The 574,951-nt window shown below is 39.3% G+C and overlaps 1 protein-coding gene across 4 annotated transcripts; it reads right to left on the bottom strand.

Annotated features, from left to right (window-relative positions):
• Window positions 1-128,471: 128,471 nt before the first annotated feature.
• On the bottom strand, window positions 128,472-569,995 carry PDE4B (phosphodiesterase 4B). Of its 4 annotated transcripts, XM_032870016.1 has the most exons (16): window positions 569,896-569,995; window positions 562,807-563,045; window positions 249,720-249,914; window positions 241,268-241,304; window positions 241,071-241,141; window positions 231,542-231,594; window positions 169,716-169,828; window positions 147,413-147,506; window positions 141,189-141,367; window positions 139,830-139,928; window positions 139,520-139,684; window positions 137,159-137,258; window positions 135,099-135,253; window positions 134,870-134,992; window positions 133,977-134,159; window positions 128,472-130,797 (listed from the first exon to the last, which is right to left on the bottom strand). In XM_032870016.1, the coding sequence occupies exons 1-16, from the start codon at window positions 569,935-569,937 to the stop codon at window positions 130,432-130,434; spliced, it is 2,214 nt and encodes a 737-aa protein (XP_032725907.1). In that variant the 5' UTR covers window positions 569,938-569,995; the 3' UTR covers window positions 128,472-130,431. The 4 variants fall into 4 exon arrangements, with proteins under 4 accessions (XP_032725907.1, XP_032725908.1, XP_032725910.1 ...); XM_032870017.1 differs by lacking the exons at window positions 562,807-563,045; window positions 569,896-569,995 and adding an exon at window positions 492,282-492,686; XM_032870019.1 differs by lacking the exons at window positions 231,542-231,594; window positions 241,071-241,141; window positions 241,268-241,304; ... (1 more) ...; window positions 562,807-563,045; window positions 569,896-569,995 and adding an exon at window positions 170,100-170,262.
• Window positions 569,996-574,951: the final 4,956 nt, after the last annotated feature.

Below are 574,951 nucleotides of genomic sequence, written 5' to 3'. Positions count from 1 at the left end.
GACGGAGCTGAGGAGGGGACTCTCAGCTTGGAGTTACCTTAAACCGTGATCCAAGTCACAGGCAGACCACTCCTCTTCAAGCAGGGACCCCACAAATGGCAGATCAGGGGGGATGCTCCCCTTCCTTTACTGGGAGGAGTGTTGTGGGAGTGTGCTGCAGGAATCTGCTGGGTTTGGAGACTCCAAATGGGACCATGTGCCAGAGATAGAAATGCTTGGTCACAGGCCAGGTGAGAACGGAGTGTGGCCAGAGACCAGGGAGACAGGAGGGATTGACTTTTTCTCTGAGGGCACACTGAGGAGTGGGGCCCTGAGCTCTCAGCTCCTCCGAGAGAGTGGAGGCCGCCATTTTCATTCCAGTCCTCCAAAGCTGTATGGAAAGCAATCAGGGAACAAAAGCAACTGAGAGCAAAACCGAGCAGATTACTTAGCCTGGCCTCTGGCAAGGGCAGTGCAATTCTGCCTCGGGCAAAGACTTTTGAGAATCACTGCAAGAGGTCCCATCCCCAAGACTAGCAAGAACATCCAGCCAAGACCATGTTCAGCGATCAATGAGAAGAACTGCAGAACACCAGAGCTAGGGAAAAGCAACACATGGAATTCATGGATTTTTTTCCATGATTTTTTAATCTTTCAAAGTTAAATTTTTTTAATTTTATTTTTTATTCTATCTTTTTTTAGTTTTCCTCTTTCCTATTTTAATCTATTTTAATTATTTTATTTTTATCAATAACTTTTTAAAAAATGTTTTCAATTTCCATTGTTATATTCTATCCCTTCATTGTATTTAAACTTATTTTTTGTATACATGTAAGTTTTTCCTTTTTTAAAATTTTGGGATACAGTTTCTTCTAACAGACCAAAATATACCCTAAATCTAGCATATGGCTTTATTCTAGTGTCCAGCATGATCACATTTTCTCCTTTTTTTTTCTTTTTTCAACTTCTTATAGATTCCTTTTTTAAAAATCTTTAATTTTCATCTTACAGCTATATTCCATCCCTTCATCATGTTTACCCTTATTTTTGTATGTACATAAATTTTTCTTTCTTTAAAATTTGGGAGGCAGTTTCTTCTAACAGAACAAAATACACTCAAAATCAAGTGTGTGGCTCTGTTCTCGTCACCAGTCTAATCATATATATATATGATTAGATTAGATTAGATATATGATATAATATATTAGATTAGATATATGATTATATATATAATCATATATATATGATTAGACTGGTGAATATATACATATATACGTGTATATATATACACACATATGTATATATACATGTATATATATATTTTTTTTTTCCTCCCCCTTTCTTCTCCTGGTTTCAGGTCTTCTCTGATTCGGTTAGTGTATCTTTTTCTGGGGTCATTGTTACTCTTTTAGCATTTTGCTCTCTCATTCATCTATTCTTCTCTGGATAAAATGACAAGGTGGAAAAACTCACTTCAAAAAAAAAAAAAAAAAAAAAAAAGAACAAGAGGCAGTACTGACTGCTGGGGACCTAATCAGTACAGACATTAGTAAGATGTCAGAACTAAATTTCAGAGTGACGATTATAAAGCTAGCTGGGCTTGAACAAAAGCATAGAAGATACTAGAGAATCCCTTTCTGGAGAAATAAAAGAACTAAAATCTAACCAAGTTGAAATAAAAAAAAAAGACATTAATGAGGTGCAATCAAAAATGTAGGCTCTTACTGCTATGCTAGGATAATTGAGGCAGAAGAGAGAATTAGTGATATAGAAGACCAAATGATGGAGAATAAAGAAGCTGAGAAAAAGAGAGATAAACAACTACTGGATCACGAAGGGAAAATTTGAGAGATAAGTGATACCATAAGATGAAACAATAGTAGAATAATTGGGATGCCAGAAGAAGAAGAAAGAGAGAGGCAGAAGGTATATTGGAGCAAATTATAGCAGATAACTTTCCTAATTTGGGGAAGGATACAAGCATCAAAATCCAGGAGGCACAGAACCCCCTCAAAATCAATAAAAATAGGTCAACACCCCATCATCTAATAGTAAAACTTTCAAGTCTCAGAGATAAAGAGAAAATCCTGAAAGCAGCTCAGGACAAAGGTCTGTAATATACAATGGTAGAAATATTAGATTGGCAGCAGACCTATCCACAGAGACCTGGCAGGCCAGAAAAGATAGGCATGATATATTTAGAGCACTAAACGAGAAATATATGTAGCCAACAATACTGTATCCAGCTAGGCTGTCACTGAAAATAGAAGGGGAAATAAAAAGCTTCCAGGACAAACAAAAAAATAAAAGAATTTGCAAACACCAAACCACCTCTACAGAAAATATTGAAAGGGGTCCTCAAAGCAAAAAGACAGCCTAAAAGTAACAGACCAGAAAGGAACAGAGACAATATACAGTAACAGCCACCTTTCAGGCAATACAATAGCACTAAATGCATATCTTTCAATAGTTACCCTGAATGTAAATGGGCTAAATGCCCCAATCAAAAGACACAGTGTATCAGAATGCGGGTGGGGGGGAAGACCCATTGATATGCTGTTTGCAAGAAACTGATTTTAGACTCAGACACCTCCAGATTTAAACTGAGGGGGTGATAAACTATTTACCATGTTAATTGACATCAAAAGAAAGCTGGGGTGGAAATCCTTATATCAGATCAATTAGATTTTAAGCCAAAGACTATAATAAGAGATGAGGAAGGACACTATATCATACTCAAAGGGTCTGTCCAACAAGAAGATCTAACAATTTTAAATATCTATGCCTCTAACACGGGAGCAGCCAATTATATAAACCAATTAATAACAAAATCAAAGAAACACATTGACAATAATAGTAGGGGAGTTTAACACCCCCCTCACTGAAATGGACAGATTATCTAAGCAAAAGATCAACAAGGAAATAAAGGCCTTAAATGACACACTGGACCAGATGGACATCACAGCTATATTCAAAACATTCTATCCCCAAGCAACAGAATACACATTCTTCTCTAGTGTGCATGGAACATTCTCCAGAATAGATCACATCCAGAACAAACACACACATGAAAAAGTGCTCAACATCACTTACCATCAGGGAAATATAAATCAAAACCACAATGAGATACCACCTCACACCAGTCAGAATGGCTGAAATTAACCAGTCCAGAAACCACACGTGTTGGCAAGGATGCAGAGAAAGGGGAATGCTCCTATACTGTTGGTGGGAGTGAAAGCTGGTGCATCTATTCTGGAAAAGGGTATGGAGGTTCCTCAAAAAGTTGAAAATAGAACTACCCTATGACCCAGAAATTGCACTACTGGGCATTTACCCTAAAGAAACAAATGTAGTGATCCAAAGGGGCACGTGCACCCAAATGTTTATAGCAGCAGTGTCCACAATAGCTAAACTATGGAAAGAGCCTATATGACCTTCAACAGATGAATGGATAAAGAAGATGTGGTATACATATATACAAGGGAATACTATGCAGCCATCAAAAGAAATGAAATCTTGCCATTTGCAATGATGTGCATGGAACTAGAAGGTATTATGCTGAGAGAAATAAGTCAATCAGAGAAAGACAATTATCATATGATCTCACTGGTATGAGGAATTTGAGAAACAAGACAGAGGATCATAGGGAAAATGATGGAAAAATGAAACAAGATGAAACCAGAGAGGGAGACAAACCATAAGGGACTCTTAATCTCAGGAAACAAACTGAGGGTTGTTGGAGGGGAGGAGGTGAGAGGAATGGGATGACTAGGGGATGGACACTGAGGAAGTATGTGCTATGGTGAGTGCTATGAATTGTGTGAGACTGATGAATCACAGACCTGAACCCAGGGCAAATAATACATTATTTTAAAAAAAGACCTGCTTCAGCCTTATCTTGTATATACAGCTTCTACCTGATGATGAAGCAATGTTGAACTTACCTAAATTTATAACTTGGTGAGCTAGACAACACACATTTTGTGAGAAAAATCTCCTTTTATGAGAAGGTGCATGTATCTTGTTGGGTGAAACATCTCTGCCCCCATCTCTGCTAACTGGATGAAATGTACAAATATCTGAATAAAGCAACAGGATGTATCTTATTAAGAAAGGACCTGCCATTGTCTATTACATAGATGCTATTGATCGTTGCTTTGCATGAGTTCCCCTCACAGAAAAGCCTGCCCTTTCTGGCCTGGCCCAGGTCTATCTGGAGGAGGCAGGTGTGAGTGCCAAATACACTTTCCTCACTCACCAACATCCACAGAGCTGCATCCTACCTCAGACTTCTCAGACAGCTGCTTCTGAAAGGTGAGGTTCTATAGGGCTGAGAATCTATAGACTCTGAACCCAGAGCCAGTGGGTCCAGTCTAGTTTTCTAGGGGGAAAATGTCTGTTCCAGGACCTAGCAAGCCAAGAACTATTTCTCAAAAGAATAGTGATCTTCAGAAGACAGCATAAATTTACTCCAAAATTCAGAATTTCTGCATTGTTATTTATCTACAAGGACCTACTGAAGACTCTGTATTGCCTTCATATCTGTTACAGACACTCCACCACCATTAACTATGCAGGGTTATATGGCTTATGCGGCATAGCAGCTTGGACAGGAAGAACCCTAGAACTGTCCCATAGCTTTCCATTGCTCTGTTTCCTACTGAAGACTGTCAGTATTAAGAGATTAATACTCAGTAAATGGATGAATCAAAGCATAATTCCTAAACAATGTATAGATTGCCTCAAAATCCAAAAAGGCATCCTAGATGTTATACCTTTTTCTTAGTGGTTGGACCCCCTTGTTCTTCACTTTGTAGGTATGATCTCAATATAACCCAGACAACAGAATTCTGAGAAATTTCACTGTGTTTGCAGTCTCTGAATTGTATGGACCTACCTCCTGGCACGTATAGGTCTTATTAAGGTATTCAAAGATATTAGCTACTTAGCTGCTTAGCAGTTCCAGTGAGCCTGACATCATCAAGGCAGTAGACCAGAATTATGTTCTCTGGAGTAGCTAGACAATCAAGGTCCTTGACGACTGAAGTATTATAGAGGTGTGAGGTGAGGTAACCTAGTGCAAGTGTATTGCTGCTCCCTTTACGTAAAAGAAGACTTTATTCTGGTTGTGTTTACTAACAAGTGTAGAAAAAAAATACTTCCATTAGATCCATAGCTGTATACCAGATTATCAAGAGCTATGTCAATTTTCTCCAGTAAAAATGTACATGAGGTCAATAACTTCAACTCAAGTCACCATCTGATTAGGTTTATGGTAATCCACTGTCATTTCCAAGATTTATCTTTTCTCTACACTGGTCAAGTAGGTAGGTCGAATGGGTAAAGTGGTAGGAACCAATGTCCCTTTGTATTTCAAGTTTTGGATACAGCATTATTTTTGACTTACTATTTTAGGAGAGAGAGGCCTTTCTTACCATAATCTGTTACTCCACAGATTAAGGTACTAATATAAGAAGTCTGAATATGTCTATTTGAGCTACGTATTCAGAACTAGGTAAACAGTGAGAGGCATGGAGACCTAATGGCTTTATAGATAGGCATGAGCTGAAACTTCATTAACCAATCAGCTGACCTCCTTAAGTCCTTACTTTGACTACTGGACCACCATGGCACCTGGGTCTACAGGAATGAACATCAGTTCAGAGTTAGTTTCTTTTAATCCCTGGAAATTGTGTGTGGCTATTTCCATTTCTTCAGTATGCAGCCATCCTGGTAAATGGACCCAAGTCCCTTTGGGAAAGGTTGGGAGACAGATTTACAGACAAATTTTATAAGTATACAGACCCTTTACTTAAAGTGACCTAGTGTGTTATTAATCTCTTATGGCTGCTGTAATAAATTACCATAAATGTAATGAGTTAAAACAATACAATATAAATTTATTTACTTGCAGTTTGGGAGGTTGGAAGTTCAAAAGTGGGTCTCATTGGCCTAAAATTAAGGGTTTTTGGAAGGTTATATTCCTTTCTAGAAGCTCTAGGGGACAATCTACTTTCTTGCTTTTTCCTGATTTTACTTGTCTTTTGCAGAGGCTACTTGCATTGGCTCATGACCCCCTTGTATCTTCAAAATCAGCAGTGATCAGTAGACTTTCTCCCAATGTCACCTCTTTAGTTCTGACTCTTCTTCTTCCATCTGCCATCTTTTAAGGACCTTGTGATTACACTGGTTTCACTCAGCTAATCTAGGATAATCTCTTTATTTTAAGGTCAGGTGATTAGAAACCTTAATTCTATCTGCAACCTTGTTTTCTCTTTTGCTACATAATATGACATATCCAAATGTTCTAGATATTATGATGTGGCCGTCTTTGGTGAGACCTTACTCTCCTTAGCTAATCTGTGATTTGGAATTTGGTGGAGAAACATGTCCAACTATTGTATTGATTCATGTCAGGTCGCTGTCATCCAATCAACTTTGGGTTTTGTTTCTTTTGCTTATATGAATGAAGTAGGTAGTTCATTGTTGTTCTAGGGTCCCCATGATAAATTAGCCACTACTAAAGATTTCTACAGGCCAAATCATTCTGATTACTTCTTGGATCCTATGACTCAGGGAATTCATCACCCGTTGAATTCAGAGCCTATGTCCATGGTAGAATCTCTTACTTTATTTGCAGACAACTGCCACCACAGAATCTTTCAAGGATACTGATAATACCTTAACCAATTTACTTCTTAAAGCCTTGTTGAAGGGCCTCACCTTCCCAGGTGACATAACTAGCAGGTTGTTAAGCAGGCCATTCATAATAAATACACTCCAGCATTCATAGTTCCATAAGCCTTTGGATACCTTCCTCCATAGCAATGGTTCTCAACTGGAGCCAATTTCAATCCCTCAGGGTACATTTGACAATATCTAGAGACATTTTTCATTGACTTCAACTGGGGGAGATACTACTGGCATCAAACTGGTAATAGTTAGAGATACTGCTAAGCATTCTACAATCTGCCCCCAAATCCCAAGAAAGAATTATTTAACTCCAAATGTGAATAGTGCTAAAATTGAAAAAACCTGCTCTATAGTATACCAAGGAAGTTTTAATATCTTAATTTCATTACTTATGGACCACTACTGGGCCTAGATTTGGACCAATCCATCTAGAAACTCTTAGAGGCATTCTCAGCTGGTTGAGCTAGTACACTGAATTCAGAATCTTTAGTTGATGCATCTATTTTAATAAATTCAGTCTGATTCAATATTATATTTCTCCCATCCTGGTCTAATGCCCTTCAAATCCCTTCTTAAAAAACAATTATTTGTATCCTTTTACCAACTTCTCCCTATTTCCCCCACATCCTAGTCCCTGGAAACCGCTTTTCTATTCTGTGTTTCTAGGGGTTTGACTTAAAAAAAAAAAAAAAAGATTCCACATATAAGTGATACAATTTGGTTATTTGTCTTTGTCTTTTTTTCACTTAGCATAATGCTCTCAAGATCCATCCATGTTGTAGCAAATGGTAGAATTTTTTATTTTCTCATGGCTTAATAATATTCCATTGTACATATATACCACACCTTCTTTATCCATTCACCTGTTGGTGGACACTTAAGATGTACTCATGTCTTGGCTATTGTGAATAATGTTGCAGTGACATGTGTGCAAAGATACCCTATTGATCTCCTATTTTCATTTCCTTTGGATATATACCCAGAAGTGAGAATCCTGGATCAAATGGTAGTTCTATTTTTAATTTTGGAGGGGAAACTACATACTGTTTTCCATAGTTGCTGCACCAATTTATATTCTCACCAACAGTGCACAAGGGTTTTCTTTTTTCCACATCCTCAACAACACTTTCTATTTCTTGTCTTTTTAATAATAGCTATTCTAACAGGTGTGAGGTGATATCTCATTGTGACTTTGCATTACTTTTATGACTTACTACATGTGACTTTGCATGTAGTTCTGATGATTAGGGATACTTAACACCTTTTCACATACCTGTAGGCCATTATTTGTATGCCTTTTTTGAAAAGGTGTCTATTGATATCTTTTGCTCATTTTTAAGTTGTATTTGTTTTTGTTTTTATTTTTTGTCCTTGAGTTATATGAGTCTTTATATTTCTGGATATTAACCATTTATCAGATGTACGATTTGAGAATATTTTCTCCCACTTCATAGGTTACATTTTCATTTTGTTGATAATTTCCTTTGCTATGTAGAAATTTTTTAGTTTGTTGTGTTCCCATTTATTATTTTTTTGCTTTTGTTGCCTTTCTTAAGGTCTCTTCTCATCTATATTTCTCAAGTCTCTGCTGGTAGAATCTGTAAAACCTTACACGCAATGCCTGTTAATCTGGATTATATCAGTACTGAGTTGTATTACAGGTCTAGCATCAATAGAGGTGATGGAGGTTGGTCTTAAGGATCAGTATTTATCTAAAAGGAAACTCTCTCTGGAGTGGCCATTACAGGTTCTGTGGGCAAGAACAGCCTAACCTTTTTACTCACGAATGAAAGCCTGTTTCTACTGACAAGACAGACTCAGGAGAATTTGGAACTTCCAGGTCCTCCACTTAATTAAAATCTGCCAGATATTCTCAGCCCAGTTTTTACGATCCTGCTCTTTCCCAATCAGTGTCCTAAATTTAACATGAGGGAAAAAAAACTTTGGATTTGGTTGTCAGAAACTTTAACTTTGAGACTTTAGAAGATAGGGTTCCTTTCAGGGCAGTCCTTAAAGTTTTCTGATTATTTACATAGCCTTAAGCAGGAATTTTAGAGCCTTAAGTCTCTTAAATTCCCCATTACTTTAGAGGCATCCAACCCATCCAACAGTTACTATGTACTTGTTTCCATTACAATGTTCTATTGCAGAAGCTTCCAGCCTTGATTTCTATAGGTACTCGAAGCCAGGTAACTACAGTGATAATTTAAGTGACTTCTTTTCTTACCACCAGCTGTAAACTACCATTGATTCACTACCACTAAAAATGAAAGTTATTAATCCTTTTAAATCTAATCAGGTCAGAGAAACAATGCAACCCTCCCATCCACAAGTTTCTGTGTCCCTGAGATTACTTTTAACCCAAAATTTGCATTAGTTTTGGTTTAGTCAGAAAAACAGAGCTATGACAAGTATAATGAAAATTATTACTTTAATATAGAAATTAGAGCTTACAAATTAGAAGGATCTGGGGAATCTAGGATATCTGCTATTCTGAGGCTGGCTGATGGAAGAAAGTTTCACTCTGACATCAGCAAAAGCTATAGAACAGAGAAGAGAAACTGCCACTTTGGGAGAAAAAGTAGGAACTTTGGAAGAAGTTTGGAAACCTGCCATGTGTGACTGCCATGATATTATAAGCATAATAGTTTCCGCTTCACTTCTGCTTTTCAAATCTCATGCAAGTTCTTCCATCTGCAAATTCAAACCCAGAAACTTACAGATGAGAAATTCTGGGTAATGTAGTTCTTCGCCTCAAAAGGGACTGATGGTAATACTATCAAGTTTACCACAAATGCAGCATTCTAGCCAATTTTATAACTACTCATGAATTTCCACTGTCCAGCTTTGCCACCTATAATAACCCTGGTGTTTCAATTCTTGTTTGTTTGACCTCAGTCTGCTTTTGAATACCCTCCCTAGCATTAGTGAACCAAATTCCAAAAGTAACTGCTCAGCATTTGATTCAAAGATCCATTTTTACTTTGCTTTTCAGGACATTACACTGGTTTGGGGGAACCCTGTTCCTGGACTGAAACAGAGGGTTTACTTGTTTGAACTTGATTTTGGCTTCATTAATCCTTTGGGCTTTTGGAAACCCAGTCTCCCTAGCAGCTGTAGGTAGAAGCCCTTGTGAATTTCCTGAGGCCTGTCAGCCCAGCACTCTAATTTTACTTCAAACATCACATCCTTAGAGAAACTTAGCCTGACTTCCCCTATCTTACCTACCCTGTCAGATCAGACTGACTACATTCTCAGAGCAGCACTTTTGTACTTTTTTTATAGCACTTATCACAGTGTACTTACACATTTGTGCAATTATTTAATAAATAATTCCAACTCCCTCTACACTGCACATTCCAGGAGGACAGAGACTATGACCTGTCTTGTTTACCACTATACCCTTTTCTTTACCATTATATCGCAGTGTCTGATACATAATAGGTGCTTAGTAAATATTTGATGAATGTATCATTTGATAGCACCATGCCGTCCCTTGCAAAGGGAACAATAGACCATCAAAAGAACTCTGTTCTAGTTCTTCCTCACTTGCTACCTTGTCAGGTGACCTTGGGCAGGTGACTTAAGCTTCCTGAGTTTTGGTTTATCCATCTGAGGAGTGAAGCAGTTGAACTGGAGGGGAGGTCCACTTCACTTCTGAGTCTGTAACTTATTTGGAAGACTGAACCTCTTACATAGACTTTTCTTAAAATAAGAAGTACTATTAAACACCTACATTGAATATGGGGGATGTGGAAGATGAGGGATACTGCCATGACTCCCAAATTTTTAGCTTGGATGACTGGTATTATTTACATAAATAGTATGAATCAATGTCCATAGCATGAGGCAAGAATCTTTCTTTGCATTCAGGATTAACAATATCTTCCTTATTTTTACTCATTTTCATTAATTTTGGTCATTCTCATTGGACTGCACTCACACTACAACTTTTACTGGAAGGTAGAAGTATGGTTTAAGTGGCAAATGCATGGGCCTGGGAATCACATAAATCTAGTTTTTAATCCTCATTCATTTGCTGGTCATCTGATTTTGATGAAATAACTTCATCTCCATGAGCCCCCGTTTTCTCTTCTAGAAAATGAACATAAGAAGACCTACCCATATAATTCTTACGAGGATGAAATCAGACAATCTCTGTGAATATCCAAGCTCAGTTACTAGAATATAGGAGGCACTCGAAAATTGAACTGAAGTTACAAATGAAGAAGTTGAGACAGCAGGGAAATTTTCTATGTGTGTTATGTTGCCTAAGCTCAGGCAACTGGATCACTTATTTCTCAAATCTGCCTCACCCTCGGATATGTCACGATCCTGTGGAAAAGTAAGATAATAAAGGATGAAAGAGATTAATTCAGAAATGAAGCCATGTGAGTAAAAAGAGTAGGCACATACTTGGCATGAACAGTTCTCAATATCTAAAAGGACATTGAGCACTTTGGTTTCTATTCCTTTAATCTTTAATGTTAATTTTGGAACTGCACTGAGCATGATGAACAGCATATTTCCACTATTAGACTCTCAAAAGTTAATTCAAAGTACAACACAATTTTTTAATTAACCAAAATGCTAAGAGAAGAGCAAAATTATAGTTAACTGCAAAAGAAGGCCAAAACACGATTCTTCCATCCTTGTACTTGAACGCCTTTCAAGGACAAGTTTTAAAAATTTCCAGCCATAATCTATAAAATATGTACATTCTTGGGAAATTTTTGTTGTGTTAGAATCTAATGATACCTGTGCAATCAATTACCAATGATTCCTTTTTCTAAGTGCTCACTTTAACAGATACTAGGAATACAAAGACAAAGGATATCATTTCTTTCCTCAAGATTCTTAGTCTAATGTTATGAAAAGTCCTGCAAGAAATGACAAAACATAACTTAAAAGTGAATGTTTTTGTCATCACTGAAGTTACTTAATTTTAAAATCTTTCCTTTTAAAAATATAAAGCAGGTTAGGCTCCAAAGGCTATTTCTGAATCCATTTGTTTATAACTTTAAAGTGTTGGAAGGGCGTTTCATGTGCATTTCCTTGATGCAGTTCTAATGAAATTGAAGTGTGATTTGTTCCTTCACAGGTTTAAAGCCAAGGTCGAATTTTCCCAGGTTTGAATTGGTGAATGTTGTCTCAAAGAACTTTTTCCAAAAAAGATCAGTTTCATTAACATTAAAAATTAGCACAGGCAGTTAAGCACCAGCCAGCCCCCCAGCACACACACACAGGAACACACACACACACACACACACACACACACACACACACTGATGCTCTTCAGGGCTGCCACAGAACATCTTAGTGCTTCTGTGCCTCCTCATCACTGCTTTGATATTCACAGAGTCCAATAAACATTGAACCATGCATTGAACAAAGCATGTTCAAGAGCTGCACTAGAACTTTCTACAACATTTTCACCTTGCTTAGTCTTTAGACCTTCAACAAATCCTGAACCTCTTCCTGAATGAATGTTAGACTAGTGCACTTTCAGCATGGATGCTAATTCCCTAGCCATGCACTTAGAAGGTTATCCATTTTGCTTATAACCTTTCTTCATATCTTTCTACATGGCCCACAACAAGTAGAGAAAGATAGGACAATGGCCTGGCAGCATTAAGGACCTACTGGAGGCTCTTGGTGTGCAACTTAAGGTGACTTCTAGCAGCAGAACTGAATATTTTCCCCATTGCTTCTTGGCCTTTTGGCTAAGATCAAGTGAATAGTTTTTCCCTAGGCACCTCCAGCTGAGATGCAGCTGTGAAATACTGGAGAAATGTTGGATTGCCAGGATTGTGGTTTTGCCAGCAGGTAAGATAAAGTGAGCAATGGGCAAGGGATTTGGTATGTGCAAGCAAGTGACTATAAATACTGACTTTGGAATTTTAAGCCAGATAGAAAGGAAGAGAGGATATTGATATATGAGGAATTGTGAAAAGGTAGAATGATCAACTGATTAGTGGTGCCTTGAAGAGTCAAAATATCATTGGAACGAGCAGTCAGGTAGAGAGAATAATGTGGAAAGATGAAAGGTGCTGATCAGAGTGGAATATGGCGTGGTTGCAGATAACAATCTTGACAAGTTTGGCTTGGGGAGTAAGGAGGCTAAGGTAGAGTGAGTACAAGATCGGTGGGAGAAAGACATTAAGCAGACAAGCAGCCAGGCCAGGAAAGCATTGTATATACATATATGGAAATCACAGAGAGTTAAATTTAAGTGTGTGGAGAGTACATGAGCCAGGAGCTGACATCACCAAAAAAATGTAAAGGTGGGGTGATAACCAGAAGGCAGTAGATTATCGCCACAATTCTCCTGGCATAAAAGTAATATTACTAAAAACCTTAAAACTGAGCATAAAGACCAATAAACACAATTTAGCCCAGAAGTCTTAGGCCAGCAAAGCACTAGAAACATAAATTAAATCGAGCCCTTTGATATTTTTACCTGACAAACAATACACTTAAAAAAAGAAGATTTGGATTAGTTGACAAAAAATAAAAACCAGAATTAATCTCATAAAAGTCCAGGTTTCCATCTTCTCCTAATAAATAAAAAGCTTTGTCAATATTGGGCTCACTGGCACACAAGATTAATAAACTAGAGGGGCCTGGTGACTGTCCAATTAGACAAAACACACTTTCTCCAATTTGTCACAGTCCCCACCACTCCCTTGTGTCCTACTGACATTTTTATCCAGTTATCTATGTCTTACCCAAAGGCATTTGAATTTTCAAATCTGTGTTAACAGGCGAATATTTTGACCAAGTGACTGTGTAAATTCCAAAAACTATTTTTAAAAGTGAAGATCAGAGAAGAAAAATATCTAGCTATCTTAGAGATCTTTTCAGTTGGATGTTAAGATTTTTTATCACATTGCCCCATCAATTAAACTAATTGAATTGAAATGAAACTAATTGAATTATTAGGATGATAAAGGATGAAAGAGATTAATTCAGAAATGAAGCCATGTGAGTAAAAAGAGTAGGCACATACTTGGCATGAACAGTTCCCAATCAATTAAACTAATTGAATCCACATTCCTAAATTATAACTCATTACAAATTATATTCTATGTGTATTTTTGTTTCATAGAAGCAAAAATTAATGGCCCCCAAATTACCTTAAATATTATACATTCAACCTTCTTAATTCATAAGAAGAGAATGGAAACACAGGGAGTTAAAGTAACATGTTCAAGGTTATCCAACCATACCACATGGCATAACTGAAATTTAAATTATTGTCTTAACTCCCCAAAATTAAATTTAAAGATTATAATCTCTTTGGCTTGGGTTCTTTGGAAATACTTTTATTGTAAAATGTAGCAAACCCAGAAGTTTAGAGAGTTTCATATATTAATATATGTGTACTTACTACCCAGCTTTACTGAAATTTAAGTGTCTTTATATTTGGCAATGAAATATAGAATTGAAGCACTTCCCCCACATTCTCTAAAATCTCATCACTTCTTTCCTTCCTCAGAGATAACCATTATGACAAACTTGGTATTTTTCATTAGGACAGCCTCCAAATATAATTACATTTATGGAGAATTTTTATTCCTATTAAGATGTGTGAACATACAATGCTAAGAGGAGAATACGAATAGAGTTGATTTATACATCAAAATCACCGTATGAAGGGAAACACCTGTCCCAAGTAGGCTTCCAAGAGAAGTCCCAAGTTGAAACTCAAGGTCATACATAAGAAATTCATTGGTTTCAATAATAAAAAACAAATCCTGTTTCTCCAAGAGTAAAAGCAGAGAGATGCTTCTAGGCAGGGCCAGCTTCCTGGACAGGCAACCTGTGCAATCACACAGAGTCCCCATAGATAGCTCAATGGGTCCCGGCTTGATTTAATGCTCTACTATCACTTCCTTGAAGTTCTGGTTAATTTTAAACAAGAGGCCCCACTTTTCCATTCTGCCCTAAGCCATGACAATTAAGTAGCTGGTTCTAGTCCCAAAGCAAGAGGCAGCCGAACTGAACCTTCCATCTCCAGCTTCCTGCCTGAGAATGTAGTTGTCTTCAAGAGCCTGGAGCTGATCAGGACTGCCAAATTCACTTGGACCTCAGGGGGGCGCTGTTCCACATTTAATACTCAGTCCTAGTCTTAGATGTTGACTTCTTGCCTTCATTCCCCAATGCACAGCTAAATATAAAACCAGGAATGTTCAAGTAGGATTTTAAATGCTGAGTTTCTTCAAAAGTGATATGGACATGGAAATACAAAAATGAGAATTACAGCCATTTGTTGAGCTCACCTTGTGCCAAATGCTATGCTAAGCACAGGAGATGCAGTATTTCTTTTATCTGTCCGTTATGATATAAATGTTATTATCTCCACTTCATAGGTAACAAAATTGAAGACCAGAGAGTTTAAATACATTCCCAAGGGCAAATGACTAGTAAGAAAAAGAATTAGAACCTAAACCCCATTCTGCCTGCCTCCAGAGACCATGAATGGAGGCTCTTGTTTATTTTAATCCAGGAGTAAAAAATTCCGGGGTGGGGCAGGGCGGGGGAACCCTAGAAACACAGCTGTTTTTAAAGGATTTTTAAATGGGCCGACTATGCTTTTAGATCATGCCATTATAATAACACAAGAAGGATTTGCCATAGAGCATCATGTACTCTCTGAGCTCATCCTACTAACCAGATGCAAAGCTCTGCATTATTGTCCAGTTCCAATAATTACACATCTCAAATTTTACAGAATGCTGTCATCAGAACGTTTGTACCTCCCCCCATTCATATGTCAAAATATAATCCCCAAATTGATGGTATTAGGAGGTGGGATCTATGGGAGGCTCCACCCTCCTGAATGAGGTTAGTGAGTGCCTTTATAAAGCTGTTCTGGAAAGCTCTCTTGCATTTTCTGTTATGGGAGGACACTGAGAAGTTGGCTTCAAGGAGGAGGTAGGCTCAGCCGATATGGAATCAACCAGTGCTTTGATCTTGGCCATCCCAGCCTCCAGAACTGTGAGAAATAAGTTTGCTGATAAGAAGTCATCTAGTTTCAGGTATTTCTTAGAGCAACCTAAACAGCCTAAGATGCGGAAGAGTGTGGATTTCACATATGCTGTTCCATTTTCTTCTGAAGTTTTCTCTTTTTTTCTTTAATTTAATTTAATTTAACTTAATTTTTTTCAGTGATCCATAATTCATTGTTTATGATTTTTCCCAGGCAATGAGTTTTGATTTGGGGCTCTGAAAACATAATCATGAAAATGAGACATATCTGGTACCTTTTACTAAACAAAATCATTAACAACTCACTTTATAAAGAGAACTTTGGGGTACTTCAAGCCATATATTCTTCTGAGCTACTTATAAATAACCTGACTGTAGGGTAGGAAAATTAACTATTCATGGTAATTAAAAAATGCAGCTCACCACAGGAGAGGAGTCAAGATGACAAAAGAATAACAGGCTGAGATGACATCAGGTTGCAGGAGTTTAGCTAGATCATTATCAAACCATTTTGAACACCTACAAACCCAACAGATCGAAGAGAAGAAGAGCAGACAATTCTAGAAACAGAAAATTGACCACTTTCTGAAAGGTAGGACGTGAGGAGAAGTGAATCTGAGGTGATGGGAAGATAGACCACAACGGGGTGGGGGGCAGCTCCTGGCAAGCAGTGGAACAATGGAGCACAAAATTCAAACTTTTATTTTTTTTAAAGATTTTATTTATTTATTTGACAGACAGAGATCACAAGAAGGCAGAGAGGCAGGTCCAGAGAGAGGAGGGGAAGCAGGCTCCCTGCTGAGCAGAAAGCCTGATTCTGGACTCGATCCCAGGACCTTGGGATCATGACCTGAGCCGAAAGCAGAGGCTTTAACCCACTGAGCCACCCAGGAGCCCCCAAAATTTGAACTTTTAAAAGTTTGTTCCACTGAGGGACATCGCACAAAAGCTAAGCGTGGGTGGGGCCCTTGCAGAGACAGTGTGGTCTCAGGTCCTGCAGGATCACAGAAGGATTGGCAGATCTGGGGAGACCTGCCAGAAGAGCAGAGCGGTAGGAATCTGCTGGGTTTGGAGAGTCCAAATGGGGCTATGTGGTAGAGACAGAAACACTCGGTCACAGGCCAGGTGAGCTGGGAGCGCAGACAGAGACTGGGGAGACAGGAGCAATTGACTGCTTTTCTCCAAGGGCGGAGGAGTGGAGGAGTGGGGTCCCGCACTCTCGGCCTCTCCAGGCTGGAGATTGGGAGGCCACCATTTCATTCCCATCTTCCAGAGCTCTATAGAAAGTGTTCAGGAACAAAAGCTCCCAAGAACGTACCTGAGCAGATTACTTAGCCCAGCCCCTGGCAAGGGTGGTGCAACTCTGCCTCAGGCAAAGACATTTGAGAATCACTACAACAGGCCCCGCCCCCAGAAGATCAGCAAGAACATCCAGCCAAGACCAAGCTCATTGATCAAGGAGAACAGCAGAATTCCATAGGAGGGGAAAGCAAAGCATGGAATTCATGACTTTCTCCCCATGATTCTTTAGTCTTGCAAAGTTAATTTTTTTAAATTTTTTAATTTTTTAATTTTTTTAATTTTATTTTTTTCTTATTCTAGTTTTTTAACTTTTCTTCTTCCCTCTTTTAACACTTTTTTAAACTAGTTTATCTTAACAATACCTTTCTTTAAAAAAATCTTTTTTTTTTTTTAAATTTTATTTTCTGTAAACATATATATATATATTTTTCCCCCAGGGGTACAAGTCTGTGAATCTCCAGGTTTACACACTTCACAGCACTCACCATAGCACATACCCTACCCAATGTCCATAACCCCAACCCCCCTCTCCCAACCCCCCTCCCCCCAGCAGCCCTCAGTTTGTTTTGTGAGATTAAGAGTCACTTATGGTTTGTCTCCCTCCCAATCCCAACTTGTTTCATTTACTCTTCTCCTACCCCATTAACCCCCCATGTTGCATCTCCTCTCCCTCATATCAGGGAGATCATATGATAGTTGTCTTTCTCCGCTTGACTTATTTCGCTAAGCATGATACCCTCTAGTTCCATCCACGTTGTCGCAAATGGCAAGATTTCATTTCTTTTGATGGCTGCATAGTATTCCATTGTATATATATACCACATCTTCTTTATCCATTCGTCTGTTGATGGACATCTAGGTTCTTTCCATAGTTTGGCTATTGTAGACATTGCTGCTATAAACATTCGGGTGCACGTGCCCCTTCGGATCACTACGTTTGTATCTTTAGGGTAAATACCCAGCAGTGCAATTGCTGGGTCATAGGGTAGTTCTATTTTCAACATTTTAAGGAACCTCCATGCTGTTTTCCAGAGTGGTTGCACCAGCTTGCATTCCCACCAACAGTGTAGGAGGGTTCCCCTTTCTCCGCATCCTCGCCAGCATCTGTCATTTCCGGACTTGTTAATTTTAGCCATTCTGACTGGTGTGAGGTGGTATCTCATTGTGGTTTTGATTTGTATTTCCCTGATACCGAGTGATATGGAGCACTTTTTCATGTGTCTGTTGGCCATCTGGATGTCTTCTTTACAGAAATGTCTGTTCATGTCTTCTGCCCATTTCTTGATTGGATTATTTGTTCTTTGGTTGTTGAGTTTGCTAAGTTCTTTATAGATTCTGGACACTAGCCCTTTATCTGATATGTCGTTTGCAAATATCTTCTCCCATTCTGTCAGTTGTCTTTTGGTTTTGTGAACCGTTTCCTTTGCTGTGCAAAAGCTTTTGATCTTGATAAAATCCCAATAGTTCATTTTTGCCCTTGCTTCCCTCGCCTTTGGCGATGTTCCTAGGAAGATGTTGCTGCGGCTGAGGTCAAAGAGGTTGCTGCCTGTGTTCTCCTCAAGGATGTTGATGGATTCCTTTCTCACATTGAGGTCCTTCATCCATTTTGAGTCTATTTTCGTGTGTGGTAAGGAAATGATCCAATTTCATTTTTCTGCATGTGGCTGTCCAATTTTCCCAACACCATTTATTGAAGAGGCTGTCTTTTTTCCATTGGACATTCTTTCCTGCTTTGTCGAAGATTAGTTGACCATAGAGTTGAGGGTCTATTTCTGGGCTCTCTATTCTGTTCCATTGATCTATGTGTCTGTTTTTGTGCCAGTACCATGCTGTCTTGATGATGACAGCTTTGTAATAGAGCTTGAAGTCCGGAATTGTGATGCCACCAACTTTGGCTTTCTTTTTCAATATTCCTTTGGCTATTCGTGGTCTTTTCTGGTTCCATATAAATTTTAGGATTATTTGTTCCATTTCTTTGAAAAAAATGGATGGTACTTTGATAGGAATTGCATTAAATGTGTAGATTGCTTTAGGTAGCATAGACATTTTCACAATATTTATTCTTCCAATCCAGGAGCATGGAACATTTTTCCATTTCTTTGTGTCTTCCTCAATTTCTTTCATGAGTACTTTATAGTTTTCTGTGTATAGATTCTTAGTCTCTTTGGTTAGGTTTATTCCTAGGTATCTTATAGTTTTGGGTGCAATTGTAAATGGGATGGACTCCTTAATTTCTCTTTCTTCTGTCTTGTTGTTGGTGTAGAGAAATGCGACTGATTTCTGTGCATTGATTTTATATCCTGACACATTACTGAATTCCTGTACAAGTTCTAGCAGTTTTGGAGTGGAGTCTTTTGGGTTTTCCACATAGAGTATCATATCATCTGCGAAGAGTGATAGTTTGACTTCTTCTTTGCCGATTTGGATGCCTTTAATTTCTTTTTGTTGTCTGATTGCTGAGGCTAGGACTTCTAGTACTATGTTGAATAGCAGTGGTGATAACAGACATCCCTGCCGTGTTCCTGACCTTAGCGGAAAAGCTTTCAGTTTTTCTCCATTGAGAATGATATTTGCGATGGGTTTTTCATAGATGGCTTTGATAATATTGAGGTATGTGCCCTCTATCCCTACACTTTGAAGAGTTTTGATCAGGAAGGGATGCTGTACTTTGTCAAATGCTTTTTCAGCATCTATGGAGAGTATCATATGGTTCCTGTTTTTTCTTTTATTAATGTGTTGTATCACATTGATTGATTTGCGGATGTTGAACCAACCTTGCAGCCCTGGAATAAATCCCACTTGGTCGTGGTGAATAATCCTTTTAATGTACTGTTGAATCCTATTGGCTAGTATTTTGGTGAGAATTTTTGCATCTGTGTTCATCAAGGATATTGGTCTGTAGTTCTCTAGGAATGCATCCATTTCTTCCAGATTGTCAAATTTGTTGGCATAGAGTTGCTCATAATATGTTCTTATAATTGTCTGTATTTCTTGGGTGTTAGTTGTGATCTCTCCTCTTTCATTCATGATTTTATTGATTTGGGTCCTTTCTCTTTTCTTTTGATAAGTCTGGCCAGGGGCTTATCAATCTTATTAATTCTTTCAAAGAACCAGCTCCTAGTTTCGTTGATTTGTTCTATTGTTTTTTTGGTTTCTATTTCATTGATTTCTCCTCTGATCTTTATGATTTCTCTTCTCCTGCTGGGTTTAGGGTTTCTTTCTTGTTCTTTCTCCAGCTCCTTTAGGTGTAGGGTTAGGTTGTGTACCTGAGACCTTTCTTGTTTCTTGAGAAAGGCTTGTACCGCTATATATTTTCCTCTCAGGACTGCCTTTGCATTTCTAGAGACATATAAACTACCACAACTGAACCGGGAAGAAACAGAAAACCTGAACAGACCCATAACCAGTAAGGAAATTGAAGCAGTCATCAAAAATCTCCCAAAAAACAAGAGCCCAGGGCCAGATGGCTTCCCAGGGGAAATTCTACCAAGCATTTAAAGAAGGATTAATACCTATTCTCCTGAAACTGTTCCAAAAACTAGAAATGGAAGGAAAACTTCCAAACTCATTTTATTAGGCCAGCATTATGTTGATCCCAAAACCAGACAAAGACCCCATCAAAAAGGAGAATTACAGACCAATATCCTTGATGAACACAGATGCGAAAATTCTCACCAAAATACTAGTCAATAGGACTCAACAGTACATTAAAAGGATTATTCACCACGACCAAATGGAATTAATTCCAGGGTTGCAAGTTTGGTTCAACATCAGCAAATCAGTCAATGTGATATAATACATTAATAAAAGAAAGAACAAAAAAACATGATACTCTCAATAGATGCTGAAAAGCATTTGACAAAGTACAGCATCCATTCTTGATCAAAACTCTTCAAAGTGTAGGGATAGAGGGTACATACCTCAATATCATCAAAGCCATCTATGAAAAACCCACAGCGAATATTATTCTCAACCGAGAAAAACTGAGAACTTTTCCACTAAGGTCAGGAACATGGCAGGGATGTCCATTATCACCACTGCTATTCAACATAGTACTAGAAGTCCTAGCCTCAGCAATCAGACAACAAAAAGAAATCAAAGACATCTGAATTGGCAAAGAAGAGTCAAACCTCTCACTCTTTGCAGATGGTATGATACTTTATGTGGAAAATGCAAAAGACTCCATTCCAAAACTGCTAGAACTCATACAGGAATTCAGGAAAGTGTCAGGATATAAAATCAGTGCACAGAAATCAGTTGCATTTCTATACACCAACAACAAGACAGAAGAAAGAGAAATTAAGGAGTCAGTCCCATTTACAATTGCACCCAAAACCATAAGATACCTAGGAATAAACCTAACCAAAGAGGCAAAGAATCTGTACTCAGAAAACTATAAAGTACTTATGAAAGAAATTGAGGAAGACCCAAAGAAATGGAAAAATGTTCCATTCTTGTGGATTGGAAGAACAATTATTGGGAAAATGTCTATGCTACCTAAAGGAATCTACACGTTTAATGCAATCCCTATCAAAATACCATCCTTTTTTTTTTTTTTCAAAAAAAATGGAACAAATAATCCTAAAATTTATATGGAATCAGAAAAGACCTAGAATAGCCAGAGGAATATTGAAAAAGAAAGCCAAAGTTGGTGGCATCACAATTCCAGACTTCAAGCTCTATTACAAAGCTGTCATCATCAAGACAGTATAGTACTAGCATAAAAACAGATACATGGATCAGTGGAACAGAATAGAGAGCCCAGAAATAGATGCGCAACTCCATGGTCAACTAATCTTTGACAAAGCAGGAAAAAATGCCCATTGAAAAAAAGACAGTCTCTTCAACAAATGATGTTAGGAAAATTGGACAGCCACACGCAGAGGAATGAAACTGGACCATTTCCTTACACCACACACAAAAATAGACTCAAAATGGATGAAAGACCTCAATGTGAGAAAGGAATCCATCAAAATCCTTGAGGAGAATACAGGCAACAACCTCTTTGACCTCAGCTGCAGCAACTTCTTCCTAGAAACATCACCAAAGGCCAGGGAAGCAAGGGCAAAAATGAACTATTGGGACTTCATCAATATCAAAAGCTTTTGCACAGCAAAGGAAACAGTCAGCAAAACCAAAAGACAACTGACAGAATGGGAGAAGATATTTACAACTGACATATCAGATAAAGGGCTAGTATCCAAAATCTATAAAGAGTTTATCAAACTCAACACCCAAAGAACAAATAATCCAATCAAAAAATGGCAGAGGACATGAACAGACATTTCTGCAAAGAAGACATCCAGATGGACAACAGACATATGAAAAGTGCTCCACAAATCAAAACCACAGTGAGATACCACCTCACACCAGTCAGAATGGCTCAAATTAACAAGTCAGGAAATGACAGAGGCTGGCAAGGATGTGGAGAAAGGGGAACCCTCCCACACTGTTGGTGGGAATGCAAGCTAGTGCAACCACTCTGGAAAACAGCATGGAGGTTCCTCAAAAAATTGAAAATAGAGCTATCCTATGACACAGCAATCACACTACTGGGTATTTACCCTAAAGATACAAATGTAGCGATCTGAAGGGGCATGTGCACCCTATGCAGCAATGTCCACAATAGCCAAACCATGGAAAGAACCTAAATGTCCATCAACAGATGAATGGATAAAGAAGATGTGATATATATATATATATCATGCAGCCATCAAAAGAAATGAATTCTTGCCATTTGCAATGACATGGATGGAACTAGAGAGTATTATGCTGAGCAAAATAAGTCAATCAGAGAAAGACAATTATCATATGATCTCCCTGATATGAAGAATTTGAGAGGCAAAGTGGGGGGGGGGGTTGAGGAGTAGGGAAGGAAAAAAATGAAACAAGATGGGATTGGGAGGGAGATAAACCATAAGAGACTCTTGATCTCACAAAATAAACTGAGAGTTGCTGGGGGGAGGCAAGTAGGGATAGGGTGCTTGAGTTATGGACATTGGGGAGGGTGTGTGCTATGGTGAGTGCTGTGAAGTATGTAAGCCTGATGATTCACAGACCTGTACCCTTGGGACTAATAATACATTATATGTTAATTAAAATTTTAAAAATGCATCTCAATAAACCTAACACCTGTGCAGAAGACACATAAACATTTCCTAGTAGGGATTTATGTTTTTATAGTATAAGCTGGCCCTTACTATAAAATGTAGCAATTACAGGTGCCACATTAAAATGATATTTTCTCATAAAGTTTAAAGAGATAATGTATTTGAGATGAAGGAAATTTCCTTTTGCTAGTTTACAAAGAATCATTATTATGAATGGGTGTTGAATTTTATTGAATATACTTCCCATGTCTATGGAGACTTACATACCTTTTTTCCTTCTTTTATAAAGAGCATAATGTGTCCAATTATATTAATTGGTTTTCTAACATTTCAAACTCTGAATAGCTGAGATAAATTCAACATAGATATTACATATTCATTCAGTTATTTATTACTGGATGTGGTTTGTTGAATCTATTGTGTTCCTGTTATTTATTTATCCATTTCTGTTCTTACTTTATAAACTCTTTCATTCTATTTTCCTTGGGCTTATTCTCTTCAATTAAATTCTAATTTCTTAGGTACAATGCTTACTTGGCATATTTTAAGACTTCCTTCTTTTTCTTTCCCTTCTTTTTTTTTTAGAGAGAGCACATGCAAGAGCATGTGAGCAGGTGTGGGGTGGGCAGAGGAAAGGGGAGAGAGAGACAGAGAGAATCCTAACTAGTCTCCACACTCAGTGCCTGAGCCCAATGCAGGGCTTCATCTCATGACCCTGAGATCATGACCTGAGTCAAAATCAAGAATCCAACACTTAACTGACTAAGTCACCCAGGAGCCCCATTTATGGTATAAAATTCCTTTAAATATTTAAATTCCTTTAAATACCTTTAAATTTATATTTTAAATATAAAATTCCTTTAAATATGGTATAAAATTCCTTTAAAAACAGTAGAATGTTGCAAGTTTTGATATGTTTAGTTTTTTACATTCAGTTTTAAATAGTTCCCATTTTCCATGATAAGTTTTCCTTTGATCCATAAATTATTTACAAGTGAATGTTCAAAATCAATAGCAAAAAGATGACTAAAAATGAAATAATCTTCTATTATGCAATCTATGAAATTTCATTAGTTTCTATCTTTAGTTCTGTCTTAATCTTCTGTTCAGTGTATCCATTGAGTTCTCACTTCAATTACTCTATTTTTCACTTCTAAAAGTCCTTCCTGGTCCTACTTTGATACTCTTATTGGTTCTTTAAGCGTATTAAACATGCTTTTAAAATATCTGTTTGTTGGGGCAACTGGGTGGCTCAGTCGGTTGAGCATCTGCCTTTGTCTCACGTCATGATTGAGTCCCTCATTGAGCCCAGCATCAAACCCAGCATCAGACTCCCTGCTCAGAGGGGAGCCTGCTTCTTCCTCTCCAATTCTCCCTATTGTGTGTGCTCTCTCTCTGTCTAATAAATAAATAAAATCATAAAAAATATATCTATTTGTTAATTTTTATATATGAAAATACTTACTGGGTCTAATTCTACTGCTTGTTTCTGTTGCATTTTGCTTCATACATTTTTGGTTTCTGACTGGGAGCTCATGTGACTGAAAACTTAATCTGTAACTTTTTTGTCTTAAGACTGAATTTAATGTGATTTCCCCTAAAAAAGGATCTACTTGTGCTCTGTCAGGCACCTGTCAGACACTATAGGATTACTCTCAATATAGGATTACTCTCAACTAAATTTTTTATTTCAGGTTCTCAGACCACAAAGAAGCACGAATTTTTGCCCAAGTTTATGTGTCTGTGAGCTTCAGCTGAGATTTCTCGGAGGAGAGTTTTGTTTTTTATGTTTTTGTTTTGTTTTGGTAACCTTTTCACTCACAGTTAATGCTGAGAAGGCAAGTATGTTCACAGTTTCCCTCTGCAGGTTAATCCACCCTCCTCACCTAAAGAGCCCTGGAGGACATCTCCCAGGTGCCCACGTGAAAAAGTGGTTCTTGACCCCTTCCCACTTACTCAGGTGCCAGGAATGGTCTTTGGTATCCCAGTTGAAGCATTAATGCCCAAACTCTTGGCCACCAAAATCAGACACTTTCAAGTCACTACTCCTCCAGAGCTACCTGACCTTGCTGGTTTCCCTCTTCCTTATCTTTTCTGGCTTGCATTTTTAGACTTTATTTTGCTCTAGCTCAATAGTACCTTTTAAATATTTTTATCAAGCACTTTTTCATATTATATACCAGAAACTTCTCTCCAGACTACTTAACAATTTGTCAGAAATGGAAATCTAGGCATCGGCTTTAATAAAGAGGAAACTATGACATGGGCACAACTACTTCATTTATTCAGGTACTTTTGTGTATTGATAAAGAGACTTCAGTTTAAGGGCACCTGGGTGGCTCAGTAGGTTAAGCATCTGCTTTTAGCTCAGGTTACAATCCCAGGGTCCTGGGATCAAGCCCTGCTTCAGGCTCCCTGCTCAGCTGGGAGTCTGCTTCTCCCTCCCCCTGCTCTTCCACTCTATCTCCCTTTCTCTCTGCCTCTCAAATAAATTTTTTTAAAAATCTTAAAAAGAAACCTCAGGTTTAATAACTGGTGAAGGAAACAAAGAGCATTGGTCAGTGAAGTGCTCAATTGGGAATAGATTGTCCAGGACAGTCCCTCTTCATACTTCATCTTTTAGGTTTATTATTTCTCCACTTATTTTAATTTAATATTTCTTTATGTCACTGTCAAAAGTGTTCCCGTTTGGTTGATGAATTCTGGTCATCCTTACTAAGGAAAATTTCTTTGGTTTCTCATGTGAGAGATTTATCTGTAGCATTTTCGTGTCATTCAGTGTAGAGATAAGAATAGACTTTCGGTCAAATTTTTCTACAGCATAGTCAACCTTTACCCATTTAAAATGTAAGCATCTGTATTTTTATGGAAGTCATCCTTCTGAGACAGAATAAAAAATTATAGGAATTGATAAATTATAGCTAGAGGAGGTAATTATTGCTAATAAAGTTATTAATAATTTGTAACAGAACTTACAATGAAATCACTGTTTTTATTTATAAAGTATCTAAGATATATAGAAAGTATAAATTCAAGATATATAGAAGGTATAAATCTAGTACAAAAAGTTTAATTTTATTTCTTTTTTGTTAATTATTACCCAAAGTGTTGGTACTTCTGTTATCTCTCCCCCAGGCCATACCATTACTCACTCAGAAATACTATTCCAAATTTATCTTGATAATTGTGGTTTCTTTTTAAAAAAATTTTTTTTGCTTCACATGTATATTCCCATTAACAATAGCTTCATTTTAATTTGATATTAGTGGCATCTCTTTATATATATATATATATATATATATATATATATATATATATATTATAACCTAATTTTTTAATCCAGTTATTACCATTGTGGGAAGTATCATTTTTATTTGTGATGATCTTAAACATTTATTTTCATTGGTAAATAGAATCCACTGTGGTTATGTCATCATTTTTCTGGAGGTGGATATTTTGGCTTTATTCAATTATCTATCATTACAAAAAGTGCTTCTCTGAGCATTCTTGTGCATGTATTTGTGTGCCCATTAAAATGTGTTCAAGGATCCCACAGCTGCCAGAATGGTTTGGGGCACCTGGGTGGCTTAGTCAGCTAAGTGTCTGCCTGTCTGCAGCTCAGTTCATGATCCCAGGGTTCTGGAATCAAGCCCCCCAAATGGAGTCCCCCACATGGAGCCCCTCTGCATTGAGCAACCTCTCGCAACCCCTCCCATTGCATCAAGCTTTGCATCCAGCCCCCAAATGTGCTCCCTGCTCCTCCCTGGGGAGGGGAACCTGTTCTTCCTCTGCCTCTCCCCTTGCTCCAGCTTTCTTTCTTTCAAATAAATAAATATTTTTCTAAAAAAATGTGTTCAAATGAACACATTCGAATGTCAAAGAGTTGGAATACTGGATTATAGGGTATGCTTATTTTCAATTTTCCCTAATAATCTCAATTTTAACTTAATTACTTCTTTAAAAGCCCTGTCTCCTAACACCATTACAATCTGAGGTACTCAGATTTAGGACTTCAATATATGAAGTTTGGAGAGACATGAGCCCATATCATCAAATTACATGGAAAACCTTTTAAGATTTTATATTTTATCTCTTTAAATTTACAGAAAATTTTGGGGAGAATTGGACTGTTACAAGTTTTCCAATTCATGAGCATTTATTTCAGTCTTTAGAGTTTTTCAATAAAATTTTATCATTCTCTCCATGAAAATCTTACACATATTTGTTAGACTCACTTCTTGTGTTCTCATATTTTTAGTGGCTATTACTAAATATACCTTTCAGAAACCTATATTTCCTGTATTTTCTGATCTAAACATTTTGTGTGTCTGTGTTTTTAAATTCTTTCCCCACCTAGATCCAAACTCCCTTCTCCTGTGAAATTATACAAATCTCACAGTGATTTCTGGCATTTGGAAGAGCAGCTCCACTGGTTATCTTCCATCTCCGTGGTTTAAATGTCTCGGCCAGTTTGTGAACCAAAAGCATGGCTTTCTGGACTACTGTGCCAGGCAGCCTTTTTTTTGCACACAAGCTATCTAACCACAGATCCATGAATAAAACATTTCCTGTTTGTACTTCAAAAATACCTGAAGTAAAAACAACAGGAGATTATGAGGCATGTGATGTGTGGTGAAATAGCCTCTGAGAGAGAGGCTACCTCACCGCAAGCTTAGCAAATCATTCCTTAGGCCGTCATTCAAAGGAATGCTCCAGGATGATTTCCTCAGTTCGCCATTAAGAGGCCTTGAGGCAGCTCACAAATGATCTAAATCATGAATAATTTGTGAGTGCTCAGACATTATGTTAATAGTAAGTGCTGACATTTGACGAGTGTTTGATATATTCTAGATATTGTTTTATGTATTTGAACACGTTATTTTTTAAAGATTTATTTATTTATTTTAGAGAGAGAGTGAGAGCAAGAGCAGGAGGGGCAGAGGGGGAGGGAGATAATCCCAAGAGGAGTCTGCGCTGAATGCAAAGCTGAAACAGGGCTTGATCTCATTACTCTGAGATCACGATCTGAGCCGAAACCAACAGTTGGAGGCTGAACCAACTTCACCACAAAGCCACCCCTGCATACATTATTTCTAATCCCCACAAACAGTCCTATACAGAGATACAATTACTATTATCCCCATTTTGCGATGAAGAAACTGAGGCCTACAAAGATTTTCCATAATTGTCTCAGGAAAAAGAGTGAAGGTTGCGTTAATAAGTTAATTTACTCTGACATGCCTACTATCTCCTCTACTCTCACTTTACCCTATGTATAATGGGTGTGGTTTTATAAGAAGGAACTAAAATTTGAAAATTGGGTCATGGTGTGCTGTGAGTAGGATGTTTATTAAGACCTGATTAAAGGAATATTCTTAAATATGCTTGAGCTGCTGCATTGCCCGTCTCTTGTTGGTCCTTTGGTGATCAACCAGATTAGTCTTCCCCTTATTTTAAGCCAATCTAGGATCTCAACGTGTTATGAACTCTGAAAGAGGAAGGGGCTTATGAATGCTAATAATGACATACCACACAGAGAGCAACATGTGCTTGCTCCTGGTAGAGCTCATAGGTAGAAACCTGAATTCAGACTCTCTTTTCAGGGTTCATCCTTGCTCAGTTCCAGGCCTGCTTCCTTTTGGCAAGAGGCACTCTCCTCTGAAAATTTCATTGCTGGTGGGAATACTCTAATTATCCTCAACATTTACATGGCTCAGTGTACACACAGTTACCAGCCAAACAGGGATAACATCTCCATCAATAAAAGAAAGATGTTTTTCAAACAATTCAAAAGGCCACCATTTGAATCCTCCTAGAACTGACATCTTTCTAAGAAGGCTAACCCCAGGGAATAATTATTCCATTTGTGTGAAACTCTATTCCTATACAGAATAAACTTAAACTCTATTTATTCTTATGTAGTCTTGTTCAGAATTTTTTTTTCCTTTTATTTGAGAGAGAGAGAGGTAGTGACAGAGAGCAAGAGCAGTGAGGAGAGGGAGAAGCAGGGTCTCCGCCGAGCAGGGAGCCCAACACAGGGCTCAATCCCAGCACCCTGGGATCATGACCTGAGCCAAAGGCAGATGCCCAACCGACTGAGCCACCCAGGTGCCCCTCTGTTCAGAATTTTATCTGAATGACTTTTACTCAAGAAAACATTTCACTGATCACTTCATAGTTCCCTAAAAGAAAACTATTTTAACACTTAAAAATTTTTCTGGAATTATAAATCTTTATTACATTTTTCTTGATTGAACTATCATTATAATTATTAGCTTAAGAGCAATATCTTAATCCCTTACACCAAATCCTGAAAGTCAAAAGTTAATTTGAAGCTTTACAAAATGAAAACATTTTTCTAAATTAGCAAAAAATATATTTGGCTAGTAAAACTGTCCAAACTTGATTTAGTACATGTATAGTCTGTCAAACATCAAAAATATATTATACATTTTGATAAATGTTAAGAAAACATTAGGACTCCATTGGCATTGAATTTAATGGAAGGGATAATGCTGTTTTAAAAAATTAGTTTAAATATCCATGAATAAATATTAATGTTTGCTCTAATGAGTCAAGGGAAGCATCAACTCTATTGTTTTGTTGTTGTTTTTAAACATTTAGGTTCTGAGAAGTCTTTCATATAAACTAGTAGATGAATGTGGAAGAAGTTGTGTTACAGAAATGTTACCAAGTTCTTGGAACTTTTATATGCCTAAAAATTATATAATGATTTATTATCAAACTATGTTTAATTGCCAGCTTATAATTTAAATTCTCTTTCAATTTCTTCTTCTATCTTTGCAAAAATAGAATATGGAACTCACCAAACTTACAACAGAGTCTTTCTACCCACTCATGAGAGATAGTCACATTCTCTATAGCTACACTAATATTTCAAATTGTTCCCTTTTGTGGTACCTTGAAGTTGTTTACAACCTAAGGAATTTCCTATCGCAATTTAGAATAAGTGTGAACTTTGGCTGTTTTTTGGAAAGTAGAGAAAGGGATTCTCTAGCCACAGGTACCTTTTCATGCACATCAACTTTAGGAAAGAATATGAATGGAGGTTAGGTATCTGGAAATCAGCTCTTTAAAAACTATACTTGGCTTATGATTATCCACAGGAGTACATAAACCCTGCAGAACATTACTACAAGCAATGAGGAACCACTGACTACACTAATCAAGGTAGTGTTATGTGCAGATTTGAGTTTTAGAAAGATCACTCTGGCTTCGGAGAAGAGAGATTAATAGGCAGAGAGTAGCATGCAGAGATCGGCACCAGTGGCCAAAGGAGTAAAACTTAGGTCACTCAGACCATGAAGACCACAGAAGGAAATGGGAGTTTGGGATGGGGCTCTAAAATTCTGCAAGTAGTGGCTCAGAATTACTAACTGGTACTATTGACTCATGATTTCCTTGATGTGTTATATTTACTCACACCCTGGAAACGATGTAGGAAGAACCCCAGGGACAATGGAATAAACTTCATGTATATATGAAGTTACCTTGAGAGTTTCGTCTTTCTAGAGTAGAGTTTTCAGTAATCTCAATTCAAAAACAAAATACCAAGAAATGATGAATCATTTCCTGGAGTTGTGTATGTTTTAGAAACTAATAAACTCAATCAACTTCTACTCCCATAAAGAAATTATTTTAGGCAAACTGGCCTGGCACTATGCTGTGAACTCACTCTGCTTAAATGCTATGCATCTTTTAAAGATAATCTCATATCTGATCAGATTTCTGAAAACTTCTCAAACGGAGCCAAAATTGGCAAAAGTCAAAGATGGATTTAGCAACCCCCATTTTGTACTAAATTAGTTAAAATTAATTTCCATTACCCTGCATTTGTCTGGGATTTTTTTTCCCCGATATTACCTTGAGATTTCTTTTAGGGGGTTGTAATAGATTGCTATTAATTATAGACATTTGGTATTCAGTTTTACTAAGTATGTATCTTGTACAACCTGTGAGACTATAAGTTAGAAGTATCGTGAGCTTCTGGAGATGGGACTTGAGTGTAAAGCTTCTCTGAGGCTTGCAGAGTGTCCAGCGTAGTGTCACACAGAGCAGATTCAATAAAGATTTGTCAACAGATGAAATTACACCTCTTAGATAGCATCCTTGTCCTTGTGACTATTTCGAGAGGCTATCCTCTTTCTTCAAGTTGTAAAAAAAAAATCATTAGTTTTCATGTTTCATTAAAATAGTTGAGTGATCAAGTAAACAAGAAGAGAAATGAAGGTGAGAGCCAGCTCTTCTTTACTATAAGGCTCATTTTTTAGGCACTTCCCTTCCATGCCATTAAAAACAGAGTTTCTGCACCACCCCAAACTTTGCTCCTTGGTTTTAAGACTTGTCTGGAACCTAAATATCCAGGGATGAAAAAAAAAATACAGGAAAAGAACATTTATTGAACTTCTACAATGCAAGAGATGACGTACGTGTGCTGTCCTATCACATCAGAAATCTCTTGGGGAAAATCAGAGTCACAAAACACTAAGAATTAAGTATCTGTTCTCAGCAATCCTTGAGGATTCTTCCTAATCGTCGGGACCTTTAAAATTCCAGATATTGTCAAGAAACCCAGGCCATAGACACTCATCTAAGCTTTCAAATGGAAACGTTTTATAAAAACCTCCAGAATCAGATCCAGGTAGTTGACTACTTGCCCTACTTCCCCATAGATCGCTCAAAGTACTAAATTCTTTCCAGGAGCAGAAAGAAAGAAACAAGAACAGGAGCTCTGAAAACATCCAGCGGATGTCTTCTGTGTAGTTGAGATCTCAGGCCTGCTTCATAGAACAAAACCATACTAGCTTCCCAGTCTCTGGGGCCAGGAAAATGGCTTTCCATATAGGTAGAATCTAGTAATTAATTGCAAAGTAAGTGTGGGACTGTATCTAGAGAAAAGTTGTACAAGATTGAGACAACCTAGTTTTGGGCACTGATCATCTCTCTATGTCAACTTGAGTTTTGGCTTTTTGAAATCTAGCTGAGGGTACTCTTAGACCAAGATCTATACCGGTAGAGAAGCATGGGAAACATGGGGAGAGGGTAAGAATACTACTAAACATTTTTAGAAAGGTCAAATTTGAATCTTGATTTTGTGACATCGACTGTGAGTCAGGCACTTAAGCCCTCTGAATCTAACCATCCTTTTCTGCAAAAAAAAAGGAATAATAATCCCCATCCTGCTTGTACCAGAGAATGGTCATGAGGATCAAATTTACAGCAGCAGTTTTAAGCAAATATTTACTACATATTCCCTATGAGTCAGGCACTCTGCTACATGCTGAGGATAAACTGGTGAGCACAGATGTGTTTCTTGGCCTTATGTAGCTTTAATCTAACACAAGTTTTCTCAACCTCAACACTATTGATCTTTTGTATTGACTAATGCCTGGTTGTGGGGGTCTATCCTGTACATACCTGCAGAAGCATCTTTACCCACTAGATGCTAGTAATGCCTCTGCTCCCTGCCATGACAACCAAAAATGTCTCCAGACATTGCCAAATTTCCCTGGGGAGGTATAATTATCCTCAGTTGAGAACCACTGGTCAGATGGAAAACAGGTGGCTTCCGAGAAAGGGACAGCAATTCTTTTTTTTTTTTTTCCTTTCTCCTACTGGATCTTAATTGGGAAGCATCTCCTGGTGACAGCTATCTTACAACCAAAAAGATGCTATAGGTGGCAGAATGGAAAGATGGAAATACCTTGGCACCCTGGTAATATAGTAGAGACTCAATTCCTGGAGGTGGCCCTCCCTCTGGCCCTCTGTGCTGTTAAGTGAGACGGTGCATTTCCATATCATTTTAGCAATTGTTTCTGTTGCTTGCAGCTGAAAGAATCCTAGCTCTAATGACCTGACTTCATCTCTTCTTGTTTATCATCTATAAAATAAGTATCATAATCCATTCTTTGTTTTGTAATAAGGATAAAGTGTTTGTAGAACATCTTGCCTATTCCTGGGCATATTGTGTGTATTGAGTGTAGTGAAGTAACCAGTATTACAATAATGCCTGTCACTGACCTGTCACAAATCTCACCACCATTTATGTTATGTTTCTGGTTCATGATGATCCTTAATATGTGCTTCAGACACTAGTTTTTATTTATTTTTATTTATTTTTAAAGATTTTATTTATTTATTTGACACAGAGAGAGAGAGATCACAAGTAGGCAGAGAGGCAGGCAGAGAGAGAAAGGGGGAAGCAGGCTCCCCACTAAGCAGAGAGCCCGATGTGGGGCTCAACCCCAGGACCCTGAGACCATGACCCAAGTTGAAGGCAGAGACTTAACCTGCTGAGTCACCCAGGTGCCCCTGACATTAATTTTTATCAGAGATTTCCTTGGAGAATATTCTTTTAGACATACTTTGCAACTTCCCGGTCACTATTATTTGTTAACCTAATAAGCATAAGTCCATCTATTTGAACCTATAGCATTCTTGGTGACCTCACTGTTCTCACCTCTCTCCATGTCTCACCTCTCTTCAAATTGCTTATCTTCACTAAAAGTGAAAGGGTGTCTTATTTCACTCTTCTCCTTTGGATGCAAAGAGTTACTTCCTCAGGGAAGTATGAGATTAATGCTGGATCTCCAGTTAGGCAGGAACAGAAGTGTTCTGACCCTCCCAGGAATGCAACTTAAATGTCCTTATTTACACTGCAGTAGCGAGTCAGTGGGGTTGTGGTCTCTACACAAGCTAACTCATGCCCACTTCACCCAGCTTTCCTTTCCTTCCTGAGCACAAAGGAACATGCCCTGGGCCCTTAGAGTCAGAGGGAGCCATGTGACCAATTCTGGACAGTAGTCTGAGCAGAAGTGATGTGAGTCCTTCCTGCACAGCAACATTTGGGAGTGGGCATAAGCTTTGCAGGTTCTCTCTTTTGTAACTTTGGATGCGATTTTTTTCCAGATGGTGTAGCCATAAAATGGAGTACCTTAGAGCTGATACTAAGATAAGGCAAACAAGTCCCATCGTAACATCTTGATACATGAAACTTAACTTTTTAAAATGGGAAGGTTCCTTTTTATTTTAATAATTTTTCAATGACGTATATTTTAACTGTGTTACATATTTTGCCTGTAAGTTTAAATTATTTCTGGGTAATTGAAGAGTTTTGTTATGCATAATTAGTTATTATTTTCATGCCTAAAAAAATAATGCCTTTGGGGAATACAGATATGTAAAAAATGTACTTATTTCTATAACAAATGGCTCCAAAATGACTATGCTTTAATAGTAATGTCACATGAAGAAACTAAAGAAATTGGGGGAATTTGATTGAAGAAAATAAGATATATGAGAAACCTAAAATCATTCTTTAGGCATTTAAAGGGTTATCTTGTGGAAGAGGGATTAAAATTATTTTATATTGTCTTGGGGGCAGAATTAGAACCAATCTACATGGAATTTCAGCTCAACATGAGAATGAACTTTCTAATGAATAAAACTATGGCATTGAGTGGCTAGTCATTTACAAGAACCTGTTTCTCCTTGTCCTGGGCACAAAATTAGACCCATTTCCCAGCCTTGTTTGCAGTTAGATATGGCCATGTGATCGAGTTCTGACCAATGGAATGTGACATTTGTTGCTTTCAGGCCTGCTCCAGAAATAATTCCTTTGCACAATCCTTCATGCACTTTTTCCTTCCACTGACCTTAAACTGATGATACTAGAAGCTTTGAAAGATACATGCCAGAGATGAAAGGAGATCAGGCCCTGAATGAGTGCCTGGAGGGGAGCCTGCTACCCATTAGGTAACCCATTTTGGAATTGACTTGACTAGATTTATTTGACTAGATTATCTGTTACAGATAGGAGCCCTGCCCTAACTAGCATAAAAACCATTCTGGAAAGGGAAAGGGCTCCATTGGGAAGTATTAAATTCTTTGTCCCTAAGGTATTCATTCCACAAAGATGCCTTAGAAGGAGTTGAACATTTGCACAAGGGTTGAATTGCATGTTCTCTGGGTTCCTCTCTAATCCTGAGCTTTTTATGATTTTATTCACTCAAAGATTTTTCTAACTTACTACACTCTCAGACATTCATTTGTGAGTTGAGAGTAAATTTTCCTTTAACGGTCCCTAAATCTATCTTCTAATTTGCTGTTTCTAAAATGCTATAAATATTTTAGACAACCAAACTTGTTAGTGCTGGGCCTAAAATAACGATCAGTATGAAAAAGGCAGGGTATGAATTACATGTAGGGAATGATTTTCATTTCTCAACCTATTTATATTCATATGCAAAGAAAAACAAGATTAGAATGAAATACACAAAATAGCAAAAGTGATTATTTTTGTGTACTGGCATTACTGTGGGTGTTTAATTTTTGTCTTCAAACTTTTCTGTGTTCTTTTTTTAAGCCCCCCAAAAAAAATAGAAAAAAAAAAAGAAAAGGAAGGATAAAAAAATCACACAATTTTCCCTTGAATAATCTTTTTAAAACCCCAAATAACTATTAAGTTTACTTTAAAAATTAAAAATAAATACATTGTAAGCTAGGACCTGGGAGGTTGATGTATGACATAGGGATGTGACTTTGATTTGTAGATTTTGTCAAATCCATTATTTTCAGACAATCAGACTCTATCATCAACAGCTCAGGTAACCAACCACATGCTCTCCAGCTAAGTGATACTGCTTTACTGGGCACACATTTCAATTTCATATATACCCATCACCCAGCCCCCATTCCTCATTGTTGTATGCAAAGGAAAATAAGAGAGAAGTTAATATTAAAGGTGTTTATCTCATTCTTTATGGCTCATTTCATTAACTGATTGTTTATGTATTTATATACCACCATTGTGACTCCATGGAAAACTTTAATTGGAATAATTATTCAAAACTGCAGGCCTTAAATGAATGCCTTTTGTGATAGAGAACTTGATGAGTATTATTTCATATTCCTCAAAGAATTATAATTGGATAACTTTCATTATCACTGTCCTTTATTTTATTACTCCTTGAGTCCCAATTTACCTTTCAATTACTTTTGAATTTGTTTTCCCCCTAAAATCTGAGCTATCATCTCACATAGTTGGTAAGAGAAGCAGTTTCCCTGATGTACTTTATTTCTGTCCTTAGAATAACTCCCAAACTACCTTGTTTTCTTATACCTGGAATTGACCACCATGAGATTATAGAAAATATATTTATTAGTCTCTGCCCCCAGTTCCTGCACAGGGCTCCTAAAACCCTTATAGATTCATAAATGATAAGAGCACTGAGAGCATCTTTCATTCTAATGAGGCAGCTCTGGGTGGGCTACTGGATGGCCCCTGGGTGGGCACTGATCCCCAGAAAGACCAAGCCAGGATTAGAAGCTTAGAATTTTCAGCCTCACCTCTCAGAGAAGGGAGAGGGGCTACGGATGGAATTGATAATTGATCATGCCTTGGTAATGAAGCCTCCATAAAATCCCCATAGTATGGGGTTTGGAGAGCTTCTAGGCTGGTGAACACATCCACACCGGGAGGGTGATGCCCCCCAATTCCATGTGGACAGAGGCTCCTGTATTCAGGACACTCCCAGGCCTCACGATACGTATGTCTTCATGTGGCTGTTCATGTGTGTCCTTTGTCATGTCCTTTCATCAATTGTTTAAAGGTAAGTAAGTGTTTGACGGAGTTCTGTGAGCCACTCTAGCAAATTAATCAAAATTGAGGAGGGGGTTGAGGGCACCTCTGATTCATAGCCAGTGGGTGATAATGTGGGTTTGGAACTGGCATCCAAAGTATATGTGGGAATGGGGCAGTCTTAGCCTTATGAGACTGAACCCTTAACCTGTGTGATCTGACATTTTCTACAGAAGATAAATTGTAGGCCACCCAGGTGGTGTCACAGAGAATTGCTTGTTGTGGGGAAAAGCCTCTACACATTTTATGTCAGAAGGGAAGTGTCCTGGGTGAGAAGTGAAAGAGACACAGGGATAGAGACCCATAGAAGGAAAGAACTGGGGTTTTTCCCTATACAGGAGGAGGAAAACTGAGGATTTTCCCTTTTCAACCTCTATTTGATCTAAGTGGAGATTTTATGTGACTTGATTGTATGAATCAGATCTCCCAAGCTGCTTTGAGAAGTAGTTTTGAAAAATGGACCTTATGTGTAGCAAAGACAGAATGGTACAGTTGGAACCAAGAGGGGTAGGCTAGAAGGGGGCGGAGTCAAACTGAGAAGCTGGTTTTGAAGGGTTGATGTATGAATAAAGCGACAGAGAAGCATGGCAGAAAGAAAAGGTGTTTAAAAATATATTCTGCTCTCATGGGGCGCCTGGGTGTCTCAGTGGGTTAAAGCCTCTGCCTTCAGCTCAGGTCGTGATCTCAGGGTCCTGGGATCGAGCCCCACATCGGGCTCTCTGCTCAGCGGGGAACCTGCTTCCTCCTCTCTTTCTCTCTCTCTCTCTGCCTACTTGTGATCTGTCAGTCAAATAAATAAAAATCTTTAAAAAAAAGAAAAAAAAAATATATATATATTCTGCTCTTGAAATATAAACTTGCATTTAATTGCCTTTTACTAGAAATTATTTTATTACTATTTGGGTTTGAATGTCAATATTTAAACAGTAACACCAATTTTAGATTCTGTCATAGGAAATGATTGATTAAGGCTCGGAAAAATCTTCAAACTTTCATTTCAGACATTAATATTAGCCCCTTCTATTTACCTCTTATCAGAAGCCACTGATGAAATGCTCTCATTATCTTTGTCTCCTTCAATTTTTTTATTGTTTTCTGTCTGTCTTCCTACTCTATACTCTCTTGAGTAAATAACTTTAAAATAACAGGTATTTCCTCTTTAAAATATTTAATTGTTATGTAATTTTTAATTTCTCTTATTTATATTTTTTTAAAAAATATAAATATTTTTTATTTGGTCTTCCTATTTTCTACCAAATGTAATAGTTACTACCATTCTCATCACAAAAATGAAAAGACTGAGGCTCAGAGAAGTTGAGTAACTTGATCATGGTCACATAGCTAACAGGTGGCAGACTAGGGCTAAGACAATGTCTGTGGGACTCCGGAACCTGTTTTCCATTCTACCACTGTTCTCATTGAAAGAGGGATCCCAGAAAAGACAGGGTTCAGGGAAAGATATTCATGCAAGAAAGATATTTTTTTCTCATTCTTTTTAAAAATTTTATAAATGCCAAACTTGGAGTGGAGAGAGAAAAGGCAGTGGAATGTAATCATGAATCAGCCCTAGCTTCTGCCCTCAAGGGACTACCCATAGTCTAGTTGAAAGACCATCTATTTAATAGCTGTATTTTATGAGGAGGGAGAAAGTAAGAATGCCCATCTTCTCAGAGGAAGTGATATCTGATCTCTGTCATGAAAAATGAGTAGAAGTGGTAATAGAGCAGTTGTGGAGAGGAAGTCACCATCTCCAGAAGCCCAGAGTCCTGAGAAGGCTGGAGCCAATAGAGGAGAAACCATCCAGGGAGAGAAACTGGGCTTGTGAAGGCCATGAATCAGTCAGTGTATGAAGAATCCTGGATAGAAGGGGCAGGGACTTTGGGTCTTACCCTGGGGACAATTAGAAGTCCTTGGATATTCTAAAGTTGCTGCCTTTGAGTGACTAGCTGAGCTACTGTGTATCTAGGAAAGACACAGCAGGACTGGAATTGACAAATTTTGTTAAGAAACAGATATAATCGTTGTATCTCTACTCACGCTTTTTCTGTTTGTTTGTTTATTCTCTTCTGATTAGTCAACTTGTTCATACAGTTATCAATCCTCACAGGGCTTTCAAGTTGAGGCATCCATCTTACAGCTGCAGTTTCCCTCAGAGTAGCTAACTTTTCTGAATTCTGGGTCCTTCTCAGGACTTAGAAATTTGGGCATCCTGATCTTTGACCTTGAGACCTTCTGAGTCTGCTGGCTTCTAAACATGGCAGGGGAATTGGAAAGAGAAGCCGAGCAACAAGTTCACAAATATCACCTGAACAAAAATAGGCCAGTGAGTGAATCCTGGCCTCAGCTCTATTCATGTGGTCATCTGGGTGTCCCTGTTTGAAAACCAGAAAGGACATGAGAAGTGAGTTTTTTTTTTTATTGCAAATGTTACTTCATTTAGTCTTCATATTGATGTAGTTTTTTGTAATATTGTCTAGGTCCAGAGCCAACAGCCAAGAAAGACTTCTTGAGACATCTTTGGTGCAAAAAGGTGATTTTATTAAAGCACAGGGACAGGACCCCATGGGCAGAACGTACTGCCACACTAGGGTTGTGAGGAATGGCAGATTGGGAGTTGGGGGAGGTAAGGGAAAAGGGAGGTGTCCAAAAGGACTCTGAGATGCTAAAGAAGACTCTCAGGATACTGAAGGCTGTTGCTATTGTCAAGCTAAGGTTATTTTTCCCTCTAGTAAAGCCTTAACATTAAGACAGTTGGGAGTTTGCTGGAGGAATGTTATACTCTTCCCAGTACAAATCCTTGTCAATGGGCTGCAGTTCTCAAAGAAATTTAATTTTGTTTACACTTCCTTCTGCCTCTGTTTCCCACTTCACTCATGGAGGGGAGGGTGATATTAGGGCTCCAGGAAATAGAGTTATGGGCCTCTGGAGGTTAGGCTATTGATAAGAATGCTTTTTCCTTGTAAATCACTAAGACATTTGAAAACTGATGGAGACTCCTGTCCTGTAGGACTGTGATCTCTATTAGTTAACCCTTTGTTTTTCCCTTCCCTTAGCTTAGGGCAGCTAGGAGTGCCTGAGGAATGTCACACAGATCACACATGGCACGTGGGGGCTTGGGGGAAGGGGCTGCAGGGGATGTCAGCTTGTGCTTTGTCCTCACCCTGCCTTCTGCTCCCTCATCAATATTATCTATGAAATATAATTCTTATCATTCTCACAATAAAAATGAAAAAACTGACATTCAGAGAAAGCCCCTGGTCACCAGCTCATAAACAGCAAACTAGGCTCTGTTAGCTTTTTTTTGCCTGCTCCAAATTCCTGAGAATCCCAAAGAACAAACATAATCTGAACTACATTTCACAGATTTGGTCTTTCTCTTCCTCTTCTCATTATGGTACAGTAGTTAATGGGATTCAGGCCAAAAGGAAGTGAGAGAAAAGGAAGGAGTCACAATGGAATCCATGCTTAAGCATTAACTCCAGTATTTTGAGAGGAGAAAAGCGGGTATGTCAGAAATCTTAGACTAAGAGTCTGATTCTTTTGGGAACCTTGATGTCTCCAAAAATATTACTGATCCATTACTGAAATGTTACACAAGAGAACAGAAATACCCTTTGTGACTACCAAGTTTGAAATGCACTCATCTCTACTTGCCCAAGGTCAAGTATTTCATAAGCATATTCTCAGTCAAACAGCACAATTTTATTCCTTCCACTTTGAAGAGGAAATAAAAATCAGAAACTTGAAAAGGCTGCAAATTTGGGTCAAGTTCATATTAGAGGAAGGCAGACATAATTTAGTTAAGTTTCAGTTCACCTGGGCAAATACCCAAGGGCATAGCTTTCCCCTGTTCTACTTCCTCCTCCCACCCATCCTTCCTAACTCCCTGTAGCATAAAACTCTGTAAATCTCTCGGTCTAAGAATAAATAATGTGCAATTCAGCCCAGCATTCCATGTTTTGCCCCTAATTTAGCTTTTCAACTATTACTAAATACTCACTTTTATTCCACTCTGATGCAGTCAAATTGATTATTTTCTGAGCCTTGTACATCATGTGCATTTTTAGGTCTCCACATCTTTCCAAACCATGTTCCTTCTCCCCTGAAGCCCTTTCCAGGCCCTTCTCCAGTTTCTCCAGGCCCTTTGCTTCACAACTCACCTCAATGACCAGCCATTTGAGAAGCTTTTCCCACCCTGTAGCAGTTGTTTTGTCATTGTTGTTGTTGTTGTTGTTTTCTTGTTTTAGGTCCCTTGTTACCATGGTGAGCGCTGTCTCTTGTTTTGTCTGTCCAGGATCCCTATCCTGAGACTTGGCTGCATCCACTTCTTTGTTCCTTCTCTAACACCAATTCTGTTTTTTTCAGTGGCAATTCCTATGTCCTTCATTATAGTTGGCTGGTCTAGATGGAGCTCCTGTTTCCAGCTGGAAGTTTAGCTAGAGTCTTTCTTAAGACTTTATTTTTTTTTAATTTTTAATTTTTTAAATTTCTTTTCAGTGTACCAGAATTCATTGTTTATGCACCACACCCACTGCTCCATGCAATACGTGCCCTCCATAATACCCACCACCAGGATGACCCAACTTCCCATCCCCTGCCCCTTCAAAACCCTCAGATTGTTTTTCAGAGTCTATAGTCTTTTAAAACTAGACTTGGGGAAAAGGAGAACTAAGCTCCCTCCCTAAGTGGCCAAAGTTATAAGGCATCAGTGTTGGTGGACTACAGCCCATGTTCCTGAAGAACAGGACTGCCTAAGTCGATGAGCAGTGACAAGCACAAGTTAGAGAACAGAGAAGGAGTCTAGGCATTATCCAGGTCCTCTTCCCTCTGGTTTCTGATTTGAACTTTCCTTGCATCCCATAGGTCAATTTGACACTTATTTACCTGTTGTCTCTCAGCTCCCTCTTGCATTTCTGTTTTCCACAAACTGCATTTCCCAGAACCCTCTGCCAGCTGGCTTTTTGTGTGTGTGTGTGGGGTGGGGGTTGCTTACAGGAGGGAGAGAAGTAGACCCAAAGAGAAGAGCAGGGATTTTCTTTCTGTTTTTTGACTGTTATCATCAGTGTCTTAATGGTGGCAGCTGGCTTTCAGTTGCTCACTTATCACAGGCCCTCAGGGGAACAAACAGTAGCTGCGGTGGAAGCTTTCCCTTTCTCAAAAGTCTAAGCAGTAGGTCTACAGAGCCACTTCTCTGAAATCCATGGTTCTTGAAGCTTCCCCTTCTGTTCTGTGCCCCAGCTAGGGGAGGGAACTTCTTTCTGCAGCTACCATCTCTGTGTTAGCGCAGGGTTCCGTTTTGTCCTCTCAGCCTCCAACACCCATGAAACCACTTTGTATGTATGTTCCTCTCTGATTTTTTTGATTTCTGTTTTTTCCAATCTGTAAAGAAAACTCCCCTTTGGTTTAAGGTAGTTTAAAGTAGAGTTCTGTTTCTTGCTCTCAGATGACTCCTGACCAATGCTGGCATGCCTCATGGTTACCGATTAGAAGAGCAGCCACCATGTACTGAATGCTTACTATATGCAAGGCTCTGTGTTGCTACTTTATGATCATACTTTTATTTAATATAATCATCATCATAAAATAAAAAGAAGCCCCTTTCAGCATTCATCTCTTACCCTCAGCTACTCCCTGCACACAGGCACACATGCTCAAACACTGTGTTCCCACAGACCTCCACAGACCTGAAAGTCTTTTCCCTTCCTCTATCAGCACCAGGGAGACAGACTTCATGCTGGTTATCAAGGAACTGGTATATTCTTGCTATCAAAGGGAAAGGGGCCTCTACATGCCACCAGAATGAAATGCATCTGATACCTGAGTGATGTTGCTGAAAATGCAGGACCAACCATGCAAGTACTCTCTTGTGGTCACTCCACCAGCCTGGGACTGTGCAAGGCAGACTTAGCGCAAGGGGCATTGGGCTTTGAATTGATTGAGATCTTTGCTTTCCAGCAATTTATTTTTAAAACAAAGCTTTGCAAAAGAACTCAAGTCAGGAACAGAGGCCTTGATCTCTTCTAACACGTGAAAGGCCCAACTCTTCCATCTGGATAACTTCTTAAGACAGGAGGTAACTAGAGCCCAAGAGTGACAACAGAATAGGTCCAGTATGGGGTCATTCTTCTGGGCACCAGATTCCTCATTCTCATAAAGTGAACTCAATTTTATTTCTTTATTGTTCAATCCAGTGAAGCTTACTTGGAGGAGGAGTGTGATTTATCCATAGTGTTTGGAGAAAATCTCCTGGGAGAGAGCACCAATAATGTGATGAAGGACCAAATCAATAGGTTTCATTGCACATCTGAAGAAACGGAAGCATAGTAAGGTTGGTTAACGTAAGACCACACCACTAAGAACTGAGCTTTGAGATTATTTGACTAAAACCTCATACATTTAACCATTATATCTCACTATCTTATCTCCTTAGGAGTATGATCAACACATGATTTCTTTTTATCTCTTTTCTACTCTTCACTCTTGTCCTCAATTTATTGGGCAGTGCACTGTATTGACCAGAAACTCAAAGAAAGAATGTTGAATGTCTTAAACACACACACACACACACAAACACACACACACACACAATCCCCCTGCCACCATCCGTGAACTTCATCTTCTTTCTATTTCTTCCAAGGAGACTTGCTCCTAGCGCTATGAGGAAGGTCTAAGAATTTGTGAGCAGTCTCATCTTTGAGACCTCCAGCCCTCCTCATCCAAAACAGTTATTTTTTTTCTGTTTTATATGATGTAATTTATTTTACAATCTAGTGTCTGAGAAAAGGGTTTCTGCTATCAAAACAACTTTGAAAAATTCCTGATATAAAGGACTTTTCAAGCTACCTAAATTAGTTCTTGCATATGTTTTTATTTACTTTTACCCAGACTCATAAACAGTACTTAAAAACCTGAGCTAGTAAATCCATAGGGACAGGCCATTAGTATTAAAATAATGTTGGCTGTAGAAAGTATTGAAAATTGGTCATGATAAAGGTGGTAGACTACATGTTGTGTTCTTGCTGCATCTTTGGAGGAAACAGGAGTCATATCCCCAGGTCTCAAAATGGCATTACTATTGAGAAAGGAGCCTCTGTGACTAGGGGGACAAGGGTTGATGGTATGTCGCAGAGGACCCTGCCAGGCCTGCCTTCTGCTAGATTCACTGCCTCTTGTCATTCTGGTCTCTGTTGATCTGTCCCTTCCATAGAGAGTCCACCCCTGACATGATGTCTCTAAAAGCATCTTCTCCCATTTATCTCCCAGCCCTTATTCTGCTACATTTTTCCTAATTCCTTTTATCTCTACTTGAATTACAGTATATTTGCATATTTGTTGTCTGTCTCCTTGCACTAGAATGTAAGCTCCATGAGGGCAGCCCCTTTATCTTTTGTACTCACTTCAGTCTCCCAGTGCTGTAGACACTCAATTCAATTTTTTTTGTTGAATATATAGATAAATAAATTTCATATCTTGGATTTCTCTTGGGCAAAGGTAAAGGTCTACAACTCTATACGTTTCAGAAAGGATTTGGAACAGATCCCTGGTCTCAGGTTTTTTTTCTTTCTTTATTAAATTAAGCTAAGAATGACTTTTCTTATCAGGATTATTACATTTACACTGTACTTCCATGTTCACAATTGATGGGGAGATAGGAATCCTTAGTAACTGTGAAGTTAACTTTGACTTATATTTGTAAATCTCTTGGGAAACCCCCTGAAATTCTCAGACACAGTAAAGTCTCATTTATTCAGATCCCACAGATTTGTGATGGTATGGGTAGAAATGGCACTGAACTATATTTTCTCCATTATCTGGAGTAGGGTTTTGCCATGTCAAGTGATAGTCTGAATAGGACTACAGAGGAACTGCTTAACTACTTAACAAAATGAATTCTTATCCAAGTGTTTTTTAGAGCAGTCTGCAGTATGAGTATACTCATATGTTCCAATGGTTTAAATGGCTTGTCTATAATATTCAGTAAAGCTTTCAATTGAAATGTTAACTTTGGGCTTTGTTTGATTCTTAAAACAATAAAACTTTGCAGAGACTGGGACATGAAAATTTCTGTACTCTATTTTTGGCAACAAAATTTAAGAAGGAATTAACTAAATAGATTCCTATCAAAGGTGGCCTCTTTGATGGCTGAGACCCAGCTTACCCCCCTAAATTCCTCAGTTTCCTTGGCTTGCTCATCTAGAGCTCATGCCACCACTGTCATGCAAGCTCACCTAGTTCCTGTCCATCCTGGCTAGGGCCACAGGCATATTAGCAACTTTTGCTCTCATCAGTAAAAAATAATTAAAATAATATATCAATCATTTGCTGAACACTGACATGAACATACTGAACTATGAAATTAAATAGTATTTCCTTTAATCTTATTGATAAGGCCCAAGAGTTAGGCATTATCTTAAACAAATGGGAAAGTGAGGTTCAAATAGCTTAATTAATCTATGCCCCAAGGCCTCATAGCTGGTAAACTGCAAAGCCAGGATTCAGAATCAATATTTTTAATCTCCAAGTCACTGTTCTTACCTAATGCACCAAATGTAGATGGTCCTTGGTGCCATAGACTCAGCCTTGGTACACTGAATAAACCCTGAATACCCTGGTATATCCCAAGTATTTCCCTTCAACACTCCTGTGGCTGTCCCAGTCCGTAGAACTCCAAGATATTTTGCCTTGGTTCTCTGCCTAGTCCTCTATTTATGTCTAGTAACAGCCTACTGGCTAGGTCCAATATATAACTCAGATTTTGGGTCTTCCCCTTTCCTGTGATAACTCCCAGGGACATACTCCACCCCACTCATAAGAAATCTTTGATTCTCATGCTTGTCAAAATCACATCCAAACTTGCTCAGTCCTTTAATGATGCACACTCTAGCCTTCTCCAGGCTCTATAGATGACTTAGTTTTTTCCCTCATCCCATCCTAATGACCATGCCTGGTTTCATCATATGGTGTGGTCTAATCCCCTTAAGAAATGATAACATCTGGGGGGTGACAAGATGGCGGGGAACTAGGAGGAGGCACCCTTTCAACCTGTACCCTAAAGTGAGCTCATTACCTTCCAAAGAACTCCAATCACCCATGAAATCAGCCTGAGATCAGAATTATACATGTCTGGATCTCTACAGGAGCAAAAGATGCCAGTGGGCGGTCTTTTTGTTTGTCTGTTTTTGTTTGTATACTTCATAAACCTTACCTTGGGGCCCATTTGGGCTGAACTTTTCTTTTATCTTCCCTTTCTTTCCTGTCTCTCTCTCTCTTTTTTTCTTTTTCTTTTCTTTTTTCTCTCATTTGGGTGGGGAATCCTGATTGCTCAGAAGCGTTCCAGGGTGCTCCTTGACTGCACCATGGTCGATACATCCAGCTACATCCATTCAGCCATCTCTCACCAAAATGACTAGAAGGAGGAATGCCCAACAGAAGAAAAATACAGAGGATGGGCCTTCTGCAACAGAGCTAAAGGCTATCAACATAGACAATATGTCAGAAAGAGAATTCAGGGTAACAATTATCCAGGCAATAGCTAGGTTGGAGAAAGCCATGGATGACCAAATGGAATTGATTAGGGCTGAACTAAAAGCGACCAGAGTTGATGTTCACAATGTTAGGGCTGAGCTGAAAGCTACCAGGGATGAAGTTCACAATGCTCTCAATGAGTTCCAATCTAATCTAAATTCTCTCAAAGCTAGGGTAACTGAGATAGAAGATAGAATTAGTGATCTGGAGGACAAACAGATAGAGAGAAAGGATCAGGAGGAAGCCTGGAACAAACAGCTTAGAAGCCACGAAAACAGAATCAGGGAAATAAATGATGCCATGAAACATTCCAATGTCAGAATTATTGGAATCCCTGAAGGGGAAGAAAAAGAAAGAAGTCTAGAAGATATAGTGGAATAAGTTCTTCATGAAAATTTTCCCAATCTCGCGAATGGAACCAGCGTTCATGTACTAGAGGCCAAACGGTCTCCACCCAAGATTATAGATTCCAGAAAAACATCAAGGCACCTGATAGTCAAATTGAGGAATCATAATTGTAGATATAATCTCTTGAAAGCCGCTAGGACAAAGAGCCTCCTTACAGAGGAAAGCCCATCAGAATAACGTCAGACCTGTCCACAGGGACCTGGCAAGCCAGAAAGGGCTGGCAAGATATATTCAGGGAACTAAATGAGAAGAACATGCAGCCAAGAATACTTTATCCAGCAAGACTGACATTCAAAATGGATGGAGAGATAAAGAGTTTCCAAGACCAGCAAGGCTTAAAAGACTATGCAACCACCAAGCCGACACTGCAGGAAATATTAAGGGGGGTTCTATAAAAGAGGAAAAATCCTAAGAATAGCATTGAACAGAAATATAGAGACAATCTACAGAAAGAAAGACTTCAAAGGTAACACAATGTCAATAAAAACGTATCTATCAATAATCACTCTCAATGTGAATGGCCTAAATGCACCCATAAAATGGCACAGGCTTGCAGATTGGAGAAAATGACAGGACCCATCCATATGTTGTCTACAAGAGACCCATTTTGAACCTAAAGATACACCCAGACTGAAAGTGAAGGGATGGAGAAGCATCTTTCATGACAATGGGCCTCAAAAGAAGGCCGGGGTAGTGATTCTCATATCAGACAAATTAGATTTTAAACTAAAGACTGTAGTCAGAAATACAGAAGGACACTACATCAATCTTAAAGGGACTATCCACCAAGATGATCTAACAGTTTTAAATATCTATGCCCCCAATATGGGAGCAGCCAATTACATAAGAAAACTGTTAATCAAGATAAAGAGTCATTTTGATATGAATACATTAAGAGTAGGAGATCTTAATACACCTCTCTCAGAAATAGACAGATCATCGAAGCAGAAAATCAATAAAGAAACAAGAGCATTGAATGACACATTGGACCAGTTGGACCTCATAGATATATACAGAACATTCCACCCTAAAACAATAGAATACTCATTCTTCTTAAGTGCACATGGAACCTTCTCAAGAATAGACCACATATTGGGTTACAAATCAGGACTCAACCAATACCAAAAGACTGAGATTATTCCCTGCACATTCTCAGATCACAGTGCTTTGAAACTGGAGCTCAATCACAAGGAAGAGTTCGGAAGGAACTCAAACACCTGGAAGCTAAAGACCACCTTGCTTAAGAATGCTTGGATCAACCAGGAGATCCAAGAAGAACTGAAACAATTCATGGAAACCAATGAGAATGAAGACACTTTGGTCCAAAACCTATGGAATACAGCAAAAGCGGTCCTAAGGGGGAAATACATAGCCATCCAAGCTTCCCTCAAAAAATTGAAAAATCCAGAACACAGCAGCTGTCTCTACACCTTAAAGAACTGGAGAATCAACAACAAATCAAACCAACTCCACACATAAGAAGGGAAATAATCAAGATTAGAGCTGAGATCAATGAGGTAGAAACCAGAGATACAGTAGAACGTATCAATGAAAACTAGAAGCTGGTTTTTTGAAAGAATCAATAAGATCGATAAACCATTGGCCACACTAATCCAAAAGAAAAGAGAGAAAGCCCAAATTAATAAAATTATGAATGAAAATGGAGAGATCACAACTAACACCAAGGAAGTAGAAACAATCATCAGGAGTTATTATCAACGGTTATATGCCAATAAGCTAAGCAACCTAGATGAAATGGATGCATTCCTGGAAAACTATAAACTCCCAAAATTGAACCAGGAAGAAATTGACAACCTGAATAGACTGATATCTAGTAACGAGATTGAAGCACTTATCAAAAACCCAAAAAACAAGAGCCCAGGACCTGATGGATTCCCTGGGGAATTCTACCAAACTTTCAAAGAAGAAATAACACCTATTCTCCTGAAGCTGTTTCAAAAAATTGAAGCAGAAGGAAAATTTCCAGACTCTTTCTATGAAGCCAGCATTACCTTGATCCCCAAACCAGGCAAAGACCCTACCAAAAAGGAGAATTTCAGACCAATATCACTGATGAATATGGATGCTAAGATTCTCAACAAGATCCTAGCAAACAGGATCCAACAGCACATTAAAAAGATTATCCACCATGACCAGGTGGGATTCATTCCTGGGCTACAAGGATGGTTCAACATTCACAAATCAATCAATGTGATAGAACAAATTAATAAAAGAAAAGAGAAGAACCACATGGTCCTCTCAATTGATGCAGAAAAAGCATTTGACAAAATCCAGCATCCGTTCCTGATTAAAATGTTTTAAAGTGTAAGGATAGAGGGAACATTCCTGAACTTCATAAAATCTATCTATGAAAGACCCACAGCAAATATCATCCTCAATGGGAAAAAGCTTGCAGTTGAGATCAGGAACACAACAAGGATGCCCACTCTCACCACTCTTGTTCAACACAGTATAAGAAGTCCTAGCAACAACAATCAGACAACAAAGAGAAATAAAAGGTATCCAAACTGGCAATGAAGAAGTCAAACTCTCTCTCTTCGCAGATGACATGATTCTTTGTATGGAAAACCCAAAAGACTCCACCCCCAAACTACTAGAACTCATACAACAATTCAGCAACGTGGCAGGATACAAAGTCAATATACAGAAATCAGTGGCTTTCTTATACACTAACAATGAAAATACAGAAAGGGAAATGAGAGAATCGATTCCATTTACTCTAGCACCAAGAACCATAAGATACCTGGGAATAAACCTAACCAAAGAGGTAAAGGATCTGTACTCGAGGAACTACAGAACACTCATGAAAGAAATTGAAGAAGACACAAAAGATGGAAGACCATTCCATGCTCTTGGATCGGAAGAATAAACATTGTTAAGATGTCTATACTGCCTAGAACAATCTATACTTTTAAAGCCATTCCGATCAAAATTCCACCGGTATTTTTCAAAGAGCTGGAGCAAATAATCCTAAAATTTGTATGGAATCAGAAGAGACCCTGAATCGCTAAGGAAATATTGAAAAACAAAAATAAAACTGGCGGCATCACGTTACCTGATTTCAAGCTTTACTACAAAGCTGTGATCACCAAGACAGCATGGTACTGGCATAAAAACAGACACACAGACCAGTGGAACAGAGTAGAGAGCCCAGATATGGACCCTCAACTCTATAGTCAAATAATCTTCAACAAAACAGGAAAAAATATACAATGGAAAAAAGACAGTCTCTTCAATAAATGGTGCTGGGAAAACTGGACAGCTATATGTAGAAGAATGAAACTCGACCATTCTCTTACACCATACACAAAAATAAACTCAAAATGGATAAAAGACCTCAACGTGAGACAGAAATCCATCAGAATCCTAGAGGAGAATATAGGCAGTAACCTCTTCGATATCAGCCACAGCAACTTCTTTCAAGATATGTCTCCAAAGGCAAAGGAAACAAAAGCGAAAATGAACTTTTGGGACTTCATCAAAATCAAAAGCTTCTGCACAGCAAAGGAAACAGTCAACAAAACAAAGAGGCAACCCACGGAATGGGAGACGATATTTGCAAATGACAGTACAGACAAAAGGTTGATATCCAGGATCTATAAAGAACTCCTCAAACTCAACACTCAAAAAACAGACAATCATATAAAAAAAATGGGCAGAAGATATGAACAGGCACTTCTCCAATGAAGACACACATATGGCTATCAGACACATGAAAAAATGTTCATCATCACTAGCCATCAGGGAGATTCAAATTAAAACCACATTGAGATACCACCTTACACCACTTAGAATGGCCAAAATTAGCAAGACAGGAAACAACATGTGTTAGAGGGGATGTGGAGAAAGGGGAACTCTCTTACACTGTTGGTGGGAATGCAAGTTGGTGCAGCCACTTTGGAGAACAGTGTGGAGATTCCTCAAGAAATTAAAAATAGAGCTTCCCTATGACCCTGCAATTGCACTACTGGGTATTTACCCCAAAGATACAGATGTAGTGAAAAGAAGGGCCATCTGTACCCCAATGTTTATAGCAGCAATGGCCACGGTCGCCAAACTGTGGAAAGAACCAAGATGCCCTTCAATGGACGAATGGATAAGGAAGATGTGGTCCATATACACTATGGAGTATTATGCCTCCATCAGAAAGGATGAATACCCAACTTTTGTAGCAACATGGACGGGACTGGAAGAGATTATGCTGAGTGAAATAAGTCAAGCTGAGAGAGAGTCAATTATCATATGGTTTCACTGATTTGTGGAGCATAACAAATAGCATGGAGGACAAGGGGAGTTAGAGAGGAGAAGGGAGTTGAGGGAAATTGGAAGGGGAGGTGAACCATGAGAGACTATGGACTCTGAAAAACAATCTGAGGGTTTTGAACGGGCAGGGGGTGGGATGTTGGGGGAACCAGGTGGTGGGTATTGGAGAGGGCACGGATTGCATGGAGCACTGGGTGTGGTGCAAAAACAATGAATACTGTTATGCTGAAAATAAATTTTAAAAATTAAAAAAAATAATAAATACATAAATAAATAAGAAAGAAATGATAACATCTTTCCATTGTTTAGCCCAAACGCTGCTTTGACAGAAGTTTTCTTGCACACATCATTATTTTCATTTCTCTCTTCTAGTGTTATGATTGAACTTGCTTATTAGTAATTGTTCATCCAGGAATTTAACAAAACAGTCATTGCTGATTGCAGTGTACCTACAGATACAGACTGATGGTGCAATTCCAGTTCCAGGTGGACAATCTAATAAAGGTGAACTGGCAACCTGAAAGGATTGACAAGCTTCTATGCAGACATTCTAGGTAAATTAACTACTTCACTTTCTTTGTCTCCATCTTTTCTGCCCATTCTCCTTGCTCCTCCCTGGCAAATTTACTCAACATTTCCTTTGTGTTATCATCTTAATCCATCCTTGAACACCTCTTCCATCACACTGTTGGCAGAACTGGATATAGAGAGGACTGAATTTCAATTTTATCTCTTTCACTAGTCCTGTTTTATGGTGGGCAATTCTTTTCAGATTTTTGGGTTCCCTGAAAATACAGAAAATTGGACCACATGGTATTCTAGGTTCTGGAATATTTCATGGTTATATCATTTACAAGCTCAATTTAATATTTTAGTAAGAAACATGTTAACTTATTTAGGTTTCTTTTATCTCATTGTAATCTACCAGATGATTTATTTCTATACCACTCAAAATTTCAAAAAAAATCTCTTTAAACTGGACTTTTGAAGCTCCTACAACTCTGTGTTTATTTCCCCCTTTATTATCCATGAGTCTGTAATTAAATTTTATTTGGATATTCAAGTTCTGCCTCATCTGGAATAAGAGATATTAAGAGAGAGGTCCAGTGTCCCTGCTTGGACAAGAGTATGAAGAGGGTGTAGGCCACATGGAGATATCAGAGACAATGAGTGATATACCCTGAAGGGAAAGGTCAGTCACTGGGACAGACATAGGCTGATTCACCAGCTTTCCCTCACCCTTGAAAATTCTCCTCCTGGTTCCAACCTGGAAGACTGTGGGTTTTATTTTTACTGAGAAAGGAAGCTTTTCATTTATGTATTTAACCTTCATTTGTTTAAATAGAGAAGTTACTACATGCTGGTCATCAGGCTAGAAAGCGGAGACGCAAGAGGGAGCAGGGCAAAGGACCTCAGTGTGTAGAAAAAGCATTAGCTCAATAATCAAATAACAAATACAATTACATAATGTAAATGCTATCATAGCTCTGGTGTAACAGGTTCCCTCACACACACACACACACACACACACACACACACACACACCACTTCCTCCCCTGTAATGCTCCTTACTCTGCTATGTGGTAGAGGGTGTGTGTGTGTGTGAAGATCTACACTTGAAAACAAGGCCCCAGTTCTTTATCTCAGCCAATTTCTTTGCCTGGACCTGAAAGGACTTTCTTAGCCCAGGTTTTGATATCTTACAAATGGAAAGTATGATGTCTCATTCTGTGAGTGAGAAAGACCGTGCATTCTCTGCTTTCAAATTATTCTCTATATCAAAAAGATCTGATTACATCATAAATTACCTAAGAGGAAGCACTCTTCACTGAAATAAATATTATTTTCTTCTAAGATAATTTATATCTCTTACAAGTTACAAGGGTAACACATTTGTCCTATTACTGTAACTTTTTATCTTATTCCTTACAAAATAATAATCCTGTCAGGATACTGTTAAAAACACCTGACCTCTTCCTAAACCTATTCATAACATAAGGCCTATTTTATTAACTTGGAAAGTCTGTGTCTGGACCAGATGGAAAATACCCTTTTTGATCATATCATCTCTCCCAAGATAGAAGAATAAAACCTTATGTGTAGAGGACCTAAGGTCATTCACTCATCCAACTAAATTATGAAAGAACATAAAACTGAGGAATCAAACTTTGTCTCGGGGCCCTGGCTATTGGCATTACTAATCAGCAGTGACATCAAAATTCTAATGGCCAGCTCAGTGAAGGAGGCCCTAAAGACCTCACCAGGGAAACACTCAAACCTAATGATTCAAGCCAACGTCAACCATTTGTGTTGGTTCATTCAGTTATTCATGCAAATGTGTACGGCATTATCTGCCACGTATGCAACATGATGCTAAAGACAGAAATGCTCTTACGCTGCTTACAATCTAGCTAAGCCTTTTATCTATTTTGCAAGCATACTATTAACAGTATTGGTTAGCTGTGACATCCAAAAGATGTATTTTTCTTCTTATAACACATTGCTTCTGCACTAACTGTATAAAAGATGTGTGACACTAGTGTTGATTGAAAATTTCTTGGACTATCCTGTTTCTTTCTTGATTATCGAGGACAGAGAAAAATGATTTTTCTAAGTTGCTGCTGACTCTCTCTTGTGTTGGAGAGAAGGGTCCAACAGGTGACCTAGGAACCCATAAAGGTAAAAAGCAGTCTTAAAATGTGCAGTTAGAAAAAGAAACTACATTTCTTAACATATGGTGACCCAGTCTGGAATTTGTGGTTCTATTATTCATATGGCCTGGTTTCAGTAACTGGGGTGTTCATAGAAATGACATCACATGAAGGTCAATGCACATCTCAACACAGATGCTGGCAAAAGTTCTACCAAGTATAACTCAGCTCCATGATTAATTGAACAAAAGTAATGCAGGGCTGAGTAGCTTGTAATTTCCTGTAAAAGTCCTTAATGTTGGGACTTGAGATCCAATTCAGTTGCATTTGACTGCATGTTAAGAGTGTTTCCTTTTAATGGGATGAATCTTAAGTGTTTTTGGCTTAGTTTTGGAGAGTTCCTTGAGTGTCCTCAAGCCTTGTAAAGGGTGCTCAGAAAATCTGTCCTTAGTGTGCTGGGATCCTGACGAAAAGCTAATAAACTTTGACTGCATTCATTGAAACTTAATACCCCTGTAACAAGTTGAAAACAGACTACAAGTGGGGTATTGTGTCCTGTTCTGGGTGTTGTGCTTCAACAGTGACACTGGCAGTTATAAAATACAAGGTGCAAGAAGCACCACCTGGGAAGTAGCTCACGAGGAAGGTTTTACAGAGAATGGTTAAGACAGTACTGGATGTTTTCTCTAAAGAAATGAAGGCTCAGGGTTGGGGAAAATAACAGGAGTTGGGGAAAGGTAGAGTTACAAAGAATTAGCTTGTTTAGGTTTCCTCCAAAAAGCTGCAGAAGACTCAATGGAAGTTTCTGGTAGGCAAATCTGGGGGTCAAAAATTACAAAGAAAACTCAGAGCTAGTCAAATAGAGAAGAGCTTCCTCTCAGAACAGAATCCACTCCAGACTATGTTGTTCTGGACGAAGATGGGGACCTAACTCCCTGTAATCTGTACAAGAGAATCCTATAATTGGAGGAAGTAAATCTGATTTAGATACAAAAGTTTAAGGTCTTGGAGCTGGGCACACCTGTGTTTGTAGATCAGCCCTCTAGCTTTTTGACTTTAAATTTGAGTAACGAATTTACCTGATCTCAACCCAAGTTCTGCCATCTTAAAAACAGAGGTTAACACTTTTTTCAACATTATTTGTTTTGTAATGAATAAATAAGACTTTGTATGTCAATGGCCTGTGGAAATGCTTGACACATAGAAGGCACTTCTCTGAGTAACTTGCAGGGTCCCTTCCAGTTGTAAGAATCCCAAATTCTAAGGATGGTGCAGGGAACATTTTTTTTTTTTTTTTGCTAGTTTTTTTGCTAGTTACCTTGTCCTGTGTTAACCTTATCTTTTCTGACATGTGTGATCCTGCCTAAACATGTCGTGTATTGGCTTGGAGTATCCTGAGCTCAAAGCTGTGACCAGAGGTTCTGAAGTCAATGTGAGATTACTCAGCTGTCGCTTAGTAATTTTGTCATAGAATCATGAGTGAGTTCAATTTAAGATGGTGTGTTTGGTTTTGCCGATAGTACTGGGTGGGGGAGAGGGAATACCTATCACACCTTACTGTCTATTGGGATACCAGGTTTGTGTTTTGGCTTTACTATAAAGCAGCTCTGTAAATTTGAGGAAGTAATTTCACCTCTGGTGACCTCAGATTCCTAATCATTGAAACAAGCATGTTGATTAGATAATCTTTAAACAACCCTCCTATCTATAAAAGTAAAAAAGATTTCATTATATAGGCAGCTCTGTCAACATTTTTCTAGAGTAGAAGGTGTGGATAACACCTTGGAGAATGCAGTTTGAATTCCAAATAACTTTATTACAACAGAGCAGTAGGAAGGAAGCAGTGGGAACATGTTCACTGCAAACAAATATGGAGGAAAGTAAATGGTACTAATTCAAGCTAAGAAAAATACCAAATTTAGATTACACAAGAGGTCCCAAGTATACATGATTCAGGAAGTAAATAAAGATTAATGGAAAGAGACGCACAGGGTATCCTGGAAGACCCAAATCTTATAAGAGACCGTCAAGAAAGCCTTGAAAAATCTCTTCTTAATAGCAGAGAAGGAGTTTTCCAGACGGACCAGGAGAGCAGGCCTTAGGGCTCAGGCCCAGGTGAGTGTGAGAGGGCACAGAGTACGTCAGGAGCAGCAAGTGGGTCCAGGACACCAAGAGTTCTATGTGTATATGAAAGAGTATCAGGACTTGAAGTGAAAAACATAGGAAAGGGGTCAGAGCCTGAAAATGAGTGTTTCTAAGCTATAGTGTCGTAAAGAAGAGTAATAGGAGCTTGGGCATATCATCTTGATCATCCTCCATTTCCTCAAAAAATGTGTGTGTGTGTGTGTGTGTGTGTGTGTGTGTGTGTGTATAATTATGCAGGAGGCATGGTATTGCTCCAAGAGAACTCACCAACTCACGTCTTCCTTTCCTGCCCTCCTTCTGAAAACGTTTACTATTTCGGCTGCATTTGGGCAGCCCTTGTGTGACATGCAGAAGTTCATGTCCTCACTCCGGACAGCAGGACATCTCTTGTCTACACAACTCCATGATTGGGGAAACCCGGCCTTTGTTCCACTTACCCATTCCCCTAGGCCTCTCAAAAGGTACCCCGTCCTGCTTGGGCTCCCTGATTCACCAGGTTAAGCCCACAAACCTTTCTTGGTGCCATGCACAGGGATCTCAGGTATCCACAGGGCAGACTACTTCACTCTGGCCCCTTCTCAGCCCCGCGGTGTTGTAGTTCTCTTCTCCTCTGTTCATGCTGATAAAGGGACAGATTAATAAACCACCAGCCGTGCAGATTTATGATTAGGGAATAAATTCAGGTCTCCCCTCATGGCAGGCACCCCCAATCTTTATGAACTAGTCTACCAGAGACCCCTGAGCTCTGAAGCAACTGGCTACCCCTCCACCAATGGTGAAAGTGAGGAAAGAAACAGCCACTCTTTTCAAACTATGTACCTTCCAAAAGGTTCACTCACTACCTTCTCCTCTTCTTGGCTCTTCTTATAACAACTAGAGTTTGGGCAGTTTGTGTGTCTCCCCCTGGGTCCTTCAGGTAAACTTCCAAAGTCTCATTGTTCTTAAAATGTATCATACATTGTCATGTCTTTTGTCCTAAACTTTGGGCCTTAACTGCCCAATTGACTTCTTATATTGTTTTAAAAATGACATGATGCCTGGACCTATGGCTTATCTTTTAGACATTGAAGTTTAGAAAATTAGGACAATTTAGAGGACATGTCTCCAAACCCTTAATTGTTCAATGGAAGAGCTAAGTCCCAAAGACAGGGAAGGGTGGATCCAAGATCATATAATTGTTACTAAATACTAAAACTGTATGAATTAAGATGCTCCTATTTAGGGGTGCCTGGGTGGCATAGTTGGTTAAACGCCTGTCCAACTCTTGATTTAGGCTCAGGTCATGATTTTAGGGTTGTGAGAATGAGCCCTGCGTTAGGCTTACATGATGGGTCTGGAGCCAGCTTAAGATTCTCTCTCCCTCTGCCCTCTCACTTCCTCTCCTCTCCTCTCCTCTCAAAAAAAAAAAAAAAAAAAAATCCTCCTGGCTATAAAAAACCTTGACTCTAAATTCTAAGATGTGTTAAACAACCATAAGATGCAAAAAAAAAAAAAAAATCATAGGGTGCATTATATTAAATAATCAAAAGCCCAGCAGTGGGACAGTCTGCAAGCAAGACATAGTCAAGGGCTGTGACTCTATTACTATGTTCTTCTCTCTGCTCTGCTCTTCTCCCAGGTGTCAGTTTTGGGTTGGGCTTGCATCCAACCTGTTTGTTCACCATAATTGTGGCAAAAAGAATTCTTGTTCTTGTCCAATTCTAAAAAATTATTTAAAAATCTAAAAAATTCTAAAAGAATTCTAAAAAAGAATTCTCGTTCTTGTCTGGTTCTCGTCTAACCAGTGAAAGAGTTTCTTCCCTCCAAACCTGGAATGGAGATTCTTCTTTGCAATCTGACTGAGCCAAGTTGATCATACGCTTAATCCTGTACCAGTACAGTCACAGGGAAATGCCTGTGCACTCATTCACTTAAACCTGGGTCCCTGAATAAATCAATCGCTATGGGGTAGAATTATCATACTTGGTTTGGTTATTGGGAACCATTTCCGGAGTACAGATAAGTTAAGCTATTCTAAAGTCACAAATCTGACTTTCAGGGAGTGGAGAGGAGTGATTACCTAAACAAAATTAGGAAGGAGGAAGGAAGGAATGGATGCTTTGTAATTAACAAACAGAATCAACTGCAGAAACCCTATATTCCAGGGACACCCTATATTCCAGTCCTGCTTTGATTGACTGACATGAAGGAAGAAAGATGATGAACCCTAGAACAATCTACTACTTAAAAGAATACCACATTCGAAATAGACATTGTGTGATCCCTCCTATGAATAATGATGTTGACACAGTCCAGAAAAAATAGCTAAAATTGTTAAGGAGAGAGCAACCATCTCATTCTGCTGCCGAGACAAGGCCATCTGGTATGACATCACAGGTAGATACAACAGCACCTTTTGTCTTGTGAAGTTGCCAAGGCAACATAGTCTGACCATGACAGTAGGTTAAGGTGGCAGCACAGAAAATGGCATTTTTAACACACATTTATTTTTTATTGTGAAAAACAATTCAGATGAAAACACAACTTATTGTTAGTGAACATTTGAGATTCTCAGAGGTGGGTTAGCCAGAGAAAAGGTAATTAATTACTGCAGATCAATATTTTTTGGAAATTCTTTGATGACTTAAAATGGTCAATAAATCCCTGTGGTTGGAATCTTAGAAGATTCACAGATGTTGGGTCTCAGTTGCTTTGTTTAACTTCTTCTTTGTCTAATTCTTTTCTAATTTTTAAAAATTTTTATCAATAAGGCACATGTGTGTGCAGATCTGTTTTTTTTCTCTTGATTTACTTCTCTATCAACTTCCATCCAAGTCTGCTGTAACTATTTGATTGAAACTCTTTCAAATACTTTTTTGCACCTGCACTCCACAGTGCCTAGTATAAAGTTAAACAAATAGAAGGTTTCTAATTATACTTCCTGTTGAATTACCCTTTCCTCATGCTTCCTTTAAAATTTTTATTCCACCACTTATTTTCTAAGTTAATTTCCCTTATTTGCTTTTTTTTTGTTGTAATTTGCCCAAAACAAATAATGGTTTGAAAATGAAGTTTATAAGGTGGGCCTGGGTGGTTCAATGAGTTAAAGCCTCTGCCTTTGGCTCAGGTCATGATCTCAGGGTGCTGGGATCGAGCTCCAAATCGGGTTCGCTGCTCAGCCAGGGAGCCTGCTTCCCCCTCTCTCTCTCTGCCTACCTCTTTGCCTACTTGTGATCTCTTTCTGTCAAATAAATAAATAAAATCTTTTTATAAATAAATAAACAAAATCTTTAAAAAAAAGAAAATGAAGCTTACAAAGCAGCATGAATCTCAGTTAAAGAAAAACAACTACACTGTTTGCCAGCCTGAGATATAATTTGTAATTTTAATTTTATCTCTTTAATTAATGACTAAAACTCTCATATAATCTTACAAACAGCAGAAAGTCCAGTGTCTCCCTGAAGCTTCAAAAGTAATTGTACAAGAAACACAGGACTTTCTCAGTCATTAATTTATTCATAGAAAAAATTATGGAGTGACCATTATGTTCCAGGCACTGTTCCAGGTGCTAGAAATACAACAGAGGAAGAGTTTTACTTTCAGATACATTTAGTTAGAACTAGGAAATGTATGTCCTCGAGCACTGGTACTTTGATCATTTCCATATGGTTCACTACTGAACACTCATTCCATACCATTAGATTGAAACATGTCCATCATGAGGTGGTACGTTTTTATGTCCAGAATTCTTACCCAGTATTGCATTAGTACCTTACCCTGAGGTCCAGGGTTATTATACTTTAATTCCAATTTATAGCCATTTTCTCCAAAGCTTATAATTGAGCCAAGAAAAGTGAATCTTGAGGGAGTTGTATTTGTGTGAAATTATTTCTAATGAACTTACTTTTTTTTTAATGGCTGAAACTGGGGTGCCTGGGTGGCTCAGTTGGTTAGGCAACTGCCTTCAGCTCAGGTCGTGATCCCAGGGTCCTAGGATCAAAACCCCGTGTTGGGCTCCTTGCTTGTCGGGGAGCCTGTTTCTCCCTCTCCCTCTGCCTGCTGCTCCACCTGCTTGTGCTCTCTCTCACTCTCTGTCAAATAAATAAATAAAATTCAAAATAAAATAAAATAAAATGGCTGAAACTTTTAGTATTGATCATGTGTCAAATTTGTAAGCAAAGAAACAAAAGAACAATAAAAAATGATATATCTGGAGACATACTGGTTTCCATCTGGGATGTAGATAAGCTGAAAATAATGTTGTTCTTATCTTACAACAGAAGATTCCAAAAAATCCAACAAAGCCCTAAGTTTTCTTGAGAGCCTAGATAGAAGAGAAGACACTGCTATGGAAAAAGCAAAAAATCCTGTCCAGACCCTGTCTTCCAAGTAACGAATATTTAAGCTGTCAATGGAAGGGCAGCAAACCCTCTTGCCCCTAGCATGTAGGTGAAGATCCATTTCAGCTGGGGGAAGGGAAAAAGAAAAAACTCTGTGACTAGAGGATGGTTAGAAAACTGTATTAGGCCCAGACAATCTGAGGTTACCTACTTTGGGGGGAAGGCAAGACCGCCAAGAAAGCTCCAACTCTGAGACCCTTTAATGTAGGACTTGCCTAATAATGAGGCAGAAACAGGGCAACATGGGGTGCCTGGGTGGCTCAGTAGGTTAAGCCTCTGCCTTCAGTTCAGGTCATTGTCTCAGGGTCCTGGGATCGAGCCCTGCATCTGGCTCTCTGCTCAGCAGGGATCCTGCTTCCCCCTCTGTCTCTGCCTGCCTCTCTGCCTACTTGTGACCTCTCTCTCTCTCTCTGTCAAATAAATAAATAAAATCTCTAAAAAAAAAAAAAAGAAATAAAAAGGGCAACAAAGAGTATCCCCTACACCCCACCACCACTACCATCCCAGAAACCATCAAATAACAAGCAGTCGCTATTTACTGCTGAGTGAAAGGCAAGAGTTTTGGAGAGACAACTTCCCTGGTAAGTAGGTACACAAGGAAGGCTGAAAGCTGAGGGTAGAGCAGTAACATTGGTAAAAATCATCTGGCAAACCAGCCTCCACCTTAAGCACAAGGTCATACCAGAATTAAACTGGTGAGGTCCAGAAGTAAGAACAAAATTGAAACCAGCTGAATATCTGAACATATTGACTCAAACACCAACAGAAGATGAGGTATTGCTATTTGCAGGTCTAAGTAATACTGGCCTCCCTCTCTAGTGTTCTACATACTACATCCTGCATGCAAAAAGATACAACCACTGCCAAGGGAGAAGGCAATTAAAAGAACCAGACCCAGAGATGCCCAAGGTATTGAAATCATCTGGCATCAGTTTAAATTAGCAATGATTAATACATTAAAGACTCTGGGAGAAAAGATGGACAACATACGTGAGCAGATGGGGATTGTCATCAACCCCGAGAATGGAAACTGAAAGAAGATGCCAAATAGAAATGCTTGAAAAAAAAGATGTGTGATAAAGATGAAAAACAAATTTAATGGAAGCATTGAGAGAATCAATACAGCTGAAGAAAGAATTAGTAAACAAAAACCAAGATAATTCTTTTTAGCAGACTTGTACTATAAGAAATGCTAAAGACAACTCTTCAGGTAAAAGGCAGTTGCCATCAGAGAGAAACTTTGATGTACACAAGAATGAAGATCTTTGGGAATGGTGAAAATAAAAATAAATATAAAAGTTTTCTTCTATATCTAATCACTCTAAAAAAAATAATTGGCTGTCCAAAGTGAAATTAATAGTGATGCATCATGGCACACATAAAAGGAAAATGAATGACAGCAACAGGATCAAATATGGGAGAGGAATTGGGAGCATGCGCTATGAGGTTCTTAAATAATAAAGTAGTAGAATATTATTTTAGGGAAACATGCTTTCTTAATGATAAATATTGTAAACCTTGGGACTAGCATTAAAAATAAAATTGTTTATGGGACGCCTGGGTGGCTCAGTTGGTTAAGTGGCTGCCTTCGGCTCAGGTCATGATCCCAGAGTCCTAGGATCGAGTCCCACATTGGGCTCCTTGCTCAGCAGGGAGCCTGCTTCTCCCTCTGCCTCTGCCTGCCACTCTGTCTGCCTGTGCTCACTCTCGCTCTCTCTCTCTCTCTCTGACAAATAAATAAAATCTTTAAAAAAACAAAATTGTTTAAAAAGATTTGTGAATGGGGACGCCTGGGTGGCTCAGTTGGTTGGGCGGCTGCCTTTGGCTCAGGTCATGATCTGGAGTCCTGGGATCAAGTCCCACATCAGGGTCCTTGCTCAGCAGGGAGCCTGCTTCTCCCTCTGCCTCTGCCTGCCATTCTGTCTGCCTGTGCTTGTTCTCTCTCTTTCTCTGACAAATAAATAAATAAAATCTTTAAAAAAAAAAAAAGATTTGTGAATAATAGACCCAAAGTGAAGATAATGTTGAAAGTGAATATATACTCAATCCAAAACAAGTGGGATAAAAGAGGAGCAAAGAATGCATAGAACAAGTAGAAAACAACAAACAAAATGGTAGGTTTTACTTAAACATCACAATCATTATGTTAGACGTAAGTAGTCTAAACATACCCACTAAAAGAGTTTATCACATTGGATAAGTGAGCAATCAACTTTATGTTATCTATAAAAAACTAATTTTAAACACAGGTTAAAAATAAAAAAGTGAAAAATAGATTTATTATAAAAATACTAATCCAGAGAAAGCTGGAGAATATCAGACAAAGTAGAAGCAGGCAAAGTAGACTTGAGAACAAGAAATATTACCAGGGATAGTGACAGACGTTATTACAATGATAAAGAGGTCAATTTATCAAGAAGATATAACAATCCTAAATGTATATGAACCTAACAATGGGAATTTGAGGTACCTGAAGCAAAAATTGATCAAAAAAGAAGACATTGATGAGTCCACAATTACAGTTTGTAACTTCATTACTTCTGTTTCAGTAATTGATAAAAACAAACAGATTTTAAATACCAGCAAGAATAGAGAAGATACAAATAGCATGACACTATCAATAAACCTGACCTGACTGACATTAACAGGACACTCCTTCTAACAAGAGTAGGATACACATTATTTTCAAGTGCAGGAGGAAGAGGATCATAATAGACCATTTTCTATAAAATTGTGTATCCATAAAACAAACTTGAATTTTATTTTACTTTTTTAAAGATTGTTGAAATTTATTGAGAGAGAGGGGCAGAAGGAGAGGGAGAGGCAGACACCCCACTGAGCAGGAAGCCTGGCAGGGGGCTAGGGGCTCCATCCATCATGACCTGAGCTGAAGGTAGACTCTTAACCTGAGCCACCCAGGTGCTCAGAAACTTGAATTTTAATGAATTTAAAAATATTTGAAATCATACAAAACATTGAAAGTGTTTTTTTCTAAAATTATTAAAGATAATTGAAATCACACAAAACAACTAGAAATTGAACTAGTAATGAACAGAAAAATACCTAGAAGAGCCTGAAAATTTTGGAAGTTAAACAACACAGTTCTAAGTAACCCATGCCTCAAAGGGCAAGACTCAGTGGGAAATAGAAAACATTTTTAGATGAATTAAAATAAAACACAACGCATAAAATGTGTGTAACATAGCTAGAACAGCACTTGATATTGCTAGAAATAAATGTTTAGTAGACAAGAAGAATCTCTAATCAAGAAACTAAGCTTCCATCTTAAGAAATTAGAAAAAGAATGTATTAAACCAACAAGGAAAGAAGGAATGAATCAAGATCTGTACAAAAATTAATGAAATATAAAATAGAATAACGGGAGAGAAAATCAGTAAAATCACAAGCTGATTGTTTTAGATCAGTAAAATTGATGCATCTCCAGTACATGTGATCAGAAAGGGAGGTCACAAATTACCAGTATTGGGAATGGGAACAGTGACATCCCTACACATTCTACAGATATTAAGAGATATAAAGGGAATATATGAATAATTCCATGTCCATAAAGTAGTTGCCATGAGCTGAATGTTTAGGGGAGAGTGTGGCTGGTGTTCTAAGGACCTGACTCTGAAGTGACAGAATAAAGAAATTCTTGGGGCTGCTGGAGCTGTTCTATACCTTGGTTGCTATGGTTGCACAATTCGATGTGTTTCCCCCAGGACTGCCTGATAAGAGTTGAATTTTATTCAGCATAAAGGCATTAGTGTCTTCAATTTGAGATACTTCTTCATTTTTTTCTCATTCTCGACATATATAATAACCATATCTAACTTCTGGGCCTTTGATCCTTTTGTTTTTAATTTATATAGATTAGAAAACTTACATCAAAAATTTCAGGGGCACATGGGTGGCTCAGTTAGTTTAGCATCTGTCTTCAGCTCAGGTCGTGATCCTGCTGTCCTGGGATTGAGCTCCACGTCAGGCTTCCTGCTCAGTGGACAGCCTGCTTCTCCCTCTCTCTTTGCCTTTCCCCCCTGCTTGTGCTCTCTCTCTCTTTCTCTCTTGTTCTTTCTCTCTCAAATAAGTAAATAAAATCTGTAGAATATTTTTCAGTTATTTAAAATTCTTGTCACGGAGATTGGAGAGGACTACGTGGACATGACTACATGTAATGTATGATCTTGTATTGGATCTGGGAAAGAAAAGGGCATTATTGGGAAAACTGGTGAAAACTACAAAATAGAAAAAGAGTCTCAAACATAGGATTTTCTATTTAAATATATTTCTTAAACTAATAAATGTATGTAATCCAAATGAGAACAAGATTAAAAATTAAAAAAAAAAAAGACTTCTTTGTGTTGGTGCAGCTGAAGAAAGTCCCAGCAACACTCACCATTGGCCGTCTCCCAAATGGAGTTGTTTACTGAGGCAAAGGACCTAAGACAGGAATGATGTGCTGCTCATGAATGCTTTCAGCTGCCCTTGTCTCTCCCAGCTCCTGATTCTGGGATATGTGAAATTTGTCTTTCATTAAGAAGGGAACTACTCCAGGCAATGAAGAAGATGAGAAGTCCATGCTTCAGCTAAGCCTTGTCACAGACATCTTAATGAAGCATGTGTGCCAATCACAAAAAATCCAAAATTAAGAAATCCATAATTTATAAAATTTTTCTTTTAAGTTTTGCTTACAACAACTCTATTGTAAATGAAACATTTTTCATGACATAACCATCCGTGACTTCCTGGGCAGCTCCAGACTTGCTCATGAATTTCAAGGATTAACTCCCACACTCCATTTGCAATCCTCTTGTGTTCCTCACACAATTTGGCATCATCTCCTTTCTTTACATACAATATTTGAGCCTTTTCTTTCTGAAGATTATCCCACAAAATTTTCTCTAATCTATTTATCTCTATGTCCTTGGACCCCCTCAATCTTCTGCTGGAATTTCTATATAGTTGGATTTAGTTCATACTTTTTTTTTTTTTAAGGAAAACAAGTTTCCCTGAGTATTTCTTTAGTATGTCAATGAATCCATGGTAGAACAGAGTGGCTGGCATCCCCCAGACTCCCAATGAACACAATAAAAAGTATGTGCCTCACTGAATTGCAAAAATTTATCCTAGAATCTTTCCTTTGGAAGTAAGGTAAGCATTCAAAAGAACCTAATACTGTTTTTTAACCATTTTGATAAACCCTTTGTCTATATTTCTCTAAGAAAGTTACTACAAAATAAAGAAAATTCCTTGGTAGTTGAACAAATTTTTCTTCACATTATGGATTTAGAGGACACTATTTCCCCCTCATAATTCCTCCAAATTAATGGCTTTCCTAAAGACATATGCATATACAGGCAAGTATTCCCAAGCCATATCCTTAGAACTATCCTTCTTCCTCTTAGAACTGAACATGGATTCTTCCTTAAGCCATCAAGAAAAAGACACCTTGTTGCCAGTTCAGGGTAAACTTCGACATTTTAGGTTGATTTAGGGAAAATGTTATCCCTTTACACTTTATCCTCAATATTTTTACCTCTGACATGGCATCTAGGTTTCTGGGGTTCCTCAGAGCCTGCTGACCATGCATATGGAGGAGTTGTCCTCATTCCCACACATCCCCAGCTCCTCTACTTTTCAATGTCACATCCACAATCCTCTTGGCTATCCCAGAAATATTCTGCTGATTTCAGTGCTCCATTGATGAGTAAAGGAGATGAGCTCACCTCTGGTCCATCAGCCTGTGTACCTCACACAGCATCTCCATTCTACTCCCATGGGAGTGATGGCATAAGAACGTCACAAACAATCCCCACCTCCCAGGGCAGATGAGAAGCAGAGCATAGGTCTACACTAGTCCAAAACCTTCCAGTTTCTATGAGTGCACTATCATCCCCTATATCTGCTACCTCGATGTTGAAGGTATCAGTGTCACTTTTCAAATCTCTTCACCAGTTTCTCTCTTGAATTTCTTAGAATGCTCTCTTCCAAACTTGAAGGCATTTTCCTATCTCCTCAGGGCCTGTGCTTGCTTATTTATTTTATGTGTGTGATGGGAGATGGATAACACAATAGGGCAGAGAAAAATGACAAGACAACTATTCTTAGAAATCTGTAGCTTATTCCAGATTTTTAAAATAAATTTTGTTTTTTTTTAAGAACAGTTTTAGGTTCACAGCAAAAATTTGCAAAAGGTACACAGATTACTCATATACCACATGAATATGTCTCCCTCATTAAGAACATCCCCAACCAGAGGGTACATTTATTATGATTGATGAACCTACATTGACTATAACTATTCAAATAAATTGAATCAAAGCCCATGATGTTTCTACTGTCCCCATTATCTCACCTCTTCCAGAATGCCATGCAGTTGGAATCATACAGTATATAGTCTTTTATGACTGGCTCCTTTTACTTAGTAATAGACACTATTTTACAAGTTTCACCTACATTTCACTAATGCCAACAGGCTTTGTTTATAAAATATGTTATTATTTTATGAGCCAATATGAAAAAAACATGCTAAGTAAACATGAAGAATGTTTTTTTGCACTTTGAATTTTTATTTTCAGCTTATCAAAGATGGCACTTATTTTAATGCATTTTTTAAAAAACAGAAATCACAAATGCTCTCACATAAAAAGGAAAATATAGGGATGCCTGGTTGGCTCAGTTGATTAAGCATCTGCCTTCAGCTCAGGTCATGATCCCAGGGTCTTGGGATCAAGTCTCAACAGGGATCCTGCTTCTCCTTCTGCCTGCTTCTCTCTCTCTCCCCTGCCCTCTCTGACAAATAAATAAATAAAATCTTGAAGAAGAAGAAGAAGAAGAAGAAGAAGAAGAAGAAGAAGAAGAAGAAGAAGATGATATAAAGGTGCCTGGGTGGCTCAGTTGGTTAAGTGTCTGCTTTTGGCTCAGGTTGTGATCCCGGGGTCCTGGGATCCAGGCCTGCCTCAGGCTCCCTGCTCCAGGGAGCCTGTTTCCCCCTATGTCTCTGCCTCTCTCTGTCTCTTATGAATAAGTAAATAAAATTTTTATAAAAGAAAGAAATTATAAGTGAAATAACTTATTTAATGCATTTCTAAAATGTATTTACATTTGGAGACTGTCTATTCTCAGTAATTTTTGAGAGTGTTTCACTTGAGTTTCCAGTTCCAAGCCACTGACGCCCATTCTTCAGTTTTGATACCAGAGTTTCTTGGAATCTTACTGTAAGGTGAGATTATAATCTATAATCTACTGTCATAGAATGTTTTCCAACAATCAGGGTTCAAGTTGCTTCCCAAAGTGGTCCTTAATAGCTTGTGGCCTGAAACATGGAGCAATTGCAAGTATCTTGTCACAGCACCTGGAAGAGCAACAGTCTTAACCGATGACCAAGCAATGACTTTATCAGGAGTGCTGCATGGACTTCAGCAGGGGTAAACCCCATTTGTTGTAAGAACATCTTGATTCTGAGATCTTAAAACAGGAAAGACAACAAGGTCTTAGACTGGGTGATATGCAGGTAAACTATTTAGTCCTCACAACACTCTGAAGCAACTATTGTTCATATCTCTGTTTCACAGAGAAAGGAACTTGTCTCGGTCATTTCAGAATGCTATGACAAATTACCAAAGACTCGGTAGTTTCTAAAGAAGAAATTGATTTCTCACAGTTCTGGAAGCTGGAAATCTGATATTGGAGGCCAGCATGGTCAGGTGCTGGTGAGAGCCTTCCTCCACATTGCAGGCTGCCAACATGTCCTCGTGTTGTCACATGGTAGAAAGAGCTAGAAAACCGTTTGTGATCTCATTTATATGAACACTAATCCCATGTACAAGGCCTTCACACTTATAACCTAATTACCGCTCGAAAGTCTCACCTCCTAATACCAGCACTTTGAGAGTAAGGATTCCAACATGTGAATTTGGAATGGACACAAACATTGAAAACTCAAGATACAGAAAATTCCAGAAACTTTCCCAAGGTCACACAGAATCAAGCAGTCTGGCTCTGGAACTCCTCACCAAAGGATTCACTACCTTACTTCCTCATGTCTGTGCTCAAGGGTGTCCTCCCCAGATAATTCTTTCCTAACCACCTGAACTAAAGTAGCCTTCCACATCACTTTGTGTCCTCTCACTCCATGTTGTCCATAGCCCAAACCATGACCAGATATTATAGTAGGTGGTCACCAGTTTGTTTACTATCAAGATTGTAAATTCTTCCTTTCTAGCTTATAAATTCCATCCAAGCAGGAAACCTCACTGTTGTACCCCAACTATCTATAGCAGTGCCTGGCACATAGTAGACATTCAGTAATTATGTGTTGAGTAAACGGAAAAAAAATATTTTTAAATTTAAAAGAGATCTCAACCATACATCTTTCTTTCCTACAAGATACGGTGGGTTTTTAAAATGTTGGACTATGTGTCATGGTAAACAGGAATAAGTTCGGTTTTCGGTGGTATTCTCTCTGATTAGGGATCATGTAGATGTAGTACAATGTAGTGGTGAAGACCACGGATTAAAACAGTCTACCCAGACTTGAATCCTGGCTCTAGTGCTTACTAGCTATGTGATCCTGGGCAAGTTACTGAATGTCTCTATACTATAATTTCATAACCTTTAAATTGTCAATAATAAGAGTATTTACCTCATGGGGTTGTATAAGGATTAAGTGAGTTAACAGATTTAAAATGCTTTTAACAAAAAATTTTTTTTTTAATTAAAAAATAAAATGCTTTTGGTATCTAGCACATTTAAATGTGATACAGATGTCATTTATTATTACTATCACCACTTTCTTGGGCCCACTGTGCTCTTGTTAGAGAAAACTGGACTAAGTTTTTGATGTTCTTTTAAAATATTTTAATGTTGGTAATTATTTATTAACATATTTATTTTATGAGTGATATGACCCCTAAGAACCAGAGTACTACTTTGTCTATTTCTACAGATCTTGTAGGAAGGACAAGACTGGTAACAGCACCCAGGGCATATATGGACTCAAGTGACCTGAACAGGGATTTACCTTTATTTGTTGTGATCATTATGTTAATTATTCAGTTTGCAAAACAAAAAGAAAAACAATAACAAAGCCATTCTAGGGAATCAGGCCATTCAAAATGCACTAATCACATAATGAATTTGGGAAGGATTTCTTGGATGTGACCCCGAAAGCTCAGGTAAAAAAAGAAAAAAAAATAGATAAATTGCACTTCATCAAAATGAAAAATTATTGTGTGTCAAAAGATGCTATTAATAGTAAAAGCAACATAGAGAATGTGGGAAAACACTTGTAAGTCAAATATTTGATAAATGGTTAACGCCCTGAGTACGTAAGGAACTCCTACAGCTCAACAACAAAAAAACAGCCTAATTCAAAAGTGGGCGAAAGACTTGAATAGACATTTCTCCAAAGAAGATACGCAAAAAGTCAATAGACACATAAAAAAATCCTCAACATCATTAATCACTGGGGAAAGACAAATCATAACTGCACTTCATACCCATTATGAATAACCAAGGTTTGAAAAAAAACGTGGAGAAATTGAATTGGAACCCTCATGCTTTGCTGGTGGGAATGTAAAATGGTATACCTGCTAAAGAAGACAGTATAATGTTTCCTCAAAAAGCTAAACCTAGTATCATGGTATGACCACTTCTAGGTGTATCTTCAAAAGGACAGAAATCAGGGACTCGAGAAAATACTTGCCCACCAATATTCAGAGCACCATTATTCACAGTAGCCAAAAGGTAGAAGCAACCTTTAGAAGAAAAGTCTATTTTTCTTTATTTTCCAAAACTTCTGACACCAGATGGTGGTGGTGGTGTTGGGTGGGGGGGTGATGCAGATTTTCCTACATCAAGGACTTCTCCAGTACTCAGAAGACACTGACTAGGTGTCTTACAAATGTAACTTAGTTCTGACACCATCTACCTGAAGACAGCACTGGATCCCACAGTTCAAGGGCTCAGTCTCATAAGACTCCCCTTACTTCAGACATTAATCAAAAGCTGAGGTTGTCACCTGTATGTCTGACCTACCAGCTCTAAACTGAGGTTCCCACAACCTCCCCCTTGGGTTCAATAATTTGGTAGAACGACTCACAGAACTTACGGAAACATTTATTTATGTTTACAGACTTTCTATAAGGGCATACAACTCAGGAACAGCCAGATGGAAGAGATGCACAGGACCAGAACAGAAGGAGGGGTGCAGAGCTTCTGTGCTCTCAGTGAACTCACGCCCCCGCCACCCAGCACCTTGATGTGTTCACTAACCTAGCAGTGCTTCAAATCTCATTGTCCAAGAGTTTTTGTAGAGTTATAATGTCCATGCCGCTTTACCAGTGATGAATGGGTGGGGATGAAAGTTTCAAACTTCTGATGGTCTGTTTTTCTGGTCACCAGGCCCATCCTGATGCTGTCTAGAGTCCCCAGCTGAAATCATCTTATTAGCATAAACCTAGGTGTGCTCGAAAGGGGCTCTCTCTCTTTTTATTTTTTTTTCTTTTCGGCATAACAGTATTCATTGTTCTTGCACCACACCCAGTGCTCCATGCAATACGTGCACTCCCCAATACCCACCACCTGGTTCCCCCAACCTCCCACCCCCCGCCTTTCAAAACCCTCAGGTTGTTTTTCAGTGTCCATAGTCTCTCATGGTTCACCTCCCCTTCCAATTTCCCTCAACTCCCTTCTCCTCTCCATCTCCCCATGTCCTCCATGTTATTTGTTATGCTCCACAAATAAGTGAAAGGGGCTCTTTATGAATAACAAAGACAACCCACTCACTCAGGAAATCCTAAGGGACTTAGGAGCCCTGTGCCCAGGAATACCACAAACCCAAATGTCCATTGATAGGTGAATGGATAAGTAAAATTCGATACACACATGCAATCGAATTTACTCAGCCTTACAAAGGAATGAAATTCTGATGTATACTACAAACTGAATGAACCTTAAACATTTATGTTAGGTAAGCCAGGCACAAAAGGGCCTATGATATGATTCCACTTACTTGAGGTATCCAGAATTTGACTAACTTTATAGAGACCAAGAGTAGAACAGTGGTTATCAGGGACTGGGAGTAGGGAGGGAAGAATGGAGAAGTATTGTTTAATGAATACAAAGTTCCAGTTTGGAATGATGAAAAATTTCTGAAGACGGATGGTGGTAATGGTGTACAACAGTGCTAACGTACTTAATGTCACTGAATTGTACATTTAAAAGTAACCAAAATGGTAAATTTTATGTTATACGTATTTTATCCCAATTTAAAAAAAAAAAAAAGGCCATACATGTATATACTCCCCCCCCCCCGACACACATACAAATGCACTGATACCTATATCTCCCTAATGGCTGATCCTCTCCTTAAATCTAAGCACCTGTCATTCTTTTTTGAGGGACCCTTATGTCCGCTCTCCCAAGGAGAATAAAGTAGATGTTTGCATAAGCTCCATCTTGTGATCAGACCCAATCAGTTCTGTCCAGCTCAGTTTATTCATTTTAGATGCACAGCACAGTCTACGGCAGGCTGAATTCTGTCCTTTGGTTCAATAGATGAACCAAAATTCATGTATAGAAGTCCTAACTGCCCTGTTAGGCTCTTAGGCTATTCTGTTCTTTATCTGAATGTGACTAAATTTGGAGATAAGGTGTTTACAGAGCTAATTAAGTTAAATGAGATCATCAGGATAGGTCCTAATCCAGAATGTCTGCTGTCCCTTTGAGGAGGCTGAGACACTTGGTAAACAGAGGGATGGCCCAGTACAGACAGAGAAGATAGCCGTCTACAGGTGTCTGAGGCCTTGGAGAGAGGTCTCAGAAAAAACCAATCCCACTGATATCCTGATCCTGTTCTTTTAGCTTCCCGAATCATGAGAAAATAAATTTCTGGTGTTTAAGCCACTCTGGCGTTTGTTACAACAGCCCTAAAAACTTACTACACAATCTTTGAGGGAAACCTTTATTTGCTAACAGACTGAAGCAAAACAACTTCTTGGATAGAAACTGTTATTTGACTAAACATTTCTCCCCGAAGAAAAAGCTAGCTTTTACCCATATAATTTGTTTTCCAAATAAAAACATAACACGTTGTATGCTCTATGTTTTTCTTTTTATTTTGATAGAAGTAAAAGACACTGTGAGTTCCTACTCATGGAAATGTATCTTGTCTCCTAGGCTATTCCGTTCTTTATACCAGATGCTGCCAATTTTTTACGCATGGCTATAATGCTATAACTTCCATTGCTAGACATCAGTTTGTTATTTTTAAATTTTTATAAAGTCTTTCACTTGTTATAGATTCAGCAGGAAATGATTAGCATGATCTTGGTCATGAATTCAAAGGAAGCCTTCCTGTAGTGGTAACCCATTCTTCCAAAGGAAAACTTAAAATAAGGATCTGAAGAACAAATAGAGTTACCACATCTTCATGTCTTTAGCTGAAAAAAATTGAATCATTGGGCAGGATTTTTTTAAAACATTTCGTGTTGTACATGTAATAATTCAAGACTTACAACACAATAGGGACTTTTCTTATCCCTACTTAACAGTCATGATGAGCTTATCTTACTCACCCCACATCATGAAGCTGAGAAAGGGGAGAGTTGGATTTTGGGTTCAGGAAGTGAGGGCCAGGGCCTACCCTCTTAATCGGGACCCTTCAATGCCGCCTCCCATTCAGGCACCAATTTTTACTTCCATACTCCAGGGAGTTGTGTTAGACTTTGCTTTCCCTGATCTATATGTCTCTGGATCTTCTATTCATGTTATCATCTCTTTCTCTCTCTGGACCTCATTATAAGTAATTCCTTCAAATCACATTTCCCAAATCATTGTCTTGTCAGATCTCTTCCACTCACACCCTGGGATATGTGTGCGTAATTGAAATTTATAAGTTGTATTTAGCTCTTTCTAAAACCTGACCTATCATTTTTTTTTAAATCCTAATTTTCCTTTACTGTTTTTTTTTTCTCCTTTAATTTCCTTTAACGTTTTACAGGGATTATCACACATTTTCATCAGCTCACACCAATACCGGAGGTCTTTGGGGAGGAGGTCTAAATCTTTCGTTTATTGTTGCTGCTGTCTCTAACTTATTCCTTGCGCCTTTGGTGGGCTTTTTAAAATTGTGGACTATATTTCATTGAGTGAAATCTGGGAGAATCCCAAGAGTCTAAAATGAACATGCTGACTGCAACGATGTGAACATTGACTTCCAGGCAACCCATCCTATAGCTTCTCCTCTGCTCACTTACTTCCTACTCCCTGCTCAGGCTTAGGTTCGCTGTTACTGTTACTGTTTGTTTAATTCTTAGACCCTCAGGAAATTCCCTTCATTCTGGTAAGCCCAACAATGCATTGAATTGTGTTTACTGTGTTTGCCTGATCCGCAGGCAAATCTTATGAAAGGCCCTTTAGAGTAACAAGTTGGCCAAACTGGTAGAAATTAAAATCCAAGTCTTTCTTTGTTAAGTTAAATTTTCAGGTCAGGCTCAGAGTTTGGATTTTGTTTGAAGCTCTAAAGTAATTTTCATACATTCTCCAGGAAGATAACACACCTTCCAATTATCCATGTCCAATCATTCCAGACTTTATTTTTCTAACAAAAGAAATGAAGGTAAGAGGGATCAAATGACTTGTTTAAGTTAGTTCTGCAACTGAAAAACAAACCAAAAAAAAAAAGAATCGATACGGATCCCTGGAAACCAAAAAACATTTCAGGCTTATCCAATGGTCTGTGGATTAGACTCAGAAAAAAATGAAAAGAAAATGACGAAGTAAGAGCTCAGTTAGCAACAGACTGTTTGACCTATACAAGTCGTCCTGGATGCCCAGCAAAGACCTCCCCTCATGGGGCGCACAAACCCTAGCTCTTTCCAACTCAAGTATGATCTGCACTCACAAGGTGGAGTCATGAGAAGCTAGAAGGAAGAAAAATTTGCCAATTGATCAGATGCTTTTTGAGTCCCGGACACATAGATTGCCTCTTTTCAAGATTCCATGGGAATGACCCGAATCTAAATGTTTTATACTTTGGGGCACGTGGGTGGTTCAGTTGGTTAAGCGGCTGCCTTCAGCTCAGGTCTTGATCCTGGAGACTCAGGATAGAGTCCATCATCAGGCTCCCTGCTTGGCAGGGAGTCTGCTTCTCCTTCTGACTTCTCCCCTCTCATGCTCGCATTCTCTCTCTATTGAGAAAAAAAAAAAAAACAAAAACTTAAAAAAAAAGTCTCACACTCTAAAACTCAAGGAAGTATATACATCTGTATTCCCAGACTAACAACTGGGTGGTAGTATTCTAGGGGAGATTTAGTTTATTTATTTGACGGAGAGAGACACAGTGAGAGAGCAAACAGAAGCAGGGGGAGTGGGAGAGAGAGAGGCAGGCTTCCTGCCAAGCAGGGAGCCTGATATAAGGCTCGATTCCAGGACCCCGGGATCACGACCCGAGCCGAAGGCAGACGCTTAATGACTGAGCCACACAGGGGAGATTTTGCAAAAATCTTGCTTCCTCAGAAATGGCTACATCAGGAGCTTGGGGTTTAAAAGGTCTGTATTTTCTAGGCTCTGAGCAGACTGATGGCACTTTGGACCATAGATGAAAGAGTGAGGAAGATCTGTCGAAGACACCTGTCTTAGAGGCATGACTCACCTTTTTAGTAGTGAAGATAGCAAATTAGCGATGCCTGTAAGAGCAATATGTACAGATCTTTCTGAAATCATTGTATAGATTTTTATAAACAACACTTGCTATGTTCCCAGCTTGACATATCACAGGCTTTCAAATTAAAACTTGGGAATTGAATTTTTTTTTAAAAAAGTGACTGTGAACCTTGTTTTTGAGCTTTAGTGGCAGTACTGCTTTGTACCACTGGATGGTGCTATTAAACCACTCTCACATGCACACACTCAGAACAAATTTTGATGCTTTCTAGCGTTCCAAGCAGAAGGTACCTCTCACTTCTCAGCTTTCCAAGCCATCTCAATCTGGACATCATGCAGCCTTTTCTTTTTTTCCCTGGGCGGGGGAGGGGGGACTGGAAACATTTCTGATTCATTCTTTTTTTTTTTTTTTTCTTGAGAGACTGTATTTTTTAGAGCAGTTTTAGTTTTAGAGCAAAATTAGAAGGAAGATACAGATTTCCCCTATACTCTCTGCTCCTACACAAGCATTCCCCCATCCCCATTATCAATGCCACCCACCAGAGTGGTCCACTTATTATAATGGGTGGATCTGCATTTCCTTATGGCCCAAAGTCCATAGTTTACGGTAGGATTCATTCTTGGTGTTGTACATTCTACAGATTTGGTTCAATGTACAGTGATATGTATTCATTTTTAGAGTATTGTGCAGAGTATTTTCACTGCCCGAAAAACACTCTGTGTTCTGTCTATGCATCTCTGTCTCTGATTCATTCTTGAAAACAGTGATTATTCCAGTAACGCTTCTACTAAAAGTGGATCCTATGGCTCAGACATGCAGAAGGCAGACATATCTGTGGAATATTTTGTTGGTTTTGTCAGGAATGGCAGTGTCGGTTAGTTAGTAGAGAGAAAGGAAACCCAGGACGCTCTTGCTCCTCGGTGTCTTCAAGATCCTTCAGAGATGCCTCGAGCTGCAAAGGGTCTGTGTGTGTGTGTGTTCGTGTACGCATCTGGTTGCTGCCGTGTGTGCGAAAGAGGAATGAGAGCTGGACTATCTCTTCCAAACTCATCAACCACAACAGCTCCATGTTGGGGGATAAGACATACACGTTTTTGTTTTATTTTTTGTTGTTTTGTATTTTTACAAAATACAGAATTTGAACAAGTTACAAGGCTCAATTATCTCAGTGGCCCTTCTAGTCCTAACATGCTAATTCGTAAGTTCTTCGGTTTTCTTGGTTGACTATTTCATCTTGGTCTACCCGCATGAAGACCAAGAGGATGTGGGGCTCCGGACTGGCCTGAAACAGAAGGTCTGAAGTCACCCCCAGAGGTCTCCTGTCACTGCTCTCTCCTTACGGTCACCCCGAGCTCTGGCTGCCTGGTTCAAACAAGTCACCACTCGGGAGAAGGTATTTGGAAAAGGCTGGGAGAGACACAGTGCTCTTAACAACTTCTTATAGTGAGCCCGAAGGAGTACATAGGTAGAAACTGAATGCCAGGCTCTCAAACAAGAATGCATCAACCCAAGGCAGACTGTGCAAGAGGTGGGAACAGCGCAGGGCCGGGCTGGTGATAAGACAATGTAAACCAGTTCAGCAAGTGTGTTTTGAGCTTCTACACTGGGCCAGGTTCTAAGGATACAGAAATGAATGGAAGGAGGTATTGGGAGGTTGGAAGCTGATACATAAATGTAGAACTATGGGGCCATATTTAAGTGTTTCGAGAGTGAATGGAACCGGGTGCTAGGCCAGTTCAGAGAAAGGCACTAAACCAGAGGAAGTGATGCCCAAACTGACTCTCCATTGCCCAGGGCACCATCTTTAAAATTATTCTTGATTAAAGGGTTTTTATTCAGTTTGTTGTTGTTGTTGTTGTTGTTTTTAAATCACTTCCATGTATCTTTGATGGTTGCCATCATACAATTATATAGTATTAATAGCTACTCTTCGTTAAGTTCAAAGCACAGTGCTAAGCATTTTACATATAATTCCACATCTAATCCTCACAAGAATCCTGTGAGATAGGCAGGCATTAGGACCCTTATGTTGAAAACATTTTGTGGAAAATTTCAAGCCCACAGAAAACTTTTGTTTTGGTTTTAGGTACAATTAGCTGCACTGTACCCATCATCCAGCATGAACAGTTATCAACTTGTGGCCAACGGTGTTTCATCTATACCCCCACACATTTCCTGACGTCAAGAGTGCACTGAAGCAAATTTCAGATATCATGTCATTTCTGAACGTAGCTCAGTATGTTAATCTAAAAGATAAGGATACTTCAAAAAACTGTAACTGCAAGCTTGCTTCTAGCTAAGATGAAGTAACAGAGACTAGATTTACCTTCTTGCCTGACTTAACAGAAATGAAAAAAAGAGAGAAAGAGAAAGGAAGAAAGGAAGAAAAAGGGAGAGAGGGAGGGAGAGAGGAAAGAAGGAAGAAATGGAAAGAGAAGAGAAGGGAAAGGAAAGGAAAGGAAGGAGGGAGGGAGGAGGGACGGAGGGAGGAGGGAAGGATTAGGGAAGAGATGAAGGAAAGAAGGAAGGAAGGGAGGGAGGGAGGGAAAGAGAAGGGAAGGAAAAGGAAGGGAAGGAAAGGAGGGAGGAAGGAGGGAAGTAGGAAAGAAGAGAAGAAGGAAGAAAGGGAGAAAGGAAGGAAAGAAGGGAAGGAGGGAAAGAGGGAAGGAGGGAGGGAGAGAGGAAGAAAAAAATGTGTGAAATGATATTTTTCAAGACACTGGACATTAGGCGTGAAGGGCAGTGAAAATCAGTTGAGTTGCCCCCTCTCCTAACTTATTCCCTTGGGAGGGTTCAGCGTAGCACAGGGAGAAGGAACACATAGAAGCCAGATGGACAGCCTGAGCAGGCTTTACGTAGAAGTGACAATTTAGTTGTGAAGTTCAAGTGGAAATGCAAATGATTTAGAACAGCCAAAACAACTTCGAAAAAGAACGAAGATGAAGGAGTAGTACCATGTGATTTTAATACCTATGACAAAGTTACAGTAATGCAAACAGTATCACTGGCATCAAGATAGGCAAATAGGATTAGAATAGAGGGTCCAGAAAGAGATTATACACACACACACACACACACACACACACGTGTGTGTGTGTATACATGATGACTGATTTTTGACAAAGGTACAATTGGAATCAGTAGAGGACAATCTTTTCAACAAATAGCACAGGAACAATTAAATATCTATATAAGAAACGAAGTTTGATATTTACCTGGCACAATATATAAAAAAAACTCAAAAATGGATCATTGATCTAAATTTAAAATCTAAAACTTCACTAAGTCTAAACCCCTAAAATATAGGGGACTTTTAATGACCTTGAATTAGGCAAAAGTTTCTAGACATGACATAAAAAGCAAAATCCACAAAATTAAAAATTGACAATTTGGACTTGAACAAATTTTGAAACATGAACTCTTTTTTACAAATTCTGTCAAGAGAGTGAAAAGACAAGCTACAGCCTAACAGAAGATGTTTGCAGATCATGTCTGATAAAGGACGTGATTTTTTTATATACAATTGATTAATTTTATATGAATATACATATATATTCAAGCTCTTGATTTTATGTGTGTGTGTATATATATGGAAAATAGGGAAATGTAAATTAAAACCAAGTGTGATACCATTTCCAATCTATTATACTGGTTAAAAACAGAAAGGTTGGACAAACCAAATTTTGGCGAGGATATAGAGCTTTAACCAATATGGAACCTGGAGGCAGTTCTCTAAACACTTTTCCAATCGTCTTGCTTTGACAACACTATCTGAGCATTTTGGCTACACATCTATATACCTAATTAGGGAAACAAAGTCTGGGGTAAATGCAATAAAATGAGGCTTGGGAATGTCTTCCAAGTTGGGAACACTGAACACTTGGGGACCCTAGAAGATATGAGAGCCTTGGGGGTTGTCATGCACCCTGAGGTCCAATGGTCTCCAAACATGGACCAGGAATTAGGGGTTTACTAATTCAACCACCCTGAGGCCTCCTCATGAAAGAAGGTAGAAAGGGAGGCCGCTAATCTGGAAGGTGCATCAGCAGGACACATTTTCTTTGCTGGACTGTCAGTCTCCTCAGTTCTAATACCCACCATGACCTGAAGTTTGATGTTGCAACTCAGCTATCCACTAGGAATCAGAAGGAAATTAAAGCAGGGGTGGTGGTTATCGCACTGTGGCGAAATAGGTCATCCATCTGGTGAGCGTGACCTAGCAGAGTGAGGGGACAACTCTAGAAGTGTTTCTAAACAAGCAGGGCAGTAAATGAAATCTCACCAACAAATAACATTAATTTATGCTCTTGCTTCTGGTCAATAATGTGACACCACGTGTGAAGGAGGTAAACAATGACTATTCAACTTCCGTGGTCGCATTGTAGGTCATAGAAGCAAACCTTCAGGATTTAAATTATGGAACTGAGAATGGGGACTTTTTAAGCATTTTGGCTGTAGCCCCTCGTGTCCTGCTGCCCTTCCCCTTTCTCCTTGCTCAAAACTGAAGGGGCTGTCTCGAATGTTCCCTTTAGCCATCAGGTCCTTAATTTTCTCATCTGCAAAATAGAGATAAATATTATGGTACTCAGAGAAAGAGCATAACGGAGACCTACTATGGATCCCTTAAGAGAATGAAAGGATTGGTTTCTCCAACACTTAAGTGCTATGACGGGTAACATCAGCAATCATAGCCTTCCAGGGACTGGAACCCTAACAGAGGATGTAAGCAATTTCCTGACTCCAACTGTAAAAACCAACTTCCTCATTTCAGTAGAAATGACACCATGAGCAGTGAGTCAATACCATAAAGCGTGCATGTCCTAATACTGATATATTTGTCAAAATTTCAGTGCTTTTTCTTTTGTTTGACTTTGGAAGGAATCTGAGCATCCTTCCAGCTGCTACTGCCCTTTTGCAGAGATGACAAGTAGAGCTCCCCATCACTGACCAGCTTGCTTGCATTTACCTGGCACAGACCCTGGGCCTACTGATCTTTCCTCCATCCAAGAGCAAGTACTGGTAAAATTATCCACTTTCAGTTAAATTCCCAGATAAATGAAAGAATCTAATGCTCCATTGAACCTCTTCTTGGTACTAGGTGGCAGATGTGAATGGGTTGCAAAAACTGACTGACGGCGTGGTGGGAGCCCTACTGATCGAGGAGTGTGGCTGTCCCGATAGGTGCAATCCTTCCTCACTTGAATCATTGCTAAAGCAGTGAAGACTACACAGGGAGGGGGCAACAAAGAGGAAAGATGTGAAGGTTTGTGTAGTCCTGGAGGTAGGGCATTCATGCCAAAACACAGGATGCCTTCGACTCCCAAAGAAATCGCAGGTAGGAGCAGAAGGGATTGGGGTGGCCTGAAAAACTGTTCAGTGCAAATCTCTGTCTTTCAGAGATGCATCTCAGCCATGCTAGTCCTGGTGAGGCCTGGAGTACGGAGGGGAGAGCTGCTGACAAGTAAGATAGGCCATAGTCCAATGGAATAAAAAAAGCTAATTCCAGAATACGGATCTTGAAAACGAGTGATGGGGGAGGAAGGGAAGATGCTCATCTAGGGGTGCTGAGGTTGTGTCCGTAGAAGTCACACACCTGCTGCTTGGAAATGCCTACTATCTCAAGCAAATACCTACAGCTTCATTTCCAGCAAGCGTACAGGAAGCCCAGCCCCGTGTTTTACCTGCCAGCTGGGTCTACTGTTATAAATGCACTTAGGAGGTTAGAACTGGCCCTTCCTAGCCACACCCATTATTACCAGTCAGACTATCAGCTGAATAAGAACAATCATAATTCAGAATCATAGAACTTTAGAGTGAAAGGGACCCTAGAACAGGGTTTCTGTCTTTGGCACTATTGTCATTTTGAGTCCAATAACTCTGTCTATGGGGGACCATGCTGGGTACTGTAGGATGTTAGGCATCATCGCTGACATTTCACTGGATGCCAGTAAGTAGCTCCACTGCGGTGACAAGCAAAAATGTCTCCAGACATCGTCCGATGTCCCCCGGGTGGAAAAATTACCCTCAGTTGAAAATTACTACCCTAGACAACTGTACCCAATCTTTCTCACCTCTTACACCCATAGAGAGGAAAAATATTTGAATAGAACAAGGAGTAAATGAGATGGGATCTGGAAATAGCTATCCAAAGCTTGGTTAAAAAATGTATGATGCCTTATATATTTATAGGAAATATAAAATACAAAATCTTTAGGAAAATAATACCTATTAAATATATATAAAAATTCTAAATAAAATTAATTTAAAAACTTAAATGAGACATCTGAACTTCCTTTCACTGACATATCTTTTTACCAATAGATTATGTTCAAAAGGCTACATGCAACTCTGATCAAAACCTTTTAATGATGATCACTCCAAGCCCTTAGCGATCTCTATCAATAAGACTTCATTTGTATGAGAAGATGATAAAAATTTTAAAACCATTGTCTACAGTCACTTGAGGCTTTGCAACTTCTGAAATTTAAAAAGCCTACTAGTTTATTCTTTTCTTATACTGACATACCAGTGTATAAATGTCTTATGATAAAACAAAAGTATTTCAAATTCAAACTTCTACATATCTTGTATTTCAGAATAATAATGAAAGGCTAATTAAATGCATTGCAAAGGCATTATACAAACAGTTGTCCTGCAGCTAGCATGGAAATCCTCATGTGGGTTTCTTGTCCATCAGCTGCACGAGAACAGAAGAGAAATTCTGGGCCACTGTTTACTGCTGGGTAGACCAGAAAGCCCCACCATATCTCCCCAGTGATCCATCCCCAAGTGTCTGCATCTCGGGCTGAGCTCCAATCCCTGGGCACCTGGAAACATACTCTGTACTGGTCCTCAGACTTTATCTAGGATGGATCGTGGTGTGCCCTGAAGCTGGCAACTGAGATACCCAGGCTATGAAGCAACTTATGGCTGCACTCAGGGCATCAGATAGATCTATGTATGGTAAATACGACTCATTGTGTCTTCCCTGGGAACTATGAAGGTGGCCCTTGGACTCCTGCCCTGCTCGGATCACTCCCCCAAGAAACTATGATGACACTTCTTTGGTTAGATGTACCCAGCCCCAGGCCTCGGCCACTCCACATCCCACAGGGCGTTCTGAGTGTTAAGAGACTCACTAATTCAAAGCATGCTTAGACTCCATTTGTGGCACATGATTGTGATACAGCACATGGGTTGGGAAGCTCTGCCTTGGAGAATCCTGCCTGGTCCTGGTTGAGTACTCTAGCCCAGAGAAGAGGTGTGACTCATCCCAGGTCCCCCACTAAGTTAATGACAGAGCAGGGACCGGACGGAACTTTACTCTACAGGCTCTTGGCACCACAACTAGGCAGATCCTTCATTTCTTGTCCTTATTTTTCTCCCCTTCTCTTCCTTCCTCCCACTGACTCATTCACCACAAATTCCTCATGTGCCTAGCCTGCTAGTCATAAACATGGGCTTGTACCACAGGGAGGGCAGTGTTTCTTAGGCTTTGGTGTGCATAAGAATAAAACTTTAAGAATGGGTATATTTTGCTGCTATATCTTTGTGAAGAAAGTCGAAGCAAGGAGAGAGAAGGGTGAAGATTTGCAGTAGGAAGCATGAGGCAGTATTTCCATTATATTCCATCTAAGTTCTTTGGTTGAGTCTTGTGCTGAACACTAGATCGTGGTGACCTAAGTAGTGATCCAAAGGCTACTACCAATAGGTAAGAGTTAGAAATAACAGATTGGTTTACTTGCAGAAAGTCCAAATATCTGCTAAGGCTTCCCTTGTTTTGGACAACCTGATTCAACCCACTTGTGCTAGACCTCTATTCTCTGTCCTCAGAAGAGGTCAGGTGGTTGGACATAGCGTGCTCATGGCTGCCTTCTGAACGTAGGGTGTAGAGGGGTTGGAGCATCTCTCACCAGTTACAGTAGAAGTGTTGGCTTAGGAAACCACATGATAGCATCCATAAGGTCGCCCCATAAAATCGTTACGACGTCATAAACACATTTTCACCCTGAGATAACCCTTTATCCTTTTCTTCTCAAAGCTCTTTTATATGAGTCTTATGTGTGTCTGTGTGTATGTCATATTATATTGTTACACATGTGTTATAGTGAGTGTGTGTGTGTGTGTGCGTGTGTGAATGATTGCTACCAATTTACAATGTGCAGTCAAATGCTCTACCTCTGAGCTATACCCCCCCAATTTACAATGCAGAAAGAAAAAATTAAGAGTTCCTGGCATTCACGTCAAATACTGTGAGATATTTTTATATTTGATCCTCATAAGAGCTTAATGAGGAATGTAGTGTTGATATTTTTTTTAAATATTTGTCTATATATTTTTATTTGAGTATAGTTGAGACACAACATTACATTAGTTTTAGGTGTACAACTTTGTGGTTTAACAAGTTCATACATTATGCTATTTTCATCACAAGTGTAGCTACCTGCTATCTTGATACATCACTATTAAAATCACTGACTACTTTCTCTATGCTGTACCTTTTATTCCCATGACTTATTCATTCTATAACTGGAAGCCTGTATCTCCCACTGCCTGTCAGCCATTTTGCTCATCCCCCCCAACCTCCCTTCTGGAAACCGTTAGTTTGTTCTCTGTATTTATAGATCTAATTCTGCTTTTTTTTTTAATTTATTCATTTTTAAAGATTCCACTTAGGAATGTGTTTGTGTTTCTCAATCTAACTTATTTCACTTAGCATAATATCCTTTAGGTCCATCCATGTTGTTTCAAATAGCAGGAGTTCACCTTTTTATTACTGCATAATATTCCTGTGTGTGTGTGTGTGTGTGTGTGTACACGTGTATACTACATCTTCCATATTCATACATCTATTGATAGACATTTTAAGAAAATGCAGATTTAAAGAATGAATTTATTGTGTAACTTTGAACAAATTATTTTTCTCTTCTGAGCTTCTGAGTTTTGTTTTGTTTTGTTTTTAAACCTATAAAATAGGGGGATTGGCCTGGTCAGTCTCATGGTAACAATATATCATAATTGGCCCAAATTACACAGCTGGGAAAAGACTTTAATCCAGATCTTCTTTCTCCAAATTCAATACAAGTGTTCCAAATAACATGGCTTATCAAAGAGGAGGACATTCAGCAGGTAACTGAAGTCCTATAAATCTTGCTACATCTGGGGAAATAAGTCAAGAAATATTCCTACACTACTCTCCCTCTGGAGCCAGGATTGGCTGTGTGGACCCATCTCCCCCAGATAATCATGTGTTAGGGCCACTCTGAGGAGGCCCTCAGGCCCTAGATAGTCCTTTGAGCCCACATGCTCAGAGTTTGAGAGTCAAGCCACGGTGAGAGCGTGGCCAACAGCAACAGCCTCCATGAGGGGTGGTCCTGTGGGCCATAGCAGGTCAACCTGATCTTGCTGGAATTTCAAACCAACCACATCTGCATCCACTAGATTTTAGTTCCAGTTTTTCTGCCTCACTACTTTGAAAGTGAGCAAACAGTGCCTTCCTTGCAACACCCAACCATCAGATATCAATCTCACAGGGCATGGCAGAACAAGTCAAGCCTGTGAGTTAGAGGCTCTCATCCTAGTTCCAGATAGCTGTGTGACCTTGGGAAAGTTATGTGACCTCTTTGAACCCTTGTTTCCCATCTTGAAAACAAATACAGTTGGTCGAATAATCTCTAAGGCAAGTAGTCTCAAACTTGTAACAGGCATTAAGAATCGCTTGGGGGAGCTTATTAAAATGCATGCTTGTAGGGTTCCTGGTCTCCATGATTCTTATTTAGTAGGTTGAAATAAGACACAGGAATCTGAATTTTTAACAAGCACCCTAAGTGATTCTGCTAGAGGTTGTCTATCAACATTCAGAAATACTGCAGGGCTGAGGGTCCCTCTAGCTCGTGCTGTGTGGATCATTCAACCCCCATTGTAGCTCGCTAATCACTAAGTGCTGGTGATTATTCAGGCCAAATGCCTGCTTCATTCACCTTTTCCTTTCAATCCCACAGCAACGCCAATTTTAGGTCAGGATGCTGGCAGTGACTTCTGATTTGAATTTCTGCCTCTGTTATTCTACCCTTCACGCTCTCCTGTGACAGTCTGCTTACATTCCTAAACTCTTCTCATCAAAACCATGCAATGGCTGTTAGTTGTCTGGAGGGTGAACTCCAAACTCCTTGATCTAGCAATTGTCCCCAAATCCTTCTCTTCTCTAAATCTCTCCTAAGAACTTTCTGCAACAGAGAAAGCAAGAAAACAGCAGAGTCTGGCCGTTTGAGGCCTCCTGCATGAGCATGTGTCTTTACCACCACGCCCTTTGTTGCTAGCTTGTCTGCTTTCTGATCCTCTTCCCTTGACCCTTCCATACCCACTGTCTAAATTCTATACATTTTTGAAGCCCAGCTTTAAAGTTTACCTCCTTTATAATGTCTTCTTGGACCAGTCCTCTGGACTGTAAGCTCTTCTTTATTCCTGTAACTCTAGCCCAATACCACTCTAACTTTTCTGCCTACACCGTGTGTTTCTTTATTTCAGTAGATTCACCTCGAGCACCGCGGTGTCTGTGAGTAGTTGCGTGTTTCTGGGTTTTCTGAAAGCCTTCGCCCAGAGTGGGTACCCAATCAGATTTACTGCACAGTCTTCCCTCTCAGAAAGCCTTTGCTAGTTAAGCAACGAAACGAATACACACCTGAAGGAGTTAATTAACTTCTGACATTTTTCTGTTTGCAAAATAGGAGAACCAAAACAGGATACTCCTCATCCCAGGATGTTATAAGAAACCATTTTTAAAAATGAAGAATTGTTGACTAAGAAACAGCCTGTATAGGTGCACCTGCCTGCTCTGATTAAGAATGCTTCCTTTAAGTAATAAGCCTGCTTCCCTCTGTGAAGGATTTCCTGACATCCTCAGACATGCTTGTTATTGTTTGTAATAATGGCATGTATTAAGACTTTCAAAGAATCAGACAATCTTTGGGACTTCATATATGGGTTTTATGTGATTTTCACATCCACCCTATTAGTAATGATGAACTTTATTTTATGGGTGAGGACATTGAAGCATCAGAGATGAAATACTTTAGCAAAAATCACCAGTGAGTGTCAGAACTGGAATTTGCACCTAGGTCAGTCTGATCCCAAAGCTGAGGCACGCAGCCATTGCATTCTCCTGTTAACCTAACATCCTGCCGACCTAACATCCCGCTGACCTAACATCCCAGAGCCTCTCAGTTGTTGCTTGCGGGCTCATCATCTGGGGAGACTGTAAATTCTTTGGAAGTGAGCTGTGTCCTTTATGTCGGACGTATAATAGGCGCTCAGTGAAAGCTGAATGAATGCAGACTGGAAGGGAAGATAAGAATGAGACACAGCCTGTAATATGTCCCAGGCCAGGTGATCATGACAAGGTTTAATAAGCAGCATCAACCATGTGGGAGGCAGGGGAGGGAGGGAGCCCCTCCAGCTGCCATCAGGAAAGGCTGTGCGGAGACGTGGCCTTTGAGGTAGTAATGATCCTTTACCCTTGATACTTTTGACCTGAACAAGCCCTTGATCAACAATCAATATGATAGGCACAGCACTTAATTCAGATGATCTATAGGTCACTTGGGTTCTTAGTGGCAAACACAGAGCTCACCCTCACTAATTTAAGCAGAAAAGGAATTTATTAAGGATCTTAAGGAACTCGCAGAATCTGCAAGGAGAGCCAGGGAATCTGGGTTAGAGGCTATTCAACTAGAAAAAACATCCCAGACCCTTTGTGGATGAGGTATTCCCACCGCTGCCACTACTGGAAACAAATACCTTGGCTCACATCGATGATGCCATCCTGAGAATGTCTGACTCTCAGCCAACACTGTCCCTCAAAGCGGGACACTCCGGCCACCCTTTCCATTAAAAGATGATGTTAATGGAGTGCCTGCACCAACACCTTGCTCTGTCTCTAATGGGAGAGCTTGAAATTGCTGGGGGGAAGCACAACTTTAAGTACTGACCTCCGGGCTTCACAAAAGGCTAGGAAAGAGACTTTGGCCTTCTAACTCGGCACAGCAGAATTCAAAGTGTAAACCATCCTCCCAAATGTAGGAAGGTAGTTCAAAAGATGTTGAGGGGATTCATGAAGTAGAACAGATGTTACTATAACAGCAATAGTAGCTGAAACTTACTGAGCATTTACTATGTGCCAGGCATTTTACATGCATCTCCTTTCTTCCTTGCAAAAACCACACAGCCGATAATACTAAATCTGAAAATACCTTTGCACACGGACAGACTCTAGGCCCTGGAGAGGTTAGTTTTTAAGGCCTTACATTGAAGGTGTTAAATTCTATAGCAGATTGTATTAGAGGTCTCTGTTACTTCCCTGAACTTTCTCTATTGTAACACTCTTCTTATTTTATTGTTCTTAAATATTTAACGACTGCCTTCTTGGCTAAGAGCCATGAGCATACAGACCTGCCTGTCTTATGCCCTGTTGTGTCGCCAGCACCTGTTATGTTAATTCATTCAGTTAATAGACACTCCAGGTCCACTATGTGTCTGGCACATTTGAGCTTTCAGTCAACAACAATGCTTTGAATTTGTCTAAGGTACCAAGCACCATCACTAGGTGCCCAGTACCGTGGGAACAAGGCAGGCAAGACTGCCTCTGGCAATTCACAGTCTGCCTAAGAGAGACAGACATTCAACAAATAAACAAGCATATAAAGTAACTCAACACAGTAAGAGCTGTGCAGAAAAAGAAAGCAAAGGAGGGGATAGAGAGTAATGGGGTAGAGTGATGAGGAAGACCTCTTTGAAGGGATGGCATTTGACACACCAGAATGAAGGAGAGGTTGACCCTTAAGAGGATCTGGGGGACCACACACAGGTGGTGGGAATAGCCAGTGCAAAGTCCCTCCGTGGGAATCAGCTTGGCCTGTTCTGGGAGCAATAAGGCCAGTAAGGCTAGAGCACAATGTCTAAGGGGAAAGTGCTTAATGAGTTTGGAGATAGTCGGGGCCAGTTTGACCATGAAGCCACTCTCTGATAGGAAATTTAGGTTTTATTCAAGACAAGGGCAGCTTTGGAGGGTTTTGAGCAAGAAAGTGCCAGGATCTGATTTAGTTGTAACTAAATTACTGCAGAGGCTGTGTGGAGATCAGCCTGTGAACAGGGCTAGATTCAAAACAGGGAAATTGTGTAGGTCTTTTTTAGCAGTAGAACAGAGGAGAGAGAATTGCACTGGGCTGATGGTATGGGGATGGAAAAAGTGGCTGGGTTTGGGAGTCTGCTTCCAAGCTAGAGCAGAAAAATTTCATAATGTCTTTAGTTGGAGCAGGAAAAGAAAACTGACTTGAGTAGCTGGGTAAATGGAGATCCATTTCCTGTGATGCAGTAGATTGGGGCAGAAGAAGCTTTGGAAGAAAAACCTAGACTTCATGGAACTTTGGACATGGACACTTTGAGAGGCTTATCAGACATTTGAGTGGGGATGGATGTTCAGAGGCATTGGATATACAAGTTGGGATGCCAGGAGAGAGGTCAGGACCAGATGTGTGAGCTTGGGAGATGTGGGTATACAGGTGATGTTTCAAGTCTTTTTTTTTTTTTTTTTAGATTTTATTTATTTATTTAATTGACAGAGAGATAGTGAGATAGGGAACACAAGGAGGGGGAGTGAGACAGAGAGAAGCAGGCTTCCCACTGAGCAGGGAGCCCAGTGCGGGGCTCGATCCCAGGACTCTGGGATCATGACCTGAGCAGAAGGCAGACGCTTAACGACTGAGCCACCCAGGTGCCCCTAAAGTCTTGAGACAAGATTGGAACACCTAAGTTAGAGTTCAAGAAACACTTGCTAAATATCGAATAGATGTTTGGGGATAGAGATTAGGCTGAAACATAGGTCTGGTTCAAAGCCCTTGGACAATGTTTTTTCTGAGCTTTAGGACAGGAAGAGGAAACAACTTTACTGAAGGAGAGAGAGAGAGGCTGACAGAGAGATAGAGCCACTGAGAAAAAAGGAGTAAAAAGAGGAGTGCCAGATAGAGCAAAACACAGGAAAGGGAAAGGCCAGCAGGGGAGTGAGGAAAAGAGGGCAAAAGCTTCCAGTTCTGGCGGGGACTCCTTTCATCCTCCATTTCTGTACTTAGAATCACCCTCTGCCTGTTGGATGCTTTCTTGGGTTTTGAGGACTGCATTTTCTAAAATTATTCATGGAACTCACTTTATCCATCCACTTGGGAGCAATTTATTTTTATTTGGTATCAAAAATAGCTATCTTTTCTTGAGAAATTTAAAATGAATCCTGAGAAATCTAGGAATCCCATAACTGATCAGGCTTCTTTTTATGTGTTTTTACTGGGAAGAGTAGAGCCTCATAAGTGGTATTTTTGTATGACCCTCATTCTAAGTCTATTTTATGCCTCAGTCATGTTTGTCTTTTTTATTTATATGTGCTTCTTGTTTAAGTTTCTTTGCTGTCTTTAAATATCCCTGACAGCTATATTAACTGCTATATGGAGTAAGGCAGGAAATAACAAACAAATTCAGCATCTTAATAAAAGTTCATTTCAAATCATCTGTTCTATTACCCTCATAAATTCACTTGTCAGACATGTGTCTCAACTTCTGGTAGAGAAATTATGTCACTCAGATCCATCAAGGGACTGTGCCCCATGTTTCTACTTTTTCTTCCTTTTCCCAGAGGAGGGAGAAAATGAGCTCAATTCTCCTCCTTCCAGGCATCTGATGAATGAGGAGTAGGATTAGCTTAACTATTTACACCGGAAATAAAAGCAAACCAAATGTTGCCAGCATACTTATCATCACCAGATCATCAAATCTAGGCAAATTCCACTTTATCTGGAAAAAAGGCCAATGCAGTTGCTTGCTTTAGCTTTGTAGCAGAGATGCCATCTTGATAGTTTAAGTTGTACTTGTCCTAGGATACAGTTCCAAACACATATGGAAAGCAGGTGGTTTGGCCTCAAAATGGCATATCCACATGAATGAATATCACCTGAGCCAAAGTCAGCTTGCATCTGGAATGGAGAGGTCACCAGGCTCCAGCAGGAAAGTCATGTCACGGAGTCTTGTTGGCATTGGCCATGACAGAAGACATCACTGCTACAAGGCTTAATGAGAAAAGAGGACAATGGTAGCCAAGAGTGCTGCTGAAGGTGGCCAGTTCCTAGGGACTCCCAGAATGAGCAAAGAGGCGTTGGAGGTGGCCAGAATTATTGCCTTTGCAGGTGGGAGAAGAGCCCAAGAAATGCTAGGGTTGTTTTGTTTTGGTTTTGTTTTGTTTGAAGATTTTATTTATTTATTTATTTATTTGACACAGAGAGAGAGAGAGAGAGAGAGACCGTGAGAGAGTGAGAAAGGGAGAAGCAGGCTTCCCTCAGAGCAGGAAGCCCAATGCGGGGCTCAATCCCAGGATCCTAGGATCATGATCTGAGCCAAAGGCAGACATTTAACGACTGAGCCACCCAGGCACCCCGAAATGCTTTTCTGATACAGAGTTGTTGAGACCCACGCTGATTTAGCCTGGAGAAATTCGAGTTAAAGGTTATTTTTGGAAAGGGTGGAACTATTAATGGCTTAGAGAATGTTTATCTAAATCTACTTATGTCAGCTTCCGTGAATACTAGAGTAAATTTCCTTCTAATGCAAAAGAAGCCCTTATGAACTCACTGTTGGGAATGATTAAGTGTATACAGGAGAAGGGAGATGTTATTTCCAGTCATTGATCAGTCATTTGTGAACATTTATTAAGAACTGATTATAACTTCCACTGTGCTTGGGGCAGATCTGCTTACTGAGAAAAAGGCGGTTGTCATGAAAACTGCAGATAGTCCTCTTTGGACCCGAATGAAGAGTTAAAGTCCTCTGACCAAATTATTGTCCCTATCCAAAAAGCCTAGAGACTTCACGACTATTCTAATACTAGACTTCTGGTTTTGTGCATAACTCTCCCACTCTAGTTCTGAAATGTGCTGTGAAGTCAGGCCCTTCTGATAAAGAGAAAGGTCATGACTCAAACAGGTGACACCGCCTTCAAGGTCTGTGAGGCCTTTTTGGAGCATGCAAATCCACTCTTGTCTTTGCATTTGCCTTAGCCCAGCATCTACAACAGAGAGAGCAAGGGTATAAGGGTAGAGACATAGATGGACTAGGGTGAGTTGATCATGTAATACCTCTTTTTTGGTTTGCACTAGTCATTTAACCAGGTCCAGAATCTCAAAGACAGATGGCACAGACTAAGGAAAATAAGCTTGTGTTTCCTAAAGTTCCTGCCCTCTCAAATTTCAGCGCCACCAATAGGTGATTCTTTGACATTAAGCAAATCCCTCAAGCCTGCAGAGCCTCTGATGGCCTCCTATGTTAAATGGGAATATCAGTTATTTGGTCAGAGTTATTTGAAGAACAAACGAGAAACTGCATGTGAAAAGTTTTTTTTTGTTTTTTTTGTTTTTTTCCCTTTGGAATATCAGGAATTAATGGTACCTTTATTTAGTTTCATGGAAAGAGATTAGTATCCAGTTTGGGGCTATGTTGCATGTTCAGAGTTTCATGTGTTCTGATTCTGACATAGTGCCTGGTTTACTAGAGATTTAGCAAATGTTTGTTGTTGAAGAAATGAGAAAAGGTTGCAATTGCTTTGCCTGCAATCTCTTTGATATTTAATTCCAAGAATTGGAAGGGAAGGCTTGAGGTCATCTTGTCCATGCCTCTGCCTCAGGCCATACAGGAGAGGCGGTTTGGTATAGAATGAAAGCTGTTCTGAGGATACAGGTGTCTGCTCTACAGGGCTGGGGGTAGATGCTCTAACGGGACATAAAACAGAGCAGACTTGGCCCACTTGTAGACAAAGCAGGCTGTTTTAAACTGCACAGACACTATCATGTCCGTTCCCTCTGAAGTTAATTCCACTATTCTTATCTTATTTTTGGTTTGTGGGACAATGTCTCTAGAAGACTTCTACTGAAAATATAAATATATTTTCAAAGAAAGGTAGCTTACAAAGTCATTGATAAATTCTTAAATGGACAGGGAGTAGGGACTATGGAACAGTAGGCTCTCAGGGGTGGGAGGTAGAGGAATTGAGGGTGGAGATTTGGTGTTACTTCTCTAGGATCATGAATAAGTTGGTGAGTCCCAGACAAACTGGGGACAACACAAAAGCACTGGGAAGAGGAGGACTCAGAAAGTTTGGGATGGGGCATAAGAAAAATAGATAAAAGAGACTAAGAGATCCACATTTCTAGTTATAAAATGAGTAAGTCATGGACATGAAAAGCAGAGCATGGGAAATATAGTCAATAATAGTGTAATAACGTTGTGGTGACATATGTTGACCACACTTACCATGGTGAGCTGCATAACACACAGAATTGTTGAACCAATATGTTGTAAACCTGAAATAAATATCATATTGTATATCAATACAAATGTCATATGTATGTCAATTAACAAAAAGAGAACCAATGAATGTGATGGGCATCTAAGGCACATATGGCAAATATTGCCATGTTAACTGATCTTTAAGGTAATTAAAAATTTCAAAGCATGGTTACCTTAATCTTCTCATGTAACTCTCATGACATCTGTGGTCGTCAAAGAGGATCGTGGTCATCATGTCACAGTTTTAGGTGAAGAAAACAAGGCCCAGAGCAGTCAACTGGTATCTTGAACATCGCTTAGATCTTATGTACCAAGCGTGGTGCTGGAGTTTACTTCCTTTGACTCCTAATTGGGTACTCTATTTATTAGATTCTGCTGCCTCTTAGACTTGGACAACCTGCCAAACAACACAATGACAATAAAATAAAGATCATGCCTGCAGTCTTCTTGTATGGTGCCCTCACCATGCAGTAAGAGCATTGTTACTGAATGACACTGTGGCATTGTGCTAAATAACAGAAACATTTTGTCCCTTATTATCACTTGTAGTCTACAGATGAGGGCAAGCAGTGGTGGAGGGGGTAAATTATCCTTCCGTACTCCTGCACACATGGAGCATGGACGCCAGTCCCGATTTGTCTGCTATCAGTCTGGACGTGCTCAGAACTCTTGCACTAAAGATTCTCTGGGTTGGAAGGATCTTAAAAGTAGTTTGGCATACCCATCCATTTAATCCTTCTCCCATGTGCCCCTAAATGGCTCTCTATCTGTTTGGTTTACAAAAAGAAATCAATCACCCTATTTCCGAGGGCAGCCTGCTCCATTTTAGAGCAGTTCTCCTGGTTATATCACCAAAGGGAGAGATTTTTATTCCTTCAGCAATAGATACAAGAACATTTGCACAGGAAAGCACATTGATAGCCTCACTTGAGGCCAATCTAAGCCTCTCAAGTTCTGGGAGTTGGCTGGGGCCACTTTGGTGAAGAGGACCAGGAGATTGCATAAGAGGAGATGAGAATTTCAAAACGGGGGAAGGGAGGGAGGGAGGGAGGTAAGTCAAATGGTGGCATGCTGTGTGCTTCATCATACATTCTCTCCTTATCCACACCTTCCCACCTTCCCCCTCCCCAACATTCTGCGAAGTCTATAAAACCCTAAAACATGTGTGTGGATTTTTATGGAAACCTTTGAAATGTTGGCCGGGGGTACTGACTCCCAAAGGAATAGAGACAGTTTTTACACTCAGGGGAGCTGCCCATGTGAGTGTAATGCCCACAGAACTGGCAAATGACTGGGAGTAAGGCTCTCCTAGATGGTCAAGTGAGAGGCTGTGCGATCTCTACCTAGATCTCAAAATCCAGGGAGGCCTCGGCTAATGCTTATGTCACAGTTAGAAGACTTCTCCAGATCATTGCACTCATGACTTTTCTTTCAGCTGGATTGTTCCAAGTAGAGATGAGGCAAGTTGGTCTCCTGACATGCAAAGGAGATACTTTTTGAGACTTTCTCAAGTCCTCATCTTCATGACTATTACCAAAGCTCATGATCTCTTATATAATGATCTGTAAGGTGAGCATAATGCTATCTCCTCAACAGGGCTCTTTGTTGAGGATTATGTGAAATTATGTATTAAAACTCCACAGAGAACCTGATAACTTGCTTTTCATAGTGTTATCCAAATTTGTGTCTCAATGAAATTTTAAAATGGTGGCATAACATGGTCTTTGGAGGGTAGTTTGAAAATAACTGAAATGTCACATATGAACATTTCTAGGGCCAAGATTCACCTGTGTCAAGCAACTTATTCCAAGTATCTTCCATAGTCCCTGGGTTTTAAACCCTCAGGTCTTGGCACGTCAGCCATCAGTTTCACATTTAAAAAGATGAATGATCCAGGATAATGGTGCCATTTTTTTCCTGCCAGCTTTTTCTTCCAGCTAATAATGATCTCATCTCTGGAGCCAAATTCCCCCTCCTACTAATTACTATTCAGGAGCAGGTGGTAACCATGAGTACGTCCCACTCCTTGAGTTTGTTGTCATTTGCAGAGAAAAGGGATATCTAACGGCGCCTGGGTGGGTCAGTTGTTAAGCATCTGCCTTTGGCTCAGGTGATAATCCCAGGGTCCTGGGTTCAAGCTCTTCATCTGGCTCCCTGCTCAGTGGGAAGCCTGCTTTTCCCTCTCCCACTCCCTCTGTTTGTGTGTCCTCTCTCGCTGTGCCTCTCTCTGTCAAATAAATAAATAAAATCTTTTTAAAAAATAAAATAAAAAGGGATGGCTAACTGTCGCTGTAATCGTGTTGAGGACCATAGGAACAGCTTGGGATAAGAGATCATATCTTGGCTTGATGCCAGGTTTGTGAACAACGATCATCTTGTTTTTGCCTCTGGGGGGATTTGTCAGAGGTGAGAACTTCTCTTATTTGATCAGAGAACAAGAATCTTAGCAGTAGAGAGAATGAGTGAGATTGGGATCACAAATAATTTGGGGGAATGACAAGGAGGTCACAATCACATTGTAAGCATCCAAGGGTGAGCCAGAACTTTGAGTCTGCCCATTGATACCATCTACGTGAGCCCCTGACCTCCCAGACTCTCCTTGGAAAGTGACCAGCTCAAGTCCCCTAGCTCTCTGAAGATAAGACAGGGGAAGTGATGACAAGAGGGGAGAGGCTGAGAAATTGCATTCCCAGGATGATCAGAGAGGATTAGACGAATGGCTTGGGAATGTTATTTCTTGCAGGAAAGATGTGGCATTATCTCAGAACCATCTGGTGGCAGCAGGAATGAGAAGGGGGAACTAGGCTCTGACCAGTCGTCACGTAGCCATGTCTTACTACTTACAGACGCCCACAATCAGGCTATTTCCTGACAGAAGTTGGTCAGCTAATAGCCTTGGCTCAGGAAAGAATGGAGCTTCAAGGAATAAGAGAGCGGCTCTGCAGAGGCTGTAGGATTCCTCTAGCTAGAAAACTTAGAGACACTCCTCGAAGCTTCCTGGAGCATGGACCGGGGCTCCAGACCTGGGGAGAGTGTAATGTGCTCTTGACCTTGCAGTGTGAGACTGATCTGGACTCAGGTGGGCGGACTGTCTGGGAACCTCAGTGTAAGATGGCATTCGTGGTAAGCCAGGTTTCAATCTGGCCTGCATAGGCCTTTTGTTTGCCCCACAGTAATGATTATAGAATGCTTGGATAAGTTCCCAAGTCTCAAATAGCAAGGTATTTCATATAAGATGCAGATTGCTGGCTGCTCTTGGAAAATGGGAAATCTGGCAGCCCTGGGCCCACGTTTTCACATAGCAATATTTGGCTGGAGTTGTGTAGCCACTGGCGACAGAAACCTGGGAGTCCCCCTCCACTCCCACATAGTCTCCAAGAATTCACTTACTCCAAGCCCCTGCTAGACATTTGTATTTTTGACTCCTGCTCTAGAATGTAACACCAGTGAAGACAAGGAATGGGAGCATTTCGTCCCTTTTAGAGCTCTGCACAATGCTGGGCAATGCACAGGAATTTGATACATATTTATTTACTAACAGTGAAGAGTAAAGTCCTGTGGAAACCAATCAGATCTGCATTTAAATCCAGGCTGTGTTGTCTTGAGGGAGTGATTGAACTTCTGAGCCTGTGTTTTTCTCATTTATAAATTACGGATAAAAACACTGACCTCATTGGGCAGTCTGAAAGAAAATGTGAAAGGCTTAGCGTGATGCCAGCACATGGTGAGCACCCACCAAATATTTGCTAAATGGCTGAAACGATGTTTAGTCACAGGGTTTGACCCACGGGCCTCCTTTGTTGGGTAACATAGAAATTCATTTCATTAAGCATGCATGGGAATTGCGATGGGCAAGAATCTCAAATGATGACTAAAATAGCAGTTCCCGTGGGGTGAGGGATTGCTGTGCAGGAAAGATAACTTGTTCCTCAATTTCTTTGTTGATGGTCACAGAGGCAACGTGATTTGCAGCCCTATGGAGGAAGCTACTGGCTGAATTATAGGGATGGAGGTGGGGGTTGAGAGTATAGGCTTTGAAGACCGACAGCCGTGTCACACATGCCAGGCGCTTGGCTAGGCTACTACGTATGTTTAAGACCTCGGTTTCCTCCATTAGAAAATGAAGGTAGTAATACCCCCAGTACGGGGTTTGATCTCAGTTGTTAGTGTAAGACTCCATATAACATGCGTAACATATTGGCTGGCACAAGGAAGATGGTCAGCAAATGATATATTTATTGGTATGAAAGAAAAAACACGTTGAGGCTGGTAGTGCCGAATACTGTATTTATTCCGTCACCTTCCTGTGTGACCCAGAGCCACCTACCTTCCTTCCCTAGGACTCTGTTTCCTGCAGTGTGAGAAGCTAGTCTGTGTAGCAGATGCCATGCAGTACCACCCAAAGGCCCCCTCAGAAGAAAGGCTCTCAGTACACCCCTCCAGTGGCTTAGAGTGATAGCCACACGCGGACAGCTCATGACTGACTCTGTCTTGGAGAACTGCTCTCAATCAGAGGTAACCGCCTCATCCGAACTCATACCTCACTCATCCGGGGGCAGGGCCGTGCAGAGAGGCTAATTTAGGACCTCTCTGGAAGGCCAGCCCAGTTTCAGCACTCTCATGTGGGCTCTGCCGGACCCTCTGTTTCTCTGTAATTCAACCTCTCCCCGTGCTTCGTTCCATTTCCCTCATTCCCTCATGGACATTGTTCCAAGAGCACTCTCCAAGAAACATCTGGGTACAAATCTACCTCACGGAGGCTGTTTTCAGGTGACCTGAACAATGGCAGTTTGGCTGATCTCAGTCCATTTCTCTGAGCTCAATACTTTCTTGGCTCACTGTATTTGGGTTCGATGATAAGAAACAGGGATATATTATAGAAGGAGATCAAGGTTATCATGAAATCTTCAATATAGACTATATAGAATTCTCTATGAGGATCTTAAAGATAATGTGGAGTAAGGCAAATACTTTCTAGAAGGACATGAGGATTCAAGCAAGTGGCCGACCTCCTCTCTTGCAGCTGATGTGGGATTTGGGAACTTTGGGCACCCATGGTAGGTATGTCTCTATCAGAGATGCCTCTCAAAGGCCTACATAGAGACAAGGAAGAAAATTCCTGCCTCAAGCCTAGAGGATTGATTAAGCGTTCTTCCCCCCAAATGCTATGTGTTGGTTCTGCTAAGACTGTACCATCTTGCCAGCAGGAGGTACAGGCTTTGGCGGGTGCTGCCTCCATTCCAGAGAGAGGAGATGGTGAGAATCATCTGGGATGGGAGAGCCAGCCCGGTCTAGCTTCACTACTACTTCCTGTCAGCTTTCTCCCTAACATCAGGCACTTTATACCGGCAGTGGTGGGGGGAGCCCGTTTCTTTCTTCAGAGGAATAGGCATCTTGACCCATGCAGGATGACCCCCAGATGTCATTTAGTATCCAAAAGGGGAGCGTGTGCTCAGCCCCTCCGAGAACAGTGTGTGCAAAAGGAGCCACAGCTCTGTCTGGTATTTACGCATACTGTCCTTAGGGCCCCTGTGCTCAGAGTCATGAGTCCTCTCTGCGCTGCCGAAACCCAGGTATGGAACCAGGAAGCTGAATTTGTCCTTCACAAAGACTCCCAGGAGAGGAAAAATACCCTGACTCAAGTTCTGGGAGGCCAGGGGATGGGGATGGTTTTCGAGTCAGAGCAAATGAGCGGAGGAGGAGGAGGCCTTTCCTGAAGGACTGGGTACAGGGTGTCTGCCAGAGATTCCCGAGGTGACCGAAGGAGTTAAGGACGGGTCTTGGAATCAGAAAACTGGCTCTTCCTTGGGCATGCTCTTTAACTCCTTGGAAGGTTTCTTTCCCTTTCTGTGAGATTGGGACAATAGTAAGAGTTTTGGCCTCACAGGTTGCTGGGCGGCCTAAGCATGGTCACGTCTCTAGAGGATTTAGCTGAGGCCCTGACCCTAAGCCTGCACCCTCTAAGCAACTGCGATCTTTAGTGCCATTCTCCCAGCTGGCTGGAGCTGAGAGGGGCAGGTGGAGGAGTCTGGGCTCTCGGGGCTTTCAGGTCAAGCGTCCTCCAGGAGTCAGCTGAGGACCCTTGTGACATGCAGCAACTTGCCCCCGGGATGGCTCTGGCATCCCGACTGGGTCATCCTCCTGCATTTAAAGTCTGAATTAGCATCATTGATGGAAAAGAACTATCTTTCCCTTTCAATATTCCAAACTAGACTCTATGGTCCCTCTTGATTCCTGTGGGCATCTGGGTTACGTTGGCAGAAGAAATCAGCAGAGTTGCTTTTCTCCAATGTTGATGCTAATATTACAACACTTTTATTCGTTGGGAGCTTGCTGTGTATCATCTCATTGTTTTGTGTCTTTTTTAAGTCATTTCTGTGCTCAAGGTAGGGCTTGAATCAGGACCCTGAGATCTAGAGTTGCACACTCTATCAACATAGCCAACCAGGTGTCCCCGTCTCATTTTTTTAACATAAAATACAAATACAAAATACAAACCATGATATATATTAGAGAGTCCTTCTGAACGATATCTTTTTCAAAGATCTGTGTTTTATTATAAAACACCTTCTATTCCTTCTCCATTTCTCTGGTCCAGGATTTTCCCTGCCAATGAAAACAAACTTCAACTCCTGCCACTTACACTCTCCTTGATGTGGGAGCTCACCTCTTTTTTTAGGCAATATCTGTTTTTTTGTTTTTGCTTTTTTTTAAAATTTTATTTATTTATTTGACAGACAGAGATCACAAGTAGACAGAGAGGCAGGCAGAGAGAGAGGAGGAAGCAGGCTCCCTGCTGAGCCGAGAGGCCGATGTGGGGCTCGATCCCAGGACCCTGAGATCATGACCTGAGCCGAAGGCAGAGGCTTTAACCCACTGAGCCACCCAGGCGCCCCGGGAGCTCACCTCTTTAACTGAACCTTCTAGTCTCAGTACAGGGCTGTGAAGAAACAGAATCTGCCCCCTAGGGCAGTCTCAGGATGACAGCGAAAAACCCAGCATTGCCTATGAATCCAGAAGGACTTCTTTGTGAGCATTTCTCAGACAATTCCTTGGGGCTTTCCGGAGCCAGAACTTCCTACTAATGCATTTCATCTCTGTGGGTAAGTCAGGACCTTCTCGGATTTCTCTTGCTCTGGAGAGGGCCCTAAATATAGGAATTATCTGTCTGTCTGCCTGCCTTTCTTCATTTCCTTTTTCCCTTCAGCTCCCTTTCCCCCTCCCCTCTTGTCCTCCTCCTCCTTCTCCTCCTCCTCCTTCCTCTTCTTCCTCTGCCTCTTCTTCTCCTATCCCTATCCTTTCCCCTTCCCTTTTCCCTTCCCCTTCCTCTTCTTCCCCTTCTCCTTCTTCTTCCACTTATCTCCTCCTCCTCCCCGCCTCCTCCTCCTTTTTCTTCTTCTTCTTCTTCTTCTTCTTCTTCTTCTTCTTCTTCTTCTTCTTCTTCTTCTCCTTCTCCTTCTCCTTCTCCTTCTCCTTCTCCTTCTTCTTCTTCTTCTTCTCCTAACACGCTTACCTCTAAGTCCTGGCTTTATCACTCTCTATGTACCCTTGGGCAGATTAACTTCTCTGAACCTCAGTTTCCCTTTCTAAAATATGTGAAATGATTTCTAGCACCCCTTTAAAGGCCTAAAATCAACTTTAACACTAATAAGTGCCTGAGCATTGGAGTTAGTAGCACTGGGTTTGAATCTCATTTGCCTCTGACTTTGGGCTGAAAAAGTGCGCTTTCTTTGGGCCTCGGTCTTTCCAGCATGGAGATGGTATTGACCTTATAGGGTAGGAGGATTGGATGTGATAGCTGTCCTGAGCATACCAACCATGTGTCCGATTCTGCTGTAAGCACTTTACATGTGTTAACTCTGCGAATTCACACAGTATCTCTATAACAAGACATTTTATTTTCTTGGTGTCTTTGCTCATTTTTCTAGCTTACTAAAGTTTTTCATTTGCCTATTTTAAACTAAATTCTGTTATTTCCTATTTCTGACTTACCGACACAGGTGGCTTCTCTGTCTTCATTCAATATATTCCTTAAAAGTATATTGTAAAGGTTATGGCCAAAAATAGAACACTAATAGTGCTGAATCTTCATACATTAGAACACGAGGGAGACTTTGAAATATACAAATGACTGATGTCCACTCCAGAGAAATGAAATCGGAATCTCTGAGGGTAGGGCCAGATCCTGATGTGTTTTAAACGTTCCCCTGTTTATTCCTGGGCAACTGAGAACCACAGCCCTACGTCATGAGTCTAGTGATACTTGTCTAGACTAATAAGCCCTGAATGACAGTGAGTAAGGTGGTTATCAGCTATGACCCTGTCTTATCATTGTACCCACCCTCCTGCAATTAACTCAGATGTCAAATCTCCCTCTAAGTTCAGTAAACATTATTTTTAGCATGTTTCTGATCAAGCTACTTCAATAACCCTATCAGACAAGTTCTGGTTGCCAGTGAGGACTGTTTTCATGCCAGAATGTTTAGAAATAGGCTCCAGGGCTTTTCCCATATTAATGGCACTGGTTTATCATTTTTGAAATTCAGCTTTTTGAAAATGAAAAATGTTGCCTCTTTTTCAGTTTTCTAGACCCCTACTCCTTACTTTTTAGAGATTATTTTTAAAAATAAAATACTCAGGGCACCTGGGTGGCTCAGTGGGTTAAAGCCTCTGCCTTCGGCTCCGGTCATGATCTCAGGGTCCTGGGATCGAGTCCCACATCGGGCTCTCTGCTCACTAGGGAGCCTGCTTCCCCCTCACCTCTGCCTGCCTCTCTGCCTACTTGTGATCTCTGTCTGTCAAATAAATAAATAAAATATTTTTTAAAAAATACTCCCTCAGCATACCTGTGATCTTTCCCAACCCTGTGGGTTATAATTAATATGTATTTGGGGGCTCAAGATTCATTAAAGAATCTTTATGCTCCTTTCCTATTCCATGTCTATTCCAGGTTATATTCGTGTGTCCTAAGTTATCAGTTCTATACATTCTTTTTCTTTTTTTAAAGATTTTATTTACTTGACAGAGAGAGAGATAGTGAGAGAGGGAATGCAAATGGGGGAGTCAGAGAGGGAGAAGCAGGCTTCCTGCTGAGCAGAGAGCCTGATGCAGGACTCGATCCCAGGACCCTGGAATCATGACGTAAGCCAAAGGCAGACGCTTAACCACTGAGCCACCCAGGTGCCCCGTTCTATAAATTCTTATTGAATATAAGTTCTGGGCCTGGCACAGCCAGTAGTGTCACAGCCTACACTAACCTTAGGGGTTGCTGGCGCAGAAAGGCCACTCAGCTCTCTCTGAAGAAATCCTCCCTTCCTCTTCAACATGGCAACCCTCTTACCCTCTCGGTGCGTTTGAGTCGTCCCATCAGTTCCTGATTCCTGCCCTTTTGCAGGCCTCCTGGGTGGACACTTCGGGGTCTAATGTCTGTCAGTTCAGTCTTGCCTCAGTTTACATCTTGCCCTACTGAGGTGAACGGGAGGCTAGCCCGTATATCAAACATGGTAAATGAATGCAGAACACACACCAGCCCACTCGGTCACTTCCATAAAAGGCTACTGCACAACATTCATTCCCGAAGCCAACTTGTCTTCTCCAAAACACTGTTCTGTGCCCTGGAAGTGTGATTCAACAGAGCCTACGTGTGATCTGTCAGCTCCCCACGCTGCATTTGAACAGGACACAGAAAACAGGTCACAAATCTGTCGTGAAAAGGTGAAATTGGCCTTTCTATTGTTTCCTTTTTATTTACTTTAAGGTAAATTTCAATTTTTGTCATTCCACAAGTATGCTTCCAAATTTCCTTCCAAATAGGCTAAGGAAGTTTATTATTATGGAGTCCGTAATATGCTGGGTTGTTTACCATTGTAATTCCTAGAATCCTCACAAACCCCTTTAGGAAGATACTGTAATGTCTATTTAACAGCTTCAGAAGCTGAGATTCTGAGTTATTAAACTGCCGAAGTTCTGACAGAAAGAAAGTTGGGATCCAAACCCGGGTGAGTCTGGTCCCTGAGCCGCTGTGCTCTCTGTGGCCTCTGCTGGAACAGCTCACTCTGGCCCATCCTAGGCCTACGTCACTAATGGATAATGATACTTATTCCCCCTGGATCTAGATACACCCACAAAGTCCTCAGCACCTTATTCCCATGGCCACTAATTACCCTTCAGAGTTGGCAGGCGAGCTGACTATGTGTCATCCCTTCGTGATATGATGGATCCTGTTGTAGTAACCACATCCTAAACAGAATTCTTACAGCATCTATCAAAACTCTTAATTCTGAACACTAAATCCCTTTCCATTCTCTTAGAACAAAGACAGATGCAATGCGCTCACGGTGTTTAATATACACTGGTTTCTTCCTTTCTTTACAACTTCAGTGTGAGTCATTTTCTCCCTCTTTTTCTGTCCTCTAGACACACTGGGAACCTTTTTGTTCCTTAAATTGTCAATTCTCCCTTCTCCCTCAGGGCCTTTGCACAGGCTGTTCCTTCTCTCTGCAATATTTATCCCCTCCTTCCTTACCTGGTTAACTTCCCTTCTTCCTATAGACCTCTGCAAGCTGTCTCTTAAGCCCCAGTTAGGTCAGGTCAGACCCTCGTCTATCCCTTTTGGCATTATAGAACTTTCTTTCATGGAGCTTATCATGGTTTGGGAATATGCATTCAATGTGTCAATATTTAATCAATTCTATCACATCTCCACTTACTTCCATACAAACAACCAAATAAGTACAGACTGATGTCTTGAAGTTTCACATCAGTACAGGAATGGCCTGAAAGCTTCCCTTCATGCTTTGTGTGTTTAAAATATAAAATTCAAAATAGTAACCATAAGAAATATGCAGAGGCCCTGTCAGGAAATAATGCCTTTGTGAAATGAGGCAACACTAGTCAGACGGCATCTCCCCCTCCCTGACTTGCCCCATATCACATGCGTGCACACACATGCTCTCTTGCTGGGCTGCTCCATTTCCACTCAAAGGTGGCGGGTAGAGTGGTAAAGGAAAAAGATGAAGTGCTGGAGCCAGTCTGGGGCTTGAATCCCAGCCCCAGTAGTCTGTTGCTGTGCAACGTTTGTCATGTGGCTTAACTTCTCTGTTCCTCAGTGTCCTCTTCTGTAAAATCCCTCACTCAAAGCATTGCTGTGGGGATACAGGAGGATAAATGAATCTGAGGTGCCTGCCTAGCACAGATACTGACTCGTTGTATAGGAATTCTTCCTTCCCCCAGAGTACAGTACATACTTGGTAAAACAACAGTGTATTTCTTCAATCAAGTGATATGATTAAAATAGCTGACATTATGTCATGACACATGGCTCTAAACATTCCTCCCATATGAACCCATTTAAACTCGCAAGAGCCCTATAAAGCAAGTTCTAGGACTGTCAGCCTCATTTTACTTATGAGGAAACAGAGTTTCAGAGAGATCAAGTAACTTCCCATAAGGAACACAGCTCATCCTTCCTGGGCCAGGGCTTAAACCCAAACAGTTGCTTTAAGCATTTAGACCATACATGATACCCATCTCTTGGGCAGAGAATTAGCAAGAAATCATAGGCAGTGAAAAGATCTTGGGCTTTGAAGAGGAAAAGAGTCTCCCAGTTTCACTATTTGCTGGGTGACGTTGGCCAACTCACTTCTTCCTTGTCTGAAATGGGGATAACCCCCCTCCCCCGCCTCCGGGGTGAGAGCCAAGACAGATAAGGAATGTAAAAAAAAACCTGCACACACTGAGCGTGAAGATCAATGTTGGCTCTTTCCTCTCATGACAATCAGTCTGGGCAATTTCTCTTTCTTTTATAAAAGTGAAACCTTTGAGTTTTCTCGTCAGCAACCTGGGCACCGTAAAGAGGACTCTGGCGCTTGAGCTCTCGAGTTTCTCGGACAAAACTTGTTGACATTGAACCCACACAAAGCTGGAAACTCCCAGAGGGATAACTGCATAGGCTCTGACCTGGCACAGATTTCCCCTGAATTCTACAGAGTTTCAACACAGCTGAGGCTCTTAGAGAGCAAAGCTCAATGTCCCGGAAAGGCAGAGCCCTGCACAGGGGAGGGGAGCTCTGTTCCTTTGAATGGGAGGGAGTCTTAGTGATTGAGTTGAACGACTAGAGCTCCAGCCACGCTGCCCCTGCCCTTCAGAACCATCATTAATGTCTCTTTGGGAACCTCCTCATACAGCACCTTCCAAGTGATGGCTTCCACAAGAAAAATAAATTCTGACATTGGCCCTTTGATTGTCAGAGTCTCCTCACTCCGGAAGGAGAAGGATCGGCCCAGGGTAGCCTCAGGACAGAGGCTAAGTCCTCCGAGCCCTAACAGAAGGGGTTGGGGTCTGCAGAGTGTGTCCGTCTCATCCATGAGAGAAAAGGAAGACCGTCTGCCATCTCCTGGGATGGTTCTGAGGGTGTGGTGGGATGGTGACTGTTTAGCGCTTAGGACAGGGCCCTGTCCTTTGTCAGCACTCAGTCAGTGTGAGCTGTAGCTGGGTTAGTCCACCAGCTACCGCCTTTTGCCACCACCAGATCTACACCACCAGATCTAAGCCATTTGCCTTAGATCACTAAGCAACTGGAATGGAAACTAAGATCTCAGAGCATCGCAAGCCCAGCTCTTTCTCTTGTATCTGGCATGTGTGAGCCTCGCTTTCCTACTCTGTAGAGTAAAAAGGTGGCGCCATATCAGAGTGTGGTAGGAGGTGTTGGGCGAAGTGGCCTCCCCCGGATTCCACCCCAGCACTCACTCCACCCCACGTGATCTGACCTCATTAAAATCGTTCCCAGCCCCTCATCCTTCTGGGTCCTTTGTACCCTGACAGTCTTCCTCAAGCCCCAGAAAATCCTGACGTGACAGACTCACACATGGACTTTTTGGATCAGCGTTTTCCCCTGAGTGGTCATATCTTGCTGGGCAGTGGACTCCAGGCGTTGGCATCTGCCTAAAGGGTGCCCATGACCCACAGCAGTCCTGAGCTCAGGGACAGTACATCTGGCTGTGGCCTGGCCTGGGTCACTATGGCCAGTAAAACAAGGGCCATGTTCTGGGTCTGCACTGACAGGGGGTGGGTGGGGAGCCCTGTTTCCATGGCGGCATGTGTGTAGGGGCGGGAAACACTGAGCTTCTAGAGACTGGGGCCAGGGAAGGGAGCACAGGCTGGAGGGACAGACAGGAATTTTGGAGGCGAACAGAATTCTTTTTCGGTCTCAAGTTAGTTTAGCATCTCACACAACTGACTTAACGTCTCTGAGTTACAAATTCTCTGCCAGGGAGAGATCTTATTGCCCTCCTGGGAGACCTGGGGAAGAGTAGGAGGGTAATTAGTGCAAAGCGTGAAGCAGAGACCCACTAAGCAGCCGTTTACTTACCCTTTTCCTCCTTCTTTTCATATAAATGCAAATAATGGATGTGGGTCCCAGGTAGATGAAAAGAGAAGGAAGAATTCATAATAATTCATAGATATTTATGCTCTATGCACTATATCCTTTTATCTTCTCCATAACCCTGTGAGGTAGGCATGGCTCATCTCCATTTTACATGTGAGAAAACAGAGTCTTGGCGACGATAAGGAACTTTCCTGTGACCACCTGGAGGTGGTGGAGTGGGATGTGGACACAAGCCTGGTCTCCTAAGCTCTCCAACACCAAGGCGGGTCTGTCATCCATGAACTGAGCTGGGAGCCCTCAGCCCAGCAGCTGTGGACCAGGCCTCCTTCAGCATTTCTGGAAAACTTCTCACAGCCGAAGTCTCATCTCAATAAGGTTCTGCTACTTCCTCTCTAGAGTTAGCTTCAGCTCAGCCTCAGCCTCACACTTTTCATTTGAAACTACAAACCTCCCGTTAGCTGTCCACTCTCAGTCACATGACAGGAAATGTACAGCCAGGGCCGGAATATGGTCCCAGCAATCCAGACGCTCCCACTGAGGATGCCCAGGCCAGCCTGGGCCTGGGCCTAGGGGCAGTGGAGGAATCTGGCTGTGGTCCCCTCCAAGGCGTGCTTTGAATTCTCTGAGGGGCCAGTTTGCCCCACTCTTGGTTATTACTCATCCTCTGTCAGGGGCTAGGCCCTGCTCCACTCGGTTCCTTTCTCCTTCCTTCCCACTGCCCACTCCACTCGCAACACCCCACAGCCCTCCTCTGCACAGTCAAGCCCCGCTGGATGCCATCTCCCCCACCCCCAGGCGTCCCATGCTGCCGGACTTCTCACCGTGCCCATCAGAACTCCAGGCCTTCCCACGCACTTCCCTGTTTGTCAGGCCTTCCCATTTCTGCCCTCTTTAAATGGCACACTCCACGTGGACCAAGACCACAGCCACCACACGGTGCAACTCCGCCGTCCCCATGGTAGTCTATGGAAATGACACCATCACCTCCACCCACAACACATACTTTTGGATAAAAGGGACCTGGGTACCAGGGCAGGAGTGGAGAGCCGTGGTATATTTGGATGTGAGATGGGTAGAATTTCTAGGTTCCCTCAGTTCCTTCAATTCTCAAATATATAGGGAGCCTTCCAGGTCCTGGGCAGAGGAATTCAGAATCTGCTTAAAGGTCTGGGTCGGGGAAGGTTGTTGTCTGAGCCAAATAGCCTCAGCCCTCTAGTCTTAAGAGAAATGGCCAGAACTTAAAATGAGTCGGAGAACTGCCACTGGCCTTCCAAGTCCCCAACAGTACCACAGGGGTGGCTCCTCCTTTTTCATGATTGCAAAGGGATCCTCTGAGATAGTCTGGGGTTTGGAGACACATCTACAGGCCTTGCAAATAACATGTGACCTTTCCAACAGGGGAGGCTTCTGGGGTTTTGGGTTTTTTTAATATGAAAAACAAAGGAATTGGGTCAGGTTCCCACTTGTGCTCTTTCAAGCGCTGACATCCTATTAGCTGGGGATGAAGTCTCTTAAGCATATTTTTTATTCGTTGTTCTTTTCTGATTATAAAATAATGTATTCTAATAGGTGGAGTATGTAGGAAAGTGCGAAACACAAGCCAGTCAAACTTAAGCCTCAGAAAAGCCTAGTAATAATGTGTTGGTGGTAATTATTCTTTTTCTTGTGGTATGCATTTGTGTGTTTATGTGCTTGCTTGTTTTACATATTTATTAGAGTTTCCAATAAATATAAGCCAAAATATACCAGCATATATAACTAAATATTATTCAAAAAATTATTTTAATGGCGTCATAAAATCCTACCATTTGTCTTTATGTTGTTGGGCATTGAGATTGTTTTAAGCTTTTTTGCCAATATAAGTAATACTATAGTGAGTATCTTCTCTATAAACCTACTACATGTATACTTAAATCATTTCCTTCTTTAATTTCAATTAAAATAGAATTACTAAATTAAAGAATTAGAATTACTTTTAGGCTTTTGCTTTCAGAAGAGTTGTATTAGTTGATACTTCTCCCAGAAATGAGTATGTGAGAATGTGAATGGGAATTTCACTGGAGTATTACGTTTGATCTTTTAAAATAATTTTGTCCACTTGAGAAATGGTTTCTCACTGTTACTTTAATTTGCATTTCTTTTGTTAGGCTAATATTTTTCACATAATAATCGGTCACTTAATTTCTTTTTAAATGAACTCTCTATGAGCTTCACTCATTTTTTTGACTACCCGTCTTTTCTCTTTCTTATTGATTTTTGAGAACTTTTGTTGATTTTGAGAAGCCTATCAAAGAAGGTCTTTTATTCCTGACTTTTCATATATGTGGCTCATATTTTCTACATTTATTGTTTCTTTTACCTCGGTTCATGGTGAGCTTTAACACACATATTTTAATATTTATGGAGAAAAACTGATCTATCTTTTCTTTGAAGTTTCTTTCTTTGTTTTTATGCTTAGAAAACCTATCTTTACCTGGAGATACGGTAGTCTCCCATAATTTCATATAACCAATTTAAATTTAATTTGTATATAATATAAAATGACAATCTATTTTTCTCTAATAAAAAATACCTCTAAGTTTGAACAATATTAATCAAGGCTTCTTTTTTAAAAATGATTTGGGGGTACCTGGGTGGCTCAGGGTGTTAAAGCCTCTGCCTTCAGCTCAGGTCATGGTCCCGGAGTCCTGGGATCAAGCCCCACATCGGGCTCTCTGCTCGGCAGGAAGTCTGCTTCCTCCTCTCTCTCTCTCTGCCTGCCTCTCTGCCTACTTGTGATCTCTGTCTGACCAATAAATAAATAAATAAATATTTTAAATAAATAAATAAATAAATAAAAATGATTTGATATGGTATATATGACACCACATATTAAAGACCCATATATAGGAAGTTCAGTTTCTAGGCTTTCTGTCTGTTAAATCTGTCCATCTTGTTATCCTATAACACTGTCCTGTGCCTTACTTATTATATTTTACAACTAATTTTAATTACCTAGAAGTTCACGTTACCCATAATTTGTTCTTCCAAAAGGTCTTCAGCTGTTCTCACTTCTTTCTTTCTTTCTTTCTTTTTTCCTTCTTTCCTTCCTTCCTTCCTTCCTTCCTTTCTTTATCTTTTTTTAAAAAGATTTTATTTATTCTTTTAAAGATGCTATTTATTCATTTGAGAAGGAGAGAGAGAGAGAGCCAGAGTGAGGAGCAGAGGGAGAGGGACAAGCAGATTCTGCACCGAGCATCAAGTCTGAAGTGGGCTTCAAACCCAGGACCCTGAGATCATGACCTGAACTGAAACCAAGAGTCGGTCACTCAACTGACTGAGCCACCCAGGTGCCCCTTCTTTGATCTTTTAGATGAATTTAAAAATCAGTTTGTTAAGCTCCCCACCAAAACAACCATCGATTCTTTTTTGAAATTACATTAAGTTCCTATGCAAATTTGAGGTTCATTTATATCATTAGGCTATTGAGTCTTCCCACCCAGAGTGTACTGCCACTTGGGAAATTCTATCTTTATGTTGTTAAGCCTCTGTTTTTCTTGTAGTTCCTGCCTGTTTTCTCTTGTCTGCTTCCATGCTTTAAAAAAATTTTTTTTTGCTATGTATTTTAAAATATTTTGCAATGTGGGGCGCCTGGGTGGCTCAGTGGGTTAAAGCCGCTGCCTTCGGCTCAGGTCGTGGTCCCGGGGTCCTGGGATGGAGCCCCGTATTGGGCTATCTGCTGGGGGGGGCGGCGGAGCCTGCTTCCTCCTCTCTCTCTGCCTGCTTCTCTGCCTACTTGTGGTCTCTCTCTCTGTCAGATAAATAAATGAAATCTTAAAAAAAAATTTTTGCAATGTGATTGTATTTTTTATTACACTTTCTCACTGGTTATTATTTCATACTAATTACTTAGCATTAAACAATTAGTCAATAGTATTGATTCAGCGCTTGAGGATAGCAGACAAATCAAGTGTATATAGCATTTCTTTTTTAGTGGTGCTAGGAAGCAAGAAATACACTTTTATTTTTGTTTTTAGACCACATCCACTCATTCCTACACTTACCGAGTACCTCCTGTTTGCTCCACGCTGTGCTTGGCCGTAGGGCTCAGGAACTTTCACCTCACACTCGCCTTTCAGAGTTTGTCCTTCAGAGTCCTCTGACCCCCTTCCGCCACAGTGAGAGGTTGGGTGTGTGTATTAATAACACTTTCTGGCAGCCTCATGATGCTTACTTGGAGGCTTCCCAGAACTGGCAGCATGGGCTTCCATTTTAATTAGCTTCTCAGGAGGTGTTTGCATAATTCCTAAGACAAATAAGCGTGCTTTGGAAGCACGAAGCCTCCCTCTCCTGAGTGAGGCTCCCTAGAGCAATGTTTCTGGGAAGGGTGATTGAAATGGTGACTGGGGAAATGGTGGATTTGGCTCAGCTCATCCCTACTATGGCTCTGAGGCGTGGGCTATGGCTGGAAAGGAGTGACATGCTAAGCCATATTAGAAACCTAAAAGGAAAAAAATCGATACCACTGATCCTGTTTTATTTGAAATTTCCTATTTTTAAAGCGTTTACTTTCTGCATTAATTTTCACTTTTTGAAATATTTGATTAAAATATTTATTTTTATTATTTATTTGGTATTAAGAATTCACTATTTATTTATAGTACTTGGGATTTTTCAACACTCCCTTCAACTTTGCCTCTGAGTCAAATGCCTCACTCTCCTCACCTTGTTCCTGATCCTGCTGGAGATGTCTCTGTCACGAATTGAATTGTGGCCCCCCAAAAGATAGGCCCACCTTCTTGTACTCAGAATCAGTGGGTGTGCCTTTACTTGGAAAAAGGAAGGAATCTTTACAGATATCATTAAGGATCTCAAGATGAGGGTCTATTGGGGAGGGCCCTAGATCTACTGGCAGATATCCTTAGACAGAGAGGAGATGGCACAGATGCACAGAAGAGACAGCCTCGTGAAGACCGAAGGAGAGATGAAGTTAGGCAGCGACAAGCCAAGTAATGACTGGAAGCTGGAAGAAGCAAGAAGGATTCTTCCTTAGAGCCTTTGGAAGGAACGCAGTCCTGCCAACTGCTTGACTTTAGGAGCCTGGCATCCATGCTGTGAAAGAATATGTTTCTGTTGTTATAGGGACCTTAACCTCGCGATCCCTTGTTCTGGTAGCCCTTGGAAACTGTTAGAGCCCCCGAGGCGCATGTGTTGGTGGAAAGGTTGTAAGCCAGACTGAGGAGAAACCTCCACCCTCAGGTCCCACCTGGAGAAGCTGCAGGTGTTCCAAAGTGTGGAGAGAGAAATACAGGCACAAAATAAAAAGTTAAAGGCAGTCTCTGGTGGGTTAGATATGTGTGTGTGTGTGTGTGTGTGTGTGTGTATGTGTAAATTTTTGTTGATTTATCAAGTATTTGAGTACTCTCTATTGGCCAACCCCTTGTGTTAGACAGTTGGGGCTAGCATGGGCAAGCATGGGCCAAGCACAGACGTGATGATTTAAATCAAATATTAGAAGACAGAACTAAATTGTGACGCAACCGCAGAATTCTAATCAACTTTTCCCAGAATTCTCACCATATTTCTCCCATCAAAGAAACTTAGCAGAAGCTCTCTGTGATTTCATAATACCTCCCATTTTCTGCCAGCATGGTACTTTCCCCACTGGGTGGTAACGACACATTCTTTTTTTTTTTTTTTTTTAAAGATTTATTTATTTATTTTAGAGAGGGAGAGCATGGGGGTGGGGTAATGGCAGAGGGAAAGGGACAGAAAGTCTGAAGCAGACTCTGGACTGAGTGCAGAGCCTGACACAGGGCTCAATCTCACGGTCCTGAAATCAAGACCTGAGCCGAAGCCAAGAAACGAATGCCCAACCGACTGAGTCACCCACTGCCCTGCTCATTACATTCTTACCTGCCTCTTTCCCCCATTAACTGTGGACTCTATAAAGTCAAAGATTGTATTTACAAATCTCTGTTTCCCCAGGACTTTCTCTTTCAATCTCTCTCTTAGTCTCTCTCTCTCCCACCCTCTCCCTCTCTATGTCTCTATATATCTATATATAGCTGTTTGTTAGAACAGACCCCAAATGATTTTTTGAGGAAAACAACCAAGGCACCCATTCTTGGATATGCCCAGTGAGACCACAAAAATTTTAACTTAGAAGATTTTAAGAAGCAGAAATTCTTAGAAAACAGCAATAAAACCAAGTAAACAAAAAGAAAGGTCAGTGTGTACAGTGGCTAAGCTTGCAGACTCTCAATGTTCTTTTGTTAAAAGGACTGAACTCCTGGGTTTGTGTCCTGTCTCTATTTTGTATTAGCTTGTCCCCTAGCTCTTTATTCTATAAAATCAGGCTCATAAAAGACCTGCTTCAATAGACTATGGTAGGTCTTGGATGGGTTATTAGGTGGGTTATTATATGTAAAGCTTCAATACATTTTAGTTATTATTATTATTTATTGACTATAAAGCTTTGAGCAATGTAGTATCCTCATGCCTTCTCCAAAATGTATTGGTAACAAAATGTACTTCTGGGAAAAGGTGTTGAAATGATATAAATGACGAAAGTTGTTAGCTTTAAGCTGGATAAATATTAAAGGTTTGCCACCCGAAATGATGACATTCGTTTTATATGAATTGATCTGGAGATTTTTTATACACACATATAACAAAAAGTCATATAAAAACACATTTCCATTTCCTCACCTTCAACATTTGTACTATAGTTATCATTCATTTTGCTTTTATATATTTTATAAGCTCCATGCTACATTATTTTCAGTTTTGCTTAAAAAGAGTCCATTATCTTTTAAAAAGATTTTTTTAATAAGAAAAAAAGCATATGTTTAATGGTATAATTACCATTTCTTGTGTTCCTCATTTCTTGCTATAGATCCAAGTTTCCATCTGGTTTCCTTTCTCTTTTGCTGGAGGGCTTCCTTTAATATTTCTTATAGTGAGAGTCCATTGACCATACATTCTGTCACCTTTTGTATGTCTGAAAAGCTTTGGTTTCCCCTCCATTTTTGGAATGTATTTTTACTTGGTACAGAAATCTTGGTTAACAGTTTTTTTCCTTTCAGTACTTTAACAATGTTGTTCCACTACCTTCTTCCATTATTTCTGACAATCAATCTGTTGCCATGTTTAATCTTTGTTCTGTACATAACAAGATTCCCTGCCCTTGGCTGCTCTTAAGATTTGTTTTTTTTAATCGCTGGCTTTAAGCAATTTGATTGTGATGTCATTTGATGCAGTTTTCTTCAAGTTTCTTTTTCTTGAGCTTCATTGAGTTGCTTAAATTTAAGAAGGGTTTTTTTGTGGGTTTATAGTTTTCATCAAACTTGGAAATTTTCCAGCATTTATTTTTAAAAAGGTTTTAATAAATACCCCTCCCCCTCCCTCAGGGACTCTCACTACACGTAATTTACTCCCTTGAGTTTGTCTCAAAGGACAATGATGACTGGTTCGTTTCTTCTTCTTCTTCTTTTTTATTCTTCTTTGTGTTTCATTTTGAATACTTTCCATCAATATATCTTTAAGTTAACTAATCTTTTATTTTATAACGTGTAATCTGTTATCAATCCTACTTCCTATATTTTTATATCTTTCTTATTTTTCTTTCCAGTTCTAACATTTGGAATATAGCTCCAACAGTATTCCTGTCTCCTAATTCTAACATTCTCTCAGGTCGGAGTCAATTTTACTTGACTGATTTTTCTTCTAATTATGGGTCATATTCTCTTAATTATTTCCATGTCTGGTAAATTAGATGCCATACTTTTTGAATTTTACCTTGTTTGGTGCTGGATAATTTGTATTCCTAGAAATATATCCAAGCTTTTTTCTGTGATACAGTTAAGTTAGTTGGAAACAGTTTGACCCTTTTGGTCTTGCTTTCAAGATTTATTAGATAAGACTGTAACAGTGCTCAGTCTGGGCTAATTATTCCTTACCTGAGACACTGCTTCCTGAATATTCTAATACGCCATGAATCATAAGGTTTTCTAGTCCAGATGGCAGGTCTAGGCACACTTTCTAGCTCTATGTGCGCACAAGACACTGTCATCTCATCCATTCTAGTACTTATTACCCTTGCCTTGGATCGTTTTCTCATAGGTATATGCTGATCAATACTCTGCCACATACTTGGTGGGGGCTTTTTGTGGACCTCTGGAGTTTTCTCTTTGTGCTACTTCCTCCTTTCTGGTGTTCTATCCTGAGAATTCTAGTTACCTTGTTCTCCTCTGACTCTAACCTCTTTCTCTTCAACACAGGGAGTCAGCTGGGCTCTGCTTGAGTTACTGTTCTCTATGCCATAGCTTAGAAATTCTCTCAGGGAAGTTTGTTGGGTTTGCCTCACTTGTTTCCTGTTTCTCAGAGATCACTTTCCTTTGTTGAATAATGTCTAGTGTCTTGGAAACCATTGTATCCTAATTTGTCAGATTTTACTTTTTTTTTTCCTTTTGGTTCTTTTAGGCAGGATGGTAAACCCAGTTCCTATTTTTTCATATTAACTGGAAGTCTGAGACCACATTTTCAATTTTCATATATCCCAGCCCCTGCTAAAATCTGATTCAGAATCTGTATTTTGGAAAAGCATGAAGTTCTGATGTATACTCCTACTTGTAAACCAGAAGACTACATCTTTGCTATTCACAGTGTAGCCCGTGTATTAGCAGCATGAACACCATCTGGGAGCTTGCTAAAATCGTAGAATTCCAGATCTCATTCAAGACCTAGTAATTCAGAAGCTACATCTTATTAAAATGTTTAATAAGATCCCCAGTTGATTTGTATGTATGTTAAAGTTTGCGAAGTGTCAGACTGGCTAATTTCAAAGTTCCCTTCTCACTCTAAAGTCCTATGTGCCTTTGAAATGTGTTAGGTGGTTTCTAAGAGAGCAAGGTACATCGTGGAAAAGTTGTAGTATGTTAAAGATGTAAGTTTATAGGGTAGGTTTGTCATATTAACTACAAGAAATCTAATAAAGGAAGAAACGAAAGTCTTAACAAAGGGCAAAAAAGGACAAATACTGAACTTACATTTATTTTTACAATTATTTGATTAATTATTTCTTTAAATGGTTTATATATTTCTTTTTTACTAACCTATACTAAGAGCCTAGACAGTGCTTGGCATATGTCAAGCATTCCATAGTTTTTGACTGACTGACTAACCAGCAGACAGAGGTTAGATGCACTGTCAACGTGGGTATTTATATGCCTCTGAGGACAATTTAGACACAGAGAGCTCAAAAGGGGAAGAATAATTTGACTCAGATGAGATGGCTCAGACTACCTAAGAAACATTAGAATTCATGAGAATTTAGAAAATGAGGGTCTCAGAAAGTTCAGTTGGTAATTCATTAACTTTCTTTATAATTGGGGAAGCAGCTAAAGGAACTGCAATTCCACATAATTACAACCAAAGAGGAAGAGCATGTTGAGGAAATAACAGGTGATTTTGGAGAAAGTGATTATGCCAACTCCAAATTTACAATAGCTGAGGATAGGAGTCCTGGGGAAGCAGCTTTACACATAAAAAGAGCCTGAATATTAGGATTGTGCAGATCTCAATTGAAGCCTCCGCTTTTAGACTGCACAGTGGAATGACTTGAGGCATTTTCCCAGTCTTCTCTGGACCTCTATGTTTAAAACAGGGTTGGAGATGATTACGGTAGTGATTATGGGTGGTGATGTTGCTGTTGGAGCTGGTGACACAGAACTAGCATCTCAGTGAGTATTCGTGAAAATCAAATGCCGTGATGACTACAAATAGATGCTATAGCATCCAAACAGTGTTACACAAGTGACCATTACTCCTGGATCTTAGGAAGGAAATGAGAAAAACTCATGGGACTGCACAGGGATGTTCTCTGAAAAGCTCAGGTAGTAAAATAATAGGTATAAAAATGGTAGGCAGAGGAATGACTTCCCAGAGTGAATACAAAATTTTGAGATCATTAAAAAAAGAGGCAGGAAGGCCATTTGATGAATGTGAGTATATGCTTAGTAAGAAAACAATAAAAATAAGGTAGGTGAAAAACTGCTAAGGACAGTTTTAATAGAGGGGTTATTCAAAGTTCTGATGGAAATCAAGTCAAAACACACACACACACACACACACACACACACACACACACACAAGCAAAAAAAAGAAAACATCAAGGAGGGACAGGAAAGTCTTACAGCCAATAGTTTAGAGCCAATAGTGTAACAATAGAAGTAACAATTCACAGGAAAACTCTACCCATAATTCTCACTTCCTATCATCTCTTTCTTTCCTATTTTTCCATCTTCCTATATTTTCAGGGAGAATAAAGTTCAAGATGAAGAGAGGGAAAACAAAGGAGAGAAAAATAGTCAACTAGAATTCCCAACATCCAGCCTCCCATCTTATGCTTGAATTTCCCCCTTTATATCTGCCCAACAAGCAAAAGTTTTAAACAAATTCTAGTATCTGAGGATTCACCACATCTTTAATCAGATCGTTTCATCTTTGCATGGCAAGAACAATTAGAAAATCTAGTCTGTGTAAATGCTGAGTCCAAACAAGTCTTCCCACACCTTCCATCAGCCTGGGTCCCACCTTAGTGTAATTAGGAACAAACCAACTTCCTTTTTATGTAAAAATTACTTCCATATTCAAAGATTGCTACCATTTCCTTCTCCAAGTAGAGCTCTCAATTCTTCAGGCTTAGCACTCTTCCTGTAACAGCTGGATCGTTGAATTTCTTTAGCATCCTCTGAAAATGTTTTCACTTGATTTTAACCAAATGTTCTTCCTAGTTAAAAGAAATGGTGAGTGAGAAAGGGCAAGTTTTCTTTTGTTAAAAGAAAATCAAAAGTGTCAGAAGGAATTCTTTGAACTTCCCTCTACTGAATCCACTTGAACCTGTTCCCCACCTTTTCTAGTATCTTGAGAAAGTGATCTCCTAAGAAGAATTCTTCTACCAAGGCTTTGCACCACACCACTTCTGCCCCCCTAGGCAGACAATGTCAGAGATCCCTCAGTCTTTCTTCCCTCAATCTTTCTCAACTTTCCTGTTCATAGCTGAGCTTCTCCTCTGTTCTTACTGACTCCATTTTTTCACCTCCCCTTACTCTTTATTCTCTGAAAACTGGCTATTAGGCCATCATTTTACTGGAAATGATCTAAGTTCACCAGTAATATCCATATTTCTAACCAAAGTAAGTATTTTTTTCTTTCTAATTTTACTTTATCTCTCAGCAGGATTCAGTATTATAGAACACTTCTTTCTTAAAATATTTTCCTTCTTTAGCCTTCTTAGACACCAGATTCTTTTAGTACACTCCTAGTTCCTTCACTTTGTCTTTCTTTCTTTTTTTTTAAGATTATTTATTTATTTATTTATTTGACAGAGAGAGAGAGAGAGAGATCACAAGTAGGCAGAGAGGCAGGCAGAGTGGGGAGGGGGAAGCAGGCTCCCTGCTGAGCAGAGAGCCTGATGTAGGGCTTGATCCCAGGACCCTGATATCATGGCCTGAGCCGAAGGCAGAAGTTTAATCCACTGAGCCACCCAGATGACCCCACTTCGTCTTTCTTAATCTCCTTTATAAGCCCAACCTTTTTATATTTCCTCATTAAATAACAGAGATCCTCAAGGGTTAGTCCTACACGTAACCCTCTTTTCTCACTATATAGTTAGACGCGCCCTGCATTAAGTACCATGTGTATGATCTACGGATACCTCCCAGACCAGGCTTCCTTGCTTTCCAGACTATCATACTCAGTTGTCTCTTTCACATCTGCTTGAATGTCACAAAACACCTAAAAATCAACATACCCCAAACTAGAATCATTCTCCCTCCCCCTTCACCAACTAGTAGCTCCCTGGTATTCCTTTTTTTTTTTTTTCCAGGAACTTACTTCACCACTTCCCACTTGTGTGAGCCAAAAACTTGGAATTTATTCTTTAGTCTTTTCTTCCTTTTTTCTTCTCTAAATCATCCATCCTCAGAATCTATAAATGTAACACCTAAATAATTCCACATCCACGCATTTCTCTCCATCTTCACGGTCCCACCTTAGTTCGTATCATTTTGGCTGAACTATTTCGATCATGTGCTAACTTGTCTTCCACAGTTTTTATCATTCTCTCAGGATCTGTCTTCCACACCATAATTAGAAAGATCTCTCTAAAATTCAAGTCTGATCTTATCACTTCCCTGTTAAAATGTTTGGGGGATTCTCATTGTGTAAGTAAGAGCAGAATTCTTTAAATTTCCTGCGAGAGATAGCCTTTGCCTGCCTCACCAGGCTCGTTTCTTATTCCATAATCTCCGGTCAAACTGGCCGTCTCTCTGTCCCTCCTAGGTGCTTTGCTCCTTCCCGCTATAGGACTTTGGCAAATGTTGTTTTTATAGTCACAAAGTGCTTCCTTCTCTCTTTCCTCATAAATTGTCTGAGGTGATTTCTTCTAATTATTCTCATGTAACTGTATTTCCATCCTTTAGAGAAGGCCTATCAGTACTGAATAACACATTCACTTTTTAAAAGTTTAATTAACATCTGTCTCTAACTGCAACTTTATTCAGTGACAGCAGAGCTTTTCTGTTTGCACACCTCCGTATCCCCAAGTCTAGTAGGATCCCTGGCCCGCTGTATGTACCCAATAAATACTTGTGGAATACATGAGTATATGGATGCGCCTCAACATTACCCTTTCACATCTGTTGTGTTCTTTTCACGTGTTCTTCTTTCCTCCTGGAATACAGCCCTTCCTCTCCTCATCTACTTGGTCTGTGGACCGCTCTTATATCCTTGAAGACTCACCCTTGAATACTCAACCTTGTCTTTCTAAGAGAAGTGAGTCCCTCAAAAAAAAATGAGCGAGGTGCTCCAGGTGCTCCAGGCTTTGTGTTCTTTATGTGCATCTCTACTTTAGCCCTTCTTACAGTGCTTGAGTATTTTATCTGCTTATCTGTTTTCCTATATCCTCCAGTACATAAGGAGCAAGAACTATGTCTTAGGACGGTGTCTGTGGGTGCCTGGGTGGCTCAGGGGATTAAGCCTCTGCCTTTAGCTCGGGTCATGATCTCAAGGTCCTGGGATCAAGCCCGGCATCAAGCTTTCTGCTCAGCAAGGAGCCTGTTTTCCCCACTCCTTCTTGCCTGCTTCTTTGCCTACTTGTGATCTATCTCTCTCTGTCAAATAAATAACTAAAATCTTAAAAAAAAAAAAAAGAACGGTGTCTGCAAAATATTAGGGACTCATTACATGTTTATTGAATTAAACAATGATGGTGCTAAAGAACCATTATTTGAAATAGTAGATTGGCCCCCTGTCCTCCTTCACTACTCTATTGACATCCTTTCTGAAATTGTGTATTTGTGTGAAAAAGGGCAGTTTTCTTTAGCTAGAAGGAGATAAGCCCTTAACCAAGAGTACACAAGTACCATGCTGTTCTTCTAGACTTGCCAAATAAAGCAAAGAGGGGTTAGGAGAGCATCTGTGTTCTTTAAGTGGTTTCATGTTTCTAGGCGCATTATTTGCCAGTGTATTGGAAGGACTTACCCGTGTGTTTTTGACTCATAATTGCTGATCTTTAAGAAATCAGAGAGAACACAAAATATGTCGTAAATCTGGGTGTGTGTGACAGGCAAATATGACCCCAATCATTAGAAAGAAAGATAGAATCTAGTACAGATTGTCAAGCATGACATCAATTGTCTGAGAAATTCTAAAACAGATTATTAAGATATGGTTTGTAGGTCATTTGGCAGAGGAGTTCTCTAAGATCAAGTCATGCTATAATGGTTTCTTTTCTCATTCAGAGTTAATAGATTGTACCAAGGAGGCAAGTGCTTTAGACATGATATGTCTCAATTTCACGAAAGCTTTTGATCACATTTTTCCTGATATATTGGTGCACACTAGTGAATTTATAGTGGACTCACCGTCATTGCCCATGGAACACTGACTAATGGACTGATGCTGATCTAGAAGGCTGCTGGTGACTTAATACATTTCCATTCCTTGTCTTGTCCCAGTTAACATTTTACTACCAATGTAAATGAAAATATAGAATTCATATAATCAAAGGTTTAGGTAACAGATCCTGGGGGTGGTGGGGGTCAAAGCTAATGAATTATTGGAATCATAACTTAAAATTATTTTTAGGCTAAACATAATGTATGTTTTAGAATTAAAATGAAAAATATAAAGATTTTTCCCATACGTGTATTGTCTCACTTTATCATTATATATAGGAGGACAGCCTTTACTAGCCTTTTTTTGCATGCCTGAATGTGCTAGACCCTTTGCATAAATTGTGTCACTTAGTCTTTCTAAATAATCATTTGATATAGGTATCATTCCTCCATTTTACAGAAAAGAAAACTGAAAATCAAACCAGCTAAGTGCTTTCTCCAAAGGTCTCAAAAGTGGGGTTACAGCTGGTATGTACACACAGGTCAGTCTGACACCCAAGCTGGAAATGCTCTTCCCTATACTCCATTGGGTTTCAGATGAAATGTATCAGTAAAGTGTAAATGCTACACTTAGTTGAAGAAACCCAATGCTGCGAATGCAGAACGGAGGAGATGTGGTTTCACAGTGGTTCGTGCGAAAAGGTGTGAAGGGTTTGTTTGCCTGTAAGCACCTTATGAATCATCAGAGTGAGTCACTGACTTCTCCCCAAATGAATAAAATCTTGGGCTATGGACCAGTGCTCAGAACAAAGAAGGGCAAGAATCATACTGTGCTCTACCATGACTGAAATACGGTGCTTGCTTCTGGGACACTCATCCTAAGAAAGCACTGTTAGTGCGAGCAAGTCCAGGACGATTTGACCAGAATGATACATTTAAGCCACATGAAATATGGCTGAAGGAACTACAGTGCAGCAAGCATGCTACCTCTAGCTCTGTAGAGTTAACATTTGCTAATGGGTGCTGTGGGCAAACAGCAATCTAGAAGTTTTCAGCCATAATTCGTTTAATCCTCACAATAATTTTTGGCATAGCTTTTGTTGTTATCACTTCTGTTTTACAGATAAAGAAACTGAGGCACAGAGTGGTTGCCTCGTGCTTCCTGGGGTCACAGAGTCGCAAACTCTGAAAGTGTGTCTCCTGTCTTTAACTGGAACAAGAAATTAGAAGAATTCTGTACAGTATTTGGCTACAGAAGAAAAAAGGTAAACCAGAAAGAATGCTCTAGAGGACCACAATTAGAATCTGTCTCAAAAGGAATATTGCTTTATAATATCTCAAGAGAATGTTGCTGAGTTCTCTGTTAGTACAAGCTTTCAGTCAGGCATATTTTTGAGGGATTTGCTGCATTGGAGCAGTATAGGCTGATATGACCTACGTGTTTCCTTCTGTTTCCTTGAGCTCATCAGTGTCAGCATGACCCCATATTGGTGGAGTGGAATGGGAGCATTTATCCCCCCGGAATCTTACGGTATGTGTAGAAAAATCTAGATTAACTGAAGCTAAATTTACAGAACCCTAAATTAATCAAAATATACTCTCCATTATGCTTTTCAAAGACAGAGGTGATTTAAAAAAAAAATTTTTATTTATTTATTTGACAGAGAGAGACAACACAAGCAAGGGGAGTGGCAGGCAGAGTCAGGGGGAGAAACAGACTCCTTGCTGAGCGGGGAGCCTGATGTGGGAGTAGATCCCAGGCCCCTGAGATCATGACCATAGTCGAAGGCAGATGCTTAACCAACTGAGCCACCCAGGTGCCCTGACAGAGGTGATTTTTTAAAAAAGTATTTTCATATTCATTTATCCTTTCATCTGTAAGAACATACATCCAGACTGTAGAGTCCCTCCCATATGTGACACTATATCTGATCCCATCTTTAGTTGTCTACTGTTCATTCCATTTAATTATGAGAAAATTTAGGCTCAGAAAATTTAAGCGATGCCCAAATTCCCACAACTAGGAAGGGACAAAACAAGGCCTGTAACAGGGATTTATCAAACCTTGCTTCCCCCAGCATACTCTATTCCTTCCCCAAGAAAATTGAGTAGGTGGATATAGCTCACAAATAACTTCAATAACAAGGTTTTTTTCTTCCTTGTTTCTTTAGTCATTCCCTCAACAAACATCACTGGCCACTCCTTTCACTTAGGGCCAACATAGTGTCATTGGTAGCGAGGAACACAAAGATTAAAAAAGAAACAAAATGAAAAACATCATCCTAGCTTGGAGGGGCTCAGTGTTGAGTACAGAGACAGATCTGGAAACAGATCTCAGCAATCCAGTGAGAGAAACTAAGAGTTAGCTTGCCTGGAATGTACATTCATCTCATCTTCCTATTAATGGGGGCCTTCCTGTAATCAACATCCAGGTTTATTCAACAAATGTGTAAGCTTAACTCTGTTCCAGCCATGGTGCTAGGCATCTTGGAAACAGAGAAAAAAGCACTGGACCTCTCAGAGGTTACAGCTGCTTGGTTTTGGGTAGTCTGGCCAGGCTCTTGAGATTCCCATGTAAGAAGTTAGAGAACGTGAAGACCCATGTTACTTGAAAGTTAGGTTAGAAATCAATAAAAAAGACAAAAATGGAATACAAACAAAATTACCATTGAAAATAGCTATACTGGACATAGCATACCATATCTCCAAACATCCCCAGTGGCCCCTTTTGTTCTTTCCACCTGTGTTGTAACAAACCAATTTTTATTTATTTTTATTTGTGTGTCTCCACTCACGCTCACTCCAGAGCCTGCACTCAGGACACTGAGCTATAGAGAGATGTGAGAGCTGCGTAGAGTAAAGCTGGAGATACAAAGGGCATTCTCAAGCAACAAAAGGGCCAGGTAGAATTGTTCTACCAAAGACATGGAGAGCAGTTCCTGCCCTTGAAGTGATAAAGTGAAGTTTGAGGGGAAGGTCAAAAGAATGGGAGATAAGATCATTACCTGAGAGCCCAAGTCCTAACCAATGAGCAGAGCCAGGGGGCAATACTCAAACACCAGGGCAAATCTGGCAAAGAGCATGGGCAGTGCTGGACCATGAGGTAGAGAAGGCTTGCGAGCCATGAGGAAACCCTTGAGCTTTCCCTGTCCTCACTTACCTCTCAGAAAGTTTGTGAGTTCGACCTCCCATTTTTTTTGGGGGCAAGAGAGAATAAGATGGAGAAAGATTCTTATATCTTTCTTGGATTCTTATATCCCTCTCTTGGGAGAGCAATGTTTATAATTGCACAAAGAACATATTAAGGAGTTTTGTGGTTTTGAAGGGAGATTTCTCCAAATCATACCCCATCAACAAAAGATGAAGGTTAAATGTGGTGTAAAAGCTAGGAAAAATAACTGGTTTTGCTCCTGAGAGGGTGGTTCAGTGGGTCCGAGGACAGAGTGAAGGCAAAAGAAGGAAGGAGGCAGCCATGCCATCCAGAGAGCTGCATCGCGTTGAAAGCGACCTCCCCAGACCCAATGGCTGCTTCCATAAAATTCTATAAAATCACAAAATGCTTGGTGTGGGCAGATCTCTTGAGGAACTTCCTGAAGAGGACACATTTTGGGTCAGGGATGATTTGGGGTAAAAGAGAGTCCACATGGACAAGTAGATAGGGAGCCTACTTGCTGATAAGTTTTGTGACCTCTACCTGACCTTCCGACTCATATACTTAACTGCCTCCACAATATCTCCACTTGGATGACCAAAAAACTCCCCCAACCCCACCAAAATCTGTTCCCCTCCAAATGCTCCCCATCAGAGGAAACATTCCTACCATCCAGTGGGCTGCCCAGGCCACACTCTTGGGATCTTTCTCACTCCTTTTCCTGTGCTTCCATTTTCAAACCCATCAGCAAGTCCTCTCGGCCCCATCTTGAAAATAGACCTCAAATCTTCCAACTCTCAACCTCCTCTCCCACTGCTAATCTTACCAAGTTCTTATCACTTCAGAGGATGACAGCAGCAGTCTCCTAACTGGTTTCACTGAGTCTGTGTTTGCCTCAGTGCAGCTGATTCTCTTCACAGAGTAATCTTCTAGAAATGCAGGTCTGATCACGTCAATCCTGGGCTTGAACCCATCTAATGACTTTGCGAAGTCCTTACAAAAGCCTAAGAGCTCTCTGTGATCTGGCCGCCAGCTTCATTTCCTCCTCCTCTCCCTTACCTGGCCTTCCTGCAGCTCTTTGGAGTTGACGGGCACACCTTGGGTTGCGGCAGCCGGTCTGCACCATTAGGGGCGTGAGTCTGGGATTCCAACCTGGGCTGGGGGACTCCAGAGCCATTGTTCTTAAACCACTGTCGCTTGCCAATCCCGTAGCATCTATCACACTACCAGATAATGTAGTATTTATCTTCTTGTTTCCTTGGGGTCTGTCTTCCCCACTATGAAATATAAATTTCGTAAGTGCAAGGACTTTGTGTGTTTTGCTTATCACACAGTGCCTGGCACAGGGTTGACATTTTATAAATATCTGTTGAAGAAGTGAAACCTTAGCTGATTTCCATATATAATGGCTGACACTGAGGCACGTTTTATGCATTGTTCACTAGTCCTTACAGCAACCTCATCAAAGGGTTACTATTATGTTCCTCATTTTAATGAGGAGGGAACTGTGGCTTGAGGAGTTTAACTCTATGCCCCCCTTACACAGCTAGGAAGTGGAAGAGCAGGGATTTGAACTGGGATCTGCTCACCTTTGGAACCTAAGCTCTTAACCCCTGGGCTGTGTTTTTCCTACTACCCTAAGGTTCTTTTTTCTCTTCTCCATGTGGCACCTACCTACACCAAGGAAATAATAATTAAATAATTAATATATCTGAAGTGCTCAGAAAGAAATTAATAAAACAAAAATGTCTTAGTGGAAAGCATTAAACTTTTTATAACTGGGTAGTACTTGTTCAGACATAGAGTCTCTTCCTCTATTTTAGAGAGAACTTTGAGGTACAGAGAGGTTGAATGAGTGTCTAAGGCCCCGAAACTCCATGATGTTGAGAAAGGACACCAGAGTAGGGAACTGGAAACTCTTCTGGTAACTGTGCATTATGGGTTGAATTATATCCTGCCAGATTTATATATTGAAGTCCTAACCTCCAGTACCTCGGAATGTGACTTTATTTGGAAATAGACGTAATTAGCTAATTGGATGTAATTAGTTAAAATGAGGTCATACTGGAGTAGGGTGGGCCCTTAACCCGATATGACTGGTGTCTTTATAAAATGGGGAAGTTTGGAGGTAGGCATACAAACACAGAGAACGCCACACAAATATGAAGAGATTAGGGTGTTGCATCTACATGCCAAGAATGTCAAAGATTGACTCAAATTATCAGAAGTTAGGGGAGAGTCATGAACAGATTCTCATAGACCTCAGAAGGAACTGTCCCTGACACCACCATGATCTTTGGACTTCTAGCCCCCAGAACTATGAGATAGTAAATTTCCACTGTGTAACCCAACAAACCCCCCCCCCCCACCCCTCTGGTTTGCAGTACTTTTTTATGGCAGTTCTACAATGCTAATACACTGTATGATCTCAAATGGGTCACTGACCATCTCTGAGCCTTAGTTCCTTTATAAAAATAAAGGGGTAGACCAGATGATCTCTGAGGCATGTTTGGTTCTAAAATTACATGGCTTCCTCATTCCAGGACTCAGAGATCAATACCTTTTTTAAAAAACTTATTTATTTATTAATTTATTTATTTGAGAGAGAGGAAATTTCAGACAGATTGGGCACATAGCCTGATTCAGGGCTCAATCTCATGATCCTGAGATCGTGACCTGAGCCAAAATCAAGAGTCAGACTCTCAACTAACTGAGCCACCCAGGGTACCCCTGCCAATATTTTTTTTTGGTTTGAAAAACTTTAGGCATGGGTTTGCATTTTACCCTGGTATAAAACCACTGGATTCAGTTCAGTTTGACAAATGTATATTTGTTCCAGATATTGGATTGGGCATTGGAAATTCAGCAGGCAACTTCTGGCTTCAGTGAATTATAGTCTTTTGGAAAAGACAGAAACGCAACTTCAACATATAGCACCTGTTAGTAATTATAATATTTTGCAGAACCTTATGTATATCAACTCATGTAATTCTTGCATAACCTGCTATAATCTAGGTATTATTATAATTATCTTTATTCTGTAGGTGATAGAGCTGAGGCACAGGAGAGTTAGTTCACTTGCCCAAGATTACACAGCTAATTACATAGGTAAAGCTCAGCATATTCTAGGAGCTTAAGGAAGAGTCCTTATCCCAACCTTGGGAATCAGGGAAACTTCATATAGAAGGACACCTAATCTGAACCTTAAGGAATGTGGGAGAGAACCAGCTTGGAGAATTCTTCACAAGGGGTACTGGACCTATAAAGTGTGGGTTTATAAAGGGAATTTGCCAGCTTTCCTGCCTCACCTGGGTTTCACAGGTTTTAAATCTCATGATCACTGATTTAATCAAGCTCGAAGACACAGGCTCCAAGAAGTGTCAACAGAATGGTGGAAAAGGCCTGGGATTATACCTCCACCTGACAAATTAATAATCCCCATGTGGCTACAGCCCAGAGAGTAGGTGACTTGTCTAAAGTCGTATGGTTAGTAAATAGAGGAGACAGGATCGAAACCCAGGCCACTTGACTCTAGAATCCATGCAATAAACCCCTCTCCTTCACTTGAACTCCATTAGGCTTTGTTCAGTGGATAAGAACTTCCATGATTTCCAACTCGTGTCAAAATAAGCCTGTGGGAAAAGGTCAAGGGAAGGCCATCCTGTGGAACTCTGACAGTTCCTGACTCTGTAAGTCAGCCTTACTCTCCCACACATTGTGTTAAGTACTAAGCTATCACCCTTGGCCTTGGCAAAGACGCCATAGTCATTTCTGCTTCCGCAGTAGCTCCCTGCCATTAGGAACGCTGAAATGCCATCAGAGATAAGAGAATGGGTACACTTATGGCCTCTGCTCTAGAACCAGATGATTAACTTTCTTTTAGATTGATCTTCCTTGTGGTTTTCCTGAGAACACAATTATGATTTTGTGGTCTGCAGGGCAGATGGTGAGCAACTCGGCAGACTGCAAGCTCCCGGCCTCTAGAGCTACGTCTCACTCTTGTTTGATGCCCGGTCTCATCTCTGTACCCGAACCAGCACCTGTCCATGGTGGGCGCACAATATCTGAAGACGGTCGTCGCGCAAGAAAGCTGCTATGTCCTGAATGTTTGTGCAACCCCCGCCCCCGAAATTCATCTGTTGAAATTCCAACTCGCAAAGATGATGGTATTAGGAAGTGAGGCCTTTGGGAGCTGCTTAAGTTATGAGGTGGGGGCTTCATGAATGGGATTAGTGTCTTCCCATAAAGGGGTCCAGAGAGATCTCTAGCCCTTTCCACCGAGCAAGGAGCCTATTTCCGGCAGCTATGATCTGGAAGTGGGCCCTCACCAGAACTCGAGTAGGCTGGTAACTTAATTTTGGACTTCGTAGCCTCTGGAACTCTGAAAAATAAACTGTTGTTTTTAAGCTGCCCGGTCTGTGGTACTTTATTATAATAGCCTGAATGGACTGACAAAAGCCTTCGCTCCAAGCACGACTCTCTCTACAGGAGCAGGAGCTCTCCACTCAGATCGCACGTAGAATTATCTGGGGAAGATTTTAAAAATCTGGTCACCAGGGCTCTTGGGAATTCAGAAAGCATCTAGGAGTGTGAGTGGAACCCAAACCTTAATATTAAAAAAATATATATATTTAGGGGTGCCTGAGTGGTTCAGTGGTTAAGCGTCTGCCTTCGACTCGGGTCATGATCCCAGGGTCCTTGGATCCAACCCCGTATCAGGCTCCCTGCTCTCTGGGAAGCCTGCTTCCCCCTCTCCCACTTCTCCTGCTTGTGTTCCCTCTCTCGCTATGTCTCTCTCTGTCAGATAAATAAATAAAATCTTTAAAAAAAAATTATTCTTCAGATGACTCTAATTTGCAGCAAGGATTAAAAACCATTTCTCTGTTGAAAACATACCTGCACATATTTATAAATATTTATAGCTCGAGAAATTATAAACTTCACACCTGTGACAATGCTGAACAACTCACTTTTGTCACTTAGTCTGTAAGAGCTCAGGGATGGTGGGTGTGGAATCAGAAGTCAAAGATGGTAGCTAAGTGCTGTAAACATTAGCTCTGGAACCCGCAGGCTGACTGGGTGTGCGGTATTGGCTCATCTCACCTTTGTCAAGAAATTCAGTTAATTTTAGTTTATTGAGTGGAATTCTTCTAGAGCAGACCCACTAACTGGTTCACAAAGAGTTCCCTGTGGCTAAAGTAGTTATCCATAAAATGTTATCCATTGACTCATTTGCAGCCTTCCTCACCACACACACACGCGTGCACGCGTGCATACACACGCACACACACATACTTCTTAGCCTAACATTTTTTAAAGCTGATTTTAAAATTTCAACAAAGCATTGAAATATTCCGCCTATGAAATTTATAAAGCTCTTTCCAGAAAGTAAAGCATAACCATATGATCAATAGGAGACTCCATGAATCACGGAAAAGACCACGAGAGTCAACCAGTGGTCTGTGAATGGTGCTTGAAGAGGTCTCTTCGGACCTCAGCGTCTTCGTGCGTCAAATGGATCAGTGGGACCATCTGACTACATGAAGCTAATGTTCTGCGATTCTGTGATTCCTTTTTCTGGAGGACCCAGCCAAGTGGGAGATTCCCTGGGTTTATCTAGTAAATTAAGCTTTTCAGATTCCTTAAAGCGGTTCTGTTTGCTTCTCTGTAACCACCTCTCCCATCACTGAGCTGTGCAGCTCTTTGCTAAGAACATGTGAAACGTTCTAAGCTCGGGGAGTCTTTGGACACGGATTCTGAAACTTTAGTTGACAGGCTGGCCAGGCAAAGTGGTTGGTTTTCTTTGTGGGGCATGGTAGGAGAGAAGAGAAAGATCTGCTTTTGATAGGTCAGAACTAACCACCAAATAATGGGGCCTACAGTCTAATCTAATCATGCTTTTGTTTATTCACTTCATATAAAAGTCTCTTACGAATGCATCTGAGCACAATATATAATAATAATACTATAACATACATTGTGAGAAACTTTTGAAAACAATAAGATGTCCACCTGAAATAATGCAGTGTTCATAGACATACAACCCATTGGTCATGCACATTTGTGCCATTTCTTTAACTGTGAGTTACAACGCTGAACTGAAAGCGTGGGATATATTTTACAGATGGAGACTGAAGCCAATAAGAGGCCTAACAAGTGTTATCAGAAGCTTCACATTTGCATAATTTACTACATTAGTTCACATTTTATTATAAAATTCACATTGTTTTATTGTTGTTGGGTTTTTTGTTTTTTGTAATTAATTGGAACATGACATTCCTGCTTTAAGGGCAGGCAGGAGGCTTTAGCTTTAAAGTCAGTAGTTTGGGAACACTCAGAAGAACCATCTGTGAGCGAATGTAGTGTTGTTGTTTAAACCAAAGCCACGACGATAGCAAAACCCAGTTAGGACCCAACTCATGCGAACACGGATTCGGATAGAACATGGGTGAAAACTACATCCCCTTGCCCCCTACCCCTATCAAACTATACAAAAGTAAAAGCTTAGTATAAACCATTTTAGTATCGAATGTGAGAATCCTGTTTCCAAAACCGGTTCGCAAAGGGGTTGTGCAGTATGAGCAACTCAGGGAAGAGGGCCGACCATCTGAATAAAAGCCCACAGATGTCCTCACCAGGGAGGGGGTCGTATGTCTCTCTTAAGTGATGTTCAGGTTATATAATACACAATACAAAACGTTACAAGAAAGGTCGCAACTCTTAGGCAGAGTTTTCTACACAAATGTAACACCACCATTGGCAGGCAATGTTAGATATATAAATTAATAACTTACAAAACATTACATTATATACATGAAGTAATAAATATACTGTTATAAACAGAAATGGAGGTGTTAGCGCAGAAGGCAGTGCAAGAGAAAGACGGCAGCGTCAAATTGGAAACGGTGTGTCACTGGGTAGAGAGCAATGGAGGGGAGGGGACAGGATGGGGGGGTGCCGTACACAGCCCAGGTGGCTCAGGGCTTCAGGACACAACATGGCGCATGGCCTCACTGAGGGGAATTTTACACAGACTGTTATTGGGAATGACACGACAAACCCTTCCTACCTCTTAGTTTGTTCACTTTTATTCTGTTTGCAGCACAAAAAGTGAAGTTCTAAGAGGAGAAAAATATACTGCTCTAAGCGGGCAGACAGAGATAAGTTATACAAACACCTGTGAAGCTGGATGGGACCAGAGGGGAAGAATGTAGAATGTGGTTAGAAGCGTATCTTTTCTATTTGCAAAAGTAACTGTAGTAAAATGAAAGATATTGCCCAAGATAGAAGGAAGACCATTTTCTTTCCTTTCCTCCCCCAGAAAGAGTCAAAAAAGTTTATGTCAACTTTGAACACTTATCTGTGTAGAAGTTGATACTAAACTCTAGGTATTCAACAGGCATTTTAAAGACGTGAAAATGTTTTACAAAAAAGGCACACAGGTTGGCAGACAAGGGGATAGGTGAGCAGATTTATAAATGAAGTTATTAATCAGTCAGTTCAGTCACTAGAAGGGATAGACTCCCAAAACTTAGTGCAGAAAAATCTCTCAGTTTTGTGTCTTCCATTTTCAAGCCATTTACTCAGGATCTGATCTTGGCCTTCAGTACCAGATAAAGCTTCAGTTCTCCACTAAGCTTGCATACAAGGCAAGTCAACCGTGGCATTTTCTGAACTGCTGTTTGCTTCATGGTCTCGAATTCTGGCTCCAAACTCAAGTAACTGGAAAGGCCACGTGGCCCTTGTCCCGTGCAGGCCTACGCCCCCATGATGGGCTGGACCTACCATCCAGCTGGCATGCTTGTCAAAGGTGGAATGTTCATCTCCACATGGAGAAGGTGATTATGTGTCGATCGGGGACTTGTCTTCGGCCCCAGTGTCTCCATCAGTCTCTCCTAGCGAATCCCTATGGTCAGGGTCGATCACACAAAGTGTCTTTGTGCTGCTGAAATAATTATGACCCTCTCCCTCTTTGTCAGGGCCTTCGGAATCCTCCTCTTCAAGGGTCAGTTCAAACTGAAACTTCTCCATCAGACCCTGGCAGTCTCTGTTCTGCTCGTCCAGTGGTGGGGAGGGACTCTGGGGTATCATGCTCTGATACCAGTTCCTGTTATCTTCTAAAGTATCCAGAATGTCCTGGGCATCAGGCTGTACCAGATCTGCCCAGGTCTCCCACAGTGGGTGTACGATGTAGTCGATGAAACCGACCTAGAAAAAAGGAAGGTTACACATCGATTATTACGACGGACTCCTGAAAACCAAACAAGCTCTCCTGGTTTCTAAGCAAAGAAAGAGGCACAAAAAGTCAAGAGAGATCAAGAATGATAGATTCTTCTATTTGAGCATATACTATACAGTACAACCTATATATTGGGTGTACTATATACATTATTGCTTTTACGTCCGCAAAGTATTGTTACCCACACTTTACAAAGGAGGAAACGAGGAAACTGGGACCCACTGAGATGAAGTATCTTGTCAGAGATCACAGAGCCAGTAAGTGATAGAGCTGGGACTTCAACCCAGCTCTGTCTGGTTCCAAAGCCTGTGCTTGTCTCACTCTAACTGACTACTTTTCCTCTTCTGTGTACCAGAGAAGAAGTCTGGATGTAACCCTGCCCGGGAATGACTTTGTCACCACTTGGATTCTGTGAGTCATTCTCCAAAGAAGGAAGCTCCAGGTCTAATGAGTTCTGACTCAAGATTCTTTCCCTGATAAATTTAAAATATGCCACCGCTCCAAAATGAAGAGAAGACAGCCCCTGACGACTCTGAAATTTCTCAAGTTCCGTGGAATGTTTTTGTTTGCAGACGACTTCGGTAAAACATCTGAAGATACTTCCAGCGCCTACACAAACAAACATCCCCTCTGTGGACACGTCTGCAATTGTCTTAGATCCACAGGGTATGGTCACTTCCATCAGGAGAAAGGAGGGAAAATAAAAACAATCAACCAGTTCCTTTGCTAGTGTTCCTGGGAATAAATACAAGGCTTATGGCTCTGTGACGGTTTACACAGGGGCCGTGCATCCTGCGTGAGCTCCTCTGTGGCCTTATGCTGACCTCCCCATTGTCGGACAAACAGGAAACATGGGGGGTGGGGGCAGGTTGTGAAAAAGAACAGGCACTAGTTGAATGAGGGACTGGAATTCCCCTGTCCTGGTCTGGGGGCTGGAGAGATGCTGGGTCCGGATTCGGAGGTAAATGAGCAAAAGCAATGTGTATGCTTCCATGGGACGCGATCCTGCTCTCTTTCCACACTATGGGGAACCTTTCCTCTTTTTTTTTTTTTTTTTTGAAGATTTTATTTATTTATCTGACTGAGAGAGAGAGATCACAAGTAGGCAGAGAGCAGGCAGAGAGAGAGGGGGAAGCAGGCTCCCCACTGAGCAGAGAGCCTGATGGCAGGGCTCGATCCCAGAACTCTGATATCATGATCTGAGCTGAAGGCAGAGGCTTTAACCCACTGAGCCACCCAGGTGCCCTGGGAAACCTTTCCTTTAACAACAGTCTGGTTTTTGCCAAGTCATTTAATATATCAAAATTCATATGTGACTCTTTTATATTTATATCTACCCACATCTGTATATTTGTATCTATTATCTATTTATCATCTATTTATCTATCTCTCATTACCTTTCACCTATCGACCTTTCTATCATCTCTCTTCTCCCTCCTGATGCTTCCCTAGTCTTAACGTAACTCACACCAAAGTCAGGGACATCTCTGATCTGCAGATCAGAGATCTGCAGTGAATTTGACTGCAGATATTCTAATATTTCTCTTGCTTCCACCCACTCCCTTTTCCTTCTTCATGTGTATTTAATGGATTTTTGAGACTACTTTCAAGGTGTTTTCCAGGGACCTGAAAAAACAAGCTCAAGGCATTGGAGAAAATGGAATTGGCTGAACGCTGTGCAGTCATTTCCTTTCTTCATTTATTTTGCTTCTACTAAATGCTCAGCACTTTTTTGAATGGTAGCCTTTAGTTGCTTATTTGCTGGGCCCCGGGAGGAGAGAGCTCTACACATCCTAAGAGCACCTAGTCAAGGGCTTTATTGACAGACAACTCAAACAATGCTTGCCGGAGCCCATTTGCGGAAAACACCAGAGTGTACCATGATGTCATGGCAACAGGGAGACCTGCCTACAGTGATTGGAGAGTGAAGAGCTCTGGGCAGAGGGCAGCTGGGTCGATCAGGAGCTGGTAAAACGATCTAGCCTCTCCACCTGATGCACTGGGAAAGTAGCTGCTGTGTCCATCTCACAAAGCTGTGTGGGGGTTCAAATAGGACGAGGTCTGCGAAAGTGCGTGGAAAACCACACAGAATTCCATATAAATATAAACCATCACAGTCGATAATAAATGGGAATTATTCTAGTTAATGAATTAACTAACTAATTGTTTGAATTAAGGTCTTGGGGGATTTGAATGGGCCCTGACAACTGAACGTTAGGATGCATTTTTATAGCATATTAGAATTTTAGAGGACTTTCACAGATTATAAACTCATTTGACTGGGACTCTTTTAAACAAAGCAACAAAATAATAACTGCAAGGGAACTTTGCATCGATATCACAAGTATATGTAAGTTTGGGGGTAGCAGGTAGTGGGAAGAGAGGATAAAACTAACAAAAAGCACTCCTAATGCTTTTGTGCTAAAGACTTGGCATAGTATGTAGACCCATTCTTAATCAGGACTATCCAGCTCAGGCCATTTGTTGCCCTGAAAAAAAATAACATTTCAGCATGCCCTGAAGCCTTTGTAAGGATACTGATACTTTCTAGTATCAGCTAGAGGTATCTGAGGCCTTTCTGCATCCCTCTGCCTCCAGCATATTGTCCCCAGTCCTTGGCGCACAGGGAATTTGTAGCTTTGGACACAATCCAAAGATGTCAGCATGTTCTCAGAGGTAGAGAAGCAACCTTGGAAGGGGACACAGGACGGGGCATCAACTGTGAGGTAGAAGAGGTACTGGAATGGGATTCACTCTTGGGAGTGCACTTGATTATGGAGAGACAACAGACACAGGGCAGAGGAAGCAAGGATGAAGAGTTAAGCACCTGGATAAGGACAGGGATAAGAGAAATCTGGAGGGATGGGGAGGAGGAAACAGCTCTGAGTTCAGGCAGCTGGATTTGCTAAGGTCACAGATAGCTCTCTAAACTGCTAGAGAGTACACAGACCGAACTTTGATGAGTTTCCGAGGACGGCTTTCCCTCTACCCTATGAAACTGAGTGTAATGGAGAAGGCAAATGAGTCACAAATAGAATGGAACTACAAATGGGTTGTTGCTTCCGTCTAACCTTAGGAGTTAGATTGAACCCCCCAGTTCTACAATCAGCAGAGCTCACAGAAACTTTGAAAATTTCGTATTAGATACCTGGGATTTTTCCACAGAAGCCGTATGCTTGTCACACATGGGGCTAATCTCCATTCCCCTCTCCCGCTCTTTGTCTCCCTGCTGGAAAAATTCCTCCATGATGCGGTCTGTCCACTGCCGATACAATTCCAGGGACTTGGTGGGATTGCTCAGGTCTGCACAGTGTACCATGTTGCGAAGGACCTGGAATCATCAAGTTTTGAAAAATCCCATAAAATACAGTGTAAATACTACCAGAACATCTCATGCCTCTTGTACTAGTACATTTGGTACCAAACCCAAGAACGTTTTAGTTGCATTATAATTGTGGTGTGTGCACCAAAAAATCCTATTACAGTGATGCTGGCCAGACTTGGTTATTTACCATTATAGGAGTCCTGAAAGGGAAAATGTGTGTCTTCTCAGATTGACAGTCATTGAATATAAAAATTGGAAGGGACATTAGAGGTCAAATGCTGCCATCACTTCCCTTCCCCAGTTTGGAAAAAATGCAAAGAATTACTCAAAGTAGATGTCTTCATATTTTCCACTTGTGGAAAGAGACCAGCTGATGGCAGTTTATATAATCAAAACAGACCTAACAATCTTCAAGTCGATGGGATTTATATCTAAAAGCGAGCTTTTGGGACCCACAGTCACGTAACCACTATTACAAGTGAAGTTTGCCATTTATTTTTAGAACTCAGCCCCATTCAATAAATAGGGTTATGTTTTTCTTCATAAATTTGAGGATAAACTTGAATGTCCATTTTCCTTAGCTTGTTCTGAAAATAAGCCCAAGTTTTAATAATAACCAGATACGCGGCTAACTGAACCAATGTTTGTTTTTATTTTCCAACTGTTGGTTTAGTTTGGTTTGGTTTTGCGGTAAATCAAAGGCTTTCATCAAATACCTGTATACGATCCGTGTAGTTGTCCAGGAGAAGAACACCAGAACTTGTAACTTTCTTTGTTTCTACCATTGTCTTCAGGTCTGCCAGCAGGCTCATATGTTTGGACATATCAGTTGCTAACACCTAGGGTAAAAGGAAAATGAAACTCTCAGGAGACTTATCAGAGAGAACGGTGTTTCTCCTCCTGGGAAGAGAAAGGTAAGTGAAGGATGTAGAAAGGAAGTCTTACCATGTCGATAACCATTTTCCTAAGCGTCTGGCGCTGCTTCTTGGTGAGGTTCTGGAAAATGTCACAGTGCTCTTCCTGCAGCAGTTTGAAACCCACAGCAAGGTGATGGTTTTCCAACACAGATTCATCATTATACATCAAAGCGAGTTCTGAATCTAATAAACAAGGGAAAATGATGACTTAATAAGAAAGGGATACAGTTCTAATGTTGGCATAACTTCAGTGTGAAATCAGATCCAGTTCTCTCCAAATGATGTCAGGAACCAAGACCCACATGTCAATTCTCATCAGAGAAAGCTTCCCTTTTCAAGGGGAAATAGTCCTTTCCCAAGCCAAACATGCTTGTCGTAGATATTGTTGCATAAGCTTTCTCTTTGACTAAAATTCATGGTATTTTAAAATCCTTTTTCTCCTTCTTCATTTCATATGAAGAATTTAACATTAGGTAAGTGCACTTCTGAGCAACCCTATTTTTATCTCAGTTTGTAATTTCCTTTATGTCTTCACACATTTTGTGCTTTAGAAAGGAATAAACTAAAAATGCCACTAAACTTTATTATATGTATTAGGACTTTCAAACCATTTCACTTTTTTATAGATTCCCCAGTCCTGTCCCTTTTGACTTTTTGATTTTTCAAAGATGATAATAGTGTCAGTGTGAAATTTTTGTTTTGTACAAATAATTTAGCTCTTTGGAGTTTTCTACAAATATGGTGACAAAACACTAATAATTTTTTAGAATAATCTTGACATCAGAGTTTCTGTCCTCTGGCCCTATATGTCAGAAATAGCAACATCTGGAAACCTAAATGACAGCTTCCAGCCTGCCATTCACACAGAAGAAGCACAGACATCTTTTGTTAGGCAGAGCCATGGTCTGCACTGGACAATATGGTCAACAAATTCCAGAGGGAACATTTTTCTCTTAAGAAAGAATAATAGCCAAGTGATGGTGACAGGTTACTCATTGCAGATATTGTCACTCATATACCATTGCTTTAACTGTGTTCTTCGTGTTACATCCTCAGAATACATGGCAGGATATATGAAGACACTTCAGCACTCCTGCCCCGTTCACCCTGTGATCAATCCCAGATCTGCAAACTAGATTTCTGTGTTCCAGTGCTGTCAGTAGCTGCAGCAAAAAGACCATTTTTTTCTGTGTGAAGCTACTGGCCAGTATATGGATCGATTTGTGACATACACTATGCCCGCTGATACAATCCAATAGCCAAGTAGTTGCCCAAAGTTTATACTCTTTCGGTAGAAGAACAAGGTTAAAAATGAATCTACCCCACATCTAGATCATGCAGATATTTTGACGATTATGTAGGATAGGGACTCTTTTATAGTAAGGAGCTCAAATATTTCTATAAAACCATCAGCACTTGAAATTAATGATGACCAAAACTGGATAGCCAATATTCCCAGAAGAAAAAAGTACTGAGATTTTTAGCCTTTAGAAATAGTGCACTAACTGAGAAAATTCACGGACTTTCATTAGCATGGATACTAAACATTTTCAGCAAGACAAAATCGCTGAGTATAGCTTGGGATCCTAAGGCTGGACCAGCACCCAATGTCACTGGGGTCATCTTCCCTAGTATAGACCAAGCATTCCAGCGCTTTCTTTGGAATCTTACTTCTCTCTGGAGATTCCATGCTCATTTGGGCTCTTTCCTTAGTAGAGAGGGACACCAGTGGGTCACCATGTTCTGTGTGAGAGTCCTGCATAACACTGAAAATCATTATCATGTTACCCCCAAGCCTTTCCTTGTCCTTACTGGATAATTCCACATCTGTTACTCTTTCCTCATGTATTGTATTTTCCAACTGTTGAGTACTTTTTATGGCTCCCCTCTGACCCTTTCCAAGTTCTCCATGCCGCTAGCTCAAAAATAATGTTGCCAGACTGGACACATTATCCAGGAAAGGTCTGACCAGCCTGAGTTGGAATGGAAGGATTACCTCATTATTACCCTTATTATCATCCATAATGAAAACATCAGGGGGGAAAAAGTGAAGCAATGAATCATACAGTTATCTAGTAGTGAACTCACTCGTGTTGATGAGAAACTGGTTGGAGACTCCAGGGTGATCAACGTCATGGATAGCAGCTGCAAAAATGGCGGCCAGAATTTCCAAATCAGTGAAGACAGCCTGTCGAGCAAAACGAGCACATTTAACTCCATGTCCCATTGGCCTATCAGGTGTATTCAGTTTCACATTAAAGAATCCCATTTCAGGGGTGTCTGGGTGGCTCAGTGGGTTAAAGCCTCTGCCTTCGGCTCAGGTCATGATCCGAGGGTCCTGGGATCAAGCCCCACATCGGGCTCTCTGCTCGGCAGAGAGCCTGCTTCCTCCTCTCTCTCTCTGCCTGCCTCTCTGCCTACTTGTGATCTCTGTCTGTCAAATAAATAAATAAAAACTTAAAAAAAAAAAGTATCCCATTTCATTCTTGTTGGGAGAAGGACTGCTTGCTGATGTACATAATGTTTAAATGCACTAACTGAATGGAGATTCTATCCATCATCATAAGGTCCAACGTGAAAGGAATGATGGCGGAAGCCCATGCCCACATCAAGCTTATGGGAAGGCATTAGCACCGTGCTCATGATGAGTGACCAGGTAGAGCCTGATGTTTGTTTCTTGGGTAAGTGGTGTGGCAGAACGGTGCTTATGTAACACAAGCACATACAAGTCAAAAAAGCAAGTCAGACTGGCTCTTCCCTGAGATATAACAACATTCATGTTTCCAGGCTGAGTAACTTAGAGAAGAAAGGCTAAATTCCAAACTCGTAAGACTGGCAATAAATTATTTTCCAAGGCTTTTAGCTTCAGAAATAATTTATTATGTAGGGTGGAGAGAAGCTTTCAGGTATTCATTCATTCATTCATTCATCCACTCCTCTAATTCCTACCCATTGAATGTTTACTATGGGCAAGATCTGAGAACATCCCTAAGAAGTGGAACTTGTGCCCCACTGCTCCAATTCCCTCATGCCATGCCGTGAAGCTCTTCTGCCCCCACTTGTCCACCAACACTTGAACCTAATATTTGTGTAGGTGTATATTCCTTCTGACTTAAAGGACTTTCTCTGACTTTAATGTCTTTCTTCATCCTCCGTGATTACTTAAATCTTCTGATCCTTCAAATGCCAGGTTAGTGTCCACCTCTCCCATGAAGGGTAACTGCTCAAGGACACGTTAAGCTCTCCCTTCTCTAAACACGTGTGGCCTCCGGTGGTCAATTTCTGGCTCCACGATAGGTATCCTATCAGTAACAGCAGGTAGTTGATGAACAGTGTTGGCCCACTCTATAATCCTTAGACAGAACATACAAATAACACTGTTTCTCTCCTTCAGGGGATAAAACAGCCTCAGCTCCATCTCACTTTCCCATCTTCTTGGATTTCTTTTCTCAGGAAATATGGAGCCCAGACAACAGTGCTGTGGCCAGTTTAATCTTTCTTCACCTTCCCAATCTGGTGGAGCTGGATAGGGGTTGGCAAGCCCCCTTCTGAAGTGAGCGTACACATTTTGGAAGGACCTGACTCCTGCTGCTGTATGCCAAAGATATGGCTACTAATATCGGTGAATGGAAATGCATTAATCTACTAAGGAAGGAGTCACAGCCACCTTCTAGCAAGATGTCTAGCAAAACGGAACATGGTTTCCTTCTGCTTCAGCATTATTAATTCTAGATATTCAGTTACTTTTTCAACCCACAGAATCAGTTTTATGAATTCTTAGGAGAATAAGCCTATGGATGTTTATTCTCAATAGGAACCATACAGGATATCTTATATTTCTGTGCTATGCAACACAGTGTTTGGGGTGGTGTAGGCAATTCAGATCAGTATATGCATACTGAAAATAAACTACATACTAGATGCTGAACTGGACACTTATTAGATACTGGAGACACAATGAAAAATAAAGCACCCTGGGGGGCACCTGGGTGGCTTATTTGGTTAAAGTGTCTGACTCTTGATTTCGGCTCAGGTCATGATCTCAGGATCCCGAGACTGAGCCCTGGGTCAGGCTCCGCACTCAGCGGGCAGTCTGCTTGAGATTCTTTCTCTCCTTCCCCCTCTGTCCCTTCCCTACTTGTGCACACACACACACACTCTCTCTCTCTCAAATAAATAAATCTTAAAAAAATAAAGCACCCTGTTAATTGCTTGATAATGAAACAATTTCGAATGTAAGAGACATATAGAGAGAGTTGCTCTGATATTCAAAAGCAGCCTAAGTAGAAATGTCGTTCATTTTTATTAGCAACCCAATGGATGGATGCCATGCATCATAAAGAACTGGTTCAAACACGTGCCATTATTTCTGTAAATACAATACATGTGATACATAGCACTTTTTAGAAGAGGATGGGCAGGTATGCAAAACAGATCATAACTACTCACATCTAATGCTGGCGTAGAAAGGAGAACATGGGTTGACTGGGCTACATCAGCAGCATGTAGGCTGTTATGATATGCCACATCAGAATGGTAATGGTCTTCTAAAGTCATCATGTAGGTTACAAATGTATCAGATGAGATTTTGAATGTCTTGAGGAGATCTCTTTCCTATGCAGTAAAATGGATTAGAAAATAAATAAGTGGATGTTCAAAAATGAGGAAAAAGTCAAATCAGGAAAATAAACTGGGATGGGAAAAAAAAATCATAAAGAGCCATCAAATTCAATAGGCAGTCTCTCTCCTTTTTACTCACCTGGAATATGGCATACATGATGCAGGTGAGGGGCCTGTTGTGGGAATAGCCAGCCACATTGAAGATGTTAAGGCCCCATTTGTTCAGGTCTTCCAGCTCCTGTCACCAAAATCAGAGGAATTTAGGAACAAGGCCAGTTTTGTTAGCATGCCTCATTATTTTTATTGAGTTTTTGGAGAATGGTTAGCTAAGTCATTGGAGTGTCTATATAGAGTGTTCTAGTTGCATGAAAATTTGAAAATGGAATGGCCTAGGAGGTTGGGGGTCCTCTTCATTTTCGTTGTAAGTTTCTGTATATTTTGTCAGAAAAGGGAGAGTGTGTGTCTAATACATAGATCTAGTTGCTGACCTTTTTATGCTACACATCAGTCTTCATCCAAGTTGCTTTCCAAGATAGCTCAAGTGGCTGGGGGTCCCTCCATCTTCATTTCCCTGACTCTCCTCTTCCCTGATCACTGGTCCATTAGTAACAGCTAGAAAACCATCCTGGGGGAACTCCTTTGCCCTTTGGTTATGATCACAAAGGGCCAGGTCGGGGAAACTCAGTTGCTAGAATGTGTGGAAGTCAACCCTAATTTAATGTAAAAGGTCATGAAGAATACCAGCAGTGGATTATTCTATCTTAGAGCTCTTGGGCCACAGATAGACCTGGGAGAAACATTATCCAGTCCTGTGCTCTAGGATTATTCCAGGATTATCTGATTAAAGGAATAATTTATTCCATTCTGAATTCTTGCCGGGAACAAGGGATCTAGGCTCTCTCCAGAGGCCTGCCCCTTGCTCTAATGGCATCTCTCAGAAAGCCTCACTGAATGTCCAAAGTTTGCTCACAGCGAGCTCATTTCCTATTGACACAAGGCTGTGAGGACCTCAGTGATCACCTTAGGCGGCCCCCTAGGGGACGTGTGAATTTTTTCTGTGCCTCCTTCCACTGGTGGGGTTTGGGCTGTGAGTCAGTGCTGTCAACCTCTCTCCTTTCTTCTCTAGCTCTGCCAGTCAGCGCAGATTTTCCAACTAGTCCTTGGCATCTAGTCCCGGATCTGTTCTCTATGACAATTCACTCCTGTCTCCTGGCCGCCCGGTGACTTCTCCCAGTGGGCCTTGGGTAGGAATCTCATTCTCAAGGAACTCCCATTTACAAATCCAACTCCGAATAAAAAAAATACAGGTCTTTTGTTGTAGGAAAAGGGTCTCGAATTTGGTGCCCAGCAATGGACAAAGGGGCCACACCAGCCCTTCTCACCATATACTCTAGTCATAAAGCTACAGTGATTGCTTCTATTTTCTAGCAGATCGTGTCGGGCAGCTGCCTGCCATAGAGCAGAGAGCTGCGTGCACACGCCCCCGGCTCAGACATACCTTGGCCAGATGATCTTCATTTTCCGTGTTGACGCCAAAGCGTGAGATGCTTGTATTGTTCAAGCTCGAACTATGCATCAGTTTTTTCACGCCGCTTATCTGGGTCATGAGCTGTTGCTTTTTCTTCTTCTCTCGGTCCTTCTGGGTGGGAGATGGAATCTCCACATCGTTCTGCTTGTCTGCAACAAGCGGAGACATTTTTCAGCCCCCGAGTGCCAATGAGAACCCACTGCAGTGTCTAAAACTACATCTAATGTCCTGTAATGGATGTTACATCTGATAAAGGACTGTCCTACATTGTCTCACTTGACCTCCAGGACGATCTGTGAGGTTGATGGGAGAAATGGGACAATTTTTTTCACTTCACTTTACTGCTAAACAACCTGAGGCCCAAAGGAGTGAAATAAGTTGTCTAAGCAGGACAGGTAGGACTCAAACCTCCACCTTCTATCTGTTGTGTAATTTAGAATCATGCTTCTATATTTTCCAGGTAGGGCAACGATATGTATATGTAGATTTTTTTACTTGAATAACTTATATGTCTGTGTAATAGAAAAGGTTCGTGCAGCCAGGGCCAAGTTAATAAAAAAAGGCTTTATGTTCTGCTTTTTAAAAAAATCATATACTTTTATATTTGTATTTTTTTAATTAAAAAAAACCCAACAACTTTAACTGGTTTATAACTTGTCATTCAGTTTAGATGAGCAGTCTGTACATTAGAGAAATAAATGGTTTACAATCTTCAAATAACAATGTTAAGCCTTGGCTTATTACCACCATTTGAGGTTCAGAGGAAAAGTATATCAGTTTTACTTCATGCTTTATTTTTATTCATTCTACTAATTAATAATAAACAGTGCCTCTCGTTTGTCACAGGCATTAAATTTATTAAAATATTTATGCTTATTAAATATGTATGCTTATGTCATTTCATCATTTAAAAATTCTGCTACAAGGGTGCCTGTGTGCCTCAGTCGGTTAAGCGGCTGCCTTTGGCTCAGGTCATGATCCCAGGGTTCTGGGATCGAGTCCCACATCGGGCTCCCTGCTCAGCGGCGGACAGCCTGCTTCTCCATCTCGTCTTCCTGCCACTCTGCCTACTTGTGCTCTCTCTCTGACAAATAAATAAAATCTTTAAAGAAAAAAAAAAAAAACCTCTGCTACAACAAGGTAACAGCAGAGTTACGATTAGCAACGAAAACATCTATCTTCTCGTAGAAGCTCTTCCTTCTGTATCAGGCTATTAAAAGTATCAGTAGCCAAATATCCCATTTCATTTCACAGGGGCCTTTATCCTGAGTCCCTCTGAAAAGTGCATTAACTTTTTCCAGCCACAGGGATGCCTGCGAGTTCCCGGAGGCAATCACTTACTAAACTGCTTTAACAGCTACTTCACTAAACTAAATCACACCCTGTGGCTGAAAGAGTTAATGAAGTTCCTACGTATATCTCTGCTTGTTAGAGTAAAATTTAGGACAAAGACGTCTTCTCCATTAGAAAATGACATGTTTCCAGATGGCATGCTGGGACCTAGACTATTTGCTTTCCACTCTTGCAAGATGATGGCACAGGTCTCATGTTTTCCCCAGAGACCTCTGTCACAGAGACCTCCGTCTGCTCCTAGGACCCTGTGGACAACGCATCAAAGCCAAACAAACACAGGGAGACTGGAGCAGGGGACTGGACACCTCAGCACCTGGAGCAAGGCTAGTCTCTATCCCTAGCATCCCTGTGTTCTCTGTAGGCACCCACAAGCTCCGAGCCTCATCAGTCTATGACTTTTGCCTAGGGAGGAATCTTAGTGGTCATTTCAATTGGTTTAGGGGTTTCCAACCTGCTTCAGTGTCAGAAGCACCCAGGGAACTTTAGAAAAAGACAGATTGATGAGCCCTACCCAGTCCTACTGAATCAGTACGTTTCGGAAAGCTTCCTAAATGTCTCTGATGATCAGAGCCAGGTTTGGGAACCAATAATAATCCCACATTCACTTTTCGGATGAAGTCAGCAATTTGTCCAAGCTCAAAGGGCAATTTATTCAACAGATATTTATTTTGCAATTACTCAGCTCCAGACACAGTGACTTAATAGAAGAGAAACCAAGCCTTGAGGTTCCTGTTAAAAATTTCTTTCTGGTCTCACAATCTCTGGCAAAAAACACTATATATTATATTGTTTCTGACATTACTTTTCCCTCTGTCGCTTCACTTGGAATAATTGTAATTTTCTGCTAAAACGAAAGGTCACAGTAGCCCTTGTCTTTCCTGACTCTGTTCTTTACCATTCCTCACGTCTGGTTATCTAAGAGGCTGTCAGATTCCCCTAGGCCACTGTAGATAGAGAAACCTCTAGTGGGCCTACCAGCTTTCCTCCGTGTTAACTAACGATTCTTTGCAACAGCCAGTAATTGAGCTGAACCACTACCATGTCTGGAACATTACAGTAAAGAAGAAAGCCATTATTCACAGTCAGCACCAAGTTGACATTAATGGGTGTTTCCCTATACAGGCAGGAGCTGGAACCACTGATGGGTTTCCCTATTCTGAATTTCCTCTGTTAAAAGAGTACCTGTGCATTGCGGAAATAACCTGAAATACAGACACAGAGAATCACCATGAACACTTAGCGAATTGACATCCCCAGGATGGCTAGAATACAGTGGGGAAACAGTGAGCTGGCATAAGGCAAAGAAACAAACAAACAAACAAAAAACAAATGCAAAATATGGTCACGTCAAAACTCTGTTAATGGCCTAATTTGAAGTGTTTTTCTTACTAGAGCTCAGCGCTTAATCCTGCAAAATTTCTAAATTCTTTTCCTTGAATCTTTGAAATTCTGTGTTTTAGCTTTTGAGATGTAGTCAGGGATTTACTCTGTTTGTGAAAATACTTACTAAATTATAATATCGTATCTAAAAATCTTGCTATCTAAAAATCTTTCTTCGGCTGTGCTCCCTGCCTGCAGATCCTGCTTTACTTCCTCCTGGGCCAGCAACCTGGAGCTCATTATCATGTAAGAGCATCAGTAAGTACCTTCTTTGGTAAATGGGGACTCCTGCCTGCCTTTCAACTTGTCCATCTAGACACCATCCTCTTAGATGGAAACAGCACAAGTTTCCCAGATCTTTGGAGTAAGGGATTCCCTCCTTCCCAGATGACACATTTTAACATTCAATGAGTCTTAGTGCAAAAATGCTCTTTAATTTTAACTTAAGGCACTGAGGTTTTTCCCATTTTTTGCTCACTGAGATGGCTGCCATGCTCTGACAAAATTCTTTTATATTACTGGGAAAGGCTAAAAACATATTTTATGTTTAGGTTCAACAATCATGGTTCCTAAAGATATCGCTCCAGAAGAAGATAGCTATTACTTAAATGCCCTTTAATGTGATTCTTTTATATGGTCTGAGTTCCTAACAACCTTCTTTCCTAATTAAGGAAGTAACAGGGTGTTTAGGTCTGGGAATCCAGAGAGCAAAGCCTTACTTCTGGCTCAGGGGCATGGTAGTTAAGTAATCTTGATTAGGTTACTTTGCCCTTCTGGGCCTGTTTTCTCTCCCATAAAATGAGGAAATTGGACTACAAGGCCATTAAGGTCCCTTGCGGATTGCATAGTTTATAAAGAAGGCTTCATTCATGCTTCTCGAGGACTATTCCTCCAGGAATATTCACCCCACAAGATAGGATTAAGAGTTCCATGTCCCACATTTGTAGTTTGGAAGCAAGGTTCGTTGGTTGGTTGGTTGGTTTGCTTTTCAGGATTATCCAACTGCAACCCTACAGTCCATTACAGGGAATTCGTACCACCAGGTGTGTTTTAGCAAAACTGATCAAACTCAGTCATATCAGAGTCAGAGAATATTGGAGCTGGAAGGGATCCGAGACGCCACAGATTCCGATTGCCTCATTGTACAGATGAGGCAACTGATGTATCTTTTGTTGATATGAGGGATTATTTTTCCTCCCTACATTTCCCAAGAATACTTAAAATTTTATTCTGTCTAGTCTGTTTGGTCAGAACTACCTTGCGCACGCATGCCCACACAAACACACACACACTCCTAAGGCTGAGTCTCTAAGAATTGAGATTCTAACACCTTCCCCAACAACCTGTTTTTGATCATGTAATTTTGGGAATAACAAGAAGCCAAAAGATTGGTTTTCCTCAAGAGATGTGCCAAGTGGCAAATGAAACATTCAAGAGAGCGTTGATGTTTGCCTGTTCTTGAGACACACAGTGTGGATCCTGAGAGCTCATCCTTACTCTCTTATCAGCTTTCTCACTTAATAGCTTATGATGATAAGAGAGAGATCAGTCTGCTAAACTATTCTTGCCGTCCTTGGTGAGCGGCTGGTGAAAGCTGCTCCAAGTGCACAGAGCTGTGTCCGTGAAGTCTTAGACGACAGAGGGCTCCTGCAGCCTTCCTCCAGTCCTGAGAGTCTCTCCCGAGACAACAGACAAGCCCTGGCATTTTAAAATGCAATGTTTGTGAGAACAAAAATGAGTTCTTGCACTACTTGACTTCTTCTTCTCCCCCCCAGTCATTAACCTGGAAAATGTTAGACTTCCAGTTCATGAAAAATCCCTGGGTGTTGCACAGAGCAGAGTACATCTAAAAGGGACAGTGGAAAGGGCACCCGGGTGGCTCAGTCATTACGCGTCTGCCTTCAGCTCAGGTCATGATCTCAGGATCGTGGGATCTAGCCCTGCAACAGGCTCCCTGCTCAGCGGGAGGCCTGCTTCTCTCTCTCCCACTCCCCCTGCTTGTGTTCCCTCTCTCTCTGTTTCTCTCTTTGTCAAATAAATAAATAAAATCTTTAAAAAATAAAAAAAAAGGGGGACAGTGGAAGATGCTTGTGTTCAAAGGAACGAAGTTGGGGTTGGGGGGGAGGTGGACTGATGGGAGAAGAAAAGGATTGGTCTGTGACACCTGCTGTTCAATTAGATTCTAGCTGCCTCTCAGAGCTAAGCTATATGAAAATTCTTCTCCTTTGTTCCCTGACAAAGGTGTTGTAACTGCCACTGGAGCAAACCAGGTGCAGAAGGCACCACAGAGAAAACAGTTGGAAAGGCACTTGTTAATCGCGCCCCGCCCACCTGCTGCCAGTTAATGTCAGGGGCTCTGCACTAGGCTGATCAAAGATTGATCGGCTGACAGCAGAAACAGCTTTGGAATTAGAGAAACGGGATTGATTTTTAAAAAATAAAACCAGAAGAGGTGTGTGTTGCCCCAAGGCCCCAAGGCACATGGTCATGGATTTAAAGATGTGTCTCAATGCCAAAAACAAAGGGAGGTGTGATGTTCAGCTGTAAGAACGGGTTGGTTCCCTGCGTAGTGGAGTTCTGTGAATGGGCATAATTCAGCGATATTTGAAAGTCAACAGAATCAGCATCTAAATGTTACCTATTTATTTTAAAGTACAGGTTTGCATATTCTGCAGGCCTTATTAAGGAAAAATACCATCCAAATAGCTTCACGATACAGTAGAATGGCTTTAAACACATGAGCTCAGACATCCCAAGTAATCAGACAAGATGCCTGACGGGGGTTGAGGATCTCCGATGCAAACCTGTTCTGACAGCGTCAGGTGTTAAATACCAGCAATGTGACAACACAGCACAACAGATAAAAAGCATCCGATTGGGAAGATAATGATGCAGCTTGCAGAAAGCCTAATCTTTCAGAGACAGAAGATTCTTCTCTTCCCATTGATCTTTAAGAAATAACTTAGCAAGGCAATAGTCAAATTACCTCCAAAGCTTGTTCCCATGGGCCAAATCATCACACTGTTATTCTCCAACCATATCTCTTACAAACCATCTAAGAGGAAATATTCTGCTCCAGGTCCAGTTATTGGAAGAATGTAAAGAATACCATGTCAGAAGAGCCAATAGTCTGGTCCCTCAGGTTTGGATGACTGGACCCCCAACCCCAGCCCCTTCAGAGGTCTTGGCCAAGATGGAAGTGGGTAGGTGGATAAGGGGTGACCTGAGGTACATAGAAATACAATCAGCCTATAATAATCTTTGTCTCTGATGGCATTCTTTTTTCTTGAAAACATCTTTCTGCCTTTTTTTTTTTTAACCTTAAATGTTGTCCTTAGTTCTTATTCGAAATGGCTTTTTCTGTGACTTAACCCCATTCCAAACTCACAAAGGGTTGTTGCTGAAGAGAGTCATATGGAAAAATCTCAATTATGGAACAGGTTTCCCAGTTAATATCTTACCTAAGAAGGTATTGGAAATATATTCAGAAACCTGGTTCCCTGATCGGCTCATCTCTGAGAGGTGTGTCAGCTCCCGGTTCAGCATTCTTTTGAACTGTGTATGAAGAAGAAAAATATATTATTCACCTAAAAATTAGCAAATGATCACTTAAGATGTTTTCAACTTTACTGAGAACCAAGAGATTGGAGGAGCAGATACCATTAAATAAATGATACTGCGTCTACAAAACACCCCCTTAATGCGAAATCATTCCAATATCACTCTAGGGAGAAAAAGAGGTTTTCTTAAGATTTCTTAGAATTAACATTTGATTTCTTCTGAAGATGCGAACATAGGAAAAGGAATTTCAATAGAGGTCAAGACCATTTCACTTGAAAAAGGTAACAACTTTTAAAACCCATTTATTAGAAATCAACTCGAAAATATTACTTGAGAGATTATATGTGAAAAGTTGAAGAGAACACTAAAGGGAAAAAGAAGCATCCTTTAAAAATCAAGTTGCAGAAAAAGAATCGGGTTAAAATGCAACACAGTCTACTCAAATACGATGCAATATAACATCCCCTTATTATACAATAAGCAGCCTCCGCGGGCTTAGGGACAACACAAATTAAATCGTTACAGATGTTTTTCTACTTCACAGAAAGCATACAGATGTAAATGTTTCACATTCTATCAAAGACACATAACAGAATCAAATGAACCCACCTTGATGTAACCCCAAGATACAGATAACAAATAGTTTGCCTCAGGCATTTTGGAATGCTCTCCTTGCCACAATCCACAAATCCCTTTGAAAGAATTCACTGTTCTGAGAGAACAACCCCGAAAGGACCGGGGAAAGCCGGGAAAGCCGAGCAGATTCAGTGGTAAAATCATCAAAACTTATAAAAGACAAAGTCTCCAAAATTTAGGGCATTTCCTAATCCAAACGAAGCCCATCTTCGCACTCCATTCTTAAAAGAAGCCTATGCTCCCTGCTTCTTTCCTGGCAGAGAGAGTCATGCAATCAGGAACTGCACGAAGGAATGAGAGTCTGTCTAAATGTATTCAGCTGGCTGGTTTGCAGCACTTATGAATTATGAATAGTCCTGGTGGCCGAAGGGGTTTCCACTCTAGATTAGTCCTGCTCAGCTGAACTCTGCAAGGAAGGAGCCGATTCTTCTTTCCTGAGGGGTTGCCAGACTGGGAAACACAGCCATCTTTTAAAAAGGAGAAGATTAAAATGGAGGAAGCCCCATGAATATTTAAGTAAATCTGAAGTCAGTACCCTCCCCCATTTAGACTAGGTGTTCTTAACCCTCTCTCCACTGCACAGACCGTCTTCCACACAGTCACGCTAATGGTTTCAGAGTGATGGTGCTTTTGAGTCATTTACTTTCTCAACATTTAAAAAAAAACTGAGACCAGGTAAAAACTGTGCCTGTCTTCATACTAGGCTTTCAGAATACAAAGATTTTTTTTTTTTTAAGCTAGCTTTTGGGAGGGGTTTTTGCACACTGATGGTGTGTGACAGTGCCTTCAGCTACCCTTTACAATGAAACAAGTGGGAACAGAATGAACTTATTTCATTTAAAAACTACTTCATTTGTGGGGTGCCTGGGTGGCTCAGTCGTTAAGCATCTGCCTTAGGCTTGGGTCATGATCCCCAGGTCCTGGGACCAAGCCCTGTATAGGGCTCCCTGCTCTGGGGGAAGCCTGCTTCTCCCTCTCCCACTCCCCCTGCTCTCGCTGTCTCTCTGTCAAATAAATAAATAAAATCTTTTTTTTTTTTTTTTAAAAGCACTTCATTTGCAGAATGCAGTCTTCTCCATTCCATCAGCTCATTAATATGCATACTAGATTGCATTCGACCAACGAATCAAATACCTTAGACCTTTACATCTAGGATCCAGAACGTGTTAGGATATGTAAGCTACCATTTGCTGCATGAAGGATGAATTACTTGGGTTATGAAGGACTACACTTTTGGTATTTGAGTATTAAACATCTTTTAATTCATGTTAGAAATATTTAGGAGTTACACTAAATTTTATTTCATTTTAGCAATCTAGGGCATGTTGAGAAAGTCATTCCCTTCCTGTAGACTCGAGCTCTCTCTCCCTCCCTCCTGTCCTCCTCCCTCCCCCCACCCCCTTTCCTTGTGGGCCTTAGAGAGCACTGGCTGGAGGAAAGGCAAAGAGGAGAGTCCTACTGCAGTGAGCTTCCCAAGCCCATCCCACTCCCCTCCTTCTCCCTCCTCTCCGTTACCCCACCCTTGGACTCTCAGAAGTTCAAGTACAGCACGTTAAAGCAAGAGCAAAGCACCATGGCAACAGCCCCCACACGCAATTGGCTCTCTTTCCTGTGAGGCTTTCTCCTTTCAAATGAGCATCCTGCATCAACAATGACTTCATTTCAAGCATCCAAGCCCCTGTCATGCCACTGCCTGTGCCTGGGAGACCAGGGCCTTTCTAGTTGAAGGCAACGCAACTTAGCATTGTTGCCTGCTGGCTCACTGCACTATGCATTGTTCTCCGAGAGGTTCTGGGGGAACCCTGCTTGCGTATGTGTGTTTTCCCGTGATACAATATGTAGTTAGCAGTCGCCAGGGATGTCCGGATCAATTGTCTCGGCTGGTGTGTTTTACTGATGGAACCTCTATGCAGCTTTGAACTCCAGGTGAATCGTGTAAGTTCCAAATTATTTATTTTTCAAGACAAACCTGCTTGGTCATAGTGGCCTCTCATTTTTACTTCTCAAAAGTCAGGCCCCTATGCTAAAGACTTAGAAGCCGAAAAAGACAGGTTTGTATGCTTTGACTGATCAGCTAAATTTTGGAAAAGAGGGAAACTATACTTGGAGCGCTGCTAAAATGTCTTGGAAAAAAGCAGAGACAGATAATTTCTTAAATTATGTCTCTGCATAAGACTTAACCGCAGGTAACATTCAAACACTCCATCCTCATTTTGGTTCCTTTGGTTGCTAAAATATTTAGGAAGATTTTGGAGTCAATCAAATTAGTACTAGTTCTAATAAAACCATTTTATCATGTATTTGATAAATACTTTTTGAACATCTAAAATATGCCAGAAAAAGCATTAAAGATAGAGAAGTGAAAAACAAACAAAAAACCCCAAGAAAACAAATAAAAACAAAAAACAAAACTAAACTAAAAAACACCCTTTTAGTTAGCTTTCACCCTTGTAGGAATAGTCAGATACATTAGGGCATGTTCCTTGACCCCAACAGTTAACCATCTGGAGAGAGTGGGGCCAGTTCTTTACTAGCTCTGAGTATAGAAGCAGGGAGAAATTCAATAATAAAAGGCAAGGAAGGGAAAGACTTTTCTCCTTCCTTTCTTTCTATGACCTCCCATGGCCACAAAAACCCTTGGGATACACTGTTATTCAGTCCCAACATGGGAGCCAGGGAAATGGCTCTCAGCTACAGGACTGAGAAGGAGCCAAACTCCTCACTTTTCCTGCACTGATTATAGAAGGAGTAAACTATGTAACTAATGACAGATGAATACTACCTCCTCCTTCCTTCTCACAGCTAAATTGCTCTCCCATGAGTCTTTCACTACGGGCACGGCAATGCCACCAAAAAGTCAAGTCATCCTAAGGTAACCCTAAAGTACATAACGTGATGAAATACACCTATGGAGGTCACTCAGGGTCAGAAACTGACCCAATCCTAAAATGCTGCTTAGCAACAACCGTTGGTTTCCCTCTTCCGTGAGGGAGGGCCAGACCACACTGGCTAAGGCCATCAAGGCTCTCATCAAAAAGGATTCATGAAGGGCCCACTTGTGTCAGGCTCTGTATAAACCAGGGAAGGTAGCAGACAGGAGCATGTTTTCCATTCTAGCAAACGTAGAGGACAATCAGGATGGTTAGCGCTGACCATGCCATGTAACAGTCCAAGGGGTGGAACAGACGGGAACTGTGTTTGAGGTTAAGGCTGAGGAGACAGTTGGATAATCTGGCTTGGCTTAGTTGGCTTTTCAGGGTCAGACCCCCATATGAGAGTGTTTCTGTTGAGCCAGAGATAGCCACAACGCAGTAGACAAATTCTGACTGTCACTGTCAGCTCTGACCAACAGTCCTGTGAAGTCACTTCACCTCTCATATTGAAATGAAAATGATGCATGGTTTTTGGTTCTAGGCCTTCCATCCTGAACCTGTCATGATTCTAGGACAAGTTCCATTGCGTCTCCTACAGACCGGACACAACACTAACAAGCGATGATATTTCCCAGAAAGCAAAGCTCTCTCAAAACTACTGAGAAAAATAACCCAAATTGGAAACGCTTCAGTAGGCAAGAATAAGTCCCCAGCGATGGGGCGGGGGCGGGGGGAGCATTTCTCATGCCTTCAGAGTTTGATATTCTAAGACTCTTGCAGTCTCCCTGTCTACTTATCAGGTTGGGTGTCCAGTCTGGATAGGAAGGTAGAAAAGTTTCTGAGCGAAACTGTGTCCCAAGCACTTACAGGGTTGAAAGGGAATGGACATTATTTATTTTATCAAATGCGGCAGAGAAATCCACAAACAGGAGCACACTATTTCAAAGATAAATGTGTCTTTACTACCTAACGTACACAGATCTGATTTTTCTGTTAAGAATCTGCCTTCACAAGAAAACCCTGTTAGAGCCTACCTAGAAATAATGTCCCCAGAGGAAATGGCCAAAGCCCCTTTTGAGCACAGACGAGCAAAGTTTGTGAATGGACCCTTAGTAACACAAATTCCTCCAATGCTTCCTTAAGCTTACGCCCGCCACTGGATTCGCGAACACTGTTAGAAATTGTCGTTCTTTTTTGAAAATGGAAAAAGATATCATTCTCTATAAATGCTTTAATCTTGCTTGCCTCGAATATATCTGCTCTATCAAATCACACAGGAACGTTTTTGGATAGGCTACCTTTAATAGTGGGAAGTCATTTAAAATATATAGTAGCAAATCTGAAATTCAATTATACTTGATATGAACGTTTTGTTTTATGGCTTCAATTTTTCTTTACCTTCAATGCTACATAGAGAGATTATTTTCTTCCTAGCCAGTTTTTGTGTGTGTGTGTGAAATGATGAAACACTCTATCATTTTTCTAGATTTCTCATGAGAGGACCGGCTTGAGCTTTGTGCAAAGATCCACAAGCAATGTAGGAGCTCTCTTGGTAAGGAAGTCTTAGCTACACTAACTGCACAGGAGGTGAGGAGCAGAAGGATCTCAGAGATTCGTCCCAGTTCTAAAACTTGGGGGTTTTACGTTTCTAAGAATAAAACAATTCAGAAGAGTAATCATATGAGGGGCTAGTATCAAGCACAAAGAAGAGCTACTTTTAAGACTCATTTCGGCTTGTGAGGGGGTGACCTGGATGTCACCAAGGAAAGAATCTTTAGTGACCCACTCTATCTTCAGCAGATCAAAGACTAGACAAACAGGCACCTTCCTCTCATTGGTAACCTCACACTGAATTCAGTAGGTAAAAACTGTGTGGAGAAAAAAAAAGAAAGGAAAAAAAAAAAAAAAAGAGCCAACGAGAGGAAGACCGCTCCAGCAGTTACCCCTGTGGGTGGCCGTCTACGCAGGAGCCCATCTGTGAGACAGGCGCCTTATTGTGTGGGACCTTCCTGTTTTCGCAGTATGAAACCACTGCCCAAATCATTAAAGTCACAATGACTTTATTAGGGACTGCATTTTGACTCATATTTTACACTTTGTTAGTCACAACTTAATCAGAATTCCTGGGCATCGGGAAAGCAAAGGGCTGAAAATTCCTCCCCAGAATGCTAGTGGTGGTAGCGGGAGTCACAACAGCTCAGGGCAACCCACACGTCAAGAAGGCTCATCTCTGTCTCAGTTCTGGCACAAACTCCCTGTGTGATCTTGGGTTAAAACAAACTGACTTCTGGGGGCTCGGGTTGTTTTTAGCGATGGGCATGGCTTCTTTCGTTATAAAATGGCTAATTTCAAAGGTTCTTTCTGATTCCGAAGCACTGCTTCTTCATACCCTTATTTTCCCATGGAAAGAAGACGCAAAGAAGTGAAGAACTCTAATTGCTAAGTACCTACCCTTTCTTCGCAAAATCTGATGTAAACAAAAAAACAGGGGTTTACTGTACTTTCTCTAGAACCCTTTATCAAACTCACAATTTCCACAATTCTTAACATTTCAGATCATCTGGCAGTGAGCGTCCCGTCTCTTGTCTCCTTTTGCTCTTTCCCTATCTATCATCTGTTTGAAACTCCACGTCAATGTTTAGCATATTTGAGAGGGAAATTAAGTTGAATTGAGTGAGCTGGTAATAGGATTCGGGACAGAAGAACATGCCACTCGTTGTCCACTAACATCTCTCCACTAGAAACCACAGTCCCATGATGGGCCATCCCAGAAAACAAGCCCTGGTGTGTGAGGATCTGGAGCACACCGCTGGAACACGAGGGAATAAGGTTAGGTCATTCTAACTGTCCACGTGCCACATCAGAACGAAATTCATCTAAGCACACCAGAACTGAGTGATTCTCTTCTTAACTGTCCAGTGATGTAGTAATCCACAACAAATAAAGATTGAAAAAGAAGCACAAACATCTCTGGCATATTCTGCGACAAAACATTGGCATTTATGATGAAGCTAAAATTGAATAAACTCCATTTGCTGCTTAAAGGACAAGATCTGCTCGGGTGACATTTTATTTTATTTTATTTTAAGATTTTATTTATTTATTTGACAGACAGAGATCACAAGTAGGCAGAGAGGCAGACAGAGAGAGAGGAGGAAGCAAGCTTCCTGCTGAGCAGAGAGTCCCATGTGGGGCTTGATCCCAGAACCCTGGGATCATGACCTGAGCCGAAGGCAGAGGCTTTAACCCACTGAGCCACCCAGGTGCCCCTCCGGTGACATTTTAAAAGTCAAAAGAAGGACAGACCCATTAGTGTTTTCATACACAGAACTGAAAAACAAAAAGCAAGGCAAAACAAAACAAAACACCCTCAAAAGAATTTAAATAAAACACTCTACAACTTGACAGTAGGTCTTAAACAGCCCTCAAAATTAGTAGGTGTTTCTTCCTACCTATTTATCTATCCTCTTTGCTGCTGTACATTTTTCTTGGAATTTGTGAAACTTTTCAAGAGGAGATATGGCACAGAGTATTGGGACACTCAGAAACGGACCTCTCCTACACCCAAACTAATTCCCTTAAGAATGTTTAGAGAAACTTCTCATAACTTAACATTCCCTTAATTCCAAAAGTTGTTGCAGTGACATAATTTGACAAAAGACACTATATTTATACCCAAAGACGTGTTGAAATTTTAGGTAAACAATAATTTTTTGTTAGTATTAAGTGTGTTCTAGATAGTTCATGTCCCAAATATCCCATAAAGAGACTGGATTTAAAAATCATATACTCATATCGTGTTAGGTTTAGAGGTATTGTGTATTTTAAAATAATTGAAAATGTTCAAACTTGTTCTTTTTGACAGAGGTCTTTCCTTCTGGTGAGAAACACAACACCACTGTCTCTGTTACTAGAGCTTCACAATTTCATTTTATGTAGTTGAGCCATTTCTTTTATCTGGCTGTTAATAGAAATAGCATCCCCCCCCCAAAAAAAAAGAGAGATGAGTTGGCAAATCTGGGATGCTGGCCTGACAAAGACAGCAAAGGCCTTTCTACAGCAGATATCATAAATCATTGCAGCCAGTGAGAAAAAGCAAGGAATCAAGGTACACTATTTAGTTACCCTTTTGTTTCTGCGTTTAAGCCATCTATCTTTTTTCTGTGCATAATGGCTAATATTTAACCTCAAGCTTCTAAAGCCAGTTCTAAGGCCATGGGGGTTAATGTGATTCCAAAGCAGATGACTAAGGTTTCTGTCGAACCATTTCATGACCAGAAGTCCTACAACTTACTATATTTTTTTTAGAATTTTTTATTTTTTTATTAAAATATATTATTAGCCCCAGGGGTAACAGGTCTGTGAATCGCCAACTTACTATATTTTTAAAATTAGAAATCTTACCATGGACTAGACCCATACCCATCCAGTCTAGCGTCCTCTACTGACCAGCAGAAAACAAGATCTATGCCTCAAGACCTTCACATCTGACTTGAAAGTCATTGATGCAGAACAGAAAAATCATCCCCCAAACATGTGCTTTCTTTTCATAACCCCATAACTATTGGTCATGACTCTCTTTACGAACTGATTTCCAATTTTATTCCATAATGTCTCCTGGGTTGTTTAAAATTCTGCACTAAGTATTACCTTATTAGAATTCTCAATATTTTTGCAGCCACCAATACCTACCATAGCTTGTTTTTGAGAACACTATTCTACCCCTTTAAATACATCATGTGACATGTATTGTGTTTAATATTAATTATATTGATTTCTACTAACTATGTTATGTTTACATCCCCTTTGAGATAAGAGACAATGTGATGCTTCAAAGCCTGCTATGGGAATCATTACTTCTGTTTTCACAGTTTCCCAGCACTGGAAATTTATAAGATCAACTCTAGGGACCATCTAATGAATAAAGGAAACCTATGGGCTACGTAGACTTAGCATTTTATTCCCTGAAAACATGTAAGTGATCTGCTCTGGCATTTTGGTAATCCCTACACTAGACTATGCACTTGCAAATTGAGAAGAATCTGCCTCGTGGTGGAGGCTAGAACGTATTTTTAAACTATAAAGGATGAAAACAATGGTCTCATCTAATTTTATTCTATAAAAAATTGTATTGTGCATTTCATTTTCTTTTTTTAAAGATTTTATTTATTTTTTGAGAGAGAGATAGAGCATGAGCATGAGCAGAGGGAGGAAGAAAGAGGGAGAAGCAGACTACCCACTGAGCAGAGAACCCGATTCAGACTCGATCCCAGCACCCTGGGATCATGACCTGAGCCGAAGGCAAACGCTTAACTGACTGAGCCACCCGGGTGCTCTGCATTTCACTTTCTTATTAGCTACCATAATTTAAAAATAGATGGATGAATGCTCTGAACCCCAAGATGTATAGTTTGTTGGTTCATGGGAGGCTTATAAAGGTAGTTTCAGAGCTGGAAGTATAGGTCACACATGAAGTAGAGGGGGTTCTGGTCATAGCTGGCCTTCCCAGACAGATCTAACAGCATAAAGGGGACTCTAACAGCAAACTCAACATCATACTAACATGCCATCGGGTCAGGTGAGCATCCAGCTGAGTCTGCCAATAAAATTTGAGTCTGAAAAACTTGGCAAGTCATTGAGTCTCTCAGAGACTAAGTTTTTCCAACTTTAAAACTTTAAAATGGGTTAGAAATCATATATGTCTGACTGGCAAAGTGTAGCACTTGTCCTTTATCTCACAGGATTTATACTTGAAGCTGATGCTTTATTTCTCAGTTTTGTCTCTGAATTTAATTTGATTTAATTTAAGAGGTGGGGAGGAGAAGAGGGAGAGAGAATCAATCTCAGGCAGGTTCCACGCTCAGTGTGGAGTCGTTGCAGGGCTCGATCTCATGACCCTGAGATTATGACCTTGAGATTATGACCCTGAGATTATGACCTGAGCCGAAATCAAGGGTCAGATGCTCAACCAACTGAGCCACCCAGGAGCCCCAGTTTTGTCTCTGAATTTTGAAAGAATTTGAGCTTATTGTAGGGTCTTTGCGTGGGTTTGCTTTGGGGTGGAGCTTTCAGCTGGCTCTTTGACATCCAAACTCATCTTGTTGACACTAGCAGGTACAATTCTAACTACAGAATTCCCACAATATGCTACCGTAGGTGTGACGCAACACTATGTCATTTTGATTACATGACACACGAGTTACTCATAGAAGTTCTGGCTCTCTGGTTGACATTAAGATTATTCACCAGTCTAAGGAGTGTAAACCAGAATGGCCAGAAACGTAAATGAAGGCCGTCCAATGAAACCATAACTCAAAACGGCCTGGGGTTAGAACTGTATCATAAAAAAAAAAAAAAAAAAAAAAAAAGCCTATTCTGAGACGTCTCGCTGTTGCTAACTCTATCCATTCATGATTCCATGACTTAGCCAAATTCCTCAAATTAAGAGACTTTAGAACTCTTTGTGTATGAACAAAAGCCACGAATGGCCACCAGTTGCCTGAAATAAGGATAAGTGCACCGAATACTCATCTTGCTTAGACCGCCACGGTTGAGGCCAGTCCAGTAACACATCCGAATTAATTGAATATGTGCCTGAGAGAGCAGTGAGAGGAGTATCAGCAGCATGTCAGGAACAAAAAATACAGCCAGACAATGACAGAATGACTAAACGGCTACACTCCAGACACAACAGGTATGTAGAGTGGCTGGGTTTCAGACACAACACGCGTTCATAAACATGTTCCCAGCTGAGTGTGCATCGCCAGGCTCCAAAGGGCCCAGATCCTTGGTCATAGGATGCAGACTTTCCAAGAGAAAGGTTAACCAAATGCTCCAGTGCTGAACCAAACAACAGCCCCACTGTGCTTCACATTTCTATTCACAAGAAAAGAGCATTTGATCCTGATGATGTTGTTCTCTATTACCGGACCCCGAATTTGGGAGAAGGTTCAGGAGCAAGCTTTTGCACTTTCTGAGGGTAGTTTGAAGAGTCATTGTACACCAGATGGGAGTTTCTTATTCAACTGAACAATGAGAAAAATGAATAGGGTGTGGCAAGCACCTGCAAAGGGCACGGTGTAGTACAACAGGAAACAGGATTCCTGGGTTCTAATGGATTTGCTGTTAACAACATCGTTGGTTCTGGACAAATTAGATTCCATTTCTGAGCCTCATGCAAGGGATATTTATCTGAATGTCTACCATGTGTCTAGAGTTGTTTTTTAAATTCTGGGACTACTCTAGCAAACGAGTTCATGTTCCCAATAACCTCATAATAACGAAGGAGATGAGTAAAAACCAAGTTCCACAACAGCAAAATCAAGATCATAAATTTGTGACTGCCAGCTGTAAAACCCACAAGGTACTGGGTTAGGATAATTAGAGAAGTTCTCTCCAAAGAGATAACATCGGAACCGAGGCCTGAAAAATAAGAAGGGACCTGGACTGAGCTCTAGTTTTCAAAGTCTATGATTACGTGTTTTGTTACAACTTGTATAAGAATATAACAAATTAACTTGTGGATTTCCCTTTAATTTTTATTTTTAAATCATTTGACTTTGGAGCAAAAAAGAACAAGATTTCATTCTAGGGCATCAGCAGTGAGTAGCTGAAAGGCTTGGACAAATCAGTGATGTCTCTTGCATCCTGTTTCACACGGAAAAGGGGGATATAGTAATACTTTCCTCCTCGTGAGCATCCGAATGAGATCACACAGGGAGAGCTCTGTGTAAGCAGGAAAGCCCTCTTCAGGTATGTTTCCTTACCTTGCTACCCTGGATCTGGCAACACAAAAATAACAAACAGCAACACATTTAGAGAAAGTGGCCCTTTATTTAATGCTCTATCCCAGGACCATAGGGAACTTCGAGAGGAAATAAGCTTTAAAGTGAAGAAAGGGGCCTTAAAAATCCCCACATCTCTCCACAACTAATATTCCCTTGGGCAGAATCAGAGTTCTCTGGGAAATACAGTCCTGGATCACAGGGCTAGATTTGAAAAGCAGAGCTCAAGACAGAAAAATCTTTCCTGAGTTCTTCCTCACTAATATTTGCTCCTCTTTTCTTACTTTATGAAAAAGGGCTCATATTTTACTTGTTTTAACCCAACATATTCTCTTGCTTTAAAGAAAGACCATTCCTGTCCAGAGATTCATGTTTTTATTTATTTTTGGCAAAACTCTCTTATTTTAGGATTTACTAAGGGCTCTTAAGGTTGTTTCTTGAAAAGCAACGTATGGCCTTTCTTAGTTTGAAAACTGTTCTATACCCCATCTACAATGTGACATTAGACAATGACCTTATCCTGTGAACATAAAGAAGGAGAGTATTAACAAAAGAGTATTTTTAATTAGTGTAATCAACATTAGATAAATTTTTTGAGATTAAATTATACTGATTTAAAAATATTTTAAAAATCATACTGGTAAATCCTGATGAGATATTATCAGGGAACCTTCTGTGCAATGGGTAAGAAAGATGCAAATAAATTTTGTGCAACTAGATCCTGAGTGTGTTAAAATACAGCAGGGAAAAATTCAGTGACCGCTCACCCTGTAACCAACATAAATGAGTTACTGGACTTGGTCAAGTAAATGCACATATATTTAAATCATTCTGAGTCGGTTACAGAATGGAACTGGCAATAGCAATCAAACAGATAAGGGGCTGAGGCAGGGAGAACACTGTGCCTTCTCAGCTGGGTAGATGGGTAGCATCCAGCTGGTTACAGATTTGTCTGAGCTATGAGCAAGACATCTAGAGCAGGTGTTGGGAGACCTTTCATTAGTGATCTGTCAGAGTCCCTAGCTTCTCACAGTCAAATGGGTGTGCAAGAGCATACCAAAAATTCATATGACCACTGGATAGTATAAGCATGTTCCATGAAATTTTGAAAATACTAAAAAATATTTCCATCTTTAATATCATGCTGTGCCCAGCAACAAGGTCATTACCTGACCTAGAATCCATCCAAAGCCCTCAGGTCAACACATTTCTTAAATCACCCAATCAAGATGAATTTCAGAGAAATTTTTTGAATAAGATAAAGCCCAAATCAACCACCACCAACCGACAAAAGCCTTCATCTGTTTTTCGCTTTTCTCCTGACCATTACACAGAAATAGAGCTATGACTCTTTGAGACTTTTTAGTCTTACCACTGAGCTTACACGGAGTCTCAAAAAAGTCAAGACACCATTGCAGGCCTCAAGAGCTTACAATCTGGAATAGACTTACATAAAACCTCAGAGAACTAAAATACTAGTTACGATACTAACCAGTAACCTAGGTAAGAGGATGGTTTATGGAAATCTGATCAAAGTCAGAGTGTACCGAAGTCAAGGTTTCAAAAAAAGAAAGCCAAGAAACCTGGCACTAGAAGTAGGTTCATAGTATGGGCTCGATGGTGCATTTGAGTCAAAGGGAAGTCTTTAAGGCAATGGAATGCTAAGAGAGAAGTAAAGGTCTATATTTCTTCATTCTCAAGTTATCATAAAACTCTTACTTATATTCTTAAGCCAGGTTTTCTTTCTTTCTTTCTTTCTTTCTTTCTTTCTTTCTTTCTTTCTTTCTTTCTTTTAAGCCAGGTTTTCAATAGATTTTCTGACATCAAGGTAAGAGAAGAAGTTGGAAGTCCATGGTTTGGCCAGTAGGAGCTACTAAAACTTAGTATCATTTCGATTATGTGAAGATAAAAATGTTAATCCTGGCTGCCTTTGCAAAATGAGATTTTCTTTTCTGATAGCATGCATACATAGTATATTTTGATGATATATACATATATTTTAATTCAGAAATTAAAACAGCAAAATGTGAAAAAACAAAATAAAAAAACAAAAACAGCAATGCCAAAGGCATTTAAAGTAACTCATTCCAACTATTTCCTTCCAGATTTTGAGCACACGGTTTTCAGGAATACTAAATTAGTTCTCTTTACTTGAAGTCATTAGGACGTGGATAGCTTTTACTCAAGAAAGGTAATGAGGACAATGAGAAGGTTAAAATCAATGCAACTGATAGTGGGACCATCCCATGTCTTTAAGTGTAGTCAGCCTTTTGCTGAAGATGAACAGCAAAGTGGATTTGTAATCAGACCAGCATTTCACTACCTTAATCTTCCCCTAATTAACCTTGTGACTCTGCAGAAGTCATTTCATAATGAAATTATATTTCATTTAGATTGTGTTTTATATTTTACAACAATCTTCAGAGTACATTAAATATTTAATCCTCAGTTTCTATCATCCTCATCTATAAAACACAAGGGCTTCAAATCAAGGATATCTAAAGTTCCCTGTTGGGTTTAAAGTTCTAGGATTTTGTTTAAGGCAGCCATGTGAGACTATAACTGGAAAAAATATATTTTGATTTTTTTCTGGCTTGATTTATCACCTTTCACCATCCGTACTGACCAAAGACATTACATAGTCACCAAATGACCATTTCACTTTGCCCTGTCTGATCAGCTTTAGCTCATAGCCTATATGGTTGAGTTGGAAAGGTATTTTTATTTAATAACAACTTCTCTTTTTACTGTTTTCTTTTCCAAAGTACGTAATTAAAATTTACCTTTTCAAAGTACGTAATTAAAATTTACATAATTAAAATAGACCTTTTCAGATAGCAAATGACAAAAACTCTTGTCGTATATCTACACCTTCTTAAATTGGTTTAATCATTTTTATGACCGATATCTGTACTCAAATTTCAGTTGTATAATTGCTGAAGGTTATAACATCGTACACTATGCTGCTAACAGTAAAAGGAACTTGGCCATTTAAAGTTTTTAAGAACATTTTTAAGACTGCCATACTTTGAACAGCTAAAAAATATAAGTGAAACTGAGCTGCAAAGATGAAACTTATTTTCAATAAATTCACTGAACTTCAATTTCTGAAGGCTTTAGGTTTGAAAGGTGGTACATTTCTAAACTGCAAGTAATTATCAGAAAGAAACACGGGACTGATGAGCAGAAATCCATGATTTATAGCCTTTAAAACACTGCTCCATAAAAAGAAAAAGACCATCAGGAACTTCTTAAAGAGAAGAAGATTATCAGGCACTTCCCAAAACAGAAACAAAAGAAACAGAAGTTTTACTGTCTTCTTCATTTCTAAATAACTTAACAGCCCTTTCTTTGTGGAAACACTTGGCTACTTTAAAGCAAATCAAACAAAGAAAGTTACAGTAAAATATCCAGGAGACTAAACAGTTTGGCACCAGTGGAGGGAAACATCACGTACAATTGGGCAAGACAGAGAGGGCTGGCAGGTCGCTGAAAAATGCTAAAGTGGAGGATGTGCTGCGACGCACATCCACCGTTGGCACAGAGCCTTCCAGAGTGTGAAATCTATTGACTGTGGCACAAGTCTGCCCTCACGGCTTCGGTTTGGTGAGTCCTGGCTTCCAGAAAGCTGATGTCTCTCCACTTGCTGAGCACACTTTTACGCAGAAGGCAAACTGTGGGAAGATCAGCCCAAGACTAGGGTCCATCCTTGGCTCTTCTTTCATAGATAACAATGGCACCAATTTGGGAAGCTTTTTAGATGAGGATGCATTTGAAACGAAAAATTAAAGACAAGAAAGAAGTAGGAAAAAAATGTGAAACAGACGTTTATTCCATTAAACCACTGCAATTCCATTTTTTACAACTAGCGTTCTGGATTTATATTTGATACTCCAAACATAGTTGTCTGATTTTTTTTCCCCCCAGTAGGGACAGAAAGGCTCCCCTTAAAATGACTTATTTATCAGATTTTGATAATATAATCTTGTCTTACCAGCTAGCCAGGGGTGCAACAATCAAAGGTAATGTGCCCTGACTTCACTTCTATTTCATTTGTAGAGATTTGATCAGTTTTTTTGCTAGTTTTCAAGTGAACTAGCAAAAAGATGGGGGGGGGTGGTGAATGGATTAGACCTCAATGAAGGAAATGGTTCTGTAAATATCAATGAAGAAGTATTTAAATTAACCAAAGGAGATTGAAAATCAAAGTTACTAAAAAGTACTAAACTTTCAAAATCTTTGATTTGTCAAGTTTTCAAAGAGCAGAACTTAGAACACTCGATTACACAAGAGCCCTGCGCTGGGCTCCGTGCTTGGCTGGAAGCCTGCTTCTCCCTCTCCTGCTCCCCTTGCTTGTGTTCCCTCTCTCTCTCTGTGTCTCTGTCTGTCAAATAAATAAATAAAATCTTTACACTCTCAATAATACAACTTATTTTGTCATAGAAAGTAACTGAAATAATGCCAGATAAACAAACAGCTTAATCTTCTCTTTCTTCTTTGTTGGAAGACAAAACGTAATGCAGACAGTCTATATCTTACCTCTAGGAAACCTCCCTGTATTAATTATTGCTGCTGAAGCCCTGCTCCTCTGTTTCATGGTCTTGGGACATGTGTTAGAAGGGATGTAATATATGATGAAATTGCCCCAACTTTTTGGATGATAATTTTCAAAAAAAGAATAGCCTCTCCCCATTTTTTTAAATGTTGGGGAGGGGGTATAAAAAGGGGATTTGGGGGTTGGTTGTCTTTTAAACAAAACTTCATTGTTTTCTCTTAGGCCATGTTAGAGAATTGGGGAGAACAAACAGATCCTGAATTTAGCAAACCTGTCCACAAGAGGCAGCAGATTCGTTTAACACTGTTATTTACCTTTTGATGAGTGCTTTACAGCCATCTTCTGTAACTATGGTTATTCTCCTCCCTCTTATCTGTTAACAGACACTGCTCCCCAGCCAGGGAGACTGAGTTTAAGATTATCAATGGCTGGTGTGGAGGCCCAGAATACGGTCATTGCAGACCAGGACTCTGAACCAGACTTAAACAAGCAATGATGGCCAGAGTTCGAAGAATAAGACCTCCCAGAAACGACAAAATTTCCTTGTAAGCATTACTAAATACCTTTTCTGTTTCGATATTTATCTGTCCCACCGGGATCAGTGACAGTGAGTCAGGTGGCCCTGGGTGTGAATCCCGCTCTCTTCTTCACCTTAGGCAATGTAATTCAACTCTTTAAACCTCACTTTACTATAAAATGGAGACAAGAATAAATAGTATGGATTTCCGAGGGTTGCTGAGAGTATTACTGACAATGTAGGTAAAGGGGCTCAGTACCACGTCTGCACAGATAGCAGAAAGCTGTGAAATTAGTTTGGCTGTCGACACTTACTGTCCCAACCATAAATGCAAGAGCTGCAAGACCCCATGGAGACAGTTTTCTCCAACTATTTCCTTTAGATAAAGAAAGGCAAAGATTCCAAATGAATTAACTGTTTACAATAATATTCCTAAATAGAGGCAAAGCTAGACTTCAAACTCATGGCTTCAACCTAGGCTCCTTTCCCTTTGATGCCTCCAGTTCTATATAAATCTGAGAGAAAAGAGAGAAAACTTGGATCGAAAATGTTCAAGTGTCCCAGCTGTCTGTCAGAACTGATTTTCCTTCTATTCTTCCCTCGAATCCAGGTCACCTCTAACATGTGCAGGGCCACATAAATAAGTCTGAAAAAAGACAGAAATCGAGCTACCTCCAATGCTCCTCCTACCTCAACAGACATCCCTTCCTAGCAGCTGGGAAGGTCAACGTGAAGTACACATTCTTGAATTTCTTGGTTATGGCAGTGCAGGGGGACCTAGCTCCAGGACCGCGCCCTGTCCCATTTCTTCCCCCAAAGAACACGCCTTTGCACACCCTTCTGGCACCACTTGCCCATACAAGCTCCTCCCACACACTTCTTTCAAGCCCAACTGCTGCTTTCTGGCTACTCTTTGGGCCTCAGGATGTGAGTTCCTGTAGCACCGCCAGGAAAGAGACCTGCACAGGCCCTGGAACGGGGTTCAGAATCATTGGGCAGAGAATGCAGGGGCCCAGTGGATACAACGTGGTCCTGGGCAGACACCACAGCTGCCCCTGAGCCCTGCCGGCTTCTCACCTTCTGCAGCAGAGCGCAGCCAGTGGACGAGCCCAGGCTCTCCTAGAGCAAAGGATCCAGGAAAAGGACCCCTCGTGCCCTAAGGGTGGGAATGCTCTGTTCGTATCATTTAACTCTGGGCAAAAGTAGAAGTAATCCCCTCCAATGATTGGTCACCTTATTATCTTCCTGACATAGCTCTGAGAGGAACCTGTTGACCAAGAAGATCTATTCCCTTCTTGGTTCTGCTGGATCCGACATTTCCCATACTTATTGATTATTCAGTTAGAAAGAAAAGGTGACTCGCCCAAGTGCGGGGCAAACAGCCTATCAGGGTCACATTCCAGTATCCTGCATCTTGAGTCCTGAGGGGCTCCAGGCTGATAGAACTATATGAGTTTATTCCTTCCCAACCAAGAGCACAGGCAATTATCTGCCTTTACTTTCAATACTCTGGTACAGACACACCTGAAGAACTGGAAAAATAAACCTGTGTGGCCAGAAGGACTCACTTCCCCTTTGATGGTATCTGCCGCTGACTTCAGGATACCTTCAAAGGAATACGACCTTCAATCTCCCCGTCTAATATCTTATAGGTTTCCTTAGCAAACCTGGACTGAAAGGCTAGGTCCTGAGGCTTCATTCTAAAGACACTACTGATAATATGCAGGACCGCTCTTCTCAACAATGAAACTTGCATTTTCACCGAGAGAGGGCCCAAAACCTTTGTCCTACACATAAAAACAGCCCCAGGACAAAGCTGGTCAAGAAAGAACAGGAGAACCGAGAGTGTTTGTGAGGAAGTCAGGCTAGTGACAAGCGGCTTGAACAGAGCTCCTCGCTGAATACCACAGCATGTTCATCTTTTGAAAAACCTTCAACATGCTGGGTATAAATGACCCCTTTGACACTTTCCCCTGAAAAGTTGAGGCGACAGACTCTGCTCCTGAGTAAAACTCCCTGTCCTTGACAGTCCCAACTATGCCTCACTGGGATTGTTTTGTGCTGGGCCTTCCTCAGCCACTGTTGTTGCAACTCTGTACTTTTCTGACGGAGTCTGTCAGGAAGGAGACAGGAAATTCTAGTCACCCGCACAGCAGCTGCGCCATTCCTCCTATCCTCCTCCAATGACGTCGGTTGGCTTTGGTGACACGAGGTCAGGAACTGAGCCACAGGGAAGGTCAGGAAGATAGGTCAGTGTTTATGCCGTTGTTGGGCTGGGGATCCTGCTGGGGCTATTTGCTTTCTTCCTTGCTATACTGTTTCTCTTTCCGTTCCTCTTTTTATAATGCAGAGCCAAAGCATCCTGTTTTGAAAACATCTGACTGTTTTGTCACCGAGGAACTCATGCTCTGATGCGTTTAGGCTGAAGTGCAAGACAATTCTTCTAATTCGGGAGGCGATAAAAGTTGAAACAAAAATTAATGAACAAGTCTAAGAAGCCAAATTGTCGTTACAGAAAACAGTTCTAACACATCTAACTGAACTTGGGCTGCTGGCAGAAGGTTCATTTGACATCCTTTTCATCTTGCAAAACCATGTCATTGCCTCGTAAAACTGCTGAATTTATTTCATCTTTGGGGAAAAACAACCTATAATATTAACCCGGCTGGCTGCATCTTTCTCTATAATCCTGTAATTCCATTTGGCCTGTGGCCAGCATTAAGAGAAATGAAGGAAATTGGGGTCTAGGGGGAGACTATGTTTCTATAGGTCACAGAAACAGTTCCTTACCTCTCAGACTCTGAAATGTACTTCGGAAAACCAGTTATCAACTTTGAGTCACAATTTTCTTCAAAATATAAATGGGTTGAGAAAAACAATAAACACACAACCCTACCCAGATGGGGTAAATATGAAAGACTGCTTGTTTTTCCTGCACTGGGCAAAGTCAACTCTCTACCATTTGCACATTCCCAAACCTCCCCCATGCAAAGCACTGGCTTTCCCATCACCGCTGCTGAGTAGGTAAAAACTCAGTAACTTACTTAGCTGATCAAAACTAAGGGCATATAATTTTTGCAAAGATGTAGTGGCTGCTATTAAGAAGTCTTCATTTATTGAATCTTTACTACCCAGCAGGTGCCTTGCTGAATGTTTCAGATGCATTATCTCATTTAATCTTCACAGTGACTCAGTAAGGTAGGTACCACTTTTATCCCTGTCTTCCAGATGAAAAAATTAAGACTCAGAACAGTTAGGTAAGTTAGCCAAGGTCAAGTAGCTAATAAATAATAGACACAGGATTTGAACCATGATCTTTTGACTCCAAAGGCCATGCTTCTCACATACTTCCTGTACAGAATATCCTCAGACTCCCTTCCACGTCTGTAACTCAGAGATTTGCCATGGCTCCTTCATTCCGTGAGGGGAAGCAAAAGATGATCAGATACAACTACACAGTGATGATGATGATGATGATGATGATGGTGATATTTTTAAACAGTGACTCGGATGGAATGTTCAAATAATTTCAACCACATTCAAAATTAAATGTGGGACTTTATTTTTACCACAAGTAATTAAGACCCCCCACCTTGCCCAAAACTGATATAGATCAATTTCTTTTTGGTGGCCACAAAAATATTCTTATTATATTATGTTATACCTGCCATAGATTAAACTTTACCTGAAACAATTATATGGATAATCAGGATTTGTTGTGGGGGTGGGGGGAGATGGTTGCTAAAGTAACAAGAGAAAGAGATCTTTTACAAATGAAAATGACTTCAGCTGTCAGTTGAGCACTATTCCTCCTCTGGATAATTGCTTTGCCCTGCAACCTTTCCACTGTAGCTGCAGAAAGTAGGTGCACGCCTTCTCCTTAAGCTAACTGTGTCTGCATGAAGGGTTAGCTCTCCCTTTAGGGTTAGCTCTATTCAACTTTCATTGCTTCCTGCATAGGACACCATAAAGGAGGAGCGGAAGCCTTGAGTGATTGGAATTCTCACCAGGACTTATACAGTCCTTGGTCTCGGAGCCTTATTGACCATTACACTGAATATGGAAAGTTTTTAAAACAAATTTGCAAAACAGATGATGTTTAATTTCAGCACTCCAGACAGAAACCTGATCAGAATCTACAAGTATTCAACACTCAAAATGAAAAATAATGACAATTTGCAGCTTCTCAATGAGAATTATTTTTCTCTCCTGGAGTTAGTTGGCTACTTTATCTTAGCAACTCAAGAAGAAAGTTCAGCATGTCTTTTATAGCAAAACCTGCTGAAAAACTACCCTTAAATATTGAATCTACATCTCAAATGGGTATCAATGATCACAACATGCAGTAAATAGAGAATCTGTTCATGTTCCAAAGTAGGCTAAAGCATGTGTGAAAATCTTTTCACTTGGAATCTAGTGTGGTTTGGAGAAGTTAGGCAGTTAAGCCCTCCTCATGGGGAAGCAGTTGGTTGAGATTTACAACAGTCTGGAAAATCCCAGAATTTTGGCTTTCACTTGAGAACTTCAGAAAAAAGTCAGCAAATAGTTAAATCTCAAAACTTTTCTTTTTTTTTTCCAACTTGAACCTAAACTAAAATTTGAGACACTTATTTCATTTTCTGTCCTTTTGTTAACCAAGAAACAAGAGTAAAAGGAGTCCGTTCCTCCACTGGTAGCCCCCTTCAAGATCTCCTAAGGATGCAAAGCTCCCTCTGCTCAGATCCTGTGAGCAAGAACCAATAAGCCTTGATAGGAAGGTGATACTTTTAACCCCAGGAAAAAGAGAAGAGGGACACACATTCCCTAGTGAACCTCAGGGCTGGAAAGGGCATGTTGGCAGGTGTGGAGCAAAAGCTTTTCCCGGCCCCAGAACCATAGGACAGTAAGACAATACCTCAGGCTAGGATGATTGGGGATTCTTAAAATGTGTACTTATAAGGGTACAGAGTTAAGGTTTTCCATTAAAAACAAAGCAGTCAGTATATACATAAATGCACACACATCATATATATTTATAAAATTAACATTCTCGGCGGGGGGGCACAAACAAAAGCAACAACTCTCACTACATAAATTAGCACTCTAAACCCAGGCGTTAATTAAACAAATGATATAATGATAGATAATTAAAACTCTTCCACACTAAGTTTTGTCTGGGGATTGTAAACAAAACTATTTCTTTGCAGTACGGGTGGAACTTAATTTCAAATAATTCTACTTCGAAAAGCAGCAAACTTTTAGGAAATAACTTTCTTTTTGGAGATAAAGTATATTGTTTCTTTTTTTTTTTGTTTATCTTAGGTTATGCCAGCATCACAAAAGAAATGTCAGAAAATCCCAGAATGTCCTTCTGAGAATAATTTCGGAATTTACAAAACTTCAGGGCAAACCATTTCTCCACGGATATACGGAGGTCACGTTATTTTCTTGTCCAAAAAACATGTCTAACACCTGATTGCAATGTAAAGTGTTATCCAATTTACCCTACGAATTCACTCCGATGTTATCTTCCTGATCATTGTTTTTTTAAAAAGGGGGTTTCATTTGTTCATGAGTAAGCTTTATAAGCACCCTCTCACCTTAAACATATTCCCAACTACATCAATAACAAAGAAGTTTGGTTTCTGGGAACTCAAGCACACGGAGGACTTTTTAACTTTTGCTGTAGCATCCAGACACTCGCCAAGGGTGGCATTTGGGGACAGAATCTTCCGAGGTAGCTCAGCAAACTCATTCTGACCGCCGGTGTCCTCGGATGCACCGCGGCCGCAGGCAGAGGCCAGGGGAGCCCAGGGGAGCGAGGGGGGTAGCTTTCAGGAATAAGCGGTCATCTCTTACCTTGTTCGAAGCCATCTCACTGACAGAGCGGTAGGTCTGGATGGTCTCCAGCTGGTCTAAGCACCAGTCCAATTCCTCCAGCGTCTCCATCGCTAGTTTTTGATAAGATTCTTCTGCAAACAAACACACAGGCATGTAGTCAGGCTGCAGCGGCTGCAGGCTGTCCATAGCCGAGTCCCCGCTGCCGCCGCCGATCCCGGAGCTACTGAAGGTGGCCCCGTGCTCCTTCATTATTTGCGCGCCGACTCCTTCCTTCCAGCTCTCTCCACCGGGAGAACAAATCACCGCGGTGCTCTGCCCGGGACGGCTGGTGCCAAGTTTTCACCACCGCCCCCCGCCCCCCCCCCCCGCACCCCCCGCGGGGATGAGGTGTCCGCGATCTACCAAGAAACTTCCTCTGAGGCAGGAGGCGGGGAACCATCTCTTAGAAGCTCATCTGCATACATGCGTCCTAAAACTAAAGGCAGAAGCAGTGAGTTTTCTCAGGCTCTCGCTGCCTTAGTCATCCTGGGGCTCTTTAGGGTGCGTGATGTCATTTCTGAGTGTTTGCAGTCTGGAGGAGAAATGAGGAAAGCCTTTTCTCATTCTGCTTTTCTTCTAAACGAAACACACACCGTCGACCACTTGGGAGGGGCGGGGGACCCAGAGTTGCGTTGGAAGGCTACACAGTCATTCATTCCCGGGCATGTGTACATGTTGGAGGAACTTTTAACTCGGCAAACACTGACCCACGCAAGCAAGAGGTGTAGGCTCTTCCTCCCCTCTTCTGAATCCCTCCTTTAAGGAAAGGCAAGATGAGGTTTCCCAGATAGGAGAGGGTCTGAGAGAAACTGGAGTTTTACAGGAACACGCTTACTGGCCCCAGTAGGCAGCTCTTGTTATACTAAACAAAGCTTAAAACTTCTCTTCTGCAACTGCCAGGGTCACAGGGAAATTCTGAACCGGACTTTCAGGTGGAGCCTGATGTGAACACTGCAGATTTTCACTTCGATGAAAGCCCCCGGGGCTCTGATTTGTGGCTGTGGGACACAGGACTTTCTGGAAATACTTCTTGGTGGTCCACTCAAAGAATATTGTTTTTAAGATCAAATTTGTTGCTGGATAATAAAGCTCTTTCTGAATGGTCACATGTCACTCCGTACCCAAACGTTTGTGAGTCTAAACTAAATACTCAAGACTATTGACTTAAGAACTCTATGTTAATAAACACTGAATTAACTTTATGAATGCTGGATGAATGAACGAGGCTACAGACCGTGATAAAAGTCAGTCAGACTCTCCTGTGTCCGTGCCTGATTTTGAGGGGAACAACATTCATTCATTCCATCAAGCTTTCTGCGATGCAAACACACAATAGGCACTAATAAAATTAAAAATCTTGCATGGAATTCTATTACAGAGAAGATGGCATACATTCCTGTCAAATTTAGAATACATATATCCCATGTTCACACAGAAATCTGAGGGAGACCACATACCCTTTTATTATTATTTGACATTTTCTGTGTGTGGCGCTCACATTTCAAGCAGAAAAGAGAATTAGCACAAGAGAGACCCCAGGGGACTGGGATTGCTTGTCCACAGATGCACACTTCAGAGAACAGATGTTTTATTTATCCCTCAAATATGCATACACCTCAGAATAATGTGGGGTTAATATTCAATATCCTGTATGTCATACTTTAAAAAGCCACAAAACCACTGGAGGTGACTTCCTCCATTTTTTTCACACTCCTCAAAAATGTGCAGACGAGAATTGAGGTGTTTTCAGTAAAACTCATCTGAAGCCAGACTTACACATACCTTCTTCTCTTCCCTCCTCGGTCTTGCTGGGCTGCTTCAACATGCAGAATCTCATCACTTACTCTGTAGTGTGTCCCAACTGCCCCACCCCCAGTTCCTTCCAGAGAGCACTTCTTCCCAGGAAGCTTTTCCTCAACTACCAGAACCCTCTCATCCCATCCACAGCCTCTCATCAAAGGAAAAGTCCAACTACTTCCCGATTACTTGGGCTTTACTACCTTGGTGTCTTCTGCATCACAACCCCCGATTGTCAGTACCTAAGATGCTCTGAGCCTTTTGAATGGACTTTTGAACGGACAATGACCTTTTGAACGCAAAAGGACTGTAAGATGATCTACTCCATTTCCCTTCATGGAGAAGGAAAAAAGGGATCCAATTTCCACTCAGGGTTGACAATGGAATTACAATAATTATAGCAGCAGAAGCACTAGGAAGGAGGAGGATATTTCAAAGATCCACCAATGCACAGCTCACCCACGGTCTGTGACCCAGCACAAGCACAGGTGAGCTCCCAGAATTGGTACAGTAGTGACATGCCTGTGACCAGCCAGTGGATGTGACAGGCCCTTACCCTACTGCCCTTTCTTATTGTGGTCAGCTACAGTATTTTTTTTTTTTACATTTTTTTTTAACCTTTGATTTTTTTTTATCTTTTTATTTTATTTTTTATTTTTTTATAAACATATAATGTATTTTTATCCCCAGGGGTACAGGTCTGTGAATCGCCAGGTTTACACACTTCACAGCACTCACCATAGCACATACCCTCCCCAATGTCCATAACCCCACCCCCGCTCTCTGGATCCCCGTCCCCCCAGCAACCCTCAGTTTGTTTTGTAGCTACAGTATTTTTTAAGGGAAAGTTTTTTGAAGTTAGTGTGGAAGTTATTGAGGATTTGTTCCCTTTTATATTCTTTTATTTTTTTTCTTAAAGATTTTATTTATGAATGACAGAGAGAGACCACGAGAGAGGGAACACAAGCAGGGGGAGCTGGAGAGGGAGAAACAGACTCCCTGTTGAACAGGGAGCCCAAAATGGGGGTCGATCCTAGGACCCTGGGATCATTACCTGAGCTGAAGGCAGATATTTAGTGACTGAGCCCCCCAGGCACCCCTCCTTTTTAGATTCTTAATATATAGTCAAGACTCTGTGTCCCATTTTAGACCCTACTGCCTACCAGATACTCGGTAAATATTCAGAGGAACAGAGACCAAAGTGCCTGCCTGAGCAGCCTGCAAATACTTGGCTACCCAGAGACTGAATGGGGCATCTGTAGACTGTGGAGAGAGCACCAGCTTTGGAGTGAGACTCATGTATTTTGAGTTTCTCTTCTACCGTTGACAGTGTGATCCCGGATCTCAGTTTCCTACATCTTAAAATAAAGATAAGAATACTTATTTCATGAAGTTATAAAGGGATTAGAGACAGAGTATATAAAGCTTCTGGTAACGGTAGCCAGCTCTCAGTAGATGAGCAATACATAGGAGTGTAACTATTAGTGGTAATCCAGTAACCCAGAGGCCTGGCATTTGGGAGTGGGGAGGAACAGGATGGGAGAGAGAGGACTTGTGCACCCCAAGAAGGGTTTTACAGGCCTAATCAGCTATATAATTTGCAGGGTCCAGTGCAAAATGAAAATGGGGAGAGCTCCTTGTTCAAACAGCAGGGAAGGTGCTGTTGAATTTAGGAAAGTACGAAGCTCTTTTTCTTTCTTCTGGAGTCTCTCTCTCTCACCTTGTCATGGTGGTCTTTTGTTTGTGTGTTTTTGTTTAAATAAACTTTTTATTTTAGAATAACTCTAGATTTACAGAAAAGTTGCAAAGCAAATACAGAGAGTTCACAGATAACCCACCCTGAGGTTTCCCTATTGTTGACATCTTACGTTATTATGGCACATTCAGCACAATTAATGCGTGGTCTGCTGTCTTTTATTTTCTCTCTGATATTGTGTTCCCTCGGGCATAAGGATACCATAAGAAGAGTGCAGAACTTCACAGGACCCCGGGCCCTGTATCTGGTGACTAGGGCAACAGACAGTTCACAAGTTACGGGGGTACCCCTAACCACCAGCTACCAGACTGATGCTCTGGGGAAGTTGGACATTTCTCTTCCCCACAGTACTGACGCCTCACTCCACAGCAGCTAGTTAGTTCCTAAGGATGCCACAAGCTCTGCATTGAGGCATACTAGATACCTAGGTCAGGGTAGGACAAGAGGCTCCCTCGCACCAAGACATAACCCATCTCCCCTGGTACAGATGCCAGCCCAGTCCAGGATGGCTGCTACCACGCCCCATCTGAGACTTGGCAAGTCACACATGCCCAACTCAGACCCTCTCTGCACCTGCACCCAGGGCCCCTCTGTGAATGGATGGCAAGGATAAGGGATGCTGGATGAGTTTTGGGGTGCCAGGGAATCTGGGAAACGGGTAGCTGAGAACATGTCCAGGGGAGGCAGGCAAGTGGCCGAAGAAAGATACGAGAGCATATGAGCCAAGGCTCCAAGCCACTGGGGTACACTCTATTTTCCCCTCAGACTTCACTTCCGAACACAAGATCAAAGACCAAATTATTATAAAATTCAAGACTGCAGCAAATGGCCCAGCTGGATGTGGGGCTCTCTGCACCTTGCACAGGCTGCCTGCCCATGAAGCTGGTCATTTCCTGTCTTGCAAAGATGGCTCTGAGAAGAAACAATGCTTAATGCCACAGAAGCAAATCTCAAGGGGCTAAGAGCAGGTGATGGGACCACGTAGAGTCACGGGGTTGACCCTATTTGTCACAAATTTCCAAAGGGACAAGGAGAACCAACCTCCTATGTGTCCTTCCCTCTAAGAAGAGTGGAAAAGGAACATTTACTTCCTCTTGTAAGTCTGGTAGGTATTGCATTTGACCCTAGAGAAACAGGAAGAGAGGATGAATAAATAATTATAGTTAATATTAATCTGGTAATAATATGTGGCATTCATAAAGCCCTCTTCTCAAAGGAGCGCCAAGCACACTACTCATTTATCCTTGCAACATCTCTGTGATAGCCACCAAAGAGGTATGATTATCTTGAATTTACCTTAAGGCACAAGCCAAGAAGTCAGAGGTTGAATTATTTAGAGCAAGATTCCTGGCAAGACCGTATCTTGGTCTATGAACTAAAGGATTCTGCTCTGCACTAAAAATGCACGAATCCCTGAAAATGCTGATTTAAAGTGGTGTCTTACCCTTGGGTATTTTTTATTTAAAATTGTGTAACTGCTTTCTTAAATGTTGTCACCTTCTTGAGTCTCCTCTTCCCTTTTCTGCTGTATCTAACGCAGTCAGTAGCACAGGAAGGCTGCGCAGTATTTACTCAGAAGACCCGGTGTGGTTTTGGTCCTTTGTCTTGCTTCAGTGGCTGACCTAAGGCAAGTTATCTAAGTGTGCTGAGACTAAATTTCATTATCTTGAAAATGAGGATTAAGAAGAAGACTTACCCTATTCTCACACGGAAGGTACGATAGGAGAATGCACACAAAACCAGACTGTTGACATTTAAGTATTGTGCATGTTATGTCAATATCACAGTTATTATTACAGATGGGATATAGGTACCTTGGAGACAATTAGAGAGAAGCAAAAATTTGAAATGATAAAAATGTAAAATGTCACATTTTTACTAAGATCTCCGTTATTAATGAGCATGTCTGTTCACGTATGCTCATGGAGATCATACGATACAACTGTTGAGTTATATTCTTTTCCTCGGTCAATGAGATCCCCTTTTCTGTTTTAATACTTTTCCAATTCAGCTAATGGTTACCCCACATTCCAATTTCTCCAGTTTTTTCCCCACACAAAGCCAGTAGAAGAGTGTGTGTGTGTGTGTGTGTGTGTGTGTGTGTGTAGAGAGAGAGAGAGAGGTGTGGGAAAGGACAGACCCAGAGATGGGATGGGAAAGGGTAATGAGAAACCTCAGCCTGGCCACAAAGAGCTAACTCCTCACAGCTGGAAAACATGGAAATAGATTTTAGCAGTAATGAAGTTAGTGGCCCAGCTAATAACAGACCTCAGGTGCCCTAAGAGTTGGCCCCTCACTCAGTGTAGGCAAGTGCAATTTTCCCACTGATCTCTGGGAAAAGTGGAGACAGAGGCCGCTTCCACACCTATATCATTTAAACTTTCATAACTCTAATGCAGATGAGAATTCAGCAAGTGCACGCATCACATTATAGACCAAATACAAATTTTTTACAAACAATAACTCAATGCATTTTTTATTGCATATGATTGACATACAAAAGAGCTTTGCATGTTTAATGTGTATATCTTGATGAGTCTGAAGATAAGCATACACCTGTGAAGCTGTCATCATAAACAATGCCATAAACTTAACCAATACCTCCAAAAGCTTTCTCTCTCCGTGTGTGTGCATGCATGTGTTACGAGAATAGTTAACATAGGATGCTACCCTCTTAACCAATTTTTAAGTATATGATGCATTATTGTTTACTCTATGCACCATGCTATACAGTAATCTGTAGGACTTAACTCACTTTCATATCCGAAACTATGGACCTTTTGATCAACACCTTCCCAATCCCCTTTCCCCCAAGCCTTGGCAACTACCATTCTACTCTCACTTTTTATCTGTTTTATTATTTTAGACTCCTGATACAAGGGATCATTCTAAATGAAATTTTAAGATAGCTCTGTATGTATCAAAAACCTATCGATCTAGTCATTCCACTTTCTACCCAAAGATAGCACACAGAAAAGAAATGTAAATAATCTCTTATTTAGCTGCCTCACATAATCCAATTAACTCTTCGCAGTAGAAGAGCTGGTAGTTATTTGCAAGGTTGTGTAGTAGTTAAATCGGTCAGAACAACTCCACATGCAACAAAAGGGATGAATCTAATATATATAAATGTCAAGCAAAAGAAACCAGATATTGCAAAGTGCATAAAAATGGGATTCCACATATAAAGTTTAAAAGAGGCAAAAATGAATCTACAATATCAGAAGTCAAGATACTAGTGACTGTGGAGGGCTAGTGAATGGAAGGGACTTAGCAGGGATGGGAGGGCTTCTACAGGGACTGGTAATGGTCCATTTCTTCCTCTGACGACTAGTTACATGAATGTGTTCATTTTATGAAAACTCAATGCCTCCTAACACTTGTGATTTGCACACTGTTCTCCATCTTTCTGATTTTCCAAGCATGCTTTCAACAGATAGTCCCATCTAGGGAAGCCCACTTGAAAAAACAAAGAACGGGATTTCTTAAAAAAAACACCCATTTCCTTTCCTTTTGTTGAACTATAGCAATGGGTATCAACAGAATTCGAATAAATCCAGCGCAGCTGAGAAACACCTCCCCCAAATGTTAGTTTATATTGCATAGACCAGCATGCTCCTGCGAACTCAAAATTCACATGGCAGTCTGATCCAGAAGTTCATAAATCCTGACGGTGCCATTCCTTTACTAGCAGTGTAACCTCAGACAAGGTAAGTATCCTGGCTACGCCCCTTTCTTTACCTGTAAAACAGGAAGACAGCATAAACAGCTATGAGAATTAAGGGAAGCAACCCATGCCAATGTTTGATACAGTGCTGGCATGTGTCAGGAAATTTTTGTTGCCCTGGGCCCCCATCCCCAGCCCTCTCCCTGTTTCTGGTCACTTTCCTGCAGATAGATTGCCACATATCTGATAACTGAGTTGGGTGGAGTTTTGGCCTGGTCCTAGGGAGAGGAAGGAGCATGTGTAAGTGGCCATGAAATCCCGAAGTGTCCCTCCCACTGTCTGACCTCAGACAGACCTGCCTCTTGGTTGGGTTAGAGTTTGTTGGTATTCACTTCTAAAATATAGGTCTGGCCTGATATATCATTCTGCTTTCACTAAATCCTGACTGATAACACCAGACCAGTCAGTGGACCTTCAGCTGTAGAGAACTGTACAAGAGAGCTGATCATTTATTCACTCCACAAAATACACTGAGTATTTAGTATATGCCAAGCCTGATGCTAGGGGCTGGGTGTTACATCAACCAACAAAACATGGTCCATTGCATTGAGTGATTATGTAAGAAATGTCTTTCCCATTCTCCAGAATGGTCCATCTGTGAAACTGGGTGCCTTAGCAGCTTCCTCCCCACCCCTGCCCCCTGTCCCAAATACATTGCCTTGGTGAAAATTAGAAAAATGTGCCCTCTCTTGGCAGACACAGCCTTTGGGCAGAAAGCTTGGGAAGTGACGCATGGGCTGAATTTCAACTCTCCCCATCACCTGGCTGAGTACCTTTGATCAGTATCCAAACTACACCATGACCTTACGCAATGGCCCAATGACACATGGGTATGGGGGCAAAGCAGCATGGAGCTTTCCCCCACATGACCGGGAGTGCTCTGTGAAGGCAGAACACGGCACACAGAGTTACAGAAAATCCACACTTTTAAACCCCAAAATAAAGGAAACCCTTGACATTGAAAGGAAAAGTATCCCAAGACCTTCCCTAGCTCTTAATTTGTGAATACCATAATAACTGAAATAGCATTAAATAGGCTCTAGAAAATAGCTTAAAATTTAAATTTGATAGACTAATCATTACCCTTAAATACAGTTTTTGTTTTTGTAGACAAAACTTCTAAAGCAAGGATTCCACAGCGGGGAAAAATATATTAAAGAAGTCCTTCATCAGGGAAACTAAGAAACCACTCTTCTGATCCTTGGAAGTGAGAGGCATGTATTAATTGGATTCTCTGCATTCAGCTTATGACTCTAGCTTTAGCCACAAGCTTCTAACCCTGTAAATGTCTTCTCTAGGTTCTTTGTGCCTTGAAGTTAGCAGGCTTATTTCATTCCTCCGTTGCTCCTCACAGTGCAATATTTGTTAAAATGCAAAACAGTTTCATACATATGGAAATCAACCTCTCTTTATTTCAAGGTGTTAAGTTGTGGCTATTGGCCTATTTATTTAGAGGTCTTGGTTATGACCTTTTTCCCTTTTACTAGCAATACTTTTCATTGTAAGTTCTTATGTCCAAAGGTATTTCTTTTCTTCTGATGAATATCTGGTAAATGAAATGTACCTGGGTTAGAGTGCAACATTTCGAGAAAGCATGTTGCTTTAACCTTGAGTAAACCATTCTTAGAACAAATCACAGAAACTGGAAGACATTTATACATTCTGTAACACAGTTCTTCCAAAGGCAGCTTGTTAGCCCTATGTGGCCTTTCTCTAGGCAAGACTTTGTCAATGTGTCTTTATAAATATGGAACTTTGCAATTGCATATGACAGGGATTTCACTGTGGGTGGATTCGGGAAGAGGAGGTTCACAGCCCTCAGGAGAAATAACAGTGAAAAGTAGGTCATTTTGATGCCGGTTTCTTTAGCAAACTCCTCTAAGACTACAAGTTCAAAAAAAACCCTCCAGTCACAACTAGCTTTTGCACATATAACTTGACAGTTTACCAAGTACTTTCACTGACAAATCTTAGTTTTTCCTTGAAAAATAAATCCCATGAGATAGAAATTATTTTTTATCATAATTAGAAGTTTAATATATGCACAAGTGATATATTTCCATTCCTTTCCCAATCAAAAATATCAATGATCATTCATCAGAAGATACTTTTAAGGGACTGAAAAGAAGAGATAGAAATTATTATTATGCATTATTATTAAAATCTTCCATTGTGCATGTGAGGAAGTTGAGGCTTGTTGGTATTTAATGATTTGCTCAATCATCCAATGAGAGAGAGAGATGATTTGAGAAATAGAGAGGAAGGACGGAGGGAGGGAGGGAGGGAGAGAACCTAACTTCTCTGATTTTAATTAAATTCCATGGTAATTTTTACTAAGCCATGGGGCCTGTTATAAACAAATGGTCCAACTTTTTCTTTCACCCAGGTGGGCTTAGGGCAAAATTGTTGTTTGGATGCACCAGCCTCAACCTCTGTTGCCTTCTGCCCTACCTCCCCCTCTTCCATTGTCCTTCCCCTTACGGACGCCTGCCCTTCAGAAGGACTCTGACTTTGGCATTTACCCACTAATGGGAATCTGTACTCATCTAGGCAACAACATGCATCATCAATGGGAAAAAGTGCTCAAGGAACTTCCCTGTCTGCCTATGTTAGTGTTAAAGACCAGTAACACAAGAAATTGATTAAAGTTGGAGGTAAGTTGCTATCCAAATATTTTTCTAATACATTAAATATATGTAAGAGATATTTATGAAGAATATATAATAGTGGTTAAAAGCTTGATCTCTGGAACCAGACTGTCAGGGCTCATCTTCCAATATCACCACATAATGTTACCTAACATTAAAGAAGTTACTTAACTTCTCTATGCCTCAGTTTCCTCCCCCCGTAATGAGAATAAAAACAGTAACTCTATAATAGATTGTAGTATTTAATTAGCAAATAAATGTAAAATGCTTAGGACAGCATGTACCGGATAAATATTGACTATTTGTTGTTTGTTGGACATGGCACAATAAAAAAAAAAATGTTTCGAGTAGATTTGACACACAATTAGTTTCAGGTGCACAACACTGTGGTTCAAATTCTCTAAAATTGTTATGCTATGCTCACCACAAGTGCAACTATCATCTGTCAGCATAAACACGATTACAATATCATCAGTCACATTCCTTATGCTGTGCCTTTTGTTCCTGTGATTTATTCATTCCATAACTGGAAGCCTGTGTCTCCTATTCCCCTTCACCCGTTTTGCCCCTCCTCCTGGCCGCCATCTCCTGAAACCATTTTATTCGCTATTATTTAGAGGTTTGTTTCTGGGTTTTGTTTATTAATTTGTTCTTTTAGATCCCACATATGAGTGAAATCATATGTTATTTGTCTTTCTAAATCTGACTTATTTCACTTAGCATAATACACTCTAGGAACATCGATGTCATTGCAAATGGCAACTCATCTTTTTTTATGGCTGTGTAATGTATATGTCTATATATTATGTAATATATATGTATATGTCTATATATACACACACATATACACACATACACAATATATGCTATATATGCTATATAAATGTGCACCTATATACATACATATATATATATACACAAACACATACATATACGCACATACCAACATATATACACACCATATTAATGAATAGATTTTTTTGAGTGCCTATTATATCTTAGGCTCAGCAGGAAACTCTGAGGATATAGCGGTAAATTTTACAGACATTGTTTTTGCTTATTTTAAACCTATATTCTAGCAGAAATAGACAATTACACAAGAACTTATTTAATTAAAATTGAGAAAGGAGCTAGTAAGAAGTGTAGATTGTCCTAAGAATTTGCCACAGGAATAACAGGGGACCCAAAAATCTGAGGAGTGGGGATGTGACAGAGGGAGTTCAGGCAAGTTGTACCTTGGAAGGTTATGAGATTCAAAGGAATAAGAATTGGGTACAGGGACATCTGGGTGGCTCAGTCGGTTGCACGTCCGACTCTTGGGTTTCAGCTCAGGTTGTGATCTTGGGGTTTTGGGATTGAGCGCTCTGTAGGTGAGGAGTCTGCTTGAGATTCTCTCCCTCTGTCCTTCCCCCAGCTCTGTCTCTCTCTCTCTCTCAGTCAGTCATAAATAAATAAATAAATATCTTAAAAAACAAAACAAAACAAAAAAAACCCTTGGGTACCAACAGGAAAGAACATTCTAGGCAGGGATAACAGCAGGGTAAGCTTACTGAACTGAGAGCAGTACCCGGCAGGAACACAGAGAGAAAAAGAGTAGTATGGGAAGTTTAGATCAGGTTGTACACAGCCAAGGAAGGCCATGGAGAGGACTTTGGACTTTGTTCTGAAATCAATGGGAAACCTTTTTGGAGCTTTATCAAAGGAGTGGCCTAGCCAAATTTGCATTTTAAAAAGATCACTCTACTTGCAATTTGAAGAATAAACTTGAAGGCAGGAAAGGAGGCCAGCTAAATTGTACTTAAAAGCCCAGGGTCTGGAGGAAGACAAATAGGAGTTTGATTTCTGGCCCTGCCGTTTGTTTTATTAGCAGTGTGAACCTGGACAAGTTACTTCATTTCTTTAAGCCTTAATTTCCTCATCCTTCCCACAGCTTTGTATATCTTTCCCACCAAGTTGTATGTGGAGTAAATGAAATATCCACATCAAAACACGTAGCATAGTACCCAGCACCTAGTAAAGTATTCATGCCAGTTGCTAGTGGCATTATTATTTATTTTATTGCAGTAACCTATGCAGGAGCTGCTGTGCCTAGAGTTACAGAGCCATGGAGAAGGAGTCAGGTAAATAGGTTTGAGATGCTCATAAGCCGAAATCAGACAGCCTCTAGGAGGGTGGTATTTGGCTGGTGACCAAAACTCCCAGTCACTTCGGCTTTACAGAATGTGATTTTTGTCAGTGTGATTTGACTTTGTTCTGTTTATATTAGTCTGATTCACAAGAAATTGAGAAGAGACCAAACAATCAATTTATAGAGAGTAATAATTTGGGGGAGTTTTTCATGTCATCTACTCTTTCCACATTCCTTAACATGGGAGACCAATTTTTATTCATAAGATTGCTTGGTAAGCACAAAATCAGTGCGGGAGGTAGGGGTATGTTAATTGGATGATTATGTCACTTTCCTCAAGTCTGAAGTATTCAACTCTACTACTGAGGTAGACTGCAGTTTTTTCTACTCTCTCTGAAGTGCCCTTCCCAGCTTTATTCACCTGGCTAATTTTTATTTCTCTTTTAGGATTCAGTCCAGAGATATCGCTTTACAAGGTTTTCTAATATTTTGAGGTTGGATTAAGCTCCCTTCCCTTTATTTCCAACTGACCATATTTCATTTAAATTATTTCTCTTGGTTTATCACACCCATTCGATAACCTTCTTGAGAAAAGGGAACATATCTTTTTGCCTAATCTTTTATGCAGGACAGCATCCATCATCTAGTAGAAGCTCAAAAAATATTGTTTGCCCTGCTGACTTGCCCAACATACCAATAGATGGGATATCGATTAACCCAAAGGAATGGGGCCTCTGCTACTGAACAGTATCAGAGAAACAATGTCAGGAATTCTTGTTCTTGGTATACTTTCTTTTTTATTAGTCATCAAACAAACCACCTTTTTTACTGATTTATTCCAAGTTACCACAATTAATGGGCTCTACATTTCTTTTGCATTCATATCTTGATTAGATGTCTAGGTTGGTTAAGTTCTTGTTTTTTGTTTTTTTTAAAGTAGGCTCCAAGCCCAACATGGTGCTTGAACTCATGACTCTGAGATTAAGAGTCACATGTTCTACCAACTGAACCAGCTAGGTGTCCCTTGGCTGGCTAGTTTTAATATGGGGGACATTTAAGGAGACTTCTGCAAAATCACATGAAGAACTTGTTATTTGACTCTCACTGCAGAGCTGTATCCAGGCTCCTTACTGAAGGTCTCTGCATCAAGCGATACTAGAATTCCAAATATTTTGACAACTGTCATAAGAAAGATACAAGTAAGTTTAGAGGCAGCACAGAAAGATCTTAAAGACATAGGAGAAAGGGAGATCAAGAGAGATTTGGCCGGGTAAAAAAAGAATGATTGGAATTTTGAGAGAGGAAAAAAATGAGGTAAAGCAATGAACAGCATGAATAAAGGTATAAAATTAGAAACGCACTACACCATTTTGTTCTGTATGGGGAGATCAAATACAACAGTCCTATTTGGTTAGAACACTGGGTTTTAGTAAGGGAGCAGAGTGGAATAAATTTGTAAAAGTAGGGTGGTCAGGGCAATCTTGAAGAACTTTTTATGCTAGACTAAGGTATCTGACTTGTCAGGGAATGAAGAGTTATTGAAAATTGTTCAACAGAAGAATGGCACACACAAAGTAGTTTATAAATATCTTAATACTGTTTTACAGTTATGCAATGCTTTGCAGTTATAGATTCCTTTCATATGTATACTCTCTTTCAATCTTCACCAGAGCTTATGAGAGATGTATTGTTGTCTCTATTTTATAGAGGAAGAGACTGATGTCTAGGGAGTTTTAGTGTCTCACTCCAAATCCCATAAGTGGTAAATGCAGAACCTAGAGACTTGAATCTAGGCTTTCTGACTCCAAGTTCAGTGTTCTTGCTATTACAAGGATGCCTATATGAAAATGAATTATTGATCTGACAGCAGTAAATTGTAAGGGCTATAGGATAGAATAAAGAATAAGCACTTGATAAATTATTAATATCGGGGATTATTACTTGCAGGAAAAGTTAGGACTTTAGAAGAAATGGGGTCCCAAACTAGGGTGTTATCAGAGGGAGTGGAAGGGTTATTTATACCTTAACCCTGTTTTTGGCTGGAGAATGAAGGTTGTCAAAGGAATTTCAAGAATAGGGAGTAGAAGAGTAGAAGCAAAGGTTTTTGCCATTAGGAGTAAATATGGTAGGTGGAGAACGAAGGAGGGCTAGAAATTTTCCTGGCTCTCAAGACATTAGCCAAATCTCTTCCAGCTACCTATAGGAAAGCTCCATTCACCTGGTGCTCTCCTGGGTGATTTCTCAGATCACATAGTACTTGGGGAACTTCACCGTGTGAGGATGGCATTGCATTTGAGAGTCAAGTGTTGTAGAGAGCAGAAAGACTCCATATAGCCTTTCTAGTTGACAAAGCACTTTCAATTTTGCTCATTTTCTTCTACAAACAAAGCCATGAAAGTCATCTCCACATTTACAAATGAAATCATTGAGGCTCATCAAGGCAAAGGGACTTGCTTTAGAATCTGGAATTTCTGCCTTTTCCAACATGGAAGTTACTAGCCATGTGGGGCTGCTGAGCACTAAGACTTGGCTGGTTCGATGTAATATGATGTGACTAGTCAGTGTGCATGGGTAATATACACACTGGATTGCACAGACTTCGGGTGAAAAAAAATGATGCAAAATAGCTCAGTAAATTTTCATATTTGGTTATATGTAAAAATTACAATACTGTAGATCTTATTAAGTAAAGAACATTATTAAAGCTAATTACATGTTTCTTTTTATGTGTTCAGTAGAAAATTTAAACCTATCTATGCAACTTGTGTTATATTTCTGTTGGACAGCACTGTTACAGATCACAGCCTATAGCCAGGACTTGAACACCCCAACATTCATAACCCCACAGATGCTTGTCTTAAGAGAGGTAGTAATAATGATTATAGTTAACATTCATTGAGTACCAGCTGCAATATCTAAGCACTTTACATTCATGAACTAATTTTATCTTCATCAAAATTTCATGACCTGAGTCTTATTTTATATGTAATCGATCATTTTATTTTACAGATGAGAAACACACTACACACTATACTACAGCAATTCAGTACTTTCCCAGGGTCACAGATTTAGTAGAGTCCAAATTCAAACTTAGGCAGTCTACCTCCAGTGCCATTAGGAATGCTTCCGTGACTGCCTCTGTTTGCTAAATTCCTGGGAGACATTGGGAAGGGCTTCATTTTATTTTAATCTGAGAGACTTTGTATATTATCTCATTTAATTTTTGCAATAACCCCATTAAGTAGTTATTATTCCCATTTTATAGGTGAGCAAACTGAGGCCTAAGGGTTTACACAGTCTGCCCAAAGTTATACTAGATCCATGATGGAACTCAGTTTCTAATCCAGCCTGAATCTAAAGTTGCTACTTGACCATGATTCAGGTCTCCTGGGGGTGATCCCCAGGCTAACCCTTGAAGTACTGACACAGTCTCTCTCTAGGGTGGCCTTTGGCAGTTTATGCCGTTTAGAATTGGTCCAGAGGACCCCCATTCTCAGCCAAGTTTGGTGATAACCGCCCTATCTGAGTCTCATTTGCAATAATTTTTTTCCCCTACAAGTTCTTCCACCTCAAACTCTCCTGGGAACTGATGAGAAACATTTTTAAAAAAGGGGAGGAAGGAAGGGAGGGAGGGAGGGGGAAAGAAAGCAAAGAAAGAGAAAGAGACCAAACAAAACCAAATGAAACCAAAGGAAACTAAACGAAACATATAAAAACAGTACTCCCCTCAGGCAGTCTCCAGTAGAGGTGACTTTTCATTTCAGCATGGTCCCTGCTTCTTCCAAATCTGATCATCATCTACCCCCAGATGCGGGCCCAGTGATTTAATTAAACAGAGATAATCACAGATTTCAGAGATAAAACAGCTGGTCCTCTTGATGACACTCTAAGAAACATCTAAGCAGCCCAGGGCTGTGTCCGAAATGAGACAGGTGGGAATGTGGAGAGTGCAGGTGTGGTGGGGGTGGGAGGAAGAAAAAGAGATCGAGACTTACAGGCTCTCCAGGTGATTTATGGAGTTCTGGATGTGAAGGAAGACACAGAATGAATAAACTCAAGCAACTCCATTGAGGATGGGGTCTGTGCATGGTGTGTGTGGTAAGAAATATGAATAGCATGATTTCCACAGCCTTGTTTGCAGGTAGACAAGCCGTTGTTTTCTGTGACAGATTCAGAACTTCCAACTAGCGTGCCTTGAAATACAAAATCAGGTCGCAGGTTTCATGGCAACCCAACTTGACACAGCAGCAAACAAAAACGGAGAATATAGAAGAAGTCAACCCTATATGGCACAGGCAGCTCGGCTTCCTTTGGCCAGTTTCTCCTGATTTAGCAGTACTTCCGCTCTTGCCCTAATTTCCCCTGGTTTGTGAACTACGTCACTTCACTAAACTCAACTCCAGACTGCAGAAAAACAAAATTTTGTATTTCAGCAATGGTTTTCTTGGCATCTCTACCGAAGAGTCTCACTTAATTCCAATGTTCCCTTTCTATCTTTGAAGGATGGTAGCTATAAGCTGGGCTTACTCTCTCTGCTTCTCCCTTTCTAACGCAGTGTCTAGTACAGTATAATGCAGTGTCTGTTAAACTGTGATTAAAGATTTCAGTGTTTGGTTTAAACCAATATTTACCAGTGAAATCCCGCCAACATAAATGTGCAGGCGAGGTAAAAAATATTGGCTTAAATCAATCTCCCCCCTGAACACACACATACAGACAAGGACTGTAAATGTTTTATGTGTCACTTCTGACATTCTTGTCTCTTTTCTCTGGCTTCACGCGTGTATCCATTTAACGCAGATTCAGGACAGCATAACCTAGATAATAGGTTCCGATAGTGATTTTTTTTAAAAGTTGCTTTTCTAGCCAAGGTTTGTTGTTTAATTTGTTTTGGTTTGGTTTTGGTATGGTGGTTCTTCTGGCACTTACCACCACTGTGTCATCTTGTTTAAAAAGTTTCCTTGAATTATAAGACTTCGTATTATTCGAAATAGGAGTAAACAAGGGAATGATGATCTTTTCAAACGTAGCTTACACTACCCAGGCTTACTGTGGAGCCATACAATAGGGATTTTGAGATTAAGTCAGTCTAGGTGAGGGATTACTTTAATTTAGCGAACATTTACTGAATTGAATTTATTGACTGATTGAATTTACTGAATGAATGAATTACTGCTACACTTTGAATGAATTTCAAATAGTTGTAGCTTGGATTAGAAGTTATTTTTCTGAAACTGAATAACCCAGGCAGCCAGCAGACAGAAGGCCCCAGCTGGCACCTGGTGGCCTCAGGAGAACTGGGGAGGGTGGAGAGCGAGGGAGTTTTACATGGCCAAGGCTCAGGACCAAGCCCTCAGTGAAAACTTTGAATTGCAGTTCCCATACCACACTTCCTCTTAGGGAGGGAGGGCCGGGTCTGAGATGAGGAAGGCGGAATGACTCATCTACAAAAAAGGCCACTGAAATTTGCTAATGGCAGGCCCTGAACAGTACCTGGCACACAACAGGCACTTAATAAATACTTGCCTTATATACAGGCAAAATCAAATGCAATAACCACCATCATATGGGGGGAGTTGAGGGTGGAATGTTCCAGTCAGGATATAGGGGCAAGAGCAACCCTATATCTAGTAGTGATAAAATCCCTTTGGTTTTTAACTCCAGATGCTCACGAGACTGCACGCCAAAAACTGAAGGACCATGGGAAGGACAGGTAAGACAGATATTGTTAATGATAGCAGTAATCAATTGAGAATCGGCCTGACGAGAATATTCTAATCTTCCAAAGAACATTATGAAGTAGATTGCATTATCATTAATGTATAGAAGACAGAACAGGCCAGAACGTAGATGGGAAATGAGGCTGGAAAGGTGGCCTGGGCATATGGACTTAATGGCGGGCCCCAGTGGGGAATACACAGAAGTACAAGACACAGTCATTGCCATCCTCAGGGAGTGTGTGGGAGGGGAGCAGGGAGGCACAGACATAGAATGAAAACATCAAGGGCACACCGTGGGCTATGGATCAGACCAGGGGAGAAGAACCGGGAGCGGCAAAGGTGGGCTGTACATGAACAGAACAGTGGTTAATAAATATTGGTGGCAGTGCACTGAACTTCATTAAGAGCCAGGTAAAGGTTGTCATAGAAGGAAAGACATGGGGTCCATGCTGAAATTCAAAGCAGTGGGGAGACATGTCTTACCGAGAAGGCGGGTGTTGAAGAAAAATGGTTTGAGAGTCAGAGTGGGTCTAATTATGAAGCAAAGCAGAGGAGTCTGGACTACTGAAGATTCTTGAACAGAGGAGACACATGAGGAAAGTGGGAATTTAGGACAATTAGGCCAACTAATCAGAAGGTTCTCAATGGGACGGAGCTCAAGTTAGGGACCCCAGGAAGACCCTAGGACAGTGATTTAAGTTGAAAACAATGCAAGCTAGAATAGAAGGTGACAACAGGAGGGCAGAAAAGAGTTAAATTCTAAGTAATGCCTGGAAGAAAACAGATGTATCTTCATAAGATGGTATATAGGAGACTAGGGAGAAGAAGGTGTCCGAAATGGTCACCAAGGTTTCTCATCTTATAATGAGACATTAAGAACAGAACCATGAACAAATGTGAGGGATTTGGAGGAGGGGGAGGGAGAAGCATTAAGACCCCACACTGAGTTTGTGTGATTCCCATATGGTTACAAGGATTTGCGATGGGTCTCTAGTGAATGGTCAGAGCTTCAGGCATGGATTGCCACAAGGATTACAGGCTAGGGACTGTGAGAACATACTACCTGGACATGGCTCTTGAGGGCATGTGTCTATCTTCTAATTGGTTCCTGGAGAAAGGTCAATAACAAATTCATAATTCCCTCAGATTATCTCACCAACTCATTTTCCTCCACTCCCTCCGACCCATTTCCTCAGTCCTCAGTTGCCTCATAGTCAAAGCAATGCCACGAGTGATACACGTCTTGGGTGATTTCCAGCTCTGCAGGACACAAACTTATGGCAGGGGATTTCTCTATCCTTAGCATTAGCAAGGAACTAGGCCAAATTTTCCATAGTGGAGAGAACCCTTGCAGCTGGAAGGATCTTAGATACCCAGCTCCGTGGTTCATAGGCAAAGAAACAAAGGCTAGGAGAAGAGAACTGACATCTCCGAGATCATCCAGTCTCCATGTAACACTGGAGACCAATTCTGAATTTTTATAGAATGTGTTGTTATTGCCACTATATTGTGCCTCACCTCTGACTAGCAATATTTAAAGTACTATTCAATTAGACCAATATTTATTGGATACATAATACATCAGCCTCTATGCTAGGCACAGGGACTACCAAGAAGGGTAAATAGAGCAGTCATTGCCACCAAGGCACTAATAGTCTCCAAACACTATTTTGAGAATAGGTATAATTACTTCTCCTTGGGTGGGGGTATTGAGGAAGGCTTCTTGGAGGTAATTATGCCTTGAGAGGGTTTTAAAGGATGAATAGGAGCTTGCCTGGCAGGAGATAGAAAAAGAAGGTAAATGCATTCTAAGCAAAGGGATCAGTATGTATCAAAGTCAAGAAACAACACAGAATAGTGCTAAGGGTTCAGTAGTTTTGTGGCATTGAGGGGAAGAGCAGGAGAGGCAGGCTAGGGGAGGCAGGTACAGGAGTGGAAAACATGAAGAAGATATCCAGAAGTTCCCTGAGTGATGTTCTATAGAGGTATAGTCAAATCAGAGATAGATGCGGTGCTACAGAGAAATGTCAGTAAACTTTTAAAAAGGCCAGAGAGCAATCCTTTTAGGTCCCTAGGCCTTATGGTCTCCATGGCGAATATTCAAGCTGCCCTTTAAGTATGAAAGCAGCCACAGACAATGCATAAACAAATGCACATGGCTGGGTTCCAATAAAACTTTATTTACAAAAACAAGTGGCTGGCCATGGGCCATATTTGCCAAACACTGCTACAGAGACATCCTGAGATCTTGACGTCACTCTCAATACTTGTGGTAGACAGAACAATGGCCTCTCAAAGATGGGTTCCTGCTAACCCTTGCAACCTGTGAATATGTTCTCTCCTGTGGCAAAGGAGAATTAAGGTAGCAGAGAATTAAGGTTGCTTAGGAGCTAATATTAAAGTAAGGAGATTGCTCTGGATTATCCCCAAAGACCCAGTGTGTAAAGGTCTTTGTGGAAGAGGGAAGCAGGTGTGTCAGTGTTAGAGTGATGGAATGTGAGAAAGATTCAACCAGCCATTGCTGGCTTTGAATATGGACTAGGGCCAAGAGCCAAGGAATGGAGGCAGCCTCTGGAAGCTGGAAAAAGGCAAGAAAATGGATTTTCCCCTCGAACCTCCAGAAAGGAACGGCCTTGCCAAAACCTTGATTTGTATTGTTTTAAGCCACGAAGTTTGTGCAATTTGTTAAAACAGCAATAGAAGACTAATACAATGCCCACATGCGCTAAACCTTCTCAACACTGTGGAGAAAGCCGAGCCTCCAGAGTTAAGAATGCAGGCTTAACATCCGTTTAAGCGCGTCATTTAGATGAAAAAGGTAAGTTAAAAAAGTCTGCATTTGGATGTGGGGAAATTAGGCAATGCTTTCAGGGAGTGTCTATAATAAGGAGCTGCTTTCACATGGAAAAGGCTTTATGGCTCCCTGATGGAGTATAAGAGGCACTGAAACAAAATTTCTCTTTATTTGTGTTTCTCCAGAGGCTCTCAGACCTACACACTTGGGGATTTATACCTAAGGAAAGAGATGGTCTGGGCATGGGAGGGGGGAGATGAAAGTCCCAGAGCAAGTCCCCATCTGCGGCGCTCAGAGTGGGGAAGTGAGCTGCCAGAAATCAGCCCCCTGACTTTCTATTCCGCTGGCATCAGGCCACCCTCTGCCCGGCCGCTGTGCCACTGTACCATTTACGTCACGGGGAATACAGCTTGCTGCTTTAAAATGTGTGTTATGAGGGAAATGAGAACATGACGCTGGTGACATTTCACAAAGGAGGCAGCATTCCAAAGACGAGCTCGGGCAAGCCGGGCATGCAAGTGCTGTTAGGGGTCACCTCAGAAATCACAGCCGCCGGGCACTCACTGAGGTAGGTCGATCGAGGTCAAGGGCCCCTGCCCAAAAGATCTCTTGGACTACCTTTCATGGCGGGGGGCGGAAGTCATGGGTCCTGACCTCCCTTCCATGCTGTAAACATCTTGAAGGCGGAGACCTCCTTGCAGCCCCGCTGACACAGTGCCTTCTACTCCACAGACAGGCATCACTGCACAGTGGCTAACTAATTATTAGGTAAAATCAACAGGACAGAGAAGGCAGATCTTGTCATAACAATGATGATACTTGTAACAAATTCAGAAAGTCCATTTTAATTTATAAAACATTCCCACATACAGTCTCAAATTACTCTCCTAAGGATGCTGTGAAGCGAGTATTAGGAAACCCATTTCGCTGATAAAGGGAATGAGTTTCACACACCTTGAGTAGCTAGTTCAACACTCCAATGCTAGCAACTGGGAAGTGGGGCCTGAAGCCAGGTCTTTGGTTTCTTTGGTTAGAGCTCAGCTGCATCCCACAAGGGTTCCTCCCTCCCTCCTCCCTTCCCTTCTCTTTCCTCCTCCCTTCTGGAAACACTGAATATCCATCATGTACCAAACAACACTGTCCAGGGCCCCACAGAAACAAAACCAACCAAGACAAGGTTCTGGACCTGAAGAAGGTCATAGTTAAGCAAGGGAAGCAGACACATGACTGTGTGAATGGAGATACAACAAAGGAACTGACAGAGCTCTATGTGCCAGGCCCTGTTCTAAGGGCTTCACACCCTGCTAACGTGAACACCTTAGGAGGAATGCATCATCTTCCCTGTTTTATGGATAAGCAAACGTAGGTTTAGAGTCACTGAGCATCTTCTAAGTTGCGGACAGGATCTTTATTCTCTGCTGACTTCCAGATCTCACGCTCAGCCTCTCTTCTGTGCTATGTCATCAGAAGCCCTGGCACAGGGCTCTGCACTGGGGCAGTGAGAGAGCCGGAGAAACACGGATGGGCTGTCCGGCAGAATTAGAGAAGGAAGCTTTCCATCGGAAGTGTGCATTCGCGTCTACTGAAGCATAGAGAAATGAACCAGGTCATTTAAAGATGATCTCTGAGCTGATCCCCAGTTCCAAAAACTGAAAAAGAGAATTAAGCATCCTAGAATTTGTATTCCACTTAAAAATATTTTTCAGGGTTGTCCAGCATTGGACAACCAAAACATTGTCCAGGGAATTCTGTGCAGATTCAAGGCCAGCTCTTAAGGAGATAATCCCGCATTTGCACTGAGACCGTCAGGGTGAAACCACCTCCCAAGGGCAAGGATTCTGAACTGAGAGTGGAAGATTTGGATTCTCGTTCCAGGTTTATCATCCGTTCACCCTAGACAAGCCCCTCAGCCTATCTGAGTTCCATTTCTTCAGCTGTGAAAAGCATGTGTTGGAAGAGATGATGTCTTGAGGTCTCTTTTAGCTCTGATGTTCTATTATTCTAAGACTCATCAACAAAGTACAGGGAAAGGTCTTACCTAGGACAGTGGCATGGGAAGGGAGAGAATAGCTCACCTCCTCAGAAGCCCTCCTAACTGAGATGCCTTTGGCACCCGAGTCTCACATGTGCCCAGCGGCCACTGACTCGAGCTGCCAGGCACCCAGGCCTGCCCTCTGTTCTCAACCTGGCAAGGGTTCCCCTAAACAATGAAACCATAAAACAGGTACTCAAGAGGTCCATGTTTGTCAGATGCCTTGCACATCAGCAGCACTAAGTGGCCGCTGGAGGCTTTGATACTATTACAACTGTTGTTATTAGAGAATTCCAGTAACAAACACCATTCACAGGGAGCCTTCTATGGACAAGGTGCCACAAGGAGCGCTTTCTTACAATCATCTCTTTCTCTTGGCAAATGTACTGACTGTTCTTATCTCTACTCTACAGATGAATCTGTGGCTCAAGAAGGTTAAATACCTTGTCCGAAGCCATACAGCCCTAGTATGTTCTACCCTCCCCGTCTGACTTCAAAGGCACAGTTGTTCATCCTCCTGCTACACTTTGTACACCTGTGAGGCTTCCAATCTAGGTCAGCTTCCTTCACTTTCACCTGCAATGAGCAACTGAAAAGAACATACGCCCACTAAGCACTATATCATATTTACCTTACAACTTGCAAACTGCCTTCTCATATGTCCCATCATCGGATTCTCATAGATGCTGGAGAGCTAGAAGGAGCATTGTCTTTATTGTATAGAAGAAGAAGAAACTAAGTCTCAAGGGAGGTTGAGTAATTCGGAGGTTTCTTAAACCCACTTGCCATAACAATTGCATACTTGTCTACATTTCTGACCACTCTGCTACACCATTTTTCAGAACATTATGCCTTGGGTCTTAAAGTGCCTCCTTCCCGGAGAGATATTATCAAATGGCAGTTGGTTCTTCCAGGACTAAGTGTATATCATTGCCAAATAACTAAGAATAGTTCAGTGACTCCAAAAGTTTCAAACCTTCATAATGATAAATTTTCTTCTTCCAAAATACCGGTACATTCATCAAACCTCACTCTCTTTACTGAGTTGACAGTGTATACGTAAGCTACACAGAATATTTGAAACCTCTTTTCTACACATAAGGGTGTATGTTGTGCTATAAGGTCATGAAGAACTTCCTTAGCAAACCTTCTACAAACCGTACCTAAATGCAACTTTAACAGAGTTTCATATATACCAGAAACGTATCGGTCAAGTCTCCCCCACTTTCTATCCAAGGAAAGCATATAGAAATGTATATAAGCTTTTGTTTATCTACCTCACATAATCAGACTCTCTTCCCACTAGAGAAAGGGGATAGCTATGCATTTGCAAGGTTGTGTGTGGTTAAATCAATCAAAACAATTGCCATGGACAACAGGGATGAATCCCAGAAATGTAAACGTGACTTTTGCCCTTAATTCCTCCCCACATTGCCTGGTCTGCTCGGCCCTTTATCCACCATGAATCCCATCAACAGTGATACATAAAACAGCGACACTCACCACTGCCTGGGAACTCCTGGGAAAGCCCCATGGGCCCTATTTCCTCTTCTGCTGCCACAGCTGAAAGCATCAAGGCTAAGTTCCTTACATCCACCCCACACGCCCAATTCTAACCCCAGCCAGGCCCTAAGTGCAGTTTTATCATCTCGATACAGATTACCAACAGGTGTTATACTAAAACATCCTCTCTTCTGTCTTCTCACTTTTACCCTAGATGCAATTTCCTGCCTCACCGACAAGATAAAGGCCAAGTTGAACTCCATCACCTGCACCCCTTCATGCCTCCTGAGGCCTCTTTCTGTCCCCTTTTACCCGTCCATTTTACTTCACTCCTCATTTTATGCTCCTCCATTTCCTCTAGTACTCTGATTTTGGAAACTGGCTCTTCTTCTAACGTGCTGAGTGACTGTAGGCAAGTCACTTGCTCTCACCAGATTTTCTTCTACATGAAGCAAAGGGACTGGGCATAATCACGGCTTTTATAGCTATAAAATTCCATAATGCTGTGTTTAAAAAGATAAAGCCATTATCTTCTTCTGACCTATAATCCGCCCTTTTCCCAGACCTCCATATTTTTATGAATGGTACCACCATTCTCCTAGTCATCTAAACTTCAAATCTCAGCTTTCTCTTCATGCCTCTATCTTTTCTCAATTTCTACAACCCACCAGTTAGCAGGCTCAGTGGGTCCTACGTCAGAAATCTCCATTGCATCCAGTCCCTCTTTTTCTCATTGTCTATTACTCACTTAACTAGCCAGGACATTCACAGTTGCTTTCTCCTGGGTCTCCATGTTCTGCCCCACCAAAAGCCTGATTTGCTTCACATGTGGCTCTTCTTGCATTGAGTGCCAATTCAAAAACTTCTTTATTGACTCCCATGACAACTGAATACCGTGATTTGGTGTTCACAATTCTGCATAACCCAGGTTCAATGTCACACATTCTTCTCCTTGACTTCTCTGCTGCGACCACAGAGATGGATTTGCTCCCCAGACAAGTCTTGTTATTTTCACCACCTGCTCCTAGCATGTGCTGTTTTCTCTGGCTAGACAATGATGCCTATCCTCTTCGTTGAAATCTTTCCCATCAGTCAAAACCGGTGTCAGATGTTAACTTCCACTCGACGACTTCCTCAGTTCCCACACTGGAGGTCACCTCTCCCTGTAAGAAATACCAATGCCACCGCATTCTGCTGCAGTGACCCACTGTCATGTTCTAAGTTGACTTCAAATGACCTAGGGATGCTCATTTTCCCTCTTATCTGGACGGCAGAGGCCATGTCCTCAGAATAGTACTTCTATTGCAGGCTTGCAGTAGTAGGGGGATACAAGAATGAGTTCAATATTAATATATTTAGTGTCTGACAAAATAAATAAATAAATAAATAAATAAATAAATAAATAAATAAATAAGGCTCACAGAGAACATACCTATGAGGATTACTACCCACCGAGCCAATTAGAAAGCAATACAGGATTTTCTAAAATATCAACACCAAACTGAACTGCTTCTGCTTTAGATTCAGATTTTATTCTAGCTCAGCACCAAGTAGCTGGATGATATTAGACATAAACTGCCCTGGGTCACTTTTTCCTATGGGTAAAATGTAGAGTTGTCAGATTTGGCAAGAAACAAAGACTCCAATTAAATTTAAATTTCAGATACATAATATGTATATATTTAGTTCTTATAATTAGTTCTTGCACTAGAAAAAGTTGTTATGTATCTGAAATTCATATTTGAATGAACATCCCATATTTTATCTGGCAATCCTAAATGAGGGAATTGCTCTTAATCATCTCCTAGGCTTTCTACTACAACATTGTATGTTCAATGGCATTTTCAGAGAAAACAATGATAAATGTGCTATTCCCTTGGCTCATAATTATTTTCCCCTGGGCCTCTGCACTCAGGTTTTAGCTCAATGATAGAGTCCCTAAGCCCTTCCTGATTCTCCTAAATAAAGAAGCACCTTTTTATCCTTCCATTTTCCCTCTCCAATCACTCCTTATCCCATTAGCTTGTTTTGTTTTCATTATCTGAAATGATCTTCTTCACTCTCATGGGCATGTGTTTATTGTCTGTCTCTCTTGTCACTAGAATGTCATCTGCAGAGGGAAGGCCCTTTGCTGTCCTGTTCACTGCTGTCTCCCCAGCACCTAGAGCAATGCCAGGGCGCATGAAACACTTAAATAACCAAAAAAAAAAAAAAAAAATACAGGTGCTAAAAATGAATTTTTTTGACCAATGAGGGGTTAAGGGAGTCCAAAGAAAGAGAATGGAGTATGGGAAGGCTTCTCGGAGGAAGTGGGATTTTAGTAGTGCTATAAAGCAGTGGTTTGAGGGGAAAATGGGAGTTGCCTGAAAGCTTAGCAACGTTTTCAAGACATACCTGTCCCTAGCCCCACCTCCACCCCCTATTATCAGAATTTAGGGTGGGAGATGAGCACTGTTAATGTTAAAGGCTTCCCAGATGACTCTGATATGACCCCTCTATCCCCATTTGGGAATATCTACCATAAAGAATGGGTGGAATTTGGTAAAGCAGAAAGCATGAAGAATGTTATCATTGGTACAGAACAATGTGAGTTGAGCACAGAGAAGAAAAAGTATCAGGAGGTATGACAGCACTGGCCAGATCAGAGCAGAACTGAGGACATGATGCTTCAGTCTGCAGGCAACAGAGAACAAAGGAGGGATTTTTCAGGAGGAAACAAAATCGTAAAAATGAGACTGAGTAGTTACAATTTACACCTGGGTCAGGAACTATTGCGTACCAAACACAGCCTGCTGCCCATTTTTGTAAATAATGCTTTACTGGAATGCAGCCATGCCCATCTGTTTGCTGTTGCCTATGACTGCTTTCGCTAGAAGTTCAGTACAGTGCCTGTAGTGTCCCTTGCCAAGCTCTGCATGCTCTTTAAGATTCTGCCACTGCAGGAATGGCTTCACTGCCAAAGTTTGACTAATTCATTTCTTATGATGATTACATTCATACATTCATGAATTCCTAAATACTTCAAAGGATTTTGTGTACATAGGTACTAGTTTAAGTTTGTGTACATAGGTACTAGTTTCATAGTTAGATGACTTGTGAGTCCTAAGCCTCCCTCTTCATCTACCATTATTTATCATATTCTATCTACGTGTGGTTCTGATAACACACATCAGTGGTATTGTAGGGTCTTCGAACCTGGCACAAACTAGGAAGATACAGTTATAAATAACCACATAGCAAGTTCAAGTCCTTTTCTGGAAACTGGTATCTGACAAGAGGATTGGCATGAAGCTTGGTTCCCAGCAATAGCACCAAACACATGAGCAGTCTGGGTGTCATGGCTAAGTTTTCCAGTAACTCCAAAAATATCTGCTCTTACCTCTCCCCATATAGCTACACAAACACTAACTTCCATACTTATCACACTTCTCATCCTCTTTCAACTATAAGTCTTCTGGGAATGACCTAACATTTTAGGCAAATGGCTGGAGTTTCATTTCCTAAGAGCCTCCTTCTGGAAACAGTGCTATTGTAGATGTTTTTTTGTTGTTGTTGTTCTGTTTTTGTTTTTGTTTTTAAGATTTTATTTATTTACTTATTTGACAGACAGAGATCACAAGTAGGCAGAGAAGCAGGCAGAGAGAGAGGTAGGGAAGCAGGCTCCCTGCTGAGCAGAGAGCCTGACGCGGGTCTCGATCCCAGGACCCTGGGATCATGACCCGAGCCGAAGGCAGAGGCTTTAACCCACTGAGCCACCCAGGTGCCCCGTTGTAGATGGTTTTAAAAGAGCTTTCACTCTCCTCTGACTAGTGCGGATAGTAATATGGAAGCAAAATTCCCCATTGGCTACAGTAGATCATGCAGCATTCATTTGGGAAATACTTATCCAGACAGTTTATCGTGCTAGATGTTGGGTCACGATGGTGAAGCAGTTATTCACAAGTCAATAACTAACCTTGGTGTCAAGGTAGCATTCTATTTCAATCTGGCAATTTAATTACAGTGGTAAGGACAGAGCAGTGATAATAACTGGGAGTCAAGAGAACCTACAGGATGGTCACCTAACAAAGTCTTGGGGACTTGAAGGATGCGGTGTCTGAGTGATAAAATGAAGGAATTTCTTTCTTTTTTTTTTTTTTTTTAAGATTTTATTTATTTATTTGACAGAGATCACAAGTAGGCAGAGAGGCAGGCAGAGAGAGAGGGCTCCCTACCGAGCAGAGAGCCTGATGCGGGGCTCGATCCCGGGACCAAGACCCTGGGATCATGACCTGAGCTGAAGGCAGAGGCTTTAACCCACTGAGCCACCCAGCCGCCCCCAAATGAAGGAATTTCTAGATGAAGAGGAGGTTGGGGGGGCGTCTGGGTGGCTCAGTGGGTTAAAGCCTCTGCCTTTGGCTCAGGTTGTGATCCCAGGGTCCTGGGATTGAGCCCCACATGGCATCCTGCTCTCTGCTCAGCAGGGAGCCTGCTTCCCTTCCTCTCTCCCTGCCTGCCTCTCTGCCTACTTGTGATCTCTCTTTGTCAAATAAATAAATAAAATCTTAAAAAAAAAATAGTTAAAATAAGAGAGAGAGAGAGAGAGAGAGAGAGAGAGAGAGGAGGTTGGGGGAGGGGAGGCAAAGGCAAAGTTCTAAAGACCCAGAAGGAGAATGACATCGGAGTCCTATGTTAACAGTATGCTATAATCAGTTGCTGATTATCTGAGTATAGCTAAAATGCTTTATGGTAGATTCTAATCACTCTCTGGTGTGTTGCAAAAGGAAGCAAGGGCTTGGCTTTTATTCTGCTATTTTATATTACCATTAGCATTTTTGGTGAATTTGGGCCATTACTTCACCTTTTAGCATATCAGTTTTCTGATTTGTCCAATGGGGCAGAAAAACACCACCTGCCCTCTCAGGGCTTTGCAGGGATCCAATGGCACAATGTGTGGGAAAGTGCTTTGCATTCTCTAAAATGCAAGGGATTATTATTCTAACTCCTGCCACCACCCAGGCCACTCCCTGTTTCCACCTTCCACTGCCCATCCAGATTTGCTCAGCAAGTGCAAGCCATTTCAATGTCATCTGCTGACAATAAATCAAATAAGATGACCAAGAGCCAAAAAACAGTTTTCAGATTCTCCCACAGTACACAACACAAGAGCGCATGTTGCGGTCACAGATAACAGTAGGATGGACCATCAGGGAAACTTAGCCAACTGAGTAATCTGGAATTCTTTTTGTTTTTCTTGCTCATTTGACAAATGTGGAAACTGGTGCAGGGGACGGTCTCATGGATGTCACCCAGCTAGGGAGTGGTGCTAAACAGGGTCTGGTTCGTTTCTATCACCTCCTTTCTCCAAAGCCCCTCGGTCCCTTCTTTTCTGGTCCTTCTCAAAACCTCTAGAAACTGGTACAGAAACAGGGCAGTACAATGTGCAAGCAGGGTAGTTTCCCCATTTTCACTCGATGAAGCTGTGTTCCAATCCCTCTCTGCTTCTAAGCTCACTGTAACTGACTAGCGCAAACCTCTGTGGTTTAGGAGGCTAATGGCCACCTTACAGCAAAGTTGATCAGCTGGAAGAACAGCAGCCTCCAAGCTTCAGCAGGAGTTTTCTCTACAGTTGTAAAAGTCTAGTGGACATGTTACTTGTATTTCTCCCCTCACAAGCTCATTCCTTGTTCAGCAGCAATCCTTGCAAGGAAAAGGTCCTTGTAACTCACATGGATGGAAAAACCAAACCTGTCATTTGAGAAAGGAGCTCCCAATGATGCCCCGGGGGAAGGAGGAATTACCGAAGAGATTCGTGACCTAGTTGCAGGTAGTATTTAAAATGAACTTTAACATTTTTATTTCATAGTTGTATTATATCATGAGGTCACACAAGTTTGCAAACATTTCTCTAATCTCTGCTTTGTTTTTAAAAAATAAGGGCAGGCAATCTGGTATAGATAAAAACAAAACAAAACAAAATAAGACATAAACCAAAAAGAGCACTGTCCTAGTGGCAAGAAGAATGGGGATCCAGTCCCGGTTTTATTAGTCACTAGTGTTGAGGGTCTTGGCATGTCACTAAACCTCTCAGGGACTCAGCTTCCTTCTCTGTGACATAGAGATAACATTATGCGTTCTTTTACCTCGGGATCAACTGGAGCAAAGAATGACAGCCCCAAGAAGAATGTAAAAGTGGCTTGAGGATCATGATCTCTGACTCAGTCTCCCATAGCCCAAAGGTCTTACGGGACTGGGAACGCAGCAAGCCCTCAGGAAATACTCGCCAGGCAAATGGAGAAGTTCTACGATGGGCTCTTAAAATAAAGGAAGAGAGTGTTCTTAAATTCTTAAAATTACCAATTGACAAAAATTCTGCTTATTCAGTCAATATTGGTAGACTGATGAGTGTTGCAGCTGTGTGAGGTCAAGAATACATTCGTAGTTTCTACTGTGGTTCATTCATGAGCAAACAAACGCTCTTCTTCTGTTTCAAAGAACCACACCCCATGCACATGTATGCACACACACACACTGGAGCATATATGTATCTGGACTGACTCTCTTTTACTAGGGAGGAAATGGAGTCCATTGGTAGTATTACTAGCTTGACCGTAAGAGTTCACCCATTTAAATACTATTTATGAGTATTTATTAGTACTATTTATCAGTATTTATCAATACTGTCATGTTTGGTTGAGGCACCCTGTCAGAAAATTAGAAGATCAAAGAATATACCACTTATGAAAAAGATATTTGGATACTAGAAATGGAGCTGTACGTGACCGATTGTGATAGTCCAATCCATCCAAGGTAGAGAGATTGTCCTGGTATTGAGTCTTCTTCTGAATAGAACTCAGACCCTCAGGGAAGTCAAAGACACAAAGCAGGGTAAAGGCCTTGAGTGCAGGGTCTGGGTCATAATTCACCTTTGAAGTCCCAGCTACTCACACGCTGTCAGCATCCAATAAATGTTTGATGCATGCATTAATAAGTGAGTGACTGGGCAATGGAAGGAGTTCTGGACTCAAATCAGGGGATGTGGATTCTAACCCACACTCTATCATCAGCACTGTGAGCATAAGGAAGTCATTCGAAGTCTGCCCCTCACCTGTGAAATGAGAGGGTGGAATAAAAAACAGCTCACAATCAATAAAGTGCAGTGAATTAGCTGATCTCTTAGCTCGGGGATGGCGTTACAGTCTCCTCTCCACCACAGTGTTGTTTTCAGGCTGCCTGGTGGGCAAGGAGAAGTGAGGTTCCAGGCTGCGGCCAGCAGGGCAGTCTGAGTGCTGACCAGGCTCCCAGAACTAAACTGATAATATTGCCTTCTATAGTCAGTATTTCAGGAAGTCTCATGATGAGGGGAACTAAAATCACCAGAAAATAATCTTATTCGAGAAAAATATTGGCTTTGACCAGCCACTCTGCTAACTGTAGGATAAGCCTATCAACTCTGAGAATGAAACAGGACCCTTGAAAGTCTTCTCACATGGAGATAGAACCAAGAACTCTATAGAAAAACATCCGTCTGGATGCCCATGTTTGTGCGATGGAGCAAATGGCCCCAAGATGTATTTAGTAGGATTTTAATATTCATGCCTTCATGAGTTTATATCATAGTATGTTATTTTCCTCGTAACATTTTCACTCTGCAATCAAATTTATTATTATTAAAAAAGTACTAAGGGAATGGCTACCATGAACACAGTGCTTTCTGCTTTACTAAATGTTTTCCAGATCCATATAAGGCAAGCAACCATAGTGGCTCAAAATCTGGATCATTTAACACTGCTACTTACAAGATTCTGCAGCAAATATTATCAAGTGGATTTTGAATAAATGCACGAAGAAGTGAAGGCTAGGTGAGTACATGCTTATGAGAATTCTTCTCTTTCTTTCCGTCTGGATGGATTGTAAAAATGAAGCGATGCCATCGTTTTATTTGTCCTGGTTTGTGGAAGAGTTTGAGGATTGCTTTTTAAAGTTTCTTTCTTTGTTTTGCTTCCTGGTAGGAATGAGAGATGTCTGTAACCTGATGACGTTCGGAAATCCTTAAAACAATACCTTTATTACGTGGCACAAGAAGTGACTTATAAAAGTACTGAAAATGGGAAAGGCCTAAGATGAGTCCTTGGAATACAAACATCCATTCACGAAATGGGAAACAGTGAAGGACATAAGGTAATAATGGATTTTCCATCCTTATGGATCTCACACAAAATCTGTGTAGAGGAAGGGAGGGAAACAAGTCTAGGAACACTGAGACAAGCAGTCATTTCCCCCAAGACCCTGAATCAGAATCTGCGTGAGTCTAACTAACATATAGTGAATGATGACATGGCTCACAGATGTATAACTAGAAGAGAGAGACAAGGAATGAAGCAAGAAGCAAACACCCATATATGTGGCAACTCAAAAACAGAACCAACGAACCTCCACAAAATCAACTTTGAAATGGCTAACTTATTCTAGCCTAACAGCATGAAATAGGACATTCTTCAGGAAGACCGATGTTTCTACATGCATCTTGAGTCACTGAACGTCAGGGTCTTGGAAGTATCACCTCATGGGTAGGAGCCTAACTTCTGATTAAAGAATTTATAAGAAATTATTATGCACATCATATATCTTCTAAGAAATCCTGTATAGAACTTGATGAGAAATTCACATGAATCAGAGCTGCTATAAAGTACTGAGGGCCTATTAGGAGCAAAATATTCACTGATACAAGTATGTGCTAGGCAGTCTTCTAAATGCATGACAATGAACCAGAGTGACAAATATTGCTACCTTCATGGGGCTTACATCCCATTATTTAACATCTACACAATCCTAAGAACAGCCAAAGATGTTATTATTCCTATTCTGCAGATGGGAAAACAGAGAGTTTAAAGAACTGAGTAACGTACCTACAGTCACAGACCTAGTAACTCGTGCCAGAATTCACATCCAGCTCTGTGCGGCTTCAAAGCCCAAATTTTTACCTACTTTACTACACTATCTTCTATAAGCAACAGAAAATGGATTCTACTGAGCACCCACACACCTATTGCAACTCAAATGAGTATTCTCAATTAAAAAATTAATTCTTATTTTTAAAAGATTTTATTTATTTGAGAGAGGGAGATAGTGAGAGGGAGCATGAGCAGGGAGAGGAGCAGAGGCAGATGGAGAAGCAGACTCCCTGCTGAGCAGGGAGCCTGATGTGGGGCTCGATCCCAGGACCCTGAGATCATGACCTGAGCCGAAGGCAGTAGCTTAACCAATTGAGCCACCCAGGCGCCCCCCAAACTTAATTCCTATTTGCAGTAAACAGACTACAACTTACAAGGAGGCAGCTACTCAGTACCAAGTGCCTACCAATTGGCAGGCTCTCATTCAACCAAAATGTATTAATCGGGTATGGTGTCAAATCTTAGGCCACTTCTTAGGAATAAAAATAAGACAAGTCTAGAGGGGAAGAACAAATAAATTGATCATCATAACACAGCATGATATGGTTGAGATAAAGAAAAGCCCAGAATCCTGAGCAGAGTATGAAAACAGTTTACTATAGACTGAAGGGAAGGAGTGTTGACCTCTGCATGGAGTCTCAGCCAGCAGGATTGAGCTTGATGAAGAAAGGGGAGGTAGAGTGAGAAAATGCTAAAGCGCTTTGAGTAGAGAGGGAGAATGACATGAGCAGTGATGTGAAAGACAGCAAAGTGTTCAAGAAAATGCAAGCATTTCAGCATAAGGGTGAGGTGTGAGAGAGATGTTCCTGAAAACTGGATGTAGTATATTTTAGCAATGTGTGTGTTTAGCGAAGGTCGCAGACAGGATAGAAATTGGGCGTACACCTAGAAATCTAGTAGTGAGTTATGGAATCTACTTCATGGATCTTGGCCAGTATTTACTTAAAACAACAGAGGAATAGAATAGAATAGAAAGTATCAAGTGTAACGTATGTATTAAAGTATTATTTCATAAAACACACACTATGTGGGGACTGAGTCTTGATATTTAATGTATATCTTACTATGAGTCATGATCCAAAAAACTTGAAAAGCACTGATCTAGTCTGTACCTTCCAACAGGGAAGGGCAGACTGTCCCCTTTGGACTTACTCAACAGGGCTCCCCTGGGGGGACCTACTATCTATCTATCTATTCCTGTCAGGAGAAAAGAGAGGTCGCTTGGAACAAACCTGTCCCAGTTTCTTAAAGACTTTCCATATTCCAAAGTCCATGATCTAATTCTAAATCTCAAGTGGCTATACAGATAAACTCCAATGACCAGGGCTATTTCTGAAAAGCAATTAATATTTCCATTTTGCAGAAGAGAGACAAAACAGGCACACAAAATGAAGCTTCGAATGACTCTAAGAAAGTGTGGGGCCAGTAGAAAGTTCTCTGTTCCAGCTACGTTTTCCACCAAAGGAGTCACCCAGGTACGGAGCCAGTGCATATGAATCATGAAACACACCCTATGTCGTATCTCTCTCTTCTTTTCCTTTACACCGGGATTTTCCCTAAAAATTCTTTTTGGATTTTATTCCTCACTTTTTTTTTTCTAAGTCCAGTCAATTTCTTGCCAGTTCCTTTGCTCTTTGATGTTTTCCTTTATGGTGTTTAAATTGTTTCTCTTCTCTTTTGTCTGACCATCCTGAATTCATAAAAAAGTTCATATACAAGAAAATCCATATAAATCATGGCTTTAAAAGGAAAGGACTTAAGAGATTGTTGTTTCCTTTAAATTTAATACTTAAACTGGTGGCAAAGCACAAGAGTCAAAGAGAAAGTTTAACAGAAGTGGTTTAATAAATACCTCTTAACTAAATTATCTGGCTAATGTAGGACATTAAGATAGTGGAATTGATAAAAACAAGTCAAAAATTGACTTTGGGACCAAATTAATTAGACTATTGGTCAATATCAGAATTAATCACACATTTGAACCAACAATCAGAAGTCAGAGTAGGAAATGACAGTTCACCATTCATGCCCTAATTATTTATACTTCTCTAAGACTCTATCTCTCTTCCCTGAGCTATAAAAGCACCAATTTTTATTGGGAGGAGCTTTTGTAGGATCACAGACTTCTTGAACTTGAAAACAACCTTAGAGATTATCTGGTCCAGAGTTTCTCAATCAATTTTATGAGGTTGAGAACATAAAAAATATCACATGCCTGGTCCTCATGCAGATTCAAATGGCCCTTTGGTTGGGAGTCTATGCTTTTTATATCTCTATCGGCTAAGAAGTGTTTGTCAATCTCTATTTCCTGTGGTTCCTGAAAATATTTTTCTTATGTTTCTTAAATGAAAATGTAGTGTTGAATTTGCTTTATTAAACTATGTATAAAAGTCAGGGCTTGCTGATGCAGTCCAGTTCTCCATTTTACAGACCCGGAGAAGGCATCCCAAAGACGGCAAATAATTGTACCCCGTGCTCCATCCTCCACAGACCTGGTACAGTATGTACAAAGCACATGGCAAGGCCTGATAAATATTCTATTCAACCATTTTTAAAATGGCCATATAGGAAAAGAGTGAGCAAGGAAGTGAATGACAAGAAATAATTCACTGCTTTACAATCTCGTGGCGAACATTTCCTGGGGAATGTGATTTTCCAGCGGACTGCAGAATTTGTCCTTAATTTCGGTCACATTTTAGTCACTCTGCCAAGAGCCCCACAGCAAATAGCTGCTGCACGTGAGGGGACACTTGTCTAAGCAAGTGGTGTGAAAATAAATGTTGCTTTGTTTAGAGCAACTCAGTGTCTTCCCTCCCTCGCTGCTGAACCTCAAGGACCTTGGAAAAGGTCATTTTATGAAGTTCTGGTGTGTCTATGAGTAAACTTGAATCATCAAATGTCATAATCGGAACCACGAAGCCAAATGCCATGAACCAGATTACCATGTCATCCCCAAATAGGTTATTATGGAAGGGCTGCTGGGTCACCAGGATACTCTGGCTGGTCTTGTTTTTCATCTTACCCCCAGGGAGCTCTGGACCATTGCTAACATCTACAGCTAAAGCCATTGGAAAAATATCTTGAATTCATCAGAAAGGACAAAAGGACAAAAGAAATACTTATTTCACTTTTTAAATTCCATAAAATTGAAGTATCTGGGAGAGTCTCAGGCAAACATGCCCTCTAAGAAATTGGAAGGAAGGGGGATGCAGAGTTGATTAGCTGAGTAATTTAGGTACTTAATAAGGAGAGAAGAGTGTATTATACATGGGGCAGATATTCGAATTATAAATGTTCACTGATTACAGGGATCAAAATATGGGATATTTGTTAAGTTTCCAGCTCATTCCATTTACTAACCATAGCTACCATTTAATGAGTATCCGAATCCTGGCAGGCATACACCATACACTTTATGTGCTTTATGTGCATTTTTCTCTCATTCCTGCAATAACCATGCAAGACCATTCACTTCATCTTTCAAACTGGTAAGTAGTAAAGCTATAATACATATCCATATTTATCTGCCTCCAGATGATGACTTGGCTTTCGAAGACTCTAGCATCCTTCTAAAATCCTCATTTTGCCTTTTAGTAGCTATGTGATGTTGGGCTAGTTACTTAATCTCGTTCCATCTCATTTTCTTTATCTTCAAAATAGTGTTAATGATAGTGTCTGCCTAAGAATTCGTTATATGTGAAAAAGGCACATGAAGCACTTAGTTGGCATAGATTAAGCATTTAACCAGCTTCTGGCTTTTTTCATCATTGTAATGATAGCTTATTATCAGTAGATCCACAAATAACCTGGACAGTTGAGATGCCCAGATACCGAGACTAAACTTTTCTTACTGACCTCAATTATCTGGGAATTTGTGGTAAAGATCAAATCTCAATTCATAATTACATGGTGGGAAAAGATCAGGTCATCAGTGCTTAGGGTCCAAGGAGCTCAGCTTATGCTGTGTCACATGTGTCAACATGTTTGACTTCAGGGAAAACTGTCTTAACATAGGTCAATAGGTTTGCAAGAACCAACAACCATAAACCCTTCTGGTCAACAGGCTGGTCGCTCTGAAGAGAAGAAATCTGAATAAAATCCCTAAGTTCTGTAGTCACTCCCAGTGAATTAGTCCTTTATTTTGAGAACATGGGGGAGTAGAAACCAGTCTCAATCTAGTTGAAAACAAAGCTTGTGTGTTTTCTGAGGAAAATTTATAGAACGATAGCAACATCGATAATATATTGATACACACAATAGTGTTATCTGGCCTGGTTGCTCACTGATTTGTTACTGTAATGTACTTGTTAAAAGAGTCTTGATTCTGGAGTTAGACTTCTGGAATCAACTCTTGGCCTCTCTGCTTGTTAACTTCCCAGTCTTAGAAAAACTACTTAATCTCCCTAAAGTTCAGTTTTCTTATGTGAAATATAAGCTTTATAACAATATCTACCTCACTGTGTTGTTCAAAGAATTAGGGGAGATATTGCATAAAAAAGGCACTTAGCCCAGAGCCTGATCAAAGAATAAGAGCTTAATAAAATGTTAGCTATCGCTATTTGTTGTCAATCTAAAGCTTTCTGGGTCAAGTAAAGGTTTTGAACCCCTTGTCCATTCATGAGATCTTGGCAATGGGAAAAGCTAATGGTGATTTCTTTGACAGAAACCTGGCAAGCTGTGAGGTACAGCAGGACAGAGAATTGATCTTGGACCTCTGATACTTACAAAGCTCAAACTTGGCCAATTTCTATCATCATCCTGATGGGCTACTAGTTCATTCTATATACCATTCTTTTGTGAAGTCTATGTTTTCTCCCTCTGCGCTAGGGTTTGGGGGATAGCAGGTAAGAGGAGCACTCCTTGTGGCCACACTTCCAAAGAAGCTTCAGAAACATTCATCAAGGGCTGGGTTGCTAGTAGGGGATACTGGTATGTTTTATCACTCCTGGCATTAGAAATTACTCCTGCTTCCAAGTTAAGTATCAAGGCAGGCTACTAAAGTATGATTGGCTGAATGCTGTAGAGAACCCATTTGGATTTTGTGTTAGAGTTGCTTTTTATTCATGATTTCAAATCTCAAATAAAGTCTCGACACTGCCTGGAAATCCCACTGAGAACTTTCTGTGACACTACGTTCTACCTGCTCCCTTTTCAAATATCCCTCTCCTACCATAACTTAAATCATCAGATGAGAAAGAACTCTCTCAGTTTTGATCATGTGTACAAACCCATCTCATAAGACTGTTATAAGGATTAAATGAGTTAATACATGAAAATTCTGTAGAGCATTACTTGTCACAGAGTAAGCTCTCTCAGGAAATATTACCTATAACGGTGATTATTATTACCTGCGCCTAAATCCATTTCCTCCTTCTTCCACCTAAAAAGGTGTCCTTGCTCCTGACAAATGCCAAGCCCTCAACTTGCTTTCTGGGGCCCACTGTCCTTTACATCCTCTAGGATTTTCCTTTGATTATTTCCCCTCTTTCTTCATCAGTAATTTCTCCTTCTCTCTAGATTTTTTCCATCAACATAAAAACATGCTTTACTATCCTCAACTGTTCAACCCGCTCTGAATCTGGCTTCTATCCTTTTAAGTCCTACAAATCTGCTCTTCTCAAGATCATCAGTGAATTCTGTTGTTGAAATTGGTAGTCACTTTCTATCCTCAACTTACTCCAACACAGCTGATGGCTATTCTTCTCAGCCCAGTGCCCTGTCTCAGGTTCCACACTTTAGGGTTTCCCCTTAACTCTCTAATCATTCCATCTCAATCTTTTCCCCAATCCTATCCTTCTCTACTGAGTATCTAAATGCTGTCACTTTCCATGGACATGGGCCTAGACTTGTACTGTCCCTCTACATCCCCACTCATGCCCATAGGTTTATCCAAAATGTATGTGCTCGAAACTCCAAGTTCATATCTCTAGCCTAAGCTGTTTATGCCTACATCATATCTCCTCTAGGATTCAAAACAACACTCAAAATTAATAGCTCAGACCAAACTCTTGGATTCTTTCCCACTCCACCAGCCAAAATTTCTTCTTCTAATCTTACCCATCTTAGTCAGGGGCACCTGGATCCGTGCAGTGGCTTAAGCCAGAAGCCTGGATTTCATTCTTGAATCTTTCTTCTCTGAATGTTTCTACCCTCACCCCTTACCATTTAATCCATTAGCAAGTTTCATCTATTCCATAGCCAACATATGTACCTGATGGCCACTGTCTCTCTATCCCTGCTTCTCTACCATTGTAAACTAAACAAGCATCATCTCTTACCTAATCTGCTTCAACATTCCCCTCACTTCCACTTTTCCAATCCAATTTATTATCCACATTGATGTCTGAGTGAGCTTTAAGAAGTTATATAACATTTTATTCATTTTGGGGGGGGGCTTTCTAATTTGCTTTAATATCATCTTAACTCTTTCCTAAAGCCTACAGGGCCCTACAGGATCCAGCCCCCGACCCTTTCTCACTCCATTTGGTACTGTTCTCCCCTACTCCTGCCCTCACTTTAGCTACACTGGCCTTCCTCACACACACCAAGTTCAATACATTCTGTTTTAAACATTCCGCTTCTCTGCCTGGAATAGCCCCCTTTTCCCTTCTCAGCTTTCTGTCTTCAGGTGAAATGTCACCTCCCTGAGGAGACATTTTCTCATTTTCCCAAGTCAACAACTTCCTTTCCCTCCCATTATTTTCTATCACTGTGCCTTCTAAATATCCTTCAAAGAACTTACCCAAATTTGTTTATCTTCTTGTTTACAGTTGGTATCTTCCTCCTGATCCAAAAGAGAAAAGGTCCATTTCTATTTTACTCGCCACAACTTAAGAAAATGCCTGATACAAAGTGGAATCTACATAATACTTGCTCAATAAATGAGTGAATAAACAAGCAGTCATTCAAATATTCATCTAAGCAGTTGTGACCATAGAACTGAAACAGAGCTTCGGCCAACTCACTTAAAGAGCTGGACCATGTCAAATTACTCCCCCAGAGAGCGGTGCCAAGTCCTGTTGATAATGGAGCATCTGATGACTGTGACTGGATCTTTCCTTCCTCCAGCTTATGCAAATTATATGCCTCCTCTGTGAACTCCTGACCCCTATTTAATTACTAACCAAGATCCAAATTGAACTCTCTGTCCTTGATGAACCCCCTCCCCGTATCTCTAGCCCACAGGTCTTCACGATCCTCAGAAAAACCTACATTACTCATTTAATATTTATATTTATTTTATATTTATATTATAAAAATATTTTGTGCATTTTTTATAAGCCAAAGCACTGGCTCAGGAAATGAGGATCAAACGTACAGTGCAGTTCTATGAACTAACATTTATTCAACATCTTTTGTCATGTTAAGTATTTTATATGAGTTAGCACTCATTATAATTACCTAATTATAATATCATTAGTATTCATTGTTCTCACTACAAACCCATTTTCAATTTATTTTTATTGAGCAAATATTTTCATAACACATACTATGTACCAGGCCTTAGTTTAAGAACTATACAAATATACATCCACTTAATCTTTATAGCAAACCTAAAGGATAGGTAGTATTAGGATACTTTGGAAAACTGAAGCAAAGACAAGTTATTTGCCCAGAACCATAGAACTAATAAATGGCAGGCTGGAATTTGGGCCTAGGCATGGAGCTCCAGAATCTCCATTCTCAACCATCATTCTATGTCACCTTGCAACTCCTATCAGGTAAGTATGATTACTCTTCTTTCCAGGAAGTACTCAGGACCCTCATGTTAGCCTTGCTAGGGTTACACAGTTAATTCATGTATTCAACACCAAATACTCACAGAGTGCCCTCTAAATGTTAGGCACTATGCAAAGTTCAAAAATGTGTATCAAAGATATATGATATCTGGGGCGCCTGGGTAGCTCAGTGGGTTAAAGCCTCTGCCTTCAGCTCAGGTCATGATCCCAGAGTCCTGGGATCGAGCCCGGAATCGGGTACTTTGCTCAGCAGGGAGCCTGCTTCCTCCTCTCTCTCTCTGCCTGCCTCTCTGCCTACTTGTGATCTCTGTCAAATGAATAAATAAAATCTTAAAAAAAAAAAAAAGATACATGATATCTGAAGAGACTTGTCCTCAGGAGTTTATAACACAGCTGATATGTGAACAGTGTGGGATTTAGATTTAAGGGTTAAGAAGTTTTCTTAGAATCCTTAGAACACTTCTAAGAAACCCTTCTCAACCCTTAAATCCAAGACTTGTGACCTTTCCATGACTCTATCCTTATAGAATTCGGTGAAAATGTTGGGTCCAGGGCATCTGGGTGGCTCAGTGGGTTAAGCATCTGCCTTCGGCTCAGGTCATGATCTCAGGGTCCTGGGATCAAGCCCCACATCAGGCTCTCTGCTCAACGGAGGGCCTGCTTCCCCGCTCTCTCTCTCTGCCTGCCTCCCTGCCTACTTGTGATCTCTCCCTCTGTCAAATAAATAAATAAAATATTTTTTAAAAAATTGTTGGGTCCGAAGAGGACCCCTCAAAGAACAGGTTGTAGAGCTGGGACAGCTCTGAAAAGCTTCCCTGAGGAGGAGGGCAACACTCATCACTTAGTGTTATTTAAAAGCTTAAATGTTTCACATTTAAGTATCATCCCCATCCTCGCTCACTGCAGTTGCCTTGAGGACTAGGACTCTAACCTAATATTGCTCACAGTGTCTGGGACTGTGCTGCACGCACACTGTCCAGTAAAGGCATCTTGAAAGAGTTGTGACTGGCTGAGTCCTTACAATAGGGAACAAAGCTGGCAGTCTTCAGTTTTGCTATGTGTAAGATTTCTTCAAGCTTCTTCAAACTTAGACACTTAATTACCATGGCAGACATACACTAGGTTTTCCTGGCTCTCTGGGGAATGTCACTCAAAGAGTGACTGCAATAAAACCCGGAGGTGTTCTGAATTTTCTCCTCACCACATGGCCTAGGTCCTCTGCACTTCCAGATTCAATACTGTCCTCCCTAGGGAACCTCACAGCCCCCATCCACTGCCACCAAGCCCTCTGGAACCGGGAGTCCTGCCTCTGTGACCACAAATGCTCTTGTGTTTACGTTGCCAAAATAGGCAAACTGAATTCCCACATTTTTTTCACTAGTGCAATGGGAAGCACCAGGGCCTTGGTCCTAGGAAATGATGAAAACCCAACCCAGATGTATACAGAGCAAACACTGCTGTTTGCCATACTGCCTTGTTTGTTTTGGAGGAAAGTAGATTTATTAATAATAAAGTTTCACCATGGGGCAGGCACTTCTGAGTTACAAAGTATCAGTCATACAAAGTAACTCAGGAAAAACCCCATTAAGTCACCTAGTCCTGCATGTGCCAAGGCTGTAGGCTATGTTTCTGCCTTATGAGCTTTACTGGCATTTCAGAATAAACGATGAGACGTTAAGAGCGATGGCTCACCTGTGATCCCAAATTACCATTAACGAGGAAGCTCACGATGGGCAAACGGAAAAGAAAACACACACAAAAAATCTCAACTCCTCAAAGTTTCAATTCATAACCTTGCGTAGGCTGATGCCCCAAATTGACACAGAGAGAAAACTGAGGAGTAGACATCAAGTCACAGAACCACGTGGCGTCTTCCGTGGAGACTCATGGGCAGGGGAGAAAAAAACAAAACAAAACCCTACATTTATTTATTTAACACTTATTTATTTAACCTCCTGGCTGAGTTGGGTTGTTGGATTTGGTTTTACATCCTGAATTACAAAATTTATCATGGGAACGTGTGTCAGCTCTTCGCTGAGGGAAAGAAAGACTTCTTTTCCTTGTCTTCTCTCATAATAGAGCCAAGTGTCCCTCATGGTTGTTTGGAGAAGTTCAAATGTGAAGACTAAGAGCATAATCCTAGCCGGGCTTCCTTCTCTACCTCTTCTGTTCTCTCTTCCTGACAGTGTGCTGCCTGCGCACGATCCTGGTGCCTCCTGCCTGGACTGCTGTGTAGCTTTTACTCCGACTCAAACCATCTGGCCAGCAGCTGCCAAAATCAGCATCAGCTAAGATTTACTGAGAGTCAATCACATGCCCACTCTGTGCATACTGTGATCATATATGTATCCTTTGCTTAATTTATTTATCACAACCACTTCGGTTTTTTGTTGTTGTTGTTTGTTTTGACTTTTTTTAGATTTTATTTATTTGATAGAGAGAGAAAGCAAGTACAGGAACACAAGCAGGGGGAGAGGGAGAGGGAGAAGCAAGCTTCCCGCTGAGCACGGATCCTGATGCGGGGCTCCATCCCAGACCGTGAGATCATGACCTAAACTGAAGGCAGACGCTTAATGACTGAGCCACCCAGGCACCCCTTGTCACAACCACTTTGTACCATAAAGAAGGGGACAGTGTGGACAGTAGCCAAGGCCATGGGCTCAAAATCAGGCAGGAAGGATTTTCAATCCTAGCTCTACTATTCCCCCACCCCGAGATTTATTGAGCTATAATTGACCTATAACCTTGTGTAAGTTAAAGGTATACAACGTGATGATTTGATACATGGATGTATTGTGAAATGATTACCACAGTAAGCTTAGTTAACATACCCATTGCTCCACTTTTTTTTTTTGAGAGAGAGAGAAGGGAGGGAGAGGTGGAGAGAGGGGCACAAGGAGAGGGAGAGAGGGAGAATCTGCTCCACACCTAGCACAGAGCCCGATAGGATCTCACAACCCTGAGGTCATGATCTGAGCTGAAATAAGAGTGAGATGCTTAACCAACTGAGCCACCCAGGTGCCCCTCCACTACTTTTTAATGGAGGTTTTGGAAAAGTCAATTTCTTCGTCTGTAAAGTGTGAATAAGAACAGAACCCATGTCACAGAGTTATTTTTGCTTTAAAAATAACTTTATTGAGGCTTATTTTACATAAATACACCTTATTTTTTCAAGTGAAGAATTCAATATTTTTAATAGATTTACTAAGTCGTGCAACCATCATCACAAATCAGCTTGAGAATGTTCTGATTACTCCTCGTGCACCTTTATGATCAATCCTGTCTCCTGCTCCTTCCCCACTTTTTGTCTTTATCTCTTTGCTTTTTCTGGATATTATTTCATGTAAATAAAACACCACTGATGGCATCATACCATATATGGTATCTCACATCTGGCTTCTTTCCCTGAGAAGAATATCATCCATATCATATATAGCAGGTCTCCTCAGTCTGTTCCTTTTCACTGATGAATAGTATTTCATTCTCTGAATATAGTTTCTTTTGTCTATCCGTTTACTGGGCAATAGACCTAATCAGGTTGTTTCCACTCCTTGGTTATTATAAGTCATGTTGCTAAGAAGACTTGCATTCAAGACTTTGTGTTGGATATATGTCTTTGGTTTTCTTGTGTAGACACCAAGGAGTGGAAGTGGTGGGCCATACAGTACACTTATATTTGACATCTTAACTCACGGAATTGTCCGACGCTTAGACATTATATAGAAATGGCCTCACCCAAAGCCACCAGGAATACTGATCAATGAAAGTTGCTCTTGTGGTTGTTGCTGCTACTTTTTTTGCGGGATGTTTCCACTGGTTTATTGTGTAGATTAGGAGGTTAAAATAAAGCTCAGAAAGGGTTACCAACTTACTCAAGACCACACAGCTAATCGATGGACAAACTGGAATTCTCTCTCATGTTTTCTGACTCCAAGCCTGGCACTATCTCCTGCCATCACAGCCAATACCACACTAAACATCCTGGGGAACACAGCTCTGCCAATTCAGTTCCCTTCAGAACAAATACCTCGGGCGCCTCACTGCACAAGAAATAAAATCTTGATTTGTGCGCTAGGTATGCAAAGCCTCCTCCTATTTTCCCACTGATCTTCCCTGCCTACTTTCCCACTGCACACCTTTACCCTATCCTCCCTTCACGAATCCCCCAGGATGACTTTCATTCCAAAAACTCAGCCAATACTCTTTGGGCCACAATACCCTTGTTGGAGCATGATCTGAGTTCTCGAATAATATTTCTCACTTTTACCTTATGAAGTCTTACCCAACTTTCAAGGCAGAGTTCAAGTCATACCTCCTATACATTCTTACTTCCACATCCTGGTGACTCTGATTAAGATTAACTTGGATTTTCCTAATGCGCTTAGTTATATAACAGGTACTCATGTAAACACTGACTTGAGCTGAAATGACTGGGGGGAAACAAAAAAAGAAAAAAAAAAAAACTCAGCTGTGTAATGAATGACCTAGCTATGAGAAGTAGTAATTTTTAAGAATGCAACAAAAATCATTTGTAAAATTCCCAGGTATAGCAACACAGTGTTACTAGTTACAGAGTACCTAGGGTTGAATCCTGTTCCTCACAACCCATCTTCCTCTGTGTATCTAGAGCATTTTATTTGTGCTTTAGGCAACTTCTTCGCACACTGTATTGTATATCCATTTAAATTTGTCTGTCCCTCAGGACTTTGAGCTCCTCCGGAGAAGAAACTGTGTCTTACTCATTTCTGTATAACGACTGCCCAGCACAACACCCTATTCACGTAATATGTAATGGTGAGTACTCACTCAATGCTGAATAAATGAATGAGAGGGTTAGTGAATAACAGAAAGAGCTGCTCTCTCTGTCTGACACAGATAACTCACCAAAAGTAGGTAGAACTTTCTTGCCTGACATCAGAGTTCTATAAGAGGTTTTTTTTTCTTTAAAAAAGATTCTAATCTTCCCATTGGCCTATTGTTAATTCTACTTCCTCCAAATCTGAATACATCAGTAAGTATATATGTAGAATATTTTCTTCCCAGTTCCTTCCTTTAACTCTTTCTAAACAAGGGCCACAAAAAAAAAAAAAAAAAAAAAAAAAGAGGAATAGTTAAAGAGAAAAATTCTGCAAATTATGTAAGCTCTAAAACACAGTGACTTTTCCCTTTTCCCAGGTAGATTGTCAGATTCTAAGAAGGATCCAGCAGAGGCTTTGCACATAGTACCAGCATTGTAAATAGCTGCTAAATAATTGGATCCAATGAACATTTATTAAATGCAATGAACAAGACCCTGTTGCAACATTCTAAGACTCCTAGAACAAGGGAGCTAACCAATATATAATTGTAACAGTATCAACAACTATGTATTCATTCAGTCAGTCATTGTTCTATGACTGGCACCATTTCAAGTGTTTTATATGAAATAACTCATTTAATTTCCATAACTCTAAGAGGAAAGTATTAAAGATGAGAAGATGAGGATGAAGAATCTGAGGTTTACAGAAGTTTTCAGAAGTAATTAGTGTAATAAGTGGTAGAACTGGGACCCAGGCAGTCTGGCTCCAGAAACTCCCCATGAGAATGCTTCTAAGCTTAGGTGAGAGGCCACGTTCTCTCCATTTCTGTTTCCCCCAGTACTCATAACCACTCAATGACCATTTGCTATTAAACTGTGCCAACCACAAGGCTGACAGGGATTAGGAAAAGAATACAGATACACTGTGTTATGCAACAATAATATGGTCTAATGTCAGGGTTGCAAGGGGTGGAAGAAGACCAGGTTTGGGAGCCAGACCAGAGACCTGGGCTTGAACTCCAGATTCACCAGTAACTAGCTTCGGGATTATTTCTTCTCTGACCAAAAAAAAAAAAAAAAAAAAAAAAAATCCACCCCAACACCCACACACTACCATTTCTGGGCCAAAAGCCATTTTGGAAATTTGAAGGCTCTGTAAGATTGGACTCTACCCTCAAAAGACTCAAAACTAATTGAAAATAAAGATGACTAAGTCTGAGGTTAAAAGATTTACCTCAGGTCACACACCTGGTTGGTACTGGTACTAAAATTTAGTTTCCTGAGTTCCAGCTCAGTGCTCTTTCATTTAAGTCACAGAGTTTCACTTGAGGTAAAGAAGTTGAACAAAACACCACCAGAAGCAAATTATTCAGAATGGGACTTTCCAGAGCCAGTCTGGAATTGGACAGCTGCCTCCTTGTGTTCAAGAGAGGCACACCCCAGTTTCACTACAGATCTGAAATCTCTCTCTCCTTGTGATGTCAGAGGCTGGGGACATCTTCTAAGCAGTGAGTAATGCTCTGGAATTAAGTCTCCCCCTGCTCCGCTATATCCTAAAAATACTCCCTTGCCTTCTTCCCCTGTTGGGATGTCCTACTCAATACCAAAAATACCTTTCAGTGAAGGGGACTTACTCCCGGAAGAGAGAAAGACACTATCACCTCCCTGCCGGCTCAGTTCTTTCCTTGAAGGGCTTGAAGTACATTTTCTTTTAAATTCTCTATAGTTCTAGAATCTGGAGAAAAGAGCAGGTTAAATGTAGCACAGGAAAAGGAGGGTACTGTCCAAAGAACACTGAGTATGAGTGGAGCAACAGGAGTAAACATCCCCTCAAGGGTGGATATACCTTGAAGACAGATACCTGTGTGGGCATCACCCATAGCACTTTATGTACTTAACAGCATAGAGGACTAGTGCCAAGTACCTTTAGAGCCAAAGAGCCAGGGCTCAAGTCTTAGCTCTTTCACTTACTAGCTGAGTGTCTTCATATTAGAAGCTGCCCTCACAGGGGCACAGTTTCAATGGTTAAAGAAAGCGAGATAATAATGACTTCATAAAGGGTAGATGATGAGGAAAAGATCTCATTGTAGTTCCTAATAGCAAATCTTACACTTAGCAGGGGTTTAATACTATGGTAACACTTCTCACCATGTTTTGTAGTTGAACCAAATGTTTTAGAGTGGATTCTTTGGAAACAAAGAAAACACTCTGTGGCTGATACAGCACTAAAAAATTTTGTCCAACTACCGTTCCATCACATCAGCTCACAATACAGGGAAAATCTCGGAATTGGCTGCGTCTGCTCTTCTTCTGAACAAAAGAATCTCATGTTAAACTTTCTACATCTATCTAGATGTGCTCTTCCAGCAAGGCACACGGAATGTACCACCTCCCAGGGAAACGCATTCTGTTTTCTGCCAAATCTCTAGTGGGCTAAAGGGTTCACTGAGCCAAAAACTGTCTCTGCTACAAATTCTACCCAGCATAACCTGCTTCACCCTGGTGACACAAATGGTGAAAAGGGAATGTTTCCCCAACACTGTCCCCTGCTAAAAATCAGAGTGATTCCCCTGCACAGAAACCAGAGCAGTAGGAGGTAGTAAGTGATGCCACCAACAAAATTAAAAAATGAAGTAGAAGGAGCACATTCCATTGATGCAGAAAAAGAGGAGGTGAAGATAAGTGTTTCTACAACTTGAGTAAAACCACTGACTCAAGACCAAGAGAAAAGCCAGGACTTGGGGAAAAGGAATCAGAGATGTCAATTGCTTGAACGCCAGAAAGCAGCCATAGTGGGTTCAGTTTAGTAATTTGTTGAGAGCTGTTCTTTTTTCAAAAGGTAAATGTGGTGAGGAGGAAACTGCACCCTGAAGGCAGGATCCTAGGTCTGAGGTGTTCCAGATAGAGGTGGTTACGGGAGCCACCTGGCTCACGGTTAAAGTACTCAGAGAGCCCCCTGACATGCAGACGGCTGAGGTGAGAGCAGAAGCTGGGCGCTGTGGCAAACATGAGGCTATGTGCTCCGGAAAGGGGCTAGAGGCATCACCTAGGATGTGTGCATTCTTAGTGGCAGAACACAAGATGCAGAGAGAGCACTGGTGTGCGGAGGTTTTAGAGTCCATGCTTGAGAAAGAAAGGGTCTCATGGATGACCTAGAGAATGGGGCTGACATCAAATTTTCTCAAGAGGATATGAATGTTCCAGAACCCCTTCTGGGTAAGCAAGTACTGTATGTAAAGAGGACGCCTGCCTCACTCCAAGATATTTCTGGCCAAATTAACCTCTTTTTGAGGTATTTTCCCCCATTGAGTTTGCAGTAATAAGTTGTGGTCTTCAGACAAAGGGCCCAGAATGACTGGCATTTTTGTAGAGCTGAAGTCCAAGATTCTCTTTTCTCTCACAGCTGCTCAGTAGAGACAATGGTGAGAATTTGGGGCCTCTGTGGTGTCACCAACATTTAGTAGGTGTGTCGCCACTGCTGGGGACTGTGGGGGTGTTCAAAATACAAACACGTTGCCCTTGTGGGCAGAAGGAATATAAAAATTTTTATTCTCCTGGGTCTTATATATTTTTTTTTTATTTGTGTAGACCTGGGCATAATTCTTGTCTGATACCCAGGACAGGCTTATTTATTTGTTGGCTGGTCCTTTCGATGATTTATGTGTCAACGTGGCTAGGTAATAGTACCTGGCTATTTAATCACTATCGATCTAGGTGTTGTGACGCTATTTTGTAGATATGGTTAACATCTAATAATCAATGGATCTTAAGTAAAAGAGATTACCTGAGGTATTATTGGTGGGCCTCACCCATCAGTTGAAGGTCTACGAGCAAAAATAAGTTTCTTGGAAGAGAACAGATTCTGCCTCAAGACTGCAGCATTAACTCCTGCCTAAGTTTCCAGAAATTCAAACTTGCCAGCCCCCACAATCCCATGAGTCAAATCCTTACAGTAAATCATAAATATATGTATATATGTATTCTCACACTGGTTGTTTCTTTGGAGAATCCTGACTGATATGGTCTATATCTTCAGGTAGCTTTTACTCTACACTTTTATTTCCAGATGGTGCAAACTCAAGATCAGATTCTGAGTCTTATTCAAGTTAGCACTTCCCTTCCCCCCCTACATGGTAGCAGGCCATAATAAAAATCTCTTGTTTACAGAACACACAAAAACCCAAATGGATGAACATATGCCAATGGCATAAAGAACAATTATGTCTTAAAAAAAAACCAATGCAGGACATGTATACTCTAAGACCATATATAAAGAGTGGGCCATAAGCAAGACTAATCGTAGGAGGCTTTCCATGGGTAAGTCTTTGAGTCAGATTAAGAGGCCTGGAGGAAAGGTGGTTTGGCAATGTGCGGGGCATGGAGAACACAGCAAATCAGAGGGCAGCCTAGAAATGATCTGCAGGTAAAGAGAGACAGACTAGTTAAATGTGCAATAAAAGGGGAAGAAATAATAGGAAAACAGGTCAGTGAGGACAGAGGTCTATTGTGTTGACTAAAAAAACTTTTGAAGAGCCCTTATTTTCCCCTGGGATTAAAAAAAAAAGAAAGAAAAAGGGTAACCAGCCAGCATGCATGCCTAACATGGCACACAGCTGGCACAGGCAAGAGCTGAGGGACTCATTGTCAGGACAGGTCCTCTGCATGGAGAGGAAGAACAGCTGTCGCCACTGACTGCCCAAGACTCCTACTACGCAAAGCCAGGCTTACGCATCACACTGAAGGAGTGGGTTTACTTCACAGAACTGAGCCTCTGCGGGCAATGTGGGGTTGAACAGGAAATCACAGTGCTCTGCTCTTCTGAGGTGGGACTGTCCTCCAAACTCAGAGAATGGAGAACTCTGGAGGTTTCACCTTCGCCTTCCAGACAGTCAGGTAGCCCCAGGTCATGCAGCAATTCTTGAAGGAGCCCAATTTTCTTTTTGTGCAGATGGCAATCCAGATTGGCAACACAGATCTTGAGACATATTTTTGTCTCATGGACATTGTTTCAAGTTCCCCAAAGCTGGAGCAAGCAGGCAGCTGCAAAGTCATTCAGTTTCTCTGTCCCCAAAAGCCAATTTCCCCTCATCAGAATCTACCCCTGACTTAAGGATGTCCATTTTTCCATGAGTAGGTCAGCAATCTTTTTCTCCTTTTATTTACAATCCATTTCACTACTTGTCTTTCACTGTTTGTTCTTTTCAATGATTTTTTTTAAAAGATTTTATTTATTTATTTGAGATAGACAGAGAGAATACAAGTGGGGGAGGGGCAGAGGGAAAGAGAAAAGCAGACTCCCCACTGAGCAGGGAGCCCAACGATGACGTGGAGCTCTATCTGGGGACCCTGGGATGATGACCTGAACCCAAGGCAGACGCTTAACTGACTGAGGCACCCAGGCACCCCTCAGTGAGGTTTTTCAATAAATATTTTTTGAGCATCTGCCCTGTGCTAGGCACACAGTCTAGAGGTATAAGTAATCGAGAAAACAGGCAGTTATAATACATTAAAAATATTAACATTGATTTAGCGCTTTCTTTGTGTGTCATTGTGCTAAACCCTTTGCACACATTAAGCTCGTTCTCACAAGGATTCTCTGCAGAAGGTCCTATTGTTATCCTCATTCTACAAAGGAGGAAACGAAAGTCCAGAGGCATGGAATTACTTGTCTTTAGTCCTATAGAAAGAAAGATACAGAACCAGGACTAAACTCAGCCAGTGTGGATCAGAGTTTGTCTGCTTAGCGACAAAGGTGGTTGGAAAGGGCAGGTGCCGAGGTTGCATGAGAGAAAGCACAAGTCCCTGTCCCTGACCCCAGGAGCCCAAAGGTGGGGCCAGTAGCTCGAAGGAAGCCTCAGGGAGAAGTAGAAATTCAAATCAGATCACGTCAATTCTCAAAATACCTCAGTGGCTTCGCATGTTCTTTAACCCCCAAAGAATAAAATTTGCACGTTTCACCCATGGTCAACAAATGCCCTGCTCAACCTGGCCTTTCTCAGCCTCCTTGGCCTTGTTCTTCACTGCCACCCTATTGATCCTGATCTCAGGCTGGGGAACCTGGAAGGTGTTACTTAACATCTCTACCCACCCAGCTCCTACTCAGTGTTTAGGTCAGAAACTCAAGGTCATTTACAAAGGCCTTTCCTGTCCCCTAATCTACATTAATCTCAATAATAACTAAAGATAATAATAATTAGAGCAAATGCTAAATAATACTAGATAGCAGGCAGTATTCCAAATGCTTTATGTCTAACAGCCTACTTAAATATTACAACAATCCTAATGGTAAGTACTAGCATTATTCCCATTTTTACAGGTGAGGCAATGTTATAGTATTCTGTACTTTTCTTCATTATAATGATCAAATGTGTAATTGTGTATTTATTTTCCTAATATTTCCTGAGCTATAAGGTCCACAAGGTCAGGCTCTAAATTCTTTCTCTTCACTAGTATACCTCCACTGTCTAACAGTGTCTCATACGCAGTAAGCATCTTTTAAACATTGATGGACATGGACATGTAATAGCCATTTATTTTAAGATTTACACATTTTTATTACTTGCAATAAAATGGCTAGATAATAAAGGAATTAACTGGAAATTATACAGTAATTACTAAGGCTGTAGGTAATTCAGTATGTTTGTTTGCTCTCCTGTTGTGAAATGCTCACCAACCCCCTTTCCGTCAGTTAAAACTTCCGAGGTTTACGATGGGGGTGGGGCAGGGACAGTGTGGTCTAGACTAGAGGAAAGAGCATGTGTTTTCAAGAAATACAGACCTAGGTTTCAGTTCTGACTTTGTCACTAGCTATGTGGTCTTGAGTAGACCCCATGTGTTCCCTGAGCCTCTTTTTTGAAATCTGTGAAATCAGGACAACCACCTGTGGGACAGATCAGTGTTGAGAACTATGCGAGATAACGCATGCAGAGGGCCTAGCCCAGTGCCTGGCACATATCAGGAGTTGAGTAATTGCTAGGTCCTCTCCTCACCTGCACCCAGAGGCAGGCAGGTGGGCTTTCAAAATCCTATGCTTTGCTAGGCAAGCAGCACTAGCCAGACTAGATCCCCGAAATGTGAAGTCAAAGCACAAGTGAGGGGGAGGGGGCACAGACTGTGTTACTGCCTCCACGGATCAAACCGGCTGGATAATTGCTGTGGCCCCACCTCACGCCACGGACGCAGCCACAGAGGAGGTAGGAAAGTATACAAAACTCTGAGGCGTGACGTTGGGTAAGTCAAGACAATATATGAAGAAAAAGATCCAGTGAGTCCTGTTGCCTGTACTCTATTTCAAGGGGACAGTCCCTGCTTTGTTTCGCTTCTCTCGGGTGAAAAACTGTTCCCTGAAATGCTCCTGGCTTCCAAGAACAGCTCGAAAGGCAACTCCAGAGAGTGCTGGCCAGGAGCTGATCAGAATCGAGCAAGCAGAATTCACCCTGCCCCCCAGGATCATTTGGTTTTGGGGATGCAGGCAGGAGAAAACAGGGAACTTAGAAGGTTCTCTTCCTTCCTCCTCCATTTCCCAACGTCCATGTTCGTTCTTCTCCAGGCCGACCCTGACCTTCTTTTCTCCCTCCCTTTCAGCGAATAAAGGGAAGAGAAAGAGGCAGAAGGGTAAAAGGGGGGCTCTTCCCATTCTCAGAAGTAATGGAGAGACAGCAGAAGAATCGTTCCAAAAGATGTCAAAGCCCTCCCCTAAGCTGGACTCTGCTGGTGGGCTTTGTCTTCTCTCCAAAGGGAAGCTCTGTGTCAGCTTCCACTGTTCATCACGGCTGAGCTCCCGGAGTTGAAAAGCCCCTGTCTGTGCAGGTATGTACCAAGCCCCGAGCACTGTATTTAAACACAACTGTAATGAGTGGCAGAGCCGCGATTACTCTGTCCTATTAAGTGAAGTCTTCTCATGCTTAGGCAAGAGAAAGCTCTCAGTTAACTACGATCCAGTTTATCAGAGTCTACCCTGAACATTTTCTGCAATCTGTCTTTTTTAAGAGAAAGAGCCACCCTTGTATGGTGCCATACCTTCACCTCCACATGTCTTTCCACGTAATCAGATTTGTACGGTTTCAGGGGAAACAAATCTTAAACTTCAAAGACAGCTTGCCTTCTAGATTGTATTCCTAAAGAAGGGAAGTAGATCAGAACATTGTAGACAGATCCGAAGAGGACTTTCTGTTTTGGTTCCCGACTTCTGCCAGCAGGCCTGGGCTCTTAGCTTTCACACACTGACCACCTGCTATGTGCTGGGAGCTATGGGAAACATTTTGCATAGGATGATTAATAACATGATACTAATACTAACACTTTTCTAAGTGTCAGGAACTATTCTAAGTGCTTTTTGTATTTTTACACAGTTAATCCTTATAACCAATGTATGAGGTATGTAAAACGTCCACCCCAATTTTGGAGATGAGGAGATTGGGACATGAGAGGTTAAGCAATTTGTCCCAAGGTCACATACTAATGGAGCTGGGATTTGAAAAGGGCAGTCTAGCTCCAGAGTCTTTACTTTTAACCACTATATGCATAGATAGCTTTTCTTATTCAACCCTCCCAGCAATCTTACATGAGAGAATATTAAAACACCTACTTTCTAGACAAAACAAAGCTGAGTTTCTGAGAAGTAACTTGTCTAAGGTATTGGCCCAGGGATTCCCAGCCCAATTTAATTCAACATACTACTTTGTGCCAGGCACTGTACTAGGCACTAAGCTATAATACAGAGTAATAAGTTAGTCACATTTAGTAATTTTTTTTACTATATTTATTTTAACACTGTCACTTTTATGGTATTTATTTTAATACCACCTGAAATAATGGATGATAAAGAGCTTACTTCAAGGGAAAAAAAGTTACGTGTAGTCAAGATTAGCCAGGAATGTCAGCGCTTTATAGACGCCTGAGAGCTAGAAGATATTTAGACCAGCCAACTATGAACTCTCTAATCCTTTCTGATTCAGGCATGGGTATACACTCATTTGCATTTGTTCAGTCCATAAACATTTACTGAGCATCTACTATATTCCAGGTCATGGTTTATAAATTGGGGATATTAAAATAAAATTAGTATTTGAACTTGAAGCAGTCTTAGTTTAAAAGGGAATAGAATTAAATAAATAAGTACAGCATAATATGGCAAGTGCAATAATTGAGATTTGGAGATAATTAACAATTGAGAGTAATTTTGGATGAGTTGCTGGGAGCACATACAGAAGATGGCATATATGCTTAGTCTTAAAGGATAAGAAATGTACTTTTAAAATGAGGATGAGTAAAGGAATTAGCATTTACGAAGCAGGTGCTGTGTATCAGGCTCTGGATTGAGACTGTGTATTTAGCTGAATCCTGACTCAGAATCTAAGAATCAGTGAGTGGAAAGAGCTGGTTCACTTGACAATGTAAGAATATCCCTGAGCTGAATATGGGAGTGATATTCTTGAGAAAAGGCAGCCCAGACAGAGGGAACTGCATGTACAAAGGCAGAAAGACAAGAAGAGCCTGGCATATTGAAGGGACAGTATGTTCAGGGCATCTTGGCCATCAGCTGTGCATGGGGCTTAGAGTGAAAGATGAGAACAAAGAAGGAATTAGAAGCAGAATTCTGAAGGGATTTGTAAAAAGTGGGGATCCTGTGTTGGAGGTAGATGATAGCCAACTAAGGAAATAACTACGACTGGGTTTTAGAATAATTCTAGTACCACAATGGAGGTGGGGGGGTTCCAATGGGGAAGGACTGAGGACAACAGACCCAGTGGGAGGACCAACATAATGGTTTAGGCATGGGAGGATGAATCACTGAACTAAGGAAGAAGGGGTGAGGAAGAAAAGGAAGGGGGTTGCTTAGAGAAAAGGCTACAAGGATTGGCTGTTGGAGGTGAAGAGAGAGATAAAGGACGGACTCTGAAGCCACTACTCAAAGCCAGGAATATAGGGGTCAGCAACAGTGGTCAGATATCTGGTATTTAAGTGCATACTAACTAAAAAAGAAAAACATATACGTAAAATGCGTACACACACACACACACACACACACACACACAATACTAACTGATAAGCAAATGGGGCAGTGCGGGAGTAGGGCAGCGCAGTTTAGAAAGGGAGATGAGAGCAGAAACCAACATGGCAGGTTCAGATGACCAGATGTGAAGAAAGCTGTCTGCTCAAATTGGCTCCCTACCTCTGAGCCGGGGAGTGGGGGCAGGGGAGAGGAGTCCAGGTGTGAGATGAATCTTTGGCTTTGACACCTGGGGCTGCCCAGGTAAATAGAGCTGTCAGAAATACCCAGAAGGAGCCAGCTGTTTCCTGAAGGGCTCTCTCCCACATGCCCGGGAGCTGCATGACCAGGCTTGAGGTAGGCAGCAGCTGGGGTTTGGGAGGACACAGGCACGTGGGCAGCCTCCTGCCTCCTGCGGCAGTGCCGTAGATGAGGCGGCTGAGAAAAGTGAATCTTTCTTTCTAGCCTCCTCCTCCACCTTTTGCCTCAGAGCTCCGGTGCCGCAGCACCCTGCAAGCCTGTTTCACAGATGAAGGGCTGCGGCCAAGAGCCGACAGAAATGGCAGAAAGAACAGAGCTGTGCGTGTTTGTTCAGAAGAAACTGTTTATCTGGGGAACTATATGTCAAACCCAGCCTTACTGGCTGACAATAGTGGTTTGCCCAGATAATTTATGCCACCACATAAACATCAAGCCGGGCTGTGTAGAGCTAGAGGTGAGACGTGTTTTCAGTAGTGGGGAGCCACCCCTCACGGTCTCAATGACAGGAGATGCTTTTGCACACAAAACACTCAGGCAACAATATCTGGGCATCGCCTGAGCCTACTGTAACCAAAGAGAAAGAAAGGCCGGAACTAGAACGCAAAAGAAAAAAATAAACTGTGTTTGGAGATAGGTCTGCTACAATATAAACTTTTCCCTTTCTCTGGCTTACTGCTATAGCAAAACCTGATGGTTGTCTTTGTAAAAAACGTGTCTGTATCTAGGTCCCTGGCAGTGATTTGCCTCTGGGAGGGCCAGCAATCTATTTAATGACTCCATTGACGTCAATAGCATAACTGAAATACTTACTAACATGCATGATTCCAACTTTGGGGTGGGGGGGTGGGTGGATGGTGTTTCTCAGCAGCGCAAAAACGTGGAGTGGAGCCAACCCGGAACGGACTCAAGTCTTTCCGCAGCAAGTGAGAGATTCGATGCTGCAGGTTTCACTGGGGTCCACTGAACAGGAAGCAGCATTCACACTAAATTTGGAAATTAATTTTGAACTGGTGGAATAGCCATTAATGAGCAGGGCTTTATTTCTGGCAGTGTTTGCTCCAGGGTAACGTTTTAACTGTTCACACTTGAGTTGACTTGTCAATGTTTTTGCAACTACCCACACTTAATTTTAGACATATATGAAATAATTGCAGATCAATGTAAATAGCTTGCTCTGGGGTAAACTTCCAGAAGAAGGCTATTTTAGACAACAGCAGTTCTTATAAAACAACCATTTGGGGACTTATTCCCAGAATTACTGGGACTTTTCTTGTGCATTTGCCCTATCGTTTTGTATGCAGCCTGCTTAAACACTTAAGGTGAATCATTAGGACAATTAGCCCAATAATTCAGGCCACAGAACCATCAGAACACTAATGAAAAACTTCTCTGAGATTTCTAGTGTTTTCTCCTGTTCCTTTCTGTTCTTTCTTCTTCTCCTGCCACCACCCCACCCTTCTTTTTTTGGTTATTCCCCCTCACCCCCAGTCTTTCCTTTGTCGTGCATGGCCGTGGCCTTTGGCAACAGGATTGATTTGATTCGTATTTGTCCATAAGTGTTGTAATCCCACCTCAGAGCTCTTGCTTAATGTAGAAACCAAGCAAACGTCGTGCTTATGCCAGGCTTCATTTCCAGTCATCTGACACAGGCCACTGATATGGTTCTCAGAGAGCCCTTTACTAGTGAACACATACAGTACATCTCTCATCCCAGGTCCTGGCAGCTCTGGCAAGGAATGAGAACTTGGTCAGTGTCATGACTTTCTGAAATTCTTAGAATCCAAGACAACTCTCTGAGACCCTTGTCTTCTCCTCGAACAGTCCCTGTATCTGGCACACCCCCATGAGCTTTCAAGGGGATATTCATAATCAAGTAAAGATATGGGAGGAACTCATACTGAGAAATAGGCTTCTTAGCAGAAAGCCCCTTCTTCTGTTTTATCAACTCGTAAAAGCATCATTTCCTCCCCACAGAACGGCCTGAACACATAATAGAAGAAAGGGATTCCCATGAGCACTGACTATTTGAGTCTGTTTCTTACTTAGGCCAATGTATTTCAGACATACTGGAAAGTCCTCTGTTATCACATTTTATTTCTCCATATACAGGCTTTTCTTGAAAAACGTCTAATGGACTGGTGTTGAAAACCACTGTAAACCAAAGCTTTGGAGACCCAGGCTGGGAGAGACTCTGGGTCTGCGGCAGTCCAGCCTGAAGTCCTCAGGTAATTCTCTAATCATCTTCGTGGCATGGTTTTGCTGTCATTTCCAATGACCCATGGACTTGGGAGTTGTTCTTTATGTCATCCGACATGTTATATTGGTGATATTCTTGTTCAATATGTTTATTGTTAAATTTTAGAATGGGAAGATTAATATAGACTCTCCCGCCTTACACAACAATTCGACTGCTGAAACACTGTATATACAATATATGTTATCAATAAAGTCACATTTATGTGAATCAGAGGTGTTGGCCATTAAAAGGAATACTTCTCTCACCCTTTTGTAAAGCAAAGAGTCATTTTATAAAGGCTGTAAACCCTTGATGATTTATCTTTTTAGGAAATTCTTGCTTCCCATGACATATCTGTACTCTCTATTGAAATGCATACAAAGGCAAGGGATAGAATGGGTGGGCAAGTGAGACAATTATCCTACACACACACATACACACACACACAGTCACCCACCCACTTGTGCGTGTGCGTGTGTACACACACACACACACACACATTGATTTTCCTCAATAATCTGTTTTCTTTTTTTTCTGCTGAAAATAGTTTGAGGCCTGAAATCCTAAAAATGACTTTTAGTTTCCATGTTGAATGTGTACAGATGATATAAGCCTGCCTTGTTTTTGGAGTGTTCTTTCTTCTATTTTTTTCCCTTTTTGTTCCAATCCTGACGCAGCATGTAGAAAAGGCCTGGAATTCCTGCTTGTGAAAAGGCAAAATGTGATAAAAATCGAGATATTCTCCACACTCCACAGCCTTAGCATTTCAATACTCCCAGGAGGATTTAGTGCATCTTTCTTCTTAAAGCAGGAGCATATCATTTCCATGCTGTTATACTTTCTGCATTTTAAATTCTCAATTACTTTACTCTGGCTTTGCTATTCAAAGTGCAAAAATGCCAACTTTTTACATTTAACTCTTTTTGTCCAAAACCCACAGGACCGCACAATTATGTATCTATATATGCTGTTAACAGAGTGTGTTTCAAACCTCTTTTCATTTCAATGCAGTAACTGATTTTTTTCATAGCAAAAAAGCCACAGTTGAATTTTTTTCATACCTACAGAGATAAAAGTATTGACTCATTATTAAAATTTAATTTATGAACATTTTTCTTCAGATAAACTCTGCAAACATTATGCAGTTCTGGTCAAATCAAGATTTACTGTCTTCCTACTACGTGAAAATAGCTATGCCAATGAATTTTGAATGATAAAGAGATGAATAAGGTACAGCTCCTGTTGTCAAGGTGCTGCAAAGCAGGAGACACATTAGCCATGAATTACAATATAACCTAGAATGGGATTGTTGCCATAGCACACAAAAAGGAGCAATTACGCTGATTCAAAAAAAAAAAATATTGGGATTCTTTGCAGAGGAGGGAAACTCGTGCTGTACCTCGAGAGCTGAAAAGAGCAGTAACCTTGGTTAAAATGGTGAGAATAAAGGTACTGAAGACTAAGCAATTTGCTTTTATTTCCCCCATGAATTACTTCTGTTAGTGATCCATTTGTAAGAGCAAATGTACCAATTTAACCAGGGGTTCTGACAAGTAGCTCTCAAAATGAATTGCATTCTCTTCATTTAGATGAATGGGAAAAAAGCATTTAAAAAATATTTGGCTTTTCCCTTTCTCTCTCTGTCTCTCTCTTATACTTGCTTTTTATCCAAGAAGAGTTACAACCTAAGTCAGTCAGGCTTTCCTACCAAACTGGATTGCTGCTAAATGTGTTTAAATGATCATAGAATTCTTTTATCTTCTATCTTGGATTTCAACTGAAATGCATAGGTTCAACTTAGTGATAATAGATGAAAACCTGATCTTATTATCATGAAAAATCATCTTTTAAAAGCAGTACTCCAGCATTCAATTCTGTTTGCTCTGAGCTACTTTTCATTCCCTTTTAAAGTTTCTATTTAAACACACCTCTTTGTCACATGCTGATAAATATTAAAATACCAGGAAAAATCTGCCTGACTTATTTAAGCTGATAATAAGAACAAAACACAGGATGTGTGTGTCCTCCTTCCTTTTCTGGCTGTGGTTAAGTGTTAAGGAGATTTTGAAACCTATAATTACGTAATAATTGGTATCACTACATTCTCTTCCCGATGAAAAGCCAGAATTTTTGTAGTTTGCCACAAAGACAGACGAAAACAAATTGCCTAAGTGGTATTGTCATTTCTTTGCTCCATTGTTTTAAAAGAATTTAGCAAAAGAATCCCTAGTTGCCAAGCAGTAGTTACTGTGCCAATAATCACAAAATGATCTTTCCAACAACATCTCCGGCTAATGAGCTAATTTATAGAGCCGTAAATATCACATATTCTCCTAATGTTTGTCAGTATTTATTACAAGAAAAAGAAAACAGTTTAAATATTCAAATTGATGTCAAAAGCTTCTTAGCACATTTGTCTAACAGAAATGTGAGCAATAATGTCTCACTGGTGAGCTAAGATGATGAAATGATAGGAGTTTCAAAACCACCTCCTTTGATCTCCAACTATGTAACACCAGTTATATGTTCAAACAGTCTATTTTGTTTCCTTTTATCAAACTTCTAAAGGAAATAGGACATCAGCACACCAGGTTTTTGAAGCCCGGGGACGGAGGATTATTTTCTTCTCTCTGTTTCATATCACTGGGCTCTAGAGGCAAACTTACCTTTACTTAGTATCTTCCTTTCACCTTGAGTCTCGTTCTCAATCTTTTTTCTAACAAAAATATTTTTAAAAGTGTGTACCGTAAATACTTCTGAAGCCAATGAGCCAATGGAACCTAGGTTTTTGTTCCTTTGTTTTTAGGAGTTGGGCTTTTATATTATTTCCGTTATCCTTGTGGCTGTGATGCCAGGGGGAGAATACAACATGCAAGAAAGGAAGATCGTTAAGGATAAAGCAAGGGGAAATAGCATAGCCGGAAAGAGAGAAGTGTTCGAGGCAGTGCTGTTTGGTGTTAGACCAACTCAACAGAGCTCATCTGACTTGTTTCTCCTGTGGTTTTACTCAGGCCCACCATCACACTAGTGGGGACAGAGTCAAGGTGGGAAATGCCATTTTGGACTTGTAACTGGTAGCATCTTATGTCAAGTAGAGTTACTGTTCGATCTGTATCCGAAGGGTTCCCTCTGCATAGCCCAACTCTCCACTCTGCATGGAAAGCATATGCACAGCACTGAAAGATGAGACGTTGGGTTTCTTAAAACACACACACACACACACACACACACACACACACACATTTGAGGAACAAAGTTGGATGACCTCCAAGGGAAATGATCTGTGACCTGGAAGAGCCTTTGGTTTCACACCTGGAAAGGATGTGGATTCAAGTGGGAACTAGAGCTGACGCTAGGAGGAAAACCACTAGCACACCCTGTGGGATGCTCAGGCCAACCTGGGGGCCCCTCAGGGCCTTTGAAGTCAGCTGTCCTGGAGTTTATGGGGGCCCAGCAAGCTGAGGTGAAGTTGCACTATCGGTACATCTCCACCTCCTGCCTCCCTTCTGGGAAGCCCCATTACCACACATCCATCACAGCCTGAAAGTCCAGGTGCTCGTATGACGGGAAAACTGTTTCATTGGGTTTTATGTGGAATGAAGGAAAGCTCCACTATGCCTTTGAGAAAAGTCACCAGGAGACTTTAGAGGGCCATGATATGCAAACAAGTGCAATGATCCTAAAAAAGTTTCCACACAAATGACACCTTGATTATTTTGACACACAATGTGATACGGCTTACCTTGCGGGTTGACTCTGGAGAGAGGTGGCTGACTAGCAGCAGCTGGGGACCTCCTGTGGAGATCAAGAGGAAAGAAGGCCTGAGTCTTTGTGTGAATATCACCTTCACGTCTCCCTACCTCTGTCCCCCACCCCCGAGATCACTGAGGAGTTTTCCAGGTCATAATGAGTTATCAGATGACATAATACTGTCTCCGGAAGGCCGTCTCCCATAACACTGGTAGATGACTGCAATCCCCTCACAGCCAGATGGCCTGGAATTTCCCTAGGCTCCAGCTCTTCAGGAAGGAAGTCATTTACTCCAGGTCCCTAACCAGCCCCTCTGTTTCAGGTTTCACTGTTCCAGGGGGGCCCTCAGACAATACGCTTGCTCACGAATAACACCGAATGTCAGAGTGGATCCCGATTCCTTTGGCAGCTCTGCAGAAAGTCATGCCAGAGGAGTCCTTAGATACCAATCAGTCTGGGCCTCCCTTTTGCACCTCAGGAAACTGAGACCCAGAGAGATGAAGTCAGCTGCCAAAAGTCACACAGGAACAGGAATCCGGCTTCCTTAACCTCTGGAGTGGTCTTTTCGCAGAGGAACTGGGCATTATTCTACATTGTAATGAGCCTGCTGATGTCAAGAGTCCAATGAAGCAAGCAAACAAACGCAGGCTCCACAAATACTGGGCTCCACCTTTTGGTTTCTGTTTTTCTTTTTTTCTTCTTCATTTCCCAATCCCGCCCCTCTTGCCCCCACCCCCTCCCCTTTTACTGGTCTCACCAACCTTTTCATGCTTTGTAGAACTTCTGCCCAGTGCATTACAGGGGAGCATCACCGAAATAGTCTAGAGCAGTGGTCTCAAACTCTGGGATCATCAGAATCACCTAGAAGGCTTTGCTAACACCCACTGCTAGACGCAGTCCCCGGGGCGTTTGACAGAACAGGCCCGGGGGAAGCCTGAGAGGATGCATTTCTAAAAGTGCCCGGTGGTACTAATCTGCTGGTCTGGGAGCCCATTTTCAGAGCCACTGGAACAGAGGGCTATCTGCCCCAGTACAAAGCAGTAGGATATTAGCAACAAGCGAGAGAGGGAGATGCGAGCCCAGTCAGTGGTTCTCAAGCATGGATGAGTGTCTTACTCACTTGCCGAGCCGTTAAAACTATCATTCCCTTCCCCATCCCCAGAGAGGCTATTGCAGTATCTGGGAATCTGTATTTTTCACATAGATCTGTGAATTCTGATACACAACCACATTTTAGGAAGGAAGCCATGTTCTAAATGACAGAGAATGGCCTGCAAGGATATTGTGGAGAAAGGGTCTCGCTACTGGGATGGCCACAAGTTCTCTTCCCAGATCCATCAGGGGCCATCCAGCTTCTAGGTAGCACACCTGATAGCTGCAGGCTCTGACGGACAGGGATCACACTTACAGAACATTTCCTAGCTAGGTCATCCTAGGCAAAGTGCCTTTAAACCCTCCATGGAATGACATTTTCTTGTGTAACAGGGGAAGAACAATCGCCCACCAGCGATTACTTTTCTTTTCTGCTAAACATCATGCTAGGTCCTTCTTAGCTTCCACTGGAATATAATCATCTCATTTTAAGAAGGAAACCGAAGCACAGGTGAGGAGGTTAAGAAACACGCTGAGGCACATGTGGTTTGTAACTGGCGTGGCTGAGATTCAAAGCTAAGTCTTCCTGAACCCAAAGTGCATTCTCTTTCCACTATTCCATCTGCTGATAACACCTGCAGTCATACTGAGGGCTGTTTTTCAGGAAAAGTTAAGAGATTAAATTCCAAACTCCTTAGCTTAGCATTCAAAGTCCTCCGCTCTTTGGCCCCAACATACTTTTTCCAGCTTATCGGTCGGAATTCCTGACATTTCATCTCAAACCATTGACTGGCTGTTTGATCTCAAGTATCTTGTGCTTCTCCTTAATAGCACTTTAAAACTGTAATTAAAATAGGCCTTAAGTAGTGTTCAATATAGAACTCCGTAGTTTAAATATAAAATTTATGCAGACAGGGAGCGACTTGGTTACTACTGGATCCCTGGGACCCAGCATTGTCCTTCATATGCCAAGAACTCAGTGAATGCTTAATGAATGGCATGAATGGAAAAAGGAAGGAAGGAAGGAGGGAAGGAAGGAAGGAAGGAAGGAAGGGCAGAAGGAAGGACGGACTAACTCATATTTGCCTAGGCCAAACTCGATCACTTATGTTTCTGTGAACATGTGCTATCCCTCTCCTGACACCACTGTCAGGCTATTCCTCTGGAAGGGCAGCTCTCCCACTGCAAATCCACACATGTCAGTATCACCCACCTTTCTGTGATTTTGTGATTTAGAATAAGAAATGTATATTTGATCTTTGTCTTCATTCCTACCACAGAGGTCCTCAAACTCTTGGAAAGTTGAAGAGAGTTATAAAAAGTGTCCTTTGCTATGTTAATGAGATTTATGGAAAGCCTCTAGGTAATCTAAAGATGGGGGCTGACTGCCAGGGGAACCAACCACCTGACTAGAGGGCTGGCATTTTCAGCCCCACCTCAGGCCTCTGGAGAGACAACAGGAGCTGGAGACTGAGTTCAGTTATCAGTGGCCAATGATTTGATCAGTCACGACTATGGAACAAAGCCTCCATAAAACCCCAAAAGGACTGGGTTTGGAGTGTCTCCAGGACAGTGAATGCCAGGAGACTGCATCTCTTCCATTTGGCTGTTACTGAATTAATTATATCTTTTTATAATAAACCAGTATTCTAGTTAGTAAAATATTTCTGAGTTCTGTGAGCCACTCTAGGAAATTAATAAAACCCAGGACGGGGCTGGGGTGGGGCGTGGGTCATGGGAACCTCTGATCTACAGTCAGGGGGTCACAAGCACTGGTAACACACTGGACTTGCACCTGGTGGCTGAAGTGGGGAGAGTCTTGCAGGACTGAGCCCTTAATCTGTGGGATCTGATGCTATCTCCAGGTGGACAGTGTCAGACCTAAGTTGAATGGTAGGGCACTCAGCTGGCAGTAAGGGGAAATTGCTTGGATGTGTAGGGAAAAAATCCACACATTGTAATTGGTGTCAGAATCGTACCTTCAAAATGAAATGCCACCTTTTGCAAAGGATGTCATCATGTTAGCTAAAATGGACCCCTCATCTAATATCCCATGGTGCTTTGTATCTTTGTGGGTTATTTCCTCCTGTTATAACTCATATATGTGCACATTACCCCCACCACTAGTCTGTGACCCCACTGATGGGGGGGGGATCCACGGCTAACTCCTTTCCATATATCCTCTGTAGGATCCACTAACCTCCCCCACAAATAGTGGGCACTCCATAGATGTTCGTGAACTGTTGGTTGAATGAACCCTTGATGTGACAATCATTTGAGGAGCCAAATACCACATGAATGTTTTATCTGGTTTCCTTTTCCTCTACAGTCTCAGTTCTACATACCACTCACTATTCCCACAAACCCAGCATGTGCTCACGCTACTGGGCCTTTGCATATGTTTTGCTTTGCTCACTCCTTTCCTCCTTTGTAAGTGGCAGACTCCTTCCCAGGTACAAGGATTCCCCTCAGCCATCACTTCTTCAACTGCGCCTTCCCCACTGTGAGTAGTCACCCTCGGTGCTACTTGTGGCTGGCTGCCTTTGCCCGGTCCTAGCACTGCTCAGACTGTCTGCAGTTCCTACAGTTCCTATTTTCTTGTCTGCTTCCTCAATTCACCTGCGAGAAATTGAAGCAAAGACTGGACCTTGTTCATTTTAGTAACCTTAGAATTGACCTTTTTATATTTGCTGTGATAGAGGTATTCAATATGTATTCATTGGATTAATAACATCTCATTAATAATTTTATTTTCCCTGTCTTCCTGAGTTCCAAAGAGGCTTTTGTGCAAGGAGACAGGGAACGAGAGGACCTTAAAATGTTTGGGAATCTCGACTTTCTTCATAGTTTGGCTACTCACAGCACCTGTTTCTTGCAAGGACTTCTTGAAAATGACACAAATTACATAAATCCCTTTGTCCCAGGAGTTAATTTGGAAAACCTAGCTCTTATTTCAAGTTGTTAATTCAGATAAGCATCTGTGTGGGTAAGCTTTGCAAAGGCAAGAACCACATTTATTTGGTTTACCACTTATTCCCAAGACCTGGTGCAAAGAAGAGGCTCTACACACCTTATATGAATGAATGACTTCTGGAAGCTGCATTATTGCTTACAGGGCATGAAGAGTGCCAATGAGAAAGTGTCATGAGTGCCAGAAGAAAATGGCATTGGTTGCTCAGTGGTCCCTAACTTATACAAGAATCATAAGAAGTTATATGCCTGGATTAAAGATGGTGATATTAAAATGAAGGATAATTTGGCCATAGCAGTTAATTTTTTACAGCCTTGAAAACTACAGTGGAGAAAGAACTGGACTATGAATAAGAAGACAGGAATCCTAATCCTGGCTCTGGCACGTTCCAACTGCATAGCCCGCGGCAACTCACTGAACCTCTCGGTTTCTTCCTCACTGGGGGAAAGCAGGCGGCAACTAACATTTACTGCTAATTTACAATGTGCCAGCTCCTGTGTGAGCACTTGTACATATATTTCCTCACTTACTCTGAGGAAATTTGGCTGGGTTCTTTCCCCTCTGAGTGCTCAAGATTTTATTATTCTCAGCTAATTTAAATCCCATGCCAAAGGACATAAAGCAATGAAAGATATACATTGAAAACAAAATTAAGTGGTTATTAATTCTTTCTCAGAGATTACATGCATGTTGATTAAATTATGCCTCGGAAGAATGTTGATACAGAGACGTTACATGATTTTCTGATAGCCACTGGTAATTTCTGTGATGTTAGAGGCACAGTTGAATGATGGGGGACACCTCTTTGCTCCCAGCTGCTCTATTCCCTGCTGATCAGACTGAAGAATGGTGGGTGTTCTCACTCGTAAGTGATTTCTCCATCAGCTGAAGCCAGTAAATGCTTTGGGGATGCTTATCTGAATTAACAGCTCTAAATGAAAGCCGTATTTTCAAAATTAACTCCTGGGACTAAAGAAATAATAGGTTTTAATTTGAAGCCAAGAAATACAGGCCCAATCAAGCACCTCTCAATGGAACATTTCATGGAAGTGCAAGGAAATCACCTCAACAGAAACTGAGATTTTCACCCTTTGGGTGGTAAAGCTCAGGCAGACAATGAGCTATTTTTGTGCAGAGCAAAGAGCCAAAAGATAAAGGAAATCTTGACTTATGAGAAGTATAGTTCTATGTGGGAGTCCTTTTCATAAAATAAACCACACTATCCAGATGTCTCAAGAAAACCATTCCAAGGACAGAATTATGGCTTAAATGTTACATTTAGGGCAAGGAGTGGCACCCCTGGAACCCATCATATACCCCAGAAAGCAACTTGTGAGCTCCACGAATCTTACGGTTTCAGTTGTTAAGACAAATGAATATGTGGGGGAAATGCTCTCAGTATGGTGGACCCACTTTTCTTGTCCTCATTTTTTCTTTCTCTCTTTGAGGATACTGACTAGGAATAGGATGGAATGCATTAAATGAACACTCAGTTTTCCAATCTGCCCCTGCTAGGCTGCTTCACTTGTAACTAAAGCCCATCATTCAGTTCTCAGCCTGAGCTAGATAGGCAAGCTCAACTCCTGGTAAACTCTAGTAGTACATGTGCCCTGACTTGAACTTGGGTTAGGTGGTGTTGGTTTCAAGAAAATACTTGGAATCAATAAGAGGATCAACTCTGTAGAAATATGGGGATGAACTGGAGAAAGATCACCAGATACAATTACCCTACTGCTGGAGATCTAGTCTGTTTGGTGAGTATGGTTTGGTGTGGACTAAAGGCAATGTAAAGGGCCATGATTTGGAGAGTGGTCCTCAGCCACAGTGTGAAAATGGACTCAGAGTCAGCTCTGTATGTGACAATTGTGGTCTTAGGATACTCTAATTCCTGAGGTTTTATGTGTTTCAAAACCCTCAAGGCTCTGGAAAGACCTGATTCTCAAGAAAGTAGCTTGAGCTGACATAGCCTATTATTCAACATGGTTAGGCTGAATGCCCCCATAGTTACAGAAAAAGAATATTCAAGTTCTTGCTAACACAAAGTAACTGAAAACATCCCCTATCCTTGCCTTGGGGCTGTGCAGTACGATGACCTTGAGTTCTGCTAGACCAAAGGAGCCTTTGAAATGTATCTTTATTAATCTTTCCTCCCTAGTTCCCACCTCCATCATCTCTTGGTCCAGGGCTTTGCTCCAAATATTTTAACATTTAAAAAAAAAATACTTATTTATTTATTTTGAGAGAAAGAGAGTGGGGGGAGAGACAGAGGCAGAGAGAGAGAAAGAGAGAGTCTCAAGCAGGCTCCACGTTCGGCGAGGAGCCTGAAGCCGGGCTCTATTCCAGGACACTGAGATCATGACCTGAGCCGAAATCAAGCGTGAGATGCTTAACTAACTGAGCCACACAAGTGCCCCATTCACTCCTAATACTTAAATTCCTGAAAACACTCTCCTAGCCTATGTCTCTGCCTTTGGGTTCTCTGATCTTCATCTATTCCATAAGTTCTTCCTAAATGACTCTGTTAAAAAAACCTTTGGAGCTTTCTTCCCATAACCAAAAAGATGTAATGGGTATAGGAAATGCAAAGATGTGAGGTAACAGAAATAGAATATATTGGTCTCTGCCCCCAATTCCTGGCACAGAGCTCCTAAAACTCTTGTAACTTCCTAAGTGATAAGAGCACTGGGAGCATCTTTTGTTCTAATGAGGCAACTCTGGGTAGGCTTCAGGGAGGGGCTGGTCACCAGAAGGACCAAGCCCAATTAAGGGCTTGGAGTTTTCAGCCCTACCTCTCATCCTCCATAGAGGGGAGAGGGGATAAAAACAAGAGTTAATAATCGATCACGTCTAAGTGATGAAGCCTCCATAAAATCCCAATAGTATGGGGTTCTGAGAGCTTCAAGGCTGGTGAACAAACATACCTATTCTAGGAGGGTGATGCCCCTCCTGTTCCACGCAGACAGAAGCTCCCGTGTTCAGGACCCTCCCAGCCTCACTCTAGGTAGCTCTTCGTCTGGCTGTGCATGTGTGTCTTTATCATGTCCTTTAGTCCACTGGTAAAGTTAAGTGTTTCTCTGAGTTCCGTGAGCCACTCTGGTAAATTAATTGAAAGTGAGGAGGAGCCTATTGGCAGCTGCGATCTGTATGCCATAGGTGAGTAGCACAGGTGATAACCTGAGGGGTGACTGACACCTGAGTGGGACGCAACCCTGTGAGATGGAGCCTTTAATCTAGGATCTGATGGCATCTCCAGGTAGATAGTGTCAGAACCAAGTTAAATTGTAGGTCACCTAGCTGGTGTCCGAGACTTGCTTGTTATTGCAAGAACAGGGGACCTCCACACATTTGGTGACCAGAGTGTCAGAAGTGAAGTGTTTTCTGTTACTCAGGGAGACTCCCAGGGAAGAAAAACACAGGAAGAACTGGGTTTCCCCCTACACAGGAAGAAAACAACCTTTTTTCCTTACAAAGTACACTGTAGTGCGAGTCAGGATATCAGGCTTCAGGTCTGATTCTGCCCTTCACCAGCAGTGGTGTGTTCCTGTGGGAGTCATTTAATCTCCCTAGGCTTTGTCTCTTCATCCACAGAGTGGGGGCAACAGCACCTGTCATATGGAGCATTTATGGTGATTCTAACCGAGATATTGGATGTGAAAACTCCAAAGTGTCACACTGTCTGGATTCAGGAAGACAGATTAACTATCAGTTACAATAGCTCACACTTATGGAGCACCTACAATGGGCTAGATGCTGCTATAAGTGCTCTACAAATATCAACTCATTTCAACCTTAGAGCAACCCATTTTATGGATTGGGAAACTGAGACGTAGAGAAGTTGTACCCAAGTCACTAACTGTCAAGTGTTTGGACTGGGTTATTAAATCAATAGGTATGGCCCCAGAGGTCCTAGTCTGTAAAGAAAAAAAGGAATCTCTCCTGAAAAAATAATTTTCCCAGTCACTGGGGGTCTTTCTCCAGCAATTATTTGTTCAAAAATGTATATGTGTGATGCATATTCATGCAGTATACACTACGCTTCAGGCATTTTGCTACATCTTGGAAATTCGAGGAGGGTAAATGTAATTCTAAAGGGGCCTCTCAAAGGACTTGAGGTCTACTGGTGGGCAGAAAGCCATAAACGGTGTGATGAGGTTGGGAGAGTGCTCTGGGGCCATGGAGGGGCACTCAGCCAGGCTCGATGGGGTCCGGGGAAGCATGCCAGTGAAGGTGATACCAGAGATGAGCTGTAAGAGACCAGTAGGATTTAGCCAGACCATCACAGGCAGGTGGGGAGAGACAGTTTAGGAAGAGAGAATAGTGTCCACAATTAGGATGGGAAATAGAACATGCACAAAAAAATCAGACCACAGTTGTTAGAATGTGATCCCATGTGGCCAGAGACCTGGGTTGATTATTCACCAGCATATGCTCTGGAACCTCCTACTTGAATGCAAGCTTTGAAAGGGCAGAAAACTTGTCTTTTTCAGTCACTATTATATTACCAGTTTCCAGTAAAAGGCAGTGCTCAACAAATATTTGTCAAAAACATACATGAATGCATGGATGAATAGTATATACTAAATAAATACTTCTTGGGTGAATCATTTAATAAATGAACAAATAGGGCGTATCACTATCAAAGAGGCTGGGCAAGTCTCTAGCTTTGTGTCTACAGCATCAGATATAAATCCAATCAACTATCCATCGCACTAACTTGTGTTGGATCATGAGGTGCCTTGGGTGCCATTCTGAGGTCATTGATTCGAGGACCTTCTGAGTCCTGTGATGACCTTTTAAAATGATGGATAATGAACTGCACAGCACTTAAACTCACAGATGGAAATGATTTTGGAAGAGAAAGTTGTGTGGGAATATCGAGTTCAAACCTTTCATTATAAAGATGAGGAGACCAAGGTTCAGCAATATTCATTGAAATGACCAAGGTTATATGGTTATTTGGGGGCAGAGAAGAAGATAACTTCACTCTTATTCACCAAATTATATGAACCTGTTTATACAGTATCAAAAAAAGGCAACTTGGATTTGAACTTTTTGCTACCTTTAATCTTGCATTTGAATCTCTGAGTTCATTAATAGCTATTCCAAAAGGATTTTAGTAGAATTTATGGCTGTTACTGCTAAGTATTCATACTTTCCAAAGTAGTAAATGTAAATGTCAACAAAAATCCTCGTCTCACTCTTCCATTTGTTGAACTCTTTACTGTCTACTAAGTGTTAAGGATGCAAAGATTCACAAGATTCAGACTAATTTCTAACGTCTTACCAGTTCTAAAATACTACAGTGCTCTATCCTATTTTTAAATTTCATCGTGTGTCCTAACCCAGTTTGCAGACCAAATTTTCATGCGATAGTTTTTGTTGTTGTTCTTTTTAATGTGGCTCAATGTTGTTGCCTTTATGGAAGGGATTCAGAACTCCACAAAAAGTCCATACTTACTTGCTGGACGCTCCGTGAAGGTTTGTCAGTACAGTAAAGTTGTTTCTCACACTTCGCAAGCTGGCAAGGACCTGGAAGGACAGGGATCCAGATGATTAGGAACAAAGGGAGATGAAGGGCAGGTTCAGAGGCCACACTTAGAAACTACGCCCAGGGCAGAGGGAGAGAGAGCAAGCCAGGGTCAGCAGAATACATACCTGGGCAAAAGGTGTTACAATCAAGTCATCGCCATGTCTGGTGAAAAGAGAGAAAAGAAACACATAAAAATGAATTTGAATTATAACCAGGAGATATAAGCTGTAATACTAAACCATATCAGTGTCAGCAACACAAATGTTCCACAAGTCCTTCTACCTGGATATAGGGTAGGACTGAACCTTAGGAATTTGGAAGAACAAAATACCAGGTTCATGGCTCCTGGGCTTACAGTGACACAGAAAAGCACTTGCAAGTAAGCGTATAACCTCAGGGTACAATCCCATTAAATAGCAGACCCGGTGTACTGTAATTCAAAGTGACTTGGTTGCCAGAGCCAGGAAATTCAAAGGGAAAGCTACTCACAAGCACACAGAGTTGGAAAAAATGGCCTAACAGTCTGGATAAAGGTTAACTTTGGATTTCCTGGCTTTTGTTGATTTGAACCACAGCCTTAATGCCATTTAAACACAGATCTCTGTCTGGGAATCCCATTACTTTTTGTTTTTAATATAACTTTTTTTTCTTAAAGTACCCAAGGAAAAGCTTTCAATGGAAGTGTACAGACTGAGCCTACTATTACCATCTCTCTCTTGCTCATTTTGTCCCAAAGATCTGATTAAGCCATACGTAGTGTTATGCAAATCTATACTTAGGAATAGTCAAAAGGATGCTTTCAGAAATGCACCCTTTCTCAGGCACATACTTCAGTAAATCTACCTAAGCCCACGTTCAGCAATCTGTCCATAAAGTCCTTAGAAGACACAGTGTCCTTAGCTGCAGTCACAAAATCAGGCCAACTTACTATCTGTGAGTCAAGACCGCTGCACAGAAGTTGGTTGACAATGAGCTTCCTTCACTGTCTGATCTTCTCTGTCCTCACTATTGCCATACATAAATGGTGCCTTATTGGTTAATAATGTGAGCACAACCAATGATTATTAGGTACCTGCCCTGTATCATTATATGGGATGCAGAGACGCAGAGCTGAACACTTCTATCCATGTGGGCCTCTTCCCTAACACAGGCTTTTACTTTGAGGTCTTATTTAATATAATACTTTGCCTTCTACCTTGGTCTTTAGCTAGAAGTCCCCCTCTAATGCACTCTAGTCAAGTTCTTGTGCATCTACATTGTACAGTGACTACAAAAAGAACACTGATGAACATTCTTTGGATGATGACCCTATGTCAGGCCCCACACTAGCACTTTGTGCATATGATCTCATTTAATTCTTGTAACAAGGCTTAAGGCAGGTACCCTTAACTATTCCCATTTTAAAGATGACATCAAGGCTTGGAGAAATTAAGCCACTACTTAACTAGCACATGATAAGTAGAAGAGCTAAGATTGTTTGAGTCCAAAAATCCGTGTTTTTAACCACTATATTACCTATTTTATGATGAACCTGCATAGTTGGCAGATTAAATTATACAGAACCCATGACCCACCTCTTCACCGCCCGCCCCCCGCAACTGCAACATTCTAGGGGAGACAGAAAAAATATTCAAAACACTGCAACAGATACAGAATGAGAAATACAAACACTTAATGGGGAAATTTAATGTGGTGTAAAGGAGAGGTAATAATTACAAATTAGAGGAAGTAGGGCAAGCTTGACTGAATGACTGGTTTTGAGATGAACCTTGAAGGGCAGGCTCTAAAAAACATGGATGGGCGATGCCACCAATGAGAGAAACGGCAAGAACAAAGGCATTGAAATGGGAAAGTACGGAGCATGCTCCCTGAGATGCTTGGTGGCTCTTTGGGCAGAGCTGAACACATTAACTGGAGATGTTTCTAGAGGATAAGATTGGAAGGTCCCCCCACTCATCTTAAGGGTGATATGGACCACGGTTGTGGAAGTGGTGCTTCCACACTCCTTAACTCACATACTTCCTTAACTCACAAGGAAGAAATGAACTAGTGAAGGTTTTGAGTGAGACAGGCAAGCAGAAAAGTGCTTTAGAAAGTAAAATGTTATGGACACCAAGAGACTGGAGAGAGGACAGAGCCAAGAAGAATGGTTAGGGGGATAAAGCAGTTATTCAGATGAGAAGAAATCGGCGAGGCACAGAAAGAAACAGGAAAAGACAATTTGAAGAAACCTTAAAGGGTCTTGCCAAGGACTCAGCATTTAATTGGCTCAGAGATCATAGAGAAATACTACTTCAGTTTAAAAAATGGGTGTGTGGGAAAATAGTGAAGTCATGAGCAAAAATAAGAAAGTAAGGAGAACATGGGGGAGGAGATGTGTCTCTTTCCCACAAGCTGAATTTTAAGATCCTCTCTCATATCCCAGTGGAGACATCAAGCAGGAAGACTGAAATATGGGAACTGGAGCTATACATTTCAGAGTTACCTACAACAGTGGGGGAAAGTTAAAGCAATGGCAGGGAGTGGCTTCTGGAGGTGGGGGAATATAGAGAAAGGGAGTCCAAGAAAGGGCCTCAGGGTTTCTGGAGAAAAACCAAAGGAGAGACAGAAGAAGGTGCTGAGAGGAGCAGTTGTGATAAATGCAGGTGTGAACTGTATGGTGAGCTGCTCCTTCCCAAGCCATTTTCTTGAGATGGACTTTACATGGTCAAACAGCTTTGCTATTTGTTCAGATTTTGCCTATGAAGTTCACATTGTTCATAAGGCATCGCGGTGAGTTGGGGATATAAGGTAATGGAATTAAGAGTTAAGAGGTCATTTAAAGCTCCTGGATTTTGGGAGTATAAATAGCCAATAGAAGCTCAAAACATAAACAAATCTGATGCATTTGTAGCAGCTGAAGCTGATGAACTGTTGCATGAATGGGGAGTTACTAAAATGGTACAAAGTATGATTAAAGGGAAGTAAACACTAAGGGGGTGCCATCTCAGCATGACTTAATCATCATGGAAATTCTAGAGTGTAGGAAAGCAGAATATTCAGAAGCAAGAGATGGACTTGTGGGTCCCCAACGTTGGTTGCCTTAAAGGATCTGAATGGCAAAAGCTCATGCTGTACATTAGGTAGTAGCTGCTAGAGGAAAGGATCTGACAATTTACAGGTAATTTATACCAAGTAGAGGAAAGAAACAAAACAAAATTCCTATCTGAGTGCAGCCAGATTATTTATGAAACTATTTTAAAAATTTTAATCATAATTTGATATATTAATGATTAGAGTAAGAGGGCATGGAAATAACAAAATTAATTGTGAAAACTGATGTCCTTCATTTCCCAGACCACTAGCGAGGACAACGCCAGATGTTCAGAACCAGGGCACGTGCGACATCTAGTGACAGAACCAGCACATTACAATAACTCATAGGTCTTCAAGTGATTGGGGGGGGGGTCTGCAGTGAACAGTGAAATGGTTTTCTGGAAAGCAAAAAGGCTACTTCCTTCAGCTCTACCCCCTGGATTCCATTAATTTGGTCTTTCCTTGTGTCATACCTACATACGAAATTTTCCTTAGACACTGGTTTTAGTCTGTCTTACAGAAAGACATACACTCCTGTAAACAAGAGTAGAGATTTTGGAGTCCAGAGAACATTGGTTTGTTCCTATTGCACAAATACTAGCTATGGGACATTAGGCAACCTCTCTCTAGGCCTCAATTTCTTTATCTGTAAACTGGGGTGTTGTAAGAATTAAATGAGTTATTATACATGTACAACTCTTACAACAATGCTTGGCACATAAAGGCATTTACTCATTTTTTATAGTTATTCTTATTAGTAGTAGGTATCGTTATTATGATAATTAAAGAATTGCATGTCTATCTTCCCCACTGGTGAGAACTTTTTGGGGAGAGTCATATCTGCCCCTTATTGCAGTCAAGAGAATGAATAGTGTACCTTATAGTTTACAAAGCATTTTCACATTCATTATTTCATGGGATAAGAGAATGTTCTTGACCCTAAAACGTGGCACAACCAGCTATTTTGTTGGTCAAGCCTGAAACCTCCCCCCACAGTCAGCCACCGGACTCTGCTTATGCTAACTTGCAAATATTTATTAATTTTTAATAATCCCACTGGATCTACTCTAATATAGTTCCCTACCCTCTATTATTTGGATTACCAAAGGAGTCTTCCACTTGGCTCTTGGGCACCAGTCTTAAGGCTTGTCCACCGTACAAGCCACTCTTCACTGTAATTAGAAACTATCTTCCAGAAACATTCACCGGATTATATATTTTCCTGCTTAAAAACCTTTAGTAGCTTCCCACTGATTTCCTTCAGCAGAAAGACCAACTCCTTTGGAGAGGCGCTTCCTGACGAGGTTCCTGCTCACTCCTCCAGCCTTGCCTCCCACCACTTCGTCATCCACTCACATTCTCTGCCTCCGATGCACTGAACTGAGTTTCCCCATAATGCTCCTGACAACTAGAAAGCAGTGAGCACACGGCCCTTCTGCCTGCACAACCCTCCGCCTGGCTAACTCTTCTAGCTTAGCTCTAACTGCTCAAAGTGGCCTACTCACTTGCCTGGCCAGAACTTCCAAAGTCCTCTGCAAACCCTTCTGTGATTGCCCTTCTTCAAAGATATCAAAACTGCCTATAGAAAAAAAAATGCCTATAGAGACTCATCTTTTAGCTCCCCTGAAGACACAGGAAATGTCTTATTTGTTAGCAAGTCCTTAAATTTAAATTTGAAAGTCTTTGTAAAAGAAAGAATGACTATGATCCTCATAACAGCTGCAAAGGTAGGTAGAACAGAGATTAGTATCATTGTTTTTATTTTTCATCTCAATTTTGAGTCTGTATTTATACTAAATATCCATACGATTTAATCACCCACACTCCCTGGATTGAAGCCTTGGTTACCCATTTATTAGGCACGTTACTTAACTTCTGTAAGCATCAATGTCTTTGTTTTTAAGACATGAAAATTATAGTACCAACTAAAGTAACATTATGGGAATTAAATGAGTTAACCGATGTAAAGTACTTTAAATAGTACCTAGCACAGAGGAAATGCACTTTTATTTTATGTGCACTTTTATTTACTGATAATTTAGACACTGTAAAAGACATTCAATGCCAATGTCATGACGTTCGTAAGTGTGATGGCTGTAGGTCTAACTCAAGTCTTAAACACCACGTTGTACTTTTTTGGTACCCCATTAATAAACTGGTCTTAAATTTAAATGAGCAGTTATTAATGCTTTTCTTCTTCATCCTTAGGTCTTATCTCCCTTGAGTGCTCTCTCTGGAGACCACTTAGTTCTCACACAAATGGTGGCTTTAAAAAGCTCTCTGCCTATACAAGGCTTTGCAAATGGGGTGACCAAATGAAGGAAATATGGCTCTTCCTTCCCCGTGGATTTGCAGATGGATTGTCAAAACTCCATCCTGTTCAGGGTGGTTCCTGCCACAGTTTTGAGTAACGTAACTGGTCTCACCAGTTTCCAGTACTTTATGTTCCCATTGGGAAATCTGTACCTCGGTGTACAAAGGCATTACGTTAGAGATGACTACAACACGGGAACAAAAAAGAAATCAGCAGAGTATTGCCACATCTAGGAAAGCATCCGAAATTTCCTCAGGGGACCCAATGATGATCTTGTTTTCATTACTAGAAAGCCTTATTTCAATCTCTCTTTTGTCATTAAAAATTAAAGCCAATTTTCTATTCACATTTTTACTCCTAATATCTTCTCACTCATTCTCCCTGCCTATGTTTCCTCTTACTCTTCTGAATGTGTTCAGATGAGAAATGTGGAAAAGCCAGTGCTGTCCCTACCACTGGGGTTTACTACAGATAGAGGAATTAGGCAAGCTTTCCTGCATAAATCCGTGATGGCACCGTGTTGAACATGAGGAGCTCCTGAGCAGGGAGCATCTCGTAGCCCCCACCCAACGGCCTTCATGTCAAGACTCTTGACCTATCATTGTCCTTCTTTTCTTTGGCTCCATAGGTAGAAGGCAGGAAAAGCAGGCTTGGGGGTTGCTGTTCTTCTACTCATTTCAATTCACTCTGAAGAGTAATAATCAGATGAAATATTTTAGACAGCATTACTTCAGTTTAGTTCAAGCTACTTGTATGAAACTGGACTTTCCAACATGGTCCCAATAAAATGAAATACCGGAAAAATCTGGATATTATTCAAACTCCTCTTCTTGTTGTATTGAGAAATATAAATTTCTAAACTGACAAATATGTAAAAGTTTTATGTAATGCTGAAACATTTGCAAAATAAAAAAATCATGCCATTTTTATTCCCTCAAAGATTTTAATAGATTCTATGATCAGTATCTTTAATAGAGTGATTTTACGTTGCCCACTGTGTTTTTTTGGGAAGGGCTGTCCTTTAATATGAAAGTGTATCCTTTCTACATTTTTTTCTTTTAATTCTAAGAAGCCTTTTTCTTAAAAAATAAAAAAAGACATGAGAAGGATACTAGATAACTTACACATACAATCCTTACTTGCCTAAATTTAAAGTTGGCAACACTACGTAGGTTCTAAGTTAGAGGGAAATTTTTGCTGGTTGGTTAAACTGAAAAGAGGATAAACGGTGACTATTAGGGACCCTACCTGCAGAGTCATTCAGAATTAGATCTCTCTTTTTAGAGCTATAGAATAAGTTGGACTGTCATCTTTAAGGTCTCTTCAGGTTCAAAATTTTTCATAACCTTTGGTTCTTAAAAAAAAATCATCAGAGTTTAATCTGAAATTCAGTTGGAACCTTCTGGAAAGCCTCAGAATGCCCCCGAGACTCATTATGCTGTTTGGCAAGAGTCCGGGGGAACTGTGAGCTGCCTTCCAAAGCCAGTCTTTGACCTGTCAGATGCTATGTGAACGGAGCTCTAATGACTGTCAGCTCATCCCACCTTCATGCTCTCCACCTACGACGTCTAAAGAGGTGCTTCTGGGCAAAAGAGGAAATTCCAGGTAGACTCAGCCAAGACCCCATGACAACCTTGGTCAGAAACATTCTTGGTTCTCCAGGATCTGCAGCAAAGTGGTTACCTCTCCTCCCACCTCAGGCACTTTGACTCTGAACTCATCTGTTTTCTACCGGCTGGTAGAGATTCTACTTCACGGTTTGAAGAACACAGGCAAATCGAATCGAAAAGGTTCACCTATGGTCCGACTCAGCTACATCAAGGGATACAGCATATGGCACAGAGTCATGGGATGGGGGCAGTTTTGTCAGTCTCTCAGAGGCTCTCTTTCATGACCTGTACAGTGGAGATAATGGTGGGACCCATCTGACAGGACTGTTGTGAAGATGAAAAGAAATAACACACATTTCAGGGCTGCTGGCCCTGGGGTAAGCACTCATTCAGTGTTTCCTTCCACTCTGTAGTAGAGTTATGTGGGTGTTCCTCTTATATTTCTTATTAACTGTAACGTCCCCGAGAGCATGCAACCTTTCTGAGAATATCTGTTTTTAACTCCTCTGCGATCTTTCCACTGTTTTGTTAGTCTTTCATCCCCAGAGTCTAGCACGCTGTGTGGCACATAGGAGAGACTCAGGAACTATTTGCCAAATGAAGGAAGAACACATGAATTTTGGCCCACCCGATGATTGAGGTATTTTAGGCCAGGGCTGCATCTGTTAGAATTTGTTGGTAGAAATGCCCTGGGGAAACTTTCTCACTGGTAGCTTTAAAATGTCCCCTGCCCCTTTCATAAGAAGGTGACCCTGTTTAGCTTCTTTTCCAACAGCACAAGGGAGCCCAGTGGAAATTTCCAGGCCGGAGACTTTAGGGAGCTACCAATATTTTTATAACATACAATGTTAAAAACAATTGTACGTCTGCCCAGAAACCTTTTAAGGCATGCATTCCAGGATCCAACTTTATTTGGTTTCAGAAATTTAATAAATGAGTAATACAACCCCATCACTGTTCTTTTAAAAATGAGAGATCTATAATTAATACCAGCAAAACAAAACCATCAGCTGTGTTTCACAGGGCATGGCGTGTGTTGTGTCTCACCAAGGAGCCGGCAACAAGTGGGCATTGAGTTAAGGTTCCAGAGAAGGGACACAGACACGTGGTTGGATGACAGCTTATTAAATGTATAATGTGTCTCACCAAGCAAAGACCCCTGAAAAAGGGGGCCTGTCCCCAGCTACTGTTTTTCTTTCTCACCATAGCCTCATGCAAACTGCACATGCTGTGGAAAATTCAAGTAGGATTTGCAAAAGGTGTTAAGGTTCTCAACCCATAAATGATTCAACAGGTCAGGAAATGAAGCTGAATGACAATTAAAAAAATGTATATTGGTAACAGATGAAAAACTGCACAGTGTGCCTGAGACTTGTATGCCCTTGGGGACCCCAGCTACATATTTCCCATGATGTCGAGCACTAATTTCTTGAAGGATCATCACTGTCCTCTCTGCTCATGTTAATTTGTCTCCTCCTGCCTTCCCACGGGTGAGAGGGGAACAGCTGTTGCTGCCGCTGGAACGGGTTAAAGATGAGGTAAGCGTGAGACGGGAGGCCACCCAGGGCTCATACTTACTGCTCACTTGGAAGTGAAGAGTTTCTTGACATCGCCTTTGGTGACAAGTCATAGTCGCTGTCTGATCTGTACAGAAACGACTCTCTGCGCTGGCTGTGCCCGGGAAAGGTGGCATGGAGCACCAACCCAGAGGAAGAGCTGGCCTGGGGGTCCAGTGGGCTCCGACCTGGGGAAGGGCCATTTTCCACATCAAAGCTTAAGAGAAAGCAAAAAAATGCTGGTCACATAACCATGGAGGAGGACGTCTGACACACATACATGGAGAACCAACGTGTGCCAGGCATCTTACATAAAACTTTCACACTCGATGCAACATTGTAACTTTCCAGACAGCTGTGAGTTATAGTCATTATTATTCACATTTTGTACCAAGGAAATGGTCCCACAGAAGTCCAGTCATTAGTGAATGGTGGAGGCAGGATTTGAACCCTGAAGCAAAGCCCCATGGCCTTTCAGGGGCAGGAGCAACTCGGACTTATTCAGAATAAGAGCCAAACTTAAAATCATTTGGTGCTAATAAGCAACTTTGGAGACAGCATCCAACACAGCTCTAGGTGTCAGACGCTGAGCTATCACTTAAATGAGTCTTGGTAGCTGGGAGGGTTCTTCCTGCCATAAATAAACATCACGATCTCATTAAAGATACAATATGCATATTTCTCAATGTTTCAGGAACAAAGTGCTATCCTGAAAACATACACTGGCTGATTAGATGCGAGGCCCAGGTTGGAGACTTGATATTCATATGCAAGTTTAACCACAGAAAATGACTTAAGTAATCTGATAATGTCAAATTACCCACCAGGTACAGAGAGCTTTATCTCTGGAGGAGGGTATAGCTACTGGCTCTAGCACAGGGGAGCCATTAGGATTTCCAGTCGGTCTGTTCACCCTAGGAAGGCACCTTCAAGCCCAGATTAGTTGAACACACTCCAATCAATGAACACAATGATGGGAGCAGTGGAGATCGCATCTCTTGTCTTCTCTCCCTATCCTGGTTTCACATTTAGGCGCTGTGTCCCTCCCATGCTCTCCATCATCCCCTGTGCATTTTCCTCATGTGCACCTTTGCTTTAAACTGCCAGGAACCCTCTTGCCTACCATTTCTCTAAACCATTCAGTGGTTTCCAGCTACAGCTCTGCAGAGAGGTCCTGAAGAAGGTATGAACTTGGGAATGTTCTCTCCTCCAAGCTAGACCACAAGAGTGGGCTTCCCTCATACTCCTCCAGCTGCCATCATTCATTTCTACACTCACGGTCTTTTCTTTCAGTAGTTTTTACAACCTGCTCTTTTGGGGGTAAATTTTCCTTATATTTTCCTAGTTTACAAATTGCTTTCTGATCTATGATTCCACTTACCCCTCATAACAACACTGTGAATTGTACAGTATGACCACACTCTACATTTGAGGAAGATTAGAGAGATTTTAGATCACTTGTTCAAGGTTACATGCGCGTCCCTTGTCGGGTGAGTACTGGAAGACCCAAGTCTTCCATCTCATTGCTCTACAACCCCAGACTTCTCTAATCACAGCATATCCGAATGGCTTGCTGGCTAGCTGAGCGCAATTTTTCCTCTGAGTTCAAAAGCAATTTGTGTTTGGTAACGTAGAGAATCAGTAAGATTATGAGCAACCTTGACCATTATCTTGAATGAAGACAGGAGAAGCAGCGGATTACCCTGAAGCTGTAGGCTTCTTTGAAACGGGAAATAAGAAATAACAGAATGTAGGGTTATAATGCTTCCCTGGAGACCATTCTGAGAAGCTGCTTTTTAGCCAACCTACAAACACCAGGTGTCTGATAAGAAGCAGCGGGTGAGACTCTCTGGTTAAAAGGACAGGGAAGAGCCACAACAATCCAATACATATTTGGACTTTCAAGGCCCCCGTGCATGGATTTTCACAGCAGGCTGATGATCTGGGATGCCGCTGCCTTTCAAAGACGGCAGGAAAGCAGGCAGGTGGGCAATCACTCGCACGCACCAGCTTGTTTCTCCGATTGCCTGGAGGTAGAGCTATGCTGTAAGCCAACTACATTGCGGCAAGTGAAAATATCACGAAAGCTGACTTGCAAACCTTCCTTGGGGGAGATCTCTACTAGTTGTTGAGCGAAATAAAGAGCTCCTTTGTGAATAAGGGCTCCTTTGTGCCACCCAGATCCTGTAGAACCGGTAGGTCCTGACGCTGGCTCTGAACTCTTCTTAAGGACAAAGAGGAAAGTTCTTAAAAGGTGAACATGGCCCTACATAAAGCTTAAGAGTGGGCATGAGCTTTGAAGTTTCATGTGCACTCAAGTTATTCATTTGGGATGGATCTGTTCAGCCTTGATGGATATTACGACACTGAAATACTTTTGTAACCCTTGGCAGCCAGCCGTTGCCCCAGGCCCTCCAGAATTTGCTGGTCTCCCCCGTGAGGCCCAAAGGGTTCGTGTCTGGAACAGCAGGGGCCTCTAGTTTTAGTCGTATGGCCTGAGTTCATTTAATTGGTCTGTGCCCATGCAGTAGCGGTCATTAAACATTATGAATGTGTGTTCCTGTGCTAAAACATTAGCAGGCACCAAGTGTGTATGCCGACCAAAGTCTCAGAACTTTTTCCACTGAGAGTTTCCACCAGGCCTCACTCTGCCCCATGTTCTTCTAGAGTCATTCCTAGTGGGCAGAAAGTTTAAATCCACAAGGCATTCCCCTTAAAGTGGATGTCTTAAAGCATTCTGTCCCCAGGGTTTGTATATAAGAAGCTTGTCCTACCGGGTAAACAGGGACTAGACCCAGACACCAAAACTCTCTCCCTGCTGTTCTCCTTTGTTTTTGTTTTTGTTTTTGTTTTGTTTTGTTTTTCTTTATTCTTTGCTGTGCCTAAACTCTAAACCCCTCAAGAGCTTGCTGGAATTCAGAAGAAGCCAGTGAAGAATTCGGGTGCAAAGAAGCCATCTCAGTGAGACAAACGGCCTTTCATATTCCCTGGGGCACTGTTTCAAAGCAACCAACACAGATGTACAACTTAGGAACAAACATGAATCACCAACCAGACACCAGCCCCAGTCACAGCAAAATTAGCGGGCAGACATCACAATACATCCCGCAGATCCAGGGTGGGAGGAGGGGCGTGGGCAAGGGGAAGACTGAGGACAGACTTAACAAGCAAAATGAATAGACCACACAAACTGAAACACAATTAGGGAGAAAATGGAATCTGAAATATCAGAAACAAACACATAAATGGAGATAATTCATTTAGGATGAATTCTGTAGGGTGAGTTTTTTGCGCCTGCCTTAATCAGGACACACATTTCACCTTTAGGCGTTTTTGTATTAAAAATTCATTATAATGGTTTTCTATATTATATAAAACACAGACAACAGGGAAAAAAATACCACTTTTATTAGTTTAGTATGTTGTTTCCTTCTGGATATTTTCCCTCTAGGCTTGGATTATGATATTTTTTGTACAAGTATTTTCACATACCGCGGTTTCCGAAATTATCATTTTCCATGCCCTGGCATTTAATGGTTCACCCGGATGCTGTACTGCACTTTCATTTTTTTTAAACTTTCATTTATTTTTTGAAATTTCTTTTCAGCGTGCTATACTTTCTTAAGCATTTTCCTTACTGTTGGCATCACACTTAGGATCTTAAAGAACACTGTAGTTGATATCTTTGAGCCTATAGTTACTGTTTTAATTAGAAGAGGTCACTCAGAAGTTTCAGATAGACCAAGAGAGGATGTCACTTTTGAGTTTCTGAATATCTCACTGTACTTTTCTGGAAGGGTTTGTCCATATCCAGCAGGTAGACAGAAACAGTACTGCCTTTTTTCTAGGTTCAGAGAAAGTCCCAGAATGGCTGTCTCCTGTCCAGGATTTCACACCCCCCACCACCCCGCCGCAACAATTCCACCTGCCTTTCCCTGCATTGGCCAAACACCCTGGGCTGAATCAGTTGCTCCTTGTATAAGACTGAATATTTCAAAAACTTTCTCCTGCTTTGTATCTAGAGTCTCGCTTCTCAAGGCAGTGGTGCTAGCAGGTGGCACGAGGGGTAAGAAGCGGTGCTCCTGGAAACATGAATGCCCTTCTCGTCAGTCTCGGCTAAGTCACTATCTTCAAACTTCTGCTCGGGGCACCTCCTCCAGGAAGTTTTCTCTGACAGTGCAGCCCGAATTTGATGTAGACAAATGTTCCTCCTCCAGGCTCCCCTCGGCTTCTTGACTGCAATACTGATCACAGCACGTGCCCCTCTCTGCTTAATTCTCTATTTGGCTTATTCCCACTGGACTCTTACATCCCAGAAAGAAGGGACCCGATATTGACTCACTTTTGCATCCCAAGCATCTGGGTCAGAGCCTTGTAAATAACAACAACAACAAAAATGTTGGCCACACCCATTAAAGAATACTGTGATTTACCGTGAAATTTTTCTCCTTTCCCTTCCTTCTTCCTGTCTGCTTACTTTCATCTCTGTTCCCACCACCATGGGTTGCTGCTGTTTCTTTCAAATGAGTCTATAGAGATATGGCAGTGACTTATTTGATCAGCCTTATAAAGTGATGGTGTAAGAACACAAGGAAAATGAAACAGAACAAAACCAAAGAAAGTAAACTAAAACACACAGCTGTGTTCTCCCTGAATGAAATTGATCTTGCATCGAAAAATCACTGCCTTAGATATCCACTTGAGACGGTGACATCTTTACACAAACCCCATCACGAGAAAAGCCCTCGTATGCCACCTTGCTAGCCCTCTTCAAATCTCCTTCTTTTTTAAATAAAAGCAAGAACCTTCTCTGTCCCGCACTTTCTCTGCTTGTGGTTTCCATTCTCTAAGAATCCATGCAAAGGCAGCTGTGGAGAGAGAGCCAGCAGATGGCAGAAGACAGCTACCGCTTCTTCCCGAGGCACCTCCCAGCCTCCCGTTGGAGCAGGTGGGGCTGCGTGCCAGTCTCAGAGGGAGAAATGTGACTGAGGCCTTATTCATAAGCCTAGGAGGAAAAGTCAGGGATAAAGAACAGAACCACAAGGTATACATGAAACCTTTTATTAAACTAAGAGAAGCTCTACTTCCAAGAATTCAAGCTAACCCAGGTGATTGCAGAATTGCCTGCAATTGTTCCCAGGGCGGCTGTTTCCTGACCCCCAAATTACCCGCATGCACCCCAATTTCTGCAACAAAAACACACGAGGCAACCTCCTAGGGATAATTCGTTTCTGAATCAGAGGAGACTTTTCTGTTTCAACTCAGCCCTTCTCGAGGTGAATCTCTGGTTTATTCTGATGGAGAGCAGCACCGTAAAAATTGTGAACTCTCCAGAAGAGGTTTGAACTCACAGGCCAGCATTGTGGCTCACCATCGTTTGGGGAGAGGGCCCTGCTGTCTCAATTTTGCTTCTCTTTCCTAAAAATTTATTCACTCGAGTATCGCCTACATCCCTCCATTTTTACAACTCAGGAAGGCTAATTCTCTTCGAAGCTCCCATTTCAAAGAGGAAAAAACAGGGTCTCCAAAATGTGACACTTCATTTGAAAAATTCTGAAATGTGATCTCCTTTAATGACACTGTGCAGTCTGGGCCCAGGGAGCTCTCCTCCACGTCCCCCGACCCTTCTTGATCCCAGAGTCTGCCACGCTGGACTGTACTCCTCTGTTTACTCATCTTTCACTCCACTAAACTTGGACCTTGAAGCAGGGAATGAGCCTAATCTATTTTGTATTCCTGGGGCCTAGATCTGAGTCTCACACCAGAAGGCTTAGACCCAGTATTTGTTAAACGAATGAGAGGCTCTCGCAGTTTACATTTCTCATCTGGCAAAAAGCTTCTTCTATTTAGATTCAAACCTCTGGCAGGTGAAGGCTTCTGAGAAGTCCCTCGGTGGAGGTGATAGGATCCTCTTCCCCCATTCTTTCCCACCTCCCCGCAGTATCCTGGGGACGGCATCCTGGGAGTTCCCGCTTCCGAGAACTTCTGTTTCTCTGTCTAGAATGGTAGTGCGTGGATGGTGGTGGTACATTTGTGAGAAAATGCCATGTTTCTTTAAAGTTCTGTGGGGAAGTATTTCCCTCAATTGGATTCAGAGACTAACATCTTCAAAGGCTTGCTTACGGTTTTGATAAAAATACTTAGGTTGGTCATCAGTTCAGTGTGCTATCTGGTCCCTGCAGACGGGGAAGCTGCACAGGGGTGACCCACCTTTATATAATTAATGGCGGCAGGCTGCTGCCAGTCCTAATTTTTAATGAAGGACTCAGCTGTGCAAAATCACAGCTAGCTTGATGTGGAGCCCATGTCCTCGAGGCGGGTAGGCAGCTCTCCTCTGGCCATAGTTACAGCCGAATATTGCAGGTCTGCCGTAAGAATTCAGTTCCAAAGTCTGCAACTTCCCTCCCAGAGACGAAGAAGGAGAACGATGATGTTGGGCTCATCTGAATTCTAGAAGCGGCTTCCCACTGTTTTCTTTTCTTCCTAGGGGCTTTGAAAATTACATTCCTGGCAATAATCCAAAATTGCTTTCCTCACAGAGAGGTTTAACCAGAGGTAGCCGAGTAATGCTAAAGAGCTCTGGGATTCTGAAGATCTGGCTTCTAGGTCCCGCTCTGTGAGGAAATAGCTGGAATGGAACAGAAGACTCCCCGTTCCCTGACTCCCACACCTTAGTCTTTCCCCCCCTGAAATAAATGAAGAAAAGAATGAGTGGAAGATCTCTGAGGCAACTCTCAGATTAGACATCTGACAGACATTTTGGAGATGGAAGAAGGACTGGTTCTCAGGTGTGGCCTGCTGTGATTTGATATTGTGAATGATCATTCATTCAACTCATTCATTAAGTGCCCACTGTAAAATAAGGCACTGTTTCAGGCCCGAGAACACGGCAATGTGAAAGACAGACAAGGTCCTAGTGGGGAGGGATGGACAATCGATCGATCAAATAAAGTAATATCAGATAGTGATAACTACTTTGAGGAAAATAAAACCTAACAGTGTGGGAGAGACAGGTATGGAGAAGAAAGTTTCTTTAGTTTGGGTGATCAGCAGACCCACTCTATAAACCCCAAAGGTGGTCTCCTGCTCTACACCAGGGCACCCCCCCGCCCCCAGCAATAATCTTTCCCAGATGGTGTACTTGGATTGAGATCTGATAGAGGTAGTGGAAAGTCTGTCCCTGGATTCTTTCTGGTTTCCATTTCTGCTCCCTTTGTAATCAAAGAATTTGGTGAGATGATACTTGTGTGTGAACTTGGTGCCATCTATTAAGCTAGCGACTTAATTTTTCTCATCCCTGCTCCCTTTCTGGGCTGAGTCAGTTACTCCACTGTCTCATACAGCTATACATGTACTGATATCTATGTATATGTACCACAGCACTTGTCCAGCATGATTGGTAGTGTCCCAGTCTGCCCCCCAAACTGCTGTGTTCCTTAAGGACACAGACTATCTTTTTTCACATTATTTTTACCTCACTGCTAATGGCCATGTCTGTCAGAGTATGGGTACTTAATAAGGGTCTGATGGATATACCAATGAAAGCAATGAATGATTTGAGACCAAGGAACTTTTACCAGCTCCCCTTGATACCCATCATAGCACAGATGTACTTCTCCAACAAGAAGGGATGTGAATGGTGTGGAGATACCAAGCTATCTTCTGCCCTCTTCTCTAACTGATCTCTAAAAGCTAGCTCCATAAAGAAGAACCTGGGGTTTGCTATCAAATATCACCACGGAGAGGGCTGGAATACCATCCATAGGGTATGGAGCCCAAGGAGAAGGCAAATGGTCCTCCTTGGTAGCAGTCATTCTCATCCCTTGGTGTTGGTGATATCAGAGACAGAAGTACCAAGAATGTTCCTCTTAATGTTCCTTTGGTTAATCTATTTCCAGGTAAAAAATGATTTTCAGAAATATGAATGTTATAAGGTAAGTATATGTTTCTTTATGTGTTCTAATTCTCAAACCTACTCTCAGACTTTGATCTACTTAAACCTCCTAAGGGTTAGGATGACTCTTAACAGTAATGGTCACTTTCTGTAGCTCATTGATTCTCAGGAAAGGTAGGGGAACCCCAGATGATAATAATTTGGGGTAGAATGTGTTTTGTGTGTAGACTTTGTAAAGCATGGGGGAGGGAGGAGTACCAAGATTGAGAACTTACTACTCTGTGGTGCTGCTGTTCTAAGCTGTACTGTGGGTATACAAATTCCCTACTAGCTCAATAGTTTCCAGCCTACATTTTCCATCTTTTCTAAAAGATTGTCATAGAAGTTATTTAAACGGTCTCTTAACAGGATATAAGTATTCCCATTTATATGTTTGTAGCCCTGCCAAAAAGAAAACTTATTAATTAAATAAAATATTCATTTAAAAATATTGTGTCAGCTTCCAGTAGCCTGAAGGCAAGCAAAATTCCCTTCAAGAGAAATGACCCTGATCTGGGAAAACCAGTTCTTACTCAACCAGTGATGGCTTTCAGGAATTGTTGCTTTCTTTTGTAAGTTTTCAGATACCATCTGGAAATCAGTTCTAGAAATTCTGCTTGATACATAATTAAAATATTAATGATTGGTGGTCACTTAACTTGTTGGTATATGCTCCAGGGATGGGGAACACTTTAATCCCATGAGATAGGAATTTCACTTTCGGATTGATTTCATTGTTTATGACTTAGGCCAGCAAACTTGAATTAATTTTAGTCTTTAGTCCAAACCTCCCCCACCTTCATCCACTTACTCAACCAGTCTCCCTCACTGTGGTAAATGGTGCTGCAGTGGCTCAGTTGAATCATCCATGATTGACCCCCTTCCTCAAATTCCCTTCCTCTTCTTCAGTTGGCCAAGAAGTTCTAATTGTCCCGCATCAAAATTATACGTTTCATTTTTGCAGCCACCGTGATTTCAGTGCATTAAAATCTAACTTGAACTAGAATAGCCACCCTATGAATCTCCCTGCTGCCACTTTCCCCCATCCTCCATACTCTTCTCCATTTAGCAGCAAGAACAGTATCTCAACATAAAAATCAAATCATGTCACAGCATTTTGAATAAAATCCAACCTTCTCACCATGGATTACAAATCTCTATATAATCCAGTCCCTGTCACCACCCCTCTAACCTCATTTATACCACACCCCCCTCTGCTCAGCCTCAGGGGCTTCCTTTCTGTTCCAGGAACTTGCCAAATCCTTTCCAACCTCAGCAGTTTGCATGTGTGTGTTTTGTTCACTAGTATATTTTATTTGCTCTGAACACTCCCTGGCTCACAGAAAGTACTAAATAAATATTTGTTAAATTAATAAATAAATGCTGGTTTCTCTGCTTGTTCTCTCCTCTACTCTTAGCATGGCTGCCTTCTTCTCATTCTTTAAGCCTTGGATTAAGTTAGCTACTTAAAAAAAAAATTCTTTTCCCAATCCATTATTTGTGGAGGACCCTTTATCTTCATAGCACCTGTTTCAATGTTTTGCTATATCTATTTGTAAGTTCATTATTTTTTAATCGTCTTCATCTCTCCTAAAACTCTAAGTGCCATGAGTCTCATCTGTTGTACTTACCAGGGCATTGACTAGTGCCTAGTACTGGGGCTGGGACATACTCTTAGTTCTGAACTAATGTCTGTTCAGTAGATTAAACTGAGTATATACGTGTATTGAACACTAACAATCACCTCAGTGATTCCTAGCAGATCTATTTTATTGCTATTTGAAAATATATATTTCTTTTTTAGAATAAGAGCTCATTTATTGAATTCCTGTCATTGGGACAGCTCCCAAACTAATCCTAAGGAAACTGAGATTTAAAATATCAGTTTGATTTAAAGACTTGCTATAGCATTTTTTGTTGATGATTACTTGGGCTCATTTCAGAAGATGAGACTAGTTTTCAGATCAAATTTCACAAGCCACTGACCTGTCAGAGAGAGCTGCAAGGAGGTATTGAGGTCTACATGGAGGTTGCATCCCCAGATCTAGGTGTGTGCAATGCCATTACCTAATATTTCAGGAACTTCATATTTTTACAAATTTTTAAAAAATACTTTATTTATTTATTTGACAGAGAGAGGTAACATGCAGGCAGAGAGGAAGGCAGAGGGCGGAGGGGGAAGCAGGCTCCCCGCTGAGCAGAAAGCCCAATGTGGGGCTCGATCCCAGGACCCCGAGATCATGACCCGAGCCAAAGGCAGAGGCCCAACCCACTGAGCCACCCTGGTACCCCAAGAACTTCGTATTTTAAAAAACAATTTATATTCTCTCGAGAATGAATAGGTTACATATCTTTTTGGTGGAGGTAGGGGGCTGGGAGGAGTGGCAGACTGGTTTGCTATAAATTCAAATAATAATCATAAAATTGTAAATCATTGCCTCAGCCTCCGATCTACTGAACACTTAATAGTGTTTACATCAGTTAACATCTGGCTTCCAAATGTTATCAGTCTTAAAGACCGCACCTGCAGACAGCCTGGCATTTGAGCTTTAAATGTGTTCTTTTGGGAGGAAGGAGGGGGGAGAGAAAGGGGATATGAGAAAGAACAGGTGGAAAAATGAGATCCCAGAATCTTTTCTCCTTGACTCAGGCAGTAAAGCTAAGAAAAGTTACACATTTTTTTCCTCACAAGCGCGGAGCACTTACAATGTGCCAGGCCACGTATTCCGTGTTTGGTATATATTCAGTGTTTTGTTTCATTGCTATAGTCACTCTGTGGGGCAGTTGTTCATTTGATTCTATGGATTAAACCCAAGTTCAAAGGGTTTAAATAATTTGCTGGAGATCACTCAGCTTTTAAATGTTGGATCTTCGATTCAAGCCTGGAAACCCAGTTTGATTGTATCTATTAACAGATCAATCAACTCACCCACCTCAGTAAACATCTGCTCAGTCTTTCCTCTTGTGACTTTTGATAAATTTTCATGATTGTGTCTGAAGCCAGGTCTTCTGTTCAGAATCCTGCCCTTTCTCCCCTGCCCCCTCTTTCTCTCCTACTGCACCATCCTTTTTCATTTTGCACATCAGCAAACAATCTAACTGTAAAAATTTATATCTAAAACAAACCAACACACAAACAAAAAATAACCACCCAAGAGACTTCCACCAGGCATATGAAAGTTGAAAGAATTCATCACCAGCAGACCTGAAGTTTCAGAAATGTTAAAGGAAATCCTTCAGGTGGAAGGAAAACTATGCCAGATAGAAATCAGTATCTACATAAAGGAATGAAGTTTTTGACTCCTTTTAAAAATCTCTTCAAAATACAACTGACTGACAAGAAGAAACAGAAATAATAACTATGTATTGTAAGATCTATAATGTATACAGAAGTAAATTAGATGACAGACAATAAGAGCACAGTGGCAAAGAAGGGCGAAATGGACGTATATTGTGGGAAGGTCATTACACTATATTTGAAGTGGTATAATATTGCTTGAAGGTAGACTGGGATAAGCTAAAGAGTTACATGAAAACAAAAACACCAAAGTAACATTAAAATTTAAAAAATGAAGAGCTTTACCTAAGGAAATAAAAAAGGAAGCATAAAACACTTAATTATCCAAAACAGCAGAAAAAGAGGAAAAAGCATATAATGGATACATAGGGTAAATAGAAAACAAATAGCAACATGGTAAATATAAACCTGACCATGTTAATAATCCCTTTAAATGTAAACAGCCCAAACACCACAATTAAAAGGCAGACATTTTCAAGATGGATAAAAGAGTATGAGTCAACATTATGAGCCTGTAACAAGCCACTTTAAATATAAAAACACAAGTTAAAGGAAAAGGAGTGGAAATATATATATACACTATAATAACACTCATCAAAAGAAATCCAGAATGACTATATTAAAATAAGAACAAAAAAAATTTTAAAACAGACAGTCTTATCAGGAACAGAAGGTCATTTCATAATGGTAAAGAAGACCATCTGTAAAGAGGATACAACAATTCTGACAATTCATGCACCAATTTATGAAATAGTTTCAAAGTACATGAAAACAAGAAAAGCACAAATAGAAAAATCAAGAAGTGTAGTCTCAGTAATTGATAGAACTAATAGAAACCCAATAAGGGTATAGAAAACTTGAACAATGTTATCAATTTCACCTGGCATTGTTAGAACACTATACCTAACAGCAGTTGATGATACATTCTTTTCAAGTGTACATGGTAACATGTATACTCACCGAAACAGACAATATTCTAGGCCATAAAATAAGTCTCAGTAAGTTTTTAAAAAATCCAAGCCATACAGAGTATGTTCTCTGATCAGAGTGGGATTAAATTAGGAGTCAATAACAGAAATATCTCTAGTAAAGCTCCAAGTGTTTGAAACTAAACATTCTAAATAACTCGTGGGTCAAAGACAAAATCAAAAGAGAAATTTGAAAGCATTTTGACTGACTGAAAATGAAAACATTCCATGTCAAAATCTGTGCGATGCAGCTAAAGCTGAACTTATAGGTAAATCTGTGGCACTAAGTGCCTTTATTAGAAAAGAATAAAATAAATGACCTCAGTTTCTAGCTCAAATTTGAGAAATAATAGCAAATATGCTTACCAAAGTAAGCATGAGGGGGGAAAAAAAGGTAACAATGGAAATAAAATAGAGGGAGAGAGAGACCGAGAAAGAGAATCAATGAAGACAAAACAGTTTCTTTCATGTAAACACCAAAACTGACAAACTTCTAGTCAGATTTACCAGGAAAAAAAGAGAAGATGTAGATTAAGGATATCAGGAATGAAAGAGTAGACATCAGTACAGATTCTAAAGATACAAGAAAGACAATAAGGAACCATTATGAGCAACTTTATGACAATAAATTCTACAACTTAGATGAAATACCTAAATTCCTTGAAAAACACAAACTACCAAAGCTCACTGAAGAAGAAAGAGATAACATGCATGGGCCTATATACCTATTATAGAAATTGCATTTTTTTAAAGTTCACATTGTTCTCACAAAGAAAACTGCAAGCCCAGATGACTTTTCTGGTGAATACTGCCAAAAATTTAAAGAAGAAATAATACTAATTCTACACAAACCTTCAGAAAGTTGAAAAGGAGGGAATACTTCCCAACTAATTATTTAAAGTCAACATTTCTCTGGAAAGAAAATGTACAGATCATTTTCCCCATAAACATACCTGAAAAAAAATTTAAAATTATAGTAAATCTAACCCAATAATATATAAAAATGTTGACACATTATGATCAAGTGGGATTTATCCAAGGAATATAAGGTTGTATAACACTCAAAAAACCATCAATGCAATTCACCATGTCAATATTTAAAAAACTATGATCATCTTAGTAGATGCAGAGAAAAACATCTGACAAAATTCAATATCCATTTCTGGCAAAAACTTCCAGAAAACTAGAAATAGAAGGGAAATTTCTCAGCCAGGTAAAGAGCATCTGTGATAAAGCTACATCTAACATCATACTTGAGAGTGAAACACTGAGTTATTGCCCCTTGAAATTAGGAAGAGTAAGAATGTCTGTTCTCACCACTTCTACTGAAGATTTTACTAGAAACTGTAATCAGTGTAGCAAGGGAAAAAATAGATAAAAATGAATCTACCCTGGAAAGGAAAAAATAAAACTTTCTCTATTCATAGATGATATGCTTGTGTAAACAGAATATTCATTGCAGCTTTGTTATAGTAAAAAACTGAAAATAACCCAAATGTTAACAGGTGAATATATAAACAAATTGTAGTGTATTCATACAATGAAATACCACTTAGCAATAAAAAGGAGCAAACTATCAATTCCTGCAACAATATGGACTAAACTCATACTAATTTTTCTTGGGTAAAAGAAGGTAGGTCAAAAGAGTACATATTGTATGTTTCCATTTATCTAAAATACTAGAAAATAAAACTACAGTGACAGCACATTAGTGACTTTTGGGGTGTAGAGAGGCGGTAACAAGGAGGGTTGGGAGGAATTGCAAAGGGAAATTTTTGGGTTTGATGGACATGAATTACCTTGAATGTAGCAATGGTCTTGTGAGTGTATACATGTCCAAACTGCACATTTTAAAAAAATAAACTTCGCATGTCATTTGTTCCTAAAGATTTATTTTTAAAAGACTTGTGATTACTCCATGCTATCCTCAACTATTGTCTCATTTCTTTCTTTTCTTTTTTTTATTTCTTTGCACTCTTTTAAAAGCAAAATTCTTCAACAAGTTGTCTTTACTTGTGGTCTTCCCCAACATCTCTGTTCTTCTCAGCGCTCTGTACTCAGGGTTTGGTCCACAGCACTTCATAGGAAATCCATCTTGTTTTATAACATCAGGGTCCTATGTCTTGCCCAAACTAACAGTCGATTCTCAGTCACCATCTTCTTAAAGTGTCAGGAGCATCTGACACATTTATCCTTCTCTTATTTTGATTTTCAAGATATTACCTTCTGCTGTTTATCTCCCTATTACATTGGCCTTCCGAGGGCTTTCAACTCCCCCAGATTCTACATGTTGGAGCATCTCGGGACTCAGCCCTGTTTTCTTTATCTATACTCATTTCCTAGGTGACTGTATCATTGCATTTATCATGGTGTAAAATACTCTCTGTTCACCAATGACTCCCTAATGTGTTTAAAACGATGACAACTACAGAAAGAACATGATGAATGGTCCACAGGCTCGGAATGGGACTAGACAGAGCTGGAAATCTCAAGAACAGCCAAGACAATTTAAAGGGTAAAGGCCTGAAAATGTGGGATGGATGCCAGGTACTGGTGCAGAGGCTCCTAGTCTGTGCTTTCCAGGGCATTCAAAACACTGTCTGCACAGCCTTTGTGCATCACTGTCCTCAGCTCTGGTGGTAATTTTATGTAAAACGCATCCTATTTCTATAAAACTACTTAGCATTGATTTTGCATCTGAAGAGTTTCAGAAACGTCAACATTCCAAAAATAAATGGTATCATGATTCTATTAGAGCTCAAGCAAAGTCTCCAGGCTTCACTGTTCTTTGCCATTATTTTTAGAAATTAAATCTTCCTATAATCTAAGTTGAATGCCTCTGAGCAGATCACAGCTGGCCCTTCATCAGGACAGGCAGCCCTCCTTTTCATTCCCTAAAGGTAGGACTGGTCAATCCTGGGGGATGACCTCACCATTACAGGATCTTTGGGGAACTATGAGGATCCTTGACCTCATACTTGGCCTTCATGGAGTATGAAAGCCCTAAATCACCATGGCAGGCTTCAGCTTCTCTATCCACAGCAGCCCTTTCAGAAGAGGTATATAGCATCAGTGTTTTGAATTGAACAGGGAAGTCCTTTGTAACCAATTTGAATTCATTTTCTTCTTCAGATATCAATTCTCATTCATGATTTGTGATTTTGGAAAGAGCATTTGTTCTTTTACAAATCCATCTTTTCAATAACAGAAACAATGATTGCCTCGAAATATAACTAGTTGAGGAAACCCCCTCGCAAAGTACCCTTTTCCTTTCCGCTGCTTTTCCTACAATCTTGTCTTCAAACCAACTCACTCACAGTTAAACCAGTCACTTGAAGGGCTGATTTATCTGCGACAGATGTCCCCTGAAGAGTTCGTCCGAGCTCTATCCATAATGCCATTTCCTCATTTTATCTTTTCACAACCAATTTTCTCAACATGGATTTCCTCTTTAATACTCAATTACGTTAACTTACTGGTAAATTACCCAGTCTAACCAAAACATCAGTTTCAATAACCTAAAGGACAGAGAGGGCTCTTCACAAGGTGTTTCTGACTCACATAGTTCTGACTCATGGATGGATGTACTATGTTCTGTGGCACCTCAATAATGTGGCATTACTTGGACAAATAAAAAACACCACCTTATGCAGCTAGCTGTTTCTTACATGTTTTCTTCACAATTTTATAAATGAGTCACTTCTTCAATAGTTTTCAAATGATTTTTTAAAAATTCTACTCAGATGTGTGACCATTCTACTCTAAACAAGGAAGCCATAAAACTCATTCCATTTTCCACACAGGCTTTTATCATTTTGTAATTTTTCAAATTTGCAATTTCCATGCAGGTTTAACTAATTTAACATAGAATTAAGAGATGCTTAAGGTCATTCCTTACTGAATATAAACAGCAGCAACTTTTATTCTATTGGGCAAGTTGAGTTTGGGAAAAGTTGATTTTTTTCTTTTGCCTATTTCCAGACGAACATTTCTCATGTATCAACTTACCAATCTCATTGCTATTTCAGAAAAAAAAAAAAAAAAAAACAAACACAACATAAATGGATGCAAAACTCTCAAATCTCCCTTAACAATTCCTGCACTAGTAGTATCATGTCTGCTTAGTACTCAAGGCACTTTTCAAACTTCTCTCTCTCTCTCTTTTTTTTAAAATTTGCAACACAAAACACAAAGTATAGTCTGACTCTCCTGTGGCAAAACCTCTAATGCCTCACAACTGCAGAAAGAAAGAAAAAAACGACAGACTGACTCTGTCTGACAGTCAAGGTCCTAACGATGTGATGTGAACTTGACCTCCTAAGCATATGTGCTTTGTTTATGCTTGTCCTATTTCTTCTAGAATATCCTTTCTGACATTTCCACAAGTCTAAATCCACGTGTGAGCAAGGGACAAGGTGGGGGAATGGAAAACACTAGAATTAGGGAAAACTCAGGAGCTCTAATGGGGGAGCAACTGCCTAGACACTGTTAAGCTGCCCTTTGGGGTCAGCCTCATTAAGAAATACTGAGAGTTGGGGCACCTGGGTGGCTCAGTGGGTTAAGCCTCTGCCTTCGGCTCAGGTCATGATCTCAGGGTCCTGGGATCGAGCCCCGCATCGGGCTCTCTGCTCGGCAGTGAGCCTGCTTCCCCCTCTCTCTGCCTGCCTCTCTGCCTACTTGTGCTCTCTCTCTCTCTCTGTCAAATAAATAAATAAATAAAAATCTTAAAAAAAAAAAAAAAGAAATACTGAGAGTGACTCAAAGGCTCCTACATAGAGAAGGAAATGATTGCCCTGGGAAAGATCTGCTTTGAAGGAGTTTAATCATCAGGTCAGGCAAAGGCTCTGGAATGAGGCACATCAGGATCTGAATAGAAGCTCCACCATTTGCCAACTAAAGGGCCTTGGATTTAACTTCCCTGAGCCTTAGTTTCTGCATGTGTAAAACACTGATAGAAAAGAAAGCTAAAAGCTTGCTATGAGGAGGAAATTAAACACTATGTGTGAAGATTTAGATGTTCAGCTCTCCAGTTCACTAGTTCTGCCAGTGCAGGACAAACGCAATGGAATAGAAATGGCAGTATGGTTTATTCGACAGAGGGCCAGAGATTTTTACCTGCCCCTATTCTGGAAATGGAATTTCCCAAGATCTGTAAATATCACAGAGCAGACCCCAAAGTTCTTGTGTGGCCTGGGAAGCCACTGAAATGTGGAGTAGGAATTCCCCTAGGTGTGTGCAGGAGAGCGGGTCCCCATGTAACAGAGGCTCTGGGGAGGATGCTCCAAAGCCAGGAGGCTGAATTGAGTCTTGGAAGATAAACAACTTAGGAAGAACCGAATCCTGTAGGGAAGGCACTGAGCTGGCTGTCCCAGAGGCCCCCACAATCTTTGCCTCTAACTCTGTTCTGAAGATAAGAGTGTCCAACTGACACTGTTTTGGCCAACGACATGTCAGTGGAAGTCTCTGGGGAAGGTGTTCCTTCCCAAACCTTAGGTCAGACACATGAACTTTACATTTTTGTAGGTTAAAAATAGTCGGAAGTCAGATATTCCAACCCAGAGAAGATAAGACTCATTCCCTAAGAGAAGTCTATCCTTTGCTCCTTCACCATTCCTCTTTACTTTTCTGCGTGGAGCAGGAGACTCAATACACAATGGGTATTGATCTAATGCCTTTGAGGATAAGTACCACGGCTGCAGAAAAAGAAGATAGAAGGATCCTGAATCTTAGGACAGCAGTGAGTGACATGAGGCCCTGGACTCCCAACCCCTGCAATCCTTGCTGTACAAGACAAACATTGCCCTGACTGCTTGGTCCCTGTGGTCGGGTGTCTCATGTGCAGCTGGAAACAATGCTAATTGATGCCAGCGTGCTCAGGTAGCAAGCGGAGGATGGCTGGACCTTTCCAGAGTGGAAGAACAGACTCCAGAGAAACTGGGTTCAGGCAGTAGAGCTTCTCTGGGGATGACCAGCGCATCTGGAGTAGAAGAAACCTTGTGTTGCCTTTGAGGCAACATAGTAGGAAGCCTTTCCTGGAAAAGTCAAGAAGGGGAAAAGCAAGGAAGGGGAAGACAGGGAAGGGAGAGAAAGTTAAAGGGGAGAAGGAACATAGTACTAGGGAAGCTGCAATTTTAAACAGATGGTCAGGTTAGCAGGGTAGATATCTGAGGGAATTTTGGGGGTATTTGGAGTGTCAAGGAAACAGGAAATGAAAAGGTCCTAAAGGCAAGAACATGCTTGTGTATTTGAATATTAGCAAATAGGTTAGCATGGCTGGAGCCCCATGAGTGAGGGAGAGAGAAGGAGAGGAGATGAGGTCAGGGGACCATTTCTTAGAATGCTTTCATAAAGCCTGTGTGAGAAAGACAGGGACCAATGAGGACAGCAAGACTTTACACTTCAGCAATTTGCGTGAGATGCCATCATCAGCGATGAGGAAGTCAACAGAAAGATCAGATTCTGGGCCTGGGGGTAAAGATTAAATCATGTTGGGTTTGAGATGATAGAGATCAAAGAGATGTCACAGAGCAGCTGGATATAAAAATCTAGATGTAAGAATCTGGCAAGAGACACATTTCAGGTTCATATGCATGTTTCCTTGATTGATAAGTCAGGGGTGGTCTGTGCAGATGTGCACATTTTTCAAAACTTGAAAAGTAAATCTGTGTTTTCATCCATCTATTCTCAGTCTCCGTCCTGTATACTGATATTTAGCCAGTATGGTTGATGTGAGGTGTTTGGGGAAGATCAGGTGAAATAATGTATACAAAGGGTATATCTCAGTATAGATATTCAATAAATAATACCTAATATATATTGTGTACTTATATTTTTCCAGAGATTTTCCAGAGTACTATGCATAAATCAATTTATTTAATCTTTACAATCAACTGATAAAGTATGTAATATTTTAAACTCATTTTATAAATGATGATACCATGGTTCAGACAACTTTAAGAACCCTGTTCAAGGTCACAGAGCTGGTAAGCAGAAAAACCTGGATTCATACAAAGATCTTTTTACTCCTAAACCACTGTTCTTAACCTACATGCACTATAGTAGAGTTACAAACTCAGAAGCCCTCAGGGGTGACATATAGTTATGCAGTGACTCCTCTATCTAATGCCTACTCATAATTTATACAGGAGTGTGTAATAAGCATCTTAGACTCTACATGGCCAAAACAGAATCCTTTATTTTTTCCAACTAAATATGTTCCTCCTTCAGTCCTTCAGTTTCCCCTATCAGTTAATGATATTGTTAATCTGCTAGTTGCTTAAGCCAAAAACCTAGGAACTGGCCTTGATCTCTCTCTCTCTCTCTCTCATCTGATGCATCCAACTCATCAGCAAGGCCTGATGGTTCTATTTGCAATATTTATCCCATATTTGTATAGTTTTTTCATATTCATAATTCCAACTGTCATTTCAAACTATTATTATCTGTTGTCTGGAATTTTTCAGTAGTCACTGGTTTTCTTATTTCCAATCTTGGCTCCTAGAACCTATATTACCCACAGAAACCAGAATAAACTTAAAAAAAAAAAACAGACTATGCTTTAAAATCTATAGCTATTCATCACATTTACATAAAATCCAACATCCTTACTAGAACCCTAAGATTCTCCCTAATCTGCTCTCTGCTACCTCATTTTAAACTAGTCTCCCTCTTACTCATTATATTTTTAAAAGGCTTTATTTATTTATTTATGAGAGAGAGAACGAGAGAGGAGGGACTGAGGGACAGAATCTCAACCAGACTCCACACTGAGTGCAGAGCCCAATGCAGGGCTTGGTCTCACAACCCTGAGATCATGACCTGAGCTGAAATCAAGAGTTGGATGCTTAACTGATGGAGCCATCCAGGTATCCCTCCTTTATTTTGGTTGCGCTCACCTTCCTTTTCCTTGAACAAAGCAAACTCTTCCTGTTCCGGGGCTTGCACTTGCCGTTGGTTCTGCTTACCATCCTCTGTCCCTGGTTCATCATATCACTGAGGCCTCAGAGCAAATATCATCTCAGGAAGGCCTTCCTGGTCCACTCAAGCTATAATAGTACCCCTCCTGCAAACACTACACACCACATCATCTTATTCTGTTTGCTTATTTACTTGTCATTATTTGAAATTTCTTTATTAATTTGTTTGCTTATTTTTTAAAAAAAGACATTTTTTCCCTTAAATTCAATTAGCCAACATTTAACAAATCATTAGTTTCAGATGTAGTGTTTAATGATTCATCAGTTGTGTCGTATAACACTCAGTGCCTATCAGTCTTTCTCCCCTAGAATGTAGGCCTCATGAGATCTGAGATCTTGCCATCTCTTTTTCTCTGCTGCATCTCCAGGGCCCAGTATGGTGCCTGATACACAGAAGAGCACCAACAAGGATTTGTTAAGTAAAATTGGTTGAATATAAGATAATGGGGAGTAACTGTTGAGGTCTTCGTGAACTGGAGGCATCGCCTGCTTAAAGAAATTTAAATCTAAATTTCTTTAGAATACTTTGTTGGCCAAATCAAAAGGTCTGTTAGAATTTATAATCCCTGCACTCCACCACTCTACCCCCTGACCTACCCCCACTAATTCCATAAGGTTGAAGACCTGAAAATTCACAAACAGAATGATACTGAATTTCAGTATGCAAATGAGCAACTTCTTCCCAGCAAAATATTTTTTACCCCTAGATCTGCAGTGGTTTCCCCAAGAGAAGAAATCATTCAGCCACCTAGTTTTTCTTTAAACATGACACATACAGTGAATGAATTACTTCTCCTTCGTGGGAAATTTATTGATGGGAAATGTTACAAATCTATGAAAAATAATTTTTTTCAAGTGAGAATAAGAGACTAAAACCTCCAATCACCAGGAAAATGGAGTGAAACTGGAGACTCAAATACAGTATATGAATTTATATAAGTTAAACAGAGGGTGATTTTTAAGAGATTTCATAGCTAGGTCAAGCATCAAATAGACCTTTTCTCTGGTCGCCAGGCCCAAATACTCAGCTTATAGTTTTTTAAAACCCGAGTCTAGATGAATCCTGGCTGGAGCTGTACATGTCTTGCTTCAAAGCCCATCAGACGTGATGCCCAAGGAGGGACAGGCCTTCTTCACTTAATTCACTTCAAATCCACTTGATGACTGTAAAGGAACTCATTTCACTCAGGGTTTCCCATTAAAAAATGTGAGGGTGAAAAGATATCTAAGCTAACATTAAGAATGCAGTAGTTCTTAGAAATCTTATGTACTGAGTAGAGTAAGATGAGGGTTGATAATGTACTATAGGTACGGAAAAAGGGAGAATACAGATGATGTGCTTTCTATTTGAGGGTAGTTTGCTAAAGCCTGCTTGAAGCGGTCTGAGGTGAGAATCGGAGGTGAGAAAATAAAGACAAAGTTTTAAAGAGTTCTGTTGTAAAGGGGAGGGTAGATGTGAAACAGCCATCAGCAGGGGCCTATGGAGTCCATTTGGCTTCTTTACTGTCATGTTCAAGTGTTTGAGAGATGGAAGAAATGATGATCAAGGTGAGGGAGGAGAAAGAGAGGGGCAAAGTCCTGGAGGATGCGCTCCAGGGTGCAGGGGAAAGGCTAGAGTTTGGAAAGTTCCATGAATTAGCTCTCCTGTGATTTCTTCTATTGTCTCAATGAGAGTGAGACAGATGACCTTGGTTTGTTAGGTTTTAGGACAGGTGACCTGGCATGAAATAGTTGTTTTAAGAGAACAGGAGAGTGAACTGACCTGAAACACACAGTAAATTTGCTGAGTAATACCGACAACTCATCTGAGATTTGCAGTCATTAAATGCAGAATGAGCTCAAGGAGCATGGTTGAGTATTTTTCTCCAATCATGTCTAGCTACTCTTGTGCTGAGGCTGAGTCGGTTAAGAGTCGGTCTAACTGGTTCTGAAATGAGGCATGTGAGTAGGGCAGGCACCTAAGGGTATTTATCAGAGAGTGGTTTTCATGTAAACCCTGAAATTTAAGCTAGATAAGGAAAGACATAGGGGAATATTTGTGAGAAGAGTTGAGGGGAGGAAGGGACAGTGAGAAGATGATGGTAGGGTCAGTGAATTGGAAGACATCACGGGGTACAAATCTAAGCGGTGAGAAACAGAAAGAAAAGCTGGAAGGATGGATAGAGTCTCACAGTTAAGATGCTTAACATCAAGATTTCAGAGATAGTTCAGTCATTGCTAACTAAAAGATCCAGGATAAACATGGGAGAGAAGACGGTTAGTTGGCATAGAACAAAAGATTATTCAAAGTGATAGCAAATAACCATAAGAGTATTGAATAGATCGTCTATATGGATGTGGAAGTGATCCCAAATGATGACATAGTTTCCTAGTAGAGACAAAGAGTGAGTCAGATGTTGCAGTATTCAGTGAATTAGAAAAAGTGACCCAGAGGTGGATGGATGAATGACTACACCCAGGAGGGAGAGTGGGAGGTATAGTCCGATGGCATGTATGTCAAAGGAGATGGGCTTTTGTAAAAGAAGGGTAAAAAAATGGTCCCTAAGCAACAACGAAAAGTAAGGACAACACTTCCACTACCTTAGGTCTTACAGTGCATAGAATATGGGAGAAAGAAAGGGTAGCTATCTCTTGAGAACAATGCAAGTGTACCTCTGTGGCCAAGGGAGAGCTGAGTGTCAGTTATAGCAAAGAGAGCTGAACAATAAGCTGAGAGACAGAGAATGCAGGAAATCTCGATTCCCAGACCAGGAGTTCCACCAGCATCATGGAAAGGTTAGAGGAGATTAGTTTATAGTAGGGGATGTGTTGGGCCATTTGGAGCTAAATGTCAGAGTGGTGATGGGAGGTTTGGGCTACTAATGGTAACTGAAGGAAACAGGAATGTAAGAAAGGAGCGAAATGGGAGGGTCATAGGAAGGAAAGTAGACAAGATTTTGAACCATAAGTTACTCAAGGATCTTATCTGTTTTGACTATCAAATCACAGAATAGGAGAGATAAGGAGGAAAGAACATAACATATATAATCAGCAGACAGTACTACATATGATTCTTTCACTTAACTGCTACATGACTTGAGAGAATTTATATAATACATTTAATTCTAAATTACTTAATCTATAAAATAGTTATCATAGTGCTTATCAGGGTATTGAGGCAAAGATTAACTGGATAATATGTTTTACATTTTTTATAAGAAAAATAAAAAGCAATGGATTTATTTATTTGTTTGCCAAGTAGGCAGTTCCCATTTTTAACAATATCTTAGTGTGCCATTAAGCAATTTTGTCTTCCCCATTAGAAAAACTCAGGTGACATAACAAGCCATCAGAGACCCTACCTAAACCAAACAAGGATCCGGAGTATAATCCTGGCTGTGCTACACAAGATGCCCCATCCTTAGACTTTAAATTCTATCTATCTCTGAGAAAGAAGTTAAAAATGGCCAGAGTTCCTTTCCTTCCTAGTGGGGTGGTCTTTATCAGATGGTTCTGGTTGGGGGGCCTTTCTGGAGGATCCTGCTCCTTTTTTCCAGAGCTGCCTTCATTTTTGCCTATTTCTGGGGCTGGATCCCCAGGCTTCCACAAGTTTAGGAGCTCCTGACATCTTTTCAATAAATTCCCATTTGTTTTAGTCAAAATCAATATCTTTTGTAAGAAACCAAAGACCTCTGATATATTAATGCATATTATATAAATATTGTCATTGCTACTGCTAATACTTAGAGCAATGAAAACAATGTACCTGTTTACCACTTCAGACAGAAATAGCCAAGGCTTAACTGGAAAAATAAATGAAGATACCAACTTCGTGCCATTCCCTGGAGCCCTGGAAACATAACCAACCTATTCTCCTTCAAGGGACTATCAATTCCAATCGATGTTATTACCCATCTCCAGAAAGCTCATGGCAACAATTTTAAGGCACCTTTCTGAAGCTCTAAATTTGCCAAACCAGGCACAGTAAATCCAAATCTATCCCATTAAATAATTGTAACACTGGGAAAGGCAGTTTAAGACTGTGAGTGGGGAAGGATAAATCACAGATAAAAAGATAAATTAGCTACTCGAAAGACCGATGACTCAAGAAAGGAGCATGCATTCGAATTTATAATGCAAAAGGCTCCACTGTCATCATCCATCTCAGCCTGCACACAGCCCACAAGGCTACTTTGCAATTTCAGTAATCAGTTTCGATAACTAATATCCACATTAAAAGCCCCTCAACTTCATACTGCGTTAAGAGGATGCTAATGTGTCAGGCTCCTGAATGTCTCCCACTTTATCCTCTGGAATTCATGAAGAGACAATTTGGAAACTTCAAATGCTTTTTCTCCCTAATGGAAGGGAGATGAGGCTAAGAGAAAAGTACCTGAACAAAGAAGTACTGAATATTAATCTAGAGCTCTAATGCTTTGAAGTTAGAAGGGTATCAAAGAACATTCTTGTTATCAGCTACTCTGTGCTTTTATTCCTTCGGTAAGTAAAACATCCAATCTTGTGAGTTTTTAAGCTGCTTAGCCCCAGACTACCTCCAAGACTCCAGACATTCCTGATCACCTACTTCCTTCCTTTTACTTAGTTTGTCCGGTGGTCATTAAGTAAATTTTGCCATGCCTTGGAACTTTTCCTCTCGAGTCTGGCTTGGAGTATATAGCTTCCTCAGCGCTGTGTTACTTGGGAAGATAAGTAGGCAGGCCTTTCTAGTTTTAAGAGTTTGTGTTTTGTTTTGTTTTTTAAATTTTATTTATTTATTTGACAGAGAGAGATCACAAGTAGGCAGAGAGGCAGGCAGAGGGAGAGAGAAAAACAGGCTCCCCGCTGAGCAGAGAGCCCCATGAGGCACTTGATCCCAGGACCCTGAGATCATGACCTGAGCTGAAGGCAGAGGCTTTAACCCACTGAGCCAACTAGGCGCCCCTCTAGTTTTAAGAGTTTTGATGCTAATCACTACAGAGAAACTGTCAAAGAATCCAAAAATAATAAATGAGAGAAATGATAAAGGTTTCTAAAATTATATGAAGTCTGTAGTCTCTGGTCTTACATTTCTACTTCCCCTGCAGACATGGTAACTGGAAGTCCCTCTGTGTTCCTGCTCTCTGATTTTGTCATTAAGGATGAGGCTCATCTCCATCCCCATCCTTTCCCTGATCCTGTCTCTCCACAAAGTTATGTAGAGTCCTTCTGCAACAGTAATCTTCTTGTCAGTGCTTGACCTACAGATGCCAACTGTAATTTTTGAGAGTGTAATTTTTACCTAATGGAAATGAGATCATTGAGGAGTTTGATTTGGATAATTTGATCTCTATATTGCAATGCCAGATGAAGTAACACCTCTTCAAATGTCGTTGCCCAGCCCAGAAATCATTAAAACAACTTTCTGCATAAAAATGGGGTACAGAAACCAAAGGTAAACCAGGGACAAAGGAAAGTTTAATACTGTGCTTTGTGTTTCTCTGGATTTCAATTTTCCCCAAAGACTTGGTTGTCACCATCACAGGAGGAATAGAAATAGGACATTTTGTGCCCACAACTGAAACCACAACTTGGGAAAACAATGTTACATGTGAAATGGTTTATGTCAACTATAAAACCTCTATGATGGTTTGCTAATCAGTTCTGACCTCTGTGAAACTTCTTTGGCACCAGGGCAAAGCAATGGATTTTCAGGAGCAGCCAAGAGAACTGGGTGAGAAACATGTCACTTATAATGTGATATATTATGTGTCTGCCGGTACCAACTACCAGTGGCTGCCATTATGCTGCCATTGCCTCTGGGCCAAATTCCAAGGGAAACAACATTAGAGGAAGAATCTTCTAGCGACTTATCTTTCATACACTTATATTTAAGAGAGGTCAGACATGACTAATTTCTGTGCTTGTGAGAATTGGGGTCCTACCTACTGGCATCCCTGAATGAGAGGTAATTTGACTTTATTTACTCAATCTGAAGAGACAGAAATACTGATGCTGTTAAATGTTGTTCCCAGAAATTATGAGCATTAGTAAAAGTAAGGAGAGCATGACTTTTCTACAAGAAAAACACAATTGAACCCCATACTTAAACCCCCCCAAAACAGATTTTTTAAAAGATGCCTACTAATAGTCTTGTAATTCCAGGTAACTAATTAACCAAAATTTCTCCAATTCTATCAAATGCCAGGACTTATGCTAGGCATTAAGAGTGCTAACATGAATAAATAGCACCCCTGTTTGTAAGAATGTTGTAGTCTAGTGGTGGAATAACATATGCACAAGGATCTGCCAGAAGATTTCCTCCAAGATCCCAACATTTCTAGAGAATAGGGAAGAGGTCCCACAGCAGTCATGGAAATACTAAAATTTGGTGCACTGGAGGTAGGGCGGTAAGCACTGACATTAAAAAGGACTGATTGCCTAGAAGTATCACAACTTTTGGCAAAGGAAAATATGACCATTAAAGAGAAGAAATAGCAGTAATCACTCAGCAAAAAGTTGGCTAATGAGTGTTTCTCTTTGCCTTCCTCCTTTGCCCTTTCCAGACAGTTGAGAAAGAGATAAAGAGACTTTGGGTTTCTTCCACAATGGAAGCCCCAGGACCACTCCCAAATCCCACTCATGGGGGCCAGTAAATTCCTCTCTTAATGACTGTATCATTGGCTTTTGTCCATATTTTCTCTCTCATTGCATTTGAGAGCTCAGCTGACCTGACTGGGAGTATCCTAGTTTCCTCCTTGTCCTCCATCTGGTGGTTAGGAGCTACTATTTTGGAAGCATATGTACATTTCCCATGCACCAGATAGTATATCACTATCTAGTTGCACCCAATAGCCTTACAGAGTGTTTGGCAGGTTGTTACCGAGCGATTGTGCTTCCTTCAGTGTTCTCCCTGCCCTTAGTTTCTCCTCCATCAATCCATCTGATAAAATGCTGCCAGTTTAATCTTTCTCTAACCCATTTCTAACTAAGTCGTTCCCTTCCTCAACATCCTTCATTGTCTTCCCATTGCCTATCAAAATCCTCACCAGCCAATAAAAGTTCTCTATGATCTAGCCTCAAACTACTTTTCCACCTATACTTTTTTTCATGTTTTTCTTCTTGAACCTCAACCAGCAATGACATAGAACTTCTCCAGTCCCATGTGTACAATTTAGTTTTCTGCCTCTGGATTTTGCCTGTGATTCCACTGCTTGAAAAGAAGTTTTTCTCTCTCACTCTTCAATACCAGCCATTATGCAAGGCTTTTTTTCAAATGCTGCCTCCAGAAAATTTTCTCATAATACCTCAAATATATTCTATGATTTCATATACATAGTAACCTCTGAATTAGTTTAAGGATATTTAATAAACAACTACTAACATACATTATACTATTCATAACACTTAGGATTTAGACAGTTACCATTAAGAAATCCCCCCCCACCAAAAAAAAAATAATAATAATAACTGGAAGAGGGAATACAAAGAGTTAATGATCTAATTGTACTCAGCAAATACGATTGCTGTTCCTACTTGATTTCGGGCACACACAAGCTGTATTTTTCAGAAGTTCAAATGCAATTTCCCCCTTAACTTTTTTTTCTTATCTAGGTCACAGTAGACGCAATATAATCCATTTTCTGTCTGAAGTTGGAAAAACAGCTTCAATTTTATAGCTTCATCATTGGTTACATCTTGGGGAAAAAAATGTACCACTAAAGTATGAGGATAAGGGTATAATTTGGAAATAGAAGAGAAATAAAATAGAATCATACAGAATAGACTCTCATAAATTTAGGTTTAAGAAAGTCCAGTGATTTCACAAGTTAGCTGATGACCCATTAATCTGAGAGGTTACCAAGATCATCTTTTTCGTTATCTTCTAGAAATTATACTTAGTGTGTTGCCATTAATTGCTACTGAAAATGTGGCCAGAACCTCTCACCCTGCTCTTGTGTTTACATCGTGTAAGGAGAACAATCACAGACTCAAACAATTTTAGAGAGTTGGACTGGATCTTAGAAGTCAGGAGTGACCCAGTTGTTGTCTACCTGCACTCCTTGGGGACTTCTGAGTGTGAACCTAGGTAGGGTTGGGATCTCGAAATATACTTAACAAGACTCTGGAAGTCTTCTCTTCAGGCTTCATCCAGAGAATGGCAATTTCACTAATCTTGCTTAAGTTCCTAAGTAGAATCTTATTTTTTTAAGGTTACTATGGTTAAACCAGTAAGTTTGAAACCACTAAATTAGCCCATTTCTTTTACTGTCCAATGAAAGTACCGAAACTCAGATAGTTAATGGGTCTTGCTCAAGGTCACACAAAAGATGAGTCAGAAAAGTACTCAACAACTTAATGTCTATTCCCTCATTTCAAATACTCCCCAAACAACTTAATGTCTATTCCCTCATTTTAAAATATTCCATAAAGAGAAAATTAATGGACAGAGAGGTGGTTGGATGCATGGATATAGGGAAAGATTGATGAATGATTGAGTGAATGTATAAATGGATGCATGTTATGACCATTTGATCCAGAAGCATCCATACTGAATACATCTACAGTGCATGGTAAGGAAACAGATTGGTCATCAGAGCTCTAGGCTGCAAATCTCAGCTCTGCCATTTATTAGTTATGAGAACTTGGGAAAATTTACAAAATGGGGTTAAAATATATTTCCATTATGGTTATAGTAAGGAGTCAATGACATATTGTTCAGAAGATCCAAGGTGCAGTTTCAGTACCAGAAATGTTAGTAGATCATAAGTAATAACTGCATGAAAAAACCCAGGGTCTTGACAGAGAAGCAAAATTTTTAACTAAATAGGATTTTAATAGGAAGTGCAAAACCAAAAAAAAATTATTTTAAATCAAACCCGATAAACACCCCAAATAGCAAATAGATTATTCTACATTTCTTTCCTCTAGTCCATTCTCACCCTACTCTGATCTATGGGGCTGACCCCTAGGATTCTTGCCCTCTAACTTTGATTGAATTCAGCCAATAGGAGACACTGGAAGGGGACAGAAAGGCAGGAGGACAAAGATGTCTGTACATTTCTTTTCTTGCTCCTTCCTGCTTGGTACCTCTGTTCTGGTGGTGACTGCATATTACATTTTACCAACCCGGCTTCCTCCTCTTGCTCCTTTAGGGGTCTTAGGTTACCAGCACAAGCAACCATTTCCTACTGTTGTGAGTGTTGGGGAACTCAACATTCTTTATGTTTGGTTCCCTTAACTTTGTCTATATTTCTGTAAATAAAACTTTATCAAATTTCATTTAGAAAAATTTTCATTCAGAGTCCCAGCTGGATAGGCCTTCTAGTCCCTGCCAAGACATGACTGCTACACTGTTGGGGTAAACATCTAATGATGAAATTAAATAGCCTCACAAGGTCTTCAAAAATGAGTAAAGTTGAACTGATCCAGCAGATTAAATGTAGGTACCAATGGCACACATGGGCAAGAGTCTGGAGAGGGTAAATGGAGACCTTTGCAAACCACTGTATTCCTCCTCTTCTACTTAATGACCTGCCTTATTTTTCATGTTGAAAGAATAAACTTGAAGCAAATGAAGCAGGTGGGATTGTATTGGAGAAAAATAAAAAGTAATTTGAGTTCAAAGCTTTACTCAATCTCAAGTGTAAAGGAATTTGTAAGCTGCAGCTGGATCTGGGGCCATGACTTGTCCTCAATTCATCTTGCCATGCAGAGGTAATGAGGCTGAGGTTAAGGACATGTTATGCAGAGCCACAGTCAAATCTGAAAAGAACTGGGCAAATTAACGACTATGCTATCTTCAAGACCAGCTTCTGCTCCATACAGCCTCCTCTTTCCTATAGCTGAAATGAGTTGTTTCAGTATGCCTTTTCCTTTCTTCCTGTGAACATCATAAACTAACTAGTTGGGAAATGAACATGTCACATTCTGTCCCTGGTTAACTGTTGACAATGCTTTCAGACATTTTTCATGGATGTCTTAAGAAAGCAAGCTCATAGTCAAACTGCATTGCCTTCTTTAATAATCTATTACATGCTCTTGTTAAAAGTAATATATTGCATTCAAAGACTAATTCGCTAGATGTACTCTAACTAAATCCATGAAAAAATGTTCAAGATTCAGCCACTTAGCTGAATATTCGCAGATGAATGCCATGGTACCTATAGCACTAGTGTAACCAATGTCAACTCTACTGCGGATAAACCAAGAATTTTTTTTTTCTAATTAGTTTCTTCAAATACACTTTTTTGAATTTCCCTTTGCTGTGATACTTTAATAACATTCTGGATAAACCCAACGGCTTTGCATTTTAGGAGTACCATCCATGCCTGTTTAAAACTCCACTCTCATATCCTATGTCATGCTTTCTACTCGCTCATCACTGGCTTAGGCATTTAGCCTCCGCTCTTTCACCCCTCCTCCCAGTTCACACCTTACAAGCTGGGGTATAGAATCTGGTTCTATGTCAACTCTTCACCTCTCTTTTGAAGACCTACTTCCTCTGGGGTCAGGGGCAATGATAGAAAAAATAGCAGAGGCAGAAATATTCTTAGGTAACTGGTCACTTATTGGTTCAGGGGCGCTCTTGCTGGTCTCTTTCTGGCTCATGCTGCTGAGTTGGTCCACATGTTGTTGGACTCTATGTTTTTCCTGGGATACATTCAGCTTCAATCCAATCTCCTGTCTGGATTAAAGCCATTGTAAAATAAATATAAATATATAGTAAGTATATAATATATAAGTATATAACATATATACTATATATAAAATATATGGTAAGTAATATGCACTATATATAAATAAATATAAATAAAAGCTATTATATTGCTCTCTGGCCCCAAAGGAACCTATGCGGCTTTAGGTAGAAAAATCTGTCACTTGACCAACAGCAACAGCTTACTGCTCCTGCCACTTTTTACGCTCCTTCTTCACGTGGCATCATAGAGCTCCTGGGGTGCTCTTCTTTCTCTTTCTAGTAGAGCTGGGCTAGAAACTAGGACTAACAGTCAGCCCAAAGTTCTTTACAGTGTGTCATTGCTAGTTCTCTAATCTCCTTAGCATCTCCCAGCCCTAGGATTTTGTCTCATGTACCATCCTAGAAAAACCATGTTCTTCAGTGATTGTCAGAACTATTGCCTCTAGAGTGAACATACTTGCTGGTACTTGCTCAAACTATACCTTTCCCATGGACATGGTTCCCATGACCTGAAATATGTTGAGAGAGATCTCTGAGGCCTTTTGTCTGCATCTTTATATACTGCCTGTGCTGAGCTTTCTACCTCCTGAGCTCTGTCTACCTGTCAAAACATCCCACCATCTCTTACTAAACTTCCCTCACCTGCCACAGCAGGTTTCTGTTGCCTATCACCAGAGTCTAGACTTTCTGCTTTCATCCTTATCTACTGCTGCTCTCACTTTTTAACCTCTACCCCGTGACAGTACCTATTCTATTCTGGGAGGTGTGCCTATTTCCTCCTCCTGACCTTCCCATTCACTCCTTGATCTGAGAGAGGATCACTTTCAGTTTCATTTAGTTTGCACTGAACTGCCCCAGCCAGTTGACTAGGATCCTAAATTTGTCATAATGAATCATAGGTATTTATCATAATTTAAAGTAATATCTTCTAATTTGTTAATAGGTTTTGGAACTATTCCAGACGTGAGCTAGAATTCTGGTTCTACTTGTGACTTGGAGTGAATAACGTCTCTAATTATAGATTCTGGATCTTTAAAACTTAATGAAGGTGATGCTCAGATTAAGCAAGCATATTTCATGGGATCTAAGATACTGTTAAAAATTTGAAGGCATATTTTTGGACTATTAAAATTTAAGAGAAATGCACAAACTAGAATTGATGCAGTAACATATGTTCAGTGTCTCAGCCCAATACCTGCACAAGAGTAAGTGCCCAGAAGATGGGTGTTCACTTTCCCTCCCTTGTCTTTGTGACTTCCCCTCAATCTACTGTCTCTGTCCTCTTCAAAAATCAAAGTTACAAAACAAAACCAGAACAGAAAGTAGAGGATGAATAAGATTTCTTTTTGCCTAAACAGAGGCTTTTTGTCACTTAGAGTCTAAACATAGTAGTGATCCCAGAAATACCATTTTCTGGAGAAAATGGTTGTTCTGCTTTTAGAGCTAGGGAACATTTCATGGGCCAAGAATAAAAGAAAGTTTTTCACTTAAGAAAAAAGGGATGCTGCTTAACTTTCATCATATTATGTCCAAGATCATAGTATATCTCTTGCCGCACCTATGTTTAGGGTAACATTTCATTTTTTTTAATGCAGAAATAATATTTTTGCATAGTAGGCACCTGTATGGCTGGCTGAAAGGTCTGTAAAGATAATCAGGACTAGATTACAGGGAAACTTTTGATCAACTTTTCCCTTGAAAGTGATGGAGGGTATGGAACGATTTTATGTAGAGATGAATAATGAGATCATCATATTTGCATTTCCAAAAAAACCGTTCAGGCCAATGTGATGACGAAGTGAATGAATGATAACAGACGTACTCGAAATCTACACTGGAGCCCAAACCACAAAGGGTCTTGGATTTCCAAGTCACAGGAAGTGCATGGCAGAGGAGCAATGGAGCAAAAGCAAACAAACACAGCGAAGCCCAGCGCACGTGTATTCCCCCCCAAGCAGGAAGATGGAAAAAAAAAAAAAACTGACTTTGTTATATATAGTTCTTTATTGCTTAAAAATTCAGGTTTCAAAGAAAAGACCCAACAGGACTAAAAGCATTAACTACATTAGGTCAGACTGAGATACTCAATGAAACATATGATTTTGCAATAATAATGTTTACAGTGCTTAAAGTTGCTATAAAAACAGAAACTCCACAGGTACTTATAGCAAGGATCTAGGGACTCAGATTGTCCAAGGAACACCTGGATATCAAGCCAAGGTACCAAGAGTCTTATTTGCAGACTTACAAGGCATTTTAGAGGAAATATCAAAAGCAATTTTAGGACTAATGATTTCTATCTGGAAGAACAGACCTGGGAAGGTATTTCCTGGAAGGGAATTATCTAAATCACTCTAAATAAGAGAAAGTCGGGGTATTTTGGCCCTCTCTTGGGTCACTTATTTACGTTTGGTAGACAAGACTGTGCCATTGAATGTCATCTAGTTCAATATCAAGGAGCTTTCTACAGCTATCTTGGAAAGATTTCCTTTAGAGAGTTTGTGATGTACACTGAGAGAGTGTCCATGAAATACAGACTAATTAGTTATAAAGTCTCTAGGGCTAAAATAAATCATCAGAACAAATTAAGAACCTTTCTGATTTGATTTTTAAAAAATCCATGTCTGGAAACTAAAGCTTGATTGCTATATCTTCAGGGTTCTTCATTGGCTTTGGAAGCAATATAAACCATATTATTGTGTTTGGTCTAGACTCATTGACCAGTCACTTGAAAGCTTCTAGCTTTAACCAGGGTCCAGAGCAAGAGAAGGCCTTTCTGCCGTGCTATGCCATAGTATATACAGCTCTTCCAGTTTCTCCTTATTGAACTTATCCAGTGATGCTCTAAGTGTTGGTGTAGGTTAGGAAGCTATATGGAATCTACAGCATGACTTGGAAAGCATATCACGATGGAGGTCTCCAGGATTTGGATCAACTCAACAAATACTAGGAACCTAATATGGGCCAGGAACTGTTCTAGGTGCTTGCAATATGTCAGGGAACATCAAAGAGATAACATCTAAGAGTTTACATTCCAGTGGAGAGAGAAGATAATAAAATATAAAAACAATAAATAATTAAATTTTACAGTACATTAGAAAGTAGTAAGTGCTATAGAAAAGAGTAAATAATGTAGAGCAAGATGATAAGGATAGGAGGTGGGGTGGGGGGTAGCTGAGAATGTGAGATTGAAGCAAAGACTTGAGGAAGGTGAGGCAGTTAGCCATGTGGATAAAGAGAAGGGGAGATTTCAGACAAAGGTAGCAGCTAGAAGAGCTTTTGAGGCAGGAGTATACATATATGGTATGTTTGAAGAATGAGACAAAAACCCATTTGACTAAAAAAAAAAAAGGGAGAAGGAAAGTAGAAATTAGAGAAGGAGTAGAGTTCAGAGAAGTAATAGAGAGCCAGATCAAATAGGGCTTTTACTTGGATTATGAGAGAAAGGATTCTGTGGTGGCACCCTAGAACCATCTTCAAGCAGATCCTATGACATGAATATTGAGAGAATCCAGGAAATTTTCTGCAGTACTTTCTGTTGCCCATGTCCAGTGGTAGATGGCAAGAAAAGTTTCTGTCCTACTCAGGACCTCAAGGATTAGATCCATTAAGAATGAAGGTTTGAGGGGCGCCTGGATGGCTCAGTGGGTTAAGCCTCTGCCTTCGGCTCAGGTCATGATCTCAGGGTCCTGGGATGGAGCCCCACATTGGGATCTCTGCTCAGCAGGGAGCCTGCTTCTCCCTCTCTCTCTCTGCCTGCCTCTCTGCCTGCTTGTGATCTCCGTCTGTCAAATAAATAAACAAAATCTTAAAAAAAAAAAAAGAATGAAGGTTTGAGTTCTCCCTTGGGGTAAAAATATCAATGATCTGAGATACAGGAGTAAGGATTATCAGGTAATTTGGTACAACCTGTTGAAAAAGACTACTATCTTCTGCCATGCACTAAGGAACATCACAAAATTATGATGATATCTTCTGAAGCTGTCTTAAAGTTAAGCAAACCTGGTCTGCTGCTATGTACCAATGGTGGAATCTTGGACAAGTTACTTAGCTCCCCAAAGCTGTGGATTTCTTTTTTTTTAATAAATCAAGGCTAATTAAAGTACCTACTTGAAAAGGTTGATGAGAGTATTAAATGAGATGATGCATGGCGTAAGACTCAGTGGAATCTGATTTTATTATTAATAAACCAATATCATTTACTCCAAGAGACAGCATTACTTTTTCATTGGTCTCAGATAGAAGCATGGATAATTCATCTACAGGCAGGAAGATAGAGTATTTGAGTGCAGATGCTAGTAACAGGGAATCTGTGAGGCTTTTCTCATTGCTTTGATTTACTCAGTGAATTGAAAGGATCATCAGCTGAGAGTGAGAATGAGTGAAGCTGAGAGTGGGAATGAGTGAAGCTGAGAGTGGGGAGGGTTTGAGGAGAGGTGAATGTGTGAAATACTCATCTGCGATTTTAGGAGAGGGAATGGACTGGAATGTAAAGTGTGACTGCCTGGAGAAAAGTCATGCCTTTTATACAAATAAAAAGTTGCATCTGACTAGTGTCTGAATCTGAGAAGAAACTAAATCTATAGGGCATGTAATGTCATATTTATACCACATGGGATTCGGGTGATGAAGTGGCCCAGGATGTCTATCAAGAATGGTGTATCTAATCTTCCTAGTTTAACATCAGGCATGCCCTGCCCTGCTGTGCTCTGTTATGAGTAGAAAGTGCTCAAGCAAGTCTTGATGTCTCAATTGGAAGGCAGAGGCTTTGGGTCCTTACCGCTAGGGTGCCTGCTGCTGCCCTCCACTCCTCCACAACCCATATCAATGGCCTCATTGAGGGTTTCTTAGGGCAAGCCTTCTGAAAGCAACCAGGAAATGGAATAACTAATTATGGTTTTATATCAGGAGTGGAAATGGAGAGTCTAGTGTCAGCAGCTGTGACAGCAGTGTCACCAACAGACTGTGATCTTAGTTGTGGTCCTGGCAACTGCCTAGCTTTCCTTGGTCTGCCTGTTTGCCAAAATTTGTTTTGTAGATTCCTGGTGATTACATGAACTAGCTCATATCCTTTCCATAAATTCGCCCACTTTTTATGGGAGCTTACTTGCATGAAGTGAAAAGATCACTGACCTTAAAAGCAACATAATCAATCAGAAAGACATACTGCAATGCAAATGGAAGTTAGTGTAGATGCATCATAAAATACCTCAGAGAAAAACACTTACAATGAGCATGAGTTTCAGAAATTGGCTGGAGTATACATTATGTTCCATGAGATCAGGCTTGTATGAAGAACAATTAGAGCAACCTTCAAGACAAATGCAGAGTTCAAGAAATGATGGCCATGAGCTAATAAAACTGGGATGTGAGTGTTCTTAGCAGCTTGATTCATAATAGCCTCAAACTAGAAACAACCACATATCCATCAGCAGACAAATGGAAAACAAAAACAAATACAGTATAACAATATAATAGAATACTATTCAGTAACACAAAAGAATAAACTACCGATATTGGCAACCTCGTGTGAATCTCAGAAAACATATCAACTGAAAAAAGCAGACTCAAAAGAGCGTATACTGTATAATTCCTTTTATATGACATTCTAGAACTGGTAAAACTAATTGGTACTGATAGCAATCACATCCATGGTAACTTGAGGCAAAAGTGGTGATGGAAGACTGAAGAAGGGCATAAAGCAATTTACTAGATGGGTATGCTGCATAGATTGAGACTAATGGTGGTCACCTCAAGTATCATTAAAAACATTACACTTATGGGGTGCCCGGGTGGCTCAGTGGGTTAGATGTCTGACTCTGGATTTCAGCTCAGGTCATGATCTCAGCATTGTGAGACTGAGCCCCATGTTGGGCTCCTCACTGGGCATGGAGTCTGCTTGAGATTATCAGTCTCCCTGTCCTGCTGCCTGCTCCCTGACCCCGTGCGCACTCTCTCTCTTTCTTTCTCTCTAAAAAAAGAAAAACCATCACACTTAAGAATGTGCACTTCATTGTATGTAAATTATATCTCCACAAAGTTGGGTTAAAAAAATTACATGTGACTAGGTACAAACGCATGGTAACATGAGCTCTGACTTAACAATCAGCATAACCTGGTGTACACTTTGAAATCAAACAGTGAGTCTGAATCCAAGACATCCAATTCATCTATTACCTATGTAATCTTGAATAATTTACTACAGATTTTAGAAAACTGGTATCCTTATGTATTTTTACAGTGAGGATTATAGGAGAAACTGCCTAACACATAGTAGAAACTCAAGAAGTAATGGTCTCAATAAGCAACTGAATTGAATTCATGGTGCTTTGAGTAACCCTACACACAAAACTTCTGAGCAGAACAGATGTTAGCAACTCCTTTCTTGAAGAAAAGAAAAGTTCGTTCTTTCTTTCTTTCTTTCTTTCTTTCTCTCTTTCTTTCTTTCTTTCTTAAAAAAGATGTTTATATATTTATTTGACAGAGAGAAAGAGATTACAAGTAGGCAGAGAGGCAGGCAGAGAGAGAGAGGGAAACAGGCTCCCCACTGAGCAGAGAGCCTGATGCGGGGCTCGATCCCAGAACCCTGAGACCATAACCCAAGCCGAAAGCAGAGGCTTACCTCACTGAGCCATCCAGGTGCCCCAAGGAAAGTTCTTTCTTGGCTATGGGACAAGAAATCATCATGAGATGGAATTTCCACTACCTATAAAACACACATGGAAAGAAGTCTAAAGCTTATGAGGTGGTCTGACATGAGACTAAGGATTCATATCTGACATACCTATTAAGCCCAACATAAACCCAGTGGAAGATTCCAAAACTGTGCATGGTTGGAGCATTTCCTTTGGAATCCAGACAGTCCTGGTCTGCTGCTATTTATTAGTTAAGAATTTTGGGCATGCAAGTTCCTTTCCTGGGCTTCAGATTTTCATCTGTAAATGGGAGTATATAAAATACCTCAAAGGGTTGCTATGAGAATTAAATGAGATAATACAAAGCATTTATGCAGTATTATTTTGTAATTACTAGGTCAGTATCTTGTCTACACTTATTTAACTGACTTTCCATTATGGTACAGTTATTATTTCTAATAGGTTTCCTCTAAACAACATATAGAGGAAGTCTTGCTTTCTAATATTTTCATGACTTTGGAAGAGCAAAAAAGTATGTTTTTTTATTGTATAGCTTTATTGTATAGCTCCAGTCATAAAAATAAGCTTAGGATGTTAAAGCATATTTTAGGCTACAACAACAAAGAAATGGGAATCTTCTGAAGAGGAAGATGATCAGAGCTTCTACTGACAATTATCTTGGGAATTAGCCCAGAAGAATCTTCAAGCCGCTAAACACTTACTAACAACTTGCATTTCTACTTCTGTCTCTGGAACTGGCAGGTGCTGGCTAGAACAGCTTGCCAGAAGTGGATGTAACCTAGACCATAAATTCTTTCAGGTTTAATTCATCTTTCTCTCCCTAGACCTGACACATAGTATATACTCAACAGTTGTTAGTTGGGTGGGATGGGGCAGGGAGAGGAAAAGCAAATGGCACTAACAAGAGCTTATATAAGAGAACTTGTGCTTGTCCTCAAGGCCCCTTTCAGAGAAAATTATGGGAATGATTAGTAACCATTTACAAAATGGTTAGGGACCAAAATGACAGGAAATATTGAAAGGAGCACACCTAGAGAGCATAAACACCGGCACCATAGGCTACTTAATTTATACAGGAAACAGTTATAATTAGTGGAAAAATATACTGGGTGATTGTGAAAATAAAAGTCTTCCCCTAGGATTTCTGTAAAATTGGTCTAGGTAACTGAACCATGCGAAAGGTAAAGAGATCACATTTTAACACTTAAGAAGCTACACTATTAATTGGTAAAACCGAGTATGAAGAGGATAAATAAGCTGCGACCAGACCTATTGTTCTTTTTGTAATTCTGAAGACTTAATTTCAGGATACAAAAGTACTAAAAGAGTATTTTGTAATTACAAACCAATAAGAAAATCCATCCAGGAGGAATAATTATATAATTTCTGCACGGCTTCATTGTGTGAGGCCTAGAGAACGGGAATAAATAGATTCCTCTATCATTATGACTGCTGTAGGCAATGACTCACCATTACAAGTGGGACCACATCCTAGAATAGTTTCTTGTCCCTCTGTGTATTGTATAAGAAATTAAGCAGACTGTATTTCCCAGTTACTTAAAAAATTTTTAGAAACCCCAAAACCTAATTCAGTTTTGGGGATTTTTGCCAGCAACAACATCAGCGATAGAGTGAAGCTATTATTAAAAATTCAAGAATTTTTTGTTTTGAAATGTTTTTGTCTGACTTAAATTGTTGGTCCTCACTGGTGGGCAATTAATTTATATCTTCAGTGACCTGTAGTTTCATAAATATTTGTAGTGGCAAAATGCCATCTTTGTAAATAATTGGGGTTTAGTTTCTAAATTCTTGAGACAAACACTATAAATCGCATTAAGAAACATTTCACTTGCTCTAATCCTGCTGAGTTTTAATCAATGAATATTATAACGACCTCATTATAATCTGCATATTAATAAATGATGGCACTGAGAGACTACAAATTTAACAGATAACAAAGAAGCAACATGATTATAAACAAGTTACTCTAAAAACAAAAATAAGAACCCTTAATCTTTTAACCCTCAATCTATCTCCATATGAATTAAGAATCTGTAAATTTCTACATGACAAGTTATGTTTATTTACTCAGTTCCATTAATATTTCTAGCGAAGCTTGAGGATGGAGGAAAAAAGAAAAGGTAGAGTTTCCTTTTAGTACAAGCCTTGATAATCTTTCACCAAAGAGCAGGCTCAGCCTTCAATGTCTTGCCTGAGGAAGACAAATAAGAGAACAGAAAAGGGCAGCAGTAGAGGGGTGAGTGGCGATATAATCAGGCTTCTCGTTAAGCCATGCTGCAATGCAGAATCTTGCTCATATTTACCCAACAACCCACCTTCAGTTTCACTCACATGCTCTAAATTCACATGCTAGGAATTCCAAGACAAATGGAACCAGGCCCTGGGTTGGAGGACCACACAGTCTCTGAAATTCCACACATGTTGGGAATCTGCAGTATGGGAAAATGGCGACCCATGAAGATGCTAGGTATACTTGGACTCCCTGGTCAGATCCCAGTTCTGTCACTTCACCTGACTTTTTGCCTGTGACAGATTCCTAACAAGCATATTCCTAACAAGCCAGATCCTAGCAACATGAGTGAAGGTCATTATAATAGGTGATCTACATCTCATGGTATCATTTATTATTATCCCAACCTAAAGGATTTTTGTTAAGATGAAGGGATTACAGAATCCTTGGTATATCTAGAATGCTTATCTTCTACTTCTTGCTGCTTCCTCCATCTTCCTTTCCAGGGTTACCAGAACGCCTCCATTTCTTTCATTACCGGCTATACCTGAGAGGAGAGGCTGGAGGGTGGGGCTGGGCTGCCTCATCCCCTAGAGGTTCTGTTTGTGCTCCAGACCAAGATGCCTCCTGATGTTGGCCCTTCAGGGCCACAGAAATAGAAGTCCTCTGAGAGATCAGTGGAACCCACCCCATACCTGGATTTTATTCCTACAGTGCATATTACAAGTTTCCCTGAAGGAAACTGGCTTGGAAGGAGAAACAAAATGAGGCTCCTGACAGAAAATACCCATGTGTGAGGATGCCTGACGGTGTGAGCCATAGTGAGGAGTAGCAGAGGTTCTGGGGGAAAAACAATTATGCCTAACTATTTGGAAGCCATACAACTGCTCTCAACCTCACCAGTGTCCTGGATGAGTTTACAAACTCCTGACTCCTGGCATGTTGCTTCCACTCTCCTTCCTCATCTTTTCCCTTTACCCCTATAATCACTTAAGTGTCTAGAGACCCCCAAAAGGAGGACAGATACTATTGTGTAAAGGACCACCTTGAAGAACAACTCAATAGAATCAGTCTATCTGTGCAGAGAAATACCAGCAAAGGCAGTAGGGCATGGACACAAGGGAATACAATTTGAGATCTGAGAGAAAGGACCACTTACTAGTTGTATGATTTTCTGTTCCCTTTTTTTATATGTAAAATAGGGAAATTAATAATGATACCGTGTTTCACAACAGCTGTGATGATCAAATGGAATATCTATGAAAGTATATTATAACCAGTGGCACATTGTAAACATGTTAATAAATATTATTTCACAGTGAGAGTAAGATTATATAAAGATCTTAACAATAATATAACAGTAGATACACACTATCTACTGTGGCTGTTATTTTGTGGTTACTATTGATAAAAACAAACCATGAATGAGTACTAATGATGAAATATTAATTGGAAAAACTAAGATTAAAAAATCTAACAGAAAGATCTTAATAACATTAAAACAGTACATAAGCTTAAGGGGAAGCCAGAAGAAAATCTCCCAAAATGTTATCAGTAATTATCTCTAGGTGGAGGAATTGTAGTTTAAAAGGGAGATTTACTGCAATGTTTGCTCAGAATCTTTTTTTTTTTTTTTTTTTTTTTAAGGAAATCTGCCCCCATGCCCTGGTCTATTTAGGTGCAGTAGAAGCAACCATGTTCTGTCCTCATACTCCCTCATCCCATCTGGGCCGTACACAATTGTGCCAAGGATGGGCTACGAAAGTTGGGCCTGTGAGTCTCTTTCTAAAGAGACTCCATTTCTAGGTATGGAATGGAGAGAGAGTTGATTGGTAAGCTCTCTGTATAACTAAGGCATAAGTTCTAAAATTTGGGAGCTCTGTGCCCATGCTTTCTGTCAAGAGGGCTGAAAAAAGACTGGATTACCAAAGACTGCTAAAAACACAGCAGGAGTGCAGAGAGAGGCCACATTAAGTCCTAATGGTCTTTGAAACTTTGAAAACACCTGCATTCCTGTCAGTTTCTCCAAGCTATCTCATTATCTCTAACACACGTGCCTTTTGGCTTTACCTAGCTTGACTATGGTTTCTGAATGTTTTCCCAAATACAAAGAGATTTTTAAAAAATACTTTTTGTTATTTTTATACATTTCCCATATTGGGCATAAACTCCCTTTATAACCAGAAAAGCCATATTTCAAAAATAGCTGTGTACATGATGAATGCATGTAAAGACAAAGATGCTTTAACACCAACAAAGAACTTTAACGCCAACTATTTTGCAATCATTCAGGAGAGTGCATTTTTAAATCAGGCTTAATAAATGACCTCCACATCCAGGACTCAATAGGAAGGGGACCTGGGGCTCACTGGAGAGTGTTAGTCACTTGGTTTGCTCCTAAGTCTCCAGATCCAAATTAACATTAGTAACATTACTAGTGTATTAATACAAAGCTTCAGCCTACTTGATATCCACTTACATTCTTCTTGCAACTGAGTACATACTTGTAGCAGTCGTGAACTTGGTCCAAAAAAGCTCTTTGCAAAGAAAGTACTAAAAGCAGTATGATTTCTTTGGCTTGCTCTCTTTATTCCATTCAAGCACACTAACTTGCCAACTCAACAGAAATCTGTTTCTTCCTATTGCACTGAAACAGCAGTAAATTTTGAACAGTAATATACAGCAGAAGGGTCTTCCTTTTCTGTCTTAAATTATATACTAACGCACTTCAAATGCCCTGAGAATAAATCCCAAGTTGTTAGGGACTCTACGTTTTATCATATATTTCTTGTTTGCTTTTGCCTTACATTTTAAATTAGATTATTTTTTATTTTGATCTGTTGAGAGAAAAAATGAATTTATACAAAATATGGATTCAAGTCCCAGACAGGGGATTCTGAAGAAACCAATGCTCTTTGGGTTTCATATTCTCCCCTAACAGCACATAGGAAAATAATAAAGGAGTCTCTTTCTTGTTGTTTCAATGGTGTATCCCTAGACTATCTCAATTTAGTTCTGTGTGAAATGCCATTCCTGAATATTCTACTTAATAAAACAATACATATGATGTGTGTTTCTGGGTGATATTTTTACCCTAATAATTGGAAAGACTGCTGCTAGCTATGAGATATTAACATCTAAAAGTTATTTTGTTTTTTAGTTGGGAGAAGTGAGTTGATTTATCATCTGTTATGGCCAAGATTATGGCTCTAGGCCAAGCATACAAGTAGACACAGTCCCTTTCTAAGTGCAGAAAATATGGAGAAAAAAATAAAAATACAAGTTCTTCAAATATATTTTTTATTCCAAATAAAGAGATCTAATTTGGGCCATAAGTGGAAGAATCACAAATATCTAAACTTGCCAGCTCCATGATAATTAGGTTACTAAGAGTGATATTCCTATATGGTAAATTCAACAGACACAGCAGTTCCACAAACAGATCCAGATGCCAATCTCTGAAATCTGATTTAGCAAAATAAATCACTTGTATGATTTCAGATTTCTATGGTTTTTATTCCCTTTTTGTTGTTTTCTTTATCTTGAACATCTGCGTAGTGTTCTTTTGTTATTGCTGTTCTTTTCACTTTTCCATTTAGGTGACAAACGTTCTCACCAATCAGGACAGCATGATCTTCATCTTTTTAGGAATGTGAGGGGGCAAAGTGCCTCTAGAATCTTCTTGTGTGCATAATGAGGCAGTTGATATTTTCCCGACAGAGATATGCTGGCCTAAGGTCTATATCACCGTGCAGAAGTCCTTCAAGGCTGAAGTGTTTTTTTTTTTTTTTAAAGATTTTATTTATTTATTTGACAGACAGAGATCACAAGTAGGCAGAGAGGCAGGCAGAGAGAGAGGAAGGGAAGCAGGCTCCCCGCTGAGCAGAGAGCCCGATGCGGGGCTCCATCCCAGGACCCTAGGATCATGACCTGAGCTGAAGGCAGAGGCTTTAACCCACTGAGCCACCCAGGTGCCCCCAAGGCTGAAGTTTTGATGGCAAAACAAGACAGGGGCCTCAACTCTCCAGGATTCCAGGTAGTATCTCTCTGAGAGAATAGCACTGTCTGAATCTCAGTGCTGTAGTCTGTAAATACAGGAAGGCTTTGGATATTCCCTCATTTTAAAGATGAAGCAGTTAAGGCGCAGAAAAGAAAAGTAAGTTGCCTGAGGTTATCTAATTTGTAAAAGAGCTGACTCTAAACCTAGGACTCCTGATTCTTAGTCCAGATTTTTTCTCATGTTATTTGGCTTTGGCAAACTGTCATCAATTTTCAATTTTTAAAGATACAATTTTTTAAAACATAGTTCCCCAAAAAGAAACACATTCTCAGAGGTTTATAGCTTCGTGTCACTATCAAGTGATCAATATCACTCTTGGAAAGAAATTCAACAAAATTTTATCAGAGTTTCAGCCACTTCTTGCAGGGGTCTCTTAAGACCATTGCACACACTAATTTTGCAAATCATATTATTAGCCATTTCTTACTAATGAGATGGGCAAAGAAGAAGAACTGAAAGTGGAGGAGGTAATAAAATTACCAAGGGCCCAATAGTTCCAGGAGTCTTCGGAGCTATGTAACATATTCCCATTTTACAGAAAAGAAAACTAAGGATAGAGGGGCTGAGTAACTCTCCTAAGGATCTACTTGTATGACGGACCTAAGATCTCTGAATCACTTTGATTCCAAAGCTCATGTTCCTTGAGACAAATATTTGTAAATCAAGTAGAAAGCCAGGGAAGGTTGCTCTTTAGAAAGATCAACATATTACTTATAGACGCTCGTTTTTATATCATTGACATAAAAATATTCCCTATATTAGTCCTCTGGCCCTTTGGCAATGTTCCCCAAGGAAGAAGGTCAAGTACTTAAAAAGACTCCTTTTAGTCATGTTGTTAATAAATAAAGCAATGTTATTTGAACCTCTGGGTGCTTTTGTCAGTCAAAGATATCAATAGTTTTCTCTCCTACATAGGGAAATGTACACAAGGTCATGGAAGTCTTGGAAAAATATAAATTTTCCAGAGTAGCTCTGCTCTCCTGGTGCCACGGTGACTTTTGAGGGGCTCTGAAAGGTCACCTTAGTCACATTTAAGTTAATTTGTCATTCTCAGCTTGCTCATCAGAAAAAACAAGGCATTAAGCTCCAAGCAGTTAAGTTTTATACCACTGATTATTCATTTTAGGAACCTAAAACTTTCAGAAAAAATTTTTTTTTTACAAGATATGCAACAAATGGGTAACAGAAATGTTCCTGGGAAGATGATTGCAAATCAAAATTCAGTTTAATTTTTTAATCCTGTATTAATATTGACTCTTTACAAATTAATAATAATGACTCACAGTTATATAGAATGCAATCATTGACTAAACATTTTCAGATATATACTCTCATTCAATTCTTACAAGCAACTGTAAAATTCAAACATTAAGTGAGTGTTAATCTATGTTATGAGTTGGGCTAGGCTCTGGAGGTCCCAAAATAACTAAGAATGGTTATTTCTTATCTTCAAGGAATTTGTCATTCTTATTATTATCATCTTATGTAACATAGTAGGTAAGTAAAGCTCATAAAGAAGATAGTTGCTCCCTGAGTCCAGTTATAGCCAGGACTGATGCTGAAATTGTTTTGATACAAAAACTTATTCTAGTCTTACTATATCAAGCTTCTGCTCAGCATTAGAGTAGAAATTTAGAGGAAAGGGACCAGTTTTTTTTTTCTTTAAATCATCTCCCTTAATTTATTAGTTTTTAGTTAATGACTTTTGTAAATTCAGGATTTTTGAAACAATGTGCCCTCTTATAGTCACTCATGTGGCTAATAAAATTCTTCCCATTCATATTGTTAAAAAGAAAAGTTTTCACCATATGTTTGCTTAAAGAGAAACAGAATCTAAGTTGTCATGTTCATGTAATTCAGTGGGTACAATAGCTAACTAACTACATATGCTATATTTATTACCCTGGGAATCACGAGCTGAGAAGATGAAAACTTGAGGAAAGTTCAGGTGTGCAAAAGGAAGGTGATTAAAGAGTTGGGCAAAAAGAAATTACAAAGAAAGATTTAAAGAATTTGGCTTTAGGATGTGAGATGAATAACATCTTGATAACAATCTTCATGTACAAGAGGAGTTATTATACCAGCTGTTTTTTACCTCTGAGGATAGAAGAAAGTGAATTCAAACTGCAGCCCTAGGGGTTTGATGGTAGCTATGAAAAATGATTTACTGACAGGTAAGATTGTCAGTTACTAGAATAAGATACCAAAGGAAACTGTGGCATCTCCCTTAAAAAACAACAACAACAACAAATTTCTAATCTCTATAGTTCAAACGTGATATGGCTCCAGGCAGAAAGGTGGACTAGGTAACTTCCCAGGGTTCCTTTCAGTTCAAAGACTCTATCACTCTGATGATTTCAGCCACCAAAATTATCTTGCCACGGTGAAAGCCAGCTTGATGCTAAAATTCATAGTACCTAAAGTTTCCTTTTTACTTTGCTAACAGTTCCGTATAATCATTTAGAAATAATAAAGTTAATTTACAGTTTCTCTCCAAATATCAGCTAGAATCAATTTAAAGGTGACTTGATCAATGTTCCTAAAGGTTAAAAGGCCAAATATAGGACATTGTTAACATTTCAAGAACTGTTGCCCTTCTCACTTATTAACTTTAATTTTAATCCCAAACCATGTAGAACCCAGTAGAATTATAATTATAAAGCTCTGAGATGATAATAACCCTCTACAAGTACCCCCAAAAGCTTCCTCTCACCAGATTAAGTTGATTTGAGATTTCAGAGGTTGCTCAGAAGCAAATCAAACATAGCAGAAGGATAAGAATAATGCTGAACCTAAGATATCATTCCATCTAGCTTATTTACTTGAAAACCAAGAAATAGGTTTATGATATTTAAGGAATTATGCAGGATCATACAAATTAGTAAAATACAAAATTGAGAACAAAATTCAAGTGGTTTGGCTCCCTATACAGTAGTGACAGTTCTATAAAATGCATTTTTCATGTCAAAAAAACAAACTAAAAAACAATTTAAAAAATCATTTTCAACATATATCCAAATGCTTAAGAGACTGGAAAAAGAACCTGAAGTTCCTTTTTTGTGGAAACATCTGACTCTTCTCTCCACACTATAATGAAATCAAACATCTTCCTCCACTGACAGGCATGTATAAGAGTCATTCCACTACTACGTGGCTACCATATTCTACTAACATACACAAATGCGTATCTTCTCTAATGGGTTATATACTAATTGCCAATTTCCCATAACTGTAAAAAATATGCGTTGGAGGCAGACAAATGAGTTAACTTGATTTTACCCACTCTTAATATCTATGTGACTTTGGGAAAGTTACTTAACCTTTTTAATTCCTCATCTGCAAAATGAAGGTAATATTATTTACTTAGATTGACTGAGATAAGACTTTATGTTTAATACTTAGCACAGAACTGACATACATAAGTGCTCAGTAAACTATAAGTGCTGCTTCTATATTCTTCTTCTTCTTCTTCTTCTTATTATTATTATTATTATTATTATTATTCCCATAAAGTTATCCTGACCAGTGATGGGGATAAAGCATTTCTAGTAGGCATAAAGAATAAAAAAGCTCTTTCTTAGGAAAATACTACTTTCCCTCCAAAGCCATATTTACATTGTCAAAAGAAAATTCAGTTGAAGTGAAACTTTCTGCATTTCCTGAGGACCTAATACATACCAGAGGCTTTACTAAGTGTTGGGAGTATAAAGATGAAAGAAAGAATCATGGCTTCAAGGGTTTCATGGCCCAGGGCTGAAAAAAACATATGAACAAATAAATATAATATGACATGATACAGAAAGCAGTAAAGACAGTATAGTGAGAGGATGGAGGAGAATGGGGAGGGCTCGTGAGTGGAATTTGGAAATGCTTATCAGAAAATCTCATCAGGGGGCTCCTGAGTGGCTCAGTGGGTTAAGCCTCTGCCATCAGCTCAGGTCCTGATCTCAGGGCTCTGGGATCGAGCTCCGCGTCGGGCTTTCTGCTCAGCGGGGAGCCTGCTTCCCCTTTCTCTCCGCCTACCTCTCTGCCTACTTGTAATCTCTCTCTCTGTGTCAAATAAATAAATAAAATCTTTTAAAAAAAAAAGAAAGAAGAAAATCTGATCAGGTAAATGGAAGGGGGTTTAAGACAGCATTGTAGGAAGACTTTGATCAGGTAAATGGAAGGGGGTTATAAAAGCATTCTAGGAAAACTATCAGCTCACCTTCTTCCATGAATACATAATTTACAGTTACATATGGAATGATTTTCCTCTAAAAAGGAGTCAAGAACTATGCAAATAGTACAACAAAAGAAATGAGTTGAGAAGGGACAGGAGAGGCAGAGATGTAGCCTTGCTTTGAATCCCACCTCAAATGCAATGATTCCACAATTGGGAGAAATCTCCCAAATATGGAACTCTCCCTTCAGGAGTGAAGGCATTGTGCTCCATATCAGGCAACCCTGGGGGTTGGCACTGGAAAGATGTGCCAACCAAATGTCTCATTTTGAAAATCAATGGTAATTAAGAGAAGAACAATCATCAAACTACAAGGAAAGAAGACCATTACTTTTAAAAATCTCATGGGCAAACCCACTCACCTGAGATCCAATACAGAAGGAAGAGCTTGAAAGAATTTAGACCTTAAGTGAGGGACACACTAATTTTAAAGCAGCTATCAGACAGACAGGAACCTGCAGGGACTTTATCTGACAATAGAAGTGCTGGTAGACACCATCTTTGCAATCTCATTCTAACTTACTGGTGATGAAACTGATGGATGATATTTTCATGCCCTCCCTCTATCCTGCTAACACCAAAGGTTGCTCTGCCTACACTCCCTACTGACCACCCTCACCCAGACTGGGCTAGGCATGTGCCCCATACCCCAGCCACCCCACACAATACCCAAGCTACAACTAGGCCAGATGAGTGCCCTGAGCCTTGCCCAACCTATGCAAAGATTGAACTGCAATGGGCCACACAAGTTCCTTGAACCTGACCCACAGCACTCAGAGACAAAGATGCAACTTGGAGGGACAAGCAGCTTGAACACTGCTCTGCCTTTGCAGTGGCCAAACTGCCACCAGCCAGGGAAGTATCCCAAGCTCCACCTCTCCAGCAGCAGGTTCAGTCCTATCACACCCTGCAGCCACATGCAACCCACATAAGGGATGCCCATAGAGTGCCTGGCTCTGGTGGCCAGGTGAAATTGTGCTTCTGGGTCACACAAAACAGTTCCTACACAAGACCATTCTTTCAAGACTGAGGGAGGTAGTTGTTCTGCCTATTACAATAGACAAACACAGAGAGACAGGCAAAATAAGAAGACATAGGACTATGTTCTAAACCAAGGCAAATACCCAGGAAAAAAGCCTTAATGAAATGGAGCTAAGCAACCTATCTGATAAGAGTTATAAGTACTGGTCGTAAGGATACTCACCAATCTTGGGAAAAGAATGGATGAACACAGCAAGAATTTCAACAAAGAGACAGAAAATATAAGAAAGAAAGTACCAAACAGAAGTTATAACTGAAGTGAAAAATACATTAGAGCAGTTCAACAACAGAATGGATGAAACGGAAGTATAAATAAGTGAGCTGGAAGACAAAGCAATGGGAAACACCCAGACATTAACAGCAAAATGAAAAAAGAATTAAAAGCAGTGAGGACACCTTAAGTGACCTCTGTCTGAGATAATGTCAGTGGAATAACCTTTTCATTATAGGAGTCCCAGAAAGACGAGAGAGAGAAAAAGGGCCAGAAAAAATTATTTGAAAAAATAATGGTTGACAACTTCACTAATCTGGAAAAGGAAACAGGTATCCAAGCCCAGGAAGCACAGAGAGTTCCAATAAGATGAATTCAAAGAGAAACACACCTAGACACATTATAATAATTATTATTAAAATGGTAAATGTTATGGATACAGAAATAATCCTAAAAGTAGAATGAGAAGAACAGCATATTATGTATTAGGAAAACCCTATGAGGCTATCAGATTTTTTGGCAGACAGACCAGAAGGAAGTGGCATGACATATACAATACGCTGAAGGGGAAAAACTGCCAACCAAGAATTCTCTACCTAGCAAGGTTATCATACAGCATTGAAAGACAGATTAAGAATTTTCCAAATAAATAAAAGCTAAATGAATTTGTCAGCACTAAACCATCATTAAAAGAAATATTAAAGGGATGTCTCTAAGCTAAAAAGAAGAGGTACAAATTAATAATAAGAAAACATACATATGTGAAAATCTCACCAGAAAATGTAAAAAAATAATAATAAAGGTAGTGGATTAACCACTTACAAAGTAAGCATAAAGAGTAAAAGACAAAAGGAGTAAAATTAATTTAAAATACTATAATTAAGGGATACATAAAATAAAAAGATATAAAATGTGTCATTGGAAATACAAAATATGTGTGGAGGATTAAAAATAAAGCTTTGGAATGTGTTCAAAATTAAGCTGCTATCAAGTTAAGGAAGCTATTATATATATATATATATATATATATATATATACACATATGGTTATATAGGAACCTGACAATAACAAAGTAAAAACTTAAACACACAAAAGAAGAAGAGAAAGGAATCTAAATACAATGAAGAAAACAATCACATCACAGGGGAAGAGCAAAACAAAAGAAGAAAGGAGCAGAGAGGAATTATGAAAACAGCCAGAAAAGAATAAAATAGATAGTAATAAGTACATTCCTATCAAAAATTACTTTTAAATGTAAACAGATAAATGCTCCAATCAAAGGACATAGGGAGGCTGAATGGATTAAAAAACAACAAAAAACAAACAAACAAACAAAAAAACAAGACCTTTCTATATGCTGCCTATAAGAGACTCACCTTAAACCTAAATATACTCACAGACTGAAAGTGAAAGGATTGAAAAAAGATATACCATAAAAGTGGAAACGAATAGAAACTGGGGTGGCAATACTTAAATCAGACAAAATAGACTTTAAAACAAAGACTCTAACAAAAGACAAAGAAAGCCATTACGTAATAATAAAGGGGCTAATCCAACAAATGTCACAAATAACATTTGTAAACATCTACACATCCAGCATAGGAGCACCTAATATATAAAACAAATATTAACAGAAACAAAGGGAAAAATAGACAGTTATATAACACTAGTAGGGGACTTTAATACCCCACTTACACGAATGGGTCAATCATCCAGGCAGGAAATCAATAAGGAAATATTGGCCTTAACTCACACATCAGATCAGAAGGATTTAATAGATATACAAAACACTGAATTCCAAGGCAGCAGAATAAACAGTCTTTTCAAATACACATAGAACATTCTTCAGGATAGATCATGTGTTAGGTCACAAAACAAGTCTCAATAAATTTAAGAAAATTGAAAATTATTTCAAGCATCTTTTTGACCACATAGTATGAAACTAGAAATCAATCAAAAAAAAAAAATAAAAAACACAAACACGTGAAGACTAAACAGCATGTAACTAAACAACTAATGAGTCAATAAAGAAATCAAAGAGGAAATAAAAAAAAGCCTTGAGACAAATGAAAATGCAAAGACAATAAACTAAAATCTTTGCAATGCAGCAAAAGCTATTCTAAGAGGGAAGCTCATAGCTATAACGGTCTACCTCAAGAAACAAAATTTAAATACACAATCTAACTTTAGAGTTAAAGGAACTAGAAAAGAAGAACAAAGCCCAAAGTTAGTAAAAGGAAGGAAAAACCAGAGACTAGAGAGGATATAAATGAAATAAAAACAAAAAAAAGAAAAAAGATCGATGAATCTAAAACCTGGTTCTTTAAAAATATAAACAAAATTGACAAAATCTTTAACTAGACTAAGAAAAAGAGAGACCAAATAAATAAAAGTAGCAATGAAAGAGGAGAAATTACAACTGATACCACAGAAATACAAAAGGATTGTAGAATAGTATGAACAATTATATGCTACAAAATTAGATAATGTAAAACTAAAAAAAAGGATAAATTTCTAAAACATGATCTTTCAGGATTGACTAAGGAAGACACAGAAAACTGGAATAGACTGATTACTAATAATGAAATTGAATTAATAAAAAACAAAAACAAACAAACACACAAATATCTCAACAAATATAAGTCCAGGTCCAGATGGCTTCACAGGTGAATTCTACCAAACATTTAAAAATAGTTAATATTTATCCTTCTCAAATTATTCCAAAAAAATTGGAGGAGCAAGGAATTATTTCCAAACTCATTTTGTGAGGCCAGCATTACTCTAATCCCAAAACTAGATAAAGACACTATGAAACAAAAAAAAAAAAAAGAAAGAAAGAAAGAAAGAAAGAAAGAAAGAAAGAAAATTACATGCCAATATCCCTGATGAACATGGATGCAAAAATCCTCAAAAAATAAATTCAACAATATATTAACAGTATTATGCACCATAACCAATTCTAATTCATTCCAGGGATGCAGGGATGTTTTAACATCTACAAATCAATGTGATATGCCGCATTAACAAAATGAAGGATAAAAATCACATGATGTTCTCAATAGATGCAGAAAAAGCATTTGACAAAATTCAACATCCACTGATAAAACTCTTAACAAAAACGGTATGAAGAAAACATACTTCAATATAATAAAAGCCATATATGATAAAGCCATAACTAACATCATACTCAATGGTAAAAAGATGAAAGCTTTTCCTCTAGGATCAGGAACAAAACAAGGATGACCACTCTCACTACCTTTAATTCAACACTGTACTGGAAGTACTAGCCACAGCAATTAGGCAAGAAAGAAATAAAAGGCACCCAAATTAGAAAGGAAGAAGTAAAACTGTCACTATTTGCAGATGACATAATATTATATATAGAAAACCCTAAAGACTTCACCAAAAAACTATTTGACTAACAAATTCAGTAAAGTTGCAGGATACAAAATTAATATACAGAAATCTCTTGCATTTCTGTTTACCAATAATGAAATATTAGAAAAATAAATTAAGAAAGCAATCTCACTGACCATCACATGAAAAAGTTTAATATACCTAGGAATAAATTTAACCAAGAAGATGAAAGACCTATACTCAGAAAAATGTAAGACATTTATGAAAGGAATTGAAGAATACACAAATAAGTGAGAAGATATAAAGTGCTCATGGATTGGAAGAATAATATTATTAAAATGCCTATACTACCCAAAGCAATCTACAGACTGAATGCAACCTCTATCAAAATACCAATGGCATTTTTCACATAAATAAAATAATCCTAAAATTTGTATGGAAGGCAAAAGCAATTTTATCAAAGAAGAATAGAGCTTAAGCTCCCTGATTTTAAACTACACTGCAAAGCTAGTAATTAAAACAGCATGGAACTGGCATAAAAATGGACATGGAGGGGCACCTGGGTGGCTCAGTGGGTTAAGCCTCTGCCTTCGGCTCAGGTCATGATACCAGAGTCCTGGGATCAAGCCCCGCTTCAGGCTCTCTGCTCGTCAGGGAGCCTGCTTCCCCCCTCCCTCTCTCTCTCTGCCTGCCTCTCTGCCTGCTTGTGATCTCTCTGTCTCTCTCTCTGTCAAATGAATGAATTAAATCTTTAAAAAAAAAAAAATGGACATGGAGATCAATGGAACACAATGAGAGCCCCAAAATAAATTCATATGTATATGGTCAATCAATCTATGACAAGGAAAGCAAGAACATAAGATGGAGAAAAGACAGTCTCTTCAATAAAATGGTGCTGGGAAAACTCAATGGCTACATGCAGAAGAATGAAACTGGACTACTTTCTTTCACCATACACAAAAATAAACTCAAAAAAGGAATTAAATTTCAGACTTGAAACCATAAAATTCCTAGAAAAAAATAGGCAGTAAGCTCTTTAATATCAGTCTTAGAGTATTTTTCTGATATGTCTTCTCAGGCAAGGGCAACAAAAGCAAAATATACAAAGGAAGTGACATAGAACTAAAAAGCTTTTGTACCATGAAGGAAACTATCAACAAAACAAAAAGGCAACCCACTGAATGGAAAAAGAGGCTTGCAAATGATATATCCGATAAGGGGTCGATATCCAAAATATATTTAAAAACCCATACAACTCAATAACGAATAAAACAAAAAAACTTAAAAAAAAATAAACAACCTGCATAAAAAACAGGCAGAAAACCTGAATAAACATTTTTCCAAAGACAACCAGATGGGCAACAGACAGATAAAAAGATGCTCAATGCTATTCATCATCAGGGAAATGCAAATCAAAATCACAATGAGATACCGCTTTACATCTGTCAGAATGATTTATTCAAAAAGATGGGAAATAACAAGTTTGGTGACGACGTGGAGGAAAGGGAACCCTCATGCACTGTTGGTGAGAATGTAAATCATATCCACCGTGGAAAACAATATGGAGGTTCCTCAAAAAATTCAAAATAGAACTACCATATGATTCAGCAATTTCATTTCCAATTCCACAAAAACACTAATTTAAAAAGATGTATGTACCACTATGTTCATTGTAGTATTATTTATAATAGCCAGGATATAGAAACAACCTTAGTGTCCATCAATAGATGAATGGATAAAGAAGATGTGGGGGGGACATGTGTGGGTATAAAATGGAATATTACTCAGCCATAAAAAGAATAAAATTTTGACATTTGTGACATCAATGGACCTAGAAGCCGTTAGATTAAGTGAAATAAATCAGAAAGAGAAAGACAAATAGTGTATGATTTCATTTATATGTAGAATCTAAAAAATCAAACAAATAATCAAACAAAACAAAACAGAAACCGATTCATGGTTTCATAGAATAAACCAGTTGTTTTGAGAAGGGAGGAGGTTAGTGGGGATAGGGAAAATAGGTGAAGGGGATTAAGAGGTACAGACTCCCAGTTATAAAATAAATAAGTCACAGGGATATAATGTATAGCATAGGGAATATAGTCAATAATATTGTAGTAACTTTGATGACAGATAGTAACTAGACCTACTGTGGTGATCATTTTTTATAATGTATAAAAATGTTAATCACTGTTATATACCTGAAATAAATATAATATTATAAGTCAATTGTAAGTCAATAAAAATAATAAAAATTTTAAAAGATAAAATACTTCATAAACTAAGGGAAAAAAGAAAATTTGATATTTCAGCTGAGTCTAAATTCTAAACAATTAGATGATAAACCTTTTTTTATTTGATAAACCATTTTTTTAAAACTGAAATTTTATTGTTAAAAAGAGGTCACTGATCAAAATAGTCACTTATCTATCTCATTCTCATTCATTTGGGAAGGAAGGATCACAAAATAAGAGTTTTCAATAAAGAGAAAGAGAACCATTTTAGGCACCACCCAGGGCACAGGCACATACAGATCAGTATTTGCTGAATAAGCCTTTTCAGTAAATCTGCATTTTACTGGGGGTAATTACCCATGTAAGAAGGTAACTTCATTATCATCTTATTTTTATTAACACAATCTTGAAAGATAATTATCCAGGTGATGTTCTCAGTTCTCCATTTCAGCTTTCCCACAGATTCTCCTTCGTAACTTAACAAAAGGCAGACCCATTAAAGGGGTCATTATCAATATCCTCAGGGTTTCTATTGACTTGGTAGTAATCTAATTATGTGGCTAACATTTGTTTGGATGTGTCATAAGATTCTTAATGTCTGCTAATTTTTAAATACACATGGTAACTTATTTATAATGCTGATTAAGGGACGCCTAGGAAATTCTGAGACTTGTGGATACATAGGAAAACCCACCTATACTCTGAGTAATAAATCACATAAAAATAACCTCAGGGACAATGATTAGATGCTTAAACTGTGAAATGCTTAAGATGACACAGCTCCCCAAACATTATCAAAACACAAGCCCAGAGTGAACCCTTCCCTGTGAGGAAAGGTCACTCTAGACATTAGTTTCAGCAGATCCCTACATAATACCTTATATCATTTTTCATAATGTATCCACATTAGAATATAAGCAGAAATCACAGAAACAGCAAGATAAAAAGATGATGTGGCAAGGTAAATTCCAAACAACATGGCTTCGAAATAACTTTCCTGAGATTATTTGAAAACACATAATGAATATAAGCATATTTAACTCTGCTTTAAAATGAGAAGTAAAATGGGAAACAATGCACCAGATTAAGCCCTCTGAAATAGTAATACTTTGTTAGAATAAAAATACACGAAAAATGCCACTCATGTTTCCGTACCTCATCAGATCTGAGCTAGATGGCATCTATGTGAAGTGTTATCACAGTGCCAGAAGAAGGCTAGCTTTGCAGAGCAGTGCACTTTTAGCTAACAGTCTTTGGAGCATGTCTGTCAAGCACAGAAATTTCCAAGTCAGTACCAGCTCTTCTTCCATTCAGCATGACCTGTTACTAAATGCGATTAGTTCGAGCCCCACAGTACTTGGTGAATTTGTCTCCCCTTTTCCATTTCATCCTTTAGACAACGAAAGAACAATGAAGTGGGGAGTTTATCAATCTGCTACTGGTATATTCTCACACCCAGAACAGTGCCTGACAGGTAGAAATGCTCAACAAATACTTTTAAACAATTGAATTCCCATAGCCCTACATTATCCTATTTCCTCACAACTCCCCACCCTTGACTTCTGTGGAACCTGCTAACTGGTATTATGAACAAGATTTTCTATTCTCCCATGTACCTTATACATGGCTGCTTAACTGATTACACTAAAGCACAGATTTAATAGTGACACTCCTTAGATTAAAGCATTTATGTTTCTTTTTATTATTACAAACTTCTCATCCTGGCACTTAAAGTCTTCCACAATGGCCCTGACCTTTCAACAGATCCCAGCCTTCAGTTTCACCTGATCTTAGCCAAAAGGCCAAGAAGCGATCCCAGTCTTTAGTTTCAAAATAAGATCCTTTGTATTGTTCCTGTCGTCCCTTGGACCATCTTGCTTATTTGGCTCTGTTCATGCAGGTTCCTTGGCCCACAATGACTATAGCCACCATAATGACCTACTGAAACACCAAGAGTCCTTTCGTATTTATGTGAAATGCTACTTCATTCAAGATGTACTAATCAGATGCCATCACTTTGTCTCATGCAACTCTCTTATTCTTTTTTTATAATTGTTACAGGTAGATCCATGTCTTTTCTTCAGTATTCTAAGTTCCCAAAGGTCAACAACTATGTCTTACACAGCTTTGACTATTAAGTACCTACCACATGTAGTAAATGGTAAATACACATTTGCTAAGTTGAAGTGATTCTAAAAGGTAAGTTATAGCATCAAAAAATATCCACCTCCTTGAACCTATGGTGAAGAAAGCAGAGGATGGATAGGAGATTCCAACCCCAAGTTTTGGGGTTGGAATCTGAGCTCTGCCTTTTACACAATTTTTATTTTTCCCCTTAGCCTGCCTGAAGCCCAGTTTCCTCATCTATAAAGTGATGATACTTGTATTATCTACTGTACAGGGTTGTTGTTCAGACTGAAATGGAAAAAAAAAAAAACTGAAGTGATGATGCTTTGTAAACTTTAAAGTGTTAAATTCAGTTTTGTTTTGTTGTTGTTGTTTTTTCAAATTGTACACCATGGAGCTTGTTGGCTGAATAAGAAACGAAAGCTACTGTGAGTCTTTTCCTGCCATACCTGGTGGAGAGTGAGGAAGGGGTAGGACTAAAAAGAAGGGAGGAGAACATTCTTCTCCTTCTGCCAGCAGTCCGATCACCCAGCATGAGGAAAATCAGCTTTTGAACATCATTTAACATTAATACTCAGCCAAGTCACTAAATTGCTATGTGATAGCATTTAGAAAAAAAAAATCCCTATGATAAATTATTTTGAGGTTTACAGTTTATCATACATGTAATGCAGTAAGCTGACAAAGCAGCTTTAAAAACATCACAAAGGTTTTGCTTTCCTCCTCTGCTTCCTCCTGTGTATTTTCTCTTTAATAAATTCATTTTTTAAAAAATGAGGAAATACTTCCTTGGAAAATACTGTAATTCTACTCTGTGATCATATCCTTGTCTATGAATGCCCCTCATCTGAAACGCAGCACAAAAGGCTGTGTGTGAAGAAAGAAGAGAAGGAAATGGTGCCAGGAGCTGGCCTGGGTGATTAGAATAGTCCTGCACTCCCCCGCCTCCCCCACACCCCAGGGAGAGCTGTTCCCCAGGCCATTTTCTGCTTCAGAGTGCCAGGATCTTAGAGACAAGCTGGATGCAGGTTATGTTATCTGAGAACCCTGGACAAATGTGGTTCATTGTGATGTAATCTGATTTTAGAAAGGCTTACGCAATTCGCATTCCTTGTCAGAGGCTTTCCCACATTTCTGGATAGCTGAGTCCATTTTAATAATTTTTTTTTTTTTTTTAAGTGCAAGGAAGGAGAAAACAGCCCATTATCTGAGAAAATATAACAGCTACCTCTTTGGAGTGAGGGCTGGGTTATGAATCAGTGTTTTTCTGTTTCTTCATTTCATTTATGTGCAGGTTTACTAGACACTCCGGACTGGTTTGAAACCTCCCAATGACGTCAATGGGGCAGAGAAACTGGAGCAGCGGAGACAGCTGCAATGCACCAAGTCTACTGAGGTTTTATTCTTTTCTCCCAGGGTGACATCTGAGACAGATATTATCAATCAAGCCCTCTTGGCTCAGTATCAAATCAAAAGCACTTTATCATTCAAAGCAGTAAAAGCTGCAATTAGATGATCTGCTCAGCTTTTTCCCCAGGAATATCTTGTTCATGACAATTAATAATGCAATTAAAACTTAGATAAAAGAATGCTTACTAAAATATTTAATTTAAATATGGACGTTATTTCCTTTACTGTTTAATTGCCAAATTATTAAATATCACTCTTTACATATAGTTTGTATAAAAAATCCAGAACAATATTGCTGCCTCTTTTCAAACACTAATAAAAAGCAAATGATAACTTCAACCAGTTTCCAAGAAATGTCCAAATACGCAGGAAAATAGATATAACTATATCTACAGCAAAGCTTTACTGTCATTTAGAAAACAACAAACAACAAAAACCCAGTCCAGTTTCTTCTTAACAACAGTTCTTCTTAACAACACTAAAGCCAAAAAGAAGAAAGCAGAGCCTACTGCTTTTTTGTTTGTTAAGCACAATGTATTATTTACTGACTTTTCAAGTATCTCTTCTTAGGAATAGTCTTACCTGCCTGAGTATATAATAGCACATTGAAATCCAAAAACAAAACAAAACAAAACAAAAAACAAAACAGCCCTTAATCAAATTATACAGTTTTAAAGAAAGGTCTTTGCTCTGTCTCTTCTCTTCCCTTCTCTTCTTTCTCTTTCCCTCTTTCTTTTCTATTTTTAAAGGGGGAGACTTTAAACTTCTAAAAATCCCCATGACTAGTCATAACAAATCTAATGAGTAAACACCCTTAAAATGCGTTTTTGTTTTCAAAGTTACCCAGGAGACCTAGGCATAGAATACTCTCACCAGAGTAAAGAATATGTAGAATACTTTCTTACCTCTCCCTGCCTTCTAGAGTGTTTGTTGGCAAACAATGCTGGTGATAAAATAAACATAAACTGGAAGAGAGAGAAATCTGGGGGTAAAAATAAAGGAGAAAATACCAACGTCAATCTCAAGGCTATGTGGCCAAACTGAATAGGAGCCAAAGCCATTTAGTCTAGAAAATCAAACTTGCCAAGAACAGGGAACAGAGAAAGCAATACTCTTTAGCATTTGTCTATTATCCATAAAGCATCATCATCCACTCCATGTTATTACATCAGGTAATATTATATATGATGTATATTGTTGTAATATAACAACAGATTCCTAAAATAGGAAAAACAATGCAGGAGACTTACTTTTTTCCATGAGAAAAAAACGAGAGAATTAAAGGTTTAGGTTAGCTAGAGTAACAGACGTTTGCCAAGCAGCCAGTTTACCCAAGGTAGGGTATCAAACATGATTTTTATTATTTGGATTTAAACATTGAGTTTCTTTTTTCTACCCTCTTTCATTCATTTAGCTGTGAAACAGACAATAAGTCATAGCTAAAGCTATCAAATATCTTGTACATTCTTTTTTTAAAAGATTTTATTTATTTGAGAAAGAGAGAGTGAGAGCGAGCGAAAGCACGAGAGGGGAGAAGGTCAGAGGGAGAATCACACCCTCCGAGGAGCTGGGAGCCCGATATGGGACTGGATCCTGGGACTCCAGGATCATGACTTGAGCCAAAGGCAGTTGCTGAACCAACTAAACCACCCAGGAATCCTATCTTGTACATTCTTTACAAAGCTGAACTTCCTAACTGATCCAATCCTAAAGTTTCTCCAACCACTGGATTCATCCTCCTTTTATCCATTCCCTTTGTTCCATATAATGGTAATGATATGTTGTAACCCAGCTCCCAGAAGAAAACGGGTACATGTCTTTGCATGACTCTGAATCTGCAAAATGGTAATGAAATGAAATAACACATGAACAAACACCTTGAGGATGCTCTAAATATGATAGATTATATTTTAGATGTTTGCTTAAAAATGTGTATCATTGTGCTTTGCTGCAAAGTACTATGCTGCACAGTGGGTACACACACACCACACACACACACACACATACACACAGAGTAAACCATATGAAATCCACAGAGTAAACCAAGCCAGCAACTTGAGAATCATTCTCCCCCCCCCCTCACCCATGTCTAATCATCAAAGCAAAGTAAGGCACTTTTACAGCTGGGGGAAATCTGTCTTATCAGCCAATGGTCAGTGGTCTGCCCAACCTTCCCACTGGTCATAAAGTAACAGCTCTGATAGTTACCCAGTCCAGAGGATTCTACCTCTTTTACCTTTCTTGAATTGGTTTCCTCATCATGTGGCCAGATGTCATCTTTGTCATCTTTGTCTCTTTCCTAGATTTATGTCATCTTTGTCTCTTTCCTAGATTACTCCAACAGCCTCCTAACCAGTTCCCTTGCCTTGAGCTTAATCTGTTAAGATCACACTTTTATTTTTTATTCCAACATATTTATTTGAGAGAGAGAGAGTTAGTTCATGAGTAGGGAGAGTGGGGGAGGAAGAAGCAGACTCCCCACTGAACAGGGAGCCCTACAAGGGCCTTAGTCTCAGGACCTTGAGATCATGACCTGAGCCAAAACCAAGAGCTGGATGCTTAACTGACTGAGCCACCCAGGTGCACCAAGATTACACTTTTAAAGGATAAATCTGGCCATGGCACTCCCTACTTAAAAGCCTTCATGACTTCCAAGCTTTTATGAAATAAATCTCTTCCTCAGCATGTCGCAACAGATCCTGTATGACACATGGTTTGACTTCCCATCTTCTTGATGCGCCCGCCAGTACCCACTCACGTTGCTCAGTTTCCCAGACTCGCTGTACTATTCCACATTTTCATATATTTTCTGCCCTTCAGCTCCACCTTTACCCCCCAATAACCACTAACACAGGCTTTCATTGTGATGGACACAGAATCGTAGCCTACGTTATCACACACAGGTCTGCTTCCTCCCTACTTGCGTGTGAGCTCCCGAACAGTAATGACTATGTAGGGTTCACTTCTGTTTCCCTCAGCCAAGCCCAGAATGGCATTCTGTTTTTTGAAAAATGACAAAGGAATCAATGAACATTACTACCTATGATTTCAGTTGATCTAACTTACCAAAGAGATTTTAGAGTCTTTTTTGTGGAACAGGGATGGATCTTCAGAGGACCTCTTGGACAGGTAGGCCCCATTTCCTTCTCCTCCTCCCCTAGATTTATTTCAACTGGGAATCAGGCCTGCATTCTCAAGTCATCAGAGAGGATACTAGAAGTTCCAGAATCAGGATGAGAAAGAGGCATTTAATATCCACATATTATGAGGGTTCCCAGTTCTTCTAAGGAGTGCACAGCTAACCATTTCAATCCAAAAACTGCAGTGAAGCCAGGGATAAGAGCCTGTATCAACTCATGCAGGAAGTCAATTAATCATTTATTGACAACTACACTTGTCCAAATGTCCTGAGCATCCTGGATTGTTTACTCATTCATTCAACAAATATTGACTGACAACTGTGTCATCCTAGACATTGCAAATTTAATGGTGAGCAAACAGGTTAGCTTGTACTTACCTTCCCCCCCCCTCCTCTAATACATTTTTGGTATGTGAGCAGCCCATGGAGAAGGGCCTCTTTTGTCAAAAGGTAGAATCTCCTTCTCCATGCCATACTATGTGGTCTTCTCCATATAATTCCTGTTTCTGTATGCAGTCTCTATCTATCATTAGTTATATTCTGTGTTCCAAACCTCCTCATATGGTCCCACTATCTACTGCAAGACAGACGGGGAAAAAATCACTTCTCTCTAAGCACGCACAGGCGCCTAGATAGTCTAGCATTGGCTACTCACAATTTGAGGGTGCTTTGATATTAACAAAGAAATACATGAGTGAGTTGCCCTGGTAAGGCTGGCAAACACGAATGATTCAGTGGCTCTGAATTAATCAAAGCAATGAAACATGAAGGTGGATTTTCTTCTGACAGATGATTGACATGCAGAGACTAAATATTAAGCATATATGCTTCATTATCCAAATGTAATTTTAAAGTCCTTGGGGGTCTTTCCCTTCTTTACATCAGTTTCAGCACACACTATAACTTATACAGTGCCTTCTTGCCCACAATATGGGTGCCATAAAAATTTGTGGATTGTTGGGGCGCCTGGGTGGCTCAGTGGATTAAGCCTCTGCCTTCGGCTCAGGTCATGGTCTCAGGGTCCTGGAATTGAGCCCCGCATCGGGCTCTCTGCTCAGCAGGGAGCCTGTTTCCCTTCCTCTCTCTCTCTCTGCCGGCCTCTCTGCCTAGTTGTGACCTCTGTCTGTCAAATAAATAAATAAAACCTTAAAAAAAAAAATTGTGGATTGTTGCTTTCATAAGCAATCAAAATATTTTTTGTCAAGAGCACCAAATATTTCTAAGTAAGCTACAAAATAAATATGATTTTTCTGTTTATAAGACCACCAAAAATTAATTGTAGTCATTAAATACGATTTAAATATTTTAAAACTTTATAAATAATAACAAACATTTAGAACCCTGTCATTAGCAGTCAAGAAATCAGTACTTACACAATAGGCTTTATCATGTGTTATGAAGATCAAGACTTTTAGAATCATGCAGACCCAAGTTTGTATTCAGAATCTGTTCATATTCATTCCATAAAAATCAGTAAAATGATAACACCTAAACCCAGTTTATAATCCTTTATATAGGGATTATAATACTTAATAGGTTGTTATGAAGAATAAATGATTGTGTATAAAATACCTTAAATGAGCATAGAGTAAATATTTAATATGTTTAAATTATATATTTTCATCTATTTTGAGGTATTTTGAGGGAAGAAGAAAATTTTACATGGTAATTTCAGAATATGTCACCAATCATGAGCTTTTTTTTTTTTTTAAGATTTTATTTATTATTTATTTGACAGACAGAGATCACAAGTAGGCAGAGACGCAGTCAGAGAGAGGAAGGGAAGCAGGCTTGCTACCGAGCAGAGCACAGAGTCCGATGCGGGGCTCAATGCGGGGCTCGATCCCAGGACCTCGGGATCATGACCTGAGCCGAAGGCAGAGGCTTAACCCACTGAGCCACCCAGGCGCCCCAACAACCCACAATCCACACGTGAGCCACACAGGCACCCCCAGTCATGAGCTTTTTAAAGCAATGTGTAAGGGAATAAAATGTACATACAGAACCTCTTCCTTCTACCGTCTTTTTTTTAAGCAATGGTGGGCACTGTGATGAGACTTTACAGCATTTTTAAATGTGAACTATAATTCTGATTCCAGGACTTGTCCTTTGTATCTTAGAAAGTGATTTTTGACTACGTGATTGAAATGCTTATGTTTTACAGCAACATAATATCTACCCAAGCCTGTGATAGGTCTTCCAAATCTGTTTACTGAGCCACGATGGCACTCTACTTTTAAGAATGCCCACAGGGTTGGGGCACCTGCGTGGCTCAGTGGGTTAAAGCCTCTACCTTCGGCTCAGGTCATGGTCCCAGGGTCCTGGGATCAAGCCCTGCATTGGGCTCCCTGCTCAGAGGGGAGCCTGCTTCCTCCTCTCTCTCTCTCTGCCTGCCTCTCTGCCTACTTGTAATCTGTCTGTCAAACAAATAAATAAAATAAAAAAAAAAAAGAATGCCCACAGGGTATTCTTCTTGTTTACTTGAAATCAACATGGAGGGTCTATACAAAATATTTTTGAATGGGGTTTCCCAAAATGTCACAGCCAAAATATTTATTATCTGGTTTCAACATGCAATGGACACCAGCCTAACTTTGATTTATTCCTGCCTGCAGCTTATGACACTTAGGCAAATTCTTGATAGCAAAATGTCTTTCAAGGTTTTTAAATCTTTGCTACTGTCAGAATAAAAGCTACATAGTGATCCTTAGTTTTAAAATAAAGTTCTCCTTTAGGTCAGGTATTCTCAACAGGGTAAGAAGACCAAAGACCAAAGCTTGTCCAATATCAGTTCTCCCAAATCACTTGCATTCGTGGAGAAACGAAGTGCCAAGTCACATAACACAAACATGCAGGGAAGCACACATGTGCACACACACACAATTCATTCTTTTAACAAGTATTTATTGGGCTTACTGTGTGTCAGACACTCTTAAAAGCATTTAGAATATAGCCATTGATGGAACAGACTAAATTTCCTGCCCTCATGGAGTTCACATTCCAGTCTTGGGGCAGGAAATAATTTGAAAGGAATGGCTTCAGAAAATAAACAATACACATAAACCATAGTATAGAATTTCTCTTTCCCTGGACCAGCCATGAGCAGTTCTGTTTCCATTCCTTTGCATTTAGTTTTGTCTTTATCTGTAAGTCCTCCTTATTATCTTCATAGACTAAGGCAAATCTTCTTCTGTGCAGCCTGTACTAGCTCTTGGGGTGTGAAGGAGCTTCTCCATTTCTCAAATTGTCTTCCAGTTGACATGCATCCGTCTCTTTCCCCAGAGGACTAGTACCTCCCAGGCAGGACCATAGCAAGGACTAATACTTAGTGATTATTGGATCATCAGGGCCATCCAATACAGAGCAGACTAGAGTAGTACCCTCAACGAATATTCAGTTAATTCTCAGTCTGACTTATTTCACTTAGCCTCTACATCCACCCATATAGTCTCAAATGGCATAATCTCACCATTTTAATGTCTGTATTAATATTCTATTGTATAGATTTGTCACATCTTCTTTACCCATTCATCCACCAAAAGACACTTAAGTTGCTTTTAATATCTTAGCTATCTTAAATAATGCTGCAATAAACATGGGAGTGTATGTATCTTTTCATACTAGTGTTTTTGTTTTCTTTGGGTAAATACCCAATAGTGGAATTACTGGATCATACGGCATTTCTACTTTTAATTTTTTTGAGGAAACTCAATACTGTTTTCCACAGCGGCCACACCAATTTATATTCCCACCAACAGTGCATCAGGGTTCCTTTTTCTCCATATTCCCACCAACACTTATAATTTCTTGTCCTTTTGATTTTAGGCATTCTAACAGGTGTAAGGTGATACCTCATTGTGGTTTTGTTTTTGTTTCTTTAAAAAAAAAAAAAAGATTTATTTATTATTTTTGAGAGAGAGAGAGAGGTTGGGGAGGGGCGGAGGGAGACAGAATCTCCAGCAGACTCCCTGCTAAGTGCGGAGCCTGACACAGGGCTCAGTCTTGACTCTGAGATCACAATCTGAGTCGAAACCAAGAACTGGACACTTAACTGACTGAGCCACCTAGGTGCCCCTCTTGTTCTGGTTTTGATCTGCATTTCCTTCATGATGATGGATGTTGAGCATCTTTTCATGTATCTGTTGTCCATCTGTAGGTCTTCTTTGGAAAAATGTCTATTGGGGTGTCAACTACACTCAAAAAAAAAAGAATGCAGTTTTATTTTATTGTAAAGAAAAAAAAAGATTAATTGTGGGGTTAGCTATGATCAGGATGTTTCTTTGTATACACCCACACCCAGGTTTGGATAACATAAATTCAAGAAAAGTTTTGCTAGACATAGAACTATTTTGTGTGAAATACGATAGCATTGTTTTATTAAAAGTTAATTCAGTAGGCCTGGTAACTCAAAAGCTAGCTTTTAATTAGCTGATGTAAATAGTCTTGATAGAAATATTAATTTTATGACTTATCTTTTAAAATGCTTAATTTCATCTGTGCTAGAGTCATTTGGATAATTTGAGGAGGATAGTTATTTATTTTCTTCAATCTTCCAATTAACAGAAGAAAATTAAATTACCATGTTGCTATTAGAAGGAAGTCTTAGCCATCGGACTAACTTACTGTGATTGGCACAACAGAGCTTAATATGGGGAGTTGCAATTTAACGGAGGTAATATTCCAAGAATGGAAGTTCCGGCAGCTTTTAGACAGTGTCTACACCCCACTGCAGGATGACATCTGTGAATCTGGGTGTGGGGCCCTGTCAGGTCATTACTCATCAGATTAGCTGTCTGCTTCTCTGTCAGTGACCTCCAATCTTCAAATTTTTCTTCTGTCTTCAGATTGGAAAACTTTGCCTTTGTTTCATTCAACTATGCAATGAAAGAAGAAGCTGCCTTTTTACAGCGAGGAAAGAGGAGCATGCTAACATTGCTTTTGCAATCAACTTGCAGGATAATTAATTTCAGGTCTTCTACTGATCTGGTAGCCTGTACCGTCTGTGCTTAACAAGGCTATATGACTACGTACTATGTAGCTGCTAATACTGAATAAGAATATGTGTTCCTGGGGCACCTGGGTGGCTCAGCGGGTTAAGCCTCTGCCTTAGGCTCAGGTCATGATCTCAGGGTCCTGGGATCGAGCCCCACATCGGGCTCTCTGCTCAGCAGGGAGCCTGCTTCTCCCTCTCTCTCTCTCTCTCTGCCTGCCTCTCTGCCTTCTTGTGATCTCTGTCTCTCTGTCAGATAGATAAATAAAATCTTTAAAAAAAATAAAAGAATATGTGTTCCTTCTTGGTCTTTTCTTTCCTGGAAACAAACAAACAAACAAACAAACAAAATTTGCCTGACTTTTCAAAGAAACAATTTCATGAGAAAAGTATTCTTCTCTAAATTTGGGGCAAGCACATTTACCCTTCTTTTGCACACCTCTGACACCTAGCTTCCTTCTGAGCACAGCAATATGTGATGACTGATAGATTCCTCTAACTTAGAAGTGTGGGGCTGTGCGAGAGCAAGCCGTATGCACTTCTTTCCAATAGCATAGGAAGGAAGATGTAATGTAATTCTTCAAATGTTATATATAATTTTCTTCACCAAAGCATACTCACAGGAGTCCCTCATTCTGTTTTTTCTATGGCTAAAGTCTCAAGAGAAGGATACCTTCTACAGCACAGAAAAAACACAAATGCACTTTTGAAAGTTTGAGAGTTTTTATTCCAGCTAAATAAAACAGTCAATTGAAATGAGTGTTTTGTTTGTTTTGCTGTCTGTACCTATCAGTGACAATCAGCAAAAGATAATGTATTTGAATTTTTGTGGTATTCCAATTTTGCTCGTTTTTATCTTCATCACAGGGACCTGATCTCAGACACTTTTTTTTCTCATGTTGGCTTTGGTAATTTTAGTATGTGTGCTGCTGATGCAAGCACTGTTGGCTTTGGTAATTAATACAAAGAGCCTTCTTTGAGTTAAAAGAAAGTATCCTTTACAACAGAATTACAGATAGGATTAGAACTTAATGGCTGGCAAAATTAGCTCTTCAACAGTTTGAACATTAGCATCTATGAAGTGTTTAACAGTGACAAATATACCCTATCAGGCTCTATACATTTTTTTAACTAATAGTTTTTAAAAAAACACAAGTATTTGGTGATTTCTGAAAATGCTTACAAGTCTATAACTTAGCTTCTAGTATGATTGCCATGGAAATCAACATGGTTTTAGGTTAAGCTCATAATCCTACCTACCAAACATATTAAATGTAGGTATGCCCCACTTTAGGGAATCATGTAGCGTCATATATATAACATAAATAAACTGTGAAGTAATTTTACTATAAGAATAATTCTTCTCATGGCTAAGACTTCCTCTAGGATTCCATAAATGTTTAGTTTCTCTACTGCACTTAAGTGATTGTTTACATATAATTAATTGACATCAGTGTAATTGAAAATGTAGAGAGCAATTTTATTTTCTCACCTGAATTTACTGTTAGCTATAAGAAAAATAAGCAAATAAGTATTTTTCAGTAAGAAAAATAGGTGTAGATAAAGTAACTTTAAAAATATGTAAGTCAAATGGGGTCAATTGGAAAAAAAGGTAATTTTGCACTTAACTCTTAAGGAGTTATATAAAAAGAGATAAATATCACATAGAGGGCTTACAAGGATACTCTAGGCAGGTTTCCAAGCTTTTAGCAGTTGAACCTTGAAAACATTTTACCGCTTAAAATTCAACAGTCTAATTGTGAAGTTCCATTTTAATCACTGCAAATTCCCATCTAAGAGTTGACTGAGCCATTGGGTTACCTCAAAAATTACAGATAAAGGTAAATGGACTCTTCTGGGCTTAGTGGCACTTGTCTGAAATTTTTTCCTCCAAAAATAGAATATAACTCTACCTCTGTGGGAGTCCCCAATCTCTGCCTCCCCAGGCTGGCCCCATCCAATGGCTTCTATCTTTCCGGCTTCAAGACTTTTAATGGTTTCTCACAGCTTTCAGGATAAATTTATAGCTACTAAGAGGGCTTATGCAGCCAGCCTTGTTTGTCTTCAGTGCTTGTCTCAAGCAATCATTTCCCTTGTAAAGGATTTGAAACACCCACAGTTTTTTCCCAAAATGAGTCATGCTAAGCTATGTTATGCCTGGAAAGTCTTTCTTCTTATTCTCTGTCTCGTTATGGCCTACTAATCCATCCAAATTGTAGTTACGGGTCTCCTTCTTTATGACCCGATCTGATATAAATGTATCCAAAGCAGGCTGTGCCCACATATATTATTGCTTTAACACACTGATTTCTAATCCTTGATTTATTTCTGGTTTTACTCTGAAGGTTATACAACTTTGGATCCCAGAAGCCTAGCACAGTACCTAGCATTATAGTAAGTGCTGAATAAATATATTTTCAATTTTAAGAGGTAAGTGCCATTTTTCAAAAAGTTGATTTAAACAGCACATCATTACCAAAAAACCCCTGGATTTTTAATGAAATGCTAACCAATTTATAAATAACCTTAAGGTGATGAAATGAGGAATTAAAGAGGCTAATTTTCTTGAGTTAATTCTTTGGACCATGCATTGTGTGAAGTACTTTTACATCTCATTTAAATATCACCATCGGACACATAATGTCTATATTAGTTTTCATATTTCATGTTTAAAATGAACTAAGTATTTACTGAGTTATTTGTATGTGCCAGGAACTTTGTTGGGTGATTCACATCATATCACTTAATTTTCACATTTCAAGAGAAGCATTACGATTTCATTTACAAACAAGAAAATTAACACTCAGACCTGACAAGATCAGACAGCTGGTAAACAATGAAGCTGGGAATTTCACTCACAATGATCTGGTTCTCTAGGCAGTGTTTGCTTCATGGAAACAGCACATCACTCAAACTGTTTTCCAGAGGTCCATGAAGATATTAATAGGTATTTTGCTCCCCCAGAGGTTTTATAGTTAGGTAAGTTTAAATTACTTTTTTCTTTTTAAAACATTACTCTTTTTAGAAATGCACAATGACATTAGCAGTGTATCATAGCTCTGAAACCATCAGGAAACATGTTTAACTGTCTAACCAAGTGTTTCTCCAGTTTTAAGAAATCATCTCCTTTCTATTCTTTTACAAACCACTGAAGTTCTACTCCAGGACTGCCTCCAATTAAAGTTATATCAAAATGCAATCAAAGGGGTTCTTTTTTGATCCAATTCTCTCTTGAATTCCATTTTATTTACTAATTTATCTGACACAGAGAGAGAGAGAGAGAGAGAGAGCGCACAAGCAGGGAGAACAGCAGGCAGAGTGAGAGGGTGAGGGAGAAGCAGGCTCCCGGATGACTGGGGAGCCCAATATTTGGCTGAATCCCAGGACCCTGGGATCATGATCTGAGCCGAAGGCAGACACTTAACCAACTGAGCCACCAGGCACTCTTTGAATTCCATTTTTATGGGACAGTAAAAATTCAAAGTTCCTTTTCCCTCCATGTCCCTCATATTATCAACTGATCCTAGAATAAAAAATGTAATCAGGAAAAATTGTGGTCTGATTCTTGAGAACTAATTATACTCAAAATTAAGAGGAAGAGTACTTTGCTTTTCTGATTTATTCATCAACACCCAAAGTATTTGTTGAATGAACTGTCAGAAGACTGTGCTATGCACTGTGCAAAAAAAAAAAAAAAAAAAAATGCCAGCCATAATTTCTGTCCTTTTGAAGCACGAGCATTCAGAGCAATTAGAAAGTTAAATAAACCTCAGACAAGCAATGTCTGTCTATGTTTAAGATGTATGCTCACATTCCTGTTCTGACGCATATGCAAACCTGGGACTATGAGGTGACACAAGGGTAAATCAGTGCAAAACCACACAAATTGTCATTTGGTTCTAGTTTATGTTACCCATTGTCTCCCACCTACCCATAATTCTGTGTTCCTCACTGTCTTAACTCTCAAAATGAAGATACAGTTCACAAGAGAAATACTGAAACAATGGAAAGTATTTCCATCTCTCACATAGCTCTAAAAAACAAGATTAAAAAAATATTCAGCTCTTCACTAAGCACATAAAAACAGATATCCGAGAGTGGTTAAAAAACCTTTACAATTTATAGCAACTGCTCATTAGCTTATATTCTTTTTGTAAGAGTCTGATATAGAGAAGCTTTTTAAAAATAGTCTTAATGCAAGCTGAGGAAAACCTCAAGTCAAGAAAAACAAATATTATTCACAAATTTTACCCTAACCTGAGGAATCAACTGATTCTTAAAGAAAAACTCCACTCAATTCATGATCTACTTCTAGAATTTGAAAAAAAGACAATTGAAAGAACTTGTAATATATGAATATATTCAAGTACTTTCCATTAAAAAAATCATATAATCTTACAAAGCAGAACATAGTCTTTTTACGCATCTTGAATTTCTTACGATTCAGTGCTTTTGAATATGAAACCATGTCCCAGCCCCGTCCTTGAACTGTCAGGTAAAGTTTGTTTTTTCAGAGCATTAACAACACCTACCATATCCATGAATGTCGCCGGGGAAGAAGCAAATCACTAACATGCAACATCCCGAAGAGCTGGTGCTCTATCTCTATATCTCTATCCCACCACTCGGGAACTTAATTTATTTTCATTAATTTCCCTGTGTTCTTGCTGCCACATAGTTGCTGCTTAGCTCTTTGTCCTTTTATTTTTCCTTCCGAAGGCATGCCACTTCCCACCGCAGAGTAGGTATCATTTTCAGGACGAATACAAATGACTTAGCAATCAACATGTAAGCATTCAACTGGAACATCATCAGTAGTTTCCTTTAGATACCAAATGAGAAAATCGATTTGCAGTCAAATCTGAGTGATAGCTCCCATGGTGTGTGTAGCATTTCTTCCAATTTACCTCAGAGAAGGAAAGAATTTGAGTCTCCAAAAGGGTTGGAAAATCTCCCTTTAAAAGTATGCTCTGTTTTCTCTCTCGTTCTACATTTTCTCCTCCATGCCTGGTGATAGGACAACATGTTTTCGGGTTTTCTTTGAACTGAAATAGTGATCAGATTAATCAAATAAAAGTCTGTCTCCCTCTACCTTCTGCATCGTGTTTGGAGCTATCAAACATCTTGTCTGACTCATTCTGCATTGTTTAGTCCATTCAGAGCACGATGAAAGAACACCTAACACATGGGGTCAGGTTTCCTGAATGACATATGTTAGACCACAACAAAGGAGAAAACCCTGGAGAGATTATAAGCCCTTTTCATCACAGGAGATTACAGAGTACGGAAAATGTCTACGTTACACAAGGAAATAACAGTGTGACTGGAATAATGAATTCAACTTCACCCAGCTTTGGGACCAATACCCCTGACTGCTCTGAGCATGCCAGTATGTGTTTAAACTTCCACCTCTGGCCCAGGAAGACCGGCCTCTAAGCAGATACAATAGCCCCTGAAGGCCATTGAGATCATCATTAACACAGCACAGCAGTAACAGGTTCAAAGACCCTCAGATCCCTGAAGAACTAAAGGCATCTCCCAGCATGATAAATTATACCCCAGAGACATTCAACAGAGAGGACAAGGGTCTCAGCATTCTGAATCTCTGAGCAGAATGTAATCATTGCTCTGGCTCTCACTGACAAACACCAGCTTGCATCGAATGGGGACACATGTCTGAATGGCTTCCCCTTTGTCCCTTGTTTTAGGACTTCGTCTTATTTATCACCCTTCTGGATCCTGATCATCATGTATTTTAATTGGATCCGTGCTCCTAAAGGGATACCTGGTTTCTGTATTTCAGATCTGCCTTCACATTTCGACCTTCAAAACCTCACAGTGTCTCAGAGAAGCCGACCCATTTTACACAATGGTAGTGACAGGTATTAAAAAATTTTTAAAAAGTATATAAACACACACACACACACAGAAATCAAAACTTAGATATGAAAGCCAGTTTTTAAATTGGACTTCTTGTGTCCTTGCCCCAGTACAGTCTATTTTCAAAATAGCAACCAGGGTAATTCTTTAAAAACCTAACTCGGGTCACATCATTCACTGGCTGAACACCTAATTGGTCCCCATTGCATTCACCGCAAGAGCCAAAGTCCTTACAATAGTCTATGAGGCCCTAGACAGAATCTTCATCATCTCCCTGACCCCACAGCTCATTAGGTGCCCTTCCTCACTCTGTTTAAGCTGCAGTGGCCCTTTGCTGTTTCTAGAACATGCCAGGCATGCTTCTGACTTTGGAATTTTTCAATGGATATTCTCTCAACTTAAAATGCTCTTCCCCAGTTTGCTCTATGACTTTTTCCCACACTTAAGTCATTGCTCAAATGTCCCCTTGAAATTGAGGGCTCCCTGATCACCCCTATTCTACCCCAACACTCTCAAAAAAGCGCTCTGTTAGTACTTGTTGCTGGCTTTGTTATTTTTGTACACAGCATTTATCACCTTTTAACATATACCATTTATGTATGGTGTGTATAAACTATACCCTCCCACTAGCCTATGAGAAAAAAGATTCCTGCATTTTTTCCACTGTTTTACCGTCAGTGCCTACTTTCATGCTGAGCGTAAAGTAGGTACTCAATAAATATTTATTGAAAAATTAATTCATTGATTAATAAAGACAAACAGCAGTCCACATGCTTACGGCTAACAAGAAAGAAGATAGGTGTCCTATAGTTTATAATTTATAATTTATAATTCAATAAGAGTACTTTTCATGAGAATATTGTGAGTCGGTGAATGTGTACGTACCTCTCCCATAAGGAAAGGCTTTATCTTCCCTTGCGGTTTAGAGAACAATACAAGTGTTGAGAAGCACTACACAGAAAAGAGGGGGGCATTAGTGAATTTGGTCTATTTAATCCAAGCAGGCAACATCATGCCTTTCGGGAAAGCTAATAAAGGATTGTTTTTAGATTATGAAGGAAATATAAAATTAGCAAAGGCTATCTGGGGAGACTTGATAAGGAGAATGGTTAAAGACGGCACGTGGCTAACTTACCACCACAACCACAGCAAGAAACTATGCATTTACTCTTAGAAAGAGAAAAGGAGGCACATTATGTTATTTTTCAATTCCATAGGATTAAAGTGTAAGTTTCTTCTCTTTTAAATAACAGCTTTATTGAGCTATAATTCATATGCCGTAAAATTCAACTTTATAAGGTAACCAATTCAATAATTTTTACTATACTTGCACTTGTGCAACTATCATTGCTACCCAATTTTCAAACATTTCCATAACCCCTAAAAGAAATCGCATCTTCAATTACCCCTCCCCTAGCCCATGGAAACCACTAATCTACCTTCTGTTTCTATGTATTTGCCTATTCTGATCATTTCATAGACACGAAATCACATGATACGGGGCTTCTTTCACCTGACATCAAGTTTTCAAGGTTCATCCATGTTACAGCATGGATCGGTATTTCATTCCTTTCTATACCAAGTAACATTCCATTTCATGGATCTATCACATTTTGTTTTAGCTGATTGTCATGTGAGTGGTTTCCACTTTTTGGCTATTATACGAACAATGTCCCTATACAAATGTTTGTGTGGATGTGTTTTCATTTTTCCTGGATATATACATAGGAGTGAAATTGCTGGGTGCTGTGGCAGCCCCATATTTTACATTTTGAGGAACTGCCAAACTGTTTCTAAAGTGGCTGCACCGTTTTGCATCATCAACAATGTGCAAGAGTTCCAATTTCTCTATATCCTATCAAACATTTGTTACTGTCTGCCTGTTACATTATAGTCACCTTAGTAGGTATGAAGTGGTGTCTCATTGTGGTTTTGATTTTCATTTCCCAAATGGCTAACAGTGTTGAGCATATTTTCATGTGGTTATTGGCCATTTGTATGTTTTCTTTGGAGAAATGTCTATTCAAGTTCTTTGACCATTTTTTGACTGGATTATTTGGCTTTTTATTGTTAAGTTGTAAGAGTTCTCAATATATTCTGAGAATAAAGTCCCTTACAAATATTTTCTTTCATTCTAACGGCTGTCTTTTCACTTTTTACGGGTGTCCATGGAAGCACAAAAGTTTTTGATCTTAATTAAACCCAAAAACACAGTCAATAAGATATAGTGGTAGAGCATGGACTCAAATTATAAGTTAAAGAAACTAAGCCTCAGAGATACAGCTTGCTTAATTTAAGGTCACTCATCTAAAGATTCTAGAATCAGAGCCCAAACCTAAGTCCTCTGACTTTTTTATTTCATGTGTAGTGTGTCCTACTGTCTATAACAAATATTGATGGTCTTTTCACAAGAGCTGAACTACTTATAGTAGAAATTCCTCCAGATGGGGAAAAAAGATTATACATATGGCATACATTACTCTAGGATAATGTCTAAAAATTGGACCTTTTTGGACTTCTATTAAAGCCTGTGTGGCTGATGGAGTGAATCCCAGCTTTCAACTGAGAAGGCTGGGCAACATCAGGAAATAAATGGAAGAAAAACAATGGCAGAGACTTACATATTAGGGGCAAACACATCTCAGGATTTGTGACTAAAGCTCATGAAGTGGAAAAGCAACAGGGAATAATTATTATCTCAGAACACAAGGACACAAAGGCTGTCTATCAACAGCTAACAGCATGAAAGACACCAAACAACTTCACCTGAGCAGTCTGTTTCATTGAGTGATAAGTCACACACCAGTGCTGAGTAGAGACCTTCCACAGGCTGGCACTGATTATCTGAAGTGTGATGGGCAGCTAGATAGCCTTGAAGTACTTAAACAGGGCAGCCCTTATTTTATTTCACTAATTTTTAAGCTCACTAGTTTTAAATGACATTGAGAAAGTTATTTTCCTCACAACACTAATTCCAAAAGATAAATGCACCCCTCTGTTAACTGCAGCATATTTATAATCGCCAACTTATGGAAGCAGCCCAAGTGCCCCTGGACAGATAAATGGATAAAGAAGATGAGAGAGATAGATAGATATAGATAACTATAGATATATAGGTATATAGATATCTATAGATATAAGGGTATCTAAGTTACATATTCATTCTAATAGACCATTTTTCAGCCATAAAAAAGAATGAAATCTTGCCATTTGCAACAACACGGATGGAGCTAGAGGGTATAATGCTAAGCAAGGTAAGTCAGTCAGAGAAAGACAAATACTTTATGATTTCACTCATATGTGGAATTTAAGAAATGAAACAAAGGAAAAAAAAGACAAACCAAGAAGTAGATTCTTAACTACAGAGAACAAACTGATTACCAGAGAAAAGGGGGGTGGGGAGATGGGTGAAATAGGTAATGGGGACTCAACAGTGCACTTATGATGAACACTGGTAACGTACAGAATTGTGGAAACACTATATGGTACATTTAAAACTAATGTAACACTGTATGTTAACTATACTGGAACTGAAAAACAATACAAACAAAAGAAAGTAGAAACTATTTTGCTCAGGAACAATTTTACATGCTAACATGTGAACTTAGTGGTTAAAGTATAATAAATGTGTCTCTGAATAAAATCTTCTGGGATGAAGAATTTGAAAAGTTATTTCCAAGCCATTTCCTTACATAAGTATTTCTTAGATATAAAAAATCAGAATCTATACTTTTGACTTAGAAATAATAAAAACAGTAAAAATGATTAGTAAAAAGACATTACTCTTATTACCATTATTAATAATAGTTATAGTAGTAGCAATATATCAAAATAACAGTGACAGGAGATTAACAATAGCACTAATAATTTCTTTTATATAGTACTTTGGAATTTCCAAAGTGCTTTCATATGTATCATTGCATTTAATCCCCATCACAATCTTCCGGGAAGAGCATCCTTATCTCCATTTTATAGATAAAGGAATTAAAGTCCAGATTCAGTCTCGACAATCATCAGTATATCAGATCCTATGCCAGATATTGCTTCCCATACAGTATTAGCTACCACTCACAACACTTGTCAAGGAAAATACTGTTAATTCCATGCTGCAGATCAGTCTCTGGGAGAATTACAAATTGCCCAATCCTATAGCTAGTAGGAGGCAGTAAATGATTTTGAGCAAAGTTCTTTGCAGTCCAAGATAGTGCCCTTCTAGTAAGAGAAACCATAGTTCATGAGATAATGTTTATAAATGAAACTATTTGACAAAAAGTTTTCATGGTAGTTATATGGATGGGAAGTTGTATTTTGCTTCTGAGCTTCAATAAGGAAAACAACAATGATGAAAGAAATAGTTCACATTCACTGAATACTTACTATATCTCAAACATTGAGTTAAGCAAGCACTTTGAACTTATTGTCATTTAATCCTATGCACAACCCTATATTATTATTTCAACTTAGAATATTGAAAACTAAAACTAAGAAAAGTTCAGTAAATTATCCATAACCATACTATGGCTGATTGAGTTCAAATCACATTGAATTGGGTCTTCTCTTCTTTACAGAAACACAGTAGATAACCCATCAATCCATTATCCTAATGATTCCTAATACTTAACTCATTTTTCAGTTTATCTAAGGTCTGACACCACCTCATCCATACACAGTAACCAGAAACCAGCAGAGATTAGGCAACAAGCTGAGTCCATAGTCATGGAACAGAGAGAAGCTAGCTGGTTTACCCAATATCTCATGCATTTACTTAAACCAAATTTACCAGCTCTTTTAGATGTGGAAAAAGCCAAGATACCCTTCAACAGATGAATGGATAAAGAAGATATGGTCCACATATACAATGGAGTATTATGCCTCCATCAGAAAGGATGAATACCCAACTTTTGTATCAACATGGACAGGACTGGAGGAGATTATTCTGAATGAAATAAGTCAAGCAGAGAGAGTCAATTATCATATGGTTTCACTTACTTGTGGAGCATAAGGAATAACATGGAGGACACTGGGAAGAGAGAAGTGAGTTGGGAGAAATCGGAGGGGGAGATAAACCATGAGAGACTGTGAACACTGAGAAACAAACTGAAGGTTTTGGAGGCGAGGGGAGTGGGGGGTGAGCCTGGTGGTGGGTATTAAGGAGGGCATGTATTACATGAAGCACTGGGTGTGGCACATAAACAATGAATCTTGGAACACTGAAAAAAATACAATAAAAATTAAATAAATACAATAAATAAACAAACAAACAAGCAAACAAAAGATACTAGTCCCAGATAACATGTCAGTAGACTATAAAACAGCCTCTCTCCCTTCCCTGGAAGCCATAGACTACTAGATTCTATGTGTTTGTGGGTCATGAGATTGGCAGAGCAAAGTTGGCAAGCCCATGAACCTTGTGAAGAACCAAAGTACCACCAAAGAACCTTGTGAAGGCAGAGCTTATCCTGTGTATTAGTTTTCAGTTACAGTGAGAAGGCAGAAAATCCCTGGAGGCTCAAGACACCTCAGCACTGGCCACTTTGTACTATAAAAGTTTGGAACTTCTAAAGACCTCCATACATAAACACTGGACTAGACAGCTAGACAGACTACTTCTTCTTCTTCTTCTTCTTCTTCTTCTTCTTCTTTTTTTTGTAATAGTCAAAGTCTTTTGGGTTAAAACTAGAGCTATTTCTGCATGACAGCCATGCTATAGCCAGCTAGGTTAGCACTCTACCTGCCCCTATGCTGTGCTGTAACAGCAGCCCTGCCACAGCTGCCAGGCCCATGCAACCCACACACGGGACCTACTTAAATGCCTGGTCATCTGATGGTCAGGGGGAATTCCACTTTTGGGCCCCATGGGTCATCTCCTACACAAAGATACTCCTTTAAGACTGAAAAAGGTAGTAGTTTCACTTATTACATGAAAACAAAGAGAATCAGGAAAAGTGAGGAGAAGAGGAATATGTTCTAAACAAAAGAACAAGATAAAACCTCAGAAAAAAACCTTAATGAAACAGTCTGTCTGACCAAGAGTTCAAAGTAATGGGTCATAGAGTAATGCCCAATGGTAGTATGTTACTAAACTTATTCATCTTATCAAACTTGGGAGAAGAATGGATAAACACAGTGAAAACTTCAACAAAGAGATAGAAATTATAAGAAAGCACCAAACAGAAGTCACAGAGCTTAAGAATATAATAAGTAAACCAAAAAATACACTGGAGGGCTTCAACAGTGAGATGGAAAAGGCAGAAGAATGGATCAGTAAACTGGAAGACAAAGCAATGGAACTCACTTAGATAAGGCAACAAAAAGGAAAAAAGTATTTTAAAAAGTAAATATACCTAAAGGGACACATAGGACAACATCAAGTGGAATAACACCCGTATTATAGAAACCCCAGGAGAACATAGAGTCCAGGAAATCCAGAAAGTTCTAAAACAGATGAATGCAAAGAAATCAACAGCAAGAAATACTACAACTAAAATGTCAAAAGTTAAAGAAAAAGAGAGAATCCGAAAGCAGCAAAAGAAAAACAATGTGCTGCCTATAGGGGAAATGCCATAAGGCCATCAAATTTTAAAGGAAAAATGTTGGCAGGCCAGAAGAAAGTGGCATGACATAGTCAAAGTCACACTGAAGGCAAAAATTTCTAGTGAAGAATGCTGTACCTGGCCATGTTAGCATCCAGATTGGAAGGAGAGAAAAAGAGTTTTTCCAGACAAGCAAAAATTAAGGAGTTCATCATTACTAAACCAGTCTTATAACAAATATTAAAGGGAATTCTTTAAGCTGAAGAGAAATGACAGTAATTAAAAACAAATAAAACATATGAAAATTAAAATCTCACTGGAAAAGATGATACAAAGTAAAAGCTGTGGATTAATTGGTTTATGAAGGTAACAAAGACTAAAAGACCAAGGTAGGAAACTCAATTAAAATATAATAATTATGTAAGGGATAAATAAAATTTAAAAAATGTAAAATGTGGCACCAAAACTTAAAACATAGGCGGAAGATAAAAATTAAGATTTTGGGAATGGGTTCAAACTAAAGTTGGTACCAACTTAAAATAGACTAATATATACATAGGAGTATATATAAACAGCACAGTAATTGCAAAGTAGAAGCTTATAGCAAATACACATAAGAAAATGAGAAAGAAATCTAAACATAACACTACAGAAAGTTATTAAACCAGAAGGAAAGAGGAAAAAAGAAGAAAGAAACAGAATAACCACAAAACAGCCAGAAAACAATAAGAAAAATGGCAATACAAACATACCTATCAATAATTACTTTAAATGTAAATGGACTAAATACTAATTAAAAGACACAGAATGGAGGTAAGGATTTAAAAACAATAAGACTCATCTATATGCTGCCTACAAGAGACTCACTTCAAAGAAGAAAGGACACAATGACTGAAAGTGAAGGGACAGAAAAAATATTCCATGCAAATGGAAACAAAAAGAGACCTGATGTAGCTATACTCATATTAGACAAAATAGACTTTAAAATGTTGACTGTAATAAAAGACGAAGAAGGGCATTATACAATGATAAAATGATCAAGTCAGGAAAAAGATTTAACATTATAAACATTATTTAACATTATAAACATACATGCACCTAACAAACAAGTACTAGAGTATATAACGAAAATATTCAGAGACCTAAAGGGAGACATTGACAGCAATACAATAGTAGGAGACTTTAATACCCCTATTTACCTCAATGGATAGATCATCCAGACAGAAAATCAATAAGGGAAACTTGGCCTTAAATGACACAATACACCAGAGGGATTTCATAGATATATACAGAACCTTCCATCCAAAAGTAGCATAATATACATTCCACTCAAGTGCACCTAGAACATTCTCCAGGGTAAATTACACATTAGGGTTTAATTAAAGAAGACTGAAATAATATTAAGTATCTTTTCCAACCACAATGGTATAAAACTAGAAACCAGTTATGAGAAAACTGAAAAAAAAAAAAACTATAAAAATGTGGAGATTAAACAGCATGCTACTGAATAGTGACTAGCCATCAAATAATAAATGAGAAATCAAATCAGAAATCAAAACATACCCAGAGACAAATGAAAACAGAAACACGACATACCAAATTCTATGGAATGCAGTAAAAGCAGTTTTAAGAGTATAGTATAGAGCAATATAGGCCTATCCTAAGAAACAAGAAAAATCTCAAATAAACAACCTAACATTATATCTAGAGGAGCCAGGAAAAAGAATAAGCAAAAGCCGAAGTTAGTAGAAGGAAGATAATAAAAAAAGATCAGAGCAGAAATAAATGAAATAGAGACTAAAAAGACAATAAAAAAGATCAATGAACCTAAAAGCTGGATCCTTAAAAAGATAAACAATAATTACAAACTGTTAGCTAGACTTATCAAGAAAAAGTGCACTCAAGTAAAAATCAGAAACTAAAGAGAAGCTACAACTGACATCATAGAAATACAAAGGGCCATAAGAGAATGCTATGAACAATATACATGAAAAAATGAGACGACCTAAAGTAAATGGATAAATTCCAAGAAACATACAATCCTCCAAGACAGAATTATGAAAAAATAGAAAACCTCAATAGATCAATTACTACTAAGAAGATTAAGTCAGTAATCAAATACCACCCAACAAACAAAATTCCAGGAGTAGACAGATTCACTGGTGAATTCTACCAAACTTTCAAAGATTTAATACCTATCCTTTTCAAACTCTTCCAAAAAATTGAAGAGGAGGGGATGCTTTCAAACTCATTTTACAAGGCCAGCATTACCATGATACCAAAACCAGACAAGGATACAACACACACACAAAGAGAAAATTAAAACTAGAGCCATCTGATGAATACCTACTTGACACTGATAAGTACCCACACTGGAAGTGATGATTGTCAAGGGTTTTACATGGCTTTTTATTTAATACTCCTAAGAAGCTTGTAATTTTGAAACCCTTAACTCCATTGTAAAGATAATGGAACTAAAGATCCAAGAGATTAAGTTACCTGCTCAAGGTCACAAAACTAGTGGGTGAACTTGGATTCCAGCCCAGATATGCTTGGCTCTGAAGCCCTTGTTCTTTGCACTATCCAAAGCCTGAATAGACTATCAGTCCCACCACTAATTAGTCATGTGTCCCAGGATAAATCATTTATACCACTAAGGCTCAGTATCTTCATCTTTAAAGGCAAACTATAATAGAGCTGCAATAATGATAAAAGACAAATAGGTAAAATATAAATAGTAAAACTATTGACCTTATAGGTTGGTGTGGTACATAACTCAAATAGGTCATTTGCATTAAAACACCTGGTAAACAATAAAATACTACTTAAATATAAATTTAAAAATAATTGAAACTTCTGTAGAAAGGAGATTCCAAAAAGATGAACTAAAAAATAAAAAGATGAATTGATTATCTTATTCAAAGACTTGAGTGTTAAAACAGAAATGCATTCAGAGTAAGATTATCCTGGTCCTTTAGACTTGGGCAAGTGTCAAAAGGCTTCCACAGGGAGCAATTTCCCTGCACCCAGTCTAAGAACACATTCCAAAAAAAACAAAGGCCAGTCTGTGTGTATGTGTGTGTGTTTCTGTTCGGGTTTGCATGCCTGTGCCTGTTTGTGCATGTCGGTGCTGAAAAGAGCTTCACTGTATGGATTTTATCTCTTAGTGTGATCATCTATAGAGCTCCAGATGTTCTGTAGGAGTTGCTGAGCACCTAATTTGAATGCCAAAAGAAAGGTGCTTATAGCACATTTCCAAAATAATGTGTTTCTGAGATTTGGGAGTGTACACTATAATTTTCAAGGAAAAAAAAATAAGAACTGTCTTTTCATCTTTCAGAAGATGGTTGTTTCTGGGTATCTTTTAATTCCTTCCTGACAGTGCACACATGTCCTGCAGGATAGAACTCTGATCTGTAAATAATAACATATTGATGTTCTGACAGTGCCGCTCTGGAGTTACTGTTGCAGGGTTGGAAGCCAACTTGGAGGTTGATCTCGAAATCTGACAGAGGTGCCTCCTCTTGATGGCTCTTTGTTTTTGTATTTGAATAAATCTTAGAGGCACCATCATATAATTAGATCTTTAGAGGCACTAAGAATCAATTTGACTTTAGAAAATTTTCCATGAAAACAAAAGGATCCTGGAGGTCACTGAGTCCAACTCGGTCATTTTACAAGTAACAAACTTAAGCAGATGCTCCTGTGGGGTGGCTTGACTGGCTAGAATTTTTTTTTTTTTCTGTAAGTACATTAAATACTTGTCTCCATTAAAACACAAACAAATACAACAAGAACAACAACAAAAGCCTAAGCAGATTGTGTCATGTTTAACTGCTTGCTGAGTGCTAACTTTTTTAGAGGGGTAGAAAAGAATGAGATAGAACAGTGGTGATAGTTAGAAGCCCACAGACCTGAAAATTCAAGTTTCACTGCCACTTAACAGGTAACAAGTAATTTAACTTCTCTCTACCTTGGAGTTTGTATCTATAAAATGGAGATAATATACTGTACTATTTAAGGCTCCTGTAATTGCAAGTCCCAAATATCCAATTAAAAGAGACATAAGTAAAAAAAAAAGAGTAAAATATTGGCTCATATAATGAAACCATTGGAACAACTGAAAGATTAGGAATAGTGCCAACTTCAAGGAAGACTAAATAGAAAGACTCAAATGCCTGTCTCTGTTGTGACTCTATTCTTTATATGTCAAGTAAATTCTCTAAATCCAGCTCCTCCTAGTGAGATGTGGTCATAAGCCATGACACATACAGCCTTACGATTGGAAGGAAAAACAACTTTCCTCTTTAGCACTCACTGTAAAACTCCTGCATAAAAATAATTGGGTCTTCCTTGGCCACACGATACCATCTCTGGCTAGCAGGTGGGAACTATATGCAAAGATGTTATTAAAACATCCAGTGTTTGATGAGAAGAGGTATTTTCCAGAAGAAGGAGTCTATTCAGGACAGACAGAATTATAAATGTCTGCTAAAAATGCCTGCCTTAGGAATGCAAAGATCACATAAGATAACAGACTTAAAATGTTAGACACATAATGAGTGCACAACAAATGGCACCTGCCCCCATCCTGCTGTAAATCTTCTGGAACTAATTTTCCATGTCTTCTAGGCAAGGATGGGGGAAACAATGAACTCTTGGGTAACAATGACATTTGGAAAAGTAATTCTATGGAAGAAAAGAGAACACAGCCCTAGTGTGCCAGGCCCTGGGACAATCAGACAGAACTTTCAAGATTACTTAAGTCTGTGTCTAAAATCCTATTACTCACGACACTTTATATAGAGATTATCTGAAGTGGTTTTTCTTCTGCTCTTTGGTTTCACTGGGTCAAAATTTAAAAATCTATTAGTTCCTATTTTTTAGGGCAGTGTTCCTTTGCTACTCTTGGCTCTGTACCTAAATCTACACAATGGAGCATTAGTGTGAGAGAACTCTGAGCCAATGGAATGGTGTCCATGTCCCCATCATAAACCCGCACTGCAATTACCCAACTCAGACTGCAATTACCTAGTTGCTCTAATATGATACATATCCATTTATCTAGAAGAATCTGAAACTGAGATTCTCAAAATGTTTCTTCAGAATATTCTGGAGATATCAAAAATATGGAAAGATGATCACTTTTTACTTTGCTTTTGGATCATGGAAAAGACCATTCAACCTCTAGTCAAAAAACTTATATTCACAATTCACCCTCTCATTCAACAAATATTTGTTGGACAATAATAATACAACACTCTTGAGCTTATATTCCAGTGAGGAAAAAAGGGACCATAAAGAATGAAGCAAGTATATGATATACTGACAGGCAAGTAAATAAAGAAAAATAAAGTGGGTTAAGGTACAAAAAGATATAGGATGGTGGGAGAGGTTCCCTTTGAGTAGAATCAGAGGGAACTGAGGGAGTGAATCATGGGAAATGTTGTAGAAGAATACTGGAAACAGGGCCAGTAAATGCAAATACCCTGTGGTAGAAATAAATTTGAACAGAAAGGTGAGATCTAGATCTCGAAGACCTTACAGGTTCCAGAAGAGACTTTACGTTTTAATTAGAATAAGAAAAGAATCCCACTGGATAGTTTTACATAAAAGAACTACTTTGGTTGCTCCAAGGAAAACAACTACAAAAGGGGAAAGAAAGGAAACAGAGCTTAGACAGAAAGGTATTCCAGAAGTTGAGGCTGGTGAGAATGTTGACTTTGCCTAGATTGGTAGAGGTAAAGACAGTAGTAAGTAGTCAGATTCCAGGTATATTTGGAAGGTAGAGTCAACAGGACTTACTGATTGATGAAATGCTCTGTCTGAAGAAAGAGTTATTAAGGATGGCACCTAGGTTTTTGGTGAGGGCACCTGGTTGAGTTTAGCACAGCTTTCCAGAAAGAATTAGAGCAGGATTTTCCAGAATTCTGGTTTAGGAATTAAGCCTGAGATGCCTACCTAGAGAAAGTTAAGAAGACACCTGGAGCGGCGGCTGGTGGCTCAGTGGGTTAAAGCCTCTGCCTTCGACTCGGGTCATGATTCCGGGGTCCTGGGATTGAGCCCCACATCGGCTCTCTGTTCAGCAGGGAGCCTGTTTCCGCCCCCCTCTCTCTCTGCCTGCCTCTCTGCCTACTTGTGATCTCTGTCTGTGAAATAAATAAATAAAATCTTTAAAAAAAAAAAAAAAGAAGTCTCCTGGTTATACAAGTTTGGAGCTTTAGGAAGAGAATTGGGTTGAAGATACAAATGTGGGAATCATCAATTTGCAGAAAATATTGAAAAGCAGGGTCTGGCACCTTGGCAGTGAGTACACAAAGACAAGATGAGAGACAAGAACTGAGCAGTGGGACACTTAGAAGTCTGGAGGAGGAGGAGCCAGACTGAAATAAGGTAGTTGGAAAGTTAGTGGAATATATCATGTCTGAAGCCAAATGAAGAAAAATGGTTAAAGGAGGGAGTTCCTAAGTACTTTGATAAACTCAATTTCAGTGGAGTTGTGAGGATGAAAACCAGATCTGAGTTAACTGAAGAAAGAACATCTGATGAAAAAGTAGAGATAGTGAACACAGGTTTGGGGCTTTGGCTGTAAAAGAGAAGACACATAGGGTTTGTTCCTGATGGGGAACTGATGTTCTCAGAGGATATCGTAAGGATGGAGAATTATAGAGTGTTTGCACATTGAAGATAATGGTCCAATGGAGACTGAGAATTAAAGTTTAAATAGAACAATCAGTGTGAATTTATTTTATAAATTAGAAAATGCTATACAAATTTCAAGTGTTTAATAATTTGATCTAAATGAACATTCGCAATCTAACCTTTCATAACGAACATCTCACAGAACATTGTACCATGTCCCTTTTATAAATATTTATGATGACATCATAAACACTCTCCTATTTCTTGTTTGTGTTCAACTCATAAGAGATGCTTTGTCAGTCACAATAATAGCTATTGAGTTTCAAAAAGGATGAAATTGTTCATTTACCAATGAACTCACTCTTTTAGTTTCCTTTCACTCACTCATTCCTACTGGATCTGAAACCAGATAAAACACAAAAGTCATGTTTTAATCCATTCTAACAAGAACATATCGAATGCTTACTACATAGAGGTAATCATAGGTTTTCTAAGATTTACACATTAGTAGATTTATGTAATATAGATATTAAATCTTCTCAACCTGTCTCTTAAATTCATCTTCACTTCATCTCGTTCTTTGCATTTCTACTGATGCTGCTATGTGAAAAGGCAAGGAAATTGAATAGAGCATAATGTATTTCATGAATTACATTGGCTTTATAGAAGCAAGAAGTATAAGAAACTGAGCAGGGATAGGAAATAAAACTAAAATAGGCTACAAATATCCTCATTCTAATTTGGAGAATAAATGCTATTAGTAATTTTAAGCAGGAAGTATTGTGGCTTGATTTGTGTTTCAGAAAGATTTTTTTTTTTTTGAAGATGAATTAGAAGAGGGTGAGTAAGAAGAAGATATCAGGAGCTTTATTTAACCATTCATTCACTATTTTGAGCATCTATAGGATGCCAGGAATTGTGCTGGATTCTGGGAATACCATCCAGGGAAGACATAAATAACTCTGCCCTAGTGGTAATAACTACATTACATATACATTATAAGTGTATAAATATAATATGTTATGACATAAATGTATATTATAATATAAATAAATAACCTACTGTTAATAACTTATAGACAGGTGCCTATAATATATGACCAACTCTTGGTTATATTAGGAAAAATTAGCCAATCTGTGGATCAACCTGTGGATCCTGCTGAAAATTATGTTGAAAAATATATTTGTAGAAAAACTAAAATTAGTATGAACCAGAGGGTTTATATTTGAAGGCATATATTTTTGAATCTGAACAGTTATGAGGTATTGGGGGGTCTAGGGCAGTCATGACAGGTCATGTGAAATTGTGAGAGTAGAAACTATAGGTAAGCAGAAGACATGAGAAAAGAGAAGAGAGCTATAGGGCAGGAAAACCAAGAGGAAAATGCAGCAACTCTACAGAAAGAGGAGATATCATCAGAAAGGGAGTGCTAATGAGAAAGAAATAGGTAATAGTGGACTGAGAGGGCATCTTGGTTTCAGAGTTGATTTCAGCTCCATCTAGATGCATCTGGAAAACTCTAGCCCTATTACTTGAGAAAATTTGTCTAGGTCTGTATTCTTGCAGCCACAAGGACTTGGGAAAAACACTTTGTTGGCGGTCTCTACTAGCTTATTCTTTGAGCGAAGGCAAGGGATAGTGTATGAGAGAGACATAAGAGGTTTGTGTTCTCAGTTCTTGCAGAAATAAAAGATAATGTGAAAGCATTTGTGCTTTTCTAAATGAATCATGTGTACTCACCTTTCTAGCACAGGAGTTTCCAGAAAAACTCCTGGCAGCTGACAGTGCTTTAGGTTATGTACTGTAGAACAAAAGAAAAGAGTGTTTAATTCACAAGGTATTTTATCCATGAATGAAACCAGAAAGTGGAAAAGAGCAAAGAGCAGGATCAAGGATGGCTCCAGGGACAAACTGGTTTCCCTAAGGCCCCTTTTCGGCCACTTCTCCACCCTCTACCCTTCAATTCCCTTTCATTAAGCCTGCCCCCTAGATGTGTATTCTACCAAAGAAACACCTAGTCATTCCAGAAGTCCTTAGGGGGGTATTCCACTATGACTCTGGTATTGTGCTAGATGTTGGGGTTACAGAGACTAAAAAAAACAAAAACAAAAACCAACTTCATTCCCTTAAAAGCCCAGTCTACTAAGGACTTGGGTAAATAAGATAGACAAGTAAACAACAGAGAACAAAAAAATTATGTTGTAACAGGAAGACAGTGCAGTGGAGAACCACAGGAAATAACCCTAATTTCTCTGTGTGGTGGGAGTCTTACAAGGAGGGCAATTTAGCTGTCTTGAGAAGGAGATGGTACAGAAGTAAAGAAGGAAGGGAAAGGAATTTGAAAAAGATATCAGCATGTGTTTTTAGTAATTCCTCCCAGGTACATTTGCAGATAAGATAATTCTTGAGTGGATTCCCAATAGTGGCATGTCAAACATTACAGCATCTTAGTAACAGAGATATTTTTGGATCAGCTGAACTCTCTGATGCCCTTCAGAACACACCACATACACTACTCCTTTACATGTTTTATGAAGACAGAGCTTTCTAGCCCACTACAAGCTGACTACCCAATGTTTATATGTAGTGGTATTAAGGTGAGGAGGTACAGAAAGGAAAGGAAAGTTCTACTTTTTTTTCTTTTTAATATTTTATTTATTTATTTGACAGACAGAAATCACAAGTAGGCAGAGAGGCAGGCAGAGAGAGAGGAGGAAGCAGGCTCCCCGACGAGCAGAGAGCCTTACACAGGACTCGATCCCAGGACCCCGCGATCATGACCCGAGCCTAAGGCAGAGGCTTTAACCCACTGAGCTGCCTAGGTGCCCCAGGAAAGTTTTACTTCTAAGGCAGAAATTAATTTAGTTTAACAAGTCCTTATGGGCATCAAAATTTTACTTACTTGCCTCCCTCACTAGACTATGAACTCTCAGAGTACTGAAACTTGTCTGAATAATCTTTATATTCCTCAGCAGCTAGCCTAAGACCTGGCACCGAGTAAATATAAAGACTGGTGCATGAATGAAATCTCTATACTCTGTAGGGAACATAGAAATTAAAAACAAAACAAAACAAAACCCCAAAAAGCATGAAGTTCTTAACTTCCTCAAGCCACAGAGGAGGAGAGATGGTCACCATGAATACATTTTAGAATAAAGGTGAAATACAAGGGGACTATACTGCCAGGAAATCTGCTGGGGGGTCAAGAGAGGGAGGGATGATATCTAACTGGGAAAGCAGTCAAGATTTGGGAAGGCAAATGGCATTTGCTTAGGACCTAAGGGAGAAGACAAGGAATTTGATGGCTGGGAAAGGAAGGAGAGAGACTCTATAAAGTGGGAATAGGGGAACTAGCAGAGGCACCAAATGGCAGGGATGTACAGAGCTCTTCAGAACATGATCAGCAGTCTGGTGTGGAGCAGGAGTAGGTAGGCAAGTTAAGAACTTATAGAGAGGGGCAGGTACTATGTGACAAAGGACCTTGTGATTATTAGTTTTATGTATCAAGTTGATTAGGCTACAGTACTTGATATTTAATCGAGTGCTAATCTATGTGTCTCTGGGAAGGTGCTCTCTTAACTGAAGTCAACAATCAGTTGACTTTATAAATAAAGATTTCCTCAATAATGTGGTTGGGGCCTCATCCATTCAGTTGAAGGCCTTAAGAAACAGGTTTCCCAGAGAAATTGAAATTCTGCCTCAAGACTAACACCTGCTTGAGTTTTCAGCCTGCTATTTTAGACTCAAGGCTGTAATATCAGCTCCAGCCTGAGTTTCTAGCCTGTCAGCCTTCCCTATAAATTTTAGATTTGCTGGCCCCCACAATCATGTGAGCAATTCCTTAAAATAAATCGTGTGTGTGTGCGTGTGTGTGCGTGTGTGTGTTTGTGGCATTGTTTCTATGGAGAACTCTGATGGAGACCTTGAATGTCTACATTAAAAAGCACAGGCCTTCCTTGGGTAGACTACTGTTACAGACAATGCTGTCACTCCACCTGCTCACCTTTGTCATGTGACAGGACAATATAAAAAACATGAAATGTGCTCCTCCCTTTGAGGGCCCCACAGTGCTACTGATTTTCCCGTATTCCAAGGCATTTAAGTAAATGGCTCAGGGGATTGCTTCTAGATACAAAAAACAAAGCTTGTCATTGAAAAGCTTCTAAAATGGATTTCCCCTCCCTTGTATCAAACAGTGTTGTTATGATCACCAGAATCCCAAAACAGCTCTGTTACACCAGAAATCTTCAAGTGTAATTATGTTTCAAAACACAACAGAATTGTTTTGTATCTTCAAAAAGAAATGTCATCCAAATAGATTTTTATCATTTCTATTTTTTTTACATCTGCTTTGAGGCTTTTACAGTGCCTTTTTACTGAAGGGTTCAAAATGTGCGGCTGATATTATAATATTAATTTGTCATTCAGCTGAGTTAACTTCAATGAACATTTATCAATGTCACACCAGGTGCTGTGAGAAGCACAGAAAAGTATAATAACATCTCAGCAATACAGAATGCTGGGGGAAACTCATTCAGGATATCTGGGCTTCTCTATTAATTCAACAAATATTATTGAGTGTCTACTGTATGACAGGCACTTTGCTAGATTTGGCATAAAGAAATCAAAAATGGTTTCTGCCATCAAGGGATTTATAGTCCCCAAAAGAAGCAAATTAAGAAAAAATACCCATATTTGTTAGATGTTCTTCATTGATATTGTATTTCAGGACATAAAAAAGTCTTTATTGTGAAGGAGACACTTAAATTTTTAACAATGAGTAGATGTTTGTCAACTGCACAAAACAGAGGCAGTGAGGGAGAAGGGATAAATAAAGGCATCGTTTACTCTGGGGCGTGGAAGCTTCATGAACAAAGTTATAAAGTGAGAGGAATTTTATTTCTGGGAAAATGAACATAGTGGTTATTTGAGATTATGATATACACTTAACATGGGGCCTGGAAGAGAATAACTATTATTAACATTACTTCATCATAGATAATGCTTATAGTGTGACAGAAGTATGGCAAGAGATGAATGAAGCTGGAGAGGTAAATCAAGTTCTACACTAGGAGGAATCAAAAACTAAACTAAGATTGATTGATTGATTTATATTTGAGAATAGCTGACATAATGACTACTGACACATTAGTTTCAGGTGTACAACATGGTGATTAGACAAGTTTATATATTATATCTATGCTCACCACAGGTTTAGCTACCATCTGACCCCATACATCACTCTTAGAGTGTCAATGACTATATTTCCTATGCTACCTTTTATTCCATTGACTTATTCTATTCATTACATAACTGGAAGCCTAAATCTTCCACTCCCACTCACCCATTTTTGCCCATTCCCCTGCCAACCTCCCCTCTAGCAACCATCATTTTGTATTGTGTATTTATAGGTCTGATTCTGCTCTTTGTTTGTTTTTTGTTGTTGTTTTGTTTACTTGGTTTTTTTTTTAGATTCCACATATGAGTGAAAATATATGGTATTTGTCTTTCTCAGTCTGATTTATTTCACTTAGCAGAGTTCCCTCTTGATCCATCCATGTTAGCTCAAATGGCACAATCTCATTCTTTATATGGCTATGCAGGTGTGTACCTTATCTTCCTTATCCATTCATCTATTGATGGATATTTAGCCTGCTTCCATATCTTGGCTATTGTAAATAATGCTTCAATAAACATAAGGGTGCATATATATTTTTGAATTAGTGTTACTTTTTTTCTTTGGGTAAATAACCAGTCATAGAATTATTGGATCATATGATATTTCTACTTTTAATTTTTTTGAGGAAACTTCATGCTGTTTTCCATAGTGGCTGTACCAATTACATTCCCACCAATAGTGTGTTAGGGTTCCTTTTTTCTCCATATCCTCACCAACACTTGTTATTTCTTATCATTTTGAGTTTAGCCATTCTAACAGGTGTAAGGAGATTATCTCACTGTAGTTTTGATTTGCAAAATCAAAAATTTGATTTCCCTGATGAGTGATGTTGGGCATCTTTTCTTGTGTCTGTTGGTCATTTGCATGTCTTCTTTGGGAAAAAGTCTATTTAGGTCCTCTGCCCATTTTTAAATTGAGTAATTTGTGGTGGGTTTTTGGTGTTAAGTTCTTCATTCATTCTTTATATATCAGGTATATAATTTGTGAATATCTTCTTCCATTCAGTAAGTTGCCTTTTTTTGGTCAATGTTTTCATTTGCTTTGCAAACGCTTTTAATTTTTTTTTATAAACATATATTTTTATCCCCAGGGGTACAGGTCTGTGAATCGCCAGGTTTACACACTTCACAGCACTCACCATAGCACATACCCTCCCCAATGTTCATAACCCCATCCCCCTCCCCCCAGCAACCCTCAGTTTGTTTTGTGAGATTAAGAGTCACTTATGGTTTGTCGCCCTCCCAATCCCATCTTGTTTCATTTATTCTTCTCCTACCCCCTAAACCCCCCATGTTGCATCTCCACTTCCTCATATCAGGGAGATCATATAATAGTTGTCTTTCTCCGATTGACTTATTTCATTAAGCATGAAACCCTCTAGTTCCATCCACGTCGTCGCAAATGGCAAGATTTCGTTTCTTTTGATGGCTGCATAGTATTCCATTGTGTATATATACCACATCTTCTTTATCCATTCATCTGTTGATGGACATCTAGGTTCTTTCCATAGTTTGGCTATTGTAGACATTGCTGCTATAAACATTCTGGTGCACGTGCCCCTTCGGATCACTACGTTTGTATCTTTAGGGTAAATACCCAGTAGTGCAATTGCTGGGTCATAGGGTAGTTCTATTTTCAACATTTTGAGGAACTTCCATGCTGTTTTCCAGAGTGGTTGCACCAGCTTGCATTCCCACCAACAGTGTAGGAGGGTTCCCCTTTCTCCGCATCCTCGCCAGCATCTGTCATTTCCTGACTTGTTAATTTTAGCCATTCTGACTGGTGTGAGGTGGTATCTCATTGTGGTTTTGATTTGTATTTCCCTGATGCCGAGTGATATGGAGCACTTTTTCATGTGTCTGTTGGCCATCTGGATGTCTTCTTTGCAGAAATGCCTGTTCATGTCTTCTGCCCATTTCTTGATTGGATTATTTGTTCTTTGGTTGTTGAGTTTGCTAAGTTCTTTATATATTTTGGACACTAGCCCTTTATCTGATATGTCATTTGCAAATATCTTCTCCCATTCTGTCAGTTGTCTTTTGGTTTTGTTAACTGTTTCCTTTGCTGTGCAAAAGCTTTTGATCTTGATAAAATCCCAATAGTTCATTTTTGCCCTTGCTTCCCTTGCCTTTGGCGATGTTCCTAGGAAGATGTTGCTGCGGTTGAGGTCGAAGAGGTTGCTGCCTGTGTTCTCCTCAAGGATTTTGATGGATTCCTTTCTCACATTGAGGTCCTTCATCCATTTTGAGTCTATTTTCATGTGTGGTGTAAGGAAATGGTCCAATTTCATTTTTCTGCATGTGGCTGTCCAATTTTCCCAACACCTCAAATGTTTTTAATTTTGATGTAGTGCCAAAAGTTTACTTTTGCTTTTGTTTCCCTTGTCTTAGAAGATGTATGTAGAAAAATGTTATTAGGGCCAATGCCAGAGAAATTACTGCCTATGTTCTCTTCTAGGACTTTTATGGTTTCAGGTCTCACATTTAAGTCTTCATTCCATTTGGAGTTTATTTTTAATATGTGGTGTTAAAAAGTGGTTCAGTTTTGTTCTAATACATGTAGCCATCCAGCTTTTCTAGCACTATTTTTTTTTTTTTTTAGATTAAATTTTAACACACAGACAATGGAAAGTCACTTTAGCTCCAGCTAGCTTGGCTTTCTAACTGTTTTTGAAAAACCAGTCAAATCCCATTACATTTTACAGTTTTCTCTGCCTGTAAATCCCTTGACCCACAAAACATCCAATAAAGAAAAGTCCAGGACCTGTTGGCTTCATTAATAAATTTTACCAGACATTTAAAAAATTAACAAAAATCATTACTAAACCCTTCCAGAGGAAGAAGCAGAAGGAGAAGGAAGTGGAGGAGGAAGAAAATGAAGAAAAAACAGTTTCTAACTCATTCTGGGAAGTCAGTACTACCCTAATTCTAAAACCAACCAAACACATCACAAGAAAAGAAAAATAAAAGCTAACATCCCTTATGGATATACATGCAAAAACCCTCAACAAAATACTAGAAAATTGAATCTGGCAACATAGAAAAAGCACTAGACATCCTGACCAAGTGGAATTTAATCCAGGAATCCAAGGTAGGTTTAACATTAAAAAAATCAACTAATATAATACATGATACTCAAAATGAAGGCTAAAACCCAAATGATCACCTCCACAGAGACAGTAAAAGCATATGACAAATTCCAACACCCCTACATGATACAAGTACTCAACAAAGTAGGAATAGAAGGAAGAAGAAATATAGAAGGAAGTTCCCTCAATCTTTGAAAAACACACAGCTACAGTCATATTTAACAGTGAAAGGCCAAATGCTTTCCCCTTTATAATCAGAAAAAGACAAGAATGTGGGCTCTTACCAATTCTCTTCAAGATTATACTGAAAGCTCTAGCCAGTACACTTATGAAAGAAAAAGAAATAAAAGGCATTATGATTGGAAAGAAGAACTATTTCTACCTAGTGATTACATAATCTTGTAAATAGAAGATCTTAAGGAGTCCACTACAAAACTATAAGAGCTAAAAAAGGAATTCAGCAAGGTTGCATGATATAAGACCAATATACAGAATAAATTTGACCATGTCCTGTGGCCTGAATGTCTGTGTACTCCAAAAATTCCTATGTTGAAATTCTAATCCTTAAAGGTAGTATCTTTCAGTAAATAAGTGTTTTGGGAGATGCTTAAGTCATGAGAGTAGAGCCCTCCTGAATGAAATTAGTGCCTTATTCAAGAAGCTGCAGAGAAACCTCTAGATTTTCTACCATGTGAGGACATGTTGAGAAGGTACATGCTATGAACCAGAAAGTGGGCCTTCACCAGAAGGTGACGATGCTAGTGCCTTGAATTTGGACTTCCAAGCTGCCAGAACTATGAGCAACAAATGCCTCTTGTTAATAAACAGTTGGTGGGATTTTGTTATAGCAACACAAATGGACAAAGTCACCAAGGAAGCGTAAGACTTCTACACTAAAAACTGCATTCCTGAAATGAAAAATAAAGAATTAAATAAATGGAGAGATATCCCATGTTTATCGATTGGAAGAGTTAATATTGGTTTTTTTTTAAGATTTTATGTATTTATTTGACAGACAGAGATCACAAGTAGGCTGAGAGGCAGGCAGAGAGAGGGGGGGAAGCAGGCTCCCTGCTGAGCAGAGAGTATGATGTGGGGCTCAATGCTGGGCTCGATGCGGGGCTCGATTCCAGGACCCTGGGATCATGAACCGAGCTGAAGGCAGAGGCTTTAACCCACTGAGCCACCCAGGTGCCCCAAGAGTTAATATTGTTAAGATGATGATACTTCCTAAATGCTCTACAGATTCTATACCATCCCTATCAAAACACCAATTACCTTCCTCTCCCCACTTTGAACAGAAAAGAGGAGCTCATCTGACAATTCATACAGGAGTCCAAGGGATTCCATGGGGAGGGTGGTGCAAATTCGTATATGTGTGAATGTATTCATTTAATGATATAGGGTATGATAGCCATCACCAAAAGATGAGAAAACATGGTTATTCTCATTTCCATTGTCTTTCTGCAAGACTTGGTAGGGTTATTTTGGTATACTGCAAATAATTATAGCCTCACATGACAGAGTAATACCAAATCATCAGACACTTGTTCAGGCAGAACTCCTACTACAAGTCATGCTTTCCTCATTCTAGTTTCTCTTCCTGAATGATGTAAAGCATTTCCGCATAGAACTCCAAGAAACAGAACGAAGTAGGTAAGAAATGCCTCCTGGAAGCCCTCTATTACTGCCATCTAAAATTTGCTCAGTCATCCTAAAGTATGAGTAAATCCAAGCTGACAGGAAGATTTACCAGATTTAGAAAATAGCTCTTACTCTGACCAAGGCATTTGAACCAGAAAAGGCAATGTGTTATGTGTGGACTGTTTTGCCTCTTCCTTGAAACAGTTTGGTTATTGAGAGGAAAGTGTCAGTGTGGGCATGTGGAAGCTATCTTTGTCACGGATGGTACTAAAGTTCCGTCTCCAAATTCTGTTATGAACTAACAATGTTATCTCAGGCAAGTCAATACTCAACCTCAGTTCCACCCTCTGCAAAATGGCAGTATTCCCCAACTTAGAGCTGGGAGGGCCAAATATGATAAATATGGTTGATTAACAAGAAATATTTACTGAGGATCTACTTTGAACTATGGCAATGAGAACATGAAGAATTTAAAGATATCTTTGATTCAAAGAGGCTCACAGTCAATTTGAGTGCACTTTCTAAAATATGAGGGGCACCTGGGTGACTCAGTGGGTTGGGCCTCTGCCTTTTGGCTCAGGTCACGGTCTCAGGATCCTGGGATCAAGACCCGCATCGGGCTCTCTGCTCCACAGGGAGCCTGCTTTCACCTCTCTCTGCCTGCCTTTCTGCCTACTTGTGATCTCTGTCTGTCAAATAAATAAATAAAATCTTTAAAAAAAAATGGCTGTCACAAGAATTGGAGGGTGTTCTCTTTATGTCTGCTAATATTTGCTTTGTGTATTCAAGTGTGTCTGTGTTAGGTTCATAGATATTTACAAATGTTATAATCTCTTGTTGGACTCAGCCTTTTATCATGGTCTCTGTCTTGACATCTATTTTATCTAATACAAGTATTGTTAGTCTAGGTTTGTTTTTTGTTTTGGGGGGGGGTTTGTTTGTTTTCATTTTTGTGTTTTTTTGCTTTCATTCACATGGAACATCTTTTTCCATTCCTTCACTTTCTATCTGCATGTGTCCTTAGGTTTGAAGTGAGTCTCTATAGGCAGCAGATAGATGGGTCTTATTTATTTTTTTAGCCTTTTAGTGACCCCATGTCTTTTGATTTGAGCAGTTGCTTCATTTACATTTTTAAATTTTTAATATGTTTTATTTGGGTTTACCTGACACATACTGTTTTATCAGTTTCAGATGTACAACATAGTAATTCAACAGTTTATACATTATGCTGTGCTCACAACCAACAAAGCTACCATCTGTCACCATAAAATGATATTACAATATCACTGAATATATTCCTCTTCTTTTCTTTAAGTTTTTATTTAAATTTTAGTTAAACATACAGTGCAATATTAGTTTCAGGAGTATAATTCAGTAATTCATCATTTACATACAACATCTAGTATTCATCATCACAACTGCCCTCAATACCCATCATTTGTCTAGCACACCAGCGACCTCCCTGCATCAACCCACAGTTCGTTCTCTATCTCTGAGTCTCTTTCTCTCTTTCCCCCTACCATTTGTTCATTTTTTTGTTTCTTAAATTCCACGTGAGTGAAATACGGTATTTGTCTTTCTCTGGCTTATTTTGCTTAGCATAATACAATCTACCTCTATCCACATCATTATGAATGGCAAGATTCCATTCTTTTGATGGCTGAGTAATAGTCCATTGTGTATATATACCATCTTTTCTTTACCCATTCATTAACTGATGGACATTTGGGTTCTTTCTACAGTTTGGTTATTGTTCATAATACTGCCATGAACATCAGGCATGTACACCTTTAAATCAGTATTTTTGTATCCTTTGGGTAAATACCTAGTAGTACAATTGCTGGATTATAGGGTAGTTCTATCTTTAATATCTTTTTTTTTAAGATTTTATTTATTTATTTGACAGATAGAGATCACAAGTAGGCAGAGAGTCAGGCAGAGAGAGAGAGAGGAGGAAGCAGGCTCCCTGCTGAGCAGAGAGCCCAATGTGGGGCTCGATCCCAGGACCCTGGGACCATGACCTGAGCCGAAGGCAGAGGCTTTAACCCACTGAGCCACCCAGGCGCCCCTATCTTTAATATCTTGAGGAACATCCGTACTGTTCTCCAGAATACCTGCACCAGTTTGCATTCCCACCAACAGTGCAAGAGGATTCCCTCTTTTCCACATTATTGTCAACACCTGTTGTTTCTTTTGTTAATTTTAACCATTCTAACAGGTGTGAGTGGTATCTCATTGTGGTTTTTATTTGTATTTCCCTGATGATGAGTGATGTTTAGCATCTTTTTCATGTGTCTGTAGCAATCTGGATGTCTCCTTTGTAGAAGTGTCTATTCATGTCTTCTGTGCATTTCTTAACTGGATTATAAACTGGATAAACTGAGTTTGATAAGTTCTCATAAACTTTGGATACTAACCCTTTATCACATATTTGCCAATATCTTCTCCCATTCCATAGGCTGCCATTTCTGTTGATTGTCTCCTTCACTATGCAGAAGTCTTTATCTTGATGAAATCCCAACTGTTTTGCTTTTGTTTCCCTTGCCTTTAATGACATGTCTAGTAAGAAGTTGCTGTGGCCAATGTTAAAGAGGATACTGCCTGTGTTCTCCTCTTGGATTTTGATGGTTTCCTGTCTCACATTTAGGTCTTTCATTCATCTCAAATTCATTTTTGTGTATGGCATAAGAAAGTGGTCCAGTTTCATTCTGCACGTTGCTATCCAGTTTTCCCAACACCATTTGTTGAAGAAACTACCTTTTTTTCCACTGGGTATTCTTTCTGGCTTTGTCGAAGATTCGTTCACCATATAGTTGTGGGTCCATTTCTGGGTTTTCTATTCTGTTCCACTAATCTATGTGTCTGTTTTTGTACCAGTACTACACTGTCTTGATGACAACAGCTTTGTAATAGAACTTGAAGTGTGGAACTGTGATGACTTCAGCCTTGCTTTTCCTTTTCAGGAGTGCTTTGGCTATTTAGGGTCTTTTGTGGTTCAACACAAATTTTAGGAATGTTTATTCCAGCTCTGTGGAACATGATGGTAGTATTTTGATAGGAACTGGATTAAATGTATAGATTTAATTGGATTAAATGTATTGATTGCTTATAAACACTTCAACAATGTTTGTTCTTCCAATCCATGAGCATGTAATGTTTTCCACTTTCTTTGTGTCCTCTTCAATTTCCTTCACAAGTGTTCTATAGTTGACAGAATATAGGTATTTTACCTCTTCAGTTAGGTTTATTCCTAGGTATCTTATGGTTTGTGGTGCAACTGTAAATGGGATCCATGCCTCGATTTCTCTTTCTGCTGCTTCATTTTTGTTGCACAGAAATGTCAACACTTTGCTGAATTCATGTGCCAGTTCAAACAATGTTTTGGTGGAGTCTTTTGGGTTTTCCACATAGAGTATCATGTAGTCTGCAAATAGTGAAAGTTTGACTTCTTTGCCAATTTGAATGCCTTTTTATTTCTTTCTGTTGTCTGATTGCTGAGGCTAAGACTTCTGGTGCTATGTTGAATAGTAATGGTGACAGTGGACATTCTCATCTTGTTCCTGACTGTAAGGGAAAGGCTTTCAGTTTTTTCCCATTGAGGATGATATTAGCTGTGGGTCTTTCATATATGGCTTTCATGGTGTTGAGGTGTTTCCATCTAGCCCTACTTGTTGAGGGTTTTTATAAAGAAAGGATGCTGCATTTTGTCAAATGCTTTTTCTGCATCAATAGATTATATGGTTCTTATCCTTTCTTTTATAAATATGGTTTATCACATTGATTGATTTGTGAATACACTCCTGCAGCCCAGGAATAAATCTCACTTGATTGTGGTGAATATTTTTTTTAACGTACTGTTGATTTCAACTTGCTAGTATCTTGTTGAGAATTTCAGCCTCCATATTCATCAGGGATATTTACCTGTAATTCTCCTTTTTAGTGGGGTCTTTTCTAATTCTCCTTTTAGTGGGGTCTTTGTCTGGTTTTGGGATCAAGGTATTGCCAGTCTCAAGTCTTCCTTCCATTTCTATTTTTTGGAACAGTTTCAGAAGGATACATACTAATTCTTTTTTAAGTGTCTGGTAGAATTCCCCTGGGAAGACATTTGGCCCTAGATTTTTCACTTTTTGGGAAATTTTTGATTACTGATTCAATTTCTTTACTGGTCATGGGTCTGTTCATATTTTCTATTTCTTCCTGTTTCAATTTTGGTGGTTTGTATGTTTCTAGGAATTTGTCCATTTCTTCCAGATTGCCAGTTTGTTGGAATATAATTGTCCATAATATTTTATTCTGTTATGATTACTTGTAATTCTGTGGTGTTCGTTGTGATCTCTTCTCTTTCATTTGTGATTTGATTCACTTGGGACCTTTCTCTTTTATTTTTGGTAAGTCTAGCTGTGGGTTTTTGTTTCATACTGCTTATTTCTACTCTAATCATCATTTCCCTTTCTGCTGGGTACAGGCTTTATTTGCTATTCTTCTCTAGCTCCTTTAGGGTAGGCCTGTATTCCAATATGCTTCCCCCTTAGGAAGGCTTTTTCTGCGTCACAAAGTTTTCAGACTGTCATGTTTTCATTTTCACTTGCTTCCACACACTTTTTTACTTCTTTAATTCCTGGTTAAACCATTCATTTATTAGTAGGATGTCCTTTAACCTCCATGTATTTGTGGTCTTTTCAAATTTTTTCTTGTGGTTGATTTCAGGTTTCATAGCATTGTGGTCTGAAAATATGCATGGTATGATATTGATCACTTTATACTTTTGGGGGGTTATTTTTGTGACCCAATATGTAATCTGTTCTGGAGAATGTTTCATTGAAACATTGTTTCAATTGTTACATTGTTACATTGAAAAGAATGTATATTCTGCTGCTTTAGGATGAAACATCCTGAATATATCTGCTAAGTGCATCTGGTCCAGTATGTCATTCAAAGTCATTATTTCCTTTTTGATTTTCTGCTTAGATGATTTGTCCATTGCTGTAAATGGTGTGTTAAAGTCCCTATTATTATTGTATTATTATCTATGAGGTTCTTTATTTTGATTATTAATGGATTTATATAGTTGGGTGCTACCAAGTTGCAGGCATAAATATTTATAATTGTGAGATCTTCCTGATGGATAGAATGCTTAATTATGATATAATGCCCTTCTTCATCTCTTATTACAGTTTTTGTTTTAAAATCCAGTATGTCTTATGTAAGTATGGCTACTCTGGCTTTCTTTTGACATCCATTAGCATGAAAGATGGTTCTCCGTTCCCTCACTTTCAATCTGCAGGTGTCTTTAGGTCTAAAATGGGTCTCTTATTAGCAGCATATAGATGACTCTTGTTTTTTTATCCATTCTGATACCCTATGTCTTTGATTGGAGTATTTAGTCCATTTATATTTAGAGTGATTACTGAAAGATATGAATTTAGTGCCATTATGCTGCCTGTAGAGTTGGTATTTCTGGTGATATACTCTGTTGCCTTCTGGTCTTTGTTGTTTTTGGGTCCCACCCCCCTGCTCCCATCCACTCAAAGAGTCTTGCAGGGCTGATTTAGTGGTCATGAACTTGTTTACTTTTTGTCTGGGCAACTGTGTAGTTTTCCTTGTATTCTGAATGACAGCCTTGCTGGATAAAGTGTTCTTCGTGCATATTTTTCCCATTCAGCACATTGAATATACCCTGCCAAATCTTCTGTGGACAGATTTGCTGTGAACCTCATCTGTCTTTGTAGGTTAAGAACTTCTTTTCCTTTGCTGCTTTCAGGATTCTTTACTTGTCTGTGTATTTTGTAAATTTGACTATGATATTCTTGGTGATGGCCAGTTTCTGCTGAATTTAATGGGAGTTCTCTGTGCTTCTTGGATTTTGATATGTGTCCTTCCCGATATTAGGGCAGTTTCCAGCTATAATTTGCTCAAATAAACATTCTTCCCCTTTTCTTTCTCTACATCTTCTGGGATTCCTATGATACAACATCCTTGAATGCACTAAGTCTACCTTTCTGATTTATTACCTTTCTCTCCTCTTTTCAGCTTCCTTATTTTTCATAATTTTATTTTCTATATCACTGATTCATTCTTCTACTTCATCCATCCTTGTTATGTATCCATTTGCGTTTGTGTCTCAGTTACAGCATTTTAAATTTTGGCCTGACTAGATTTTAGTTCTTTTATCTCTGCAGTAAGGGATTCTCCAGTGTCTTCTATGCTTTTTTTTCAACCCCAGCTAGTATCCTTATAATTGTTGTTTTAAATTCTAGTTTAGATATCTTATTTATATCTGTATTAATTAAAGCCCTAGCCATTACTTCTCTTTTCTGTTCTTTCTTTTGGGGTGTATTCCTCTGTCTTGTCATTTGCCCAGAAAAAAAGAAAAACAAAAACAAAAAACAAAACTAGGCCCTGGGTGTCTTTTGGTGTGCTTGTTAAAAGAAGCTAGATCAAAAATTTTTTAAATAAAATAAAATTAAAATTAAAAACATACATAAATAAAAAATTTTTAAATAACAAAAAAATTAAAAAGGAATTTTAAAAATTAAAATACTTAATATAAAAATAAAAAGGAAGCTAGGTCCTATTTCCCCTAGAGCTGAAGCTTTGCAGCACTCTACAATCAGTAGACTTGGTGCATGTGAGGTGTTTTTTACTGGTTTTCTGGGGGAATGGGCTTGCTCTGCCAGTTCTCAGGTGGACTTGCCCTAGTGGAGATGAACCTGCAGGATGCAGGGGGGTCAGGGCTTGGTGTAAGCAGCTCTGGCCTCCGCTAGGCAGCGTGGCTTTTTGTTTGTTTGTTTGTTGTTGTTGTTGCTGTTTTTGCTCCCGGAAGACTTTTAGCATAGATGGATAGGGTGAGCTGAGAGTTAGTACCTGCCACTCTTCAGGAAGTCCTCACAGAAGAGCAAACAATCATTTCCCTGTGTCCCTGGCTTCAAAGAGATACTTGCCTTCACCCTGACTGCATCACAGCTGTTTTATCTCAGGTGCCCGACTGGGTTTCAAAACTCCAAATTTTAGGGACTCCCATGGTGCAGACCTGCACTTTTATCTTTTGCTGGCCAGTTCCAGGAAAGCAGTGGTACAACCACATAGCAGTTCAGAGTTTATGGCAAGGCAAAGCAGAGAGCTGGCACCCAGGCTCTCTACCCTCAGCTGAAGTCTCCAGTCTTATGCCTTGAAACAGTGCAAGCACATTGGTGCCACCCATTCATTTTCTGCCCCATGGGGAATCCTCAGACCATACTGTCCACTCCTGGGTCTCTGAGCACCTGAATACCTTTAAGCCAGGCACAACCCTGGTGGTGGTGGACTTCCTAAAACTTCTGATCTTGTGCTCCACTGCTTATAATACCTTGTAGTTGTCTCCATAAGCAGGACTCCCTCCCCTCTGCAGCACCCACAGTTCTTATCTCCCCCAAATCTCCCTTCCACACCTCCTACCAGAAGGTGGTCACTTTTCTACTTATAGACTTGCTGTTTTGCTCTCTCAGTCCTCAGACTGATTTCTTGGGTGTTCAGAATTTAATAATTATCTAGCTGTGTTTGATAAGGCAAGCTTAGGGTCCCCCACTCCCTCACCATCTAAATTCCTCCCCCATCAAGTCTCATTGGCTACATTCCTTATGCTGTACCTTTTTCTCCCATAAAGTATTCATTCTGTAAGTGTAAGCATATTATCTCCCACTCCCCTTCACCCCTTTTGCCCATCCCCCTGGCAATCATCAATTTGTTCTCTGCATTTACAGGTTTGATCCTGCCCTTTATTTTTTATTTTTATTTTTTAGTTTTTTAGATTCCACATAGGAAATGAAAGCATATGGTACTTGTCTTTCTCCGTCTGACTTATTTCACTTATCATAACACCCTCTAGGTCAACCTATGTTGTCGCAAATGACATCATCTCATTCAGAATCAGCAATTTTAATATATTCATGTTATTTTGCTGTGAGCAAAAAAGGAGGATAAGAATATCTGACTGCAAATGTTAGAAGTTACTTCTAGAAATGGGAGGAAGACTGGTTGACTTGTCAAATGTTTTTCTACTCTTTCACTGGTGGTGGGAATGCAAGCTGGGGTAGCCACTCTGGAAAACAGTATGGAGGTTCCTCAAAAAGTTGAAAACAGAGCTACCCTAAGACACATCAATTGCACTACTCGGTATTTACCCCAAAGATACAAATGTAGTGATCCAAAGGAGCACATGCACCCCAATGTTTATAGCAGCAATGTCCATAATAGTCAAACAATGGGAAGGGCCTAGATGTACATTAACAGATGAATGGATAAAGAAGATGTGGTATATATACATACAAAGGAAAATTATGCAGCCATCCAAAAAAATGAAATCTTGCCATTTACAACAACGTGGATGGGACTAGCAGGTATTATGCTAAGTGAAATAAGTCAATCAGAGAAAGATAATTATCATATGATCTCACTGATATGAGAAATTTGAGAAACAAGACAGAGGATCATAGGGGAAAGGAGGGAAAAATGAAACAAGATGAAACCAGAGAGGGAAACAAACCATAGAAGGCTCTTAATCTCAGGAAACAAACTGGGGGTTGCTGGAGTGTAGTGGGTGGGAGGGAGGGGGTGACTGGGGGATGGACACTGGGGAGGGTATGTGCTATGGTGAGCGCTGTGAGCTGTGTAAGATTGATGAATCACAGACCTGCACCCCTGAAACAAATAGTACATTATATGTTAGTTAAAAAAAATTTTTTTTAAATGTTTTTCTATCCTTGATGACTTTTGTGAAACAAAACAAACATTGCAATCATCCAGCAGTCACACAATTTCAACACACACACACACACACAAAATCTTAACACTAGCAGGGATCATTACTCAACGTCACAGAACTGATGCTATCACTCTGCGGAAATAATTAGGAGAAAAACAATTTTCTGTATCTGTCTAGAAAAGCACAACAATCCACTGTGGGAAGCAAATTAGCAATGAAATGGCTGGAAAGGCACTGTCTACATCTTACCTCATCCCACATTTCTTAAAGGGCAAACAACAATAAGGCATAAAAGCTTTTGTGGCAATCAACTGCCATCATCTGAAGACCACAGGACTACTACTTAAATGAAAGACTTGGAAACAACTTCCAAAGGTCCCTAAGATTAAAGACTTCAAAAGACACTGCATTCATCACACAGAGGTGATAATGAGGTGCCTTTCTTCCCAAGAAAGGCTCAACTTTTGTCATATATGAGAACTAACACCACCTCAGGGTATGGTTATACACCTGGGCTCTCTTATCCTATTTGTAGTAAGGTCCAAACACCAGGGCAGAGAAATAATAGCCTTCCTTATTGTACTGCTTGAATTACATTATCTACAAGATTCTCTTGGACTCTGATACCATTAAAACTGTTTGACTTCCTACTAATTAACCCTTCATGCACTTTCTGAAGCTCTTGCATGTATTTGCTCTGGAAACTGCTACCTGTCTGTTCCCTTTTCTATGAACGGGCTCCCGGAGCTTAAGGGCAAGCAACATGCTACTCTACTTTGTTTTCTCATCACCAATCGGTGTCAGGCACACAGTAGGTGATCAAAAATGTTTGCTGGATATCTGGAAAGGAACACATCAATGCTCAAATTAAGTGTTTATTTTAGGATCTAGCAGTCAAGTTTGTAGACTGCTTTTTGTGGTCATCAGAACACTATCAGAGTATAAAGAGGTTATATTTCTTGTACCAGTCCATTCTACTACCTTAAAAGTTAGATATTTGTTGGGGTACTGTGGTTTTGAAAAGTAGAGATGGGAACCTCTGGAAATTCACCAAAGCAGAGTAGCCATCCATGATAACTATCCGGGAATAACTGAAGACATTTATATGTCTCCCAAGATGGCCTATCTTCAGCTATCTAATTTGTTTTCCTTTAAAAAGGCAATGATTGTGTATTACTTTAACTCAAAATCACCAGTGACAAAGTACCATGGCCTCTTTTCTTCTGTGTCACTTATACACTAGTGTCCAATTCAAATTCCAAATTGTTGGTGCAGCTGAAAAACAATAATTTATTCTATATTTGAATTTCAGAAATTTTTTAAAATCACATTTTTCAAATTTGACCTATTTATGATGAACTCTGACACCCTCATTTTCATTCTATCATGTGCTTCCTAGAGGCCACAGAATATACATTTTTGTATCCCTGGAAACAACACAATGCCTGACACATAGCAGATGCAAAACAAATATTTATTTGATTGATTTATGGATGGATGTTCTAAGAAAGTACAATGGTTCAATCAGTTTAAAAAGAGAGAGAGAGAGAGAGGGAGAGAGAGAGAGAGAGAGAGAGAGACAGGAAGAGAGAACCAGAACCCTTTGCGAAGTACTGACTTGAAAATATTAGGAAAGTTTCCTTTTTTCCATCATCACAATTCTTAGGACTTATAACTCCCAGTCAGAATCACTCTTGCTTATTTGGTCAACTGTTTTTGCTTTTACTCACAAGCCATCTTTACCAATTAGGATTGAATTTAACTGCCTTAGTAGAAGCCTGGCCATAGTGTCTTAAGCAATTAAGTTTATTTTTTCTCCTATAACAAAGAGCCTGGTGTAGGCAGGCCAGAGCTATTACTTGAGAATCCGTCTCTTCTTCCTGCTCTGTCATTTTCAGTTTAAGACTTTGGTCATCCCAGTGATGAGATGGTTTTGCATCAAAGTGAGTTGAGTAGAAAGAAGGGCACACAGCAATATGAAAAAGACACATTTCAGTTGTGTCTCTCCCCTTTTAAAGAGCCTTCTATAATACCATCTGAGTGCTTCTGCTTGTATCTCAATGGCCCAAACTAAGTCACATCGCTATTCCTGGCTACAAAGGCGTTCTGAGAAGGTTGTGATTTTATGTAGGTATTTTGCCTTCCAAATTAGAATTACAGCTCTGCTCATAAGGAGAATAGGAAGCATGGGTACCAGTTGGACACCTAGTAGGGTCAGCTACTGTACCACCCATCCTTGAAGCATCCTGGCTAGCAGTCTTCTGATTACACTGTCCTACTCCACTGTACCCCTCCTGTTAGTCTCACCTCCCTCCCTCACTCCTCAATGCTTTGATCATAGTCAGACTATTGTCCTGGATTCCAGTCTAACTACCTGATGTTGACCTACTATTCCATTTCCCCCTTCTCTGCTTGTTGATACCCTCCCTATTTGTTGAGCCTCCACTCAAAAGATATCTACTTGGTGAAACTTCCCTAATTCTCTTGATCAAACTCAATCAGTATTTTGGTGTACTAATGGCTTAAGATAATATTAGGATACAGTTAATTATGGGTAGATCTGTTGTCCTCACTGGAAGGCAAACTCTTGAGCATAAAGGCTATGTCTTTTATTGTATCTCAGTGTCTGGCAAAAAAGATAGGTCCTCAGTAAGTATCTTTTATTCCAAGACATGCTCTTCTTTATTCTTCAAGCATTCTCTGTGCTGCTTATACTAATCCACTGTCCCAGTTCTTGTATTGATATTCTCACACTGCTTACACTGCCTTTTATCAGTGCCTATGATAACACCAACTAAAAACACCGACATGAACTGAACTGTTCTCTCTGCTCAAGCTTATTCTCTATCTAATCCACCCATGCTGGGAGTAGAGTTTCTTTAGAGATCTTTCCTGGTGTCCAGTGTGAGTACTGAAGGCAACCCTCAAATGTTCTTTCCTTCTAGCCCCTCTCCAAACTGAAGGCTATGTACACACAAAAATTACCAAATGTGGACAGATGTCAACAAAAGAGTGAAATACAGATGTTACAATATCATTAAATCAGAATATGATCCCAGAACTTCAAATGGAATATAAAGGTTGGCCCACAATGCAAATGATCTGTGTATAAATCTAAAGTAACTTCAGTGTATTTCTTTTTTGTTTATGGACTTTTCCACATAGACACATACAAAAATTAGTCCAGAAATTGTTTCCTTCTAAGAGTGGGAATAACTGCTTTATTTTTAAAGCAGGTGTTCTTGTCTATGAACTCTATTGTGCTTGCTTTCTAATGCTGTTTCTTGTTTAAAAAAAATCTGTACACACACAGACACACACACTGTCAGTGTGTTGGCATACTGCAACAAAATTCAAGTTCCTCCTATTGTTTTCTTTATTAGACAATATTTGCATACTGAACTCCTGGCAAAGGATTGCAGCTTTTCTAATTTTGGAGAGATCCCAGGGAGACAACATGTGCACTGGCAGAGGCACCACACTTTACTGACTTTCTTAGAGGTTACTTACAAGATTTTTCCACTCCCCCGCTGATTTCATGATGCCTCAGGTACATAATACAGTGTGATGCTTTCCTAGTTTAAGCAACAACTGACCTGGGGGGTGGGGGAAGTCCACCAGCCACATGCAGCACCACCCAAGATGGGCTGGAAAATGTCGCCCTAAACACAACTGTTAGAGGAGTTCTTCAAGCCCTGCTTCTCACAGACCAGAAAGCCCATGTGACTTCCCCTAGATGCAAGGAGATGATCCCCACTCCCTGCTCCTTAGAGACCCAGAGCTGGAAAAATCTGTTTTTCCAGAAAAATCTGGAAAAGTCTGGAAAAATTCTGTTTCTGGAAAACAGAAACCAGTAATGAAAGTTATATCCCAGGGCAGATTGCAGACACAGCCTGAGATGCCTCCTCAATCTCTCTTCTTTTGTTTTCTAACTCACTTGCCTTTTCTTTATATCCCATCCTCCACTAAACTGGGGAATTCATCCAGTCTGAAAATATACCCCAAATACCAGAAACCTCAATAAACAAATTACTTCTAAAGACTTGTTCACTAAAATAAAGTCCTCTCCAGGAATCCTTGCTCAATTCTTTCTGCCCTAGTTTAGAGTTTCTTTCCTAGGTATTCCCAGAGCTCTTCACATGCACTACTGGCTGCTAACACAGCATTTACCACAATATACTGTTCTGAGCTTTCCTCAACCAGAATTCTGAGAGCTCTTGAGACCAAATCCTGTGTCTTAATACCCTTAGCATTCTCAGTGTTCAGATCACTACAGGAAACACAGGTGGAGTTCAATAAACATATAATATATAATAAATAAAGGAAGGTACATTTCCTAAGCTATCCATAAATATACACACCTAAAAGCTTAAGTACCTACATACTTACATACACACATACATACATATGTATTTAGCTATGATTAGACTGATATATTAGACGAAACACTAGTACAATTCTGGATCTGCCAAAGTACAGCATATGTGAAACCACTGTATCCAGACAGAGACCTAAAACGTTAATATGATGTTTTTAAATATATCTCACAAGCTTCAAAACAGAGCTCTAAAATGTAAGTGGGTGGCAGAAGTGGGGAAACCAACTGCCACAAAGCTAATTTTCAAGAGAGCAAAATGTATGTGAAGTTATATTTGAAGTAGTAGAGCACGAGCAGTCTGCGAGACACCTACTCCTCCCAATGAAAATGCCTCTTTCGTACACATAAGACTTAACCACAACTTTAACAAGCACACATATCACGTTTAAGCACTGTCATAAGATAAAAACCCTCTTGTACTCAAATATATCCAGTCCCATGAGAAAGACAGATATTTTTAAAGTTGGACAAAATAAACATAAGGATTCCTATAAACACACCAAAAACATGACTGATTGCTGCATTTCTGCATTATAAAACAATGCTATTTTCCTTTTTTTTTGTATAGTACAAATTGAGATGTGAAAACAATTTTGCAATTTTTTTCTTACATGATTGAAGAAGCTTCAGGGCTTTTGACACTTAAATTATATTTCATGCTGCTTATGTAATGATGTGTCATTCTTTGCATTTAATTTGTAGTTGTAAAAGTTGCATTGCGTCCTTTGTTTCTTGGTGCTCTATTTTTAAATCTGAAAATCTTTGCTGATCTTTTTCTCAGTCCCTGGCCCTCTCTGAGGCAATTTCATCAAGTGGCTGGCCTTTCTGTGTTTGCAAGATTGGCACTGCATACGGGGTGTGCCAGTTGGGGCAAATTGCATGTTAACAAACTGCTTTTCACCTTTCACATCATTTTTATCTGATTGAGGACTTTAAAATGAACATTAAGAACAGCCATCAAAAGGACCAGCTTCAAGGTGTTTATCCTTCCAGCTGTTTAATATATTTATCAATATACCTGTCATTTTTCCTAGGCAGAGCTATGTTTTATTTGCTTGGAACCTGCTTCAATTATTAGCATGGTGTTTTACGTCATATGTAGTAAGAGCGCTGTTGTGATCGCTATTCACAACAGCTGTACTTTACGAAGCATCCCACACGGGCCAAGACTGGTCTGATGCCTACTATATATACAGTGGAACCCCTGATGAAAATTTTTTTCTACAGATCATCTCCTGCTCTTCTCTAACTGGAACTGGAGAGACAGCAGGAAGGTATCTGGCCAGAAGCAGATGTATATACTTAGAGTCACTTCAGTTGCCCTAGCCCCATTGTCCTAGGAGGGAGAAAGTAGTAAGCACAAGTACCTCCCAAGATGTCCACAACCTAATCCTCCAAAATCTGTAAATGTGTTACATTAAATGGCAAAAGGGATTTTGTAGATATAATTAAGATTTGGGGTCTTAAGATAGGAAGATGATCTTGGATTATCCTGGCGGGTCCAATCTAATCCTGAGTCCTTAAAAGTAGAGAACATTTCTTCTATTGGAGGCAGAAGAAAGATGAAGCATAAGGGGAAGTCAGAAGATCTGCAGTGTGTGAAAGATGAAGCTTTGCTCGTTTAAGGATGGAGGGGACAATGAAGCATTCGGGCAGCGTTAAGGGGCGGAGAAGGGCTCCTGGCTGGCTTTCAGCAAAACAAAACAAAACAAAGACAATGGTCCCCCAGCCACAAACTGAATTCTGTCAAGAATTTGAATGAACTTGGAAGGAATTTCATTCCCAGAGGTTTCAGGAAGGGACAGCCATGCTCACACACTGAGTTTGACTTGTGAAACTCGGAGCAGCAGACCCACATGAGCCGTGCTGCCCTCAGACTTCTGATTTATCAAACTCTAAGGTAATAAATAGGGGCTATTCTAAGCCATTTAGCTTGCAGTAATTTGTTATGCCAGCAATCAAAAGCTAAGCAAGAGGTCATACCCAGACCTTTGGGTTCCATTATAAGCTGTCCCTCCCAATACACATTTGATAGGTGAATAAATGAGGGATAAAGCCAGTACATTTTTAATGTGTGCTAAAGAGCTTCCTTAGTAGTAAAAGGAATCAAGACCCTTACCCACTTACTTTTTAGCAGTTCCATGTTACTATAATTTATCACAATTTGTTGAGAAGGTTCTAACTTAGATTTGTTAGCAATAAAGTTCCCCAGGGGGAATACACCTGAAAGAAGGGAGTCTAGCCTGGTAATGTGGGTTATATATGCACATTAAAATAAAGGTCTACTTGAACTAAGGGACTGTTCTCTTTGATCAAATTAAACAGACACCTCTTCGTCCTAAATATTAGTAAAATGTGTGTCAATGTAGACACAGAGGTGAGTAAGGCATGGTCTGTAATCCAAGAATTCTGGAAACTCCAGGATGGGATATATTGAGTGAAGAGGCAATGAGTATTTGCTAGATGGGTGGGTGGGTGGATGGATGGATGGATGTGAATCCTCTGCTTTGTCTAAAACCTAGCTCTTGCTTTCTTCATTTCTTTTTATAAGTTTTTTTTTTAAGATCTTATTTACTTATTTGACAGAGAGAGATCCCAAGTAGGGAGAGAGGCAGGCAGAGGAGAGGGGGAAGCAGGCTCCCCACTGAGCAGAGAGCCTGATGCGGGGCCGATCCCAAGACCCTGAGATCATGACCTGAGCCAAAAGCAGAGGCTTAAAGCACTAGGCCACCCTGGCGCCCCTTTTCATTTCTTTTTAAATAAAATGTAGTACGGATATAATTTTGATGGATCCTCAGAGTGTTGCTGCTGATTTTCAAGCTCCGTCTATTCGTCTATTCGTATCTCTCTTGGATTTGTGAGTCAAACCATTCTAACCCCACCTGCCAGGCAACGGAGTCCATGCTGAGCTCTTAGATCTCTAATTGCCTGGACCAGTCATTTTGCAATTCATCACATCCTATTATTATTGCTTTTCTTGTACCATTATATCTTCCTGCCATTGATCCCTTTGTTAAAGCCAACCTTGTTTTCCTTCTGCTTTCCCCCAAAACACAAGCCCCACAAGAGCAGGAACTATGTACACTGTAATGGATAAAACTGGGTGCTAGAGCTATACTAGCCTAGCTTTGTCGTTTAATACATGTGTGATCCAGTGGAAGTTAGTTAACCCCACTAGACTTTGGTTTCCTCGGTGATAACATGGAAATAGTAATAGTTCTCCACTTTCATTGGGTTGTTGTGAGGATTATAGTCATTTATATGTGTAAAGTACTTAGAATAGTTACTGGAACATAAAGCACTATTAAATATTAGCTGCATATTTGGTTTCCCAGCATAGCACCTATCACAAGATATGATAGAGGATAAAAGATACTCATTAAATAATGGTTCACGTGCAGCTATGAAGAGGAAAGGTGGTAAGAGATTATTTTTTTCATTTCTGTTTTTATGCCTTATATTTTATATTTACTTTGGTAAACACAAAACATAACAAATCTCTTTAAGACTCTCAAGTGTCAACAGCCTAACATTCTGGAGACTCCTGATACAGTCCAGACTCTGACGCTGGCCACCTGGGTGACCTCAAGACAAGTCACTGAAGTATTCTGAGTCACTAGATCCACATCTCTAGGTTGGCATAATAATACCCTCCACTCAGCTGAATTTTTCTAATTTCTAAATGAGTGGATTCGAATGAGTGACTCAGATCCTGATTCATCACATTCAGCAAAATAGTCTTACCCCCTACCATCAGTGAGAAAACGAAAGCCATCGTACGTAATCCCCTTTGACTTTCTGCCACTATGAACAAACAACATCCAAACACATACTGATGTAGCTCCCCTCCTTTCTCAGAGAATGAGATATCAGCCCTCCTTCGAATTGGTCCTAACCTCTTAGCTGTGCTCTTGAGCTCTTTCTTTCCTATACCCCATGAGGTCACAAAAATGTCTACAGGAATAATCAGCTTTAAACATCTGCCATCAGTCACTCTGTTTCCTATATTTTCTTTCTTTCTTTTTTTAAAGATTTTATTTATTTATTTGACAGAAAAAGATCACAAGTAGGCAGAGAGAGAGAGAGAGAGAAGCAGGCTCCCCGCTGAGCAAAGAGTCTGATGTGGGGCTCGATTCCGGCCTGAGATCATGACCTGAGCTGAAGGCAATAGCTTAACCCACTGAGCCACCCAGGAGCCCCGTGTCTCCTATATTTTCAAGTCATCCCTCACTAATGCCTGCTTTCTCTCCTCCTGTGAACATGTGTATGTTTTTCCCAGTCCAAAATCTCTACCTGGACCCTGTATCTAACATCTGAACTTTCCTCTTTCATCCAAGCTTCTCAAAAGCCATCCTTGTTTTCCCTTTCTTTAACTGGATCTGCTTGAGGAAATGACTGGTCTCCTAACTGCTAAATCTGCTATTTTCTTATGCTAGCCCTTCTCTAACTACATACACTCAACACGGTGTTTATGCCCTCCTTACAACTCTCTACTCCATAATTTCAGTGACTCCTCACTCTTGCAGTTCTCCTTCTTCTTCTCTGCCTCACCTCATTTTCTGCATGATGTTTTACCCCAGAAATCTGTCCCTCTTCCACTTATCTTCCCTTGTGAGCATTCTTGCATGGGTGGGTGGGGGGTCTCATCATTTCCAATAAAACTTCTAACGAAATGATTCATACATCTTTGAAATAGGACCTTAAAAATGGGGCTCATTCTACCTTGGTTTTGGCTGAGGCTCCAAGATAAAGGATGTCAAGCGGTCCATGCTCCAGAATAAAGTATATAGCACCTGAGCAGAGCTGGAAGTGTGGCGCATATGTTAGATTAGCATTTTTACAAAGAGGTACTGGAGAGGTGAGGGTGGGGAGAGGCTAGAAGCTACCAGCCAAAGGAGACACACTACTGGCATGGAGGGATCTGTGGTCAGTACAGCTCAGTACAGAATTCTTCAATGAGCCCACAAAAATGCCCATGGGAGAAAGAAACTACCTTGAAACATCTGAAACAACCAGAACAACTCATAACCCTATTATATTGATACCAACCAAGAAAGATCTTTCCTGATCCTTGTACGCCCAAAGGGTGGAAGGGCAGAAACTTTAACTTAAAATGGCAATTTGAAATTTCAGTTACTACATGAGATGGAATATTTTAATTACTAAAATGAGACTATTTGGGTAACTAAAAGTGACCAAAAGGCTCTACAATCACAGTCTCTCAAGCTGTATTTATTAAGTATAATGAATACATCTATATTATTGGGACAAACTCTTCTCTGAGTTTCATATTCATGATCCTAACATCCAACCATACATCTTCGTCTGGATGCCTTAAATTATATCTGGTCCAAACAAAACTCAAGTTTGCCTAAACTTCTTTCTACCTCTATATTTTTTTAATCATTGGCATCAACCATCATTGATTCCCATACTTAAGTCCCCATACATAATTAAGGGGATACTTAAGTCCCATACTTTATATACCCCCAAGAGCCAAACCAATCTCCAAGTACTGCTCTTTTCTTTACACTCTACTCTTCATGCCATTGTGCTGATTCAGGTCTTTGTCTTTGTCATTTCTCCCCCTGGGACTACTGGTCTAACCTGTCTATGGTCTCGAAATCTCAAATTTACTATTGACCCAGTGAAAACCCTTCACTGAGTTTATTTAAAATTAAAATCTGATGGTAAGAGATCCTTCAGTGATGTCTCACCACCCAGAGAATTAAGTCTGAACTCCTTTTCAGAGTAATCTGGCCTTTAACTACCTCCTTATTTTCATCTGTAGCTACATGTTGCTTTCAGTTGTATTAGTAAGGGGCACCAGGGTGGTTCAGTTGGCTAAGCACCTGCCTTCCACTCAGGTCATGATTCCAGGGTCCTGGGATCAAGCCCCGTGTCAGGCTCCCTACTCAGTGGGAAGCCTGCTTCTCCCTCTTTCTCTGTCCCTCCCCCTGCTTGTGGTCTTCCTCTCTCTCAAATAAATAAGTAAAGTATTCAAAAGTAAATAAATAAATTGTATTAATAATTGTAATTGTATTAATACTGCTCCAGCAGTATTAATATGAATAGATTCTCTACTTCCACCAACACACACCAACACCTGGGTGTTTGCTACTTCACTGTCTTTTATAACACGATTACTGATACCTTGGAATGTCTTTCTCACCTATCTTCCTCATACACCAAATTCTTCTTCATCCTTTATGACTCAATGTAGGTATCAACTCGTTCAGGAAGTAATTCTAGCACCACCCTCCTATATACAGACGTATACGTGGTTACCTCTCTTACGCACGATATGACATAGTTCTCTCTCTACAGATAGAGTTTTGCACTGTGCTTTTCTATTTACCTACCTTCTTGACTAGACCATATTGCTCAAAGGAAGTGGTTATATTTTACTTATTTATATAGCTCCAAAGCAAAGTTTCTGGCACATGTCAAACATGTAACAGATATTTTGGGGGAAAAAAGGATGGGATTGTATAAAAGCTAGTAATTTACAAACCTCCTTCCATCATAGTATTTCATTTGAACCTCAGAAGAAAATTATGAAGTAACTATTTTTATTTCTATTTTACAAATAGGGAAACTGAGGCATAGAGAGCATAAGCAACACACCAACCACCACCAAGTGAATTAAGTACAGCAAGGGATACGCATTTATGTCCTCTAGGACCAAGATCCATGTTTAGCTCACTGAAGCACATTAGTCACTTTGAATGCTGACCTAAATGTACCTGTGAAATAAGGCATGAGGTGTCCAGTAACATAACAGGAGCTTCCTCCAGCCCTGAAACCCCAAGAAAAAAAGAATCAAACTACAGGGAAAATAAAACAAAGGGCCAGAGCTGTTTGAGTGTGGAGAGAAGAGGTAAAGGACCGTGTACCTTTGAGAGCTATGCTGTTTTATATACCACTTACATCTTAGTGCATCCCATCACTAAATAGAGAAGTTTTCTAAAATACCGCATAACTGCATTGCTTATCCAGACTACCTCCACAGGGCCAACTCTGTAAGTCTTTGCCTAAGACACAGTGTTTCTCAGGGTGAATCAGATTATATTTTCTCAGGAAGCCAGCAGAGTTCTGGCATGACAAGAAAACTGTTCTTTTGGTTTCAACATACTCATTTGTATCTATACCTCAATTTTGAAAAGATTTCCACTCTTTAGTGGCAGATTTAGGAGTCTTCCCCCACCAATTTTTATCTATATATTTGAGAAAACCTATGCTTTTCTCTCCCTGCCTTTTCCCTATTCCCTTATCTCCAATTAAAGTAAAGAGGTAGGCTTTGAGTTCATTGCCCCAGTGGAGGAAGTGGGGAAAAGCAGAAGGCTTTTAGTATGGCAGATAATGGGAACACAAAGAGGCCTCAACATCATCTACCAACTCTCCTCAACACTTCCTCCCCTGAGTTAGGTTCCCGAGAATAGAGGTGTCCAGGGCTCTGCTCACCAATAATACCATCAGGAAGGTGGCAAGGCCCCCTAGAAGGGAGAAGGCTTCTTAGGGCTTCTAGGCAGATAGGATCAGAGGAAGCCTTCGTTAAGATTACTGAGCCCCAAGCATGGCAAGGAAGCAACAGAAGGCTGCCAGACTTAAGTAAGCTCTAAGAATAGGGATAGCAGGCTCCTTCTCATAATCAGGTTAGCCTGTAGGTCCTTCTAATGATCAGAGACCAGGCTGTCCTATGGTCATGCTTGGCAGTAAGACCAGGAGCTGTGAGTCACCGTTGAGGGTAAGAACCCCAGGAAGACCTGAGCTTGAATTTTCCACCAGTAAGTAGAGTCGATCTCAGAGACAGAAATTAGGATGTGTTTGTAAAAGTGAAGGAAGTAGTATTTCTTGCATTTCCAAGCTTATGAACTGAGATTCATAAATAAGCAATAATAATAATACACAGTGGATGTCTCCAGATACTGAGAGTGATATCTAAGTTGCCTCTACCATACAGGAGGTTGGTAGGATCACCTGGGCCTTAGAATGTTGTGGGGCATAACACTGCAAAGGAAATGTGAACAGCCCCACAGAAGAGAGGGACCCTCCCCACCTTTGTGTCCGAGTCCTTACTGCCAAGTTTCCTCCTGCTTCTACCAAGTTCTTCCTATTCACTTTAAACAAAATCACAAGACTGCAACATCAGAAGAGCTTGCTAGGACCCCTTGCCTTTAAGGCCAATGTTCTAAGCAAGTAACCTAGAGGCTAGTTGTGTCAATTCCTGTATCCAGCTGCTGCCCCAGAGGAATAGATTTTCCAAGCATATTTTCCACCATATGCTACTGTTGCCTCTGAGCTGTATCTGAAACTCCCCAGTCCCAAAAAGCCCGTTAAAGGAGTTGGATGACCTTAGTCTTCTCCTATGCTTTATTCTTGAATCACTGCTAAAGCAAAGAGTATAAAATACAAATGCACACATTCCATAAGTGTACTGGATCATCCCAGACTGCTATCTAAGTTTGCCCTATGTGATCTGGAGACAACACAAACAGTCAGCCTGGGGTATGGGATTTCCAGGCAATCAAGAAAATAGGGGGAAAAATTAGAAAGAAACATTCCAGTCTTACAGATGTAGCAGGTTTTCACTTCCAACTCCTTTAAAGCTAAAGGGCCAATAAAACAATTCTTTTTCTTTTTAAGAAAGGTCAGAGTTTATTTCTAGGCCTTTCTAGCACCAACGAAAGTAAGAACATAGAAAAGCCAGCATATTCGCACCGCTATCCATTCAGTCCAATCCTCTACATTTGTCTCTGTCACAAATACGGAGCCCCGCCCCATATCGGGCACTGCATGTGAGCCATCCAATCCTAGAGACAGTCCTGCAAACTACGTCTTTTTACAAATAAGGTGCCTGGGACTCAGAGGATAGAAAAGAACAGCTGGAATTTGAACTGAGATCTGTCTGAAACATGGCCCCTTAGCACCTGACACTAACTGATGCTGGAGTGGCTACTGAATATACTCACATTTTTCAGGGCCACTCGGAGTTAGAACAATCTTATAAAAAATACAAATAAGGTCATGTCATTCCATTGCTTAAGAGATGCTAATGAATTCTCACCATACTCAGAACAATATGGAAATTCTCTATCATGACCGACAATGACCTGGCCCTCGACTAACTTTAAAGCCACTTCTACACTCTCCCCACCCACTCCAACCACCCTGTCCTTTTTCTTGTTTTTCAAAGTTCCCCTCCTTTTTCTATAGGGTTCTGTGTTTGTCTGTTGCCTGAAGGTTCTTTCCACAGATTCTTAATTGGCTGACGCTTCACTGTTCAGCTGTCAGCTCAAAGAGTGGTGTTGTTGACATATTTGTTTATTTACTTGTTGACTGCGTAGCCCCAATATAAGGTAAGGTAATGTGAGAGGGACCACATAGCTATCATTCACTATTCTAGCCCCATTACTTAGAACAATGTCTGGTATACACAGTAGTAGCTGTGTATATCTTTATTAAAAGATTTAAATCGGTCATTCCTAGAAAAAAATAGCCATGTTAAATCACCATCCTTTCACTGGTTAATATAAACTTGGCATTCACAAAATATGGATGGATAACATTGGCATGAAATCTGATTTTGTCATTTTCATAGGCAACATAAAAGGCGTTCAATACAAACACAAACCTTCTCTCACATTCCCCAGCTCTTCTAGACTCAGAATCTGTTTTCTGTTTCTAATAGGTGTTTGGGTTTTTTTTTTTTTTAACATGATTTCCCATAAATATTTTAGATTCTTTATAGTTCTTTATTTTGATTGTCAAACTTTTTGGTTACTTATTGAAAAGAATGAGATTAGGGGTGCCTGGGTGGCTCAGTGGGTTAAGCCTCTGCCTTTGGCTCAGGTCATGATCTCAGGGTCCTGGGATCGAGCCCCACATGGGGCTCTGTGCTCATTGGGGAGCCTGCTTCCCCCTCCCTCTCTGCCTGCCTCTCTGCCTAGTGCTCTCTCTCTCTGTGTCAAATAAATAAAATCTTTAAAAAAAAAAGAAAAAAAGAATGAAGATAAAAAATATCTGCTAAGTGGAATTGACTTCTTAACAAGATCCCAATAAAACAAATGATGTAAATGTATGTTTCCTCTTGGTAACACTTTAAGTTTCATCCATTCACAAGCTCCCACTCACTTCTTGTTAATGGTGACATTTTGACATATCCATCCTGCCCTTCGAATTAGCTCTGCACAACCCTCTTGACCAATTCTGAGAGTATCGGGCCACCAGTCTGGGGCTGAGAAATTAAAATGACCTGGCAGAGGCTTATTTCTGACCTTAAACCCATTTCTAATTGTTGGCTTTTACAGTATCATGACATTTGGACATGAGATCCTGACTCTACCACATATGGTCATGTTGGCTTATGGGACATTAAAAAAAAAAACCAAAAAAAACCTTCCTTTTACTTCAGATTCCTCATTCATAAAATAGATCTTCAGGAAATAGACTCTGAGTCTTCAAGATTTGTGTGCAGGAGGTTTAGTCAGCCAGTGCTTTTGCAAACATCACCTCTCTGAGGGGTGAAGGAAACAGGATTGGACAGAGCAGGTGAACTGTGATACTGCTCCAACAGGGGGCTCAGCCAAACCTACATATGCTCTGGAGCTGTGGTGGCCCTTCAGTGATGTCCCCAGTGGAGATGAGCTGTTGACCCTTTATAACCCACGTCTATCAGTCCCTGGATGCAAGAAGGTGTAGGACACTGAGCAAGGCGGCTCTCTTTGGTTGAGAGCAATTTTTGATAGGGAGTCACGCAAGAGCCTTCCACTGCCAACATTTGAGGGCAGCTGAGAATGAGTGCTTACTTATTAAGAGGGATCTGAGTAGCACCCCTTAGCATCCGTTATATGGAGTTAATCATATTTCTTTCCCAAATGTCACATGTTATCAAATGAGAGCATGTGTGTTGAAAGCATCTAGCCTAGGCCCTGGCATTTAGATGGCCCTCCATAAAAATTTTCCTCACATGAATGAATGAAAAAAAATGAGTAAATGTTTCATTGATGCCACATCTTGTTGTCAGTATCTGCTATTTCCTGTGTGCCACTGGCTGTTATGTGAGTTTCTTTCACAAAGTATGTGACTATACTGACTAAAATTTTAGAGTGACTCTACTGGGTCCACTGGGTCTCCATTTAACAGATCAATTTTCCCATCTTCTTTGGTTGGCTGACTATACTTTTGAGTTATGGAAAAGACCAGACTAAGTGGGTTGCCTTAGAAAGCACATATTGGACCTTTGGAGACAAAATTTGGGGGATTTGCAGTATCAGGGTTAGGCTGACTGGAGTCAGATCTATCAGAGAATTAAAAAAAAAAATGACTTCTATCTTTTAGATTCTAAGACTAGCCCAGCAAGGTGATATTTTCTAATTATTTCATATTAGCTGGCTTATATAGGAGATTTGCAGTAGATCAAGGCAGATGTAATGACTCTTAAATCAAGAGAAAGACATATCATGTGATTACTGCTTTTACAAAGGAAGAATTCATAATCCTGTTTATGGAATACTTCCATATTTTAAAGAAATTCTTTCAATAAATATACTGTTTACACATATTAATTAACAACCTTAAGAGATAAACATTTCTTTCTCCATTTATAGAGAGTAAGTTTAAGTGAGCTGCTGAGTTGCAGAATTTGTTAAGGGACAGAGCCATAGCTTCTAATTTTGACTATTATACCATCTCTCCTCCCTCCCACCCCCATAATACCACAACGATTTTGTTTTCCACTTCAAAAATTTGTATTCTTACTATATAATTATTCCATTCCATCATCAAAGATTTTGTACTTATTATATCCCAGGTCCAGGCTGCAAGATGAATAAAACGGTGTCTCTAAACGCAAGCTTGCAGATGGGTAAGATCAACTATTACAAGAGATATATTCCAACAAGAAATATATCAGAACGAACAAAGCCTCAGACTTTTGTGAGCTGAATCTACTTCATGCAGTTTCCTTATTTGTTATTCAGTTTCAATCACTAGAATATGTAAAGCCAGGCTATTTATATGGTTTTCAAATTTCTTAAAAAGAAGCAGTCACTTCCAACTTCAAATAAATGCCAATAAAGAGTGAAGTTCTTTTTCAGCCCCCAGGGTGACAAATATCGTCCTTGGAACAAGCTGTTTCTTCTCAAGTGAACATCCTGAATACATGTTATTTAGACTCCAATATAAACATGACTTAATGGTCAGAGGAAAATCACGTTCTCCCGGAATTGTACATTTTATAACCTTACTAAGGTGATGACAACGGTTCTGTTGTTAATTTTTTTGAAATCCAATACAATCACAATTACACTAATGCAGGATGATTTTAGAGGGAACAAAAATAAAATAAAGTGTTCCTTTGGAAAAATCTCCAATGAGAGCTATCTTATGACACAGTATCTCCCTGGAGACTGGTTATGGAATTTTCTTGCAGAAAACATTTTATGTGATGAAAACGGAGTGCATTTGTTTCCTTGGAAACAAACCCTTTCACCTTTATTGCACAGAATTTTGAGCAAAGAAAATTTAGTAATTAGACCTAGAATCTACCTATTTTAAACTGGTGGAATTTTCAAACACACGATATTATTAGAAATAACGTGCAATAAAACCCACTTAGCTCAGTTATGGTCAAACAAATAAACCTTTACGTGACTTACAAGTGTAGACATCTGACATTCTAAACACAGAAACAGAATCACCTATGAACTCTGACACTTCAATAGCTTAGAAAATCCCTCAGCTAAAATCATCAGCTGACTAAAATAATCCCAGTCACAAAAAAAAAAAAAAGAAAATCCTAAATTGAGTAATAAAAATATTAGTTAGTAGAAAGCTGCATAATGTGAAAGTCAATCCTGTGCCTACTGGCCAGTAGTTTCAAGCCAATAGTATCTTCTGGGATAGAAAATATTTTCTATAGGGAAACAGATTCTGGGTTTTTTTTGCTACAGAGGTGTCTCACAGCCCTCTGCTTTTTGACATCCCAGAATCAACCTCTTGGATAGACTTGAAGTCACATGCTTTCTTCTTTGGTATTACACATGGTAGCCCCCCTTATCCCTGGTTTCTCTTTCCATAAGCAGCTTCATTTACTCAAGGTCAACTGTTCTCCAGAAGTGATGTCAGAAGGTCAACAGTAGCCTTGAATAGCTAGGTAACCATGCCTACATTATCACCTCACCTCATCTCATCCTGTAGGCATCTTACCATCTCGCATCATTATAAGAAAAAGGGTCAGGACAGTACAAGATATTTGTTATCACCTCACCTCATCTCATCCTGTAGGCATCTTACCATCTCGCATCATTATAAGAAAAAGGGTCAGGACAGTACAAGATATTTGGAGAGGAGAGACGGTGAATACATAGTTTTTATTACAGTGTAATTGTTGTAATTGTCCTATTTTATTATAATTTATTCTTGTTAATCTCTTACTGTGCCTAATTTATAAATTCAATTTTATCATAGATGTGTATGTAGAGGAAAAAATAGTATATATAGATTTTGGTATTATCTGTGGTTTCCGGCATCCACAGGGTGGCTTGGCACTATCTCTCGGAGAAAAGATGGGCCTAATTTACTCTGCAGCATAAAGATCAAAACATTGGTGGGGCAGGTTAAGACAGGTTGACTACTTCTGACATTTTACAGGATCAAAGTTACTTTGGTAAAAGCAATCATATACTTCAATTAAATTCCATACTTTAACTTCTATACTTCATTTAAACACTAGAAGAAAGATGTTACAGAAACGCATCCAATTTTTCCTGTATCAAAATTTTCTTTAATGAATAATTTGGATAAGCTTTGAACATTTTACCCTGTCTTTGAAGTTCAAATCACTTCTAAGTGTCCCTAATATATCAAGAGAATTATCTTTTAAATTTTTTTTTACCTTGAAATAATTTTAAACTTATAGGAAAGTGGCAGAAATAGTAGAGTACTGCTGTATACTTTTCACTCTTCACTCAGTTTCCCTAAAGTTAACATATTGTGTAACTATAGTGCATTTACCAAAACTTTAAGACATTAACATGGCATTACTATTAACTAAACTGTAGTCCTGATTCATATTTTACTAGTTTTTCCACTTCTGCCCAGTTTTGTATTCCATGATCTAATCCAGTATCTCACATTACATTTAGCTTTAAAATTTCCCTATGCATCTTCAACCTACAATGGTTCCTCCCTCTTTATCTTCCATGACCTTGATACATTGAAAGAGTACCCATCAGTTATGTTGTAAAATATCCCTCAGAAGTGATGAGCTCTTTGAGTGTATCCTATAAGAGGATACATGGTTTTGATATATCTTATTACCAATCATATTAAACTTGATCATTGGTTGGGGCGCCTGGGTGGCTCAGTGGGTTAAAACCTCTGCCTTCAGCTCAGATCATGATCCCGGAGTCCTGGGATCAGCCCCATATCGGGCTCTCTGCTTGGTGAGGAGCCTGCTTCCTCCTCTCTCTCTCTGCCTGCCTCTCTGCCTACTTGTGATCTCTGTCTGTCAAATAAAAAAAAATTTAAAAAAATCTTTAAACTTGATCATTGGTTGTTGTTACTGAATTTGCTGGGTTTCTCCACTATAAAATTACTATCTTTGTCTCTGTAATAAGGATCTCACAGGGGGTAGACACTTTGAGACTATAGAAATTCATGTTCTTTCTCAAACCCAGTAGTTTGAGTGCCCATGGGTGGATCTTGCCTGCAAGTCTTACTGCTATATTCTAACGGTGACTTTCTGTTTCTCTCATTCCTTCTACATTTATTTTTTAAAAGACTTATTATTTGAGAGAGAGAGCATGAACAGTGGAGGGGCAGAGGGAGAGGGAGAGGGAAAGAGAGAATCTCAAGTAGACTCCCCACCAAGCACAGGGCCTGACATGGGGCTCCCACATGACCTGAGCTGAAACCAAGAGTCAGATGCTTAACTGACTGAGCCACCCAGGTTCCTCTTTCCACATTTATTAACTGGAATTCTTCTGAAGGAGGAGTTGTAAGGACAGTTTTTTTGTTTTGTTTCTTTAGTTTGAAAATAATGATCATTTTACTGCTTTGTCCTATGTCTTTTAAAACATTTCTAAGTTTTAGAAGAGCAAACCTGTTATATTAATTAGGTAGGGCAGAGATAAAGAAATATCCTCATGTGCCAAGGAAGTTAAAGTGAAAGAAGGAAAGGAAGAGAAAGGAAGGGAGGAAGGAAGGAGGAAAGAGGAAAGGAGGATAAGAAGAAAGGAGGAAAGGAAGGAAGGAAGAAAAGTAGGAAGGAGGAAGGAAGTTAATATAATAAAGCAAATACCACAGGGAAAAATTCTACCACTGAAACAATTTATTTGTATTTGATATTAGTAACAAGAGTTATATTAGAATGTTACCAAGTCTTGATTATTCAGTTATGTATTCAGTGAATTCCTGACATTTTGCTAGGTGAGCAAGTGACCTTTATTTATGATTCAACTCAAACACCTCTTGTCAAAACACTTTTCTGACTTACTTTGCAAAGTAATTATTCGCCCCTTTTACTGTCTGCTAGTGAGTACCTCTGATATCTGCTACATTTTTAAATTACAGATGTTTTCTCTTTCTCTTTACCCTCCCCTCTAACACTCCATGAGATCAGCCACCGCATCCCATTCACTCTTATATCTCCATCACTTAAGACAGTGTTAATACACATGAATCTTTAAATCAATGTTTAATAAATTCTTGACACATTCATGGATGGATGGACAGATGGATGGATAGATGGATGGAGAAGTCAAAGTACCTGCCTTCAGGGAGCACAGTCTAGTGAGGATTTGTCTTTTTGTTTTAAAGATTTTATTTATTTGAGAGAGAGAGATAGAGAGGAGAGGTGGGAGGGTCAAAGGAAGAAGCAGACTCTCAGCTAAGCAGCAAGCCTGAATATGGGACTCTACGTGGGACACCAGGATCATGACCTGAGCTGAAGGCAGTCACTTAACCAACTGAGTCACCCAGGCACCACGTTAGTGAAGATTTGAATTATTATAGTCAAAATATGAGGCTCAATATATAGAAAGAGTCTGGCTCAGCTATTAAAAAATCATGTGGCCATAGCAAAATCATTTTGCCCTTCTGGGTTTCAGTTTCCCCATCAAAATAACAGATTAGATGATTCCTGAAGTCGCTTTCAACAATACTACAGTCCATCATTCTAACACCTACTTGGATATTGCTGAAATAGGAGCACCCCTTTCTAAGGGTCCAATTGAATAAAATTTATAAGCAAGTACATGTATTCTAACACCTGAACTCCTATGTTTTATCTAAATTGCATCAGTGTAAAATTAGATCCTTTTTCACATTACTGTCAATCTGCTAGCTCTTTAGAACTAACCAAAGAGAATGATCATCTTCCATTTTAAGCTATGGCAAAGCAAGGATATTTTCTGGTGCCTTCCCAGCTCCCCTAGAACTACATTTATGCATTATGTTAGTCCTACTTCACACAGCCTGATGCTGTTAAGAACATCACCTCTCATGGGATGAATCCATAATTTGAAAAATAAAATTAAACTCTTAATGGTACCACACAGACTTCAGTTTTCTTTAAACTTGCTACTGAAAACAGGACCTTGTATTTGCTTTGCATTTTATATTCTGAAGTGCTTTCACACACCTCACCTTATATAAGGAAATATTTTGTAAACTCTCATGCACTGAATAGAAGTTATAGGTTATTATCATTACTGCGATATCACTACTTGCATATATTACTATGATATCACCATTTGCATATATTAATGTTATTCTTGAATAACACTCAAGAACCCCATCAGATGAGGTAGACAGGAAGGGCAAGAATCATTATCCAAGTGTACAAGTTAACAAAGTCACAGACAGGACAAAGGATCTCCCATGATCACAAGCACTGAGACTTCTGGGTACCTTAAAAGGATATTTTGCTCTTGGCCTAAAGATATTCACAATCTAATAGACTGTATATAAAGACAACTGATTTGTTTTTGTTTGATAAATTAACAGTGAGAGGAAGACACAAGTGTCTGATGATTATTTAATTGCAACATTCATCAATTTAAAAGAATCAGGATGACATTAAAGCCTTTGAAAAAAAGAAAAAGAAGGGATAATGGAGGGAAGGAAGGAGTGGGAGGGAAGAAGAGAAGGTCCCTCCTATTCAATATTCCACCTCTTCACTTGAAAACTCAAGTTGAAATCATAATTCAAATATCTGAAAATGCTGGTGAACATAAATGTTTTAGGAGGCAAGTTACATAGATATACTAAGGTACTATGGAGGAAGAGCCTTCAAAATGGTGTTGAGAAAGATACATTTGTACACTTTCTTGTCAAACCTGTTAGGATCTCAGTTACCATACCTGTTGGAATCATGGTTATCAGAACAGATTTAAATTCTGCTATTTTCTCTTGTTAAAGTCACCATCCTAACAAAAAGGTACCAGGAATTCTTTGTTTGACCTATTTCAAGGAGAATATGCTTACTTGTGTGTGGAAACATACTGACCTTTTCAAAGGTATGGCACACTGGATGTTCCCAATAAAGGAAAAAAGAAAATTAGATAAATGGTCAAAACATGAAAAAATTCCTTGATTTTGAAAAATCCTTTAAAAACCAAGACCCCCTCAGCTCTTACATATAAAGTATGTCATATCCCAGATAAGCTTCTCTATTTCAAAAAGAGAATGTAACAAGGTGTCTTTAATATGGAGAGATTTTTCTAAAAGTAAAAGAGATTTTTCTAAAACTAAAGGGTTATATTTTTAAAATATAACCACTTACCATTTGCCACCCAAATGCCCAGTTTTCTTCATGTTTGACCAAGTCCTACATTTTTCTATGTTTTCTATGTTTTCCACTAAAATGCCTCCCCTCAGTACAAAATTTCCTCCTGGTGGTCCCAGTCAGAAGTGTTCTTTCCTTCCTCTGAATTCTTGTCTAACTACAATAATTCAGTGTCTTCATTATATGGAGCTAGGCTGTAAGTTCTACATGTTATTCCATAATAACATTTGTTTTTAATATCAAAGTAAATCTCTAAGCTCTAAAATGAAACAGTATGACTTATTTCTCTCCATATTTTTAAAAAAGCCCATCCTCAATGAGAACAGTAATATTAAAATAACAGCTAATATTTACTGAGTACTTAACATGGGCCAGCCACTGTGCTAGGTGTTCTGCATGTATCAATGCATGAATATTCTAAAGAACCCTATCAAGTGAGTATTATTATCCCATTTTGTAAATGAGAATACTCAGGATCAAAGAAAGTAGGTAATTATCTCAGGGTTTCACAACCAATCAGTAGTAGCACCAAGATGACAACGCAGGACATGTGACTCCAAAGCCATCGCTCTTCACCTCTATATTAACTTACACAGGTAAGGAAGGGAGCAGAGAGGGAGAAAGGAGTAAGAGAGAACGGAAAGACAAAGGGTGGGGAAAAAAGCGGTTGGGATCAGAAAAGCGAGACAGAAAAGGAATGTGAAAGGAAAGAACTACTTAACTTTTTATTTCAAAATGGCAGATTACTTTTCTCTATGGCCCGCTGTGACGCTCAGCTCATATGACTTGAGACTACTTTTGTGAAAGTAAAGAATGCAAACTCACTCACATTAGACAACTGGGGGAAGGGAAGCAGTAGCAGAGATAAGAAATGCTGTATTGCTTCTTTAGAACTGCCTACCAAGAACTGGCTTGACCCACTTTCCCTGAAAACTGCTACTAATTAGGGAACATAAATGGGAATTTTCCACCATGAAACTTAACTAGATGCAAACATTAAGTGGCCATTTTTCCCTTTTGAGCAACAGAGGTTAAGGCACAGCTTCCTTGTCTAATTCCAAAGAATAAAAGTAGCTCCTTTTAAAAGACTCATAACCCGCTGCTGCGTAATCTCTTTAAGCCTGACTTTCATGTTCATGTTACATTAGATGGTTCCAAATGACCCTCTCTAGCTTATTCCACATAACCCCCCTTCGTTCCATCAAACTGAATTACTTGCTATTTCTCAAAGGACCAGATGTTTGCCACCCAAATGCCAAGTTTTCTTCATGTTTGACCAAATCCTATGTTTTTCTAAGTCCCCACTAAAATGCCTCCCCCCAGTACAAAATTTACCCCTGGTGGTCCCAGTCAGAAGTACTCTTTCCTTCCTCCGAATTCTTACCTAACTCTGCATTTGTCTTGACACTTGCCATTTTATTCTTGAATCTCTTACATGCATGATTCAGTATCTTACTTCCTCAAGGTAGACTGTAACTCTCTTGATGCAGCACCATTATCTGGTCTATCTCTATGACCTCATGGTACTTAAAAGATTGATTTACAGACAATGGACAAAGAGATTTTTTTTAAAGATCTTATTTATTTATCTATTTATTTATTTATTTTAGAAAGAGAGTGAGAGAGAGCACGGGTGAGGCGAGGAGCAGAAGGAGAGGGGCTGGGAAACAATCTCAAGCAGACTTCACTGAGCAGGGGGACCGAGGCAGGGCTCAATCTCACAACCCCAAGACCATGACCAAGAGTCTGACGCTCAACCGACCAAGCCACCCAGGTGTCCCTGGGCAAAGAGATTTTTAAGTGAATATTTGTTTAATTTCTGCAATACACATGGCACTACTGGAGCATACATAAAATCATTACAGGACGTATACATGTGTAGATATATAACATGTAGAATATGAGGCATCTATAATGACTTAACCTAAATTCCATACTTCCAGAAAAAATAACAAGGAAAAAAAAAGAGTTTTCATAATAATATCCATGGATGCCCCAAAGTCAAATGCCTGTAGGGATCATGGAGGTAGCATTCATGAGAGAAGCCAGAAGAGGACTTAGTGTAGGAATAACAGGGAGGATAGAGAAAGCGGTACATGGAAAATGCATACCCCTTCCCTTTCATTGGAAGTGAGATGGAAATAACTCATTACTGTGTGGGGATGCTTACTGTGCCAGAAATTCAGATTTGGGTGTGAAATCTTAAAATGTGTATATCCTTGTAACAAACCCTTATGATTATGTTGTGGTTTTTTAAAAAGATTTTATTTATTTACTTTAGAGAGAGAGGGAGAGAGAGTGTGCATGAGGGCGGGGAAGGACTGAGGGAGAAGGACAGAGAGAATTTCAAATAGACAATGTGCTGACCGCAGAGTCTGACCTGGACTTGATCTCACAAACCTGAGATCACGACCTGAGCAGAAATCAAGAGTCAGATGCTTCACTGACTGAGCCACCCAAGGGACCCTTTGTGTTTTTAATTTTAATAAATCATTGTATAGGCAATAAAACCCATTTATGTGCTGAATCCAGGGTTAGGATATCAGACCTGAATTTTTCAGACAGGTGTGATAGAAAGAATGAAGGCCAGAGATCTATGACTTTTATATGAGACACACTTTTCTCAAATTCTTGCCATCACTCCTAAGGTAAGGGGAAGAAGTATTTAAAGTTAATTTCTCCAGAACAGTGAAGAAGGGTGAGATGCCCCCAGCCATGGCATTCTGGGTGGTTTAAATGCAGAAATTTATGTCTCATTTATGGAGATTAGAAATCCAAAATCAAGGTGTTAGCTTCTGAGGATTATGTAGGAGAATCTGTTCTATGTCTCTCTCCTAGCTTCTGATAGCCTCAGATATTCCCTGGCTTATAGACAGCATCCTCACTAGGTGTTCCTGTTGTCCTGCTTCTGTGCATCTGTCTCTGTGCCCAAATTTCCCCTTTTTGCAGGGATACAGTCATCCACAATTAGAAGCCACTCTAATGACCTCATCTTAACTGAATCATCTGCAAAGATCCTATTTCCAAATTCAAAAGGTACTAGGAATCAAAACTTCAACATCTTTTAGCAGAACACAGTTCAACCCATAACTGGGTTGTCCACAATCCAGTGCTTCTTGCGAGCTCTCTCTGATCCTTGGAAATGCCAGCAGAAAATTACGTCAGGAAGAGAGAAGTAAGAATTGTGGCAGTAACATCAGTTTAAGGGCAGCGACCTGCAACACAGAACTGCTTTTCTACTCTGGTTGATGGAGAATGACAGAAGCAGTATTATTTACCTGAGAAATAAGTAAATATAATTCTTGCCCCTCTATAATCTAAGGATACAGTTAGCTAACCTCACATGTTGTTAAATGCACAAGAAGCTGTTCTGTGTGTCCCACTCTAGACTAATGGCATTACAGGGTGAGGTCCTACTTGATTTTACAAGAATAAATGTATCAATTTCCTTTGCATAGAGTGACACACTAGCCAAAGTCACAGTAGAAAACATACTACTAAGCTTCTGCAAATACACGAACTACATGGTAAGGAGGTCTTCTAAAAGCATCTTCTACAATGAACTCCTGATCTCTCTGCCCCCCTATTTCTTTTCAAACACCTTTGGAATTCAACCACAATAGTAATTATTCAGAACTCAGCTAGGCTACCCGGCCGATCACAGAGAGATGACATGTGTCTTGAATGAGACTCCTCTGTCTCTCTGAGGCCTTTAGTGATGTGAAACCTTGAAAACCCCAATTCATCTCTCTGGATGAACTGTGCTACTTATAAAAAGAAGTTGAAGAAGGTGGCATATATAAAGATGAAGACGGTGATGTGTATCACATAGAGGAAATAACATAATGCTGTAACCGTGAGACTTTAGGAAGGCTTTACAAAAAAGGTGACATTTGAACAGGTTCTGAAAAAATTGGTGAGGAATTCACCAAGAAACAGGGAATGGACATCCTAGGCAAAGAAAAAAGCATGTGCAAAAGGATAGAGGAAAGAAAAGTACAGCACACTAGAAACAAGTGAGGAATGTATCTACTCAAATCTTCGATGCCACCAACTCTAATAGAATTACCAACGTAACAGATTTAACAGTGGTGTTGTTGTATTTTTGTTAGAAAGAGCACTAACACATTATATATACATATCAATTTTCATACACATCCTCTTTTCAACAATGATTATATGTGAAGAAGAAAAATGTCCCAGGATCAAGGAAAAAGCAGATGATCTGAAAATTCTTTCCAGCTCTCCTACTTTATAAGCTGGTGGGCTGCCAGGGTCTCAGAAACTAACTCAGTTCATCAGCTGAAAACTGAGCACATACTCCCAATGGATAAAACTCTATAGTGAGTGCTATGGGGAAATACAGAAATAATTTAGAAATAGCTGCTGTCTTGGAAACCTTTTAAAAGAAAACTTAATAAATTCCACAAGTGTTAATATCACCTGTCTTCCAGTATGTATACTTAATCTGCTAATTTTTCTGCACTGAAGTACAATCATGTATCTACCAGTACTAAATGTTACCTTGCCAGATATTTCATAATAATAGATTGTGAAGATATTCTACGCTTCTGGGTTTTCTACTGAAATTGTTTAAAGTCAGTGTTCTAACAGAGTAGTTATTCATAAACAGTTGTCAAGAGGCTCAAAAGGAATTTCTCATTAACACTCAAGTATCAGGATCCATGAATTTAAGAAGTTAAGGAAATCTTTATACTATCATCAGTTTTTTTTTTTTGTTTTTAGTGAGAGCTTTCTTGAGCAGACAAAGAGATGGAATGCAGCTATAATCCACATTTACTTATCTATGCAGCAGCCCATATTCAGCAATTTTTCTGAATGTCTGCTTTACTTTATCCATAACTGTTTATCTTCTTTTCCTCCTTATATATTTTTAAAATAATAATGGAATTTTAAAAATTCTGATTAAGTCCACAAAGATGAAGAGAAGGGGGAAGGGGTATGTCATTGGCACTTCAGAAGACCAAAGCTGGATTGAAAAGGGGTAAATGATGACACAGGGTAGAGACAGACAAACTCAGGCTAGAAATATCCTGGAGGCTTCAGCTAAAAAGGAAGTCAGAATAAGCCCTGAGCTAGAAAACTGGAAAAACAGTCTAAAGTTTTTATATAGACTTCAAGAGATTTATGCCCCCATCCCAGTCTTCAGGCAGAAAATTGGAAGAGCTCCTAAAGAATTTACCAAATAATATGGTGAAACTTCCAAGATGTATGAGTGGGTTGGGGGTCCAGGGGTCAGGGGGGTGACTCAGAAGGAGTCCAGCACAAAATGTCCTGTCCACTTACTATGCCTGAGTACCCTAAAGCTGGACCTATCGTTACAAACAGAACTCCAAACAAACTTTTTCATTGATTCATCCCTGAATCTGAATGGACAATCAAGTATCATCAGACATTTGAGGAAAGCTACAATATGAAAAAAAGACCCAAATAAAGAAAAAGAAAACAGAGATGATTTGACAGTTTTCAAAATCTGGGTATGCCCATGCAAGTGAGCATCAACCTTCATGAATGTCTCAGCGGAAAACTAGGTAAAAAGCAACTGTTCTTCTAATGTTTGTTCCATCTCGCCAAATTTCCTATCTTCTAAACATTGATGAGCATTCTACAGGCTATATGCTTCAAGGGCCCTAGAACCCTTGACTAAAGCAATCAAGGAAATATAACAGAAACAGAATGAGGCCAATGCAAAAAACTGTAAGATAAAGTATTATATCTGAAGAAAGGAGAGTTGAGAATAAAATCATAGAAGCACAGGAGTCAAAGAAACAGGCTTGGCAAACGTAATTAAAGATACCCACTTTTAATTTTCAAAAAAGTGCTAAAATACAACCCTGAATTTGTAAGATACCACAATTTGAACAAGAGTGTTGTCAGTAATTGACGAAGCTGGGGCATTTTATCAGGATTCCCTACACTTTAAGAAAATATGCCAACACTCAACTCTGCTCAGATCAGCCTTCCAGAGTAATGATTTGATGATTATGTCTGCCCAGCTAATCAAAAAGGAAGAAGAGATTTTCCGATGGTGGATGTGCACAGTGGAGAATCCCCAAAGTTCCAGGATTCTACACTCTATATCAGAAAATTTTATGTTTGACCAACATGTTATCAATTTCCTAGTGTCTGATTAACTCTTACAGCAGGATTAAAATCAAATTTTGGACCTTAATGAATCCATTAACTTTTGATGGATTCTTAAAAACAATGTCATCAATTCTTGATAAATTCATAAAAACAATGCCATTCTGGATTATTCTGGCTGGGTAGTTAGGTTGTTCCTTACCTGGTGATAACCCTCTGTATTTCATATGCATAGCATTTTCTCTAAACCAGTGCTTTTTTTTTTTTTAACTTAAATTCAATTAGCCAACATATAGTAGTACATCATTAGTTTCAGATGTAGTGTTCAATAATTAATCAGTTGTGTGTAACACCCAGGGCTCGTACATCACATGTCCTCCTTAATGACTATCACCCAGTTACCCCATTCCTCCACCCACCTCCCCTCCAACAACCCTCAGTTTGTTTCCTATAATTAAGAGTCTTTCATGGTTTTTCTCTCTCTCTGATGATTTCCTATTCAGTTTTTCCTCCTTTCCCCTATGAGCCTCCACACTGTTTTTTTATATTCCACATATGAGAGAAACCATATGATAATTGTCTTTCTCTGATCAACTTATTTTGTTCAGCATAATACCCTCTGGTTCCATCCAAATCAATGTAAATGGTTAAGTATTTATCCTTTCTGATGGCTGAGTAATATTCCACTATGTATATATACATATACCATATCTTCTTCATCCATTCATCTGCTCTTTCCACAGTCTGGCTATTGTAGGTATGACTGCTATGAATGTTGGGGTGCAGGTCCTCCCTCAGATCACTGCATCTGATTCCTAATAGTGCAACTGCTGATTTGCAGGGTCGCTCTATTTTAACTTCTTAAGGAAGTTCCATACTGTTTTCCAGAGTAGCTGTACCACTTTGCATTCTTACCAACAGTGTAACAGGGTTCCCCTTTCTCCATATCTTTCCCAACATTTGTTGTTTTCTGTCTTGTTAATTTTAGCCATTTTGACTGTTGTGAGGTGGTATCTCACTGTAGTTTGATTTGTATTTCCCTGATGCCAAGTGATGTGGAACATTTTTTTCATGTGTCTATTGGCCATGTGGATGTCTTCTTTGGAGAAATATCTGCTCATGTCTATTGCCCATTTCTTGACTGGATTATTTGATTTGGGGGTATTAAGTTTGATAAGTTCCTTATAGATCTTAGATACTAGCCTTTTACCTGATATGTCATTTGTAAGAATCTTCTTCCATCCCATATCAAAGGTTGCCTTTTAGTTTTGTTGAGTTTCCTTTGATGTACATAAGCCTTTTATCTTGAAGTCCCAATAGTTCATTTTTGCTTGTTTCCCTTGCTTTTAGAGACAGATTTAGCAAGAGGTTGCTGCGGCCAGGGTTAAAGAGCTTGCTGCCTATATTCTCCTCTGGTATTGTGATATTTTCCTGTCTCACATGTAGGTCTTTCATCCATTTTGAGTTTATCTTTGAGTGTAAGAAAATGGTCCAGTTTCATTCTCCGACATTTGGCTGTCCAATTTTCCCACCACCGTTTATTGATGAGACACTCCTTTTTCCATTGCATAGTCTTTCCTGCTTTGTCAAAGATTAGCTGGCAATAGAGTTGAGGGTCCATATCTGGGTTCTCTCCTCCATTCCACTGATCTATGTGTCTGTTTTTATACCAGTACCATACTGTCTTGATGATAACAGCTTTATAAAATAGCTCGAAGTCTGGCTTCAAGCTATATTATAAGAAAACCACCTTTGGTTTTCTTTTTCAACATTCCTCTGGCTATTCAGTCTTTTCTGGTTCCATTACAAACTTTAGGATTATTTGTTCCAGCTCTGTGAAAAATGTTGATGATATTTTGATAAGGATTGCACTGAATGTGTAGATTGCTCTGGATAGCATACACATTTTAACAATATTCTTCCAATCCATGAGCATGCAAACTTTTTCCACTTCATTGTGTCTTCAATTTCTTTCATAGTGTTCTGTAGCTTTTAGAGACAGATCCTTTACCTCTTTGGTTAGGTTTATTCTTGGGTATCTTATGTAAACCAGTGCTTTTCAATTTTGACTCCACATCAAGATTATCTGGGGAGCTGTTAAAAAAATTGTAATGTCTGGCCCAACTCCAAATGTTCAGATTCATTTTATCTGTAGTGGGATCTGGGGATTCATATGTTTTAACCATTATCCAGGTGATCCAAAGTAGGCAAGAGAAGGGAACCATTGCTCTGAGATAAATCACTATAGGTCAGGAGTTCAAAATAATACCGGGCTCCAACAACTCAGTATGAACTGCATCATCCATTTTGAGTATCAAACCTATCTTATTGTTTAGTATACCCATTTTTGCTCCATGATTCAGACAATTTCAACAGGGGGAAATTATGGGAGAAAGACTGTTACTTAACAGATAAAATATTTTCTTTATGCTTGAAACTTCTCAAGAATAAATTAAACCACATACTCCCTAACACTGAAAGGCTTTCCGGTTAAAGATGATTTAATATTTTCTGTGGGCTATTGTATGCAAGGACATTAAAAAATGAGTTAGATATAGTCTCTAATTGCAGGGCATTTAAAAAATATATTTTACTTATTTATTTGAGAGAAAGAGCATGAGAGAAGAGAAGTCAGAGGGAGAAGCAGACTCCCTGCTGAGCAGGGAGCCCGATGTGGGGACTCGATCCCAGGACACCAGGATCATGACCTGAGCTGAAGGCAGATGCTTAACAACTGAGCCACCCAGGCATCCCTTGCAGGGCATTTTTAATCTAAGGTTCTTTCTCATTCTAAGCTTGTATAATTTTACATATCAAATATTTTATTTGTATCAGACTAATAATAAAACTCAGAACCAGATATTAGTAGTTCTGCCCTTCCTGGTTTTCACTTTTGTTTAAAAACCTATCAGGGCACCTGGATGGCTCAGTGGGTTAAGTCTCTGCCTTCAGCTCAGGTCATGATCTCAGGGTCCTGGGATCGAGCCCCCCCATCCTGCTCTCTGCTCATCAGGGAGCCTGCTCCCCCCGTCACCACCTGCCCTTCTGCCTACTTGTGATCTCTGTCAAATAAATAAATAAAATCTTTTAAAAAAACAAAAAGAAAAACCCTATCTTATTATTTTACGCTATACCTACATTTTACCTTAGGCAACTTAAATACTATAAACCTCAGTTTCCTCATCTCTATAAAGAGTTCCTAAGAGTGGAAGTGATTACCCTCAAAGGATTATTGCAAGCATTAAATAAATTTGGCATATAATGTACTTAGCATAGTGCCTAATACAAAGTGTTAAATAAATGTTTATTATTATCTATCAAATCTCAAAACAATATATTCAATGTGTAATTTATTCTTTTTTTCCTCCTATTAGCAGAGTTTAAAGAAACTGAGATATTTTTAAGAATTCTTCTAATGCCCTGACAAGAATTCTATTGACTGTGCATGTACTGAATACATTTTTTTGTAATTTTTTAAAGAGATATGAAGAGGAAGAAACAACAAATGATATTAGACTCACTGTTAATTTAGTTACAAGTGCTGCCTAGACAGACATACAGTGTACATCTTCCAGTCAACTGTTTCATTTTCTTCTTCACATTTGGGCACTTTATTTTCTTAGAGCAGCTCTATAATTCAATCATTAGAATTATCTTATTATGGAGTAGCACAGTGAATGTAAAACACATATATGAAAATAACAGGATCTTGTATTAGGAAATGATTACAACACAGAGCAGCAACAGCAATTTTGTACTCACTTGTCCTGACGAAACCCATTTTTGTTTTATGAACCATTAGATATTTTCCAATTCTGCAAAATAATGTAAATTGATGTTTTCCCCCACAAAATGCTAGTTAAAGTAAAATTTTGATGGTAATTATAATTGTAAATTGATCACAAGCTTTGAAATATCAAATGCAAATAAAGCAGCTCAAAGCATAGGACATCTGGAGCAACACAGCAATGCAACTGCAAGGTTTTTTCTCCAGTGCAAAATGTTCTAGCTGGGTAAACAGATTAACCTTTTTGCATGCTATTCGCACATCTGACTCAAATCCATGGGGGAAAGCACCTTTCAGTGCTTGAGAATTCAAAATGAGAATCCCAATTTTGTTTCAAAAACTTAACACCAAGGGAGAAGAGGAACAAAAAGAAACTTGGCCATTTCAGACCCTGTGACCAATCTCTTGAGACAAAGCACAAAACAATCTCATCGCTTCGGGCAGCAATGGATTCGGAAGACCCAGTTTTCAGTTCCGTTCTGCTGTGTACTTGTTGTGTTATGGTGGGAAGGTCACCACATTTCTCGGAGTCTCTGTTTCTGAATCCTTTGCAAAGTGGGGAGGACACTACCTCCCTTACAGAGGTACTATGGAGATTTGCTGATTCGTGGACAGGAAGCCCTGGGTAAATTAAGAAAACACTTCAGAATGATTAAAGATGATAAATTATGGATGCACTGATGCTTGACGCATGGGAGGAAAATACACACAACATAGAGACTAGAGGAGACGAGCTGTATAATAATCAAGCAGCACACACGGCAGAGGCATGATACACTCAGGTGTTCTCCTCTCCACCTTGTTCACGATTGTCATCTTGGCTATGGTGATTATGAGATATGCATGAGATCGTATGTAAACCATCTGGCTCAGATGGTAAGTCTTGGCTTATCCACTTGAAAGTACTAACCTTTGCTTATTTTTGCAATCTCTGTATATGTGGTTATTTAATTATTTCAATATACATTCACCAGTGCCCCATTTTTGGGAAAAAAGGTGTAATTCTGCCCTCATTAAGGTCTGGAGTGAGACACACAGACTCAATAAATAACTTCTCTAAACAGATCATCATCAATTGTAATAAATGCTCTGAATAAAAAACTAAAAGGAAGCAACACAAGAACATCCAACTTGGAAGAGTTTGGGATGATTTCTACCTCTTTATTACTCCTTTGATTTTTCAAGTAGGTCTCCCTTTTCTCTCAAATTAAATGTAAGCTCCTAAGTGTGTGTATGTATATAGTGAGTGAGTACACACATGCTAAGTATGGCTCCTAATGAATACATGACTTGCTGATCCACAGCTGGTCAGAAAGCTGACATCAAGTAGGGGACAGTGCCCTTCATCCCTAAGCCTCACTCTACATGCAATCATACCTGCAAACATTTCCGTGACATACACAAGGCCCCAGACTATAATGAGTGTGACTAATCAACATCTGTTAGACAGCAACAATTACATTCACTTGGGACTAAAAAGGCAAAGAAACACGATTTAAGATGATGTTTTGAACCTTAGTGGCAATGAAAAAAAATTAGCTATAATTAAAAAAAAAAAAAAAAAAAAAGCACCTCACTATGATAGATGATCCAGCAGATGCTTCTTATGTTTGCCAGTTCCAGTGAGCTGGATAGCCTCACTTGTTCCCTCTACATGCACTCTCCACTATTCCCTGCTCTCCTTCATGCTACAAAAGGCTGCTCTTACGAAGGAAGTCACTTGGCTCTCTTGCCCCAACTTCTCTTTGCGTCCAGCCAATGGAGAGTAGAAGCAGGCTGCCAGGGGAAAGGATTCTCCAGAACTCTACCCTGAGAGGTCATCACAGACTAACTGGCAGGCTCATCTCCTTAGACCTCTCACGTGTAACAGGCTCCCTCCCCTCTCTCTTGAGGCTTTAGGGATAGTGAAAGCACCACTGTTTCCAACCTGGGTAACCGAACTGACCTTGGTGGTGGCCTTTATATCCCTTTGTAAATAAATCTTTTTATAAAGCTCTCAAATGGAGAGTGCCACTTCTCTCCTACATTCCTATGAATAGATATCTATCCATGGAATTTTTGATTAGAGAATAATTCACACATATTAGTATACCACTTTAGTCTTTAGGTGAAGAGGGAAAGTGGCTTGCCCAGAGTGAAAAATCAAAGGGCAAAACCAGTACCTGAGGGATTTTATCAACTACGATAGTGCTGCAAGGCAGTGGTTCTCAGAGTGTCCTCCCGATGCCAGTTGCTACAGCAGGCAAAGCATGAGAAGGGCAAACTCTCGGGCCCTAGTCTAGACCTACTGAATCAGAAACTTGGGGGTAGGACACAGCAATTTGCATTTAATAATCTCTCTAGGTAGTTGATGCAGATGCATATTAAAGTTTGATAATCATTGTTTTAAGGTACCATTCTAACATCCAACATATGAGATAAGAGAAAGCGCACTAATTCAGATTACTATGGGAGGACGTTCATTTTAATGCAAAGCCTAAGCTTTAGACAAGAGTCTTTAAAAAGAAACAGATACACCAGTGTACATGACAGCAGCATTATTTACAATATCCAAAAGGTAGAAACGACTCGAAAGTCCATCAACAGGTGGATGGACAAATCATATTTGACATAAACATACAACAAAATAGTATGAATCTTTAAAAAAGAATAACATTCTGACACATACCACAATGTAGACGAAACTTGAAGACATGATGCTAAATGAATTCAACCAGACTACAACTGGATAAATATTACATGGTTCCATTTGTAAGATATACCTTTTGAAAGATATTCCATTTGTAAGAGTCAAATTCATAGAGACAGAAAGTAGAATGGAGGTTGCTGGGAGAAGGAGGGAGGGGGGAATGGGTGCAGAGTTTCAGTTTGTGAAGATGAAAATGTTCTAGAGAATGATGGTGATGCTTGAACAACCATGTAAATGTCCTAAACGCCACTGAACTGCTCACTTCAAAATGATTTAAATAGTAGCTTTTATGTTATGTATATTTTGCCACAATTAAAAAAAAAGGAACAGGTATCAATTCTTTGAAAACAATATAACTGCCGGAAAACTGTTTCAAAGTTTATACTATATAAGGCTTTTCTTAGTGAATTTTGGTGATCAGATCTTTTCATGTTGATAAGAATTTGGCATGCCTTTAATTTTTTTTTTTTAAGATTTTATTTATTTGGCAGTGAGAGAGAAGGAAAACAAGCAGGGGGAGAAGCAGACTGGGGCTCAATCCCAGGACCCTGGGATCATGACCTGAGCTGAAGGCAGATGCTTAACAACTGAGCCACCCAGGTGCCCTGGCATGCCTTAAATTTTGAGTAAGAGAGTATGACATGTCATTTATAAATAGTTTACTAAAGTTGATAAAAGTACTATATCAGATAGATTAATCCTCTTGATAACCTGTTTTTCTCTTGCTCCACAGGTATTACAAATTAAGCTTCAGCCCTGCACCAGGAGGTCATACTAACTAGCTCATGACTTACCTAACTCTGCTTATCCCAAACCTCTATATTTCCCAACTAATTCCTAACAAGATAGTCCGGAGAACAGCAGTTGCTATGGTCCTGGTGACGTTAGTGATAATTATCATCACAATTGCAGTTTTAGTAAAAGCCGCTGATACTTAAACTGAGTAGTACCTACATACTAGAACAGGGTTTTTGATTACTTTGTATGTATTGGCATTTATTTTTCGGACAACTATATAAGGTAGATCCTATTAATACCTTGTAAGCCTCCAAGAGTTAAATAACATTCTCAAGTTTACCCTGCTGGTTATCATGGAAGCAAGATGAAAATACAGATGGTTTGACTTCAGAGTCTATGCTTTTAGCTGTTAAGCATTACTACCCGCTCCCCCCCACCCCATAGTACGATCTACCATGTATTTGGCACTCATTATGTGCCAGGAAGAATGCTGCGTGCTTAATCATACTTTATCTCTGAAAATCATGCTCAAGAGTTGGAGACACAATTTGCAAAATGGTGTTCATGCACTGACCTCGATCACTTTCTCTCAGGTTTACACAATGGAACTCTCCTAGACTAGTTAAAGCTTCTTAAGTTAAAGAGAGTGAGGCACCCCAAGATCCTCTGACCACCTTCATTCGCACTTCGATACTCAGAAATGTTACAGAAGTGTGTCCACTGGTTATCATTATCTCAAACTCACATCACTTACTGCTCTTTATTGAAAATCTAGGTTTAAGTCATGATTTGAAAATCAGGATCCTCTTCAACAACACTGATCTGCATTTATGAATACTTTCAAACTTCTACCTAGAACAGTCAGGTTTTTATGTGACCTAGACCCAGCAGAAGTGCTGGAAATTTATAGTAAGGCTAACCTTTTAACTTAAAAGTGCTGACAGTGAATGACTTGATCTTTCTACAATCAGACAAATCAGAAGATTTCTTGTCTAGGAGCCCAAAATCCATAATAATTAACTCCACATGAGTCACCTGTGTATCCTTTTGGAAAGAGTCCCACAGATTTGATCCTTGATATACTAACAAAAATAGCATCACAAAAATCCTAACAATATTAATATGGCCATCTAATCTCACCTACAGAACTGTTGCTATGCCTGAAGAATTATATCATCATCACCAATTACCTGTGTATTCTCACATATAATTGGCAAAGAAACTATGAAACAAAAAGAATTACAAGAAGTTTCCCAAGACATCTTAGTCTATTTTAGATCTATCTCCACCAGGATCATCTAAAACAGAGTTTCACTAGCTCTATGTCCTAATTACAATGCATTAATAATAGCCTTACCCCTTGATGACCAGGTACAATGACTAGCAAAATAATTTGATTATTTTAGTCAATACACATTTCATTTCTCCAACCACCATCTGCACCACAGACAAAACAATGAGCCGAAAAATAGTTGAGGAGATTAATGGATGGAAACAACAGTGCAGGAATAGAGACTTTCTATATGACCAATGGTTTGATTCAAATTCAAACAACTTATGTTCATTGGAAGAGGATAGGAAATCATTTGTTTGACTTGATCTGTAAGTTGAATCAAATAATTTAAAATGATCCTGTGAGTAGAACTGAATATTTTGGATACTATGCTCAATAAATACGAATACATATTAACATCATAGTATCATCGATAAAAGACATTAAAATGAATGTGTAGCTTTTTTAAAAAAATTTTCAGACGAAATGTCTAAACTCTAGTTTCACCCTAAGTGTCGAGATTTGTTGCTGCTGTTGTTGTTTTACTGACATTTATTTCACAGCAACAAGAGCTGCAAATAGCTTTTACTGTCTTAGGTTGACGCGTTTACAACTGAGATTGATTATATTCACCTGGAAGCCTGGAATGGTTTTTGTGTTCTACACTATCCAATTTGTCTTCAGAAAGACTTGCTTTACCTATCTCATTAAATGTTTAGAATCAAGAAAGCTCCTAAAGGGAAAAACACTAGCAAATAACTTGGTGTTCTGCCTAGAAATGAATACATCTGCATGACAGTATACCATCTTTTGAGACAACATTCTACCAAATAAAAAGTCTCTCTGGTGCATGCTGGACTTACCATGAAAAGGTCTCACGGGAAGACAGGTATTTTTTTGCTGTTTTCTAAACAAGCCAGAGAGCTGAAAACTTTTTTTTTTAAGTGCAAATACGAAAACAATTTCTTAAGATCACTATAAACCATCATCTCAAAAAAAATAAAGGGAAATGGGTGTTAATAACCCAAGTTCATTACTCTGATGTTCTCATTTCAACTGTACATTGAAAATAAGGAATGATGGCTAGAGATCTTAATTTAATTTGTATGTAATGTGTTGGTGTGTATTTATGCATTCACAGTGGAATAGGACTTCCCATTTCCTGGAAGGTAATAGAGCATATGCTTTAGCATAAGTAGATTGGTAATGAAAAGTGAATTTCACTCAGAGGCCACATGGAAGCCTAAAATGTTCTCACAGATTGCACAAGAGAAAAATATATATATAGTTGATTCATTGTGTTTAATGGCTATCATACCAACTTAATGTTATGGAATTATACTACATTGTCTATTTATGTGTGTTTATAGGCTTGTTTTTCTCTGTGGTTTTCATACCATACTAAAAACTACAAGTATAGATTACCATGATCTTCACTGGAAAAGCCAAGGCTCCTTCTAGAGCTTATTTGGTGTAAATTGATGTCTGTCCTCTATCACTGTCAACATGTATGGAAAAATACTTCTCCAAAAGAGGAACTCTAAGGACTTTTTCCAACAGAGACATGCTGGCCCCATTTCAGAACTTAAAAACACAAAATAGGAAGCAGGGCAAGACCAGGAAATCTGACGAAAGAAAAAACATATTTTAAAGTTCCAGCCTTTTGGAGAAACACACCCAACAGCAGCCCTGTCTCAGATCCTTCAGCTTCCTGAAGATCTCAAGAAGGAGGAAGGGACACCAAGGAGTTTCCACAAGGCAGGATTTCTCCTACTCCAACTCACTGCTACCTTTCCATGAAGAGTCACAGTGATTCTTCAACAGCAGATGCCAATTTTTAACAAAATCAATGAATGTTGATTTTTTGTCGTTATTTTCAATGTATAGCTGAAATGAGAACATCAAAGTAATGAACTTGGGTTATTAACACCCATTTCCCTTTATTTTTTTGAGATGATGGTTTATAGTGATCTTAAGAAACTGTTTTCGTATTTGCACTTAAATGTTGATTTACGAATGTTTACAATGCATCCTACAACTGAACTAAATAATCTGAGGAAGGCAAAGTGATTTTACTCCATCGCTAATACCAAACCTTCATGCACCAGTTTCAAAAAATGCTATTTTCACAAAAAGCCATTAAGATCCTTCCTTTTCTATGATTAATTTCTTGTAAAGGTAGACTGTGGTTTATTTGCTGGCAAATATACCTCTATGAGCAAAATTTTACTATTGAAGCAATATTTAAGGCATGATGTCTAAAGAATTTGAAGCCAAAGAAGTTTGATGTGTTAGTAAACTGGACAGGAGGTTTCTGATGTGCAGTCCTGACCACCACTAACTCTGTGTCTTGCAGAAAGTCATGTTCTGACTCAGGAGAGTAAACTGAAGAAGTGGATCTAAATATAATTACAGGAGAACCTGGGTGGCTCAGTGGGTTATGCCTCCGCCTTCGGCTCAGGTCATGATCTCAGGGTCCTGGGATGGAGCTCAGCAGGGAGCCTGCTTCCCCCTCTCTCTCTGCCTGCCTGCTTGTGATCTTTTACTTTCTCTCTGTCAAATAATTAAAAAAAAATAGATAAATATAATTACAGATCCCTTCTGGGTTAGGTTTTTTTTTTTTTTTTTGGTTTCTGATTATAAAACATTTGTTTGCTTTATTTTATTGAACCATATTAAACAAATATGTAAGAGAAATCAAAACATAGAAAAGAGATCTTTGCAGAATTTTAGTGGAAGTCCTCTATAAGGATATGATAATAAACCCAGATATTTTTCTCATAAGTTGAAAGTGTATGATTAAAAGTCTGTGATGGTAAGCTCCTAAAACACCAAAGACTCTGAGTACAACAATACTGCTCACTTCACCAGCAATACTCACAGCAAAATTAATCCCATAATTTCCCATGTGTGGCTTGAATGATAATTTCTAATACACAGAGTTTAGTCTCTCTGGGAATAGGAACATTTTCATAAAAATTGAAAATAAGTAACAAACCATTTATTCTTCCTGAAAGTATGATGCAATTCCATATTCAAAACAGAGTAATAGCACAATGCAGAAAATTTCCTCAAAAAATAAACCAAAAATCTTTAAAGATCTTAGTATGTAACACCATTGGGGTCTATTTGAATTAACTTTTGGAATCAAAGTATTAGTATCTCAGAAGAAGGGCCCCTGGGTGGCTGAGTTGGTTAAGTGTCTGCCTTCAGCTCAGGTCATGATCTCCAGGTCCTGGGATCAAGCCCGGTGTGGAACTCCCTGTTCAGCAGAGAGTCTGCTTCTCCCTCTCCCTTTGCCCTTCTCCCTCTCCCGCTCCCCCCACCACACACCTGCTCATGCTCTCTTGAGCACTTGCTCTCTCTCAAATAAAAATCTTTAAAAATAAATAAATAAATAAATCTCAAAAGCTTAGATTTTAGCCACAGATAGATGATAGCAAAGGTTTTTGGCATCTTATTTCAGCCCTAATGCCTTTTGGGGATGTACAATTAAACTCTACCTCTACAATACCCTTTATACAAACAATAGGAAGTTTAGAAATTGTATTCTCAATCAGTTCTAATACAGCTAGCCAGCAGCGGGAGATTCTAGCTACAAATAGTTCAGGCTAAATTTAAAATAGCTATAATCAGATTAACAAAGAATTCATTTTTTATTCATTTATTGGTTGATCAAGCAAATATTTATTGAACATTTACTTGTATTAGGTACATTTCAGGACCTATGAATACTGTGATAAACACTCCAAAGTTCTTCCTTTCATACAACTTACTTCGAAGTGAGGAAGAGATGGAAATAAACACATAATACAGACCGTCCGGTGGTAACAAAAACAATGAAGCATCACAAGGCAGAGTAAGAAAATAAAGTGTAAAGAGGGAGTTCCATTTTAGGTCTATGACTTGCAAAGACGACTTTGATGAAGTGACATTTAAGGAAGGACTTAAATGAAGCAAAGAGCAAGACAGGAGATTATCTGGGTGACGTGTATTGCAAGGAGAAGGAACATTCCAAGCAGAGAGACTGCTCTGTTCTACTAACATCAATAAAGAAGAGAATTCTGGAGTGATTGTACCATCAAAAGAGAGACCACATCCCTCAATTTATTTCCCAGCACCCACCACATTTTGTGCATTGTAGGTGCCAATACGTGCTTGGCACTGAGATAAATGACTTTAATAATTCTCTGCCTGCTCACTTACCTATTCAAGAAAGGAAGAAAAAAATATGTTAACTATCTTTAGTCTACCAGCAAATGGACTTCTGTTTTATCAGGGTTTGCTGAATGCCGTGTCTAGCACTGTAAATATAGAAAAATATTTTATTTTTTTCATTATTTAAAAATGTATATTCTGCTATTAAAATCATAATAACATAAAGGAACAACAAAGTTGAAATGAGTTAAAACTACAGAAGTATGTTAAATGACATCTATTAATTTATTCTTTCATATTGTCCAAGATTTTCACCAAGCTAAAAACAAAAGACTGAAAATTAGATTTAATTCAGAGCTTTTTGGCAACCAAGGGGGTAAAAAAGTAATGCAAGGTGCAGTACAGTAATTTAAGTTTCACTCTGTCATTGTGGTGAATGTTTCAACTGAAGGTACAATATGCTTTTATATCACCTTAATGAAAGCTGTAAGCACAACATCAAAATATAGCTCAGTGAAGCCATTCATGGGAGAGTTCAAGGAAAAGTACTCCAGTTAAAATGTATTTTAATGCTCTAACTTGATGTAAAAATAGAACCTTAAAATTTAGAAACAAGCATGTTTATTACCATCTATAGACTGCCTTTTCTTGAATGTTAGTATGTTAATATTCTTAGCTGTGTTTCCTTGGAATCTAGAGGGCAAAAATTGAACTAGCCTCTTGAAGACTCACCAGGAGGGCTGACATTTTGAACTGGTGATGGGAGGAAGAACTCAGGCTGCACATGCAGTGCGTGCAGGTTTAAAAGATATTTGATCTCAAGCCTAAAAGTATTTGGACTTCTGCTTCTAGCCAGGACAGAATAATGAATGAACACTTCCACGTCAAACAACTAGAAAACTGGATAAAATATGAAACAATGAACTGTGATTCCTTAGAGAAGGTAAAATAAATCCAATGAAAGTGCAAGGTACAGCCTGGGGGTAGCTGTCAGGCCGCAGTGCAGAGGGGAATCCAGATGGAGACCCGGATTCCCAATGAGCTGAGAAGAAAGAGAGCAGAGTTTAGGGAGGGCAATGTGGGGTAGAAATTGCAAGAGTACCTGAGTACCAGAGATGAGCAAGCTCTGCAGAGATAGTGCTCCCAAGTCTGTTAAGGGGTCCCCTTGACTCTGAAAATACCTATATGCAATTGTATTAGAAGAAACTACCCAAGCCTGGGGGAAAAAAACAAAACAACAATAACAACAACAAAAAAAGCAAAACAAAACAAAACAACAACAAAAAAACAACCCACCTCAATCTGAACAATTCTCAGAACTCACGAAGAGCTAACCACACACAGTGCATATTTCCACCAGCCAGGGTGATCACATGGAATATCAGTAAGAAGCATCACGCAGTCATCACCACAGCAGTGAAAGTGAATTATCCTGAGGCTAAAGGCTACTCTGAATCCACTTTAACAAAATTTAAAAGCAAGCTTCAAAAGAATCAAGCTGATTCCACGGAGCCTGTACCAGAACAAAGTGTATCATTATTAAACTGTATATAAAAATCCAGCAATAAACAACATAAAATCCAAAATGTCCAGCATCAATGAAAAAAAACAACAACAAGAAAATAACATCAATAAATGGGAACAAGAAAATAACATCAATAAATGGGAAAAAAGATCAATCAATAAAAACAGACCCAAAAAAAATAGGGTTAATGGAATTCACAGAGAACCATCCTTTTAAAAAATACTACAACAATACTGCATTTGTTCAAGAATGAAAGGAAAATTGGAATATGAGGAAGAAAATATGTAAGTTGTAACAAAAATAACAAAGAGCTGATTAGAAATATAAAGATGAAAACTGTAGTATTTGAAATGAAAGAAATATAATGCATTATATTGTCAGCAGGTTAAACACTGCAAAAGAAAAATATAAATGAGCTTTAAGACATAAAAATAGGCACTACCATATCCAATGTATTTAAAGGACTCTTTACCCTCTCAACCCAACTGAAGGACAAAAAACTTTTAAAAACTGGGCAAAACACTCAACTGATACATCTCATCGAAGAAGAAATATGAATGGTAAATAAGCACTTGAGAAAAGATCCTCAACATCATTAGTCTTAAGGAAAATATAAACTAAAACCACAATGAGATATGATAGACATTCCTGTGAGTGGCTAAAATTTGAAATGACAATATCAAGTTGATGAAAATACGAACATCTGGAGCTATCACGCTGCTAGCAAGAACATAAAGTGTTACAGCCATTTTGGAAAAAAGCTTAGTAGTTTCTTCTGCTAAGAAGAGTAAGTCCAATGTATACGTATCCTGCACTATGCAGTAATCCCATCCTAGTATTTTTACCCAATAGAAACAAAACATGTATATGTAAAGACTTGTACGCATATATGCATAGCAAACTTACTACAATAGTAAGAACATGGAAACAACCCAAATATCATTCAGATGAGAAGTAGATAAAAAACTGAAATGACCATTCATAAATACCGCCCAACAATTAAGGAACAAACCACTGATTCATAACAACATGGATAAATCTCTAAAAGCATTATGTTAAATCAAAGAAAGCAGAAACCACTGCATGATTTCACTTATTTGATGTTCTAGAAAAGGCAAAACTATAGTGACAAAAAGAATATTAGTGATTGCTAAGAGCTGAGATGGGGGAAGAAGATTAACTGCAAAGTGGCAAGAGGGAAGATTTTAGGGCTGATGGCAATGTTCTGTATAAGCATTATCCAAAAGAAGTATAGTGCCAGGTACAGGTGTGATTTAAATATTTTACTAGCCAAATTAAAAAAGCAAATGGAAATAGAGAAAATTAATTTTAATAATACATTCTATTTAATATATTAAATATTTCTCAATATATACTTACTATAACTAAAGAGATACTCAATTTTTTTCATACTAAACCTTTGAAATATAGTGTGTAGTTCACACTTAAGTCCCAACTTAGTTAGGACTAGTCAGATTTCAAGTGATCAATCACCACAGGTGGCTAGTAGCTACCATTTTGGATGGAGCGGTTCCATATCAGATCGTGGTGGTGGCTATACAACTCTATACACTGGTCAAAACTCATTGAATCATACGCTTAAAATTGATACAATTTATTGTATGTAGAATAGGCCTCAACAAAGCTGATTTTTTTTTAAAGTAGTTAATTTGTGGGTTTGCTCACATCAAAGACCTTTCTTCCACATTGGAAGGTAAAGTTCAAAAACAGAGAAATAAAAAAAACACATGACCAAGAAACAGATCCCTCGGTGAGAATTTTATAATCTAACTGGGAGAGGAAGAGTAATATATATTATATTACACAGAATTCTTTGACATTATATGTAATGTAGAGGTAGTATGGTTCAAACCTCAACTTCAGTAAACTAGCTTGAGGAAGTAAAACCATAGATTCTGAACTGGAATAACAGGAGACATACAGATAAATTGGCAGGATACTTTTTTATGAATCTTGTTACTACTTTGTACTTTGTATAGTTCAGTGCTAGAAATAGAGTCATCAAGAAACCTAATTTGTACCCTGGATAATCCTCTACTAGCTTTGTGATGTAATTTCTCTGACCTTAGTTGCCTCTTTGGAATAATAATACTTGCTCCATTTTTAATTACTTCATATATACTCAGTACTGTATCAGGCACTTTACATCATTCCTTTCTCTGTACAACATAATTTAGCAAGTATGATTATCCATATTTTATAGATAAGCGAACTAAGACTTAGGTCAATTACCTTGCTGGAAAGTGCAAGGTAGCAAGTACAAAACTGGATTTAAATAAAGGTTCTTCTAGCTAAAATGCCCCTATGCATTCTCCTAGAGTTCTTGCCCAATGTGGAGTTTAAATGGAGATAACCATGAGATATTCTTCAAGAATGAATGATGCTTCGTAGCAGAATAATGATTAAGACTCACATTCTAGGGCCATATATGATAAGGCTGAAATTCTGTGTGGGTGTGATGCTGGAAAACTCATTGAAACATCAGTCTCTGTTTCTTCATACTATCTATAGGTAATGGTTAAATGCAGTTTCTGGAGTCAGACTGCCCAGGTTGAATGCCTATTAGCTGTATAATCTCGGTGAGATCCCTGAACCCTTGTGTTCTTCCATTTCCCCCATCTTAAAATAGAGAAGATAATAATAATTTTAGCAAAGGTTGTGAGAACAAAATATGTGAACTTAATTTAAACATACAGAGGTGTGACTTTGGAGACCACTTTCAATCCTAAAATTCTAGAGTTTTCATAATTTATAAAATACTGTACCAACAGAGAGCTGTTTTCCCTCTGAGTCCATTTGTGTCATTGCCTTAATAATTCTAAAATGATTTTCTAAGTCTGCAAGCTGAAAGTGATTTTTAGTTTTTAGGAGATTAAATCCTAATAATGAAAAGAGACTGCTTTCAATACAATTCTCAAAACTAAAAGAAGCCAGATTTGAATTTAGATGATTTCTGGGCAGAGACTCAATCGTCATTAAATAAGTGATAGATCTTTTAAAGTCTCTTCTGTTAACCAAGAAGTATAAACTCAGTTTCCTAGCTTAAATGGTCATTAACCATCATTAACCATTAAGTTTTTATAAAATCTTAAGTGCAGCCCTTCTTCCAACCTGCCAAGAATGCTACTTCTTTCAGTGTCTTTGTCAAAGTTTTCTGTTCCCTTTGCCTTGAATTTACTTCTTCCATATGGCACTCCTTAGATTTCCTTGGACTTCTTTTTTTTTTTTTAATTTAAATTCAATTAGCCAACATTAGTTTCAGAGGTAGTGTTCAATAATCATCAGTTACTTATAACACCCAGTGCTCATCACATCACTTGCCCTTCTTAATGCCCTTCACCCAGTTACCCCAACCCTCCATCCACCTCCCCTCCAACAACCCTCAATTTTTTCCTAGAGTTCAGAGTCTCGCATGGTATGGCTCCCTCTCTGATGACTTCCCATTCAGTTGTTCCTCCCTTCCCTTATGATCCTCTGTGTTGTTTCTTATATTCTACATATGAGTGAAACCATATGGTAATTATCTTTCTCTGATTGACTTATTTTGCTCAGCATAATACCCTCCAGTTCCAACCACATCGATGTAAACATAAGTATTCATCCTTTCTCATGGCTGAATGAGAGCCATGAAGATCCCATTGTGTGTATGTGTATGTGTTCTTCTTTATCCATTCATCTGTCTATGGACATCTCAGCTCTTTCCACAGTTTGGGTATTGTGGGCATTACTGCTATGAATATTGGACTCCAGGTGCCCCTTAGGATCATGACACTTGTATTTTTAAGGTAAATACCTAATAGTGCAATTGTTGGTTTGTAAGGTAGCTCTATTTTTAACTTCTTGAGGAACCTCTATACTGTTTTCCAGAGTGGCTATACAAGTTATATTCTCACCATCAGTGTAAGACGGTTCGCCTTTCTCCACATCCTCGCCAGCATTTGTTTCCTGACTTGTTAATTTTAGCCATTCTGACTGGTGTGAGGTGGTATCTCATTGCACTTTTGATGTGTATTTCACTGATGCTCAATGATGTTGAGCATTTTTTTTCATTTTTCTGTTGGCCATCTGTATGTCTTCTTTGGAGAAATGTCTTATCAGAAGTCACTTCCTTCAGATAGTCCTTCCTTGACCAACTTTTATTGTTTCCATCCATTTGCTTTACTTCATATCATTTCCTACTCCCTGATTTTGAATTTAATTCATTAGATTAATTGTGTCCTATGGTGTCAAGGACTTGTTCAATGGAATATTCACAATACCTAGAAAACTGTACCTAGCATATAGTAGAAATTCAATTTAAAAAAAAATTCACTGAATGTATCAATGAACTTCAGGGGCTCAAATGACCTCTTTGTCCCTTCCAGTTCTAAATGTTTGACTCTATGATATGAGGACCATAATGGTACATGGTTTTGTTACTCTTCCTCTTGATACCAAATTAAATACAACAAATTACAAATACATCAATTTCAAAATGATTGCTAAGCATGCAGCTTTAAGGATAATTCAATAAAGTTGTTTGAAAATAAATATAAAAATAAATGGTTACACTGAAAAATAGTAAAGAAGAAAATTAGTGCCGCTAAATTGGGCTTAGTGTTACCTACTTTCTAGACGCCTCAGTTAAGCAAGATTAGGATATGTCTTTGCCTCTCTCATTGCTGTCAGATACCATACATAAAGGGTATCTTGATATCAAGACACTATGACCCAAACTATAGCACAGAAGAGTAGAAAACTGAATTTTTATACTGGAAAAAAGCACAGCTTTTATTTATTTTTTAAAATATTTTTTAAAGATTTTATTTATTTATTTATTTATTTATTTGGCAGACAGAGATCACAAGTAGGCAGAGAGGCAGGCAGAGGGAGAGGAGGAAGCAGGCTCCTCGCCGAGCAGACAGCCCGATGCGGGGCCCAATCCCAGGACCCTGAGACCATGACCTGAGCCGAAGGCAGCGGCCCAACCCACTGAGCCACCCAGGCGCACCAAGCACAGCTTTTAGAACCCGAGAAAATTCTAGATTCTAATATCAGTCTCACTGCTATCATGTTATCCAGGATATATAATTTGCAGTCCCTATTCCTTGATTTCTTAAAAATATTTTTAAAAAGGGAATAAAACACCCATTTTGTTATGCAGTTGTTAGAACTAAATGAAATGATGTATATAAAGCATCTGCCATAAAAATCATTTTCAGCAAAGTCTATTGTCTACCCTCTCCTACATTGCTGTGTTCTTTGACTGATTCTGAGCCTCTGGTCTCTAGCCTTCCTGCCTGGATTATTAAAGCTGCTGTCTGTCTGGCTTTCAATTTTTTCTAAATTAGACCCCTTGTCCATTAGCGAAGTCTGTGCCGATGCCACTCTTCACGCCACTAGCCATATCCTGTAGCTAACTCAATTCTTTCATAACCTCAAAATTCAGTTTTTACTTTCAAATCAATGTCTTAAGTGACTTTTAAGGTACACTTATTATTGTAAATGGTAACGTGCAACTACGTGCAATATTTTCAAACTTCTAGATTGATGTTCCTAAATGCTGAACATAGCCTATAATGCCAGGAGAGGGACCCTTCTGAACCGTCTGAAACTTCCTCTCATTCTGTGCTCATTCTACTTTCTGAAATTTTGTTTCACTGGACTCCCTTTGCCTCCTCTTAAGTGTCACAGGTCCTTTGCACATGCTCGTCTCTCTACATTATTACCTACCTACACTTTTTTTTTTTGTCATACCTACTCCATCCTTCCTCTCTCAGCTTAAATGTTACTTCCTCTGAGAAACTGTCCCTGGCCATCCACCCCCAAATCAGAAGAGGTTTCCTTGTTAAACTCATGGTCTTATGCAGCCCTGTTTGTACAGTATTTATTAAGTAATTTTACTTTTGTTTGGGCTATTATTTAATTAATTTGTAATTCCCAATAATTTTATTTTCCTAGTTCTTAGAGGCAGGAATCATTTGATTTTTTTTTTAATTTTATCTATTTATTTGAGAGGAAAGAGAGCAAGAGAGTGGGCGAGAGGTGGGGAGGGTGAACAGGCAGAGGGAGAGAGAGAAGCAGATTCCCTGCTGGGTAGGGTTCGATCCCAGAACCTGAGATCATGACCTAAGCCAAAGGCAAATGCTTAACTGCTAAGCCACCCAGGCGCCCCAGGAATCATTTCATTTTATCCACCATTTTACTCTGAACATTTAGCACAAAGCCTGGGATATAGTGGGTCCATAATAAATATCTGAAGGTATAAATGAATAGTATGAAAAGAAATATACTCTGACTCACAATTTAAAATTCTTATGCACAGAATTCATTATATTTTTCTCCTCCAAATTTCCTTATTTTAGCCTGTTGATCCTCACACAAAATCTTGATTTCTACCAGAAAAACTGAAGGAGCTGCTGACCCTGGTGATTCATTAATTCAGGCTCTCATCTTCACCACAAACTGTGCTCTAGGATAGGCATTGAAAATGCAAAGATAAATAGTCTATGTGGCACAAATTCTACTTCTAACCATGTAAGCTTCTAGTTGGTTCTTCTGTTGATGTATTGTGGATTTTAGATATATCACCAGAGAATATAGCTACTCAAAGTAGTTGTTTTGTGGAAATGAATATATAAAGGAAAAAACAATTCAGTAGGTAGAAGTTGTTAATGTTAGTCACACCGTAATAGAAATTTACTCATCAGTGTAAGTTTACAGTTATTTAATGGATTCCCACCAGCCAGCCATCTAAGCCTCTAATACACACTTAATCAGTAAAAACAAGATGGTATTATTGGGTCCTACTGTTGAGCAACCACAACACTGCTGTCTTCATAAATGACCCCTCATGCAATTATAAAAAGGTGACTACATTTCATCCGGTGGGTATGTCTATGGACAACAGTCAATCAAAAGAGACAGGAAAAGTATCCCAATTTCAGGGAAAAAATTAGGATCAGGCATATTACAAAAACAATGAAAAAGAATGCATAACCTAACATGTGATTTTACTTTGCCATCTCCACATAATTATCAGAGTTATTAATGCTCGTGGAGAAGAGTTCTTCGTTATAACCAGAGACACTCAGCAAGCAGTAACCTGAATTTTTTAGAACCTCATTCTTTAGAAGGAGGGTTTTCTTCTGTGCTTTTGAAGTTGCCCACAAGAGTTATGTCGTTGCTTATAACCAAGGAAACCACAGGAAACTTGGTTGCTAGGAAACCACTGAATTGTCTCCATGAAGATCACCACAGTAGGCTTGGCTTGAATAGAACAGATGCTAGGAAAATAAAATTAGGAAGTTACAGTTACTTTTTTTTAAAGCCTGGGATGCCTCTTTAATTGCCAGTTAAATCTTTCCACCTAAGAGAAACTATTTGTCATTTCTGAAAGGCCATTACACAGGTAGAACGGGGGAGGGCCACGACAGGGTGCTGCCTGGGGCGGCAGGAGAGGGGCACCGCAGTGTGTGTAAGCCTGAGCTCCAATGCACACATTCTTCTTTTTCCCAATTAACTTGGCTACCTAGGGAAGGGGTATGATGACAGCTACTGAGGGATAGATTATTTTTAAAAACACACACTTGTGATTAAGTATTTTCAAGCCTGTGACTTCTAACATTCTCTAGTGTATTTTATGCAGAATAGAAGTTTATCCCTCCTTCCTGAATTTCAAAATTTTTAAAAAACTATTAATTTCATAATGTCAATACACACACACACACACACACACACACACACAGACACACACAAATATATATGGAAATGATTTTGTCATCCAAGGCATTGGTGAACTTGTGGCAATGTGTTCCTTTGGGTAACTGGACTGTGAGAATACCTAACGTAAGAACAAAGAAATGGGTAAACTTGGTCTGGCTTCTAAATCATCCACAGTAAGCTCCCTCTTATAAAATAAGGTGATTCAAAGTTTCCTTCAAATACCATATTTTCTCATGACCTGTCCTGCACTCTATGGGACATGACGTATTTATACATCTATCTGAACCTGTTTAGACTCTAAGCGTATTTCCAGCCTATACCATCCTTGGTAGAGAGGATTCATAGTCTAACCACACCATCACAGGAAGTGATATTTCCTTTTATAGGTCTCAAGCCTAATTCTCAAGGCAATTCTTCTTTTATTCTGGAACTACATTTACCTAATTTACTTCTTGTCTTTCTCTAGTTCTGCTATGCCAGTTTGTCAAGGTCACTTTGTCCCAAAGTTCTCATTTCTTCCACAATATCTATTTTTTGTTTTTCAAGATGAAGTTATGAGAGTAATTCTTATTATTCTTCTATTTTCTAACAGTTAAATTTATCGGCCACATAAATCAAGGGTGTATTATATGCTTCTCCATACATAGATTTAGGTTTTTCAATTGATACTCAAATGGATAGAACCCTATATACACTTTGTCATGTGAGCAAGTCTTGTGGGACCAATGGAGAGTTTTAAATAAAGGGTATGGCATAAGCCGATAATCAGATTATAATGGATGACTCTATGATGGCAGAATGATGTAAGTTTTGGTATAGGATTACACGAAAGTAAATAAATACTTAAGAAACTATTTGTGTATTTCAGAACACACACAATAGGTTTGTCCTGGTGGGGGGCAAATCCAGAATATTACTAAACAAATAGTTTACAGATATTCAAGAAACCCAAGGGATTATCTCAGATACAGTCTTAGCAAGGTGACTGGCTTAGTGCAACCCTTTTCATATGGCACTTCTGAGAAGAGTTCTGTATCTTCATGGACCAGATGAAAAATCTGTGGCTATTCCAAGGAGAATTGTTGGTACAACACTATCTAAAGACACTCCATGAATAAATGACATACCTGTGAGAAAATCTATGTTGGCATGACCACCCAGCTATGTCCTTGGCCTTATCCTATTTCCCTTTAGCAGCAACTGCTCAGATAAACATATAGATTATAAGTTCAATAAACCTGAGTACAACACAAATCTGAAAGGGTATTGCAAAATCAATATTCTAAAAATGAGTAACTGTTCATAAATACAATCATAGCTGCAAATTCGTGAATGGCTATTACTATTATAAGGTACTCCGTACCCTTCGTCTCTAATCCTCACATAGCGCTGGTAAACTCAGTATCGTTATTCCAGTTCCAAAAATGAAGAAACTGGTGCTCAGAGAAGTTGTGCAACTTGCTCAGAATTAGTTAATTCGTGACAGAGCCCGAGCTTGAGCCCACGTCTGGTTAGCTCTTTGCCAGTCAGACGGGCTGGTTTATGCTCTGAGAATAACAAGCTCAGTGGTTTACTGCAGGAAATTTTATTACTCACTCACACTCCCTAAGTGGGTCATATGGGGAACTCTGCTTATTACAGTCAGTCAGGAAATCTGATGAGCACTCCTGTTTCCTGTCTGCAGAGGCAGAAAAGGGGGGTGGTGATTCGCAAACTCACTCTTAAAGCTTCTGCACAGGGATGATATGGTCTGTCTACTTACATTTTCAGAGTTAAAAACTAGTGACCTTGCTAAATCTCCAGGGGCCCAAGGGACACAATCTTACTGCCCCAGGGAGAAGAGGGGACCTGGAGTGTCTGTGAAAAGCCTCAAGCGATTACCAGGTTCCCTCAGTCCAGGGTCTCCCCACTTCACCTTACTGAATATTCAATAGGATGACACTGAAGAGAGAGAAATGGATGGGCCTCTACTCCACTTGGGGCGAAAGGATACCAGAAGTACAGATCTCACACAGCAACACAAGACGTAAAAATACTCCGAGTCATCTCTAAAGGAGACATCTATGTAATGAAGCTACCTGAATAGGTTTGTTAATATCACTGAAAGTCATGATGCGGGTGCACCAATAACAAGTCCCCATGCTTTCAAATCCATGCCTCCTGTCAAAACTTCCTTCCTGGGCTCCAGGCCTCTTCCTCTAACTCAATACTAGACATCTCCACTTGGATATCCAGAGGTACTCAGAACCCCTCATTCCAAAACTGAACTTGTCCTTAAAACATAGCTCAAGAACCCTCTCTTCACACACCTCCATTAACTGGCACAGAACCAGCCAACACCTCAAATTAGAAACTGCAGACTTGCGTTCTCTCCCTCTTGTCTTCTCTGCTTCAAACAGCTGTCTACCAAATTCATTTGATCTTTGCCCAGCAAAGTCTCTCCCTCCCAAGGGTCCCAGCCCAAGTTGGGGTTCCCTTCAGATATATTCAGAACCGTTGCCACAGCCTCTTAACTGATCTCCCTGCTTCCGATCTAGCCCACTCTAAACCCTTCTGCCTCCTTCAGTCAGAGTAATCTTTCTAAGATGCTGTCTTAAATACACTCTCCCTACTGAAAAGCCATTGACTGTCCTTCCAGTACTTGTACGGTAAAATTCAAGCCAAGTTGTATGGAACTTAAGACCCTCCGCACTTGGGATTATACATGTGGCTTTATCTTTTGCCCTCCAACTCCCACTTTGTGGGCACAGAATGACCAGCTACTCTCTAAACATACCAAACATTCTGCTCTTCCACAACGATGTGTGTGCCCCTGGACTTGTGTGTCTCTCTCTCTGGCATGAGCACCTTTCTCTTCACAGTCTGGTGAATTTCCATTCAATTTTTATGATCCAACTCAAACATCACTTTTCTCAATTACACCTCTCTCTTCAAACACCTCTATTATTATCCTGATCACACTGTGTTGAATTTATTTTTTTACAAGTCTATCTCCTCTACAGACTACATACTGCCGTAGGAATTAATTGTCCTAGAACTTCGCATGGGCCCTAAAGTTTTGGAAGAATTAGGATGGAGATAAGCAGGAGAATAAAATGCTAATTGGATGGAACTAATGGTGAAGTTTGCAAAAAGCGAACTTGGGTTACAATGTTCAGAAACTAAGTAAATTGGGAAAATGCGCCGACAAAATAACTTAAGACACAAAAAACAAAGTGTGATTATGAGCAGTATTAATAGGTAAAATATTATTGGCCTGCTCACTCATTAGAACTCCCTCACGATTAATGACATAAGAAAATAAACTTGAGAGCGTGGGATGCCAGGAAGGACAAGTATCTTCTGAAAGCAGATCATAGTGAACTGCTGGCCTTGGTTAGGTGATTCTAAAATTCTGTGGCTCGCTTTACTGTGTTGCACCTACCAACTCCTTTATGAAAACTCATATAGCAGAGAGACAAAATATTAACATCACACCTGACTGCATGCTCTTTGAAGAATTTTAAATGAGCACAAAGGCTAATGTTTCCCCTGAGAGCTATTCTGGCCCCCCCACCTTTCTTTTTTAAACCTACTCATTGCCCCTGGTACATGAGGCCAAAGCAATATGCTTTTAATAAAACACTCCATAAATGAGGGAGGGGTATGTTTCATTACCCTGGTGATAATTCTGCTCCCCCCACCCCCTCCCCTCTCTGAGAAGAGAGGCACTGAACCCCACTGAGCTGATAAAATAGGCTCAATGAATCCCCACAGTGAGAACAGCACTAGCTGCGGGATTGCACAGATTTCTTATCGCCAAAGCCTGGGTAGCATTTCATTACTGAAGTTGCCTGATGGCTTTGGTTCAAGGCTTTTCCCTAATTCTTTTCTTTCTTTCTTTAAAATCACTACCACAAACCAATGAAACAATAACTCAACAAGCATCAGTGTGGGTTCAGCTCATGACCAGTGACGGCTGCACAAACTTGTAGCCAAAACACCTACTTTTTATTTTATTTATTTCTTTTTAAAAAGATTTTATTTATTTATTTGACAGACAGAGATCACAAGTAGGCAGAGAGGCAGGCAGAGAGAGAGGAGGAAGCAGGCTCCCTGCTGAGCAGAGATCCCAATGTGGGGCTCCATCCCAGGTCCCTGGGATCATGACCTGAGCCGAAGGCAGAGGCTTTAACCCACTGAGCCACCCAGGCGCCCCAAACCCCCTACTTTTTAAAGCTCACACAACGCTTGTCATGATTCCCCATAACCTGTCAAGACCAAGGGGAAAGTGCATCGCCTGCCCTGGATCTTTAGGTGCATGCCATCCAGAATCCAGCAGAAGTTTCCGGAATCAGAGTGCCCAGCCATTCTGCTAATTATGGCAACCTATCGTTCTGTTTTCATCTGCTGCCAAGTTATTATTTCCCTAGCTGCACGTAGAGCCACTCTAGATTTCCCTTCTCCCAAAATAAAACTTCTTAGATGCTCTTAGAGCTGCTTCATAGGAGGGTAAATGGCAGAATGTGACGCTAGCTCATATTAAAATTTCCCCATTCATTCAATTTGTACCTTCTCCCATTATTAAGAGGGCTTCTATATTTCCCTGTCTGTACTTCTCTCATAAAAGTCCCTTTTTAAATTCAGTGACTTGTTCCAAGCCACTTAATCATTCTATGTTTCATAAAAAATTTAATGGTATCTAATCCTCTAAGTCCTACTAAAACTGTTCTGTCTAATGTCAGCTGCAAATCAGCCTAAGAGCAAAAACTCACACTTGAAACTCACAGGTTCTGCCCCACTTTGCCCCTAATTCAGGGGTCCCCAAATCTTAGTCTTCAGGACAATCACATGGGAGTTTCTAAACCATCTGCTCAAGACCTGTGCCAATGAAATGAGTCAGTAGGTCCTGGATGGATGTGAAGGGTTCACAGGAGTGTGAACACGGACAAGCACCTGCGGGCGATCCTGCTCCACACACAGAGAACCAGTGAAGAGACCATCAGAACTGGTCCTGGCATAGGTACCTCATCATCCTCATCCTCATATTTGGTGTATCCTACCTAAACAAATCACCTCCCTTTAACCTATCAAGATAATCCTACATCCTCCACCATTTCTGCCCTAACTCCTTTGCATGTGCTGGCGTTAGCACTGGTTTCTTGATCTGTATATCTGTTTCCAGCCAAAAACTGGAAAAAAAAATTCCCTAGAATTGCAGCCCAATTTGCTGGTTCCTTGACACTCCAGCTAGTTCCGACCAGGGAGAATCCCCTCCACTCAGTCCCAATGACAGCCTGAATTTCTACCAAAACCCAGACAGAGCCCCCCAGAAGAACAAAGAGATCTATCTAAAAAAGAAGACTGAAGGGGCACCTGGATGGTTCCGTAGGTTAAGTTTCTGCCTTCAGTTCAGGTCACAACCCCAGGATCTTGGGATGGAGTCCCACTTCAGCCTCGATGGGGTGGCCTGGTTCTACTTCTCCCTCTCCTCCCAACTCCAGCTCTCTCTCGCTATCTCTCTCTCTCAAGTAAATAAATAAAATCTTTTTAAAAATTTAAAACTTTTAAATTAAATTAAATTTTAAATTAAATTTAAAATTTAATTTAATTAATAAAATTTAATTTAAAATTTAAATTTAAAAACTTTAAAAATTTTAAAAAGAAGACTAAAAACAGATGAAATCTACCATCTCTGATCCCCTGGATGCATGTTATCCCCCACTTCTATACCTCAGCCTCCAGACATCTGAAGTACTCATCTGGACCAGTACTTCATCTGAGGGATCAAGACCCTTAGCCCTTCTACTGGATGAGTTTGTGAGGTCAAAACCACAACACTTGCTCTGCTCCCCATGTGAGAAATTGTTCTTACTGTATCTCACTTTGTTGCTATGATGTCATTGGTTAGACTCAGGGTCTTTACAAGAAAGATTTCTATGAAACTTTATTTTAACTATTATAATGATGTCGGCAAGGATATGGTTCACTGATTTAACTGATGTCCTCCTTTTAAAAAAAAAGATTTTTATTATTTGTTTGAGAGAGAGCACAAGCAGGCAGAGCAGCAGGCAGAGGGAGAGAGAGAAGCAGGCTCCCCGCTGAGCAAGGAGCCTGATGCGGGACTCCATCCCTTGACCCTGCGATCAAGATGTGAGCTGAAGGCAGCCGCTTCACTGACTGAGCCACCCAGGCATCCCTACTCGATTTCCTCTTAGTAAGAGCCTTTGGAGAGAAATTCCTGTCTGGTCTTGATACCAAAATAGACTTATTGCTCATGAGCAATTGATTTGTTTGTTAACTCATGGAAACTGAATCTTGTAAGAGGGTAACTTCTGTTCTTGCTTTTGGCTGCTAGTAAGCAGAGCCTGCCTCTAGTATTATGTTACATGTTTTAAGTCATATGCCCAGCAACAATGTCCCCAGTGTTTATTTTTCTATTTTCTTTCATCCCCAATACTCTCATTATAGTTCTATCTCTCATAGACTCTTCTAATTTTCTAAAGAACTGAGGCATATTCCTGACTGCATCCCATCTTGCTCCTCTGAACCCAAGGTATCATGGTAACTCAAAGGCTAAGGATGGCAACCTGTCCACAAGCATGTCTTACACATCCACTGTTGCTCAGAAAAACTGCAGCTCCTCTGAGGAAGTAGTGAGGGAATATGACGTAATACAGAGTGCCTGCTCTTGAGGTATCTACAATGTAGCTGAGGAAAGAAGACTGGCACATATAAAAAAATAAAACACACTATAAAGGTGAAGGTTAAAACCAAGGTGGTGGAGATGATTAATGCTGCAGGAGTTCAAAGATGAAGGAAGGCAAGAAAAATTAGATGTCTCCTAAAAGAGAGAGGACTGGAACTTGCACATAGATCATGGAGAGAATTTAAAGTTTCAGGTTTACAGATGAGAAGAAAGATAGCCTGGACCAGATCATTTACAGAGTATGGTCTGCAGCGTGTACAGTGTAGTGTAGTACACAGTACAGCATGGTGCAGAGGCACAGTGAAAAGAGAAGAAAGTTGAGGTGAGACAGGAATGAGTTCGAATTCTGACCTAACATGGGCGAATTCCGTAAGGGGATTCTTTAACCTCTCAGAATCCATTTCCTCCTTTGTAAATTGGGATAATGATATCTATCAAGTCTCACTGTATAAACACTAGAGATAAACTGTGTAGAAGAGCTATGCAACTCCAAACACACCTTCAGCACTCAAAAGTTAGCCATCCCTATGACAAGGGTGACAAGTCTGGAGGCGAGGTTTAGTGTCTCCAGCATGCGGATTCCATCGTCCTACGGCAGCTGCTAATCCTGAGAAGCAGAGACATGATTACAGAGTTGGGGACAGAGGGTGGGTGGCCCTGTAAGTTAGCAGATAACTTTGGACTTGATAGAGGAGGAAAGAATGAGCTATTTAGAGTTACCGAAGGGCAGTGACACGATGAAAGCAGTGTTTAAGGAAGATTAATGTGGTCATGGAGGAAGAGAAAGAACGAGAAAATCCTACAGGCGTGGACGCTAACTAGAAGGCTGTTGTAGTGATGGGCACAAAGTGACAAAATCCAGGATGTGGAGGACTGCAAAAGGGAGCCTTGGAGACACTTTAAAGAAAATGTTTGTTCCTTTCTTTGGGGAAGATTTTGTGACTGACTATGTAGGGGAGATGAATGAGTCAAAGGTCAAGTCTAATCCCAGTAATTCTCCTACTAATTGCCTGTTGTTTATCTTTATCTCCCACTAGATTCTGAACTCTAGAAGGGAAAAGGACATCGCTATCTCACTCACCAGTGCCTAGCATAGTATTTTAGGCATAGAAGATATTCATAATATTTTAAAATGTTTTCCATTAATGAATAATGAATCATGAGTGAATTTTATTCATGGAAAATAAATGAAATGAATAAATAAATAAATAAATAACACTAATGACTGCCATCAATAAAAACAGAGTGAAGATTCACTGAGCACTTTTACTGAACATTTTGTAAGGTTTTAGGTAACTTATTTTATTTTAATCCTAACAAAATTCCTATATAGTAGATACTGCTGTTGTCTTCATTTAAAATGAGGCACAGCAAGTTTAGGCAATGTACCCAAGGTCACTCAACGAGAAAATGACAGAGCCAGGATTCAAACTTATGCCTTCTGATGCCAAAGCCTGTGGACTTTCTCGAGAAAGTGGGAATGGGCCTTGGTAAAAGAGAAAGTCCTCTCAAAAGAAAAACAGAAATCATGAGAACCAGTTAACTTTTTATACCTTGCACTTCATAAACATCTACTCTTCATATCAATTCCATGGGTAGATATTTCCTTAGGTTTACATCGACCACCTACTGTGAATAAGCAAGTTCTCTAAAAAAAGAAAAGGAGGCTCTTGGTTCTCAAGGACAGGAATCTTGTGCTGGGGAGAGTAGTTGTGACAAGTAAAATAAGCCGAAAGATAGCAAACAGTAAAAGACACACGGCAAACCTGCCCTTAAATACTTAGCAAGGAGGATGCAGATGAAGAAATGTTAGGACTTGGGGAACAGGTGTGAATGCTATCATGTTCCTTTGCCCCCATGCTTCTCTAATTCTATTTTCTCACTTCTTTCCCCATATACACTCCCACTCTTCCTTATAAGACTGCACAAAACACATTAACCCATTTCAAGAGGTTTTTTGTTTGTTTGTTGTTTTTACAAAAACCCCCCTTTCCAGGCATTTGATGACACTTTTGAATAAGTGACTTAGGAAGTGAGCACGTGGCGTGTCAGCCGGTAAATCCAAAGTACTTGCAGCTACACACACACTGCCTGCTTCGCTCCCATGTACAGTGATTCTGTAGTAAACAGTTTCAACTGAATTAAGAATTTCTCAGCTTCTACATTAGAACTAGTTCTATGAAGTATTTTAGGTATCTCTACACTACAAGAGCCATCACAGACCAAATGTACACAAAGGAAACATTTATAGAGATGAATCTAAGGCAATGAACATTATCCAGTTTCTCAGAAAGCTAAAAATGCCCTAAATAAAGACATTTACATACAATGGGAATACTTAAATATAGGTACTATATCTTATGTCACCTTAATAAGAGGATGCAAAATATGTAACTTATCTTTAGATTACAGATTTAGTCGCACCTTAGAATCAACTGGAGAGCTTTTAAAAATACCAATTCCTTGAGTCCCACCCCACATGAATTAAATTAGAATCACTGAGGGTTGGGCCAGAACATCAGACTCTTTGTTAAATGAGTCAGATGATTATAATGTAAAACTGGGATTGAGAACCACTACTTTAGATTATGACTCAGAGACATCTTTATGAATATCAGTTATTTCTGTATTCACTGCCCCTAGCTGTAGGAAGGGATGGAGAATTGTTGGCATTCTAGGCTGATGGTTTAGCTTGCCCAAACTGTTGTTCTCTGAAAGGGCAGAGGTCTTCCTCCCAGTATTAGTTAGTCCTGACTCTGTGCAGGTACATTTCTTCAGTGTATACTTCTCCACACTTGGTTTCTGCTGAAAGAACCGTCTTCTTATCTATCCCCAAGCACCCAGGGCAAACTCTTCCAACACCAACCAACCAGTGGTAGTATATCCAACTCTCATGTCTTCGGTTCACCATCTTGTGTTCATTTTGGTTACTCAGGAGCTGGTTCCTCATCTTTAAAGTAGGGAAGGTTATGGCTCATACTGTTTACAGGGCCCGATCCAGGCTGGAAATAGAAAAGCTCCAGAAGCTGGTCTCTGGATAATGCCAGAGATGATCATTTCTGAAATATTTGCTAACTGCCAGGCACTAGATTAAGTGCTCTTCACAACATTGTATCATTTGATACTCAGAGGAACCCTGGGAGTGAGTATTTTGTTCAGGGTCCTGTCATTAAAACCAAAAACCAGGCTAGAAATTTCAAACCAAGGAGGTTTACTTACAGGGAATTTGTTACACAGATATTAGATGATCAAAAGAGAAATAAGGATGCTGAGGTAATCCAGGTCTTAGTTACTGCAAGAAATAGCTAATAGCCTTCAGGCTGGAAGAAAAAGGGAGATGTGAGGGTTGACAGAACTTATAAATTCAGAGGAAGAGTCCTCAAACAGTTAGTGCTCAGAGAGCTGAAAGGGCATGACTGGTATGAGGAATGTAAAAGAAACAGAAATCTGGAGACTGCCCTGGGATGTGCTATTGAAAAGATGCTGACAGGATCCAAAAATAGGAAGGTAGTCTTGTCTTCCAAACTCCCACCTCTCCATCTCCCACCAGTGTCTCGCACTGGCAAAGCTAACTGGGAGCCAGCTAAAAAATGAGTTTGAGAAATGTGGTCCACAGAGTTCCCTCTCAGCATCTCAACTGCAGAATGGTATAAAAAGGGAAGGACTTAGAGATGAGAAACAGTAGGTAAATAATTGGCACTGGAACGTATTACCATTTTCCCTAATTTATAGACGCATGGGAAAAAAAACTAAGTAACTTGCCCAAGGTTACACAGGCAACAACTAAAGGAGAGCAAATCCCAATCTGTTACCACATGTATACTTCTAACTTCTGGGCAACTTCCATGTGGTACAGCCTTAATGATTTTTAAACCATGAAATAATCACATTCCTTCATCAGAGTTAAGATTCATTGAAAATCTTCCATGTGTCTCCAGCTTTGGACTAAACCCGTTACAGAGATTACTTTATTCTTCACAGCAGTACTATATGGTGGGTACTACACTATTATTATCATCGTTGGTGGCAATATAATAGTGACCAATATCATGGGTCATGAGCTCTGGACTTTCAAGCACCTGGATTCAAATTCCATTATTACTAGTTATTAGCTGAATCTGCCATGGGTAGTTATTTGACTTCTTTTAATGCTTCAGTTCTCTCACACAGAAAATGGATTTATCAATAATACTTAGCTAAACAGTTGTAGGGGGGCACCGCTTAACCAGTCGGTTAAGCGTCTGCCCCTAAAGTCATGTTTTAAAAGAAAATTTCATTGAACTATATATTCTAATGATCATCTATATGTACTGATTTTTAAAGCAGAATAAAGGATATATAATAAGTAATTTAGGAATAAAGGAAATTCTATTTATGGAACTAGCAGTTCTGTATCATCGATGACTTGAAAGGAAACATCACTTTTTGAAAGAGGACTTGGTAGCAACATGAACTAGTGGAATGTGTCAGGCTGGGATGGTAGCCTTGCAAAGATCTGTTGCATTTCTGCTCACTGGCCACTTGATCTTAAATTGGTCACCTCTTAGAGCATCAGTTGATAGACGGGGGTTAATGAAACGTGTGTTTCTGTAGAGTATCAGAAGTTTAGTCCTGCCATTTACCATCTATACATCCTCCAGTAAATTACTTAACATCATGCTTAGTGTCCTAGTCCATAAACTGGCAATAACAATACGCCCACCTCATGGAGTTGTGAGGATCAAAGGAGCTAAGACATGTAAAGTGCTTCAGTAATGTCTGGCACAAACTAAATATTATGGAAGTGTTTGTTATTGCAGCATTGTGTAAGGATTAGGTTAACTTTTATCACCTATAAAATGGGGTTAACAACTTTAGCTGGTGCTTACCGAATGCTTAGTCAGTATTTTAATATAATATCTCATTTAATATAATTATTTCATTTATAACTATTTACAACTATTATATAATTATATGTTATATAACTATATAGCATTATTTACAATGTTATAATCATTCACAACTGTTTTACTTTTTTTTAATATTTTATTTATTCAAGAGAGGAGAGAGAGAGAGAGAAAGAAAGACAGCAGGAGTGGTGGGTGAGGGGAGGGGCAGAGGGAGAGGGAGAAGCAAGCTCTCCACTAAACAAGGAGCCCAACTCAGGGCTTTGGGATCATGACCTGAGAATGTTGATAATAAAAAAGACATATACTGAATGCAAACAATTCTCAACCTATGTCACTATTAGAAGTTAATGACTTAACTGCAATCATCATGAAGAAAAACAAAGAATAAAAGATTAAAACTGCGGGCGCCTGGGTGGCTCAGTGGGTTAAGCCTCTGTCTCCGGCTCAGAATTTCCTCTCATGAAAGGGAAAGACCATGGAGAAAGCCCTGCAGGACATTCAAAAGAGGTGAGTCAGGAAGACCATGATGGAAAAGTGAAGGAAGATTCAGAAGGTCCGCACTAAGAACCAAAGGGAATATGTGAGACCACTTGCTAAACATCTACAACATTCTGATAAGGAATAAGAAAGCCAAAGAGATTGTGCCTGTAACACACACAGTGACTGCCCTGATGCTGCCTGTAAGACAGGGCTTCTCTGTGAACACCCGGGGCACTATGGTGAAGAAACCCTCCCCCCCGCCCCCCTCCCCACTGTTTTACAAATTTCCCATCATACGTTAGATTTCCTATCACTTCTATTATGAATTCGGCTACCTTTGCAATGACACCAAAACCTCTGTCCATGTTTTCAATGATGATACAGGTCCCCCCACTATCTGAAGCTGAAGCATTCCTAGGAAACCTCTTGTAAGCAGAGATCGTATGAAGTGAAGAAGCAATCACTGATGTATACGGAAAGTTGTTTTTACCATTCCCACCCATAAAATAAGCTCTCCTAGACTTTTCCAATGCTTTAGGACACATTTTGCTAGTGGGTGCACAAAAATAGAGATAAAGCACAGATGCAAAGCTGTGGTGGCTTGAGGCTGAGATGAGGAGGGTAGTTCCTGGGGAAGGAGCTTGGCGGGGCCCCTCTGGCTGCTCCAGGTATGCACGGCCTCTGTAACAGTTCGCTGCAAAACATGCACTGCATTTAAGAAACAAAACAGAACACAGGGGAAGGGGAAAAAGGAGGTGGGCAAGGAGGAAGCAAACCAAAAGAGACTCTTAACCATAGAGAACAAACTGCGGGTTGAGGGAGGGAGGTGGGGGGTGGAGGGATGGACTCGATGGGCATCAAGGAGGACATTGTTGTGATGAGCACCAGGTTTTGTACGTAAGTGATGAATCACTAAATTCTACTCCTGAAACCAAATTTACCATAGATGTTAACTAACTGGAATTTAAATTTTAAAAAACCGAAATAATAAAAAAATAAATAAATTTTTTAAAACTAAAATGTAAAAAAACAAAACACACACACACACACTCACACACTGGATGCTGTGCTTTGGGGGACTTGGATAGTAGCACTTTGACACAATTTTCCTGCATGAGCTGGAATAACTTTCTCACTTGGGAAAGGAGAACACAGCAGCACAGGAACATGCAAATGTCCCAGGCTGGGCAAGAGCTCCCATTCCTCTCCGAGAGGTGCCAATGACAAAAATTCTAAAGAACAATTTGTTTAATATTGACTGGCTAGCCCAGGCCTAGGATTCTGGAAGACTACACATTGTAGGAACATCCAGGGACAGAATGGGCCTTTGCTGGAATAAAATAAAAGGACTGCTCAAATTAGAAATTAATAAATGCAAAAAAGTAGATCATTTAAACTATTCAACAGTTTATAAAACAGTATAAAACAGTTCAAGTTATAAAAATATATAAATAAATAAAATAAATAAATAAATATATATATATAAATAAATATAAAACAGTTCAGTTATAAAACAGTTCAACAGTAATAAAATTTTCTTTAAAAACTTGTTAGATCATTTTTATGCTTATTCTTCTTTCTTCAAAAAAAGAAGGGCTTCTACTTTATAATTGAAAAGACAACTTCATAATAGCACCAATTTTATTTCTAATAGTGTTTCACACATACTTCACATGATATTGATATTCTCATTCTCAATTCTGTCTCACTGCCCTTAACAGCTCTTCATCAGATTATACAAAATATTGTTTCCTCCTTACCATTTAGCATCTTCAAATAATATCAAAGAAGCATTAACTCTCCCTTTAGTTTCTGCTCAGTCAAGCTGTGTGTAATTAGCTCCTTTAATCTTTTCTCTAAATAACTCTCTCCACTCTCTTAAACAGTCTGTGGTGCATTCTCGGAAGTTTCTTGAATTTGCTGCATTTGATGAGCTGCGTTACCTTTGGCTTTACAGGTAATACCACAAAAACTATGTGCAATACAGTTGATTGCCTACCCCGCAGAAATCCACGGGGAAGTGAGGACACCGCAGGTCTACAAGACATATGTCACATGTACGTGCAGGCTCCCAGGTATATAAAGCAACAGAGATAAAAGGCCAGAATCCCCACGCTCCCTCAAGTCGCCGGCAAGGGCCCCTGTGCAATTGTGACTCAACCAGCAGAAGCCTTTAAGCAAAAACAGTTACATTTTAACCATGCCCCAGAGTCCACTAAGAAAGCTTTAAACGGGATTGAGAGAAACCAATGGAAAAGGAAGGAGACGGGCAGGGAGATACAGACAACTCTGAGACAATACGGGAGAATGCTCCAGGAACACTCTTTAATTGTTTAATTCTCTTTCAAGCAAATCAATATGCGCTATATGAGAAAGACGTGTAGGCTATCTAATTGTAAAATTCATCATATTTTTTTAATCACCAGATCCACCTGATCTGTGTGTATCTGAGGTCAAGCCCCTAAGACAGGAATGGTAAGTACCTAGTAGAGGCTCTAACACCAAAACATTTCTGGAACAAAACAGGGGAATTCGTGGGTGGGTGGTTAGGTTCTTTTTCCTTCCCTTACTGCCCACTCCCCTCTCCAAAGCTATAATGGACCCACACTTGGAGAGAACAGAAATGGTTTTCGATTAAAGTTACAAAATGATTTAATAACAGAGAGAACCCCCCCCCATGGATTATGTGTTTTTTTTCATAAGAGCTCCTGTGCCAGGCTGTGGTGCAGAAAATAAGAGCTAAAATCTATGACAAAATCTAAAGTACACTTTAACATAATGATGGGGGGGAAATGGTACCATTTTGTACAAAATGAATTGCCCAATAAACAACAAAGTAGGTTCAAAAAGGAAGAAAGAACCGATTTTGACTGTATTCTAGGGACTACATAGATGATGTCTCAGTAGAAAGATGGGGAAGAGGAAGGAACATACAGGGGGGTGGGTAAGGAAAGAACTTTTGGGCCAAACAGGTAGTAGTCTGAATCCCAATTCTGTTGTTTGCTGGCCATATAAGCTTGGACAGTTCCCTAATCTACTATTCAACTTCACCTTTGTAAAAATGGGTGTAAGAATACCAGTCAACTGTGCTGGTCATGCAGAATATCAACGCTTTACATGAATTTACTCATTTAATCCTCACAAAATCCAGGAGCTAGATATCACCACGAGAGGTAATTCGCGTAAGTTGCTTAGAACAGTACTGAGCACGTGATGAACGTGAGACCAGTCAGTCATGACTAGCATTCTGTCACTATGACCATTTTGAAGATAAGTTAAAATTAGGCACATGGAGCTATGTTATTTGACCACCATCACGCAAATCGTAACTGGCAAAGGCAGGATTTGAATCAGAAAGTCTATTCCGAGAGAACAAGCAACTAACTTCTCCATAGTGTGAAGAAGTACGGCCTCTATTAATAAAATAATAGCTAGGGTGTGTGCCTGATGCTGTCCCAAGCACACGGAAAGCCCTAAGTGTAAGTAGACAAGAATTATAGATAGATACAATTCATTCATTCACTTAACCGAAATCTAGAGGAGATTTACATACCCCGGCATTGGACTCAGTCCAGGGGTCATACATGTAAACAAAACATGGTGCTGGCCAACTTGCTTATATAGAGAGAGGAAGTCAAATTCATAAATAAGTAACTGAAGTACTCTGAGAAGTGCCATGTGGGAATGAGGGTAAGGAAACGGCCCCTACCTTATTAAATTGTCAGCACAATCAACTGACATATGTCAAATGCTTCAGCTAGTATCTGGAACATAGTACCTAGTATAAATACACTAGCTGTTGGCATTATTGCTATTACGGTGTTCTGAGTGAGGGTATACACATAAAGAAAAAAAGAGCAGAAGTAGTAAATTGATAGCCTGTGAGCCAAATCCAACTTCCAGTCTTGTCTTTCTTGGCCCACACAGTGTATATTTTTGTTTGTTGTTTTTTGTTTCCTTTTCTTTAACGGGAATGAATTGGCAACATTTCCAAATTAGAAATACATATAAAAATCCAGATTTCCAGTGTCTCTTAAAAAAATCAAAATCTGGAAACACATTTCTGCCTGGCAAACATTAGCAAAAGCCAGGCTTTAACAGCTCAAAAGGCCTGGGTGTCCCCATCTCATTGTATGGTGTAGAGACCAACTTGGAAGCAGGAGGCCCAGGGTTCCAGTTGCACAACATCTTGTGAAAAGGGAATGATACAGGGCTCTTGGCCAGAAAACATGCAGAAATTCCCCCTCTAGATCTATATCTTTCCTAATAAATTTTTTTACGGGTTTTTCGTCACCATTGTGAATGGGGCTTTTTTTTTCTCTCATTTTTATATCTAAGTGGATATTGCTAAATTTCTAAAGAGATGAGAATAAGGGCACTGACAATGTTCCTAATTTCATAAACTCTAAGCAAACCAGAGAATATAAAACCTGGTCTCACTTAAAAAGAAGACAAGGATTCCCAAATAAATTAGAGAATTATCATATGACCCAGAAATTCCACTCCTAGATAGATACGAACAATTGAAAACAGCGTTCTAAACAAAAACTTTTATAAAACTGTTCATAGCATAATCATTCACAATAACCAAAGGGTAGACACAACCCCAATATCCATCAACTGATGGACAGACAAAAATGTGGTATATCCATATAACGCAATATTCAGCCATAAAAAAAATACTGATACCTGCTACAACATAGATGAACCTTCAAAAAATTATGCTGAGTGAAAGAAGCCAGACATAAAAGGCTACTTCCATTTATATGAAAAACCCTGAAATAGGCAAATTCATAGAGACGGGAACAGAAAGGAGGTGAGTGGTAGCCAGGGGCTGGGGGAGGGCGATATGAGGAGTGACTATTTTAATAGATAAAGAGTTCCCTTTTCGGGGATGAAAAGGTTCTGGAACTGGATAACCTGACAGGAAAAACTGTAAATGTACTAAATGCCACCGCATTTTACACTTAAAAGTGGTTAAAATGGTAAATATTACATGTATTTTACCACAATTTTTAAAAAAAGGACTGTTCACAGGACTTAGGTTCTCAAAGTGCAGGGGATAGGTTCTCTTTTGCCAACGTATCTTTGTTCAGTAAGCTTCTCTTAAATAAGTGATTGGCTTTATTACCACTATATGAATATCAAATAATTAGCAAGTGAAAGAAAGCATGTCCTAACTGCTCCTCACTAAAGGCAGGGGTCATTGATACTAACAATTTTGGTCATCTGACCAAAAAAAAACATCTGAATATGTTTGCCATTATAAATGTACAAATTAATTCATTAAGCCAAAGGACTTCCAACTCCTCTTCTAGGAACATAAAAATGAACAATCACACCTCCAGAATCTCTTCTGACACAGACAGTGAATCCAATATGGGCAGTTATGCTGAAAAAGCAGGTACTATTGGTCTATGCTCTACTTTCAAGGCCCACCACATAAACATAATGTCTGAGGGACTCTGTTCCCAGCCTTGGTATTTCCAAAGTCCACACCACTCATAAAGCCTTCCCTATATTTAAAGGTAGCTCTTCCATACCTACCCTATTTCTGCTTTTTCCCTTACTGAATATCTCCAAGTCATTCAATTCTTCCCTTCTATCCTATAATTTCCATACTATTAAGCAACCTACACTCTCTTCCTGGGGTGCTCTCTAGTTTTTTTTAATGCCCTTAAGGACAGCATCAAAAACAAGGCTCAGTGTTCCAAATGTGATCCACAAGTGCCAGAGAAGGATTTCCAGAGTTCTAAAATCCATATGTCTATTGATGCAGTTTAACTTAATAGTTAGTGGTGCCTGGGTGGCTCAGTTGGTTGGCATCTGCCTCCGACTCAGGTCCTGATCTTGGGGTCCTGGGATTAAGCCCTGCAACTGGCTCTCTGCTCAGCACAGAGTCTGTTTCTCCCTCTCCCTCTGCCCCTCCCCCCCGTTTGTGCTTTCTCTCTCTCTCTCTCTCTCTCTAATAAATAAATAAAATCTTTAAAATTAATTAATATTTAATGTGGGAAGATATGATGCATGTTATTTGGTCTCCTATTGGGTTTGTTGCCAACTAAAACTTGAGGGTGGCTATAATTTTTTTCCAAGCAATAGAAGAGGGAAACAGAGTCACAGCTTTATATACCAAAGAAAGGACAGAAGGTAAGAATGGGGAGAGTGGGTCTGGAGAGGCTGGAAAAGGAGAGTGTTATGAGCTGTTTATCTGGACCAGGGTTGCTAGGACTCCTACCACTGGGCTTTGTCTCCTCAATAGTTGCGCATGTCATCTTGAAGCACTGGATGTAGTATTAAGGCTTTGCTCTCCAGACGCAATTCTAAAACCTTAGCCAGCCCTGCCTCATCGAACTCTCACCATAAAGCCATGAAACAGGTTTGGAGAAATAAAGTCACTGCCCAAGATGGTGCAGACAGTTTGTGGCAACGTCTTGGTTCACACACAGGTCTTCCTGACCTCATAGACTTTGCTCTATTAGGTGATGTTGTAAAGGAAGATACACAGAGATATCATAGAGGAGTTCAACACACTGGGCACAAAATCTTCCTTCCAGAACTGGTCCTGCCATACCCGACAAGCAGGGTGCAGTGGTGTCCCAGGGACTCACGAGATCTGGAGGATCCACCCATCAAACCAAAGCAGGGCTACCCTTGAATCGTTATATAATAGCAAATATTATCTTGTAAGGAAATGGCTCTGTTGTCTGAAAAAGACTAAGCAGTTGGAATAATCTGTGTCAAGAGAAGCAGGATTTTGTTTGTTTGGCGATTCATTTAATTTCCCCTTCACCTCCATCAGTCCTACACTGACTCTACAATATACATGAGATGTCCTGACTCCATGCTCCCACTTCTATCATATCAGTTTATTACATTCCATTCGCTTGTCTTTCTCCTCCACTAAAATTGCAGAACTTGAAGTACAGGGACCATATATATTTGTCTTGGTTTCCCTAGAACTTATCAGGGTACCTAAAATAGAACAGGTATTCAGGAAATAAATATTCTGCGTAGTTTTTCTTTCAGGGTGGAAGAATAAAACATTCTAGCAAGGTGGCCATTTGGGAGCCATTTTGCAAGGCAACATTACATAGGCATAACATCCTCAAAATGACACATTCACTCTCTAAGAGGAAAAGTGTCACTATAGACTGGAGAGCTACCTGGCTGTTCTCTCCAAAGAAATCTTAAATATACAAACTAAAATCAGTGAAACCATTTTAGTAGTAAATTTTTTCTTAAAGAAATCCCCCCAAAATGTCCATCCAGTGAAGTTAAAAAGTGTTAGCACTGAGAAGAGATAAGAAAAATCTTAATAAAGCAATTATAGAAGAAGCCAGGTCTGTCTCCTTCGCTTGGTAGTGGTTTGGATATATAACTTTCCAGAGGAAGGTGAATCTTATTTAGATATACATATGCCACTCTTCACTGCTTTCTCATTATTTCTGAAGCATTCCCCACAATATTCATCTACCTCCAGAATTTTTATTAGAGGGGAAGCGCCCAGTGAAGGATCTGTCTTCCCTATTCATTTACATGAGCAGTCTGATTGTGTATATTTATTTGTGGTGGCTCTGGGGTAGGCTTACAGAGGTGAGGTCATAGGCTAAGCTATACCCAAGCCATGACGCGGAGATATACAGGAGCTGTGGAGGGGTCACTGGCTAACAAATAGGAAAAACAATCTTAAATACATCACCTTATTTCTTCGTCCCCCAGTGTTTTCCCCTTTAAAACGGAAGAGATGGCTAAGTTCACCTCTAGGTCTCTCCTACCTTTAAAGTTGTACGATCTTAAGAACAGGAGAGGGCTTTTAGCTACTCACAATGTCTGAAAAATCAATATGCTATCTTCTCCTAAAGTTATAGATAACACATAGTCCTTTAGCATCTAAGGAATGCTTTCCTTCTATTTTTTTGAGATACAAAAGATCAGTAACAATAAGGGGCCATCCGTAAGAGGACTACCTGTTCTCCTTTTGGAATACCAAACTCTGAATGCCAAAAAGGATGACAAGAGGTGGCAGTCAGGAAACAGAAATTCTCAAAAAGCCAATTCAGTCCAAGTGTGACATTTTAGGTATAGCAGTATCTGTTAGGAAATCACGTAGTCTCTGTAATTCTTTACATTTCAGTTTTACAGGATTGAAAAAGCAAGGAATTGCTTCAGAATATATTATCTTAAGTATTCAGCAAAGGGAACCTTGAAATTGAATCTTCTAACCGTACAGGTAACAGTAAAGTTTAATATCCTGCTTTATCAATCCAAATCTCTACCTGTTGCACTTCTATAAACATGCACATTTTTTAACATCTAATTTCTGTATATTCTGTATATTCTTTCACAAATATATTGACCAAAATAGTAACTTTCACATGTTTCTATAATAAGTTGACAGTTAAAATAACCAACATAAACTTCTACACCGAGAAAGGATATCAAAATTCAAGCTGTAAAAACTTGTTTAGAGAAAAAGTAAGCCTGTTTTAATTGTATCGCAATACTTGAAGTAGTCTTCTCTTAATATCTGCAGAGTATTTTATGTTACCATTCAATGCAAATCAAAGCAATAATTTAAATTTCCTTAAGTAAACTGCCATTATTAGCATCACTTACAAAGAAAAGAATAAATTCAAAAGATTCATGTTCATGAAACGCTTCTATAGCTTAAATAGCAAATATGTCATTTTTTAAAAGGATTTCATAATTGTTTAAGAAATTGTCTTATAGAATTGAAATGAAAGAATATTCCCTAAACTTCTGTAAATATAACTTCCTAAGATAGAAAAAATGTTCTTCAATCTTAAGGAATATTAAAAATAAATTACAAACCAAGATGTAGCAATTTTAGACTAGATATTTAGCTAAAAGAAATAAGGAATCACTTCAACTGCATTTCTCTGAATGGTTATGTTTCCATGGCAACTATCTCTTTCCTTCCCCGCTTCCTAATATCCTCATCAATCAATATTTTCTGATAATTGTTTCCATGGAAATTTGAACTTGTTTATTTTTCCCTAGCCTAAATTGCCACCTTCCCAAAAGATGCGCCAAAAATATGTGATTTTTCAGTAAAAATCAATTTAGAATAGCCAGCACTTTGGGGATAAATTATTTTTAAATGGTTTATTGTCATTTTGTGTTTCTCTTTACCACCTTTCACTGCCCCCAGCTTCCCACTCCATCTACTTCTCTCTGCCACCTTCCCATATACTGACACATTCCTTTCTTCCAGCTTGCAAATCTGTCCTTTCCACCCTCAAGCTACAGACTATTTATAGTAACAAGAACACTCATATATTCCAACTGCAAACTGCAACAAACCTCTTTCTCCTAAAAAAAAGTGTATAGAAACACATTAATCAGTATAGTTTAACACATTTATTGAGTGCTTGTCCTGTTATGTTATAGGCATTGAACAGTTCAATGCACTTGTCCCAAAAGTTCACAATCTTGTAAAGTATATGGACATGAAATAGATAACGTTCGGAGTAGCAAGAGCACAAAAACACTGTATTACCTAATCAAGATTTCATAGTCTAGACACACAAACACATAACACACACACACACACATACACACACACAAGCATGAAGAGGGATGGAATAAATATTATAACAAAGATTTGAACCAAGAATTAAAAAGAAAGTCAATCTAATTTTTAATAATTATAAATATACAAACAGAATTCTACCCAAAATGGTTTAAGTGAGAGAATATAATGAAGAGGTCATTTACAAAGTAATATTTAACTTCCTACTAGAAGTTGTTTCTGGTCTAGACCTGCGCTATCCCCTAAAATGAATTAACTTAGGAGTCATTCTTTGTAATCCATGACACTCTGTTATATATCTATGATGGTATTTATCATATTCAGTGTTAGAGGGCTTTCTTCTATGTCCTTATGAGACTTGTGATCTGGGAGAGCAGGGAGTATGGCCATTTCTTCTCCATACTGCTAGTATCCAAAGGTAGTATGTGTTCCATAAATGTGCATCCTCTACTGAAGAAACAGAATCATAAATTATTAGGGATATAATATCTAGTATATTATAATTATTATTAGTATAATAATTATTAGTATAATGCAGAGCTAATTGTAGCAAAGGCTAAAAACAGATTCAAAAATGTGTTATGGGAGAGCTGAGAGTAGGAATTAATCCTATGATAATCAAGAAAATTATCTTAGTGGATGATGACAATTTGAAGTTTGGTTAGGATTTCATCATACAGAGATAAGCAAGGAGGGTATTTCAGGATGGAGGGAACATAATGAATGGCAGCATGTTAGCAGGAAAGAAACAGTGCATGCTCAGAAAAGGATCTGCTTTGACTAGATATCAAAGACCCAATAACAGGAATAAGGTTGGAAAAGTTAATTGGAACTATGGGTCAGAGCTTGACTGTGGATGAACTTCAATGCCCAAACTGAAATAGACAAAAGACAACCATGTAAGGACAGAACAGAGAGTTAATCTGGCCACCAAATAGAAAGAAAGAGCCCTTATCCAGAAGTCATTCTTAGAAGGCCTCCTATATGCCCCACCCACTCTTTGTCAAATGATTACTTCATTGTCCGTTAGGTATCCATATGGTCCTGGCACCAATCCATACAACTACAAGTTTTATTCACTACCTCTGTCTCATAAAAGAGTGGAATTCTTTTAATTCAAGACTTTATGAAGATAACATAAAATTTAATTCAGAGTGATTTAGTCACACTGTGAGATGAAATCTATCTACAGTGAACCAAACAGTGCGTTGGACAGGTACCAACTGCCAGAAATCATAAATAATGTACTTGTATCCTGGTATTTAAAAACTGGTCAGGGGCACCTGGATGGCTCAATTGATGAAGCATCCAACTCCTGATTTTGGCTCAGGTCATGATCTCAGGGTCATGAGATCACAAGCCCTACATCAGATTCTGTGCTGAGTGAGCATGAAGCCTGCTAAGGATTCTCTCTCTCTCCCTTCCCCTTCACCCTTCCCTCCATTCTCTCTCTCTCTAAAAAAAGAAAAAAAAAAAAGATCAAACAATGGGAAATATCTATGGCCCGATGCCATTCCAGGTTTTCCTTTTCTCTGATTCTATACTGGTCTTCTTGAGGGTCTGTCTCCTTATATTCTACATCCTATTTCAGTCTGTTTATAATCATTTTATATGAAAGTACAGGTTGTATTGGGGATTATGTTTAAATAAGAATTTTTCCATATTTCCCTCCGCAATTTTTTCACTGTAGTAATTAAAAGAGCAAAGCGTATATTATCTTATTACTTCAATCCTGAGATGTGAGCTATTGTAAGACAGAATTAATTTAATAGCCTTTCATGCCTGGGGTCCTGGGGGTGGGGGTGGGGAATGGGACATTAAACTCAATTGTAAGGTCACCTCCAAATTCCGAAATGTTAAAATATAAATTTTGAAAGGGTGAGTTGAGTGTGCTTTGAATTTTAAAAATAGAATAAGTCATTACTTTTAAAACTTATCTTCACCAATTCTGCTTTTATGGTTCTGGCTGTTAATTCTAATATGTGCTACACAAATCTTCAAAGAGGTCTCCTTCTTTTTAAATGCTTACTCTGAAAAATGCTTGCTGACTCTTACCCTGTTTCCCTGGGAATAGCTTCCCTGGTTTTGAGTTGTATTTCTGCTCTATGTTATCCTTTTAGTGAGCGTTCTCTAAGATGTGTTGTACTCCTGGCTTTTTAGAGGCACAAGAACAATTATAGCTCTCTCAGGGAACTAACATTTGGTTGTTGAATCTTATATGTTCCCTAGCTTTAGCAATTTAAGTTTTTGTATAAATATTACAAAATAAAAACAGCAGAATTATAGATAGATAGATAGATAGATAGATAGATAACATTATACATGGAACCCAAAAATACATATATTTTCATTTCTCGCGAAATTTTTATAATAATCTTGTGAAGTTCTACTATATTCTGTAAGAGAACCAAGTCTTAGATCAAGTAACATGCCTAAAACCACACATCTAGTTAAGAGTCTGAACTAAAATTTATATTCAAGCATTTGGAACTCCAAAACCAACACTCTTAAATACTGGGCTTCAAATGTTGTACCTTCAGAAGATTAGTTGGCTGGGGGGGTGAAAAAGAGATGTAAGATATAAGGCACTAAAAAGCAGAAACGGACACAAAGCTATAACTTTGTAGACAGAATGAAGAAACCCAAATGGTATTTAAGGAATATATATGTATCCACCTGGAGCTTTCAAATTTTATATACATTTTTCTGAATGTTGACACATCACATCTACATTAACATTTCACCAAAGTTAGTTCCAAAGTGTGGTAGTTAGAGTCAAAGGCAAAATAAGTTTTGTTTACTCAACAGAAATACAACCTACCAATTATTTCCTACTTAATCTGGAAATAAGTTATCTTTGAACACCTGGGAACTTTGCATAAAAAATACTACTCACCAACCTGCAAGGCTTCAAGGTAAACTTTTTCTTTTCATGTAATCAATGATACAAAAGTAAATGTAGATGATATATACTTGAAAACAAAAGATTAAAAGCATGTTAAACCAGAATAGTGTCTACGACAAAATAGAGTTTAATTCAGTGTGTTCAGTTTATAAGTTTTTCTACTTTCCCCTATATCTACATGATTCCAAAATGGATAGTTAACTTGGGACATTAGGGAGGAGCAATCTCATTCCTAAGTACAAAAAAATTAATTAAGAATATGGGAACTACCATCACAGAAATTGAAAATTAAGTGTTTGATAGAGATTAAATGAATAAATGACCAAATTAAACTTATGCATATTTTATTTTTATACAAGTTACATATACATGTTTTATACAAGTTACTTACACTTGTTTATTTCTTTCCCTTTTGTTTTTGTTGCTAGAACAACAACAAGGGCACCCAAAAGAAGACAGGATGAGCCATTCAGTATAACAATAACAAGATGAAGTTTTCCTAAAGTAAAAGCTATTATTAACATAGATACACACACAACTGATAGTGACACAAAGGTATCACTAAACATTTTTGTACTAAAGCTAAATGACAGTAAAACTCTAACACCCAAATAGAGTATTAACATTGGCGTTAGTTGTCATTAACCCCCACAACTAATTAATTGAGAACCTGACGAACACATCCTAGACACATTTGTTATCATTCACTGAGTATGTACCCCTTAAAAACTATACTGTATAACAGGCAAAACCCTGGACCAGGAATTTAGGAATTGGATTTTAGTTTCCACTCTGCTACTGACTAGCTGAGTGATTGGGGCAAGTTCACACTTCTGATTCCCTCTTCTGTACAGGGGGAGGCCAGACTACATCACTCAATAACCTCTCAAGTCTCCTCTATCACAAACATTCTGTGATATATTGTGTAATCACACTACAGAAAAGGTCAAAGACATAACACAGCTCCTACACTCAAAGCACAAAATAGACTTACTAAAAAAAGAAGAGCCACATATAAAAATGAAACCCAGTACCCAGATAATGTTTTTTGTTCAGTGTTATTTTGCTTTCCTTTGATTATAAATCCTAGATCATAAGCTATTTCCCAACCCAAGTTATTCTAAATTAAAATATACCCATCGCATAGATTCAGCAATTCTAAAGCACACATTTTTTTCACACTTTAATATTTCTGAAATCAGGTTTTTTAAAATTGATGACAGCTTATATTCAATGACATAAAAGACACACAATAAATATTTTGCTCCACAAATGAGTGAATGAATGAATGAGATAATAAAAGGTTCATGTAAACTGAGAACATGTTGATTTTGGTCTTTAATTTCAAGAAATCATTAAGACATAAGGCAACTATAGATTTCCGTACAGGTAGCAGGAAATAAATAGACTTCAGAGTAAAACAAAACAAAACAAAACAAAAACAAAAACACAACAGATCATGAGAACAAGAATCAATGAGATCATTATTGGTCACTGGTCTAGGGAGGAAGCTCTACTTGACTTCCTTTTGGATTTAACCAATGGTAAACACCCACAGGAAACTGGAGGTCAAAAGAAAGGCCATAATATTTCTCCTGGGTAGGCTTCTTGCTCTAGGTTGATCTCTTTTCTTCTCTTCCTCTTCTTTTTTACTCTTGTCTTTTACCCTCTCTCCCTTTCTTTTTCATGACCTTCCACTCCCACAGCTCCACTGAGCAGCCATTTCCTTTAGCTTTAGCTCATGGCCCCGTTAACACTATTTTTATTTCTTGCCTCTTCAGACCTAGCTGCACAATACTGTTAATCTCTTGGTGTCTCATCACCCCTTGCATTGTCCCCTACCTTTATCACAACTCTGTAAGCAGCTTCTTTATGAACATCTCATTACAACAACTACGACAAAGTCCATTTGGCTGGGTCTCTGACTGACAAAGGCTGAAAGAAACTCAACAGAAACCTGAAATATGAATAACCTTGAGGAGTATGAAAATCTAATCCTGTTTGATGATACCTCAGTGTTTTTCATAAGTTCCCTCATCACTTTCAGGAGAAAAGCACCAACAACTTTGGGTAACTCTAAGGTTACTGCTGTTAATCCTGACCTTTCCCAAATCTCACTATACTGGTTGGTATTCAGAGTCCTAACTAGATAGGGAAGCATCTGTACATTTCAGAGGACCCCGAGTACTAAATTTACAGAATAGTCTTTGTGGATTACTTTCTGCAAGAACATCTATAAAACTGTCTGCTTCTGATTTTGGTTTTGATACTTCAGTTATTCTAAAATACTCAGAGACTTTCTACTTTGGAATTTAAGAAATAATTATATCACAAGGGGGGAAAAGCACTCCTCTCCTCAGGATTATTATTTTCTTTAATAATTGCCCTAGTTTGGATGTCAGCCAGCTTTTATGGGATTTGGAAGAATATCAATTAAATACCAATTAACTCATTTATCCATTATAGTATATTAGAGAGTTTCTGAGACCTCTGCGGCAGCATATCTGACAGACTGGTGATATCTGAGGGGAAAGGAGGCTGGAACAGAAAAGCAAAGGAATGACAAATGTCACATGAGGTCTACGTGAGAAGTGACCAGATACACTAAGGAGCACCTGGGTGATGATCACTCAACCTCCTTAGGTTGTAGGCTTAGCAGTTGATTGGATCTATTACTGAGGTAGTGAGTTTTTCTCAGGACTCAAGGTTTACAGAGCTGGGAAAGCAACCACAAGAATAAGGAGCATGAAGAGAGCCTGAATCCTCAGGGAGTGCGAAATCATAGCCAATGGATAGCAAACAGGCTTCAGAGACTCCTAGACTCATCCACTAGGAAATCAGCTGGATGGTTGTAAGTCAGATGCTCCTGGCTCCCAGATATTTATAACTCAACATACATCCCCGGGACACCTCGCAAAATAAGGCCTTTTTCTCCCAGTCATCAAAATGCCATCTTATGCAAAATTGCTAGAAAACAGGCTGGCATTATCGATTCCTGAAGATCCACCACTTTGCTTTCTTGTGGTCATCATTATAAGGGCCCAAGATATTAGATATTTGTCTTCCACATCAAAGCGAGATTCTTGTGACATTCTTCCCACACTTAACTCTTCGAGTGTAAGTTAAGACCCATGATCTTAACATGTGTTTAATTTGCTGCAACTTCTATGTAAGAATAAGAGTCTTTTCATCTTCATTCCCACTTACTCATTCAGGCAACTATTCGATTGTTTCTTTTACTTGAATAAAAATTTCTCAAGGGGGGCTGCCTGGGTGGCTCAGTGGGTTAAGCCTCTGCCTTCGGCTCAGGTCATGATCTCGGGGTCCTGGGATCGAGTCCTGCATCGGGCTCTCTGCTGGGCAGGGAGCCTGCTTCCTCCTCTCTCTCTCTCTCTCTCTCTCTACTTGTGATCTCTCTCTGTCAAGTAAATAAAATCGTTAAAAAAAAAAAAATTTCTCAAGGGGCGCCTGGGTGGCTCAGTGGGTTAAGCCTCTGTCTTTGGCTCAGGTCATGATCTCAGGGTCCTGGGATCAAGCCCTGCATCAGGCTCTCTGCTCAGCAGGGAGCCTGCTTCCCTCTGTCTCTGCCTGCCTCTCTGCCTGCTTGTGATCTCTCTCTGTGTCAAATAAATAAATAAAATCTTAAAAAAAAAAAAATTCTCAAGTGCGCAAAACACGCCAAAACCATACTAGAAGGTACACCAGTAGATTAGGCGGGGTCGGGTGCCTACCTTTAAGGAATTCGGACTTTGTGTCAAGGTACATAAATTGTACAACTGAGAATATGTCCTATAGGAGAGATATGAACTGGGTATGTAGATGAGGAGTAGCTAATACTGCCTAGAAGATGTTAAGGAAGACTTCAGGAAGTTCGGTTAGATTTAAAACATGAATAGGCCTTCTCTGGCCTAAAGCAAAGAAAAGCATATCAATCTGTTGGCGTAGCAGATGCCAAGGCCTGAAGGCAGAAAAGAACATCTTTTTCTTGTGTCTTCAGTCTCTTACTCCGTATTTCAAGACAGTACTCATCACCTCTGAGAATCATGTTCGTTCAGAGAGATGGGTGCAGCATTCTCTAGGGAAGACGGTTTCCCTTTCTCTACTAAAAAGACACAACTGAAGATTCTCTATACAAACGAATACCAGCGCGGTGTCCCAACTGTTAGAATAAAGAATCTCTCTTCATTATTTCCAAGTTGGATTGAATTTAATTTTATAAAATAAAATAAAGTTGTTCATTAACTTCTAAAACAGGGCTGAAATGGGTAAGTGGTGAGCTAGGATCAGCGCTGAGATGAATCTAATAAAGGAAGGTACAGAAGGTTGAGACATAGGTACCTGCTTTAATTTAAGCTTTGAGGATACCCCTAAAATACTCTTCTCACTTATATGCATTCTTAAATTCTTTCATGACTGGAAGAAGCAAAAGTGGACAGAAAACTACTGATTAAGAACATGTACCTAGAGAACTATGCCATCCATTATGTGGTCTCTGTAGAAAAGCTTAAAACTGCTGATTCACCTATTATTCTGTGCCCTTCCTTACAGTTGTTGGAGAACTTTGGCATAGTGTCTAAGGACATTTTAGCAGGTCTATATTCTTATAAATAATTCTAAGCACACTGGGAGAAACGGATTTCTTCTCTTTGAAAACTTAGAAAGGAAGAACAGAACATGCAAGGGACTTGGTCTTGGGAAAATAAAATGTGTTTTTTTTTAAATCATGGTAAGCACCATAATTTATAACTCAGTAGAAGTTCAGGCTGGCGTTTTTTAAAAACTGTCCCTATCAAAAATGCTAGAAGTCATTTATATAAATGCAGCTATTAACGAATTTTATGTCACCTCTGATTCCAAGACCATTTATAAAAACACCATCCTTAGCCATTCATGTAGCTTCAAGGGCTTAACTGTATCAATAACCAAATCTCATTGACCTAATCATTTCCAAGTTTTACAAGGGGCTCCTTCAACTCATTATATTTGTCAGATTACAAATAAAAATCCTTTGCACACAAACTTTTTATAGATATTCTGCTTAATTTTGATCCATATATAAAACTGTATTTTGTTAAACTACCTAGCAATTTTTTTTAAAGATTTTTTTATTTGACAGAAAGAGAGAGAACGCAAGTAGGAGGAGCATCAGACAGACAGAAGAGGAGAAGCAGGCTCCCCCCACTGAGGAGGGAGCCCAACTCAGGGCTTGGGATCCTGACCTGAGCCCAAGGCAGACACTTAACCAACTGAGCCATCCAGGCGCCCCACAACTGCATAGCAAATTTTTTAGCAAAACGTTTAATAACTTCCATCAGGAATGATCTTCCCTTTCACTCCTTGGTTAAATTTTGCTCATCCTCCTCATGACCAGCGAAGCCCTGCCAGACTTCTCAGTTCCCTGTTACTACCTGTTCTCACTGAGTGTTAAATTTTCTTGGTATCTGTCATTGACACCATGTTACATTACTTGACATTATTGTTCAATCCGTGTCTAGAAGCTCCAGGAAGACAAAGACTGGTTTTGCTCACCCACATCTCCAGTGACAGGATGAGTAAGTAAAAGGTCTGCTCGATGAAAATGCTGAGCCAGGCAGGTCAGGGACTTGGGTCTCGAGGAGGATGCAGGCTTTTGCAGCTAGGAGTTAGTAAGAAGCCGGCAAAATACATACATACATACATACATACATACATACATACATACATAAAATCACAAATTTGGAGAACCTGCCAGAATTCTGACTGTGCATACATAAGAGAGCATTTTGTTTACAAAGTTGATCAGGACACCGTAACTAGGGAAGGTTCTGTAGACACTGCGTGCCATCATCCTACAGTGACACTCAGTGCCTGAGAGTGGTCTTCAGTCTTCTTGTATTCCAACGGTGCTGCCCAAACTTAAAGCTTTTGAGAGCATGCTACACACATTTTTAAAAAGACTTGAGAACTATTTCTCTAAGTCCTAATGTCCCTCCTAAGAAAAAAGGATGAAGTTAGAAAAAGGAAGACTAGTGCTTCCCAATCTTGGCTACATATTGGAATTACCTAGGAAATTGTCAAAAAAGAACCAGAGCCCAGGAACCACTTCAGTCTAATTTTTAAAAATCCCTGAGTATTAAACAACAACAACTCAGATTCTTAACCAGGGTTAAGAACGGCTGAAATACATAATTTTCACCTTCTCCAACTGCTCTCACATTTAGTCTTTCCAGCTTAACACAAAACGAAACAAAACACACATTCCTATCTTCACCATTTTGTGAGGGTTTTAAGTTTGTTTTCAGATCCTCACTGTGCAAAACTACCAGGGTGCAAAATGAATGCTATCTACAATGAGACGGCTGTGTGCAAATACGCTTCAGGAGGTCTTAGCTGATCAATGTTTTAATAAGGTCAGAGCATAGACTGGCTGTGCATACAGAACTACCATCCACCAGGCTACGCTACATGTGGGATGGCTGCAGAAACACCTACGCTCTTCCGGCACCTTTTAGCAAAAGGGCTCTTGCCTGCAATATGAAAATCCATACCAATAAACATGTTCTTCATTGCACTGAAGTGGGTAATACAAACCATCAACAGCTTTAAGTACATAAGTGAATTTCATTTGGCTTTCAATGATTACTGCAGTCCGGATACTGAATGCTTTCTTTTTAGAAATCTATTAACACAAGCCAATAATTGTTTTTCATAGAATCTTAACATTGAAAGGTCTCTGAAGGTTAGCTTGTCTAATATCCTACCTAATTCCTAGCTAAGGTTGAAATCCCATTCTAGCATACCTCAAAGACAGTTTTCTGTTCTCTGCTTAAATGTGTCCTCACGGGTGAACCTGACCTCCAAGGTCACCACCTGACTGTTATCTCTATTCGTCAGGACGCTTCTTAACACTTAAAAGAAATCTCCCTCATCTTTAACGTCATCTGTTCTTCCTAATTCACCTGAAGTCACACAGAACAAGTCTAATTTCCTATAGTGTCTGAAACCATTTTAAATTCTTGGAAGAGAGCTATACAGAATGTCTAAGTTGTCTCCCCCAGTGTGTCTCTCAAAGCCTTCTGTAAACTCCCCAGGATACTAATACGGAATGCCATCGTTATTTAGGTGCTATAGTTACAAGAGTTCCCATGATTAGCTCCCAGCAGCTTATCTGTACAGTAGAAAATTGCATTTTGTAAAGAAACCCAGAGCATCTCCCACTTTTTATCTTTACCAAGATATTATAGTGCTTGGGTTTGTTTGCTTGGACAAAATTATCACCTTTGCATGGCTCCAAAAATAGAACATTAGCAATCTGTAAATGCTAAAATGGCTAAGGTATTCAACATTTTGCCAACTACATGAATAAGCAAACCCTCCCCCACCCCTACCACCTCTTCTCCTAAAAAAAAGCAAAGACCCATTTGCAGAACCAAGCGTGATCACTTTTAAATTGCTTCTGCATAAACATCACTATTACGTCCCTTTCCCTGAAGATAATTAAGAACTTCTAAAACAGCTGTTCCTAAGCAGTAAGAGGATATTGAAAATCTCTCCCCATTTTGCTAACACAGAACTCATGGTTTCCTCCAGTGTAATAGCTTAAATAAAATAATAAGATTCAGCAGATTACATAGCAATAACATTATCTTTTATCAATTCTACACAATTAGTATAGTTCATAGCAACAAAGCCTTGAAAAAAAAAAACAGAGTTGGATAAAGGCTTAGAGACTTAATGATTCAACCTCCTCTCTCTGCATGCATTTTATAGATGATTCTGCTATCTCCATCCTCTTCCACATGAAACTAAGAAGTCTTTCCACTTAGTGGGGAACAGTCTGAACTCAGGTCCAGGAGACATTAGGTATTTGGTCTCTTTGGAAAGCCTGAGCCCTTGGATAACCACTTTCTAAAGCTCTCACAACAGAATTGCAATAAAATGATGAATGCTGTACTGCAAATCAATTTCAGTCACTATCACATCAAAAGAGTATGAAATCAGAGTATTTACTCCCGCCCACCCAGTTCTTCCACTCAAATTAGTTGAAAATCTGTCACTCTTACATTCCCCTGTGTTCACATTTCTGGATAGGTGTTCACAACCCTATCTAATCTTTATCTGGTGAATCCCACTTCTCTCTCTCTCTCTCATCTTGTTCACCATTTTGATGGCATATCAATGATGTTCTAAACTTTCTCTGATGCTTTTTATACCTATTGATCTATCCCTTAATAACCTCAGAAAGGGGGGAAGCTTCGAGAAGGAGCAGTCTCACCAAGCAGAAGACACTGACCTCACACTTAATATTTAAGAACCCAAATGTGGCTTCCTGTATTCTCTTACAACCGGAATAATGGATTTAATCATCTAAAGCAGCATTGTCCAATATGACATAAAGGCACAAAACTGAAAAATAGACGCACTTACAAATTTTCTAGCAGCCACATTTAAACAAGTTAAAAAAAAAGGTAAAATTAACTTTAATAATATATTTTACTCGGTCAAATACATTCAAAATATTATCATTTCAACACAACAATATAAAATTTATTATGAATTTTTTGCATTCTTTCTTCTTTTGTACTAAGTCTTCAAATTCCAGTGTGTATTTTATACTTGTGTCACATCTCAGTTCAGATGAACCGTGTTCTAATTACTCAGTAGTCCCATATGTAGCTAGTGACAACCGTACTGGAAAGCACAGAGACAGAGTTGCATCTCTTTCAATGTTCTTCAAGGGAAAAATAAGTTACTATATTATATATTTTAAATATAAGGAGAATTTGCATAGCAAGTAAAATTTTTTACAATTTTTTTAGGTCCTAAGGATTTTTCTTCTAACATTTTTGCATAACACCTAAAAACTTGGAAGTAGTCATCAAGAACATTGAAGAAAGTCTTAGGCCCAGTAGTCCTACAAAATGTCGTCCTGAGGCTTCAGAACACAGTGATAAATGAAGCCATATTGAGAGCCACAAGATATAATTTACTGGCTGTAGTCTCTCCAGAATCTAAGGAGAACTGTTGGCATTCATGAAGCATGTTATGCCATAGTAGTTAAAGAATTAATTTTGGCAGATGTCACTCATAATTTAGTTTTCACAGAATAACTTACTTAAAACCTCTTTCTGAAGTCAGAGTTGGATTACAAATGTATGTCTGGACTTGGAATTCTATTTGGGCTTTTTCCTTGCTCATTGCCCTTCTGGCAAAAAATTGTTTCAGATTCTCAGGGGTTCTGTAAAATGTATCTTGAAAACAATGTGATAAAACCAAGGAATATGACTTCTCTCCTAATTTCACATTATATGGAGAAACCTTAAAATAAATAAGTATGGGGTGCCTGGGTGGCTCAGTGGGTTAAGCCTCTGCCTTAGGCTCAGGTTATGATCTCAGGATCCTGGGATCGAGCCCCGCATTGGGCACTCTACTTGGCGGGGAGCCTGCTTCCCCCCACCCCCCACCGCCTGCCTCTCTGCCTACTTGTGATCTCTCTGTCAAATAAATAAATCTTTTAAAAAAATAGTGTATATGCATTATCTTCCAAAAGGTTTCTGTCCTTTAAAAACTGTCATCATAATGGCAGAACAATAATAAGTGGAAACAGAGAAGAGAGTCCTTATACTCAAGAAATGTGCAGTCTCAAAGGGGGATTATGTGGCAGGACCTGTCATGACAATGTGACAATGCTGTGAACAAGGAACAAGGCTAATATTCTTTACAGCATCTCCAGCACTTAGCAAAGTTTCTGGCATATACCAAGTGCTCTGTAAATATTTGTTGAATGGCAGAAATATCCCTTCTATGTATGTTCATGGTGCAGCAAAGTGACGGCAACTATAAACAAATTTGCCTGGGTGGGGGGTGGTAATTTAAGCGGGTATACTCAAAGATCATGATAGAGGTGAATGTACATAAATTCAAAACCATAAAAATATATCTATTGCCTTTAACGTAATATGAAATGTGAACATGTTTGTGTTCATTTTTTATTGCTGCCTTAGCAAACTGACACAAATTTATGGGGTGTCTGGGTGACTCAGTTGGTTATGCATTTGCCTTTGGCTCAAGTCATGATCCCAGAGTCCTAGGATTGAGTCCCATGTTGGGTTCCTGCTCAGTGGGGAGTCTGCTTCTTCCTCTCCCTCTTCCTCTCCCCCTCCCTGCTTGTGCTCCCTCTCTCACTCGCTCACTCTGTCTCTCTCAAATAAACTTTAAAAATCTTTAAAAAAAAAATCACAAATTTGCTACCTTAAAAAAACTCAAATTTATTATCTTAGATTTCAGAGGTCAGAAGTCTGACACAGGTCTCACTGGGTTAAAATGTTTAAATCAAAAGTGTCGGCAGGGCTGTGTTCCTTTCTGGAGGCCCCAAGGTAGAAGCCAGTTCCTAATCTCTTCCATCTTCTAGATGCTGCCTGCATTCCTTGACTCATGATGACCTTCCTCCATCGTCAAAGCGAACAACATAGCTTCATTCTGACTTTTCATTTGTAGTCACATCTCTGACCACAACCAATAAAGGCAGGAAAGGGTCTCTGATTTTTAAGGTCCATGTGATTAGACAGGGTCTATTTGGATAATCCAGGATAAGCTCTCCATCTCAAGATCCATATCCTTAATCACATCTACAAAGTCCCTCTTACCATGTGAAGTAACATATTCCGATTAGGGCATAGACATCTGTGAACAACATTACTCTGCCTACCACAATGAGAAAGATGAACTGTGAAACTATATATATAGCCTGTTCCCTAGCTTTTCCTACATCCAAATACTTCGTGCCTTCTTGGGCTTATGGCCACCTTCCTCCAGCTTCAAATCCATCAGCATGGCATCCCTCCGACCTTTAATCTATCATCACATGCCTTTCTGACCACAGCCTGTAAAGAGTATATTAACACCCTCTCTTTCATTCATTCTATCTCTAGTAGACCAAAGGTTTTAAAAAAATAAAAAAGTAATTGCACTCAAATAGCAACTTAAAGTGGAAAATTCTACTTAATTCCCCCAGCTGTTTCTTCCTTCCTTCCTGTGCTGAAACACATTATATTACAGAAGATCCAGTAAAAAAAAAAAAAAACCCTCAATAGCATCTCAGAGATAAAGTATCATCTACATACCTGATTATAAGATATATCCACAAAATAAACTTGCATCCATCCTGGGGAAAATATAGTTAAAACCACCTTTGCCCTTATTACTGTATCCTAGAGGACGTACAGCCAGAAAAAGATACATATATTTGTTTACAAAAAGCAATAACTAACTGTGTTGCAATATAAATGAAATTATTTTGAACAATGAAACATTTCTGATATTTACCTTCTTATGAACAAAATATTCAACCAGAAGCTCCCTGTGGACCCTAATGTCAATAATCTAACATTTTTAAATGGAAAAATTTTTTAGGGTTTACTGTAGCAATTTCATTATGACTCAAAATTTCACTGACTGTCCATATCTAGACTTCTAACTCATCATTTTATGTAAAAAAATATGCTTTAAAAAATAAAAAATCTGGTTTTCTTACACATTTACACTGAGGCATGGGGGAAAGTATTACATAGACCCCAACCTGACCAAAAAAAAAAAAGCATATCTATAGAGGGAAAGAATGTAATCTGTTTAAAAATAGTTTCTTATTACTGACCTAACCATAACCATCCATTCCATCTACTTGTTTTCTCATCAGAGTATTAGAAGAAGCATAAAATACTTTGTTTTTAATGTGCTTTTATCCATAAACAGAATGACAATTCTTTAACTGAAACTAGTAACAGCTGTTATGTGCCAGGTATCAAACTGGCTATGTTATTAACAAATACTTCATCTATTTTTAACCTCACAACAGCTTTATGGTAATAGGTATTGCCAGCCCAAAGACAACTGAGGCCCAGAGAAGGTAAGCACCAGCCCAATGTCACTCCTTGGTAAGTATTTACACGTGTGCTCTTTACAATGCTACATCAACCTCCAATATAATTAATCACTGTAAGCCTCCAGGCATTTATAAAACGCTACCTTCAAATAAAGAGACTATAAAAATTGGTTAATTCAAACATTCAGTGGTTAGTTACTTATCGTTAAGATCACGCAATTGAAAAAAACTAATATTCCTTAGTTTCTAGACAGTAACCCCCCTCAAAATCAAAATCATTCTAATCAAAGTAAAAAATCACGTCCATCTAAATTGCCTGCACTCAAAACTCAGCTCAATTAATATCTTTTCTACAAAGGTGTCCATGACAACACTAGCTTAAATCAATTTCTCTCTTCTTTCAAATACTACGGCAGTTTTATTGGCACTATGTTACAGAGAGATGCCATGAAACGGACTAAGGAGGTAGAAGCATGGAAGAGAGGGAATGGGGAAATAATAACACTTAGGGAAGGAGGAACCTAAGGGGGAAGCATGACATTAAAGAAAGAATAGAGGCACCTGTGGATGTTGAACGTATACATTCCCCATTCCAGAACCCTGTGGGAAAGTGGAGTAAAAGTTGGGTACCTATGAGAAAGATGTCATTCAGAAGTGACCCATGAGAGGCAATTAACGCATAACTTTATGAGTCCTAGTGACTTATGGGAAGTAAGGAAAAGGCTTGGGAGAAACCGAAGTATAAGAAAAACAAGTGGTGGGGTACCTGGGTGGCTCAGTTAGTTAAGTGTCTGCCTTCAGCTCAGGTCATGATCCCAGAGTCCTGGGATGGAGTCCCACGTTGAGCTCCTTGCTCAGCAGGGATCCTGCTTCTCCCTCTCCCGCTTCCCTTGCCTGTGCTCTGTCTCTGTCTGTCTCTCTCTGTGTGTCAAATAAATAAATGAAATCTTAAAAAAAAAAAAAAAGTAAAGTGAATTCCCCACTGGCAAATGACATGAAGTCAATTAAGAATCAGAACATAAGATCTACCTTCTTAACTTTCTTAAATTGTATAATACAGTATTGTTAACTATAGATACTATGTTGTACAGCAGATCTCTAGTACTTAATAAAAAATGAAGACAAGGTAACTTTTGGAGGTGATGAATGTTTACTACTTAATTATATTGATGGTATCACAAGCATATGCTTATGTACAAACTCATCAAAATATATACATTAAATATGTGCTGCTTTTGTCTATCAATTATATCTCAATAAAGCTGTTCAAATAAAAGAATAATAATAATGATTACTTATCCAAACATATTACAACTTAGTAAAACATGATCACTTTTGTGATAGACTTTGTACCAAAACACAAACCATGGCCATATGATGGAAACATAGAAGGCAGGCTTTAGAGTCACACAGTGGAAGGTTCAAAAGCTGAATCCACCACGTTCTACCTAAAGGACAGAAGAGCTCTGTGCTTAAGAGTGTGGGTAATTGAGCAGATAGCTTGGATCTAGGGGGACCAATTGTTCTGGGTTGCCTGGAACTGCGGTCATTTCAACACTGGAGTCTCAAGTCCTGGGAAACCCCTCAGCCCTTGGCAAACCAGGGTGGTTTACTCACCCTGGCTAAGCTGAAGCCCACTCCCACCATTTACCCACCAGGAGCCACTGGTCAGGTTGCCTCATCTCTCTGTGTCTTACCTTTCTCACATATATAAAATGCCAGTGACAACAATGGCACCTGCTTTAATGGAGTCATTCTGATAAATAAGTAATTAACGTATATTTACATATGTAAAGCTCTTAGAGCATGTCTGGGACATGATAAAGAGCACGTACAAGTAGTTATCTAACTTAAACTTGATGAACCTTAGATTTCTTATCCAAAAATAAAGACCATAATATCTACTTCATGGTGTTACTGTGAGGTTTAAATTAAGTGAGATTATTATATAATGCCCTTCTCTAGTGTCTGAATATAATAATATGCATTGTATTATTTATTCAACAGATATTTAACTATGTAAGTGAAAGCATTCTATACAATGTTAAATAGTTATGAAAATATTATTAAAGTATTAGAGGAAAGATATACTGACCTGAACTAGTTAGAGATAAATAGATATAAATACAGAATAAATCCAGGTCATACCCTCTGGAACATATTTAGCAGTAAGTACCTTGTCTTTCCACATTGCAAAGGCTAAAATGGACTCTGAAATAACACATTTTTATCTCGATTGCAATACCCCTAATGGAATTTGTTGAATCTAATTCCTAAGAAATACTGAATGCAATTCTCATGTTCATGGGAGGAAGGAACAAATGTGTAGTCCTGAATGCGAAATAGAGAAGCTGTCCCTCAGCCTGCCTCCTGCCTTCTCAGGAAGAAGGACTGGGTAACGTTCATTTCATCTTGGAGAACTGCTTAGTGCCATGCAGCTCAGAAAGCACCCACTAATTTGATCAATTTTAAGCACTTTCACAAGTTGACAGAATTACAAGAGCTATATGTGCCCTTTGTATACCTCCCTACACACACCACACTCCTCATCGTTTCTCTAAAAGGATTTTACTGTTCTGGGAAACAGCTGCGGCTTAGGGATATGAAGAAAGAAACTGGGTTGAAGGAATAGAAAAGAACGATTTAAAAACTGTCTCTGAACATGAGAAGCTAAGGAATTAGTAAACCTACCTTGGGTTCTTACCTCTAGTATGACAACATGACCCTAAATAAGTCCTTTTACGTAACCCTGTGCTCCAGCTTCTCAAGTGTTTCAGTGGATTTAAAGGGATCTGTAAGTCTCCTTAAACCCCATGGATATAATCAGGCATTTCCTTAAAATTCTTAGATTCTGCATATAAAATGAGAGCAACCTGGAATTTTGCAAGCATTTCTTCTTTGTAAATTCTTAAAGACTATAGTCTTTAAGGTAATAGATATCAAATAAATAATTTGATGTCATGTATACATTTTTAATTTTATACGCATAAACATACCCATGTGAGAATTTGCATGCAATAGAAAGAAGTACACGGTGCTGGTTCGGTTCTCCAGAAATCAAACTCTGAAATGGAGTTCAGCATGTACGTGTTTCATCAAGGACTGCTCTGGGACTCAACACCTGTGGAGGGAGGAGGACTAAGGAGGGCTGACAGAAGGAGAATCTGAGCTACAGTGCAGAGCATCCCTACTGTTTTGGTCCATCACACAGGACATTAGAGTTACTCCATATTGGGCCCAAATAGCTGGACCTTTATACCTCCAGCTTCCATCGGCCATGAAAGTGGGCTGCTCTGGGAATGGCATGATCTTGAATGAGGAGGCAGAAGCTGAGACAAGTATTTCTTTGGAGGGATATCTGGATGGCATATCCCCATGTCTACCATAGCACATAATTATATTAACCTACAGGGAAACATTTCTAGAAAACATATCCAATTTTATAAAAATATCAGCTTTGTATTCTATTCATGGCATGAAGAGATGATTAAAATAAATTGTACCTTGACAATCTATCCAAGCTAGCAAATGAATGAAACTATCAAACCTAATAAGATCTTTTTGAAGGTCAAAGGTAACATTTTAATAGTAATTTATTCATTTTCTTTGCAAATTATCATTCAGCTATATATTTTACATGTGTATAATAAATATTTCCTACCTCCATCCACAGACTTCAGACATGAACAAGTCATTGTCTTTTGTAAAGAGAGGCATGAGGGAAACAAAAGGTCTTTTCTCTTCATTCTCAAATGCTCAAATGAATGATTTATATCCCAAGTTGAATTTCCTAATCTTTTCCCTAATTAGAGATGTTTTATCCACAGACTGGGGTTTGAATTTGGTTCTTTCAGGTGCTGTCCCAGTGATTGTGAAGTTGGTATTATTTTATACCCTGTTCGAAGGTAAGATCAAGGAGCTTACCCCAAATTCCTATACTTCTCTATAAATCACTCCATGCATTTTCTTGCATTCCCATTGGATGGCACCTCTTCTACCCATTGCTTTCCTACTCTTCAATGTTTAGTTTGTCCTTTGCGTGCTCATGATGGGGAGGAGCATTTGTTTCTATAGTAACAATAATGCTCCCCTCATAGACCTCCGGATACCACAGACGAACATAGCGATGCAGGATACCCTCCCTTTCATTACTTTTAGTTACAGAGGTTCAGAAAGGGAAATCTGAAGGGATCATTTCTAACAAAGGTAGACTTCAGAACAGAACCAATGTTGTACGTTTTCTCAGGCCTGTCAAGTCCCTATGCTGCGTCATTTAAGGGTGTGGCTTTTCAAGTAGTAAGGTTTGCAGTACATGAAAAATACTATTCTCGGGGCCTATAGAATGTTGTGAATCTCATGCATTAGTAGAAAAATCTAAGCAAAATATTGTATTATGTATATATACATGCATCTACATAAAATTGCTACATATATGTAGAGAAATCAATACTGCCCATTATATTCCAGTAGTTTTCACAGAGGCAAGAAAAGAAGCCACTGCTTTGTTTCCTAAACTCTCCAAATTCTATTTTCACCAAATGATGTCACTAATGTCATGGTTACAACAATACTGCACAGAGCCTTGCTCCTGCCACTGGCCACTGATACAATAGATTATTTGAGCAGCTGAGTCATTAGTAACAAACGATGAATTTTCCACTGATCTTAAATTAAATGTGTATTTCCAATTAAGCATACTATTTATGGAAGCAAATTTTAAAGTTGCACAGTGTTCTATTAAGTGACCATGAATATCCTGGGTTCTTTAATTTGTTAAGGACACATCTATACACAAGGCTGTATGATGAAGGAATAAAGAGAAAAAAATAACATCTTTTGTTGTCTGGTCTTCAAAACTACTTCTTTTTTAAGTTCTTCTATGAGTATTTTAAAGTATATTGTTATTTATTTATATGTCTTTTCAATTGCTTTTCTATAATTCTCAGCATCAGAATGGGAACCTTAAATATGTTTTTCCATCCCTAAGGCAGAAAGTAACTCAGGGTTCAATTTGTATTTCTGCAAAAGAAGAATAAAAGGAATTTCACCACCTGTGAAATACAAAGGGCTGAGAAATGCTAAAATCAAGTTCTCTGGCATCACTGTTTTCCACCCCCACCCCCAATGCCTTCTTGTTTATACTTGTAGGAAGACCCATACCACACTGCAAATAAGCATGAGTCAAGTCCTAGAACTCCAATTTCCTGCTTCGTTCTCTTGGAGGATTATATAGAAAACCCATGCTTATGTGATTCAATTTTTAAAAACATGCTAGCACACTAATGTTAATACAAATCAGCTACATTTTAATTATATGTAATTTTTAATATGAAATGGAGGCTTCCTTGGAAAAACCACCAAAAATATCTCCGTGTTCTTACTTAGAAATTCTCTTCAGCATCTTCTCATTACTTAGTGAGAAACCCCGAGATGGTCTTTTTGCTACTCAAACATACTACTCCTATTTTAAAGCCTGTCAGCTGACAATACAAACACAGATGCCAAACTCCCACCCTTGTCCCTCTTCCAACAACCAGGCACTGGAAATGTATGAAACGCATAAGGGTAACTAACATGACAGTTGTAAATTCAGGGAATTGAAGATTTTCCCATTCATACTAACTGAAAGGGATATCAGATGTCCTTTAGAGCAATGTCCCCATTTTACATGTAAGGAAACGGAGCCAAAGAGTGGTTAAGTGACTTGCTCATGATCAGACTTCGGGTTCACAGCAAAACTTGGAAGAGAACCTAATCTCCTTATCCTAAATTTATGACCTTTCCTCTCAAAATAACAAGCAACTGATTTTTAAAAAATTAATTTGAACAGGAGATAAAGAATCCAGTAAAACCTCCACAGTTCAGGAGGTTTTAATCAATGACTGTGGCAACTGTGGTAGACAGATTCAAGAAAGACCTAGAGCTAATTAGTTGGGACTCCCCCCAAACACGGTAACTTAAAAAGAATGAGTCTACACTCATTCCATCACTGACTTACTAATATGTGAAAACTGGACTTCCTATGTGTCTTCTCACATACCAGTTGAAAAGGAAGCTACCTCGAAGAGCCTTCCAGCCAAAAACATTCAGACATTTTCAAATATGTTATCAAGTTATGAAATGTTAGAGAAAGAAGAGCACTGGGCTGTGAATCAGAAAACTATCTCGGTGCCACTGCAGTTCCTTGACTGTTTGTGGCCTTGAACAAGTTAACTCTACTTGGTTTCACCTTCCACAACTACAGGATAGAGGAGTCACCAAAGAATCATCTTGTTCCTTCTATCACTAAACATCCGTGGATTCCACGAGTTATTTCTCCTTGACTGTATTCTTCGTAGCATTAGTCATATTGAACATGATCATTACACTTTCCAGATAATGATTGGAAAACATATTGGATACCATATTCATATTGTTTTACTCTCCCTAATTGGGTAATATCTGGTCAAGATTGTTCCTCACCATCCCCAAGTCATTAAGAGGGTACACTCATGGGAGTCTCCTTATTACTGACTGCAGAAAAGATTGTTCACTGGCATGTGGGAGGATGGCAGAGCTGATTGCTCCTAAGCTGTCAGGAAACAGCTCATCTTAGAAAGAAGACTTGAAGTATGGGGGTGGCTCAAAAGGAAAAGTTTACTCATAAATACAAGTGATGCCTGGGTAAGGAATTTTAGTGATCAAAAGCCAAGGAAAGTCATAATGACAGTCATCTAAACTTCACGTCCAGAAAATGGTGCAAGAGGAACCACAATAAGGAAACCATGAGTTTCCTACCTGGATTAAGGGACAAGTTGTTGGGACACAACGAGTAAAAGAGGAAACTGGAAGCACGTCTGAAAATGGCAATGGTCTGCCAAGGATATTGCCAGTCATGATCCAAAGAACAGAACTGATGTGCAGATCTTATGGAAATGACTCATCTGTTGCTTAGCCCCTTAGTCCTGTTCACACCCACAGGTGGCCATCACCAGTATCAACAAGATCTTTAATGCTAAATAAACAAGCAACACTTCCCTTGACAGGGCAGGAAACTGATGGTGGAGTGGAATTTATTTAATTGGCATTTACAATCTATCTCTTCAATGGACCTGAACTCGAAAACCCAAAGTAAGTGAGGCCAAAGTCTTAGCCTTAGTCCTATTCAGTGAAAGCCCCCAGTAACAACAGCACTTCCCTGTTCTCAAACAGAAAAGTTACTGTTCAGGGTGCCTGGGTGACTCAGTCAGTTAAGCAGCTGTCTTTGGCTCAGGTCATCACCCCAGGGTCCCTGCTCAGCGGGGAGTCTGCTTCTACCTCTCCCCCCACTCATGCTCCCATTTGTTCTCTCTCTCTCTTTCTCATAAAACAATTTTTTTACACTTTTTTAAATTTATTTTCAGCATAACAGTATTCATTGTTTTTGTACCACACCCAGTGCTCCATGCAATCCGTGCCCTCTCTAATTTTTTAAGAAAGAAAAGTTTTTGTTCAATCATCTTCAGAATCCGTCCCTGGACCATTTGGAATCATGGGTTTAGGACATAAAAAGCTACTTGGAAATTTCTGCCACCTCTACAATATTTCATTTCATTTAGCTCAACATTTATTGGGCACCACAAATTATCTCAAAACACCCACATGGAACAGTTTGGGAAAATGCTGGGCTGGATTTCAGCTTACCTGGCACAGTGGCTAGAAATAGAGTTTGGAAATCAAGCTACTCAGTTGTACAGGGACTTCTAGGCCATTCTATGGAAAATCACGATTCCCTCTCTTTGGAAAACAAAAATAACAAATACCTATATATGCCTCTTTATTGTGTACCAGGCATTGCTTCTAAGATCTTTCCATCTATTGAATCTACAATCCACTCAACAGTAAAGTAGGTATTGTTATCCCCCCCTTTTTTAAAAAAGATTTTATTTATTTACTTGACAGAGAGAGATTACAAGCAGGCAGATAGGCAGGCAGAAAGAGAGGGGGAAGCAGGCTCCCTGGCGAGCAGAAAGCCCGATGCAGGACTCAATCCCAGGACCCCGAGACCATGACCGAGCCGAAGGCAGAGGCTCAACCCACCGAGCCACCCAGGTGCCCCTTGTTATCCCCTTTTAACAGATGATGAAACCAAGACACAAAGAGGTTAATTACCTCTTTGTAATCAATGAAGCTGGGTGTCCAACTCACTATAGGTTTCGATATGTGGTTCTTAAAGACCACACCAGAGTCCACTATATATGAATACTGTAGGCCATTTTATTCAGCAAGGTACAAAAAGAATAAATACTGGAGAAGAATTGTATTTCTTTGTAAAGCAACATTACAAACTGTTTTCTTAACATATATCCTTCCTTAACTCCTCACTATTAACAATTATAATCATTATTAAATTGGGTGTTTTTTTAAGATTTTATTTGTTTACTTATTAAGAGAGTGGGTGAGCAGGATGAGAGGCAGAAAGAGAGGAAGAGAAGCTCAAGCAGACTCGAGGCTGAGTGGGAAGCCTGACATGGGGCTCAGTCTCACGACCCTGAGATCATGACCTGACAGAAATCAAGAGTTGGACTCTTAACCAACTGAGCCACCTCAATCATCATTACATTCTTAAGGCCCCAAACATATAATTCCAAAACATATAACGCAGAATTCTGATTTAGAAATTGAAAATATTTTGTGCAGATGAAAAAAAAAAAAAGAAGAAGAAGAAGAATGGTTTATATCTATGTTGTTACTCACCAGTCATGACGGGTCAGTTTGCCACCAAGAAATAAAGGTTCTTGGTTGTATTCTACCTCTATTGATTCTCTTAACACCTGGTTTCATCTGTCATATTCTTTGTGTGGGGAGATATTTAAAATGGGCACAGATAGTTTTGGGATATGGCTAAAGGAAAGTTGAGATGGTGATACATTTAATTTGTACTTAATGAGATACATTTCTCTGTGAATTTGCTGAGGTTTACGGGTTTTGTCATTTTATCAAAATGTGTAATTACATGCTTCCTTTTCTAATTTTAAGTAAATATTTACTTCCATACCTCATTTTGCTTTCATAATTTTGCACATGAATTTTCAAAAATTGTGTAAGTTTCAGGTCCCACAAAACCTAGATTTGTTCTTGCTGCTCCATGTAAACATTGAGAACCCTTCCGACTTGATCAAATATTTCTCTAGGTTGTCTCCTTCCCCACTGCTATCACCAGAGACTTACTCCAAGTCTTCATCCTACCTAGCTTTGATTATTTGTTGTTACTTCCTACTCGGTTTCCCTACCTCCAGTTTTGCCGATTTCAAATGTCTCTTCACACTACTGCTAGAGAATAAGTTAGCTAAAATTAAAACACACCAAAGCACCCCCATTGTATGCAAAACCAAGTTTGATTCCCCAACATGGCTCCCAGCCCCAGTCATGACCTGTTTTCACTCTACACCTGCCCTCCCTTCACTCACCATTTCCCTCATCTATGCCCAGCATTATTTCACCTCATGGAATTCCTTCAGCACAGCCTCAATCTTCATGTCTCTTGTCCCACCACCTGTTATGTGCATTCCCATGTTCTTAGACTCCCATCTATTCACTTTTCAAGATTCATTGTGCAAGAACATCTTTTCTTTGATTGAATCTTGTATCTCCTCAGAAGAGTCCATACATATTAGATCTTTATGCCTCTGTCCTTCTCTTAACATGAGCATCTTGGGTGTTGAGCATGTGTCTTAGCCTCCTCTGTGTGTGCAGCACCTAAGAGAGTACTTTCCACATCACAGAACCTTCATCAATGCTTAATGAACTCTGGCTACATACTTGAGTACAATTAGGAGGCACACATTAGGAAAATATTTTCACAGGAGAAATTTATGAAAGGAATCATTTCAGTAAGACATGCTAAGAGGAGTTATTTGAGGGATCTTAGGGATTTGATCACATCTCTAACTTTGAGTTAAGAATGCCTTCTTTTTGGGAATCAACATGATCTCTGGGAAACTAGAAGAGTTAGATTAGGCTTCAATACAGAAGAAGCAAAAATTGGGCAAACAAGTGCTATTTTGAAATTCTAAACTGAACGAACTCAGTTAAAGGAGATTAGAGATTGGTCTGCAAAGAGTCTTAAGTCCTAAGTGAAAAGTCTATCTCCAGACATATGTCATACACTGAGCAGGAGCTTTACCCATACTATGTGGCTGGAAATTAGAATGTGGGTGTGTCAAAGGCACAAATTGGTTGGTTAGTCCTGTGGTAGGGACTTAAAAACATATCATTATTACCTGGAAGTGGATAATTTACTGTTTCTGTTTTCTAAAATGAAGACTACGAGTTAACCAAATTTATGTTTCATAAAAGTTGTATCAGCAGCAGTTACAGAATAATTCAATAGTTGATGCATATAATGATGGCTAAGACTCAAGGAAAGGTGAAATTTTACTCAGAACATAGTAAAGCAGGGTAATCTGGAATTTTCTTATAGAGATCTTTATTCAAAATGCTAAAAGTAGGGCACCTAATTGGCTCAGTTGGTTAAGCATCTGCCTTCAGCTCAGGTCATGATCCCAGGATCCTGGGATCAAGCTCCATGCTGGGCTCCCTGCTCAGTGGGGAGTCTGCTTCTACCTCTCCCTCTCCCCTTCCCCACCACTCATTTTCTCCCCCTCTCTCTTTCACTCTCTCTCTCAAATAAGTTAAATCTTTTTAAAAATCTAAAAATAATGTCTTTCCCTCACAGAATTAAAATTCAATTGCAGTTATATGGGATATCTGATTTACATCTCACAAAGCATAAAAGAAATGTAATGTTGTTTTGCTGAACATGAGCTTTGACTTCATGTAATACTATAAATTATAAAAGATAGTGAGACATAATTGGTATAATATACCAATTTTTTTTCCGATTCCTTCACTCACTGTGAGTCCAGATATTTTAATCTAATTAAAGGTATAGCCAATCTTTCAAACATTTACTTACAAAACATTGAACATATCATTTCTCTGCTTAGGCAATTCAAACAAGCTGCACGATTCCTAAGCCAGAAGACAGAAATACTGCTGAGTCATCATATAGGTCATTACTGTTTTTCTTTTAAAACAAATCTTTCCATTTCACAACAGATAGTCATCTATGTAAAAACTTGCTCAAACGAGTAACCACAAATTTTAGTCATGTAAAGGCTTTTAAAATAATTTTTTAAAAATTTATTGTCAACATTCTCAAGAAGGAACAACCTACTTTAACCATTTTTAAATCCATACAAATAAGACATAAATTATAAATTTCTCAAAAAGTAGGATGATGTGTTGGAAAGAGCTGAAACACACCTGAGAATCAACCCCGGATCCCTCCCTTCTCAGCTGTGAGACATTGCAGAAGACACTACATCTCTCAAGTCAGTTTCTTCAGAAGCTAAAATGAGGCTAAAACAATTCCTACCCCCTCAGAGTTGGTGACAAAATTAGATGAGAAAACACATGTAAGAAGCTTAACATAATGCTTAGCTGACCCTTAGTGATTCTCAATGCCTTCCCAGAACCAAGTGAAAGATAGCTTTTTTTTTTTCAATTTCAAGACTACATCCTCAGTTCTTGCCTGTCATAATTCCTAACTGCCAGTAATTTACAGTACTCAACCAAATTCTCTCATTTGCCTCTAGACTATTACAAAAGAAAACCAAAATTACTGCATGATCCATATTTCAATAGAGAACATGATTTTGTTGCCTGTTTGGTTTTGGTTCTGTTTGGCCCCTTTGCTGATTTTTTGGTGAACTAGTTCCAAGCGCTGCTGAACTTTAAAAGGAGATTAAACTGGATTTCCTCCTTTAACTGCCATCAGAAACCAGTTTTTGTAAGTTTGATTGGTCCTGTTGGTCTTTAGGAAAGAAATCCAGTTACTCGCGGTGGGGGGCGGTGGTGGAGATCATCTTCAGGGTTCTAGGCCACTTGAGCAGAGACCCCTGACGCAGGAGCTGCTCTCAGGTGGTACAAGAAGACAGTGCAGGATCTGTTTCCCTTCAGTTTCCATATGGAAGTTATATAAGTTGAAACCACTAAACCAGTTCAATGAAACCCAAACTGCTGAGTTTTGCACTGCTTTAAAAGAGGCCTTCTGTTTCCTAACCAGCATGAGCTTGGGAAATTTTCCATTTACTTGGAGGGCTGTCACGTAAGCCGTTCAACCAGTTTTGCTCAAAGATCAACACAGACTGACGGAAATAGTGGAATAGATCCAATTAGTTCACTTCTCCATTTCACTTTATTTTATAACTGCTATCTACGGTCAGAATTCAAAGGAATTTTCTTTAGTTTCCCTCCTTATTCTGAAAGTTCTAAAGAGCTATTGTTAAAGCCCATGGGCTCAGAATTATTTTTATTCTAAAAGCACTAACACATACAGATACTCAATAGGCACTGAAACACACAGTAGGCGCACTGATCCATCTGCCCCCTTCTTCCCTTATGAGGCCTCTCAAAGCTCAACGCATAGCCCTAAACTCAAAAGTTACATCAGACTTTTTATACTCCCCGGTTTATGAAAAGAGCACATGAATTTCACACAGTAAGAAGAAAGTTGAAATAAGGGATTACACTGTAAAGAACCACACCATTGGTAGAGTAGTTTCAGTTTGATCCACTATATACTGGGCTCCTACTACGGATGCTGTTTGAAAATTTCATAGGCACTGGATAGTCAAATATTTTAAAGTAATATATCCAATTATTTTTAAGTGTGAGGTTTGCACTGTGTTGATCTGATACACTCACATTTCACAGAATGATTGTCACCATACTGCTAGTTAACACCTCTATCACCTCCCATAATTACCATCTTTTGTGTGGTGAGAACCTTTAAGATCTACTCTCTTAGCAACTTCCAAGTGTACAAGACACTATTATTTTCTATTTTAATTCCAGTGTAGTTAACCTATAGCATTGTGTTAGATTCGGTGCACAATACAGTGATTCAACAATTCCATATATTACTCAGTTCTCATCAAGATAAGTGCACTCTTAATCCCCATCACCTATTTCACTTATCCCCCTACCCACATCCCCTCTGGTTAACTATTTGTTCTCTATAGTTAAGAACCTGTTTTTTGGTTTGTCTCTTTTTTTTTTCTTTGTTCATTCATTTGGTCTTTTAAATTCCACATATGAGTGAAATTATGGGGTAGTTGTCTTTCTCTGGCTGATTTATTTCACTTAGCATTATACTCTAGATCCATCTGTGTTGTTGCAAATGGCAAGATTTTATTCTTCTTTATGGCTGAATAATATTCTATTGCGCATATATATATATATATATATATATATACACACACACACACACACACATATATATATATACACACACACACGGATCTTTATCCATTAAAAACCTATCGATGGACACTTAGACTGCATCCATAATTTGTCTATTACAAATAATGCTGCAATAAACATAGGAGTACAAATATCCCTTCAAATTAGTGTTTTTGTCTTCTTTGGGTAAATACCCAGTAGTACTGAATCATAGGGTAGTTCTATTTTTAGTCTTTCGCAGAGCCTCCATACTGTCTTCCACAGTGACTGCACCAGTTTGCATTCCCACCAACAGTACATCAGAGTTCTTTTTCCTCCACATCTCTGCCAACACTTTCTTCTAGAGTTTTGGGTTTCAGCCATTCTGACAGGTGTGAGGTGATATCTCATTGTTTTGATATGCATTTTCCTGATGATGAGTGATGTTGAGCATCTTTTCATGTGTCTGTTGGCCACCTGGATGTCTTCTTTGAAGAAATGTCTATCCATACCTTTTGCCCATTTTTAATTGGATTATTTGTTTGTAAGACACTATTATTGACTATAGTCACTATCCAATATATTTTTATATTAACAATTAGATACATTTTTGATAATACAAAATAATCACACTTTCAATAAAAATTTTTTTCCTTTAACAGATTAAAAACTTTTCAATGCCAGTAAAGTTTCTTATTAAATACACACTGACCCAGAAACCACTGCAACACACTGGTTGAACAATATTGAGGAGGTAAAGAAAAGAGAAATGGTACCTTACTGAGCACCTGCTGTGTGCTGAGACAGGGCTGATTGCTTTCTTTACATTACCTCTTTCAAATCTATTAACAATTTGCACTACATAATATTACCAACCTGTTCCAAATGAGGAAAAGAGGGCTCAGGAAGATTAAGTAACTTATGAAGCTTTTAGAGCTATTAAATGAAGGACTTAGAATTGTAACTCAAGTTTGTTGTATTGTATAAATATGTTTTTTTCAGCTCTGGCTATGCCTTGTACATCATTCTAAATTATTCTCATCCTCAAATTCAGTAAGGAAATCTCTCATTCAAAAAAGTATCTGACACGTGAGAAGAATTGTTGCCATTATGTACGCAGTAATGAACCAGCGTACTGAGATATACTCAACATGTTTTCTTCAGATAAACAAACATTTTTTTAATCTATTAATGTTAAAATATATTATAAATTAAGTGGCAGTGGTCTTTCTTTCTTTGAAAAACATGAAGAAAACTCACCTTATGGAAAATGTTAACATTAAAACACCTTTCTCTTCAGCTATTTCAATTTATAGTTATATAAATCAATTATGCAAATAATTTTAATATTTACTTGAATTGAAGGTGTTCAGGGGAAAAATCACCAGAAGTTGGTTGAAAAGGAATTAGCACATGATTAGTGGCCTCCTTGTATGACAGTGGCTAATCAAACACTGTACATCTTTCTAAACTTTTGTTCTAAAAATAAAATCGATGAGTTTATTTTCTTCAAGGAAAGTAACTCCTTTAAAAACATTTACTTAACATTTACATATCATATATCCATTATATAAAGCACTTGAAATTCATATATTCATTTATTCTTTCAACCTACTGGTTACCTACTGAGTCAGACACTATGTTGAATCATATGTTAGGTGCTATATATATGCAAAAACATGATCTAGCTCCTCAAGTTACTCATGACCCAGGAGGAGGGGGCAGGAAAAAGACATGTTCTATGTTGTGATAAATGTTATTATAAAGTACAGAAATCCAGGTGAAACACATAAGAGAGATGGCTGATTGACATACCAGCCATTCTTCCTATAAAAAAATAGAGCCCTGTCTTGAGGATTTAGTAGTATGAGGCAAGTGAAGAAGTCAGTGAAAATGTTCAAAATACTGGGTACAGCACAGGTAATGACAACATATTGTAGTAGCTGCAAATAATTGTATATAGCTGGGTTTTAATTTGGGAGAAAAAGAAAGGAAAGAAGAGAGGTTGGTAAGGTCTAATGAAAAAAATACACCCCTGTGTTTATTGCAACATTATTTACAATAGCCAAGAAAGAGAAACAATCCTAAGTGTCCATCAATAAATGAATGGATAAGGAAATTGTATTTATACACAATGGAATATTATACAACCACAAAAAAGGATGAGATCATGCCATTTGAAGCAACATGGATGGACCTAGAGGGTATTATGCTGAGTGCAATAAGTCAGATTGAGAAAGATTAATACCATATGACTATACTCATAAATAGAAACTAAAAAAAAATGAATACATAAACAAAAAGCAGAATCAGTACTATAAATACAGAGAACAAACCGATGGTTGCCAGAGGGAGGGGAGTAGAAGTTGGGCAAAATGAGTAAAGAAGATAGAGTGATGCAGGCCTCCAGTTATGGAATGAGTAAGTCATGGGAATAAAAACCAGAGCATTAGGAACACAGCCAATGATACTGTAATAGGGATGTAATGGGACAGGTGGTAGCTCTACTTGTGGTGAACATAGCATAATGTACAAACTTCTCAAATCATGAACTTGTACACCTGAAATTAATATAATTTGCATGCCAACTACACTCAAATAAAAAGAAAAAAAGAAAAGAAAGGAAGACAAAAAGTTTCAGGGGCTACACTAACAATTATTGGTTTTGCATGATAATGTGGAACAAACCAGTATCAAGGGTGTACTGTCAGTGCAAAGACGGTGCTCATTTGGTTACTAAGGACATGCTGGAATATTTTTGGACATCTGTAAGTACTTGGTGGTACAAATTTGAGAAGCCAACTACTAAAATTGAGTCATTTTAAACCATATTCACTAAATCAGAGGTTATCTTTGGAACACAATGCTAAGTTACTTTGCTTAGCATGTTTGCCCAAGAAATAAGTAGCTGCCACCACCCCCAGTCCTTATGTTTACAACACAATGTTAATATGGGTCTGTTTCAGGGAAGGGAAGGAATTATTCTATTCAACAAGAAATCATTTGAGGATACTCTAAGTTCTCACCCATTCCAATCTTACCAATTCCAGAAAAGATGGGCTGAAAGGTTTCAAAGAAGATGGAACTATTACAAGAAGAAGATCAGGCACATCAAGATTTTAAACAAAATTATCCAGTAAATGAGGATGGTTTTGTCTTTCCTACTTCCTTCCAGTCTTCTCCCGCATTAATGCCTCCTTCCCAATACTCTCGCAGACGGCTCACTCCCAAATGGCTCCTACATGTAAGACCTGAGATTCTCCCTAAAAATGAGCCCAAACTGCTAATCCCTTCTTTATATTTTTATTCTGTCTCACCAAAACTTGTATTTCTTGAATAAAAGTACCTCTTTAGAACTGTATCCGAACAAGTCTCGGACATTACAGGATTACATTTTTGTGTCCTATTAGAAAACGCACCTGCTCTTACTCACAGCTGTTCATCAAATCCCTTGTACATCCTTTATCTTCCAACACCCTGTACCTGAGCACATTCTTCTTATTAAAAAGAGAACCCAAAACAAAAAACTTTTTCCCTCTAGGTGCCTAGCTTTTCAAGAAAAGTGTCACCTGTCATTTTAATCTCCTAATGCAGCCAAGAACTGTAACATCAGCCTTCTCTCTCTACATAGCCTTTGTCTTTGGGAGTGGGAAGAAACATGTCTTTGTGTCTCCAGCCCCCTTCATCCTGGCGGTTAAGGAAGCAGAGAGACTTAAGAATCACTCTAAGAGACTCTGAAGTTTCTCCACAAAGAACAGGCTTCTTGTTTCTCCATTTAATGACAGTGAGGGCCTGGTATTTTGAGTGATCTCTGCTAAAAGGTTTATGTCCTAGGAGTTGGGCGTAGACAAAACCAATGCCAGGAAGCACTCTTCTTGCCAATACAAAAGTCATCGTCATTGAAAAGGCTTAAAGATGGACATAGAGTCCTAGGAACAGTCAGTGTTCAGATGCTGCAACTATCTTCCCTAACAGGAGGACTCATCCCATCCTACATGCTGAAGACTCCTTTGGATACTGACAGAAAGAGGGACATACAGAATCCCAGCTTCAACCTCACAACCCCCATTCTTAAAGGGGCAGCATCTAAAACCAGCCTTTCCTCTCCAAATGTTTACCAGAATTGACTAGAAAACATGAATTAAGTCATGAGAAAGCAAAAGCTATTTATGCCTATTTAAAACCACAGAACAATAATACCATTAAAATGTATCAAAAAATAACCACCATGTAATACATGCCAATTATGAAATGCTTCATAGATATTAGTTCTAATCCTGCCATGAACTCTACAAGACTGGAGATATTATTCACAATTTTCAGATTCAGAGGCTGAGGCTCAGTAATTAACTGGCTTTTTGAGGTTATAGCTAAGTAAAGCCAACAAGATTAAAATCCATGTTTATGGGGCACCTGGTTGGCTCAGTGGATTAAGCAACTGCCTTCAGCTCAGGTCATGATCAGGGGCCTGGGATCGAGCCCTGCATCAGGCTCTCTGCTCAGCGGGGAGCCTGCTTCCCCCTCTCTCTCTGCCTGCCTCTCTGCCTACTTGTGATCTCTCTCCGTGTCAAATAAATAAATAAAATCTTTTAAAAAAATAAAATAAAATCAATGTTTATATGCGAATAGATGAATCACTAAATTCTATTGCTGAAACTATTAAGACACTATATGTTAACTAGTTTTAAATAGAGAATTTTTTTTTTAACTTGCTTATCTGGGTTCCAGAGTACATTTTGTGATGATAGATAGATAGACATATAGATAGAGGGAGAGAGGGAAGCGGAAGGAGTTGGAGGAGGAGAGAAAGACAGAGAAAAAGAAAAAGATGGAGACAGATAGGAAAGAGTGAATAATGTCCTTGGGGACCTCTGAGACCAGCACTAAAAATGGAAAAACAAAACACGTTTTGATATATGTCACACTAAAAACTAAATAAATATCCTGTTAGATAAATCAATTACTATTCACCCTTTGTGAGTTGAAGAGGAACAAATCTTTCTGCTTTGGACATGAAACTGATTTCAACAAGGAAAGTACCGGTCCTTTCAAAATTGCAGTCTTTTATTTGAAGATACACTAAGAAGCTAGACAATAAGACATGCTACATATGGAAAACAGAGAAAATGCACCTGTTGACTTTATTCATTTAGTCCCTCAGTTAGTCAATAACAACATCCACCGTAAGTCCACTGTGTTCCAAACTCTGCCACAGTTGTCCACGTAAAATAAGTAACAACCCCACCCCCAGTCATGAGAAGTTAACAGTTTTATTCAGGGAACAAGAACATAAATAATTAATTGTTTCATAGAGTGTATGCTAACAGAGGTAGAAATAGAATTCTGTGGGATTCTGGGGGAGTAGCCATAACTCTTCCTGAGGGAAGCGGGAGAGATTTCACTGAAAATATGATTTGAGATACACATGCTCAACTTCATTTTTTTTAAATAAAGACAGGAGCAGAATATTAAATAAATAAAACATTTAAAAAAATAGGTGTGAAAAGATGTCACAAAACTGAAAACACACACAGGATTCTTGTCACATGGACATTAAGCTAGCTTGACTCATGAAGTTATTACCCCATGCCTGCTTATATGCAGTTACCATCCAACTGACCTTCACTGCAGTCTTTTCCTACTCCAATCATTCAAGAATCTGTCACTGCCAGATGGTTAGAGCAATGCCTTCACCAATCTACCTCTTGCTCAGAAGTTGCTAAACAATTCAACTATTTTCTATCTTATAACATATGAGACTAAATAGGAGACCAAATATGAGACTCCTCCTGAAATTCTCTGACTTCCCTTCCTATATTCAGTTCCTATGACCACCTCGAATATCGTGCCAACATCTGCCTTTCTTCTGTATTTTCAACCACTCTCCATGGACTGAGTTGCCAATATTAAAGCAAAACGAAATGAATGTTCTTTTCACCTCTACTTTAGATTTTAGGGTCAGTGTCACTTCATCATGGAAGTGATATTAAGTGATGATGGACATATTAAGACCCCCAGCTATATCCTTTCATGGCTTCAAGTTCTTTCCCTGTAAACATATTTGACATGGCTCAAGACTAAATTCTTGTTTAATTGTTCAATTAATACCTGGAAATGGATACACTTTATGTTGTATGTTTTTATTTCTGCCTGAAACTCTGAAGCTTTGTACAGTAACTGGCACAGATAAGAGCAACTAGGTAACCCTTTGAATATACCACTGACCGAGTAAATGAATCCTGCCCACTGTACACGTCTTGCTCCAGCTGTGCACCATACCGACGTGTACCAATATCGTGCCACTACCTAATGTCCCCTCACTGCTGCAGTTCTGAGCTCCTGGAAGACTCTCCCCAATTTTTCTCTAGCCAAATTGTGTAAATCCTTCAAAGTTCTGGGGAAGTTGTAGAAAGCCTCTTACTTCATTACCCTTTTCTTTCTGATCTGCTATACAACTTGCACTGAAGATGAATAATGATAAAAGGAGCTTCTCTGTTTTATTTTCTTTTCAGTAACATTTTTCTGATTCATAATCTTTTATCCAGTGATGATAACAGCCTCCATAAACAATGTTTACTACAACCAAAATTTAAAAATATTTTTATTGTTAAACATTTTTTTTTTTTTTTAAGATTTTGTTACAGAACCTGGACTGGATTGCCCTACAGAAGAACCAAGCAGCCCTTGGAGAGCTTGGAGGATAGGAAGTTTATCTAACATCAGCGGACTCAGAGAAGAATGGCCTCCAAAGGTCTGAGCCCTGAGCACAAGTGAGGGGGGTAACTTATACACTTCTACCTCCACATACTTGGCACTTTTGGGGCGGCAGGAGGAAGGGCAAGGAGAAGAACCCAGAAGAGTCCTGGGACAGGGACTGGGACACTCCTGCTGGCTTGGTCAGCCACCTTAGTGCACAGATTTTTCCTCTTTGATTTTATTTATTTATTTGATAGAGAGAGAGAGAGTGAGCACAAGTCGGGGGAAGAGCAGAGGAAGAGGGAGAAACAGACTCCCAGCTAAGTGGGAAGCCTGATGCAAGGCTCAATGGCAGGACCCCAAGATCATGACCTGAGCCAAAGGCAGATGTTTAACCAACTGAGCCACCCCTGTGGCCCAAACAATCTTTAATTAAACTAACATTTCAATTTTGAGTTAGCACATTTTTGCAATTGACACAGGAAATGATCCAAACTACACACAATAAGAGTACAATGCAAGGAAGTACCAGAAGAGAGCCCTAAGGTCACTGATAGGCTGATAACTTCCTCTCTAGCAAAGACAAAATATCAAAGAGGAAGAGGGAGATAGAACAGTGACCTGAAAGTAAAAAGGTTTAAGTAATATCCCCTCCTTAATTCTACAAAGTAGAGAGAGAAAGGATGCCTTAGCAGACAGAAATGACAATGCAGGTCCAGTTGAAGGGTTTCCTGAGAGACAATAAATGGTAACATCAAAACTTTAGGACTAGAGAGGAAAAGCTAGAGTAGATGATGCTGAACAGAGGCAGAAATAAAAAGGAAATATGGGCACTTCCAAGATTCAGAACTTGCAGCATGAATTCCTAGAAAGGCTAAGGGTCTAGACAGAAAAGCAAAGGTCAAGCAAAGCATAGAAGGAGAAAGAAGAAAGTTGTGAGTTCAATGCATTTACAGGCTGAGGTTTGTACAGAATTGTTCAGTTGTCCAATTGCCCAGACACAGAATTGTGTGTTTGCTGCCCTTTTCATGTTTGCTATATGTTTCAGAGAATCGTTTCCGTGGTTAAGCCAATTCATAAAATTCTGTGGCATAAAGCTAGAGGAATAGGCAAACCAGCAATAATCCCATGACATCATGGGATGTAAACTAAATTATTGCCTAGTAACATCAAAAGAACAGTTTAAGTTAGAGGTGATGATTCTTGGTCTACTGAAAAACTTTGACCTAGAATCCAAAGGAGGAGTTGATTGTATTGCAAAACAAACAAACAAAAAACCCACTTTTTCTCTCATTTGACATGTGAAATTTCAAGTTTTCAATTTGCTATTTAAGGGAAAACTAGAGGTTGTAAATCTTTATGAAGTAATGACAGTTAATACTTTAAACATACAATTCAACATCCATGGCATGTATAGAACAGAAGGAAAGGTATGCAAAATACTTTGAGAAAAGGAGAACAGAAAAAGTTAACTCATAAAAGGAGAGAAAGAAATATAGAAACACAAAAAGAAATAGAGGGAAAGACTAGGAAAACAGAGGATTCAGTGGAACAGGCAAAAGAAACTTATAAAATGGGATGACAGAGAAGCACAAAAAATGAAGATTAGGGGAGAGAATTCTGAGGAGCGGAGGGCAGGGTGGGGGTGGCTGTGGGACCTGTATCACTGGGTTAGTCAGGCTGACGTTCATAGTGTGGGTGATTCACAGAATCATCACCCATTGTCTCTTTTTTTGAAATGTTAATGAGCCAAAAGTCTAATACAAACAGCTAGTCCAAAAAGCACAAGACAATTTGAATGGATAGCTTAAGGCAAAATTATGAAAAAAAAAATTACGCTCAGCTTCCTTTCTTGTACCTCTTATTTTTTCAGCTTTGGAACTTATGTCTTGTTTGGCACACCTCCCTGCTCTCTGGCATCTTTCCTGAAGATAGTCTTGCTTTTGACTGGCGACTAATGTATTCCAGCTAAGGTTCTAACTAAACATCGAAGTATACTCTCAAATACACTACTTTGCAGAGGTCTGGGTACTTTTAAGAAGAGACCCCGAACATACCCAGTAAGCTGATGAACAGGATGCAGTGGGCCTGGGAGCTAGTCGTGAACAGGCACTACCCTTTTGAAGCCCATGGCAGTTCTCAAGAAGACAGCAAGTAGCGTGGCAGGACGAACAAGGAAAGCCTGGGGCAGTTCTCACGTGATGGTTCTGCTGAGAAGTTTAGTTGCATAGGAGTGAGATTAAAGTGACATCTGGGGTCAGAAGGCACGGTACCGGGGCACCTCAGTGGGTCAGTGGGTTAAGGGTTAAGGCCTCCACCTTTGGCTCAGGTCATGATCCCAGGGTCCTGGGATGGAGCCCCACATCTGGCTCTGCTCAGGGGGGAGCCTGCTTCCTCCTCTCTGCCTGCCTCTCTTTCTACTTGTGATCTCTCTCTCCTTGCAAAATAATTGAATAAATAAAATCTTAAAAAAAAAAAAGGCGGCATGGTACCTTCAGGATAGCTACCATCTCTTAGGTTGTGACACCACTGTATTTTTTATTCCCTAGCAAAAACAGCGTTTGGCATAGAGCAGAAGCAAGGGAAGGAGAGAAGGAAGGGAGGGAGGGAAGGCAGGAAAATAGACTGCTTATTCAGAATTGAATAAATGAGATCATGGCATATAAACCTCTACCCAAATGGGATAGTCTGTGTGCACACGGAAAGATTAAGTATGCCATCTTGCCCTCGTGAAATTACATTAACTTTGTATATACCATCAAAGAAAATTGGGCAGTATCCTAAGAATTTTTACCAGTTCAGGATCTTAAAGGATACTTCATTATTTATTATTCCAGGTGGCATATATGGCTTTACACAAATCCTAGAGCTGGAAAAAAAACATAAAACTATAGTGTCTCAGGATTATAATGTGAAGCAGCACTCAGTCCTCTCATCAAGAAAGCCGTAATTACTGTAAGTAGCATTTTTCTCTACCACTTCATTATACTACCAACATAGTAGCATTGCCTTAGAAGAGATTATTAAATATTGACATCAGTAATATGCGCTGAACACTTTTTAGATATTGCTTCAATGCTCAGAACATTTTGACAAGGTAGGCCCCGTTTTATCTCCATTGTTACTGAGGAGAAGTCACTTAGAGAAACTGTACTACTTGCTCAAGATAACAAGGCTACTAGTTGCTGTGACCATAGTGATATGGTCATGGTTTAAACCCAGATCTAGTTTGTCTCAGCTCTGGGCCGGAGCTACATTTTAACCGAGCATTTTATCATCTATGCCAATTTTCAAATTCTGTTCAGTGAAAGCCCCAGGCTTTTAAGGAGCTACCTCCAGGGCCAACACACAGGGATAAAAAGTTGAAGGGGACCGTGGCATAATAGTCCTTCCTCGATGCAAACCAAGAAGCTCTCCTTAAATGTACTTTAAGTCCAGATTATAATGTAACTTGAAGAAATAGTTCTACTGATAATAGGAAGGGGAAAAAAACAACTTTGAGAACCGCTGGTCTAGATTTTCAAAACCTGACTTTTTTCCACGATACGTTTGAATTATTGAAGAGCTGTGAGCACCAGAACCATATGAGGTTCATCAAGAACTAAAGAGGAAGGAAAAACGCCATTCCACCTCCGCATTAATAGAAAATGAACCTTACAGGCAGCTGATCAATAATTAAAAATGAAAACAAGTGCTCTCTAACTTAATTGTAGGCCACAGCCCAATTCTGAAATAACACACACACACACACACACACACACACACACACCCCCAAATAAATACATGGGTCACTGAAATATTTCGTTCTTATTCTGTACCATCAATTCCAAAAATTTGTCCATTTAGAAAATATGAATTTGATTGTATATTTTGGGTGAACTCCACCAAATTTTCACCAATGGAAAACAGCTTTCTTTCCTACTGGCTAAACCATGTTTATTGACTATGAATTGATTTCCATCCTTGACCATGTCTCCTTGGCCCTCCTGCTTTCATTCCCCTTTTCTGTAAAGGAATGTCAGAGAAGAGTAAAGAAGAAGGGATATGGATTCCTATTTCTTTAATCTCTGGCAAAAAAGTGCTATACCCTCACCTACAATTCCCTAATCAACTGTGTTAGTCTAGTCACTCTAAATAACTACAAATCCAGTATTTGACATCAGGAGCCCAGAATGAAACACCAATTTTGTCACTACACTTGTCTACGTCATTTAATCCCTCCGAGTCTCTGAAATTAGGATTAATAAATTTTTAGTGAGCAACAAAAGGGATGAAAGTGCTTTTGTATATCAAGCAAATATCATTCATCCTTGTGATCACAGATGAGAAATTAGAAACTAATTATTTCGGGTGCCTAGGTGGCTCAGATGGTTAAGCGTCTGCTTTCTGCTCAGGTCATGATCCCAGGGTCCTGGGATAGAGTTCCGCATCAGGCTCCCTGCTCCGCAGGGAGCCTGCTCCTCCCTCTACCGCTCCCCCTGCTTGTGCTGTTTCACTCTCTCTCTCTCAAATAAATAAATAAAATCTTTTTTAAAAAAAAGAAAGAAAGAAACTAGTTATCTCATAGTTAGAGTTATAAATATAATCAAAATATCCTAAATTTAACACTTAAGATATTTCATGATTTTATGTCCAGGTGTTGGGGAACAGATCTCATTATGTTATGATGATTACAAGTAAGAAATTTTGTCTCTACTGATGATTATAGTAACATATGACTTATAATTATTATTATAAAAAGCACAAGTATCATTCATAATATTGTATATGAATCAATACTGGGGCTGTCTCAGCTTAAGAACAAAAAGTCAATAGAGTCATCTTTTATCTTCTACTCTAAAACATTTTTAGCAGTGGTAAATTGGAAAAATGTCTGCTCTAAAATATTTGTAATATAAATAATATTTATCTCAAAATGTTTCTATTCAACTTTATTGTATTAAATTACATTCTATAAGCCCAGAGCAATCTTCCTATCTAATCATATATTTTTGAATTTTACTGGACTGTAACACTAAACAGGAAAGTGCATAAAGCTAAGAGGTAAAACAAACGCCACAAATTTTAATATAAATTTTCACAGCATCACAGGGGCACAGAACTGATAGTATAACTCAAAGTAAATCCTGATTTGCATCTGTGAAAAGAAAAAGCAAGTTTACTCAGCCATATATTGAATAATAGTCCTTCACAGGCATATGATATGATATTGCAAGGTGAACTGTGCCCCCATCTTTAGGAGGTCATTTGCCTAGCCCACTTTGTGGTTTTCTTTGTTGAAGTGAAGAACATGGATTTGCATTAAGAGGATATACTTTCATCTGTTTTTCTTTGTGGCCAAAGTCTGAAATAGTGCTTACGGAAATTAGAATGGAGTTTCTGGCAATAAGAGTAACAGCTAATACTTTACTGAGTACATACTATATGCCAGGCACTATGCTGAGTGCTTTATATATGGATATCAGTAATAGCAAACAAGTAATTGTTATCAAGTGCTGGTCAGTGTCCAAAGCACTTTTTATATGTTAACTCATGAAATTCTCACAACAACCTTTTGAATTAAATTTTAGAGATCAAAAAACAAAGCCTTTTTCCTGGTATCATAGCTACCGGAACCAGATGTGTACTTAAACTGCCTGACTCCAAAGCCTGAGAACTTAATCTCAAAGGCTATGCTGCCATCCTATGGACCCCTCCTAAGTGGGGCTACACTGGGATAACAGAGCACGTGAAACACAGCGTTAGCTAAAGTTAGAAAGGAACCATCAACAGTATCAAGCCCAAGTTCTATTCTGCGTAAGACTGATATTTACCCAAGGTCTAAAGCCAGATTGGGTCAAGGCCGAAGGTGTAGCCATGAGTCTTAATCATAACCATGACCCTTCTACTGTGTATATTAAACTCTTGAGAAAAAATTATCATTGATATTTCAAGCACATTTCCTAGGTTTACTAAAAAACCAAATTTGTATTTATACTTTCATCTCTAAAGCAATATGGACCGAATGTTATTGATATTTAAAATTCTTTTTCAGAGTTGTAACCCTATGGATAGTGAAAACATTTCATTGATCAGAAAAAATATATATCATTAAATGTTTATATTCTGAAACATATATATTCAACAAGTTTCTTCAAAATTGAAGCTAAAAATGAAATTACTAAAATCCATTTACCATCCTAAGCTTGACATGTAACACTATAAAAATTTCCAGGGTACACGGTGAAATTAAAAGCATTAAACCGCTATGGTTAGTGGAAGACCTAAGTGTTTTACTGTACCTAAGTAGATAGGACATTTTGCTTGGTAGATACTGCAAACAGAGAATCAAAAGAATATGACAGCCAATTACTTATGAAATGGGGAACAGGGGTTACGGTTAAAGTTTGCATCCCAGGAGACTTAGAGGATAGAGATACAATGGGAATTAGGAACCTCATGGAAGTGTTGGTCTGGAAAGAAACACGTACAGTTTCAAGCCTCTTAAATTTGTACTGTGGTAATCTAAATTGGTATAGCAGATTGTAGGAAAAAAGAATAGAAAGTATTATTTTCTTTCTTCTCCATTTTACTTCTTAAATCTGTCTCTGTACCACTTTGTTCTTTGAAAATACCTATCCTTGATAAAATCTCAACTTCTACTATTTGTGGTACCCCAAATGCATCAGTAGCCCTCTACAGAGATCAGATTTTAGCTTATTTGGCAGTGTCAACTATCTATTCCTTTTTATGCACTACTATAGTGTTTTCCCCCTCTATGGTACTTTTATACGAAAAGTATAGCTTTCTAATAAGTTATTTGTTTTGCAGACATTACAGACTATCACAATCCTCCTTAAAGTACCAACTGTTTTAATATTATCTCAAAGACTATTTTTTTTAACTTAGTGAGTTCTAATATGTTCTTGAGCCAAATCCTAAATGTTACCATATTGCAATCACTTAAGTCCAATTAGAAAGAACAAGGATGCAATAGATAATCAAAAGGCTGATTTTCTCAAGAAGACTATTTGAATAGGGAAAAACCTATAAATCCTTTACCCTCTATCACATAGTCTTCAAAGTGGGGTGTATAAGGCACTTTTTTGAGATATAAATATAAACCATGTATGTCGCATAAAATATTTTAAAATATGCCTATTTAGTATATATACATATTTTAGTTTAGTATTTCATATTTAAAATTTTAATATGTATTTAAAATAAATGCATACATGTTATTTTTGTATATACATGTCAGATCTGCTTGAATTTTTTACACTAATAAGGTATGCAATAAAAAAATTACCTTACTGCTCTGGAGGACATTAGGATAGCAATATGCTCCAGCTGACATTCTTCTCTTATGAAGCAATACACCAAATTCACTTACACAGTTAACATTTGAAAAACACAGGTTTGAACTATGCCAGCCCACTTATCAGTACAGTACTGTAGATATATCTTCTTTTCCTTATAATTTTCTTAATATTTTCTTTTTTTCTATATTACTCTACTGTAAGCATACAGTACATAATGCATATAACATGCAAAATATGTGTTAATGCACTGCTTATGGTTTCGGTAAGGATTCCGTTCAACAGTAGGTTATTAGTAATTGAGTTTTGGGAGCAAAAGTTAATGTGGATTTTCAACTGCATCAAGTGTTGGCACTCCTAAACTCCATATTGTTCCATGATCAACTATATATCAAGAGTTCATCCATTATTTAATAGTGAAAAAGAGAAAACATAAGAATTTATTCATCCATATATCCATCTACTGATATAGTTGCTCAGTTGGTTAAGTGTACGACTCTTGATTTCAGCTCTGGTCATGATCTCAGGTTCATGAGATCAAGCCCTATGTCAGGCTCCATGATCAGTGGGGAGTCTGCTTGAGATTCTTTCTACTTCCTCTGCCCCCCCCATTTGCACACTCTATCTCTCCCTCTCTAAATAAATAAATAAAGTCTTTAAAAAAATCTATCTTCTTACTAAGGGAAAACACAGCATCTTTATTCATGACTTTATCATTTGTAGGTCAAAAAAATACCTTGCACATATGTGCCTGGTAAATTTTGTTGAATAAATATACGAATTGATCTCATTGGTATAGTTTCCTTAGAAAAAAATTGGAACAATAGATTTAAAGCCAGATACTCAGATGCTGGCTTAATGCAAGACCTTTTTAAGTTTGTCAACAGTGGAATGAACAACTGCTTTGGGAAGGGAGCTTCCATCTTTGAAACTGTTCACACAGAACCTGAAGGCCAATTGTCAGAGATGTGATGAAGGGTAATGGCTACCGGGTTGGGTAAGGAGTAAATGAGGCAGCATCTGAAGTATTTCCAATTCCAAGATATTGTGATACTAGATTTGTATTTTGAGAGACATTCTGAAATGCCCTAGTGAAAGACCTGACTGAATCCTATTCAATGATACTACTTGTGTGGCCATTTTTTATTATTTTTCAATCATCTAAAACTCTGCAAATACAAGCAACTCTACTCCACATTAATGGAGAATACTTGTATGGAGACTCTCTCAGAGTAGAGAATCCAAAAGTCAAGAGGCTGGCAGAAGTTATGAGCAGTAGTGAGTAGGCAGCACAAAAGCAAAAAAATACAAAATAAACTCAGGCTGAAATAACTTACGGAAGTATACTGATCAAAATATGTCTGATTGAGATCTTCCAGCATACAGTTTTTTCCTTGATCTATAGATATTTCCTCCTGAGGTCCATTCACCAGTCAATACACTTGGGAAGCACAAACAGAAGAAACAGAAAATACTAACTCATATCGGGAGACAAATCTCTACAATATTGCCCTAAATAGCCCTACCGGCACTGATCCTTCATTCCTGAGACTATATCTCCAAAGCATCATTATTAAGTTTATACTTTCCCTCTTTGTTCTTTTACTACATAACTGGTTATTATTCTAATATTGGTTCATGCTTGCAATGTTTCTTTTCTCCCTCAGGTGGATTATAGGCTATTTAAGGAGAAAGACTTTGTCTTGTAATTAAATTCCCCCAAATCAATGGAATGTTGAAAATGGTTAACATTTTCTCCACCTCAAATTCCCTCTCCCTTCTCCCAGATTGTCTGAACCCTTTCATTATACGGGGCCAGCTCTTGTGTGGAGTCTCTCATTCTATAGCCCTCATTAACAACTTCTTCTCTGAACTCTTACAGTGTTTGTTGTCTCTACCACCACTTGGAGCTAAATACACACCACCTTGTTCTTGGCAACACCTCTCCTATCTGAGCCAAAAAGATGATCCTTCTACTGGAGAGAAAGCAGGAAAACACTGTGAACCCCTGACAAGCTTATTTGTCTTCCTCGGTAGGTAAGTAACTTTGAGGAGCCAAAAAGTATTGTGTCCGTGATCTAGTGTGAGGGACAAAAGGTTTCAGTAGGATGAAGATGACATCCTGACACGACCGCTCAGTCTGATCATATCAAATTAGAGTAAAGCTGCATTAGCTATCTTTGTAGTTCTACCACAGTGACCAAATTAATCAGGTAGGCATTAGGCTAGGAAAACCAAAAACCTCAGTAAAACCTTACACAAAATCAAAGGCAGAGGTTACTGAGAACTCTCCAAGGTACCAAAGGATTATAACCATTTGGTCTACCCACCCAAGGGCAAGAGTCCTGTTTCTCAGTGTTCTTCAAGAGACACAATTTATTTGCTTTATTTATGTATGACTTCCACAATTATGAGGTCAGGCATCTGCTTTAATCTGAATATTACTACACGTAACAAACTGCTACAGTGCACCTATTTTCCTAACCTAATAATGATGGGTTCTTGCAACTAGCCAAGCTAGCTACACTGTGGACCAGCAACAAAATTTCCAGGCCAAATTTCAAACAGGCATTTAAAAAAAAAAAAAAAGCTGAATCTCCCCGACATTAATGAAAACTCTTGAAAGAGAAACTGTGCCATTGAGTATCAATAAATGCTTATTGATAATGACTACTTAATTTTTCTTTGACTTCTATGTACACAGTCTAGTACAGGTCTTGTCATGAGTGACCATTCAGAGAAATCTTGTTGGCTGACTGACTTAAAGTGAAGAATACAAACCTGGGGCTTGAATGATGCCTGCAAATGAATGAAAAAACCACATTTAGTGCCTGTATGTCTCTGAGTATATTATCTATTTAACTAGCCTTCCAAACCAGATCTGGACAGTCTTCCAGCTTAGATTTTGGTTAGTGCTATCCAGTAGAATAAAACAAAGAGTACAGTTACATGTGTAAATATCTAATTATCCGTGTTTCTGTATGCAAAAGAACTCTCATAGGAAACTGGTTTGCAAAGGACTGCACATAGGATGTGATACACTGAAAATAATTTTCTAAAAAGTATTTGCTGAACTATGCCATAAATTTGCAAAAGACATTTAAATAACTCTATGCAAACTTTAAACTTATTCTAAAAATTTATTTTAAATAAATTAGGTATCAGTTCCTTAATTAATGATTTCTAGGCTAGAAAAAGCACTAATACACTTAGCTGTCACTGCAATAATATCAAAATAAAATAGGCAGCAGACTACTAGCCCTAGGCAATGCTACTGAAAGTTTTCATCAGTATTAACCAGGTCATCAAAACTGTATGTCATTGTATCAGGAAGCATCTGAATGTGAAAATAGTAAGTACTCCTACCATTAATTTAAGAATGTAATTACACTAAAAAGCAGCAAAAACCTTAAAAATGGCATTTTCAATCTTATATTTTCATTATAAAATATAACATTATCTAATTGTAACATCCTATAGCATTTTATTTTTTACAATTTGTTTTTTATTTATAGATCACAGTCTATATCACAAACTCTTTTCATTATTATTGTACACATTTGTATCTTCCTTAGCACACAGTGGGCCCTCAACTGACACTGGAGAAAGAGAGAGAGAGAGAGAGATGGCATTCTCCACAGATTTAAAATTATGTTCCATTGACACATTTATAATACAGTATCATTTGAATCTGATAATGCTACTTCTTTCCAAAACATATCCTTAAGTTGAATTATTTGGAAGACCATCTAGGATGCTGATTGTCACTGTAAAACAGTTTCTAGGTGCCCAAATATTTTTGAGAAGGGATATTATTAGAATAAGAATCTCATATTGGAAATGTCTTGTGAGACTTCTGTTTGTGTCTGCACAAGCAAAGTAAAGCACAAAACTGAAACACTGAATCGTAAAACCTATCTTGTCAGAACCTACTGTATTATAAAAGTCAAAACCACATACTCCTTAGGGAAAAGTCTTTGTCTTACTTTCACTAAAACAGCTAAATAGGTCACACTGCAAGAATAACAGTAAACTAAGAAGCAACTTTCACCTCAAAGAGTCTATGATCTGTGGAGAGCTATGTAAAAAAATAGCCAGCTCCCCAGGTGCCAGTGTATAAGTGGTTTTAAAATACAACTGGAATAAATCAGTTAACTCTGATTTCCACATGCAAGTTTTTATATACTTGGTGAAATGTAAATAGCTCTAGAAAGCACTCTTGGATAGAAATTTTCTTAAATCTTACTGATAGTGGGTTATCTCCATTAAGCATTTCTGCACTTCACAAGCAGTAAGAGGGAATAATCAATAGTTGCTCTCACCTGAGCTTCTAAACTCCCCAAAAATGGGTTCTTTAGAGATTTTTACCAGGAAAGGATGACTTGTTTCATTTTATAATGTCCTAGAGAGGTCTCTGGTTCCATCATAAATGAAGTTTTAAAAACAAGAAAATCTATAGAAGCACCGGAGACATTTTGCTATTTCTACATTAGTAACTATGCTTGAACAGAGTAAATCAAATTAGCGAGACAATATGATCCCATATGCAATTTTTGGCCACAGAGAATCAGTTGTTTACTACTGACATTGAATATATGTAGAATAAATTCAAACACTATTAGTTTATAGAAATGCTAAATTACTATCCTATGGTAACCACATATTTTTATTAGGTAGCTTCACAATACTGACACATCAGTATTGAACAAATTGTAGGCTAAGTCTGGTGGATATGATCCTTTTTCCAGATTTATTTTAATACTCCATTAATTGATATAGAAATGGATAAATTAATTCAGCATATATATATATATGTGTGTGTATATATATACATATATATGTATATATATAAACATATATATGGGCTTTTATATGCTCAACACAATGAAAGATGTTGCTTATCCAAGTATAATAAATTTCCTGCTCTCAAATCTCTGTTCTCATAGTCAACAGTCTGACAGAAGATGCCAAGGCTGTAAACCCCCAAAGAGCAAAGAAGTGTTTGTATGGGCACCATCTAAATTCATGAGAACCATCCTCCAGACTTCTTGCTTGAAGCTAGTGCTCCCTACACTAGCTAGTCCTACTCCCCATCCCACCCCCACTCCATTTGCATCTTTTCTCTGCAAGAACACTCAACAGAGCCTACACTCCTCTCCTTCAGTAGCTGCCCTGTGTATTCTGCCTCTTGGAATATCTCAACACCTCCTTCCACTGACATCTGACTTGGGGTTGAAAGCAAGCTGCATTGCTATGCTCCTTATCCATTTATTTCTAATCCAAAATCAATCAGTGAAGTCCTTGTGGAAGAACTGGAACTATAGGAAGCTCAGGGAATCTACAAAGTTATTGATTATTCCGTTACTTCTTAAGATAGCCTATATTTCTTATTTCTCTTGTATGGTATCTCTTGGCTAAGACAATTCATCCTGTTTCTTTTTAGATGCTCTTTGCCTTTTTCCTCTCACTGACTGGACTGCACTTAATACTGTCATTCACAATTGTGCCTAAAAAATCATCTGTGCAATTTATATCTCTAATACCTGTACTCTTCCTTCCCCTAGAGGCAGTTACACTGAAAAGGCATTACAATGTGAATATATGTAACACTGCTGAACTGTATACTTAGAAATACGTAAGATGATAAATTTTATGTCACGAGTATTTTACCACAATTAAATTTTAAAAAAAAGAAAAACTGCGCTGGTAAAGAGCAATGAGTGAAATGAAGACAATTCTCTCATCAGATTTGAAAATTCAAAATCCAAAGCATCATCTTAGGAATCGAAGGCCCTTACCTATGGGTTATCCTTAAGTACTAGGACCCACTGGCATTTCTGAATGAAGAGCAGCCTCTCCACAGGCTACCACTGTGACTGGCCTTTGGTTTTACCTATTTCAAGTACATCAAACTCAGTCATTATTGTAAGAACACTTAGCTAAACAAACATTCACTGAGTGTCAACTCTAAGTCAAGCATAGTGCTGGGGAAGTTACGCAGAGTGTGCAGTTCAATTTTGGGAAAGTAGTAATAGATTTTTGGAAATTGGCAGCTGAACACACTCAATCATAGCATAGTTCAGTAGTTAAGAACACAGACTGGGGCCTGACCACCAAAGTTTGAATTCTGGTTCTGCTACTTGCTAGGTATGACCTTTTTGCCTTTTTGCCTGGCATTCCTCATCCTTAAAGTGAGGATACTAAAACTACTTTATGCGTAAAGTGGCCAGGAGGATTCCATGATTTAATATTTATGAAGCTGTTAGAGCATTACCTGGCATATAGTAAGGGTTCCCAAAGTGTCCACGAAAGAAATTCACAGACATACACTGAGCACCTAACTAAATGGAAAAGTCCCTGCTGGAAGCAATGATGAACATTTGTTTGAACTGTGCCCTAGAACCTCCCATTTAACATGGCTCGTTTGGCTATTTCAAGAAAATATTCAAGTCCTTGAAAATATCCCCTCCATCTGTGATGACTGAGAACAGATTGTTTAATGAAGAGAAGAATGATGACTGCTAAGTCTCCTTGCACCAGACTCACAGGGTGGTCACTTCTCCCATCCTAGAGCTTCAAACTGTGCAGAAGGGGGAGAAGAGCAAACTGGTTGTCAGAGGGATGCATGCTGTGATTGTTTTCAGAGAGAAATACACCATTAAAATCAAGTGTTATTCTTAGGCTTAAAAGAAGAAAACAAAAGCAAACACCGAAATCCAAGTTAAAAAAGTATCTGCTCTATCAAGCCAGGGTCCTGGATGGAATTATAATGATGCTTTCTGAGCAGAAGCCTGAGCTGCATGACAAATGTGAGATCTTTTATGAGGACCAGATGGAGACATTAAATGTCTAAAGAATTTGAGAACATGTTAAAAATGAAAATCCCAATCCAAACACAATAACTGTGTCTGATGTGTGCTACTGCAAAACCAGAAAATATTTAGGACATAAACTCCTTAGAAGATTGTCTTTCACTGAAAACTAAACAACGCTTAAGAGATCCCAACTGGTGAAAAGTTGGATAAAATATCTTGCACTGAAGTTCAAAAAAACAGCACTTGGACCAGAGCAAAAAGTGATGATGTAACTGCTGATATTTGTTATTATTACAATATGAAAAAGAAAACAATTATAAAACCTAGATCTCAACTAACAATGAGTTTCTTAACTGAATCCCTAGAAGGAAGAGGCTGCAATTATTATAACCTAGAAAACCAGATGTAAGTTCTGTGTTTATAGCAAAAACCAAAAATGTAGATTGTCTCTCATTTTGCTAACTTGTATTGCACATCTGTTCACATTTTAGAAATATCCTAATTGTTCTGACAAATGGTATGTGAGCAGGTTTGCTCATTCACAGTAATGCAATGTAATTACACTATTGTATCCAACAGTTGTATACAATATTGTATACACTATAATCATCCTCGGTCTATGACCCGATGGTAAATAGGGACAAAAATCAGTTTGTTTCACGTGCAGTAAAAATACAGACACCTTAGGGGGAAAAAAATTAAGAAATTCGGTTCAACAGCACTTACCAGTTACCCAAAAATATAAGATTACATTTATTGCAGTGATCATTTCACCATAAACACATATATGAAATCATTATGTTGTATAACTTAAACTTATACAATGCTACATGTCAATTATATAATAAAACTGGAACTAAAATAAAAGAATTTGCCAAAAAAGAAAGAAATAGCACTTGGAATCAAAAAATTAGTCTAATATGATGACTCCAAATACTTTTTCTTCCACATAATGCATTTACAATTGTGATACTCTCTCCTGAAAATACTCACGTTACTGTCGCTGTTTTAATAGCCTGGTTATAGCTGGGGTGGGGAGGGGATTACAGTCATGGTTTATACTCATGTGCAATTCCCAGTGCCCTTACTCTATGAACACCATATCCACGTCCATTTCTGACATTAGTGACATAAGAACAACTGTTCCAGTGTAAGTCAAAGAAACTTACTTCCAATTGAAAAATATTCACTTATTACTAATGCTGAAGATGGATCCACCTTTCTGCCTTTAGAAATATAGCTAAAGCACTAACCAGTTTATACACACACACACACACACACACACACACACACATATCATATGAACATACGTATTTATATATATAAAATCTTTGAGGGGTGATGAGGCTGATTATAGCATTACATGATGCCAAAAAGTCTTATAGGAAGAAAATGGAAGAAAGTCAATGAGGTGGAAATTTAGGAAGTCATTGAGAAATGATGGAGTGTTAAGACACATTATAGAGGACTAACCTGGGAGTGTAAAGTGAAGTACTGGATATGAAAGGAAAGAAAAATAATTTCTACTTAATGTTTACTAGGTATCATATTATCTGACTTAACCTTCACAAAAATAAAATAAATTTGATGGCATAGTGGGTACAATGGGAGGAACAAAATGGATTATTAGCTCTTTTCCTAAGATCATACAACTAGTTAATAATTCAATTGGAGTGTGAACTAAGGTTTTTACATTAATCTATTGTTAAATTTTAATATTTTTTAAATTTATTTTTGCATAGAAATTGCAATATTTACTTTTACTATTTTTATCTATCATGTGGTTTTTTTAAGATTTTTTTTTTATTTATTTGACAGACAGATCACAAGTAGGCAGAGAGGCAGGCAGAGAGAGACAGGAGGAGGCAGGCTCCCTGCTGAGCAGGGAGCCCGATGCGGGACTCCATCCCAGAACCCTGAGATCATGACCTGAGCCGAAGGCAGAGGCTTTAACCACTGAGCCACCCAGGCGCCCCAATCATGTGGTATTTTAAATTATCTGTTCACATTTCTCTTTCCCATTTAACTTGGAGTCTTCAGTGCTTAAAACTGGGATACTTAGGGGCACCTGGGTGGCTCAGTGGGTTAGGCCTCTGCCTTTGGCTCAGATCATGATCTCAGGGCCCTGGGATCGAGCCCCACATGGGGTTCTCTGCTTAGCAGGGAGCCTGCTTCCCCCCTCTCTCTGCCTGCCTCTCTGCCTACTTGTGATCTGTCAAATAAATAAATAAAATATTTTTAAAAAAATTGGGATACTAAACCGGTCTGCTCAAGTCATTCATTCATCCAATAAATATGCATTAACTGCTTACCATGGGCTCATTTGTTTTATAGGTTTAGGAGATTTAGCAAGATCGATACATAGATACACAGATAGAAAGCTATGATATGGGCATGAATATAGATGTGGATATAGATGTAGATGTATACATCAGGTATGGATAAGAACTATACAGAAATTCCAGCAGGGTTAAGAATAGTAGGAAGGCAAAACAGAGAGTATTATTTTATATAAATGGTGAGTGAAGTCCCCTCCAATTACATGAATTGAAGCAATGACCTGAAAGAAGAAAGTGGGCCATGCAGATGTCCAGGAGAAATTCTTTTTAACAACAAAAAAGGGCACAGATCTTGATGGGATGCTGTATATTACTGTTTGAGGCCCAGCAAAGAGACGAGTATGGCTGGAATGGTGTGAGGGGAAGGAACAGAGTTTGAGAAGCAACAGGACAAAAACAATAGGGCCTCCCAGGTATAGTACAAACAAGTTAACCCATAGTCTGGGTAACAAAGTAGCCCATCTTTGAAAGATTCTGAATAGACAACTGGTACAACTGCTCCCATGTATAAAGAATCATCATGGCAACTACGTGGGGACTACGTTGTAAGGATGAAATCATGAATATCAGTTAAGAGGTTAATTTAACAAACCCAGTATGAGATAATCAGAAGGGGTGGCAGATGTGATAAAGAGAAGGAGTCAAATTCTGGATACATCGTGAAAGCAGAGCTGATGGGATTTGCTGAAGCAGTGGAATGCGACATGACTGAGAAAAGCAGGAGTCATGGAAGACTTCAAGGTTCCTGGCCTGAGCAATGAGAAAAATGGAGCTGCATTTTAGTGAGATAGGGAACAGATGGCAACAAGAGCCAAGATGGGGTGAAAATCGTGATGTCAGTTTTAGATTTCGAGGATTTAGCAGTAAAGTTGGCCTTTGGATAGGGATCTAGTTCTGGACTTCAGAGAAGTCTGGTTAGAGATATAAATTTGGAAATCATCAGCATACAGGTATCATGAATAGAGCTATGGCTCATTTGCAGAATGACAGATATAATCCAATGGGACAGCAGATCGATGATGCAGGACAGAGCAGAGGTCGTGCAACAGCAAACCCTTTGAGGGTGAAGGAGAAAAAATGTAGGGCATGGTGGAAGGGTTGGCTTTAACAAGGTACACAGAGAATGGATCCACAGAAATAGGAAGGCAGGCAGGAAACATGGGCATGAACAGGTGGGCAGTAAATGTAAATAAATGAAAGGTTTGCCAATCCAACTGCAGGCCAGGGACATTCAGCTCATCATCTGGGTCTCGTGCCTCGAGGGGACTGAAATGCAGGTCCATCCCCCAAAATACTTCCCTTTGCCTCTGCTCCCCACACGCAAAATTCTACAAGCAGAAATTAATTCTGTCTTAATGTTGATTTTCATAAAATGGAATAACACAGGAAACCCCCAGAGTCACTTATGCTTAAGTGTGAATGAACTTGTCAATTCGACCCTGTGACAAAGCTTTCAATAAGGAGACATGAGAGTCTGAGAACCCTGGGGGGTTTTCCCACAGGTGTTTGGAGTTGGAGGCTGAGAAGGAGGTGGAGTGGAAGAGTGCCACTGACTCTATGGAACACGTCCATATAAATATTGTATAACCCTAAATCAGGATATACAGGGGCACTTCTTGGCTTACACTGTTGTAGCTGGGTTGGCTAGCATCAGGCAGTGGATCCTTCTGAATCTCAGTTTCCTCATTGGTAAATGGAGATAAGGATTACATGATATAATATGTATGCAGTGTAGTTTTTAGTGTAAAAAATTTTAAACACCGCTATCTTGTATCTTTTTCTCTTGGAGCATCCTTCCTGCTTGTTCACACCAGCAGACTACTTCCTAGTACACCAGTTCCCAGTTCCTCACTAGTGATTAATTGCTCAAAAAAGTAAGTCATCCTAACAGGGCAGATTCAAGGATCATAGACATTTGGAAAGAGGAACTGCACCACTGCTCTGTAAACCTTCTAGTTTCATAATCAGGTTGGCACCACTTAATAGTAGTGAGAGAACTCTATTTTATACTTGTATCCTTTTAACACATACCTATCAAAAAAAGTTATTGCATATGCCAAATAACTGCATACTCTCCTTGGCTAGATTAAAGCTCCTTGATGGCGAAATGTTATGATGTTTGCCTTATCCAACAATAAACATTTGTTGATTGGAATCCATACAAAAATGAAAATGCAAGGCACACATCAGAAATAATTCAGTCAGTGATGTCTATCGGGTTTTTAGCCATTGAAAAAGTACTGACACGTACAACAGTGTTTTAAGAAACTCTAAACAGAAACATCTCAACTATCAGAGTACCTAGTACTTGGCAAATGCATTTTTAGCATTCACATAAAATATAAAATTCATTAATGAATCTTAAAGGGAGTCACATTTTTAAAAATCTGTTATGCCTAGAACTTCTTAGAAGCCTTTTTTTTTTCCTTCTGAATGTCTCTGCCAAGTTACTTTGCAAAAAACCAAAGCACTCTACAGCCACTTGAATTCAATATGCATACCATAATGCATGGGGTATAAGTGGCACAACAGGTAATCATTAATTCCACTTAACAAAAAAAGCAACCAGCAGCAAATATACAATGTATGTGCTCACAGGTCTTTTGGGATGCAGCTGGCATTAAAACTGAAATCCTCTGAATCCCAGGCAAGTACTGGGTTTATAAAGATAGCTCCCTCATATTAGACTCTGCAAATCTTTATTCAGATGAGGTAGTTGCTTAATTTAATCTACAAATACCAGATAGGGTCCTAAAAATCTTATTTTATTAGTTTAGACAGAACCAGAAGCGTGGCAGGATCCCTGTGAAGCCCCAAATCATTTTACTTTATTTTGCATTGTTGCAAAGCTTTGAATTTATCTGGATAGCAGACTTTCCAAGGATGTACAAATTCGCTTGAATAGAAACACCTGTCTTAAAGATACCTTTTACTGCCTTTCAATTGCTAGGAGACAGAATCAACCTGATCAATGATAATGTGAGAAGGAAGTCTGTGTCAAAAGAAAAGCAATAACTTTTATTTCTGTTTTGATGCCTAAATATTCTTGGAAATGACCAAGAAATCCAGAGCAATTTGATTTAAATGCTGGAAAGTCTTCTGGATAAATATTAAACACAACTTTCGCTGCCCTGAATACTGTTTATATGAGCTTTCTATTATCTTTCTGCAGGAAGCACGAAAGTGATGTCAAGACCCATGGGGGCAGATAAGATCCAAAGTCACCATTTAGTCCAGCCCCTGTTTCCATTACAGTCTCTCACAAAAGTGGTCTCACTGAGCAGAAACTCGTCTCTTTGGTATAAAACATCTGTGGAACAATGTGTGTGGTATTTAATAATGTTTACTAACAGGATGCTCTTTACATACAACCCCAATACACCTGCACCTTTAAAGCCAGTCACTTTATTTTGTAATCCTTAGCAATGGTTTATCATTATTTTGTGCTATAATCTTATCTTTGCTCTTCTTCCAGCAAAGCAGTTCCAATTCTTTATGTTTTTCAACAATTCTAACTAATTTTATAAATGTTATTCATGAATAGGGAAAAGGCTGTTTTATTTCTACTTTACTGATGAGGAACTTGAGGTTCCAAAAGCTTAAAGGACTACCTCTGCCCCATTCAGAAACAAAACAAAACAACAGTTTGTAAGTAGTGGCGCCAGGATGTATGTCTAGATTCTTTTGACTCTAGATCCTAAGCTCTTTTCCCATTGCTTCTCATGAATAAACTCTCTCATATAAACAAATAACTAGGAGGTTAGTTACTACCGACTAGGGAAAACAAATTCACTGACATTCTGGTCCTTGGAAAAGAACTTTTTTTTTTTTTAATTCAGTAAAAAGATATTTAAACTAACCTAAAGAAATAATGTTTCACTGGCATCCAGTTTCACAACAGGATACAAGTATCAAATTCAAGAAGGTTACTGAAATCTTAAAGAATACAGATCATTTTATGGACAAAGTTGTTTGCAGTTGTCTTTGTAAAGAACAAAAGTCCTTAAACGTCATACACATGGATATATATGTATATATCATATATATATATCTCACATCTTTATTAATATATCTGTCAATGGACATCTGGGCTCTTTCCATAGCTTGGTTATTATGGACATGGCTTCTATGAATATAGGGGTGGAGGTGCTCCTTTTGGATCACTGTTTGTATCCTTTGGATAAATACCTAGTAGGGCAATTACTGGGTTGTAGGGTAGTTCTATTTTTAACTTTTGAGAAACCTCCATACTGTTCTTCAGAATGGCTGTACCAGCTTGCACTCCCACCAACAGTGTAAGAGGGTTTCCCCATTTTCCACATCCTTGCCAACATTTCTTGTTTCCTGATGTGTTAATTTTAGCCATTCTGACTGGTGTGAGGTGGTATCTCATTATGGTTTTGATCTGTATTTCCAGGATGCCGAATGATACTGAGCATTTTTCATGTGTCTGTTGACCATCTGAGATACAAGTAGTATTTTTCTAATTTTTCAGGTTCAGAAAGAGGGACTAAGCCAAGTTAAATGGTTTGCCTAAAACCTAGTGTCTGGTAAAAGGTGGAGTTAGGATTCAAATGCTATGCTCTGCACCAGACCACCCAGCTTCCCACAGTCCCTGTGTTGTTTTGGTAAACAAGAGCATGTTAGAGACATAACTCTCGTTCCTGACTGAACACAGACCTGGCAGAGAAAGTTGATAGGTGAAGAGAAAGGGCATAGTTAACCTCCAGGAAGGTAAAATATGCATTTGGATTTCAGTGGTAGAATCTTGGGAAGAAGAAGTGGGCAGCTAAGATACCAGCAAGAGAAAGTTGGATCCCTGAGTTTGGTGACCTTTCATCAGAGACAAATAGTCCTGATGGTGAGAGAGAGGTTTCCTGTATAAATTGCTGAGGCAATGGTGGCCCAAGTAAGCCACAGAAGCACTCTCAGACCTTCTGCACTGTAATAAACAGTCTGAGCTTATTAATCTGTGGAGGAAAAGAAAGTGTAGTAAGGAGACATTTTGAGATAAATAAGTTTTTGATGACATTGGAATTTTTCCAAAGCATTTGTTCACTTAATCCTATATTGGTTTTTTATATGTGGGATCTTGAAATAAACAAGGCATCATCTTATGCCCTTTTTTTTTTTTCATTTGCTTTCAAGCTGATTGGTGCAAATGGATGGAATTACTTCAGTGTGGTTCTCTTTCTATCTCTTTCACACAGTGGACAATAACAAATGACTTTTCAAAATATCTTGGTGATACCAGCCAAAAAAGGTCATAAAGTTTCTTAAGAGGACATAAGCTATTCACACTGGGTCTTCTAATATGCATATCAGTATAATTACACACAGTTCATTAGAACGTGATTATCACATGATAACAAATAAGTGATATTTTGTTTCTTCAGTATATGGAATGGTCACACTGTGGATATTATAAAATTATTTCTTTGCAAATTCACATGCATTTTCACTCTCAAATTGGCACAGTCCATAACCAGTGATGCTTTTCAAACAACAAAAAATAATTTCTGCTTTAGCAACCAAGACTGACAATAACGTGAACATATGTGTATGTTTAGAGATTTAGAAAGTTATTTAATTAAACAGTAGCATCTATCATGTGATTTATAATGCATGGAGTACTGTGTTAAGTACTTGAATACACTATCTTAGAAGATAAATAGCTAATAGACCAGATAGATAGCTATGTTCTTTAAATTAACACTTGAAAATATTTAAACATAAGGCATTTTCTCCGTTTTGCAAATGAAGGAACTGAGGTACTGTACAATCAACTAATCTAAACTCTTAACAGCAAAGCCAAGAGAAAATAATGAAACCGACTAGCTTTCTTGGCTCCAGATAATATAACATAAAATCAAGATTAACAGTAATAAAATTCCAGATAACATCAAAATTATACAATCATAGAACCTCATGTGTAGTATATGAAGACATTATAGAAGGTTCCATTCTAATGATACAAGTTTTATAGTTTTAAAAAAACAAATAACAATAATTCTTTGGGGAAAGAAAATTTAAATGCTATAGACATCCATCCTCTTAGAAACTGTTTCAAGCACCTAAAACCAACAATTTATCACTAGGAAAAGTCAGAAACTATTAGAGATGTCTCTAGCCCTCCACTATGACTGTTCCAATAGTTGACTTTGAAAATGGGGACCCAGCTTATTTATAAACTTGTCAGTGTGCTAGAATACCATTAAGAATTAAACTCAAATCATGATAGGAGAACATGCTGATGGAATGGAAATATAATTCCATACTTTAAAAACAAATATGAGTCTCTTCTTTGTTTTTATACATTTTATTTTTTTAATTTAATTTAATTTTTTTTCAGTGTTCCAAAATTCATTTTTGTGTACCATATCCAGTGCTCCATGCGTCTCTTTTAGATTCCCAAACTACTGCTCTCCATCTAAATGTGCTCTCTTCAAAATAAAGAAAATGGACACACTGTTTTAGATATGGAGAGAGAAACAGAGAATAAATGCAGAAATATATTACTAATTAGTAAATCTAGGTAAAGGGTGTTCATTGTGCCACCCTTTCAACTTTCTGAAATTTTAAATCTTCACTCCCGGGGTGCCTGGGTGGCTCAGTCAGTTAAGCGTCTGGCTCTTGACTTCAGCTCAGGTCATGATCTCAGGGTCCTAGGATCAAGCCCCATGCCAGGCTCCATGCTCAATGGCGAGTCTGCTTGGGATTCTTTCCCACTCCATCTCTCTTCCCTTTGTCCCTCCCCTGCTCTCTCTCTCTCTCCCAAATAAAGAAATAAACAAAATATCTTTTTTTAAAAAATCTTTACTTCTAGTGACCTCTCCTCAACCCAGACACTTCCACCTTATGCATTTGGCTTGCTGCCATTCCTGGACTTTTTTTTTTTTTTTTTAAGATTTTATTTATTTGACAGAGACACAGAGAGCGAGGGACACAAGCAGTGGGAGTGGGAGAGGGAGAAGCAGGCTTCCCACCAAGCAGAGAGCCAGATGCGGGCCTCCATTCCAGGACCCTGGGATCTTGACCTGAGCAGAAGGCAGACACTTAATGACTAAGCTACCCAGGCGCCCTCCTGGACATTTTAGATGCATATAATTTTAATGTTAGAAATTGTCTGCAAATCACTATGACTTTACCAAGCACAGACACACAAATTTTTCCTGTCTCCATTCATTAATCTCTTAGACTGGTGGTTTTCAAGTACTTGGATATTATGGAATCTCTGTGAGACTCTTCCAAAGTTTTCCAAGGCTCCAGTTATCCATGTTGCTTATTTTGCCTGGGACCAGAATAAAGATCGTGAACACCTTATTTTTCAAGGAATACCCAAAATGGTTCCCAGCACACTGATATTCTAGAAAATGCCATTTGAAAGAAGTCGTTTTCAAAAAAAAAAAGTCATTGTCTTGGAGCCATACTACCCCTCCCCCTTTATTTTCTATCTGTGTAATTCACAGTAAGCCTGAGTCGTGAGGAGTATAGGTAAGAGAGGACAAGTGGGTCTGTGGGAAGAGCATGACACGTGACAGTTGTTCTCGCCCACAAAAGGTCTAGAGAAGCAGTCATTCTTATTCTCCCTCAAAGAGAAAATGCCTCAGTTCTAGCAAGAAGTAATCTGAGACGGTTAACAAATTACTTTTTTTCCTCCTTTTAACTTAAAGTACACAATGAGATTGAAACATATCTGTGTCAGACAAATTACTGGGAGTGACAGAGGTCTCACCCTCCAAGTACAGAAAAAATGAGGCAGTGCCAAGTGAAAATTTTCACTCCTGCTGATGTCTTTTCTAAAGGACAAGGGTTATTAATTCACAGTTTCCTCACTCTGCAAGTCATGGGCTCTTACTTCCAAATTCCCTGTGGGGAAATCCTACAAAAAACTCAAACAGCCACAGCTCTTGCTACTGTTAATATTTTAGGTGTTGCATCAGTGGGAAAACATAGATAACTAAACATTTTGATATGTAATATGCAAACGTTTTAAAGGCCGAATAGCAAATAGATTCCTCTGTACAACACTTCCACCCAGTTAATAAGAGATATGTAGAGCTTTCCTGAGCTGAAGCACCAACTGTGCTATTTGATTCATGAAGAATAACCAAATAAATCACTGTACAGTACTCTGGACAAATATTTACTTTATAGCATTATAGGCTAGGTGGTAGGATTTGTACAAAGTGACTTAATTAAACAGGCTACCATGTAAAACACTCAGTCTCCAGCGAGATATTGTAATTAACCCCGTATCTGTAATACCCTAGACCACAAAATACTTAGCAAGCTGGAGTGGCCCTACTGGCCGAAAGGGAACACAGCCGGTGAGAGATGGATGGAGTATTTGTAGAATGAGTATTAACTAAGCTTCCTTTTCTCTTCCCTCATATCAGGCCAAAGGAAAGACCTTTGAAGAACAAAGAGCAAGGACAGGAATCAGAGCCATTCCTTCTTGTATCTTTTTAACAAATATTTATGAAGCGCCAGCCTTGCTTGTAGATGGGTAGGATGTGGTAAAGAAGACAAAATCCCTGCCCTCGTCTAATTTATAAAGGTTGACAGATAACAGAGGAAGAAAAAATATATATATAACAAATGAGTGGATCTTTCCAGGTGAGTATTTTCAGGTGGTAGTAAGTGCCAATAAGAAAAATAAAGCAGAGGAAGGGACTGGGAGGTAAAAGGGTGCCTTTTTTCTTTTTTCTTTCCTTCCTTATTTTTTTTTTTTTTCCAGATGAAGGGTCAGAGAAGCCTTCTTGAGCAAGTGACATTTTAAGGGAAGCCTGAATAGAGGTAAGAGAATGGGCCATGTCCCCATCTAAGGGACTAGTCTTCCAGGCAGAGGGAACACCAAGTGCAAAGGCCCAGGAGTGAAAACATGTGAGGTTTGTTGAAGAACAAAAAGGAGGCTACTTTAGCAGGAAAGTAGCAGATGCGGTCACAGGTGGCCTGAAGCTGGATAATGCTAGGCCTGGTAAACCCTGGTAAGCCTTTGGGATTCTTTCCTGAGAGTCATTTAAATGCCTCAAGCATAATATTGCTGGTGTCTTTACAGTGATGTTAAAGAGGGCATCTATAAACATTCAAGGAAAAAAACTGGGAGACCACAGAAGAGGGAAGAATGAGAAAGGAAAGCAAATGGGATTTCACGAGGGGGGATAAACTCTAGCAGCTGGTCATCGGGCATGCTTCCCAGACCACCTTCCAGCATGTGTCTTGGGAGTTGTCATCATTACTCTGCGAAGCCCCTTTTACAGTAAGTATTTAAAAAATTCAATATATTGAAGACTCGCAGACACTAAAAGACAAGGAAAGCACCATTTATAGACTTGCATTACTGAGAAAATGCTTGCTCTGATTAAAGCAACAGACTGAGCTAGGAGGCATAGATTTCTACTGGCATTCGGTTCAGTCCATAAATGAAGATAATTTCTGTAAACACATATACAACTCTCCAGGATAGACACGAAACACAACATGAGCACCTCCAGCAAATTAGGAACGAGCAATAGGGTTTTCCCAGACGCACCATCCTCCCAAGCACCTCTGCTGATTGTCTGATGCATTTGGGGACCCTGTGCATCAGCTAGCACCATGCATGGCATCATGATGTAGATGATAAATGTAAGGGGATACCAAATTTACATACTTGCCTCCCGTTTTCCATAAACAGTAATTTGTTAAGTCACAAAGAATGTCATCGGCACAGTTTTCAATGTTATGGGATATACACACTAATTAGAAGCCATTACTCTCAAATGCACATTCTTTTTCCCCTTGCCTTCTAATCTCCTCATCCACCAATCCATTCTCCACCAAGCCTGCCAAGTCTCTTACCAAAGTAAAAGCTACTTATGGCCATCCCCTTCTCACGACCTTGCAGTGGTTTCCCACTGATGATGGAATAAAGCCCCACGTCCTGTTCCTAACAGTGAAATCTCTAAAGTATCGCTCCAATCTACAGGCACTTCCTATCTTTGCCACCTTACACCTCATGCTGGTGACTCCAGAGAACTTTGCTCACTCTCCCCCATGCTCTGAGCCAAATCCCAGCTCAGCCCCTTATTTGCTGTGTAACCCTGGGTCCTCCCTGTGCATCACTTCTTTTCCTATAAAATGGAAGTACTCACACTGTATACTCATAACTCATGGGCTTTTCATGGGCCTAAATAAATATACTTAGAATAATGTCACATACACGGCAAGTGCTAAATAAACGTGAGCTCTTATTATTGTTATGGATTAATGGAATTTCCTTGTTATTATTTCTCTGACCAAAAAAAATGGCCTTCCTGCCCACTCTTCTCCCAGAAAACTCCTACTCATTTTTCAAGACCCCACAAAAACATCACCTCTTCTCTAAATCTTTCCTAACACACTGACTCACTTTCTAGTGGTCTTTAATTCTTCTGTGCTCTCATGATACACTGGGGCATCACTCTTCAAAAGCATTATTTGCACAACATTGATTAATTATTAATGCATAAGTTTGCTTGCCAGGCAGTATATGAGTCCTTTGAAGTTCTTTGAAGGCAAGTATATGTCTTTCTCATTTTGTATCTCCTAAACCCAGAGTAGGGCCTGAAGCACAGTAGTCTTCCAACAAATGTTTTGTTCAATCAACTATTCAATCAGTAAATATGTAAGGACACACATATTTCTCAAAAATTTTCCAATGTTGCTTGGAAATATTGCGAGGAAACTGAAGAAGAATACAAGGCACAGATTTAGCAGGTTTAGCTAAGAAACTCGGCCTCAACTGCATATGTTTATTCCCTAAATTGTGCCTAAAACTTGGCAAAAGTCAGGCATTATTCACTGGTTTGTTTTTACTCTTCCCCTAGTCATTCTAGTATTGACTTGTCAGGCAGGAGCTCCTTACAGTATGAATGACGTCTTTTAATACATTTGCATTCAATTATTAGGCACAAGAGTACACATTTCATGAACCTTTGTTAAAATGAGGGAAGAGTCCCAAGATATAGGTAGAACTCAATGTGGGGAAAGGGAAAAAACTAATACTAACTGCAAGCCAAGGAATATTGCTCCTTGGACAGGGACATTCCCATGGGCAAGCACGGATAGATGGACAGAATGCGGCACTCACCAATACATTTACTCTTCAAGAGGGGAGTGCTGGGGGAGGTGTGTGGTGAGCCCAGAAAGTAGTGAAGGCCATCATCAGTAACTTTCTTCACAGCATCAGTTGATGGTGGAGGAGAACCACTGAGTATAGTGAGAACATCAGCAAAGGATAGAAGGTTGAAGAAGCTGGACACTGTGGCAAGTGCCAGTCAGGAGAAAGCAGGCCACAGGAGTCAGGCAGAATAAGGTAATGCCTCAGAAGCCGTCACCTTTTGGGGTTAGGGAAAAATAATATGTTGACCTAAGGACTTAATTTTCCCACTCCCTAACATTTCACTGACACTTTGCAATGTAAGATGTGTTTTTTATCGATATATATTTTTAAAGATTTTATTTATTTATTTGACAGACAGAGATCACAAGTAGGCAGAGAGGCAGGCAGAGAGAGAGGAAGGGAAGCAGGCTCCCCACTGAGCAGAGAGCCCGATGCAGGGCTCGATCTCAGGACCCTGGGATCATGACCTGAGCCAAAGGCAGTGGCTTTAACCCACTGAGCCACCCGGGAGCCCCTCGATATTTTTTTTTATATCATCTAACAATGAGTGTGGCATCTACTACTGGGGTTCAAAACTGCAAGGAGAATTTGGAAATTTGGGATGGTGATTCAGAGTCAAATTAATGGGTAACAAAGTAGATGTGCACGAAAGAAGCTAAAGCAATTGAGAATATTTTTTAAATATCTATAACATCTAATCTTGCAAAGAACATGAATTTAGAGTACTCTTATACTCCAAATGAATCTTAAATGAGATAATATACAAGAGCATTCTAGCAACTAATTTAAAATACAGTACGTGTTGGAAAGCATATAGGTAGAATCAGAATTTCTTCTTGCTTACAGCAATGCTCAATTCTGTATGTTGAGGGTATAAAAAAAATAGTTCTTATGGGACCAGTTAACCCTGATCTTTGGATTCATGCAGGTCCTTTTTTTTCTTAAAGATTTTATTTATTTATTTGACATGGAGAGAGAGAGAGAGCACAAGCAGGGGGAGCAGCAGGCAGAGGGAGAAGGAGAAGCAGCCTCCCCGCTGAGCAGATGGGGCTCGATCCCAGGACACTGGGATCATGACTTGAGCCAAAGGCAGGCACTTAACCAACTGAGCCACCTAGGCGCCCCTCATGCAGGTTCTTATAAGCTTTTTCTTAGTATTTTACTGAAGACCAAAAATCAGATTATAAATATTGTTATATACAGACGGATGACCACCCAGAAGAATTTTCTAATACCTGGACTATGAAGTAGTGAGACTGTGTACCAGAAGAGATTATAGAACTATTTTCTCCAGAGTCATAATAAATAGGGCAGATTTTCATATGTCAAAGATGGAGTAATTATGGTCTGCCCAAGGGCAAAAGGAAGCAATGAGATAATCACCCAAATTCCTTCCAGATTCAGGATTGTTTAAATAGTCTGATTAGTGACAACCCACTGGATATCTACTTCTTTTTTCAGATACTTTAAAAATAATCCCAGAGTCAATATTTCACAAGTGCTTCTTCAACTTCTGCCATTAGCCCACACTTCATAACTTGGGTTTTCAAAACCAGAACTACACGTTCTTCTGACCAAAATATGAAATCTACAAATAACTAAAGATAAAAAAAAATTGTTCAGTGGGTTTGGACATAAACTGCATCTTCTGCTTGCTTAGTTTCATCATGAAAATTACTTTAATTTCAATGCTGGAACAAAACAATCCAGTCTTCTTAAAAGAAGCCTACTGTCTACTGTAAAGTAATAACATGTTTTTAGAGACTTCTAAGTGCATATCTTGGAATTTCTAACTTAAATGCATGGTTTGGAAAATACCAATCATTGATCATGAAAGGATGGTTACATTTCATCATGACAAAGAGGCAAAAATAACGTACTTACACTCTTATTTACTCATGTAACTATTACATGTGATGCTAAAAAAACAATGTTTTAGATAAGAAAAAAGTCATTCAAATATGTAAGATATGTGTATATTTTCTAAGAAGAAATTTTCATGAAATGTTTCACAAAAATAAATTTGAAAAATACTAAATATATAGCGAAATAAAACAACAGAAATAAATGTGACTATGAACTTAATCAGGACTTGGAAACAAACTGATATAGCTTTACTAAGAATGATGAGAAGGGGAGTATGTGAGTTGAGAGGGGGAAAAAAGTGAAAATGAATCATGGCCATAACTAATTTTATTAGTTTGATGACTAATGGATTCTTTAAACCTATATTATGGTACATTATAACCAAGTCATGTGTTTTAAAAGGGGGGGGCAGTTCTGATAATTTGCAGAAATTTTTGTTTTAACTCGGCTAGAGGATCACTCTAATAGCATAAATTAACTTAGATGTCATTTAATTGTTCTTTTTGTAACTTGCTGCAAGAAAATTTATGTAATGCACGAGTGAAACTGGCTCTTTCATCACTTTAAAATTTGGGTTCTTTTGAAAAGAAAAAAATCCAGTATTTATAGCTCATGTTCCTAGCACATCAAAAATCTATTCTCAGTAAAAGAAAGGTTACATTATTATATTCAGAAACTCTATAATAAGGAAAATATTACCAAAATTTTAGGAAGATTTACCATTATCTGAAAATTAGCTTACTAAAATTAAATGTCCTTCTGGTCAAAATAATGGTTGATATTAATACAAGCAGTAAAACATGTAAGTCTGTTAGTTAATTGTACATTTTCCATCTTTGTTCTTTTAATGAGAATGAATTATACCCACATCCCTTCTCCCATTCAGTCATACTACTTAGCAAACTATATGAAAATACTCACATTAGGGGTGGAGTAAACCACAAGAGAAAGGAGTTCTTCAGTACATACTTATATGTAAATCTCTATATACCTATGCTGCCATTGGTAGGCTTTAAAAAACTAATCATGTGCATTCTGTGTATGAGACTATAATTAAGATTTAATTCATTAAAAAGATGACAAAAAAATTCTCCAATGAAGCAATTATATGAGCCGTAGTCCATTTTCAGAAAACAAAAATAACTGCATCATTTTTAGCTAGGTAAAGTATGCTTTAAGCTAAACACGTGGTACCCATCAAAGGCAAGCTATATATTACTAGGAGTAAGTTGAATTTGCCAAAGCACTGTGCAGTGTATGAGACAAATATTTCGGAGGAGTGGAAAGCAGAATACAAGTAAATATTAATCTGCAAACCCAGACATCCTCAGTTTATAATGCTGGCTGGCCACCTAACATGTGGTGATAAAAATCACTGTTATAATTGTCTGTCAGAAAAAAAAAAAAAAAAAAAAAGAATTGTCTGTCAGAAGTACCTACCTGCTCCCTTTATTGCAATGGTCCTTATTAAATAAAACCTATACAGATACCCAGTTTTGAAGGGTATCTTTATCTGAAAGAAAATATATCCTTCAGAGAAATCTGAAATGCCCTAGCACTGATGATGAAAGTTTATTTACTTTCTAGTGGGCTTTTTCTTACACTTCATTATCATACTGATTTAAGGAAGCTCCCCCCTTGTATGTAACATACATGTTAACAGTGGCAGATTCAGTGCAATTTTTATAGAAAGTTCTTGAATGTATTTACTTGCTGTTCCTAAGTAAATGGGGGAATTTATTTATTATTGCCAATAAATCTGAAGGGTTTTTTTGTTTGTTTTTTGTTTTTTTACAAGAGTCTCTTAAAGAAAATAGCAATTTGAAACCAAATCAGACTAAATAACCATGCCATTTCAGAAGTGGGAACTTTGTTCTCCCTTTCCCTAAGTAAAGTCAATAGATCAAAAACCCACTAGTCTCTACACTACAAACATGGCAATGCAACAATGAAGTTCGACTTTAAACATTATCTTAATAAACTAGAACTAAGCTTAAAATATTATTCTCCTACCAAAAATACACTACTGAAAAATGTCAACAACAGCCACCAAACAAACCCCCCCAAAAAAGTCAGCTCTCACCTCAACAAAGATTAAACAAAAACCTGAATGTTTACAACTCCTTCAGTATTTAATTTACCTGGAATCAGCTAGGTATTTTTTATAAGCAGTAATCTTAAAGACTCCCCACAGTTAAAGGCTTATTTTATCTGGAAACAGCTTGGCGGCACAATGATAACTGAATACACAGTACACTGTGTCTTCTCCAGCGGACTCATTCTCCATTCATTTCACACTCATGGTATGCATTAGGAACGAAATTCAAATGTTCTGTTTTCTACATTTCTGAACCACAGCCACTAATGAAAAGCACTGCAGACACCTCCAAGTCCCGTCTTACCATGTATGAGCCACAGTGAAGCGCCGACGTTGCCGGATGCTTTTATTCACCAGCAACTTTCTGAAAAAGCATGGTGAGTTCCTCGGTGAACTGCGTGGAGAAATTTTAGGAGATGTAGGTCTGTTTCCCGGTAGTCTCGGAAGCTCGAGTTCTAAGTGCATTTGCTCCTTGAAAGTCTTGATGTAAACCTCAGATTCAGAAGCAGTAAGTTCTTTTGAAGACTCTTTGGCCGTCATGTCTTATATGGAGCGCTGGCTTTCACCACCCAAAACAAAAACCTCAAACATAGCAGAGACACAGCTGCAGGTTAGGAGGCTGATGAGTCTGCAAACTGTTTTCCAGTTTAATTTCAGAAGCCGCGGCTCCCGTGCGTGAGCTGCTTAGAGCAAGAGCAGCATACTCGAAGAATGGCAAGTCAGGCTGTCACAAGGAGCTTTATCAGCCTGGCTTTGCCTCTGAAAATGCGCCAAAGTGCTTCCTATGTCAGTAGCCTCCTTGTGGAAGAGGTTCGTCTGCAAGCTACACACTGACACTCACTGAATTCATTCAGCTGAATATACCAACTCATGAAATATTCATAAGGGCTTCTGATAAATCCTTTGCATGTATTTTTTAAAATCTCATCAAGCAAGCTGCATTCACTAATGGATAGTCAGCAAAACCTAGGCACCCCGTCACCTGTTTTGTTCACACAAAAAACAGAACTAGAGCCCTTCCAGCATGTGTGATGTTTAAAGTCTTCATTCAGAATTATCTTGCCCTGTAATGCACACAACAGTGACTCCACCTACCAAATGCTTATTGGCCTAGGATTATTTAAATAATTGCACTCTGGTTCCCCCACAACAACACTCTTCATTGCTCAGATTTTCACAAGATTTGTAAAGCTACTGTGCTCTTCACAGTGAAAACATTAAATCAGGGACTATCAAAAAGCCCAGCTAAAACAACCCCCCATATTCCATTTTCTGAATGAAAAAGCTGATTTGAAGTTTTTTTTTTCCTCCCCTCTCCAGAAGATCCAAAACAGCATCAATATTTAAAAAAAAAAAAATAGTCAGCTAACAGGAAAACACTGGATTTGGTTCATTCCCCTGAGGAATTTAAAGGCTAATCTTTATTCCAATAAACATTACCCTCATTCTTCTGTTTAAGCTCATTGTTCAAGGGTTGCCCACAGCAGCCACTCTGTCAGTTAGATGCAAAGTCACTTCTGAAACCCAAAGCTCCGCAGAACAGAAATGGAGGTAACAACCAGGAAAAACACTGCTCAGGAAAAATACTGCCTGGGAAAGTGCAGAGTCCACAGGCAAGTGCTGTGCGCACACGTGTGTGTAAGTGTGCGCATGCGTGCAGGTACAAAGGCACATGCGTGCGCACATACTCGGGTAGGTGTGCAAGACAGTTTACGTCTGTGAGTGTGTGTGTGTGTGTGTACTTTGTTCACAAGGGCTTGCAAATGAGACGTAATGTCTCAAGTTCCAAAGCAAATCATTATAACCTGAAATTTCATTTAGAAATAGACTGGAATGCAGCTACTACAAAAGGTACGTGGAAGGGAAAGGAATATGGTACTGCTCAAAGTGTATGGATGTTGTAGAAAGTCTGCACCAGCAATGATTGCCACCAGGGCCAGCCTGATCTCACCAAAATTTGACAAAGCAGAATTCAGGCTAGTCCGCGAGAGAGGCAGTTAAGGAATGATTCACAGGAAGACTTCAGGGAATAGGGAGACATTCATTTTCTTCTAAGATGTGAGGACTTCCACCTTTATAAAAGTCATTCCCATATGTCATGTACTCTGGCTGAATATCTGGAGGACCAAATAAGAGCAGACGATGACCTGGAAAAAGAGAAACCCCACACCAGCCTTTCGGGGAAGTTGGTCAAAGCTAACAGAAAGGATATAAACTAGTGTACAGGTACTATCTTGGAAAGATACCAATACTGCAATCATACACTCGGAATATTTCATGAACAGAAGTAAAGTCAGGGAATTTCACAGTTGTAATAAATCCCAGGATTCACCTTGTTCAGCTCCTCATTTCAAAGACAGACAGTCCTAGAGAACTTTAGTAATGTGTCCCATGTCATATTTGTAGTTGATGTTAGAGCTAGAGTTAAAGATAAAGTCCAGGCTTTCTGATTCCCAAGAGAGGACACTTCCATTATATGAAACTGAGAAGCCAAAAAAGTCAGTTTGTCCAGCTAGGCCCTGGCACATCTTCCATATATATTTGAATATATTTTAACTGCCCTACTTGAGAATGGATTGTTAGTAATATCATGGGAGGACATACTGCTGGTACCTATTATTTACTGCATGATGAAAACAAAGCTAGGACTTTCCTCTGACAATCATGTGACTTAAAACTGAGACATGAGAATATATGATCCTACCAATATTCAGAGTGACTCATTTACTAAAAAAAAAAAGGCAATTTGGAGTTACCAAGGTCTTTCTCAGATTCACTTTTTAAGGCTGCCAAAATATAGGAAGCATTTCAGGGATTGTTTTTCTCCCAAATGATGGCAAATTTCATAACCTAGATTTAGCCGTACATAAACCAGGGTTCAGATAAGGAAATACTGCCAGAGCATTCACTTACCTGAAGCAGCATAATGATGTAATTGTAATTACTTCCCGATTCTTATGGGCAATTTATGTGACATTATGTGACATTTCACATTACTTTTTTCATTTGCCCACTATGACAAGCCAATGTCCCAGCTAAATTTTGAGAGACATCCTAAGAAATAAAATTCTCAAAAATAAAATCTTGTTAATTCTACCTCGTTTTGATAACATTAAGGAATACTAAAGACAGTTAATTGAGATGCAAAACTTAAAAGATAATCAGACTATTTTAAAGCCTGAATTAGTTACCTCTGAAGAAAGGAAATGCATGTCCACAGGTAAATGCATTAAAGTTTGTTTCCAGAGCCAAAATGCCAAAGAGAAACTCAATACCGTGTTAAACACTGAAGTCAAAAAGGAATCTAGAAAGTAGGAAACAGGAGATGGTATCTAAGAAAAAGTACACAAAAGCAAAGTAAAGGTAGATAATACCGTTATATTTCAGCAAAGAATACACTGTTGTGAGAGAGAGCCAGGAAAACTGGAGAAAAAGCCCAAAAGAAAGCAACCAGAGTTTACGTGCCCTTCTGAGAGCCTAGGAAGGAGCCAAAATAAAAACCTTCCTATCTACACGCCATGCTTAGTCCTTGGCACCTCAAAAGGAGAGATGAGTAATTCTGAGTCAATTTATTAGTGCGCAGATAGTTGCCCTTGGGAATTACTTGAGAATTCCAATTATAGCTGTGTCTCAATTTTAAATAATGAAATTCCTGGTATCCACATCCTGTGAAAGCAATAAGGATCAAGAATTTATCATAACAAAATATCATTAAAGGATGTGAATAGAGTTATATGGTCAAAAACAATCAATAATGTATTATTTATTAATATGAGAGAAAACTTAACATTCTGACTTTTCATTAAACTGAAATGGAAAGTAAATTAATTACAACCAAACAAAATAACAAACTTAGAGTGCAAGTATTAGAACATTATTTAAATGTATTTTAAGGCTTATGGTTTTGTAATCAAATTATTTTAAATGAAAACAATTACACTCTTTCCATATTCATTATCTTTCAGACTTTATAAGTTTACCTGGAATAAATTTTCTCTGAACTGACTGACCAATTTTTAACTAACTGCCATTATAAAACTGAAGTATTTTAAAGGCATAAAACCACAGATTCTATGCAATATTATGCATAACAGTGTTGAACATGAAATAGCATGGCTCACATTTACTAAAAATACAAAACTGGATATTTGAGAAGACAGAATTTACTCAGAAGCTTCTTTCTGAAGAGGAATAGATTTAAGACTATCAATATTAACCGAGTTAAACCATTGTGGATTATATCTTTATGTCACTAACCCGTGCTCTTTTTCTAAAATAATATACCATCTGAGCACAGCCATTAGGCTCTACTCAATTAAATACAGACAAGCTCTTCTTTTAGTCAGACAAGGTAAGAAGTGAATACAGAACACCAGGAAACACTGGTAGCTTCTTTTAACAGAATGCCCCACTCACCACAGATGGCAACTTCTCCCAATTTCTCTATTTCAGAAATTTCTTTATTTGAAGAAATAGAGCTGGAGTTATTCTAACATGACTTCGGAAAAGATAACATTCAGCTGAATGGAAATAGTTGTCTAGCCATCTTGGAGCAGAACCTTAACTGACCACTCTTTTTAGAATTAAGGATTACAAAAGAGTAGCTTATATTGATTACATATCCATTGCATGTTCAACTTTGTTGTAAGCATTTCAACAAGTTATTTCCGTTTATACTCATTATAAACTATCTGACAAGTGGTATTGAAATCTTTGTTGGACTTCCCGATAGTATCAACCTCCGAGGGTCCTTGAGGGCTGGGCTGAGTCTTGTTCGTTTCTAGAATATGGAACCGAGTCTGGCACAGAGTCGATACTCAATAAATATTTGTAGAATGAATGCCCATTATTTGGTCATTTTCAGATGAGATCATCAAGATACAAAATTGTATACTTTTTAAGGAGTTGACCCTACACCACAGTTTTTGTAACAAAGGAACCTAATGGGACAAAAGAGGGAATGCATGCTCCCAGGGTGGTCTGGTCATGTCACCAAAACTGTATTTTCTCAAGTACTATATATCCTTGACTCTGAAGTCATCTAGCATGTTATCTTTATAAAATAATATGAATGCTTCACTTTCATTCATATGACACTACTTAATTACTCACTATTACAAAATTAGTGCTCCAGAAGGATCAGTTTTAACTTGTACCATCTCCAAAGCCCCCTGAATCCCAGGGAGGGAAGCTATATTGCTTGAGAGCAAGAACTTTGTTTTGTTCCCAGTATAATCCCAATACCCAGGACAGTATTGACCACACAGTAGATATTCAAATAAATATTTTTTGGATGAATAAATGAATGATCTCCTCAGTACAGAATATGATTGGGGGGGGGTAGGTTGGCCAAAATGGGATACATGACCTCTCTCAAAGGAGAGCAAGAGCTATAGTGGCATTAACCCATAACCCTTCCACAATTCTGCACATTATTTTATGTAGTTTCACTTCCTAAACATGTTACTTCTCTACTTTCTTTGCCAAGAATACCATCTCATCCATTAAGTCTAAACTCAAAGAACCGGATTTATCTGCAGAATGTTTCTGAGGATATCATACTACGTATTTTTGTTTGTCTCCCAGAGTAACCTACGAGCTCTCCAAAGACATAAAGCTTTTCACTCATGTCTTTATCTCCACAGCCTGACATTGCTCTGATTGATTAATATTTGTGGATTGAAAACAGGAATAGAAAATGAATACAGTGCCCCAAATCATGCCTTCCCATCAGCCACAGATTGTTCTCACTGTCTTGACAGCCAGTCCAGCCAATATCCTAACTTCTTGTACTTGAGCTTACAAATGTTTCCAAAATAAGCTTCTTAAATCCTAGTGGTTTGGCTATGTTTCCCATTTTAACTAGCATTTCCTCAATCTTAAAAATAAATAAATAAATAAATATTACTATTATTACTATTATTATCATTCACATTCCTACTGCAGGGCTAAAGCAGAATGCCCACGTATCACGATCTCCCTTCATTAGGTGCTATACAGATAGGACAGACTGGCTAGGCCCTCTCCTCATGGTGCTTTCTGGTTTTGGCAGAGTAATTAGGTGCTTCTCTCTCAAAGCGTATCCTCTGAAGGCAGACTGCATAGGCAAAAATACTAAGGAAGCTCCTCTCTTTGTTTCCTAGGTCATTGTTAACAACAAGATATATTAGCAAAGATGAGTCAGATACCTAAATGCAAGGAGAGAAACTGTTCCCAGGGTAGGTGTTTTTAAATCTGCATTTCAAGAAGATATTCCAGTTCCCAAAGATAATACTAACCTGTCAGCAAATTTCTTAAAAGGGTGATTTCAAATGAATAGGATATTAGGAACATATATGTTAAAAACAAAGGCACATTGGGAAAACCTCTTTCTCTAAATGAGCTTGTATCTCTCTATTATTTCTACTCTGTCAGTGGTCTTCTGTGAAATATGTAAAAAAAAATGGTATGGTATTAAACTACAGTTCAAATTTTTAAGTGTAAATAATTATCTGTATAAGACCAATTAACTATGATACTACAGAGATCATAAAAAGAATATAGCACACATGAAAACTAAGTCAAATTCACTCCGCTTTTCTTAAAAAAGAGACTAATACTCAGGGATCCTTTCGTGTTTGAGTATGTATTTGCAAGTATTTTACAGAAACAATATTTTCCTAAATTAGTGGTATAACAGTAGGAGTCTACAAATGGTACAGAACACACATGACTATGGAAAATGTTTCCAAAAATGGTGGATTTGATCATGATTGGCTCACTTAATTTCAACATTTGTTTATTTAAAACACATTCTGGTAAAGTCTATTCGCATTAAAAAAATTTTTTAAATTCAGTAACATTAATGATGATGGCTTTTTGATTTATAACGAAGAAAGCAACATTTTACCTATTAAGACTATGTATGACATTCTACTATTAAGAAGTAACTCAAATTTGGGGTGTCTGAATGGTTCAGCCTTTAAGCATCTGCCTTTGGCTCAGGTCATGATCCCAAGATCCCAGCGTCCAGGGATCAAGCCCCATCTCAGCCTCCCTGCTCAGCGGGGAGCCTGCTGCTCCCTCTCCAGCTCCCCCGTGCTTATATTCTCTCTCTTACTATCTCTATCATAAATAAATAAAATCTTTAAAAAAAAAAAAAAGTAACTCAAATTTAATTTCATATAAGTATTTTATACCAATTAAACACTGCAATATTAGCATATGTAAAATCTAAGAGTGGGGACATTTTATATGTAAGCATGCTAAACTTTGTAGCAAAGACATTTAAATAGAATGTATATTTTTATAAAGCTCCCTTGGTTACTTTTCATCTTTCTTGTTTTATTTTTAAATTTATCATACAATAAGATTGACCTTTTTTGGTTCAGTGTTCCATGAAATTTAACACATCTGGATTCATATAACCTTTATTATAATCAGGATATCAAACAGTTCTGTTAACCCCAAAATTCTCTTGAGCTATACCTTTGTAGTTATACCTTCTTTACACTCCTGATTTCTAGGAATCCCTACTCTATTCTCCACCACTGTAATTTTATGTTTTCAGTAATGTCATAAATAGGGGATCACGTGGTACTTAACCTTTCAAGACCAACTTCTTTCACTCAGTGCAATGTCTGACATTTAGACAATGTTACATTTATTAATAGCTCATTCTTTTACCACCACATAGTTTTCTGTTGTATGGATGTACCACAGTTTTGGGGTTTTTTTTAATCCATTTACCACTGAAGGGACATTTGGGCCATTTCTAGTATGGGGCAATTTTGAATAGAGCTGTGATAAACACCACGTGTACATTTTTGTGTAAATATATGTTGTCATTCCTCTATGGCAAATACCAAGTAGTGGGATTTCTGGGTCACAGGCTAAGTGTATATTCCTCTTTATAACAAAAAATCAAGTTGTTTTCCAGAACGGATGCATCATTTTGCATTTCCATCAGCAACTCAAAGGTTCCCAGCAGCCCCATGGACTTGCTAGCACTTTGTCTTTTCAGTATTTTAGCCATTCTAATAAATGGGTAGTATATACCTCATGCTGATTGTAGTTTACATTTCCCTAGTGGCTAATGTTGATCATGTTTCCATATGCTGATTTGCCATTAGGACAGCCTCTTTGTAAAGCGTCTGTTTAAGATTCTTGCCCATTTTCAATTTAGACTGTTTCTTCTCTAACAATGGAGACTTCCTCCCCAATCTTCCCACTAACATTTACTTTCCAGAATTCTCAAATAGCTAATCCATGCATTCTGTCCAGCACCTCAAGCTATATTTAGGCATAGAAAGAGAATGGAGCATGATTACTCCCATCTTACCTCGAAACAGAACATTAATATGATAATATCAGCTACAAAATCTGGAAGTTTCAAATTGACTTTATAGTTTATAACACTTTTACATTAGCAACATTATTCCTGAAGACTTTAATGTTTACATTCTTGACTTGGCCATTCCTTTACCCCTGGGGGGCTTGCATTTGGACTATTGGAGTGACCTCTAACACTCACCTTTGCTGTAATCAGTCCTCAGTGTGGCTACTAAGGTCTGGGGTTCTATCACCAAAGAATACCAGAATGTCTGATGCATTTTGTGGCTAGTTAGAAAGAGGCCCCTCTAGAAATGGATTCTAGGTGACTCCCAATTTCTCTTACCTTGACCACTTTTCAAAGCAATAGTTTCCTTTTTCTGCTGTGGCATCATGAATACTTCTGAAAGAAACCCAACCTTTTCACTCCTTCTCCTTACTTATTTCTGTGTTTCTCCTAATTTACACATGCTTCAAAGATATTCTTACTGGGTGGGTACTATATGCCAAGAATAGGACTTCTTATTATCTTTGGTAAGTCTACATTATTGCTTGAAATTTTCATATTTGTTACTCCGCATAAAATCACAATTCTAAAGAGCTTTGTTTTTATTTTAGTGAATCTTTATTCTCAACATACATAATAAGTCTTCATTGGCAATGATGGTGTACTATCTGAGAAAGCTTCAGCATCAGTCTTATAACTGCTTCCTTGTATGTATGTGATTTACAAAAAAACTATGCTCTTAGAGAGTAAAAACCATAATACGTTCCTTTTTTTTTTGAATGGCTAACATTTTTATTTCAAAAATCAGGATATTGTATATAACACTTTCTAAAAAATAAGACATGTAATTAAATGAACTCTATGGATTTTTTTATTAAAGCATATTCATTTGACACTAATTATTGAGTGAAGTCACAACTATAATACTCATCAATATTCAAATTCTTTGCATGCATATGAAAAATGCTTTGTGCATAATAAATGAATGTTTAAAAACCCAGGAATATGAATTAATAGTATGTACATAATCACTGGTATTAAGTTAACTCATAGTTAAATGTTAATACGAGTCAGGCACTGAGCTAGTTAAAGGAAAACTACAGTGAGTAAACTAGACCATGTCCATCCTCACGGTACTTACAGTCTAATGGCACAATATCACAGCTCAATTCCAACCGTAATTCTAAACTAATCGGCCTCATTATTCACCTGCTCTCCTTTTAAAGGAAGTCAAAACCAGGTTCTCTTCTATTTCCCACAGTTCTTGGGTTCCTCTCTATTTCACAGTAGATTATCCTCATTCAGAATGTCTACAAGATAAATAAGGAAGCATTCTTGATCCAAGTTTTTTTTTTTCCCCCTTAGCATACCCTGCCAGTCCTTATTCCTTACTCCTAGCTCAGCATATGACTTTTTTTTTTTTAATACTGAAGGAATGTTCATGCCCACCCAGTACACACACCAGCCGATGCAAACAAACAAACAAACAAATAGAACCTCTTGTTTCATCTCTCTCTGAATTCTAACTGGGGCATAGGTAATTTTTGTCCAGTTTTTAAAGGAAATAGCAAGTAGTTTCTCTTCCTCTTAAACTAAAGTATGACTCCCAGTGGTTTTAGTTCTGTGACTTGGAATTACAATGCCTAAGTCACATGAACGACTTTCAAAGATCTATCCTCTAATACTTGACTTTATATGCTAAATAACTACAGCTCTTCCAACTATTCCTTACCAAACACAGATCAGATACTTTTTTTAACACCTAGGCTGAACCTTTGACATATGTAATAGTAATGGGAGAGGGTGTTTTGGTTTGCTGGGTCTGCCATTACAAATACCACAGATCAAGTGGATTAAACAACAGATATTTATTATCTCCCAGTACTGGATGTCAGAAGTCCAAGAGCAAGCTGTCAGCAGGACTGCCTCCTTCTGACGGCTGTCTTCCCCATGCATGACTCTGTGTTCACGTTTCCCCTTTTGTAAGAAGACCAGTCCTACTGGATTAGGGTCCACTTTAATGACCTAATTTTACCTTGATTACATCTATAAAGATCCTGTCTCCAAATAAGGTCACATTGTAAGGTAATGGGGGTTAGGACTTCAACATATTAATATGGGAGGGACATAAGTCAACTCATAACTTTTTACCTTCTAACTCCTCAAAATTCATGTCCTTTTCACATGCAAAATATATTGATCCCATTAAATGTTGCCAAAATTCTTATCATTCTAGCATCAACTCTGAGTCCAAAAGTTCATTTAAATCATCCAAATCAATTATGGGTAAAATCTTGGGCAAGATTCATTGTGGGACAAAATTTCCTCTTCATCTGTGAACCTATGATACCAGACAGAAACAAGAGGTAGGACAGGCACAGGATAGGTGTTTCCATTCCAAAAGGGATACACTTAAAAGAGGAAAGGGTCATGAGTCCCAAGCAAGTCTGAAACCTAGTAAAACAATTTCCGTTAGAATTTGAAACTTGAAAATAATCTTTTTTGGCTTAGTGCTTGGTCCTCTGGGCCCTCAGCCCTGAGCAGCGGGGGCCCTGCCCTCCAGAACCAAGGAAATGGTTCATCCTCTAAAACTGAGGAAGAGGCTCCTTTCTGGAATCAAGGAGGAAATGGCCCCACCTTCCTGGGCTTATGCCTTCTGGGCTTGTAGTGTCAATAGCAGCCACTGGCCTCTGAATCACCTTCAAGATTGTTCTTCACTTTTCTTGTAGGATTACACATGCTTGAAAGTTTGGATATATCTACCAGCCTGTTTCCTACCTGTGGAATCTCAAAAGTCTAACAGCCTTCCTTCCTTTCATTCTGGCTTGGTCTCCCTTCGATCCAAACTGACAGTGTTTCTGTTGATATACATTTTTTCAAAAACCTGGGTGTCTCCCATGCAATTCACAGGGGTCCAAGCCATCAGACAAGAGAGTCCATCACAGGTCTTTCCGGGGTAACCAGAGCTCTATTCCTTATTTCTGCCGAGATGACTGGACCCACGAGTTGCATGTCTGTCCGGCTATACCCTTGATGTTCTCTCTAGAACATATTTTCTCTCTCTTCTTTTTTTTTTTTTTTTTCAATAGGAAAAAGCCAAGAATTTCCCCAAGTCTTCAAGCCCTGGTTTCTTTTTACCTAACAATTTCTTCTTCAATTTATCTCTCTCCTCTTCTATTTTACTTAAGCAGAAAGGAGAAACCAAGTCATGCCATCAACACTCTGCCTAGAAATCTTGGCTGACAATCCAAGTTTGTCACTTAAAATTTCTTCTTTCCACCCACAAAAAACTAGAACATCATTCAGCCAAGTTCTTTGCCACTTTAAACAAGGATGACCTTTCCTCCAGTGTTCAACTGCATGTTCTTCACTGCCACCTGAGACCTCAGCAGAAGCACCTTAACATTGATATTTCTTCCAAGTCTCCTCAAGGTAATCTAGCCACTACCCACAACTCTTTCGGTCCCTACTCATAACTCAATTCCAAAAGCCACGTCCACATTTTTAAGCATCTGTTACAGTAGTACCCAACTTCCTGGTACCAAAATCCCCAAACCAGTATTAATGGGATAGGGCTGCTTAGCCGTAGGTATTTAAACAACATAAATTTATTGCCTCACGGTTTAGGAAGCTAGAAGTACAAAATCAAGGTGTTGGCAGACTCGGTTCCTTCTGAGGGTTGTGAGGGGAGGATATTTTCCAGGCTTCTCTTCAGGGAGTGAAAGGCAGAAGGAGAAAGAGAGCAAGTTGGGGGACAAGATATAATAACTAGTATTTATTGAGAGCTTACAATGTACTAGGTGCTTCTGCATACATTATCATCATATACCTTGCAATAGCCCGTTGAAGTATAACATACCCTTTACAGATGAACAAACCAAATTAGAGGAAAGTAAGATGAATTACCCAATATCATCCAGTTAGTAAGGATTTGAATCTAAAGTCACTGAACTTCAAAACTTATGCTCTCATCTGCTATACTGCATCGCAAAGGAAAAACAAGAAGAAAACATAGGGACATGCCCTAAATATAAAGAAAATTTCACTGTATAAAAACTTTTTAACTTTAATTATGTTATATCCTGAAACTAGAATTGCTTCTTTATAAATGCCATATTTCAGGACAACAGAAAATAATTTGAAGACGCAATAAAAATTATTGGTTTCACCTCAGCAGCAACTAACTTCACTACTGAGTTATTTTCTAAATAATTTTGTCTGGGAGAGCCTGGGTGGCTCCGTTAGTTAAGTGTCTGCCTTCTGCTCCAGTCATGATCCCAGAGTCCCTGGAGCCCAGCATCAGGCTCCTTGCTCAGGGAGTCTGCTTCTCCCTCTGCTCTTCACCCAACTCATGCTCACTCTCTCTCTCTCTCAAATAAATAAATAAAATCTTTACAACAACAACAACAATAATAATTTTGTCTGAATGTGCTCTTATTAGTTGTAAGTCAATTTTGCAAGGGAGAACAACAGTCAATGGGCATTAGCACATTCATTCATTTGCAACTCAACATTAGAATTTATTTAAGGGGGGAGTTGAGAGAGAGGGGGTGGGGTTATGGACATTGGGGAGGGTATGTGCTGTGGTGAGTGCTGTGAAGTGTGTAAACCTGGCGACTCACAGACCTGTACCCCTGGGGATAAAAATACATTATATGTTTATAAAAATAAAAAATTTTAAAAAAAAGAATTTATTTAACCTTCCCATGTTGTTAAAAACCAGGAATTTTTCCTATAAATCTCCTTTTGTTTCTGATCTTAAATATTAAAGATAAGAAATATCCTCCTATGATTCTATTTCTAGCCTGTTTCAGCTTCTAAACAGAGACTCACGAAATATTTTGTGACTCCCAGGTTAAAAACTTCATTCTCTTGGTTATCATTACTAGGAACAGTATTTTCCTATGAAATCCATACTGACTGGGCACCTGGGTGGCTCAGTCATTAAGCGCCTGCCTCCAGCTCAGGTCTGGATTCCAGGGTCCTGGGATCGAGCCCCACATCAAGCTCCCTGTTCAGTGGGAAGCCTGCTTCTCCCTCTCCCACTCCCCCTGCTTGGGTTCCCTCTCTCGCTGTGTCTCTCTCTGTTAAAAAATTTAATAAAATCTTAAAAAAAAAAAAAAGAAACCCATACTGATTCTCACGTTCTGGGCTCGGATGTTAAGCTGTTATATTTGTACTACCTTAGCCATAACCAATATTTTTATTTTATTTTTGGCAATTTACAAATTGTAGAAATGAGAGACCAACTTTTTAATGACACCACTTTTGTGTCATCTCTACATTTTTATCTCCTTTGGAATGCGGGTCCACATTAGCAGATACACTAAGGTGCCACCTCCTACCAACCCCCAAAGGAAAATGTAGGGGCTCTTTAATTCCACTTCTCAATCTGTGTTAGCACCAGTTCTTGGTTCAGTTTTTCTGGATTTCCAGACACGTTTTGGGATTCAATCTGGGTTACAGTACCCACTAAAATTCATGCCCACCGCTTGCCGTACCCAGAAACCAAAGAAAGTTTCATCTTCAGAAAAATATACATGCAAAGTAAAGCATATTGAGAACATAAATGAGACTTGGATAAAAAAGAAAAGGAACACCCTTCCCCCTACATAGCAGGTGACTTACACTCTAAAATCACAGCCTATGATTATGCCTGTAGATTCCATCAGATTATTTTTTACTGCTAAGGAAATGTGCCTCTTAAGGCAGAGATCCAAATTTCTGAATCGTGACAGCAACAGCTGAAGACTAAAGATAGACAGTCAAAATAGCATTTTCTGTACATTCTCAGTTGTTAAAAAAGCAGTTACAGTACATAATGTATGAAGTACATTGTTTTAATCCTGTGATGGCTCCACAGGGGAAAGACTTATGGCAGAAAGTATTATTTCCTGCTTTCATCGTATACACATCTTTAAAATGGTGATGGCTCCTTTTCTTAATAGAGTATTTCCCAATGTATTTTATATAGGTATGCATAAGCTTTATGAGCAAAACATTCCTGTTTTAAATAAATGTTGAATTTACATGTGGCCTATCACACGGCCAAGTACGCTCACCTCAGGGGCTATTTGCTTTTTACCTCTGCCTGGAAAGCTCCTTTTCTAGATCTTCCTATGGTTCCCTCCCTATTTCCTCAGACTCTGTTCATGTATCTTCTCCTCAGAGAGTGTCTACCTACATATTCTATGTAACAGAGTGCACCCAGCCTCCCTGTCGCCTTACTCAGCTCTATCCCTCTCGGACATTGGTTGTTGCTTGGCCCTCCCACTGGAACAAAAGTCCCATGAGGACAGAGACCTTCAGTTTTCTTTACCATGCTGACTCCAACACCTAAAACCATGTCCAGTATTTAGGAGGTGTTTAATAAATGTCTGCTTACCACATAAAGGTCACCTAGTTAAACTGTAAGAGCACTTATCAGTGTCCTCGTTAAGTACCATCTGTCCCTTGTCAGTTACCTCAACCAAGTCCTTAAGCAAATTCATTAAAGTCCTGAAAAGAGATGCTGAAAAACACGTTCGAGGGCAAGGCTAAGACTTGTCTTGATTTCTCCTCCGCTAATGGCCTTTCAGCCACCACTGATGGGCTACCACTGAAAGTGTAACCTTCCATATGCTGCGAATATCCCAACTATCTATGGCTTAGCAGGAACGCTTCTCGCTAGACAGAAGGCAAGCAGACATGAACTTGTGACCTTCCCCGATGGAGTTGCCACACCACCACCCAGCAGGATTCCCTCTTTCAGACAAAACACAATGGTAACACTGTGTACAGAGGAATGATTCACAGGAGACACAGGAGCTCAGCCAAAGGCAGGAAGGCAATCTGTACAGAAAACTGTTTGCTGAGAGGGCTTTCTTTTCATTTCAAAATGAGAAGCACGCACTTTGGGGGATGGTAACTGTCCATGCAGCCGTATATGTCCCTGAGGTGGGAAGACCCAGGATGTGGGAATCATCGCTCCTTTTCTGGAGCATGGTTCCGATAAGGAGTTTCACTCTGATGAACTAATCAAAATGATTCTGGAACTTGATATCCTGTTTCTCATAGCTCAATAAATACTGGAGGAAGGCGATGAAGATGATGATGATGATGATGATGATGATAAAAAGCAGCAAAATGTTTCAAATACAACGGAATTAGATGGCCAAAAATATTTATTAAAGTGATGATGGTTAATGGGATATTGAAGAATACCTCTTAAGAATCCAGATATATATAAAAGAATGAATGCCAAGATGAGAGACCCTTAAATCTGTCTAAAATTCAAAATGATTCAGTATTCAAAACATTGAGCTTTTTTTTCAAGGAGATTTGTGGCAAGCATAGTAATTCTCCTTTCAATTCTAAGCTATCATTTATATTGTCCAGAAACGCTGCATTATAATTAAGAACTATTTTGCCATAGATAACATTACATTTCCTAAACAGTACTCTTCATGTTTTTTATTAAGATTACTAAGCACAAAAATACAGCAATCTATAAAAATCTGTATGTGAGAATACTTATGTGGAAACAAATTAAACTGCTGGTAAATGGAAACGCAATCAAGTAGGAGAATGACCTAAGAGAATAAATTATTTATCAGAAGTCTGTGCCTTGAGATCTAACATAAGCCAGCTTCTTCATCATCATAGGGTAATTCATTCAAGCTCTCTGTTTCTCAGTTCCTTGCCTGCAAGATGCAAACGTTCATACCTAGCATTTTGCAGGGTAATTCATGTAAAATAACAAACTCCAATTTAAAATTTAAACAGCACTGCATTTGCAATGCAATCTGGTAGGTACATACATTCGGATAGTATACTCCCTTGTAGGATCTAAAAAGTGTTATTACAGACATTTATCACATTCATTTTTAAGTATTCCCTGTAAAGAGGGAAATTCCGGGCTCACTGTGGCTCCTCAGCTTTTGTGCACAGTTCCCTGCTAGGCTACCTTTGTCCTCCTTCCCCAATGTAAACAAAGTAAAACTTTCTCCTCAAGACTTAAGGCAAGATTTTCAAAGCAGAGAGCATATATAGCAAGAATACCATGGAGTTAGTTTCTGATGATTAGTACATGTAACATTTCTTGGAAGAAAGAGCAGGAACAATACATCACTGTCTCCATTTCCCTATAGTGACCAGAATAATGCTAGATCTGGTTGGCTGGTTGTTTTTTTCTGTTACAACGTGCAAAAAAATTCAAAAGGGAATAAACATTTGTGAAGGAATCATTTGTACTAAACGCTTGAAGTATTATCTCATGTAATGCTTAAAATAATCCCATGATGCAGGTTTTCTTATAGAGAAAACTTCATAGAGAAAATAGTTTAAGAAATTTACTCAAAGTCAAAGCACTAATAATGATGCATCAGACACTTTTTGTCTATTATTCTTTGCTCCTTTCATTACACAAGCGCTTTTGCGAGTGTCTGTTTCCATCTCTGGAACCACCAGCATCACATTAAGTTTTATTTCCCAAAGCACACTCTAGACCTGTTTTTAAAGCTGCCTACACCTGAATCAGAAACCCCGAGGGCAGAACCCAGCAAGGTGCTTTGACACATTTGTGTCAAAATGATTGTGATTGTGATGCACACCAAACTTTGTAAACTATGGCATTCCACCACATTTTCAGAGTTGAGACCATGGAATTCTAGCATATAATGAAACCAAATGAAAAAAAGGAGAGAGAGAGAGCAGAATTATACAGTTAGTTGGTCAAGTTTCCTAAATAGAGGTTTCCTGGCTTAGATAAATCTGTCTTCAGTTCAGAGAGCGAGCACGGAATTCTCAAATTCAGAAATGCTTAGGTCAGAATGACAAACAGGTGTCATTGCAGGTGTCAAGTCAAATCAGTTTGGTTGTGACTACTTGGAACACCAAGATGAGATAAGGAGGTTTGTGAGGCTGCATTCAGTGGGAAAGAACGGAGAGATCAATGTCTGCTTTGGGTCAGGGAAGAGGGAGTGGCAGCATTTAGGAAGTATAGACTGATCAGCTGGGAGGACCTCTAATTATGCTAATGACTGAATAGAGTACTTCCTGTAGAGAGAGCCAACTTAAAGATATAATTTGAGAGACTGAGGGCCTCCCGGAAATAATAGTGAGAGTTTAATATAGAATTGAATTGAAACAACTCAGGATAATTACAAGCACATAATGTAGTTGGACACATTAGTCACCCATAAGGGTTCTCAAGAACAGCTTTGAGAGGATTAAAAGTATTCTATAGGAACCTGAAATGATTATTACTAAATGCAAGAAGCCAACCTGAAAAAGCTACATACCGTATGATTCTAACTATATAATATTCTAGAAAAGGCAAAACTATGGAGAAAATAAAAAAAAAATCAGTGGGGCAAGAGATGAACAGGAAGAAGACAGAAGGTATTTAGGGCAGTGAAAATACCCCAAAAGTATAATGATGGCTAGATATCATAATACATTTGTGCAAACCCATAAAACGTACCAAAAGTAAAACTTGAGGTAAACTGTAGACTTCTGGAGGGTAATTACGATACATCAATGCAGGTTTGTCCATGGTAATAATGTGCTCCTCTGGCAAGTGATGTTAATGATGGGGAAGGCTATGCATGTGTGGGTGCAGTGAGTATATGGGAAATCTCTCTGCTTCCTTCTCAATTTTGTTGTAAACCTAAAAGTACTCTTAAAAAATTAAGCCTTTAAACAAGAAAGTATTCTCTTACATCTAGATCTAAGTAGAGATGGGGAGGGAGGGCAATGATGATATAGAATTTCAACCTTCAGGACATAAAAATCATTCCAGCTCTACATTTCTGCACCAGCCGGGTTTTGCATTGTTCTGTGCGTTTTATGGATTGCCTCAGATTTGTCTGATGCGTGAATGTGTCTGTCTCCCCATCTAAACTACAGCAAGCTACTTCAGACAGAGATCTTATTTTGTTTCTTTGTGTCCCTCCCACAATATCTTCCTGCAATCTTTTGCTCATAATAGAACTTCAATATTCATTACAAAATAAGCAACAAAAAAAGAAAGAAAATAGCTGCTAATTCCTAAGTGTCTACTGTGTTCTAGTAGCTTTGCAGATATTACAGTACTTTTACAATATGTATTTTTATCTCCTGTTGTACAGCAAAAGAAACTCATGTTCTGAGAGGTAAGGTACTCAAAGCTGAAAACTGTTCGTTCCTGAAGGCTTTATTCAGACCCAGCTATCTCTTTCTTTCTCCCACTAGAATGTCTTCACTAAAACTCAATTACTCTATAAAATAGAGCATGTGTTTATTATTTTATACATAAAAATACATATATAAATATAAAAATAGTCACTGCATTTGAATACCTACTTTAGGAAACATGCATTCATTCATAACTATCTATGAATTAATGAATTTCTCTGGTACCCACCCACTTACACTTTAGTTCTGTAGAAATGGGCTATTTAGAGAATAATTTTGTGTGGCTTTCTAATTAAGGAGAAAAGGGGCTTCGTGCTGGAGCTGCCATTTTCCCCTCCAATACTGTCATTAGCTAATGCTCAAAGCTAGCTAGCTTTGGGTTTTCCCGACAGAAACAGGAGGGGCAAATTTTTCAGCCACAGGAACACTTTGCTCCTAGAACTTTACCTAAAGGCAATCAAAAGAATATACAAGACAAAATATTCGCTAGACTAGAAATTCTCTAAGGCAATAATTTGTCACATTCAACTTTGTGCATGATGCAATGCGGGCATTCAATGTAAGTTTGGTCCTAAAGAAGTTAAAAACAATAGAGTGTACTATTTTCTCCTCTCTTTATGGAAAAGGTAAGAAGACTAGTAAGTTATAGTACAATTCATACAAATAAGGGGAAAAATGGAAAATACTGTCCAGAAAGAGCCATGCAGAAACAGTCAGTTAATCAGAGTATACTAGATAGAGTATGATCCCTATCCCTTTTCCTTCACCTGCACTACTCTTGGTAAATAGAAGACCTTCAGGTGACTCTACGTCATTCAATTCCTCAGACACTAGTCAAAGAATATCATCATTCTCTGGCCAATGCTAGTTTTAATCCCAGAGAGACTGATCCAGAAAATGACAAACTGTCCCTTCTTTAGGGAAATATTTAGGTTTATCACACCTCTTCTCAAGTACTTTTAAATCGATAAAACATTGCAGGATAAAAAAAAAATAGCCTTAAGTTTCAAAGGGTAAAGATACATGGATTTCCTGAGAACTCAAGATCTATAATAAATGCATAATCACAAAGACCTTTTAAAAAACCCTGTGAATGTTCTATAGAAAATCCACAGAAAATCCAACAAATGAATACTAATAACATTTTAACAAAGTTACTTTTTGTTTTTTGTTTTGTCTCATTTTGTTTTTTATACCACAGTCTCCACCTAGCCTGGCTAGAAAGAATAGTGTGATTTCCTAAGAGAGAGAAGCAAGAGTGGTGGCTATTTTTTGGTAACACGGATAATGGCTTTTATATTCACAAGTTACAAGACAAGGCATTTAATTTCAAAAGTCCAAAGGAAGAGGGATGATCACCTCCTTTGTTTTGTTATGGATCAAGATGCTCATTTCCAAAATCTCTCAAATTATGTATTGTTATGGCTATAGGAATTCAGCAAAACACCTGCTCAGACATTTCAGGAGATGATTATTTAGAGTTAGTAAATTTTGGCACTAATCACTCCCCCTCATTTTTCTCTTGGTTTGTCAAAAACAGCTAACAGCATCCTCTCTGAACACTGTCAGGGCCTATCACACTCTCCTTCTAAAATAATTGGAATAAATGTCATTGTCAGCACTTTCATATCACTTCCCCTACATACCATTTTCCCAACACTGCCGGTGGCTACATGTGTGCCACCAATTCTTGCCTTTATTCACTGATGGGTTCTTACATGTAAGTCTGCATGAAATGATTCCCTCAGAAATCTCCCCAGGATACCTACTGCTATCTATTAATAGAAATGCCTAAATAAGTACCCAGTACCACATAGATTTTCATAGCTGAGGAAGGCAATGGTGCTATTAACATGTCTGCTGCTTTCTAACAAATGCTCTGGTACTTGAAAGAAAATTTAATGGAGATATTTTATGTAGAAAAAGCAATCAAATTATTAAAGGACCAGCTGCCATTTCCTATGCACACAGTCATACTATTATAAATTAAAGTACAAGAATTAGTCACCTATCTCAACTGCCAAGACTCTAGTTACTGGAGAATAAAGCAGATGAAGCCAAGATTTAAGTCCTGTGTGCACCAGGTCTCAGTGTCTAATTTCTCCCCCTCTGTCTTCCTCCACAATACCTTATTCCCTGAACAGATCAACCTGGCCATGTCACGCTCTTGCTTTTATCAGTTGCAAGATCCCAGGCACAGGGGAGATAAATTCCAATCCCTTGAGCGAATGCTTCTCCTTTTCTGATCCTAAAAAAGTAATATATTCTTCTGTGGCAAACCCAAGCCAAGACCCTGTTCTGCCTGGCCCCGGGCTTTCTTTCAGCCTCATCTCCTGCCAACGCTCCCCAAACACTCCTCGTACCCATGTACTCAGCCCTCCAGCTGCACGTTTTCACACTTCCATGCATTTAATCACTCAGGCTGCTTGTTATGCTTGCAGTGTTCTTCTCCCTCCTCTCCGGCAAGAAAATTCCACTCAGAACCCCAGTAAATGTCATCTGATTACCCAACTCTTAGAATATTTCACAGACACCTCCAGGTTGATTTTCCACAACCTCTTGGTATTCCCATTGTCCTCGGTAGGTAACTTTACCATAACATTGATTACATTATATACTTGTTAATTATACATTAACATATCTATTTTTCCCAGTTGGCTGTGAATTCCATGAGAACATGGTTTGTGTCTTAATGATCTTTATATTCTAAATTTCTACCAAAGTGTAAGGCCCACATTCGACAGATAGCCACTTTCTTGGCTGGTTAAGGGAATAAAGAATGGATCCTGGAATATTTAACAGCAACAAAGCGTACCAGTACTGCTAGTTAATAATCCTCCAAATGTATATATCACTATCCTGCAAAGCCTCACAGGAAAAAACTAGACTTACCCCTGCCACTGGACATACTCCAAAGTGCATGTTCTATTGGCAGGTTTGTGTTCCCAGCTTCATATAAAAGAAGGGTCGTTTATCACCCTTAAAGCATCACTAACTTCCTTAGAAAGTCATTTGTAACTCCTCATACATTTTTAGTAATATCCATATAGTTAGATCAGTTTGAGTGCCTGTTACAGTTAGGAGTACAATGAAGATTTGCTGAATGAGCAAATGTATAAATGAATAAAATTATTAATGCATATAAAAATGATGCCTTAGAGCATCTGAGTGGCTCAGTTGGTTAAATGTCTGACTCTTGGTTTTGGTTCAGGTCATGATCTCAGGTTCCTGAGCTCAAGCCTGGGGTCCAGGCTCCCCATTCAGTGGGGAGTTGGCTTTTCTCCCTCGCCCTCCGCCCCTCTCCCCACTTCTGTGTGTGTGCACTCTCTTTCTAAAATAAATGAATAAATCTTTAAAGATAAATTGAAAATAAATAATAAAAATGATGCTTCAGTATGAAAATGTAAAGTAAAAGGCATTCATACATTGTTTGCTACTTTACCTAAGAAAGTTGAATAATGAAATGAAACTTGGAAATTGATCATTAAAAATCTTGTGAGTCTAAAGCAGTTTTCTGACTAAGTCCTATCTGCTTCAGCTCAGAAGTGCCTTAGAATGAAAAATTAGTATGCACACAAGTAGAGTACTGTCATAGAACAATACTGAAATACCAATGCAAAGCAAAACTGTGAAAGAGTCTGGTGAAAACACAGGGGAAAAGAAGAATTAAAGGGGAAAAAAAAAAAAACTCTACTATAACCTAAACTTACTTCTTTTTTTTCAAAGGCTTTTGAGACTCACAGTAATAAAGTTGATTAAAACCCCGGGGCAAGAGTGTAGAAATATACATCCCCACAAAGGTTGTCATAAATCTAAATTTTGAGGATACTGATCAAATTTCAGCAATAAATAACACAACGCTGTATATCTTTTCAAGAAAGATGGTGCTTTGATATTTTTTAAAAAATGGTTTCTCAACTAAACAAGTGGCTGGGATAACCAACAGTTAATTGATTCCCTAGCAAATTAAGAGAGCTAATGCCTGAAAACAAGCCTTTCATGCTGTGTATGGCAGGAATTACTGTTACTCATCAAATATCCCAGGTGTCTTCCTCTTAGGCAGATGGTAGGACAGCAGTTCCCTGCTCCCTTGTGAGAATATGTAGCATGTGCCTAATTCTGACCAATGGACTGGTAAGGATATAACTCAATTCACTGCCACAGCGAGATCTTCCTTAGCTCTCTTTGTCCTCTTGCATTTTTCATGAAGTTGCTGGAGATGGTGGCTGCTATCAGCCTGAGTCCCAGAAGGATTATAATCTAGTTACATCTAGCTCAATATCTAAGATGCGTGCATAGTATGAGAAAAAAAAAAAAAATCTGTGTTTTAGCCTCTGCGAGTTTGGAGATGTTTGTTACAACAGCATAACCAGCCTATCCTGACTTACCCTGAGAAAGCGAGATGTTTCCTAGGTAAAACTAGATGGAGTATTTTAGTGTATCCACAATTAGGTCAAAGTAATAAAAAGATCTCTGTTGTGCCAAAATATGACTACAATTATTGTAATCTAATTGCTCCCATTTTATTCAAGTACAGAAATGATCTGCATTAAGAAAAATGTTATAGTAAAAGAAAAATGTAGGTTGGGTCATAATTACATGATATACCTTCACTGTACATCACTGAAACATTCCTTCTCATCATTTGTTTACTCTGGTATGTTGAAAATATGATTTTTTATGAAATATAGTTTATAGCCTGCATTTTGAACATATATCTCCATTGTAATGTGAAATATACCCACTATGCCACTAAAAAGCTAGAAACCCTAAATTTGTCATTGTTCTTCTATTTGCAGAGTTAACAAGGAAATACAATTGTGAGTTTAATCTTTCTGAATTCATTTGTCTCATCAAAGAGAGCCCTCTGATGACAATTTTCCAATAAGAAGAGCTTCCCAGGGCTACAAGATCAGATTTTAAACAATGAGAAAAATTTTTTTTAAAAGTAGTCAAGTAGGAGGGCACACAACTCCCTCATTGGAAGAAGGGACCCCAAGACCAGGGACTATGTGTGACTTGTTTGACACAGCACAATGCCTGATACACAGAGAAGACATTCAATGAGCATCTGTGGAAAACATTAATAAACACATGAGCTTTGGCAATGGGGAGAGGAAGGGGGAAAGAAAGAAAAGCCCTGAGAGATCCCGTTGAAGAGCAGATACTTAAATATGAAAGAAACTCCCCTACAAGTTAATCTAGTCCAATTCCCTTTTTAACAAACAGGTAAATGGAACACAAAGAGAAGTCACATTGAAATAATACAAGGGGAATTAGAGAGGAGAAGGGAGTTGGGGGAAATTGGAAGGGGAGGTGAACTATGAGAGACTATGGACTCTGAAAAACAATCTGAGGGGTTTGAAGCAGCAGGGGGTGGGAGGTTGGGGGAACCAGGTGGTGGGTGTTAGAGAGGGCACGGATTGCATGGAGCAGTGGGTGTGGTGCAAAAACAAGGAATACTGTTATGCTGAAAATAAAAAAAAATATATATATATATACATATACACACACACAGACACACACACACACACACATATATATATATATACATTAAAAAAATAAAATAAAAAAATAAAAGGGCTGGGATTAGAACCAAGTCATCAGAGTCACCGTCTCTGACCTTTATCCTTTCGTTCATGCCTTTCTATGCAAGGGCAAGCACAGATCAGAAACTTCAGGTAAGCACATTTTCAAGCTTTATCAAGTACGCATACTTTTGGGGAGCGCCTATTCTGTGCCAGGCAGTATGCCAAGAACTCGAGTAAGATGTGATGTTCGCTTTAATGAAATTTATGCACGGTTACTCTGATCCATTAATTGGGAACCATCATGGTTGATAGTATTTATATTGTAGTTCAATTCCCCCTCCCCCAGATAAACTGTTAAAAAAAAATGTTGTCTTAGATTTATGGGAAATACATTCATTTTTAAGTTAAAAAAAAAAGCCAACAAGATTTCTGGAAATGATCATCACTGTTTAACATTTAAACCTATTAAAGTGTCTAACGTGGTTTGCTCCATTTAAAGTATATTTAATTTTTGTTTCAAGGATGCCATCTTTCCATGCTGGATTTACTTTGACAACAATACGTGCTTTGTAACCCTTTGAGAATAGGATCCTGCACCGATTTCACTAAAGTTTGTAACCACAGACTATGCAAAGCTGAATTCTAATTAATAGTACAGTAAAAGCTTTGTTCTCCTTGCGCCATGGGGGAATGAGATGCCTTAACTCTTTAAGCAGGCATCAATTCCTGTTATCTAAGTTGTTCTCATTCTTCTAGGTTCGTTCTGCTCACCTTTCTAAAACCTATCCTTAAATAAAAGGTCAGGAACTTAATGAATTATTCAGATGTCCCTGCTCCGTAAATTTAGTATATATGTATGCCTGCATTTTATAGTTCATTACCTCTGACTATCCTCATCAAAATCCAGAAAACTCACTGAGAGTAACTTCTCCTTTAATGGAACCAGTCACGTTATGCTCAAGGCAGTATAGGAGAACACAATGAACCATGTAAATAGGAAATGAAGCAATATGACTTGAACCATTCAACCCAGGTACAACCACTGCCAACAGATCACGTTAGTATATATATTTTTCTAGTCACACACACACACACACACACACACACACGTAAAAAATGTTACAAAGTTTTGTCGCTAGTTTTCACTACTTAGCAATATATTCTGAATCCCTTCCCACAGGGGCAAATATTTTCTACAGCATGGTTTTAAGGGGTCTGATAGCAATCCATTATCTGTCTGAAATTAAACCAAGCTCATCTATTAGATATATAGAATTTTTACTCCTTTTTTCAAAATTTTAGGCAATGCTTTCACAAACATCTTTATATATACTATTCTGTGACCATCTCTTTAGACCCATGTCATTGAACATTAGCAAGGACATTAATGAACACATTGTAAGCACACAGAATTTTGTGGTGAACTGACTGCCACATGAGGGTTTCATAAAAATTCATTTCTCTTATCACAACCCAAAGTACCAAGAAGGGTGAATCTTGATCTTGACTCTAATGTATGTCTACTGAAAGCTGGCACTTAGTGTCTTTAGTTACAAGTATGATTTTGTACCTCGATTTTTTACAGTACTTAGGAATAATTTCCCTCGGAAAAATTTTTGCTATTTAACCATTTTATTGGTCAGCACATAAACTGGGAAGACTTTTGTAAACAAACAACTATTTGAGCAATTCAGTTAAAAAGGAAAGTGGTTGTACAAGGTAATACAAGGCATTTCAGCTTGATTCATTTCAGCCGGGAAAGACTGTGTGTGTATGTGTGTGTGTGTGTGTGTGTGTGTGTGTGTGTGTGTTCATGAGCACACAGCTGTCTGGCTTTAAATAAATTCCTGTCCCATTAAAGGTGCAGTATCAGTCACTTAACAATAACACATCTAGCATTTTCAGAAGAAATTTCTAATCGTACCTCTTCTCAAAAACAAGGAAATCTGCTTTTAGAAAACTGTTAGAAACTGAATTCTGCTATTTCACCCATCTCCAAGAATGGATACAGATCTTTACATACAAGCAAAAATAGGACTAACAAGGTAGAGAAAAGAAAAGAAAAATCTAGATTGCCAGCAAGAACACATTCTGCACCATCTAGGCTTAACTAAGAAGTTCAGGTGATCACCTTATTTCTACAACAGGTTGGAAGATTCCAGTTTGAGGAAGGGAAGGTGGTGTCCTTTGAAAAATGAAGAACCAGTCTGGCAACACTTGCCTCCGGGCACTGTGAACCAACTAATCAGACAGTACCCATGTGGCCATAGAGTAAGACTGTCCCGTAACTGAAGTAATAAACTTCATTCTCTGCTTGTGGTAGGCTATGGTTTGACAGGGGTTAGTGTGTTCACAACAATCGGATCTCTGTGAGAATGTCAGAGCCCCAGGCTTCAGATGGCCTGAGAAGCTGTGTTTGCTGTCACAAAGGTGCCTTCCCACCGCTGGCAAGGAACACAGTGGCTGTTTACTGAGTACTGTGTGCTCCTTACCTCGCTGGGCACATGGGAAAGGGAAAAAGACGCTTCGGACAAGGACCTGGAAGGGAGGGTTGTAGGCAAACTTCCCACCACCTCCAGTCACAAGATCAAATGCACTACTTTTCTAGTCTGCGCTTTTGGGGTTGCAAGGATCCAGTCTGCTCAAAAGGCTATGTACAAATACAAAGGAGGGGACCTGGGGGAGAGGGTGTTTTAGGGACGGCGGCCGGCATCCAGGGTGTAGTGGGTGCAGCTGGCTGGTCGTAGGTTGAGAAAGTTGACGGTTGAATTTTCAGGATTTTTTCAAATCGGTTGAGGCCGCGTTGGGAGCTTAGAATCAACCATAGTAGGTCTATTTACGCCATGAAGTCTGGAAAGCCTTATAAATTCAATTTTGGTCTGTTGTTGTTGTGGCCGTCATTGTCATTTCCTGGAGAGCACGTTGTCGAACACGTCCCACCTCAACTGCATACATCCTAGTTTACGCCTGTGATCTTCCGTCTTATGCCTGCAATTCTTTACAGCGCCCTCTCTGCCTCTCCAAACTGCCGTTTGGGATCATAAATCATAGGATCCCCCTAGTTTTAGAATACAGAGATCTCTAGCACCCAGGACAGGAAGCAGACCTGCCTCAGAAGGCCTAAATCGCTGGGAATGGGGGTTGCGGCAGAAACCAAAGGGCCACGGTCCCCAGGTCTTCCGAGACCTTGAGATGCTCCACCTTCCCTCATCCCTGCACTTGCTTTATTGTCCTCCTCCTAAAGACAGCTTCCTAAGCAGTTCTGACATGGCCTCAAGTAACTTCCTGGGCACCCCAGTTTGGAGAACCTCCCTCTTCCAGGGCCATCTATGGAGGAGGAATAGTCTTGGCATCCTTGCTTCAAAGTCTTGAAAGAGAATCAGATTCAACCAACTTATCTGTTTGGGCCAAGCCACACAACCCATGTGTCCCTAGTAAGACACGTTCTGCTGCAGCTGAGTTAGGGCTCAATCTCTCCCCAACCAGCCATGGCTGGGAGGTGTCCCCTGTCACAGGAGCCAATCCTCCTTGGCACTTGTGGGCAGAACATACCTATTAACCTTTGTGGTACAGATTCTACAGCCACATGTAACTGCTCGCTATTTCCTGCACAAACCATACTCTTCCGAGCCTCCCCGCCTTTCTTTCTGCCAGGAGATTCTCCACTCCCACCCCCTTCTCCTGCCCCCCTAAGGAACCCATTCTCACCCCTCATGGCATGAAGTCACATGCCATCCCCTCTTGGTAGCTTTCCATAAGCCCGTCACATCATTATGTACGTTTCACTCACTTGTCTTCCCAGTGAGTCACCCCACAGCTTGCACTTCCAAACAAGACCAAGCGCTATCTCCCCAACTTCCTAGATGGGTTACCTTAGGAAGGTTATGTAGATTCTCTGAATAACAGGAGATAATTATTTTCTTTGTTAGGGTTGTAGGGACTATCCTAGCACACAGCAAATAGTAAGAAATAATCATTGCCTTATTATGGACATCTTTAAGAGAGGAGCTGTAAAGTCATAATGTTACAATAATAGATATTACCTCTTAGAGAGACAAGAAATTATGTAGGAAACCCATGGGTTTTGCATGGTTCTCCCGGTCTTCCAGCTTGTTTCTCAAACATAATAAGCACACTTTCACGTTTCAAAGCATTTCACTTTCTGTTCCCTCTGCTGAGAACTGACTTTCCCAGATGGATATGAGGCTCAGTCCTTTATTTAATTAAGATTTCTGCTCAGTTTTCACCCTTTCAAAGAAGCCTTCAAGCTAATTCCATCTAAAATAGCAGCCACCATCATACTGTAACCTTTCACCAAGATTTCTTCTTCTCTTCTTTACTGTTATGAGCAAACATTCCACATGTGTGTGTCTTTGCCATCAACCTTACCAATAAAAACTCCAGGGGCAAAGGATTAGTTCACTTTGTTCACTGCTGAATACCCAGTGCCTAGCACAGTGCACATTTCGGAATGAATGAATGTTTCCCTAGTATGTATTTGGTGCTCAAGAAAGGCTTATTGACTTGAACTAATCAGCTAAGTACAAAGGCAAGGGCATGGATCAAGTGGACGCTGGGCTCAGAGAAGGGAGCCATTAAGATCGTGTATTTTTACAAGGCTTCAGGATTTAGACACAGCCATGTTTTTCGTTAAACTTCAAGCCTTCTAGAGACACCTAGTGGCCTCAATAGGCACTACTTAGAATTGCAGAGGACTCTGTGTCAGAGGCTGGTCCCCTTGCCACGAAGCAGTGTACATTTTTAAAATATGGCCGTTACTTTTTGAATAGGTGTGTGTGTGTGTGTGTGTGTGTGTGTGTGTGTGTTTGCGCGCGCAAAAGGAGGAGAAGAAGAGGAAGGAGAAAGAAATACAGATTTCTAATTGTGTAATCTCAGTCTGAGCCCAAAGACCTGATTTACCAGGGGGGTTGCTAATGAAATTCAAAGTCCAAGTCGAAAGACCCCAAAACCAGGAGTGGGGATATCCGAGGGCAGCGGGAGATGCCATAGCTCAGAGAAGCCATCCACCCTTCTTCAGTCTCTTGTTCTTTTCAGGCCTTCAAAAGAGTGAATAATGCCCACCTCCACTGGTGTGAGCAATCTTCTTGACTCAGTCTACGGATTCAAATGCTAATCTCTCCCAGAAAAACTTACAGACTCGCCAAATGATAATGTTTTACCACTATCTGAGCATCCCTTGGCCCAATCAAACTGACACATAAAATTAACCACAACACTAGATTAGACTAAATCCTGCATATGAACTAGATGGGGTAGGGAATGAATAAGTTTAAAGATCAAATCAGATTTTTTTGGGGGGGTCAAATCACTGAATTCCATCTCTCACTGTTGATGGGGATGCAATGTAAAGTAGTGGGAAAAGCAGTCAGTGCTGCCAGTTAGCCTTGCACACGGAGCGATAAAGCCCTTGCCCCAGTGAAGCCTTGTTATAAAAATGAGAGTAAAAATATGCACTCTACACGAGTATTAAGAATAAAATGCTAAGCAAATAAAGGATCTAAAATACAGCAAGCAACCAAAAACACAGTACTTTTTCTTACTAGTATTACTAGTACTACTGCAACTATTATTATCCTTGCCCTCCTACTCCCCGTCCCCAAGAGCACTCACGTGTGTGAACTTACCCGAAAACCTGGCAGTGATCCTCCTCTCTTGCAGACATGTTATGTCATATCTGACAGGAAGGTTACCTGCTCTGTGTGTCCAACAGGCCTATTACCTGGTACTTGATCCACTTTCCAGAAGTAGGACTGAAAATTCCACTTAAGTGGATTCAGATTTCTAGAAAATTACCACACGTCAATGCTTCAAAAGACAATACTACCCAGTCTTCTTTTCGGAAGTGTTACAGAATCAGAAACAATGAAGCAAATAAAAAATGTCTAAAATATGTGTGAAGGCTCATCAAAGGATACTGGTGTCAAAATTAGCATTAAAAAGAATTTCATGTGACTGATAATTAGCCTGGGTCTACCTTTGCGCAATGCTCAACTGATTCTCTATTTCAAAGACGTGCCCTGTGTGTTTAAAGTAGAGCCTAGCAAGGCCTATGGGAAATGAACGGTGCAGCAATGCTGCCCCCTTGTGTTGGAAAATAAAACAAATGAATATTTATTTCTACTTATCTGAGGACAGAACTCATGAAATGATTATTTAAATATAATCCATAATCCTTTTCTCATACATAACTATAAAATAAATTATCTCAATAAAAATTTTTAGAAGAGCACTTTTGCAACTGAGGGTGGGAGTCAATAAATCAAAGGCATCTGGAATATAAATTGCTATAAACGGTGTCCCTTCTAGTTTATACATCATGTCCTGCTGCACCTGAGACGAACATACTATGGCCTTTGATCAATCACACGCTGGGCAAGAAATAAGCTGAAATCACCTCCCATCCACCATCAAATATAGATGTATGTTTTGTTCATTGTGGTTAGTTGGGTTCTTAACAAGAGAAAGAATGTGTGGGGCCTGGGGGACCATGTGGCACCATGGCATGGATCCCATCCCCACTGCAGCTCTTTTCTCCAGGTGACCTTTTGTTTCACAAAATCCAATGTCTAGGACTTCATGGGTCCTCACACCTGTGTATGTTATTCATTTGCTTTGAAGGTAATTCTGCTGCTGACAATCACAGTGAAGAGGCTGAAAACAGGAATAAAAAGCAGTTTGAACGAGAGAAGCCAAGTGTCTGGTTTCCTAGGGCTACTACTGCAAAGTGCCCCACACCAGGTAACTTAAAACAGGAATGTACTCTCCACAGTTCTGGAAGCTAGCAGTCTGAAATTAAGATGTCATCCAGGCCCCGCTCCCTCTGAGATGCTGGATGAAATACTTCTTTGCCTCTTTCTAGGTTCTGATGGTGGCCACAGGTCCTTGGCATTCCTTGGCTTGCACCTGGGTCATTCCAATATCTGCCTGTCCTGTTACAAGGTAATCCCCCACTTTTCTATGCCTTCACGTGGCATTTTTCTTTTCTTTTAGAAGGACATAAGTCACATTGAATTAGGTGCCCCACCCTTCTCCAGGATAACAGCATCTTGATTACATCTGCAAAGCCCCTATTTCCAAGTAGGGTTACATTGGTGGATACAAGGAGTTAGGATTTCAACATAATCTTTCAGGACACACAGTTCAACCCACAGTGACAAGGAAAATACTCTCCTGATACTCTTATGGGGGAGGATCCACTCAGTTTTTTCCTGAACCTTTCTAACCAACTGAGCCACCCAGGTGCCCCTTTCCTGAACCTTTCTAGTAATTAACTAATCAATTAGTGCTCAGAGAGCATCAATGCAAATAAGGAAAGGGAAATAAAAACACATGAGGGAAGAAAATTGTCAGAAGGGCTCATCTTAGTTAGCTCAGGCTGCTATTAACAAAATATCACAGACTAGGGGCGCTGGGGAGGCTCAGTCATACAGCTCAGGTCATGATCCCGGGATCGTGGGATCGAGTCCTGCATCAGGTTCTCTGCTCAGCAGGAAGCCTGCTTCTCCCTCTCCCACCCCACCGCCCCACTTGTGTTCTCTGTCTCTCTCTGTGTCAAATAAATAAATAAAATCTTTAAAAAAGAAAAATACCACAAACTATGCAGTTTAAACACAATTTTTTCTCACAGTACTAGAGGCTGGAAGCCTGAGATGGGAGTGCCAGCATGGCTGGGTTCTGGTGAGGATTCTTTTCTTAGCTTACATAAGGTCACCTTCTTGCTGTGTCCTCACATGGCCTTACCTCAGTGTGGCCTATGCAGAGAGGAATCTATCTCTTCCTCTTCTTAGAAGGCCACTAACACCATCACAAAGGCCCCATCCTTACAATCTAATCTAACCCTAATTATCGCCCAAAGGCCCTCCTACAAATACCACCAGAGTGGGGATTAATAAGGCTTCAACATGTGGATTTCAAGCGACTACAGCTCAGTCCACAGCTGGGATATAGTAATCTAGAGGAAGAACAAGTCTGCTTTTGAATAAAACAAAACAAAAGGGTCTCATTTTCCTTCAGTTTGGTTATTCACAGCACTATAGCTTGGGACCATCCTGAAAAATTCTGGAAGAATTTAGACTTCCCTTTTGGAGCTTACCCTGGCCCCTTCCTCACTTTGGCGTGACAAATGAGGTAAATCATAACTGAAGGATCCAAACGCATCCCAGGGAAGCCGTGCTCACAGGTTTTCTTTTTTTCTTTCTTTCTTTTTTTTTTTTTAAGATTTTTTAAACTTTATTTATTTGACAGACAGAGATCACAAGTAGGCAGAGAGGCAGGCAGAGAGAGAGGAGGAAGCAGGCTCCCCGCTGAGCAGAGAGCCTGATTCGGGGCTCGATCCCAGGACCCTGAGACCATGACCTGAGCCAAAGGCAGAGGCTTAACCCACTGAGCCACCCAGGCGCCCCATGGGTTTTCTACTATGAAAGTACAACCATGTAAAACAGCACCCCAGAATTAACTACGCAGAATGTATGGACAACAGATATCCCTTCTCCTCAAGGGCACATTGACCGACCCAGAGGGGAGTGCTAAGCGGAATTTACATTGACAAGGCCACATGTTTGGGTCTGTAGCTTATAGCTTTCATGTCCTTCACTGTGATGTTGTTCTTATGTCTTCCCAACATTTTCCCTACAAAAGATCCTTTTGATTATTTTCTACAGCACACCTGTTTTAAAAGAGTTTGGGTAACAGTTAACATTTGAATGAATACCATATGCCAAGTATCATGCTGAGAAGTTACAATTCACTCTTTTGACATTAACAGCACTCCTAAGATTGGTCACAAAGAATGGTCACAAACAATGTTTAAGGAACTTATCCAAGGCATCACCAAATTATAGATTATAAATTATAAATTACAGAGCTCAGATAAGAACCTAGCAAATCTGATTCCAGAACCCACTAGCTTACCGTCACTAATTCTATTTTTTCACATGGTAGCTACTACAGTGATATTTGTTAATTATTTTTTATAAAGCAAATTTCCAATATATATAAGCTCTGTCATCAATATATTCTCAATAAAGAAAGAAGTCCAGAGGGTTTAAGAATCCTGCCTAAGGCCATACAACATGGGGAACCAAGGCTGGATTCCATTCCTCATCTTACAGATTTATAAGGGCCATGTTCCTCTTTCTATACCAAACTATTTACCTAAGACCAGCTACATTATTTGTGAGTTCAATTGAAAATGAAAATATGGGGCTCCTAGTTCAAAAACGATTATGAATTTCAAGGCACAAACAAAGCATTAAAGCAAGACCTGGGACCTTCCAAATGTGGGACTCCGTGCCAATCACCGGCTCATGAAGCTGGCCTGCATCTACCTCCATGTCCACTAGCTGGGACTGTGTCACTGAAAACAAACAAGCAGAATAGTAAATAGTAAATTTCTTTGCTATAATGCCTTTGGCTATTTTCTCTATACTCTTCATCTGATGGTCACACCTCTGAACTATCTGAAGAAACTTATGGAAGTATTCAAAGAAAGAACAACAAATACTGCAAAGAGGCAAAGAGGGAACAAAGCACTACAGGCTGGTAAGTGCCTTGGTCTCAAGGGTGCAGGAACCACAGATCTCTGCAGTAACAGAACCTACAGAAGCATTAGAGGTCAGAGCTCAATGCCTTTCTGACAGAGGTGAGAAGAGACTACAAAGTGAGCTGGTGACCTCTGGTGAGTTATTCCAACTCTAGGATCTCGATTTTTCATCATAGAATGACAGCAAGTTAGATTATTTCTACATGGCTCCCAGGATGAATTCCTGACATGTATAGATATTTTAAATACGTGCTCTTTAAGAGGGGAATGGAGCCATGCTAATTCTAAAAATTTTTGTAAATAAGGCTGTTTTGGATCAAGTTCCCCCCCAAGAAAGCATGTAACAAATGATACTGATACAACTAAATGTCTATATAAAAAAAAAAAAAAAATGAACGTTAGACTTCACAAAAATTAACTCAAAATGGAGCAAAAACCTAGACATAAAATGTAAAACTATAAAACTCCTAGAAGTTAACACAGAGAGAATGTAGATGCCTTTGAGTTTGATGATGGCTTGCTAGATAGAATACCAAAGACAAAATCCATGAAAAACAATAATTGATGAGCTGAACCTATTTATTTTTTTTTAAAGACTTTGTTTATTTGACAGAGATCACAAGTAGGCAGAGAGGCAGTCAGAGAGAGAAAGGAAGGGAAGCAGGCTCTCTGCTGAGTGGAGAGCCCGATGCGGGACTCGATCCTAGGACCCCGAGATCATGACCCGAGCCAAAGGCAGAGGCTTTAACCCATTGAGCCACCCAGGCGCCCAATGAGCTGGACTTTAAAACTAAAATTAAAACTCCCTGCTCTGCAAAAGACAGTGTCAAGAGAACTAGACGAAAAGCCACATACCGGTAGAAAATATATGCAATAGATACCTGATAGAGGACTATTATCCAAAATATAAAAGGAACGCTTAATACTCAGAAGAAAATAATGCAATTTAAAAATGGGTCAAAGGGGTGCCTGGGTGGCTCAAACAGTTAGGTATCTGACTTGATTTCTGCTCAGGTCATGATCTCAAGTTCCTGGACCAAACCCCACCCCAGGCTCCACTCTCAGTGCAGTCTTCTTCAGTCTTCCTCCTTTCCCCTCTGCCCCTCCTCACTGAGGTTGTGCACACACAGGTGCTCTCTCTCTCTCTCTCAAATAACATCTTTAAAAAAAAAAAAAGATAAAAATGGGCCAAAGACCTTCATAGCCACCTCACCAAAGAAGAGATGCAGATGGAAAATAAGCATATGAAAAAACCATTAGGAAAATGCAAATTAAAACAATAAAAAACATTATCATGGCCAAAATCCAGAGCACTGAAAACATCAAATGCTAGTAAGGATGTGGAGTACCGGGAACTCTCATTCATTGCTGCAGGGAATACAGAATGGCACCGTCACTGTGGAAGACATTCTGGCAGTTTCTTACAAAACTAAACATGTTCTTCTCATACGATCCAGCAATCGTGTTCCTTGGTATCTACCCAAAGGATATGCAAACTTCTGTTCACTCAAAAACCTGCACACAATATTTACAGCAGCTTTATTCATAATTGTCAAAACTTGGAAGCCACCAAGATGCCCTTAAGCAGATAAATGAATAAATAAACTGAGGATATCCAGACCATGGAATATTAATCAATGTGAAAAAGAAATGAGCTATCAAGCCTTGGAAAAAAAAAAAAGAAGGAACTTTAAATGCATATAATTAAATGAAAGAAGATAATCTGAAAAGGCTATATACTATATGATTCCAACTACATGACCTTCTGGAAAATGCAAAACAATGGCAACAATAAAAAGATCAATGGCTTTGACTGCAGGGTTGGGAGATAAACAAGCAGAATACGGAGAATTTTTAGGGCAAATACTCTGTGATATCATGCTGATGGATATATGTCATTGCACATTTGTCCAAACCCATAAATGTACAACATCAAAAGTAAACCCTAAGGGAAACTATGGACTTTGAATAATTATGATGAGTCAGTGTAGGTTCACCCCTGGTTAAAAAAAAAAAAAGGTACCATTCTGATGAGTGATGTTGATGAGGCAGGCTCTGCATGAGGGGGGCAGAGGAAACATGAGAAATCTCTATACCTCTATCTCAATTCTGCTGTAAATGTAATACTGCTTTAAAAATAGTCTTACATGGCAAATTTCAAAAATTCTGAAAAACTGTTCAACTTCATTAGTAATTATATACACACAAATTAAACCTACAGTGTGATACCATTACATACCAACTAGATTGGGAAAGATGAAGGAGTCTTGACATTATCAAGGGTCAGTATATCAATTAATAGGAGGTTTTATACACTGCTGTAAGACCTTTTCTACACTTTGAAAAATTATCTGGTGTTTCCTAGTTAAAGTCTGAGGTGTGTGTACCCTCGAAACCATCACCAATGCACACCTCTCAGAGAAAATCTTGCACAAATGTACCAGGGAGACATGTACCATAACATTCACAACAGAAACAAAAGTAGTAAGTTTATGTCAAGCTCCACCTCATTTTATCTCATTAATTATTCACATACTTCACAAACATTTATTGGGAGTCTCTATATCACTGGACAGTCACCAGAGAATCACACAGGAGGAAATTCATCAGCAACCCAAGGAACTACAATCTGTAATCTCTTTCTACACCTGCATATAAAACAGCATTTCTTGGGCACTTGGTTGGCTCAGTCAGTTAAGCATCTGCCTTTGGCTCAGGTCATGATCTTGGGGTCCTGGGAACGAGTCCCATGTCAGGCTCTCTGCTCAGCAGGGATCCTGTACTGCCCTCTCCCTCTGCCTGCCATTTTGCCTCCTTGTGCGCTCGCTCTCTCTCTCTCTCTCTCTCTGTCAAATAAATAAAATCTTTAAAAAATATATATTAAATTAAACATTTTTAATTAAAAAAATTTTTAATAAAATAACATTTCTATGTGATGTGGCACTCTGTGTATCTGTGAGCACCTGCAGACATACATGTGTGTGTTTTCAATGAAATGGCTTTGAGAACATGGAGGAAAGAAGGAGTGAACAACTCTGCTTGAAAAGGAGAACGGTTGGTGGAAAATCTTTAGAGAGGAAATAGTAAGGGGCTATCACTGCCAGTTAAACCAACACCTTTTATTTCCTGAACTAAAACGGGACCATTTGCCCAAGAAACTAAAAATACTGCTCTTTAAAATGTGCTGAGTTTAATATTCTCAAACCTTAAAATATACCCCAGGAGTCAGAACGAAACTTTGGCAATTATGGCTGTGCTCTCAGAGCTGCTGCACATCGTTTAAAAGAACTCCTTGAGGTGAAATATCAGGAAGAAACTGCTGACAGTATGGAACAGCCATATCTGAATAAACTACTAAAGAAAAGTAGGGAATTGTCTCAGGATTCCTCCTAAAATATCCCAGCAGCTACTCAGTCTGGAACCTAAAGACATTGAGTGACTTCGGAATGTCATCCCCATAACTTATGATTATTCTGCATTTCCTGAATTCCTGTGGTGGTAGATTTCTTTTTTAAGAACATGGGCTTTCTTATTGTCCCATTTAGCTTAGTTAAAAATTAGTTGTTCAGCTCCTAATAGGCTCCAGACCCGCTGTTAGGTCTCAGAAATGCAGAAATGAAAACGGTCCTCCTTGTCCTCAAAGATCAGGAGAAGACTAGCATGTAATCCTGAAGACAACTAAATTGTGTGCTATCTGTGACATCAGAATTATGTTTACAAAATTCAAAGGGGATCAAGAGGCCTTCCTCAAAGCAGCAAAATACAAACTGGTTTTGAGTGACAAAGGTATGGCTAAGGTGCTAGACAATTAAATGAGAGAAAGAAGCACATCAGGAGGGAGACAAACCATAAGAGACTCTTAATATCAGGAAACAAACTGAGGGTAGCTGGGGGTGCGGGGGGGATAGGGCGGCTGGGTGATGGACATTGGGGAGGGTATGTGCTATGGTGACTGCTGTGAAATGTGTGAGCCTGATGATTCACAGACCTGTACCCCTGGGGCAAATAATACATTATATGTTAATAAAAATAATTAAAATAAAATTAAAAAAAGAAAAAGAATGTGGAAAAAAGAAAAAGTATGTGGAAAAAAAAAAGAAGAAGAAGAAGAAGAAGTAGATATAATACTCTTAAGGGCTAGAGGAACAGAACCAGCTTTGTGTGAAGCCAACCTGGGCTTGAATCCCAAGTTTCCCTGTTATTAACACAAGCTTGAGCAACTTAAATTCTTCACGGTGCACGGGTGCATGCGTGTACCCGTGTGTGTGTGTTAGCCTACAGAGAAGGGCCACATGGCTATTATATTATTCAGCAGTAATGGATTATGCCTTTGTTGCCACCATCAATTTCTGTAGGCAACGGGGGGAAGACACAGTTCGGTGGGTCGAGAACAGATATACCCTAAAAGGGTGGGTGCTGCCCCACTGAGTACCATGCATCACCCTAGAGGGCAGTTCATAAACTCCTTGCCCCAGAGAAGCACTTCTCTATAGTTCTTGTCCTAGTGCTCAAAATAAAAGCTCATTATGTCTTAATACTTAAAGGTTTACAGCCTGTGACTGACATTGAGACAGACATAGCTTCAGAGTATGGGGAAGGATTTCAGTGAAAGAAAAGATAAAGTACTTAAATATATCCTCTCATACAGAATGAGTGCCTAGAGTCTCTTATACTATATCATTTTCCAGCCATGCAAACTATCCATTTTCTCACTTCTCTCTGTTCTTGCTCATGGTGCTCAAGGTACTCACAAACTGGACCGGTATTTTCAACAGCTGCATGTGCAAACTATGGAACATTCTGCAAATTTAAACAGTCTGCATTAACAATAAATTCATATATATGGAAACCTGGATGTAAAATGCACAACGCATGATACAGATTTTTTTTTTTTTTACATTGGCAACCAGATAGACACGGAACCCTAGGATTTTTTAATAGGTATCATTTCCTGGACTATTTAATAAAATTAATAAAATTCTAAAAATATCAAAGATATTTCCATTTTATTTTAATAATTGGAAATATTATTGAGGATAGGCCTACACAACTGGCACTAAACAGCTGGCAAGAGAAAAGTTTTTTCAAGATAGATTTTGGTCAAAATTCCAGAAGCATTCTTTGTGCCAGGTAGAACCAGTGCACGGTTTGCATTTATTACAAGAAGATACAGTCACAACTGGGCTGTTAATGATGACTCTGTATGAACAATTTAAATAGTACATACAGTATTGTACAGGTCTCCCCAAACTAAAACATCTAATTAAGATACATATCCAATTTACCGTCAAAACCACTCTTGGCACATGATGGGAATGCCAACGAAATGCTACTTATAATTTTATTTAAACATGATAAAGGATGCCTAAAAAGAAATAAGCAAAATGACAGACTATCCTCAAGAGGAACAAATCAAGATGCTTGGTGAAAATGTAATTAATTTTAAATTTGGGACGATTCATCATTATTTAATATGAATTGTTGCTTGCTATCAATGATTTAGCAAAAGTTTTACAAGAACGCCAACACAGAAATGGCTTTGGCTACTTCATTTTTAAAAGAATAAAAAGCATTTTTGAATTTCTTGAAAAAAAATTTCCAAATTAAAATAAAGCTGCATATGAAACATTCACCAAAGTGACCTGCCAATAAAATACTAAAAAAATTAGAAAAGGAAGATAAAAATATTTGTGTAACAATGAAGGAGAAGCTTTGAGTACAAATAAACCTGAAACTATATTCTGGCCGCTCCGGGTCATCCTATAACTTCAAGTGAAGTGAAAGTTTTGAACAAATTAAGCGTCATACTTTTATTTTCTACATTTTCTTTCCTTAACATCCCAGGATTGAAAAAAAATTAGAAAAAAAAAAAGAATTTAAATAGAACTCCATGAATCTAGAAATTATTTTATGACTGTCAGAAAACACATCTATATTGGACAGTAATCTATTTCCTTAAATTAAATATTTGGGTTTTTTTTCCCCCCAGACCATAAGTTTATCATATGTAATCCCCTTAAAATATGTAAACAAGATATATAAATTGATAGTTTATTTCTAAATCTAAGTATTCTTTAAAGAATTAAAATTTAGAGTTTAAATGACAATTGAGTTGCCACTGCCCTGGTAGAGCCAAATTTCTCCAAATTAAAGGCAACTTACAATAACTCAAGAAAGGTGGTCTAATTTAGCAAGCCTGTCTATTAAAAACAAGTTCTCTGAGCAACAGAATGCATAATGATGAAATAAAGGCAAGAAAAACAAATGAAATGAAATAAAAAATAATTAAGGAATTCATTTTATTACTCATGTAAACATCAATGGGTCATTCACAGACCATTCACTACACAAAATAATCATTAAATTCAATCATCACTGATACCCTACCACCACGCAGTCTTATAAAAGCATTCGTCCACATTTTTTATATTTCATGGTTATGAAAGCAGGAGGGTTATGGATTCCCTCATGCTGCTATAAAAATTATCACAAACTTAGTGGCTTAAAACAACACAGACATATTACCCAAACAATTCTGAAGCTCAGAAGTCCAAAATGGGTCACCAGGGCTGCATTCTACCTGAAGGTTCCAGAAGAGAATAGATTTCCTTGATTTTTCTGTCGTCTACTGGCTGCCTGCATTCCTCGCTCGTGGCACGGTATACCACGGTATACCACTCCAACTTCTGCTTGTTGTCACATTTTCTCAGACTCTACTTCCTCCCTCCTACAAGGACCCTAGAACCTTGGTGACTGCATGCAACTGGATTATCCAGGATAATCTCCCTATCTCAGGTCTTTAACTTAATCACTCTACAAAGCCCCTTTACCATGTAAAGTAACATAGTCACAAGTTCCAGGGACTGTGGGGGCTGTCCTCCTGCCTATACAGAGGATAAAACATTTTTTTAGCTTGCTCTGTAAATTATGACTATAAATACATGTTGTGTGGGCCTTTAATTTGTACTCTTGCTCCCAGCCCTGTAAATGGTGGGGATGGGCCTGATGTTTTCCCAAAACAATATCCTAGATAATAGGAGGGTATTGAGACCATGAGCTGGAATTTGGACTGTGAGAGTCAGATATGGGAGAGAGAATCTCTGAATTTCTTTTGGCCTCGACTCCAAGGACCCTAGACATGCTTGGGGAGTTTCTGAATTCCAACGATGAAAACGTTCCATGGCCCATGAAGTGGCCTGAGAACTCATCACTGAGATCTACTGCAAAGCGGGGCTAGGTCCTGAGGATGACTAAGCAAAACCCAATTTGTTACCATTTACTGAACACCTTGTACGAGTCAGGAGCTCTGCTAATTGCTTTACCTTCTTCATCTCCCTTAATTTTTGCAACAGCTCTAAAAGGCAGGTATTACTATTATCATCATGTAACAGATACAGAGCCTTAATACCAACGTGATTACATATCAGGCTGGATTCAAAGTTTATAGTTTGTCTGACTATAAAACTGGTGCTTTTAACCACTCCAGCACATTTCCATATTTTATGAATCATTGTGTCTAATTACATTTTACTCTAGAAATTCATTTTCCTTTCATTATGGACAAACCATTAGGAAAGTTAGTCTAACTGTTTCAACTGTGCCATGGCAATGAAGGAGTTTTTTGGCTCGAGGGCTAAATGAGGGAACACACTCCCCGAGACCAGAAAAATGGTATCAAAGGTGATCAGTAAGAGAGTCCCCAGAGAGTGATTCTCCAACTTTAGCAACGTCTCAGAATTACCCGGAATGTTTATTAGCACACAGATCGTGAGCCCCCTATGCAGAGTCTCCAGTTTAATTGAACTGGGTTGGCACCCATTCCCTTCATTTTAATAAGTTCGTTAGTGATGCTAATACTCTGGCTTGGCAACCACACTTTGAGGACACCATCCCAAGAGAAGGAGTTCCCCTCAGGCAGGAGAGTCTCATCAGACAAGAGTGAGGTCCACAGGTTTCTGGCACAGTTTTCCCCACAGCAAGACGCAGCCTCTGCTGTCAAACCTTGGAGTATCAGAATCTGTTTCCTACAGCAGGGATTCAGACCAGAATTAGGGGTGAAATTTTTATATCTCAGGAGGAGAAAAGAAAAGGGATTGCTGCAAGTGGGAGGAAGAATCCCAGGCTGGAACAAGGGATTTATGTATGGGGTGAAAAGGGATATAACGTGAATAGAACTTTAGGGCAGACTTTGGAGAGGTTAAAGTAAAGCAGCCATAATGTCTTCCTTTTATGTGAGTTTTCAGGTTTCAAAGCATATCAGCGTGCACCGCCATTTTTCTGGTGTTCATGGAGCACAGGCTTCTTATTCCACAGTGTTCTCAGAGCTTTGGGGAATAAAGAACAGGATGGTTCTAATCACATACTACTTTCTGTCAACTGGAGAGACAACAACTTATTTACAAACCCTTCAGGAACACTGAAGCCCTGAGCTGAATCTATCCAATTTCTTTTCCTGGCAAAAAAAAAAAAAAAAAAAAAACAACCCACAAATTCCCAAACTCATGCTAAAAAAATAACAAATAAAAAATCTCATTCTCAACCATTGGTACCTTACTTTCGGATCCTCCTTTTCATCTCTCCTCTTTTATTCTTTGTCCCCCTTTCAGAAATAATGTATACTAGTATAGAGACATTTTCACTTGCACATGGAAAGCAAAAAAATCCATTCCAAATGGGACAATGTATCTGAAAGAACTTGTTCTCATAATCTCTCACTCCAATGATGATATAGTAAAAGCAAAGGTAAAAATGGGAAAGAAAAATATTGATGAATTAAAATCCAGGTCACAGTGGGAAATATAACATTCCCAATGCGAGGACCCTAATTGTTGATAGCAGACTGGGAGGGGAGTCTCATGGGTGTGAGGGTCCTTAGTCAAAGATAGCAAAAAGAATACTTGGGTTTTATAATCAGTGGGATTGAGTTTAATCCCACTAAAAGGAAGGAAAGATAAATATAACCTTCCTAGTAAAGCCTACAGTAGATTTCTAAACAGTATAAAGAAATACAGAATAACTCAAAAAATACCATGCTGAATACTATTGGTGCCTGCCCATATCCCTCCTTTGGCTGGTGCATGGCTGTCCCATTCACTGTGATTGTTGGAGATAAAAATACAGAGGATTGCCCTGGACTGAATGGGGGCGACTTGCTTGAGAAACTACACCTCTCCCCACCCCAATCAGGGATGACTCAGCCAATGACTTGCTGGCATGGAATACAAAAGGTCAGCCTACTTGCCCCCACGAGACTTGCTTTGTCATGTCATTTGTGCTCTGGAGTATCTTGCGGGATCAGACTGAAGCTAATCTCTACTAATAACACATCCATGTTTGCCATTTTTCCTGCCCTGTTGTTTCCTTCACCTCCCTTTTAATGAGAGCATATTCCCAATAAGCACTTAAGCGGGAATCCTTATCTCAGGTTGATTCTAAGGAACCCAATCTAAGACAGTTGATACCATAGGTGTTCCCAGGAAGCAGACTCTAAATATGGGAATCCTAGTATTGGATCATTTTCTGGCTGGATGTCAGTGAGAATCCCATCACCGGAAATAATTAAACATGGGTTGTCCTTGGAATGCTAGAGCATTCTTTTAGCTCCCGCCTACGACAAATGTGACGGCATACACGTGGAAGGGGCCGTAATGACTGCAACAACACCCTGGGTGTTTTAGTAACTGGGAACTGTGGAATTGGCTATTGTTGCTAGGTACCATGATTGAAGAGAGAAAACAGTAAGCTCAAGCCTATTAATGAACAATTTAAATCAAAGTGGGACAGTAAGAGAGAGTCCATGGCAGTTTATAGAGTACATTTCTGCTCCTTCAGCGGCACAGCAGTCACAGAACAGGGACAGGACTGAATTGTTAGCATAGCCTCAGGAAAGGCTGAATCCCAGCCCAGGCAACTCTCTAACACACATTCAGGGCCCTAGAGGGAAGAACTGGGAAGCTGACACTTGAAGGCATTATCTGTGTAGACACAGTCACAAATCTCAAATCCTGAGGCACATGGATGGCTCAGTTGGTTAAGCATCTGACTCTTGATTTTGGCTCAGGTCATGATTTCACAGTCGTGAGATCGAGCCCAGCATCGGGCTCCATGCCAGGGTGTGGAGCCTGCTTGAGATTCTCGCTCCTTCTCCCTCTGCCCCACTCTGCTTTCTCTCTCTCAAAAGAAAGAGAGAGAGGGAGGGAGGGAGGGAGGAAAGAAATCTCAAACCCTTAGTCCTCAAATTCTGAATCCTATGAGCCTCAAGAAATGGTTGGTTCCCCCTTATGAGAAGATACAGCTAGTCACACACACATGCCTGAAATGCTACAAAGGCCTCAAATGAGGACAAGGCTCTTAGAAGATAGTTCTTGCCCTTTTCATGATTTGCCTCACCTCCTCTCTTGGCTCATAATTAAAGTGAAATTGCAGTATAAACTGATTTAGAAAGTGCTGAGCCAGCTAAAGCAAAAGAGAAAGTATATGCCTAAAAAGATGCTACCTTGAGTAAATAGGAATGGTTTATGATGGGGCTAGGTCAAGAGGAAACAGGAAATAAAGCTGAATTAGGGTGAGATGTCGGTATGGCGGTACTTTCCAGTGATATAGGATTTAGTGGCCCAGAAAAGGCCCTGATGCCAGTTGTAATAGGCTGTTGGAATGAACGACCCCTGGACACCTGAAAAAGGCAAAAGCCTTTATTAAACAACATAAAGATGCCACAACTCCTATATCAACATATGGAGAAAAAGTTTAAAAGCTCAGAGAAGCATGCATAAGGTCCACTCTATTAGGCAAAATCCCTGTGGCGGATCATGTTCCTTAGGAAACCACAGGAGACACTCCCTCTATCAAGGCACAGAGGTTAGAAAGACATCACATCACTCAATAAGCTAGGAATAATGACAGGAGATATTATGTAGTACTGCATTCCCTAATAGCAATGGGGATGAGAGAACCCAGGAATAGCAGATGTCAGTGGCAGCATACACCCTTAGAAGGTAGACAGAATTACTATAAACTGTGACAAGTCCAGAATGAGTCAGAAAGGCCTGACCCACAGAAATTTATAGAAACGGCTTATAAAACATTTCATCCTTAGGAGCAAGATAGATACACAGCCAAAATAAGTACATACGGGGGCACTTGGGTGGCTCAGTCATTGGGCGTCTGCCTTTGGGTCAGTCATGAGCCCAGCATCCTGGGATCAAGCCCCGCATCAGGCTCCCTGCTCCGGCAGAAGCCTGCTTTCCCTCTCCTAGTCCCCCTGCTTGTGTTCCCTCTCTCATTGTGTCTCTGTCAAATAAATAAATAAAATCTTTAAAAAGAAAAAAAAAGTACATACATACATGTGTATATACACGTATCCACACCTACAAGCAATGGGGATCAAGGACACATGAGCAAAAGTTTGAGGTCAGCCGCCCCCAGTGAAGAGCTGTGTTCATATGCCCAGTTCTCTGACCCAGAACACATCAACTAAATAAAAGGAAAGATCTTGCAATACCACTAGCTCTGTGGATTACTCAGAGTTTTCAAAACTACTGCATACAGACTGAACTGCTAGCCAAAGATCCCAAATACCATCACGAGTTTCAATTAAGGGGAGAGGTATAGGGAAGTCAGCTAAGAAACTGAGTTCCAACTGTGTTTGTCTTATAGTGAGTCCTGATGGTCATGGTCATTTCCCTGGTTTCCAAATGTATAACTGGAATGAATATACTTGGCAAATGGCAGATGTGAACACTTGTCACTAAGTCCGCCATAGTTTCCTGGGTCTGCTATAGCAAAGTACCACAAACTGGGTGGCTTTAAAAGAGAAATTTAGGGGTGCCTGGGTGGCTCAGTCGTTAAGCGTCTGCCTTCGGCTCAGGTCATGATCCCAGGGTCCTGGGACTGAGCCCCGCATGGGGCTCCCTTCTCAGTGGGGAGCCTGCTTCTCTCTCTACCTCTCTGACAACTTGTGCTCTCTTTCTCTCTGTGTGTCAAAAAAAATAAATAAAACCTTAAAAAAAGAGAGAGAGAAATTTATTCTCTCACAGTTCCGAAGGCTAAAAGTCTGAAACTAAGATGTCAGCAGGACCATACTCTGTTCAAAGTCTCTAAGAGAGGCTCCCTCCTTGCCTCTTCCAGCTCTGGCAGCCCTCAGGCTTTCCTCTGCTTGGGGCAGCGTAACTCCTCCAGTCTCTGCAGCAGTCTGTTTTCCCTCTATCTTCCCTGAATATCTCTATCTGTGTCTAAATTTCCATCTTCTTCTAAGGACACCTGTCACATTAATTTCAGGGCCCACCCTCCTCCAGTATGACCGCATCTTACCGAATTACATCCGTAATGACGCTCTTTCAAAATAAAGTCACATGCACAGGTACAAGGGGTTATGACTTCAAAACATCTTCTGGGGGATGCAGTTCAACCCACTATAGCATCTCAAAGAGAGGGCAAAAATCAGTACCACTCTCAAAATCTTAAAGGATGTAGGAATGGTGGTTCCAAATAGGACCCGATAACCACATTGGCCCACTATATTGATGAGGTCATGTTACTTGTAACTGGTGAGCAAGAAGTAGCAAGTGCTCTGGACACCTCAGAAAGACATGCATATTCCAGAAGGAGACAAAACCCAGAAAGATTTAGGAGCCTGCCACACAGGCAAAGTTTCTAGGGGTCCAGTGTTCTGGGCATCATGGGATATTCAAAAGTGAAGGATAAGTTATTACTTTGCAACGCCTAGCACTAAAAAAGAACCAGAATGCTTAACAGGCTTTTTTAGGTCTGAGAGGCAGCTTGAAAATGAATGCTTGGAAATACTGCCATGACCCATCTGTCAGATGATGTCGAAAGCTGTTAGTCTTGAGTGGAGCCCAAGGCAAGGAAAGGTTCTGCATAAGGTCTAGGATTGTTGCTTGATCCACATCACTCATAGTACTAGAATTATCTGTGGTAGCAAAATATATTATATACAGTACTCATTGCTAGGGTTCTAGAGAAAGTGATGACATCTCTGGCAGGAAAGTAAAAACTACGGACAAACCACTCCTAGCATGACACTGGGCCCCAGGAAAAACTGACCATCAAACTGTGATACCCCAAGTGACATCAAGTGGCGAAAACTTCTATTATCAGCTGGATATCATGATATGCTAGAGAAGAGTTTCTACCAGCACATCTCCCTGTGACGTTACTTTGGCAGCTTGAAATCAGCCATGGTAGGAATATTTATACCACAAAACTCAGCAAATGTTACAAATCAGGGTGTTATTTTTCAGAGATAATTATTAAATATTTACCAGCATACCTGTGACACTAACAGACCTAACAAATCATAAAGTCAGGTGACCCCAGCAGCCATGCGTCATAACAGGGATGAGACACAGCTGGGATCAAATCTGAGTGGTCCAGAGAGTAAAAGAGAATGGCACAAATATGTCCCTAATTCCCATGTCATCTCTCACTCCTACAGCAATGTTTCTCTCCTGTTTCACACCTATGTACACATGGAGGCTTCTCTGTGACCAGCTGATGGAGGAGGGAAAAGTTCAAGATCGGTACATGAATGGGGGCCAGTATTGGGGTACAAGCTGAAAATAAATTGCTCTTACGCTACAGAATAGCCCTGAAAAATATCAATTAGGGAAAGAAAAAGAGAAGTGGCCTATAATTCAGATATATAGATATATATATATAGATATATATATAGATATATATATATATCTATATATATATATAGTCTAATGACTGGGCTAAGTTTCAGGGTCCTGAAACAAGCAAGATTTGAAGACTAGGTATAAAAAGATCTGGGTAGGAGGCATGTGGATGGGCCTATGGGAGTGGGTGCCAAGTGTGGAGATTGTCCTATGGCATGTTCATGCCAACCAGAGAGAATCCACTGCAGAGAAAACCTTAAAAACAAGGATGACTTGGCCAGTAAATGTCAGCTAGTCTCTGCACTTGGGCACCTTGTAGAATCATCCATGGTCTTATGAACAAAGTGGCCAGAGTAGTAGAGATGGAGAATATCAATGGATCTAACAGCATAATGGACTCCCCCTCTTGAAAGCTTATCTAGTAACTACTGCTGCTCACTATTGGGCCTGCCAGCAACAGAGAACAATACAGAAATCATCCCTCCAGGAGACTAACAGGCCACTTGGTAGCAAACTAATTACACAGGACACCCTTCACTCAAGAAATAGCTGTGTTTAATCTAGTCAGGACAAACATACATCCTTGGTCTGGGTTTGCCTTTCTTACCCACAGTATCTCAGCCAGCCCACTATCCCAGGATTAAAGCATATGATGACCAGACTGGAACCCCACATAATACTAACTTGGACCAAGGGATCATTTTACAGCAGAGGCGAAATGGTAGAAAGGAAATAACTGAGGGCCCTGTACCCTGATCCTACTATCACCACACCATCTAGAAGTTCCATTAGAAAGGAAAGTAATGGACTCAAAGTTGTGACTGAGGTGCCAGTGTGGGGTTGACACCATTGTAGGATGGGGCATTACCCTCTAGAATGAGGTCCACACTTTAAAGTAGTCACCATTATATGGTTATAAAGCGTTGGGTAGGAGAATGTATGTGTCAGGGAAGGAAGGTATAGAAACAGAAGTGGCCCTGCTCACATTCATTACTCTGTTAATTAAATATTAAATATAATATTAAATATATCCCTGTTTGGGATATTTGTGCTTCCTATCTCCATTAGTTAGCAGTAGTCTTATATTCTCTTGATGATTAGAGTCCACTAACCCTGTCAATATGGCAACTTCTTTTTTGCTTACTGGTTTACTGACAAAAGGAAACCAAAGTGACCAGATAGCAGCTATGGCTTTAAGTTCAGCAGTACTACATAAAGTAGGAGTGTCCCCCATCTAGGAACCTTGACCACTAAATTCACAGAGCTAAAAAGTGGAGTAATGGAAAGGCATTAAAATCTGGTCTCCTAATTGCCAGACTCAATTCACATTCCCTGACCTTATTTCAGTTGACTTATCTGTAGCATGAAAACCTTAACTGCTCCATCTTTCCTAACACCGGTCTCCTTAGTCCTGTACCATCAGAGCTGCTCATGCTCCACTGTCTTCACTCTCCTTTGTCTTCCTCCTTCTTTCAAATGTTGTCCTTTTCTCATTCTAGAAATTCCTTTGAGGATTTTCTATTTCTCTAGCTATAAAAAATTCATTTTATCTCTCAAGACTTAACAAATCAGCATCTCTACATCTAATCTTGCTCCTGAGTTAAGACTAGTATTTCTCATTGCCTGACAATGTCCCAGGCCACCATTTTCTTTTTCACAGATGCTCCCCCTATACTATCAATTGGAAAATAATATGGCGATAAATACTTGAGGAATGAGTGATCCACTGAGTAACTGTCCTAACATCAATACGAGTAGTAAAGGAATTATCTGGGAAGAGTAATTCTTTACATTTCAAAAATGTGACAATGTATTTGACTTCTGCCTAAAAATGCACATACTCAAACAGAATATATTTGGAGATTACTAGGACCTATATGGAGAACTCAACATTTTTGGTTCTAAAATATATATTCAATCTGTAGTTAAGTAATACACATTCTATGGTAATAACATGTCTGTTCAAGGAACTAGCACCGGCCAAAATGCTCTAAATGAATAATGGGAAAGTTGGCACAGATCTCAAAGTTATAGGACAAGCCATATTTGACCCTAATACAAAGAGTCATACTAAAATAAAAGATGTGTTGGCCTCTACTTGTTGCTTAAAAGGAAGGCTGTTTCAGGAATAAGGAAAAAACATCAAGTGGCCTGGCAGATAACACAGCTTTATAAAAATGGATAAAAATTTAACAGATGGGGTCCCTGGGTGGCTCAGTGGCTTAAGCCTCTGCCTTCGGCTCAGGTCATGATCTCAGGGTCCTGAGATCAAGCCCCTGCATCAGTCTCTCTGCTTAGCGGGGAGCCTGCTCCCCACTCCCCCCATCCTGCCTGCCTCTTTGCCTACTTGTGATCTCTGTCAAATAAATAAATAAAATCTTCAAAAAAAAAAATGTAACAGATAGTTAACATACTAGAGTACAAGTATGGGAAGCAGATGCATGCTAACCAAAGAGGGACTGTTAAGTATGTTCCTTCAGATGGAAGCAGAGTATCTAAAAGACTATGGTCCAGGCCATTGGTAGTAAAAGTACAAGGAATAAAATTCTTAAACAGAGAACATAATTTGTTTAGGTGCTCACTAACTGCCAAGTCCCTACACATAACAAAAATCAAACATATCCAAATAGTACAGTTACTCAAAATTGGAAACACAGAACAATTAACTAGAATTTTACAGATGGGGGAAGATAGGTATCACTTAAAACACAAGGTCCTTTGGGAACCTTTATCAGCACAATCTTATAGAATGAAATGGGGGGGCATATGATTATGCCGATAAACAACTTGAAATCAGAACTTACTGAGATCTGGCCCTTAAATTTATACTCCAATCTATGACAACTTGTTACATAGGCAAGGGCTATTCTTGCTGGGAAGTTAGTTCTATCTGATATTCTGTAATGATCTTAGCCTAATTCATAATGTAACTACTATTTGATGTAATAATGAAGTAATTAGTAAAACTAATTTGATTTTCTTAAAAAAAAATCATAACACTGATATCAATGATCAGGTGTATGGGAAATTAAAGCCCCCACATGCTATTCTTCCAATGGAAGCTGACTGGCCCCAGGAGGAACTAGATTTACCTGACAATCAGTCTCTATATTAAATGAATCTCTTGACACCTTAGATGGAATTCACATTTCGGTGATGAAAGGAAATAAAAGGGTTGATGAATATGTACATGATTACAAACATATCCATGCTGGATATTTGGAAAAATGAAATATTTCTTTAAAGCAATACCAACACTCTACTGGTTGAAACAAATAATTTGTGTTTTAGTATTTGTATTTTTGCTTTTCTGTTATTGTTGTCCCATAAATGGTGCAAAAGATTCAGGGAAAAGAATGATAATGAGCAATGTATAATTATAAAGCCTTGACCAAGAGTCAGGTGGGTGGAATGTGTAACATAGAGTTATATTACAGCTGAACCGCAAGAGTTCCTTTCTCATCCTCAGACAACTGGAAGTCAGGTACTGATTCTTGGCCAAGATAACAATGAGTCGACTAATGATGTATAATGTGCTGTTAGAGTTTAATACTACCCTGATGGCACCCAGGGCCAGCCTCTTTGGTGGCTTACAACTGCTGTAACCAATATAAGAGCCTGGCTTGGCTATGGAACCAATGGAGCCTAAGAGATCCGTTGGAAACTTTTGCCAAAGTTCTCCGGAAATAAAATAGGTTTTTTGGTTTACCCCCCTACACCCAGCCAAATCTTTTCCCAGGTGTTTCCAACTTCAACAAATGGCACCACTACTAATCCAGCTGCTCGGGCAAAAACCATAGCATTGGATCTTGATTTCTCCCTTTCCCAGACCTCTACATGCATTCTGCAGCAAGCCCTGTCTATCAGGCTCCTTCTAAACAACACGAATTCTTTCACTTCTTTCCATCTACTCTGGCATCACCCTGTTTCAGATCACCTTCCTACAGTAGTCTCTGCTTCCTCTCTGCCCCTACACATTGTACCCATATCCAAAACACTACTTTTTGAAACTCAGATCATGTCCCATTTTTGTCTACAAACCTTGTAATGGCTTCTCATTGCTCTTAAGATAGAACAAAATTCCTACTCTAGCCCATAAGTGTCCAGGTGATCTAGCTGCTCCCTGCCTCTCTAATCCCAGCCATAGTCTTCCTCTCCCCCTTGCCTTCTGCGCTCTAGCCACACTGGCCTCCTTTCTCTTATTCAAACATCCTGGCTCTCTCCCACCTCAGGACATTTATATTTCTATTCCCTCTGCCTATAAAGCACCCCACACACAAACTTCTTGCTGATTAACTGGTTTCTATCATTTGGGTTACCAGTCAAATATCTTCTCTTCTTGGAAGACTTCCATAGCTATCTTACCTAAAGTATCCTTCCTCTCCTCAGCTCACAGTCTATCCCATCATGTTTGCTTCTTTCCTCCCATTGTTTCAGCCTAGTCTTCTGTTTATTATTGTAATCACTATTCTAATCAGCTTGTACGTCAGTAAACAGACTCATGCTTTTATCTATGAATTAAAACCAATTTACTTGAGATAGGATTCATAAATACAACTAATAATAAGATGACATAATGAAGTACATAAGATGAGAAGACATAATGAAGAGATACTGAGCGCCCAGTCTCCCCTTTCATCACACTGGCTGGCACCCCCAAGTGTAAATTCTTTGCACAAGTAGGTCTCTCTTGTCTGAGGAGCAAGTGACTGGCTAGCTTGGGCCTTTAGGAAACTTCCTCCTTGCATGCCAAGTACAACTAGTACTTATTTTGGATAATATATTAAGCCTAACCGATTCGGCTGTATACAACACACATACATAATTTATTCATACTTTTAGATGATTGCTTTGTGGGATTCTTGATCTGGGCATCCCCTTCATGTAAACCTCCATTATAATCATCTATATCTCCCAGTATTATTTATGATACAGGTTCGGCTGCTGTAGCAGACAGAAACCCACAGCAACAACAGAACTGTATTTACTTCACATTCAAATCCAGTCTGGTGTGGCTGCCTCCATGAAGTTGTCACGTGCTCAGTGCCCTTTGGTTTTGCAGCTTGATCAGCCCAGTGGTTTCACCTGGGTCACATGGTGCAAGAAATCCCACCACAGCATGGCCATCGCAGCTACTAGAAAAGGGGAGAGTAGAAGGAAAAGGATGCCTCTTCATTTCAAGGCATGTTCTGGCCAGACCCTAGATTCCTAGGCTCTAAGACTAAGAGGGACCTGCAAGGCTGAAAGGTGGCCTATCTCTTAGGTAGCCATGTGCTCAGTTACAACTCCACAGTTTTCTTACTGTTGGAGAGAAGCAAAGAATGGATATTAGAGAGTTCTCTCTCATGCACCAATCAGAATGCCATCTTCATAAAAACAAAGAATTTCTCTGTCCTCTTCCACCATTACATATCCCACCTCCTAAACAGTACCTCGCACGTTCGTCTTCCTTTGACCATTTTCCTTGCCTTTGTCCTGACTCAGCCATCAACACTGACGTGGTTTTTGGATGTAGATGAGTTTTGGCGGGGTGAGATCGGGAGTCAACCACCAAGAAAGTTTTCTCTCAAGAAAACTTGCAATATGGTGGTTTTCTTAAAAGCATAGGGTCAGGACCCACAGGCAAAAAGAGCTGGGGCACCGGAGTTGTTAAGGAGTGACGGATTTTATACTTTGGGATGGGCGGGAGGTAAAGATTAGGGAAGTTCCAAAAGGATTTTCATATGCTAAAGAAGACTTGAGGGAAACCAGAGGCCTTCCTATTGTCAAGCTAAAGCTGTTTTTCTTAATGTTTAGCAAAGCATTAACACAGTCGGGACCTTCCGGGAGGAATATTATGCTCTTCCCGCTCTTCCCGCTTCAAGTATTTGTCCGTGGGCTGCAGGTTATTATGATGTCTAATTTTATCTGTACGTCCTTCTGGAAATTAGATTATTGATAAGAATGTTTTTTTCTTGTAAATCACTAAGACGTTTGTAAACTGAGGGAGACACAGGTCTTGCAGGACTGTGATCTCTTTAAGTTAACCATTTGTTTTTCCCTCCCTTAGCTTTAGGGCCGCCCTGAGTGCCAGAGGAATGTCCCAGAGATCCCACCTTGGTGGGGGGGGGGGGGTCCATTTGTGCTTTGTCCTCAGTTGCCTTCTGCTCCCTCATCAATCACCGCTTGGACATAAGCTGTGTTCTTCTAAATTACTTTTCTGTCTCCGTGCCAATCTATCTCCCACACTGCCATCAAAACTAACTGTTTAAAATAGGAACAGTCTTCTTTTATTTCTTTTCTTGAAGTGCTTCAATAGCTCACCAATAACCTCAGGATAATTTACCAGCAGGGCCTTCAAGGGCCTCGCCAACCATATCTCACCTCACTCACCCCGTTCTCCAGCCAAATAAAGCTGAAAATGGCTCTTTGAACATTCCAATTTTTCTCATGCTTTTACATCTCTGCATGCGTACTATGCAAACCGCGAGGAATAGCCATTCACTCTTCTGCATCCCCACAGTATCTTGTAGATACTACCAATGACATTATTTTGTGATTTTTTAAATTTAACGCCTTCTTCTTCTGTGGGCTGTTACTACTGAAAGGAAGAACAGAGATCATGTCTTGTTCATCTTTCAGTTCTTAGCCAGGAGTTAAGCACAAAACTTTCTTGTTGCTGTCTGCAATGACCACATGTTTTAAGGAAGAAAGCACCATTACCTTATCTAGAACTCTCTTGGCACCTAGCATCCCCTGCTGGACGCTGGTCTGCTCCTGCCCAGGAATTTATGGATGTCAGGATGAATGACACGTAAGGAATAACAACTATGAAATAAAGTTTACTATTCACAGAGCAGATAGCAAAAGGATTCCCCAAGGAGAAGAGCTCAGATTCTATCTAAAGTGAAAAAAGTTGAGAGGGAGGTGGAAAATGGCTTAGGGAATTATTATGATTAAGGGGATGGGTGCATATTTTTTTTCTCTCTTTCCTAGGTGTGAGGCAAAGGGGAGAGGTGGGGAACTGAAAGCTATCAGCCATCAAACATCAAAAATAAATTATTTCTGTAGTATGAAACTCTTTCTTCCAATGATTATACTTTATTTGAAGTCGCTCTTTATTTGTTTTTGTTTTACCTTCAGAAATAAACCCCACCTCACAGGGTTGTTTTGCTATTAAATCTAAATAAAAAAGATGGAAAGAATATTTTATACTCTAATGTATGATAGTGAGAATATTATCTATACTCTGAAGTATTACAGCAATTATACTCACACCGGCTAGATCCTATCATCCCAAGTATTTTCTACATAAAACCCACACTTCCTATATTCCAGTAGAATTTTGATCTGATAACAGGATATATAAGCAACGATGACTGGCAGGTATGACACTGGATTTTAAATATCATCGTCCATTATCTCACATACCTGAGATGGGGACCCTGGGATGGGGGTGTTTGTGAATTGCTGACTCGTAGATAGCAGTGTTCAAGGCACAAGTCACAAACAGTGTGTCCGTAGGCAAAAAATGTCAGTGGGTGGTAAAGACTGGTGGGAGCTACACAGATGTGTGTGTCATCAATTTCCCATCCTCTCACCAGCTTTTGTTGAATCTGTGGCATTTGCTCACAGCATCTGTGGGTATTTTGATCTCTAAAACAGGGCTTTAGGATCTGTAGCTGAGAGGCAGCTCAAACGTGTAAAATATTTTTATTGAAAACCTCATCAGACTGTAAACTTATGACACATTGTAGGAGCAATAAAGCACATCCCCTGTTTCTGAGTCACCACCCCCCCCAAACTGACCATTTCCCCCTCTGTAATAGTGAGAACAGTTGAAATTGCTTCTAGCCCTCCACCTAACAACAGGGAAACAGTCACTGCTTTCCCCAAAGGAGGTAAAAGTTGGGACAATGAACACGGAGGACATCACATCTCATTTAAAGACACCCCAATAGAATCATCCTGTTCACAAGTGAAACATTTCAAGAAGCAAAGCACAGCCTTCAGGCACGCGGAGAAGGGAGACAGGCAAACCGATACTTAAAAACTTCTTTGAACGAATCACACGGGAGAAGCCAGACTGTTTCTTAAGAAAAAGTTTACCATGAGGAAAACCTTAAAACATGGTTCCCTGCCTTTTTTTTTTTTTTTAAATCTCTGAGCTTCTTCCTATCCAACTGAAAATGCACCGATACCTGACAATATTTCTATTGCATCATTAAAACGTAAGCATTCAGGGCGCCTGGGTGGCTCAGTGGGTTAAAGCCTCTGCCTTCGGCTCAGGTCGTGATCCCGGGGTCCTGGGATCGAGCCCCACATGGGCTCTCTGCTCAGCAGGGAGCCTGCTTCCCTTCCTCTCTCTCTGCCTGCCTCTCTGCCTACTTGTGATCTCTGTCTGTCAAATAAATAAATAAAATATTAAAAAAAAAAAAGACGTAAACATTCTAAGAGCAGTACTGTTAGCTAATAACTGGGAATTGAATTCCACCACAGGTCAGTTGGCTTGGCACAGAAAAAAGAAATGCCCCCAGATAAAAACTCATGCTTGTGATCTGCAGCAATGTGCGCCTTTGGCTGAAAGGAAGGTGGAAAGTCCACTTTCTCTTATTCTCAGCAGATGAACTTACCTCCTACTACACTGAAAAAATTGAATTCTCAAAATGTGGTCCGTAAGTTGGTTCCATAAATTTCATCTGGGAGCCCTAACCCAGACCTCTCAGTTCTAGGGCGGGGCCCAGCAATCTGGTTTTCAATAAGCCTTTCCGGGAATTCTGATGCACTCTAATATCTGACAACCAGTGACGGTGACAACTTTGGAAATGAGTTTCTCCTACTTCTCTCCTTGTCACTTCCAATATAGTCATTCTTTTCTACCTTGGATTTACACCTCTCAAAAGAAGAGATTTCTAATCTTATCTAAAGTTTATCTCCTTTTGGGGGGGTGCCGTACTCCCCCTAGCATATTTTATATCAACCATTGCCCATTTCTCTTATCTTTGATGTCTTCTCTTCTACTGGTTCCTTCCATTCAGCATAGGTAAGTCTCCACATTATAGCCTTCTCCTTCATCAAGTCTATTCCAATCAGTTTTCATTCTTACTCTTTCCTTTCACTAATGAAAAACTTGAGAGTAATATCTTATTGCTATCCTTTCTTCCTCAGTTCTAATTTGTGTTTTAAGTTGTAATTTGTCCCCTAATATCACTTTCAACTTAACATCCAATATACAAAGGAACCTACGTACCTACCCAGTAGAACCACGTTACCACGGCATTACTGTATATGCCTCTCTGCCCCTTGCCTCCCAGTTCATCCTTAAATCCATTGTATTCTGACTTGAAATCCACTAGCACTGCTCTCATTAGCGTTGCCCGTGTCCATTGAGTTGAAGTACCAGATGGACTTTGCTCAGTACTCTTCTGACTCATACTCTGTACAACTTCTGTCTTTGATAATCGAAAACTTCCCAATGGCTAAGTTCTGTGTCTTTGTGTCTTTGACAATAATTCTCTATTCTAGTTCTCCTCCTATTTCTCTGGTTATTCATTTTCTGCCTGCTCCCTGGATCTTCCTTCCTTCACCCTTACTTCCTTGGGGCTATATCATGATGACGATGATGATGATGATGATGATGATGATGATGCCTTGAGGCTAAGCATTCCCAGTTGAAGGTGGAATTGATGTTAATTAATCTCTTTATACTTGGTCTGGGCAATCTCATTCATTCCATCACTTCATTACCACTTGTACATTTATGATCTCCAAACTACAGTACAGACACACATCTTGAACTGTTCCCAGACAATGTCCACTTAGGACATGTCTAGAGTACTTTAAACTCACTCCATTCAAAACTAAACCCACATCCTTCATTTCATAGCTTATCCTCCCCATCCCCACTTTTTTGTCCTTGTTCATGGCATTAGCATTCACTCAGCTGAACAAGCTAGAAACTGCTATGTGTTCACAGCCTCTCTTCCTTGCCCCCAATCCATATTCAACTCATTACCAATTCCCACCATCCTACCCCAAAGTTGCATACCTGGAATAAATCCCAGTTGGCTTTCATATATAATTCTTTTTATATGTTGCTGAATTTTATTTGCTAATTTCTTTGAGGATTTCTGTAACTATGTTCATGGGAGATACTGATCTGTAATTTTTCTTTCTTGTAATGTTTTTGGTTTAGTTATTAGAGTAAAACTGGCCTCATGGAATAAGTTAAGATGTGTTCTATCTACTTCAGTTTTCTGGCATAGATTGCAAAGATTTGGTATCACTTCTTCCTTCAGTGTCTGTTAAAATTCATCAGTGAAACAATCGGGGCCCAGAGCTCTCTTTTTTAGTAGGTTATGAATTTTCTAATCAATGTCTTTAATTAATATAGGCCTATTCATGTTACCTAGTGCCCCCCAGTGAGTTTTGGTACTTTGTGTCTTTCAAGAAATTAATCCATTTTATCTAAATTATCAAGATGTGGGAATAGAGTTGTTCACAGTGTTGATTTATTATTCTTTCAATCTCTATGAGATCAACAGTAATGATTTTTCTATCATTTCTAAAAGTTACCATATGTGTGTTTTCTTATTTTTCTTGGTTAGCCTGAAGAAAGGATTATCAATTTACTGATCTTTTCAAAGAACCATTTTTTGGTCCTTCTAATGTCCTCTGTTGTTTTCTGGTTTTCAGTTGCATTGCTTTCTGCTCTAATTTTTATTATTAATTTTCTTCTGCTTGCTTTAGTCTTAAATTGTTCCTTTTCTGTCTGGTTTCCTGAGACAGAAGCCTCACTGATTTTACCTCTTTGTTTTTGTCAAATATATACATAACACTATAAATTTCACTCCAAGCACTGCTTTTAGTACATCCCACAAAATAGGATAAATTATATTTTTACTTTCACTTAGTTCAAAATATCATTAATTTTCTCTTGAGATTTCTCTTTGATCTGAGATTTAGAATTACGTTGTCTAATTTCCAAATTTTGGGGGTTTTTTTCAACTATATGTTACTGATTTCTTGTTTCATTCTATTACGGTCTGAGAACATTTTTTGTATGACTTTTATTCTTTTAAATTTGTTAAGGTAATGTGTCATAGTTCAGAATAGATGTATCTTGATGACTATTCAACATGAGTTTGAGAAGAATGTGCATTCTGTTGTTGGATGCAGTATTCTGAAAAATTTCAATTAAATCAAGCTGATTGATAGTGCTGTTCATATCAAATACATCTGTAATGATTTCTCTGCCAATTTGTTCTTTCACTTACTGAAAGGGTGATGTTGATATTTATAGCTGTTTTTTTTTTACTCATTGCATTTATTTGTCATCCTCTCCTTTTTCTTCTCTCTCTGGTACTAATGGACCATTTTATATGATTCCTTGTTTCTCCTCTCTCAGCGTATCAATTATACTTATTTTTTTTTAATGTAGTAGTTTCTCTAGAGTTGTCAATATACATTTTTAAGTAATCTAAACCAGCCTTGCTCTGCAGGGCAGGTACTTTGAAAAAAATAGCCCCAATTACTCACTCCTGTCCATGATGACATTGGTATCATTTGTTTTACTTATCCATATAGTATCATCCCCCAACACATTCTTACTATTGTTACTTTAAATAAACAGTTAGGTTTTATATAGTTGAGATTAGTATAAAAAATTAATGTTGGGGCCCTTGGGTGGCTCAGTCATTTAAGCGTCTGACTTTGGCTCAGGTCGTGGTCTCAGGGTCCTGGGATTGGGCCTGCATCTGGCTCCGCACTCAGCAAGGAATCTGCTTCTCCCTGTCCCTCTGCCCATAGCCCAGCTGGTGCTCACACAATCTCTCTCTCTCTCTCAATCTCTCTCTCTCTATCTAATAAATATATAAAATCTTTTTAAAAATGTTATTTTAGGGGTGCCTGGGTGGCTCTGTGGTTAAGTTAAAGCCCCTGTTTAGCAAAATACCATCATGGACAAAGGTTTGTAAGATAAGGCATGGTCTGGAAATGGAGGGTAAAAGTACAGAGAGAAATGAATTCTCTATATAAAAAGCAACAGAGGGGCACCTGGGTGGCTCAGTGGGTTAAGCCTCTGCCTTCAGCTCAGGTCATGATCCCAGGGTCCTGGGATCAAGCCCCGCATCGGGCTCTCTGCTCAGCAGGGAGCCTGCTTCCTCCTCTCTCTGCCTGCTTCTCTGCCTACTTATGATCTCTGTCTGTCAAATAAACAAATAAAATCTTTTTTTAAAATGTTATTTTACCCTCATTTACTTCTTCTCTTACATTCTTCCTTCCTTTATGGAGATCCAAGTTTATGCCATATATAATTTTCCTTTTTTTTTTTTTTTTTTACAGAGAGAGAGAGAGAGAGTGCACAAGCAGGCAAAGAGGCAGGCAGAGAGAGAGGGGGAAGCAAGCAGAGAGCCTGATGCAGGGCTGGATCCCAGGACCCTGAGATCATGACCTGAACTGAAGTCAGAGGCTTAACCCACTGAGACACCCAGGCGCCCCAAAGAACTTTTATTATCATTTCTTTTGGGGCAGCAGTATTGACAATAAATTCCCTTAGGCTTTGTTTGTACAAAGAAGTCTTTATTTCTTCTTCACTTTTGAAGGATAATTTTGCTGGTTATAGAATTCTAGGTTAGTGGAGGCTTTCTTTCAAAATCTTACACTCTTCTTGTTTTCATAATTTCTAACAAAGTTTGCTTCTTGCTTATCTTTCTCTATATACATTTTTTATTCATTGGCTTCTTTCAAGATTTTATCTTTGTTTGGGGTTTTCTGTAGTTTGAATATGATATGCCCAGGTATAGATTTTTGAGTATTTATCTTTTATCTTTATTGACTTTCTCTAACTTCTTATATCTATGATTGAGTATCTGTCATCAATTTTAGAAAATTCTCGGCCATTACTCACATATTTACTTCTCCTGTGTTAGCTCTTCACTTCTCATATTCCAAATATGCTTATGTGACACCTTTGAAAATTCTCTCTGATTTTTGGATGTTCTGTTATTTGTATGGTTTTGGTAGGGGTATTTTATTGTTTTTGTTTTTCTCTTTACACTTCAGCTTGCAAAGTTTTTATTTTCAAGTTCAGTGATCCTTTCTTTAGCCTTATCCAGTCTACTAATGAGCTCATTTAAGAAATTCTTCATTTCTGTTGTAGAGATTATTATTTCTAGCATTTCCTTTTGATTTTGTCTTAGAGTTTCCATTTCTCTGCTTTATACTATTCACCTCTTGATTGTTGTTTACTTTTCCCATTAGAGACCTTATTATATCCAACAGTCACTTTATTATTTATTTGGCAGGGGGAGCACAGGGAGAGGGAGACGCTTAAGCAGGTTCCATGCCCAGGTCAGAGCCTGACACAGGGCTCGATCTCATGACCCTGAAATCATGACCTGAGCCAAAAATAAAGAGTTGGATTCTTAACCAGCTGAGCTACTTAAGTACCCCTCCAACAGTCACTTTAAATCTCCTTTCTGATAATTCTAATATCTGTGTCATATCTGGGCTTCATTCTGATTCTTACATTGTCCCTTCACACTATTTTTTCATGCTTTTAGCATATCTTATAATTTTGTTGTTGTCATTAAAAGCCAAATATGACATATCAGTGAACAGAAACTGAAGCATGCAGGCCTTTAATGTAAAGGCCTTGTCTTACTCTGAGCAGAGTTTAGACTATGTTCAATGTGTGTTGCAACCATAAATGTTAGAGACTTCCAATTTCTCTAGTGTCTTTCTTTTGGTCTTCCTTACTTTCCTATGAGCACCTGTAAGAACTCCTCCTTAGGTAAGTCCTGTTACTTGCAGCTTTTTAAGCCGTAATCCACTCTTATTATCTTGAAGGAATGGTGGTGTGGTGGTAAGCGGTTGCAGAGAGGAAGCCCTCCATAATTGTTTGATTAAACATCGCTCTTGCAGTGGACCTATGTCATAAGTATTTCTTAGCTTTTCCCCATACATAAGATAGACAGGCTAAAGGACACGGGGTGGGAGAAATGTCCTCCTTCTAGGCTGGATATGGCTCCAGTAAAGTAATTTCCCTTGAAGAGTAGGATGTTCTGGAAAACACTTTAGGCATATTTCACAATGGTTACTTTTCCTCTCCCTGTGCCAGAGCCAAAGGGAGTCCTATCTTAGCTCTTTACCATAAGAAATTATTGGGGTTATAGGAGGTAAAGCCCCCTAACAGTGTAACCTCCATGAGTTTCTCATTCTCTTGCCAGTCCACACCTAGCTTAAGCATTCCCTTACAATTACCATTTAAGTTTCCCCATCAGTGTATGACTCCAGTGGCTTCTGCTCCACAGGGACAGATCTCAGCTGTGACTCTCTGGATTTACCTATATCTCTCTAGATTTTGAAATGGTGATTGGTTTTGTGACCTCAGTTCTCTGTTGGATCTAACAAAAATTGTTGATTCTCAGTTTGTTCAGAGTTTTTCTTATTGTAAAGACGTGAATGATGACTTCCAAGCTTTTTATATAGCCGTGCTGAAACTAGAAGCTACCTTATTCCTTTTTATATTCTAATCTCAAACAGAATTCAGAACATAGCAACTAGACAGACCTGAGGAAAGTTTGTTGTGTTGTTTTCTTTTGTTTTGTTTTGTCACAAGAGTTAGGGCTGCAACTGTTAAGTCTTTTTATTTGTTTATTTATTTATTTATTTGACAGAGAGGAAGTGAAAGATCACAAGCAGGCAGGCAGAGAGAGGGGGAAGCAGGCTCCCAGCTGAGCAGAGAGCCCGATGCAGGGCTCGATCCCAGGACCCTGAGATCATGACCTGAGCCGAAGGCAGAGGCTTTAACTCACTGAGCCACCCAGGTGCCCCTGCAATTGTTAAGTCTTAAGAAAATGAAGTCCAAGCAAAGGCATGAAGACTGTGAAGGCCTTGGTCAGATGCTGGTCATGAGAGCTTAGCAATCTGCCCTCAGCAAAGATGTAAACCTTTGGAGGACCAGAGGCTGGTCCTACTTCATCCTGACTCTAACAGTGTTTTGTAAACAGGTATAAACTGAGGCAAAGGTTTGGCCAAAGGGGAAAGAAGTATTTGCCTGCCATTTGCTAGAATTCAGTATCTTTGCAATATTCACAATGCAGGTGAGCTCTTCATGTTTACATAGCTCTTGTAAGGTTCTACTGCTGATACCAAGCCTATGTACGCAGCATTAGACTGAATTCCTGAATTCATTCTACATTAAGGACTAAGAAGGAAACTGTGTAGAGAGAAATCTTGAATTCATGTAGATTCACCAAAGACCATAAATTTGAAAAATACTAAAATAATTACTAGGTGAGATTTCAGGTGATACAATTAATTGCAGACAGACCTTCAGATTTTTCCTGTGCCCTGAAAGATAATAACCCCCATTCCCACCCCCCCAAAAAAATTATGGAACTTAGACTTGGAAGAAAAGCAGAGCAAAGATGATGCATATTATAAAAGAGCCTAGTTGTACAGTAATATAGTCCAGAACTGGATGGGAAAAAAAAAAATCTCCTGGGTAGAATCAAGCAGTCTGAAAGACACAGATAGATAAAAATTTATTTCTACAATGGATGCCTTTAACAAATCCAGAGCTCAATGATTCAGGGCTATGTTAAATAACAAATAACAAAGAGATCAACTAACAAAGAGAAAATTCAAAAAGTAATTCCAGTATATATGCACTAAAGGAAAGAAGATACTAAAATAAGAATCAGATTAGACAATTACAAACTCAGATGGTCTTTTATGAAAGGGACATGAAACAGTAGAAGCATTAATGTCTCTTAGAGAAAATAAGAAACATTATTACTCAAAGTCAAGAACATTTAGATACTAAGGTGTGATGGCTAATTTTATGTGTCTACTTGACTGGACTACGGGATGCTCAGAAAGCTGGTAAAACATATTTCTGGATGTGTTTGTGAAAGTGTTTCTGGAAATGATTACCATTTGAATTCGTAGACTGAATAAAGAAGGTCACTCTCACCAATGCAGGTGGGCACTGTCCAATCATTTGAGGGACTGATAGAACAAAAATTTGAAGGAAGGGAAAATTTGTTCTTTGCTTGGGACATCCATTTTCTCCTGCCCTTGGACATCAGTGCTCTTCATTCTTAGGCCTTTAGACTGGAACTAGGACTAGTTCACCCCCATTCTTGAGCCTTTATACTTGTACTAGAACTTAAAACAACAGCTCTCCTTTCCTCAGACTTTTGGACTTGGACTGAATTACACTACTGGCTTTCTTAGTTTTCCAACTTGCAGATGACAGATTATGGAACTTTTTGGTCTCCATGATTGCATGAGCCAATTCCTATAATGTATCTCTTTGGATATCCTATTGCTTGTGCTTCCCTCAAGAATACTAAAACCTGGGGTGCCTGGGTGGCTCAGTGGGTTAAGCCTCTGCCTTCAGCTCATGTCATGATCTCAGAGTCATGATCTCAGGGATCAAGCCCCACATCGGGCTCCCTGCTCAGCAGGGAGCCTGATTCCCCCTCTCTCTCTGCCTATCTCTCTGCCTACTTGTGATCTCTCTCTCTCTGTGTCAAATAAATAAATAAAATCTTAAAAAAAAAAAAAAAAAGAATACTAATAACCTGAGGAAAGACTGTCTTCAGGAGCCTAAGTCAAAGAAATGGGGCCTCAATTAGCCCCTGGAGCACAGCCTTAAGAGATATGAAAAAAAGCTTCCACTCAAGATTACACTGAAGGAAATCTCAGAGATGAAACAAATGTGGGATGAAGGAGGCTAAGAAATCCATAGCATGAAGCTCTGAAGGTTTTCTGCTAATAATGAACTAAATCATTTCAACTAACCCTTTGCTTTAAAACAAAAGATAAGTACCTATTTATCTCCTTAATATCATCAAAGTGACCAGTTAGTAAGGAAATAGCAAGCCAAAATCTAAAGGGAAGTGTCTCACCAGAGCTATATGATAAACACCAATGTTGCTTTTGCCTGAAAGACATTTGTCACAGAGAGCAAATGTGAACATTAGTTTGATGGCCTTGAGGATCATGAGGAACTTCGGTCAAAGCTCAGACAGGCCTATGGTGGGGAGTCCAAAAGGAGAGTCTTCCCCAGTTAAACTGGAACTTCACAGAGGTATTTGCTCAGAGTCAATGTAAAATAGAAAAAACAAAAACAAAAAACACCAAAGCCGAGGGGGAATGTCCTTAATAGGTTATGACCATCAGCGTGGATGATTGAAAGAAACAAACAAACCAACAAACTCAAATCACTCTAGAAATGCCCCAGTGACTCTGTAGACCTGGTAGAATTAAATATATTCTCTATAGTTGAGCACACCTTCCTTTTCTGCTTTAAACCTGCCTAGAAATAATGTTTCAATGACAATGAGCAGCACACAATAAAGAAAAAAATCAAGCACATTTTGTAAACCTAACATTGAGGGAAAGAAACCAGACCCAAATCAGTATATATTGTGCTGTGTCATTTATATAAAGAACAAAACATTACTAACCAATGTTGTTAGAAGTAAGAAGTCAGTGACTAGAAAGAAGCCGGCTTCTGCAGTGCTAGTAAAATTCAGCTTCTTGATTTGGGTGCTAGTTATGTGGTTGTATTGAGTATTAGATAGATAGATAGATAGATAGATAGATAGATAGATATAGATATACAAATATAGATATAGATAGATAAGGGTATAACTTGATAAAGAGGGTGTTTTGGCGTTTTTTTTTTTTTTTTAAGTATGAAAAAGAACCATCAGAAAACACAGATAATAGAAAACAGACCTATGGAAACTTCAGATATCTAAATGAGCAAAGGAGCAAAATAATTATTCTTACTATATTTAAAGAAATTTTTAAAAGTTTGAAAATTTCTGCAATGGAGTAGGCTGCCTTTAAATTGATCCCCAATTTGTGCTCCTCCTTGTGTTCATGCCCTTGTACAATCCCTCCCCTTGTGTGTGGGCTAGACCTAATGAATATAATATGTAAAAGTGATGGGATATCACTCACAAGATTAAGTTGTAAAAAGATTTTGACTTCTATCTTGCTCACCTCCTATTGGTCTGTCACTCTCTCTCAAAGTCCTTGCTCTGGAAGAAGCAAATTATCATGTTATAAGTAAGCCTATGGAGAGGTGCACATAGCAAAAAACTGATATTTCCAGTCAACAGGCAATAAGGACCTGAACCTATCAATAACGAAGCATGGAAGCAGATCCCACCCACCCAGTCAAGCCTCAAAATGATTACAACATTGGCCAGTAACTTGATTCCAGCCTTGTGAGAGGCTGAATCAGAGGCACCCAGCTAAGCAACAAATCTAAATAAATAATAAATAATAAATATTTAGATATTAATAAGTAATATTAATATTTAAATATTTAGAGATAATAAATATTTGTTACTTTAATCTACTAAGTTTTGGAGGTTATTGATTATGCAGCAATAGATAACTAATACATATACACAATAGAAAACTACATAAAATTATCTAACATATTTAAAAAGTAAATCAATACAGGGGTGCCTGGGTGGCTCAGTGGGTTAAACCTCTGCCTTCAGCTTGGGTCATGGTCTCAGGGTCCTGGGATCAAGCCCTGCATCAGGCTCCCTACTCAGCGGGGAGCCTGCTTCCCCCTCTTTCTGCCTGCCTCTCTGCCTACTTGTGATCTCTCTCTCTGTCAAATAAATAAATAAAGTCTCTTAAAAAAAATGAATCAATATAAATACAAACTCTGAAAATAAAAAAATATAGTAACCAAAATTGAAAAAAATGTAACAGGCTTCACAGCAAATTAGACAATAGTTGAAAAGTGAATTAGCAAACTGGAGGGCAAATTAAAAAATATAGTCCAGAAAAACAAAATAATTTTTTAAGAAATTGAAGAGATTGCCAAAAATGGAAAATAAAGAAGTAGGTGCGAAGTAGATTTAATCAGAAGTCCAAAAGCAGAGGAGACAGAGGTTCACATAGGAAATATTTGAAAAGATAATGAAAAAGTATATTCCAGATATCATGAGAGTGACATCAATGTACATGTTCAAGAAGTCCAATAAATCCCATATAAGATAAATAAAACAAAACCCACCCATAGACACATCAAAGTTGGACTTCAGAAATTCAGAAACAAACAAAAGGCAGATTACTTATATGAACAACAATTAGATTTACAGCCAATTACCCAACAATAGCAATAAAGCCAAAAGACAAGGGAAAGTAGTTACCATACAATGAAAAACAAAAAGGATGCTTTCAAGAATGAGAGCAAAATAAAGACATTTTCAGGCAAATAAAAAATGAGCATGAATCCCAGAGGACTGACTCAAACAAAAAAGCAAGTGATCCCAGGGGGTCTGAGATACAAAAAGGAACTATAAACAGAGATACTGCTAAACATCTAAATCTAAATCAGAGGCTAAATACAAAAATAATGCGGGTGTACTGTGGGGTTAAAAAAATAGAGATAATTAAAATATATAAAAACAAACTGTAAACAGGGAAGGGCTGGCTAGGAGGCAAAATATTCTAAGATCCCCATGGAGGAAGATTAAAATTATAAAGTTAACTCTTGACTTGCAAGACTGAATATTGGCTTATTTCCTAAATCTGGCTGTAGTGTCACCACTTTGATAAATGTGGTAATTAATAAAGTCCTTTAACTATTTAAAATGTGAAGACACTAGAGATATGGCACTGGACTAATTCAACTTATATGGGACCAAGGAAAACTACAGCCTTTACAGTGGAACATGACTTAGGCTGATGCTGGTTAGAAGACATCACCCTACAAAAAGCTGAAGAACACCTAATAAAGTGAGAAAATTTAAAAGGTGAGGTAAATAAATCTGAGGCCTTAACTTCCTTGAGCTTTAATTTACAAGGGCAAGAAGCTTCAGTTTCAGATTTATCTTTACATGCTCAAGCAGCGATTGATACTGGAGAAACAAGCTCACAAAGATGGCAGTCACACCTTCCTAATGATCTTCTCCTGCTCTGTCCCTCTAAAGAACAGTCACATCCCTGATGTGACCCCAGAATTAAGAGGAAGAGGAAGACAACTGAAGAAATGGCAAAGAAGAGTATGTTTTTCCCATTCATTGATGTGCCTTCCAAGTGTTAGGAATGCCACCAGTTTAACAGTCCCAGCTTCCTTCTAGCTCAGTCTTCCTCAGGGAGAGGGCATACTTTACTCTGTGTTGGTGTTCCCAGAAGGAAAACATGGGCATGCACAACTTCCCCTCTACTTCCTCATGTGAGCAGGATTTCTACAGCTCTTCCCTGCTACATGTTTTACAGGGTGAGGCTCTCCCTCTGAAGGTGAGGCTGCTCAGGTCCAGCATCTCCTGTCACTGGGTGGTAAGTCTGTGTAATTCTGGTGTTCAGAAGAACACTTGCTCACACACATAGATTATATATTCTGACATCAACTTTATCAGTAATTAACATAACACCTTGTTTACAAATCTGACTTCTTTTTTCATCCTATTTCCAAATTGATTCCAATAACTCAGGTGGCGAAGTTCCCCCAGAATTCCCAACAGTAGAAAATGAATGATTCTGGCAGCTCAGTCTATACATAACAACAACATCAACAATAATAATGGAACAACATCAAAATAATCACCAAGCGCTGGTTACTACGTTCTACGCACTGCACACATTATCTTTAATTGTCTTCACAATTCTGAAAAGTAGGTACTATCTCTTCACTGTTTATTCATTTGGGTTTCTGTGGAAGAATGAAACTTACCCAATAAGTAAAAGGAAGGATGTCTTCCCAGCTAGACACAGGTCCTTTCTAACTCATTCTTTCTCTGTGGTAATTTAAATCACTCTTCTTATATTCCATGCAATGATGGCCAGCTCCTGTCATTAATGTGCTCTCCCCAAACAAGGGCTAAATTTATAGTAGTGGTTTTCTGTTTAACCTTCTATACGCTGGGCACCACCTTTCAATTGCACTCACTCAAAGTCCTTCCCTAGCTTTAAAAATCTCATCTCTAGCACACAGCCCTATACCTATGGCTCATTTATCACACCAACCAGGAATTCAAGATCAGTTTCGCCCAGTTGTCACTGTCAAAGCAATTATCAGAGCAGGAGTCATGTCCCAGAGATATTTTTCAGTCTAGATCAGGAGTCACCAAACTGACTGGCCCCCCAAATCTAGCCCACTACCTATATATGTAAATAAAGTGTTACAGGGACACAGCTACATTTATTTATTATGCATTATCTACAGCGACTTTCACACTACCACAGCAGGGTTGAATATTCAGGATAGAGACTGCAAAGCCCACAAAGCCGAACATATTTACTCTTTGGCCTTTCACAGAAAGTTTGCTCACCCCCCTAGGTTAGACATGGAGGTTGATTCCATATTCTCAGTACTCTAAGTGGTTAGTATAGTTCTTTCTCACATATGGTCATAGGCTGTATCTTTCACATCTGTTTTCTTGCATCAAGTTGATGGCAATAATGACAGTCGGAGCTCTACTTCCCCACTTCTAATCGAATGTCTTTCAATCAGATTCCTCAGCCAGCAATTCTGTCAGTCTATAGCTATCAATACTCCAGCGATAGCATTTTTAAGGAATATACAGAAATGCTTTTAGTTATCTATATTTAAAAATAAATGTAGAATCAATGATTGATACTCTTTCATATATTAAGAATCCAGGTAATTGAAATGAAAAACATGTTATGAATGAATTACTAATGTGTAGTATTACCAATGGCACAACATAAACTCTCTGGATAATGGCTAAACCCTCCATTTCAATCTGAACTATGGACACCCAGCATGAGGCCACTGATACTTGAGACATGGTTTCTAGTTTTCAAAAGGCTTTACTGGATAATGCTCAAGAGAAGAGAAATTATTTGTTGATAAGTTGACATGTGCTTTTTACTAATATAGGTACCTTATAGAAATTACCATATTTAACCTTCACAATAGCCCATGAGCTGAGTGTCATTACTGTCTCTGCACAGAATAATACCCCCAACTGAGAGATATAGACAAGCATGTCCCAAATGTCAGTCGGGATCTGATACTTCTACAGGAAGGACAATTGCCACAGCTCTCAAGGTGTCCTTGAGTTAAATAAACTCAAAATTTGCAAGGTACATTTTATCTAGATTGTTATTCTAAAGAGTATATTATCAACACTGGCCAAAACCAGAACACCCCCCCACCCCCCAACCCCATAGCAGTCATCACTTCTTTAGTTGTGAGCAATTTACTTCTGGGAAAGAGTCTGGGATGGTACAAGGGGCAATCAGAGAACTCAGGAAAGCATACATTCACCAACTGGTATGAAAGCATTTCAATATTGTAACAACTGGTACAACTGTACCAGTGCCAACTTGCTGAAAAATAAATCTGTGGAATTCTTTACAACTCCAAATCTGCAATTCTGCAGAAGCATAACCAAGACTAATTACAGAAGCTATGCAATTGAGTAAGCGATCTGGGAGTGATATGCCCATTTTAGTTCCCAGTGATTGGCTATGACTATTCTAATGTTAATTCAGCTCAAGAGGAGAAGTCAGGGCTTCTCGGGTTTTTAACCCATTCTCCCTACAATGTGTTACCATGCTTCTCTATCGCATCCAGACTGTCTGATGAACCATTTCATGCCAATAACTAGAATAGCTAGAGTCTCAGTGATCTAATGCTGAGTGTATTTGAAAACCACCAACTAAAAAATGCCCTGCATTATTCAGTGGGTATATATTGGGCTACTCACCAGCACTGCAGAGCTCAGCGGGTAGCAAGGATGTATGGCACACCATAAAAATCAGATTTTAATGAGTGAACACATTTAGTCCTTCTCCTTAATAAGTGATTTAAACAAAAAAGGCACCATATTTTTACAATTTAAAATTGTATAAAATACAGAGAAAATATTTTTCATTTTAATGATAAAACTCCATGTTAGGTAAGCAGGCCATTTGTGGAAGATATTTGAAAATTACGTAGAGGAAAAAAAAGAAAAAGAAAAAGAAAACGTAGATTATTAAATAGATGATAAAACACACATTTGAAGTAGCATCACAGTGCAATTTTAACTACAGTTATGAGATTGTATGTACTTGATTAACTTCTCAACCCTAGATTAAAATAGCCTCTTTTTACAAGTATAGACTCGGCAAATACAGTCCAAGCGTCTCTCACAGTATAATTTTCATTCCTCTTTTGATTTATAATAAAGTGTTTTATTTCATACATAATCACAAACTGAGATTAGTAAAGTGGTATTGTGATAAGAAGAAGCTAGGAATAATTCTATGTGGAGCAAAGAAGTAAGAATATCTCCTGTCATATATACACATATAATTCCTTTAGGTACTCTCCTAAGATTGTGCTTTTCTAAATGCAAACATATTGATGCACATTGAATGGTTACTTAAAAAAAAAAAAAAAAAAGATCATAGGCAGTCGTTTTGTTTTCCCTTGACCTTAATAAAAATGTATCTCATTCCCCCCACAATAGGATCCTTCCCAATCTTAACCAGGCTGAATATATCTCCACTGCACCCAAAGGAAAACAAATTCTCTAAATGTTAATAACCTTAGTCCACAAATAACAAACATTTTAGTAACAGGAAATTATGTTGGAATAATCAGAAAGTAAAACTTAGAATTGACACTTAATTATAAAACTACTCACCACTCCTGGCTTACAGTTGTAATAGCGATGCTTGGAAGTGTCGTCAAAGGCAGCGTGGTCGGTCTGGAAATGCCATCTCCCTCGGGAGTCCTCGCTCTCTCACTCTGTCTTTGGGACAGTGGTGGTAACTGTAAGTTCCCTGAGCAACACCTTCTCCCTCTCCAGAGGTCAATCCCAAGTGTGTTACTCGAAGAACTGTAGGATTTACTCAAGCTACATTCCAAATAATCTTTAACATTCTGGAGGAACCACAGTGGGGGGAAAAAAAAGAAAAGAAAACGAAAATGAGATTCAAATGTTTCAGATGATGTGAAATAAGAATCCAAATAATCAAGTCATCCATCATAAAGTCCAGATTCATGATCGTACAACCAGAATCTAATACTGACGTCAAAACCTTGAGAAAAGACAAGAAGTGGGCGGGTTGGCTAATTCTGAGATTTCAGAATTCTTGGTGATTTTCAGGGTCCCCATTACAGGTTACCAGTTACAGCATGTGGGTTAGAGGGCTTTCTAGCTTCTTTCTTTTTTCAACTTGTCTTTCTTTCTTTTTTTCCCCTTCTTTCTCCTTTTTTTTTTTAACTTGCTAAAATGAAAGCTTATAATTGAACATATGTTTGGGAAATCAATGTTATCATTCTGAAACATGGGGAAAAACTATATTAGCTGAGGTATATACTTTCTTGCTTAGTGTTTTAAGGTAAAAATATTTTTATCTTAGGACAGAAAGATGTTGATAATAATGGATAATTAAATATCCCTGTTTCCATGAAAGATCTTCTCAGAGTTGAAGTTTCTTTTTCTTCCTTTCCTTTTTTTTTTTTTTTTTTGGTAAAATTATGTAAGAGCTCAGAAAAAGAAGAGCACACTTTATCCAGCCTTGAACCGAGCTACATGTGTTCAGTACATCCCTAATGCTGACAGGAACGAAATACTTGTGAGAAGATAAAGACATTGTAGTATAACCACTGGCAAGAGTTGTTCATTTCTCCTAAATCTCTTAGTGACTATGGCTCTTGGTAGTGCTGGGAGTGAGAGGCCCAAATGAGCCATGGCCTGGGTACCACTTCTATAAGTTCTAAGATAGAAAATGTCATAGCACAGCAAATACCCATGGAGAGCAACATGGAGTTCAAAAGATGTAACTGTCACTCTCTACTCTTATCTAACCCAGAATAAAGGAAGTCCTATCCCCAGGCCACTGTGTCTCACCTGAAATCCATTCTGTGGCCCTAAAAAGACTGGTCCTTCCTGCTAGTCTCAGAAAAGACTTAGGAGAACCTGGGACTAGACCTCTGAAGGTTTAAACAAACAAAAGTTCTCTGTCTCCCACTCCACCCATGCCTACCCTAGTTCATACAAGAACAATCAAGTTAAGTTTCAGGCTCTAGCTGGCTCTGTGCAACAAATCTATGATGGTTTTGCATTGTGCTACTTAAGGATACAACAGCAAAAGGAAGCCCAGTATCTATTCACACAGAAACCTATACTCTAGTGATTTATGCTTATCTGATTCACACAAGACCACATTTTGATGAAGGAAATATGGGCATGAATAGGCCTGACAATTTTCAGGGGCCCCACTCTTCCTACCTGAAATGGGATATCATCACATTACCTTGGGCTTGACAAGAATACCATTCATATGAAATTTAGTAGGATGACAATTCAATAACAAGAAGACAAAACAATCTGTAATTTTCCAGAATTAGGTTAAAACATTCTGGAATGTGTCCAGTGTTTCACTATTTACTAACTGGTTATTATTTTAAATCTGCTGTAGGCCTAGCACTTAGTCAGCATGTGTGTGTGTGTGTGTGTGTGTGTGTGTGTGTTTTACAAATAAGAAGCTGAGGGGAAAGTTCGGTATATGTAAGTCTTTTGAGAAAAAAGACGTAAAGACAAGTTAATGAAACAGAATATACAAAGTCTTCCGGAAGAGATTCAAAAACAAACTAAAAGCCAGAACTCATGATTATAAGTCAGACTACTTCCAAATATTCATGTAAAGAAAGTACTGATTAGGGGCGCCTGGGTGGCTCAGTGGGTTAAAGCCTCTGCCTTCGGCTCAGGTCATGATCCCAGTGTCCTGGGATCGAGCCCCACATCGGGCTCTCTGCTCCGTGGGGAGCCTGCTTCCTCCTCTCTCTCTCTGCCTGCCTCTCTCTGCCTACTTGTGATCTCTGTCTGTCAAATGAATAAATAAAATCTTTAAAAAAAAAAAAAAGAAAGTACTGATTATCTGGAAAACAAATCATAAGTATAAAGTTCACCTCCTATGTAAGAGACTTGATACCAGAGAACAGAAATAAGGATATCATTTTGTAAAACCCCTAACCACTATAGTCTCCTTAATAAAGTTTTTGGATATTTTTCTCTTTTAGAAAAAAGAAGTATTATCAAAAGGTTTAACTGTAGTAGAGGAACTAAATGGGTGCTTATTTGGTATTTGCTTTTTGAAAAGTAACAAAATCACACCTACCACAAAATATCTCCCACACTGATTTGACAAGAGGCTTGAATTAACAAATTTGAAGTCATTCTTTGAATTGAAAGAATTCGTTTTAAAAGACCCCGTGAAAGTGCATTGCCACAAAAGAACATAATGGAGTGGCTTTCTAGAAATTAAGTTAAACACTGGGAATACTAATATTGTTTTACAAACACTCTCTAACCCATGTAGAGTTATTCATAATTACCTCAGGCTCTCTGTCATATTCATAATCTATATAGCTCTCCCCCCAAAATTGCTAACATCCTCAAGGGACCAACCTAATTCACTCAGTTCTCAATCACTGAATTTGAGAGCTTAGACTTACATTCCTATTTTAACTAGCATGATCCTGGCTGACTACACCACTCACCAGATCAAAGATCTGGAGAAAAGGAACATTAATTTGAATGCTACTTCTAGAAATCACAAATTTTAAAATGTATCCTGCCACCCCAAATTCACCCTATATCTCTATAATCCCGAGGGATACAACCCAGTTTGGGATTATCCTCATGCTCCTGGAAAGCTGTTTGTTTAAAAATTGGTATGTTTGCCAATATAATTCCAGAAGGTTATCACAAAGGAGAAGCTAGTGTGAAACCCTGCATCTAAGTGGAAAGAGTCTGAAGGGAGGAAGGTCAGGGGATACCAGAGGGACTCAGTCCTAACCCCATATCAAAACTGACTCAGTTAGGACCACTGAAATGCACAGCTGAGGTATATCAGTGCCTAAGTAGTTTCAGATTTGTTGCTGTTGCTTTATTTTGCCTTTGTTAAGTCTCTCCCAGTCATTTTTGGAGTTTGCTCCAACTCTTGAATTCTGATTAAACTCCTGGTGAGGAAATGGGATTGGGTATTTCCAAGGACTTCTAGTGTGTCTATTGGGTACAATTCAATCTGGACCACAGGCTCTTCAAACCTTATAAAACTGGAGATGGAAATTATGGAAAGCATCAAGTGACACTCAGGGACTCTATAAAGATTAAATGTCATGATGTTCGATGAGACAATAACAAAAGCAACTCTGTCTTTGAAAAACTCAGTTTTATCACAGGCAATCACCATCAGTTATGAGTAGTTGTCCAGAGGTAAATAATGTATTTTATATATAAAATCAGCCCCTCTCTCTTTCTGTGTGTGTATGTCACCCACACACATATTCCCTGGTCCTTCTTTCCTACTCTCTTTAGCCATTTTCTCCTTTTCAATTCCTACCCAACCCAGCAAGTCCCACCTCTTTAAGTTATTCTGTAATCCCTACACAGTCATAATTAATTGCTTGAGTTTGGTACCTGAATAGTGCTGAATTTGCCCCTCACTTCTGGGACTTAGTTCCCAAAGGCAAAGTAGTTAATGCATACTGTTCCTATGTCATTCATTACATTAAGTCTCCTACTGAAGGTATTTGTGTACTGCAAATAACTGTATGCAAACACAGTGGTCACAGTTAGCCATTTGCTTATTCTGACAAAGCTAAACATAGTGTCTTACATGTGGTAGAAGCCTTTGCATATGTCATTCCCTTTGCCAGAAATGTTCTTCTCTGAAAGAAAGAAGGAAGGAAGGAAGGAAGGAAGGAAGGAAGAAGGAAGGAAGAAGGAAGGAAGGCAGGCAGGCTCTTCCCTCTTCAGAGGGCTCACTCCCTCACTACGCATATGTCCTCTCTGTCTGTATGCCATCTCCCCACGTTATCCCTCCCTAAACACTCTATTCTCACTATCCAACCATTCTTTACCTGCTGACCAACTTCATTTTTCTGTACAGACCTTATCATACTTGCAATCATTTTATAATCTAGCTATGTGTTTTTTCCCCTCCTCTCTGGAATATAAGCTTCAAAGGGACACGAACACTATCTATTGAGTCTCTAGAACCTAACCAGTGTTTGGAAGATAACAGGTGCTAAATTAATATTAAGTGAATATTTAAATCACTAAATAAATGTCTGCTGAATTAAAATAAGTGGAAATATGATAAAATCCTTCTGACTTAAGGGTGAAAACTTACTTCAAGAGTATGGTATATAAACTGTAAAATCTGCTAAGTTGTTCTTGTTGTGAGGGAGGAGATAGTGTGTCTAACAGTAAGTATAAGCTTCCGCACTGCACTCGATGAGTCAAGGTGCACTGGGAAAAGTTCCAGGTCATCACTCTCCACTAGAAATAATGTGCAAGCCACAAATGGGAGCCAAAGGTACTAAATGAAATTTCAAATTTTCTCATAGCCACATTAAAAAAGTAAAGAAGGATCAGGTGACATCACTTTTTAAAAAATATGAATATAGTTGACATGTTACATTATTTAAAGGTACAGACAGGTAAAATTACTTTTAATAGTATATTTTACTTATACTAGCATATCCAAAATATTGTCATTTCAAAATGTAATCTATGTCAAAAATTTTTAATAATATACTTTACATTCTTTTCTCTTTGTACTACTATATATTCACAATCCAAGATCTATTTTTACACTTAGAACACATCTCCATTCAGATGGGTATTTAAGAGTCGCATGAGCCTAATGGCTACCATGTTGGACAGGGCAAATCTAGGTAACAATTATCCACTCTGGTAGTTTTAATAGTCTTCGAATGTGGTTTTCTTTTTTCACATTCTTTCTTATATGCAATGATCCCTATCTCTTGTTCCTTGATTGTGACAACAAATTGCCTTATGGAAAGATCAGGATTATTATGATAAGGATCCAATGAAAAAGAAAGAATCAGTGTCCATCTTTTATAGACAGAATGTTTTGCTTATTCTTCAAAAAAAAAAAAATAGAATCTTGTGGCACACACTATATAGATAGTATTAAGAGACAATCCTAAGCTTTTTTTTCCTTTTTTTAAAGAAAAATTATTTCTAAATCACAGAAGTTTCCCTTTAGATGTCCAGAGCAGAACATGAAAATATGAACATCTCTTTTTACCATGGGTACTGAGAACTCAAAGTGTGAGTTAAGGGAAGTTTCCTTGTGGTCAGGGAGTAGAGAAGGGGAAAATAAAGAAAGGAAATGTCACAGGGATCACACTAGAAAACTAATCAAGAGTAGAAATGGCAATGGCAAAGGGATGTGTTTTGGAGGTCAAGAGCCTCATAGCATAGCTAAGTCTCTCTGTGGACTTGTGGCTCCAAGAAGTTCCCACAAGCACCTACAGGGACACAGAAAGAACCTAAGATTTAGCCTCAGCTTTCTTGCTAAGAGATCTGTCTCAGCATGAGGCAAAGGGACCAGAAATCCTTGCAGTGAGCAGACCAAAGGTAAGGACTAGACAGAAAGCAAAGCTTTTAAGCAACCAGAATCCCCCACTGAGAGGTCAGGTGAAGAGTCCAGGCAGTGGGAGAGAAGGTCAAACTCACAGCACAATAAGAAGGTGCACTGCTCACAGTGACAGCAGTCACCACCTGGTACTGTGACATGCCGAAGCAACACTAGAACAAGGAGAGAGACTAGACAACCAAAGATCTGGGGAAATGAGCTGTTCTTCCACTGAACAACAGTAGATGCTAGTGGAAAGGGGACAATACAAGATAAGGACAATACCACACATCTATTACTATAATGTTAATTAATGTTAAGTCCTTTCAACCAATGCCATGTAAAGGGAAGGAGTAAGAACTGGGAGAAATCCTGAAAGACAGAGCATTTACCCAAAAGGCAGAATTTTACATTAATTGTCAAGTTCAAGTTCCTCCCAGCTTTTCCCCATCTGCAGAACCAGGAGCTTAACAACAAGATGAGTTATCACAGAAAGCAAGGAAAATTACTTCTTTTTCCTCCCTCCCTCCCTCCCTCCCTTCTGCACATCAGATTGGTGGCATAGGATTTTTAGTTCAATTACAAACAGAAACTGAGTAAAAACTAGACAATTAAAGACACACTAATGGGGGACTGGTCAACTGAAAGCAAAGGAGATAATTAATCTCGGCTGTGCAAGATACGAAGCTAGGAGATGGTGAGTTTACAGACTTCTTCAAATGACCTGGCACAGAGTTTCTAAAAGAATACATATATCAAGCCACCCTGGGATCTTGTTATAATGCAGTCTGATTTGTAGGACTAAGATGTAGCCTAAGATTCTGCATTTCTAATAAACACCTAGGCAATGCTAATGCTGGTGCCCTAAGGATCACCCTTGAGTAGCCAAGACCTACAGGACGTGTACATCACAAGCTTCGTACGAGCAGTTGTCAAAGATCCCACCATATGAGGTGACTCTCAAGGATTAGCTGTCCCTGGGTGAAGACAGGGAAGAAAGTCACCGGGGAACTGATAAGGCAGGCAGTATAGAAAGAGAAGTTTCTAAGAGCTAGAATGTGAGCATCCATCAGAGAGAGTTGGCGGTTTTGTGAATAAAACCATAAACTTCAACCTGAGCCCTCTCCAAGGGCAGAGAGGACAGTGTTCCTGCAGTCTACCGTGCAGAAATATGGGTCCAGGTGCTGGCAATGCCTGGGTCACTAAAACAACTAGTGACAAAGTGGTGGTGTTCAACAACCTTGCCCACCCTTTGGATAAAATTATGAAGCAACTTCTTCATGGAGCAGACAGAAAGTGGGTAGAATCGAGCAACTCTGATTTTTGGAACTTACATCATCAGCCGTCACTGCCATGACACTCCTGCTTTTCTTCATTATAGAGGTGAAAGAAATCCCCTCTTAGGATGTCTGTTGCTCAGCACAGTTCTGCTGATGATTTTTAAGATCTATGGGGAAAAAAAAGAGACACATACACAAAAAAGAGTATCAGTATCCTTAGATGAATATAAATACATAGTTTCTTTGTATTCTCCAGACTAACATTTGAATGTACGCAGTGTACACATATAAGTAAATACCACAATTTCCCAAGACATTTCAATCTGATATGTGAGAAAAGAGGTTTGCACGATACAAAAAATCCAAGAAATCAGTGCAAAGCTACTCAGGAGGAGAGAAAAGAATAAGAGGGTAACACTTTGGCTCCCAAATAATCTGTAATCATTAAAAATATAGAAGTAATACATATTTCTGAAGGGCTTTATACTTTTTCATACAGAATTTCATCTACATAATAGTCTGTGAGATTATTTCCATTTTTTTCCTAATGTGGGAACAAACGATCAGAAAAATAATTGGACCAAGGTAACACATTTAAAATATGGCAGATTTAAAATTTAAGGAACACAGGGCTTTGATATTATGGTCCAAAAAAAAAAAAAAAAAGAAAAGAAAGAAAGAAAAACAAACCAATACAGAAAATACACATCACCAAAAAACCCTTAATTTCAAATTTGCCATCACTTTAAATCTCTTATCTGTATAAGCACATAATTAATATGGGCTTATTAAATAGTAACTTATTAAAGATAATTTTAATTAAAAAGAGCTAGAATTCCCTGGTCTAAATCACACAAACCTCGCCATTTTGAAGAAGAAACGCTGCAATTCATGACATTTTTGTGTGGATCATTGGAAGCCACTTCAGAAATAAAGAACCTCAATACTATATCATCAAAATTTAAGGGTACATCTTGGTTGTGCAACTCCACAGAGAAAAATTCATCTCTTGTTTTGAAAACCCAAGCTTTTTAAAAAGGTACAAATTCAAAGTTTAGGCATCCAATAGTCTACGAGAGAACATAAAATATTCTGCTTGCAGAAGTGAACTGGAAAAGATATACTATAGAAATCCCCGAATCCAAAACGTGTTAGTCCATATGGTGATTTCTCAAAATCTTGGTAAAAAAATGTCCTGCATCATGGCTGAGCACAAGAAGGTCCTATGTTTTCTCACTCTGTACATTTAAACTCTTAATACATGCCTCATTGGAAAAGTCTGCTTCTCGAACATGAAGATATATATAGATTAAGAGCGTGATGGAATTGTAGCTATGTGACTAGGAATACTAAGTAGTGGCATTGTACCATCACCCAGGAAACCAGGGTTGAATTTCTAACACATAATTTGACTATATTATGCAGGAGTTGGCAGCAGAACTGACAGAGTGGGTAAGAGAGTGGGGGAGGGAGAAACTTCACCTCTGTGTGTTCTAGGGAGAGAATCCCATAGGTTTTTCAGGAGTTTGATTCAATATGCCAAGGAAAAGCATTTTCTCAGCATACACCAAGGAATGATTGAACTTTTCTAATGCTGACCAAACAGGAGTAGCCAAACTTCCAGAGCTTTTACTCAAAGGTCCCTTTGACACCTAACAAAAGTAGGCAAATAACATTTTATCACATAGGGATCTTCAATATTAAGAGCTTCTGTAAGGTAGAATCTGAAAAAAAAAAAAAAAAAAGTGCATGCTCCTAAGTTTTTTTTGTTTTGTTTTGTTTTGTTTTTTAAAAAGCAAGATTCAAAATTAAAGTTTTACATTCAGGATACAGAATTAGATATACCCAATGATTTTAATTCTGTAAAAATAAAAGCATGGAAAAATACTAAAGAAGCTATGTAAATGATGACAGTGAACATCATGTAAGGGTTCTAAAATGTTTTTCTCTCTCTTCCATATTTTCCAGATATTTTTGTGATATATTATTTTTTAACCCAAAAACTGATTTCATATATATTTTATATATTTCATTACATATTATATTATTATATATTACATATAACATATTAGCATGTGTTGTTAATATATATTAACATGTTATTAATAATATATATAATATATATTAATTTATATAAAATATAAGAACCCACAAAATACATAAGAATTTAACTTATTTTTTAAGTTATTTTATTGCTATAAAACTTAATGCATAATATATTTGGTGGGCCATCTTTTTGTGAGGATGATATCTGTTTATCTTGGGTGAAGAAACTAAGGAACAGTGACAGCCTAGCACTTAAGTCTTAGGCCGTAGCTAGATGATAAACTATGCGGTCTCTTAAATATCTATTAGGAAAGCACCACATGAATTTGCACAGTTAATAAAATACATGCAGCATTATATCACATCATGTAACTGGTAAATTTAGCATCAGTACTATCAAGATGTGGGGCACATGGATGGCTCAGTCAGTTAAGTGCCCAACTATTGATTTTGAATCAGGTCACAGTCTCAGGGTCATGAAATAAAGCCATACGTCAGGTTCCGTGCTGAGCGTGGAGCCTGCTTGAGATTCTCTCACTCTCCCTCTGCCGCCACTCACACACTCTCTCTTTCTGTCTTTCTCAGGAAGGAAGGAAGGAAAGAAGGAAGGAAGGAAGGGAAGAAGGAAGGAAGGGAGGGAGGGAGGAAGGGCTATCACAACGTGAATGTTATTTACAGTCGATTTCAAAAAATCATAATTAATAGAATGTGGGTCAGGAAAAAAAATAAGAACACCAAAGTGATCTCTAATAAATGGCTTCACATACTAAATTAGTAAGAAAAATCTATGAAGCAAAATTTACTTTTTATCTTACATCAATTTTGCTTGGTAGGAATTGCACAAAAAAAAAATGGAATAAAACACGGCAACTGAAATAGAAATCTCTAAGCTATCTTCAGCAGGGAGGGACAATGGCCAAGTTTCCCCAGTAGAAATAAAGACCTTAAATATACCTTCTTAGACTTACACCAAGTATGATGGGAGCCAAATGAAGCTCAGTGCACACTTAGGTTGCTTTGTATCTTGGCTACTGTAACTCATGCTGCAATAAACATGGAGTCCACCCATAGACAAATGGGTAAGGAAGATGTGGTACACATAGACGATGGAATATTATGCTGCCATTAAAAAAGGAGTGAGCTCTTTCCATTTGTAACAACATGGGTAGATATGGGAAGGTATGATGCTAAGTAAAATAAGTCAGACTGAGAAAGTCAAATGCTATATGATTTCACTCATATGTGGAATCTAAAAAACAAGACAAATGAATAAATAAACAAAAAGCAGAATCAGATCTATAGATACAGAGGGAAAAAAACCAATGTTGTCAGAAGGAAGGAGGGTGCAGGAGTGGGCAAAATGGGTGAAGGGAAGTGGAGATATAGGATTTCATTATGGAATGAATAAATTATGGGACTAAAAGGCACAGCATTGAGAATATAGTCAATGATATTATAATCGCATTAATGGGAACAGATGGCAGCTATACTTACAATGAGAGAGCATAACATAAACAGAAGTTGAATCACTATGCTGTACACCTGAAAATAATATCACATTGTTTCAACTATACTCAAATATAAAAAAAAATATATTTTAAAAAATGAAGCTCAAGGGTGCCTAGGTGGCTCAGTAGGTTAAAGCCTCTGCCTTCGGCTCAGATCATGATCCCAGGGTCCTGGGATCGAGCCCCACATCGGACTCTCTGCTCGGCGGGGAGTCTGCTTCCTCCTCTCTCTCTCTGCCTGCCTCTCTGCCTACTTGTGATCTCTGTCTGTCAAATAAATAAATAAATAAAATCTTAAAAAAGAAAAATGAAGCTCAAGGCAAATCTGGCCCTTGAGAATTTTGGAAGGAAAAACTTACACATACTAACTATGTACTTGGTAGATAGTAACTGCTCAAAAATATTTGTAAAATTAGTAAATCAAAGAATATCATTAAATGCTAAAATCCTATGTGTAGATAAAACTTTTCTTTGAAATAAAGAACTAGTTGGTGCTGGGTGTCAGGGAAGCTTTAAGAAGGAAATGAGGTTTCTTTTTAGCCTTAAATAAGTGGGGCTTGTTTAGTGGAAATAATGATGAACAATGTGGTATGCAAAAATATGGAATGGAACTTAATACATTAAGGGTGTGACACAGGCAGAAAGATGCTATGCTAAGGAAATTTATGACAGGCAGAAAGACAAAATGTTCCAGGCTAACATCAGTAGGTCTTCTGGCAAGCAAAAATACTTTTAAGAGGTCTGAGCCATGGAAATAAACTTCTATCTTATGACACTTTGAGTGTGAGAGCTTATGGGATAAATTTATGTGCCTTTAACTGAGATCATGTCCTGGCTAGGAAAAAGCGGGATCTCAAGTTACAAGGCAGTTTTCCAAGTGTTATATATTAAAAATATTTTTACTTTATATTCAGAAATAAAACACAACATCTGTTATATAACACACACACACAAAAAAAAAAAATAGAGGCGAGATATTTTCTGGATATCGCTCATTTTCCAATGAGATCCTCCCCTCCACCTTTTCTATCCTGGACATAGTCCACAGGTTTTCTAGCCCTCTGGCTCCTGGGTGTGTTCAGCCAATGGGAAAGAGAGGCAGTAGACCAGAGGGCAAGAGGAAAGAAAGGTCCTTCTCTTTTGGCCGTGGTGTAGCAATGGCTAAAGTTTTCTACTCTAGGTCACAGCTCTGCAAGCACCTGTCTTTGAACATCCCTAGGTTCAAACGTCCACTGACCCTTCAGACGTAGGACCGTGGCTAGCCTTTGTGGTACCTCTTCATGCCTTTCTGCTTATCCTCAATCTTGACCAAATCTCTCGTAAATAGTACCTTCACTAAATAGTACCTTTCTTTCACCCCTTTGAGAGTACAACCTACTCCCTGCTCTATTGGAGAACAGGGTTTGTACAAACCATTTTATTGCTGATTGTGTCAGCTGCTTTTCATTAAGGCTAACATAGATTTAGAAGTTATGCCAGTTTAAGCACTATACATACATGATTTCCAATACCAAACAGCCAACCAAAGGAGGTGGGCACGATAATAATGACAGGTG

This window comes from Lontra canadensis, unplaced genomic scaffold, assembly GCF_010015895.1.
Source record: "Lontra canadensis isolate GAN:19392208 unplaced genomic scaffold, GSC_riverotter_1.0 scaffold40, whole genome shotgun sequence".
Classification (NCBI taxonomy): domain Eukaryota; kingdom Metazoa; phylum Chordata; class Mammalia; order Carnivora; family Mustelidae; genus Lontra; species Lontra canadensis.
The sequence above is the reverse complement of the archived record's forward strand: the minus strand, read 5'-3'. Positions and strand labels throughout refer to the sequence as shown.

What these genes read in the sequence shown, in the direction of transcription:
- PDE4B (XM_032870016.1), bottom strand. Translation starts at nt 569,937, where the DNA reads ATGAAGAAAAGCAGGAGTGTCATGGCAGTGACGGCTGATGAT. An exon ending in TTTCTACGCCAGCATTAGAT is followed by an intron (nt 137,259 to 139,519) that starts GTGAGTAGTTAT and finishes TTTGCTCGACAG; the next exon opens with GCTGTCTTCACTGATTTGGA. An exon ending in ACTACACGGATCGTATACAG is followed by an intron (nt 134,160 to 134,869) that starts GTATTTGATGAA and finishes TGATGATTCCAG; the next exon opens with GTCCTTCGCAACATGGTACA.